At 38.1% G+C, this 576,716-nt stretch overlaps 3 protein-coding genes, 1 non-coding gene and 1 pseudogene across 4 annotated transcripts; 2 read left to right on the top strand and 3 right to left on the bottom strand.

The window, feature by feature from the left end:
* Positions 1 to 7,363: 7,363 nt before the first annotated feature.
* On the top strand, positions 7,364 to 7,840 carry LOC105943205 (60S ribosomal protein L21-like). The gene has a single exon (XM_055137054.1). The coding sequence runs from the start codon at positions 7,364 to 7,366 to the stop codon at positions 7,838 to 7,840; it is 477 nt and encodes a 158-aa protein (XP_054993029.1).
* A 193,560-nt stretch (positions 7,841 to 201,400) lies between these two features.
* GJA1 (gap junction protein alpha 1) lies at positions 201,401 to 216,115 on the bottom strand. Its single transcript, XM_055134856.1, has 2 exons — positions 215,933 to 216,115; positions 201,401 to 204,329 (listed from the first exon to the last, which is right to left on the bottom strand). Exon 2 carries the CDS (start codon positions 204,311 to 204,313, stop codon positions 203,165 to 203,167), a length of 1,149 nt encoding a protein of 382 aa, XP_054990831.1. The 5' UTR covers positions 204,314 to 204,329; positions 215,933 to 216,115; the 3' UTR covers positions 201,401 to 203,164.
* Positions 216,116 to 272,645: 56,530 nt separating this feature from the next.
* Positions 272,646 to 499,829, top strand: TBC1D32 (TBC1 domain family member 32). Its single transcript, XM_055137151.1, has 34 exons — positions 272,646 to 272,879; positions 273,050 to 273,205; positions 279,079 to 279,240; positions 284,046 to 284,223; positions 290,980 to 291,048; positions 293,887 to 294,012; positions 297,838 to 297,916; positions 298,041 to 298,144; positions 298,225 to 298,286; positions 299,346 to 299,490; positions 301,872 to 301,931; positions 315,275 to 315,365; positions 318,259 to 318,399; positions 322,619 to 322,699; positions 324,896 to 325,038; positions 333,999 to 334,126; positions 351,100 to 351,301; positions 351,980 to 352,062; positions 360,003 to 360,141; positions 366,195 to 366,282; positions 369,057 to 369,175; positions 381,400 to 381,516; positions 405,048 to 405,136; positions 426,105 to 426,227; positions 427,100 to 427,208; positions 428,438 to 428,531; positions 446,513 to 446,638; positions 451,115 to 451,198; positions 464,465 to 464,534; positions 466,435 to 466,550; positions 473,630 to 473,784; positions 480,795 to 480,935; positions 486,642 to 486,830; positions 495,474 to 499,829. Exons 2-34 carry the CDS (start codon positions 273,051 to 273,053, stop codon positions 495,591 to 495,593), a joined length of 3,888 nt encoding a protein of 1,295 aa, XP_054993126.1. The 5' UTR covers positions 272,646 to 272,879; position 273,050; the 3' UTR covers positions 495,594 to 499,829.
* Positions 376,523 to 376,653, bottom strand: LOC129404699 (small nucleolar RNA SNORA51). Its single transcript, XR_008630067.1, has one exon. It is a non-coding gene; the product is annotated as a small nucleolar RNA SNORA51 (small nucleolar RNA).
* A 61,934-nt stretch (positions 499,830 to 561,763) lies between the features above and the next one.
* Positions 561,764 to 561,890, bottom strand: LOC129404641 (small nucleolar RNA SNORA72; annotated as a pseudogene).
* Between the last annotated feature and the right edge of the window lie 14,826 nt (positions 561,891 to 576,716).

Below are 576,716 nucleotides of genomic sequence, written 5' to 3'. Positions count from 1 at the left end.
GCAATTTGTCTTTGTCCTGGGGGCTGGAAAGAATAATTTCTTGAATTAGACTTCCTTCAATTTCAGTATGACTCTTTGATAGTTTTCTATTACGCCCATTTTAAACTTTAAAATAGGAAAGGTTGCCAAACTCATCTTAGGCCTCCCTTTAGCCAAAAAATATAAGAGTCAAAAGGAAGTTGAGAACTCCAAAGGACAAAATTTTTCGTACACCAAATAATTGTCCTCTCTTTGGAAGACTTACAGCCTAAATACAAATGATATAAACTTTAAAAAACAATTAACTTTCATGCCAATGCTCCTTGAAGCATGTTCAATAGTGAACAAATAACTAATTAACAGTATAGATGTATTATAGAATAGAGACTGAGCAACTTAAATTCGTATATATTACAGTATATTTGGCTTCTAAATGCTAATCCGTTTCAAATCAGAAAACTTGAGGAACATTGTTAGAAATTTGCTTTTCATTTGGGTAGCACACTTGCCTTGCAGGAGACTGACCCAAGTTCTATTCCTGGCAACCCATATGGTCCCCTGAGCACCACCCAGAAGTAATTCCTGGGCACAAACGCAGGAGTAACCCCTGAGATCACTAGGTGTACCTCCCCCGCAGAAAACCCCCAAAATTGCTTTTTGTTATACAAATAGTACACAGACATACACGCGCACGTGCGCGTGCGCGCGCGCGCACACACACACACACACACACACACATTTCTTCATCTTTAGTCTTTGACTACCTCCACTCAACCAATAGTTTGAACTGTTAATTCCACGAAAAGAAAATAAAAGAAATTTGTTCCCACGACTTAACTTGGAACTAAGAATGCATTTTTCATAGAGCATTTAGGTTAGGTCAGAGAGCACAAATCGTATTCCTCTTCATGAGTACTTTTGGATTAAGTAAGAATTGATGAACTCAGGGCTGAAGCAATAAATAACACAAGTGGGTAAGGCGTTTTTGCCTTGCACGCGGCAGACCCAGATTCAATTCCCAGTATTCCATATGTTCCCCCTAGCACCGCCAGGAGTGATTCCTGAGTGCAGAGCCAGCCAGGAGTAACCCCTGAGCATTGCCTGGTGTAACCCAAAAAGAAAGAAAAATAAAAAGTTGATGAACTCAGGTGCTGTGAAGCAAGGTTTGCAGTTTATGCCAGTGTAAATGGATAGACAAAATTGGAGCTTTTACTATTTATGATAAGATCTTCCTTGAGCAATGCAATAGCATCTTGTAAAGAAATCGTGGGAATGTTTATTTTGACTTTGTTTTGTTTTATGTTGATGTTATTCCTCAAATTTACTTCCATAACATAATTTAAGATGAGTTGCATATATGTAAAGAATGTGGAATATTCAAGAGTCAAATATCAACCATTAAATTATGTCTATTTAAAATACATCTAAAATGTAGCAGTAAATAAATAGATCACAGAGAAATTGGGGGACAGGGAAATTTTTCTGTACAATACTCTGGTAGTGAATGCATGTCATTATACATATATATATACATACATATATATGTATACATATACCAAGACTTTATTACTGTACAATACAAAGAGTCAATTGTGTTGAAAGCTGTGGACTTGGGTTAACAATGATGTAAAAGTATTGGTTCACCAATTGAATCGAATGTACTACTCTGCTCCTGATGAAAACAATGAGGAGGGGCTGGAGATATAGCACAGCGGGTAGGGCGGTTCCCTTGCACGCAGCCGACCCAAGTTCGATTCCCAGCATCCCATATGGTCAACCAAGCACCGCCAGGAGTAATTCCTGAGTGCATGAGCCAGGAATAACCCATGTGCATCGCTCGGTGTGACCCAAAAAGCAAAAAATAAAAGAAAGAAAACAATGAGGAGACTATCTGTTGCAGAGCAGAGAGAACAGAGAAAGAAATCCAGTATGCTTTCTCCTCAACTTTTCTGTGAATCTGTAACTGCTTCTAAAAGTAAATCAATTTAAGAAATATTTAAGGGTCGGAGAGAGTACGGCTAGCAACTGACTCATGTTTGTTCTCCAGCATCCATATGGCACCCACCCTATCCTCAGCACTGCGAGGTATGATTCTTGAGTACAGAAGCGGGTGTGGTTCTGAGCATTGCCACATGTGATCCAAAAACACAACAAAGCAAAATTATTTATGTTAAAAAAATTTTTGAAACAAAACTTAAAGAAATGAAATATATTTATTCTTAAACTACAAATAAAAATATCATGGACATGTAACTGTAAATAAACATATCCATTTAATAAGTTTTATATTTAAAACTGGAATGTTATATTTGGTTATCTTGAAGTTAGTGCTTAATAAATAAATGCATTTTGTGGAACTTAATATATAATGAATTTCCTGAAGACTAAAAAATAACATTAAAACTCTAGAAAAATTAGAAATAGTATGCTTTAAAGATTATAACTCTTTAAAAACAAAATTATAACAAAAATAAAACCAATAAGTGCCTCTTTGTTTTCACATCATAAAAATCATGAAACAAAGGACTAATTCAGTTTTTTTATATACATTAGTTTTAACAAGTAAAAGAAAAAAAAACAACTTTTACAACAGACTGCTCTTTTCTGATAATTATACATCAGTGTTCACCAATTCCACCTGATCTATGCTTTGGTCTAGTTACTAATCTAGTAACTAGATTGATTCCTTTGGCGCTCCATGTCTATCCCTTTTTTATTGAACACTGCCCTGAATATGCATAGCATTGATCAGTTTCATAACAGAATGGAATGAGAAAAGGAGAAACAGAATTTTTCAGCGGTCTTTCTTGACACTGAGTTATTCTACAAAGTAAAATGTTTCTTCACAACAACAGATTGTATATAGTAAAGCAGGTCTTACAAAAGCTATGACCAGATATTGAAAATGTACAACAGAAATAATTGTACACTAGAAATAATTCTGTACAGAACGAAAACCAGTTGTTCGAAAGATTTAACAAGAATCACTGACTTTAATTACTTCCTGTTATTGACCACCGGACCATACAGGACAAGGAGTGCAGAGATACAGATCAGAGACTAGTAAGGGAATATAGTTTAACTAGGTAGCTATCACAATCAGGGAATTTCCTTTCCAGGAAGAGATGGAATGCGTTTGTAAAGATTTTCCCAGTTCACATAATAATGCTTCCTCAAAACATATGTCACCCACCGTTACCACACACACACACACACACACACACACACACACACACACACACACACACACACACCACATTCTCTTTCTCTCTGGATTTTGCTAAATAACAATGATCTGTTTAAAATGAACTACAATTTAAAGCTGCATTATGTAATCTCTACATTTCTTTCACATGCTTAAACCATCTCTCCTCATCAGTGATACAAAGCAGGAGGGTGGTTGATGACTGTGGAATCCATTAGCCTTTCTGATTCCATGTGCTTACATTGCAGATTAGCTATGGTTCTAACTTCCAGTTTTAATGGAAACCAGTAGATAGCTTGTGTAGTGCATATATAGTGTGCATATGAATGGGTCTGGTTTTTCGGGGAAAATTATGCCAATTTTTATAAACTGGTTAAAAGAACAGTGATTTGCCATTTTGATCTTTCTTTGCTTCTTTTGTTTCGTTCTGGGGTTGGGAGAGGCACATGTGGCAGTGCTCAAGTACCATTTCTGACTCAGTAGTTGAGGTTCTCTCCTGGTAGTACTTGGAGGACCATGACGTGCCTGAGGATCATGCCTAGGCCTCCTGCATTAGAAAGCATGTGCTCAGTCTGTTGAGCATCTTTTCAGCCCTCCATTCTATTCTTTATCCTTATAACACAGTTTACCTTTTACGACTATAGGCCATTATTCTTCCCTATGAACCCATTTGCCAAGACCTCCAATATATCCAAATCTGGGAAGAAGGTTTTAAATTTATTCAGTTCCATCCAAACTGTAAAGTTGCATGGAAAACAAAACAAAAATGAGGTATAGAACTTGATCTCTATTACAGAGTGATTTATTATTTTAAGCTAATATTAGTAAGGAAAGTATTTTGTGATCAGAACCATCAAATAGAGCTTCTAAGATCCCCCTTTATTTTCCTAAGTTACTTGCAACTTGTAATAAAAAGGAGAGCATGTTGGTCCCTGGTATACCTTTCCATAAGCACTATTTCAAAAATAGTTCTCAAGTTCATTCAAGGTTCTTTTAAAGGCAAGAATGTAGTAAATTTATAAGGCAATACAGTACTATTTGTCTTATCTTCCTAGAAGCTTTCAACCTCACTGTAATATGAAAGACAGCTGACTAGTATCTATTTCAGAGCAGATTTTTCCTGAGATGATGTTCTTATTGCCCAAGATTTAAGCCTCATTTTATACTAAACAGATTGTCACTTTCTGTGGAGAATATATATAGCATACTTCCTGTTTTACAATATATCAAGTCTTCTTCTGAAAATTTAATATCTTCTTCACTTAAACAAAAAAATGTCTTTAACACCCCTTTGTCCTTTAAAAATGTAAGCTGCTTTTCTGTTTCCACTGTGAGATTCATCTTTTGCACAAAAAATGAGTCTTATCTCCCTCCTCCATCACTGCCGAATGGGCTGCTTAGACATAAAGTGGACTTTGGTCAAGAGCGGAAGCAAAGACTAAATGTGAAAATAACAGGCAAATTATTAGAGCTCTTACTCTAAGGGGTATAGTAATCTACAGAGAAAAGTTAATGACAAATCATGTAACAGTTCACTTTGTAACTCATATACTTGTCATATCATCTATAAAGTCAAGGTTAAACATCATTATTTATTCACTGAAGGGGAAGCTAGACTAAGTAGAGTGTGTGGCTGCTAACATCAGATGGGAGTGGGGCTGAAGAGAAATTATTTCTGGATTGGAAAAACTCAAAAACACTCAAACTGAGTTATAAATATATAAAACCAGTGGAGACTGGGGGGCAGAGAGACATAGTACTCCATCATATATTGTCCCCCAACAACCACAAAGAGTCATCTCTGAAGTAAATGCTTTGCAGAAGAAGATAAAGAAGAGGAAGAAGAAGAAGAAAAAGAACGAGGAGGAAGAGGAAGAGTAGGAGAAGGAATAGGAAGTGGAAGAAAAGAAGGAAGAGGAGGAGAAGAGGATGAGGAGAAGGAGAAGGAGGAGGAGAAGAAGATGAGGAGAAGAAGAAGGAGGAGGAGGAGGGGGGAGGAGGAGGAGGAGAAGGAAGAGGAGGAGGAGGAGAAGGAGGAGGAGGAGGAGGACAAAGAAGATGAAGAAGAAGAAGAAGAAGAAGAAGAAGAAGAAGAAGAAGAAGAAGAACAACAACAACAACAACAACAACAACAACAACAAAGTGTCTGCCATAGAGACAGGCTGGTAAGAGAAGAGTGTGTCAAGAGGGAAACAACTTGGGACACTGGGGGTGGGAAATATATACTGGTGAAGGGGTGGGTGTTGGAACAATGTAGGACTGAAACCCAATTATGAACAACTTTGTAACTGCATCTCATGGTGATTCCATTATAAAAAAGAAAGAAAAATGAAGCATGTTGCTGTTCTGCATGGAATTCTAGTGTATACTTTGCACACTACAGTTCTGGTGTGGTTCCCAGCATCACATAGTTCCCTAAGCTCTGCAGGGAGAGGACCTTCCACTCCCACGGTACTCAGCAGGAAGGAGGCTCAGAGCACTACAGGACAGTGGTCCAAATACAGTATCAAAAAAAAAGAAGAAGAAAGAAACACATTCTGGTATTATTGGTTCTATAACAAATAAACCTCAGAATTTTCTGGAAACTGTGAAGACCTTTTTCTTGGGGTGGGTAGAGAAATATATATATGTATATATATAGATATAAAATATGTATTTAATATATTAATTATGTTTACATATATATAAGAGGCTACCAAAATCTCAGGGCTAGGACGAATGTAGACATTACTGGCGCCCGCTCGAGCAAATTGATGATCACCGGAATGACAGTAATACAGTGATACAGTGATATATATATATAATCATAAAAAAATAGAACCACTAATCGACACATTTCTATCTGCTTTTTCTTATTGGTACGCAATGTTACCTCAAATCCCTAACCTTCCTGAGGATCATGATACTAATTCTACGGAGATTCAAAATCAAATAAGAGCAAGCCCAAGATCCTGAATTTTGCTTCAGCAAAGCATGACCTGGTGGTTATACTATCTCATGAAAACTCAGTTGTGTCACCAATAACTGACTTTACCCCAATATTTTAGGTACACTAGGGTTATGGGAATAAACTAGGAATGTGGGGTGGACATCTAATTTGCATGACGTTAGCTCAACTATTTTAAAATTTTTTAAATATTTATTTAGATGAGAAGCTGTGAGCCACATGGGGGCAGGGTGGGGAAGGTTAAGTCAGTGATGGGTCATGGCTCAGCTCTGAACAACCTACAGAGCCAATTAGAGCTCCCTTCTCAGTTGAACCTACCCTCCCAGGGAGCAGTTTAATGACCATCTGTTTTTACTCAAAACACTCCTTGGGGGAAGGAGGCATCTCACCTCACACTCCATGTAGCTTATCAAAGCATTTCCTTCCAGCCACAGAAAAGTATATTCTCTGAGAAGAGAGCTGGTAAATATTTCTCTTTTCTTCATCTTGTTAAAAGAACTGGGTTGGTTTAGCAACCTAATAACGTTTAATCATTCCTTATGGAGGACACTTCCCCTGAGTCAGGTTCTTAGCATTGCTCGAAATTTAGGGAAAGAATTGTGTACATACAGAACATTCTGCTTAATGTTTCTGCACATTCTAAATTATTTAATCCCACAGCTATGCTGTAAAATTAGAATCACTAAACCATTTCATTAAAAAAGAGGGTGGGGCTTTAGAAGTTAGATTTGAAAGCTTTGGTCCTATAATTCATATGCTAGGAAGTCTGAATTTAAAACCAGAGCTTTAAAAAGATATGACTGTGGCTTTTCACCAGATTCTGTGGAAAATGCTACAATAGACAATATAAATCCTGTTTTACTACATAACAAAGCCAGTGAAAGATCATGGGGAATTGGATCTGGATCGCATGCAGAGAAGGACCTCTTCAGCTTTATTTCTCTTTTCTTTTTTTTTACTTAGGTGGGGAATGGGGTGTGTGGGGGGAGCTCCCAAGCAGTGTCTAGGGGGCAGGGACACTTCCCATAATATTTAGCCAACCAGGCCGGGTCAGGATGTTCCATGCTAGAACCCTAGGAAGATGCCACTCCTCAGGCCCTAGTAGGCTGGGAATGACCAGGTTCTTCATATTTTTTTAACTAGTGGAATCAAGGTGCTTATTGTAAAAAGAACCAAAGTTAGGGAAATCCAGCCTTTCGGCCAGAACCGCCAGCGTGCAGTAAATCGCCAAAATGACCAACACAAAGGGAAAGTGGAGGAGGACTCGCTATATGTTCCCTAGACCTTTCAGAAAACATGGAGTTGTTCCTTTGGCCACATATATGTGTATATACAAGAAAGGTGATATCGTAGACATAAAGGGAATGGGCACAGTCCAAAAAGGAATGCCCCACATATGTTCTCATGGCAAAACTGGAAGAGTCTACAATGTTACCCGCCATGCTGTTGGCATTGTCGTTAACAAACAAGTCAAGGGCAAGATTCTTGCCAAGAGAATTAATGGCCGCATTGAGCATATCAAGCACTCTAAGAGTCGAGACAGCTTCCTGAAACGGGTGAAGCAAAATGATCAAAAAAAGAAGGAAGCTAAAGAGAAAGAAACTTGGGTTCAACTAAAGCGCCAGCCTGCTCCACCCAGAGAAGCCCACTTTGTAAGGACAAAGGAACCTGAGCTGCTGGAGCCCATCCCCTATGAATTCATGGCATGAGAAGTGTTTGTTTAAAAATAAAGAGACTCCTGGACTATGAAAAAAAAATAGGGAAATCGAGAAGTAAAAAAATGATAATTTGACAAACCAGGTAAAATTAAATTAGGAAACATTCATTATTGTTATCTAATATCACTTGAGAATTAAGCTAGTACTCTTTCAATCATCTCTACAGCAACTTGCATTAGATGTTCTTCACTTGAATCTCCAACCATGGCAGGAGATTTGGGAGATTTTTTTTTTTAGCAAAATAAAATAGGGAAGTAGTGAGCTCCTCTATAAACACAGATTATATACAGATTTCCCTGTGAAGATTCTCTGAGAAGAAGATCAATAGTTTTATCACATTATTAAGAGGTGATAATAAATTAATAATTGAAGAAAACAAAAGTACAACTTGACATGTACTCCCTGGGAATTTTTATTCAGCCTCAAGATTTTCCTGACCCATGCATACTGTTAAGCTCAAGCTGCTTCTCTTTATAAAACTTCAAATATATGAATACTTAATTTCCTACTGAATTTCAATTTCCTCAGGGTTGTCCTATTGCAACTCAAATGAAGTGTGAAGAAACAGACATGTGTACACAAGTTACACATGTGTACACATGTGTAGCATAACTCATTTAGTGACACCTCCTTGCTTTCATTCTAGAATCCTAGTAGTCATTCTATTATTCTCCCTCTGCTTCTTTCAACAAAATACTATACCTCAAAAGGGTCTATAGAGTTTAGTCTCTTTTTTTAGTTCTACCACGTCCTACTTGGGCTTTAGCAACAACATCCTATCTAGCCTTTTTAAACTATCCATCATGCATTCCTCTGTGACTTATCAAAGATGTGAAGACTTCGTATAGCACATATACTGTGCCCCAAATTCATCTCCAGCTACTCTTCTTCTCCACTCTTTTTCCTCCAAATTTGTATTTTACTTGACACTTTCAGGACATCTTTTCTGAAACAGATCCCTCCATACATTTTTCTAAGTAGCTTGCTCTTTATTGAAGACCTATTCCAATTTTCTAAGTTACTGCCTTCGTGACACAGAGCCTCTTCTGATTGCCCAAGAGCAAACTAGTTCTGTGATCACTCTGTGCTTCTGAATCTAGAGCAGTGGTTCTTGGGGGCCAGAGAGATAGTATAGAAGGTAGGGCCTTGCCTTGCATGCAGTGGAGACTAGTTCTCTTCCTGACATCCATATATCCCCACCCCCCAAAATCCCACAACCCTCCCAGGAGTGATTCCTGAGTGCAGAGTCAGGAGTAAGCCCTGAACATCGCCAGGTGCGGCCCCCAAACAAAACAACACAATATAGCAGTGGTTCTTAATCTTTAGAATAACCAGAATCACATAGACACTTGTAAAAACATGACTGGAGATTCAGTTTCTGATTCAGCAAGTTGGGGCTGGGGCAAAATTGCTGAGCAGATCTGAGAGTCACCACGTAGGATTTAGCTACACATTTATTGAACCAACTCAAAGTCTAGGTCATTGCTGGCTCAGATTAAATCACCGCTAAAATGATGGGTAAGGATGTTACCAAGGTGTTACATATGCATCAGACTCCTTTTATGTCAGCCACTCTTCTGAGAGGGCTTCTGTAATTGGCTTGCAAGCCACTGCCTACCCAGAGTTTGATACTGCTCTATCTTGTTCTTTTATTGCAATATCAGCATTTTCATCTCTTGGAACTAAGCTCACTGAGTGACTAATGAGTTAATTTGATTTTACTAATTTGATTTTCAATTTTTTTCAACTGACTCATTTTTAGGAAAGAACTATCAAGACTTTTGGAGATATATAACATCATAGAACTAGAATGACCTTAAAACTTTTGATTCCTAGATCTGAGGAGCTTACCAAAGTAAATGATTACATGACTTTCAAAGAATTACAAATGACAGAAGTAACAATGTTGTTTTATAATTATTTGGAAAAGTGTATTTATAAAAATAAAAGCCTTTCAAATTGCTGAGAATTTTATCTGTATAAAAATACATGATTCTGAAAGCTTTGCAACTGTATCTCATGGTGATTAAATTTTTTAAAAAAGAAAATAAATAAATAAATAAATTCAGACCTGCAAAAAATTTTTAAAATAAAATTAAAAAAAACATTATTTAAGATTTTCTTCTATCAAGGGAAAATGTATCCATGAACAATAATAATCTACCCACTTGAAAAACAAATATGTAATCAGGTTTCTTAACAAGGATCCCTTCTCTGGTGCTATTTTTACAGTTGTCACAATGTAAATTCCAGTACCAGGCTGGATATAAACCACATAGAAATCTATTGTATTTTTGTACCTGATTCTTTACTTTGAGACTCCTTGAAAGTAATTTTATTTAACTAGTCAGTACCAAAAAAATAATAATAATAAGCACTGCATAGTTTTAAAAGAAGATAAATCTTGTGACCCTGAAGAAAAATAAGAACACAGAGAAAAATGTATCTTCTTTGTAAAAGCATCCCATTTTGAAGACATTCACTGCCATTAGAATTTGCTAAATCAAAAGTTCTTTCAAAAACTCTCTTCAACATGTTTCAAATTATGTTTCATGTTTAAGACATTACCTACTTTGTTCTCCTGGATAAAAATGCAACCCTTACATGATCTGTTCAGTATCTAGTGCTTTAATGAATGTTAAACATCCTGGACTCGGCTTCTCCCTGGTGAGTTGAAGGAGGTGCTTGTCATTTGCCCTCTCAAACATGGATTAGAAAGAGCTTCAACAGTCCCTTTCCCAGCAGTTGTTTCTGCAGGATTTTTGTTGATCTGCACCAGAGTTCCTAACTGGAAGTCTCTCCGGATGCCTGTAGGTCCTTCTAACTTTACAGCGTATGGTAACTAATTTCCTGAGTCCCCTTCTACACTAAGCAAACCTGAACAAGGCAGGCTTTTGTGGATTTACTGGATCTATCAAAGCTTTTATAAAAACAGCCTAGAATCATACACATATAAGCAGGATATTTCTATCTAGATTTCTTCCTGAAGCTCCACGACCAGGATATTTTAGTTCAATACTTTTGGTGATCAGAAACAAACTGGTAGTTTACAGTTATTCAAAGTATATGAATGCCAACACAGATGTTTATAATTTAATATTTTGTTTGGTTCTGGGTCACACCCAGCTGTTCTCAAGATTTATTCCCGGATCAGGAATAACCCCTGACCTGGCAGATTCAGAGTGACCACCTGAGATCAAACCTAGGTCAGCAGTGTGCAAAGCAAGCACCTTATCTGCTGTACTGTCTCTAGGGCTCCTTTAATATTTTTTAAGAGATTAGTATGTAGATCCAATATTCCCGGTAACTCATCTATTATTTTTTAAAATTCATCTATTATTTTCACCCCCTCATCTCTTTTCCTCAGTAAACTATAACATAACACCTCATTGTAACAGACAAAAAGAGGAAGAATGAAGATAAAGTTACATTTCCAATGCAAAACATATCTTTGATTTCAAACCAGTTTTATACTGTAATTATATTAATCAGAAGACTATAGCAAGAGCCTCAGCAGTTTTATGTGTTGGAAAAAAACTCTCCCCTATGAAATGTCAAAGTATTACTTGCTTATGAATATTCCTTATGTATCTATAACAGATGACTAAAATAATCTGCATTCCTAAATTTACTTTATAAATAAAACTACTTGTTACACATTTCAATTTTGCTTTAATCATGATTTGCCTTCAAAATTCTTTGATTCTTCGTTTATTTTGGATTTTAGAAATTCCTACATTAAAAGCCACATTTAGAATATCTCATCCAAAAGCGAGGAAAAATACCTCAGAAAATAATTTGAGATATTTGATTATTTTATCATGAACAAAAAATACTAAATGTTTCTGCTGAATTAAATTCTTGACAGTCTGCTGAATTAGAAACAAGGCAAGTCAAACATACATTAGAACTCTCATTTTCTAACAAACATCACTCACTTCATGTCATAGGAATGCTAATATTTTGAGAATTATTATTTCATTTAATAGCGACATGAGACTGAAATAAGTGTTATTTTTTCCAAGTTTCAGATGAGAAACTAATACTCAGAGATGTGTGATTTTCCAAGTATTTCTGAGCAAGTGTAACTACTAGGTTACATAGGAATCAATAACATAAAAGCAGTATTGTTAACTTCATATATAGTAAAAGGTTAGTGACATGTATAATACCAAGGAATGTGAAACATGAAAGCAAATTAGTTTTACAGTTTCATTTCTTAATTCTCTTCTTTTCTCTGCCTTTAGTATATTTGTCATCCTCCAGGCACTCATTTACTAGAGTCAAAAGTTTGACTTTTGGTATCACAAAGAAGCCAGTTTTTCCTGAGTATGAATTTCCCACTGAAATCTGTGTATAAGAGGGGGAGGGGAAAAAACACTTGTTAGCATTTAAGGCAAAAAAGCATTAACATTAAAATGATTATTCCTCATAGACCAGAGTATAGCAGTGATAGTATTTGAAAATACTATAAACAGCTTTTTTTTTTTTTTTTGCTTTTTTTGGATCACACCCGTGATGCACCGGTGTTACTTCTGGTTCTGCACTCAGAAATTATTCCTGGCGTGCTCGGGGAACCACATGGGATGCTGGGAATCAAAGCCGGGCCGGCTGCCTGCATGGCAAACGCCCTACCCACTATGTTATCTAAATGGCTTTTTAGCAGGTACTAGTTCCTTTTTCTTTCAGTGCTCTTTTTTATTTCTTTTTTTTTTTTCTTTTTAGGTCACACCTGGGATGCACAGGGGTTACTCCTGGCTCTGCACTCAGGAATTACCCCTGGCCGTGCTCAGGGGACCATATGGGATGCTGGAATTTGAACCTGGGTCAGCCGCGTGCAAGGCAAATGCCCTACCCGCTGTGCTATCTCTCCAGCTCCTCTTTTTTATTTCTTCATATAAAAAGTAAATTCAAAAATCCGTGGAGTAATTTTATAATGCTCTCTCATACCTTTGTATTGTTCCTAATAAACGTAGTAATTTCTTCCAATAAACTATAATCTATATGCCTTTATTTCTTCTGCCTGATCACCTCTAGATTGTTCCATGAATGTTGTCTGCCCCAACTCACTTCCTCTCTGGTAATCACCATTTGTCTTTCACATTTGAGAATTTGTTTTTATTTTGTTGTTGAACCTCACCAGTTATCCTGGAAATGCAAATCAAAACCACTAGCTAAACATTAGAATGGAAATTAGGGCAGTGGGGTGGAGTGGGGGGGGGAGGGGAGGCGTGCCAGCAAGGAAGCACGAATTGGTGAGGATGTGGGGAAAGTGTTAAAACTCTGAGTGGTGGGAATACAAACTGATATAATCAATATGGAAAACAGTATGAAGATTTCTTTAAAAAATAAGAGTGAAAGGGAAGAATATGGACCTGCAGTACAGGAAGAAAGAAAGAAAGAAAGAAAGAAAGAAAGAAAGAAAGAAAGAAAGAAAGAAAGAAAGAAAGAAAGAAAGAAAGGAAGGAAGGAAGGAAGGAAGGAAGGAAGGAAGGAAGGAAGGAAGGAAGGAAGGAAGGAAGGAAGGAAGGAAGGAAGGAAGGAAGGAAGGAAGGAAAGAAGGAAAGAAAGAAGGAAAGAAAGAGAGAGAGAAAGAGAGAGAGAAAGAGAGAGAGAGAAAGAGAGAGAGAGAAAGAGAGAGAAAGAAAGAGAGAGAGAAAGAGAGAGAGAAAGAAAGAGAGAAAGAAAGAAAGAAAGAAAGAAAGAAAGAAAGAAAGAAAGAAAGAAAGAAAGAAAGAAAGAAAGAAAGAAAGAAAGAAAGAAAGAAAGAAAGAAAGAAAGAAAGAAAGAAAGAAAGAAAGAAAGAAAGAAAGAAAGGGAGGAAAGAAAGGGAGGAAAGAAGGGAAGAAGAAAAGAGAGGGAGGAAGGATTAAAATTTGGGTCACACCCAGCTATTCTCAGGGTTTACTTCTGGCTCTGCACTCAGGAATTACTCCTGGCGGTGCTTGGGGGACCATATGGGATGCTGGGAATCGAACCCAGGTCAGCCGTGTGCAAGGCAAACGCCTTACCCGCTGTGTTATCGCTCCAGCCCCGGAAGGATTAAAATTTTGTCCTTTATCCTCAAATCGATTTCTTATGGGGAAAAGCAGTACAAGTTTTGACAAAAGGAAGATAGAATATCAAAATGACTCCACTGACATTTAACAGCTGTTTTCTTTTTTTTTTTTCAATTCCATGATTTCATTGTAAATGAATAAGACACGTATGGGTTATTTTCTCAAAATATACATTTGGAAAAATCAAAGGAATTTGGTTGAATTTGATTGACTTAAAAGCATTTGCAACCTAATACCTATCTCCTTCTATGTCTGAGACAGAGTTTTCTCCTTGCAAACTACTTTGCCCTCATGAACTCAACATACAGAAGAATAATCTCAGGAATGTGAAAGATGTTGAAAATCAGCCCCTGGAGTAATTATTTTTTTGAAATTTATTGTACCCTCAAACCAATCATTATATACAACTCCTGAAGTTTCGCTTCTGAGAGTTTTATACCACCAAATATTAGGCTATTTCCAAATTACTTTAAAATTGCCCTTTAAAATATTGTTAAATCCTTTTTGCTAAATCTAATACTATTTCTAGATTTAGAAAACTGTTGGAAAAAAATTGAGGCCAGTTATTTCACTTTACTAGAAAGAAAAGGCTTTTTTCCTTTTCCCAGCATAGAAGGGGGGAGAATGTAATTGTTAAGTTACAGAAAGTAGCAAACAGGCATTCAAACAGCCTTCTCAGAAACAGTTACATTACTGCAAGAGCTGCAAAATCTAGTTTTGGAAAACAGAATGTTAGCTGATCCCTGAATTCAGAGACAATGTTCACTCTGGAAATATTTAATGTACAGTTGTGTCAGTTTATTTACATTTTTAATTGGAGGTTTGGCAATTAAACATAAAATTTTTTTAGGAGGGTGTTTAGTGCATTTTTATGTGTTTATAATCTAGTCAAAGTGAAGACTGTTTTAGCATTGATAAAGTCAGGAATGAGTTGGGGAAAGATCATGTGGGGTTACTGGAAGAGGGTCCCCGGGTACAATTGACTGTGCAACTTGCCACCAGACCACTGTGGTCTGCTCTCTGCACAGACATCCTGTGGTTAGCTGAGTAGCTGAGTCAATAATTGAAGCTCCCAAAGCTTCTTCCCCGGCAAAAATATTATGCACTTTAATAAAATTATACTTTATTGGATAGAGAGTAGGACAGAAAATGTGAATCAATGAAAAGAGAAAAGGTGGGGGTAAGAAGATAGTTTAAAGGACGAGAGAGGATGCTTCCCATGTGGAACACCCAGGTTCAATGCCTTGCACCACAGGGTTCCCTGAGCCTATGTGGGGCCAATTCCAAACACAGAGCTGGGAGTGGTTCCTGAACATCACCAGGTGTGCCCCCAAGGGAAGAGAGAGAGAGACTGACAGACTGACAAATAGACAGAGACCAGAGACAGAGAGACAGAGAATAGAGAGAAAGAGATACATTTTAAGACTATAACAGTAAGGCCACCCATGAAAAACAATAATTAAGCACTATGTGCAAAGCAATATACTAGGCCCACTCAACACAGAGTAAAAGGTGTAATTTGCACCATTCCAGGCTTGTTCTTTAAGCCTCCCTTGAACACACATCTTGATTGCTTGTTTCTATGTTTCTTTGCTTGGGTTTTTTAAGAGAGAACACATAATCTCTCTTAAACATGAATTTCCTCTTTCCACTCACATCTTTCTAGGTTAAGTTTCATTCAATAAATGCAAGGCAAGAGTCCTACCCACTGTATTACAGCTCTATCAAAGACAATTTTAAATATGACACTTAGCTGAATCATTCCAAAGAAATTAAAAGGTTAATAGTTTAAAACTCGCTGATTACAATAACAAAAATGTTACTAAATAATAAATAGACTTTATCAGAACATTAAACCTATAAATAAATGTGCAGAAAATTTTTACATTAAATTTGTTTTAAAAAAACTTTAAATGGTACCAAAAACAGTAACAATAAGTCTCTCAATGAGAGACGTTACTGGTGCCCGCTCGAACAAAAATTGATGAGCAACGGGATGATAGTGACAGTGACTATAGATGTAGCTCAATGGGAAGAGTTCTTTCCTTATAAGACCAAGTTTAATCCCCGTCATGTTTTTTTTTAAAAAAAACAAACCTCTAAATAGAAAATAGTTTCTATAATTGTATAGAATATGCTCTTACTTCCTTATCTCATAGAGCTAGATATAACTAGATAATAATCTCTCTCTCTCTATCTGGTAAATTAGTGAGTGCCAGGTACAAAACTCAGAACCTCACATACAGAAGGAAAGCACTTTACTAGTGAATTATATCTCATATACAGTTCTTCTTTTAAAAAAAAAAACTTTTTTTCACTTTATGGAAATAGTTGAATAATCTAGAATTAAGTAAATGTCAAATCCCTTTACAAAATTTTCATTTGGGACACACATAGAATAATTTTAAACTATTCAGAAAAAGGATTTAAATATGTGTTTTTATATATTTACTCCCATGGATTATTGCAAACTTTTTCTCTTCTGAGGAGAGTGACTGTGTCGTAGTTGTTACTTGACATCCTGTTTATGATGACATCCATATAAAGCTGGAAGTATGGTACTTCCCACATCATGTACTAACATCCTGTGTGGAGACCATTTGAGTTTCTAACAACACTATGTTCCATGACTAAGGAGAATTCTCTCACAGGAGTTCAAACAATTAGCTATCACACCTTTTTGAAGTTCAAAAAGTCTTCTTGGTTCCCAAAGACTTTTCTCATTAAAGTAACAATGGAGGCTAGAATTTTCACACAATTATTTGATGGTGAAATGTGAAAAGATATAATAATCATTTTGTCATAAATTAAATTATGCCTTTTATGAACATAAAAAGAGATTTTGCTGGAGATTTGAAGAAAATGAGTAAAAGAAAAAAAAAGTTATTTGATAATCTAAACTTTTTTCCTTCATTTTCTTCAAGCCAAGGGATAGAAGTCCATGAAGGGGGATAGTGGTAGACAATAAAACGAATATAAAATGTCCTTGAAAATTGTTTTCTAATGGAAATTTCAGAAGTATTTCCAAGCCATGCTAGATACACCAACTTTCTCAAATTACCTATTCCAACTTTAATGCAAGATCAATTATTCCCTTAGCATACTTTCAGCATACAAAACAAGCAATGAACTCTTTCAGTAAATTACAACATAATTAGAAAAGAGTTTGGGCTCAGTGAGCCTATAAACTCTGGGAGGTTGTGACTCTAATTAGAAGTGTGACTCTGATTAGAATGTTACCAAACTTCGCTTCCCAGTCTAGACAAAGCTCAGTGCAAACTTCCTGTTCAACAGCAATCTTAGAAAAAAAATTTAAAAAAAAAGAGAGAGAGAGACCTGCAATTAGAGGAAATAAGTCACCGTTACTCTAAAATTAAAGTACCTATTCCTGCTTTAGAGTTTATCAGATGTTTGGCCTGGCCCGGATGCTGATTGTTTTTAAAGACTGTCTAAACATAGTATATTTCCTAAAGGAATGAAAGCAAACTAAATACTTACTTCTAGTGACAACGTCCCAAATTTTATTAACATAGCTAAGATGAAAACATAAATAGACACAGTGCTAGTCAGTATGTTTATTTCCTGGTAAAACTGAACTCAAGAAAGAATGAGTTATGCTTATTATAAAGTAATAATCAGCTATAACAAAACTTTGCCTACTGATAAATTTTTCTAATTATGAAATAAAGTTACTAGCTGTATTTTTTTCCTGGTTTCTGAAAAAAATTATTTATGCACTGAACAAAAACCAAATAACTTAATCAAACAAATAACTTTCAGAACCCTGTCCCTTGTTACTTCTTACACATACTTTTGGTTTGGGTTTCTTAGTGAAGAGCAACTTTTAGTGATGGAAACTTGTCTAAGCCACTATGTTTATTTCCTCAAGGTTGTTTTTATGCTGTAAATTGAAAAGAAATACATTTTTCTGGATTTAAGATTTTGCCATTGGGGATTACTACAGTTTTGTTCTAATCCCACCCCTCCCCCCTTTCATGTTTAATTTCCTTTACTTTCAGCCTCTTGGGGAAGGAAGAATAATTATTTGGTTGAAATTTATCGTTAACACATGGCTAAAATATATTTTGAAGAATTTTGCAATAACTGAAGAAATATTGGAGGGTAACATCTTGGTTGTGGGTCAGGGTAGTTGTTAGGCTCAGGTTTTGTTCCTGGTTCTATACTCAGGGATTACAGAGCCCTGGGATATGTGCTGTGTCAGGGGTCTAACGTCTAACTGGGTCAGCCTGTGCAAGGTAAGGGTCTCAGCCTCTGGATCATCTCTTCAGCCTCAGGCTTACCTTTAACTATTTAGTAATATATTTAGTAATATAGACGAAAATTAAATAGATCATTGTATGCGGTAAGGACTCTTAAAATACTTTTAAAGAGATAAAAATAAATCTGCCTTGCCGATAAACACACAACTTGGAGTATATTTTGATAAACTGGAGAACGATTTTTAACAATTTTAATAATTTAGATCAGCAAGACACTGTTTAGTACTTTGGAATGATCTTAAAGAACTGTGGAATTTTGTTGTTGTTGTTTTGTTGTGCTGTGTGTGGGTTTTTGTTCTTGTTGTTATCTTGTTGTTATCTTTTTGTTTTGGGGGGTTGTTGTGTTTTTTGTTTGTTTGTTTGTTTTTGGTTTGGTGGCCACACTGGGCTGTGCTTACTTCTAGCTCTGCATTCAGGGAGCATTCCTAATGGGCTCAGGAGATCGTATAAAACACCTGGGTCAGCCACAGGCAAATCAAGTACCTTACTCCATGTACTATCTCTCAAGTCCTGCAACTGAGGTTTTTTTTTAAGCATTGATTATGCAACGGCACTGAGTCACTTAGAAAATGAGGAGCCGGAGTCCTGTAAAATACCACCAGATTCAATAAATATTATGATTCTCCTCCTAATATCTTTCAGCACATCTGTATCTTCTTAGGTTGAAGGTCATCCAGCTGTCATGAGTAATCATTTCTAATCTTTTCTGTGACTGACTTTTAGTTTCCCTCATTTTATCTAAGTTATAATCCTTGGAGAATTTTGACATTTTATTCACTATGGTTTACTGTAGGATGTGATAAGGTTTTGATCACACAAATTACAATCACAAGTGTGACTTTTGTTCCAAGTGGCTAGCTACAAAAATAACCTACAAGAGCTGTAAGAGTTACATCTCAGAAAACAACCTTTCCCTAGAAAAGTGCTATACATTTGTGGTTATGACTTTTGAAGTATCATTAATAGGTAACAAGGGACATAATGGTGTTGTCATATAGATGAGTCCATTGTTTTTTTAAATACTTTTTAAAATAGGGACAAAACTTGCTCTTTCAAGTCTGCCTTCTCCTTGAACACATAACTCTCTTTCTGTTTTGTTTCTACTCTGAAAAAGCCCTTATTTTTCCTTGAGCATATTTCTTTCTTTCCCCTCACATCTTTCTTTTTTTTTTTTCAATTTTTATTAGTGAATCACCCTGAGGTCACTGTCACTGTCACTGTCATCCTGTTGCTCATCGATTTATTCAAGCAGGCACCAGTAACATCTCTCACTAAGAGACTTATTTTTGGCATATTCAATATGCATGGATAGCTTGCCAGGTACAGTTACAAACTCATAAACTTTCGTGTTTGCATTTCAGTCATACAGTGATCATTTACCCATCCCTCCACCAGTGCCCATTTCCTCTCACATCTTTCTAAGCAAATTTCTTTATTATTATTATTATTTTTTTATTAGTGAATCACCATGTGGGTACAGTTACAGATTTACACATTTTCGTGTTTGTGTTTCTGTCATATAATGTTTGAGAACCCATCCCTCCACCAGTGCCCATTCTCCACCATCGATGAACCCAGTATCCCTTCCACCTCCCTACTTCATCCCCCCCCCATCCCACCCCGCCTCTGTGTCAGGGCATTCTCTCTTGTTCTCTCTCTCCTTTTGGGTTTTGTGGTTTACAATAGGGGTATTGAGTGGCCATTGTGTTCAATCTGTAGTCTTTCAGCATGCTTCTCCCTTCCTGAGAAGGTCCTCCACCATTTTACTTGGTGTTCCCTTCCCTATCTGAGCTGCTTTTCCCCCAGCATGTGAGGCTGGCTTCCAAGCCATGGAGCAAACCTCCTAGTACTTATTTCTACTATTCTTGGGTGCCAGTCTCCTATTCTGTTATTTTATATTCCACAGATGAGCACAATCTTTCTATGTCTGTCTCTCTCTTTCTGACTCATTTCACTTAGCATGATACTTTCCATGTTGATCCACTTATATGCAAAGTTCATGACTTCATCTTTTCTAACAGCTGCATAGTATTCCATTGTATAGATGTACCAAAGTTTCTTTAACCAGTTATCTGTTCTCAGGCACTCAAATTTTTTCCAGATTATGACTATTGTAAACAGTGCTGCAATGAACATATAAGTTGCAGATGTCATTTAGACTATACTTTTTTGCTTCTGGATATATTCCCAGAAGTGGTACTGCTGGGTCAAATGGGAGCTCAATTTCTAATTTTTTGAGAAGCATCCATATTGTTTTCCAAAAGGGCTGAACCAGTTGGCATTCCCACCAGCAGTGTAGAGGGTCCCTTTCTCCCCACATCCATGCCAACAGCAGTCTAAGCAAATTTCTTTCAATAAAAATGATGTTGCATCACTAAGAAAATATTAATTAACTAAAAATTAAAATTGGGACTAATATTTTATTTTCATTTATTTTATTTGGCTTTTTGGTCATACTTGTTTGTGCTCAGGGCTTACTTCTGTCTCAGTGCTCAGGAATCACTCCTGAGAAGGCTTGAGAAACCATGTGGGGTGCTGTGATCAAAACCAGGTAGACTGAACAAGGTAAGTGTCTTACCCATTGCACTATCCCTCTAGCCAAGGACTAATGTTTTAAGTTATGGGGAAAATAAAAACCTTGAAATGTTAGGTTCAGAGGGTATTATTTTTCTCACCTTTTATTTGTACTGGAAGGACATTAATCTCTCAGGATTTTGTACCTATCTTTCTTGCTTTATCAGCAAATTTATGACTATAAGAAAAAAAAACTTTCTTATGTGCCAAATCAATAGCAGGTAAGAATTTGTCTTGCACATGTTCAACCTGGGTTTGATCTCCAGCATCCCATAAGGTCCCCCAAGCACTGCCAGGAGTAATCCCTGTGCAGAGTCAAAAGTAACCCCTAAACATCACTAGTTGTGGCCGAAAAAGCAAAAATAGAAAACACCAAACAAATAAAACCTTCTTATTCTCAACCCCTAGAGTCAATAATTGTTAACAAGCTTCTACTATTTGTCTACTTAACTAGAAATTAATGTATTCTTTTAAGTTAAAAGAAATATACCAATAATAGAACTTAGTCCTATACTAAGTTCCTTCCTACTTGGGGAGTTTCCTACCTTTTCCCTTCTAACTTCCAATAAACCTCTTTATTAAAAATTATTTAGACCTCAATTTTATCTCTTGTTTTAGGAAATTTTCTCACAAGTATACCATTTAATTTCAAAGGAGGACTAAAGTTTTCCTGGAAGTGTGTGTGGGGGAGTCAGCAGGGGTGGGGGTGACGGTGGGGTCCTAAGCAATATTTAGATGACTGAGAGGGCTCACTACAATATTACCAAACAGGCCAGGGGTTCACTGCAAGAACCAGAGGATGCAGTGCTGCTAGACTACCCTAGTGGTGCTCCGATGACTCCGATGACAGCAGGGCTCAGGGGGCCATATAGAGCTGGGGATCAAATCAGGATCAGCTACATGCAAGTCATGTCCTTAACCCTTTTATTAGGCCTCTGGTCTCCTAAAGGAAGATTTTTAATGGGAAAATTTGGTGTTGAAGAATGACTCAAAAGTAGAATGCTTGACTTTCATGTTTGAGGCCCAGATTTCAATCCCTGCCATCTGAACAGAATAAAAATTGATCAATTAAAAGTGTTTGAAGTGTTTCTACTGCTGCAAGTGATGCCAATTCAGTCCATAATACTGGAAATGTTCCCATGAGCAACCCTGGGTGTGGCCTAACCAAAAATCAAAAAGAAAAAGAATGATTTCCATTCTATAAAATAACATGATATAATAATAATAATTGGTATAATAGAAATTAGTAATGACCCCCACATATTAGCTAATAACCGATTCACTCTCATGTTTTCATAATTTTCATCAGTGAAGATGTCTGTATGTTTACATAACTATTTCAATACTATCTTCACAATACTCAGTAAATTTTGACACAAAATCTTCAATTAATTTGAAATGATGGAATCTATATTCCCAGTCGCACCATTCCTTGAAGGCAAAGCAATGTTTTATTCTGTTTTTTCATTTTTACTTAGATAATATCAGTTTAAAAGAGTCTGAAGGGGGGCTGGAGCAATAGCACAGCGGGGAGGGCGTTTGCCTTGCATTCAGCTGGCCTGGGTTCGATTCCCAGCATCCCATATGGTCCCCTGAGCACCACCAGGGTAATTCCTGAGTGCAGAGCCAGAAATAACCCCTGTGCATAGCAGGGTGTGACCCAAAAAGCCAAAAAATAAATAAATAAAAGAGTCTGAATGTTTATACGTTTTACGGGTACATTGGACAGATCACCCAGAAAGGAAACAAATAAGAAAACAATAACTTTAAATGAGATATTGGAAAATCTGGACTTAGTAGATATTTACATATTTCTCACTCCCTAGAAAGCTAAATAATTTCTTATTAATGAACATGGAATATATTCCAGGATAGAACACGTGCTGCAACATACACATATACACAAATGTGAATAATATCATGAACATAAAAGCATATAAATTCTCTTTTTAGATAGCAATAGTATGAAAGTGGGAATTTATCAAAAATTGGAATATTTCAAACATTTTGCAGATTAAACAACATGCTACTGAATAGCTATTGAGTCAATGAGGAAATCAAAGGAGAAATAAAAGATTTTAGAAATTAATGAAAATGAAAACATGAGATATTAGAACCTAAGGGACACAAGCAAAAGCAATACTATCAGGGAGGTGGGCGAGAAGGCAGTTGGGGTACAGAAGGGACTTAATTAAATGATCACTCTCGAGATCTGCATGCTGAAAGTAGGTGAAGGAACATGATAACCTCTCAGTTATCTGTGTTGTAGGTCATAGTGCAGGGAGAGAGGGGGAGAGATAGAGAGAGACAGAGACAGAGACAGGGACAGAGAGAAAGAGAGAGAGAGAGAGAAGGGGAGAGGGAGAGAAGGGAAGTGCCTGCCGTAGAGCCATAGAGTCAGGCTTGGGGGCTGGGGTGGCAGGAGGGAAACTGGGGTCATGATGGTGGGAAATGGACACTGGCATAGGGAAGGATGTGAAGGGTGTTGGATCATTGCTTCACTGAAATCCAATCATGAACAGCTTTGTAACTGTGTGTCTCACAGTAACTCAATTTTTAAAATAATCACAAAATCCCGTTAATCACCGATTTCTCCGGCGGGCTCAGTAACATCTCATTTCGTCCTTTCCCTGAGATCTTAGAAGTCTATCTCAACTTGGCCCTCCTAACGATGTTGCACTGGGGACTCTTCAGGGTCAGGGGAATGAGATCCAGCTTGTTACTGGATTTTGCATATGAATACACCATGGGAAGCTTGCAAGGCTGTCCCATGTGGGCAGGAAACTCTTAGAAGATTGCCAGTTTCTCCCAGAGGGAGAAGCAGGCTAAAGATATTACTTCTGGGAGCTTGCTTTTAAGTCTCTCTCTGGATGTTGGCCGTTGATGGGATTACACACACCTGGGTTCCTCTGCCGGTACCTTCATGCATGAGGCCTGTCCGAACGTGTGGAGAGGGGCCTCCAGCATGGCTGTAGCTAGGTTCCGGTGGTCTTTGGCCCCAGGGAGCTCTGCTCGGGGTGGGGAGGGAAGCTGGAGCATATCCCCTCTGAGGGGCCCCAGGCGTTTGGGCAAGAGACTCTGGTTTCTCTTCAGATTGTATAAATCTTTCACCTTTTTAAAAATAAAATAGTATCAGAGAGGAAAGTTTACAGAATCAGGGAACAAAAAAAGGCTTAAATCAGTAACTTAACCATGCAACTTTTCGTTGTTTTTTTTTCCATCTGGGAGCCACACCCAGCCACGCTCAGGGGTGGCTTTTGGCCCTGCATTAAGGGATTACCCCTGGTTAGGCTAGGGGACCATACGGGGTGCCAGGCATCAAAGCTGGATCAGGCATGTGGAAGGGAAGTATCTCATCTGCTATTTCCCCATACCCAAACCTCACATCTTGAATAACCAGAAAAATGAACCTAAATGAAATCCAAAATCAGTAAGAGAAAGGATATAATAAAAGCTTAAAAATAAAAACCAATTTCTAGACAAACAAAAAATAAAACCAAGAGCGGATTCTTTGAAAGAATGCCTAAGATTGAATACATACATATATATATATATACATATATACATATATATATATATATATATATATATATAAAATTTACACCCAAGTTTTCTCAGGGATCACTCCCAGTGTGGTTCCAGGGACCATATGAGGTACCAAGTCAGCCACTTGCAAAGTAAGCACCCTGCTCACTGTATACTTCTTCTGTTCAGGTTAACAAAGTCTTAATCAAGATTCAAAAGGTGGGGAGGGGGAGGGGGAAAGAAAACTAATTTAAAATAATAAGAAATGAAAAAAAATAAGTTGCATGAAAAGTCCACCAAATCCCTAACAGGGATATCTATAACCTCGTTAAACTGTTAGCACTCAGTAACTGAGAATAAGGACATATTGCATCAATTATAATTTTGAAAGTTAAAGTAATATAGATTAAGACACAATCAGAAAGGAAATAGTTCAGGAAAGGCAAGGAAAGCTAATGTGTTTGAAAAAGAGAGTTTTAATCCAACTCTTAAAGGAAATAGTGTCACTGCATGGCATAAAGGAAATCCCTGCTTTGCAAACACTGATAATCTTTTCTGAATTTATCTCACAAATATAATTTATTGGCCACAAAAGAGAATCTTTAAGTAGAAAGAAAGCTTAATTTTTAGGAATATTTTATGCCATATCACAGAACACAAACTGAAATTAAAATATATTATTAATATTTTATTGATTTCTTAATAATATACAACAACATCTTTTCCTTATACTGTGTTAACCTTATCCTAAGTTGGAGGCAAAAATCTATTCTAGAAGGCAGAATATTCTATTGCTGGTCCTGCAGGCAGAAAACTGGGTAACATTCACTGTCTACTCTTCTGGGTCTCATTTCTTCTTTAAATGTTAGAAATATTATTAGTATATAAATTACCAACTTTATTTCACAGCTACATTAGAGTTCTTTACAAGAGGTGCAGTGATTTATATAATGAGTTCCCTATTAGTAGACATCGAAGTTGTTTCCATCTTTTATGAAAATACTTCAGTGAATAAATTTCTATATAAATAATGTACACAGAAGCATTCATAAAAACAGAACCCCAGAAATGCAATCATTGAATCAAAGAATATGTGCATTTATAATTGTTAAAGATCTTGCCATATAGAAATTTTGCCAACTTGAGTTCTCAGTAGCATTGAAAAGAGTATGTGAGCAACTGTTTCCTCATATTTATACCCACATAATATATCATGAAACATTCATGTTTGAAATTTGGTAAGTAAAACCTAAGAACCAGGTGTCATTTTAATTTTCATTTCATTTACTATAAATAAGTTGTCTTTTTACACATACATACATAAAGACATGCATACATACAAATATATGTATAACAAAACCCATAATCTTGTATGTTGCAGAAAACTATGTACATGTGTATATAGTCCAAATAGATATTATTTTCTGTAAACTTTATACATATACATATTAAAATGATAGCAAACTAAAGTTTACAGAAAAGTATGAATATGTTAAGCATATATATAGACTACATGTATATATAAATGTATATAACCTACAAAAAACAATTTATATAAAAACTATGTATATATAAGTAGAAGGGCATTTGTTGTGCATATGGCTAATCCAGGTTCAATGCCCATCAACACATATGACCCCCTGAGCCCCACCAGCAGTGATTCTTGTGTACACAGCCAAAGTAAACCCTCAGCACAGCCAGGTGTGGACAAAAACTCCAAACAAACCTTCCCAAAATTGAGTTTGAATATTCTATCTTTCTACTTTTTTAAGATTTTGAAAATGTTTCTTCCTTTCTACTATTTCTCTGGTCTTCCCAAATGTTTTTCTTTTTTTTAACATTTTCAAAAAGAGGGGAAAGGAGGCATAAGATCCATGTGAAGCATAAGTTTAAAAGGGAATGCTTATTTCCTGCCATGCCCACTCTTTCTTTTGTCTGTAATGAAATTCTACACATATTTCTATAGCTCAATTCAGCTTCTCTAACCTTTTCATTAGAAGCAGACATGTCATAAGAAGAAAATGCCGTCTTGTATATTTCCTTGTGGTATCTTTTATATTTTAACTAAATTTTCTCTGTAATTACTTGAGGCCAGGGATTGAACTTACTTTTATAACGCACTGCTTGTAATATGGCAGGACTCTAGAAATATTCAGCAAAGAATCAATTTTATAAGGCTCTCAATGGGCACGCATGTTTACTTTTACTATTCCTCATCTTAAGCTACATCTGGAATCTTTTATTTATATCCTTAAAATTTAGTGAAATGCAATAAAATCAATAGACAATAAGGATGATTTTTCAGAGGAAAGTTCTTTTTGCTAGGGATCAGTTACTTCCCAATATATCTTCTTAATTAGAATTTTTTTATTTTATAAAGAAGATGCCAACATGGGCCTTGTTTATTCAAAGCATATTGAATTTTATCAGATCATTTCACAACAGATGGAGAACTTTTAATCATGGACTTCCTTTGAACTCATTTTCTTTAAAGTTTTTTTATTTTTAAATATGAAGTCATTTAGCTGCTAGTGAAACCAATCCCCCACCACCACGTATGCCTAAATAATGATTTTTTATGCACATTTTTCTAAAAAGCTTCTCTGTTCTTAGACTATCTGTTTCATTCAACTCATTGGTACTCCCAAGGTGATTTAAGATGCAGCTCTGAAAAAAAAAAAAGATGCATCTCTGACTAACACGTTTGTCTTTCAAAATGAATTTGAAAAATAACATACATTATCAAATATCAAGGAAATTATAGATTACTTTATATCAGTGTTTTGAATATTAGATTCAACTTTAGAACTCCTTCCATGAAGTCTCCGGTTTTCTGATTATTTTAAGAAAGAATATGAATCAACACCATTAATGTAATGGTTGCAGTGTGATGCAGTGTGTGTGTTGGGGGGGGTCTGTCACAGTTCTCTGAGAACATAGTGGTTTTCTTGCCCTACATATTTTTTCACAGCTACCATCTTATTTGAGCATTATGGGTTGAGCACTCACATTAATGTATGGTCCAAAGCATGTCTAATCCTCAAAAATACAGTATGTCATATATTTCTTCAAGTTAACAGATCATTACTATGTACCATATACGTTTTAAAGTTCCCGGTCTAAGCAGTGAACTCAATAGATTAAAAATCCTTGTTCTTTTCAGAACTGACATTTTTATAGGATAAGGTCAAATAATGAAAAGTAACCATAATACATGAATTACATCAAATGCCCCCTCTTCTCTTTGTTGTAGCTGCTGAGATGACGATAGCACATCCACTTAGCTGCTACTCAGAGAGATCAATGATGGTCCTGTCTTCATGCCAGACACTATACACTCTTTTACAGCGCCTTGAATCCTGGAAAGCAGGGATTGTGAGAAAACATGTGTGGGAATGGATCTTGCAGTCTTATGTTCACTAGGCAGGCACTTATGCCACTGAGTCATCTCCAGAAACTTAACACAGTATTTTTTTTAATTAAAAAGTTAATTGGGTCTGGAGCAATAGCACAGGGTGCACGGGCTGGAGCAACAGCACAGCAGGTAGGGCATTTGCCTTGCATGCAGCCAACCCAGGTTCGATTCCCAGCATCCTATATGATCCCCCAAGCACCAGCAGTAGTGATTCATTAGTGCAGAGCCAGAAATAATGCCTGTGAATTGCCGGGTGTGATCCAAAACAGGCAAAATAACAATAATAATAATAATAATAATAATAATAATAATAATAATAATAATAATACTGTAGTACTATCTTTAGCACTGTTTTCCCATTGTTCATCGATTTGCTCAAGTGGTCACCAGTAACATCTCTATTGTGAGACTTGTTACTGTTTTTGGCATATCGAATATGCCACGGGTAGCTTGCCAGGCTCTGCTGTGCAGGTGGGATACTCTCAGTAGCTTTCCGAGCTCTCCGAGAGGGATGGAGGAATTGGACCCAGGTCAGCCATGTACAAGGCAAATGCCCTACCCGCTGTGCTATAATAATACTAATACTACTACTACTACTAATAATTGAATCACCATAAGATACACAGTAATGAAGTTGTTCATGATTGAGTTTCAGTCATACAATATCAAACACACATCCCTTCACTAGTGTACACAAGTATTTTTTTTATATTTGTCTTACATTTTGCTTTTATTGTTCAATAACTTATCAAGAAATGCAATATTATTAACATCTTTGTATTGATTGCATTTTAATGGCTAAAGTATAAGAAGATTAAAATAATTCCTTAAAATTATTATTTTTTTTTCACAATGGTAGATCATAGAGAATATTTTTTATTTTTTTTTATTTTTTTATTTTAATTAATTTATTTATTTTTAATTCGTGAATCACCCTGAGGGCACATTTACAGATTTATACACTTTTGTGCTTATGCTTCCCTCATACAAAGTTCGGGAACCCATCCCTTCACCAGTGCCCATTCTCCACCACCAGAAAACCCAGCATCCCTCCCACCCTCCCCGATCCCATCTCCCCCCACCCCACCCTGCCACTGTGGCAGGGCATTCCCTTCTGTTCTCTCTCTCTAATTAGCTGTTGTGGTTTGCAATAAAGGTGTTGAGTGGCCACTGTGTACACAAGTATTTTTTAAGAGAGAAAAATACTTTAAAAAGGAAACAAGAGTTTAGGGAGGATCGGTGGAGGCGAGGCAGATTCCAACTCGAAATGAAAGGATCAGGGTAAGCCTCGTAGAGTTTAAGAGTACAATAACATCTAACTTTTTTTTTTAAGTTTAAAAGTTACAGGACTTGAGAATATCAAAGAGAGACCTGGAGATGGTTAATTAATGAAAGTGCCTGATTTGCAAGTCTGAAGCTCCCATTAAGCTCAAATATGAAAAGCACCATTTTGGCCACAATTTTATTCCTGGCAGCTTATAAAAAGAACAGAATTTCCATGTTGGATGTGCTGACTTTGAGAGCTCCACTAGCTTTCCAAATGGAGGTTTTGAGAAGACAATTTGGTACCAAACCAGAAAATTTAGGACGCTCTGGCATGTACATTGAATTTTAATCTACAGAACTGGTCGCAGCCACCAAGAAAGAGAATATATATCTAGAGGAGGAAAAGAACTACACTCTTACTCAAACAGTGAAAGTTGTGGAGGAAGAGGAGAAACCAAGAAATAATAGCTAGTGACTGGGGAGAGAAAATGAAGAGCATGGTTTGAAACCAAGAGAAGAAATTTTATCTAAAAGAAAGGGCCTTCACTCTGCAAAATACAGCTGACAGATTAGTCCTGAAATTTGTCCAAGTATTAAGCAATTAATAGCATGAATGTTACTGATGATCATAGCAAGTATAATTTACATCTGTGGGGAAAATCTTGATGGGAGGGGCTTTTAAGAGGTAAAAGAACACAATGAGTACATTTATTTCAAATAAGGGAATGCAATGATAAAATTTCCTTTAAAGAGGGCAAGAGAAGGGCTGGAGAGATAGCACAGTGGGTAGGGCGTCTGCCTTGCACTCAGCCGACCCGGGTTCAATTCCCAGCATCCCACATGGTGACCCAAGCACCGCCAGGGGTAATTCCTGAGTGCAGAGCCAGGAGTAAGCCCCGGTGCATTTCTGGGTGTGACCCAAAAAGAAAAAAAAAAAAAAAAGAGGGTAAGAGTATCTATACTTGCCCAAATTCATGCAAGAGTAACTGGCAGACCCTGAGCACTGACAGGACTGGCACCCCTGTCTCCCTAACTCCCATCCCCCCAACAGAAAAGTAACGGGCAGAGCAGTGATCAGAAACCACATTTACATTGATCCATTATCTGTAATCTCCATTCCTGTCCTAACTGCTGGGATCTACTCTGGTCACAGTTATAAATCAGTGAAAGAAATATGATCCATTTATCTCTTGCTTTTTCTTTTCCCATTAGGAATTCAAACCAGCATGATGGCTACCCTCTGGAGAACAATTCCCTTCTTTCCAGTGCTATTCCTTGTGTGACCTTTGTACCACCGTACTTCTGTAACCATGTATTCTCAGTCACCTGAATACCGCCTGGTTACAGGAAGCAAAAAACTCTCTTCCTCATCCCTATTTCCAAGTGTAGAAATGCAAATTTTTCTACTTAGTTATAAATCAAGTTTCTTCAGAAGCCAGAGAGATAGGGCAGTGGATAAGGCACCTGTCTTGCACTCACAGACTTGGGTTTTGTCCCTAGCACTCTATTTGATGGAGAACCTGCAAAGAATGATCACAGAATGTAAAGTGAGGAATAAGCCTGAGTACAGCTGGGTGTGACTGAAAAAACAAAGAAAAGAAAAAAAAACAGAAGTAAAGAATCTTTATGTGCAAGGAGAGTGGAGAACTTGATAAACAATAAAGCAGGCTGGAGATAGAACTTCAAAGTAATTTTGAATTTTAGTTGTTTTGGGAAAAAAAATAGATCCAAACATGGAAACAAGAAGTATGCTCCAGAGTTTCATATCAAAATACTGAATGAGGGCCAGAGCGATAAGTGGAGAGTATGGCGTTTGCCTTGCACACAGCCAAACTGGGTTCAATTTCCTGCATCTTCTAGGGTCCCACAAGCCTGCCGAAAGGGATCCGTGAGTGCAGAGCCAGGAGTGACTCCTGAGCACTGGTGTGGCCCAAAGACCAAAAAAAAAAAAAAAAAAAAAAAGACTGCTGGAGACACAACACAGGGAAAAGAGGGAGTGTGATAACCATAAATTTGAAAGATCAATCAGACAGCCAGGAATACAGTAATAATGAACCTATTTCGCACAAACCACTTGGCATGAGGTAACTAGCTTTCATTTCTCTTCTTATGCCATGTCTTCAAATGCCTATGACTTACTTGTTCCTCAATATGCTATCAAAAAATTTCTTATGCTGGAAATGCGTTGTCATAGTGGTGAGCTCATTTCAACAGAACCTCTGTTTCACAATGCAGACTGTCTGGAAAAACTGATTTCTCCACAGATGCTATTATCCTTGGTGACATGACATTCATAGTCATAGTTTGCGTCTTTGCATTGCACCCGTGCTTCTGTGATGGACTGATGCATTTTCACCCTGTTTTTAACATACACCAGACCCTTCCGTGTGTATTTCCAGCTTTCTTTCAATGAAAGCTCATGACTCATGATCGGAGGTTCTGAGTCATACTCTGAAGTTATGTGAATTAGTCTTAATTTGGTGCTTTTCAGTTATCAGTACAAGTCTTGCCTGCTGAGAGCTTTGTTTTGTTTTCCTCCCTACACTTGGAACTCCCTTAATTGGTTGCTGATAACTTCCACTACGTGCATTATTAAATGTGAGTGAAAGTTGACTCAAAAACAGCTAAAATGCAAAAACAACAGCAAACTCAACTAATGGGAAAATGAAGCATGGAGAGAGAGGACCTACAAGTTTAAAAAGAGACACATAAGAGTAAGATGTGTTGCATTTATTTATTAGCCACAAAAATGACCAATTTCTTTCATCTTCAAATCAACAGCAAGTAACAATTCTGTGAGAACAAGGTCAATTCAACTTGTACCTTCATTCTGTTTTTATATAAAAATTGTATATGTATCTATATATATGTGTGTGTGTGTGTGTATCACTGTATCACTGTCATCCTGTTGTTCATCGATTTGCTCAAGCAGGCACCAGTAACGTCTCCATTGTGAGACTTGTTACAATTTTTTTTGAGACTTGTCACTATTTTTAGCATATTAAATATGACCTGTGTAGCTTGCCAGGCTCTACCATTCAGGTTTTTTTTAATGTAGAAGAAAAAAATATATTTTAACTGATTTCAGATCACTTAAATGGAACTGTCAGGGCAAAGAATATACACATTTTTAAGACTATCAATACATCAAATAGGTCTTCAGAAAAAGGTGCCCACTGACATTTCAGTCAACAAGCAGCAAAGTGGCAAGTGGCACCCGCATTCCTAAGCAGCACTGTGTTCCTTGCTCAGTATTTTAACTAAAAAAAAAAAAAAAAAGGATGACATTGTTTTCTGTTTGTTTCTGTCTTGGGGCTTCATGGACCGGGTTCCGGATGTCCTCCTGGGGGTGGGGAGGAGGGGCGTGAAGGAAGCCATATTCAGTAGGGAGGTGCTCAGGGGCTCTAGCTCTGTCCTGGAGAACGACTTCTGTGATGCTGGGGTACCAGATGAGATGCTGGGGATCTTACTAAGGCCTCCCACATGCAAGCATGCTCAGTTCATTGAGCTAATTGAATAAACTTAACAAAAAGATTTAAAAAACTTAATAATCACAGGCAATTGGTATCACTTATTAACCTACAGGAATCAAATATAAAAAGATATGCAAAATACTGAAAAAAAAATCCCACTGTGGGGCTGGAGCAATAGCACAGCGGGTAGGGCGTTTGCCTTGCACGCGGCCAACCCGGGTTCAATTCCCAGCATCCCATATGGTCCCCTGAGTACCGCCAGGAGTGATTCCTGAGTGCAGAGCCAGGAGTAACTCCTGTGCATTGCCAGGTGTGACCCAAAAAGCAAAAAAAAAAAAAAAAAAAAAAAAATCCCACTGTTACTGTATTTAGACTAAAGCAGTTTCTTAGAAATTAGGTCACCTTGAATAAAGGAATGAAATAGTATCTGTATCACTGTATCCAGAATCATAAATCAAGGCTGGGGCTCCCGAGCAGTACCCAGGGTCCCGGGGCCACTGCCAGTGATCCTCGACCAATGGGGTCGGAGCGTCCAGAGACGTTACTGCGTGGGCCTGCAGCACCATCGACCACCAGCTTCACGCAGGGGATGCCCTGGGGTCTCCAAGGCTGGATATCCTTGGAACTGCTCAGGCAGCCACACAGTACTGGGTCTAAATAGGAATCCTGTCCCTCATCCCCACACTATCTCCACACTCCATGAAATTTTATTTCTCTAAGAAATGCAATTCTTTTTTTTTTTTTTTTTGGCGGGGGGCGCGTGTCACACCCAGCGATGCGCAGGGGTTACTCCTAGCTCTGCGTTCAGGAATTACTCCTGGCGGCGCTTGGGGGACCATATGGGATGTCGGAGATTGAACCCAGGTCGCGGTGTGCAAGGCAAACACCCTACCCGCTGTGCTATCGTTCTGGCCCCAGAAATGCAGTTCTGGTCTGGAGAAATCCCCGAGTGACTGAAAGCACCTGCCTTGCAAGCACATGGTCAGGGTAATCTCTGGTGTCCCGCATGTGCCCAGTGGACTCCGGGCAGTTCTGCAGCCCACGATCACTGATAACACCAGCCTTCCTGGAGGCGCTGCAGCCAGGTGTGTGGGGGCCCCAGGGCTAGGAACCGTGACCCCTGGTGAACAGGTGCGTGAGCTCTGCAAGTGCCCCTCTGTGAACTCCACACACATCACCTGTGTGCCTCAACTAAGTAGGCGAGACTGAGGAGTCCGTGGCCCCCGAGGAGGGCACCACTGCCAGACGTGTGCGAGCCCTGGTCAGCACGGCAAGCTCAACAGCACAGGGAAAAGGAGAGAGCTAACAAAGTAAGTAGAAACTTTTGTTTGAAGGCCACGGTCGGCTGTGCTCAGGGCTTGCTCCTGGCTGGCACTCAGGGATCACTCCTGGTGGCTCCCTGTACCTTATGGGGTGCTGGACTGAATCTGGATCAGATGTGTGCAAGGCAAGGACCCTACTCACTACACTATCTCTCCCACACGATGGAGAATTTTTTCGTTTGTGGGCCACACCTGGTGGTATGCAGGACTTATGCCTGGTGCCTGGTTCTGTGCTCGGGAATTACTTCTGGTAGTCTTGTAAGTCTCCCATAGTAAAGAGAAATAATGTTACGCCCTCACAGAGAGCCCTCAGACATTTATTTTGACAGAACTGGATCTTATGCCCAGGCCTAAAACAATATCTAGCTATTGTGAATCACTGCATGGAGCTAGACTTGAGAATCACCACTCCTCAAAAACAGGATTAAGCAAATGAAAGTAGGGTCTGAACAAAATTAGGTTTTGACTTTTTAGGAGAAAGACTGTTTAATGAATATTCGTTGGTATCTATTAGAAGATAGTATCTATTCTTATTCAAGTCAGTTTCTTGGTCACAGATGAGTTGCTCCGGTTTAGCTAGGCCAATTATCGGCAAAGAGATGAACTCTTTTCTAGAACCTTTGTACTCAGAACTATGAAACAAAATCTTTTGGTCTTAGTGCATACAAGGAAAAAAAAAATCATGTGGAACCATAGTGAGTCTGTCTTGGCAACAACTTTATTGTTGGTGATAGCAGATCCTACAATCCTCATGAAACTCTGCCCTTAGGATAACTTGATAGTATATCCAATAAGTACTTCTTTACAAGGTTGTTTGCACAGGAATTATAGCAGTAGGGCCCAAAGAAGGCTTGAATAATAAAGCAGTGCCTGTGAGGAGCTTCTCTACTGCTGTCTTATAGACCAAAAATTCTTGCACCCAGCATCTCATAAAGCAATACCCTACAATGAGGATTAATTTTCATCTTTAGCTCTTGAATTGGGTTCTGGTTGTTAGTTTATTATGCATCTAGTTCTCTTGGTTATACTGATTTGTTCAGAAATAAGTTAATGCTTTGAGAGCAGGAGCCCAGGTGTGATTCCTGGTACCAGTGGATTCTCTGAGCACTACAGGGAGCAAAGCGACCCCTGAACACTGATTTCAGAGTAACCTATTAACGCTATCAACAGTGACCCCAGAACAAACAAAACAAGTTGAGGTCACAGAGAGGAATTAGTAGTTCCTAGTCCCTGAGTCAGATTTAGGATTCTGGTTCAGCTTTGGGAGCGGAAAGATTTCTAGTGACAGCTTCGACCTCTGATTACCCAGGATTAAGCCAATTCTTCTGTCTAGGTTTGAATCTTAATCCTGCTACTTAGCTTTCACTCACTTTCTGCATCTCTAAAACAGAAATCATACTACATTCTTCAGAAAGGTTTAGAATAAACCCAATTAGAAGTATTTGACACACCCTTCCCTCCCACATCCTTAGTATTTCATAAATGATTCTACTAGTATTAATCCCGACTATTGATGAGTATTTTTTTCACTTAATCCAGTTTGTGTTGGAATTTCTCTCTCACATGACAAAAAAAAATCTTACACAGTACAGAGAGTATAAGAAATGATTCTCTTTTTTCCCTTTCTAAAGTACACACAAAAAGTGCACACTTACTCCGCTATCATGCAACTCCAAGAAAGCGTTACAGTACATTCAGGCTCTTGTCTTCAAACAGCCACCACTGAAAGCAGAGTGAGCAAGAGAGGAGAAAGGAAAAGGGGGAAAGCATTAAAAGTTCCACAATGGATTTTGAGAAACCTCTTACACTGGATTTTAAGAAAGGAGTAAATCCTCGTGCTTTGACTTTTTTTAAAATTGGGGGATGGTGAGGCCTTTGCATTGGATTTAAAGCCTGCAAGCTGGTGAGGAAGAGCAGGATGTTTGTGAGGATTATCTTTTGCATATCCTCCTGATTTTTTCCTCAGGCCATTCTTTTTCATTCTTTTTCACCCTACTTATTCCCCTTTTGTCCCTATAACAAAAGGGCATGGCTTTGTTAAGAATGAAGTAGAATAGTCAGTTAATAAATCCACCTTGTTGTTCTGCATGGAGAATTAGATCTTCCCAAATAAACGTAATGGTGTGCAGCCTTTCTTACTTTCTCTCTGACTCTCAGAATTGCCGTGGAGCCTGTTAAAACGCAAATTATTAGGCCCTACCTTCCAGTGGGTTGAGTCAGCAGATCAGGAAAGGCGTTGATCATTTGCATTTCTAACAAGTTCCACAGAGATGCTGATGATGCTCATCTGCAGACTAAACATTCCGAACTGCTGTTCCACCACCTAGAGTCTTGCCTAGAATGACAGAGTTTTAAAGATGCCCATATCCTCTGGCATTCTAAGTAAATGAGAGTAGCTTGCTGCAATAAAGGGTTGACTCAATTTGTACTAGATCATTATTAGATTGCTTTGTTAGCATTTGGTTAAAAAAAATCACCCTTTCTGATTCTTCCTATTCATTATGTGACATTTTAACACAAACATAAAATCAGCAGATGCATCTTTTTTCTTATAGTCCCTTCAGTGAGTCAATGAGTAGAGAGCATGAAAATGGTTTGAAAAGTGACTGAACCAAATTATATGTGTGGATAAAAATGGTACATGACAAAGTCAAAATCAATCTTTGTATATCTAACTAGAAGTAGAAAATAGCTACTATGTTGAGCTCAGATATTGCATAAGTGTTACTTGCAAAAGTCATACAAGTTATTGAAATACTTTAAGGAGTGCTAGTGAAATCTTATAGAATGTATCCATAAATAAAATAAACAACAACCCATAAATCACAGAAAGTGTAGTGTTGCAAATCTATTAATTGAGATGATTATATTACTTAGTATCGTCATACTCTCATTTTCTTTTTAAGATATGTAAATTGGAAACCTACCACCCATTGCAAAATTTTCAGCTCACATTGAATTAATTAACAACTTGTAATGATTTTCTCCCAAAACACTTAGGTGGAAATTATTTTCAGTTTTATGTACTCGTTTTTAAATCCAAGCTGCAAAGAACCACTAAAACTCAACCCATCATGTTAATTTGTTTTGATCATCTTAAGACAAATATGTCCTGACAAATTATTTTTAATTTATAAGAAAAAATATTTTTCCTCATGCTAGAATCCCATGGGTTATGTTTGATCCCTGACAAAAAAAGTTAATTACTTTGAAAATCTACCCTAAATTAATAACATTATTTAAATACAATGTGTGGGTGGGGGGTTGGAGGGTGACAGTATGTACCAGTACAAATTTTATGTAATTCTCATGGAAAAGAAGTTCAAATAGCACTGTGCTACATATAAACTACACAGATTATTTTTTTAGCCAGTAGTTTCACAGCTTCCGGGTCTGAGTATTCTTTGTACATTTTTCAGACTTAGATAACATTTAGAATTCACTGTATCACTGTATCACTGTCATCCCAGTTGGTCACTGATTTGCTCGAGCGGGCGCCAGTAACGTCTTCATTAGTCAGTACTCCATTTATATCTTTTGTTTTGCATTTTATTTTTGCTTACGTATTTCAAATGGAACTGAAAAATAATATTTTAGCATCCTAGCTATTTTCCTGGTACTAAGATTGTTCATGGATGCTAGAGTGATAGCACAGCAGGTAGGACATTTGCCTTGCATGTGGTTGATCTGGGTTCAATTCCCAGCATCTCACATGGTCCCCCGAGGAGGAGTAATTTTTGAGTGCAGAGCCAGGAGTAACCCCTGTGTATCACCGGGTGTGACCCCAAGGCAAAATAATAATAATAGTAATAATAATAATAGTAGTAATAATAATAATAATAATTTTCATGAAAATTACCAATAATGCTTTTACTCACTTGCTCTATATATCTGAAGGCCAAGGGCTAAACCCTGGTATGACAGAAAAAAAATTTAAGAAAATTAGAATAAAAATTCCTTTGTGGGTGATTCAATTAAAAAATAAAAAAGAAAAAAAGAGAAAAACTTCCTCTGGGAATCTTGAAAGTATTTTCTATACTAAATATGTAACATGGGGGGACAGGGACGTGACTTAGTGTGAGGAGCACTCATCTTGCATGTGCTATGTTCCATTCCCAACACCACCTGGTCACTCAGTACTTCTAGTCATGACCCTCGAGGACCAAGCTGGGATTAGCTCTGGAGTACTGTTAGGTATGATCCAATACATACCTCCCCTAAATACAAAATTACTCTCTGTTGGCCCTGTTTGTGGTTATTTAAGTTTTATATATTGTATTTTGGTTTTGCTTCAGTATTAAAATTCTGGTGAGGGGCAGGAAAATTAGTCCAGTGGATAGGGCATTGAGTTTACAGGCAGCCAACTAAGGTGGGATCCCTGGCACTGTGTATAGTCTCCTAAACTCTATCAGGAGTAATCTCTGAGCACAGAGTCAGACATAAATCCTGAGTACCAACAGGTGTGGCCCAAAAACAAAAAATTAAAAATAAATCAAATCCTAGTAAGGATTAAATTTTGCCTACTGCTAAAGAAACATTATGATAGCTTTTGCAGAAAGTATAAACATAACAGATTATCTAATGTGGTTTTCTAATGGACAGAGTTATATTGTTTGATTGATTTTTAAAGTTTTCTGACTAGGCCAGAAGGATAGTACAGTGAACAAGCTTTTGTTGTATTCAGCCTACTCAGTTTCCATCCTCAGCACTACATAGGCTCCCCCAAGCCTGCCAGGAGAGATTCAGGAGTAATCCCTGAGCACCGCTGAGTGTAGTCAGAAAAGTCAGTTTTCTTAGTAAAATTTCTAAGATTCAATTCCATATTTTTGTATCCTACCTCTGAGCTATCTTGCTTTCTCTTTGATTCTTCAAATAATTATTTTTCCTATGCTACATTTCTAGCTCTTTGAAGTTTATACCTACTTTGAAGATTAGCTTGGGGAAGCATTTTGTTTTATAAGCCACGAACTAATCTGGTAGAGATAAACATAATTATATGTGATAAAGTGAAGTATTCTTCATTTTAGCATTAGTATTTCACGCATATAAATCTTACCACTGACAGTTGCGTTACTTAATCCCATAAAACGAAGTATAACATGAAGGTCTGCCTCCTTTCTCTCATTAAATTCTTCACAGGGAGAAACCTGTATACAGAATATGTTAATTCTAAAAATATTAACATTAAGAACTGAAAATCAAAGTATAGCAATACTTATGCTGACAAAATTGCAGCAAAAACTATTAAAAAATTAATAGAGTTGTTCAAAGTCATTCTCCGAAACAGTTCAGAAGTCTCATTTTTTACTACTTCAGTAAAAGGATCAAAGAATAACTAATGGGTAGGAATGTAGCTTGGTGCCTGCCTCACATGTGTAAGGCCCTAAGTTTAATTTCTAGCACTGAAAAATAAAAAACAATTTTTTAATGCTGGGATATCTTTAAAACATTTAGTTTTACACTATTTCCTAATACGACCTAAATATTTATAATAATCAGTCTTAAAAGTTGGAAAACAAGAACCAAAATAATCCTGTAGTAAAATTATTAGACTTATGGGTGATGATGGAAGGAAGGTGAAGTGACATTTGTGAATGTTGAAAAGTGAAACTCTGCATGTACAACAATGAACTGTTTAAGCTTCTGGACCTACAAGTTTGCAAATGTCAGCAATCAAATGTATAGCCCCAAAGCAGAAGGAGGATGTATTCTTTGGGGATTTTAAATCACCTGTAGGTGACCAAGGTCCTCAGTACTACATGGTCTCCTATACACTGGTAGGAGTGGACCCAAATATATACATATATATGTATACACACACACATACATACACACACAAATATAGTTACATATCATTGTGTCACTGTATCATTGTCCCATTTCTCATTGATTTGCTTGAGCGGGCACCAGTAACATCTCATTCGTCCCTGTCGCCTTCAGGGTCAGGGGAATGAAGCCCATTATCGTTAATGTTTTTGGCATATCGAATAGCCTCGGGTAGCTTGCCAGGCTCTGCCGTGTAAGATTCTGCATATAGATAGTTACATATATAAACACATGTATCTATATATTGTTAGAAAAAATGAAGAGACAGTATGAAATGTAAAGGAAAATGAATACAACTAAGTGGAAAATCCTCTTCAGGGAAAGCTGGAATAACATAAGTGAGGTCTAGAGAGATAGTACGGTGGGTAGGGCAGTTTGCCTTGCAGTTGGCCATTCTGGGTTCAACCGCAGCATTTCATACCGTCTCCCGAGCACCACCAGGAATAACTCCTGAGTGCAGAGCTTGGAATAATGCCTGAACATCGCTGGGCATGGTCAAAAACAAAGCAAATTAAAAACTGATGCAGGGGCGTAGAGGGGAGGAGGGATAGAAATTTTTGAAGCAATTAGAATCAATAGTCTCAAAAGATGAGATGGTTTTCGTTTTTTGTGAAACAAAAGCAGAATTCTATGAAAATACTCAAAAAACAAAAAATAAAGGGTCCTTGAAATAAAAAATGACACACAGGTAAATTATTCAATAATGGGTTCATTCAAAATAGTAAATCAAGGGATTGTCCCAGAAAAATCTAATTAGAAGCAAAATATAATGATAATAATAATAATAAATAGAAATTGCAATAATAAAGTTAAAAATTTGATCTGAGATGTACCATACTCAAAAGTACCTATCCTCACAATGACTAATAAAGAAGAAATCAGCAGGAAAATTATTTTCCAAAATAACTATCTCCTGAAAACCAAAAATGAGGAATAGTGCCCAAAATGAGAGGAAATTGTCTCTATATAGACGGGCCAACTAAGTGTTCAATAAAACTAATAATGGATGGGTGACTTAAAACAACATTTTATTATGAAATATTTTTTTAATTGAAAAGAAGGTCCTAACTGATTCCAGATTGTTAAAAAAAGTTTTTTACACAAAGGGCCTGGGAATAGGATACTTAACAACAAAATTAGATGCAGAAAACAAAGCCTATGCCCTCAAATTTCTTTGTGAAAATGAATTTTAATGCTAAATTCTGTAGCCAAAATATTATCAAATCTAAAATATTGATCAAGGGACTGGAGTAATAGCACAGGGTGTAGGGAGTTTGCCTTGCACGTGGCCAACCTGGGTTCGAATCCCAGCATCCCATATGGTCCCCCGAGCACCGCCAGGGGTAATTCCTGAGTGCAGAGCCAGGAGTAACCCCTATATATTTCTGGGTGTGACCAAAAGCAATATATATATATATATATATATATACATATATATCAGTATATATATATATTTATATATATATACTGATCAAATCCAAAGTAAAAATACAAACATTTTAATTTTTTGTCTTAATTTTAGTGCTCATTTTTGAAAAGAATTTATTTATTGAATCACCGTGAAAGCAGTTACAAAGCGTTTGGGTTTAAGTCTCGGTTATATAATGATGAAACACCCATCCCTTCACCAGTGCACATTTTCTACCACCATCAAAAAACCTACTATCCCCCCTATCCTACACCCTCCTCCTACCTGTGTGGCAGATGATTTCCACATTACTCTCTCTCTACTTTGATTACATTTAATATTTTGACACTGGACCCACCATTGTTACTTGAGATTTTTCCCCAACACACATATTTGCCGAAAAGGCAACATTAGATACTTTGTTTTCTATTGCTGATTATGAATAACATATGATATTGGAAAATAATTTTGGAACTCTGGAATTTCAATAATTCAATCTGGAGGGATTTCTGCCAATAGCCGCTGGGGTCTGAGATTTGTTTCTGAGTCTCTGGGATCATGGCCGTTAAGCAACTCAATCAGGAGCCAGAGAGGCCGTTTGTGGGCGGTGACTCCACATTTTTAAATATTTAAAGCAAAGATTTTGAAACTATTTTTAGTTTTGCAAAAAAACTTCTAGAGAATATTCTTCTCTAAGATGTGTAGAAGAAAACCCTAGTCCTGAGACGCTGAAGTCAAATGTGAAAGAGAGCTGAAGGAAACTCTAAAGTCAAGTGTGCGAACCTTGAGAGTCATTAGGCTGGTTCTAGTAGGCAGACAAATGGAATCAAGAGAAAAGTTTTTAATTTTCAAAAACAAATGTGGGTCTATCAGAGGACATAGCACAGGAAATGAGGTACTTGTCTTGAAATCAGTCAACCCTGATTGGAATCCTCAGTCCCTCGAGTCATCCCTAGGAATAGCCACTGAGCATTGCTGTGTGTGACGCAAAAACTTTAAAAAAAAAATAAGCAAATGAATTAAAGATTCTCTGACAGTTTTAAATTGTAAAAAATCATTGAGGAACTTTTGGGTAACTACTGGAAGAGAAAGAACATTGCTGTTTTAAAGAAACCAAATAAAATAAAAATTGTAAATTAAAATACTTGCAAAAAATATTTCATAAAAAATGAACTAATGCATTAGCTCAGTAATAATAACATGATCAAGAGCACTGTCATAGCACTGCTGTCCTGTTGTTCATCCATTTGCTTGAGAAGGCACCAGTGACGTCTGCATTGTGAGACTTGTTGTTACTGTTTTTGGCATATCGAATACGTGGCTCTCCCTTGCATACAAGACATTCTACATAGCTTGTGGGACTCTCCGAGAGGAACAGAGGAATTGAACCCGGGTCGGCTGTATGCAAAGCAAATGCCCTACGCAAGGCAAATGCCCTACCTACTATGCTATCACTCCAGCCCATAATAATAATATGATGGTAATAATAATAATTCTAACATTGGATTTTGTTTTATTGTATTCCTTTGTTTGGGGGCTACAACCAGTGCTACTCTGGGGCTACTGCCAGTGTTGTGCTCAGCAGAATTACTACTGATGAGATTTGAGGGACCATATGCACTGAATGAGCTGTCAAGGATCCTATTTTGTTGTGCTATCTCTCCAGTCACTAACATTGGATTTAAAAATTGAGTTATAACTAGGATATATATAGGAAAAAAGAGGGTATATAAGAAACAAAATTATTATTTTAAGAGAACGTAAATATAAAATAATAAACTAAGGACCATAGAGACAGTACAAGGGTAGGATGCTTACTTTGCACACAACTGACCCAGGTTTGATCTCTGTCATCACATACAATCCCCCATGCTCCACCAGGAGTGATCCCTGGGCAAACAGACAGGAGTATGTCCTGAATAATACTGGATATGGCCTAAAACCCAAGATAAAAAATTAAAAGCAATAATTAAACTAAATAAACCAAAAAGTTTAATTAATTTAAGCTATGGATTAACCTACCACCGTTGATACTTTCACTTTTCCTGTGTTTTGGAAAGGTGGAGGAGGAGAAAGGGGAGGAGAAGGTGAAGGAGGAGGAGGAGGATGAAGGGAGGAGGAGGAGGAAAAGGAGGACAAGGAGGAAGATGAGAAGGAAAAAAGAAGAATGAGAAGAAGGAGAAAGAGAAGGAGGAAGAGTATGAAGGGTGGAAGAGGAGGAGGAGGAGGAAGAAGAAGAAGAAGAAGAAGAAGAAGAAGAAGAAGAAGAAGAAGAAGAAGAAGAAGGAGGAGGAGGAGGAGGAGGAGGAGGAGGAGGAGGAGGAGGAGGAGGAGAAGAAGAAGAAGAAGAAGAAGAAGAAGAAGAAGAAGAAGAAGAAGAAGAAGAAGAAGAAGAAGAAGAAGAAGAAGAAGAAGAAGAAGAAGGAGGAGGAGGAGGAGGAGGAGGAGGAGAATGAGAAGAAGGAGAAGGAGGAGGAGGGGGAGAAGAAGAAGAAGAAGAAGAAGAAGAAGAAGAAGAAGAAGAAGAAGAAGAAGAAGAAGAAGAAGAAGAAGAAGAAGAAGAAGAAGAAGAAGAAGAAGAAGAAGAAGAAGAAGAAGAAGAAGAAGAAGAAGAAGAAGAAGATTAAAGTTATTTTTTTTTATTCATTGCTTGACTGCAGGATATTAACTAGCACACTATCTCTGAGTGAATCACCAACTATTGCAAAAACATGTTTTCTGTTCAAGTCGTGTATCTAAGCAATGGTCCAAGTCTAAATTGTTTGGGAAGTTTAATCTGGTAGATGTTGACTGTAGTCTTAGATATTAAATAAGCCACTTATTTATAAGTCAAAAAAAGGCACCAATGTACATTTTTTGATGTCTTTATACATGCTGTCCTTTTTTGTGTATTCTCATAATATCAGTAAGAATGCTTAGGTTTGGGGGGTGTTTTTTTTCCTTTTGGGGGTTTGATGCCCCACCCTTTGATGCTCAGGACTTATTTCTGGTTCTGCACTCGGAAATCACTGCTGGCAGGGCTCTGGGGACCTTGTTGGACACTGAGAATCGAATCTGGATTAGCCGAATGTGATGGAGCTCATAGAAGTTCTTTGACCATCCATAACCAAATGATTAGCATGTCATACAGCCTGAACCTTCTGCGAATTGTTCAAAATATAAAATTTGATGACGCAAAAGGGCTGGGGCACATGCTTTGCAATAATCCCAGGTTTGATCCCTGTCAAGGCATTCCCAAACACCAAGACAAACAACTGCCATTGGCCACTGCCCTCAGCAACAAGAGCAGCCAATGAGTACTGCCAGGTGTAGCTGAAATCATCTGCCCTCTTCCCCCAAAAGATAACATATTCTTTCCTGCCAATATTTAGTAAGTTTCTCAAATATTTGTCAAATAGTATAGATGTGTAATTTAATGCCAACAGAGAGTAAATATCCCTTTTATTCAGATTAACTAAGTACAACTTGATATATTTAGTCTTTATATTTATATATACCAAAGCAATCAAATACAAAGAATCAGGCACAAAGCTAAAGATATATTGTTTTGGGCCACATTCAGCAGTGTTAGGATTTACTTCTGTCTCTGTGCTCAGGGTCACTTGGGTCAGGGCTTGGGAGACCATATGGGGTGCCAGGAATTGGATCACTATTGCTCCAGTACCAAGATTTTTATTTTTTAATAAAGTCCCACACCAATGCTTCCATATACCAGAAAAGCCAGAGGAACACAGAGTGATATCTACATCAATAATAAGATGAAGTGTTGGATGGATAGAGGAAATAAATAGATGACTAGACATATGATAAATGTAGCACTGTAGCACTGTCATCTCATTGTTCATCGATTTGCTTGAGCGGGCACCAGTAACGTCTCCATTGTGAGACTTGTTGATACTGTTTTTGGCATATTGAATATGCCACGGGTAGCTTGCCAGGCTCTGCCGTGCGGGTGGGATACTCTCAGTAGCTTGCCAGTCTCTCTGAGAGGGACGGAGGAATCAAACCCAAGTCGCCCTACCCTCTGTGCTATTGCTCCAGATAAATGAGAAAAATATAAATATGAATTATAGAATATAAAGATGTTCACTATACACAGTTTAAAATTTTATATTTGAAAAAATTCACAATAAATACTAGAAAAAAATTAAATCATATCAGTCACAATAATAAAAATGTCACTAGTCATACATTTGAATCAAATATATTATTATTAAAATTTTTCTTTAGCCACATAATAGAAAAATATATATAAAATTAATGTTGAGAACATATTTAACCCATTTGATTCAAATATTCTGTCAAATGCTGTCTCGTTTGTCAAGTCATCAAAAATCAGATGGGTCGGACCTATAATGCAATTCAAAGACGACTGCTGGACTAGAGCTGTTACCGACTGGATGCCATGGGACGTCAAAAGACCTAGTGGCCACCCACCAATGAGATGGTCAGACTTCTTCATTAAAACCATGAATGAACGGTTTGTGGCTCTTCCTCTTTCTGGAGCGAGCAAATATCATTGGGCTACACTAGCACGCAACAGGGACAAATGGAGACGTTACTGGTGCCTGCTCGAGCAAATCGAAGATCAACGGGAAGACAAGTGATACAAGTGACAAGTGATTCAAATATTAATTTTAAGATGTGATGAATGAAATGTTATAAATGAGGACCCAGAAAGATAGCTTATTTGGTAAGATGTTTTCCTTACATGAACTCTACTGAGGCTCAATTCTCAGCACTATACAAGGTCTCCTGACAGCGGTAGGGCGTTCGCCTTTCACTTGGCCAACCCATGTTCGATTCCTCCGCCCCTCTCAGAAAGCCCGGGAATCTACTGAGAGTATTACGCCCGCACAACAGAGCCTGGCAAGCAACCCATGGCGTATTGGATATGCCAAAAACAGTAACAATAAGTCTCACAATGAGAAATGTTACTGGTGCCCGCTTGAACAAATTGATGAGCAACGGAGTGACAGTGACAATGAGTAATACCACGTGTGATCCCTGAGCACAAAACCAAGACTAAAGCCTTTTTGTGCCAACTGTGTCCAAAAAAAAAAAACAGTAAAAATCAGAGCAAAAGTTATGAATGAGATACTTTATAGTTGTTTTTCAGGGTGCACTGTATCACTGTCATCCCATTTTTCATCGATTTGCTCGAGCAGGCACCAGTAATGTCTCCATTGTGAGACTTGTTACTGTTTATGGCATGTCTTAAAAATTCTAGCATTTGATTTCTTACTTACTACACATCTCACTTTATACTTACATTTTACAGGCTAAATATCTACATATGACAATTGTTTACTAAGCAGAGTACATCTTCATATAAATACACTTGCTTCACAAACTCATTTTAGGAATTTGAATGAAGCAAATATAGTAAAAGGGAAAAAAGTAATTTCTTAAGAAAATTATAATGTAATAAACTGTCAGCAATTTTCATAAAATCTCTCCGCAAAACACAAACACATACAACCTTTTCTGAAAGATGTATTTTTGTAAGTTTTTATTTTATTGAATCACCGTGAAAAAAAAATATAAAGCTCTCAGGTTTAAGTCTCAGTCATATAATGATTGAACCCCCATCCCTTCACCTGTGCACTGTCCCACCACCAGAAACCCCAAAATACCCCACTCCCACCCAGCCCCCACCTAAATAGCTGATGATCTTCACTTTATTCTCTCTATAGTTTGAATACATTCTGAAAGATGTATTTCAAGTATGTAGACTGACAATGTTCTTCTGCATACAAAGGAGTAATAAACAATCCAGCTGACAGGTTCATATAGAATAAGGACCTATAAATAACTTTATCTATTTATTTATTTTCTGTTTTGGGGCCATATCAGGCCTTGTTCAGAGTTTACTCCTGTCTCTTTGCTGAGAGATCCTTTCTGACAGTGCCCAGGATTAAATGCAGTGCTGGGGATTAAACCAGTATCAACTGCATGCAAGGAAAGGTAATATAGACCTTACTCCCTAGACTATCTATTTCTCCTATGCCTGTCAGATTTTTTAAAGGAACAGTGCTTGCCTCTCCCTTCCTTTAATTTTCTGCAGGTATGTACAAAGAAAATCTCTGAAACAAAGAAATTTCTATTTGGCTTGTGACTTTATTTAGAATTTTTATTGTTCATCTCTTTAAAACTTCTGGTATGATAATATTTGCATTACTAATAGAAATATAAACCCTAGAAATAAAAGTGCAAAGACAAATACAAGGACACATTTTTTTTTTGTCTTGAGAATTACGGGCAGTATTTAATAATCAAATTGGAAAGTTTCCTTCAAGTTTATTGCCTATCTTTAATTGGGTCGATTTTTTTTTATTATAGCACTATGATTTACAAATCACAAGATGAATTTTAGGCATACAGTGTTCCAACACCAATCCCTCCACTGGTGTCAACTTCCCTCTGTTAGTGTTTCCATTTTCTCCCTACCTCAACCCCACCCCATTCCTGTCTATCAACTTGACAGGAACCCTGCAAAGTTTCAGTGGTTTCAGCTGAGGTCTCATGTTTTCAGTTCTGTTGAGTCTGTGTTTTGGATATATGGCTAAATCTACTCACTCCTATCACTGGTATAACCTGATGCCTGTTCACCCATTACTTCCCAATCTCTTTTTCCCTCCTTCATTTCTTTCCTTCACTGTCCTTCTCTCCTTAAACACTGGGGTCAAGGGTGATCTAAGCATCGCCTTTTACTATAACACATCTCTTCATCCTATAATCGGTATACCACAGATAAATGAGATCATCCTGTGTTTGCTTTTTTTCCTTTCTGCCTTATTTCACTCAACATGTGTCGTCTAGTTCCTATCACAATGCAGCAAATATGTAATTGCCTCATTCACCAGAACACTTTTTTTTTTTATAAATGATACAAGTACTCAGGTTTGAAATTGGTGGTAGTCTAGCAAACCTAGAATTTTAACGATTAGAAATAACTGCAACATGATCTTTCTAAAAAGAATAAGACTATTAATCTGAAAGTTTAATAAATATAAAAATAATGTTTCAGAGTATGTGAGAGGATCAGCCTGAGCTGCAGACCCCTAAACAAACCTCTGTCTTCTCTGAGGTCACGTTTCTCCAGTATTACATCAATGAACAGAGTGGGTCACGCTGAAGCATAACCACTTGGTACCAAGCAGACGTGCTTAGCACACCAGTCTCGGTTATCCCCAGATGACAAATATTCCCAATCAAATCACGGTGAAGATACAGTTCAAAGTGCTCATGATGCAGCCCCTCCACGCCAGACCCGCTGACTGTCCCTGCGTTTCTTGTCTCTTCTGTTACCTTTTACCCAGCAGAGACTTTCTGTGTTAGGTGGTTAACCTGGCAGCCTCCCACGCTGCAGAAGCCCCATCTCTCATCCGTGTTTGAGACGGTGCTTGGGTGAGGCCATCTTGGTTGCAGCCTCCATCATAATGAGTGATTCTGAATGCATTCCATATTTTGAGTCACTGCATGGTTATTGAAATGATTTGAAAGAGCTTTTAAAAATTTAAAGTAGGCCCTTCTTTATTGAATGCAAAATATAGAGTGTCTGTTCTGTATTTTCTTAGCGACTTAAAGGAAAGATGATTATAAATCTGACATGTCTCTAATCATAAGGAGACTAAATTCTTGAAATTGATTGGATTCATCTAATTTGACCTATTAATTGGGCATTATAGACAGTAATCTATCAGAGAGAAAGTGCAGCTCCATTAAATGTATGCGTCTAATCCCTTCACACAAGGATACAAGGGTCGCAACACTTTGTTTTTAACTGAGGATAACTTTGAATAGGATATGCAGATCTAGCACTGCCTAAAATATCTATTCTGATTTCCGTGGCAACTAAAACTGAGCTGCATGTCTTCCTTCCTCCTCTCTCACAGGTGTTTCGCTTCTTTGTTTTGTTTTCAGCAGTTATCCTTGGCTCTGTACTCAAGGATGCTTCCTGTGGGACTCAGGAGACCACATGCAGAGCTAGGGATCTAACTCAACCTAGGTGCAAATACTCTACCCACAATACTCTCTCTGGCACCGTCAAATATCCATCTCAAGGGCTTGTTTCCAGGAAACATAAGCCAAGTTAAAAATCATACCCAGATTTCTTTTTCCCCTCTCCTATGAGAGAATTACATTTTCTAGTTCAATTAATTACACTTAGAAGGATCTTATTGATTACTTCTGGTCAATGGGCTGTGAACTTACATGATAGTTATTATTTCCAGTCTGACATATTTAATCGCATATGTGAGTTCTTTGTTGTTTCTCTTCTCCCTCCACAGAAATCTCATATATCATCCGTTCCAAAAAAGACAGATAGTACACAGGAACTCATTAGATACATATGCCAAACTGGCAGGGTGAGGGGGTGTTGGGAAAATGGTGACATTGATGGAGGATAGTTGTTGCAACAATATATGCCTGAAACTCAATCATAAATATCTTTGTAACTTTGTAATTCGAAGTAGTTCAATTTAAAAATTTAAAGTAAAAAAGAAAAGTAGTGTCCATAAACATACCTTCTGTTTGAGTAACATTTTTATCTTTTATCTTTTTTCTTTTGTTTTGTTTGAGAGATGAGGTTGGCTAAAGTTAAGTGGTTGGGGAAGAGTTTAGGCCACACCCTGCTATGTAGACTCAGGGCTTACTACTGGTTCAGTGCTCAGAGATCACTACTGGTGGTACTACAGATCATTTCTGGCAGTACTTAGAACTATATGTGGTGTTAGTGACCAAAACATAATCACCCACATACAAGGCAAGTGTTTTACTCCTGTACTATCTCTCTTGCCCCACGGGTAGTGTATTTTTTCAAGAATCAAGTAAAGTCCATTTCTCTGGGCTGAATTTGCCATGCATAAATGCACCTCTAATTCAATTTGGTAACTAAGAAAACATAATCCACCCTCTGTCACTTTCCCCCCTTATATTGGACTCTCAAATACTATATTTGAGAGATATTACAGTGGGTAGGTGCTTACACATGACTGATCAGGATTCAACCCCTGGCACCACATATGGTCCCCAGAGCCCCACCAGGAGTAATTCCTGAGCACAGAGGTAGGAGTAACCTAAGCATCATCGAGTGTGCTCCACCCCAAAAAAAATTAGTCTTTTTTTTAACGTGGACAATTCCTTAGTAAAATCAGTGAAAATGATCTTAGAGAGTTATTATAAGATGAGAATAAGGCCGCTGCCGAGATGTGATCCCGGAGGCCGCACGTGCGTGTGCGGCTCCTCCGCAGCTGCACGAGCGTGAATCCAGACCCAACTGAACCAAATTCAACATGGGCAGCTACTTGCAGAATGTCTCCAGCCTGAGAACCAAGCCACGACCCCATGCCTGCCCAGGAGGGGAAAAGTATTTCTCTCTCGCGCCTGTCCCTTCCCGGGGATGAAGGACGTGGGGACGCCATATTATGACGACCACAGATGGGGTTTACAAGCTTGCAATGATCCAATATCTGGAAGAAATCTCCCTGGACTTAGTTGTTAAAGTACAGAAATTCAAAACCGCGTGGCCGCTACCGCCGCGCGACCTCATTTCCCTTCACAACAGGTCTGACTCTTGTGGGGTGCTCCTAACAATAATGGTGAGGATTGTGTTGAAATATTGAATGTAACCAAAGTAAATAGAAAGTAAAGTGAAATTTATCAGTTACAAGGAGAGGGGTAAGGGGGTGGGCGGGATGGGAGGCGTACTGTGTTTTGTTTTTTTTTTCCTTCAGTGGTGGGATATGGTCACTGGTGATGGGATGGTTGTTTCAGCATTGTATGACTAAGACTTAAGCCTGAAAGCATTGTAATTTTCCACATGGTGATTCAATAAAATAAAATTGGGAAAAAAAAAGATGAGAATAAAAAGAGGTATTGTATTTTAAAAAAATACATTATAAGCAATTAGTGTTAGTTGTCTTTCTATATTTCTATCTGGAAATAATTTTTTTTCAGTAAATATAACATCAGTTTAATTTGAACCGAATTGATAGGTTGTTTTCACATGGATAATCTCAAAGGAAGGATATTTTTTAATTCAAAGTAAATAAAGCAATTTAGCTCTGACATTTTGAGCATAGTTTATTTCAGAAGTGTGTAAACAGTGACTACAGGATTCTACTATTTATAAACAGTAGTTTAGACTGAAATTAGAAAGTAAAATTCTTTGCAATTTTCAATTATCCCTTATCATTCTCTCTTCTCTCTCTCTCTTTTTCTCTCTCTCTCTCTCACTCACTTTCTCTTTCTCATCTCTCTCATAATTTTTTTTTGGGGGGGCCACACCCAGTGATGCTCAGGGCTTACTCCTGGCTGTGCACTCCAGAACCACTCCTGGTGATGCTCGGTGCTTGGGGAAATGTATGGGATACTGAGGATTAAAGCCAATGATGGTCGAGTGCGAGGCAAATGTCCTACTGGCTGTTTTATAGCTCCAGCTTCCCATCCTTGTTTTCTTTCCCTATTCCAAAGTAACAGTGCACATAGCAACCAAGCCCCCATAAGATATCTGACATCCTACATAGTTCCCTGCTCCTTACCAGGATTGATCCCTGAGTGAACAGCCAGAAGTAAACCCTGAGCACAGGTAGATGTGCCCCATACCTCCAACCCTAGGTTGGGGGAAAAGAACATTACCGTATTGAAGAATACTTACTTCTTCATTTGGAACACTAATTTAATAATTTAGAACAGGTTTAGATCACATTTTGCGAACTTAACTTACTTTTAAGAAGGATCAGGACAGAAGAGATTATAGATAAGTGAGAATAGTCAGCATTGGAGGGTGGGGGATGGGAATTAATAGTATTTCTGGAATGATTGAATATAAGTCTGGGCAGATATACACAAGATGAACTTGAAACACTTTGTCCAATAGGTAGCAAAAATCTTCAAAGTTTACTAGAGTGAAACCAATTTGGACAATATGGGTAGATAATATGTAGGTAGATGGATAATATCACTTGTATCTCGTTATCCCCTTGATCTTCAATTTGCTTGAGCGGGTGCCAGTAATGTATCCATTTGTCCCTGTCACATGCTAGTGTAAGCCCAATAGTATCTACTCACTCCATGAACACGAAGAGCCTCAAACTATCCATTCAGAGTTTTGATGAAGAAGTCTGACCATCTCGTAGGTGGGCGGCCACGCGGTCTTTTGATGTTCCATGGAATCCAATTGGTAACAGCTCTAGTCCAATAGTCATCTCTAAATTGCATTATGTATCTGGTCCATCTGACTTTTGACACCTTGGCAAACAAGACAGTGTCCCTGAGTATTGATCATCGACGGAGGTTGGAACTCCAGATTCCTTCTCTCACTTGAGTGAAATGTGATATTTCAAGCAGAATTCTTCTGATTCCTCTTTGGGATACCCGAATAATATTTTTTGTCCTGTTTTCATAGGGCCCAGGTCTCTGAGGCATATGTTAGTGCAGGAAGAATGGTGGAATCGAAAAGATATGCACGGAGCCGGAGGTTCTTCATCCTCTTAACCACTTCTTCGATGCTCTTGAAGGCGTTCCACGCTGTTCTCTTCCTCCTGCACAGTTCTGGTGCCAAGTTGTTCCTCATGTTGAGTTCTCAACCCAGGTACAATAGCTGCTGCATTCAGAGATGTTTGTTCCGTTGAGAGCAAATGGAACGTCAGAGACTAGTTCATTTTTCATAAATATTGTTTTGGTGAGATTCAGCTGCAGTCTGACCTTTCCACACTCACAGTCGAAGTCTGCCAGCATTTGAGCCACTTGGCTAATGTTTGGTGTTATTAGAACGATGTCATCAGCTAAGCGGAGGTGGTGTAGTTGCCAACTGTCTATCTTCACTCCCATTCCTTCCCATTCTAGTCATCACACGACGTTCTCGAGGGTGGCACTGAAGATTTTCGGTGAAATGGTATCACCCTGCTGAACCCCTCTCTTAACATCAATGATCACTTCCTTGTAGAATGGTGAGATCCTGGTGGTTAATTCACAATACATCTCACAGAGGATCTTAATGTACTGAGTTTGAATGCCCTGTTTGACTATGGCTTCAATGACCCCTTCAGTCTCAATAGAATCAAAGGCCTTCTTTAAATCAACGAATGTTAGACAGAGCAGCATCTTGAACTCTAGCGAAACTACAATGAGCTTGGTCACTGTGTAGATATGGTAGATTGTGCTGAATCCTTTTCGGAACCCGGCTTGCTTGCATGAATGTCCTTCATCTACTGTTCTGCCTATTCTATTCAGGATGACTCAAGTGAACAACTTGTAGACGATGGACAACAGGCAGATTGGGCGATAGTTACCTATGATGTGGATGTCTCCCTTCTTGTACAACAGAATGGTCCTGCTGGTTTTCCATTCGGACGGAACCTTATATTCGGACAGGTAATGTGTGAAGAGCTGAGCCAGTTTATTGACAAGTACTGGCGGCAGATTCTTCTGGGGTTCGGGTCTGACCTTGTCTGGACTGGGTGCTGTATGTTTCTTTTTTTTTTTTTTTTGCTTTTAGGGTCACACCTGGCGATGCACAGGGGTTACTCCTGGCTCTGCACTCAGGAATTACTCCTGGTGGTGCTCAGGGGACCATATTGGATGCTGCGAATCGAACCCAGGTCGGCCGCATGCAAGGCAAATGCCCTACCCGCTGTGCTACTGCTCCAGCCCCTGAAATATTATTTAAAAAAATTCAAACCTGCGCCTTCCGCCCAGAGATGAACCAAGAGCCGCGGCACGAGAAGCAGAGCCTCCCGCCTACTGACTGTGATCCTGAGGTCTCCTAACCCATTTTGGCACCAGAGCAGATTCTTGCAGCCATGCATTTTGACTGTGAACTGAACTACAACCTCGTACAGCCCGGGGAGGGATTTTTTTCCCTCTCCACCCCATTTTTCTGAGCGAAAATGGCGGCAGCGGCAGCAGCCACGCGGTGAGAGCCACCCTCTAAGACCCCCACACCAGGAGGTAGGACTTTCTTTAGTGACGTAGCCTGTAGGTGATCCTGGGAGGGGAGGTGTTCCCGGCGCGCCTTCCGCCCAGAGATGAACCAAGAGCCGCGGCACGAGAAGCAGAGCCTCCCGCCTACTGACTGTGATCCTGAGGTCTCCTAACCCATTTTGGCACCAGAGCAGATTCTTGCAGCCATGCATTTTGACTGTGAACTGAGCTAAAATATTAGAAACCCAAAACCGCGCGGCCGCTATTGCGGCCGCGCGGACTCAAACTCTTCACTTTTACCAAGGAAGAGAAATTAGTAGATGATGCTTGTTCAGCAGGCCTGATTGTTGGGGAAAATTTCCAATCAACAATAGTGAGTTCTGTATGGAAATATGAAATGTACTCAATATATAGAGAGAATAATGGGAATATCATCAGCTACTTAGATGGGGGGTGGGGTGGGAGGGGGGTGTATTGGGGTTCTTGGTGGTGGAACGGGTGCACTGGTGAAGGGATGGTGGTTTAATCAGTATTTGACTGTGACTTAAACCTGAAAGCTTTGTATTTTTTTTGTTTTCACGGTGGTTCAATAAAATATTTCTTTAAAAAAAAAAATTCAAACCAATTTACAGGAAAGAGAGATAGATGATAAGCATAATAAATAAGCATGATAAATTTTACATGCCTCCTTGAATTTTTGGACACTGAAAAATTCTATGCAACAATAAGCCAGATTTATTCAACAAATATAAAGCTAGAAGAAAGAAAGATAGAGTGGGAGGGAAGGGTGGGGTGAGAAAGAGCAGAGCAATGAGGGTACTGAAAGAAGCTATAAATTAGGAGAGATTTAAAAGATATATGTGTAGGTCTAATTATAAGCTTGATTTAAACATACTATAATGAAGCCAGAGAGAGACCAGAATTGACAGTAAAATGAGTAGAGTGTTTGCCTTGCAAGTGGTCAACCCAGGTTTGATCCCTGGCATCCCATATGCTCTCCTGAGGCTACTAGAAGATTCCTGAGTACAGAGCCAGGAATAACCCCTGATCATCGCCGAGTGTGGCCCCGAAACAAAAACAAGCAAACAAACAGAAAACATTAAATGAGGCCAGAGAGACAAGGGTTAGGCTATTGCCTGGTAGATGGCTGACCAGGGTTTGTTCTGTGGAGCTGCATATGGTCCTCCCATTACCAACAGAAATAATTGCTGAGCACAGAGCCAGGAGCAAACACAGAGGACTGCCAGGTGTGACCCTCCCCAAACATAAGTAAATAAATAAATAGATGGTGCATATATTTCAGGCAATTGGAATATGAATACACTGGCTATTTGATAATATTAATAAGGGTTGGCATGCTTATACTATGTCATATAATTATTAACGAAGTTTTTGGATCACACCTAGCCCAATATGTTTGTTTTATGGGTCCCTCATCTTTTTTGCTATGTGCTGACCTATTTACAGTTAAAGTGATAGCAAATGAGCGATTTTCTTCCAGGTAACTAGGTGGAAGTGGACCATTACATAAATGGAGCAAGATTGGATTTGAGTAATGCCTGTCAAAGGGTTCTGGGAAATTATGTAATGATTCTATCTGCTTTCTACACCTTGGAAACATTTTATAACAGAATTGTTTTTATTGAAAAAAAATACCTGAAATAAACTACAGAATGGATTTGAGAAATAACTGTTTTGTGTTAACTCTCCTATAATAAAATTAGCATGATGGTAAAAGAGTTCAATCCATTGAGGGGTGGGAATTGGAAGGGATAGACAATGTGGCATATTGGAGAGGATAGGCCCATGACAAGATTAGGAGCAATTTAACACAATGCTATGGGTTCTATAAAAGACAGCAAGATTAGGAGCTGGAGAAATAGTATTGTGGGTAAGACTTGCATGCTGTCCAGTCAGGTTCAATCCCCAACATCCCACATGGTCCCGTGAACTCCACCAGGAATGACCTTGAGCACAGAGCCAGGAGTAAGCCCTGAGGACCACATGGTGTGGGCCAAGAGATAGTTCAATGATCTGCAGTATGTGTTTTACATGCAGGAAGCCTGGGTTAAATTCTTGGCACCATATGGTAACTCGAACATGGTTAGGAGTGACCCCCAAACACTAAGCCAGGAGTAACTCCTAAGCACTGACATGTATGACTCCCAAACTAATAAAAATGAACTAGCGCTACATCTTCTTATATTTTCAAAAACAGCTATAAATCAAAATACTTAGAAAGGTATCTTTAGTGTAAAATATATACAACTAAAGCAAATTTCTTTTATTTTTGTGGACAAACACTACATGGATCAAACAAAAGCTGACATTTTCTAATGGCCATCATGGTATCATAATAACTGTGGTTGGATTTCTCTTTAACTCGAGAGGAGTCCCAGGATATCAAATGCCAGTACCTGACAGAAAAATTGTCAGGAAACCCTCCTTTGGTTTGTGTGACATTGATTTGTTCCTTTGCTTCATCCAAGGATTTTTTTGTTTATGTTTTTGTTTTTGTTTCTGTGCGTAATCTCATTAGGTTTGTCCTTTGTCTGAAATGACTACTTAGCCTTCAACTCAATTCTGAGCACTGTATTAGTCAGCTCTTGAGAGATTCAAGGTTTATATTAACTCCACTTTCAGTTAAAACCTTCATAAGCCACCATCCCTATTCAGTGTCACAAGCTTCTTACCCAGGAGGTCTATTTGGTAAGAGCCGATTTGTAGTTACAATTAATATGATTTTACTAAATAAAAGCACATAGATTTTTTTCTCATTTTCTAGCTTTCTTCAGACCACACTAAACACTGAGCCTCTTTCAAATGTATGCTGGTTGTTTATAATCCATATCCAGCTAGAAAATCACTTGTCCAGCTGAATATAAACAAAACTAACATTTGACCATCCAAACAACTAGGCCATTTCCTTTGCACTCACATGTATGAATAGTGATGTAATAAGCTTGTGAATATCATTTCATTAGTCCGTCCAACTTGTTTGCTGTTCTTGAGACTGAACATAGTTATATAAATGTTGATTTTAGTTAGGTTTAATTTGACTAAACGTCGCTTTTTATAATATTTCTCAGGATACAGATGTTAGACACTTAATCGTTACTGAAAAAAATACAAATGTAAATTTATAGTGGTAGAGATGTTTTCTATCCGGATTTTCTGAAATATAATCTGGCTTCTTAAAGCAAAACCAAATACAACGATCTCCCAACAGCTGTTTCTCACCATTCCCCAACCTTCAGCCTCTGTGTAGATCAAGTATAAACTCAAGGGGTTTTGTTTGTTTTCGGGCCACACCTGACTGTACAGGGCTTACTCCTTGCTCTGTGCTTGGGTATTATTCTTGCCTGGGTCAGGGACCGTTATGTGGTGCTGGGAATTAAACCGGTTTGGTGGCATGCAAAGCAATAGCCTTAACTTCTGTACTGTCTCTGGCCCCCTACACTTTAAACAATTTACTGCCTGAGTAAATAAAATTAAGTAGAATCTTGTATATAAAGAAAAAAATTCCTTATATCTCTTATTGTCTAAATAATAATTCCAAAAAAAGAACATTGAGAATTTACTTAAATAGGAGAAAATTTATTCATTGTTGATCATTGCCCTAATGCCCAGGACACAGCTATGAAGCCTTGGAACTCTCACATTGCTGATGTTGGAGCAATATTAAGCCTTAAAGATGTCCTAATTAAGTTTTAACTCATATATCATTTAGAATTTATTGTAAATGACTGTTTTTCTTTCCATTAATCACTATTTCCTAAACAATGTAAAAAAAAAAAAAAACAAGAAAAAGCAAAAGTACTACCAGCTGCTTTGTTATAAGAGATGCTCAAAACATAACTGCAAAACAAGATCAGTAGAAAATCTACTAATAAATAAAGTTTTATATAAATGGTGCATAATTACTTTGCAAATTATGTTAAATTTGTTTCCCTATGTTTTGAAGGAATTCAGTTCCCCCTTGATTTGTTAAATAAAGCTAGAACATAAGTCTATTCTTAGAAAACTGCCTAGAACTCTAGTAATCTAATTGTCCTTACATTTAAACTGTGCCACTTATCAAATAATATATTTAAAATTTAGGATGGAGGGAAGAGACCACAATACAAACTAATATATAATTCTACTTAATTGTAGAATAGATAATATTCTATAGACATAATTTTCTATCAATATCATAGGTAGATAATGGGGAGTTTAGGCTCATTGGGGAGTTAAAAATGCATGTATTTATTTTCTATATCTTCTGATTACTCAGAGAGTACATTTATATAAAGGAAAAATATCTTTAAGTCATTTATCACTTTTATTCACTTTTCATTAACACTCACATTCTATTCTCACATATTGCTACTTAAACAGCAAAACCAGACTTGAAGGACAGAGTTAAGCAAAGAAGTGGGAACAATCACATCATTTGTGATCCCCTGTACAGATCCCTGTACCAAATGTTACCCATTGTCCCTCAGTAAGCAGTAGACTTCTCCATTTCTTGACCTTGAGAGCACTGGGTATTGAGAGCTCATTTGTTCCCACATCAAATCAAATTTCTTGTTGGAGGGCATACTACATATTTCATTCAGAACTGTTGGGAGTGAGAAGAGTTACTTCCACCAAAAACAGGCCTCCCAGGTGGCCTGTGAATTCTTTTGCATGGCATCTCATTCTTGGCTATGTCACAAACGGGTCCACTTTCAGTGAAGTGGGGTGCAAGGGAGGTAGCCTTAGGGAAAGAATGCTCCTACCTCTTGGTCTACCCATGTGTGTTACCTGGAGAAGTCCCTGGGAGGGATCAGTCAAGTCAGTCAAGATCAGTCAAGATCAGTCAAGTCAGCTACAGGCCCCTCGACGACATGAATATTTATATCTAAGCAGTCCCATAAGACAATTGCCAAGCTGCCCTTGAAGTCCACTTCCTCTATGTGGTTCTGAAACTGGCCCCCTCCACCCCCCTAAGGTGTCTAGGAAGCCATGGACTCAGACTGAAATGAAGAATTGCTTTTCAGAAAAAGAAAAGTCAGTTTTAATCTCAACCCAGGTTTTCCAGGATCCTCACCTTCCCTAACATACAAGAATTTCAGGGCTTGAGGCCCGAGAAATAGTACAGCAGGCAAGGTACTTGCCTTGCATCCTGACCCAGGTTCAATCCCCTATATTGCACCTGTTCCTCAGAGCACTGCCAGGAGCTAGCCCTGAGCACAGAGCCAGGAATAAGCCCTGAGCATTACTCCTGGTTGTGCTCTCACAAAAAAATAAAATAGTTTCAGAAGATGTCTGGAGAGATAGTACAGCAGGTAGGGCGCTTGCCCAGCATGTGACCACCGGGGTTCAATCCCCAGCATTCCTATATGGTCCCTCCCGCCCTCCTCCCCCAGCACCTCCAGGAGCAATTCCTGAGTGCAGAACCAGGAATAACTTCTGAGCACCGCTGGGTGTGGCCTCCAAATAAAAATAATCAGGAGGAAGCAAAGAGTGAAATAAAACTTTTAATGGAGAGAAACATGAGTTATGACGGGGTGCAGGGAGGTTAGGGCAAAAGGGGAGAGAAAGACTTCATCAGAGTGTAGACAGCTGACAGTTCACATCTGAGATTGACATTTGGGTGACCTCCTAGTAAGAAAATGCTGGACACTTGCCTTTTGTAAAGACCTAGAATAGGACTTTTCCCAAACTGCCTCCCACCTGAGGCTTTCTGTTGTAGGTCAGGGTTTATTGCTAGGGTCCTCACTATCAAAGGGAAGAAACTTGGAAATATCTTGGCCATAATCTTATCAGACCTTTTGTTTCTTCTGGCACTTGTTCTTTTCTGAGGTGGTCAACCCTTCTCTGAGTGGTGCCTCATTTTCTGCAGTTCCAAAGAGCTCAGTATCATGCCTTTGTGCTACTTCATGGCTGGTGACTAGGCAACTTCTTTAATCTTATCTTAGTTTTATTATCCTTAGCCTCTTCATACAACACACAGTTATCTTGTTATCTTGAGAGCATGAGGTAATACAGCCTGAGGACAGTGCAAAACTGAGAGAAAAGTAGATAAATGGTGCAAAAAGCTTGATTAGACCAGGATTAAATTCTAACTCTGAATTTACAGCCATGCAATTCAATATAGTCTTTTATTATCTCTATTTTATTCAATTTTATTTTATCTATGTTATTGGATCTATTTTATTGTGAGAATAGAGTGATATGCATATGCCTATACCAAAAACAGGCTAATTCTAAAACATTAGTCATTCCCTTCTTCTTTGTCTTCCCCCTTTTGACTCTTCCCCCCACCACTACCACCACCATCATAAGATCCCAAAGAGAAACAATGGCTACAGGTTCTCTGAGAGCTATAAGCAATTTTTTTTGTCTCTTTCCTAAGTTTTTAAATAAAAATGTCATCTTGGGGGCTGGAGAGATAGTACAATGGATAGAGTGTTTGCCTTGCACGTGGCTGATGTTTGTTCGATCCACAGCACACCATAATGTCCCCTGAACCCTGCTAGGAGTGATCCCTGAGTTCAGAGTCTGGAGAAAGCCATGATCTCCACCAGGTCTTTTGTTTTGTTTTCTTTGTTTGGGGATTACTCCTCTTTCGGCTATGCATTCAGGAATTACTCTTGGTACTATTTGGGGGAACCATTATGGAATGCCAAGGTTAGATTCCAGGTTGACTGTGTGCAAGGCAAGCACCAAACCCACTGTACTATATCTGTAGCCTCTCAAATAACTTCTTTAAAACTTCCTTGGGACTAGAGAGATAGTAAAACAGATGTGATTACTTCTTTGCACTTGACTGATTAATCCCTGGCACCACACATGTTCCCCTGTGCTCTTCCAAGAGTAATTCCTGAGCACAGAGACAAGAGTGAGCCCTGAGCATTTCTGGGTGTGGTAAAAATAATAAAAATAAAACAGAAAAGGGGCTGAAGAGATGGTACAGTGAGTACAGTGGTTGACTTGCAGGCTGCTGACCAGATTCAATCCCTGACATCCCATATGGTACCCTGAGCCATACCAGGAGTGATCCCTGAGCTCAGAGGCAGTAGTAAATCCTGAGCAGGTATGAGAAAGGAAGGAAGGAAGGAAGGAAGGAAGGAAGGAAGGAAGGAAGGAAGGAAGGAAGGAAGGAAGGAAGGAAGGAAGGAAGGAAGGAAGGAAGGAAGGAAGGAAGGAAGGAAGGAAGGAGTTTAAAAATAGGGGCTGGAGCGATAGCATAGGAGGTAGGGTGTTGGCCTTACACGTGGCCAACCCGGGTTTGATTCCCAGCATCCCATATGGTCCCCTGAGCACTGCCAGGAGTAATTCCTGAGGGCAGAGCCAGGAGTAACCCCTGAGCATTGCCAGGTGTGATCCAAAAACCAAAAAAAAAATGTACCAAATAATATCTGTGCATTGAAAAATAAACAGAAAATGAAGTTCTAAAATATGTCAAAATATATCGGGCTGGAGAGATAGCACAGCGGGTAGGGCGTTTGCCTTGCACGCGGCCGACCCGGGTTCAAATCCCAGCATCCCATATGGTCCCCTGAGCACGGCCAGGGGTAATTCCTGAGTGCAGAGCCAGGAGTAACCCCTGTGCATCGCCAGGTGTGACCCAAAAAGCCAAAAAAATAAATAAATAAAAATTAAAAAAAAATAAAATATGTCAAAATATAAAAACATGAAACTCAGAAAAATTACAGAGGTGTATTTGGTAAATCAGAGACACAGACCCTTCATGTGTTGGCAATGGACTGAAAGTGATACTATTCCAAGAATGTGTGTGACACAAGTCTGAGGATTTCAGAAGAACAAACAATGGTGCAAATAGCATGGAAAAAACTATGGGCAGGTGTGAAGTGGGGTTTTGCTACAAAAGCATGGTAACAAATTGCTTCAAACCTCCAAACACTATGGAGATTGTGCTAATAAACAGTTTAATCTTCAACTCAAGTAGGATGGGTAGCAAAAATTAAAAAATAGAACAGAAATTTTAAAAATTAATATGCCAAATAGAAAAAAGGAACCATAGATAAATTAGGTGTATGTGGATGGCGTCCACTGTCACACACAATTTAGCTTTTCTCAAGGGTCACTCAAACAAAAGAGACTACTAGATTAGAGATTGTTTCTCCAACATGAATATAAATAGCATAATCAATATCTTCTTGGAAGATGTTCTCTTCCTAAGTTTCAAATCATAGCTTGGAGAATTTGGGGCAACTGGGACAAACCAATCAGGATAACTGCTGATAATGAAACTAAAATGATCAATTTCTGATAGGTTTGCTTTCTCTAAAAATTAGGGGGCCAGAGAGATAGTACAGTAGGTAAGGCACATGAGCAACATGCTTTGACCCAGGTTAAATCCCTAGAATCAAATGATCCCTCAAGTATCCTTGGGCTAGAGTGACCAGGTTATCCCTGGCAAAGTAAAACAGCATCATCAGATCTTGGCATTGAAAGCCCCTCTCCCCCACTCCCAGCCGAGAATTTTCTGTCATGCTCCAGGGCCTCTTAGACTACACTTGGGAAGCCTCCCAAATAAAAATAAATTAAAAATTTAAAACTAGGGACCAAAAACATAGAAAATGACTGATCCATGTTTGATCCCTGGCATCCCATATGAACCCAAGACCCAGTGAGAAGTGATCCCTGAGTGTAGAACCAGAGGAAGTCCTGAGCACCAGCTGGGTGTGGCCCAAAAACAAAAACAAAATTTAAAACTTTTTAAATTAAAAGGAAACTCAAGTAACCAGTCAATTCTGAAGACTAGGGCAGGATGCCATGTCTCCAGTACTATTGATGTTTCAGAAAATGATTTTTTTTTCTGGAAACTTTTCTGTGCATTGTGAAATGTTTAGCACCATCTACCTTTACCCAGTAGACAGGTATCAGCAGCAATATTGCTTCCCATGTTCAATTGTGAATACTGAAAATATCTTCACTCATGGTCAATATCCTCTAGTAGACAAATGACCTCTAGTAGACAATCCCTAGTCTAGAGTGTAACATGACCCTTAGGATAATTTCTTTGATATCAGGTTCTGGATAATTCAGAGCCTATTTAAAGCACAAGGCAAATTGCCTTTCAAAATGTATAGGATAAGTAGTGCTTTTCGGATAAAGAACATCAAAAATAAGAGGAAAATTATCCTGGAATGTTTTGATCCCTCCTAAGGGAAATCACATATCGTATTATTCTCAAACAGAGTGATAATCAATTCACGGGTACAATATCAATAATCATTTTTCTTTCCCTTCATATTTCAGCGCAGACCCATAACATCTATCCAGGAAAGAGGCCTATTGACAGAAAACTACATAGGAAGAACAAGTGACTCATTGTGAAATTGAACTAAGTAGTGCTGTTTCTTCCATTGCCAGATTGCAAAACTCCAGAAACTAATTGATGGGTGGGAGGTATTCCCTCTCACTAGACACAAAAATCCAATGAGGGAATTTTAGATGTTTGTCCACATAGGCTTGGGTTTGGGTATTTGAAGATCCTAGATTCCAGGGGACAAATCCCAACACTTTGAACATTCAACCTTCCCTTAAACAACCTTCCCTCTCTGTCAAGAGGCAGAAACAAAGTCTCTGCTATCGTCAAAGAGAGGATTACCTGGGCACAGGTGGTAATTCCCAACTCTCCTAAATTTGGATCAAAATTCATTATTCCTAAGTGCATTCATTATTTTGGAGACAGAGAATCCCTAGTGTTGCTTAGTGGCTATTCCTGGCTATGGCAACACCAAGAATCAAACCCAGCTTTCCTACATGCAAAGTATATTATTTGGTCCATTGAGCGCTCTCTCTCTCTCTCTCTCTCTCTCTCTCTCTCTCTCTCTCTCTCTCTGTTTCTCTCTCACCCCTTAAGTGCATTCTTTTTTTGTTTGTTGAATTACTTATTTGGGGTGTGTGTGTGTGTGTGTGTGTGTGTGTGTGTGTGTGTGTGTGGTGGGGGGCACTTCTGTAATACTCCTGGCCTACTCCTGGCACTTTACTCATGGAAGTACTTGGGAGACTGTAAGCATTGCCAGGGATCTAAGTTCTAACTTTAGTTGGCTGCATGCAAGGCAAGCGCTTTAATCCCTGTACTATCTGTCTGGCCCCATAACTGCATTACTGACTATTACTACTTCTGCCAGGCGGCTGCTCTTCTATAGGGCAATAGCAATTACTCTATCTACGTTTTTGACTTTTCTACTTGAGCATCCCTCAGTGGCAAGTGTCTTTTGCCTAAGTCCTCACCCAGAGTAAAAGATAAAGCTGTTGACCTGAACTGTGCATGTGTACAGAGTGTACGTGTGCTTGCTCTGTCATGTGTCTGGTCTCACACCCTACCACCCCTCCTTCTCATTGCCTCCTTCCCACCTAAGGAATTCTTTAGCATTGCTCAATCCTACTAAGAACACTCTGTTCTTCCTCTTTTCACCTGAAGTTCTGTGCACTGAATTTGCATCAATACAGTCTAGTGGAAAAGGTGAGAAGGTATTGAGCTACACAACAGAAGGAAAATTGACTCTGAGGTGAGGGTCACTATTGACTCTGCAGATGGGTGTGTGGGAGTCCATAATAACATTCCCTTTACTTTTCTGCATTTAGAATTTTCCACAATAAAAGGTTGTACAGAGCCTTTGGGGAAGAATAAAAAGAATGCACATTTTGGCATACTCACCAGATCTGCATTTGCTGGTAGGGGAAGCCCCATCTGATTGATGCCTGTGACCTTATAGTAGTGTCCACGGAGTAAGTTTCCACGTAGCTGGACAATTTTTCCTCATTCCTACTTATAATCTTTTACTCCCTGACCTCGTCTCACAAGCCCCGCTCCATTCTCACACACCTTTTCTTTCTGATTTTCATTTAGGATTTTTGGGTTGAAAACTCTGTGGGAAGGTTTTTTATCTTTTATTATTAAGCCAGAAGTTCCCCTCAAATCCTTCTGCCAGTGCCATGCACAAGCAGATCAGCTGACATTCTACTTTCACATAATTACAGAGTGCCTCTAGCAACAAGATAAACATAGAACATACCCTTCAGGTCACTGAAAACACTCCCTCCTTGTTTACTGTTCTCAGTTTACAGATGAGCTACAGCTTTCTGCCTCCAGGAAAAGTCACCCCACTCTATTGTCACAACAAAATACCCCTTCACTCTGACATTTTTTCTCTTGAATTTAGAGATTCCCAGGAACTTTGAAACTGCTAGGAGCCCAAAGGGTTATTAGCCAACTGCTCCTTTCAAACACTCCTTAATCTACTAAAATGTTGGGAATTAAGAATTTGAAGCATCTAAACGTCAGGATACCCCTCAAGGTCTGTCAGCACAAGTCAACCAGAAGCCAAATTTCCCAAGCACTGTCCCCTCTCCTTGTTTTGTTTCAGTTTTATAGTTGTTTGTTTGTTTAGTACTGAAACAATATACAGTGAGAAAATAGGAGGCTAACTGTTGATCACAGCTCTGACAATATCTATCTGAATAATGTGTGATAAAAGTTTTATTTTAGGGCTGGAGAGAGTACAATGAGCTGAGGGCACTTTGTGGGCACCAGGCCAGGCTTCTGTCCCTGGCCCCATGTGGAACTCTGAGTACTACCAGGAATGACCCCTGAACATAAACACAGGAGTAACCCCTGAGTGCCTTTGGTCAAAACCCAAAATATATATGTTTGTAATTAATTTGCTTATAATATATTTTTAATTAATATTATATACACGGACTGGAGCGATAGTACAGCAGTTAGGGCGTTTGCCTTGCACGCAGCCGACCTGGGTTCAATTCCTCCGTCACTCTCAGAGAGCCCAGCAAGCTACTGAGAGTATCCAGCATCCATGGCAGAGCCTGACAAGCTACCTATGGCATATTTGATATGCCAAAAACAGTAACAACGAGTCTCACAATGGATATGTTACTGGTGCACACTCGAGCAAATCAATGAGCAATGGGACGACAGTGCTATTATATACACACACATATAAACACATATAAATGTGTGTGTGTGTGTGTGTGTGTGTGTGTGTGTGTGTGTGTGTGTGTGTGTGTGTATGATTTACTTTACTCTGGGGTACCTCCCAAATGGTCCTCAAGAGACTTGAAATTTGCTCCCAGTGACAATGGGCCTGACAACCCTGAAATGCAAGTGGTGTTGTGGAAAACCGCGAGGGCTACACATGTTAGTGTTTAAGGGGGCTGTGCTGTATGGGGTATCAAGCCTGAGGCCTCAAGCATGCAAGGCATTTGCTCAAGCCCTTTGAGGTCTCTCTTTGACCCTGAAAAACATTTTTTAACCCTCAATTCCTTCAGCCCTAATATTAGGTTTGAAAACGTAATCTCTTAAAACAATTCAAATTGCTCCATTACCGAGTAGCACTGGCATCATCTGTAAGGTTTTTAGAAGTGTAGGCTCCGGATTCTAGCCCAAACCTACTAACTCAGAATTTACCTTGTAAATAGACCTCCAGTTAACTCCAGGACAAAACATTTCAGTTTCTATTTCGACTGTAAATAGATTCCCAAAAACTATTTCTAAAAATATTTATAGCACCATATTTGTTTCAGAAAAAGTATGTTTCCTATCCATAAAGAATTTGATGGGGGGGGGGCATGGACAGGGATGTAAGTCAACAATACAGTTTATGCCTTGCCTGCCGGAGAGCTAGGTTCCATCTCATTACTGCAAAGAAACTTGAGTTTTTTTCCCCCTTCTCTACCTGATTTGGGCTTTTTTCATGCTTAAATACAACTGTTTGTTAAAGACAGCCTTATTTTTGTGGTTATTTATCATAGCCCTGCATTCACTCTTGGTAATTTTAGCTAAGTCCTCAAAGCAAATAATGTCTCAAATTTTATTTTCCATGTGTTTCACTAATTGATCTACTAACTCTACAGTATTAATATTTAATATTTGATATGTCTTTGGTGGTGGGAGGGGGGTAAAGGGAGTGCATGGGCCACACCCAGTGTCCTGGCTATGCCTTCAAGGTTCATTCCTGGCAGGGCTCAAGGGACCACATGTAGCACCAGAGAGAGAATTCTGGCCTAACACGTGCAAGACAAGCTTCCTTACCAGCTGTACTACTCTCTAACCTCAGTAATAATTTGGTATTTCTTAAGTTAAACTCTTTAAATAAGTTAGCCAACTATGGTTTACCAAAATTGTCACTGACAATAACAGACTATATAATCTTGAATACCTTGGTAGATTGGACCACAAAACTGGTACTTAGTTCTTTTTTCTTCTCTCTTTATTGTCCCTACTATTGTGTCAATGGCCAGGGTCACACACTTGATTGCAGTGTTTACGCACTTGGTTTTGGTGCTCTCAAAGGGTGTCTTTGGTGCTTATATACTTTTGATTAGAGTATGGCAGAGACCTCCCTCTGCTGTAGCCTGTGTGTGTAAGGTGGGAGATAGTCAACATCTGCAGAGTCAGGGGATTGTACTTTATAATGTGGGCTAGTACTGAGGGTGGAACTCATGGCCTCAGGTCTAAGGCAGGCACTCTGTCCCGGAACATCCAATCCCCCTAAGAATATAAATTTAGGGCAAGGGAGAGAATTTAAAGGACTGGAACTCATGCTTTGCATATGCAAGGCCCTTGTTCAATCCCCCTGCTTGGTTCCCCACCAGGTATAGTCCTTAGTGACCATCAGATATGGCCCCAAAATAGTGTCAGGGGATTGCATTTGACAATGAGGGGGCAAAACAAAGCAAATTAAAAACAAAACAAAATAAAAGAGAGAGAGAGGAGAATTATTGAGAAATAAGTGAATCAGGGGCTGGAGAGATAGCACAGCAAATGGTTGTTTGACCTGCACACAGCCAGCCTGGGTTTGATCACCAGCATTCCATGTGGTCCCCCAAGTACCATTGGGAATGATTCCTGAGTGCAGAGCCAGGAGCAATCTCTGAGCATCATTGGGTTTGATCTATAAAGCAAAAAAAAAAAGAAAAAGAAAAAGAAAAAGAAATCAGTAAATCATAGATGTCTAAGGTAGTAGTTTATTTAGAATGAAAAAGAAAATATTCTACTACTTTTGGTGATGATGCTACATTCCCAGTGTTTCTCAGCCTTTGCCCAACTGTGACTCCCTTCTGGACTACTTTTCTGTGTACGCCTTGTCCTTTATTGGCCCCTAGTTGAGTGCTATGGCCCTCATTTACCCAATCTGTGGCCACCTCTGAATATCCTGGGGGCTGAAGGAGGCCAAGTGGTCCCTGATTTAAATAAGCTGCTATAGGCAACCTTTTGAAATCATGACTGGAGCTAACCAATTGAATAGCTAGCCAAAACACATCAGTAAAAACAATCAGGAGCAGGGGAATCTGGAAACTGCTTCCTATGACAAACTATTAAATGAAAGGAAATTCTTTGGCTCAAATGGCTAGTTTCAAGTGTTTTTAAAGCTGACATATAAAAATTGAGCTATAAAATATAAAACACATAGCAAGACTGGAATAAAAATAAGCAAGATCAGAAATCTTAAGATATATATACACAGCTGTCCTATTGCATCTTCTGTATATATCAATAATGTACAAGCAAGCAGTAAAAGCTACTCTGAAAAAAAAGAGTCATCTAATTTAAAGATAGTGATATGGAAAATGTGTGGAGGCTCGTCCACATGCTTGGACAAGCCTCACGCATGAAGGAACCAGCAGAGGAACCCAGGTGTGTGGACCCAAGGCTGAGATCTCCAAGTCTGCTTGGATTGGGACTGGGCTGTCTCCACCCAGATCCCCCATTTTCCAGTAGCTAGGCAGTCACACCCAGAAACTGCCCATGGTGCTGTGTTATCCCATCAGCAGCCAACATCCAGAGACTATAAAACCAAGATCCTGGAAGTGAGCGGCCACATTGGCAGCCATGAGACATCTTATAGCCTAGTTCATCCTCTTGGAGAACCTGGCAAGCTACCGAGAATTTCCTACCTCCATAGCACTACCTGGCAAGCTCCCCATGGCATACCCATATGCAAAAACAATAACAATGATGGGTCTCATTCCCCGACCCTGAAGAGTCTCTAATATGGTTACCATTGGGAAGGAAGAGTAAAGAGAGGCTGCTAAAATCTCAGGACTGGGATGAATGGAGACGTTACTGGGCCAGCTTGAGCAGATCAACGATCAATGGGATGACAGTGATACAGTGATACAGTGATATGGGAAATGCTACCATAGATAATTTTCAACATCACTTAAAGATTTATCATGAATGTGGCATCTGTTGGGGATATACTCAGTCTGGGAAGAATTGCTATTTACTACAATTATCATTTTATTAATAATTTCCTCTGCTGTTACTGACCTCAGTCATCATTACTACGGTGACCAAAAGCAATTTTGCAAGTGTAGAAAAGAAAAAAAGTCTGTCTTTTTCTCTCATAATTAAACCTAAAGTTAAGGAACTTCCACTGATGTCTCCTTCTGCAAGCAATGCCTTGAAACAAACAACAAAAACCCGATTTTGTCCTGCCTAGACTTTATGTAGAGCCTGAATTCTCAAAGATTTCTCAACATTAAGGCTAACTTAAAGTCTTGTTTTGTAGAGCTTCTACTAAGTTCTTCAAATTTCAGGTAGTTCTTTCATATAAGTTATAAGTAATATACACTGCATCACTGAAGAAAAGATTTTTATTTAAGACATAGGAAAACACAAATTAAATATTTGCCCTAAGTTTTCTTCTTAAATATATTTACAACTTTATTAATTTTTGCTTTTCTTTGTTTTGGGTCCACACCGAGCAGTGTTCAAGGTTTACTCCTGGCTCTGCTCTCAGGGATCAGCCCTGGTGGGTTTGGGGAACCGTATACGGTGCCAGGAATTATACTGGGTCAATTGAGTGCAAGGCAAGTGCCCTACCTGCTGTACTACCACTCTGGCCCCTGTATCTGTAACTTTAAATCATCTTTTTTCCCCCCTCTCACCTGTACACATCTGCAAAGTTAATGGTGTTCAATGTGCTATTAATAGTACATTGATATTTCTTACCAAGAATCTTTGGTTTTGTCTACAAAACTCAAATCTACCATTCCAGCCATTGCCAGTGCTGAAGTATTAGCTTTAATTTCATTATTCAATTATTGAATTTTTTTCTGTGCACAGATTCATTTTAAAATTATATGAAATAAAATCATGGGAGGCTTTCAGTTTCTAGTCCACAGCCTTTCTTTTATACTTTGAATATTCTGGAAATGAGAATAATAGTTTTGAAATCTTTGCCTCTTTTTTCAATTAATTAAAAAAGCATAACTTGGAAATTTATTGCATTTGTTTTCCTTCCATTACTATGTCATCAACAGTCACTACACATTCCTTGAATTGCAATAAAGAATTTGGCTGTCTAGACACAACAAAATAAGAACACAAGTTTTACTCCAAGTGAATTACTAACTTGTGTTAGTCAACAATGAGCAGAAAAATTCTCCTAACACTTTTGCTCTGATTTATTAAAGGAATCGAGGATCTAAGGAACACATTTATTTCACTTATTCTCTTCATCATTTTCATTCTCCAAATAAAGATTTTTTTTAAAAAAGATTTTTAAAAGTCTTTAAAAGATTAATGACTGAAAATGTACAACTTGTTCCAAGTTGTCTTACATTGATAAATTCTCCATTGGACGAATGTATGCAAAAAATATAGTGCAAATTATGTGAATGACTGTAGAAGCAATAAATGAGGGTTTTTCCCCCCTTGACCTACATTTCGACAACTTCAGTTTGCACCCTTTTTTATTACAGTAATATTTCCATCAATCTCATGGAGAAGGTGTTGGAATGTCAGAGATTTCTGTATTCATTCTCATATGCATACAGAAAAACAAGAGGCTAAAAGGGGACATTTTCCAGGATCATTTACTTAGTTGCTACTCTCTGAACTATTCCAACCCTCAGAGACATTTCCTTAGAAAAATTGAAAAAACTTCACTGTATCATTGTATCACTGTCATCCCATTGTTTGTGCATTTACTCAGCCCTGAGATTTTATTTTTTTTATTTTTTTTTTCAGTTCTAAAGATTTTATTTTTATTTTTTTTTATATATACTTATTTTATTTTATTTTTTTTTTTAATTTTTTATTGTGGAAAGTTACAAAGTTACAAAGTTTTCAGGTTTAAATCTCAGTTATACAATGCTCGAATACCCATCCCTTCACCAGTGCTCATATTCCACCACCAAGAATCCCAGTATAGCTCCACCCCGCCCCCTCACACCCCAAACACCCCCACGCCCCTAGCCCCCCCACCCTATGCCCCCCCCGCCTGTGTAACTAATAAATTTCACTTTACTTTCACTTTGATTGCATACAATATTTCAACAAAACTCACTATTATTGTTTGGAGAGTCTCTCCCCTAAAGTCAGACCTGCTGAAAAGGAAGCATTAGGTAATTTGTTTTCCATTGCTGAGGATGAAGAAGTGTGAGGTCGAGTGACCACACTTAGCGGCCTCTCAGTTTTGGGTTTCTGTAATTTAGTATTTTAGTAACTAAGTCCAGAGAGATATCTGCCAGAAGTTGCATCGTTGCCAACTTGTACTTCTCAGTTACATTATATTCCACATATGAGTGCAATCTTTCTATGTCTGTCTCTTTCTTTCTGACTCATTTCACTCAACATGATACTTTCCATGTTGATCCACTTACATGCAAATTTCATGACTTCATGTTTCCTGACAGCTACATAGTATTCCATTGTGTAAATATACCAGAGTTTCTTTAGCCAATCATCTGTTTTCGGGCACTCTGGTTTTTTCCATATTGTGGCTATTGTGAACAGAGCGGCAATGAACATGGAAATGCAGATGTCATCTCTACTATACCTTTTTGCCTCTCCGGGATATATTCCCAGGAGTGGTATTGCTGGGTCAAATGGGAGCTCAATTTCTAACTTTTTGAGAATCGTCCATATTGTTTTCCAAAAGGACAGCCCTGAGATTTTAGCAGCCTCTCCTTACATGTCTTTCCCAATGACTGGAGGCCTTTTCAGGGTCAGGGGAATGAGACCTTACTGTTTTTGGCATATCGAATATGCCATGGGTAGCTTGCCAGGCTCTGCCATGCAGGTGAGACACTCATGCGGGCTCTCCAACAGGTATGTAAATATCTGTTACTGTATTTAAGATATGAATATGGCATGGGGAGCTTGCAAGGCTCTCCTGAGTGGGCAATAGACTCTCAGTAGCATGTCAGGTTCTCCAAGAGAACTAGGCTATTAGATGTCTTCTGGGATCTTGGTTTTATAGTTTTGGGATGTTGGCCATTAATGGGATTACACGGGCGCCAGGGGCAGTTTCTGGATGTGACTGTTTACCTACTGGAAAATGGGGGATCTGAGTGGAAGAGCCCCAGTCCTGATCCAAGCAGCCTTGGAGATCTCAGCCTGGGTCCCGCACACCTGGGTTCCTCTGTCAGTTTCTTCATGAAAAAAACTTAAAGAATTTATTCTTTTTGCCAAAGGTATCTTCAAAGCTGACACGCCACTGGCCAAGCAAGTGAAAACAGAGATAAATGAATGGGACTATCTCAAACTAAGAAGCTTCTGCACCTCAAGAGAAACAGTGACCAAAGTACAAAGACAATCTACAGAATGGTAAAGGATATTTATGCAGTACCCATCCGATAAAGGGTTGATAACAAGGATATACAATGCACTGGTTGAACTCCACAAGAAGAAAACTGCCAACCCGATCAAAAAATGGGGTGATGAAATGAACAGAAGCTTTCCTAAAGAAGAAATCTGAATGGCTCAGAGGCACATGAGAAAATGTTCCACATCACTAATCATGAGGGAAATGCAGATCAAAACAACCATGAGATATCATCTCACACCCCAGAGACTGGCCCACATCCCAAAAAACAAAAGCAACTGGTGTTGGCGTGGATGCAGGGAAAAAGGGACTCTTCTTCACTGCTGGTGGGAATGCCGACTGGTTCAGCCCTTTTGGAAAACAATATGGACGATTCTCAAAAAATTAGAAATTGAGCTTCCATTTGACCCAGCAATACCACTCCTGGGAATATATCCCGGAGAGGCAAAACGGTATAGTAGAGATGGCATATGTATTTCTATGTTCATTGCAGCACTGTTTACAATAGCCAGAATCTGGAAAAAACCAGAGTGCCCCAAAACAGATGACTGGTTAAAGAAACTCTGGTACATCTACACAATGGAATACTATGTAGCTGTCAGAAAACATGAAGTCATGAAATTTGCATATAAATGGATCAACATGGAAAGTATCATGTTGAGTGAAATGAGTCAGAAAGAAAGAGACAGACATAGAAAGATTGCACTCATATGTGGAATATAATGTAACTGAGAAGTACAAGTTGGCAACGATGCAACTTCTGGCAGATATCTCTCTGGACTTAGTTACTAAAATACTAAATTACAGAAACCCAAAAATGAGAGGCCGCTAAGTGTGGTCACTCGACCTCATACCTCTTCATCCTCAGCAATGGAAAACAAATTATCTAATGCTTCCTTTTCAGTAGGTCTGACTTTAGGGGAGAGACTCTCCAAACAATAATAGTGAGTTTTGTTGAAATATTGTATGCAATCAAAGTGAAAGTAAAGTGAAATTTATTAGTTACACAGGCGGGGGGGGGGCTTAGGGTGGGGGGGCTAGGGGCGTGGGGGGATTAGGGGTGTGAGGGGGCGGGGTGGAGCTATACTGGGATTCTTGGTGGTGGAATATGAGCACTGGTGAAGGGATGGGTATTCGAGCATTGTATAACTGAGATTTAAACCTGAAAACTTTGTAACTTTCCACATGGTGACTCAATAAAAAATTAAAAAAATAAATAAAATCTCAGGCCTAGGGGAAAAAAATTCTAAATATAAAGAAAAAAAAATTATTCTTTTTAATTTTTTAAAATTTATTTTTAAGAATTGAAAGAGTAGTAAAATATATGGAAAATCTGTTTCATACGGAAAAAAAAAACATAAGGGGTCAGATAGTATAATGGGTAGGATGCTTGCCTTTCATGTGACCCTGGTACCACATACGATCCTCCAAGCCCTTCAAGGAATTATCCCTGAACACCAATGAATGTGGCCCAAAAATTAAAAGAGAAAAAGGAAAAAATTATACCATTAATATATGTATATTTAAGTCTTTTCCTTATTAGGAACTACTTAAAATAAAAAGCCCTCAAAATTCAGCTCATCATCTGTTCCTTTTGGTAGAAATTAAGGAGCTCATGCCATCTCTGTTGTGGTTAGCCATGACAGAAAACAGAAGCATGCCTTATAAGTTCTTTAAAGGGATTTTTAAATACTCATGGAAATTTCTTAAATTGGATTTCTAATTCTTACTTTATGATATTCTTTTGATTTTGCTTGTTTATTAATACATTCTCATATTATTATCTTAACTCTAGACTTATTCAGAGAGATGTCTAGCTTCATGTTGAACAGATTACTCTCAAATTCCCATTATAAGCAATTTAATAAATAAAGCAGTGTATCATTTAAGTTTATACTGTCTGCTGAGAAGGATAATGTAAGTGACTTCATGGTACTGAAGTGTGTTTTCATGTTAGAAATTCTGCAATCAGAAATAAACTGGGATGTTTAATGTTAACTTTGTAATGTTAAATGGTAAATAGATTTCATTATTTCTTTAATTTTCTTTTATTGAATCACCATGAGATAGAGACTTACAAAATTGTTCATGATTGCATTTTAGTTATACAATGTTCCAACACCCATCCCTCCATCAGTGTAATCTTCCAGTACCAATGTCCCCAGTTTCCCTCCCACCCCTTCAAACCTGCCTCTATGGCAGGTGTCTCTTTTTTCTCTCTCTCTTCCTCTTTCTCTCTCTCATTTAAGGCGTCATGGTTTGTGATAGAGATGCTGAAAGGTTATCATGTATATCCCTTTACCTGCTTTCAGCACTCAGCTCTTGTTCAGCAGGATCATTTCCAACTAGTGTTGTCATAATCAACGCTCTTTATCTTAATTATCTTTAATTGATTTTTAACATTGAATGTTCTTGATGCAGACTCTTCATGATTAAACCTTCCACCAAAACATGTATACACGCACACACACACAATTACAATGTTTTAGAAGTTTAATATTTGTAAATAGATGAACAAAACACATTCCTGAATATAAGTTTTTAAGTAAGACCCCATCATGATATCTCTTTGAAATTTTAATTTTTGTTTTCAATCACTGCAAAATTTTCATATAACTACACAACATATTAATGCTTTAATATGAGAAGTATGTATAAAAAAAAAAACTCAAATGAGCTGGAGAAATAATGTGAGTGTTAAGGCACTTGCTTTGTTTGTGGCTGACGCTGATTTGATCCCCAGTGCTGCACAGTCCACTATGCACCAAAAGGAGTGACTTCTAAGCTCAGAAGTCACTGAGGAAAATTCCCAATCTCAGCATTGCTAGGTATGACCCAAACCCCCACTTCTACAAAGAAAAGAAAGAAAGAAAGAAAGAAAGAAAGAAAGAAAGAAAGAAAGAAAGAAAGAAAGAAAGAAAGAAAGAAAGAAAGAAAGAAAGAAAGAAAGAAAGAAAGAAAGAAAGAAAGCCAAACTGCTGCCTGAAGAATATGTGTCCTGTAGTTTATATTTACCATGATGTGTGTCATGGGTAGCCCATTTGAGGATGTAGAATGTCAAAATGTACCTGCTAGCAAAACTGAGCTAAGATTCATTTATCAATCCCCAATTCATTAGTCATTCATATAAATTAAGCCCAGCTACATTTCAAGGTCTGGGAATGGGATGAACAGTCCTCTGGCACCAAAAAATAACAGTAAGCAGAGAAAGGAATGTAAATGGCTGAACAACTAGGTGTCATTCACTTCTTATTTATTTACCCCCTTCTGAGTTCCAGACACTAAAATAGGTGAACAGTTAGAAATATAAAGACATAAATCACAGTTTCAAATAAAAGAAGATGACTACTTTGTGGAAGAAAGAAGACATCTCACACTGCAATAATAACTGAAGAGAAAGTACTTTGAGCAAGTAAGAGCTCCGACATTGAGGAAGTGGTAGGAATTAAGGCTGTGTCAGTGGCACCAATGAAAATTCTGTTCATTTAGTCTCTTTCATTGTCTTAACAGATCTAATAATTGCTTTTCATTTCTAAAGCAGTGCTTAAAGGCTCAGAAAGAAATGTGAAGAATGCAGGTCTGTTACTTTCTTCACGCTAAGATCTAGATGTTAAGAGGAAATATCTGGCTTCTTTCAACAGATTATTTCTAAAACCATGCTGTGAATAGCTGGTAAGAATAGCTTTGTGCCAATAAAAGACCTATCTCAAGTCAACCTAATTGCTCTTCACTGAACCAAGACTGAGGGAAATCATAGAGACTTATTCCAAGGAGTACGGTTCCATCTTCTAAACTGGGTGGAAGGGGCAGAAGATGAGTGAAGATGTAAGATTCAGTCAAAATTAAAATGAATGAAGGTACAGATAAACTGATGCTGCCAAGGCACATGATGTTCCCGATTAAAGGAAGTCAGTATGTAACAAGAAGACAGGTGGAAGGGGCTTAAGGAAGTTGAGAACAGAATTTGATAAATTCAGGTTTGGACAAATTAGATTTTGATGTCTTCTAAACCAGCAAAAATGACTATGTCAAGCATTCAATTAGGTTTTCTGTTTGCTTGGTTTTTGGTTTTGGGCCACACTCAGCAGAGTTCAGAGTGCACTGCTGGCTCTGTGCTCAGAGATCACTTCTGATGGGGACTGGGGGAAAGTATGTGGTGAACCTGGGTTGGCTGCAGGATCAGTAGTACCCTCAGTACTATTGCTTCAGCCCTTCTGTTATTTTTATGGATCTGGAGATAAAGAGAAATTTAAACTAACAATCTGTGATCAAGGTGGGGGTAGTTTTCTGCATAGAAATAATGTACAAATAGTAGCTATGAGAAAAGAGCAAGATAATTTAGGAACAATAGGTAGATTGTGAAATATAGGAGAACAAAGATTTATCCTCCCTCCTCTTCCCTCCCCCTGCCCACGAAACTAGTATTTCTGTGAATGGATAGAGGTGCAAAGTCAACAAAGAACACTGAAGAAAAATAGCCTGAAGATTAAGAAAAAAAATCAAAAGAATTTTTTTGTTTGTTTGTTTTTGTTTTTAGAAACCAATACTATAAGAGAGGTAATTGTTTTAGGAGAAAGTGATCAAAGGTGTCAAATTCTTTTGAGGGATCCAGGAATTCAAGGACCAAGCTCAGGACATGAAAGTCTTTTGTGATCTCAGTAAAAGCAGTTTCAGGGCAGGAGTAAAGAAGCAGATTTGATTGCTAGTGGTTTGAAAAATCAGCAGGAGGCTGAAAGAAGAGACAAAAGCTGTGGGTAACTGGTTAGGGCTTAAGGGCTATAAAAAGCCAGAGAGGGAGAGAGTGAGAGAGAGAGAGAGAGAGAGAGAGAGAGAGAGAGAGAGAGAGAGAGAGAGAGAGAGAGAGTGAGAGACAGAGACAGAGACAGAGACAAAAAGAGTGAGAGAGAAAAAGAGAGATCAATAGCTAAAGAGAAGCGTGAAAGGAGACTGTTTGACATATTTGTTTTCTTCCTATTGATCCCCCATTCGAAAAAATGTGCACTTGAATACAGTGAATAAAAAAGGAGAAGAAAAAAAAAACCCAGGAGAATAGCATCAAAGAGGTGGAAGAAAATTTTATTGTTAAAGTTGGAGCAAATGAGAAAAGAAAGGTCATCTAGTAGCTTATAGATAAAATATTGGAGCATTGAGAAAGTTTTTTTTTTCATTGTTTTCTCTTGGCTTCTATTGTATCTGGATTCACTACAGAATGAAGTAAGCAGGTGAGAGAAAATGACAAGAGGCAGATATTTTCAAGGAACTGATTAAATGTGAAAAGACTAGAAAAAAAATCATTAGTGTTCATGTCCCAGTGGTTCTCCCAAAAGTGGTTATGAATTTAATGAGTAATAGTCATCCAGGTTTTTCGGTTTGTTTGTTGGTTTGATTTGGTTTGGTTTTACTTTAATTTTCTGGAGCAGTGCTCAGAAGTTCAGAAAGATATGTAAGCAATGTTTGATCATTATTTTTTTTTTAGAGTAAGATCTATAGATAAGAGAGAATATCCTGCTTATTTCAAGAAGTCCAATTCCAAACCATCTTCCTGAGTAATGATTCATCCCAGTAAGGTAAATACTTCTGTGCTGCTTTTAAAGACTCTTCTCAATTTAATCAAGTTGTTTCTTTATAAAGGCAGGGGCAGGGCACAGAGATCAATAAGATTGTCTCAGCTACAGAATGAAATGAAAAAAATTAAACCCAGTCAGAAACACACTTTCCTATTTTTGGGAAACTGCTACATGAGAGTAATATAAAGTTTGATAAAAGAAACCAGTTTTTAGAACTAGACCCAGAATAATTAATTTGTTTTACATAATCAGAGGACAACGAATGAGCTAACTTTATAAGGCTTTATAGGCCAAGTTTTTCTAAATTCTCCCATTTAAGGAAAATTGGCTTGAGAGGTTGAGACGAATTTATAGATATGAATTAAATGGGCCTAAATTGTGTGGATTGAAGGGTTGCAGAGTCAGGCAGATTACAAAATAGAATTTTTGTAATCTTAGAAGAGCTCCCACCCACTATTCCCTAATCATACAGAGCATTTGTGCGGTATCACCACAATGATGGGTGCTGTAACTTCTACATGAGAATTAAAAGGAGGGGTTGGGATCCTGGGGGAATACATCATATTGAAATGAAGAAAGACAAACACGATGACAATAGGTCCGGAGAGAAAGGAGGTCATAAGTTCATGGAATCTTTTTACTGAATTTTACTCAATTTTGTTTTAATTTTTGGTTCTGGGATCACACCCAGTAGTGCTCACAGCTTACTTTTGTCTCTATAGTCAAGGAAACTCTTTAACAATGCTCAGGGAACCATATGCCATGCTGGGATGAAATATGGGTTGGTCAACTGCATGGCAAGAACTGTAACCCCTGCCCTATCTCTAAGGCCCAGAAGTTCAAGGAATTATAGCAAAAGGAAATTGTATTTGAATAAAGACATAATGAAGTGGTAGAGTATTGCAGAGAGAACTCTATTAGGCCCATAACCATTAGAACTTGACATGGGAGTCACGTTGGTTCTACTCACATTAGTAAAAATTCAGACATTCATCTATAAAAGTAGAAAAGATGGTCTGTAAAAAAGTAAACAGGTTGGGCTGGAGTGATAGTACAGCGGGTAGGGCATTTGCCTTGCACGCGGCTGACCCGGGTTCGATTCCTAGCATCCCAAACGGTCCCCTGAGCACCACCAGGGGTAATTCCTGAGTGCAGAGTCAGGAGTAACGTCTGTGCATCTTCGGGTATGCCCAAAAAAAAAAAAAGTAAACATGCTATTTTACTATGCAAATGCATTATAATGAGTGTATAATGAAACATTACATTGATCACTTGATCACTTGACCCCCCATCTTGGACTTTCTGGGTTTCAAATGGTCTTAGACATCAATCTTCATTGTTCTTTTTTCTTGGAAGTGTCTAACATCTATAACTTAAGTCTCTGCAAAAACATAACAATTATCTTTTTGATCACTTGTCGAGTGGCTGTAATTTCAAAGGAGTGGTGGTCTTTAAGTAAGATACTGTTTGTTGGGGACAGGCAGTATCCATCAGTGCTTGGGGATCACTCCTGGAGTACTTGGGGAACAAGTTTTGGTGCTAGGGATCAAATCAAGACTGGCCTTAGGCAAGGCGAGACCATAACCCCTGTACTATGTTTCCTTAGATCAAGATGGCTAACTCTCCCTATCTTTATCATTTTACACATCACAATTCCATTAATCATTTACCTATTTCAGAAGTCTATAGCGAAATAAGAAGTATATAGTGGGGCTGGAGCAACAACACAGCAGGTAGGGCATTTGCCTTGCACGCAGCCAACCCGGGTTCAATCCCCAGCATCCCATATGGTCACCTGAGCACTGTCAGGAATAATTCCTGAGTGCATGAGCCAGGAGTAACTCCTGAGCCAGGTGTGACCCAAAAAGCAAAAAAAAAAAAAAAGTATATAGAAAACTAAGAAAAATTAAGAAGGGATGTATCATATCATTTAGGAATATAGAAGAAAAAGAACAAGTGTTCTACAATTGCCTTCAAAGTATATTTAAAATTGTTTACAATAAGATTATTTATTGGCAGGACTTTCTATCTGGGTGTCCAAGAATTGATTCCAGCAGTGCTTGGGGGACCATGAGGTGCTGGGGATGGGACCCTGACTCTTGCATACAAAGCATGTGCTCCAGCTTCTTGAGCTATCTCTCTGACTCTTAGATGAAGACTTATCCTAAATACCCACCAACAGAGAAAGAACCGTGTATAATTTAATAAGAAGAAAAGTTAATCCTTTTTTTAAATAAGCTTTGAACATAGATGTCATCACACACATTTTTATGCCTTTTGAACTTTTGATGCTTTGATTTTAAAAGTGATAAAAAATTCTATCTTAACCATAATTATGACTTCATCTCCTATACCAGATTAAACAGTTTTGAAAAGCTCTTTGTACTAAGGATTTTTCAAACACTGTTTCAAATTATGATTGGATTAATACAGAGATCAGCAAACATTTTCTTAAAAGGCCTAAACATTAAGTATTTTAGGTTTTGTGGTCTGATAGTATCCGTTGCAATTACTTGGTTCTGTTGTCATAGCTAAAAAAAAAGCTGCAGACAATATGTAATAAGGGATGTGGCTATATATCAATAAAACCGTTTTTACCTAAATAGCTGGAAGATCAAGTTTCACCCACTGGCTGACCCATGGATTAAAATTTTCAGACTTCTGCATTGTTCTGTTAATTGATAGATGAACCAGATTATCCTTCATGTAAATACCATAGGCTTTTAATATAATTGCTTATAATTATAATAATAAACATAAATTATACAATTTAAAAATTAGAGGGGCCAGAGGGGTTAAGGTGCTTGCTTTGTATGCAGCCAACTCTGTTTTGATCTTCAGCATATCCCCTGAGTGACTCCTGGAGCACAGAACCAGGTAGCTTCAAAGTACCACCAGACACAGCCCAAAATCTCATCACTGTATCACTGTCACTGTCATCCCATTGCTCACTGATTTGCTCGAGCGGGTGCCAGTAACATCTCCATTTGTCCCTGTTGCGTTCAAGGTCAGGGGAACGAGGCCCATTATTGTTACTGTTTTTGGCATATTTGATACGCCACAGGTAGCTTGCCAGGCTCTGCTGTGAGAGATTCTGCTTGCTGTCTTCTGGGAGCTTTGTTTTATAGTCTATGGATCATGGCTGTTGATGAGATTACATGGTGCCAGGGCAGTTTGTGGCAGTTTGTGGGTGTGACTGCCAAGTTACTGGAAAAATGGAGATCTAGGTGGAGAAGGTACAGTTCTAATCCCATCTGGTTTAGGGTTCTCAGCTATGGGGTCACACATACCTAGGTTCCCCTGCCGATTCCTTCATGGGTGAGGCTCGTCTGTGAAGAGTGGCCTTGAGTATGGCTGTGGCTGGGTTCTGGAAATTTTTGGCTGCTGGCGCTCTGCTTGGGACAGGGAGGAAAACTCAACCTGTCCCCCTCCGAGGGGGCCCCAGTGAAGACAGCTTCCCTCTCAAAATCTCATACACCCAGAAAACCCCCAAATTACAGTATATTGTGCGGGGGAGGGAGAGAGGTATACTGTGATTCTTGGTGGTGGAATATGTGCACTGGTGAAGGGATGGGTGTTCGAGCATTGTATAACTGAGATTTAAACCTGAAAGCTTTGTAACTTTCCACATGGTGATTCAATAAAAGAATAAATTAATAATAAAAAAATTTTTAAATCAAAACCAATTACAGTATATTGCTTAATCTATAATTATTTTGTATAGGTGTTCGATATGCCAAAAAACAGTAACAACAAGTCTCACAATGGAGACGTTACTGGTGCTCTCTTGAGCAAATCAATGAGCAATGGGATGACAGTGATGATACAGTGATTTAGTAATTTATAGAAATATAAGCTCTCAGAGGACAAACTGTTTTTTTGTTCATTTATTTAATGCTTTAACATTAGCATGTAGAAAAGTACCTTGCACTTAGTAGGTGCCACGTAAATATAAAAAATAATCACTGTCACTGTCATTCCGTTGCTCATCAATTTGCTTGAGCGGGCACCAGTAACATCTCCATTGTGAGACTTGTTGTTACTGTTTTTGGCATATCAAATGCACCATGAGTAGCTTGCCATGCTCTGCCATGTGGGCAAGATACTCTTGGTAGCTTGCCAGGCTCTCCGAGAGGGACAGAAAAATCGAACCCGGGTCGGCTGCATGCAAGGCAAACGCCCTACCTGCTGTGGTATCGCTCCAGCCCATAAAAAATAATAGCCAAAGAAATTTATTTTATATGCCATCTGTTTCTGCAAAGAAAGAAAGTTAAGAAAACTCCTTTTTAGGGGCATATTTAGACAAAATAAAAGTTTCCTAATAAACTCTCTAGATGTACCATAATGCCTATCGATACATATATTTAAATAAATGCCCTATTCAAATATACCTTCTCTTGGACTGGAAAGGCCACATTTGGTTGGGTGTTAGCCTTGCGTTTGGCCAACCTGGTTTTGATTCTCACACCCCCTATGGTCTCCTGAGCCCCACCAGGAATAATCCTTAAACACATATAGTCATAAATAAACACTGGCAACTCCTGTGTTTTGCTACCAAAACCAAACAAAGCAAAACAAAACCCAAGAAAATAAAATATTACCTTCCAGGTGTACTAATTAAAGGATAAGTAATCTATTTGAGGAGTGGGGGCGGGGCACACCCAGGATGTTCCGGGTTTATTCCTAGCTCTGTGCTTAACATCATTCCTGGTGGTACTTAAGGGACCATGTGCAGTGCCAGGGATTGAACCCAGGTCAGCCACATGCAAGGCAAGCACCTCAACTCCTGTGCTAACAGCACCTAACTCTGGCCCTTGCAAAGGATAAGTTATGTAAATTTAAGTTATTGGGGGAGTGGGGTAGCATAGTGGGTAGGACATTTGCCTTGCCTGTGACTCACCCAGATTCAAACTCCAGCACTCCACGTGGACCCCAAGCCCTCTCAGGAGTAAACTCTGAGTGCAGAGCCAGGAGTAGACCTTGAGCATAGTTGAGGGTGCCCCAAAACACATGCCACAACAACACACAAAAATTTTCAAGTTACTTATTGAATTGTAACTGAATTTCCAACAAAAGTGAAATTTCTTTCTCTAGGATTTTCTTCTTTATTAATAGCTTGAAATACTTCCCTGATGAATGAACATTTGTTTCCTTTTCCTAGATTTATTACTATAACAATATTAATTCTTTTGGGGACTAAATGGATGATTCTGCCCATTGGAAAAAAAAGTTAAAAGGAAACTTAGCATTTCCTATTTGTTTTTTAAAAATGTAATAAACACTTGGCCGTGAGTAAGCCTAATCAAGCCGTATTTTATTGTTTGTCAGCCCCCAGCATCAGGCTTGGACCTTTTCTCTCCAAACATCCAAAGCCCCGATTTGACCACATCTATAGAATTACAAGAGTCCAGGATGAGCAGGAACTGCTTTATAGGGAAGGGAATACTCACGGCAGTAAGGAAATGAGATCCTCATGCAGTTTCAGGGAATGTATGGTTTATTGAGTGTTCAGCAAAGTCAGACACACCTATTTCCTGGCAGTAGACACAAAGTCAGCCTAGTGCTATCTCTAGTTATAAACTTCCACTTGATTGCAAGCGCACACCTCTACTCTCTACTTCCTTCTCTTCTTCCCACCAGCACGGGGAGTGTACGCACAGACACACACCCTTTTGGTCTCTCCCAGCCATCCTCTCCTCCTGCCTGAGTCACCCAGACCTGAGGAAGGGCTGAAGCCCAGGCCTTCAAATCTCTTCCTCTGTCCTCATTCTAGCCCCGTAAATAGCATAAACAAGGTTTTACAATCCTCAGGGGCTTTCTTTTAAATACCTAAGAGTTCGTCAAGGACTGGAGACCGCAGAGATAGTACAGTTGTTTTGGTGCTTTGCCTTGCAAGTGATTGACCTTTGTTTGACACCTCCCACCCCATTGTCTCCAGATTACTGCCAGGAGTGACCCCTGAACATCACCAGGTGTAGCTCAAAAACCAAAACAAAAGAGAAAAGATTTGTTTGAAACTGAAAAAAAAATCCTAAACTTTTACTTTATCTTGGTATTCTTGCTTTATCTCTCGCCCCCGCTATCACTCCAGCCCCTTTATCTCTCCCTTGAAGTGTCTACCCCACTTTCAAAACAAGCAGGCAAACAACATGTTTTGAAAATTGACCTTTTCTAATTCTTGTAGTTCTAGTCTCATATTGTAAATTCTTTTTTTATTCACTGTTAGAGAAAAGATTTTTAAAAAGAGGAGTAAAGAAAGAACTGAAAGCCAAAGTCCTTTCTATGAAGTGAGGACCTTCCTTTTGTATATTCTTATCTCTTATCTATTATTTTGCCTCTCCTGGTTCCCACACTAGAGTCACACTATCTTCTTTCTTTTTCTCGAAATTGCTAAACACATTCTCCTATCTGGACACTTGAAAAACAAAATGTATCTAAATAAACTTCGATTTTCTTTTTTTGCGATGCACAGACAAGGGAGCCTCCCATGCAGCCAACAAAAAGACACTATCAAGACTTGTACCTGATGGAAGCTTTTACATTTTCATTCATTACTTGATTTTGATTTGGGGGCCACAGCCAGGGTGGCTCAGAGCTGACTCCTAGCACTGCACTCTGGAATTAGTCCTGAAGGTGCTAGGGACTATCTGGGAAGCCGGGGGTTGAACTCAGCTTCATCACATGCAAGGCGAGCGTGCTCTCTATCCTTTGTGCTATCTTTCTGGCTGTGGCTTTTATAAAGTTTTTACAGAGACTAGAACAAGGTGTTAGCAAAAGGAAGAAATATTATTTCAGGAAAAGTCACCTTATGTTAGAGGATGGTGAAGGCTGGGTTGTGGGGCTGGTGGGTAAGTTCTTCAGGGTTCTAATCAAGTAGGTTATCTTACTGAGCAGAAAATTTCAGGAAGGAATTGCAACTACGGTTAGATTAGCCACTAAATCTCTGTGAGACCTGGCATACATTACTTCATTTTGATCTTCCTCTCACAATTTTTTTTTTTAATTAGCAAGACCCTTTTTTTGCAGTGACTTCTGCACAGGACTGCTTTTCCACGGATGGACTCTAGCTCTTTAATTCCTTCATGTCTTTATTAAAAAATGATTTATTTTGGGTTGGGTAGAGAGCGCAAGTGGTAGAGCAGAAGCCTTGCATGTGTGAGGCTCAGAGTTTAATGCCAGTACTACAGGACCCCACTGGGACCCTCCAAGAATCTACTAGGGGTAGCCTGGTGGCCCTTGAGCACCACGGGGCCTGAGGACTGCACTGTTGACTGAGAACTGACTCGTCAGGTTCACACCACTGGGCCAAGTATCATCACTTGCTAACCCCAGGTCCCCTGCATCACCACTATATATACATATGTGTGTGCATACATGTATATATGTATATGTATATATGACACATATATAAATAATAACTTATTTCCTCAAGCTTCTGTTGTCCTGTTATCCAAAATTACAGACACCATCACCCCATATTATGTTACTCCATTGTTTATTATTACTCCAGTATTACTCATTGATTACTCCCTTGCTTTCTGGCTAGGTAATTGATTTTCCTATTTACTATATATTGTTTATTCATTGTCTGTTTTTCTCAGACGAAAGTATCTATGACGGCTAGGATTCCCTGCTCTGTGAGAGAACTCTCATTGCTTAGAATATTTCACATGTTGTACACACTTAATACTTACTTACTGAATTAATACTTAATTACTGAATGTTTCTTTTATTTTAAGGGAAAAGATGGCAATGAGCTCAGTGATGTTCTTTACTAAATGCAAGAAAGAGGCAATGACCTAAAGCCATCTCTGTAAAATTTGCCATGTTCACTGCACTCAATACCCTTATTATGTAAGCACTTTCATAAAAAAAAAGTGTATGATGTCACAGAAACAGTGGTCTTGAAAGTATGAGATGGTCTTTTGTTATATAGACATAAAATCCTATTTTTTTCCTACCGCGATTGAAGCCCCATCAGTCAAGTGAGTGGTTCATTTCATGTATGTCAGCATTATCTTACACTTTGAAATGATTGAACACATAATGAAATTCAGTGATTCACTCAACAAGAATTCTTCCACGATTACCATTTTTCACTTGCTTCACAAACACTAAGATCTGACTATAATAGTCAACTGATATGTTTAGGAGAAAACCCAGTCTACAAATTTATTTTTTTGCTTTTTATAAATTACCATCACTCATCAATCACATCTACTCTCTTCGCACAGAGGTCTCACAAAGCATATATCATATTGTACGTGCTGTTTTTCATTCCAAAGCCTCAGTAATTAACTATCAGCTATATTCAGCTTTTAACACAGATCTATGGAATGGTGTGGAATGTTTTATGCTCTCAGGGAGCATAAACCAAAATATACTGAATTATTGTTGTGGTCAAATTGTACTCAACTTATCAACGTCATGTCTATCTGCACCACAGCTTCAAGGACTTGAGATTAGTATTTGGAAATAGTTGTGCAGTGTATATTGCGATCCTTTGATTTTCACTCTCTCTGTCCTTCTGGTAGAACTGAAAGTAGCACAGGTGTCATTCAATTTCAGCTTCTGCAACATTAACAACAACAACAACTAAAATTAAGTTCTGATGTAGAAGTCAGGATTAACACATACTAAGACCAAATTCCTACTACACAAACTACCTTACTCCAATAACATATTAATGGAATCAACTCCCTATTGATGACCTTGTACTATACCTCAGTATCCAATACATATGTCATACCAAAATAGATAACTACCCAAGGTCCTAAAAAATTCTTCAATAGCTAGATAAAGAATATTTCTTAATAAGAACTAAGCAAGTTTGACTGGGATACATTGGGGAGTTGGACCTGGTAGAGTCTGTCTTTATATAATTTAAATAAAGAACAGTCTATTTAAGAAGCTTGTTTGATTTGTGATTATGGGAGTCAAACCCAAGACTTCACACTTGTATGACAAGTGTTCAACTGTTGAACTAAATTTCCTGCCATAAAATGTTATTTTAAAGTAACATTGTTGTAGTTCTCATTTTATTAATTAGGTATGGTTAAGAGAGATTTCTTAACCCATTCTCAACTTAAAAAATTTAAGCCAGAGATAGCAAAAGGCATCTCCTAGGTCACACAGGTAGTAAGTGCTGGAACATATTTATTTCAAGTTTACTAAACTATACATCTCTCAGAGAGATATTGGGGTGGAAACTCTGAAAGCATTGTGGCTTTAACAAGATGTTCTTTTTTCCTCGTTCTTTTCTTTTTAAGTTTAGTCTTTTTTAGTTTAGTTTTGTTTGTTTTGCTTTTGGGCCCAACTAGATTGCTACTATTGAAAGACTAAAGATCATACTTTCCATTTAGAAAAATTATTTTCAACTTTGCTATCAAGAAATATAACCATTATTATTTTACATTATTTACTTCCATTATCTGAGCAGTTCTACAGTTGTTAAAACACAAAGACTAAGCATCCAAAAATGCCAAGAATATAATTTAAGGTAATTTTTTAATTTTATAAATACCATGAAAAAGATTCATAGTTTACTTTAGAATAATACGTGTTATACTCTTTTCAATTCTGTTTCTCTCCCCACACAACACACACACACACACACACACACACACACACACACATACTTCTTCATTATGTTCTTGAATTAAAAAAAAATTTTAAATTATGTTTAAATTCCACAATCAAAGGGAAATATTTAATTAATCTTAAACTCTACTCTACTGCTATTTTACCTTTTTGCCCTTTTTTCTGATCCCACACAATCAACTTCTACAATCAAACTTGACTGGCAATAGAACCTTTTTTTCAATTTGGAGCAGTATTTTAGTTTTATTTATTTAACTTTTAACAAGTAATTTTTTATTATTTTTATTCGTTTTTGCATTGCCAAGAACAAAATCCAGGCCTCACACATGTGTGGTATGAGTTCTATGTCTTAGCCACATTTCTGGCCTAGAGCAGTCTTGTCTTATCTTGTTTTCTTCTCTTTCTTTTTCTTCTTTTAATTTCTCTTTATTTTTTACTTTATTGCCTAAATAAATTCTTCAAGCATCTAACAAAACAAAGTTTCTACAAAAATTCTAATACCAAAGATGCTTATATACACTTTGTCCCCAAGCCTTTGGAAGGACCACAAACTGTTGGAATAACTAGACGCATCCCTTCAACAACCAAGAATCCGTTTTTGCTTCCTAAAGGCAATGTCATTCTTGCTGAGAATGTATTGTTTAGGGTAGGGTTTCTCAACCTCAGCACTATAAATATTTTTGGTTAGATATTTCTTTGCTGTGGTGTTTTGTCTTCTGTAGTCTGGAATGTGGCAGCATCCCTGGTCTCTATCTTATACATACAAGCAGCAATTCCAGTCATGACAACCAGAAAGATCTCCAGACATTGCTACATGTTACTGATGTGGTAAAATTTCCTTTGGTTAAAATTTCTTTTTCAGAGGGAACAGGTGAATGTACAAATGATAAAAGGTAGAGAAAAAAAAAAACTTTAAACACACAATTAAAAATTTATTTCAGGTTTTATTATTGTAACATCAAATGGTATTCCTTATAATGGCTAAGAATATATTTTATAATAAGACCCAGCACTTTACTTATTCAATTATTTTTCATTTTGGGGTCACACTCAGTGTTGCTCAGGACTCCTGGTTTTGTGCTCAGAGATCACTTTTGGTGGGCTCGGGGGACTATATGATATGTCAGGGATTGGACTTGGGTTGGTCAAGTGCAAAGCAAAGCATTGTGCCCACTGTACTATCACTTTGACTCTTCTCCCCAGTTCCTTTTTTTTTTAAGATAATCTTTATTGAATAGAATAGATAAGGAATAAAAATCACTTTACCACATTAATGTAATATCTTATAACAGATAAAAACATATTATGAGATAACAGATTCAACAGATAGCTTAAAGTTTTACCAAACATTTTAATGATGATGGTCCTGCATCAAATTTTTCTCATACTCAAGTTGCAGTTATAAGATATGGCAAACTATATCCAAAACCAATAGAAGTGAAAAATGGAGAACAAACACAACTTGCCTTGTGTAATCTTTAAATGCCTAAAACTGGAAGCATTTACCTATGGAAGGGGGTAAAAGTAAAAATATTTTCTTTATTTCTATTTTCTTTTTTTTTTAAATTTAAATTTTATTGAATCACCATGTAGAGGGTTACATAGTTCTCAGGATTATGTCAGTTATACAATACTCAAACACCCTTCTCTTCACCCGTGCCCATATTCCATCACCAACCACCCCATTATACCTCCCGCCCCCCCCCAGTCCCCGCCCTTGTAAGTGATAAGTTTCACTTCGTTTACGCTTTATCTTGGTTACAGTCCATGTTTCAACACATAACTCACTATTGTTGCTAGGGTTTCCCCCCAAAAAAGAAAAGGAAGAATTTGATGGCTCTCCATTGCTGAGAATGTAGAGATGTTAAGTCCCGCTGTTTGTTACATAACTTTTCTGTTTTTTCCCCCCTCGTCCCGCGCCACCGAGTTCAGGCCTGTTTAGTAATCACCACGCTGCCTGACAAAGGGAAAACAAACCAAAAAAGATGGTTATTTCCCGTCATCAGCCAGCGTGGGGCTCTGGCTTAGTTGATAGTCTGGTAGAATGTCTGCAAGCAGTTTCTGGAACCAAAAGTAATACGCTGGTATCGGCCCCGGCTCGAGATTCCACCAGCTTCCCACTGTTCCAAGTACATAATAATTTATTCTCTTGTATCCCATTCCCACGCCACCAGGTCCGTGTCAGCTTAATGGACATCATACTATGGTTAACGCCACGCCGCGTTTCTTCCCGAGAAAGAAGGATATTTCTTCTCAGCCGGCGTGGGGATATGGCTTAGTTCAGTCTATAGAGATGGCTACCACTTTGGTAGCCTTCAATATTTTAGCAAAAGACTTACTATTCTTGTTAGGATTTCCCACCAAAGTCCGACCCATTAAAAAGGACCCATTTCATATTGGTGATGATTAAATGACAATAGGTTGCGTGGTCATGGCAGCGGCCTCTCGGCTTTGAATTTCTGTATAAAGTCCAGGGAAAGTACAGCCAGAAATTACACGTCGCTACAAACTTTAACCCTATTATGGTCCCCCCAAAGTCCAACCCATTACAAAGGAACCATTTCATATTGCCGATGATTAGATGACATTAGGCTGCCGCGGCCGCGCGGTTTTGGGTTTCTATATAAAGTCCAGGAAAAATTCTGCCTAAAATTCTATCGCTACAATCTTTTACCCTTCAACAAAAAACTCAGTACTATTGTTTGGAGTTTCCCCCCAACGGTAAGCCCTGCCAAAAAGGAACATTTACACGTTGCTGACAATCAAGAGATATTAGGTTGCGCGGCTGCTATTGCACTCGCGTGGTTTTGGATTTCTATATGAAGTCCAGGGAAAATTCTTTTGGTAGTTGCATCACTCGCTGGCAGCGCCTGGGCCAGTAGCTCCGAGCACACAGTTTGGAGGCATTTTGGGGGCGCCGCTCGTGTCCAAAGTGGTTCAGTTGCCTCCGGGGTCGATCTCGCGCGGGGCCGGAAAGCTATTTCTATTTTCTTGGAAACATCTGCTGTCCTCCCTGTAGGATACTAGAAGTTTTATTCTCAGAGAGATCAAAACAAAATACATCTGAAATCACATACTTAAATCCCACACAAAGACCTAGCACTGTAGCACTGTCGTGTTGTTCATCCATTTGCTAGAGTGGGCACCAGTAACCTCTCTATTGTGAGATTTGTTGTTACTGTTTTTGGCATATCAAATACGCCATGGGTAGCTTGTCAGGCTCTGCCATGCTGGTGGATTACTCTTGGTAGCTTGCCAGGCTCTGAGAGGCACAGAGGAATCAAACCCGGGTTGGCCGAATGCAAGGTAAATGCCCTACCCTCTGTTCTATCATTCCAGTCCCAAAGACGCAGAAACTGGTTAAATAAAAGTGACAGAATTGGTTGTCATATATTTACTAGAGATAAATGTTGAAACCTCTGAAATGGTCCAGCTGATTTTGGAAGAGAAGAAAACGTTAAGGATTCTGATAAATTGTTTTGTCTGGGACCATATAAAAGTTTGTTAATCTCTTACTTTTTATTAGGAGTTGTCCACAATATAGCTGAGAAATGCACATACAAGGACAAGGAAGGGAGGAGAACTAGAGAGACGGTGGTGGTGGCGGGGGAGAGAGACACAGAGATAGAGACAGAGAGGCAGACAGAAAGAGATAGAGACAGAGAAAGATTGAGTGTTCACAGAGAAGTAACAATTTAAAAGAAAGACAAATTAGAAAAAAAAATATTATTTTTTGTTTGTTTGTTTGGGCAACCAAAGTGATAGTACAGAGAAGTTAGGGCATTTGCCTTGCACATAGTCAACTTGGATTTGATTCCCAGTACCTTGTATGATCCCCTGAGCAACACCAGGAGTGATTCTTGAAGAAAGAGCCAAGAGTAACCCATGAGCATTTCTGGGTGTGCCCCCCCACACCCATTTCTTTTCTTAGTTTGCTTTTGGAGTCACAACTGTTAGTACTCAAAGGCCACACCTGTCAGTGCTTGGGGTGACTATACATGAGAAGCTGCAAATCGAACCTGTATTGTGTCATATCTGCATTCTAGGCAAATGCCTAACCTTTATACTATTTCTCCAGCCCAGAAAAATAAAACTTTATTTTATTTTATTTTATTTTTCTTTTTGGGTCACACCTGGCAATGCACAGGGGTCACTCCTGGCTCATGCACTCAGGAATTACCCCTGGTGGTGCTCAGGGGACCATATGGGATGCTGGGATTCGAACCCGGGTCGGCCGCGTGCAAGGCAAACGCACTACCCCCTGTGCTATCACTCCAGCCCCAGAAAAACAAAACTTTAAATAAAAACACTACCAATAATATTTGGTGAGTTATAGAAGGTTGTGACCATGAGAAATGGAACAGAAAGTCCTGAAAAAGGACATAAAACATTTCAAGGACATGAAAAAGCTACAAAATAGGGATAGCGTCATTGAAAGTTTGGGAGATAACGTTCAAGAATCCTTCAATAGAATAGAATTAAAAAGAGAGAAAATCAATTATTAGAAGAAAAGCAAAATGTTAGAGGATCAATCTAAAAGTTTCCTGGCTGGTCCAAGTACAGTGGTGTTTATAAATAATTGATCACAGCCAATTAATTTCCACATCCAACAAGAATTTCCCAAAGAAAAGAATTAGTAATAAAGTATAAATTTTAAAATATTTTCTGTGATTGAAATTGATAAGTATCCCACATTCAAAGAGTCAAAAACATATTTGCACAGTCAGTGAAAATGTACTTATGGCATATTTACTGTATTTATGAATACTAAGGACAAAGAAAAGATTCTACACAAGAGAGAATGACAATTTAAAAACCACTTTTTATGTGCAATTCCGGCATTCTGCTCTGAGTCTTCTTGTGGGAAATGTAAACGTAAACTTCTGCTGGTTCTAAGCCACTTACTGTATGGCAATCTGTCATCACACTCTAAATGGACTAAGAGGAAAACCACCACTCACTGGGAAGACCCACACCCTCCCAGTCAGGTCTCCAAGGGGAGAAGGATGTGTGAGGAATCTAAATACTCCCGACTCTGTGCTTGGGATTGTTCCCAGTGGTGCTAATGGAACTTAATGTGCTAGGGATCCAATCTGGACTTCCCACATACAAAGTCTATGATCAGTCTGTTCAACTGTTTCAGGTGATAATTTGGTTTTAATACTTGTGAAGGCACAAAAGCAAATAATTCCCAGATTTGCATACTATTTGAATTTGTGAGAGAAATCTGATAGTCAAAATAGACAATAGGTATTCAATGGAAAATGTTCTGTGTTCATTTGAGTGTAGCTGCTGAAACTATGGGTTGTTTCTTGCCTATTCCACTGCAAAAGAAAAAAAAAAAAGCAAGGGATCCAGAGTGAGATCTGAAAAGGATGAAAAAGACCATCTCCATGAACTTTCAAAAGTTAGCAGCAGGATTCAATTCTAGGATAAAGATAACCAAAACTGACCTGAATGTGAAGGAATAGAGTTCAAAATAAAAAAAAAAATCTCTGAAATTATGCAGCCATATCTTGAGCACTTATGCCTTATTATATATACATACACATATACACAAAAGAAGCAGTTGCTATATGATTGAAAGACCATTCTGAACTCCTAAAATAAATTTCATATAGAGGAGGAAAACAGAAAACAATTGTGTTTGCTTCATAGAGCTCCTGAAGAAATTGCCACAAATTCATTGACTTAAATAAAAGAAATTTATTCTTTCACAGATTACAATACCAGAAATTTAAATCAAAATGTCAGCAGAAATGGTTCAGATTTTTGACTCTTTGAGTGAGAGGCTATCCATTCTTTTGTTCAAACTTTGGTAGGTTGGTTTGCATGATACACCAGTTGGTGTTAGGGCTTACTTCTGACTCTGTGCTCGGAGCTCATGCTTGAAGCTCTTCAGGGGACAATATGTGGTGTCAGGCATCAAGTCAGGACAAGCTACTTTTAAGACAAGCATTTTAACTAACCTCCCTACTTTCTTTTTGACCCTTTGTCTCAATTTTTGGCAGTTCTTATGATTTGTATCACTTGTCATTCCATTGATCTTCAATTTACTCGAGTGGGCACCAATAACATTTCCATTCATCCCTGTCACTAGCTAGTGTAGCCCAGTGGTATCTTCTAGCTCCAGGAACATGAAGAGCCTCAAACCATTCATTCAAGGTTTTGACAAGAAGTCTGACCATCTCGTAGGTGGGCAGGCACGCGGTCTCTTGATGTCTGGTGGAATCCAGTCGGTAATAGCTTTAGTCCAGTGGTCATCTCTAAATCGCATTACGTGTCTGGCCCATCTGATTTTCGACGCCTGATAATCCTCTGACACTGAAAGAGCTCCCAATAATGCAGTGTTAAGAAGGATGAGCGGGGCTGGAGTGATAGCACAGCGGGTAGGGCGTTTGCCTTGTACATGGCCGACCTGGGTTCGATTCCCAGCATCCCATATGGTCCCCTCAGCACCGCCAGGGGTAATTCCTGAGTGCAGAGCCAGGAGTGACCTTTGTGCATTGCTGGGTGTGACCCAAAAAGCAAAAAAAAAAAAAAAAAGAAGAAGGATGAGTAAGGAGAAGCTGATAAAATTTCAGGGACAAACTAGACTGCCAAAACAAAGAAGGACTAAAATGACTGTACTTTCAACGCATGTACGCTGGCATTAGAAGCATTCATAGAGGACCTGATGGTGCAAGCGCAGAAGATCAAGTATGACATCATTGCTCTGACTGAGACGAGAAGGCATTGATCACATCATGGCAGTTCTTACAGTTCTTACAAAAATACCACTCCAATGGCTGCCTCCTCTTCATCTTGCTTTCCTTTCTCTCAGCCTTTGTCCTCTACTTCTTAGAAGGACAGATGTCATGGATTTTGAGGACAATCTTAAGTCCAATAAGAGGTCCTTAAATAATTACAAATTAATTGTATCTGCAGAGACCCTGTTTTTACATAAGCTCCCATTCTAAAGCTCCAAATGAATATGAATTTTGGGAAATACTATTCAATCCATCATTGTGATAAAGGCAAAATTCCATAAAAGTAATAAAATATGAAAGAAAATAGTAGAACAACATAATGATTTGAATTATAAAAGCTCAGAAATATGACAGCACTAAAAAAAGAATTAAAACAAATCATCTCAGGCTGAAGGGATATTACGGGAGATAAGTTATCTCCTTTGCATGTGGCTGATCCTGGTTTGATCTCTAACACCACATATGACGCCCCTGAGCACTTCAGGAGTGGCCCCTCAGCATAGATCTGAAAGTGGCTCCATTTATTTAGTGGGGTCAAGCACAATTATTTAGTATGACCTCCCATAAATAATTTAAAAGGTGAAGTCTAAAATTAAAAGAACACAAGAACTGTTGAGTACACTCCACTGAATAAGAGTTACAGAAGGTTTAAAATGAGAAAATATTAAAACATAAGTGAAGGAAAATGGACTTAGGTAAAGTGACAAGTATTGAAGACAGAGAAATAAGATGTGACATATGTATGACTATCTAGATAGAAAAACCAAAGCAAGGGAAAAATTAAGTATTATTATAAACTGGGGACATTTTATAAACTGTCCAAGAGAACTGTTGTCTCCTTGTTCATTGATTTGCTCAAGCAGGCACGAGTAATGTCTCCATTGTGAGACTTGTTACTGTTTTTGGCATGTCGAATATGCCATGGGGAGCTTGCCAGGCTCTGCTGTGCGGGAGGGATACTCATGGTAACTAGCCAGGCTCTCTGAGAGGGACAAAGGAATTGAACCCGGGTTGGCCACATGCAAGGCAAACGCCCTACCCACTGTGCTATAATATATAAAATATAATAGTAAACATATTACTATAAACTTGGTAAAGAAAGCGGATACTAATGAAGGGATTGGTGTGTAACATTGCATGCCTGAAACTTAATAATGAATGATTTTCTAACTAATTTATGGTGATTAAAAAGTTAAAAAATATTAAAAGAGAAATGTAATTGTAGTCAAAGTTACAGTTTATAACTAAAAATAACTTAAGAAATTTAAGTAACTAACTCAAGAATGCTTTTTTTTAAGAAATACAGAATTAAATTTGAAGAGCATATTTAATTCTCAAGAATATCTATCTTGAATAACTAATCTGAGAAAACTATCTGATAAAATAACTAGACTTGAAAACTTTGGGCATCTAGACAAAAGTAGCAAATGATATCTGAGGGGAAGATTCTTGGGCCAGAGATAGTATAGTGCTCTGCATGTGGTTGGCCAACCAGGGCTAAATCTCCTAATATCCCATATTGTCCATCAAGCACCATCAAGAATGATCCCTGAGTGCAGAGTCAAAAGTAAGTCCTTAGCAATGCAGGACTTACTTTTGTTTTGAGTAATGAGCAATGTAGCCTCTAACCAAGCCAAATCAACAAATACGAATTAGACCCTGATCAGACTTTTCAACAAATTTCAGTACTGGAAGAACTCGGAGTATTTAAAATGCTCATAGAAGGAGCAGGGATGTAGCTCAGTGTTGTTGCATTACATGGATGAAGGCCTTAGTGAGTCCCCAGCACCACAAAATAAAATAGAATAAATATTCATAGAAATTATGCAATAAATGTAAATGGAATTTTATGGCAGCAAAATTTATATTTAAGTATGTACAACTCAAGCTATAGTCAGCATGTTAAAACTCAGAAAACAGTGTTCCCTTCGAGCCTATCAAAAAATGATTTTTGACAAATAAATTATTAGAAGGCAAGTAGCAATTTAAGATCAATAAGGAAAAAAGTGGAAATAATGCACTTAAAAATAACATACGTGCTTGCATATGCATGTATTGCATATGTTATTAACATTTGAGGATTTGTTAACCATTTGAGGGTTATTTCTTTCCAATGTTTTGAGAACCACATGGTTTTGGGGATTGAATCAGACCTCTAGGATGACAAGCTTGGCCTTCAACTCATTCTCTCTCTCTCTTGCTCTTTCTCTCTCTACACACACACACATATATATAGAGAGAGACAATAAGTTGTCTATATATATATATATAGACACTTTTATCACTTATATCACTTGTCATCCCGTTGCTCATCGATTTGCTCAAGTGGGTGCCAGTAATGTCTCCATTCGTCCCTGTTTCATGCTAGTGTAGCCCAATGGCATCAGCTCCACCAGGAACACAAAGAGTCTCAAAGCATTTGTTCAGTGTCTTGATGAAGAAGTCTGACCATCTCATAGCTGGGCAGCCATGCTTTCTTTTGACTTCCTGTGGAATCCAGTCGGTAACGACTCTATTCCAGCGGTTGTCTCCAAATCTCATTATGTGTCCAGCCCATCTGATTTTCGACACCTTGGCAAATGAGACAGTGTTCCTGATTCTTGATCATCGACAGAGGTCTGAACTCTGGATTCCTTCTCTTACTTGAGTGAAACGTGATATTCCAAGCATAGCTCTTTAGATTCCTCTTTGGGAGACCCAAATAGCATTCTTATCCTGTTTTCATAGGGCCCAGGGCTCTGAGGCATGTTAATGCAGGAAGAACGGTGGAATTGAAAACAGGTGCCCAGAGCCAAAGATTCTTCGTCCTCTTAACAACTTCTTCGACACTTTTGAAGGCATTGCACACCGCTCTCTTCCTCCTGCGCAGCTCAGGTACCAGGTTGTTCATCATGTTGAGTTCTCGACCCAGGTACACAGGACTGCTGCATTTGAAGATGTTTGTTCTACTGAGAGCAAATGAAACATCAGAACTAGTCCATTTCTCATGAACATTGTCTTCATGAAATTCAGCTGCAGTCCGACATTTCCTCACTCATGGTAGAAGTCGGCCAGCATTTGAGCCACTTGTCTAATGTTTGGTGTTATTAGAATGATGTCATCAGCGGAGGGGAGGTGGTGTAGCTGCCGATTGTCTATCTCCACTTCCATTCCTTCCCATTCCAGTCACTGCATGGCACTGAAGTGTTTTGGTGAAATGCTGTTGCCCTGCCAAACCCCTTTCTGTATGTCAATGGTCACTTTCTTGTAGAATGGTGAGATCCTGGTGCTGAATCCGTAATACAGCTCACGGAGGATCCTAATGTACTGAGTTTGAACACCCTGTTTGGCTAGGGCTGTATGACTGCTTCAGTCTCAACAGAATCAAAGGCCTTCTTTAAAATTGATGAATGTTAGACAGAGTGGCATGTTGAACTCTCATGAAACTTCAATGAGCTTGGACACCATGTGGATATGGTTGATCATGCTGAATCCTTTTCGGAACTGGCTTGCTCACGTGGTTGTCCTTCGTCTAGTGTTCTGCCAATCCTATTCAGGATGATTTGAGTGAATAGCTTGTAGATGACGGACAACAGGCAGATTGGCGATAGTAGCCAATGTCATATATATATATACATATAAAGTTAGAATGAGAGAGAGTTCTGGAGCAATAGCACAACAGGTAGGGAGGGCATTTCCCTTGCATGTGGCCAACCCGGGTTCGATTCCTCTGGCCCCCTTGGAGAGCCTGGCAAGCTACCGAGAGTATCCCTCCCACACGGCAGAGCCTGGCAAGCTGCCTGTGGAGTATTCGATATACCAAAAACAGTAACAACATGTCTCACAATGGAGATGTTACTGATGCCTGCTCAAGCAAATCGGTGAACAACAGGACGACAAGTATCTATATATTTGTTTGGGGGCCACACCCAGTGTGGTCGGGGCTTACTTCTGGACTTACGCACCCAGTGTGGTCAGGGCTTACTCCTGGACTTACACTCAGGGTCACCTGGTGGGTTCAGGAGAATATTGGGGTGGCAGAGATTAAACTCAATTCAGTCACATGCAAGGCAAGCACTTTACCTTCTGTACTATCTCTGGCCACTAAGTGTATATTGAAAAACAAGATAGGGTGTAGTAAAATGGAAATTAAAGTTCATTTAACTGTTTCAGTAATAATTGAAGGCAATAATTTTTTAAATAAATCCTGATTGGAATTTTTCTGATAGCTATTTTTTAAGAAGTCTAAAATATAGATATATTTAAAATTTTTTCATGGATCAAAACAGTTGCAGGGTGTGAGGCTGGAGCGATAACACAGTGCTTAGGGCATTTGCCTTGCACATGGCTGACCCGGGTTCAATTCCCAGCATCCCATATGGTCTCCCGAGCACCTCCAGGAGTAATTCCTGATTGCATGAGCCAGGAGTAACCCCTGTGCATCACTGGGTGTGACCAAAAAAGCAAAAGAAAACAAGCAAACAAACAAAAAAAACAGTTACAGGTGTAAGGCAAGGACTTTATCCTCTGTAGTATCTCTATGGCTCAAAACAGTTACATGTGACATATTGCTATTCTCTGCATGAAGTTTTCCAAATAATAAAATTTGGTTCCTGAGCAGTATAACATAAAAAAGAGGTCCACATTAAAAATCGTGCAATCATTGATTTTGCAGGAAATTATTGAGAGGAATGTTTTTCATTAAAGTGCAGAGCTCGAAAGTGGCTTAAATTAAATTTAATAAGCATCAAAGATTGTTTTATATCAAAATAGAATCCAATAAAAATTTTGAAAAATGTTTTCATTAAACAGCAGTTTGGTTCTGTTTGCAGTATTGACAAATGAGGAACCGTTTCCATTATTGGCGTACTGACCGTTTATTTCTCTGTTTTATTATGGCTGTTAATTTTCTTACTAATACACTATAATAGTCCCTTGTGTACATAAAACAAATGAGTTAGAATCTATCCCAGCACTGTTACATATGCTTCTCTGAGTCAGTTTTGTCTAAGGCCAGCTGACCCACTAGGACTTGAGTTGATACGTGTTGCATGACACACGCACAGTTCAGTTGGGGCTATTCAGAGCACATGATTCACACAGTATTTAAATCTTTGGTTCTTTAAGTCTTGTTAGGTTTGTTTTCTGTTGAGTTCATTTTCTCCTCCCACATAGACATTAAATATTGCCTATGATTAGAGATAGAGCTTTCAGTTAGTGCAGCATTTTATAGACATCCAGAGCCAAAAAAGATGTGTCGCCTTAATTTCCAGCACCAGCTGTTTTACTCACTTCTTATTTCCTCACACTACAATTTGACATTTATCAAAAGCTATTTTTAAGTCATTTATAAATGTTTATTAGGACACTTCCCCAAAATCTAAGAATTGAGTTCCATATGACTTAATAATTTTATTTCTTATTTTGTTTTGGGGTCACACTTGATGATACTCTGGGGGTTCTCCTGGTTCTGTATTCAGGAATTACTACTGGCGGTGCTCAGGGGACTATATGGGATACCAGGGACTAAACCCGAATTGGTCATGCAGAAGACAAGCTCCCTCCATCCTGAACTATCACCCTGGCCCCACAATTTTATTTCTTGGCATCTACTTCAAGGGTCCAAAACCTTTATTCAGAAAAGACATTTGTGGTCCTTTGTTCACTGTGGCACTACTTGCAACAGCCAAAATAATCAAACAAGTGTTCAAGAATAGGTGAGTAGATAAAGAAACCACAGTGGGATACTACTTGGCTGTAAGAAAAGATAAAATCATGCGATTTGCTGATACCTGGATAGATCTGAGAATACCGTGTTGTGTTAAGTAAGTCAGAAGGAAAGGGATAAAGAATAATCTCTTTTATATGTGGAAAAGAAAGAAGCAGTAAGGAAAAGAACAAATGACCAAAGGCAACAGAACCCAAGAACTAACTGAGATTACCATGGATGGGGCCTGGAGACAAGAGTGTAGATAGAGGGATGGGAGACACTCTAGTGAAAGATGTGGTATTAGAGCATTATATGCATGAAACACTATTATTAACATTAATGTAAAGCATGGTGAGTAAAATTATATATGTGTGTGTATGTATGTGTGTATACATATATGTATATATACATATATGTATACATATATACCAACTGTGTGAGTATACATATGTATGTATATATATGCATGTATGTATACACACATATCCAATACTGATCTATATTAGTGGATATAAGGGAACATTCCTTATAAGAAACTTATTTTTCACCTGGTACTACTTAAGCTAAGGTTTTGAAAAATTATGTCATGATACTGGGTGGTAGTTTGAGATTTACCTCTTAGAGAGCCTATAAGGGGCTAGAGAGATAGTACCATACGTAACTTGCCTTGCACATGATTAACCCAGGTTGGATTCCCAGCATCTTGTATGTTCCCTTGAGCACCACCAGGGGTGGCACCTAAGTGCAAAGCCGGGAATAATCCCTGATATTGCTAGGTGTGCCCCACCCCCTCCCCACCGCCCTAAAATAGAGTCTCATTGGTATCTGTTAAAGAAAATTGGTATCTGTGAAAAAAGAATTTTAGTGAGTGATTGGAAATACATATGACAACCTTTAAAGGGTTATTTATAGAACAAGAAAATCCTCCTTGGTTTGAAATGAAAGTTGATGAACATTCCCAAAACAATCAGAGGCAAGTTTCTGATCATAATGATGATTAAAATAAAGAAATGAAAGAGTGTATAAAAAAGAAAACATGGTCATAAATAAACAATATTCAGGGCTGAAGCAATAGCACAGCGGGTAGGGCGTTTGCCTTGCACGCGGCTGACCCGGGTTCGATTCCCAGCATCCCATATGGTCCCCTGAGCACCGTCAGGAGTAATTCCTGAGTGCAGAGCCAGGAGTAAACTCTGTGCATCGCCAGGTGTGACCCAAAAAGCAAAAAAATAAATAAATAAAAAATAAATAAATAAACCATTATCAAAAAGTCAAGAACATATTTTTAGAACTCTTGAGAAAGCTAAGATCTTAAGCAGATAATGCATCACAAATAGGTTATAGATATATCTTTTTGAATCATGTAAAAAAAGAAAAAAGGCAAAGAGATGATAAGAAATTCTGTAAAAGCACTAGAAAAAAAATAGCACTTTCCTTTTTAATTCATGTAAAAAAATATAAATACAATTCCTTACAGGTTAAATATAACACATTTATATAGCCAAGGTAAGACTTTAGCTAACATAGCAATTTAACTCACTTTTCTCTCTTTAAATGTTATAATTTTCAGTAGCCATAAACCAAAATAAGCTCTTCTATTTTTAGTGTTAGTGCTCCACATGGAACTATTTTATGTGTTTTTGAGAAGAATGTGGACCTGATTTTACAGTCACCTGCAAATTAAAACACTTTTGAAAAGCGAAAATCATGTTTTTTTAAGCTGAAACCAGAATTTTCTATGAGCCTACAATATGTTCTCCAGAATTCCTGAGCGATGGTGTTCTTAGTATTTACTATGAATGCTTCAACTAACTGAGATTTGCATACATTTCACAACATGCCATTAATTTTCTAATTTTAGAAATGAGTACAAAATCAGAGCATTTGAACATTTATAAGTCTTTTTGCATTTTGTATGGGCCTGACTTTAAGGGGAAATAGTGAAGTTATTATCTCCTCTATGACACATTTCAAATGGCCACTCCCAAGTAATTTCAGCTTTCAAAATCTGTACAATTTCCAGTCACAGACAGCAAATGGGTTTCATTCATTGATGTTATTCACAGTTATGACTGTTCAGAAAAGTACAGCATTAAATATAATAAATACAGGTGCATTTACCATAACTTAAGAAATGATTTCATAGTTCTATTAAATTGCACATTGGTGAAGAAAATCAGCACTAAAAAGATTTCCCATGATGCTCTTATAGTAGGTAGTTGAAGAAGCTGAATTTTCTGGCTCAGTTGAAATGGAAATAAAACATTGCATGAAAGTTTGAAGTAAGGGCACGAAAATTTTCATAATTTTAAAGTAAGCATTAATTTCAAAATAGGTGCTGTTGATTATTAATGCAATCATATTTCATCTCTCTCCATATTGATCCACAGCTTCAAGTCTCTCCCCATCTTATCCACATTCTACATACATATTAGGGTTTTCTTTATAAATTATAATTTCTTAAATTATGTGACAGAAGAGAGATGTATAAAAGATAGAAAAGAGAAAGAACACTGTAATTCTTTAGTAGAGAAGTTACGTCATTAGCTGGACACAGAACCAACATATCTGTGAGGATAGTGTAATAACATACCAGGCTAATGAGAATATTCTTCTTAATGAGAACAGTCGCAAGTATGAAAACTGAGGCTGATAAAAATAACTAGTGCCGTCATGACTTAACCACAAATTTTGTTTGTGTTTTTTGTTTCCTTTTTGACGTTAATTAGTTCTTAGTTAATAGTCCACAGATGTGCCAAATAGCTATTTTCTCAAAATTAATTCCCTTATTTCAACTAGCAATCAACTGAAAATACCATAATGTTAAAACAAATATATAGTTGCTAAAATAAAATTTATTGTTGCTATCTAAATTCTATACAGAAGATTTTGAGCTCTGTCATCTAGTTCACAGAAAGAAAATTTTCACAAAAAAGTTTTAATAGTTTCATTAATATACCAACCATTAAATATGCAATAATCTAGGCACTAAGAGGAAGGTGAAAACTAAACAGAAAAGCTAATCAAGGAATCAGATGTGAGGTGAACTGAATAAAAAGAAAATTTAGAAATAACAAGAAAAATACAACAGTTTATTTCTCCTAAAACATACTTTTTCCTAAAATTTCTAAAATCAGTTAACTTGAGTTACAAAGAAAACGGTTTTAGAAAAGTCAAGGGTTACTTCACCAGTATCTTTGTTAAAACTATTGGTGTTTTAACAAAAGTAACTAGTGCTGAAGTTAACTAACTTACTTGGCTTCTGTTTCCTTTTTGGGACAAAAAAAAACAATGTACCCCTCTCTGGATAGCACAACCTTTGGGCTTTCGCCTTTCATTCAGCCGACCCCAGTTCGATTCCTCCGCCCCTCTTGGAGAGCCCGGCAAGCTACCAAGAGTATTGAGCCCGCTCGGCAGAGCCTGGCAAGCGACCCATGGCATATTGGATATGCCAAAAACAGTAACAATAAGTCTCTCAATGAGAGACTTTACTGGTGCCCGCTTGAACAATTCGATGAGCAATGGGATGACAGTGAGAGTGACCCCCCTCCTATTTTCAGGAAATCTATGTGTTTGTTGTTATTGTTGTTGCTATTTGGGAGCCACAGTGGCAGTGTTCAGCTGTTTAGTTGTGGCTCTGCCCTCGGGGATCATTTGTAGCTGAACTCAGAAGCCTGACTGAAGTTTGAAGATCAAATTCTGACTGGTACGAACAAACAGAGTGCCTTACTTGCTGTACTATCTCTCCAGCTTGGAAATCTAACAATAACTTCATACTCCTCCTCCTCTTCTTCCTCCTCCTCCTCCTCTTTTTTTTTTTTTTTTGCTTTTTGGGTCACACCCAGTGATGCCAAACGCCCTACCCACTGTGCTATTGATCCAGTTCCAGAAATCTACCTGCTTTAAATGAACAAACAGAATATTGATTCCCAAGTGCACACCAGGTTCCTCCTAGAGCATTCAAACATCTCCGACAATAGGGCTTGCGGAGGTGCGGGCTACCCACTTTAGGACACACTGCGGTAGTGACAGGAGATAAAGAAAGAAATCTGTTAGTCATGGTGTTAGCAAACTTAGGATATGAGATAACCGAGCAACGGAAAATAGCAGGCAAAGAAATTTTTTCTTTTTCAATATAGAAAAAAGAGGGGCTGGAGGGATAGAGCAATGGGTATAGAACTTACCTTACAAGAGCTGACACCTGTTAGGTTCCCAGCACCCCATATGGTTCCAGAACCCCTCCCGCCACAGGGATTCATCCCTGAGTGCAGATCCAGGAGTAAACTGTGAGCACAAAAGGGTGTGGCCCAAAAACAAAACAAAAAGAAAAAGGAAAAAGAGAGAGAAAGAAAAAGGAAATGTGATTTTTAGCTGTGTCCCACAGGTTCTGGTAGCTTGTGTCTTCATTCTCATTTGTTTCCAGGTACCTTTTGATTTCTTCCTTGATTTCCTTCCTGACCCACTCATTGTTCAACATCGAGCTATTTAATTTCCAGGTGTTTGATTTGGTTTTCTGCATCTGTCCACGATTAAGTTTTATCTTCAGTGCATCATGGTCTGAAAAAATAGCTGGTACAACGTCTATTTTGTTGATTCTGTTGAGGTATGTTGCGTGACCCAGCGCATGGTCTATTCTGGAAAATGTTCCATGTGCGCTGGAAAAGAAAATTTATTCCCTTTTTTTTGGATATAGAGCCCTGTATAGATCTATTAGCCCTCTCTCTTCTATTTCTTTCTTCAAAGCCATTATTTCCTTGGTGAGTTTTAATCTTCTTGATCTGTCCAGAGGTGATAGGGCGGTGTTGAAGTCTCCAACTACTATCGTGTTGCCCACAATGTCCTTCTTAAGGTCTGTTAGCAGCTGTTGTAGGTATTTAGCTTGTCCCTCATTGGGTGCATACACGTTTAGGAGTGTGATTTCTTCCTGCTGTACATATCCCTTGGTTAATAAAAAGTGTCCTTCACTATCCCTTCTAATCTTTTTCAACCTGAAGTCTATGTTGTCTGATACTAGTAAAGCCACCCCAGCTTTTTTGAGGGAGTTGTTTGCTTGCAGAATTGTTTTCCATCCTTTGACTTTGAGTCTGTGTTTGTTCTGGCTATTCAGATGTGTTTCTTGCAGGCAGCAGAATGTTGGGTTGAGTCTCTGAATCCATTTTGCCAGTCTGTGTCTCTTAATTGGTGAATTAAGACCATTGACATTGAGAGAGATTATTGTCATAGGGTTTTGTGCCATCTTTCTGTAAATATTTGTTGTGCTTGTAGGGGTTTTTCTTGTCTTATAGTAGCCCCTTTAGACCTTCTTTTAGGTTTGGTTTAGAGTCTATGAAGTTCCTGAGTTGTTGTTTATCCCCAAAATAGTGTATAATTCCTTCGAGTTTGAATGAGAGTTTGGCCGGATAAAGTATTCTTGGTGAAGCATTCATCTCATTGAGTTTTTTCACTATATCCCACCACTGCCTTCGAGCTTGAAGGGTTTCCTCCGATAGGTCTGCTGTGAACCTAAGGGGTGCTCCATTGTATGTGATTTCCTTCTTCAACCTTGCAGCTTGCAGTAATGTGTCTCTATCTGTTACGTCCATCATGCTAACTATGATATGTCTTGGAGTTTTTCTGTTGGGGTCTCTTTTAGCTGGTACCCTTCTGGCTCCTTGAATCTGGATGTCTGCATTGTCCAGCTCTGGGAACTTTTCAGCAATGATTTTTTTGACTGTGGCTTTTTCATTGGGGTTGGTTCCCTGTCCTTCTGGTAGTCCAATAATTCTAATGTTGTTCCTCTTGAATTCATCCACTAGGACTCTAATTCTCACTAGAGCTATTTTGAGGTCTCTCCCCATTGATTGTTGTTGCCTATAGGTTTCCTGAAGCTGATCTTCAAGCTCACTGATTCTGTCCTCTGCTGCAGTCATTCTATTGTTGAGGGCACCCACTGAGATTTTTAATTCATCTACGGAATCCTTGATTTGTGACATTTCCCTCTGTAGGTTTTTTCTTTCTGTTCTCATTTCTTCCTGTAATTTATCAGCTGTCTGTTGTATCGTTTCTGTGAGGTCCACCTTTAATGTAACGAATACCTTGTCAAACTTTCGATTGAGTTGATTGAACATCTTGAGGATTTCAGCTCTGAATTCTTTATCGGAGAGCTCCAGTTTGTAGGTAAGGTCTACTGATGCATCAAGACTCTTTTCTTCGTCCTCTCCTTGTGGCGGGGATTTGCGCTGTTTCTTCATATTGCTGTGGTAGTATGGCAAAGGGGCCTTAAAGTTCACCTCTGGTTGTGAAAAAGGATTCTGAATGGGCTTAGTCAGTGGTGATCAATTTCTTCTGTACTCCCTCTAGAAGATGTGCCTCTCTGATGTTCCTCTATTATTTATGTGAAAGTTCAAGCAATACTTTTTGACAGTGAGGTCCATTAGGTTTGGCTTGAATAGCTGCTTCTACTCATTGGTAGTTTTTGAAATTTGGAATTAGCTAGGAACTTATTTAGGAAGTATTTTAAGGCCCTCGAAGATGATAATCAGGGATATAGGTGATGAATATTGAGAACTACCAAATGAATGCTTGGTATTTGAGAAAAAAAAAGTAACTGCAGCCGCATTAGCGGCCACCGCTCCGGAGGAGGCCACGCCCACTTTGTTGAAGCCACGCCCACTTTTGTTGAGGCCACGCCCACTAACAAAATGTGGCTGGGTGACCTCAGGAGGTGGGGAGGTGCAGGCGCAGATGTGATGGCGCCCGTTCACTCCACTAACCTGAAAAGGGGAGCTGAGCAGTGGGCCGGCGCTGGAAGGTGATGAGGGTCTAGATGGGCATTGAAATGTGATTTTTAAAGCAGGAAATATTGGGGATTGGAAAGATAGGGGCACTGCTTAGGGCTCATCTATTTGTCTACAAATGTGATATTTGTAGCATACGTCCATTATCCTTTTCCATGTTATCGAGTCAGACTATTTGGCACACCCCATCAATTATTTTTGCTTGTAGTACTATTCCTATTGCAGCAGGCCTGGCTCATTTATTAAGATAACAGAAAAAAAAATGCCCAGAGAATCTACCTAAAAGAGAGGTACTACCAAAATGCTGAGACAAGATTGCACATATTTTATTCTATACATTCGAGGCTTCTAAATTTTATGCCAAATAAATTAATTAGAGTTATTTTTAAGCTTAGAGAATAGTGAATATGTAAATCAGTTAAAAATGAATATATTCCTATCTGGTTAAATAATTTTCACTTGATTCTTTGATTCTAAATACCTTTTAAAAATAGCGACTGTTCAACTGAAGTTGCTGAATTATTCTTTGGGTTATCATAAATAATATCGCAGTACAATTTCAATTTGTTATGATAAAGACACTGCTCACTTGCTCACTGTGGTTGTAATTGTAGAATTAAAAACTTAAAAAATCCAAGTGTGAGGGGAGATGGAGAAGTATTCCAGCAGGCAGGATGCTTGCCCTATGTAGTCCCCTGTGAGTCCTGCCATGAGTGATCCCTGAGAGCAGAACAAGGACTCAGCCCTGAGAACTGTGGGTATAGTCTAGAAGCAAAACAATAACATGAATACAGGTGAAGGTGGGGAGATAAAACAATCCTTAAGGCATTTGCTTTGCATGCAGCTGACCCAGATTTGAGCTTCTGCACCATATACGGTCCCCTGAGCAGTCAAGTGTGCTCACCCCAAAATACACAAACATCTACAAATTTAAATGGCAGCTATAATAATTATATAAAAATATCTGTAACAACAAAACAATATCATCTCCCAAAATAACATACTGATATATGTGTATATACATATATTTACACCCATCCCTTACTCAGGTATAGTACTTTTCTGATCATATGAAGCTGCCTGCTTTCTTTTGAATGTATTTTTCTTTGGTGTCATTAATAGAGCAGCGGGTAGGGCATTTGCCTTGTATACGGTGGACCTGGGTTGGAGTCCTCCACCCCTCTCGGAGAGCTTAGCAAGCTACCAAGAGTATCTTGTCCACACGGCAGAGCCTGGCAAGCTACCCATGACATATTCGATATGCCAAAAACAGTAACGACGAGTCTCACAATGGAGACATTACCGGTGCCCACTCAAGCAAATTGATGAGCAATGGGATGACTGTGATACATAAATATACACAGAGCTGGAGCAATAGCACAGTGGGTAGGGCATTTGCCTTACACACAGCCCACCCAGGCTCAATTCCTTCATCCCTCTCAAAGATCCTGGCAAGCTACCAACAGTATCCTGCCCATATGGCAGAGCCTGGCAAGCTCCCCATGGTGTATTCGATATGCCAAAAACAGTAACAAGTCTCACAATGGAGATGTTACTGGTGCCCGCTCGAGCAAATCGATGAACAATGGGTATACGCATATATGTTTATATATATGTACTCTAAGAATTCCGTAAAGTTCTCTCAGAATCAGAAATTTAGACAAATAAAACAATTTATTTTCTTGATACAGATTCTTCACTTAATTACCTTTCCTAAAGATACAGCTAAGAGAAGATATCTTATCTTCATAGTATATTATAATAGCCATTTTTTCCAGGTGTTTCTTTTCCTGTGAATTAGTCATAACAATTCTTTTCATACAGTATTTTATAAGCCATGTGTACTGCAGTTCAAAGACTTGGTTTTATCCTGGCTTTGCCACTAATAACTAGAAGCTATTTCCAAGTAAACATTGGGCCATATGATCTGTGATACACCTTTTGATTCTAAAACTATGGACTATAAGTTACTGCTGCAAGTCTTTTGTTATTTAAGCACCAAAACCTAAAAGCTTTTAGGCTGACTACTTAAAATCTAGTTTCACAGTAACTGCAAGAGTAAAAAATATAGCACTTTAAAATATTTTATTCCTGTTTTGAATTTGTGAAAATAAAAATTTCTCTGCAAAGGAATATAGTTCAGTGGTAGACGACATGGTTTGCATTTATGTAGCCCCAGGTTTAATTCACTATAGCAAAAATATAAGCAAAAATAAACCCACCAAGTTTTCTCATAGTCTTTAATAACTATGTCCCAAGTATCTAAAATATAGAGATCTTTATTTTAGAGATATTGTATCTATTCAGTTAGTAATGTAACATGGTGTGTTCTACTATAAAAAAAACTTTTATAGATAAATTTGACTTGCACACACTGCCACTCAAAACTCCTCTAAAATACAATCATTAAACCTGTGCTTTTCAAATATTCCTTTAAAGGTTATCTAATCTATTTATTTACAAATAAAGAGACACACAGAAATAGCAGTGACATGCATACAAAAAGAAAAGTAGAGAGTATGAAACTGATAGAAAAGCATCTGCCTAGAGCAAACAAACAAAATATATATGCACACACAAATATGAATAATAATGGGTAAAAAGTCATCTAAAAACCTCAGTCATTGAATATATTGTTATATAACAAAATGACTAAAATTGTTCCGGTCAGTTTTACACAAGCCAAGGAAAAGTCTTGGGAGAAAGTTGCTTTGTCTGTGCAATGTGGTGTGGTGGACTGGACACTGACTTCATAATCTCACAGCTGGATTTAAATCCTGCCTGTGCCCCTTGTGAGCTAGAGGGCCTATACAAAATAATTTGTTCTCTGGGCCCATTTCCAATTTTAAAAGTGTGATGATGAGTTGCAGCTCATCATCTAAGTCTAAGGATCATATAAGACAGTATTTATGAGATGGTGGATATAGAATTCTGTTTTCCACTGCTTTGAAGATTGGAACTATCTTTGAAGATTATAGATTAAACTTCTGTGTCCTTTCTGAAAAATAGCAAAGAATATCATAAACAAAAATCAAGTAGATACAATAAAACCAGATAATGACATTGACCAGATTCATGCAAAATCTCATGTTAAATGTCACTCGGAAGCATTTCCAGGTTCCAGAATCTTTCAGTCACTTAAACGCATTAGCCCACAGCTGTTATTCTATCCATCTCACTGTGACCTAAGTCTTCTTTTCACAAATTGATTTTACCTTCACTATAGGCAATGTCTTGGGGTTCTCCTATGTAAGAAAAGTATTCAGATCAATGTTCTCTGAACAATCATACTATACCCTCAATGATTATAATATATCCAAATGAAAAATTAATTATTCCTTCAAAATACACTTTATACCAAAGCAAATGCAGTTAAAATATGTTTTAGAACTATGACTTTTTTTGGGGGGTTGGGGAAACACCTACTAGTGCACAGTGGTCATTCCTGTGAAGCTCAGGGTTCATACTGGTAGGGCTCAGGGTATCATACTGGGTGCTGAAACAACCCTGGATCCACCAAGTGCCTGACCCACTATACTATCACTGTAGCCCCCAGAACTTTTCTTTTGAAGGAAAAACTTTCTCCTAGTTAAGTTGAAGTTAATCAGAAGAAAAATGTATTCAGAATAATGGATTATTACATTTCCAATAACTGCAGGTTTATTATACATGTAAAGAAGTTTCACTGGAAAACTGGATAGTTTGCAGATAGTTCAAGGCAGCTCTGAGTTAATCAGCATTTTGCTCAAAGTCCTGCCCTCATTTGTAATTTCATAATAGTCTTTTTTCATTAAAATATATTGCATAATTCCCATAATTTTTCTTGAATGTTTGATTCACCCTCACAGAGTTATTATATCAAAAAAAGGAAAAAAAATCTAATAAATTCAGAAAAGACTTCTACTATCTTGGGTAACAAAAGTTCTTTCAAAGTTTTCTTCTTTCTCTGACTTGTAGCACCAGAATAAAAACGTTAGGGATCAGTGGCAAACATAAAAGCCTTGGATTAAGCTGCAAAAACTCTCCAAGATACCCTTGAAACAAGTACAAATGTGAAGGATTCTGGCAGGACCCCATGGACACATCAGTTAGATAGCTGTTTTTCATAAATTCCACAGATACTGTGCAGCAACTTTAATGTAGAAGAACAAGGGCAAAAAAAGTTTCATTTTTGAAACTATTCACAGAAAGTATAATAAACAAGGTCATGATAAATTCTTTAATCAGAATTAAACATTCAGGTTTGATTCAGGGTCAGAAAGTGGGAGCATTCTGTAGAATGCAATCTGTCCTTTTGTGAATTTGATAGAAATTTATTGAAGGAAATTGCACTACTAGAATCACATCTTGAACCAAACTGATAATTATCTACTGAGCAATTAGAAAGAAATTTGAGCAAAAGAAAGAGTAGAGGTGATTTGTCTTTTAAAAATTATTTTTTTTTTTGAATCACTATGAGATAGAGCATTACTAAATTATTTGTGATTGCATTTCAGTCATACAGTGTTCCAACACCCATACCTCCATCAAAAGGTACGTTTTTTAAAAACACACTTTTAACAAATTGAATAATCATTGCCTTTTGAAGATGATATAAATTTCTAATCACATATAAAAAATTAGTGTCCAAAATTTTTAATAATTTTTATACTAATTTATATTAATCAAGGGTCTTAAAAGTATTAACAATAATAACATATTAGTAAAAGTAGTTATTAGTGACTTATAAAAAATACATACAACTCTTCATATCTAGGTTCTTCTTTAATATTTTTTATTCTCCTCTAAATCCTCCCCCAGCTCCAAACAGTAAGTTTTCTGTCTACTTTCAAAGTTAGCTGAAGATAGAAGTATTTTCTACAAGATAATAAAAAAATTGACTTAACAATTATTAGATCTTTAATATTTTCCTTATAATTAAATTTATACTCACTTCTGCCTAGCACAATTATTTTTTGCATATAAAAAAGCATAAATTAAGTTTCTGATGAGCAAACATTTTTGGTAAATAGATCATTTCCAACTGAGCATATTTTAATAAAGTGAAACATTGTCAGGGAAGTAACACAGAGGACTGAGTAGATATTTTGTTATGTCAGAGTCCTTGATTCAGTCCCTAAGACATGGTGCCTCAAATAAGTCTCTCCCCAGGAGAGAGTTCAAGAATGCTAGCACAGGGAATGGAAGCATAGGACAGCACGTATAGCACCTGTCTTCCATGTGCCAATCTGAAAACCCCATGTCCCATATGGTCCCCCTTGCCTGCCAGAAGTGATCCCTGAGCATATCAGCAGGAGTGACCTCTGAGCACTGCCAGATGTGGCCCCAAACCAAAAGCAACAAACAAGAGAATGGAAGCACAAGCTAAACAAAGTTTAAATTAAAATTTAAAATAAATTTTAAATTACTTGTTATCTTAAAGAAATAACAAGCTATTTCCTCTAGCATGAGCATTATAAAGAAAATTTTTCGGGGGCTAGGGGCGTGGGGGGGTTTGGGATGTGAGGGGGCGGGGTGGAACTATACTGGGATTCTTGGTGGTGGAATATGAGCACTGGTGAAGGGATGGGTATTCGAGCATTGTATAACTGAGATTTAAACCTGAAAACTTTGTAACTTTCCACATGGTGACTCAATAAAAAATTTAAAAAAAAATAAAAAGGTTCTGTACATCAAAGAAATAATAAATACAATAATTAATAAATTAAAAAAAAGAAAATTTTTCTGTGCCATGGATCAAACCCAAGACCTCATAGATAACAAGTACTCGACCACAGAGCTTTATCTCCAGTCTGAGGGGAAAAACATTACCAACATTAATTCATCATGGTTTTATAGATTCCTAAATGATCTGGAACAAATCATAGTTACATTGAACATTTATCGCTTATTTTTTTACAATGACATTGAACATTTATTGCTTAGCTTTTGACAATAACATTGAACATGTTTTGCTTAGTTTTGGACAATAACAAATGATAGTTTTGCTATAATTCTAAAAATACAAATAGAAGAAGACAGAATGTAATAAAATACTAAAATTATTAAGGAGAAAAGTGTGTGTGTGAGTGTGTGTTTAAATGAGCAAATCTTCCAAAATTTTTTTCATAAGGGATTTTAAATCTGTATTTTTAAAATATTCTAAATACTGTTCCCTGGCAGCTATTTCTTACTACTTGAGTCCTGTCTTATTGTTTTAAGAATGTGCGGCACATCATAAGGCCCAGGATAGCCTCTTCCGGACACAGAAGCGGCTCTTCTGGTCTGCATTTTGGTAGCTGCAGTGTTTTTTGTTGACAGGTGTTGCTGTTGTTTGTCATTCCTCCTTATTCTCCCGCTCAGCACTCCCCCACCTTCTGGTTCCATCACATCCTTTCTCTGATGGTTCTCTTCCCTTTGATCTTCTCATTTCCTTTGTTTTCCCCTGCCCATCTTGGCCGGCACCTCACAAGTACAGTATTTTGTCAACATCCCCAGCTTGCCATATAGTAATCTGGTTTTTATTAATGCAGTAGATATGAAGAAATCATTCTTTGTGCTTTCTACTCTTTTTGCAGGCTTTTCATTGTTTTAGTGACTTAGGACAACTTCCTTGCTCACCCCCTTTTTTCTTTTTCTTTTTTTGCGACCAAAGCTATTAAGTGAAAAAATTTGATTGTTTTAGTTTAGTGAAGCTGGAACTATAGTTCTCAGAATCTCCTTCTTTGCATATTTTAAGTGTGATTTATAGGATATATTTGCATAAGGAGTCAGAGGGGAAGCCTATACCTATTTCTTTGTTTTCCTGACTAGTGTAGGACCTGACAGTCTGTTGGCTCTCCCGAATATCCCTGCTGATCGGTTGTTTGGCAGAGAGCAGCAGTTCTACTACAGCATCTGCACTTCAGCTGAATCTCCTACTAAGGTTTCTCTGAATCCTAGCTAGGGTCACACAGAGGGCACTGGCTTCTCCTGCAACGTGCTCCATTATTGGAAACTGGAAGCTTGGGGGTAAGTAACAAGATCAGCCACAAACTTTCACTACAATAACTGGCTGTATCAGCTTCTCAGCTCGATGTTAAAGACCTTGATTGCCTCTCATTTCACTCTGATCCCTTATGTAGGTGATCTCACACTACAAAATAAATGTAGTGAGCAGAAAGTAGTGCTATTATTAGCTACGTGGGGACAATTACGTGCCATTAAGCAAGAAATAAACCCTATAAAAATTAAGTTAGGGGGCCAAGGAGAGATTTCAAAGGGTGGAACAGAGGCTTTGCATGCAGGAGGACCTTATTTGATCCCTGGGACTGATTGGTTCTCAGAGCACACCCAAGAGCAACTCCTAATCTCAGAGCAGTAAAGAGCCCCTGAGTACAGGAGAGTACCCAGGAGAGCTCTTCTTAGCCCCTTTAGCTAGATTGCTGGAGGTCCATTGTCTGGGGTACATCACCTCCAAATTATAAATTAATTAATTACAAATTGTTGCATATGGCTCCCCTTTTCAAGAAAAAGACAATGTCATTATACACTTTGGATTTTTTTTGGGGGGGGGTCACACCTGGTGATGCACAGGGGTTACTCCTGGCTCTGCACTCAGGAATTACTCCTGGCGGTGCTCAGGGGACCATATGGGATGCTGGGAATTTAACCCGGGTCGGCCGCGTGCAAGGCAAACTCCCTACCCACTGTGCTATTGCTCCAGCCCCTACACTTTGGATTTTGAAGGCAACATAAACCTCATGCAGGAGTAACGCTAAATCTTTCTACAATTCAACCTGAAAAATTCCATTTTTTGTGTGGCCTGGGGGAAAAAAAACCTTTGCAGCAGCCAGGTAAACTGCAATACTATTTAAGTGCAGTGACCCTACAGATATGAAGGTGTTTAAAGCATCAGTCAGTCCTGGACTGGGTATAGATCAACATGCCAATTCTGTGATTGGAATGCAAAAACTTCTCTGGGATGCCTGTTAGAGGATCCAAGGAGATTTCAAAACAGAAACACTTAAAATTGTGTACAGACAGCAAGGTTCAGCACTTGAAATCTTCCAGAATGAATACTCTTTAATCCAATAGCTCAATATTCATTGTTTTATATCAAAAAAGAAAAGTGACCTAGCTAACAGTCCAAGAAAAGCCATCAAAAGGTAAATACAGGGTTTTAGGCCTATATTAGAGGAGTCTCTTTCCAATTGTGTGAGGATGACGAGGATACTGTTAGGTTGAGGTAAGATTGTTGCTATAGTTTTGACTTAGAACCTTATGGTTAACCAAAAAAAAAAAAGGTAAAAAAAATGCTAGTTACAGAGATTAAAGTGTGATGGATTTATATTATGCCAACTTGGTTAAGCTGTAACTTGATTTCTTGGTTATTGCCATGTTGTTGCCATGCCAGAATCTCATTCAGAACTTCCACATGTCAGGGATGTGCTCTACCTTCCTAGCCCAGAACTCAGTCTCCTGCCCTACATCACTGTCACTGTCATCTTGTCGTTCATTGATTTACTTGAGCCAGGGCCAATAATGTCTCCATTCGCCCCAGCCCTGAGAGTTTAGCAGCCTCTCCTTTACTTGTCTTTCCCAACTATTGGAGGCTTTTTTCAGGGCTAGGGGAATGAGACCTGTTATTGTTACTGTTTTTGGCATATTGAATATGCCACGAGGAGCTTGCCAGGCTCTGCTGTGCAGGCGGGATAGTCTCAATAGCTTGATGGGTTCTTCGAGAGGCATATATATTTATTTCCCTCTATAGTGATGTGTCCAAGAATATGTTCACTCATGTGTGAGGCTCAGCCCGAGCGTGTAGATAGAGGTCAGGAGCCTGGCGGCGGTTGGGTAGTGGAGGTCAGCTGCTGGGGTGGGTCCCTTGGGGCAGTGAGGGCTCTCACCCACCCCCTCTCTGGGGCACCCTGAGTGAAAACACCCTGGTGCAGAGTCCAATGGCATGATTATGGGGGCCTCATTTTATGCTCCCTTCCGGGAGAAGCAGCCGATTTCGGGAGAAGCAGCCGATTTCTGTTATTGGTTTTGCTTTTTTTGGGTCATACTCAGCAATTCACAGTGATTACTCCTGGCTCTACACTCAGGAATTACTCCTGGCAGTGCTCAGGGGATTATATGGGATGCTGGGAATCGAATCTGGGTCTGCCGCGTGCAAGACAAACTCCTTACCTGCTGTGCTATTGCTCCAGCCCCAGCAGTGAGTTCTGGAGGGTGGTGGATGAGGAGATTATCTGGCGCTGGTAGGAGTGGCTTATGGGTGTGACCCCTGGAGAAAGCAGGCAGAGAATCTCTGCTTCAAGGTCCTGTTGAGCCCAGAGTCCAAGTTCACAAAGTTCCACATTACCTGGGTTCCGTGGGACTTCACTCATGCGTGCCCCAAGCATGTGGAAAGTGGTCTGGAGCGAGGTGGAGTTGGGAAGTGGAGGTCAGCTGCCAGGGCTGGGTCCCTTGGGGTGGAGAGGGCTCTCACCCGCCCCTCTCTGGGGCACCCTGAGTAAAAACAGCCTGGTGCGGAGTCCATTGTCATGGTTATGGGGGCTTCATTTTATGTTCCCTTCCGGGAGAAGCAGACGTGAGTTCTGGAGGGTGATGAGGGCAGAGATAACATGGGTCACAAGGAATACTTTGCACAAAGTGTGGAAGTTGGAAACGAAAGAGCAGCCCCATTCCTGAAGAAGTTGGTGCAAGGGACAAGATGCAGTTGCATCTCCCATCCACCAATGCCCATCTCTCACCCATTGCTGCTGTATCTCCCATCCACTGCTGCTTGCCTGCTGACTGGCATGGTTGGCGGGAGGCAGCAGAGAGGCCCTCAACACATACTTTTGGCTGCTGCTGGATTTTCTGTTTCAACTCCGCTGACATCTGGGCCAAGTGAATGTTTAGTTCACAGACAAAAGGCTCCGATTTCTCTCGCGTAATGGCCACATTCTAGAAATTAGAAATTTGGAGGCAGAGACTGACAGAAGTTCCAGTCCTTCCTTGTGGCTTCTGGCTCAGCTTCACAGTCTCCAGTTTTCCCTTGCTTTCCCCACTCCGTGTTCATCTACCTCACCCAACTGTCTGCTTTACCACAACCAGAAATATATGACCCGACATAGACCAGACACAGTCTGCAGTACCAGACATAGAAACAACAGTTACTGCAATTATTTTATAAGATCAAATCTCTACAACAAATCTTTTATTGCCTGATGGTCCTACTTTTCTGACCATTGCTTCTGTGTGTTAATGTCTGGTTTCCAGATAATAAGGAAGTTTTCTGATTTTCACAGCTTTCTCAAAGGTTTCAAGATCATCCTCGGAGTTGGGGATGTTGTCTATGGAACTGAGCTTCCATGAGAAGGGGTAGGTAAGTTGGGAGGGGCCCTTGGGACACTGGTGGAGGGAAGTGAGCTCCTTGGTGTTGGGTGTGGTGTTGGAATGATGGATGCCTGAAAATTATAATTAACAATATTGTAAATCTCGTCACTTCCATAAATGGTGAAAATTAAAAAAAACTAAAGAGCTAGGGAAAATGGGTGAGAAATGGGAGAAAAGGTCCTTATTTACAAAGATTTTACCAATTTAAAGGCACAGCATTCTTAAAGAGTCCTAATTTTTTTAAACTAATCAATCTTGCTATGTAAAATAATCTCTTTCTTTAAAAAAATGTATAACCCTGCGATTTACCAAGTTGTTCATAATACAGTTGTTTCAGGCCTTACATGTTCAAACAGCAATCCTGCCACCAGTGTGACCTTCCCCCCACTGACACTCTCAGTTTTCTACCCACTATCCCAGCCAGCCCCCTTGCAGGCACAATCCAATTCACTTCATGTTGTTTGCTACTACACAAAGACAAATGAAATTATCCAAGCTTAGATCAGTAAGAGTCAATTTGTGGTCATTGTTGTATCTCACAATGATGTTACTAAAACATTGTCATAGGACCTACTATGCTGGTCAGTGCTATTGTAATCTCTCTGACTGGTAATTTCTCTGGCCACAGGAATTAACACTTAAGAGTAATCAAAGATTAAAAATTAATCACAAGTTATGATCAGTCTAATAAGGAGAATTTAGTAAGAATTAGGGGACAGTTGTGGAGGAAGAAGAGTATTTAAACCTGTAATACACTGATCTACAGGACTTGCTTAGACAACACATACCCTGAATTGGAATGGTACAGAGATCAGACAGCTCAAAGAATACCAAAAAGGGCACTAATATTCCTCACTTCCTATGGAAATAGATCTCGAATGAATTTAAAAGTTAAAAACATTTTTAAAAAATGTATCTCCACATCTCAATATAGTTGAACTTATATGTGATTATATAACACTATCTGATTTTTGAAGCGGACATTCCTGGCTACCATAGCAGATATATTTCATCCAAAGGTAAAAGTCTCAAAGACCATCTTTTTATCTCATAGTTTTGCATATCTTTTAACTAATTTTCATGTCTGAAGGGGAAATACAAATAAATCCTATGCAGATGCTCATCATCCTATATGTACATATCTTGCACTTAAGTAAATTAAGACTTGAATTTAATTAAAACCTAGCTTCGATTTCTTATAATATAATCTTAGCATTCACCAAAAATTTTAAATTAGGTCCACATCCCAATTCAAACTTTTCACCAAAAGCCAAGCTAGATTTTACATGATAGTAAAATTCTCATAATAATGGAAAACCACAGCTTTAATTCTTGAGAATAAAATCAAAACTAATAAATATCACCCTTGATATTTCTTTCTGCCCTCCAAAAATGAAGTTATACTCGTAGACCATCTATTTCTTCTATTGGCAATTCATTCTCTTTGATTTCAAAGTTTGAGTAGCTTCAAACTATCTAAAGATACTGTTTCCGTGTGTGATCAGTCACGGTCATGGTTACTACCAGGCCTGCCAAAGGACACCATGTTTGAGCGGTGGTTTGGCTGGCAGTTCACACTCATATAGGGATTAGCACTATTCCAGAGGTCATTCTCATTAAGAGCACGCATCACCATCTACCAGGTTTATTCTTGTAGTATATTCTCAGACTATATCTACAGAGTGGTTTGTGGATTATGGAATTTTCTTGTAGGCCTAGAGGCTGGGCAGCCTCAGATCAAGTTATCGACAAGTTCAGGGCTGGTGAAAGCATACTTGCCAGTTTGTAGAATATGGTGTTGTTTTTTGTTTGGGTTTTTTTTTTTCTGTGTCCTAATATAATGAAAGTAAAAGAAGGGAGCTCTCTGTGGTGCCTCTATAAAAGATTTATAAAATTTATAAGAGCCATAATCCTATTACTGAGGCTTTGCTCTCATGACCTAATCACCTCCCATCAGCCAAACCTTCTTATACTATCACGCTGAGAGTTGGAATTTCGTCACAGGAATTTGGGGTAATGCGTGTGGAAGAACAAACTAGCCTATAAAGCACAGGTTAACAGGTACACGTATTGTTTCTATTTTGTTTTTGGTGCGGGCAGGGGGCACACCTGGTGTTACTTGAGGGAATATTTCCAAAGAGTTGCTTTGAGATCACCGCTGATGGTGCTCCGGAGATCAGGTGGTACCACAGGTCAGATCTTGGCTCCCTGACCATAAAGCAGGCTCGCTAGACTTTTGAATTCCCTCCCCAGCCACAACAGGTAGATTTGTTCAAAAACAATAAGAATAAAATAACACGCAGTTAGAGTTACATTGCGACTGAATCCCAGGAACGAGAAGGAAAAATATAGCATCATATACTACTCATATCTTGTTTTATCAAACTAAAAGTCATGATCACATATCACAGCCCCTCTTTTGAGAGCACACTCCCATTCAACATATAAACATTGAGCGAGTCCACTCCTGAGAAACATCCAGTAAAACATTTCTCAGTCTCTTGCGCGTTCAGTTACTGTGTGATGGCTTCTGAAAAGCTCTTTCCAAATCAGAAGTTCCCACATGTTTTCCATAAGTCTTCTCTGTGCTCCATGCATACTTAAGATATATTGACTTCTTAAATCAAGTTTTGAACAAAGTGCTTTTCCTATGCTCAATATTCATGTGTAATTATTATAATGCTTGAAAAAGTACATATAATATATATGTACATATTGTCTTGGATATTTTTAGGTATCCTCTAGTATAGATACTGATTATATTTATATTTAGGAAGACCCTTATTTATAAATATAAAAATAAACTTGCTATAACAAAAGTCATAATTGAAACTTGATCAGATCCTCTCATTCCTATTTCTTTACTGTTTCTGATACCAAGATGTTCTTAACATTAAGGTAGTCTTAAATACTGTTCTGTAAATGACAGTTACCCTGAATTTTTTATAAGCACAATGCAGATATCAATCACTTTGTTAATATGCAGTACTACAAGAATTTTCACAGCCCATTGAAACTCAGGAACTTGTAAGCAATTTATGAAAAGTGAATTCAGAAGGCTTCTCTGAGGGAAGAATCTCATTCAAATTCTATTTATGAATAAAGGGGCCATGTTGATAATGATGCAACAAAATTCAAGATATTAAACAATGAGGAAGTTTGGCCAATATCTTCTTAAGCCAGAACTGTCACTAGATCAGAGTTCATCAAGATGAAGTGCCTGAATCATAATATCCTGCAATATATGTGAAAGCTACCAATTCATGGATCCCAGCACAGATCTACAGTATAAGTACAAGGGCCATGGAATCTTGTTTGACACTCCCCTGACACTCTCCTGAGCACAGAGCATGTGCTACTCTTAAGCACATACTGTTTGATATTCACAGCATTGACCAAGTTCATTCTCATGAGACAACAACAACAACAAGCTCACAAAACACTAAGCCTTCTAAAGGTATTAAAACCACCAAGAATATGAATTTTAGAGTTCTATCCAGAAATACTTAAACCTATGGGCTAGGGAGATAACACATTGGGTACAGTGCTTGCCTTGCACAGGCTGACAGTTCAATCCCTAGCACCCTATATACTCTTCCGAGTACTACCAGGAGTGATTAGTGAATATAGAACCAAGATTAAGCTCTGAGAACTTCCAGGTGTCGTCCAAAAGGAATATATATATACATATATATATATTCCTTTTATATATATGTATATATACATATATGTATATGTAAATAAACTGTTAAAATGTAATATGAGCAACTACATTCCTAAAATGAGGTCAATTAGAAACAGAGCTGTTTATATCACTGAATTAGATGTGTGCATGTGAAACCACTTGATTTATTAGTATCTTGTCTTATTTGTCTCCAAAATGCTAATTCTATTTGAATTCAAGATCTTGAAATGTGAGGATTAACTCAATGACACTAAGAGATATGTTGATGTAAGCAACCAAAGGTAATAAAAGAAAGGATTATAGGGGAAAGCTCATGAATATCATTTCCCATCCCTGAGAATGAGGTAGCCTCTATTTCAGTTAACTGCAGTTATTCATACAAAAATAATGGCACTGACTCTCAAAACTGGCAGCAGTTAGGACAACTCTGTAGAATGATAAATAGGCCACACTGCCTACAAAACTCTCACTTTGACTGGGAACCCTATAACTAGAGTGGCCTCAACTTGCCTGGTTCTGTCTTTGTCTACATGATTAGATAATTAGCAAGAACATTGCTGCTGTGTGAGAACTATAGTTTCACCAGCTGATTTTAGCTGAGAAAAACATACATTACTTCTCTTTTAATAGTACCTGTGATTAACCATAATAAAATATATGGCTAGTAATTTCAACAGCACAGGAATCCCTGAAATTATTTCTTGCTAGGACTAAAAGCATTTTAGATTGTGAGTTCTTAATTCAAACTTGTAATTTGGGTTAAACTATTCATTATAAAAATCAAGCCAAAGCTGAGAGAAATTATCCAGGGTCTAGGGAAAACAGATTCTTCTTTCATGATCAAACTCTTTTTTTTTCTCCCTTCAAGTGAAAAACCATGTGGGTCCCTACCCTTTTCCTTTTTACTTTCTACATCCAGATCTAAGAAAACAAACATCTCTGTCTTGCCCTTAAGAGCAATTTTGTAAAGCAGCTGTGTTTTGCGAGATACAGATTGAATAGAAAGAAATTTTTGAAGTTGAAAAATTCCCTTTGAACTGAGCAAAGTTATTTTTCCTTTCCTTTCCTTTTTTTTTTAATCTTCTGTATGATGTTACCTTAAATTGTGAGGAGTCAAATTACCCTTTTAAAGTGTTTATGTTATCTGAACTCTAGGGTTTTTTCACTCAGCGGAAGAATCTTAGCTAGTAAATTCCATGTCTTATAGAACAAGTTCTTTAGTTTGTTGTCCCCTCTAAATAGTCAGCTACTGGGCATGAGAGGTAATTCGGGGGCTACGGTGGTGCTTGCCTGCCCATATTTGATCCCTGGCATCATATATGGTCTCCCAAGTACCATCAAAAGTTACCCCTAAGCACAGAGCCAGGAATAAGCCATGAATACCATAGTGTGGCCAGAAACACTCCCTAAAAACTAACTAAATAATGAGTCCATCTGTTGACACATCACCGTGGAGGGTGGTGATGTTTCTTGATTTCTACTGATACGATGAGTTGCTACCCAAGGAATAGCCATCCATTTTTCTAGCAGTTTATATGAAGAGAAACTGGAACATGCTATTTTAATCTTCAGTTACAAAAGTACTGTAAGAACCACTCTTCTGCAGCTCTCCACATATCTGCCCTCATTGGAAAAAAAGAAAAGAAAAAATTCTCTGAGGATCCCTATACTTTTCTTGGAGCGGAGAGATCTTTAATCCCACAACCTGTGCTTCTTCTGTAGTGCTTCTTGGGAGAATATACATTATTCGTGGAATACAAAGTACTGAGTGTATAAGCAATCTTTTCTTGTTGCCTTTTTATACATTTTCTGGTAACATCATAAAGATACACAAGGGAAAAAATTTTTAGTGGATATAAATGGAACTTGGCATAAATTCAAGTTTTCAGGAATGCACATGAATTACCTGGATGTTCTGATGAATCAAGAAAACCCTGTTTGTTGAGTATTTCAAACAGGCACTTAACAAAAAGAGTTCTGATATGTGGCTGCATTTTTTTGACAATAGCCGTGAATCACTGATAGAAAAGCAAGAGAACACAGTCTGCAGAGTTAATTATATACCATTACCTCAAATAATGGCAACATTTTAGGTATGAATTAAACCTTTAGTGGTGGAGACTTACATCATTTGAGAATATTAGTCTATCCAGTGATTTTTAAAAAGAGAGTGAGAAGAAAAACCCACAGTTCAAACATTCAAGGTTCATCGTCTCTTCATGAGGAGTTTGCAAAGTTTCTTTGTATTCACTTTTCAGTTTGTAGGAGGGAAGTGCGATTCTTTTTTGAAGGTAAAAGAGAATCTTTCTAAGACAGGGAAAATATTTATTATGAAAGAACCACATGGCCAGAAGCAGTTCAGAACACTGAAGTCATAGCCAGGAATGAGACCCAGGAGACTTTCATTTAGTTATTTTGTTGGTCTTTGGGGCCCACACTTGGCAGTGCTCAGAGGCTACTCAGGGGTCACACCTGCTGGCACTTAGGGGCCCATGCAAAGCCAGGCATGGATCCTGGGCCCCCTGCATGCATGGTATGTGCTTTCGTCCGTTGAGTTCTTCTCAGAACCCCCAGGGGCCTTTTAATCCAACCTTCTGACGGCAGTCAGTAGTTTTTTTAATTTCTACGTATGTTTTCTAAGGCAGGACAAAATTTACTCTTTTAAGACCCTGGTTGTTCTTGGTAAGACCCTGGTTGTACACCATCCCCACATTAGTTTTACTCTGATGCTAAAACATCAGTGAAGGGGCTGGAATGATAGCACAGTGGGTAGAGCGTTTGCCTTGCACTCGGTGGACCCGGGTTCGATTCCCAGCATCCCATATGGTCCCCTGAGCACCACCAGGAGTGATTCCTGAGTGCAGAGCCAGGAGTAACCCCTGAGCATTGCCGGGTGTGACCGAAAAAGCCAAAAAAGAAATTAAAACATCAATGAAGATAACCAGCTCAGCCTTGTGGAAGCTGGTACCAATATTTCTTTCCTTTCTTTCCCAACACAGCCCAGTCCTGAGCAGGTGGAACCTGATTCTCAGGACATGTAGAGAGTGACAGAACTTGAGAGGGGATGTTGATTGTGGATACCTCTCCAGCTGCAAGGGCCCTACACTTAATCCTCCTCCTAAACCCATGTTTCTAAGCCAGAGATAACAAACAAGAAGTCTCCCACATCAGAACTGGCCTTGGAAAACTTCTGTAGTTTGATTCAAATTGTGGGGTTTTGTTCAGTTGGTTTTTGGTTGGGGACAACACGCCCAGCGGTTCTGCAGACTAACTCCTGGCTCTGTGCTCAGAACTCACTTCTGGTGGTGTTCAGGGGACCATATGTGTTGCTGGGGATGAACCCAGGATCCTCTGTCTGCCAGGAAACCACCTTGATGTTTGGACTACCTCTCCAGCCCAAGATTCAACTTTTCTTTGAAGTCTTCTTTCTCCAACGTAGAATAAACATTTGCTATTGGAAAAATGACCAGTGAGAAATAGTAATTTAGTAATACCAAAACCAACCCACTCTCCGCTCAGCTAGGACCCCCTGGTGTGCTCCATCCCTTCCTCAAGGTCTCAGAGGACTAGGCACTAAGAATATGCAGAATCACACCAGACCTAAGATTGTGCTTTAAGACATTGGGGAGTGGGGGAAGATGGCTTCGAGGCCTGGAGGACATGCTTTGCATATGGGAGTCCCAGATCAGGACTGAGGCACAGCTATACCCCCACTTCCCCCAAGTGCCACAAGAGCAACTTCCCCTTCCCTTTTTGCTCTGAAAGTCCAGAGACCCTCTGGACTTGACCCAAAAATCAAAGTGAGAAAAATAGTATCACTGTATCACTATCATCCCGTTGTTCATCGATTTGCTCGAGAGGGCACCAGTAATGTCTCTATTCGTCCTAGCCCTGAGATTTTAGCAGCCTCTCTTTACTCATCCTTCCCAACAGTGCCACATTGGAGGCTCTTTCAGGGTCAGGGGAATGAGACTCATCATTGTTAATTTGAACTGTAAGACAGGTGATCGAAAGAAGATGACAGATAACTTTACAAGGACAAAGATGTTAACCAGACATTAGCTTTTATTCCATTATGGAGTTTCATTAATTCTTGAGAATTATTTTTATCCTAAGGTACTACCTATATCTTATATTTATTTATCCTCAAGAAATAAAATACAGATGTATCCAGTTGAAAAATTGAGAGTGAAATTGAGAATGAAGATACAATGGAAAACAAAAGAAAGAAAACTATGCTATGCCTGGTCCCCCGATCCCCTGAGACTTCTAGGAGCTACCCTCAAACACTAACTCAGCACTCCCAGCCCCAACAGATGTGACCACGAAACCAAAAAATGGAAAAAGAAAAAGAGGAAATCATAATCATTAGAGGGTCTAAAATTTCAAGTAATGTTGGTAAGCACTGGGAGAGTTAAAATAAATAGTGAAAGTATAGTTCTATGGCACAACTATGTAAACAAAGGCTATTAGTAAATAAGACAATCTCTTGAGCCAATCTTTTCTCTTTATATCATTTAAAATATCCCTCTAATGTGCCTGCCACAGAGGGGGAGGGGGAGTGGGGCAAGGGTGGCGGGAGGGATACTGGAAAGATTGGTGGTGGAGAATGGGCACTGGTGGAGGGATGGGTACTCAACCATTGTATGACTGAAATGTAATCATGAAAGTGTATAAGTCTGTAATTCTATTGCACAATGTTTTGTAAAAAATTTTTTTAAAAAACATAAATATTCCTCTATCCTCCTTAGCTAGTTGGTAACTTTGCTTCTAGACTCAATTGCATATGTTTGTTAGTTTTTTCCCCTCTTTTTCTTTCATCAAGGAAAATAATACATTTACATTGATGTTATGTTGTTTTAAATTCATATCAGTTATTGTCTAGAGTTTTTTGTGTTACAAATTGATTAAAACCTTTTACTTCACGTTTATGCTGCTTTATTTAAATAATATTATAAAATATGTTTGTCTAAAGCTAATTCTTATAAGAGTTTTATCGGTTTGGGGTTTTGCGAGGAGGAGCAGGGGGTTTCGGCCACTGACTTACTCGGGGCTGGCTCTGTAGTCACGGATCACTTCTGACAGTGTTTGGGGTCCACATTCAATGCCAAGGATAGATCCAGGGTTAACTCATGCAAACAAGTCCCTTAACCCATGTCCTGTAAGAGTACTACTCACATTATTCTTCTAAACAAGGGGACCACTGGAAATACTTTAGTTAAGGTGTTGTGTTAGTTTTGAAATGGGAGACTGGGAGAGACATTTCAGACTGCTGAGCACATGTTTTGCACGAAGGCGGCCTGAGTTTGATCCCCAGCACCATATGATCTCTCGAGCACTGCTAGGAGTCATCCTCAGCATAAGACAGGGAGCAGCCCATGAAAACACACTCCAGGTGTTTTCCAATCGTACTAATTAATCAACTAACTAATTAACTTTTGGGAAGATTTATTGTACAGTTTCCAGGATCTCTTGACTGTTTAGTAAAGTTGGCATTTTTAATCTCTGGATTTCATCACAGATGAAAGAACTTCTCGATTTCTAATAAATTCTGAAAAGAGTGACTCTTATTTTATGACAAGCTTGCAAAGATCTCCACAAAACTGATTGAACTTCTGAAACTTATTTTAATATGTTACAATTCCTTTAGATGGAAATATTTGCTTTTCAACTTTGAACTGAGGAACAATCCTAATAAGCCTGTTTTCATGTTTAATCAGGTAAAGACAATCTGAATTAAAGGTATGGAAAGTGTAAAATATTCCAGGTGGCATTGGAAATATACCATAGAAAAATCTCTCTGCTCATAAAATGTTTCTTATATACCGGGAGTCAATAAATCAGCTTTAGAACAAAGGCATGTAAAGTGATCACTCTTTTATGTTGATGTTCTGTTTTATTAATTTCTAGATTTATGAGCAACTGTTAGATATAAATGTCCAATGAAGCTAGTAATAAAATAATGTTTGAATAAAGAACTAATTCTTAGTAGACATTTGGCACCTTACTGCATCTCCCTAAACATACCTTTATGAAATCTTCCATTCATAAGCATCAGGGTGTTACATGCAAGCCATTAAAAGTGATATTATAGGATTTAGGTTGGCCAGTGATGAGAAGACTTCCCAAAGATTAGTGACCTCCTACTCCAAGGTTTCAGAAATATTTGCTAATATGAGATAAATTTAAATATTTTCTAGGCTGGCTTCCAAGGGACAACTAAAAAGATTTTTATTTTCTAAAAAAATTACACACACTGGGGCTGGAGTAATAGTACAGATAGTACAGCGGGTAGGGTATTTGCCTTGCATGCGGCTGACCCGGGTTCGATTCCCAGCATCTCATATGGTCCCCTGAACATCACCAAGAGTAATTCCTTAGTGCAGAGCCAGGAGTAACCCCTGTGCATTGCCGGGTATTACCCAAAAAAGAAAAAAAAATTGTACACAGTGTAGTAACAGTACCCTGGCCAAAAGAGTTTAGTTTTCACCTAAATCTGGTGAACACAGTCGTTTGAGGGGAGGGGAGAGAAGGCATTAGAAGGTATTAAATCACCTTTGATTGAACAACACTTTAAAGGAAATTTAGATACACTCCAGAAATTTCACTTGAGGTCTTACCCACTGCAAGTCTTGCTTTATAAAATATCTCTTCATATCGTCCAAACCTTAGAATAACCCTTGTAAAAACCATAAATATGGTGCAGATAAACAGTGGCCGACTTACATAATGAGGTGTCCCTGCCAAATGGGAGTAGACAACAAGAAGCCTGCCTCCCACTAGGCAACATGTTCCAGGCTGTGCAAGCCTGAAACACCATCATTCACGGGGTGGCCTGGCTCCCGGCAGAAGTTAAGGTTCACCCTGGGCTACTGAAGGGGAGCGCCCTACAGCCCTTCCCAACACAGGGACATCAATCTAGCTTGTTTACTTGTCCTAATATCATCTATTAATGAATGCTAGCAGTATGGGCCAAGTTTCTAATGCAGATGACAGTGAATCACATCTAATAGACTTCTGATGGGTGTTTGTTGAACTCAATTAAATTTTAATCTGCAGATGCAGTTATTAAGAAGTTATCTGTTTTATGAACAGGACAAACTCTGCCAAGTGAAAATTATACTCTCTCCTAGGAAATGTTGGACTGAATCTATTGATAAATTTCCAGGAAGGCAAAGAATGAAGCAGGTGACACACACATTTAAGTAGGCAGCAAAAAAAAAGGGTATTTCAGAGGCGAGATATAGCATAACAAGCTAGAGAAACTGTCGATTTCTGTTTCACACATTATTATTATCATATATTTTATTTTTTGCTTTTTGGGTCATACCCAGTGATGCTCAGGGATTACCCCTGTCTCTGCACTCAGGAATTACTCCTGATGGTGCTCGCGGGACCTTATGGGGTACTTGGGATTGAACCCGAGTCAGCCGCATGTAAGGCAAACACCCTCCCCATTGTACTATTATTGCCCTAGCCCCTGTTATACACATTCTTAAAAGAAGTAAAACATTATAGAGCAAAACACACCTTTATTAATAAGATATATAACTGTTTTATGTCTCAATGTTATGTGTCAATTTCCTCAGACTGGAGCGATAGCACAGCAGGTAGGGTGCTTGCCTTGCACTCGGCTGACCCAGGTTCAATTCCTCCATCCCTCTCAGAGAGCCCAGCAAGCTACTGAGAGTACCCTGCCCGCACGGCAAAGCCTAGCAAGCTACCATGGTCTATTTGATATGCCAAAAACAGTAACAAGTCTCACAATGGAGACGTTACTGGTGCCCACTCGAGCAAATTGATGAGCAATGGGATGAGAGTGCTACAGTGCTACAGTGCTCAATTTCTTCAAAAAGAGATAATACTATCTTTTGTGTTAAGTTGTTGCAGATTGGAGTTTAGAGAAGTATTAGTGTTTATATATTCTATTTTTATTTTTAATATCATATTATTGTCGTGTTGTTTGCCACCTGTTTTTTCCATTTTTTGCTGTTACTGTTGCAATGACCAAGAGTTGTACATCATTTTTTTTGGGAGGGGTCACACCCAGCAATGCACAGGGGTCACTCCTGGCTCTGCACTCAGGAATTACTCCTGGCAGTGCTCGGGGGACCATATGGAATGCTGGGAATGGAACCTGGGTGGGCCGTGTACAAGGCAAATGCTCTACCCTCTGGGCTATTGCTCCAGCCCCCAAGAGTTGCACATCTTGATTGAAGTGCTCACACACTCCAGTGTGTGTGAATTTAATAAAGATCACACAATTTAAGTTTTGGAGTTTGCACGCACACAAGCTTTCCAGAGATCACACTCAGTTGTAGCACTCATGCATGTTCTTCTAATCAGCTCCCTTCCCCAAGTTTGCTGTGGTGTTCACACCTGTGCTCAACAAGGTTCACACTCTTGATCACTGTGCTCACACATCTAGCTAAATTGAGGTGCTAGCAGGAGTTACACCCTTCAGTTATGCTGCTCACAAACAATTGGTTGTGGAGCACCAGAGCAGCATTTAGCATTATGAGTGCCAGAGGACCCACTACAATGGCCACTGAACAAGCCCTTGAACTCCTTCCATCAGATTTAACAGTCATTTTTAGATGCTGCACTTATGTCATCTTTTCCTAATAGTTTTCAAAACTCCAGAAGCCAATCAAAGTTTTTTAAAAAAATTACAAGCTAGAAGTTGTCATTAATCTGCATTTTGTTTATCTTTTTTACCCAGTTTAAATTTGTTAAGCTTTCAGGGTTTTTTAAATCATTAGAGGTAGCAATAGCCTTCAACTTGTCTGAAAAGTCAAAAGTGACACTTGCATATCTTTTTATTCTGTTGTTCCATGGTGTTAGACATCAGTAATTTAGGATGATAAGTAGTTTGACTGATAGATAACTGATTAGGCTAACTATAGCTTACCATAATGTAAGACTCACTATATGTAAAGAAATATTGATAAATCTCAACTCTCTTGGGCTTCTGTATGCCATGTCCTGTTTCTGAGAGACATCTGACCCTTTTGTCACTAATCTTTGACACATTCCCCCCTTCTATTTTCTATATTCAACATAGAGGAACGTATTATTATTATTATTATTATTATTATTAGTAGTAGTAGTAGTAGTAGTAGTAGTAGTAGTAGTATTGTTGCTATATGTAATTAAATTGATTAAAGTTATTGGCACTTGGATAAATCAGCATACTCCCTCCTAACAGGAGGTGCCATTAACATCAATCTGAATATATCAGTTCTGTCAAGGCTGGTATTTAGATTTATCGTACTGAACATTTTGACATTTATCTTTATGGAAATGTTTTTCAGAGCACTTTTATTTTTAGAACACATAGCTGAACATTAGCCTTCATCATTCCAAATTAATGAAAACATGAAAGAGTATACCTTCTTTCCCTGTAGTGTTTCTTTTTATACTTTTCTCCCTAGTCTCAACATCACGTACCTTGTACAAATTGTTCAGGTTTCATGTAAGTGAGAAAATCTGAGGTAGAAAATGGATGGTTCTTGGAATCAATTGGAATCAATTGAAAAATTTCCAGGTTGTGAAATCTGGACATGCTGAATTTCTGATGATTGCTGTCCTCGGGGGTCTACTTCTGCTTTCTGGGAGCATAACTTTTGTTTCCTTCTTACTGACCCTCATCTTCCATTGTTCCACAAATTCCTCCTAAAAGTATGCCTCTCTATTCCTCATCACTATTTGTGTTTTATTTTGTTGCTCGTCCAAGCCAAAGTGCCATCAAGAAACACAAAATAAATTTCAGACTTGGGAGTTAGTGTTGAAAATAGTGCTCAGTGAGTGCTTTCTGGCATCCTTCAACAAACACCAGTGACATTTTACGCAACCAGATATTGGTGGAAGCTTAAGTTCCATTTCTCTGGGATTATTTCACTCCTTTTATTTCCTATAAATTCACTTTTTGCCATTGAAGGATAGTAACGGAGTTCCATCAGCATCCAAAATGAGGCATGGCCTGTGGCAGAGGAAGCAGGAGCTTTATCCACAGGCTGCAAATTAAGTTTCCACAGCAGGGCATTACTACTCAGTGAGTGGAGAACGCTCGCTTCTGACTTTACATGGTGTTTCTAAATGGACAGACAAGAACTCAAGCTGCAAAGCCAAGTGTTACCTAGCAAGGAGAAACCCTGAGAAACAACTCTTCTACACAAGAGTTGCTTCTGTTGTTTTATAAATATTTTCCCACCTTCTTTTATCTACGTTCTAAATAATAACTAGAATTGCTTAAGAAAGCCCTGGGAGGAAGGTGTGAGTGTGTCGCTTGGGAGAGAAAATCATGATGAACGACTCTTGTTCTTTGTATTTCCTAAGCCTGTAGCAGGCTTGGACCTGCTTGTTTTTGACATCCGGGACAGTTAATTTAAGAAAATATTATACATTACAGAGGAACACTCCCCTTGTCTTCTATAGTAACCTCATATATCAGGCTTTCAGGGACCAGCAATCTTTTAAAAATAATTGTTAGGTATTGTAGTAGGAGAAATGTTAGCAGTGCCTGTGATTTATTTAATGGATAATTTTTACTCGCTGCTGGTCTGGTAAATGGCATTTATTTGAGATCTGGTCTATGTTGCTTTCAAAATACCTGTTCAGAAGAAGCCAAGCAAAATGTTCAGCTTTTTCAAACTCTAGGGAAAAAATCTTTGTTTCTGACTAAAATGCCACTCAAAGCGCAGCAGATAGGGCGTTTGCCTTGCTCGCAGTCAACCAGGGTTTGAGTCCTCTGCCCCTCTTGGAGAGCCAGGCAAGCTACCGAGAGTATCTCACCTGCACGGCAGACCCTGGCAAGCTACCCATGGCGTATTTGATATGTCAAAAACAGTAATAAGTCTCACAATGAGATGTTACTGGTGCTGGCTCGAGCAAATCGGCGAGCAATGAGATAATAGTGACAGTGACAAGCTTAGGGCTGGGGGCTTCAGAGGAAGTGAGGCTAAGAGGTCAATTTAGACTCAGATTGTGAGGTCCTGTGCTCTTTGTGAAAATGGTGGCAGAAATTTTCACAGCGACAAAAAATATCTTTGTGACCAAATAGCTGCAAATGATGTAGTCTACGAAAGAAAATTCCCTGACTTTATGAGCCAAGGTTTTTCTTAAGCCTCCAATAGGTATGGGAGGTTTGAAGGCCTTGCTGCTAAGTAGCAGTAAAATGCCTGACTGTCTAAAGAAAAACAAAACAAAATTATTGCTCCTAGAAATCAAATTAGAAAGGCACCTCAAAAAGTAATCCTAGGGGCTGGAGCGATAGCACAGCGGGTAGGGCGTTTGCCTTGCACATGGCTGACCTGGGTTCAATTCCCGGCACCCCATATGATCCGCCAGGCACCGCCAGGAGTAATTCCTGAGTGCAGAGCCAGAAGTAACCCCTGAGCATCGCTGGGTGTGATCCAAAAAGCAAAAAAAAAAAAAAAAAAAAAGTGACCTTAAAGCTGGGTGCCTTACAGAGCCAGAGCGGTAGTACGACAGGTAAGGCGCTTGCTTTTCTTGGGGCCAACCCTGGTTTGATTCCCAGCGACCTATATGATCCTCTCTGTCCACCAGGAGTGATCACTGAGCACAGAGTCATTCCTTATAAGCCCTGGGCACTGCTGGGTATGACCCCAAAACAAACAAACAAAAGAGCCAAAAAGAAAAAAGAAAGAGCAAACAACTGGGTATATTTTTCTGAAGAATTGACAGCTCTCTTCAAGAAAGTAATTTCAGCATAGAAAGCCTGTAATTCTTGAGCAAAGAGATCAACTTTCCATTTATTACTTTGTTTTGAATTTTTCTGGGGTGGCACTGCAAGTATTTTGAGCCATCTCTTTGTTCCATCAGGATTTTATTCGTTGTCTTCTGTGTTAACCTGAGACTGTGCTGCTGAATTTCAGCTGTTCTCTGCATTACTCAAACTGAACCAACAGCCCCCCTGAACTCTGAAAGAATCCTGCGCGTACTGGTTTCCATGTGGCAGCCAGATTGCCAGCAATCTTGATGATTCATCTGTACCAGTTTGCAAGATCCAGGGAGAGAAGTGCCTTGCTGAAGACAGGGTAGGGAACTCTCTCTTTAATCCCAGCTTTGTCAAAACTCAGCGGTAGCCATCAGTTTCTCTTCAGTTTCTTCATCAGCAAAACAGAAATTACCCTAGTATTATGGTACTTAGTTTTGTTTTCTTTATGAAGTGCTTTGAAGATGAGAAGAGTTGCATTTATTTTCCTAGCAATTTAAATTAATGGGGTCAAGGAATATGACACATCCTGTGTTTGGTGGCACTTCCTTGACTTTCTTGCTCCACCTCGATTTTCTTGCTTACACATTCAAATGCATCCCACCATCTCATTGATGACTATCTACAGTTTAATTGACTTTTGCATTTTAACTCAATTTTTTTATTACTTAAAAAGAAAAAAATGCTATTAAATTAAACAAGACTGACTTTGAGAAGATTGTTCGAGTCTCTGTAACTAGGTAGACTGCTATTTCAAACATACAAAAAAAAATGGTTGCATGCCTAATAATTTAGTTACGAGAAATCATTTAGAAAACATTTTGCTATGAGAAATCAATGAGAAAATAATAAATATTCAACTTTGAGGTCTAGAGAGATAGTGTAGCAGTCTGGAATATACATGCTTTGTACGTAGGAAGTCCAAATACAATCTCCAGCACTGTATGATCCCCAAGATGCCACTGGGAATAACTTCTGAGCATTGAGCCAGTACACTGAGCCCCTTTGCATGTTGCCCAAAACTAAAGCAAACTTGAGCTGGAGAGATAGTTTAGCTGGTAAGGTACACAGGCATGTATTCAATCTGGGTTCAAACCCCAGTACCTTTCATAAGGTCAGTCCCCCTGAATCCACCAGGAGTGACCCCTGATCATAAGTATGTCCACTGACCCACCAAGAAAGAGAAGCAAACTAAAGATGACTTTTTAAAAAATATGCAAATTGAGCATCAGAAAATCAAAATAGCAAAGTGCACATTATAGATAGCATTTAGCAGCAGCATTAGAATTAGCTAACTCCTGGGATATTTCATCTTTCATAAGACCTTTGGATAATAATATGCCTATGAAAAACAGCATAAATATATTTACTCATATTCCCAATGGTCATTTAAATTATGTTTTGAACATCATCATCATCATCATCATCCCGTTGATCATTGATTAACTCGAGCGGTCTCAATAACGTCTCCATTTGTCCTGGCCCTGAGATTTTAGAAGGCTCTCTTTACTCGTCTTCCCAACAGTTCCACATTGGAGGCTCTTTCAGGGTCAGGGGAATGAGATCCATCATTGTTACTGGTTTTTGCATATGAATATGCCTCATATACATGGAAAATTGCATTGCCACATTTACTTCAAAATGTTTGTTTTGAATTTAGTGAATATGTGAAATACATAAAATAAAAATTGTGCTTTATTTTAACACATTTTATTCGGTTCATGATATTCCAGCTAAGTGTCAGACCAAAGAATTTTAGTCATCAAATGTGCTAGAAATAAATATGAAGAAAAGTTATGTTTTCTCAAGTCTAAAAGGTTAACCAAAAGGTGAAATTCAGGGGCAGAAAGCTAGCTCAGTAGATAGGGGCAGACCTTTGCATCCCTAGAATCTGAGTTTGAACCCTAGCACATACATGGGTCCCTGAATATATCTGGATATTCCCTTGGTAATCCCTGGAGCTTCAGGGTCCAAGTAGCTTTGCATCCTTAGGCCCTACATTGAACCAAGTATTGAGAATATCCAGAAGTGGCCTTGGGTGACTGTTGCTGAGTGTCGCTGGCAGTGGCCCCAAGCCCCTGAGTGCAGTTTGGGAGTTACCCACACATCCCATTATGTTTATTATATAATCCAGAAAAGGGAATGGAAACGTTTGATTAAAGTTAGTCTTTGAAATCTGAGTCCTGGGCTGAAGCGATAGCACAGAGGGTAGGGCGTTTGCCTTGCACGCGGCCGACCCGGGTTCGATCCCCAGCATCCTATATGGTCCCCTGAGCACCGCCAGGAGTAATTCCTGAGTGTAGAGCCAGGAGTAACCTCTGTGCATCGCCAGGTGTGACCCAAAAAGCAAGAAAATAAATAAATTAATAAATAAAATAAAATAAAATAAAATCTGAGTCCTGTTATATTTTTATAACATTCACATTCATTCTTGATGACCTAAAAAACATTGCAATTATGCTTTTTCATAATTTTGTCATGTACGTGTATGTATTTTTTAGTTTGGCAGGCCACACCCAACCGGGATGTGGTGCTCAGAGGCTACTCCCATTTAGTGTACTGGCTCATTCTGTTGATGCCTACAGTGCTATGCAGGGCCAGAGATCTAACCCAGCCTTCCCACATGCAACATATATACACACACACTAGCCTTTTGAGCTTTCTCTTTGGCCTTAAAAATATATTTTATGTATGAGATTACAAATCCAAAATGGAATTCTTAACTTTGTCAGAGAATGCCAAGTTGAAATGTTTAATTTTATATGTCACTCTAAGCCTTTGTCGAAAGCCAATCTAGAACTTGCTGTGATAGTATTTTTTTAAAGATGTGATTAGCATGTAAATCAATAGACTTTGAGTGAAAGGAATTATCTTGTATAATATAATGACTCTCACCAAATATTTGAAGGCCTTCTAGGGGAAAAACAAAAACAAAGAAACCAAAAAAGTTCTCCTAAGGATGAAGAAAATAGTGTTTTCAAACTGCCCTCAGAGTCATGACTGATATATTAATTCTTTTCTGGATCTGTAGCCTGCAGTTCTACACTGAAAATTTCAGTCTTGCTGGCCCACACAATGGTATGAGTCAATTTTTAAAAATAAATCTCACTCACTGTGTATGTACAGACTGACTATTGATTCATTTACTGGAGAAATCTGACTAACACACTTATATTTATTACTATTCATATTGCTATATTATTACTTTAGCTTGAGTTTTTCCCTTTTGCCTTTTACTTATGAATCCCCCCATACATCTGCTTGGGTGATGCTGAGAGAATCCATCAGTAGTCCAGTAATGCAGGCACAGAAGGACGGACGCTCAGCAAAACAAACGGTTGAGGAAATGAAGTAGAACTGTGCTCATGCCCTCGCTATGTTTATACAAGGGCATTCCATGCACCACCATCCAAAAAGGAAAGGAAAAAGTGATTTTGACATACTCAAGCAGTGAGGTCTGTGCAGTTAAGAACAAAGTTGAGTTGAAAGCTGAGAAGAAACCATTGACAATCTGGAATCAAGTCTTTTTTTTTTTCAAATTTGTTAGTCAGAGACTTTATTAAAGTACAATGTGTTAATCACAAACATCATTTATTTCTTCATTAGTCAATGCCAGCAGCCATCCTCGCAAAAAAAGGTTTATATACCAGTAGTTTCCCTCAATTTCTCTGAGCTTGATATAGGACAATAGCTGCAATACTGACACTTTCTTTCTGGCTAATTATTGCTAAAGTGTCACAGTAGGAAACCATAGCTTCTAGGAGGTCAGAGTCTCACTATTGACCTTAGTGACAAGTGATAGCGAAACTCTCCCACAGGATAAAAATGATTTTGTGTATATTTTGAATATCCTTTCAGGAGACTTAATTTGATAGGAAGATACAAGAACATGCATTAATTGGAGGCTGGATGGTCTAAAAATGGTCTAAAAATTAACATCTTTTATAATCCTTTGAATATCCCAGAAAATATTAAATCATCATTGTGTTTTAACATCACAGACATTTTCTCCAATATTCAGTTGACTTTTACATCATAGAGGAGGTCAACTAAGCTGAGCCAATGCCAACCAAATTGAATAGCAAAACTTCTCTGCACAATCACTTCACATTCATGCGTGTGTTTCTATGACTTTTACAATGAACTCAACTCTATTTGGCATAAAAGGTATTTTGTGCCAGTCCAGTATTTAATTCTATATTTGATGTGGTTTGCTGACTCATGATTCTGCCCCAACCAACATCAATGTTCATTTTGAAAGCATTTTGAATATATAGAAAAGACTTCTTAACTCATACTGCAAGATTCTTATTTAGAGCCACCATGTCTCCAGGAAGTTCAAAATGAAGGGCTTGTAGACATCTAAATGGAAACAAAAATAAGTCTACAGTGTTCTATGCATAAAGAGAAAGTTAGCAACTAGCATGCTTGAATATTTATTATATACCATATACTTTTATATTATGTTTAGTTTCACCAATGTATGTATCATTGGTGTTCTCTGTACTTTGTGAGTAGCCAGATTGAAGTTCATAAACAACTTCTAGTCATTTGTCTACTCCACACCATGTATAAGTTGGCAGTCAAAATGCTGTTTTCTATAACTCAATAAAGAAGGATGAAAGCAACTTTTGTATCCTAGATTTATTGTCAAATTATTGCTCTAATATTTATATGTAATTGTATACTGGGGAATATGCAAAATATGTTGAATTCTATTGAAATTCTTTTGTTCCAAAAGAAAATAGGATATATTCTTACGTATTGCAAATACCATTGAAATTATCATGACAGGTTTGGATATGGATCAAATAGAACTTTTTTTGAAGTGCACATTTGTTGCAAATGTTTTCTGAGAACTGTTGTAATGTTAACTGATGTACATGATGACAGGAGCACCATTTGGAGGAAATGATTTATTAGCCCACTAGGGTCATATGTACAGATGAATATTTCATCCATCAGATTCTAACACACTGTCAGCAGTTGAGAACTCTGAACTGATTTTCCAATCTCCAGAAATGTAGATGAGATTGCCTTCTCAATATTCCTTTGTGCGATAGAAAACATTTTAAAAATGTTTGAAGAGAGCTAATTTTCCATCTCCTTTCTAGCCAACACGAATAAGTCACTATAGAAATTGCTTATTCTCTTACATAAACAATTTTCATAATAGTAATTATGATGAAAATGATATGGTGATGATAGTATTAGCTACTTAACACTTATCATGTAACTGGTAAGATAGTAGAAACTAGTTGGTTTCAACCCCAGATTTTCCATGCCAGAAATCAGGCTCTTGATTGTCAGTATTCTACTTTCAAATCCATATTTTAAAAACTGAATGTGTAAATTTCAGACATAAAAGCCTTCCAGTTAAGTTTTAGAATGATACTTATACAAGTAAAATGAAGGTGATGTTGTAACTTACCACATTCCATCAGTTAAAGTAAAATGTTCTTTTTGTTTCTCAAATGTTAGCATCTCTGAAAGTGAAGTGCACTTAGCTTTATGTTATAATGTACAAAAATAAATGTATGAAAACATTTGTGGCATCGCTTGGCAGTCACACCCACAAGCTGCTGCTGGCACCATATAATCTCATTAACGGCCATGATCCAGAGACTCAATATAAATCTCTCAGAAGAGAGCATAAAACGATATGCCATAGACGTGCCTCCAGACCTTGCGCCAGGCTGTTGCATCAGGGCAACCTGAAGGTGGGTGGGTGAAGTCCCTCCCCACCCCAACAGAACCAGCTTCGGCAGCCAAAAACCTCCAGAACTCAACCGCTGCCATCCATGCTCAGGGCTGCTCTCCACACGCTTGGTCAATCCTCACCCATGAGTCAATCTATTCCTGGACATCTTTGTATATCAATACACCATTGATATACAAAGAGTAGCACACCACATTTGATTGGGTTTAAAGTGGAAGGCAACCAATCTTAGGGATGAATATATTTATAAAGATACACACACACACATATATATATATATATATTACATATATATATATTCACACAAGGCTAATCTTTTAACAACATGTTACTGTTACTAATCTCTTATAGAAGGGCTTAATGGCTCCTGGATGAAATTTGACAATATTCACACACTTTCCTCTAGAAATCTTTACTGTCTCACTTTTAGCAGATCATTCATAACAAGCAATACAAAATCCATTATTTCAGTTCTACTTTGGGGGTCGGACTTGGGGTTCAGGATGAAAATATGGTGGTGGGAAGGTTAAATGATGGTGGGATTGGTGTTTGAATATAAAATGTAATCAAATATTGTGAATAACTCTTTAAAATACTTCTTTTTTAAAAAAGTACTGTCCCACCACTTCTATAAAAATGTTTTGAAAAAAAATTGTGGCATCTTAGATTTTATTAAGTACATTAAATTAAAACCCATTTGTTTATTTCACAGACAATAAGACTAATTTATTTAGCAGACTTTATTATTCAAAATTTTTATGATATATATGCTCAAATGCAGTAATGTCAAATTATCAGGCATATTGCTATATGTATGCATGCACATATAAAACATATGTGTATATAAATATAAAAAATATTCTGGTTTTGTACAATGATGACTTACTATCACCCTAATTCACAAATGGAGAAATTGCAATTCAAAGAGGCTAAATGATTAGCTCAACGCTTTAAAATTAGTAAATTTGGGGCCAGAGAGATAATACAGCCTGCTCAGGGCTTGCTTCTGGTTCTTTGTTCAGGAATCACTCTGGAGGGGTTCAGGAGACCATGTGCAGTTCCAGGAATTGACCCAGAGCCAGCTACATACAAGACAAGCATCTTGAACCTATCTCTCTGACCTTCACAATTGTCTATTCTTACCCTAAATTTGGTAATAGAATCTGGCTGCTATGGTTATACAATTAGGGAAAGAAGTCAAGGACATTGAAAAGACCTGGTTTTATACCTTGAATTTGACCAATTTAATTGCGAATTTAGCATTCTCAATCAACTTCTTTTTTTTATACTTGTAAGTACAGGAGAGGGCAAGAAGTGACCATTGCTGGGCCAAGTTGCAGCGCTGTTGGACATGGAGCCATGGCGGTGGTACACGCAGTGGCTCATCCACTACAGGGTGCTGCCCGCCGGTCACCGGATGACCTGGGTCTCAGTATGAGTGTTTGACCTGGCACACACCTTCCGTGATGGGGTCCTGCTCTACAGCTGCTCAACAATGCTCTAGGCGCATTCATCAATCTTAAGGAGATCAACCTGAGGCCCCAGATGTCCCAGGTGCTGCCCAGAGATGCAGGTAGTGCATGTTTGTCAGCGAGTGGGTAGTTACAACATGCCAGCCGACCAAAAGCTTGCTTTTGGTAGACTGGCAACACCCATAAGAATGATTAGAGGCCGCCCCAAAGCTTCTGTTCCTCTCGGAGAGCCTGGCAAACTACCAAGGATATCCCGCCAGCATGGCAGAGCCTGGCAAGCTACCCCTGACGTACTTGATATGCCAAAAACAGTAACAACAGTAACATGCTCTTCGTGTTTCTGGAGCGAGCAGATGCCATTGGGCTGCACTGGCACATGACAGGGACGAATGAAGACATTACTGGTGCCCGCTCTAGCAATCGATGAACAATGGGATGATAGTGATAGTGATATTGAAACACAGGAGAAATTATACTTACTTGTTTTTCCTTCCCAAATATTTTTTTTGAGAAGTAAAGCAAGATATACACAATGCTTTTTACTACTCAGTAAGTCACACACAATTCTCTCTATAATTTGTAGAAAGAACCGAGTAACATTTTCCAAGGCTGCAAGCAATAATGCCCAAAAGGAGAAAGAGAGAGAGACAGAGAGACGGGGTGGGGGGATGGTGGGAAATGCCTGCCATAGAGTTAGTTGATCTTCCAAACACACACACAAACACACACACACACACACACACACACACACACACACGCTATATAACTCAAGAGTAGACAACAGCTTCAGTTTTCAAATCCTGAACATCCCCAATGGAGAATGGCAGAAAGGATAGGGCAGGTATTGGTAGTGGGAAGTAAATACTGGTGAGGGGTGGGTGTTAGAACATTGTATGACTGAAAATCATGAAAGCTTTATAACTATCTCTCATGGTGACATGGTGATTCAATAAAAAAGTTAATTAAAAAATCTTTTCCCATGCCTATTCTATGTATGTGTAACATTATTCCATGTTTGCTCCGGGAGTGCATACCCAAGACTGTCTGTGGTGTTATTGCACCAATTTGTTTTCTTGTGGTTTATTGTTTCCCATCCACCAGCAGCCCTGCTTTTTTCCAAAACCAAACATTGCCAAATAGTTTTGAAAGACCTGACATTGTGTTTGAGGCCTGTTATAGCTTGAAAGCTAAATCCCAGTGAAATTCTTTTTAATTTAATAACAACAACCAAAAAAAGGTTAACCTTACATCAGAATCAAGGAGGCACCAAGACCTGGCCACCATCCGGGCATATCTACATAAGTCCAATAGGAAATTGCATTGGTGATGTACAGAGCTGATCTGACTTGCACTCCAAATAAAGCCATTCCTAGATTCCCCAAAAGGAATATTTTCAGATGTTATGAAAATGGATGAAATCCTCTAAAAGTTTAGAGCTTGTGTTTATAACATATTCCTTTCTTTTCAGAGAAGGAACTCCCAAGCACAGACCTGAGGGCACTCCCAGTGACATTCAATCTGGTGCTGGTGGAGTTCCCCAGAATTGGGGTCTGAGGGTCAGTGCTTGGAAAACCAGGAAGTCCCAGCTCCCCATTCTGGGTCTCCAGTCCTTTGAACTGTATCTCCCACGGGTAACATAACTGAATTAAAAGCATGGCCCAACATATGGCAAATAGATTTCAGAGACTATTTCAGTGCCTAATAGTGAACGAAAAAAATTTTTTAAAACTTTTAGATCTTTGATTTAGAAATTTGGCAATGTAATTTCTTTTAAAGTCTTTGGTTTTTGTTTTGGGACCCCACCTGGCTGTGCTGGATTGGGGGGTGTGTGTGTGGGGGGGTGCATACATGAAGCCAGGAAAGAAACCAGGATCAGCCGCATGCAAGACAAGCATAGACTCTGCAGCCCCTGCAGGTATTCTTGTCTTTGCCCAGAGTAGCAGAATCGTAAAAATATGATCTCACTTCTTCATTGTAATGTCCTGGCTCAGATAAGAAGGTCTTGGCTCAGGAAGGCCATGTAAACTCAAAGGCCTGAGCATGTGCTTTATAGCTTTATATGCTAGAGACCTGGGTTCAATGGTTGGCATTACGTGGGTCCCTAAACAGCACTGGAAGCGACCCTCAGCACAGAGCCAGGGATAGCAGCACATGGGCACCACCCGGGTTGATTTTCCAACACACACACACACACACACACACACACACACACACACACACATACACGCATGCACACATGCACGTGCACATACACGCAAATGCTATATAGCTCAAGAGTAGACAACAGCTTCAAATTTTGAAAACAAACAGTTTTCAAACCCAGAACATCCCCTACACACTCTCACATACCAGCCATGCCTATGAACACTCTCCCTTTAGCAGAAGCAACCACTTAATGGTTTTCTTTCTTTTAAATACAGTGTCATAAAAACACATATTTTAGGGGCTGAAGCAATAGTACAATGGGGAGGATGTTTGCCTTGCGTGTGACCAACCCAGGTTCATTCCTCAGCATCTCATATAGTCTTCCGAGCATGCCAGGAGTGATTCCTGAGGGCAGAGCCAGGAGTAGCCCCTGAACATGGCTGGGTGTGCCCCAAAAAGCCAAAAAGAAAAACAAAACCCATATATTTTAACCATACAGTAGTTCATGCACATATACCTGACAGACAAAATTGGGACAGTAGCCTAACTCATCTTATGGAGGAAATGTCGGCTCCACAGCTATCAAGTTCTCTGCAGTCTCACCCTGTACCAGAACAGCACCAGGCCCTCCGAAGGTACTCACATAAGCTATTTTATGTCGTTGTTATCTCTGTACTCACATCAAAATTGAGATCTATTGAGGCCACGTGATTTTCATGGATAACTACAGAATTGATATATATGTTCCTAAGTAGCCTAATGCAGTCAGTTGAGTATCCTTCCGAAAGTTTCCACATAAATATGCAAAAAGATTATTAAATCCCCTTAATTAAATTAAACATCATTTTGCCACAAACATCTACCTACAACTTCATTTACTACTTCAGTTCTGAAAAAATATTTTTGGAGGGAGAAGCTACATAGTAATGGTTTTCTTGGATTAAAAATAAGAAAATATAAATGTGAATAGGCAGTATACTATATTGTATTAAGTGATTTGAACTTCCTTATTTACATAGGTTAAAATTACAGTAGTGATTGCTACAAATTGACTTTTGCTGATTTATCTTTTTATAATTCCTTTTGGCATTTCTTTAAGTTTTGTTGGAGCAAGCAATATAAAATAAATTTGTTATATGCCTGCTAAGGGGGCAGGCTGGGGGAATGGCAGGGTCCCCTGGGGATACTGGTGGTGGGGTTGGTGTTTCCACATTTTATGCCTGAAACAATTCTATTAGGAACAGCTTCGTAAATCACTGTGTCCTAATGAAAAAAAAAGAGAGAGAAAATGTGGAATAGAATGAATTTTCTACATGACTTAACTCATATAGAGTGATTTCACTAATGCACATGATTTAACTCTAATGTGATAAAACTAAAGGTACAACAGATTATACTTAATCTTTTTTTGCAGTTATATATTCTCTATTTCTCAGTTATATTATATTCCCTGTATCTCTTATAAATCTGTATATAGTTTTGTTAGCTCCCCAACTGTAGAAGAAACATTGGAGTATAGTTATCATAATTCATGCAGTCATTTTGTATATGATCCCATTCCAGTTGGAAATGCATTCCTTTGACTGCCTCATATAGTTCCCTTGTTGAATTTTATTTCTTCATCAAATATTTATTAGTCACCCGCTACTAAAGGTCAGTTATGAGTTAGTCTGGCACTTACTAGTTTTGACCCAATTAAAATGTTTTTCTAATTCTTAAAAATATCCTCAACTATCACAAAGATAACATCTTCTGTAATAAAACATAACATATACTATTGTTACTAATGTTTTCTTGGCCCGTGTACAGAAAATTGGGCCTTTCACTATTCCCAAAGGACCATTTATTTATTTAGATTTAGTTGGATTAAGCAATTACACTTTTAAACAGAACCCTTGCTGTTCAAGCAACACGCTGCCGAGTTTCAGGTTTTTCTAATTCCCCTAACCCAGTCAGTCTTAATGCAACCATTTTACCATGTCACCAGAGATTTTACCAGAAGTAAATGCCATCAGCAAGTTATTATTTTACCTAGTTTCTGCATAATCAACAGACTTTATATTTTAATGCCTAGTATGGAGTTATGCTTTCCTACTCTCTCCCTGCCCTAAAAATGCTTTCTTTCTTTTCTTTTTTGGTTTTTATTTATTTATTTATTTTTGTTCTTGGCTGTGCTTAGGGGTTACTTCTGGCTCTTCACTCAGGAATCACTCTGACAGTGCTCAGGTGATTATTTGGGATGCTGGGGATTGAACCCAGGTCGGCTGTGGGCAAGGCAAATGCTGTACATATTGTGCTATCTCTTTGGCTCAGGAATGCTGCTTTCTGTCATTAATATCTGATATTAGTTTGGTACACTTGTTATAGTTAATGAAGCAATATTAATATATTATCACTAAAATCTGTAGTTTTTTGTCATTCTATAAATGTTATCAATGTGTTTATTAGTTGGAATTATTATTTTGCAGTCTACCCTATACACCAATCATTATAGAATGTGCTGTGACTAAATTGATGATTTACAAAACACTTTTTCAGTCCAATAGGGGATAGAATTGTACAAATAAAACATAGCTAGAATTTATTAAGTACTGAATACTGCATAATAATTCACCCAGCCATCACACTAACTCTACTTTATGAAAGCTCTTGTTACAGTACTAGGTTTTTGGTGAGGAAACTGAGGCCCAGAAAGATTAAATAACACAGCCAGGAAGGGCCAGGAGGATAATTTGAGCTCAGGCTTCTGGAATCCATGTTCTTAGTCACTTTCCCCTGTTGCCTTATTGAGTAATCAGTCCTGCAGATGACAGGTCTGTATGAGAGCAGAAACAATATCGTGCTTTTAATTAGACTCACATTTTGTAGTGATTTTACGTGAAGTAACATAACAAGAAATTACTTTTACAGTAAATCATTTGAAAACTTTCAAAACCTTTAAATGTATATTATTGTTTTTGAAAACAGGATGTTTGAATTGGTCAATTTTTATTTCCATTAAAAAAATAAAACAAAATAAAATAAAAGAGCTTCTTCAAGATTTCAGTTGTTTGACTTTTACTTTGAATGAATTAATATCCGGAGAACAGCCTGCCCTGAAAGTATTTTCATGACTCAAGAAGCAGTGAGAGCTCAGAGTCTCAGTGTGATATATATCTGTACAGTTACACTGTCGTAAATAAATAAGACTCTCCTGAGCCCAAAGGATGAGCCTCAGTGATAGAGAGGCTGCCTTGCATGCTTGAGGTTATTCGTTCCCTTGAGTGGGATTAGATCCCTGGCAGCACTCCTTGCTATGTTCAGAAGAACTTCCAATGTGACCCCTAGCACAAGTGTACAATACCCAGTGCTCTACAACCAAGGGCACAGCCTCTACATTCAGACATCACCACCACCGTGAAAAAGGAAAGGATGTGGAGGGAAAGGAATGGCTTATCTTCCTTGGCAAATTGTCTCTCATTGAGGTAACAGGTTCATTTCTGACACAAAAAGGAAAAAGTAATTTACAGAAAACGTCAAACTAAAATATGTAAATCTTTTTGCCTAAAACAATAAAGTTCTGCTTCGTTGGTTTATGTTTACAAATTATGACTGGTTTAACTAGCAAAAAATTGAAGACCACATTGTTTTAGCTATCATTATCTTCATAAAAGGTCAACCACAGATTATATCCTGACTTTTACTGGTAGTGATTTTTAGCCACTTTATGGTAAAATACCCAGGAAATCTGTGAGAACAAACTCTATGGAGCAATAAATAACTACGGTTCCTTTCTATGGTTTAAGTCTCAGAGGTCTTCAGCATTGCTCATTTAATTATATTGTTGCCTTTCATGTTTATCAAATTTCAAAGTCTTTTAGTATATAATAACAGGAAATACTAGCGAGAATATAGAAAAGCAAATCAGGATATGTGGCAACATAAAACTATGTACTACTTTACAATTTTAATTTTTTTAGATATAAAAAATAGAAGCTTAAGTAAAAGAATATTTGAAACAGTATCCTTAGAAGCTATATTCAAGGCATAAACTACTTCTCAATTTTGTTTACCGAGACCAGAGAGATAGTACAGGGGCTAAGGCACTTGCCTTGCCTGCAGACAACCCCAGCTGAATTTCTAGCACCAAATGGTCCCCGGACCACCATTCAGATTCACTCCTGAATACAGAAGCAGGAGCAATCCTTGAGCAGCTGGCTCAAATAAATAAACAACAATCAAAAAATCCACAACTATATTAAAGGAAGACTAGGATTGGAGAGATAATTCAGTGCACTAGAACTCATGCTTTGGATATAGGAGGTCCAAGTTCAATTCCCAACATTTCGTGGTCTCCTGATGAGCCCTAGTTGTGACCCTTAAGCACAGAGCCAAGAAAAATTCCTGAGCACTGCCCTGCATGCTCCAAATTCTAAAAATCATGTTTAAGTTGAAATATAAATGGAGGATTAAGATGCACAAATTCTTTCTTTTACTTTTTTTAATCTCATGGGGCCCTTCCCTCACTATGGAAAAGTCCACATTCTTTCTTAAAGGCATTACTTGTTTTACTCTTCCTTTCAGTAATTTTTTTTTTGCTTAACTTAAAACAAATAGGGATGGAGGAGGGAAAGCTTGAACCAGATGGCAATTAATGTACCTTGTATTGTAATTCATTTGGCAATGATTTATTTCATTCCATTCTTTGACTTTAGATTGTGTGTGAATAAATACCTGCTACAAAATAGGTCAATTTTAATTTTCATTCAAACACAATAGTCACAATATTTTAATTGGGAAAGGAAAAAGTAAGCAGGAAAAAGTAAGCAGAAACTTGACTTATACACATAGGTTGGCTGCATTATTCTCCTTTTGTTTATATACAGTTTTTATAGCAAGATTTTTTTTTTTTGCCTTTTGGGTCACAATTGGCGATGCACAGGGGCTACTCCTGGCTCTGCACTCAGGAATTACTCCTGGCGGTGCTTAGGGGACCATATGGGATGCTGGGAACCGAACCCGGGTTGGCCACAAGCAAGGCAAACGCCCTACCCGCTGTGCTATCGTTCCAGCCCCTATAGCAAGAATTTTTTAAGGGTGAGAATTTTGGTGGCTCTCAGGGGGGTTTAGAATAAATCTTTATTAACTGAGGTAATAAAATTAAATTAAGTCATTAAAAATTAAATCATTAAATTATATATTAATTCCAGCAACTTATTTATTAATTTTTTTAAATCTAGATAAGAATAACTTTTTATTTTTAAATCATGTTTCAGATTAATCTTACTAATAGATAATTAGAAACTTTATTTCAGATGTCATTATTGATGTAATCTCACTTGGAAAAAAATGTGTGTGCACACATCAGAGATTTAATTTAGCCTCTTTCAGGAACAGAGAGAGAGTACAGTGGGTAGGGCATTTACCTTGCACACAGCTGACCCTATTTTAGTCTCCAGCACCCTAGATGTCCTCTGATTACCACAAGGAGTAATTCCTGAGTGCACAGCCAACAGTATCTCCTGAGCATCACCAGGTGTGGCCAAAAAACAAACAAAAAGAATTGTCTCTTCCATGTAAGACATTCAGACATGCACTTTTCCACTGAGTCATACTCCCAGCTAAACAAAATTGAATTGTCATTATTATTCCTCTGTCTCTCTCTCTCTCATACCCTAAAGAATGAATAAAAACCTGGTTTGCTTGTGTATAATTGCTTTGTATTAGAGACATTTTAATTTTAAAATCAATGGTCTGTCATTAAGATACAGTTCATTTAAGAACAATGTTAAATAACAAGTTCAAATGATATCATATTAAAAAAGTAACAGACATTTCACCTTTACCTTGCAACCAGGTTTTTCCCTGTGTATTGATTTTTAACTATAGGGAAAGGAAATAACACAGCCTACCAAACTATGCTAGAAATTGGACATGATGCTTTTAATATATGCTAACCTTTCTGGTCTCTTTGGGCTTTTACTTCAATTTGGTTGATTTTGGTAGAAAGAAAGAGAAAGAAGGAATAAAGGACAAACTAGAAAGAATCTCAGAGGGTACGATTCAGAATCAGAACATAAGGAAATTGGGAACAATGTGCTACCAAGTCAAGAAGCTTATGGCTGAAAAGAAGTCTCCGGAAAATAATCCTGAGTTAGAGCACAAAGTGAACTGCTGCTAACAATGCACTAATCCATTCTTCATAAGGTCTACAGAGCAGGTCACAGTGTGCCAGCCAATGCCTGCACCTTTGCATCAGCATGAGGTTCTGGCCAATTGAAGTGACTCAGAGCATCCATGATCTCTTCCGGAGATTCACCTGCTCTCCAGAGTTACAACGAGGTAGGTTGCTATTCCTGGAAAGCATACCCCCCTGAGGCCTCTACAGTTAAATGTATCTCAACTGAGATATATTTTTTTTATTATTTATTTTTTTTGGGGGGTCACACCTGGCGATGCACAGGGGTTACTCCTGGCTCTGCACTCAGGAACCACCCCTGGCCGTGCTCAGGGGACCATATGGGATGCTGGGATTTGAACCCGGGTCGGCCGCGTGCAAGGCAAACGCCCTACCCGCTGTGCTATCTCTCCAGCCCTGAGATATATTTTTTAAAGAATCACACACACATATACATATATGTATATATAAAGTCAGCAGTTACTATTTGTCCTTTCAGACTTATGGGATCAACTTGATTCTGGCTGGGATTTTCCTCTTTAGCCCTAAAATCTAGGACTTACCATAGGCAGAATGACTCACTATCATGTTATTTTCTCAAAGTATAAGATAGATAAATAGATAGATGTATATATGTATATTATCTTAAAACCAAACCAAAAAGTCCTTTTATTTAAAATCTCAGAAAGTGTACATTTTCTCAGAAAGTCAAATTTCAGTATTTTGGAACACTGGAAAAGAAAGCATGACTTTTTCTTTGTTTTTTTTTTTTTTTTTTGCAATTGATAACTTAAAAAGCAACATGTACACGTATATACATGACAAAACTATATTTTTGTATGGCTCAAAGAATGTAAAAATATGGATGATAGAGAAAGAAAGGGAAAGGTCAAAAAAGTGTAGCAATTATGCTAATAAGTACGGAGTGGTTTATTCTCAACTTTTTTACTTTCTTAAGCCATATTTTTTAAACTTGTTATTTTGCATGAAATGGTTTAGTATATCATTGCTGATAGATTATATTTATTTCAAATTATATTTCTTCTGACAGCTCCAGATTTGGGTCATTTCTGGAAAAAGTCAAGTACATTCCTCCAATTGAAGAAAAATTTGTTGCTGGAAACTGAATAGAGTAACTTCTATTGGTCGTCATTTGCAATATGCTGAGTAAATTGTAGCTTCAGGCCATCATTCTTTCTTAGGTAGTCTGGTCTTTATCAGTGATTTGAGGCTTTCCAGATATAAGAAACACCAGTTTTAAAAGTACCTACTCTATTCTTAGTGAGTATTTTATTATTACAAAAGGAGACATGTGTAATAATAATAATTTTGTATTTTATCTCTTTTGCATAAGTTGATGTATTTAAATAATATTTGTAAAATATCAACTTCTCTTTCTTTGTATATGCACTAGGGTTTTTTTAGGATGAAACTTGATATATCTGAAGCAATTTGAAATTAGTGGCAGAAAAAGAAAGAGTTGCCAAGAGACAGAGCTTGTAAAAAATAAAATAAAATATAGCACAAAAATTAGTTTAGACCAGAAAGACAGTTCAAAAAGCTGGATTGCATGTTTTGTCTTTCAGAAGATCAGGTTCTCTTCCCAAAACTGCACAATCCCTAAGAATTGCCAGGAGTGACCCTCTAGCACTGACTCAAGAGTGTGTCCACTCGGGTCCTGCTTTGATCCCCAGCACTAACAGGACAATAAAGCCAAACCAAGAAAAGGCCTATTATTTAAATTTTCAGAAAGTTTGTCCTTTCTCAAGGCAAACTTGAGAAATTTTGGACAACTGGAAAAGAAAGCATGACTTTTTTTTTTTGCAATTGATTATTAGAAAAGCGACTGTTATGGTAAATTTAATTTCATAGATGCTTATCTTTATTTTATTTCTATTTCTATTTCTAGTCTTCAGAAAAGAAGACTTATTTATTCAGAATAGATATTAACTATGGCAGTCAACTCATAGTTATGAAGCGCTTAGGATGTTCTAGCAGATGCAGCTTCAAGTATGTGGAACCTGTAGAGTTACCCATGGCCCCACATATAGAATGCTTTTGCATTTGTGTTAATGCCTTGTTGTTTTCAAATTCCTACTCAGTTTTGCACTAGTGATTCTATATTTTAAATTTGTGCTGGGGCCCATACACATTGTGCTATTTATGCAGGATAAAGCATAAGCAACAGAGACATAGCTGCACTCTTCACATCATTTATGAAAATAATAAAAACAGTATAAAATAGCTAGCAAAATGTTGTTACATATGAGCATGATAAGAAAAGTACAGAGGAAATTGTGATATTGGTTACATTTATATAATCTAATAGGTTGTTTAGAAGAAGAAGTGAAACTAAGTCTAATATCTAAATGATAATGCATATACACTTCTTTCCCCCCTCATTCCTTCCATCTTGGCATGATGATAGTTGAAATCTAGTAATTTTGTGGTTAATCATCTCAATTTTGCTGACCCCTATTTTGAAATAGTTAATATGCTTAAGGGAAATCTAGGCCATCACAAGCCAGAACCATATCTGTGGTTTTTCTGTCCTTGCCTCTGCAATTCTTATTCATAGTGCTTGATCTTGTGGTAAAATAAGGTTGTAATCTGGGGTTGCAGTTTTGGTAAAGTTCAAAAGATGAGTCAAGAAAGAGCACTATTATTACCCCTTGTCATGTGAAGTTAAAAAATACCTTGTCCTGCCATAGCTGAGGGGAAAGTCAAGCATATCTGCAATTAAGCAGCATTTTAAGCAGTTGTATTTTTAATGGTGTGTTGGGTCTTTTTAGGTTGTGAAAGAAAAAGATATACTCTCAACTTGACATAAGCCATGCCACAAGTGTTTGCCATAGAAATATACAAAAATGGGAGCACAGGAAATCTCAAAATCCCTAGACTCCTAATGTCCTAGAACAGCATCTCTAGGACTGGTCTTCAAAGGAAATGCTGACTAACCCATCTCGAGAATTTTGGTGCTATGATTCAACTCTTGCTATCTCTTTGTAGTGTCACAGAACCTGTATTTATGGTTCCAACATATTGCTAGCTCTAAAAGACAGTCTTCCAGTTTCAGTATCACACTATACTCTGTGAAGGATATTTAATTTTGCTTTATTTTGTATATCATGTCAGATTCACCAGGAGTGAACAAATCTAATTAGAAAAGACGAAAAAGGAAAGAGCATTTTCTGTAATCATTACCTCACAACCTGATATGAGCATTTCCAGAAGAAATCCCAATCAGATTGACTCAAAGATTGTCAGCCATAACATACTTAGATTCTCATCTTCAATTTAAAGTAGGGTTTCAGGATCAATTAACCCAAATGTGGCAGTGCCTATACCCTTTGCTCAAAGGTGGCTTGGAGATGACAGTCTTTGGAAAATTACTGATGCCTCAAAAGAGAAAAAAACAGATTATTTGATTAGTCAAAGTTTAAAGGAGGACAAGAACACTTGTGTGTCTTTAAAGGTTATGACAATACTTTAGTGCACATGGATATATCTACATATGATTATATAAATGGGATGTAAAAGTGGGGTGTTGAAGTTAGAGGAAGGAATTAGAAAACATAAGTGCTAGAGGAAGGAAAAAATTAAAATTTTACCAATATGCAAATTGTCATAACATTTTTTATTGTTCCTACATATATTTAAGTCTTCTGATTTGCTGGCTTGAAATCAAGACATTTGCATTATAACAGACATTTTTATGTTTTGGGTTTTTTTTTTCCTTTTTGGGTCACACCTGACCCAGTAATGCACAGGAATTACTCCTGGCTCATGCACTCAGGAATTACTCCTGGCAGTGCTCGGGGGACCATATGGGATGCTGGGAATCGAACCTGGGTCAAGGCAAATGCCCTACTCGCTGTGCTATTGCTCCAGCCCCGACATTTCCATGTTTTAAGGCTAAGAAAACATAACAGAAGAGAAATTGTATAGACAAATTTGGAGGTCACTAATGAGCCTTATAGTTATTAGGAGCAGAATTATGAAAAACATGATGGAACATTCTGGCCCAACTGAGACAAGTGCAATCTGAGCCCACAGAATTCAATAAAAATGAATTGACTAAAGGGATCATTTTGTTTGTTTGTTTGTTTTGTTTGGGGGCCACATCCAGCTATGTTTAAGGCCTATTCTTGGCTCTGGGCTCAGGGGTTATTGTAGTCAGTCTTGGGGACGGGATGTTGTGCTGGTGACAAACCCAGTTCAGCTACATGCAAGGCAAAGCACCTCCCCCCCTGCATTATCTCTCCATCCTTTAAAGGGATCTTGTTAGATGTTTCTCATTATCAAAGATTGGAAGCCAAAATGTAATTTTGTTCTCTAATAGGAAATAGATTCCTGTTCTCTCTGTCTCTGTCTCTCTCTGTCTCTGTCTCTCTGTCTCTCTCTCTGTATACACACACACACACACACACACACACACATATGCACACACATATATTAGATACAATATCTTGAGTCCTGATAGTCATTGAAGAATTATTTTCCAAGTCCTGATAGTCGGTGAAGAATTATTTTCCATTCTAAATCATTCCTTTATAGATACTCCATTCTAAATCATTCCTTTACAGATACTCAGATACAGAGTATCTGAGCTCTGTGCCTACCACATATTTTAGTATGTTTTTCCTCTTCACTGAAATAACACCAACTTGGATGTTTAGTGATCACCCCTCCCTATGAATCACAAACCAGCTGTAGTCTGATAAAGATAGGAGGAAGAAATATCTGTCCAGCAAAGTCACACATTTGACTTTTTTTCCAAACCAACTTTTGAAGCGTGTGTACAGGGACCTCCATGGTCCTCCAGTGTCTGCATATGCTCGGGGTGTTCAAGAAATATGGAAGAGGACTTTATTTTGGAAAGTAAGGAAGTCAGAAAATAAAGACAGGTTTCTGGGTCTCTCCTTTGTTTGAAGAAGTAATTTCATAGAGAAGCAGAAACATTTTATTTTCTTTTGGTGAAGCAAAATAATCTTTACTGAAACTTATTTAGAAAGACATGAAGGGAGAGTAAAACACAATGTTTAAGAGAGAACAGCCTGCGTGGAAAAGGCAAGCAAGCAAAGATACTTAATAGAGACTAGTAAGCAGACACATGCGTTAAGGGGTTGGAAGAGCAAGCCTGAAGAAACATTTTAATCAGAACAAGAATTTAGAGGTCATCTATGCAACTATCGGGAATTTACTGTCTTAAAAGACCCATTTAAACATACATTATATATTGTATGCAATCAAAGTGAAAGTAAAGTGAAATTTATTAGTTACACAGGCGGGGGGGGGGCTAAGGGTGGGGGGGCTAGGGGCGTTGGGGGTTAGGGGTGTGGGGGGGCGGGGTGGAGCTATACTGGGATGGAATATGAGCACTGGTGAAGGGATGGGTATTCGAGCATTGTATAACTGAGATTTAAACCTGAAAACTTTGTAACTTTCCACATGGTGACTCAATAAAAAATTAAAAAAAAAATAAACATACATTATAGGTCAGAGTATATCAGTAAGGCGCTTGGCTGGCATATGACCAATTCTGATTTGATCCCTAGCACAGCATATGGACCCCTGAGCACCCCCAAGTATAACCCAAAAACCAATTAAAATTTTAATATGTATGTATACATGTATGAGATTTAATATATATGTATGTACATATATATGTATGATTCTACACCATTGTATCGAGTCCTCTCCCCAGAAAAACGTAGTTTTACATTAAATATGCAGGTACAAAGCAAGGAATCAATGCTTTGAACTTCTACAACAAAAGATTGGTTTTCTATGCTTTTTTATATGTTATAAATTAGCCTTCAAAGGTTCATTTTAGCTCAATAATCGTCTATTTCTCCACATAGAGACCATAGCACTGTTTTAATTCTAGTACAGAATTAACTTCCAAAGAATTACTGACAGTGCTTCTAAGAGTGAACTATAACTCCCTTATCTTTGTGAACTTCTGCAGTTTCCGTTTGGAAATCCCAATTTTACTTCCAGAAATAGAATCATTAAATGCCTCGTATTTTTTTTAGGAATACAAGGAAGTAAAGCAAATGCTGGAAATCGGTCAGTTGAATTTCACAAGTTTCTCTGCTGAGATGTGACGCAAACCACTGTATTTACATGTCCTTTTAAGTAGCCCCAATATCATTTCTACCTCCTTTTTAACTACAATTGAGTGGTTTCCCACGGGATAGACTACCTCTGCATTTAGCACTCATATACACTCAGTTTTAGAGATATAATTTTTCTCCACAGAAAATTCAGAAAACTTAAGCATTTGTCTCCACAGCCTTTATAATATCTAAAAAAATATCTATATAGAAAAAAATATTTTTAAGCAAGAAGGATGGGAAATATTACTACATATATACGTACTCATACACATGCTGAGCAAATGTTTGAGGAGAGTCTGGCAAGCTCCCCGTGGCGTATTCGATATGCCAAAACCAGTAACAACAAGTCTCTCAGTGGACACATTACTGGTGCCCGCTCGAGCAAATCAATGAACAGCAGGATGACAGTGCTACAGTGCTACAGATCTGTGCATAATAAGGTAAAAAGCTGAGGCAATATTTGAGTCATTGAAGTAAACAAATGGCAATTTTCCCCCCTCAAAGTATATAGCTTTTAAAGAGCACACTTTTGTGAAGAGGGTTTTTTTTTTTTTTTTAATTTTGCTTTGTTTTATTTTGTTTGTAGACCACACCCAGCAGTGGCTGCTCCTGTCTCTGCACTCAGGGATCACTCCTTACAGGCCTCTCGGGATTTTATGGAATGCCCTACCCGCTCTACTATTGCTCTGGCCCCAGAATTTGTTATTTTTAAACTGCCCTGCTTCTCAGATCTCTCCCACCTAGTTTGGTATTCGTAACCTTCACTCGAACATAGTTCTCTCAGAGCCTGTCTTATTTCTTCTAAGCAAAGCCATCACCAAAGTTTAAAAGACAAACTTCCTGGAAAATAGCCTGAAGCTTTAACTACGCAGACAGCATTTCCACCCCATCCATTACTTTATCAGTTACATTCAAATATGGTGACAAAACAATTTAAATAAAAGCGCCATCATTTTGTCTCAAGTGTCAACAAATCCAAGTCAAGTTAAAATGATAATCTGTCAGCAGATTTTATCTCACTTAGATAAACCATGGCTCTTTGTGGGACAGTGGATTTAAACAGACAGTTGGACCAGAGAGATAGCTCTAAGTGCTGCGTGCATACTTCCCATATGGAGTGACTGGGTTAGATCCTTGGTGTCACATAGTCCCCAGAGCACAGTCAGAAGGAATCCCTGAGCACAGAGCCAGGAGTAACCTCCTAGCAAGACGGGTATGGACCCCAATCCAATACATAAATAAATAAATAAATAATTGGTGCAAAAGAAATCCAGCCTAAATATAAAAGCATATATAGATTTTTTTTAGTTAGCATGATCATTTATGCTTTGGAGAAAGCAGTCTAACATTTTCTCTGTTAACTAATCTGTCCCATGATATTACCTCTTTAGAGGAAAGCTCCTCTAAGCATGCAACCACTGTAGCACAGTAGCACTGTTATCCCTTGCTCATGGATTTGCTCTAGCGGGCACCAGTAACGTCTCCATTGTGAGACTTGTTACTGTTTTTGACATATCGAATATGCCACAGGTAGCTTGCCAGGCTCTGCCATGCAGCGGGATACTCTTGGTAGTTTGCCGGGCTCTCCAAGAGGGACGGAGGAATCAAACCTGGGTCTGCCCTGTGCAAAGCAAATACCCTACCAGCTGAGCCAAGGTATAGATAAATAGCACTGTTCCGACATGAAAAATTGATCTCTTATCTAGTGAAAGATCATGATTACTAGTATCGCTGTCATCCCATTACTCATTGATTTGCTCAAGCGGGCACCAGTAACGTCTCCATAGTAGGCAGAATATTTCCTGCACATGCTTCAAATACACCCGACACTCTTTGTCCTTGCATGACAATTTCTGGATGGAACTGAGTACCTGTTAGAGTAATTGAAAATTCATGGGAATAGAAGTTGCTGGTTGTGAATCAAATGATATTGTACCTGAGTTGGGAATAATCTTGACAAGATTCTCTAAATAATTTGGAATGCAAAACAATGTTTTCTTTTTAAAAAATTTTTTCTACATATTTTTATTAAAGCACTGTGAATTACAATGTTATTCATAGAGTTTTCGGCATATGGTATTGCAGTACTGATTTCATCACCAGTGTCAACTTCTACCAATGTTCCCATGTTCCCTCCCATACACCCTACCCCAGCCTCGACCTCCCACTTCCTCAGCCCCCTCCCCCTCCACCCTCTGCGCCCCCAACTTGCCCTCTTGGCAGGCACCTGTCTAAGTTTGGTTGTTAAAGTTTGGGTCTCTTGATTTCAGTGTTGTCAACTCTGTGGTTTGGATATTAGGCTCTATCATTCCTTAACATCGTCTTTGTATCTGGCTCCCCTGACCTGGTCCTCATTGCTACTCTTCTCCCCCTCCCCTCCACTCTTTCTTTCCTTCCTTCTCCCTATGATCTGGGGCAAGGTTGATCAGGGCACCCCTCCTTTAAAATACTGCATTCCCTTTTCCAGTTATTATGAATGGAATGCAAAACAATGTTTTTAACACTGAGCGTTACACAGTTCTTTTGTTTTGCATTATCAAGTTCTGAAGGATAATCAGGTATATAACTTTTTCTTTTTCTTTTTTCATTGAATCACTGTAAATTACAAAGTTACAAAGATATTTATGATTAAGTTTCAGGACAAGTACATAGCTTTTAAGGGAGGCTGAGGAAATAAGCTATCGAGATTTGGTGTGTTAGTAAGTCTGTCATCTACTATAAAATTAAGTTGGGGGCCTGAGAGTACAGGGGTTAGGCATAACCCCTTGCCTTGTACATAGCCAAGCTAAATTCAATCTCCTGGTATCATATATGGACCCCTGAATACTGCCAGGAGTTATCACTGGCAAAGCCAGATGTAGCCCCTGACCACAACATCGGGCTATTTGCAACCTCCTCCCCCAAATATCAAGTTTTAAGTTTGTGTTTTAAATAACAATTTATATGTTAAATTAAAAGTATATCACAATTATTTACTTTACAGCTAATAAAATCACTTTAGTTATGCTCTTGCAAACGAATGCTGCCTCAAGAAATTTAAGAAATATATGTTTTAAAAAGGAATAGGTTAAATGATCTAGTGATGCATGCTTGAACAATGATCCTAGTTAAACTAATAGGGGGAATTAATATAGAGGATTCAAAAAATGTTAGAAATTCATACAAAATAAAATGCAAATAATTGTAAGATGGGAGCAGACAGGAGGAAAGATTTAGAAAAACTCAGGGGCATGACTTTGGCAATGTTTTAATTGTAAAATGTGATTAATGAATATGACAGAATTTGGAGAACTTAAAAGTACAAATTGTTTACAATCTTAGTCCAGGCATAACTGCTGGCTAAATCTGTAACTGTTGAAGATTTCTCCGCTGTTTTCTTACTTAATCTTCTGCCAAGTATCCATTTCCTTTTGCTCTTAAAGCCAGATTAATGACATTTTAATTTTCACATTATCTCTGATTTCTTCTACCTACAACCTTAGGAACAGATTGATCTAGCCAACCAATCAAAACTGAAAGCAATCCAGGAAAAAGGAGTGACAAGCCAAGGAGAAGGTTCTCAGTGTGACCACAGATGCCCTCTGTGTTCTGTATCTGAGAAATATTCTTGCTCATCAATAATGTCTACTTGTTTATTCTAGACACACACACACACACACACACACACACACACACACACACACACACTGGAATGTGAGCTCCAGAAGAGTGCATTTTGTCTAGTTAGTTCAACACTTTATCCCACAGCACCTTTCTTAATACCAAGCATAAAGCAAGTGCTCACTAAATATTTGTTCAATGAATACATCCAAAAAATGAAATGTCATTGTTTTAAAAAAAATGCTCAAATTATCATTGAATTTCTTCTCTTTTTAAAAAGAAATTGTTATATTTTTAAAAGTTGCTCACAGTAATTTGTTACATTTAATATTTCAACACCAATCCCACCACCATTACACCTATTCACCACCATATTTCTAATGTTTCCACCTCGATTCCCAAGCCCTACACCCCCAATATTTCTTGTCTTCTCCAGCTTAAAATTTTTTTCACTTATTTAACCTTCATTTTAGAAAGAAAGATTTGTCTAGCAAGACAGAGGAAAGTTTTGTGTTCTTATTTTGATAAAAGACTTAAAACCAACTTTAAGAAAATGAGCCAGAGTAGTTAAAACTCTAAGATACTTTTTTTGAAAATGAAAGTGTATTGAAGTAACACTGGCTTATGAAAGCATTATACAACTTTGGTATAAAGCATTGTAACTCGATAACCAGACACGTTCATCACCAAAAAGATAAACCAGACACGTTCATCACCAAAAAGATACTGCACCTTTTCTGATCTGTTGCCATACAATCATAGAGTGTCCTGGTGATTTTTTTTAACGGTAATAATATTTATTATTATGTATTTTGTTTTCATCCTCAAATTTTTCCAAAGACATAAATTAATTTTATTTGTTCACTGGAAAGTTTTCTTTTGGGGGCATGAGGAGGCAGTTGGGACATACCTGACTGTGCTCAGGGTCATTCCTGGCGGTGTGGCCTGGTAACTGTATGTGGTGTAGGGCTCTAACGAGGATCTATTACAGGGCAAGTGCCTTACCCCCATACTACCTCTTTGTCCTCATTTTTAAAACTATTATTATCATTCAATTAGAAAAAAAACCAAAACTAATAGGGCCTGGATAGATAGTACAGAGTAGGACCTATGTCTTAAACATGATCATCCCAGGTTCTATCCCTGGCACTTCACATAATCTCCTTCTCCTGAGCACTTCCAGGAGTAATTCCTGAGTGCAGAGCAAGGAGTTACTCCTGAGCACTGCTGTTTACCCCAAAACAAAACAGACAAACAAAAAATCCTTTAGCAGTCAAGGGAGATGACTGATGATTACCTCAGAGAGCTAAAGCATATGCCTGGCAAAGGCAGATGGAATATAGAAGGGATCACTAAGAAAATGATGGCTGGAGGAACCAGTTGGGATGGGAGATGTGTGCTGAAAGTAGATAATGGACCAAACATGATGAATTCTCAGTGTCTGAGATGCAAGCTATAATGCCCAAAAGTAGAGAGAGAGTATGGGGAATATTGTCTGCCATAGAGGCAAGGGGAGGGTGGGTAAGGGGGGGTATACCCGGAATATTGGTAGTGGGGAATGTGCACTGGGGGAGAGATGGGTGTTTGATCATTGAGATTATAACCCAATCATGAAAGCTTGTAACTATTTCATGGTGATTTAATAAAATTTAAAAAATTAAAAAAAATTTTTTTAAATAAAGCATATGCCTGGCATGCACAGAGCCCTGGGTGCTAATGTGGCACTTTGTTCCTTTTTTTTTTTTCACACAGTCAGTGTAACCTTGTTGAGCCCAAGCACTGCTACACACACACACACACAAACATCACCTAACTTGTTGCCAAGCATGTAAAAATTCTTTAGTAATCCATGAGATTGCACTTTTCTATAAAAAATTTCTAACCTGATAAAAAAAATACACAGGAAAATGATTAAAATAACTTAAAGGGGCTGGAGCGATAGCACAGCGGGTAGGGCGTTTGCCTTGCACTCGGCCAACCCGGGTTCAATTCCCAGCATCCCCTATGGTCCTCCAAGCACTGCCAGGAGTAATTCCTGAGTGCAGAGCCAGGAATAACCCCTGTGCATCGCTGGGTGTGACCCGAAAAGCAAAAAAACAAAAAACAAAAAAAAAAACAAAAAAACGTAGATATAGCTTTCTCCTAGGATGCCTGTGCCGACCTTCTATTTTCCAAATTCTCACACAAACATGTCAACCGTTAATTGTCATCAATCCTCTATGGGAGTTTGTCCTAATTATTTCTTAATTCTGGCTAATCCCAGGCATAGTTGAGGTTCATCCAACTAAAATTTTGCATTATTTCTGAAATTCAAAAAGAAAGACTGCAATTCATGAAATGCAAAGTGTCCACATAAGGAGTACTTGGTCGCTTTGAGCTCACCAAATATCTTATATATCAGCAATTTGAGGTTACATTGTCTGCAAAATCAGATGTTAAATTCACATTTCTTGAATGTTTCATTGTCAATATTGCTATTTTGGTCTAGTCTCTTTATATCCAGCAGCATAAAAACAAATATTAAATTTCTAATGGTGCTATATAGAAATCAACATGATCCTTAGCTCTAAGGACCAGCCTTCAGGTGAAAAGCTGAAAAATTAGTGATAATATATAACATTACAGAGAGCAACAGTTCTGCAACTGAACAGGCATGTGGAAGCTGTAAAAAGGAATTTGGGACTTTTCCTATCAAGAGCCTGTATATTAAAGATTTAGACAGCCAGAGTATCAAAACAAACCATTTATGTTTTGTCTCCTGTGTCTGTTCAAAATGAGAAGTTCAAGGAAATTTGCCAGGTATTTTAAATAAACACTGCTGGTAAATGTTCCTATACCAGAATAAGCAAAAGCTCGTGTCTCTATTTCTGGTAGCTAGAAAATGCTTTTTATACCCAAAAAGTAAAGCCCTCTTACAGAAATTCTCTCAATAATAAATTCTCTCGATGAATAGCTGAGTTAAAAAAAAACGCTCTTGAAATCTAATGTAAGAGAAATCACTTCAAAGGCAAAATGAGGAGCTGGAGAAATAGTACAGTGATTTGGGAGCTTGCCTTGCTTGCAGCTGACCCTGATTCTAACCTGGGAACTGCATTTCCAGGAGTGAATCTTGACTTTACAGCTAGGAGTACACCCTGAGCACACCAGCTGCACACTATCCATCTGCCATCTCTCCCCAAAATACCAAAAAATTGTGTGTGCATGCTTAAATACTATGACTATATAGTGCTCCAAAAGTAAAACAAGATCTTAAAAATATCAATCCACAGTGTACATTGCCCTGCAACTCTGTTAAGAAGTATTGACAAGAATGGTATCTCTGATTAAAAAAACTATCCTATACTTATTGAGCTTAAACATGCTAAGGGTCATTTTTTCCCATCTAAATATTACAGCAATTGCTGAGGGTCTTTCTTACTATAGCACTGTAGCACTATCATCCCGTTGTTAATTGATTTAATCGAGTGAGCACCAGTATCGTCTCCATTGTGAGACTTGTTACTGTTTTTGGCATTCGAATACACCACGAGTAGTTTGCCAGGCTCTGCTGTGCAGGCAAAATACTCTAGGTAGCTTGCCAGGAACTCTGAGAGGGATGGAAGAATCAAACCCTGGTTGGCTTCATGCAAGGCAAAGGCCCTACATGCTGAGCTATGGCTCTCACTATATAGATATAAAAACTGGGACCTGAAGGGGACAAAAATTCCATTCTGAAAATACATTTGCACTCCTATGTTTATTGCAGCACTATTCACAATAACCAAAATCTGGAAATAACCCAAATGCCCAAGAACAGATGACTAGATATGGAAACAGTGATGTAGATACACAAATATGGTAAAGATACACTCAACTATAAGGAAAGACAAAATTATGCAATTTGCTGCCACATTCATGTTAGAGGCCTGGTATAATCTCAAGCACCACAGGGAGCAATTTATGAGTACCAAGTCAGGAGTAGCCCCTAAGCATCCCTAGGTATATCCCACCTGCATGTGAAGCACCCCCTCAAAAAAAATTAAAAATCAAAACCAAATAACTTCTAAAACTTGAAGATGTGAATCAATCTGACAAAGATAAGGCTCTTTATCCTCTTTATGTTCTGTTTCTTCTCAAAGTAGCTTGAGGTTAATTATAGTCTACCTATCTACCTTGTTTACATTTTTTATTTTGTACTTCTGTTACTGCATTGTTCATTAGTAGTTAGCTTTCAATTTCCTCCTTTGGAATTTGAGTTTTCCTAATGTACGTTCTGCATTTATCTCCAAAGTGCATGTAACTCACACTCTGGTCCTTAAAATAGGTACTTAATGACAACTGAAATGAATTCAAATAATCTATTTGTAGGTCTGAGGTCTTACAAGGGTTTGTTTAACCCAAAATGGACTTATGGTGTGCTTTGCTAAATAAGTTTATGGAGCTTTCACATTATCGTCTTTATAAGTTAAGCAAAATTATTAGCCATTTAAGAACAACTCAACAATGAAAAAGGACTAGTGAAGAATGCATAAGATACACACACACATACACACACACACACACACACATACACACACACTCTGTGAAATATTTTCCTTCTGGTAATAATGAGATATTTTCAGTAGTTAATTTCATAGCATTTTCATTAAATGTTACACAATTTAAGGCTGTTGGGGGCATAATGCAATGTACTGATAGCTACAGTATCTAAATGTGCAAAGTTATATTTCATTTCCAGTAAATCACTGTATCAACTATAAATCATGATAGAAACTGACTAAGAATCATAGGTGAACTTTGCTGCTCATGATTACTTAAGCCAGAGGCTCCTAATGAAGCAGTAATTCTTCAAGAAGAGAAGTCTTCTAGAATTTAAATCAATGTTTCCTAAGTGCAGTGTTTGCTATTATTTGATTTTCTTGTTAAATACTCGGCCTAATGATAAAGAGTTTATGTGCACAGAGCTACATGTATCTGACAAGTTCCCTTGGCAATTTTGAGGCAAAGGAAAATTTGAGCATTACTATAATGTATGGAAACCGATAAAATTCCCTTCTCTGTTTTCCAGGTTCTGTGTTTTCCAATCTGTTGTAGACGATCTCAAGTTTAACAACTTAAACGTAGTCTCAAATTCCAGCCTAAGGGTAGGCTTTCAAATTACTGGCTGCTGTTGTTTCCACTGGAATGTTTGAGTTCATGAAGCAAATTAATCTCCAAATACTTGACTGAAATTCTACAAAATAACTTTTCTCTAAAACTGTCTGTGAAGCCTGGACAGTCCTATCAGTGTCCATCTTATCAGGCCCCTAGCATTACCTGGACTCCCAGCCTGTGTCAACCCAACTGAAGCTACAGGACCTCACTATTCTGCTTTTCTCTGTAACTCTAAGTGACTAAATCATCCTACGACTAAATATCATACAGTTTCTTCTCTACATTTTTGTCTAAATGCTAATATGCATTTCACTAGCATCTCATTCATAACACTTTTTCACTATTTTTGTTTTGTTTTGTTTTGTTTTGCTTTGCTTTTTGGGTCACACCCAGCGATGCTCAGAGGTTACTCCTGGACTCTTGGCTCATGCACTCAGAAATTACTCCTGGCAGTGCTCGGGGGACCATATGGGATGCTGGGAATCGAACTCGGGTCGGTCACATGCAAGGCAAATGCCCAACTCCCTGTGCTACTGCTCCAGCCCCATAGAGTTTTTACTCAAATATCCTTCCCCTGATCTCCCTTTCACCACAGGCAGCTCATTCTATATTACACTTCCTACAAAATCTACAGATTATGTCAATCTTCTCAATTTTATACCTAAGACTCACATTATGTTCATAAATATTTTCTCTTCAAATGCCTCTAACAAATAAGTATCGTTTTATGAATCACTTAGTTGTTCATTCAAAAGTTTATTGAGTGTTTAATGTGTGCTTAGTACAGGGGATAAAAGATAGTTGGTAGAATAGTAAGGGTGATGGGTTGTAAGCAGATGATGATATTGCAATTGTAGTATAATAATATACTGTGTAGGGGCATAACACAGTGGGTGGGGCATTTGTCTTGCATGCGGCCGACCCGGGTTCGATTTCCAGCATCCCATATTGTCCCCTGAGCACCACCAAGAGTAATTACTGAGGGCAGAGCCAGGAATAACCCCTGTGCATCGATGGGTGTTACACAAAATGAAAATAGTAATGATGATGATGATGATAATAGTAATAATAATAATAATAATAACAATAATAATAATAATATACTGTGTAGAGCAGGGGATATAATACAGGATCATGGCACGCATCCTGTAGGCAGCTGCAGCAATCACAATGATTTAAATCCCTGGCACCACATATGACCCCCTGAGCATCACCAGGGGTCACTCCTGAGCAAAGTACCAGGATTAACCCCTGAGCACTGCTCAGTGTAATGACTCTTTCCCCTAAAATAATACTACATTGTGTAATGTGTTAATGAAATAATTGTATCTGTGCATTCAACTAGAATTCCAAATCTTACCACTGGTTCGGGGTTTTTTTGTTTTTTTTTTTCCTGACTTCACAATGATGACTGCCAACTCCTACACTTTCGTACAGAAACTTAGCCTGCACTGCCAGGGGTAATTCCTGAATGCAGAGCCAGGTGTGACTCAAAAAAGCAAAAAAAAAAAAAAAAGAAAACCCAAGGGGCTGGAGTGATAACACAGCGAGTAGGGCATTTACCTTGCATGCGGCAGACATAGGTTCGATTCCCAGCATCCCATATGGTCCCCTGAGAACTGCCAGGTGTGACCCCTGTGCCTCGCCAGGTGTGACCCCAAGAAACCAAAAAAAAAAAAAAAAAGAAAGAACTTAGCCTGATGGAGTTACAACAAAACTATTAATGTGGAGCTGTGGGGCTGCAGCACAGAAGACAGAGAGCCAAGTTGAGCCTTGAACTCTGTCTTTGGTTTTCAGAAGACAGACAGGGCTCATATGCACAAAGTGGCAGAATCGGTGATACTCAGGTGCATGTTGCAAATAAACTCAGAAACTAGTCAAGTTCTGGTTGAGTGAAGAGTTGGTGAAAGAGTGATAGGTTTCCTTTTACTTACCAGTAGTCTGTGACAGTGGTTTTTGTTTCGATTTCTTTGAGGAAACATGGCTTGACATGTGGTATATCTGAGCATATTGCACTCCTGGGAGTACTTGGAAGACCAATCTCAACAGCTTCCAAACACAGTTTTAGTTGTACCCAAACATATATAACTTCATTTTATGTTCTTTTTTTTTCTTTTTTCTTTTCTTTTTTTAACTTTTTATATCTTTTATTTTCATAAAGTAGTTCACAATAGTTCATTACAGATAATATTCAAAATTGGTGGAATTAGTATCCCACCACCGAGCACCTTCCTACCACAATAAGAGGGAAGTGTGTGAAGGTTGTTGTATTTCATCCTGGAGCCATTTAAGCCGTATATAGGAAAATACAAGCAAGTAAGTTAAAAACCAAACAAATGTGTGGTACTTTTGGTAAGTAAATGGGCTTGAGTGTAAGAGGTCTGAGACTGCAAATGCAGCCACATGCTCCAGGACATTTTGAATCGCTTTCTTCTGGGAACTTTAGTTTAAAGTCTCTGGGTCTTGGCCAATGATGAGATTACATGGCGCCTGGGGCAGTTTATAGGTGTGACTGCCAAGCTCCTGGAAAACTGGGGAGCTGAGGGAAGGAGACCCAGTCCCGACCTGGGCTGTGTTTATTTTCATGCACTCATCATCATGAAACACCGAAAGCCCAGATAGTGAAGTTTTAAGTTTCTTCTCCAGAATTCCTGACCCACTCATCACAGCCATGCAGTTCTCTACAAAAGAAACCATAGTACAAGGACAGGAAAGAAACTCAAGATAATGAGAGAGGAAAAATAAAATCCATAAGTGAGTGAAGGACAGTGGCAAGGAAGATAGCAAACAGTGGCAAACAACTGGCAACGTAGCAACTGCAACTAAAAACTGCAGCCTTGTTTCTTTCTTTCTTTGTTTTCATCTTTCTCCTGAAAGATTGAACCCACAATCTTATACAAGCCTCTCAAGGTTCTACCACTAAAGATCATCCCAGTGTTCACAGACCTGGGTTCTTTTGTTTTAATTCTTAGTTTTTTAAGGTTTGAGGAACACACATGGAATGCTTGGGGGCTTCTCCTGGTTCTGTATTCAGGGTCACTCCCTGTAGTGCTGGGGACAAGAAATACCAGGATTTGAACGTCAGTCACCAAAAAGGCAAATGCCTTATCCTGGCACTGTCTGTTCAGCACTTACCACTTGTTTTTAGAGACAATCACTACAGCAACTGTGTTTCACAGCAATTATTACAGTCCCAAATTACAGGTCCAGTATTGTGATATCTTCCAATTTTATTTTTATTATTTTATTTATTTATTTATTTATTTTTGCCTTTTGGGTCACACCCAGCAGTGCACAGGAGTTACTCCTGGCTCTGCACTCAGGAATTACTCCTGGCGATGCTGGGGGACCATATGGGATGCTGGGAATCGAACCCGGGTTGGCTGCATGCAAGGCAAATGCCCTACCTGCTATGCTATCGCTCCAGCCCCATAATTATTTATTTTTTTAATGAATCACCATGAGATACAGTTACAGACTTACAAACTTTCATGCTTACGTTTCAGTCATACAATGATCTCAATGATCGAGAACCCATCCCTCCATCAGTGCCCATTCTCCACCACCAATGTTCCCAATATCTCTCCCACCAACCCCAACCCATTCCCCCACATCTGTGGCAGACAGATTCCCTTTTACTCTCTCTCTCCTTTAGGGTGCTGTGGTCTGCAATACAGGTATTAAGTGGACATCATGTTCCATATATAGTCTACTTTCATCCGGAGCGGGTCCTCCAAGCATCCTTTACTTGGTGTTTCCTTCTCTATCTGAGCTGCCTTTTCCCCCAGCATGTGAGGCCGGCTTCCAAGCCGTGGAGCAATCCTCCTGGTCCTTATCTTTACTATTCTTGGGTGTTAGTCTCCCATTTTGTTACTTTATATTCCACAAATGAGTGCAGTCTTCCTATATCTTCCCATTTTAAACAAGGACCTAGAAATTTGAAATTTTGTGAGACATTTTTAAATTCTTTTATTTCTAATTTTAATATTTTAATTTATTTCTAATATTTTTGCAACCAGTTGTAGACCACCAACATCAAGGGACAGGAAAGATAGCAAATAGGGCAAATGAGTTATATATGGCCTACTCAGATTTGATCCCCTGCACTGCATATGATCCCCTGAACACTGCCAGGAGTGATTCCTGAGCACAGAGACAAAAGTCAACACTGAGCACTGGCAGGGGTGGACCAGACTCCCCTCCCCCAAAACAACAAGAACAGTAACAAAAAACATACATTTAAAAGGCATCAAGGGGCTGGAGTGATAGCACAGCGGGTAGGGCGTTTGCCTTGCTGACCCAGGTTCAAATCCCACCATCCCATATGGTCCCCTGAGCACTGCCAGGGGTGATTCCTGAGTGCATGAACCAGGAGTGACCCCTGTGCATTACTAGGTGTGACCCAGAATAAATAAATAAATAAATAAATAAATAAATAAATAAATAAATAAATAAAAATAAAAGGCGTCCGAATCTGGCTCAATGGTCAAGTACTTGCTTTGTATGCTGCAGAATTGAATTCAATCCCTGGCATCACAAAAACACAAGGGAAAAAAGTGCATAGTCATGACAACTATATTCAACTACATACAATGTGTATATTTTAAATGGATCTTGATTTTTCTGTTCTTTAGAGAGTTTTATTGAGCCATACTCAGAAAAGCTGAGGGCTTATTCCTGGCTCTACACTCAGAATCACTCCTGTGGGGTTTAGAGGATATTAAAGGGTGGCAAGGATCAATCCCTCTAAGCCATGTGCAAGGCAAGTGCCCTACCAGCTGTACTAACTCTCTGGCCCCTAACTCTTAGAATGAATACAAACAAACACAACACTGTTATAGTACAATTGAGAATTTAGAATATCAATATAGAGAAGCTAATATTAAACGTTTTAGGTGTGATAGTAATACAGTTTTTCCTAGAATACTATATTTTAGGGCATATATATACACATATTTATGTATATATATGCATATATACATATATATGTATATATACACATATGTGTATATATGTATATGTGTGTGTATATATATAAATAGCATATAAATAGCATATAGTGAGCCTAGCTACTGGAAAATGGGGGATCTGGGCAGAAGAGGCCCAGTTCCAATTCGTGCAGGCTTGGCGATCTCAGCCCCAAATCCTGCACACCTAGTTTCCTCTTCTGGTTCCTTCATGTGAGAGGTTCTTCCAAGCACGTGGAGAGTGGCCTTGAGCATGACTGTGGCTGGGTTCCGGAGGTCTTTAGCTGCCAGGGCTCTGCTCGGGGTGGGGAGGGAGACTCAACTCACCCCCTCCGAGGGGCCCCGGTGAAGACAACCAGGCATGGGGACAAGAGACTCTGCCCACGGGGGCCTCTTCCACCCAGATCCCCCATTTTCCAGTAGCTACGTAGTCACACCCAGAAACTGTCCCGGCACTGTGTAATCCTATCAACGGCCAACATCCAGAGACTATAAAACCAAGCTCCCATGGGACTTAGCCAACAAACCAACCATAGTATGCATGACATTTGGCAATAGGAGAACCCCCTTCAACTTCCTCATTTAATATTTAGGCACATTTTGATGCTGAAACTTTTACATCAACTCTTCACTTCTCTTAATTTAATTCCTTCAAATCCAGTCCCCATTGCACTTTTAAATTTTATTTATTTAGTTATTTATTTTTGTCTGTTCATTCATATTTTGTTGGGGGCCATGTTGGGCCATGCTCTGGAGCTGCTCCTGACTTTGCACTAAGGAATCACTTCTGGAGAGCTTTGGTGGACTATATAGAATTCCGGGGATCAAACTCAGGTCAGAGACGCAGATCAAACCACTACCCACTATTCTGTCTCTCTAACCCCCATTTTGATGATTTCTAACTGCTTCGGGAACCACAGTCTCCCTGATTCACTAGGCTGCCCATCCATGCTCTGTGCCCATGACTTTTTCAAAAACAAAATCTACCAATGTCCTGCCTGTACTCCGGTAGTCTGAAGATAGTCTCATTTTACCGTCATGCAAATAAAATGATCTTCCTAGCCTGCCTTGGAAAATGGAAGCCCCTTTCCCTCTGTTTCTATCATATTTTTTTTATGTTGAACCTAAACTACGTACTAGTCCCCGAACATAGCATAATTGTATTTCCTTGCACATGTTGCTTCCTCTGCAACAATGACCTGTCTTCACTAATTATTATAGCAAAGTCCTATTCAGTATTCAAACTCCAGTAAAAAAAAAATCAACTTCCATGAATATCATCCCATGCAAGTTTCTTCCTGTGTCCCCATCTCCGTGCGTATTGTTCTCCGGCTTCTATTGTAGTCTGCATCGCTTTCAAATTGTGTGCTCCTTTACAGCAGGAACCCAGATCATTGAATGAAGCCTCCTGTCTGGGGAAACTTAAATAAACATTTAATAAGTGGATTAACTTCAAAATTCACTTCCTTCAGAAGGCTTCTTTTTTCTACTTTACTCTGAAAGTCTGTGTATCCTATCTGAGGAAAGTCAGCGTTAAAAGAAAGGTAACTGAAACAAATTGACAAGGTGTGGCAGAATATTATTCTGTTCCAAAACAAAATTAACTTTCTGGGTCTATCTTCCATTAGGAAAAAAAAGAAATCCCAGGGCCAGAGCTTTGTCTTCTTCAAAGCAGGATGGAAGAGTTTTGCTATGAGGTGTTAAAGGCTTAACTTCTTTGCTTCCAAATGTCTGTTCTCTCAAGATCTCCTTCTGTTTCTTGGGAAATTCTAAACATGTTACCACTGCCTTTTCAATGCAAGGGTCTGTTTCCTGTAACTCTGTGCCTCCTTTCAATTAAGATCAAACGGAATTGAACATTAAGCGGAGCCATGACTCTTTCTCAAGTTAATGTTAATTATAACTTTGGTGGATGTGTTGCAGCTTGTCCACAGTCTATCTGATTTTATGAAGAGGCAGGGTAAAACTTCAAGGAGACAGAGCATTCTGCCTCTATTATTATCATGACTGCCTATAATAATACGTAGGAATGTTTTCTTCCCAGAAAGCCCTCATGGAAGTATTTCTTATATTTAAAACATTAATCTTCTGCAAACAATAAAATGGACTTTTAAACTCATTTTTGTTATCATCTTGAGTAATGAACTAAAATGCACTCAGATATTTTACTTTTAATATTGAATGTGATATTTTCTATCTTCAGAACTCTAACATTTGTGTGATTCACCATTATATAAAAGGAAGACAACCATCTTGATCTGAGAAGTCTCTCCAGTTATAAGAGATTCCTTGGTGAAAGTGATGGACAAACTCCACAGTTGGATACACACCAAATGATCCACATGTATATTGTTTCTTTAATGGATTGTTTAAAGGGATTTTTGTGAAGAAGTAAATAACTTACTTAGGCTTGCAGGTAAAATACAATTTGGCTGATTAATTCATATTTATCTGTAAGTTCTTTTCTTTTATTTTAATTTTTTTGTTATTAATGTTCTTTGTTTTTCAAGTTCCATCTAAAGGTGGTCAGGAGATGTTTCTGCTTCTGTGCTCAGAAGTGACCACTAGCAGTGCTTGGGGAACCAAATGTGGTACTAAGGATGCAAGACAAGTGCCTAATTCCTGTACCATTTTTCTATATCCTGAGAGTTTTATATTATAGTTTGCCAGGCCTGGCCACTAGTTGTAGACTGATTTTTTTTTAAGGGAATGTACTGATTTTTTAAGCCCATGTTTTCTTTATAAAAAGAAAGATCTGGCAACATTGAGCTCCTATTCTTGTATTCCACTAATTGGAGCTAAGTATGCACAGATTGTCTTACAGATAAACATTTCCTCTCTATCTACTATAGTTGGTGACTTGTCCCTTTCCTGACTCCTGGATACTATGGCTCCTAAAGGTATGGATTTTTTTTTTTTAAAGTGACCTTATCTATGCCTTGTGCTTACAAACTAAACAGTCACATGCACCCACAAGTTTGAACATCTACACATTGACCCTGAGCACATTCCAATTAGGTGCTTCCAGAGGGTTATTTGTGGGCCAGGGAGATAGGTCAACAGTTTGAAGCACATGCTTTGCATGCAGGAAGGAATCCTGGGTTTGATCCCCAGAGCACCAACAAACATTATCCTAAACCAATAAAAACAAGAAACAGATTTAATTATGTGCTTTTCTTTTGGGGGGGGAGGTCACCTGGATTTGCTGAGGGATTACTCCTGGCTATGCACTCAGGAATAACTCCTTCCAGTGCTCAGGGATACCTGGGATCAAACTTCTATTGGCTATGTGTAAGGCAAGCATCCTACCTACTATCTCACCAGCCCAGCCCCTTTAATAATATACATTGGTATTGACCAGCTATTTTTGCATATCATCTTATCTAGCTTTAAAATGTTATATTTCATTTTAGGTTTTGGTTTTTGAGGCACATCCCCGGATGCTCAGGGCTTACTCCTGTCTTTGCTCTCAGGATCACACCAAGGGGCTTGGCAGACCATATGGTGTTCTGAGGATCAAAAGCAGGTTGACTACATGCAAAGCAAGTACCCTATGCACTGTACTATCTTGCCGGTCCCTTTTCTGTTTGTTTTCACCACACCCAGAAGTGGGCAGGGCTCAATCCTGGTTCTATGCTCAGGGATTTATCTTACAAGAGCCTGGGGGACCATATGTGTGCTAAGGATTAATCCCAGATCAGTCACATGCAATGGAAGCATCAGATCTGTTGTACTACATTCCTGGCCCCCTAAATATGTTATTTCTAAAAAATATTCTTTAGTTTTTACTGTCTTTAGCTTGCCAGTCAATTCAGACAGTTCTAAGTATTATAGGTAACATATCATACCATACTTAAAGAAGTAGTAGATTTAAAATGAGAATGATATTTTAGTGCCTTTCTATATCTAAAATAACCTTGTGACTTTTAAAGCTTATTTAATAACTCAACATTTTAAGATAAAGGTTAGATAGAATGATTCCGGTTTTAAGTCTATATTTTCTATATCTTTCAAATACTCTAGAATCAGAATCTTAACTCTTGAGATAATTCAGTATATTTCCTGTATTACTACAGATTTATGACATTGAAAAACACTTATTTATTGTCAGATTCACTTAGCATTACTGAAGATTGCTAGAAGACAGTAAATGTTTTTGCAAGCAAAAAGCCTTCATTTTTTCCTATTACTATCTACTGCAAAGTGCACAGCTATTAGTCAAAAACATACTCCTCATTGATTCAAAGCTATAGAAAAGTTTTTAAGATCTATTTTTTTAATTTCTTATCATTTAGTCCCTTAGCACAATGAAAATAAAGACAGTAGTAGATCTCAAAACAAAATAAAGAGCCACTCCAAAAAGAGTTTATGTTGATAAGGGAATCACTGAACCCAGTTGACTTTATTATTATTTTTGTTTTGCATTGTGGGGCTGAAACCCAGGGTTTTCAAGTGCTACTCCTCAGCAGAGCCTGGCAAATTCCCCATGGCATATTCGATATACCAAAAACAGTAACAATAACAGGTCTCATTCCCCTGACCCTGAAAGAGCCTCCAATCATTGGGAAAGATGAGTAAGGAGAGGCGATAAAATCTCAGGACTGGGACAAATGGAGATGTTACTGGCGCCCACTCGAGTAAATCGACAAACAACAGGATGACAGTGAAGCAGTGATACTCCTGGCTAAGTGCTTGGGGCTTCTCCCCATGTGCTTAGGAGACAATGGGGATGCCACAGATCAAACCTGGGTCTACTGCATAAAGCATGTTTTTCTATCTCTCCACACATTGGGCTTAATAAGCAAGGAAGTGAAACTGCTTTCTACATTACAGAAGTGACCTATACCCAAATACACCCACTCTTTCTGAAAGGACTAAGAACCATTTCATTATAAAAACCTCCCTTTATGCAAACTAACTGGATTGCCTCATCCTTAATGAACACAATTAACACTTTCTCAATAGATTCACTTATTCTCCCCACCCCACACAGGAAGCTTTTTTTCTAGACAACTGAAATCACAGATCATGCATTTTAAAAAAGGCAACTTCAATCTCACTTTCATTTCCACAACTTATCTTCAAATCCAAATTATTGTATATCATAAAAATTAAAAAATAGGTCAAATGGTAGCATGGAGAGAGTCATGAATTAGAAAATTTCTTCTGAAGTTTATTCAATAGCTATTTTACATTTTGGTGATAAACTATTGCTATATCCTTGGTGAGGATAAAGAATTAAAATGAAACAAAGCAATTAAAGTGTAATGGCGAAACGTACTAAAAGATGTGATCAAATTTATCAAAGAAATTCAAAGGTTTTACAATGATCCTGTTCTGTCTGGGACTTAGCTTTTAAAATATAGCAGAGAGTAAAATATTTCCATTTTTAAAGCTTTAAAATAGAATACATGTTTAATATTAAGTACCAGTCATAATCTTTATAAATTTGCATGTGTAGATTTTATTCATAACACTCTTTGATACTAATTTTAAAAAGGCATTAATGTGGGCAGGCTGCTGCAAATAGAATAAAGTTATTTTAAAAGCAAGGTGCAGTTTTTTTTTTCTCATTGGGTCGCACCCAGCAATGTTCGGGGGTTACTCCAGGTTCTGCACTCAGGAATTACTGCTATCAGTGCCTGGGGGACCTTATGGGGTGCAGGGGATCAAACCCAAATCAGCCTTGTGCAAGGCAAACGCCCTACCCTCTGTGCTAGCTCCAGCCTCCAAAAGGTGCATTTTAAAGCTTAACTTCAATTCCCCTTACCCCTACTTGATAAGCCTCTCAACAGTGAAACATAAAAGAGGAATAAAATTTTTAGTATCTCAATAGTATAAAGATGCCCATATCAAGACACTGCCATTTCAGGGTTACAGTATAAATAAGTCAGTAGATGTTAATGATACTTTCTGGGGTTTTGTTATTGTTGTTGTTTTACTTGTTTTAAATATGCATTTATTATTAAGCCTGGGAAAGACAGTAACACACTAATTAGTAAAGGTTAAGAAAACAAGGAACAGGTTAGAACAACTCCATTCAGCAGATAATTTACCAAACAAGCTTGCTAGCTCTACATTGCTTCTACACTGAGGCAGGCTAGGACTTCTAGCCCATAAAGGGTGGTGCTAAAAAAAAGAAAAAAAATGGTTCATATGATGCTTAATAAAATACCTTTCTGACCTTTTCCCCTGAAATAAAAAATGGAAATTTTTTTGTGTCTAAGAAAAAACAAAAAAGAAGAGAAAAAAAAAGAAAAGAAATCCAAATCCAAACAATTGTGGTTGTCTTGAGATTTAATAGTGTAGTTATAGAAAAAAAATTAATCTCTTAGAGTGCGTGACACAGAAGAAAAACACTAACATTGACTACTAGTAGCTATTAGGAGAGGAGGATACATGATGAAATGTTCAGAAAAATAGTGAAATTAGAAAATTAGCGATTAGTACAGTAGGTAGAATGATTGTCTTACACGTGGCCAACCCAGGTTTAATCCTTAGCATCCTGTATGCTCCTCTAAGCATGCCAGTAATTCAGGAGTATATATAGAGTCAGAACTAACCCCTGAGCATCACTGGGTGTGGCCAAAACAACAACAACAACAAAAAACAAACAAGGCTAAAGTGTATATTATAAAAATGGCATATGGAGGTTTCATTCTCACCCTGTAAAACATGTTGAATGAGGGGTGTTAGCTATAATAGAGTGGGTAGGGCATTTGCCTTTCACGCAACCAACCAGAGTTCAATCCCCGGCATCCCATACGGTCCCCCAAGCACTGCCAGGAGTAATTCCTGAGTGCAGAGCCAGGAGTAACCCCTGAGCACCGAGGTTGTGAGCCAAAAAGCAAAGCAAAGCAAAACAAAACAAAAACATGTTGAATGATAAAATAAAATCATCTTAGCAATTCACAAGAGTAGATAGGGGCAGGGAGAGAATGATCAGCCCAGTTTCTACATGAGTAACAAACGCTAAGTGTGTGAATAGTCTTAGCAGTGTGAAATAGGATAAGAAACTATTAAAGTTTAAAACCGAACTGGAGCCATAGCACAGCAGGTAAGGCGTTTGCCTTGCATGCAGCAGACCCATGTTCGATTCCTCCACCCCTCTCGGAGAGCCCAGCAAGCTACTGAAAGTATCCCGCCCATACAGCAGGGCCTGGCAAGCTACCCGTGGTGTATTCAATATACCAAAAACAGTGGGCTGGAGTGATAGCACAGCGGGTAAGGCATTTGCCTTGCACACGGCCAACCCGAGTTTGATTCCCAGCATCCCATATGGTCCCCTGAGCACCGCCAGGAGTAATTCCTGAGTGCAGAGCCAGGAGTAACCCCTGTGCATCGCCAGGTGTGACCCAAAAAGCAAAAAAAAAAAAAAAAAACAAAAAACAGTAACAAGTATTCTCAAAATGGAGACGTTACTGGTGCCCGCTCAAGCAAATCGATGAACAACGGGAAGACAGTGCTAAAGTTTAATACTAGTAGAATTTATTTGTTTTCATATCTTTTGGTTCTTGGGAGGCGTGGGGGGTGCACACCTGTGATACTCAGGAGCTACTCCTGGCTCTGTTAAGGAATAATGCCGGATAATCCTTTGGGGACTATATTGCAATAATGGAATGAAACCAGGGGTTGGCAGCATTCAAAGCAAGCACCTTAACTCTTTTGCTATCTCTCCAACTATCAGAAGTTACATATTATGGCTGTGTGGATACATAACCCCATATATGAGATGCTGAGATGCTGGGTTTGCAACTCAGGCACACACACACACACACACACACACACACACACACACGAAACACAATGCAGTTACACATTAAAGGGCCTGTTCTTATAGAACTGGCAAAGTAAACTGAATTAATGTTGAAATCCATACAGATGTTTCTAATTTAAAAAATTTATAAAGACATCATGATCTACAAAGTAGTTCGTATATGAGTTTCAGGAATACAGTGTTCTAATACCAATCCCATTACCACTGTTCCTAGGTTTCCTCCTAACTCCACCCCCATAGATGTTTTTATATTTTAAGCAGCTAAACACTGGTTAAAATGAGATTAATTACACAAACATCCAAGGATTTCTCAATTACAGTGATCTCTTTGGAAGGGTGTAGCATTATTTTAATTTGAGCTTTATATTCTAAAGCTCGACATAGGTAAATTTGAAAATGAGAGGTTATAGTTTATTACCAAAAGAGTCTGAGGTAATGTAAGGTCAGTGCATATGATATTCTTTTATATTTTGGAATCAATAAAAAGGTGTGGCATAGCAATATTTATTTTATGCAGGCTTGTTTACCTGGGAAGTATGTTTTTGATTGGGCTGTCCAGCATGAAAGGGGAATACAATAAGATTGAGATGTTTGCTGGCACTAGACTCTTGATGTCTGACACCTACAAAATAAGAATGAGATATGGCTGGGGAGAGTTCAAATTGCTGGCAGCATTGTGTGCAGAAACCCTGATTCAGTTCCCAGTAGTAAAATGTTCTCCTGCACTAGCAAAATCAGGTGTGGCCCCCAAAACAAATAAAAGGACAAAATACCTGACTCTAAACAGCTCTTTTATAATACATGGTACCTGATATCTGACTCACTGCCATTTTTTTGTTGTTGTTGCTTTCTAGCTGAATTACTCTTTTCACTTTGAACTTTCACACATTTTGCAATTAATTATGTTTGAGTTTATTAAACATCCCAGTGAGATCACACTGGAATGCATCAGGTGTTTCCAGAGTCTTCAGTTAGAAATTTCAAATATTTCTTGGTTACTCCCACAGATAACTTATCTTATTGAATAAATGTAAGGTTTTTTTGGTTTTTTTGTTTGTTTGTTCGTTTGTTTGGTTTTGGTGGAGGCATACCTAGTGGTGCTCAGAGCTTACTCCTGTCTCTGTGTTCTTCTCATTCAGAGATAATTTCTGTGGAGATTCAGGGACTATCTGCCTGGGATGGAAACCAGGTCTGCTGCTTACAAGTCAAGCACTCTGTCTGCTGTGCTATCTCTCTGTTCCAAATTATAATTTTTCTCACATTTCTCTCAGAGTTCAGCTTCTTTTCCTAATTCTCAAGTGCTGAGTAGCAAACATTGTTTTTCAGGTTCAATTTACAAAACTTTACTTTTGGTGACAGAACCTCTCAAGCAGAATTTAAGGGTGAAATAAAGAGTAATAAACTTTCTTTCATTAAATTAGATGTGCTTTTTTTTTTTTTTGCATTTCATTTACAAGGGGTTACTCCTGGCTCTGTGCTCAGGAATCACTCCTGGCATACTCAGGGGACCCATATGGGATACCAGGGATTGAACCTGATTGGCCTCATGCAAGACAATGGAGTCATTATTTTTTTTAAATGGGAGAAAAAAAATATTAGACATACACACAAGATTTCAAAGAAAACGGAGCATAGATTCAATGAGTCAGTTAGACCTGTGAGCCTAATACAACACACACACCATACATAAAATATAATTACATATATTTTATTTTTGAACATTTTATTTTTATTATTTATTTAAAGCATCATGATTTACAATACTACTAATCATGGGGTTTTATGTATATGACTCTCAAACACCACAGAATGCCTGCTGAGGAGCAAGTATCATGAATTATATGTTGATCATGTTACGTTTTGTATTTACTTGAGCTAGCCACATATTTTTCAGAATACTTGTGCCCAAAAGAAGGTTATTAGTGCTTACAAAGAATCAAGCCAGAAGAGAAAAGTGGCCTTTGGTTATCTCCACTTATATCACTGGTGACCATGTGATAATGGGTTTCTCTTCTGAAAGAAACAAGACTTCAAGAGGTTGAAGAATTAAGTGGTAAATGTTTAAAGAGAAGAGAACAGATTCGTTCAATCAGTCATGCCTGTGACAAAGAGAAAAAAAAAACAACAGGTGATTAAGGAGATAGGTCTAAGGTTACTTCTGTTTGGTTTGTTTTACATTTGCAAGGGAGGAGTTGAGTGTGTGTAAATGCTGAATGAAAGTGAAAGAAAAGACGAGAAAGATACTCCTAATAGTATTTTAAGATATTGGCATTAGAAATATTTGCACTTTGATTTGACAAAGTGATGTCATCTTATGCATTACCCAAAGCAAAACAAAACCATGTGATGTTTTCTAAGGTGAGCCACACCCCGAAACATTCAGAAGCTTCTCTGAGTGCCTCAGTGCTGAGTGTGAGGGCTCATTCCTAGTGGTTCATGGGGGACTATGTGGAAAGGGATCAGACCCAGGCTTATATATAATGTCTTAGATTCTAGCTAATACTGTTTTTTGGCTTATGGATTAAGACTGATTCAAATGATAAATGATGTAGGTTTGTTTGTTTGTTTGTTTGTTTGGAGATCACACCCAGCAATTCTCAAAAACTACTTCCGGTTAGTGTGCAGGAGTCACTAGCTATGCACAAGACTCCATGCAGTGCTGGGGATAGAATCCAGGCCTACACCTTTTTTTGTTTTGCTTTGTTTTGTTTTGTTGCTTTTTGGGTCACACTCGGCAATGCACAGGGGTTACTCCCGGCTCTGCACTCAGGAATTACTCCTGGCAGTGCTCAGGGGACCATATGGGATGCTGGGATTCGAACCCGAGTCGGCTGTGTGCAAGGCAAACGCCCTACCCACTGTGCTATCACTCCAGCCCCGCAGGCCTACACCTTTTGAGCTAGCTCCCTGGCTCCAGCTGTTGTGCATTTCTCTTTTTTGTGCTCAGAACTTACTCGTCTTTTTGCTCACAATCACTCCTGGAGTGACGTGCAGAACCATATCATGCCGGGCATCAAACCCTAGTCAGCTGCATGCCAGGAAAGAGCACTGCCTGTTGAACTGACCTTCCAGTCTCAGAATTTCTCACATCAAATTAGAATATATTTCTTCGGCAGGATGTCCATCTAAAACAAGAAATGTTTACGGAGCAGTTGCAAACCTTGATACAATGCTAATGGAAATGAAAATCGGTACAGCTATTTTGTAAATAATATGGAGCTGTCTCAAGAAAAAAATCCTAAATATTCTTCCCTCTAAGGATATCTATGCCATTTTTCAAAGAAATAGATCTAACACGTGGCAGACCCAGGTTCAATTCCTTCATCCCTCTTGGAGAGTCCAGCAAGCTACCAAGAGTATCTCGCCTGCATGGCAGAGCCTGGCAAGCTACCCGTGGCGTATTCGATATGCCAAAAACAGTAACAACAAGTCTCACAATGGAGACATTACTGTTGGCCACTCGAGCAAATCGATGAGCAACGGGATGACAGTGAGTTGGACATGAGATCTAACATTCCTGAATTTCATGTGGAACAATAAACTCCCCCAAGTAGCTAAAGCAATCCATGAGAAAAAGAAGATGAGAAGTGGGACTGGAGCAATATTATAATGGGTAGGGCATTTGCCTTGCATGTGGTGGACTCAGGTTCCATCCCTGGCATGCCATGTGGTCCCCTGAGAACTGTCAGGAGTGATTCCTGAGTATAGAGCCAGGACTAACTCCTGAGGACCACTGGTATGACCCGAGGGGGAAAAAAAAGACTAGAGGCATCATTTTCCCTAACTTCAAAGCAGTAGAAATTAAAACTGCATATCAGAATAAAGACAGGCCCTCAGATCAGTAGAATAGAGTTGAACATTCTGAGACAGACCCTCAGTTATATGATCAGTTAACTGTCAATAAAGAAGCAAAGAATATAAGGTGAAGCAAGGAAATCCTCTCAACATCTGGTGTTGGGAAAACTGGGCAGCTACATACAAAATAAGAAACTCAGACCTATTTCTAATGCCATACACAAAAACCAAATAAGAATGGATTAAAAGCTTGATATCATACCTGAATCCATAACGTACATAAGGAAAATGGAGGCAGAAGTCTTCATGACACTGAAACCTATTCAAGGATGAAATGCCACAGACCAAGCAAGAGGAAGCAAAGATAAAACAAATGGGACTGACTACATTAAACTAAGAAGCTTCTGCACCTCAAAGGAAATAATGACCGGATACAAAGACAGTCACAGAATGGGAAAAATTATTTACCCAACATCCATCTGATAAGGGGTTAAGATATATGGTAGAACTTAACCATAACCACTGGTAGAACTTTAACAACAACAAAAAAATCTAACCCCATCAAAAACTGGGGAGGAGTTGAATCGAAACTTCCTCAAAGAAGAAATACAAATGGCCTAAAGGCACATGAAAAAAAAAGCTCTACATCACTGTCCAGCAGGGAGATGAAATCAAAACAACAATGAGATATCATCTCATGCCACAGAGATGGGCACATATCAAAAAGAACGAGAACAACCAGTGCTGGCATGGAGGTGGGGAGAAAGGGACTCTCATTCATTGTTGGTGGGAATGCCGACTGGTCCAGCCTTTTTGGAAAACAGTATGGCCATTCCTCAAAAAACTAGAAACCAAACTTCCATATGACCCAGTTATATTTCTATATTACAGAAAAGCCATCTGCGCTATGTTCATTGCATCACCATTTACAACTGCCAGAACCTGGAAACAATTCAACTGGGTAAAGTTACTACGGAACATCTACATAATAGAATAGACAACTACACAATAGAACAGACAACTGGATAGAGAAACTACGGAACATCTACACAATAGAACACCACACAGCAGTTAGGAAAAAGAAAGTAGTGAAATTTGCTCACACATTGATGGTCACAGAGAATATCATGATGAGTGAAATGAGTCAAAGGGAGAGGGACAGATTTAGAATGATTGCACTCATTTGCAGACTATAAAAACAAAGTACGCAAATAATACTCAAAGACAGTAGAAATAAGGGCCAGGAGGACCAGTTCATAGTAGGAAGATTGTGGGGGAGTACAGTTAGGGCAGAGGAGGGACCACTATGACAATGATAGTAGGAAATGATCACACTGGACATGAAATAAATGATGAAAGCAGGTAAATTGATTAATATACATGATAAAATTAATATACATGATAACCTTTCAGTAACAGTATTGCAAATCACAGTGCCTAAAAGGAAAGAGAGAGACAGAGAGAGACAGAGAGACAGAGACAGAGAGAGACAGAGAGAGAGAGAGAGAGAAGTGGCTCTCATAAAGGTAGGTTGCAGGGTATTGCTGGGGGGAAACTGAGAACACAACTGAAATTCAATAATAAATTTGTAACTGTGTATCTAACCAAATGGTGATCCAATAAAAATTTTTAAGGGGCTGGAGAGATAGCACAGCGGGTAGGGCGTTTGCCTTGCACGCAGCCGACCCGGGTTCGAATCCCAGCATCCCATATGGTCCCCTGAGCACAGCCAGGGGTAATTCCTGAGTTCAGAGCCAGGAGTAACCCCTGTGCATCGCCAGGTGTGATCCAAAAAGAAAAAAAAAAATTTTAAATAAATTTTTAAAAATTAAAACATTTTATTTTTTTAAATGAAAACATTTAAAAAACTCTAAAATATCTATTATCGTATCCTTCATTCCCACTCCTGTGCTTGGAGTTAAAGAATATTAAACATTAGCTCAAACAGTTATATGGGATCTGTTTTTGTTTTGTTTGTTTTTGTTTGGGGCACCCAACAAGGTGTGGGGCTTGCTCCTGGCTCTGTGTTAAGGGATGAAACCTAGCAATGCTAGGAGACCCTTGGCTACGAAGTATGCAGAAGCAAGCACTTTACTACCACTCTAGCTCCCACTTTTATATTTTTTAAAGGAACTTACTAAATACTAGTCTTAATCTCCTTTTTCCTGTTGGTCTATTATGAATTTTATTAATTATTTTACAGATTCAAGAATCACATCCAACAGTGATCGTGGACTATTATATATAGTTTGTCACATTGTTACAATTATGCTATTTTAATGTCTAAGTGGGATTTTACTATAGGATTACTTAACCAGTTCTCTAATTATTTAGATTGTTAACATTTTAGTTTGCAATAATCAACCCTCAATAGAAATATATTAGTAGCTAAACATTTCCTAAATGCATAAATATTTTTAGTATCATTTTCTAGAATCTATCCATTTTTTGGATCATCATCATTATTTTTGTCACAAGTAGACATATGCAAAATTTCCAATAAAACATTGGGATCCACAGATTTTTAGCTCTAATGCCATGCCCTGAATGCCTTGACTACAAATATATTGCCAAAACAAAATAAAATAAAATGCTCAACTGTTATCAGGGAAGGCAGGATTTGTCTCTCTTGTGCTCAGAAACAAGTCTATGGTACATCATAGTGGATGCAGTCATCTCTTGTTTGAAACGTTTGACCACCGAATCCTGAAGATTTTGTTAGCTGGAAGCTGTATTTGCTGCTACTGTGGTCAGAGTGGAAAGAATGTGTTACTTCAGTTGTCTATAACTTAAGGCAGCATCACCCTGGCTCACCACCCCCTCCCACCCCTACCCCCCACACCTCCCACCCCTGCACACAACTGACAGGAACTTGAGGAAAACATTCCTTTCAGTTTTCGTTCCCTGATACTTTCCTTTAGGACAAAGGCATGGATCCATGGAAATTAGGCCAAGTGACCCCATGACGGGAACATTGCTTAATTCAGAAACACTGGCTCTACTTGTAGAGATCATGTGAACTAATGACCTTAAGTTTAACTCAATTCATTTCACTTTTCCTAAGAATTTGTTAGGTGGGGTTGGAGAGGTAACACAGCAGGTAAAGTTCTTGTTTGTCTTGCACACACCCAAACTGAATTTTGATCCTCGGCACCCCATATGGTCCCTTGAGCTCCATCAGGTTTTCCTGTGCTAATCCCTGCCCACAGGGCCAGTAGTGAGCCCTGAGCATAGCTGCATGTGACCCAAACCAAAGAAGTTATTATGTGATGGGAGGCATTGTGGACCAATAGTAACTATAACCTAGTACCTGTCCTCAATAAGTTTACATTCTAATAGAGAAGAAAGAGAAAGAAAAAACCCTAGATAAATACAAATAGAGTTGTAATACATCTACAACAGAGAGAAGCACTATGACAACAGAGACCCAGATTGGAAGTAACCTAAATAGAAGGAGCTATTTAGAAAACATGGTGACGAAGGTAAATTTTGAAAGACGGGAAAAGGTTAGGTGAAGAAATCGTAGCAGGCATTGAGCATAACTTATGCAGCACCATAGGTTGGGAGTTGGGAGAAAGATAGTTGAGCACTGTGCTGCCACTCTTGATACAAGAGTCTCCTGGGTTCCATTTATAAAATAATCTGCATGTGCCCGCAAGTCAACCCACAAGACATCAGAAGCATTTCTAAAACGGATGGTTGTCTCTGGAGAGAGAGCACAGGGTTTAAGGCCTTACTTTGCATACCCGCTGCTACATACAGTCTCCCAGGCACGGTCAGGGGTTACCCCTGAGCACAAAACCAGTAGTAGCCTCTCAGTACCAACCACTGGGTACGGTCCCTAAGCAAAGAAATTAATAATTAAAGTGCAAAGTAGACTCATGTTTGAGTGAAAAGCAAGACCACTATTAAAAAGAGACCCAGTGACAAGAAAAAAGACAGCACAGGAAGTTTCAATGAACCACACTCCAGGTAGTTTGGGAGTTCTCTGTCATCGGGTGGCCTGGGAAGACGGTGCACAATCAACCATGCCACGCAGAAGATATTTGTACTAGCATGTTTGGGATTAAGCAGGTGCCAATACCTGACATATTAAAGTATGAAGAAATACAAACCTTTGTCAGCCTCTGACTTAAGTGGCCAGTGGGAGCTTTCTTTCCTGGGCCTGATCCAGTGAGTCCTTCCCCTCTGCTGCAAAAGCAACTCCAGCAAGCAGCACATTATCTAATGTTCTGATTTGGTATTGATTATTTAGCTAACCTAACATCTAGGGTGTTTAACATAAAAAGAGATCCTTCAGGTGTGTTTGGGGTCCATTTCAATGTACTTAAAGATATAGTCAATGGAGCTGGAGAAATAGCACAGCGGGTAGGGCATTTGCCTTGCATGTGGCTGACCCGGGTTCAATTCCCAGCATCCCATATGTTCCCCTGAGCATTACCAGGGTGTAATTCCTGAGTGCAGAGCCAGGAGTAACCCCTGTGCATCGCCGGGTGTGACCCAAAAAGCAAAAACTAATAATAGTAATAATAAAATTAAAAGATCTAGTCAATTTCTTGGGGGCCAGAGGGAAGGTTACTGTGTAAAGTGTTTGCTTTGCACAAGGCTGACCCATGTCTGATCTCCAGCATGCCATATGGTCCCCTGAGTACTGCCTGGAGTGATTCCTGAGTGCAGAGCCAAGAGGAACCCCTGAGCACACACAAGTTGTCACTACCCCTACACTCCCCAAAAAAATCTAGTTCATTTTTCTTTAATTTTCTTTTTTCACCCTGAGACTGATAATCCTACCTTGAGTTGAGAAATCAACCAGTTATCCCTAAACAGCCTAAGATGTCAAAATCTGTGTTACAAACAAGTTAAGCAAGTTGCAAAAGCTTTAGATTCCATCCCCACTATACATCTATGTAGCAATATAAAGTGAACTTAGCATTTCATGGTAGACTAAAAAGCTCAAATATTGATAATCCCAGAGACCTCTATACCAGGGCTGGTCTCAAAAGATAGAAATTTTTAGAGCATAAATGAAAACGTTTCTCTCTCCTACTCTGCTTCTTCACAGTCAAGATTAGTAAAACAATAAAATACTTTTGAACTCTTACCCTGATTTCATAAATATTATTATCTAGAGCTTCCCATCTTCTCACATTTCCCCTGGATTCAATTCAGTCAAGAAAGGTGTACTCATCTCTTGCCCAAACCCGAATCTCCTTCATGGCTTTTCTTTTGCATTTTGTGCAGGTGGCTTACTACAAAATAATGTTGCCTTAAATGAGGATTTGAATAAAATGAAATGAAGTAATGAGGGGAAAAAATGAAGTAATGAGGAAACATAATTTCTGGACTTAGTTTTTAGAAAATTTTAGTGCACAAAAAATTTCAAGATTTTTTTTAGCCATGAATAGTTTGTTTAAGTAAGGTTTGTTTTTTTCTTTGCCATGTCTGGTGAAAACCTGTGACCCAGACCTTATGTCTAGAAATATATTTTCCTTTTTTTCATAAATTAAATTGATATAAGGTAGTATATGAAAGAATATACAGGTACAATTTGTTGTTGTTTGGGGCCACACCTGGCTATACTCAGGGCTCATTCCTGGCAAGGACCAGGAGATCATCTGGGGTTCCTGGAATGAAACTTGAGTTGGTCAGAGGCAAGGCAAGCACCCTATTCACTGCACTTCCTTTCCAGCCCCCAGGTACAAACTTGTAATTGAAAATAGATTTTAAGGCTGGAGAGGTAGCACAAATGTGAAGGCCTTTGTTTCTGCATGTGGCTGATCCTAGTTCAATCCTCAGCAAAAAATGTCCCCTGAGCATGGTCAAGAGTGACTCCCAAGCACAGAGTTACAAGTAGCCCCCAAGCACTGCCATTTATGTGTCCCCTGGCCCTGTCCCCCGTAATAAAAATAAAAGTAGATTTTATAGTGGCTTGCACTCTAAAATTGGGGAAGAGTGGTTGGAATCACATGTGGTCGTGCTCAGGGTTTATTCCTGGCTCTGCACTCAGCAATTACTCCTGGTGGGGCTCAGAGATTCATATGGAGTGCTAGGGATCGAACCCAGGTCAGATACGTGTAAGGGAAATGCCCTACTGAGTATGGCTTTGACCACCAAAAATGTTCTTATACATAATCTATTCTGAAATTAAAATAATTTGCTTCAGGTCATTATAAAATAATACTAGACACAGTTCAGAAAATCAAATTTGATGGACCAGAACTAGCTCTATTATATATAAATTATCATATAGCATAGGAAGCATCACAAATTGATGGAAACATGTAATTCAGGGCTGGAGTGATAGCGCAGTGGGTAGGGCATACACCTTGCATGCAGCCAACCCAGGTCCGATTCCTCTGCGCCTCTCGGAGAGCTCGGCAAGCTATGGAGAGTATCTTACCCGCACGGCAAAGCCTGGCAAGCTATGCGTCTCGTATTCAATATGCCAAAAACAGTAATAGGAAGTCTCACAATGGAGCCGTTACTGGTGCCCGCTCGAGCAAATCAATGAGCAACGGGATGACAGTGACAGTGATAGTGACAGTGATGTAAAATTCAAAAATTTGTGTTTTCAAAGAAATTTAATGACTGGGGCCAGAGTGATTGTACAACAAGTATAAAGCATACTCTTGCACACGGCAAGCCCATCCAATCCTTGGCACCCCATACGGTTCTCTGAGCTCAGCCAAGAGTGATCTCTGATCAGTATAGCCAGAAATAAGCCCGGAGCACCTCCAGATATGCTCTCCCTCCAAAGCAAAACAAAACGAATTAATTAGTTGGGGATAATTAATAATTAAAAAAATAGTTGGGGATAGAGTTAGATTGAAATAATTGGGTCAAAGAGATAGTACAGAGGTTAGGTCTCTTGCCTTGCATATGAACAACCTGAATTCAATCTCCAGTACAGAACAGGGTCCTGAGCTCCACCAGGAGTGATCCTTAAGCAGTGTTGAGTGTAACCCACACCCCCCCCGCCGCCCCCTCAAATTTAAAAAACAATCACAATGGAACATAAGGCCTCTGTTCTTAGATACAAACAAATCAATTATAAAAAAGACCACCTAAGTGATCAGAAAACTATGGACTGGATATTAATTATTGTTTTTGTTTGTATTTTTGTATGTGTTTTTACATGGGCTAAATTCAGAATAGTTACATTTTTAAATGGTGTCTTTCCGGTTCGGGAGATGCATTGTTTTGTATGCAGGCACTCCAGGATCAACCCGGGACTCCCCACGGTTTCCCAAGTATCACCAAGAGTGATCCCAGAAGCACTTTCTGGAATGTAGAGCAGCCCCTTGCCCAGTTGCACCGATGTGACTCCCACATAAAACCAGCAGAAGTTATATTTAAAATTCTGGAATCATTTCTTCCAGTAAAATCTCCTGCTGAGACGGAAATAGAAAAGCACGGTGTTTTTCTGGAGAAAGAAAGGAGAGAGGACCACGAACTCCAAATGCTTCACCCTTTCCCAGGAGAAACGGACTCAGGTGTAGACGGCGTGAACACTCCCACATCGTCCTGCTTCCTAAGCCGGCAGCACACGCTCTCCTCAAGCACCACAGAAACATCGTTGACTGCCTTGGCCTCCAGCTGACCTATTTTTAGGAGTACACACTGTACTCACCTCTCCCGGCAATCCACCCCCGCGCCCCAGGTAGGAAGTTCCCTTTATACACACTGACTTCACCCCTCACCTCTTCTCTTGCTCTTGGTGCCTTACACCTTAACCAACTTGCTCTCCTCTTTTCATTTGTTGTCCTTGTACACAGAATATTTCATCAGAGCAGTAACCATCATTTTCTTTGGGGTCGGGTTTTTAGGAAGTTGGGGGGGGGGGGAAGCTTGAGCAATAGCACAGCTGGTAGGTCACTTGCCTTGCACAGGCCAACTGGGTTTCAATCTCTGGTACCCCAGATGGTCCTCCAAGTCCTGCCAAGAGTGAACCCTTTGCACTGTTGGGTGTGGCAAATTTTTTTTTAAGTTTTGGGGACTGTGTATAGTGTTTATTAGGGGCTGCTCTTAGCTTTGTGTTCACAGAACTCCTAGAAGTGCTCGGGTACTATGGGGGTCCCAGGGATTAGAACTAATGCCTCCTGCATACAAACTATGCACACAGTTTGGCCTGATTTTTATTGTAATAAAATATTGTTGCTGAAAAGAAAATAGTGTTTAGTATTCAGTAAAAGTTCAACAAATGCATTAACATACATTTTACCACAATATTATAAGAGTTGTAGTCAAATGTAAAATAAATGCACAAAATGAACAGCTAAAATAAAATTGTAAATATATTAAATCTCTACATAAAATTTAGAATTTTGAAAAAAAAAGTGAGAATTTTTTTCCTATAAATCCAATACATGTTATACCAGAAACATGAATATTTTAAACTTTAAAAATCATACATTTAGGTTAGACAAAGAAACAGCCAAGGCAACTGGTCAAGCATTTTTTGGTAAAAAAACAAGCAAACAAACTCTTAAAAATATTAAGAACTCAAAAGAGCAAAAAGGGAAAGATCACATCTATTTTGTTTGATAAAAACATCACAGGCATAGTTATACAGAAAGTATATGTGTACATATGCATGTTGACACCACACTGCAATTTGTGTTAATTAAGCCACATTCAAGTGCTACTGGTGCTACTCATTGACATCAGTGTCTTAAATAAATGTAAATTAAAAACAAGTTTTAACCTATCAAAATAGCAATAAAAATGTATAAATATAATTCTTGCTGAATCGAACTTTTTTTTTTTTTTAAGTTTTTGGGTCACAACTGGTGATACTCATGGGTTACTCCTGGTCTTGCACTCAGGAATTACTCCTGGCTGCTCTTGGGAGATCATATGGGATGCTGGGGATAGAATCTGGGTTGGACATGTGCAAGGCTCTACCCACTGTACTATCACTCTGGCCCCTAGAAATATTTTTAAATGTGTAAACCTTTGGGTCAGAGAGATAGCAGAGATTAAGGCTTGTCTTAACCATGGCTAACACTAATCCATCTTGAATACCACATATGGACCCATTCATTGTCCATATGTGACAATGAATGGATCCATATGTGGACCCATTAGCAGTGACCCCCTAAGCACAGAGCCAGAATAGGCCCTGAGCACTCCTGGGTATTGTCCGATCCTACCCCAATCCCAAATATTTAGAATGTTTAAATAAACATTCAACCCTAATTCTAAGAATTTATCCAAAAGAAACAGTTGTGGGGCACAGAGATACTACAGTAGGTAAGGAACTTAATTTACATATGGCCAACCTGAGTTTAATTCCCAGAATCCCATATATAGTGCCCCCAATCAGTGTCAGGTGTGATCCCTGAGCCAAGAGCCAGGAGTAAACCCTACACACCATAGGGTATTGCCCAACCGCCCTCCCCCCAGCACTGCTGCCACGCCATAAAAATAAACAATTGTTAAGGGCCTGAAGGAATAACAGTAGCTTAAAGTGCCTGCCTTGAAGGCGTGTGATCCTAAGTTCAAATCCCCACTCTCCCACATACACACTGTGAGTCTGGCAGCTCTGCCTTTTAAGCCCAGACGCCCTGCTGACTGCCATCTCCTGCACCACAGCTTCCAGCCACACCACAGCCAGCTATGCGTGAGAACACCACAGGTAGACAGCTGTGCTAGCACCAGTCAGGCAGTGTGGCCTCTGGTGACTACGTATGTACAAACCTCGGTCAGTTCACCCTCCACTCCTACCCTCTGCTGCCGCCCCTCACAACACACACCTCAACCATAACTAGTGTGTTTCAACAAAGAGCGACTCTTGGGAAAGGCGCTTATGCATGCACCACAACCAAATCAATGCAGTCATGGTCAACAATGTGGCCAAGTGTGCAAGCATGCAGCCTAATTCCTGGTAAGCATCACAGCTACATCAGTGCAAGCACCACAGCCAGGCTGGTGCGCAACTCCCAGTCTTCAAAAACACAGCTTCAACAACAAACTTGAAAAGAGAGGAGGAAAACCAAACTAAAACAATTTCAAGGGAAAGGAAGGGCCATCCAGAGAATTCAAATGTTAATTGTTTTAAGGAAATATCATAGATAGATAGATAGATAGATAGATAGATAGATAGATAGATAGATAGATAGACAGATAGGTAGACAGACAGGCAGACAGATAGATAGATCAATAGATAGATAGATAAAGAATGAAAAGTAAACTAAACCTCAATAACAAGATGATTAAGTAAATAATGACTCAATGGCTAAACAATATTTTCAAAGATTCTGTTATGCAGAAATGCTGATTTTTTTTCAAGCTTACTTTCACAAATGGAAAAAATGTAGATTTTCATATTTTAAGAGAGGTATCATCCCTGAGCCCGAACAATAATACACTGGGTAGGGCCCTTGCCTTGGCCTTGCATGCATATGGCATCCCATATTGTCCCTAAGCACAGATCTAGGACTAAGTCCTGAGCACCACCAAGTGTGGCCTTAACCCAACCAAATAAGAAAAGCTAACACTTAAAAAACAAAGGCCAGTTTTTTGTGGACTTAAAAATATTTTAAAAAAATTTATTTGTTTGGGGGCCACACCTGGCAGTGCTTAAGTATTTCTGCCTCTATACTCAGGGATCACTCCTGGCAGTGCTTAGGGGACCCTGTGGGGTGTTGGGGATAGAAATCTGATTGACCACATGCAAGGCAATTGTCTGCCAACTATACTATACTCCTAATCCCTATTTGGTTGAATTATTTTTTAAATTCCATTTGTTCTTTTCAATGTTCAAGATTAACAGAGCAATTTTTCTTGTTTTTGTTGCTACATTTTAATTTCTTTCAAATTTTCTCTGATAAAGTCACTGCCTTTATATTTTGTTAAATATTGCTTAGAAAGAATGTGATCCACTAGCAGGGCAAACGGCTGTTCATTAGGAAAGAGGGACAGAAGTTAAGCAATCTGAGATGTTCCTTGATCCTCACAGAGATAAGTGCATCATATTTAAGTTTATCTTGTTTTTTAATTATAGGTCTTTGCATCAAGCAACTAGCAAAGCTGAAAGTGAAGAAGAATTGCTGAGTGCAGAAAAAAATAGAAATCTCGGGCGAAGCTCTTCATCTTCCCTTAGCAAATGTCTTAGAATTTGTGAGAAAATCCCAAAGGAACATCCTATGTTACTCTGAATCAGCAGCAGCTAGCCTGATCAAGACTTTTTGTATCATGAACCTAAAATAATGTCCATAACACTTAAAACCATATGATTATAGATTGCAGTAAATTATTTGAAATATTGCACTGTGGAAGTAGGATACTCTGCTAATTAAAGTTGTGTTTATTTGGGGAATAGGGTTATGCCAAGAGATACTCAGAAGTCAATCCTGGCTTCGTGCTCAGGCACTACTCAAGGAATTGTATGAAGTGCTGAGGATAGAACCAGGGTCATGGCCACAGTGGATGTATGCAAGTTAAGTGTCTAGCCTCTTTGGCCTAAAGTGTATGCTTTTAGCTTTAACAATATGACTAGAATTCTACAACTATTACACAAATGTGACATATTGAGGTGAAGACTGTATTATCTAATAATAATTACAAAATGATAGGATGATTACGTAATTATAGAATATTCATTCTGTGGAATATTAAATTGCTGAGTGAGATAGGGATAGATACAATTATTCACAAGCAGTAGGTATAACTGTATAAAATAGAATTACCTTTAGAAAGTGGGTTGGGGAGCTGGAGTGATAGCATAATGGGTAGGGCGTTTTCCTTGCATGCGGCTGACCTGGGTTCGATTCCCAGCATCCCATGTGGTCTCCTGAGCACCACCAAGGGTGATTCCTGAGTGTAAAGCCAGGAGTAACCCCTGTGCGTTGCCGGGTGTGACCCAAAAAGCAAAAAAAAAAAAAAAAAAAAAAAAGTGGGTTGGAAGGAGCCTTCTGTTTTTTGCATTTCTGTCTTTGTCTGCACTTTTCTGCTGAGAGCATGTTTTATGACTTAGGAGAAGAGAAAACACAGTGAAGAAAGAGGAATAAGGGGGAGGCCAGAGTGCCACTGCTAGTAGCACAACAGGGAAGAAAGAAGAGAAAAAGGGAAAAAGAAAGGAGAATTTGGAACAGTTGTACAAGATGGATGCAGGGCATCCCCTCAGAGCTGCCCTATCTATAAGAATCACACCACATAATTGTCTTAGTGAAATCACTGTGAGTCAGGGTCTAGCTCGAAATTGCTGCAACTCTAATGTTAACTTTTCAAAAGCAGATCTAGTTCTGGAATATAGCTTTATGTTTACTCCAAACATAAGCCAGATAGGAGCCTGAGAGACAGTTCAGAGGAAAGGCTTAGAGCACACACTTTGCACGTTGGTGCCTACGTTTGAACTCTGGCCTAGCACAGATAACATGATGCCTTGAGCACTGCAGTGCGTGTGAGTTTGTGGGTGTGGCTGTGAGGGGGAGGGCAAAATGAAAGAGAGAGAGGAAGCAAGAAGAGGAGGAGAGGAGAGGAAAGTGGAGGGGAAGGGAGGGAGAGAATGAAGAGGGAAGGAGAAGAAAAGGGAAGAAAAGGGAAGGAGAGAGCAAAGAAGAGGAGGGGAGGGGAGAATAGGAAATGTGAACAGACATAAAAATTGGGAATGCATTTTTGTATGGTTGGTTCACTTTTGGGGCCACACTCAGCTGTGTTCAGAGCTTATTTCTAACGGCACTCAGGGATCACTCCTGGCAGGGGTTGGGGACCCTATCTAGTGCTGGGGACCAAACTGGGTCATCAGTGTGTAAGACAAGCACCTTACCTCCTGTACCATCTTTCCCCTAGCTCCCTCAGGAGTATATTCTAGGGTTCAGGAGAGAGTGGCTGGTTCTAGAAGGTGATGGGCCTCTTAGTAACAAAGTGTGACTTGTACTGATGATGCAACAGGAACTTAAACCCAGACCATGCTTCAGATCTAGATGGAGTGAGCAGGACACTGAGTGCTGGGAGCCACAGGGCAGAAGAAACAAGGCAGATGTGGACTTCGTGAATGTTTCACTGTCCCGCAGGGGCATGGGACCAATGCAGAGCCTCTGACCCAAGCTTCAAGGGCTTAGAACTATCAAATTCCCTGGGAAGGACATAGCCACAGATACCCTAAGGACAAGGGACAAGATCCCCATGATGTCAGCAGCACCTCTGTTTATGCCACCATCATTAGATGACACCCATTAATAATTAAAAACAAATTGAGGGGCTGGAGTGATAGCATAGCGGGTAGGGCGTTTGCCTTGCATGCGGCCAACCCGGGTTCAAATCCCAGCATCCCATATGGTCCCCTGAACACTACCAGGAGTAATTCCTGAGTGCAGAGCCAGGAGTAACCCCTGTGCATCGCCAGGTGTGACCCAAAAACCAAAATAAAATAAAATAAAATAAAAACAAATTGAAACGTTGCGCCAGTCCCTCACTGCCTCACATTCTCTGCCTAGCCTAGTAGCCGCTACAGCAAGCCATTTGGGAGACTAAAGTAATGGGATTCTTCAAATGTGGTTCAGATGCTCTATTTTTGTTTCTTAGGACCACAGTCGCAGGTGGACAAGGACTATTCCTTGATGCTGATTCCTTGGCTCCTTGTTGCAGGGCTGCACCCTGTCCCTGGAAGGTGGCACACATTCCCACCGCCCTGCCTGCAGCCTCCCTGGCCCACGGTTTCAGACCTGGACTGGATCACTTCTATTGATTCCTCTCCTCCCCTTCCCTGTCTCCTCCTCTCCTATTTGTCACTCCCCTCCCTTCTCTTTTCCTCCCTTTTTTTTTTTAAGGGAGGGGCACACCCCTCTGTGCTCAGGGCTTTCTCCTGACTCACTTGGGAGACCGCATGGGATTCCTGGAATCGAACCCTGGTTGGCTGTGTGCAAGGCAAATGCTTTACCTGCTCATTGCTCTAGGCCCTATTTATTTACTGTGCCCCTGTTTGAACAAGAGCCTCTGCATGCAAGTCAAATGCTCTACCACCTTCCCTGCCTCTTGATTTTGATCAACTTACTTAATTTCAGTTTACTCCTCCACAAAATAAAGATGCTAATAATTATCCCTCCCCTTTGCTGTGAAGAACCTTGTTAATATATCAAGGTAGCAATTTGATGAGCTTAGAAAAGAAGAGAAGTTTGATAATAAACAGTGTTTCAACTTATGTATCTTTTTCCCTACTGGGAAAATGTCTGACATAAAAGTACAGAGTTGTATCTGCTACACTTGCACTGGTTAATTAGAAATCAGTAATGGTGAGGCTGGAGTGATAGTACAGTGGTAGGGTGTTTGCTTTGCCTACAGAAGATTGGGGTTCAATCCCTGGAGCCTCATAGGGTACCCCCCCAAGCACACCCAGAGCTCAGAGCCAGGAGTAAACACTTGAGTACCACTAGGTATGGCCCCCAAAACAAACAAAAAATCAGTAATGAAATTGTTCTTAATTACCATTGACAGAACCAGTGGGAGACACTGAGAGCAGAAAATGGGGTGGGGGGGGAAGAAGATATATATATATAAAATGTGACAGTATGTTGGGAATTCAAATACGAAACCAATTCAGTATGTGTTGTAACAAGAAAGCACAGTGCTATGGGAGTTCAGCAAGGGCAGTGCAGGAAATTGAAGAGGTTCCAAGGAGAAAAACCAAGGTCCCAGCTGAGAACTGGAGATAAGCAGGAGTCAGCTAGGTGAGAAAAAAAAAAAAAAAAGGAAGAATGTGATTCAGCAAGAGCCTTTTGTTAAGGTCCTCAGGTGAGAAGATCTGGGAGCTTTGGAGATCCTAGAAAAAGTCTAGTAACAGCCACTGCTATAGAGAGGTCTGGAAAGCAGTGACATGTAAGAGTCCGGATCTTGCTGACGTCATGACTTAGAGGCATGCTGAAGTTGCACTCCTTTCCGGAAAGACAAAGGCAGACATTAAAGATTTCCAAACTGGATATTCATTCTGACTCCCTCTGTTCTTCTCCTTTACACGGTAACAGTTAATATTCTTCCTAGCTGCTTTGTGGTGAGGACATATTCAGACTCTTACTCTTTTTGTGTGTGTATGGGGGTGGGAGAGGGAAGGGAGTTGGAAGTTTTGGACTGCACCCAGGGCTCTCAGGAGTCACAGCAGGAGGTGTTTGGAAGACTCTATGTGGCACCTGGGATCAAGCCAGGGTCAGCTGCCTACATGATAACAACCTTAATCCCTAGTCTATCTCTCTGGCCTGGATTTTTTATTTTCATAGGTTGGTGTTTAAGTTTTGAAGGTGACTTATCCTTGCCTACCCACTGCACACTGTGTTCCTTTCACCTTCTTTTCCTTTGCTATTGATGTCATCTACTAGTTCCTATGTACAACATTACATGTGGTATAAGATATTTGGGTTCTTTCTCCAGTGTTATTGTGATTATACATAATGACATTGTTTAACTTACTGCAATTTTATAAAAGTGGGGGACTCAGAGGCAGTGTTTTTACCCTTAAAGTTTGACTGGACTAGATTTTCTATCACTGCTGCCTTTGTTTCCCTTGAGAAAGTTGATATCATGAGGATTACTGTTGTGTCCCATTTATTGAGGACTTTCTGTATCTCCTACATGGATTTCACTCATGGCTCATTTAAAGAGTCACAACAACCACAAAAGACTGGATTTCTATTCTGTATTGCTAAAGAACTGAAACTCAGAGATTATATATCTTGCTTTAGTTCCCCAGTGAACAAATGACAAACATTTCTTTTAGTAATCAGTTTCAGCTTCAGAATTTCCTAGGTTCATACAATTTTAAATAATAGCATTCCTATATAGATTTTCAGAATTCATATTGGAAATTTTGGTTATTGAAAAGCTTGAGAGGAAAAACATTCTCCTCCAACCTCTAGTTCCCAAATAAAAACATGCAAAATCTGATCTTTGTTAAAAAATAATGTTACATGCTATAAATGGAACTGAATGGTAAAAATAAAATAAGCACAAAGCCATCAATACAGTCTTGCCTTCACATATGGTTGCATTTATGGTTTTAGGAGATACTAAAAATAATAAGGACATAAGACCTGGTAAAGCACCTTTATTTAAAAATGTGTAGTGTGGAAGAATGCAGATTCGATCAACTTTTAACGTAGCAAACAAATTTCAGATTCCTTTTCTTGCAAATTTCTCTAATTCCACTTAAATCATTATTGTTTGATAAAGCATTTCACGACATTTTTATTGATGATCCAAGTGTTTGTGAACATTTTCAAGAATGAATAAAGTTTATGTCCCAAAAATATTGGAAATTCCCCAAAAGTCCTGGGATTTTTGGAAAATCTTAAGACATTTTCGATTCTTAAAATCTTTTTATGGTCTCAACATACTATGACTTTTTAAAAGGACTGCCTGCTTTTTTAAAAGATCACCTTGCAATTAGCTGCAAATTGAGGTGATTGTTTGAAAACATTAGCACTGTAGCACTGTTGTCCCATTGTTCATCCATTTGCTCAAGCAGGCACCAGAGCCTGGCAAGCTCCCAATGGCATATTCGATATGCCAAAAACAGTAACAACAAGTCTCACAATGGAAATGTTACTGATTTGAAAACATTAAAAAAAAAATCCAAATACCTAAACCATTCATCAGGTTATCTATGTCTTACAAACTAAGGACCCAGCCCTGTGTTAATCTGTTTCATAACAAATAAAAGACTGATTTTTTTTTATTCACTTTAATACTTTATTTCCAAAGCTATGGTGTTGTTATAAATCAACGAAAGTTGTAAATCCCTTTATTGACAGCTTAACTCTCGCCACACCCGAGTTGCTCTTTAAAAAACAAAAACAAAATCAGAATATACTTTCATTTGAACAGATTTCCACACTGAAATTTTTCACTAATTTAGTATTACTTGCATTACATTATAGCATATTTCATTTTAGTTCCTCTCACACATATTAGCTAACTATCATGTAGAATCAAGTCAGTTTAGAGGCAGACTGTTGCTATAATGCTGACTAAAAACACCTGGACAAATGCCAAATGGCACTCTGGTTCCCACATTTGCCACGTTTGGAGTTTTAGATAACCATCATCTACAGTTCTTATAGTTTTTAATTATAAACGTGGCAAGTCCTCCAGACAAGTGAGGACCAGACTTAGATAAAAGTTAAATTATTTTTGGATGCTTTCCAGTGATGCTCTTTAATTACACATGCTAAACATCTACTAGATTACCCCTGAGTTACTATTGAAATGTTTCACTTGGTCCTTACCTGTGAAAAAAGGAAAATATTGAGGGAGGGATCAGATATATGGTATATATGACAGAAGGAAGAGTCCAATGTCACAAATTAACAAAATCTAATAAAACTTTTCTAAATATGTATAAGGAAAGAAAGCAATTAAAAGGAAGATTTACATAATTTTAAAAAATTTTAACTGCTATTGCAGATTCAGGATGGGATATAAACTACATAACTAAACTTCAGCTATCAACAGAACTGAAAGCTTTATATAAACATTTTAATTTAGGTATATTTATTATCACTGTATCACTGTTGTCCCGTTGTTCATCGATTTGCTCGAGCAGGCGCCAGTAAAGTCTCCATTTGTCCTTGTCGCATTCAGGGTCAGGGGAATGAAGCCCATTATTGTTACTGTTTTTGGCATATCAAATATGCCACAGGCAGCTTACCAGGCTCTGTCATGCAAAATTCTGCATAAAACAAAGCTGTCCTCTGGGAGCTTTGTTTTATAGTCTCTGGTTCTTGGCCTGATGAAATCACATGGCACTGGGGGCAGTTTGTGGGTGTGACTGCCAAACTACTGGAAAACTGGGGATCTGGGTGGAGGAGGCCCAGTCCCGTCTGAGCAGGCGTGGAGATCTCAGCTATGGGTCAATTATGCATGTAATAGACTATTACAAATTAGAAAAATCTTGTAAGCTGTTAGACTGAAACTAGAAATGGAAAAATGAAGAAATATGATTCAAAGTTCACAACCTAAAGAATGAACTAAATCACAAAATCTATTGTCTGCTGCCATTTTTAATTATTTAAATTATGAACTATAAAATTATATGGTATTTCATGCATGTATAACTATATATATATTTCTGGGAATTTGTGGGGGGAGGTACCACACCTGATGTTATTTAGAGGCTACTCCCAGTTCTGTGCTCAGGGAAACCATGAAGTGCCAGGGATCAAACACTGACCTCTTGCATAAAAAGTTGTACTCTGCCAGTTTTACTATCTTTCCAGCCCAATTTCTGTTATAATCTTAACTTACATTCAATTATAGATGACAAAAACTTGAATATACTGATATTTAACTTGCACAATTACTTCATCCCACAGAAATTTTAAATTCATGAATGTAAAGTGATTACATCGAATATTCTTATATTATCTCCTCCCAAAAGCATCATTGACAAATGACACCAAAATATGAAAAATTGTGTTAGAACAAATATGGTCTTAAACTGGTTCTTTAGAATCAGTCTTTACATAGTGAGTAACTTGGATGATCAGAAAGTGACTAGACAATGAATTATAAGAGTTAATTTCATTCTACTGGGTCTGAGTTGTGGAATTCTCAAGACACGCTCATGTATTCCAGGCACACTTATCAGTCTTCAAAAGCAATGGCCAAAAGCAATTCAGACTCCAGGTCTCCAGCTGGAACTAGATTTTCAGTCCTGTTTTAAGGAATCCCATCTTACCCTTCATCCCCACTTGTAATTGTAGTTCTGAAAATTGCCAGCTGCAAACTCTGACGTGCCAAGGGCTCAGCTATATTTGCCCCACCAAAACAAGGTAAAAACATAATCTCAAAGCCAGTAAAGATTATAAACATGGTTCCATACTGTTGGTGTGCTGTTTATAAAAAGAACTTACTTTAAGACTTTAATAAGCCCCCGAACTTCATTATTTTGCTCTCCCTTCAAGTACAAAGCACAGATGTTTGGGCATGTTGAAGTTTGGAATCTTTAGGAGAGGCAGTGTGTGGGCAGGGAACAAGCACCATGGGCAGGTTGAGTTCAGCAATTTTCTCAAAATTGGATGAAAGAACGGCCTGTGACCTGGAAGCTTAATAAAGACCTGCAGAAGCTAAAATGCTAATTCACTGGACCAAATAAGGGCACTGGCCTTTTATAAGACTATAAAAAGACCTTGAAGTTTCTTTTCCTTATGCCTGTTTTCAACATGATGATTTCCACACAATATTAAAAACCCCCAACCCCCCACACCACCAGCTAACTGTATAATAGCTCTGCTCAATACAGTAGCCCCTAGCTATACATGACTATTTAATTAAAATCAACTGAATTCATTGCTTTACTCACGAGCCATGTTTCAAATGTTCAAGAGTCATATGTGAAGAGAACTAACACAGTGAAGAGTAAAATTTTCATCACCACCATGTGATCTATAACTTGAAAATGCAAATTTTCCAATTTCTTTTTGTTTGTTCAACTTTTTGGCTTCCCCCCCCCCCCAGTGATGGGGGCAACATCCAGCAGTGATCAGGGCTTAATTCTGACCCTGTGCTCAGGCATCACTCCTGGTAGGACTTGGGGGATCATGTATTCCTGTGTGCAAGGCAGCTCTGCCCATTGTACTACTTCTACAGACACTTTTCCAGTTGTTTTCAAATGTGAAAGTGGATGCACTAGGAGTGCACACAATATTTGTAGAATTAAAGTACAAGATTTTAAACTTTTTTCACTTCTGCTAGTGCCAGCAATAGAACCCAGGACTCTCACACATGCAAGGCAAGTGCTCTACCATGAGCTGCATCACCATCTAAACTGGCAAAAATACCCCCAGACTAAAACTAAATTTTAAATACTGCTCAATTTAATTTTTAGTTGAGAAAACCAGTCAACTAAGAGAAGAGCAGGGGCAGAGATATAATAAAACCTGTAGGGTGCTGACCTTGCACACAGCCAACCCGGATTTGATTTCCACCACCACATATCACCTTGAGTCCCAACAAGAGGGACCCCAGAGCATGGCTGTGCGTGGCCCAAAACAAAACCAAACTAATTTCAGTTGCGCTACTCTTTAAACTTCTGCAAGGATTCTCTTTGTGAGTATCAGGAAACAGGGAACTGAGGGCTCCGTTTAAGAATTCTCACCACTTTCCTAACCAACATGTGGTTGGTGACCTTTCTTTTGGGGGAGTAGGGGGGGATATCCTAGCAGGGAACCTCCAGACTCCTACCCAGGAGTCCAAGATCCCTTTCCTGGGAGTCTCAGCCAAGTGGCAGTTCAACATGAGGGCCCATGCTCTTGCCAGGCCTCTAACCCTAATTGGGGATAACTGCATCACTGTCACTGTCATCCCGTAGCTCACTGATTTGTTTGAGCGGCCACCAGTAACGTCTCTCATTGAGAGACTTATTGTTACTGTTTTTTGCATATCCAATATTGGATATTGGATATGGATTGAATGGGATAACTGCATAAGTTACAAAAAATTATAAATTTAAAATTTACAAAAGTATACTGGGGTTAGAGATCTAGATCAATGGAAGAGCACTTACCTGTATATGTGAGGCCCCAAATTTGCTCCCTGACATTGGAAAAAAAATCAAAACCAAGTAAAATCTGCTATTATATGCTTACGTATTTTAAATGTCGATTTAAAGAAACTTTTTTGTTGGCAGGGTGGGGGTGTGGGGGGGTCTTTGGTCCACAGCCAGCAGTGGTTAGGACTTAATCATGACTGTACTCAGGGTTCACTCCTGTTGGGGCTCATGGACTGTGCCACATAGGCTGTGCCTGCTGTAATATCACTCTGGACCCATAAAATTGAGAAATATTTTGGTTAGATGGCTATTTCCAGAAGATGTATCTTACTCCATTACCCCCTACTTTCCCTACCACTACCAAACTTTAAGTAGTTAGTTGAACTGAACTTGGGTCTTTGAATTTCACTCCATAAAATCTTCTCATTTCGTTAAATGATAATTGTGGAAATAAATTGAAGGTTTTTTTTCTTGAAATGCTACATTTATTGGAAAAAGTCATAGCAATTGGGGGCCTAAGAGACAGTACAGTGGGTACTCAACTGAACAGATTCAGTCTCTGGCATCCCATATGGTACTCCAAGCTCTGCCAGGAATAATTGCTGGACGCAGAGCCAGGCTTAACCACTGAACATCACGGGGAGTGGCTCCCAAACAAAACAAAACAAAACAAAATAGTGAATAATAGTTATAGAAATACCAACTGCCCAGAACTCGTCTGCTCTCTTCGATCGTTTAATTACTCTAAGTGTGGACAATTTGTTACTGTAAAGTACTGTAAAGGTTATTAAGCCCAGGATCTCAGTGGCAGAGCTCAAGGTATGCACTGAACCCCTTCCTTGGTCCTCACACTATCAATGTCTTTAAGAATCATGAAGACTATGGACCTTTTAATGCTCACTTGTCATGCATAGTATATGAAATTGCTCTACTTTAAGTGACATATTTCACTAAAATTGTATTACAGATTCAACAAGTTTTAAATTCTGTTTGAATATGGTGACAAATAAATGTTGTACAGGGGGTACCTGGGATGTGACTTAGTGGCCAGTACAATTCATGAGATTTGAGTGGATTCCCAGAATGGGAGGGAGGGGAAAGAAACTGTCTAGTTTTTGAGCAGGGAAGATAGCTCAAGGGGTGAGAGTGCTTGCTTGTGGGAAGCATGAGGTTTGAGTTCCTGGGCCACATGGTCTCCTAGGCACCACCAGGAGTGACCAGCCACAAACTGGAAAATCTCTCCAGCAACATTAGGGGTGACCCAGGAACCAAAAATAAAGATTTCTGGATCTTGATTCTTATTCATCCAAATCCTCAGAACCAATGGAAATTCTTAAAGACAGATGCAGTTTAAAAAACAAAAACTCACAAGGTACAAAGGCTATTTTTATACTAAATTAAAATTTTATTGAATAAAGAACACTCTCCAGAACTCATGATTTGATGGACTAGGTCTACATTACATGCAATGAAGCCGAACATGACAGTAGTTTAACATGGAATGTCAAACAAATTAGTATTTCTCAGGGTACAAAACTGTTTATGTAGCTGACATGCAAAAAGGAAAAGTATGACACTACATTTTCACTAATCATCTGTGATGAGTTTAAAAAAGGCATTTGAAGAAACTGGTAAATTTCTTTAGCATATATTTCAAATAAATTAGTTATGTGTGTACTACTGAAACCTCTTTCAACCTTTCTTGCATTCCAAATAAAATCTTAGTGCAAACATCAAATTTGCTGGTCACCCCAAGACTGTCAACTCTTAATAAAATATGAATTCTGAATTAATGTGTATTAAGTAGGACAAAATAAGAATAACAGTTACTGCAAAAATTCATTTAGGCACATGTAATATTCCATTCTAAGCATTTCTTCTAAGTCTCACATTAATTACTAAAGCCTGTTTACAGTACTAAAATTCTATCGTTCAAGCATCAATGATTACATTTCATAAAGGAAATCATTCATTTCAGCAATAGCATTATTGCTATATTCTAAAAATGAAAAAAGAAAAAAGATTAATAAACCAGTATCCATAATAGGATACATGGGGCAAAAACAATTTAGAAAAAAAAATGTGCTTTACTTGCACAGCAGGAATTACATAATGTAAACACCATTTATTGGCCCACACCACAAAATCCATGAGAAAGGTTCAAATTTGAACACTGTGTGTGCATTATTTTCAAATCTGTGTTTGTGAGTTTATACTGTACCAATACATGACATAAAATACACCCTTCACACACATACACATACAAGTGATTATTAAATATTGAGCATGGCTTGCACTTCCCTGACTAACTCAAAATGTTAAGTGACATCCCAACTATTTAAAAAATGTTTATAGAAACCATTCAATGAATGTAAATAGTCGTTGAGGAATGATGAAAAAGTGATGGCAGTAATAGGATGTAAGTGGATGTTAAAAAAAAAAAAAACTGCTGAGATCTCCAAATTTATGGAAAAATCTTTTTCTGTGGGCCTTGTCAGAACTTTCAACTGATAATTTTAAAAAGTAGTAGCATACGTCCATTGCCACCTAGAGGGTCAGGCCTGGAAAGCTCACCTTCAAAGTGCAAATTTTTACAATGGAATGTCTTAGCAGGGACATAAGGACAGTCCTGTCTTTTTCTTCATGTTAAAAACAAAAAAACAAAAACAAAAGCCACAACAACCCAGACCCAAGATTTTCAGGAAGCACTGTTTCCTGGCCAAAGTTATTTCGAATCTTGATTGAAAAGAAAATAGAATTAACCATATTTCTCACCCATTCTTTCACATAAAAAGAACTAAGCTTCGGGGTAAGGATAGGGTTGGAGGGAGGAGAAGGGGGAGAAAAGAAAAAGCCCTTACCTATGTATCACCTAATGCAACTTTTATTTAGAACTTAGGTCCTTTGAATCAACTACATTAAATACCAACATTTACCTCCCCTATCCCCGCCCTCTCCGCCCACCTATCCCAAACACCCCCAAGGAACCCAAGTATTCTATTGTCTTTGCCTTTTTCTAAGCCTTGTGATGAAGGCTGTTGAGTACCAACTCCACTTGGAACAAAACGAACACCTAAGGTGCACTTGCTACAGCACCCTTTTCTTCTCCACAATTCAGTGGAATCTTGATGCTCTGGGGCCTGGGTCTAGATTTCCAGGTCATCAGGTCGAGGACGGCTACTGGCTCGACTGCTGGCTCTGCTGGCGGGCCGCTGGTCCACGAGGGCTAGAGGTTGGAGTTCATGGCCAGCCGCTAGTTTCTTAGAATTCTGGTTATCATCAGGGAAATCAAAAGGCTGCGCGTGGGAGTTAGAGATGGTGCTTCCGGCCTGCCCCATTCGATTTTGCTCTGCACTGTAATTAGCCCAATTTTGCTCGCTTGCTTGCTTGTTGTAATTGCGGCAGGAAGAATTGTTTCTGTCTCCGGTCACCAGCTTGTAGCCAGGAGGAGACATGGGCGACAGGGGAGCCGTGGGTGAGGAGCAGCCGTTGAAGTAAGCGTATTTGGGAGAGCCACAGTCTTTGGAGGGGCTCAGTGGGCCAGTGGAGGCATGATAGATATCGGTTTTGCCCTTCACGCGATCCTTCACCCCCTTGAAGAAGACATAGAAGAGCTCGATGATGTTCAAGGCGAGAGACACCAGGGACACCACGAGCATAAAGATGATGAAAATGGTCTTCTCCGTGGGGCGCGAGAGGAAGCAGTCCACCTGATGCGGGCAGGGATCTCTTTTGCAAGTGTAGACGGCACTCAGGCTGAAGCCGTAGATGTACCACTGGATCAGCAGGAAGGCCACCTCGAAGACAGACTTGAAGAGGATGCTGATGATGTAGGTGCGCAGCAGGCCGCCGCGCATTTTCACCTTGCCGTGCTCTTCAATGCCGTACTTGAACTTCTTGATCTCGATCTGCTTCAAGTGCATTTCCACGTTGACCCCGTCTGTTTGGGCGACTTTGAGCTCCTCCTCTTTCTTGTTGAGTTTCTCTTCCTTGCGCATCACATAGAAGACGTGAGCCAGGTACAGAAGCGTTGGGACAGACACAAAAATGATCTGCAGGACCCAGAAGCGCACGTGAGAGATTGGGAAGGACTTGTCGTAGCAGACGTTCTCACAACCGGGCTGCTGCGTGTTACAACGGAAGGCGGACTGCTCATCACCCCACGCGGACTCCACGGCCGTTCCCAGGAGCAGGATCCGAAAAATGAAAAGGACCGACAGCCATACCTTCCCGCCAGCGGTGGAATAGGCTTGGACTTTGTCAAGGAGTTTGCCTAAGGCACTCCAGTCTCCCATGGTGCCTGGGAGGAGCCTGCAAAGAAACAAACAAAAAAAGCTTTGAAATAATCGGACCAAGAATTATCCGGGAACCAAGAATTATCCATTTAACTTTTTACTTCCTTTCACAGGATCAACATATTGCAAAAGGCCTCAGAAGTTTTCCAACGGTCTTCTAAACACAAAAGAGTTTGATCTCATCACCCCACATACAATTTTCTTCAGATGCAGTAAAAGCAACAGGCTGTGTGTGCTGGTGAACTGCAATCTTAGCTGGTGAAGATGCATTACTGGCTTAACCACTGCCTCACATACGACTTGAGAAACTGTCTGCTGTTAAGTGCTTCTGCTTATTTTATCCATCAGATAAATGAGGACAAGTCTTGCCTGGTAGACCAGTGCCTGGATGCAAGCCTAAGCAAAATGCTAATATAGGACATTTAAAAGTCAGAAGTATCTAAGAATTAAGGTTAAGAACAACAACCCCATGGGGCTGGAGTGATAGCATAGCGGGTAGGGCATTTGCCTTGCACGCGGCCGACCCGGGTTCAAATCCCAGCATCCCATATGGTCCCCTGAGCACCGCCAGGAGTAATTCCTGAGTGTAGAGCCAGGAGTAACCCCTGTGCATCGCCAGGTGTGACCCAAAAACCAAAAAAAAAAAAAAAAAAAAAAAAAAAAGAACAACAACCCCTATGAGACACATACATATCGATGCAACCTGCTGTCCTTGTGTGTACAATTTATTCATATAGCAGTTTTCATATTTGTGTTTCTTAAGCAGTACTTATGTTGTTCTCTTGACAAAAGAAAAATATACTGTACTGAAATATTCACTCTGACAGTTCCTATGCAGAAATCTACTTTCAAACACAGACTAAATGTGCACATATTTAAACAATCCTAGTTTCTTGATATTGTAGTATAAGAAAAGGACCACTTAAGTTTTTAATTTAAAAGTATTAATTTGGGGGGGATTGGAGGAGAATTGGGCCATCCCCAGCCATGTTCAGGATTACTGCTGCTGAGTATGTTCAGAAGAACATTATGTGGGGCCTGAATTGACCCCGGTCAGTTGCCTGAAGACAAGTGCTCTACCTTCTGCATTAGTTTTCAACACCCAAAAGATCATTTTAAAATATGTTCTCTGGGGTCAGAGATAGAACTTCGGGAAATGCCTTTTTTTTTGCCTTGTATACTGCCAAATTTAGGCTTCATCCTGGCCCACCAGGAGTGATCAATGAGCACAAAGTGAGAAGGCAACCCTGATTATTGCTAGTTGCTTTCTCAAAGCCAAAAATATATCCAAACAAACAACCACCATCAAAAAACCCATAAAATAAAACACTGAGCTTGAAGTAGGACTCAGCACTGCTGAATATGGGGAGGGAGGGAGGGAGGAGGGAGGGAGGAAGGAAGGAAGGAGGGGGGAGGGAGGGAAAGAAGATGCAAGTCTATAGAGAGAATAGAAAGCTTTCCCAAAAGTTTTACGAGTTCAGTTTTTACTAATAGTTTACTTAGCTGATGAAAATAAGGGTACAAGAAATATTCAACTATCAGTACAGTCAAACACCCAAGGCCAAGGCATTCTAATGTAGCACCACTGGGTTTTATTTATTTATTTTTGGGTTACACCAGGCGATGCATAGGGGTTGCTCCGGACTTTGCACTCAGGAATTACTCCTGGAAGTGCTCAGGGGACCATATGGGATGCTGGAAATCGAACGCTGGTCAGCCGCAATGCAAGGCAAATGCCCTACCCACTGTGCTATCGCTCCAGCCCACACCATTGTTTTTTAAAAGTAAAGCTGGATGGGCCAAAGTTAAATTTTTTTTTTTCAGAAAAAAAGGTGAAAAGGAACCAGGTGTGACCCAGTAGTACCAACACACAGACACACACACACACAGACACACACACACCCCACACACATACAATAATAATATAATAATAATAATTTTTTTAAAAATAAAGTGGGCTGAAGCATATACTTTGCATGCCAGAAGGTAGGAGTGACCCTGAGCACTGCCATGTGTGCAACCCTCTGCCATCAACAAGTCCCCAGATTTTCATCTATACAACCTTGGTGAGGGTTGAAAGCTAGGAAGAAATTAGTAATAATAATATGTGACAGGCATAAAGTCCAATTTTCAGAAAGCAGTAATTGGAAAATTTAGAAAAAGGATATAGTAGTTAAGGATTACTTAATAATTAAAAACAACTGAAGAATGCTTAGGAGTTTAGCAATAAATTTTGAATAGGGTAACAAAAAGTAAGGATATGTAGGCTTCGTGGACTACCTGAATATAAATAAGTTCCCAGTATAAATAAAAAATATTTTTCAACTGGTACTATATCCTCTGAGGAAAATATCCATGGAGACTTTCCCTACAATGCAACCGTACATTTCTTTCTAATGACTATACTTCCTGGCTGAAAAAGAGGTGGGGGGAAGAAAAGAGAAGGCAGGAGGAGAGGAAAAGGGGAGGTAAAAGGAAGGAAGGAAAGGAAGGAAGGATGAAAGAAAAGAGGAAAGCTGGCTGGGGATTTCCTGGATGGAATAAAAAGATGAAAAGATGGCTGGTACAGAATGCGACATCAGCGACATAAATTAGCAGAGGACGGGGGTTATCTTAGCTCAGACACTGATGCCAAACGTGCTGGAAGAAGAGTGGGAGGTGCATGAACAGCTTAGAGAGTGAATGCTTTCCCAGTTGCCACAAGAAAAGGGGAGCTTCCTTTCTCTTTTCAGGAGGGCCATGTTGGACTTTGAAGCAAGGAAGCAGGCAGTGTACTTGATGGATAAAAAGAAGTCAAGCAAGAGCAAAGGGTTGACAAGTTGGATAGCCAAAGGAAGGCTTTGGTGAGAGGAAGTAATTTAGTCCTCATAGACAGTTTGGTGGTGAGAGAATGTAAAAGAAAAAAACCCTACAACTTAGCAGAAAATAACGACATTGAGATGAAGAAGTACAATCCAGGAGGGTCAAACAAACATAACAGACTTTTTGGAGCTATATCAATAGACAGTGTCTATGTGATGATGTGTAAATTGGCCTTAATTCTGTTTGTAGGGAATTATAAGATTTTGCCAGAGTCATCTGCTTTTGCTCAGATTCTCCACTTGTGAGTGAGTGTGTACTGGGTGGGGACAGGGGTGGGGGGAGGACAGTGAAACAACAAGAAGAAAAAAAAAAAGATAAATTGTCTGCATATATTTCATCACATTCACACAATGACTGGGCTCAACATATTTATAAATATAACCAGAAACACTGAGGTTTCATTTTGGTCATTGTTTCATCATTATGAGAAGTAAAAAAATATTATAATAATAATACATATCTAAGTAGGACTTGTCAAGTTCTTTTTATTATGGAAAACAAAATTTCACCTTCATGTAATTCTAAGATTCTACCAAAGTACTTCATAATGTCGGGTCACTGGGCAGTTCTCTAGATACAAGTTCTTTATTAATACACCATCAACTAAATTGCAAAGTTGTCTTTTCTTTAAGCACCCACGCAGTTGTCATTTGTGTTAATGAGTTATGCCCTTTCATCTAAATAAGATGAATTATCCAATTAGACACCTCGTATCTTGTAACATGTAGATACCTGTCATTACTTCTAGTGTGGAGAGCAGACCATAAGATAATACTGAATGGGATGACTTATACTGCTTGTGATTCGCACAGAGAGATAACAGAAATAATTACTTTTGAGGGTAGTTCACTTTGCTCTGAATACACATTCTATCAACTAAGTGGTTATTCTCCCTTATTAATATTTGTATTTTTCAAGGCCTTGGTTGAAAAAACAATATCCCTCAATAAGGAAAATAAAATGCCATTTATACAGTTCACAGTTCAGTAATCTGAATTGATTCAGATCACCTGTCCCCACAAGAGGCAAATTTACAGCACATATATTCATGCCTTTACCTCTAGGTTTCCATTTGGAACTTTGTAGACCAAGTCAAAGAGCTGCATGAGGTTTTTACTTAAAAAGAGCCAATGTTTGACAGCCTCTCAACTAGGCTTGTGTCTCCTGCGTACCAAAGTCCCACCCCAAGCTCCAGGCACTGATGTGTTCTATCAGAGGATTCTCAGTTCCCTTTGCAGTGGCTTCTGAACTGCAGTCACTTCACAGCATCTGTTAAAAACACATTCCTGGTACTCACCATTGTCGACTAATTTGATTTTCTGGGATTGGGACCCAAAGAAATCAATTTTCTTTCTTTTTTTTTAAATGTCCCAAATAATTCTAAAGATTTCAGATCAGGAGAAAAAAAAAAAAAAACAAGTCAAACCCGGGTTCCTTGACATAGGTGAAGTTCTCTTGTTCAATACTTATGAAAGGGGCACAAAGTTATAGTACAGGAGTTAAGTCATATGCCTTACACGCAGCTGACCCCATTTTTGTCTCTGGCATTACATAGGGTCCCCTGAGCACTTTCAGCAGTGCCCCACAGGCACAGAGCCAGCAGTAAGCCCTCAGTACCACCAGAGATGGTTCAGGAGTGAGGAGTAAGAAAATTCTCAAATAGAAAAGAAGAATGTTCCAGAAAGGTCAAAGGAGAGTGGGTGAAAGGCAGCATGAGGTCCTGCGGGGCTCACCATTGACAGAACAGCCCTTGTCACTGTGCCTTTACCCACCGCTTTTTATGAAAATAAAGCTTCAAATGCTTATTACTTTTTTTTCTGGGCGTGCTCAGGGGCTATTTATGGCTCTGTGCTCAGGAGTGATCCCTGGCAGCACTTGGCAGACCATGTGGTTCTAGGGATTTAACTCAGGGTCATCCACATTAACTTTACCCTTCTTTTCTCTATCACTGTCCCTCAGCTCCAATTTTTAAATGAAGCACGTCAGACTGTCCCTTTTGCTAGTCCATCTTTGTGGGCCACACCCAGTGGTGCTCAGGAGTGATTCCTAGTGGTGCTAGGGGACCATATGTGGTACCAGGGATTCAAACTGCGTGAGCCCCATGCCCGGAAAGTAACTTACCCACTTGTTCTGTTCCCAGCCCTGGCCAGTCTTAAAAACAAATCATGTGCCAGAACTGCAGTTAAGTTGCTCCCTGTTATTAATATCCTGATAATTATTAGGAGACTCAGAAAACATTTTACTTTCAATTTTACTGAATTTCCTGAGACCCCTCTATTCATATTCTATATTTACCTGTGTATAACTCAAGGATTGGACTTTAAAATGGAGTGGATATAAAAAGGATTGTTGGAAACTAAAGCAGGGACTCAGTATCTATATAAAAAAAAAGTATCGGGGAGATGAAAAAGTCATTAATATATGAAAGAAAATCACAAAGTCAAAAAACTAGGATGTCTTTGGAAATTCCTGGCTTAAAAAATAAATCAAGTGACCTATTTCTTGAAGAGAAAGGGAAGAAATCCCATATTGTATGTGCTTCTAATATTTTAAAATAGAAAAACTAAACCCTAAAACTAAAATGTCAACCTCCTAATTTTTTTTCTTAAAAAAATCACTAAGAACCCTGTCTCTTGCAGTAAATGTCTTTGAGTGTGCTCAATTATGACCATTCCAGATGTCTTTTGGTAATATTCATGCTTGTCAATAATTATCATACCCTTATTATCACCCAACAGGAAATCAAGACTGAATCCCCTCTTTTCCAAAATTGGATGACCCATCTCACTCTGCTCGTCACATTTCATGTCACTAAGTGACACTTGCCCTATTTGCCAATCTACGCTTCTTAAGACGTGGAAGGAAACGCCGAACCATCAAGTTATCCACCGTGACCATCAGTTCTAAGTAGTTCCTTTCATATATATATGTATATATAGACACACACATATACATATATATGTGTGTATGTGTCTGTCTATATACACATATAGTTTATATATATATATATACATACTATATAGTGCGTGTGTGCGTGTGCGTGTGTATTTGGTCTCTGCACTGGTCTCACCTCAGCCAGCACTCAAGTCCTGTCATTTCCTATTCCTTGTCCTGTTTTTGTTTTTAAATGGACATTGCTCTATTCATATTCTATATTTACCTGTGTATTGTTTGTCTCCCCCCTTAATCCTCTCAATAAGCACTATTATATCCTTTCTTTTCTTTTTGTTTTTTTGTTTTTTTTTTTTTTTGCTTTTTGGGTCACACCTGGCAATACACAGGGGTTACTCCTGGCTCTGCACTCAGGAATTACCCCTGGCAGTGCTCAGGGGACCATATGGGATGCTGGGAATTGAACCCATGTCGACTTCATGCAAGGCAAACGCCCTACCCGCTGTGCTATCGCTCCAGCCCCCCTATTATATCCTTTCTTTAACTAGAACACACACTCCATGTTGTTTTTCTCATTGCTGTATTCCTTAAAGAGTCAGGGATGTTGAATGATCTCTATAGAATCAAATGGGGCCTGCACAAAAAAAGTCAGCCAGGGTTATAAAACCTATCTCTTTGGGGCTCACTAAATTGTAATCATATACCCAACCTCCAAGTTTAAAACTGATTGAAAAGGAGACTTGCATAATAAATAGTATTACCAACATTTTGTAGCATATTATTACATTTTCAAAGTGACAGTTACTGAAAGGGAACTGTAGAAATTACATGATTTGCATGATTCCTAGGTGGCAATAATACTGAAATTCGTGGGGGATATTGTTATCAGGGGTGGAAAGACTCTGGAATTTACTCCAGGTGTCATGGACAAAATTTTTTGTTTCTGGATTTTTTTTTGGGGGGGGGGCCCACACTTGGCAGTCCCAAGGCCTGCTCTTGGCTTCATACTCAGGAATCACTCTTGGCAGTGCTTGGGGAACCATATGGGTACTGGGGATTGAACCCAGTCCGGTCGCATGCAAGGCAAGGACTGTACTATCTCTCTGGCTTTGGTATGATGGATTTTTATTCAGTGTCACCATTATGTTGTTACAAGCTAAGATTTTTGTGAAATGCGTTGCTCCCCCAATTCTGCAGTAATCTAAATGTACATATAACTTTATTGTCATAATGACGATATATTGTAAGAATAGTCTGTGGCATCTATGAAGGCAGCTAAGTGATTTGATTCAGGTACTAGGAAAATTGTTACCAGCTCCAACTTTCAATCTTTGTCTTCTTAAATTTGGGGAGTTGGCCTAATGCTATGGTACAACGAACCTAGTCCAATATCAATGTCTATTATAGTAAGCCTCTCTCCCTTGCCTGTCTTCCATGACCGTCAACCACCTCTGGCTCCACAGGATAATGAGATGAAATAAATGGAGGATGAGCTACTAGGGGGAAGGGAAGCCTCGCAGAGAGACCCACCACTGTCCAGGTTCAACAGCAGTCACTCAACTCCCCAGTTTACAGCTCGTTATGGCCATTTTGGAGTCAAAAGAGAGAAAAAAATCTCATCCGAAGCTACAGTCCAAATGTCATGTTTTCAATTATAAATTGATGCAAATCACAAAAACATTTCTACCATTTCATGGTGTTTGCCCCCAACCTCACCTCCAAGTTTACTACATTTTTTTATTCAATAGCCAGATTATTTTGTCATAACACACTCTGATGACCTTCACAAGTATATTAAGAATGGTCTATTTCTTCAATAAATAAACTTTGAATAACACAACTCACGCCACAAAGCTCTGAGCGGGCAAGAGCTTGATAAAAGTTTAACTCACTTAGGGAATGAGTGATAGTCCAGAGGGGAGGATGCTTTCCTTGCACACAGCTATCAGGACTCAATCCTTGGTACCTCAGATAGTTCCCTGAGTAATCCCCAAGGATAGAGCCAGGAGTAAATCCTGAGCACTATCAAGTGTGCCCTCCCCCCCCCCCCCACAAAAAGACCTACTATACATTTCAAAGATCTTTATGGTGCTGGAAAGATAGCACAGTGGGTTCCGGTGCTTGCCCTGCACAGAGCCTGCCTGGGTTCAACACCCACTTTCCCACCAGAATCCAGAGCCAGGAGTAGCCTCCAAGCATCACTGGGTCTGGCCTCCCAAAAATAATTAAAATGAAAGATCTTTAGTTTGAGCTGGGAAAATAGTACAGTGGGTAAGACTGTAAGTGGGTAAGTGCCCAAACCAGGGTCAGTCCCTGACACTCCTTACGAACTCCTGTGCACTACTGGGTGTGGCCCCCTAATCCAAAAACAAACAAAAAAATCTTTACACATAAAGACAGCTCATTCTTTCTCACTTTGACATTTTTAAAAGTGAAATAGCAACAACAATTATCGACATTTCCCTAATCATCACCAAATATAACTTTTGATTTTTTTGGTAATGAAGTTATGAAGTTATTTTAGTAATCCCATGCAGATTAGTATGAATTTACCCTTTTTTGTTAGCTGGTAGGGAGACAAGAACATGGCAGGCCTGCCTTTCTGCCCACATCTGGGGCATCTTCTCTAAACGATAAAATTCTAAAAAACAAAAGCCCTCTCCTTTTCCTAGTTACTGTTATTTTTTAATGTACTCTACAAATGATACATTCCTTAGAAATCTGGCCAGCTAGAGAAAAAGTGGCTACTGAGACTATAGAAAATGTCAAGGTCAAAGCCATACATACACACACAAACACAGACACTCACCAAGGCCTGTGTCTTAATTTTGGCATAAGATTCAGTACATAGTTACAGGCTAGGTGGAGAATTTAAGTAGCTATCTTAAGGATGAAAACAAAGGTCAGGGAGAAGAAACTCTGGGAATTAAGTTGAATTATCCACACTGAATATTGACATTACAGATAACACTAGATCATTACTTTTCTCTCCAGAGTTGAACTGGTGAGAGTGGATTCGCTTCAACATTCTACTCAAAAGCAGCAAAGTACGTTGAAGGGAAGTCAGAACAGGAAAGGTGGAGTAGAAGGTATTAATCACTGGTGCCTTTGCTATCATTCCCTTCCCTCGGGTATCATATACAAAAAGGCAGGAGGTACATACTCAACTAGGATAATATTCTGGATAATATAAAAGAACGAAGAAACACAAACAAGAGATTTCCATAGTCCTCCGAGCAGGAATTGGAGGCATCTGAGTAAAAAAAAAAACAACTCTATCTGAAAACACACCCTTTTAGATTAGATGCTCGCTACAGATGATCTTTGGAGCCGCGTATCCCAGAGAGGCTCAGCTGTGAAGGAATAAGAAGTCAATGAATGGCGTAGCTGTGGTGGTTTGTAAACTCTAGAAGGTATCAGAAAAATGTGGAACATGTTTAAACAGAAAAGAAAGTAGAGGCAAAGGACTCCCTCCGCCTTTCCCGGACAAAGGACAGGTAATAACGGCCCAGATTTGAGTAAGGACAAAGCGTTGCACAGAACGTAAGACACCACCAGGACCGGAACACTCTTCCTGTCATTGTCTGAATTGGGGTTCAATTCGTCCTGCCTAATTAATTACACTTCCCAAACGGTATTTTCTAGTTAACTGGTTTGTGTGTCATTGTTGGGGGTGGAGTTTAAGAAATTTCTGCGCTACAAAGGCCTTTGATCTTCACCAATCCTTGTACAAAAGTGCGTAGTGGGCTTAGATTTTAGAATCCCAGGAAAGATCGTCGTTTGTTTGTTTGTTTGTTTGTTTTTAAAACTGCCCCTGGTCACTTCGTAGCCTGAGCTCAGGTGTGCCCAGTTTCTGGAGTATGAAGCTAAAGCACCTTTTCTTTGAAGCAAACGAAAATTCCAGTCCCCTCCAAGTAAAGCTGTCTAGCCTACTGACCCCCCCCCCCCGTACTCCCCTCTCCCCCAATTCTCAACTCTCCTCTCAACCCTCCACTTTGCGAGAAAAAACACAGGCGAGCTCCAGGGTGAGGAGGAGACGCTGGGCTACAGGGTGGGTGAGGATAAGGTTTATCAGAGATGCTCTATAAACACTTGATAACTCAGAGGATATTGTGTGGGCAAATCCGCTGCTCGGAACTCCCAAGGTTTCCGAATCGTGGAGTGACTTGCCTTTGGACACGTCATTAGCTCTTTCCTAATTTCGTCAAGGGGCGCTCCGTCCCATTCTTGGGAAGTTTCGAGAACTTCCAGGGGCGTTTAGCAGTGCCATTTAAGCCCGATCATTCCCAAGGTACTCAGGTTTCTTCACCCGGGCTTACCCAGGAGGATTCAACAAGCAGAAGAGAATTAAAAAAAAAAAAAAAAGGCAGCACAGCGTGAACGGGGCGAGAAGAAAGGGAAATTAGATTGACGCGTTTAATTGAATTATTTGCTCTCTGACCGTTTGGCACGCAAGCTCCTTGTCCCCAGCCCCGTTCTCGCCTCTTCGCCCAGTCGGCGGCCCGGCTCGGCGGCGCGGGGTGCGAGCGCTCAGCTGGGAGGGAACATCCCGGGGCACCCGGGCCAAGCCGGGCCGAGGCTAAGATGGCAGGAGGCGCCCGCCCCGGCCCCCGGCCCCCGGCCTCCGGCCTCCGCCAGGGCTTTCCTCCTTTTGATTTGCTTTCCAGCATTCTCCGGGGCCGATCCTTCAAACCGTCGGGCCCCACCAAGAAATTTCAACTAAGTCCTTTCATCTGTGACGCTGCAAGCAGCGCAATCCGAGCCTGGCTGCACTGCTTCCTTAACAAAATGCAGTTACCCCGCGAGGCTCTTGAGGACCCCGAGTCCTGGAAACACGAACCAGCTTCATCTTTAAGCTCTCCGGCATCTCCCCCCACCCCCCACCCCAACTCAAAGTGGCCCGAGAGCTTTCCCGTCTTAAGGTTCGGGTCGTCTGAAGACTGGGGAACGGGGCAGAGCTCTCTCTAAAGGCGCAGATTTCCCGTTTTCTTTCTAGGAGCTCCCGTCCGAGCAGGAGCTAAGGTTTTGGAAAAGCCCCCTGGCATACGCTCTTTCCTAAACATCTGCTCCCCGCCGCGACTGCTTTGAAAGTAACCACCATCCGCCCATCCTGGGGATTTCATCTCCTGCATTGCCAGCGTGGTCGAATAAAAAGGTGGCTCTGAGGGTCTCACGATTTTTTATTTTTTCCCTTAGTGGCGGCTAACACAAAGTAACTATTTACTGTGTCCTTAAAAAATTCAACATTACAGCTCGCAGTTTTATACCTTTTTGTTTACTGGGGGAAATTCTAGGCAGGGACCACGTGCAAGTCAAGGAACCACAGGGTCTTAACAAAGCACTCGGTGAAAAGTGCGCTTTGCAAGCCTATAGGACAGCAAACCTGATTTCCATATGAAAAAGCACGAGTGCAGAATTCTATAGCCAGCACGCCAAGCAAATTTGCACTTTGATTTTTGTGATATTGTCGGTCAAATCCCCAATTCAGGCCCCTCATCCCCCCCACCCCCCAGTTACAAAGTATTCAGACAATTTCTGTTTACGAAAATAAAGTAGAATTAAAAGCAGAATGAAGAACCAGTTACGCGGCAAAGTCGTTCCTTTTTAAATCAGAAAGGTCTAAATCTCAGTTTTTACCTGTTGCATTATACACAGAAACTTTTTACAGAAACTTTTTAACAAATCAGGAAAAAAAATACACAGGCTCAATTTTAACTTTTAAACTACAGAAACACTTTCAAGTTCCCTATTCCATTTAAACAGTGTCAGATCAAAGTTACGTTCCCACCTTTAAAGACTGGAGAAAAGATTTACTTGTTAGAAAAAGAGAGGAATACAGGTAAAGTGTTTTTTTAAAAAACTTACTCTTTCTCTTAAGTAGGCACGCCAAGTGATTGAACTTCTTAGAGGATGAAGTAAAAGGAAAAAGCAAGTTCAGGCACTCAGACCTGTCTGTTTCAAGTTTAAAAGTCTGCTGCTGTTTGGTACTTTCCTCACTCCTACCCCCTAATGAAAGAAAAGTGCTGATACCTCGTAAAAGCTTTTTTCTAACTTGGAGCACAGAGCTTTTAAAAGTTTCAAGCCACTGACTCAACGAGGAGGCGGGGCCAGGAGAAAGGGGCGGGCCGGAGGAAAGGCGGGGAGAGGACTGGAGCGAGGCCCGAGAACGTGGAAGGGTGGGGAGAGGAGGCCCAGAGGAGCGGTGAGGTCGGAGGGATTTTCGTTAAAATTTGCTGACCAGAAAAATCAAACAGCTTTGGGGATGGGGGGCATGCCTCTCCCAGGGGTTACGCTTTTACAGATAACTGTGGCAGGTTTTAGTTGATGCTCGTTTCACCAAAAGGACAGGAATGATTTAAAAAAAAAAAAAAAAAGAAGTTGTGCATTGGTTGTTTCAAACTTTTCTAGGATGTGCTTCTGCGTCTGTATTCATTCCAGTCAGTGAAAACGGTGGGCAGGAAAGAGGCTAGCCACAGCGAGTTTGGTTCAGGTTGTTCCCGGTGAGTGGAGTTTGAGGTGGGTGGAAGTGAGTTATTTGATGAACTACCTACCCCCTTTGCTAATTTTAAGTGGGGACAGTTAACAAAGAACATGGTGGGGATTTTAGAGATATATTATCCATATGCTAAAAACTGGATGTGTGTGTGTGTTGCTGTACTCATTCCAAATCGACCTTCCATTCCTCAAAACCACAGGAGAGTTTCCTATCAGATGATGGTAGAAATGTGCTTAGGTTCTTTGGGAGCGTTTCCATCAATCTACTGCCCACCCTCGCTGCGCTCTGCATTGGGGTTTATGATAGCTGAGTCACATGGCCTGGTTCTTACAAGGAGGCAGCTCCCTGGGGACTTCGATGCCAATCCCAGAGGTGCCACAATTCCCTCTAAGCAGGTATAGTGACACTCCTGAAGTTGTCCAGGGCAATCTCTTGGGCATTATTTTTTTTTTTTTTGTTCAAAGGAGAGTCATCTAGTCCTAGTATACCTTACCGTTTCTTAATAATATAAATATATGTCTAGATAGAAATATATTTTGATTTGGGCGCCACACCCTGAGGTGAAAGGCTCGGTGCTTGGTGCCGAATGACTTGATCCTGGAGTAGGGGGCCCATTCAGTACCAGGTACAGAATGCAAGTCTTTTTCATATAAAGCATTGGCTCCGGTCTTTTACGCTATCTCCCCAACCCAGATGTATATGGAGAATGACTACCAGCATGACTCCTGAGCACCAAACTATGAGTAGCTCCTGAGCACCACCAGGTATGGCCGCAAAAACAAAACAAAGGAGGATGGCAAATATTTCCTACTAGGTGTCTTCTTCCCTTAAACTTTCACTAAATTAATTAATAAAGCTCTTTTCCAAGTGCTGTATTAAATCATGATTTTTCACTCTGATTCGCTATTTCCAAGTGTTTTTGTTTGTTTTTGCAATGCCAGGGATCAAACCTAGGGACTCGCACACACAATATGTGAACTGTAGCATACCACTGAGTTATATCCTTGGCTCAAGGTACATTTTCTTTTAAGCTAAGGAGTTAGGGGGAATAAAAGATATAATCTGACTTTTAAGTCTCTAAATTCAGAATACCATAAATATTATTTTGTTCTTGTTATTACATCCTTTATTTCAACCACTTTTATTGTTTTGTCCTCAGTAAAAATTATTTTATTAATAACACATTCATGAAAATACTTATTCTTTTCCTTGTAAGGAAATCTGCTTCTCCCTTGTAACAAGTTTGTGCCTCATTTAATTTACATAATTATTTGACGTGTGAAATTATTTCTCAAGTATAATTATTACTGAAATTACACTTTTAATTAAAAATTTTTCTAAAAACACCAATTCAGAATTAGTTGCATGAAAGAAAATTTGCTATTAACTGTTTATAACAGGATTTGCAATGGAAAAAATTGAGTTTGTTTTTCATAAGGTTCTGTTAATTGATTCTGTTTATTTGATTGCTAAATAGTCTGCAATATCCTTTACAAGAATATTCACAAATAAATATTCTGCGGCATATTCTAATTTTAACCTATTGCCTATGTAACCAGTTGAAAAATATTTTAAAGAAAGAACTTTTTTATACCAAATTAAGTTATTCATGACTATCACTTGAACTATGTTCATAGTCATAGCATGTGCCACTAATTAAAAAATTACTTCTTTCAACACATGGAATGTACTATATCTTTTATTTCTAAAATTCTTTTTCCATGATCCTCAAGAAAGATAATAATTTTCTTTGTGATCTTGCTTTTCTTTTGGAATAATGGCCCCAGGATGCTATCCTGTTTAGCATGATTCAAGGGAAGCTGTGAACAACTTACTTGATAGAACATGTCAACCCAGTTTTCTCATTTAGACACCCAGAAGCTTCTTCAGACAGCAAGTAGTAACTCCTATTTACTTCATATCTGTTAGGTTGAGTTATTATGTCAACCAGTATTGTACTTCATAAAAAATACCAATAATCTGAATTTAGAAACATCTTCATTGAAATGTTGTACAAAAACTATGAGGCAATTTTTAAGATATGTGTTGCTCATATTTTTAAAAATGTCATTGACATTGATTTCCCAGAAACTGTGTCTTATTCTCTGACTACCAGACCTCATCTGTGCAAAAGAAATGCATCTCTATTTGGTGTTCAGGTAAAACTGCACTTCAATGGTGAAGGTTGCTGGTGTCTATGAGGTTTCTTTAGGAAAGTATATCATGGGCCAAAGCTTAGAGTCTGTCTTATCCATATCACCTTGATTATGTAGTGTTGGCTTAGCAGAGCATGGTCTCTTTTTCAGATATTGGTAGATTTTCTTAATATGAAAACCAACTGCATTAAATTAAAAAAAATAAATGACCTAATTTTAAGAATTTTAAACTCTTAGTTCACCCAAACTCTACTGGATTCTCATACTTCAATGAATAATATAAAATCAAAAAAGAATTGGTGGTTACAGCTTGGAAGTTAATAAAGAAAATACTGTTATGGCAGAGAGACATGTTATAAGAATATGAACTATGCTAGGAGTGTGAAAGGAAAAAAAGGTCAAATTAATGTCACTTGAGGGAGAATAAGAAGAAGAAATGTGGAAACTCATTTTGAAGTTTTATAATTGATTTGAGAAAAGAGAAGCACTGATCTCAAATTTGAATATTTGGTATGACCAACTGAATTATCTAGATGATGTTTATCTAACTTGCAATTGAAAGCATGGGCTGTAAAGTTCAGGTTAAAATTGTTAAAAGCTTTGAGATTATGAAAATAGAATTGATATTTGAAACCACAGGCATAACTGCAGTTACTAAGATTATAGATTTGATATTTGAGACCAGATTTATTATGCACAAAATATCCAATGTGACAAACAGTGATATACATATAAATTCAGTGGATCAACTCATTTAGTAAAGGCAAAGAAAAAGAAAGAACAGACAAGGTAGAGGCTGATAAAAAAGAGGGAATTTAAAGTAACCACAGGTGTGTTTGCTGAAAAGGAAAAGATTAGCTGAAGTCTAGGGAAAGTTTTCAAGGGGATGGAGAGATAGTGTAGAGGGTACAGGGCACTATGACTTGAATTAGGTCAGATTCAATCCCTGAAACCTCATTTGGTCCCCTGAGCTCAGAGCCTGGAATAAGCCCTGAGCACTGTTGGATGTTCTCCCTCTCCCCCCAGTAAAAAAGTCTTGATTTCAATACAAAGGGATTGTTCTTCTTTAAACATGAGAGTGAATGTAGAACCATAAAGGGAAAAAAAAAAGTTTTCAAGTGAAGAGTATAGGGGTTGGGAAGTTAGGATTTGAAGGTGATTTCTTAAAGGAAAAGAAGCTAACAGTTGTCTCTGAGGTAAGAGCTAGTGGGGCAGAGTTGAAAAATTTTAGTACCTCTGGGGGAAATCCAAAAGCAGCTGTAAAAATCTGGAAAGGATTATCTATGCCTGCGAGGGTCTATAGTGATTTTGTAAAGGAGGAAGGTAGCAGTATGTGATGGAATTATTTTCATTAACATCAGAATAATCCCTTTAAGCACCAAATTTCCATTTTATCTAAATCTCCTTTGCAGGAAAGAAGAAAAAAAATAATTTGCATCTCAATAAAATCTGAGTTTCCAGAATTTTCTACTTGTGTTTATAACACCAACGAGAAAATAAAACGTATTTATTGGCCAATGACATTTTCTTTATTTTATTAACTTATCTGACCCAGAATCTCCTGCCCCACGCCAGGCTGTCTTTACCGGCCCCTCAGAGGGGTGTGGGTTGAGTTTTCCTCCCCACCTCAAGCAGAGCCCCAGCAACCTAAAACCTCCAGATCCCAGACACAGCCATGCTCAAGGCCGCTCTCCACACTCTCAGGCGAGCCTCACCCATGAAGGAGCTGACAGAGGAACCCAGGTATGTGGGACCTGTGGATGAGATCTCCAAGCCTGCTCAGATCAGGACTGAGCCTCCTCCACCCAGATCCACAGCTTTCCAGTAGCTTGGCAGTCACCCCCAGAAACTCCACTTCCCCCCACCCCCCAGGTAATTTCATCAATAGCCAAGATTCGAGGCTGCGTGACCTCTTTATCTCTTTATATTTTTCCTTTCCACCCCTGCCCCCCTGCCCCTGCACAGCAGAGCCTGGAAAGCTAGCCGTGACATATTTGATATGCCAAAAACAGTAACAAAAATGTGTTCTTCATGTTCCTGGAGCGAGCAGATGCCATTGGGCTACACTAGCATGCAACAGAAACAAATGAAGACATTACTGGCACCTGCTCGAGCAAATTGATGAAAAATGGGATGACAGTGATACAGTGATCTGACCAAATGGTATCTCTTTATTTTGTTTGGGCAATGTTGAGGGGGGAGAGTGGATGATAAGAATATGGAACTCTCTAGGGCCACAGTATGAGGGTTCCTTTGGGCACTGGCATTAACCTTGTCCACTCGAAAGAGATTCGCAGAGGGGAAAACTGAGACCCAGAGAAGAGAACGTAAATAAAATTTTGGGAGATGGGGCATTGGGAAGGGGGCCTGGTCACCCCTGGAGGTGTCAAAGCTTATTCCTGGCTTTGTGCTCAGGGATCACAGCTAGCAGTATTCAGGGACCAGTGAAACGGATCTGTCTGCAAGGCAAATTAAGTACCTTAAGGTTTAAACCATCTCTTCAACCAATATAGATTAATTTTTACATGGAATTTTTATTTTCAGCGCATTAACAAGATATTTTTAGCAACACAAAAGTTAGTATGCAAGCAATTCATAGCATTTTTTCTATTTCCAAGTATGTGTTTGTATTGTCGTTAAAATCATTCTCAGGAGGCTGGAAAAATAGTACACCAGGTAAGACACTTGTTTTGCACATGGCTGGCTGGAGTTCCATCCCTTGAGTCCCCTTTATGGTTCCCTAAGCCCAGAAAGGAGTGATCCCTGAACCCAGAGTCAAAACTAAGCCCTGAGCACTGCTGAATGTACTCAGAATTAAAATTAAGTCCTGAGCACTGCTGGGTGTGACCCCAAACTGAAAACAAAATTTTTTTTAAATAATTTTTTTAACCTTGTTTTATTACCAGGCCTAGAATCCCTGTATTACTAAGATAATACTTCTTGTAGAGATTTCTCACTGACTGCCAATTTGTGCTAGAATTCTTTTTCAATAGTTCTGTTTCTGAGGTCCTACAATTACGCCGGAACTCCAGTTTTCTCTTAACTAAAAAACATGCTCAATCGTTTATTTAACATCCTAATGTCCCTGACTGAGATTTAGGGATCAAAGGTCAACTAAGTGTCCTACCATTTGAAGCCAAGTCTATCTAATCATGAAGATACATACGAAAAAGGTTGGTGTCAAAAGAAAAATTTTGTTTTGTTTAATGAGAAAGAATTCCAGTCAGTAGATAAATATGTCTTTGGCTCCACCTTCTGTACAAAAGGAAAATGAACAGCCTATAAAATGAAATAATTTACCACTTTCATTTGAAAAATTATTGCCTTTTAATTAAGCTTGAATAGTATTTTTGAATATTTGAATTAATTTTTCAGCAATCTTTTAAAAAATATAACACCACGATTTACCAATAAATGCTCCCCTAATCCTACCACCAGTATGACCATCCCTCCACCAATAGTTTCCCACTCAACACCCAGCCTGCCCCCATAGCAAATATAAACAATGTTGCTTCGTATTATTATTTAAAACACAAGGCAAGAAGCAATTGTTTTTGCTCTTTGAGCTTGGTGGTCTTCTACTCAGCATTCCCATTCATCCAGCAAACGTTCATTATGTTTCAGCAGCTATCCTAGCTGCTAGTGTGTCTTTAAATTATACGCTATAGAAAAAACAGTATTAAGCTGAACTTCTTTCAGCTTTAGACTTTTTGCTTCTCTCTTTTGTTTGTTTATTTGTTTTGGGTTCTGGTTTTAAGTCACACCTGGCAACACTCAGGGGTTTCACCTGGCCTCTGTACTCAGGAATTACTCCTGGCAGTTCTTAGAGGACCATATGGGATGCCAGTAGGATTAAACTCTGACTAGCCGTGTGCAACACAAGTGCCCATACCTCCAGCCCCTTTTTGTCTCTCTTCTGGAGAACTGAGTGGGCAGGGCTGAGGACCACTCCCTATTCTGCTTGGGGTTCACTTCCCGTGAGCACAAGGGACTTTGAGGTGGTAGGGCATCCAGAGTCAGCAGCACATAAGGCAAGTGTCTAAACACCTGTACTATATCCACGGCCCAGCTTTTTTTGGGGGGAGGGGGGTCACACCCGGCAATGCTCAGGAATCACTCCTGGCAGTGCTTGGGGGACCATATGGGATGCTGGGAATTGAACCCGGGTTGGCCGCGTACAAGGCAAACAAGGCCACTGTGCTATTGCTCCAGCCCCCAACGGCCCAGGTTTTGAGATTTAAATTGAGAGTTCACTAGATAAGACGCTTGCCTTGCATGTGGCCACACAAGCTGTATCCCAGGAGGCACCCTATATGGTTCCCCGAGCCCTGTCAGGAGTGATCCCTCAGTTTAGAGCTAAGAGTAAGGCCTGATCACAACTGGGTGTGACCAAAAAGATTTAAAAATAGTAATATTAATAATAATAAATAAATAAATTTCAGGAGATCATCAAAAGGCACAGAACATTTATTGGAGATCAAGTAATTTAACTTTCAAGTACAGAGATTCAGAGAGAAAGCCAAAAAGGTGCCCCTTTAGGGACAGTCAGTAATTCTTGTTTTTTTAAAAGGTCTCAAGGTTTATTTCTATAAAGAACAACACTCCAGCACTTGCAGCCTGGGCCCTGCTCTGAGGAACGCTCTATTCTCGGGGGTGTGGAACAAGGGGTAAAAATCTGCCTAATCCAAAGTCCAGGAAAGTGGGGTGTCGGAGGTCTCAGCCAGAGCAGCTCCGGCCCATTTCCAGGTTGCTTTTAGGGATGTAGCATATGCAGTTGGTGCCAAAATGGGTGCCCCGGGTCTGGATGCACCGCGGGCAGCAAAGGCTCTCCTGCACCTCCTTCTTCCACTAGGCCATGAGGTTTTTATCCACGCAGCCTTCTGCAATGCAGTATTCGTTCAGCTCTCTGCCTAAGGCTTTCCTCTTACAAAAGTATAGCAGGATTTCTGGTGGTGTATCCTGAAGTTGGCCAGAGGGATTCCACCTTCATCTTTCCCCCCTTGAGGTTCTGTTTTGGCTTCTCTCATGTTTTGCTCTAAAACCACCCACAGTTGGTTCATCAGTTCCCAGCCAACTGGGAACTTTTCAACTTCTTTTGACTCGAGGCATTCCCCCCCCCCCACTCCCCGCCCCTGGCCTGTAAAATAGCTTGTGAAGATCTTAAGATCAGCTCTCAAAAAACCCTCTGGTCTGCTCAGTCACAGGTTTCTGTCCTTCTTTGGCTTTACTGATTGCTCTTCGACTTCTTTCTTTTTTTTCTGATCCTTGATCTGTAAAATAAGCAGCAGCTGAGCCAAATAGTCACCTTTAACCCCTAGGAGCAGTTTGCCCCGAGGCAAGGCAGGTGAATAGGCTTTATCCAAACAAGCTGCAAGGGAACAGCAAAGATTCCTCAAATACTGGGTCTCCTAACTCAGTCACCACAGGCAGCCTCTATCTGTCTATGGACCTCTTCAGCTTCCCAGGTCCGGGCTCCGGGGAAGGACCTAAGTCAGTGTTTGTATGAGCCGACCGAAGGAAAATGATGTAATGATTAATAAATAAAGCTGATTAACTTTGACAAGTTTAAATTATTCTTGGCTTTACATAATTGGCAACTGATTTCTTAGAAAGGATCAAAAGGGAAGCGACTGGTTCTATCTTCCAGCTAGAAGTCCAGAATGGATGTACTGTCATCACTGAGATAACTTGTAACACAATTGCTTGGTATTTTCTGAAAACAATTGCTTTAGACTCAATACAAAGGTCTTAGTCCTATTCAAACAGGTAATGCCATTTCTCTGTAATGACACAATGTTGTTGTTGTTGTTGTTTTTCTCTTTAGGAGGCCACATCTAGAGGTGTTTAGGGTTTCCTTCTGGCTCTGTAGTCACTGTGGGGTTGGGGGTACAGGAGACAGGGGCTCAGGTTACCGTATGAGGTGCTGGGGATTGAATCTGGGTCTGCTGGGTTCAAGGCATGTGCCTTACCCACTGTACTCTCTAGCTGGTCTATAACGACTCTGTTCCATTTAAAAGATGACTTCATAAATGCCAACTCTTTTTTTTTTTCAGGTGGATTGGGATGGGGGTGAAAGCACTGTGCATCTAACCAGAGCTTTAAACACAGTGAGCACACACTTAACCACTAAGCTATATCCCCAACCCCCATAAATGTCATTCTTTTGCAAAACAAAATTATTTACGTGTTGATTAATATCAAAGAAAAAAAACTTAGCATTGCTCCAGAAGTCAGCTAAGATAAAAATTCCCAAATGAAATATTTATATACTTAGTTATAGCACCACTTAGTGAAGTCGTTAAGTTGCTGTCCTGCTATATGTCTAAGCCTGCTTTGTTGAATAGAAAAAGGTACCTATGGACAGTTTTATAATGTACACGTCTTTGATGTACAACGTGAAACATCATATTTTTATTTTAGAATAGCACAGAACAAAATTCTTATGTCTAAAAAATTTATGTATCTTATAATCATGTAACCTTTATCTCTATTTGTATTTAAAAATTATAGCCCTCATAGATATAAAAATAACTTTTTGGGAAGACACACCAAGCAGAGTTCAGGGGCTTACTCCTGAGTATATGCTTGAGGGATCATTCCTGGCAGTGCTCAGGGAGCCATGTATAGTGCTAGGATTTGAGCTGTGGGGCAGCTGCATGCAAGGCAAGTGCCTTATCCTGTACTATCTTTATGGCTTGAATACCAAAAAAATTTTTTAATGGTCTAAACTTTAAGAGAGCCCCTGCTTTGCTTGATTATTAATTATTAGCTACTGAAAATGAGCAGTACTTTAGTGTCAGATAGCTATTGTTATTGATATACAAACAGGATACAAAGCTATTGTAACAGCCTTAATATATTCAGACGCTTTAGGTGACTTAAGATTCTTAGAAGTTACCAACAGCGGGGCTGGAGTGATAACATAGCAGGTAGGGCGTTTGCCTTGCACACTGCCGACCCGGGTTGGAATCCCAGCATCCCATATGGTCCCCTGAGCACCGCCAGGAGTTATTCCTGAGTGCAGAGCCAGGAGTAACCCCTGTGCATCGCCAGGTGTGACCCAAAAACCAAAAAAAAAAAAAAAAAAAAAAAAGTTACCAACAGCGAAACTCAAGAGACCAGGTCCAGCCGGATGTAAAATCAAACTTATCATCAGTGAAGCATAGATTAAGGACAAACAAAGGTCAGTCATATCAAACCCATCTTCCCCACAAGCTTCTTGTGGAGGCCAGATTTATCACCTTTATAAGTGCTGGAGCGATAGCACAGTGGGTAGGGAGTTTGCCTTGCACTTGGCCAACCGGGGTTCAATTTCCAGCATCCCACAAGGTCCCCTGAGCACCACCAGGAGTGATTCCTGAGTGCAGAGCCAGGAATAACCCCTGAGCATTGCCGGGTGTGACCAAAAAAGGTAAAAAACAGACAAAAAACCAAATAGATTCATCACCTTTAAAGATATATCTTTGCGGTTAGATGTAGTATTTTGTTGTTTTTGGTTTTGAGCCACTCCCATCGGTGCTCAGGTCTTAACTGGCTCTGTGCTCAGGGATCATTTGTGGAGAGGCTCTAGGGACCATATGCGGTGCCAGGTATCAAATACAAGTCAGTTACATTAGTACCCTACCCACTGAACTATCATATCATCTATGAGATGTTAGCATCTTTAAGGTGAAAATGGTAAAGAGAGCATATTCTTGGAAGAAGTTGAATAAAAAGTTACAATCTGTATTGTGACTTAGTAAAAAGAAGCTTAAAAGACTTGGGTTATAAATTCTTATGGTAATAAGCAGAAATCAAATGGTCTGTGACTTGACCTAAGCAATTTGTTTATGCATAACTTGTAAGTTCTTTTCAGTGATGGTCACACACACACACACACACACACAGAGTTTTGTAGCACAAAACCAGGTGTGTATGGCACTGCAGTGGAAGTATGAGCCTCCTGGGGAGCATCACAAGCAAACTTTAGCAAGTAAATAACTGTGCCTTTCAGGATACAAATAACAAATGCAACTAATATCAGTGAACTCTGACTAAATCTATTCAAGAAAAATTTAAAAGGAGGCAAACAAGTGATACACTGAAAATTTTAAGACATTAGAAGAATTTAGAAAACACAAAGAAATAGGAAAGCATTCTATGTTCATGGACTAGGAAAATAATAATTGTGAAAATGGCCATATTACCTAAAGCAATCTATTCATTGAATACAGTTTCTACTGAAGTACAATGGCATTTTTCAAGGAAGTAGAACAAATAGTTTCACTATTTTATCGAAACCTCTCTAACTTTTTAGTAGGTAACTAACTCTTAAACAGTGATTTGGGGGATATACTAAATTGATAAACTTGATGATAATAATATCCACCTTACAATTGTAGGGGGCTGGAGCAATAGCACAGCGGGTAGGGCATTTGCCTTGCACATGGCCAACCAGGTTAGATTCCTTCATCCCTCTTGGAGAGCCTGGCAAGCTACCAAGAATATCTTGCCAGTACAGCAGAGACTGGCAAGCTACCTGTGGCATATTCTATATGCTCAAAACAGTAACAAATCTCACAATGGAGATGTTACTGTGCCCTCTCCAGCAAATTGATGAGCAATGGGTTTGCAGTGATACAGTGATATAATTGTAGGAAGGGAGCTGGGGAGTAAAACCAAAGGACTGAGTGCATGTGCTGCATGTGAGAGGCCTAGTTTTTTTTAATGTAACTTAATTTTTAATTTAAATGTAATTAAATTAACTTAAATGTAATTTAAATTTAATTTTTATTGTAATTTAAGTGGTATTGCAAGGTCATATGGAAGCTCAATTTCTAGTTTTTGAAGGTATGTCCATATAGTTTTCCAGAAAGGCTGGACCAGTTGGCATTCCCACCAGCAGTGAAAGAGTGTCCCTTTATCCCCACATCCACACCAGAACTAGTTGCTTTTGCTCTTTTGAATGTGTGCCAGTCTCTGGTGTGAGATAATATCTCATTCTTGTTTTGATTTGCATCTCCCTGATGATTAGCGATGTAGAGCATTTTTTCATGTGCCTTTCATTTGCAGCCGACACATGAAAGAACCAGCAGAGGAACCCAGGTGTGTGGGACCCGGGGCTGAGATCTCTAAGCCTGCTGGGATCGGGACTGGGCCACTTCCACCCAGATCTTCCATTTTCCAGTAGCTAGGTGGTCACACACAGAAACTGCCCCATCAATGGCCAACATCCAGAGACTACAAAACCAAGCTCCCGGAAGCGATATCTTATAGCCTAGTTCTCCCTCTCAAAGAACCTGGCAAGCTACCAAAAGTTTCCTGGTCACATGGGAGAGCCTGGCAAAATCCCTGTGGTTTATTCATATGCCCAAATCAGTAATAATGATGGGTCTCATTCCCCTGACCCTGAAAGAGCCTTTAATGCGGAACCGTTGGGAAGGATTAGGAAAGAGAGAGGCTTCTAAGATCTCAGAGCTAGGATGAATGGGGACGTTACTGAGACTGCTCGAGCAAATCAACGATCAATGGGATGATGATGATGATGATGATGATGATGATGATGATGATGATGATGATGATGAAGAATTTTTATAAAGTAGTTCACAATATTTAATTACATTTAGTATTCCAACACCAATATCACCACCATTATACCTTCCCACCACCATATTTTGGATGTTACCATCCTGAACCCCATCACCTACCTCAAAGCAGAACCGAAATAATTTATTTTGTATTGTTTATTTAGAATAAACCACTGAAAATGATTCAAAATATTTTCCTTAAAGGGAGTTGTGTGAAGATTGATGTATTACACCCAGGGGCCATTAAGACATCCTATAAGAGATGATTAACATGTTAAAGGTTGAGCCTTGTGTGTCCATATATATAGGTCTATACATATATATATATACATATATGTCTGTATATATACATATATGCCTGTAAAATATATATATATATGTATGCCTGTAAAAATATGTTTCCCTCTAAGATTTAAACCTCTTTAGATATAGTGTGCTACTTTTGGAATATTAGTGATGTGAGGTCTGAGATGTCGAGTGGCCGCAAATGTGGGAGAGGCCCAGTTTTGATCCCCAGTACTTCATGTCCTTGAGCACTGCTGAGAGTGAACCTCAAACACTCAGCAAGAGTATCCCCTGAGCTCTGCTATGTGTAGTCAAATGATGAAAATCAAACAAAGAATTGCTCAAAGCAGTAAAATCTTGCTGATGAAAAAAAATTTTAATTATTATATCTGGAATATAATTAGAACACTATAAAAGTGACTTTATTCAAATTGTAGTTATTGTTAGGATTCCAAAATGATATAGAACTATAATGCAAGCTAATTGACTTACTATTCCCCTCTACAAACCAAGAAAAAACTTTCATTGTTCACATGCTTATTCATTCATGTACTTACTGAAATAATTATTGAACCTACCAGGGTCCAGACCCTCCACTCCGTTGAGGATGCAATAGTGATTATCATAAGATCTCTGACCTCAAGATTACATCTCAGTGGAGGATAAAGACCCAAGTCTTGATGTTCTTATAATTCTTCTTTTGAAGAGCAGTCATCTCATTTAGAAACTAAACTGACAGTGCTCTTCAGTATCCCTGGGGCTCTTTTTTTAATGACATACTGCATGCTTAAATTCAAATACTCAGCAAGGGAAAGGAAATAATGACAGATACTGCAGGTGAAGCAATTTGCAGTGTCTTATTGGTAATTTCATAGCATTTATATCCACCTTGTCAGAAGACACAACTAAGTACCAAGTTGCTGTTTTTATTTTAAATATTCCATGAAAATATTTAAATATTTTAAAAAATATCCTCCGAAAGGTTATGTTATCCACTTATGCAAAAAAAGGTAATTTCCTTTATATATTTCTGTATTTGTTTTAAAATACTTCATTTCCCAGTGTCAGGTATCAAATCTATGTCTCATGCATGAGAGGCATGTGCTGTACTACTGAGTCACTTCATCAACACTAAGAAGTATTTTTCAGCAAAGTGTATATATTCATAATAAATATATTGTGTTTCAGAGAATTTTATTTCTGTAAGGGTAGTTTAGAATCAAAACTTTAGGGCTGAAGAGAAAGCCCAGTGAGCTGAGTGCACACAAACCAAAAGACTCAGAGTCAATTCCAGCACCTTGTGGATCCTTGAGCACCAACGGGAGTGATCTCCAAGTGCAGAGCTGGGAGTAGCTCCCAGGCACCTCCAGATATGGTTCAAAAAATGAAAGAAATACACTGAGCCAAACTTGTGTAAACCAAGCTAAGCTTACGTTGTCTTCAGTCTGCTGACACACACTATCTACTTCTTTGATGGGGAAGGAGCCTCCCAAGCAGTGCTCAAGGACCCCAAGGACTGCTCCCACAGTACTGGACAAACAATCTGAAGGTTTGATGCTATGAAGGGAGGATGCAGGGCTCCTGAGTCCTCCCTGTGGTCCATAAGACTAGTCGGACCATCCTGGTAGTGTTCAACCTTGGGTTGAGGGGTGTTGGGAATCAAACCACGTCCTGCACATGCAGAGCCTGTGCCCTGAACCTTGGTTATCCATAGGCACCCTGTTATTGATTTTTAAAATATTATGTATATTGGGGAGGAGTTTTGGGTCTGTTGAATTCTCTCACTCTGTACTCAGAGGTCACTTCTGAAAGTGCTTGGGAACTGTATGTGGTTCTAAGGATAAAACTGGAGTTGGCTCTAATGCAAGAATTACCACCTGTATTATTTTCTTTAATCTGTTGCTATAATTTTAAATACTTAAGTTGGCTATTGGCTAGCCAAATTAAATGACTTTTCATTGTTTAAACCATTTTATCTTGAGAATTCCACTGCTACTCCTTTTTGTTTGTTTGCTTTTTGTTTTTGTGCTCAGTGCTTAATCCTGGTTCTGTGCTCAGGGATCACGCTTGTTGGGGATTTGGGGACTAAATGGGATGCTAGAGATCAAACCGGGTCAGTGCATGCAAGGCAACCACCCTGCCTGCTATATTATCTTTCCAGCCCCTTTGGTTCTGATAAATAAATTCCTTTAAGAAAATGTATGGTGAACTGAGAAAGAGGTAATATCCTGATGCTTGTGAGCGTACACAATATCATAGCTGACTTTATTAGAAATAGCACTAAGAATATTAAGAAGAGCAAGTCAAGCTATGCCATGTTTACTTTTCTATTAACTATAATATGTTTTATGCATGTGTTGTATAAAGTTAAATAAGAATACAGATTCAGCATGTTTGCTTATACAAGTTAAATAGGAATATAGATTGAGCATGCTTGCTTTTCTCATCAAATTTCTCATTCTCAACTTCGAATCAGAGTAATTTTCCTAAGAGGAAAAAAATAAATCTTACATATACATTAAGCAAAATGTAAAAAGATATCTGTAGTGTATTGAAAATAAAGGTTAAAAAATATGCCATGAAACCAATTCAGATTACTTAAAAAACATAATAAATATGTAAGATAAATGCACAAGATATATTAATAGTTATAAAAATGGTTTGCACGTTAAAATGTCACTGCTATTTTACAATATTGATGGAAATAGAATATTATTTCTCTGTAAAATTAGTAGCAATTTAAAGAAATGAATAGGAAACACTAATAAAGTTATGGTGACAGCCTTATTCAATGCTGCTGTACTCATTGCAATGAGGGGGGCTGAGTACACCAGCTGTGCTCAGGGATCACTCCTGGCAGTGCTTGGAGGCTTCATTTGTGCTACTGAGGATCAAAACAGTGTCAGCTGCATGCAAGGCAAGCACTTTACCTCTTGTACTATGATTTTGTTGTGAAATTAACAACTTCTGAATAGATTTAGCAATAATGCATCACTTATTCATTTTTTGACATCTTTAATTTTGTTTTCAAGATTTCACTATAAGGCTCTTGAGTTGCGGCTGCAAATAAATGACCCTCAATCAGTTTTGGTTTTGTTTTGTTTTTGTTTGGCTGGCGGGGGGGGGGGGGTGGCGCAAACCCAGCAGTGCTCAGGGCTTACTCCTAGTTCTGCTCTCAGGGATCACTGCCTGGTAGGGCTGGGGGACCATATGGGGTCCTGTGGTTGAACCTTTCAGCTGCAGGCAAAACAAGAGCCCTATCCCTCCTTCTTAACCATCACTGTCAGATGCGCAGCACCGTCTACCAGCACAGTCTGTGACCTGGTAAGGAGGCCCCTTTCTCATTCTGCATCCTGTCACCTAACTAGGATACTGCCCAAATATTTCTGTTCATTTGTTTGATTTTGGAGCTACACCCAGTGGTGCTCAGGAACTGTTTCTAGCTCTGTGTTCTGGAGTGACTCCTGGTGTGCTCTAGGGACCAAATGGAGTGCCAGGGTCAAACTGGGATCAGTTAGTCACATATAAGCCTGACCTCCTGTGCTATGTCTCTGGCCCACAAATCAATGTCTTTAGTTGGGAGAAATACCAACAAACATAAAAGGAAAAAGCCAACCTCAACGATGCCTGAATCCCTAAAAATCTCTTCCATTTATGATTTATACATAGGGAAATTTGCATTTTCTGATGAGATAAGATACCTTTGGAGTCACAGATCTGGTCAGCTTTATACAACCTACTTGTAATACAGAGCTATTCTTCAAAATGAGACTGTCACCAAAAGAAAGGAAAGATAAAGGCCAGCAGGAAAAAAATGTCAATAGATATTTACTATGCAATTTTACCTTTTGATATATGCCTATGAATAAATGTTTAGTAATATTAATAAATGTAGGTTTGCATCAGCATTTATTATAATTTTAGTTATAATGCTGAAAAACAGAAACAAAAAATAAACTTGAATGATTAATACAATCAATACAATTATTAATACAATTAATAATTAATTAATTAATACAATACGTCCAATAAAGAAAGAACTCTTAAGAGACATAAAATGTTTAGAGTGGTCATTACAACTATATTTTAAAATAGTTTTTAGTGTTTATGAGAAAGGAACAGTTAACAAAACAAAGCAATAAAGGCAGAATAAAGATAGATCTCATCTCTGTAAAAGTACTCAAGGAAAAATATTAAAAATAGCCAATTATAATCTAAAAATCTCAGTTAAACCTAAAAAGTGCTAGGATTCACATTCATAAAGCAAATATTCCTAGAATATCAATTTTATTGTGGGAATTTGAATTCTGAAAAATTATTGTCTTTATAATTCCCATTTACACGTTATAATCGACAACAATCAGCTCTGATTTAGAATGGAGTTCTAATCACCTCACTTCAATCTGTATGATCTAAACTTCATTCTAAAGGTGCTACTTCATTCATTATGTCCCGTGTGAAATTAATTATTCTATTTGTTCTGTGATGGGTACTATTATTCTATAGAAGCCATAAATAAATGTAGATTGATGATTATTCATTTGTTCATTTATCTACACACCTGTGAATTGTGAGTCTAAAAAATAATCCCTACAGGAACTCTCTAAAATTGGGAAGCTAAGAAAAGTTTTAAATTACCATGGTCAATAAATAAACATGCTTTTGCAATGTTTAGTTTATATTAATTGTTCTTTGTTTTAAAGAAATTAATAGCTAAATGAGCATCAGAAAGTCTGTCAAAGCCATTATGTGTAAAGGAATTTTATATTTACATATGAGCATTTACAATGAGTATGATCATGGATATAAATGGCTTTTCAGTAAAACTTTAAAAATTATTAATATACTTTTTAGGATGTTATCTAATATGTTAAGATAAAATGAACTGCATATACACTAATTATCATCATCATCATCATCATCATCATCATCCCGTTGATCGTCGAATTTCTGAAGTGGTCTCAGCAACCTCTCCATTTGTCCTATCCCTGAGATTTTAGAAGCCTCTCTTTACTTGTCCTTCCCAATGGTGCCGCATTGGAGGTCTTTCAGGGTCAGGAGAATGAGACCCAGCTTGTTACTGACTTTGGCATATGTATACACCATGGGAAGCTTTCAAGGCTCTCCTATGTGGGCAGGAAACTCTCAGTAGCTTGCCAGTTTCTCCCAGAGGGAGAAATAGGTTATAAGGTGGCCGCAAAGCAGCCTTGCACTTCTGGAAGCTTGCTTTTTAAGTCTCTGGATGTTGGCCGTTGATGGGATTACACAAATCTGGTTTCCTCTGCCAATTAAATTACATTACAAGTAGATTATATCACAAGTAAATTTATTTTATACAAAGTCATTATGAGTAATTTTTATTTTGTCTCCTAGCTCAGAGAAAGGTTACAAAATTTTCTGTCCAAAGGTTCTTTTGATGAAAGTGTGGCTGCCAAGCACTGAAATTTCAGCTTTATGAGCAGACACTATTTTGGGAAAAAGTTTGTCTAATTCTCAGAGATCACTACTACCAGACACCTAGCAGAAGTTTTCAGATCAAACTGTGCTAGGAGGGAAAGAAGAACAAGCTTCAAGGACAGCTACACACTGTGGGGACCTGTCCTTGTGATTCTTGGCCAGTCTCTAGTGGTTCACCGTAAGGACCTCATGCAGTGATGTTGCTGGGGCCCTCAGGTGCAGGGAATTACCTCAGCCACCCAGAAACTCCGAGCCTGCAAATCTATCTCTAGTGATGCTCAGATTATGTGGCACCAGAGACCAAGCTAGATCGTTCACATGCAAGCCAGGCGCTTTGATCCCTGTACAATCTCTCTGGCCTCTGGTTTTTGAGCAGGTCCAAAGAGATGTATTGTAAACTTCTTATTCTCCCCACCAAATGTAAAGCATGTGTGTGTGACAGAAGTGTATTCAGATGACTAAATACTCATTAGATATCTGGCATCTTAGTAATTAATATACAATAGTTACTTTCTGCTCGCTAAACAATTTCTATGAAAATAATTTTTTATTAAATAAATGAAAGAAGTGGGGTTTTAAAAGTTTGCTTGCCTCAGGGCTGGAGTGATAGTACTGGTGTTCGCCTTGCACATGGCTTACCGGGGTCTAATCCCCGGCATTCCTTATGGTCTCCGAGCACTGCCAGGAGTAATTCCTGGGTGCAGAGTCAGGAGTAACCCCTGAGCATTATTGGGTGTGACTCCAAAGAAGCCAAAAACATTTTGCTTGCCAAAGATAGCAGGTTAGTTAGTAAGTATCTGATTCAAATTCATGTTCTGAGTTTTAGAGATGGTTTCTGAATGGCAAGGACAAACATGAGTTATACTTGTATAACTGGTATGATTAAGTGGTATGATTAAGTGGTAAAGTTAGTAAGTTTTACACTGTAATTGAATAAATATGATTTCTTGGAAGCTGAGAAGATGAAGGGACATTCTATTGAGCCCAGCACTGCAGCTCCTGGTATCACCTTCATTGTATTGATGCCCAGATCAGGGAATTCTGTTCTTCCAGCTGCATTTGCAATGCTTACCACTAGAGGGAGAAATCAGACCATGGAGAGCAACAGCAGCCCAGCTAAGGAACTCAGGTGGCCCACTTCTTGTGCACTATTGATGGCTTGAAGTAGACTGAGCATCAAACCTGGAAGCCCTTTATTAATAAAACAGATGTTCTGAGCTCTTTGGGGAGATAGATCAAGGGCACTTGCCTTGCACGTGGGTTCCATCCCCAGCACCTCCTGAGCAGGATGGTCCCCTGAGACATTAGGAATTTAATTCATGAGCACAGAGCCAGGAGTAAGCCTTGAGCACCACCAAAAACAAAACCAGATGGCCGTGTTATCTGGAAGAGATGCTTCTGTAACCTCAGTGAAGGAATGACCTAGGCTGTGGAGCCTGAAATCAGAAAGGCTGACTTGTTTAACATTATTCGTATTCTAGAGTGGACTGGAGCGTTTGCCTTGCACACGGCCTACCTGGGTTCGATTCCTCTGTCCCTCTTGGAGAGCCTGGCAAGCTACAAGCTACCGAGAGTATCCTGCCCACACGGCAGAGCCTGACAAGCTATCTGTGGCATATTCAATATGCCAAAAACAGTAACAAGTCTCACAATGAGACGTTACTGGTGCCAGCTCGAGCAAATCTATGAACAACAGGACAGCAGTGCTACAGTATCCTAGAGCAGGTTTCTTTTCTTTTTTTTCTTTTGTCTTTTGTTTTGTTTGGGGACCTCCCCCTGCCCCCCTGCCATGATGCTCAGGGTTTAATCCTGACTGTTCTCAGGGACTACTCCTGGCTCTAGGCTCAGAGATCACTCCTAGCAGGATCGGGGTGCTATATGGGGTGTGCTAGGGATTGAAACCAGGTCAATTGTGTGCAAGATAGTGCCTTACACTCTGTATTATCTCTCTGCCCTGTGCAGCAAGTTAATTAAGCAACACATATTAATATTTTAGTAGATCAGATAGTTCTTTGTTCCTGGAAACATTGGGGAATTTTTAGCAGCAGCTCTGCTTTCTACTAGATAGAAATACCTTGCAGATGCCTTGCACCCCATAAGTGGAGCAATATAAAATATCTGCAAACATTGCCAATTGAATCCAGTGGAAAAAATTTCTCTAACTGTGAACACTGTCCTTATAGATCCAAAATCTCCCCAAGACTTAAGATTTTAATGATAGAAAAAACATAATGTTTTTCTTCCTAGTGACTGAAGAATATGGGGCATCTCTGTCTTTGATCTTCCACAGTTCAAATCTACATGGAGGTTGATCACAGTGTATAAATCAAGTATGAGCAAAAGGTAAAATATGGTAATACCAAGGTAGTTAATAAATCAAGAAACAGCTTGAAAAGTTACAATTAGGGAGAACTAGATTTAATAGATGAATTAGATATGGTGTGAGTCAAGGAGTTACCAGGCTCAACAAGCAACAGGTGGTAAGGGAGGAGAGGCAGGAAGGGCCTTTTATGAGATGCATGGAGGAGAAGGAGATGTGAGTTCTTTGACCAATTAAATATTAAAATATTACTCTTCCCGAATCTACTTTTTTAGTATTTTCTGTCTCATTCACTTGTACTGTTGTCACTCCTTACTCAGTCTATCTAGACACTTTGGAGACATTCACTCTAGGAAGAAATTAATCTAAGTATAAATTTTCCTATTTGTTAGAGGCATCTATTAATTATAGGACCTAGGTCAGTTCATGGTTGTGGTGAATGTTCTTTATGCATTTCAACAGTCAAGCAGAAACTTCCTTATTTGTAAAACTACTAGCTACATTTTTTTTAAACAACTAAAAGAAGTTTAATCAAGAAGAAAAAACAAAAAATCTATTATTTTTCATTTTTATTGTGGAGAGGGGATTGGAACCTGTGATTGTCAGGGATTATTATTAGTTAAACACACAGGGGTCACTTCTGGAGATTCTTGGAGCTACAAATGGTCATTGACGGGGATTAAACTAGGGTCAAGAGGAAAAAAGAAACCAATAGTATACATGAATTTTATAAAGACATGAATTCTGAATTTCATGTGTTTCATAATAACATATATCTCTTATACTTGCACTGTTTTTGGTGAAAGTAATATTCATGGATGGGGTCAGAGAGATAGCACAGTGAGGAGGGCACTGCATTGCACACAGCCAACCCGGGTTTGATCACTAGCTTCCCTATTGTCCCCTGAGCACTGCCAGAAGTAATTCCTGAGTGCAGAGTAGAGAGCCAGGAGGAACCCCTGAGCATTGTCGGGTGTGATCCCAAACCAAAAACAAACAAAATTTATCTATGGAGACTGAATCTTGCCATAAAAGTTATTGGTAGGTGCTTCTGGTAGGTCCAGGTCTATCCTTTGGTAGACGTAAAGAAAAGAGACCTTGCCAACATTTCAAAAAGGCTAACTTCCAATAGCCTAACACCAAAGAGCAGGATCTGCCAATGGGCAGCTGAATCTGGGTGAAATAACAAAAGCATGGAGTCCACTGAGGTGGCCCTAGTCTTGCTTTGTGACCTTGGTAACCAATGTAAGCCAAATATGCACATATTCTTCAGGCTGTCTGGATCCTGCTTTGCAAAGAAACATGCTTTGGGATTTCTGCTTTGGGATTCTTCTGTTAGCTGCCTGAAAATGTCCCAGCCCCCAGCAGAGAGTCCATAAAATGGAACTTTTGCCTTTGTTCTGGGCCCAGTTATGAAGCCTGAGCTCGACTAGCACAACATAACAATGTTTTCTTGCTTCTCAAGGCATGCTGCTTGCTTTTTCCTCTGACTTTTTGTGGGAATTTATACAACAGTATATGGCTGGGTCTCAGTGTAAGCTATTTACTCAATACTCCAGAGAGACTCTTCACAGGAAGCCTGTGATTCCAGCCCACAGATTAATGAAGTTTTCTTTTTTCTTTTTTGGTTATTTTGCCACAGATAGTGGTGCTTAGACTTTCTCCTGAATCTGTGCTCAGGGATCATTCCTGGTGGTGCTCAGGGGATCATATATGGCATGAGGGATTGAACCCAGTTAGGTGTACAAGGCAAGCACCTTAAACTTGCTGCACTTTCTGGCCCCCAATATTTTCTTTAAAGTATTATTTCTGATACTAAATATTCAAGAACATCTAACTTTAACTGATTTTCTTTGTTTAGTGGAGTGGGTTATAGTTAGCAGGAATCAATATGTTTATTAATTGAATATAAAAGAAATAAATGAATAAACATATGGCTACTCTCAGGTGGGATGTTAGACTATTATAGTATTAGCTTTTTGCCTCAAACATGAACAGACTTTCACCTCTTTCAGCACTTGATTCTGTTCTGGGAAGAAATTTTAACAGTGGGTGATATTGGTAAGTAGCTAAATTCCATCTGTCAGCCAAAGAACCCATTCTACAGTGTTCATTAATAATTTGCATCTTCCCCCCTTCTCTTTGCTGAGAATGACCTCTTCTTAAGTGGAAGTCAGCAACCCTCCATCACCCTGCTTTCAACATCCTTCACCTTTGGTCAATGATTAATATTGGAATCTGGAGGTTAAGTTACCTAGGGGGGAAAATGTGTCAAATCTTTTTTTTTTTTGTTTTTGGCAGCAGGTTACACTGACACACCTGGTATGCTTGGGGTTTTTCATGTCTCTGTCTCAAGGGTCACCCCAGTCATGCTCAGAGGAGCAAATGGTGCTAGGGATTGATCTCATAGCTCCTGCAGTTGAAGCATGCACTCAGCCTATTGAGCTATCTATCTCTCCATTCCAAGATGTGTCAAATCTGTTACATAAATTAAGCTCTAGTTTAGAATTTCTCCATGGTATCAGACAAAAGTAAAGCTGTTTTCCTACTAAGTCACTCACGATCACAGATGAGTTTTATTTTATTTAATCTTTTTCCTTATTTTAATTCTTCTTTTCTGGAACCAGTTCTCCTAGTCAGTCATGTGAATAGGAAAGTCCATCTCTGGCTCCTCTTTTAGGAAACCTGACCAAAGACAGTTATTGACTGTGGATTGTGTTTATGGTGCAGCCAAGATTATGTGTCAGTGTTGTTGTCTTTTTCAAACTTCTCAGAAAAAGACCAAAACAAACAAACAAATGAAATGACTAGCATCTCTATCACAGACAACTATATGTAGTCTGTTTGAAGTCATCACTCATATGATATACTCACGGAAACATTATGAATGTTAGTCCTTGGGTGAAAGCAATATAATGGTAAATTTTTCAGGATTAGAATTTATAAGACATTAGAGTATTACAACTGAAAATGATCTATAGAAAACATCTTAACTTCTTACTTAAAAAATTAATTGATTATGGGCCAAAGACATAATTTTCTCCAGGTATACTCTGAGTATTTGAATAGCAACGGTAGAGAGAATTAGATTTCCAATCTTTAATTGTAGTGCACTCTCCAAATTTTTCTGCTTCTTTCACTGTGCTTCATGAGGGACTTCTAAATTGATTGCTATGAAACAAGTTTGAAAAAATTCCTTAAGCTCATAATACACATAAAATAATTATTTTAAGCAAGTTTTAAGAACATTGTACCATTAAGAATGATCACCCTAAGAGAAAGAGAGAGAAGAAAAGTGCCTGCCACAGAGGCAGGCTAGGGTGGGGGGTGATGAGAGGGAAACTGGGGACACTGGTGCTGGGAAACATACACTGGTGGAGGGATGTGTGTTGGAACACTGTATGACTGAAACCTAATCATGAACAGCTTTGTAAGGGTCTATCTCACAGTGATTTAATAATAAAAATCTTTTAAAAAAAGAATGATCACTCTATTTCTTTGCTTTCAATAATCTACTTTGTCAATACATGATCTTCTTTCTTGCTAGGGATAGTAAGTTAATATGACAGGTTCTTGGAGTTCAGCAAAGGACACTGTCAAGTGGACTATGGGACTATACTAGAGTTATATGCAAGCTGTGAAGTTAGAGAGAGGAATTAAATCTCATGTGTCAGGACTGGAGGAAGCTTTCTAGAGAATATAACATGTGAGATGGTTCTTGAAGAGTGAGTGGAATTTTGATAGGTAATGAAAAGAAAGGACACTGTAGTTAAAGCCAATAGAATGAGCAATAGCACAGAACGACAAAGTTGAAGACAGGAAAAAGCCTTCTGTCTGATTGAAAGAAGTAAATATCTTTTGGAAGGAGAGGTTAGGAGCTTGGGTGTTTAAATAGAATTGCTGTGCAAGGTCTGTCTGGAGTCATTGCTTAGTTTCCTAATTATGATGCCTCTCCACTCCTGCATCCAATTTTCACCTTTCTATAAATTGTTTTGTTCTCCTTTAGTGCTCATGGGTTACGGCACCATGATGAATGCTTTGTAATATGCATTTAAATTAAATTACACAGGGAAAGAGAAGAGAAACACTGGTTTTAATTTTCTTGGGCATTAATGAAGAGGAATAAGTCTAAAATTTAGAGAGATAAAACTGTAGCTACAACAAAAATATTTTTTTGCCAATCTTTTTACTAATGAAGGAAAGAAATTCAACAGGAAATGTTTAATAACAAAACTACTACTTCTATGACTACTCCTATCCTGCTTATAAATAAGTAAACAGTTTATAATCATCTAATTTAATTTTTCAAATTACTCCCTGAGATAAGTAGTTGTGATAAACTCTGGTAAAAAGAAAAGAAACTATAGACACCAGAATTCAGTCCTGTGACCATGGCCATACACCTGCTTTTGAGAGCAAAGTTCTTTGGAGAGTTATGTCAGTGCTACAGGCTTCCCAAGAAGCACAAATTGTGCAAACAAAAGACTAGAAGCTTAGCTTCTGGGGATTAGGCACTGGAATCTGAGGGTTCCTTTCATAAAGAAAATAATTGAGGGAAAAATAGTGGAGAGGAAGGCAAATAAAAGAAATAGGGAAGAGAGAATCTTTAATTAGGGATAGTAAAGTATCTTTAAAAAGCTTTGGGTGGGGACTAAACTAGCATTCTGAAACCTGAAATTTGAGGAGTTTGAAGAAATGCTGCCAGGCTTTTGCAGGAATTGGCAATTAGTATTGAACCTAGTCTCAAAGAGGAACAATCTATCACTGAACTTCTTGCAGACAGCCACTTATGAATGTTTTTCTTTCCCCCTTTAGAGAATTGCATTAGTTTACCTACATACCCACAGGAGATAGCACCAACTCTGTAAGCTTTGTATATTTGCCCTCCTTACACCTCAAATTGGTGAAAGTTTCTCAGAGAGAGAGAGAAAAAGAGAGAGAGATGGTTTCAATTCTTCCAAAGAATGCAAATAAAGCAAAGTTTTGCTTTCACTTAAAAAAAAGATAACCTTGGGTGCATTATAAATTATATTCTCTTCACTAAGTTACTTAAATACAAAAATGTTATATGTTTTAATAAATCATAAGAAAAAACTCAGCAAAACAAAGATATATATTAACATATATGTATGTAAATATGCATATATAACATAAGTATGTACATATCTTGATCTTTGGGTTACCTAGGCTCAAAACTTACCAAACTGAAAACCTTGAAGAAAATGCTCAAAACCTTTGGTAAACAATGTAAATGACTTTTTAAAATTCATCATCTAAAATGCTTCAAAAATATTACCAATAAAATGCCATTTACATTTCAAACTATTAAAGTCTTTTATTTTTTCTTAGAGTAATATATTGAATTATTTCAAAATGCCCTCATCCATATGTATAATGTTGATAAATAATTTATTTTCTAAAACACATTATTTTTTCCTCTTGTGGATAAGCATTGCTAAGTTAAACTTGGCTGAGAAATACAATGGGAAATATTAAATTTCAGACACTGAGAGAAGATTTTCTGCTCATGCGTGGTGGATAAACACACATTAAACTATTTACATATATTGTATTTCTTTTCTCTTCACTTGGGAAAACAAACCTTATAAATTTTATTTATACTGTTAGCAAAGGAGACTTTGTCTAGCGAACCTTTTAAAGCATCAGGTGTTTTTCTTCTTGGGTCTGTAAACTAAAACTTAATTGTCCCATGTCACATCTGTTCACATCAATCAAGTTACATTATTTGCTTTACAGTGCATTCCTTGAAATGAAATGATTGATGTATCTAAAAGAGATGGATCAAAAGGTCTACACGGAGCTTCAGATAATTTCAGAATCTTAGCCCTGCGAGCCATAGAATATGTCTATGCATGACTTGGTGAGAGTGAAATTTCAGTGGGCAATGCAGTTCACCAGATTAAGAGATTTTTGACAGTGATTGCTGACAAACTACTTTTTTATGATAAAGAAAAAGTATGGGTAATTTGCTAGGGCAGTGTTAAGGTTCAGGAGTCATTGCCGTGTTGTAAATAAGATCAATTCAGGAAGGAACCCATGTGGAAAGGGATTTTCAATTGGAAGACTCAGTCTGTTATCCCACCTTCTCATGTTCCAGTTACGTAACCTCAGAGAAATCACTCGAATTTACTGAACTGCAGATTCTCATCTGTATCATCTGTCACACAGAGTACTGTGAGAAAACAGAGAAAAATATCTAACAGAAACTTACACATTACAAAGTATTATAACAAAACTTCACAGTTTTGTGACGTGTGCTGAGTAGGAAACAAATTAATTTTTGTTTTGTTTTGTGGGGGCCACATCTGGCTTAGGGATTACTCTTGGCTCTGCACTCAGGGAGAATCCTGGTGGGGCAGAACTATGTGGTGTCAGGGATGGAACTGGGTCAGCTGCATGCAAGGCAAAGGCCCTACCTGCTGCATTATTACTTCAGCCTTTTAATGGCAGTATTTATTTAATTAATTATTTTTGTTTTGTTTTATTTTGGGGTCACAGCTGGAGTTGCTCAGGGATTACTTCTGGCAATGAACTCAGTAATTACTCCCAGAAGTGCTTGGTGATGTGATGCTGGGGATCAAACTGAGGTTGGTCAGGTGTAAAGTAAGCATCTTACCTGCTGTACTATCTCTCTAGCCTTAATTACAATATTTAAACACACACTACACATATGTATATGTATATATATTATGATGCAGTAAACTGGAAGCAATTTAAAGCAATCTGGTCTAATAATTTAATTTTTCCCTGTATCTGTTTACTTTGGACTAGAGCAATAGCACAGCGGGTAGGGTGTTTGCCTTGCACGTGGCTGACTTGGGTTCGATTCCTCCATCCTTCGAGCCCGGCAAGCTACGGAGAGTATCCCGCCCGCACTGCAGAGCCTGACAAACTACCAGTGGCGTATTCAATATGCTAAAAACAGTTACAAGAAGTCTCACAATGGAGACATTACTGGTGCCTGTTGGAGCAAATTGATGAACAACAGGAAGACAGGGCTACAGTGTAACTCTGTCCTTTCAGTATTGTTTCTTTTTCAGGTTCCCTTCAAGATAGCATGTTTGGAAAGGGAGGGAGGATTTGGGGGCTTCAGGGATTGGGAGAGAATCGAGAGAAACAGGTTCCTGGGCTTCATCCTTCTAATGCACTGACTAATTTATGTCATTTCTGCGTCTGTTGCTGGCATCCACTGCTGCTGACAATTATGACAATGACCTTGTTCTCTCTTTCTCCTCAACTCAGTAACAACATATGTTTTCTTCACACTGACTCAGCTTCACCTTTGCTCTTTAATTCTGTCTAAACTTGTGAATCTCAAGCCTTTTTGTTCAATATTCCAGTCCGAGAACCCTCATCCTTGCTTCCATCCCTGACAATCTTTCAACTACAATTGGGTGTTGCCTCCACTTTTACTCAGTGTGCATCTGGTTCTAAGTCTCCTTTAATTTCTTGTTTTTATTAATTTTTGTTTTTGTTTTTGGGACACAACTGACAGTATTTGGGGCTACTTCTAGTCATGCTTGGGGGACCACAAGGTGTGAAACCCCTGACTCCCACATGCACAAGTAATTCAATCCGTGTTTTTTGTTTGTTTGGGGTTCCTGCCCAGGGCTGCTCAGGGCTTGCTGTTGGCTCTGCAAGGGATCTCAGGGATCACTCCTGGTGGACTTGGAGGGCAGATGGGAAGACTGAATTCAGATCTGCTGTATGCAAAGCAAATATCCTACCTGCTTTATCATCTCTCTGATCCTTAATCCAATCCAATGAATTCTCTCCTGGTCCCTTCTCTTTATTTGACTTAATATATTTATTTGGGTGTTGGGAGTCACACCCAGCAATGCTCAGGGATTTGCCTGGCTTTACACTCAGAAGTAATGCCTGGCAGAGCTCATAGCACAATATGTGATGTCTGGATTCAACCGGTGTCAGAGCCACAGCAGCGGCATGCAAGATGTTAATGCCTGTCCTATCTCTCCTACCCTTTTAAATGTTATTTATATATTTTCCTTCTTATTTTTGGTTGATTAATTACTTTTTAATCACTGTGAGATACATAGTTACAAAATTGTTCAGGATTGGGGTTCAGTGATACAATATTCCAACTTTATTTTAGAAAATTAACTTTTTGTCTAAAATTATTTTGGTTAGCAAAAGGGAGCACCCCCAGCAGTGCCCACAGTTTACTAGGGCTGCACTCGGCATTCCTAGGGGCAAGGAACATGCAGTGGAGGAAACGTAGTCAGGGCATGTGCTCTGCCACTTGAGCAATCTATTTCCATGGCCCCAGAGTGGTGTCCTTCAGAAGTTCCAAAGACATGGCAGGGCCGTATCTCCTGCATTCAGAATTTACCATCTTGCCAGTGTCTTCCTCCGCCTGGTGGTTCCTGGAGAAGGTAGACCAAGATCCGCCAGTTTTTACCTCCTGCACTCCTTTTTCTTCTATTTTTCTCCCTCATCTACTCCAGAAGGGAAGTTTTTCCTTTGTCCCATTTTTGATGTTTAGAAATCTACATGTATCCTTACTTTAAGACTTCATATGTAGTTTTTCTTCTATTTCTATTTTTACCCCCCTCCCTTTGCTAGAATGACTAGGAGCTGAACATACTTCATTGTGTGAGCCTCAGGGGTCACTCTCTTGTTATGGTGCGTGTGCACCTTCAGTTTGTAGTGCTCACCACAACTTGCTCTGGTGTGGCCTTGTTGAAGGCCACACTCCAGACCACAATGCTAACAAATCTTTAGTTGTGGTGCTACTGGAGGTTGCTCAGTTTGATTGTATGCACACACAGCTGGCTATGCATTGGAGATGGAACACTGAAATTTTTAAGGAGGTGGGAAGCTTTGGGGCCACATTTAGCAGCGCTCAGGAGCTATTCCTGGTTTCTATCCCTGGCAATACTCAGGGGATCATATCGTTTTTGTTTTGTTTTGTTTTTATTTTTTTTAATTTTTATTTTTATAAAGTTGTTCACCATGATTTATTACATTCAATATTCCAACGCCAACCTTTCCACCACCATTATTTCCAGTTTTTCCAGCCAGCAATAAGGGGATCATATGTTGTGCTGGTGATTCCAGCTGGATCAGCTGAAACATCTGCATACAAAGCAAATGCTTTATCTCAAGTACCTTTTCTCAGGTCCTGGACATAGGAAAAAGCACAGGGAAGGTGTCCCAAACAATAGATTTTCAGGGATTTCATTTACCACACGTGGACAACACTGAGGATCAAACTCATGACCTTGTGCTTAGAAGATGGAAGCTTTTTGCAATAGAGTCATGCCCATGGGCCAAACAGTTTTTAATCCTTGAGAAGCCATTAGGATCTTCTCTTTTATCCAGTGCTAAAGAATGTAAGATGATTTATCTTGCAGTGAGTCTTTATTTTTTTGTTAACTATTAGCAGAATCCTCTGAAGATGGAAATTCTTCAATTTTGATGACTTTCTTGAATTGTTTCATTGTTGATTTCTTCCTCTCTTCTTTCTATGTTTATCGTATTGGAATTTGTGTTTTCAGATGTTGGGCCCTCTGTATTTTTTGTTTGTGTAGGGCTAACCTAGTGGTGCTCAGGTGCTTTTTCCAACTCTGTACTCAGGGACACTCCTGGCGGTGCTGCAAGGCCCATGTGGCACCAGCGACCAAACCTGGATCTCCTACATGCAAAGCTTGTGCTGTCAGCTCGTTGTGCTACCTCTACTGGCCTGAACTAGTGGGTTTTATTTTTAGGCCCTTTTTTTACTTTTCCTTTTGTATCAAGGAGGGGATGCAGGGTGAGGGAATAAGGGTAGAGAAGTCATATTTGGCAGTGCTCAGGGCTTACTCCTGACTCTGTATCCAGGGATCACTCCTGAGAGTCTTTTTTTTTTAATTTTTTTTAATTTAATTTTATTTTATTAAATCACCATGTGGATGATTACAATGCTTTCGGGCTTAGGTCTCAGTCATACAATGCTGAAACAACTATCCCTTCACCAGTGCCCATATACCACCACCAAAAAAAAAAAAAAAAACCCACACAGTACACCTCCCATCCCGCCCCCCACCCCCTGCCTTGTAACTGATAAGTTTCATTTTACATTCTGTTTACTTTGGTTACATTCAATATTTCAACACAAACCTCACTATTGTTGTTAGGAGTACCCCACTAGATTCAGACCTACTGTGAAGACAAATAAGGTTTTGAATTTCTGTACTTTAACAAGAAGTCTAGGGAGATTTCTTCCATATATTAGATAATTGCAGGCTTGAAAACCCAATCTGTGGTCGTCTTAATATGGCGGCCACCACGCCCTTCATCCCCGGAGAGAAAGAGGCGAGAGAGAGAAATACCTTTCCCCTCCCGGGCGGGCACGGGGCCGAGGCTTAGTTCTCAGGCTGGAGACATTCTGCGAGGAGTTGCTCACACCGAAAGAGGTTTTGCTGGGTCTGGATTCACGCTTGTACAGGCTGCGGAGAGGCCGCACATGCGTGCGGCCCCCGGGATCACATCTCGGCGGTGGGAGGGGCCGGTCCACTCCTGAGAGTCTTAAGGGAACCATATATGATGCCAAAGATTTGAATGGGGACAGCTATGCACAGAAAAATAGCTTATCTTCTGTACTATCTCTTCAACTCCTCCCCCTCATTATTTATATTTTGTTTAGTGAAACAAAATATAAAAAATATAAAAATCTTCCTGGGGATGATTTAATAACATATTTCAGTTTTACAATGAGATTTTCATTTTTATTGGCATAGTTTTGAAATTCAGGACCCTTTTTGTTGCCTGAGTAATTTTTTTTATAAGAAAATTTTTATGACCAGGGAGATAATTCAAAGTTGCTGGCACAAATGACTAGAGCATTGCTGGTATGGTCCAAAAAAATAAATAAATAAATAGGAATTCTGACTTGTTTTGTATCACCTCCTTCCTCTTGAAGAAGATTTGTAACAATATTTAAGGAGACAGGAAAATTTTCCTCCTCTATGTAGGTTTTTTGTTTAATTATTTGGGGATGAAGTTTTTCTGACTAGAGTCTACCCAGATTTCTGGTCAACACAAATAAAAAATCAGTGTCTTAGTTCAGTGGGCAGGGTGCTTGCCTTGCACATGGCTGACCCAGATTTGATCCCCAGCATACCGTATTGTATAAAACTCCACATGCTCGTGAGGAGCTGTGTAAGTCCCCAACTGAAGGGCTGTATAAGCCCCTCACGCGCACAGGGATTACATGTGATATGTTCGAGGGCTCACCGGGTGGCTCCGTCTCATCGGCCGCATTTGGTGCTCTCAAGCCGCTTCTCCACCCGGGACAACTGTTGCCTTGGACAGATGAAGGAAGAACGAGGGCCAAGCTGGTTGCTGATTAGCTGCGGTTTATTCAATCTCTCTTCTCTCCCAGCTCTTTCCAATCCTCTCTCTCTCTCTGTGTCAGTCTCTCTCTAATTGAACAATTCTTTCTTACCGCTGTATCTATCTCTCTCTCTCTGCTTCAAGCAATCCATTGATCAATTCATTTAATCCATCAATCCATTCAACAATCCATCCCCAGCAAGCAATCCAACAATCTAACCATTTCTCTCAACAATTCCCCCTCTCTCAACAATCCCCCCTTTCTCCCCGCAGCTGCTATTTTTTATCCTCTCACCATGCCTCCCCAACCGCACCTTTCCACAGAAGCATGATTAAAAATGTTTTTCCAGACTTCTTTACCACCTGCAGCCCATGGGGGCAAAACAGCTCTTAAGATGTGTTTCTCCTCTCCTTAGACTTGCAACTTAATTAGCATCTTTAATTCTCCTAATATTTACCATTCGGTCTGGACACAGTAATAGACACTTTTAGGTTTGTAGGATGACTTTCCTGGGGATATCGGTAAGACAGACTCAGACTAGAGTGCTCAGGTCGGATAAATCATTCCTAACCCCAGCAGGGTCCAAATCTAGTTATTGCTTTTGGATCATGATACATTTGTCCATGACCAAGCTCTTAACTTATAGTTAAGCATTAGGGCACTTTGGCCAGGCCCATTTTGATGCCAGGGTAGCTCATAGCTCACCGCTTGCCCTGGGTCCATCCAGTCCCGTGCCAAAACCCTGCTTTTGGGGATCTAGAAAGTAAGGGCAACTGAGGCTTAAGTCAAGAGAGTAGATGTCCAGGATGTATATTATCTAGAATCAATCAACAACCAAGCCACAGGCTTGTCTTTTTTTTTTTCTTTTTGGGTCACACCTGGCGATGCACAGGGGTCATTCCTGGCTCTGCACTCAGGAATTACCCCTGGCGGTGCTCAGGGGACCATATGGGATGCTGGGAATCGAACCCGGGTTGGCCGTGTGCAAGGCAAGCGCCCTACCCGCTGTGCTATCACTCCAGCTCCAACAGGCTTGTCTTTTTTTTTTTAATTTATTTTATTGAATCATCAAGTGGAAAGTTACAAAGTTCTCAGGCTTATATCTCAGTTATACAATGCTCAAACACCCATCCCTTTACCAGTGCCCATATTCCACCACCAATAAAAACAAAAACAAAACAAAAGCAAAAGCAAACACAAAAAAACCAGTATACATCCCACCCCTCACCCCCCAACCCCTCCCCCGTATGTGAGTGATTTCACTTCCTTTTCTCTTTACCTTGATTACATTCCAGATTTCAACACACAACTCACTATTGTTGTTAGAGTTTCAAAACAGACTCACTATTTTTGTTCGAATTTATCCCCCCAAAATACAGCTCTATCAACAAGGAAATATTTGATAATAAGTTTTCCACTGATGAGAATGAGATAAAATGTTGCGCGGCCGAGGTAGTGGCCGCTCGGTTTACAATTTCTGTATTATAGTAATTAAGTCCTCAGAGATTTAAGTTGGAAAATGAATCATTTCCCTTCCTGGAACAGCATGTAGCAAAAGCTTAGTTCACAGTCTCCATACATGGGTGCAAGCACTTGCTGGAACCCAAAATCCTAAAGCTGTGTCTGGTTCCCGCTCGTTCCACATCCACCAGCTGTGCAGAGGCATGGGCACCGGGGATGAAACTCGGCCGGAGCCGAGCCAGGCTTGTCTTTTTAACTGTCTTCTTGTATCCATACAAAATGCAATTGCTCTGAAATAGCTAACCATGCAAAAGACAGTAAGGAGAAGAGAAATACAATATTTATAAGTCAGAATCTAATCAGAAGACAAAGGTAATTAACAGATTGGGGGGCAATCAACAAACAAAAGCTCCCAGCGGCTAGGGAGGAAGGGCAAACCAACGTTATCCAACACCATATGGTCCCCTAAGTACCACCAGGAGTAATTCCTGAGTGCAGAAACAGAAGAAACCCCAAAGGGTCCCCAGACATGCTACAAAAAACAAAATAAAATAAAATAATCAGGGGATTATAAAGCTGACTGGAAACTCTGTGCCCAGAAATGGGTATAGGACTCTATCAGAGAATATTCTATTAGGGAAGTGGAACCACTAAATGGTATGAGAGCTGTGTCAGGGGTTAGAACTAAATATGGAAGATTTTTTAGAAGGGTATACAAGAGGATCCTGGAAGGGAAAGGCAAGTGATTCAGAGAAGACTTACTGGGAGGCACTGGGGTAGATGGGCAAATTGGAACTTCTACAGAAATTGAAGCATCCAAGCATGGTCTTTAGAACCAGACTAACAAAGAGGAACTTCAGAGTGATCTGTTAGCTCTGCTGTACAGAATGATGATCAGTTCACCGGGAGGTTTGACTCAGGTGTTGATGCATGCCTGGACAAGCAGTTATTTATTATCAAGACCTACAGTTGAAAGAAATGTTAGATGTGGAGGGCTAGAGAGATAGTACCATGGGTAAGGTGCTTCCCTTGCACACAGCCAATCTGGATTCCAGTATCATGAATGTCCTTCCGAGGATAGTCAGGAGATAATCCCTAAGCAGAGAGCCAGGAATAAGTGCTGAGCATAGCTGGGTATGGCTTCAAATCAAACTAACAGGAAAGATATGTACAAACAAAAGAAATGTTAGAGGAGGAGTTGAAGAGAGGGAGAGATGTGCTGAGATTCTTCCAGAAATTATGCACTTTACAGTGTGTGAATTTTAATTGTGAAATTCTTTAGGTGACCACTGTTTAACTTTCATCCTCAAATTTTATGAACATTTTTATCCTGTGCAGTTCTAACTCAAAACATAAAGGGAGGGATACATAACTCCCCACTTAGCCAAGTTGGCAGTCAATCATAATAACTTATGGACTGTGGGAGTTTGGGGAGGGTAATATGTCTGGGCAATTTGGGACTTTCTTTAGAGTTGATCAAGTTCCCAGACAAGGCTTGATCCATTTCTGGCATGAAAGCTTCATATCTGCCTGTCTGTGTCTGGTTGCTAGGGGAGGAGGGAGCTAGATTTGAGCATGCAAATGTTCACATAATTTTTTTTTGCTTTTAAGTATGCTTTTTCATCAGATCACAGGTTTATAAGACTAGACTTTTTGTTTATTTCTTAAAAAAAATTACCCCCAACTAGTGGTTGGGGATCATCACTCTTTTCAGTGGCATCTGGGATCACCAATTCCTGAGTGCTTATGGAATTCTGTGAATTAAACCAGATTTCCTCTCTTGGCACTCAGCTCCCTCCTTTGCTAGTTCATGATTAATTCTTCTTAGATCTGGTGAGTCATTTCCTGCTTATCTATTAATTGTCTAGCTTATAAAACTTATAACTGTTCTTTGAATCTGTTCCCCATTTTTGTAATAAATTTTTTTATTGCCATTTATGTGTGGCTTAAAGAGAAAATAGAAATACATGAGTGTGTTCAATGTGCCATTTTAATTGAGTACTTACACAATTTTATCTTTTCAGAAACAAATATAACTGTGATAAAACATTCATATGGCCATGGGTAGGAGTATTCAAACAAAAAAGTTGATTATGCTCTCATTTCCTACTCTATGTAATAATAAACCGTCAGATCTATAAATTGACCAAATCAAAAAGATCTTGTGCTCACAATTTGTACCAGAATTTCATTTACTTATTTATTCAGAAAATGTATTTGGATCTAAAATATTTTAGGTACTGGCAAGCTACTTGTGACATATTCGGTATGCCAAAAACAGTAACAACAGTCTCGCAATGAGATGTTACTGGTGCCTGCTCGAGCAAATCGATGAACAACAGGATGACAGTGCTACAGTGCAAGTATTTTAAATCATAAAACACTAAAAAAAAACACTGAATCACACCTATTATTGTCCCCTTCCTTTTTTGAGCTAATATTCTAGTAGGAGAAGACAGATAATAAGAAAAATCAGGTCTATTATCTTTGTCCCTCATTTGCTTATTTATTAAAGAAAAATAATGCAGATCAATAGATAAAGGAAATGTTTTATTGCTATTTTACATTGACTAATCAGGGAAACTTTTAGTAATTTTTATTTTTGGGGTTTTTGAACTTTCTGGCTGTACTTCGGGGACATGTGGTACTGGGAATCAAATCCAGACGTTCCACATGCCAACCATGCTCTCAGCTCTTTGAGCTCTCTCTTTGGCCCCATAGCATACAAAGACTTACATAGTTTATTAAACACTATTTAGCATTTTAAATTGATATTTTGGTAAAAGTGCATAAAGATTGCCAATGCTTGCAAAAAGGCTTTTACTAGACACGTACATTGAGATGTATAGTTGTCTTAGAAACCCTTTTTTTTTTTTTTTGGCTTTTTGTGTCACACCCGGAAATGCACAGGAATTGCTCTTGGCTCATGCACTCAGGAATTACTCCTGGCGGTGCTCAAGGGACAATATGGGATGCTGGGAATCAAACCCAGGTCGGCCGCGTGCAAGGCAAATGCCCTACTCACTGTGCTATTGCTCCAGCCCAGAAACTTTTTTTTTAGAGAAAAGTTTAAGATCCATAGGGCATTTTCCTTGCACACAGCTGACCTGGGTTCGATTCCTTCATCCCTCTCGGAGAGCCAGCAAGCTACAGAGAGTATATTGCGCGCGCGGCAGAGCCTGGCAAGCTACCTGTGGCGTATTAGATATGCCAAAAACAGTAACAAGTTTCACAATGGAGACGTTAGTGGTGCCCGCTGGAGCAAATCGATGAGCAATGGGATGACAGTGACAGTGATAAAAATTGCAAAGGTAGTACAGAGTATATGTAGTCTTCATCAAATTTACTCTATTACTAACATATTGGTATAGTACATTTATTAAAATAGAAAACATTACTACATTTCTTTTAATCCAAGTTTGCACAAATATAAAATATTTCATTCCAATTTTCTTAGTTTTAACCAAATTTTGCTGTTCTAGGGTGTCATTCAGGGACCACTTACATTTAGTTGTCACATTCTTTAAAACTCTTCTTGGCAGTGAAATTTTCTCCATTTTTTAAAAATAACTGACAATTTAAAGAAATTGGATAGGCATTTTGTAGAATATTCTTTGGATTTTGATGCTTGCTATTCAAGTAGCATTGTCGGTTTGAGAGGTAGGTAATAGGGGTAAAGTGCTATTTGCATTGTATCATGTGAAGGGTACAAACTATTTATCTGACAAGCTTTTTGCATTGAGTGATTACCCACCTGAGAGAGTATTTGACAGGTTTATCCACTGTGTGGTTGTTCTTTTTTTTTTTTGTCTCCTAATACTGTACCTTTTAAAGACTCTATACATGATCCATATTTCTAAGTGGGAATTATACTTAACCTCCTTGAGAGCTGAGTATTTGCACAGGTTATTTGCAATTCTATATGAGGGATGTTTTTGTTACTTAATTTTTATTTTGGGGCCACACCGATGATGCTCAAGGATTACTCTTTGCTCTGCACCCAGAAATTACCCAGTGCTCAGGGCGGGGGGACCATATTGGGTATTGTGAACTGAACTCATGTTTGCCACTTACAAGGCAAAGACACTGCCCACTGTACTATTGCTTGGGGCCCAAGTTCCTTGTTCATTTATTTTGGTTAATTTGTGATTTTTAAAAATATTTCTTTGAGATCTGCACTTACATAGGATTGAAGTTTTGAAAAAAAGTTGAAGTTGGTTGGTTTTATTTTAGGATTTGTCAAACTTTCCTATGTTGTGTTATTTTATTAGTTGAAATTGTGGTAACACAAAGAGAAAAACAAGTTCTCAAGATACACACACCAACTTTTAGAAGTTTCACTGGCCCTTTACTGTATCTCAAACATTGTAGCAAGCAATATCCAGATATTACCTATGATGTTCCTGGCCTCTGCTTAAAGGTGGGATTCTTTAATTTCCAAGTGGCGTGGTATTCCAGAGGTGGGAGTAAATGAAAGACTTCTCCAACACTATAGCAGGGTCTCTAGTCAGCAGGGGTGGAGGTCTTCCAATCTCTTTTATTACTTTTCTCAAGGAAGGAAGTTTGGGCCCCTAGTAAGATTCTCTGTTAATCCCCACACCTCATTGGAGACACTGGGGGTATTATTTCTCTTTATTCCCACCTATCTACCACAAATAAAGAAACAAACAAAATATCCCCAAACCAAAAACCCAGGAGTGCTCTCTAAGCAAAGGTGCTTTGAAATGAGGATTCATGCTCTGCAAGATGTGTTTTTGCCGTACGAGACAGCAGCCTATTTTCTAGGAAAGGACCATGAACTTTGGTGGTTATTTGAGAGTAAGATCAACAGACTTAAAACACATTCTTTTACTATCATTGCCTTCCTACATCAAAGGGGAAAGTCACCCCTTTGGTCATGGATATTTCCAGTTCTCTGAGTGAAATTTTCTTGAAGGTCATTCATAAGAAATTCATCTCTTTGCATTAAAAAAGATCAGACACTAGAATAAAACATTATTTAGAGTCAACTGCATATCCCTATTGATGAAACTCATCCACACACTGAGTGAGTGTTCTTGGGTTTAAAATCCCAATTTAGGGAGTCTGGCAGTATAACAGCCTGGGATGGTCAGGAAGTCAGGCATAGTCTGGTAATTCTGGAAACATATTCTTAAATTGTTATTAATGCTTTTACTATTCACTATTCTCAAAACAGCCTCTTAAATATTATACTTTAAAGAGTCATAGGCTGTTGTTTCATGATAAAGTTGTTTTCTTAGCAATTTACTATGAAAGGTACAATTTTATTTGAACAGCTACAGAGATGATTTGATAAGATCTCAATACATATCACCTTCTCAAAAGAATTATCTTCTGAGATGATAAAGTAAAAGTTATTCCATAGCTAGTTTAGCTGGATCGTTACCATGGTGATCATTAGATGTATTTTCCCATAGATTGACGCTTTTAGTGACTTGTAGGGACATTTCCACATTAATATTACATATTGTAAATTTGAACTGATAGCTGCATCTCTGCTGTTTATTTTCTCTACCCTATTATACTCCTAGAACAATAAATAAATCTGATAAAATTTCCTCAGAAAGCAAACTAGATTCAACAACAACATTCATGTCTACTAGTTTTGATAAATATATACCACATATAGGAGTCAAATATAGTGTATATGATTATTTATAGATCTACCAAATCTTATCTATTAATCTTATTTTCTCTGAAGACAGTGTCCATGTTCTGTACCACACACATGGTGTAATCTGTGGGGTGGGAGTGATATTACAGTGGGTAGGGTGCTGGTCTCACCTGTGGCTGACCTAGGTTTGATTCCTGGCACCCTGAACCTGACCAATAGTGAAGAATCAGAAGTCAGCCCTGAGTACTGCCAGGTGTGGCACCTCTAATAAAAAATAAAGGAATATAGTTGTTCTTGGAAAATGTAGTAAATTTATAAAAATCTGTTACTAATTATGAAATGACTTTATATTTCTTTTTTAACATTTAGGTAAGTACCAGTTGTATAAAGTTACATATTTTCTGGAGTAACAAAAGACTTGATAAAGGTGCTGGAGTGATAACGCAGTGGGTAGGGCTTTTGTTTGGCATGTGGGCCACACAAGTTCGATCCTCAGCATCCTATATGGTCCCATGACCACTATCCAAAGTAATTCCTGGATGCAGAACCAAAAGTAACCCCTGAGTATTGCTGGGTATGATCCAAAAAAGAAGAACAAAAATAGACTTGATTGAAGACATGTACTACATAGATCATATTTATATGTAAGAGGTAAAATATAGATGTTGAAAAATCAAGTTCTGGAACTAGGGTGCTATTTCTTTGTTTTGTTTCCATTTTGAGGCCACAACAACTAGTGCTCAGGACTTACTCCTGTCTCTGAGCTCAGAGATCAGTCCTGTTAGTGCTCAGGGGACATTATGGGTGTCAGGGACAGAACCCAGGTTGGCCACATGCAAGGCAAGCACCCTACCCACTATACAATTGCTCCATCCCCTTCTTTTTAGGGGATAGGTTCCTGTTTTTATTTGCTTTTTTTAGTCCTTTCTTGCCCTTTGTTGCTCCTACTGTAATGACCTTTTTGTGGTGTTGTTTGCACACTTGGTTGTGATACTTGCCAGAGAATTACACAATTTTCATAGTTGCAGTGATTGCACACCTGCTTGTACTCTTTTGGTTGTGGTGTTTACACACATTCTGGTTGTCTTGTTCACTGTGGGGGTTGCTCTGGTGCTCACATAGGTGCTCACCAGAGGCTATACTCCTGACCATAGTTCTCACACATCTCTAGCTATGCTCCTTGTCTAGGATCACACACTTTAGTTGCAATGTTTACACATCCCTAGCAGTGATCCAGGGATTGCACATTCTGTTGTATACCAGTGGTTCCAAAGAGTAGAGTTGTGTAGACCATAGTCAGAACATGTGAGTAGACCTGGATTTAAACTTGTGGCCTCATGCCAGTAGAGCCTCTTCCCCCTGACTCCCAGAGTGCTTGGTTTTGAAACTGCTGTTTGCTATCTGGTACAGTTCGATCTTTCCTATCTTATTTATTTGTGGCGAACCACACCTGGAAGTACTTAGGGACCACTCCTGGATTTGTGCTTATGGATAACTTCTGACAGTGCTCAAGGGTCCATATGTGGTGCTGGGAACTGAATGAGGGTCACAGTATGCAAGGCAGGCTTTATCCCCTACACTATACTATTCCTTATACTATCTCCAGCCCCATGTTATCTATGGGGTTTTTTGTTGCTTTAATTTTCTCCTTAGAAAAATAGAAAAAACATTAGAATTGTTTCATAGATCTATAGTGAGAATATCAAATGAATAGATGTCAGTTTCATATAACAAAGCCTAGTATAGAGCAAGCATTCAATAACACAAGCTGTGCATTATTGTGCATACCATGATCTATTTTAATTTACATAATCATATAGATCCCTCAGGGCAGAGCCTGGCAAGTTCCCTGTGGCGTATTCAATATGCCAAAAACAGTAACAATGATGCATCTTATTCCTCTGACCCTGAAAGAGTCTCTCCAATGTGGCACTGTTGGGAATGACGAGTAAGGAGAGGCTGCTAAAATCTCAGGGTTGAGACAAATGGAGATGTTACTGGCACCCACTCAAGCAAATCGATGAACAACGGGATGACAGTGATACAATGATACAGTGAATCATACGCGTACCATATTCTGAATCATAATCTACTTTAATTCGTGGGGGAACTATATTTAGGTTTTAGAAAGAAAACCATCAAGTGACTATAGTAAAAAAATCATGACTTGCTACACATTAGTTATATATTTGTGGTATAAACAACTAAATATGTACTTTGGATTGTATTCTCTGGTTCCTCAAGTTCACAAAAATGTTATAATTCAATTTCATACAAATTTATATATCAACTAAATATCTGGATGAAATATAATGGAAATATTTCATTTAATTTTGTTTTGCTTTGGTTTTTTTTTTGGCTACATCTGGTGGTACTCAGGAATGTACCACCATATGTGATGACAGTGATTGAACCCTGGTTAGTTGTGTGCAAGGCAAGTACCCTACCCGATGTACTATCAACTCATCCAATTGAGCTTCTCTTTCCAGATCATCAAGTCACTTTTTTAACAACACCAAATATTTTATTCCTTATCTTATTTAGGCAAAAAGTGAAAAGAGGGACTTCCTGTCCCTTCTGTGGTCAATCAGGATAGAAAGGAGAAGTCCATGAGGAATCTTTGCCTCCTCTGCAGGCTCTGCCTCAGCATCTGTGTAGTGGGGAGTGTTGACATACTGGTCCCAGCAGCCGAAGTGCTGGAGAAGCTCACAAATCAGACCCCTGTGTTCTCCAAAGCTAAGTATACAGTTCAATCCTTTGGCAAAAGGAGAATGAAAATATGGCTTTCTAGTGCAGAGTGCACGGAGTGAAGAAAGATGAAATCCTGGAGAGATCTGCAAGTGCAAGAACAAGAATTACAAAAACACACTGCATTGGCATCAAACAAAATCAGCAGAAAAGGCCAAGCGCTAGTTCCAGCAGACTATTACAGTGTTGTGAAGTAAGTTTGGAAGAAGAGGTCATAGTCAAAACTTCAGTTGTCACTCATTCACATACATGATCCAATTGGTTGGTCCCTCAAAACCTTATTTGTATAAGGCATGACCAGTCAGATAGCAGAAAGAGTTAAGGGATGAGGAGTCATATAGATACATTCAAGTCACTGTACAGTTTGTCAGGATTATTATCTCGGACAGGGAGGTTGCTGTTGCAGCACTCCTGCTGATGCCGATTCCATCAGAGTCAGCCCCTGGAGATGTACCTGCTGCACTGTGAATGAAGAGCTGCAACACTGAAGATATCTGGTGGTCTGTATACTATTTTTACTTGCCATCCACAAGACTCTGGAGTTAACTCTATGGAAACAATGAGATCAAAACTTCCTAGCAAATTAATTTCTCAGCTTATTCAAAAAATAAAGGGTGCTGCATAAGATAAAAAACCTTCATGTCTTATCAGTTATATGATTTTTAAAATTATTTTTATGTTTAATTTTTTTACATTTAATTTTCTATATATGTATCTTGTTTTTGGGCCAACCTGGCAATGATCAGGGCTTACTTACACTGGGCTCTGTGTTTATGAATCATTCATAGTGAGGCTGGAAAATCAGATAGATTGTCATACAGATTACCATATAGATTATTAGGGATTGAACCTGGGTGACCACTGTATTATACCACTGTATTATTGCTCTAGCTCCTCAGTTAAATTATTTTTAGAAATAAATTTGTGAAACTAATGCTAATAAAGCAGATTTATTCTCCCAAAGCATCATTAGTACAGAGGGCCACTTTATAAAGAGATAAAATTTTAAATTAATTTGAAATATAACATTTATAATACAGTTAATAATACAGCTTAAAAGAAGCAGTAGCAATTGAACTAGAGAGTAAGATAAATGAAAAACCATAAGTTTTTCAAATTTGGTAAGGAAAAATTTCTAACTTGAAACATATTAGAATATGAAAGAAAGGGGAGGATTAGAATAGCAATACTAAGAAGTACCCACTTCAAGTACTATCTCAGTTTATCTAATAGGGTTTATACATTTTTTAATCATGAGAAAGATTAAGAGTGGATACATTGATGCAATCTTTAGTTTCTACTGTGATAAAATGTTTCAGTGTTTTATGTTAAACATCTGTCCCCAAATGAGTTTCTTTCTTTTAATGTTGCTTATAGTACAATTCTTTGAATAATGTTTCAGATTTAAATGAAAATAAGGAAACAGTTTAAAGTATTCTTCATGTAAAAATTCTAGATTTTATCAAATGAATAATACTGGCTCTCATTTTGGTTTATATATACGTATATATATATATGTATACATACATATGTTTGCCAAGGAGTCGAAAATCAGATGGGTGGGGCACATAATGCGATTTGGAGACGACTGCTGGACTAGAGTTTTCACCGACTGGAATTTCATGGGACATCAAAAGAACGCCTGGCCACCCACCTAAAAGATGGACAGACTTCTTCGTCAAGACCCTGAATGAACGGTTTGAGACTCTTTGTGTTACTAGAACGAGCAGATGCCATTAGGCTACACTAGCATGAGACAGGGACAATTGGGGAATTTACTGGCATCTGCTTGAGCAAATTGATGAGGAATGGGATGACAAGTGATACAAGTGATATACATATATATGTGCATATATATATATAATAAACCTATTGAAAGGCCAAGGATAGCGTTCTCTGAACATTCACTTGGAAATTTAAAAGATACATATGCATTTTCGTGGTAGTTTTTGATAACATGTTTACCTAAGACCAATGTCCATTTGTTACTTCTAGTTCAGGTCTTACATTGCCTTCTTCCCCACCTTTACTCCCATGTGGTAATCTTAGTTTTGTATCCAATGCCAAGGGTTTGTCATCATTTGATTTTATGTGTTTTCTTATTTGCTCTTTATCACAAATGAGTGAAATTACCTTTGACCACTTCTCTGGTATTTGTTCTTTTCCCTATGACTTACTTTACTTGACATGATATACATGTAGCAGTGGACTGCAAGATTTTATCTTTTCTCACAGTTTCATGGTATTCAATTGTGATTGTATGCCATAGCTAACTAATCTATTAGACATTTGGGTTGTTTCCATATCTTTGTTATTGTTCTGTGTATTATAATGGTATATCTATATTCTCAATTAATGTGTTTGGGGTGAGGATGCCAAGAAGTGGATCATATGGCAGCTCCATTCTGACTTTTTTCAGTTATCTCTATACCGTTTTCCAGAGTCTGAACCAGATGACATTCCTACCAACAGTGAAAAAGGGTTCCCATTTTCACTACATTCTGCCAACACTGGTTGCTCCCAATTTCTTTGATATAAGACATTCTTACAGGGGTGAGATGATAACTCCTTTTCATTTCTATTTGCATTTCCCTAGGAGTGAGTGACAATGAATACTTTTTCATATGCCTTCAGGTTACTAGCGTGGCCTCTTCATTAAATTGTCTGTTCATCTCTCCCAACTTTCTGATGGGGTTACTGGTTTTATTATTATTAAGCCTTATGATTAATTTATTTGTCTTTGATATTAACCTTTGCCTGATGTATGGTGTGCAAATATTTTCTCCCTTTCAACAGCGAATCTTTTTATTTTAAACTGAGCTGATTATGGTTTTTTTTTCTACCACAGGGAAGCACCATTTTCCTGAAACAGTTTGAGCCTCTGATAAAATAATATGCAGAATCAATAGCAAGAATTTTTGAACCTCATCCTAGAATCTATTTGTTATAAATTATCTTATTTTTCTCTTATTCAAAGCCTTATCATATAGGTAGCAAAAGAGAAATTCCCTATCTAGGATTTTGTCATAGAAAGCAGTGGAAAGTCAATCTAAGAATTAGAGCTTTGAGGAAAATTTAATTATTCTAGTTCTTTCCTAGATAGCTTATTGCTTTCACCAGTGAATACTAGCAATTTTTCATAGTGCGCTGAAGTAGTGCTTTGTATGTTTACTTTGAAATAAATTGAGGAAAAACTAATGTCATGTGGAGAATAAGTTCATATTTAAGCACTATCAAAAACCTAGCAATTTAGAGAAAATTCTATCACCCTTAGCCTAGTTGTCAGAGAATGTTAAGACTTATTCCACAAAATCATTCTTAATTCCTGTTAGTGACATTTAGTAACCTCTGAAAACATATACAGACTATAAAGTTGTGCCATAAATTATGGTCATCACCACAAAAGTGACAATACACTAGAGAATGCAAATTAATGCAATTATATATATATATATATATATATATATATATACTTCTCTTCTTTTTGCTGCTTTTTGCACCCATATGAAATCATTCTTTGTAATACTTAAAGCAAAGAAAGCAAAGAGCTCAACATAAGACAGAGAGAGGCAATTATAAGTTCTCAACTGCCAAAATTAATTACAAGTTTAGTTCTGCCGAAAACCAAACAGCAAGATACTGAATTAATAGGAGACAAAACCCTGGTTTGTCATTTACATTTACCCACAGGTCTTTGAGATTGTCTGCTTGTTCTGAATGGTAAAATTGGGTAGACAAAAAAAGATTACTTTCTTCAGTGTGATTTTAATGATTCCTTTAGGTGTATTTAGTACAGGTGGAAAAAGTCAGTAGTTTTAAGAATTTTTACCACAAGGAAGCTCTGTCTTGTTATTAAACAATAGGACCAGACTTTTTGTAGACACAGACTAATTATCAAGCAACAGAAGAACATTATAAAATGTACTTTTAAAATTGAGTTACCAATTAGAAAAGAAATATATTTCTAGATCTCTGGATGTTGTACACTCCAATCCGTAAGGTACAGATTTTAAAGACATTATCAAATCAATTAAGCACTTTTTTCCCTGCTTTTTGGGTCACACCCAGCAGTGTACAGGGGTTACGCCTGGCTCTGCACTAAGGAATTACCCCTGGCGGTGCTCAGGGGACCATATGGGATGCTGGGAATCAAACCTGGGTCGGCTGTGTGCAAGGCGAATGCCCTACTGGCTGTGCTATTGCTCCAGCCCCAATTAAGCACTTTTAACCTCTACCTCCAACTTTAAAGGAAAGAAAAAAATATTATAAAGTATTAAAAGGATAAGTGTTGGCATGGATGTGGATGAAACTTTCCTTCACTATTGGTGGGAATGCCGATGTGTCCAGTCTTTTTGGGAAAACAATATGAATATTTCTTCAAAACGCTAGAAATTGAGCTCCCATTTGACCCAGCAATACCACTTCTGGAACTGTACCCTGGGGGCCCAAAAACACACAGAAGAAACATCATCTGCTCTTCTACATTCATTGCAGCACTATTCACCATAGCCAGGATCTGGAAACAACCTGTGCATGGATAAAGAAACTATGGCACATGTACACTATAGAATACTATGCAGCTGTCAGGAAAAATGAAGTCATGAATTTGCCTATACATGGATGGACATGGAGAGTATCATACTGAGTGAAATGAATCAGAATGAAAGGGATAAATATAAAATGACTGCATTCATTTGTGTTACATATATATGTTTATATATAATAGAAGAATAATATCCACGGGGCAGGGAAAATAGGGGTTAGGAGACTGGTTAATTCCAACCACAAATGTGTGGGGGGCAAGAGATATTCTTTTTTTTTTAATTTTATTGAATCACTGTGAAATAGTTACAAGCTTTCATGTTTGGGTTACAATCTCACAATGATCAAACAACCATCCCTCCACCAGTGCACATCCCTCACCACCAATATTCCGGGTGTACCGCTTATTTCCCACCCTCCCCCTGCCTCTAAGGCAGACAATATTCCCCATATTCTCTCTCTCCTTTTGGGCATTATGGCTTGCAACACAGACACTGAGAGGTTATCATGTTTGGTCCATTATCTACTTTTGGCATGCATCTCCCATCCCAACTGGTTCCTCCAGCCATCATTTTCTTAGTGATCCCTTCTCTATTCCATCTGCCTTCTCCCCTCCGCTCATGAAGCAGGCTTCTAGCTATAGGGCAATCCCCCTGGCCCTTGTATCTAATGTCCTTGGGTGCCAGCCTCATGTGATGTTATCCGGCAAGGGATATGTACATTGGTGGAGGGATGGGTGTCGGAATATTGGGCTGCTGCATATATGATTGAAATCCAATCATGAAGAGCTTTGTATGGGTCTGTCTCACAGTTGTTCAATACTAAAGTTTTAAAAAAATCTGGACTGGAGGGGTAGCACAGCGGGTATTTGCTTTGCATGCAGCTGACCCGGGTTCGATTCCCAGCATCCCATATGGTCCCCTGAGCACCGCCAGGGGTGATTCCTGAGTGCAGAGCCAGGAGTAACCCCTGTGCATTGCCAGGTGTGACCCAAAAAGAAAAAAATAAGACAATTTGGTGAGGTTCTTTTGTACAAGTAAATGGAATTGATGGATCTTAACTAATCTCCATTTTATGTATACAATCAGTTTTCTGAAGCATTTGTATCAAACAATTGATGATTGCATGTTCTATTTGTTACTCATTCTTACAAACCATAAAGTGAGCCATTCACATGGAAAAAATAATATCTTAATAAAGCTTGTACTTTTTTTGATTTTGACTTTTTTATTTTTCTGATTTGCTTTGGTGTTTATCACTGTTCTGTTAGTTTATTTATTCTATTAGCACGGCTTCGTCTTTTCTATTATTGAACATTATTATTGTTGTTTTGGGGCCACACCTTTTAATGGGTAAATGCCCTACCCGCTGTGCTATCACTCCAGCCCCACGCCTTTTGGTATTTAGGGCTTACTCCTGACTCTGTGTTCAGGGATCAGTGTTGGCAGAGTTTGGGGGACCACATGTGGTGTTGGAGATCAGACGTGGGTCTGCAACATGCAACACAAATGTCCTACCTGCTGTACTATCTCTCTGGCCCTATTATTATTATTTTTAGTTGTCCTTTATTAATTGTGGGTATCCTGATAAATATGGTTATGGAAATGTGCTTTGTAGAAGCATTTCATACATTTATTTCTAGACTGCTACTTCTATGTTTCTGAAACAATTTAAAAGGTGTTGATGCCCATATTTTAGTGAGCAAGGAAAAACAGAATAGTGGGATTTGATGGGCATTTGTGCTATTCATAAAGGCTTTCACCCAGAAACCTCAAAAATTTGGCTATTGCTATAAATTCATATATGTGGTATTGCTATGATAGCTCAGAAATAGTATTTATACAGCAAGTTTATACTTATTATGCTCTACAGATAATTTCTTGAGCTTCAGTTTAGAACTTCCTGTTTTCTGAAAATTTTGTAATCTACCAAATACACACACACACACACACACACACACTGTTTGTTTGTTGAAGGGCAGACTGCACTCAGCAGTGATTAGAGGGATAAGCCCAGGTCAGTGCTAGGTGGTCACTTCCATTGGTGCTTGAGGGGGTCATGTGATGTTGGGATTTCATCTATTGTTTAATCATGTTAAGCACGTACTCTAGCTCACCAAACTATCTTGCCAGCTCTACCTGTTATTATTTGTCAGGTAGGGGAGGATTTTGTGCCACATACTGAAGTGCTCAGAAATTAGTCCTGGCTCTGTGCTCCAGGGTCACTTGTGGTGGTTTTTGGGAACCAAATGTGGTGCCAGATGTCTAACTGGGCTGCTGCATGTAAGGCAAGTGACTTAACCTCCATACAATTTCTATATATAGCACTGTAGCACTGTTGTCCCATTGTTCATCAATTTGCTCGAGCGGGCACCAGTAAAGTCTCCATTGTGAGACTTAAATTTTCATTTTGTGCTCATGTATCTGAACATAAATAAGCACATGAGTAATATTGATTTGACTGGAGGATTGTTTTAAGGACTGAATTTGAATCCTCTTCCTAAGAGTATTCCAGGTTGTGATAAGTATTAGTAGTTTGTGGGTTTATTTTGGTTAAATATTCACACAAAACATCACTTAAAATTAACCACGAATCTATAGTGAGTAATTAAGATAAAGGACATTAAAATTAATAATGTTATAAAGAAAAAAATTTACTGTGCATGTATATCACTGTCACTGTCATCCTGTTGCTCATCGATTTGCTTGAGTGGGCACCAGTAACGTCTCCATTTTTAGACTTGTTGTTACTGTTTTGGCATATTGAATATGCCATGGGTAGCTTGCCAGGCTCTGCCGTGCGGGCGAGATACACTTGGTTGCTTTCTGGGCTCTCCGTGAGGGACAGAGGAATCAAACATAGGTTGGCTGCATGCAAGGCAAACACCCTACTGCTGTGCTATTGCTCCAGCCCATGCATGTATATATGTTACTATATATATACACACACACACACATATATGTATATATACAACATTATGCTTAAAACAGCTCCACTGGTTTTAAAAATGAAATTCATAACTCATGACTATGGCCTTTAAAGTGGATTACTTGAAGCTGGATTAATATTCATTTAGATATGCTTATTTTTTAAAGGGAATCTCTTACTCAGATATTAGAAGAGATGAAATATTACCTTTGTTTCCCATATGGATGGGATTTCAGGGGGCCATACTAAGTGAAATAAATCCTAGATGATGGCACTTATCTGTGTTCTTATGCGAAGAAATGTAACAAAGGAACAGACCATCTTTAATGAAATAAGCCCTTACATTGGCCAGAGAATTGAGGAGATCATGAAGGGAAGAGGAAGGTGGGCTGAAGGGTCAAGGGGATTTTAGTGGGGGTATATGGGCACTTTAATGGTGTGTAGGTTAGAGTAACATTATCCATAAAAAACTTAAGAGTCTTATAGAAAGATTGCACTCATTTGTGGAATATAAAATAACAGAATGGCAGACTAACACCCAAGAACAGTAGAGATAAGTACCAGGAGGATTATTTCACAGCTTAAGTGCTGGCCTCGCATGCTGGAGGAAAAGACAGCTCAGATAGAGAAGGGATCACCAAGTAAATGGTGCTAGGAGGGCCCGTTTGGGATGGGAGATGCGGGCTGAAAGTAGACTGTAAACTGAACATGATGGCCACTTAATACCTCTATTGCAAACCACAACACCCAAAAGAAGAGAGAGAGCAAAAGGGAATGAATGCCCTGCCACAGAGGCGGTATGGGGTGAGGGGAAGATGGGGTGTGGGTGGTGGGAGGGATTCTGGGACCATTAGTGGTGGAAAACAAGTACTGGTGGAGGGATGGGCACTCCACCATTGTATGACTGAAACGCAAGCACAAAAGTTTGTAAGTCTGTAACTGTACCTCACAGTGATTCACTAATAAAAAATAAAAACACCTAAGAGTCTCATAAACCAATGTTACCTCAATAAAAAAAATAAATTAAAAAAAGCACACCCCATTACTGTATTAAAGTTTCTTTGGCTCTGTTTCTGAATCCATGGCATAACTGATCTAATCATTTACTAATAATGTGTACAACTTGAAAAATAAAATGTTGCTCTAGGGATATTGTAGAGGCAAACAACTATCAATAAATCCATTCTTTCTTTCTTCGGTATGATTCATACTTTGCCTATTTTGAATCATACAGGCAAAATCCTCTTCCTAGTGTGTGCAGTCTGTTTTCTTGTAACCTGTGTTACACAGGAACTACATTCCGGCTGAGATATAAACAGAAGTAAAGCACTTTACTTTCTGGTGCTGCTCTTGTTTGTTTTCCTTTCCTGCTTGCTGAGAAGAGAATGCTGTCATGAAAGCCAGAAAAGCTAACGTGGATCCAAAGACAAAAAATTCTTGATGATGGCAAATCTCTTCTCCAACCTGAGGCCGACTTTAACATGATTCATACATAAGAGATTAACTCATGCTGAGTTACCACTTTATCACTGAATACTTTTGTTTTTACAGAGCATATACATAACGTAAACTAATGCAAGATATAAATGAATTCTGAAGTTTAATCTGGGTCTATCTATGATTATATAGTACTCTATTAATAGGTATTATCTAGTTTAATTAGTGGAAAGTGAGACTAAGCAATATGTTCACAGAACATAGACCTGGAATATCTCACTTGTCACTTGTCTTCCCGTTGATCTTCAATTTGCTCAAGTGGGCGCCAGTAACGTCTCCATTTGTCCCTGTCGTGTGCTAGTGTAGTCCAATGATATCTGCTTGCTCCAGGAACAGGAAGAGCCTCAAATTGTTTATTCTGGGTCTTGACAAAGAAGTCTGACCATCTCATTGGTGGGCGGCCACACAGTCTTTTGAGGTCCCATGGGATCCAGTCGGTAAGTACTCTAGTCCAAGGGTCATCTCTGAATCACATTATATGTCCGGTCCATCTGATTTTTGATGTCTTGGCAAACGAGACAGCGTCCCTGATTCTTGATCGTCAATGGCGGCTGGAACTCCGGATTCCTTCTTTCACTTGCGTGAGACGTGATACTCCTAGCTTAGCTCTTTCGATTCCTTTTTTGGATACCTGAATAGCATTCTCATCCTGTTAGAAAGTAGGGCCTAGGTCTCTGAGGCATATGTTAGTGCAGGAAGAACGGTGGAATCAAAAAGATGTGCCCAGAGTCCGAGGAGTCCGAGATTCTTCATCCTTTTAACCACTTCTTCAATGCTCTTGAAGGCGTTCCAAGCTGTTCTCTTCCTCCTGTGCAGTTCTGGCATCAAGTCATTCCTCATGTTGAGTTCTCGACCCAGGTACACATAGCTGCAGCATTCAGAGATGCTCCATTGAGAGCAAATGGAGCTTCAGGGACTAGTTCATTTTTCATGAGCATCGTCTTGTTGAGGTTCAGCTGCAATCCGACCTTTCCAAACTCGTGGTTGAAGTTGGTCAGCATTTGTGCCGCTTGGCTAATATTTGGCATTATGAGAACGATGTCATCAGCAAAGCGGAAGTGGTGTAGTTGCCGACTATCTTCACTCCCATTCCTTCCCAATCCAGTTGTCGCATGACGTTCTCAAGGATGGCACTGAAGAATTTCGGTGAAATAGTATCGCCCTGTCAAACCCCTCTCTTTACATCAGTGATCACTTCCTTGTAGAATGGTGAGATTCTGGTGGTGAATCCACAATACAGCTCACAAAGGATCTTAATGTACTGAGTTTGAACGCCCTGTTTGGTTAGGGCTTCAATGACCGCTTCAGTCTCAACAGAATCGAAGGCCTTTTTTAAGTCGATGAACATTAGACAGAGCGCATCTTGAACTCTTGCGAAACTTCAATGAGTTTGGTCACTGTGTGGATATGGTCTATCATGCTGAATCCTTTTCGGAACCTGGCTTGCTCACATGGTTGTCCTTCATCTAGTGTTCTGACTATTCTATTCAGGATGACATGAGTGAACAACTTGCAGGTGACAGACAGCAGGCAGATTTGGCATGGATGTCTCCCTTCTTATACAACAGAACAGTCCTCCTGGTTTTCCACTGGGATGGAACCTTGTAATTGTTGGAATATCTCACCAACAATTTATTATATTTTATTTATTTTTTTTTTGCTTTTTGGGTCACACTCAATGATGCTCAGGGGTTACTCCTAGCTCTGCACTCAGGAATTATTCCTGGTGGTGCGTGGGGGGCCATGTGGGATGCTGGGGATTGAACCTGGGTCGGCCAAATGCAAGGCAAATGCCTACCCGCTGTACTATCTCTCCGGCCTGATTCACCGACTATTTATATATGTGTATATAATTATATACACCAAAAACAGTAACAAGTCTCACAATGGAGACGTTACTGGTGCGCGCTCCAGCAATTGATGAGCAATGGGACGACAGTGCTAGACAGTGCTATATAATTATATATAAAACCCCATCTGGTTTGGGATAGTAATATTTTTAAAATTTAAAACTGGGAAAAATACTTGAAACTATATTAAAATCAGATCTTCAATAGCATGGTCCAGTTATACTTGACAGTAGTGAATTATAACTGCTTTCAGAAGAGTAAAATTATTGTCTTGATGAAGAATATTGTTAGACGCAGTATAGATATAATAGAAAGATTCTTATCAAAGACTAGTCAGAAAATTCCTTATGCAAAGTTAGGCTGAGGGGAAAATGACTTCTCTCTATAAGAAAAAATAGTTATCTATAGTAATTCACATTTCCTTTTTCAGACATTAAAGCATCAAGGTCAATTATGTATAAATGATCCATCTATGTGGGGATTTTGGAACAATTTTTCACTGTTAAGTCTTGGATTTTCAAGTCAAATGATAATTTTCTTTCGAAGACAAGCAAAATCCATTCTAAACTGGGGAAATAAAAACTTAATGATAGTAAAGTTTTTAAATTTTTTTATTATTATTTTTTTCTTTTTCGGTTACACCCGGCTATGCTCAGGGGTTACTCTGGCTCTGAACTCAGGAATTACTCCTGGCGGTGCTCAGGGGACCATATGGGATGCTGGGAATCAAACCCGGGTCGGCTGTGTGCAAGGCAAATGCCCTACCCGCTGTGCTATTACTCCAGCCCCCAAGGTTTTTTATTTTTAAGACAAATCCTCTCCTGTTTATTAACTAGGATTGAAAAGCCAATTTAAAATCTTAGAAAATTTTTAGTCTGAAGAGATAGTAGAGTGGGTAGGAAGCTTGTTTTGTACGTGACTGATCAAGTTTAACCCCCAATATCACATATGGTCCCTTGTGTCCAACAGGTGTGCTCAGGGCTTACTCCTGACTCTGTGCTAGGGAATAATTCCTAGTGGGGCACGAGGGACTATATGTGGTGCTATGGATTGAATTGGAGTAGCCTTATGCAAGGCAAGTACCTTATACCCTGTACTATATCTCTCTGGCCCAGATTTTCAGTTTTAAAAGTTAAAAGTATACAAGTTGCTTTGCTCTGGTACAACTAAATATACACACATACACAAGCACACATGAGAAAAATATCCTTAGGAATACCATGTATTAGATACTAGGATACTATTTAGTGGACCTTAATCATTCTGCAGCAGATAGTGTTATTTGAGATTATCATGGAATGTATTTATTAGTGTGCACTCTTGCTTACAATATGTATGTAGTATAATTATGGAAACAAAATTAGAAACTAGAAGTTCGATTGTAATGTCTTTGCAGCAGAGACTCCATCAAATTACATGAAGAGTTCCCAAGGTGGAATGGGCTTTCATATTTGTCCCAATTGAAGCAAGAGGACTTGCCTATTAGATCTTACATTGACCAGTTATGAGATGTGGGCCTCCCTTATGTAGGGGATATAACCTTGGATATGACTGTTTCATTTCTCCAGGGTTATATTTGAAGAGGGAATCAACTGTGAAATGTTCACAGTCAATATTATAAACCTCTGAGAGCATTAAGAGTTTGGTCCTGATGGGAAATCTGGGTGTACACTATGGTACTCCCTACAGAGCACTGTGGAGTTTTGTGCACAGCAGGCACTGAAAAAAAGATGGTCAAAAGCAGAAAAAAAAAGACTCAGGAAAATGGTAGTGTCATTAAAGTTTGCACAAAGTTAATTGTGTAGCTAGAAAATTTTTGGGAAATCTTGAAAGGCTTTTGTGTCCTTACTAATGATATTTTACTTCTTCACAGATGTTAATTGTGTAACTGCAGAGGGTATTTTATTTTCTCTCCCCATCCCTTGCAAACTTAGAATGCTGTATTTCATACAAAGAATATTTACTGAGGCTAACTTATATGTATACTGACCTCATTCCCTTTTTGTCAACCTTTTCTTCCTGTTTCTCAGGCATTTTTCTAAGGTTATTTTCATTCTTCCTAAAGTGTATATTTTAGAACAGATCTCAACAGGTGTACTTCAGATCATCCTTCCACACCCGGAGAAAACATCTTAAAAATAAATGGGAACATTCTGTAATTACAATGAATTGATGCTAGCTTCTAGAATTTGTATGTGAGCGAGGGATGCTGGAGATCTTGAAAGACATAAAGAATAACCTTCCACCCAAAAGAACTAGTTTGCTTACTATCTGAGTTTGTTTCTGTAAGATGTTCGTGTACAGGAGAAAGTTCCTGATAAGTATCTGAGTCCAGGAGCCAATTCCATCTCCAAAAAATTAGTATTTGGCATATATTCCCCATAATGTCACACTCTCTTCAATAATGAATTAAATTGGTCAACGATTGGCATAAAAATGTTACACAACCAAGAAACAACCGCCTATAATACAAATAATTGATCTGAAGCCTTTTAACAGGTCTAACAATTTTCTGGAAATGCAAAATCTAGATAAATCAAAGAAAGGCATGTTTTATATTTTTCTGCATTTAAAATTTCAGAAAATCACATCCTAGTGTTTACATTTCTGATTCATCAGTGTTAGTCCTTCTATGTAGCACTCTGATTCTATGCTTGTGCACAAACGCTCATACACTTACACATGAACACTGATATATTGGATTTATAGCTTCGTTCACAAATTAACTCACACATGTCTGCTTTGCTAATGTTTTCTTTTACCTTTTTGAGTGGGTGGGGTACTCCCAAGTGTTACTCGGGATATGCCACTCACTCCCTGTGGTATTAGGCCAATGTACACAGAGTTCAGTGTTGGGGCCCCAGGTGTGAAGTGCTGCTTGGAACCGTCTGAGAATTTCCAGGGCCACTTAGGTGAGCTTGGGGAAAATTCCAGGGCTCAGGAGGCTGAGTACTGCCAGAAGCAGAACCAGGATTTAGCTTCCAAACCCTGTCCAATCATAGGCCTCCCACCCCTCCCCCACCCTCTCTGGGGCCCCAGCAGGAGCTGCTTAGTATGGGCACCATCACAGTCCCAATATACATTTTCAATCTATTAGTGAGGCATCAGAAAAGTTATACTTCTACTACTGGCAGTAATAGCAAAAACATCAACTGTATCATTGATACTGGCCAACATTTGATGTCAGATATTGGAGGGAAAATAAAATAAAATAAAACCCGACGTAGGAGAATTTACTGACATTGAGCTACCCATTAGAGGCTTGGTACCGACTTTCCAGTAGCTACCTAATATTACACTGAGTTGATTTCATGTATCTTGGATATAACCAAAGCTTATAAATTAATCTAGAGTGGAAACTGGAAAATGGACCCTGCTATTCCATTGCAACTTTCTGCTGAATGATCTCTTTGAAGTCTCAAGATGCCTCTGAAATTCAACAATGCTCTGCTAGATAGATGTAAGCCAAACCTTTTGTTTCTCTAATTGTGACAAAATAACTTTTTTAGGATCTATATAACCTTTCAGTATCTGTATTTCAAACTACAATGCCCAAATGGCGAAGGGGGCGGGGAGAGCGAGAGCACAATTGAGAAAAAAATGTGCCTTCCATTGAGGCAGGAATTGGGTGGAGAATTGGGTGGTGGGGGGGAAGCTGGGAACATTGGTGCAGGGAACTTTACACTGGTGGAGGGATGAGTGTTGGAACACTGTTTGAACCAATTATGAACAGCTTTGTAATGAGCGATATCTCATGGTTATTAAATAAAAAAAATTAAAAGGAAAACATAACCCCTTTAGTATTGGTCCATTTGCTTCTCTAGCCTCCCCGCCTTCCCTTTATGGCCCTATCAGCTCCAGTACAAGAATATGCTACACTCTCTCAGGTCCTTGTCCTTGGCATGTTCATTTAGTAGTTTCCTTTCTCCTTGTTTCTTTGACTTTTCTATTCAGTGCAAAGGTGGTTTTGGATTATCAAAGCATCTGCTTGGCGCAGATCTCCAGCATACCCGCACTGCCATGCTAATCATGAACGTCTTTCTTTTGCTTTGTTAGATTACAAGGGCAGTCCCCCGTATTCCTCGCAAATTGCTGGAGAGGAGGCAGCTGGTCAGAGCAAAGAGCTCGGTCTAAATACTAGTCACTCATCAAAGAAAACTTCCGGGCGACTTTCACTTTTACTCCCAAGATCATGCTTTTATTGACCATCATTCGCTCCCTTCTCCTTCCCCTCCCACCTACAACCCGGAAGCTACAACTACAACTGCCCCTGAAGCCCGAGGAGCCGCGGCCCGGTCGCTAAGTGACACCCCGTCCCACCTACGGGAGCGCGCCCACGCGGTGACGTCACACGCAGCGGGGTCACCTCCGCGTTTAGGCCCGCCCCTCTGCGCCTTCCGGAATCCCCCTTGTTTTTTCGTCTCTAGTCCGGGGAGCCGGAGGTCTGGGGAGACAGAAGGCCGGCAACAACGAGTACCAACGGCGGGTCGTCGCGGACCCCTCTCCTTCCCCCAAGTAAGGCGACCGGTTTCCCCCTACGCAGCGGTGACAGCCGCATCCGGACGGCGCTGCGCTCGGCGCGGTCTCCCGGGAAACGGCGTCGCGGGGGGCGGGGCCGCGCGTGCGCAGTGCGCGGCGTGTGCGCTGCGCCGGGGTCGTCAACCTGCGTGTGTGTTCTTTGACAGGATGGCTCATTTCTCCTGTGAAGACGAGGCCAGGCTGCAGGCGATGCTGAAGCAGTTATTCCAGAGCCTGAAGGAGAAAATCACGGGTGCGCCCTCCCTGGAGTGCGCCGAGGAGATCCTCTTACACCTGGAGGAAACTGATGAGAATTTCCACAAGTAAATTTGCTTTTGCTGCCTTAACGCGAAGCTCCCAGCTGATCCAGAAAAGATCCAAGTGTAGTTTTGAGAATGTTGGTTGGGTTCTTGTCGCTCAAACTAGCGCCCCGGGTCGCACATTTACCCAAATATAGAATCTATTTATTCTTATATTCCCAAGTTCCTGCTATCTTTATAATTTTCCTAACACAATCACCATATCCCCGCCCTCTGCTTTCTTTTCTTCTCCTGAGCAACACGATACATTGATTTTAAATAATTCCTGTTCCCTTACGAATAATTCTATTATTTAAAGGAATTTAGGTTCCTATATTGAAAAGCATTGAGTTCCCAGCATCCTTTTTTCCTTTCCTGATTTTATATTTTCAATGATTGTGCCAGTTATTCCTTCTGAGCTCATCAGGGATAGTTTAATCCTTAGAAAGGAATGATAGACATGTCTGTGATACATGTTAGGACTGTAAAATGCCTTGGAAGAGGTACAGAGTGTTCTGGATTTGGAGTACTAGAGCTAGACGTTTAGATGAGATAAGTACCATTTGAAATACATCTTAAAGACTGTTTCTTTACAAACTTAAATAAATGTTTTACTAACATATATAGTTAAATTAAGCCTAACCAAAGAAAATTTGCATCATATGCTTCAGTTCATTACTATTTTACAGATCAATAGTATTTTAAATGTTTGTATTTCAGCTTTACGTTACAGAGATGACATTAAGTTTTGTTTTGTCTTTACTGATTCTTGGGTATCCAGAGATTTTACAAATCTGAAACTTCTGCCAGTATTACATATACCATCAGGGGATCCTTCAGCTATTTTATTTTTGTGCAGAAGTATGTGTTTACATACAATATTTTTGAGGGAGCGGTTACAGTTTTCATTAGGTTATCAAGGCGGTTTTAAAATGTGGAAGGGGGCTGGAGCGATAGCACAGCGGGTAGGGCATTTGCCTTGCACGTGGCCCACCTGGGTTCGATTCCCAGAATCCCATATGGTCCCCTGAGCACTGCCAGGAGTAATTCCTGAGAGCATGAGCCAGGCATAGCCCCTGTGCATCCCCGGGTGTGGCAAAAAAGAAAAAGAAAAACAAAAAACCCAAAAAAACCCCAAAACATTCTTGTTAACATAGTTCCTAATTCATTAGCACTTCTAATTATACATATGGCTTCATTTGTAGTCTGATGGTTTTCTTTTTGCTTTTTGGGTCACACCTGGAGATGCTCAGGGGTTACTCCTGGCTCTACACTCAGGAATTACTCCTGGCGGTGCTCAGGGGACCATATGGGATGCTGGAAATCGAACCTGGGTTGGCCGCGTGCAAGGCGAACACCCTACTTGCTGTACTGTCTCTCTGGTCCCTAGCAAAGTATTTAAAAAATTGGTTTGTTACTGATTTTTCTCCCTTTATTATTGAAAAAGTTCTAGTTTATTTAAATTCTAAGAGGTTATTTTCTGCAGCAAACTTGTACTATATTTATAATGTCCTTATATTATCACAATCTTTAGTACATTTTGAACATGTCAAGTTTGTCATGAAAAAATCATCTACTGAAAAATCTAGGATAAAAAAAGTAAATTTTCTTTACTTAACTTTGTAAAAAATTTTCTGTGTAAACGTGAAAAATTTCATATTCATCAGTAGTAAAGCAAAATGATTAGGCACATTGTTGTGTGTTTTAATTGAGCTGCTTCTCAGATGTGGTGATGTCAACACTTTTTTCCTCAATAGCAAACATCTGTCCTCTGAGGTTTTACTGTTTATATTTCCAAGGAATACTTGGAAAAAGATTTTTGCATTCATTTGGTAATAGTAGCATTTAAACCAACTTTAATTTTTTCTCATAATGATTTACTTTTTAGATGACAAATTTAGTGAAATATGTACTAACCAAATATACACGTATATTTATACCATATTTAATATCAAAGTACACGAAAGTAAGTTTAATTAGTATTATTATTACCATTAGGTAGTAGGGAAACTGAAATTTATCATTCAGCTGTTTTATCTAACGTTGCAAGATTGGTCAGTCTAAGATTTAGATGTTAAGATGAAGCTAACTGACTCATAGTTTCCTAAAAATATAATAATTAAACATCTATTTATTTATTTTATTTTATTTTATTTTTTTTTTTAGTTTTTGGGCCACACCTGATGGTGCTCAGGGCTTATTCCTGGCTCTGCACTCAGAGATCACTCCTGGTGGGCCCAGGGGATCATACGGGGTGCTAGGAATAGAACCAAAGTTGACCATGTGCAAGGTGAGTACCCTTCAGGTTTTTCTTCTGACTCTGTACTCAGAGATTTCTCCTGGTGGACCTCAGAGTGGTCAGCTGAGTGTAAGTCATGCACTTTAACTTCGGCACTACCTCTCCAGCTCCTACATTTATTCTTGGTATAAAACATAGTTTAAGAATTATTAATGCTGTTATTAGGAAAATTAAAATTGGACAAATATTAATAAATTTCAGTTACAATTGGAATGGTTGGAGTGATAGCACAGCGGGTAGGGCATTTGCCTTGCACACAGCCAACCTGGGTTTGATTCCCACATCCCTCTCAGAGAGCCCGGCAAGCTATCGAGACTATCCTATCCACATGGCAGAACCTGGCAAGCTACCCATGTCGTATTCGATGTGCCAGAAGCAGTAACAAGTCTCATAATGGAGACATTACTGGTGCCCGCTCGAGCAAATCGATGAACAATGGGATGACAGTGCTATAGTTGGAATAAGTAGAAATTGGAATAAGTAGAAATTGGAATTGGAATAAGTAGAAGTTGGAATTGGAATAAGTAGAAATTGGAATAAGTAGAAATTGGAATGTTATAATTTATGATAGCCAAAGTATATTATTTCTCTAGTAGTACAGTATTGATTTTTCTGGCACAATTAAAATATGCTAAATCTGAAAATGTTAATACAGAAAGGTCTGCTGAAAACAGATTGAAAAGGAATGGTCAAAATTGTATCAAAATTGACAAATCAATCTTATTGGCTCTGTGCTCAGAGGTCACATGTAGCTATGTTTAGGGGATTATATGTTCTTCTAAGGCTGGTACCCAGGTTCACTGCATACAAAGCAAATGTCTTACCTGCTGTACTATCTCTTTGGTCCAGTTTTATAAGTCTTAGATTGAAGATTTAAACACAAGGGGTTGGAATTATAATACTGCAGGGTGTGGCTTAAACATCAAAACAAAGAAAGGGCGCTTCTTTGTATGCGGATGACCCAGGTTCGATCCCCGCTCTGCAATATGATCTTCCGAACACCACTTGATGTGATTTCTGAGTACAGAGCCAGGAGTAATTCCCGAGCATTGCTGGGTATGGCCCTCAAACAAAAGCGAAAACAAAAATTTAAACACAGATTCACTAGTTTTTTTAATGATATATAGTAACTTTAGAATTTTTAATTTGAATTTTTAATGCTTGGAGTAGGTAGGGTGTTTGCCTTGCACATGGCCAACCTGGGTTCAAATCCTCCGTCCCTCTTGGAGAGCCCAGTAAACTACTGAGAGTATCCCGCCCACACGGCAGAGCCTGGCAAGCTACCTGTGGCATATTCGATATGCCAAAAACAGTAACAAGAAGTCTCACAATGGAGATGTTACTGGTGCCTGCTCGAACAAATTGATGAACAGTGGAATGACAGTGCTACAGCGCTAGTTATAAGTAAGCCCTGAACACTGCAGGGTGTGGCTCACACACCAAAACAAAAACATCCTGTTGTTCATCGATTTGTTCGAGCAGGTGCCAGTAATGTCTCATTCATCCCTGTCGCATGCTAGTGTAGCCCAATGGTGTCTGCTTGCTCCAGGAACACAAAGAGCCTCAAACCATTTGTTCAGGGTCTTGACGCGCTACTTGTCTTAATGCAAGGTTTCGTCCCACTGGAAAACCAGCAGGACCATCCTGTTGTACTAGAAGGGAGATATTCATGACTTTGGCAACTATCGCTCTATCTGCCTGATGTCCGTTGTCTACAAGTTATTCACTTGAGTCATCATGAATAGGATTGGCATAACACTAGACAAAGGACAACCATACGAGCAAGCCGGATTCTGCAAAGGATTCAGCACGACCAGCCATATCCACACAGTGACCAAGCTCATTGAGGTTTCATGAGAGTTCAAGAAGCTGCTGTTTAATGTTTATTGATTTAAAGAAGGCCTTTGATTCTGTTGAGACTGAAGCGGTCATTGAAGCCCTAGCCAAATAGGGCATTCAAACTCAGCACATCAGGATCCTCAACAAGCTGTATTACAGATTTACCACCAGGATCTCACCATTCTACAAGGAAGTGATCATCGATGTAAAGAGAGGGGTTCGGCAGGGTGACACCATTTCACTGAAACTCTTCAGTGCCAACCTCGAGAACATCATGCGAAGAATGGAATGGGAAGGAATTGGGAGTGAAGATAGACAGTTGGCAACTATACCACCTCTACTTTGCTGATGATATCATTCTCATAACAACAAATATCAGCCAAGCGGCATGAACGCTGGCCGCCTTCGACTGTGAGTGTGGAATGGTCGGACTGCAGCTGAGTCTCACAAAGACAGTGTTCATGAGAAATGGACTAGTTCCTGATGTTCCATTTTCTCTCAACGGAACGAACATCTCTGAATGCAGGAGTTTTGTGTACCTAGGTCGAGAACTCAACATGACAAATGACCTGGCACCTGAACTGCACAGAAGGAAGAGAGCAGCGTGGAACGCCTTCAAGAGCATCAAAGAAGTGGTTAAGAGGATGAAGAACCTTTGGCTCTGGGCACATCTTTTCGACTCCACCGTTCTTCCTGCACTAACATATGCCTCAGAGACCTGGACCCTACGAAAACAGCACGAGAACGCTATTCAGGTATCCCAAAGAGGAATCAAAAAAGTCATGCTTGGAATATCACATTTCACTCAAGTGAGAGAAGGAATCCAGAGTTCCGACCTCCGTCAATGATCGAGAATCAGGGATGCTGTCTTGTTTCCCAAGGCATCAAAAATCAGATGGTTTGGATATATAATGTGATTTAGAGATGACCACTGGACTAGAGCTGTTAACTGACTGGATTCCATGGGGTGTCAAAAACCACTTGGCTGCCCACCTACGAGACGGTCAGACTTCTTCGTCAAGACCCCAAATGAATGGTTTGAGGCTCTTTTTGTCCCTGGAGCGAGCAGATGCCATTGGGCTACGCTAGCATGTGACAGGGATGAATGGAGACGTTATTGGTGCCTGCTCGAACAAAGCGAAGGACGGGATGACAAGTGATACAAGTGATACTATTTACAATATTGTCTTAGTTTACAAGCTGATTTTAACGTTAACATCAATGTAATAATATAAAGAAAAATGCTAGTGTATTGTATTATCTGAGATATCTTTATAAATTTGTCTGATAAGAACTGAGTAGGTGGAATTAAGTTCAGTCGCTTTTTTCAGAGTGTGCAAAAAACTTGTGATGATTGAAATTTCTATTTTTATTAGTTCTTTCATAATTTTTGTATTATAGTCTGGTTTTCCTTGTCAAGTTAATATGGAGACCCTAAACAACTACTATTTTAATGCTTTAACACCACACAGAAACATGAAAAGAGCTATTAAAAGCCTCCTAACCTGCCAGGAGTTGGATTGCTTCTGAAATTTGCCTTCTTACCCTACTCCTGTCAATATTATTTTTATCTTGGTTAAATTTTCTAGACAAATGAAAAATTCTGTGTTACCTCAATTACTTGGAGTGAATCACGAGTCTTAGAAATCTGCTTTATGTTTCATGGTTTTCTGAACTAAGATTTTTTTCTGAGTGTGGTTAATGAATGAATTAATGTTTATTACATGTTTAAAATTCTGTTTCAAAAATTCTGTTTCAGCTATGAATTTGTGAAATACCTTCGACAGCATATATGCAGCACCTTGGGGTCTATGATTGAAGAAGAAATGGAAAAATGGACAGCTGATCAAAAACAAGGTGAAGAGTCTGGCTATGACACAATTGTACAGCACGTTACTAAAAGGACTCAGGAATCTAAAGAGTGAGTATACCTACAATCATACTTTGAAGTACATTTTCTTTTAACCGAACTCCTTGAAGGTAACTCTAACCCAGAGAAATATTTTTGCTTCCCTCAGAGCAGTCAGAGCGGTTCTTTGAAATAACGACTCACATCAGGCCACTCATACTCTGTAGTCTATAATCCAGAGTTTCTTCTGTAGCCTCCAATGCCCTCCCTGAACTTCCTGCTCCTTCTCCTAGTTTATTTTATTTATTTCACTATCACTGTCACTCTTACCCCATTGTTCATTGATTTTTTTGAGCAGCACCAGTAATGTCTCCATTGTGAGACTTGTTACCTTTTTTGGCATATCAAATACGCCACTAGTAGCTTGCCAGGCTCTGCTGTGCGGGCGGGATACCCTCGGTAGCTTGCCGGGCTCTCTGAGAGGGGCGGAGGAATCGAACCCGGTCGGCCACGTGCAATACAAACGTCCTACCCACTGTGCTGTTGATCCAGCTCCTTTATTGATTTATTTTTCTAAAATAACTCCCTCTCACTCTACAACCACACTTATTGTATCCAGTCTCAAGTCAAACAGAGCCCTTTCTCAGGGGTTTCTTAGCACATTTTACCTCTGCTACGTAGAATATCCTTACATAACCAAAATATTCGCATGCATTGCTCCTTCACTTTTTTTTTTTAATTAAAGCTGTCTGTGGCATATTCTCTATGCCAAAAACAATAACAAGTCTCACAATGGAGACGTTACTGGTGCCTGCTCGAGCAAATCGAGGAACAAAACGATGACAGTGCTGCAGTGCTATTTTTTTTTTGTCCTTTTTGGTTTTTGGTCAGACCTGAGCCAGGTCTAACACCTAGCTCTGCACTCAGGAATCACTCCTGGTGGTGCTTGGGGGACCACCTGGGGTAGTGGGGAGATCAAACACAAGTCAGCCACATGCAAGGCAAATAGTTTTTTTGACTAGGCCAAAATAGTCACTTTTTTACACCTCTCAAAAGTCACTGCTAAATGCAAGGTGTCATGTGCAAGGCAAGAGTCCTATCTACTGTGCCATCTCTCATTCCCTGATTCTTCCTTCTTTTTATTTATATATCTTTATGCTAACAGTGGCTCTTTTTTTTTTTTTTTGCTGTTTTTCACTTCTATATCAGTTTTTTTGGTATGTGTTTTTCACCTTTAAATGTTTCTGACTGTTCCCACTACTTTTATTTTTTTATGTATTTTTTCTCGTAATTTCTAGCACTTTAAAAATATAGACATAGGGCTAGAGAAATAGTACAGAGGGTAAGGTGCTTGCTTTGCATGCGGCATACCTCAACTTGATCTCTGGTACCACCTGTGGTCCCCGGAACACCTTCAGGACTGATTGCTGAGAACAGAGTAAGGAGTAAGCCCTGAGTTTTGCCAGGTATTATTCAACCCTGCTTCCAAAATTTATATATATATACATATATACGCATACATGTTATATATGTATACATATATGTATATTTATGTATGCAATAATTAAATTTCTTCACACTTAATTTTTATTGAGATAACATTGGTTTACATGCCTTTATATTTTTGGTGTTCAACTTCTTCAAAATAATATGTTACTGCACTCGTCACTAAAGTACAGAATTCCTCTACTTGTTATCACTATCACTATCTGAGATTTTAGCAGCCTCTTTTTACTTGTTGTTCCTGACTATGCCGCATTAGAGGTGCTCTCAGGGCCAAGAGAATGAGCCCCATCATTGTTACTGGTTTTGGCATATGAATACGCCATGGGGAGCTTGCCAGGCTCTCCTGTGTGGGCAGGAAGCTCTCTGTAGCTTGCCAGGTTCTCTGAGAGTGAGAACTAGGGTATAAGATGTCTTCTGGGAGCTTGGTGTTATAGTCTCTGGATGTTGGCTGTTGATGGGATTACACAGGCCCGGGGCAGTTTGTGGGTGTGACAGCCTAGCTACTGGAAAATGGGGGGTCTGGGCAGAAGAGGCCTAGTCCCGATCCGAGCAGGCTTGGAGATCTCAGATGTGATAATTTTGATTTTCAGTATTAGAGAACTCTGTCACTTCACTGATTATCTTGTCTTCCCAGGTTTTAAATTGGAGACTTATTAGGGAGCCTGTGGATCCAGGGGTCATTCCTGGTGACACTCAGGCTAAGGTGCAAATCGGACAGGTATAGCAACTATGGGACAACCCTCGGAGTGTCTGGGGTGCCAGGGATGAATGCGCCTCACACATGCAACTTAGCCCACTGAATATTCTTTTCTTGCTACTCTGGCTAAGCTGGGAAAGCTGCTCCTTTATTACTTTTTTTTTTTTTTTTTTGCCACACCTGGCAGTACTTAGGGCTTACTCCTGGCTCTGTGCTCATGGTTCACTTTTGGCCCGTTTGGGGGACCATATGTGGTGCTGAGGCTTGAATTTGGGTCAGCCCTATGCAAGGGCAAACACCCTACCCACTATACTATATTCCTCCACCCAATACTGTTATTTTTATTCCATTTGTTACATTTTTCAATGTGACCAAAATAGCAGAACTCAACTCTAGAACATCACATTACCATTTTACTCGCTGTAAGTTTACTTATCTGCTTAGTTACTTGATAGTAATTGTTTTATTGCCCAGAGTGGCTCCAGATGGAACCAGGAAGGTGGTAGTAGCCTGGGGTGCCTATTGGGGGACACTTTCTGGCTGTTTGGCTTAAAGAATGTAGATTTCAAAGGGAAGCACTGAGACTTATTTTTCAGGAATAGGGAATAGGCAAAAAAAATGGGAAAAACTTTTCATTTGACTCTGTTTTGGGCCACATCCTGCATTACTCAGGGGACCATATACATTGCTAGATTTGAATGGTGGACCAGGTCAGCAGGATGCTAGACAACCAGTTTAACCCCTGCACAGTCTCTCCAGCTTAACTTTTCGAACCTCTGACCTAGTGTGTTTTTCTGGAATACTTTGTTTTGTGGATTTGGCTCTACCCGGAAGAGCTCAGACTTACTCCCTGGCTCAGGAGCTAGTGACCACTCCTGGTGGTGCTCTAGGGCCCATTTGCAGTGTTGGGGATCGAACCCAGGTGAGCTTAATGCAATGCAAGCACTTTCCCTGCTGCCCTATCCCTTGGGCATCATTTCCAGTCTTTTTTTTTTTTTTTTTTTGATCTATGCTATTCCCACTGGTGTGAGATGAGAGTTCACTGTCATTTTGTTTTGCATTTCCCTAATGGTAAATCATTCCTATCTCTTATGCAACAGTGAAGCATGCTACTTTATTTCTCTCCATCTCCTTCAAGTTTTTTGCAGTTGCAATCACATTCCTTTACCAACAGACATGCTTACTACACCATGCTTATTTGGCTGTTCTCAGGCGGAGCTCAGCAGCAAAAATGTATGTGCCTTACAAGGGTGAGGTCCTGAGATTTATCCACACACTCTGAGCCTGGGACCCCCAGCAACAGTGCCCAGTCTCCCACACTTGTTATATATGTATTATTATGTGTTATATATGTAATATATATATGTATTATATATGTATTACATATTGTTTATATGTAGTTTATACTATACATTTTTAGCATTATGAATATATTTTGGGATTTGCCATAACTGCAATAATTTAGGGACAGTCATTCCAGGCATTGAACTGAAGAGCCTTTCACATGTTAGGCTAGGCATGTGCTCTTCTAGGAGATGCATAAGCCGTCTCCCTGGCCTACATATTCCTCACTTGTAAAATAAAGTGGGAGACAGGATTATTTTTCTATCTAGCTCTAAATTTTTATGCTCAGACGTTTTGAGGGTCTCATTTTATGATTAGAATGGTTGCTTCTAATTAGAAGTCTAATTCTATGATTAGAATGAGAGCTTGCACTTAATAAATGGAGAAATTTATTGTACACTCTTTTTGAAACTTAGAGAGCCCAAGAGTTGAAAGGAATTCTGGGAGTTATCTAGTTTAAACTCCTGGCAGTGGGCTCACTAGTCTCTGACAGATGTATGTTTCAATTGTGGCTATAATATATAGGAGAAAGAAAATGCAAGGACAGAGGATAGAAATAAAATGAACTAAAATTAAGTACAAAGTAGTCTGTTTTGGTCATTTGATACAAATATTTGATTCCATTGCCAGTAACTTTGAATCTATACCACTGGGACATCTTTCCTTAGATTCTATTGGTTTTGCTACCTAGACCCATGTAACCAGATGACAATAAGACAGAATAGGCTTTTCACATCCTTTGTAATTTTCAGGGCCTTAGTATCTTCTCATGTTGGAATCCCCTCTTGCTGTGTTGTTGGAAGGCCTCTTAAGTTGAGTAAGTGCATTCCAATCCAGACTCAGATCACTGATCCTGAATTTTTTCATCTTTTTTCATAGCCAATTCATCTGTTTTTTCTTGATCAGATTCATGGACAAAGTTAAGCCTTTGGGCCCCACACGTTGGGTGCCAGATGTTGCGTGAACGTTCGTGCAATCGAGGCGCTGAGATAGGAACGCAGAAGAAATGCCTTGATTGGAGGACTAGGGCTCGCTCTGGCTCTTAGCAAAGGCAGAGGGCCTCGTGGACCTCCTTTTATTGATCATGGTAGCTCTAAAGGACCAAATCCTTTGTAATTTTCATTCTTGTCCTGTGAATTTTATTGAATGTCCCCGCTCCCCCTCGACCTTTATTTTAAAAAGTGGACTTGTATTTTTTTTTCCTCTCTCTTTAGAATTTTTTTCTGGAATGAACTTATTTTATATTGGAAAAGAATCAGATAGCTTAATTTAGTTGAATGTTTTAACTTGTGCTAATATTTCTTTTATTAACACTATTTTGATTTTTAAGGTACAAAGAAATGATGCATTCCTTAAAAAATGTCATGATGGTTGTAGTGGAATCTATGATTAACAAGTTTGAAGAAGATGATGTAAGAGGTCAGGAGAGACGGAGAAGAATCCAGGAGGAGGAAAGCAACAGTTACTGCACAGACAATTGTTCTGATAGTGATTCATCATTCAATCAGGTATATATTTTAGTTTTCATTTGTCTTGAAATGGCGTTTTAATAATTACTGTCTTTAATATATTCATTATCAGCGAGTGTTTTTTCCTTGGGCTGGAGCGATAGCCCAGTGGGTAAGGCATTTGCCTTGCACGAGGAAGACCCGGGTTCGATTCCTCATCCCTTCTCAGAGAGCCCGGCAAGCTACCGAGAGTATCTTGCCTGCACTGCAGAGCCTGGCAAGCTACCTGAGGCGTATTCCATATGCCAAAAACAGTAACAACAAATCTCACAATAGAGATGTTACTGGTGCCCACTTGAGCAAATCGATGAGCAATGGGATGGCAGTGACAGTGACAGTTTTTTCCTTCTTTCTAGTTTTAAGTTACAGAAGAAAACTGAAACCATAATATTAAAAATTATTCTATGAAAGGACATCTTTTAGAATTGTATTCTTAGTGAATGACTACATTGTACTGAAGCTATTAATGATGTGAGGAAATTATAGTAAAATGGAGATAAAAAACATTTCTTTACATATCATTTGGAGATTAAAGTGACTATAAATTGTTAGTTTTTAAAACTGTACTTTAATATATATATATTTTCTTTTTGGGTCACACCCGGCGATGCACAGGGGTTACTCCTGGCTCTGCACTCAGGAATTACCCGTGGCAGTGCTCAGGGGGCCATATAGGATGCTGAGATTCGAACCTGGGTTGGCCGCATGCAAGGCAAATACTCTACCTGCTATGCTATTGCTCCAGCCCCTATACTTTAATATTCTTACTTTTGATGTCTCTAAATGTGAGGTTCCACATTTTCTTTTTTTTAAAAAAAATATTATTATTTTTATTTATTTTTATTTTTTTAAATTTTTATTAAATCACCATGTGGAAAGTTACAAAGTTCTCATATATCAGTTATACAATATTCAAACACCCATCCCTTCACCAGTGCCCATATTCCACCACCAGAAACCCCAATATACCCCCCGCCCCCATCCCCTACCCCCTACTGTATAACTAATGAATTTCACTTCATTTTTTCTTTACCTTGATTACATTCCATAATTCAACACAAAACTCACTATAGTTGTTAGAGTTTCCAACCAAGAGAGACAGACCTACTACTTTTGATAATTAGTTTTTCATTGCTGGAAATGAAGAGATATGTAGCCCCACTGCTACAAGTACATAACTCTCTCTCTCTCTTTTTTTTTCCCTTTTTCCTTTCCCCTTTTTTTTTTTTTTCCCCCCTCATCCTTGCGCCTCATAGTATGGTGTACGCCACGCTGCGTCGGCCAGCGTGGGGCTTTTGCTTAGTTCACAGTCCAGAGGTGGCTGCTACATTAAAAACCTTCAATATTTCAACAAAAACTTACTGTTATTATTTGGAGTTTCCCCCCCAAGTCAGACCTGTTCAAATGGAACCGTTTCACATTGCTGACAATTATAAATGTTAAGTCACGCGGTTTTGGATTTCTGTATAAAGTCCAGGGAAAATTCTGCCAGAAATTACATAGCCCAGCTCACAGTCCCAGTGCATTGCTGTAAGAAGTCTCTGAATTCAAAGTCTTTAGGTGCAGAGTGTCCGATTCGCGCTCAGCGGCTCCGGATTTATCTGGGCCGAGGGCGTGCTGGTTACGCCCCCTTCCCATGAGTTCCTGGGAGCCCCAAAAGTAAAAACCGAATACCTGTGGGTTTGGAGTCACAGAAGATGGCGCCTGCCACATGGGTGCCACCAGCCCGCCGCTTTCTGTGCAGGAAGACAGGGTGGGGAGGAAAAAAAATCCACCCCCGCAGCACAGAGTTGTAGCCCAGTTTGGTGTCCCAGTGCATCGCTATTGGATGCTGCGCTGGATGCCCGAATGTGTTACATCTTTGGAATCAAAGTCTTTAGGCGCAGAGGGTCCCAAAAAATGTTATTATTATTATTATAGTAGGTATCTCATTTTCTTTTTTTTTTTTTTTTTGCTTTTTGGGTCACACCTGGCGATGCACAGGGGTTACTCCTGGCTCTGCACTCAGGAATTACCCCTGGCGGTGCTCAGGGAACCATATGGGATGCTGGGATTCGAACCTGGGTTGGCCGCGTGCAAGGCAAACGCCCTACCTGCTGTGCTATCACTCCAGCCCCAGGGTATCTCATTTTCTTCCAGGTTATTGGAATCTTTTTCCTTTGGATGGAGCAGAGTTAAGAGGAAGATAGGCATAGGACTAGATTTGCCTTTAATAGAAGAGAAGGGAAATGTGTTAGACTAGAGGCCAGGCGTGCCTGATGATCTTCCTTCTAAGGGGAATCTCTCTGACTTTTGTGTGATACTGATACTTTTAGTGAAACATTTTCACCTGATTAGCTGTAGCATAGTGATAGTGTCATAACATAAATATTCAAAAAATTACTATAGGTAACGTAGTTACAATAGTGCTAACCTGTGTGGTCAGCACTCACAGTGCTAACAGGTGTGGGTTTGATGTACAGTTTCTTTGCCTGCACTCCATCACAGTACCCAGGACCTTCACCACTGTCTTTATGTTATTCTAATATACCTCACCCACAGTATAAATCTTAATTGTATAACAAAAAAGAAAAAGAATTTGAGGAGTTTGGGCGGAAAGTGGAAAAAATGGAAGATGTGTATTTGGTCACCTCACTCACTATTGAAAGATAAATGGTCTTTGAGGTAGTCGACGCTGAACTTAAAAAGTTGCTCTGCTTGTTTAGCCTCCTCTATATTTCATCATTTGGTAGAAAAGATTGTTCTGAATTTTGAACTGAACAGTCAGGTTCAGTTATGCTATGGAGGATGTGACAGAGATTGTGAATTGTTTTTACGTTCTAGCTCTTAATTGTTCCTTGTTGATGTACCAATTGATAGATGTCAGGTTGTAGAGATTTTAGTTTAGTTTAATGTAATCAGATGGCTTATTTGATAGCTTTCCTGAGCCGACTTTTATCAGATAAAGTAATTTTTTGGTCTTAAAGGCTCTGGTCTGAACTCATGATACAGGCCTCTGGAGGCTCACACAGTGTGTGTGTGTGTGTGTGTGTGTGTGTGTGTGTGTGTGTGTGTGTGTGTGTGTGTTTGTTTTCTAAATTACTTTTTATTTTCTTTCTTTTTTGCCATAACTGTGATGCTGAGGGACTATTCTTGGCTCTGGTCTCAGAGATCACTTCTGACAGAGCTCAAGAGGCTGTACGCAAGACCAGGTACTCAAAACTACTATATCTCCAGCCCAAGGTTACATTTTCTTACTTTTTTGATAAATACATTCAAATTGAAGAGTTGAGTGAAAGTGGAACATTCTTATTTTGTTTTAAGAAGTCCAAATATTAAGATCTAAATAGAATTGATAGAATGGCAGTTAAGAAGCTACCAATCTCAAATTTATTTCCATTTATTAAGTCTTCATGCTTTTAAGTTTCTGTTCTTTCCTTTGGGATGCCCGGAGGGTATATCTGCATTTATGAAAGTGTCTGCCTGATAAGTGTGGCTTTGTTTTCAAAGAGACTAATCCTGTTGAAAGTGAACTCTGCCTGTCAGCAATCTAAGGAACACTGAGTGTTTTGAAAGAAGCATATGAATGCCTGTCCTGTCCTGGATGCTCTTTCAATGTGACCAAGCTCTAAGACATGTTTTTTTTTTTTTTTTTTAAGTGAAAAAAGACTTTTATGTCACTGACCAGAAAGAGGTTTAATCATTATGTTCAAAATGAAAAAGTTTCTCTAAAATGTATCACACATCATTCCATTAAATATTGATGTTGTTAATGAGGCCTTCAAAATTGATGTTACCTGTTTTGGTCTTAAAACTGGTCTGAGTTTTTCAATGAATAACATTGGGTAAACAATTTTGTTGCTTAGTAGAAAGCTTTTATTTTGTGACATCAGTAGAAGACATACATGTTTTGTGAATTGCATAGCTCTTATTTGATTGTTCCTATTTAAAAAGTTACATCCTGATTACATGTGAATTTCTTAACCCATTGTTGAAAGTTGTGGGATATTACTGAGTTTGTAAAGTCTTCGTGTAAGTTTGAAGATATTAAAGAATTAAGAAGAGATACTATTTTTCACTTTAATTGTGAGCACTCGGAAAGGTTTTAGTATTGTGCTTGAACCTAGAAAAACTCTAAAATAGTGCTGAAAAAAAAAATTAACAAGCTACTTATTCCTGAGGCCTCTGCCATACTCTATTCTCTGCAATTGGCTTTGTATTTCCCTTCAGCATTACTAGCTCACTCTACAGGTTTATTGTAATAGGCAAGTAATTTCATCAAATTGTCTTAGTTAAGAGCAAATAGTAAATTTAAGTCCAGCCCCTATCCCAGTTTCTTTGTTTTATCTCTACTACCAGAGGATGGCCTCCATTCAAATCTCAGTTCTTACCTCTTTTAGTTTATGGAAGCATGGGCACATGTTTTAACTTGCCCGTGACATACTGTTTCTTGTTTGTAAAATTGGACATGATAATGCCATTTATCTGATAAATATTATGTCCTTAGAATAGTTGCTGCTGCTCTCTTCCTGTTAGCCTTCGTTGTTGCTATCTGTGGAAATGGATGCTATTCAGAGATGCACTCAAATAGAAAATCTTTGAGCTGTGGTCCTGTACGATTTCTAATTGAGCTTCTCTACTGCTGGGAAATTAGGGGGTTCTCCCTAGGTACGATAAGTTTTCAAAATTATACCCTTTCCTCTTGCCTTTTTCCTGCCTTACTCTTTCCCGATAATATTCATTGTAGCATGGCACAGGCATTATGCTATTTTATAGTGTGCAAACTACTTTATTACATTCCCCAGGGTGTACACCTTATATGGATAAAGTGAATTTCGGATAGCAGCTATCTGAAATTGCATGATGTGAACCTGCTGAAGGTATTTACTGTTTCTTTGTGAAATTCATCCTTTAGTATCTATGCTAAGAAGAATACAGCTCACATAAAAATGTCCATGTCCCATTTCTGGAACCTGTGAACTTTTTTCCTACCGTGGCTAAGGAGACTTTGTCAATGTGATTCTCTTGGGGGCTTTTAGTTGGAGAGACTTCCCTGGATTATCCTGGGTACTTAGAAGAGGCATACATAATCAATCACACATGTCCTTAGAGGGAGCACTCTGGAGGGTCCGTCACAGAAGGTATTATTCAGGATAAAGAAGAGGTCAGGCTGATAATGATTGTTGGCTTTGAAGATGGATGGGGGAATGCAGAATGCAGACAGTTTCTTGAAGCTGCAAATGGCAAGGGCGTGAATTCTACCCCCCAAAGCCATCAGAAGGCACACAGTTCTTTGGATGTATTTTAGCATTCTGACCTCCAGAATAAGATTGTAAACTTGTGGTATTTTAAGTCACTGACTTTATGGTAATGTGTTTCAGCAGCAATCGAAAATGAATGCTATGCCCCTCTCTCTATAGTTTCCCCGTTTCCTCCACCTTTAGTGCCAAGACTGGACTTATTTTTCATTTTTAAAATTTTTATTCATTTATTTTTGTCAGAGAGAGGCAGGGGGTGTGGGTTTACTCAGCTGTGTGCTCAGGGATCACCTCTGGTGGTGCTGTGGAGACCATATGTGGTGCTGGGTATCAACTCTTGGTCAGCTACAGACAAAGCAAGTGCCTTTTTTTTTTTTGGCTTTGTTTTGGGGCCACACCTGTTGATGCTCAGGAGCTACTCCTCATTCTGCTCTCAGGAGTTACTCCTGGGGTAACTATTCAGGGGACAGTATGGGGTCACATGCAGGGAGAATACCCTACTTGTGATACTCTCATTCTGTACATACATGTAATAAGTCTCTATGACCCCAGAGAGATTATAAGATATTTTAAGCTCTGTTCAGCAACATCAACCAGGACAGTAACAGCAGCCCAGACCACCCTTCTGAAGAGGCTCCCCTTTTCCCATTGTATTTTGGATTTGTTAAGTCTGAAATGCCTATAATAAATGTCCAAGTGAAATACTGAGAGACTGATTATGTATGTAATTCTTGTAGATAAAAGGATTGGCAAGCTCTGGTTCAGAATGACTCAAGGCAGCATTGCTGGTGGAAATAATATGTCTCTAATGTGGTTTGGAGACTGAGTTCTGAGGGCTGGCTGACTTCAAGTTGTCATATTATTGGTTTTCATACTCAGTGATTATCAATTAAGACAGTATAGGGATTGTTACATAATAATAAGTAGCAACTATTACCGTTGCTATTTTTTTTAAACTTATGGATGGTTATTTTAGGTATTATGTAATTGCCATAAGTATCTTACCTTTTCTATTATCATTATCTGCTATTATCATTGATTATCGCAGGAAGTTTTTACTGTAGGAATTTTTAATCAAAGAAAAGATGTGGAGAAAGGCTAAGAAATGAAAAAGTGAATAAAGAAAAGAAACAAAAGTCATTTGAGCAGTACTGTAGCTGTGCCTGTGGTATTATTGTGTCTGTTTATTTGTATTATATTCATCTCATGTTGCTGAATGCAAAACATTTTGGCTTTACATATATTGAGTGCTATAATGTTCTATAAGACTCTTGTTCTGGAATGCACTTCCTCAGGAAATAATAATAGTTTTTATGTACATAAAGAAAGGTGCACTTCTACCGATACATTCAGTTTTCTTATAGCCTTGGGAAACAAAAATTCTAAGTTTGCTGACAAATCAGAATATATCATCCTTTTGTTCAGACTGTATCCTTTATGCTTGGATTTATACTGAAAAGTCATATCAATACTTCTGAATGCTACTAAATAAAAAAATATTCTGTCTGTTGTGTTACAGAGTTACAAATTTTGTCAAGGAAAATTACAATTGATTTTAGAACAGTTGGAGCCTGGGCAACCTAAAGAGGTAAGTTTAAAAGATAGCTGCCAGGTTCAGTCAGGGGTATATATTTTAGGTTCATAGTTTATAATAAATTATAATCAGTAGCAGCTGGACTGTTTCTCTTGATGATACGCCTTTGTCACTATGGCACGTCTACCCTGGTACCCCTATTATTATGGCAATTCCATATTAATACCCATGCCTGATTTTCTGGTCTGGAAATAATGGTCACAGAGTAAGGAAGGCTTTCGTTATAGGTTGTTATGTCTTTGAAGAAAAGGTTTTATTTTGGGCTTCAGTTTTGAAGGGATGCATTTAAGCATAAACTTTCTCTTCACTGTTGCTTTGTAGTGATATTTTTGTAACTTATTTGAGGAAAGCAATCTTTAATACCTACTTTGGCAAAAATGTGAGGAACTTTGACAGATACATTCATTTACTACAAAAAGGGATTTTACAAAAGCAATTTTATTGAACTGTGCCTCTTTACAATGTAAAAGATTATATGAATTGCCATGAGTCTTAATTTTTTTTCAAAAGTCAGTATGCAGTAGATAGTATGAGAAGATTTATGAAGATTTTATTAAGTATCTTGTCATTTGGGCTTATGTTTTAAATTGTTTTTTTCAACTTTTCATTTTAAACTTAATAGTTATGATTCACTCCCACTTAAATTTTCATCAGAAGAATAATTTTCCTCTCAGTATTTAGCTTTCTGATTTATTTCTTAGTAAATCACTAGCTTGTTTCAAAGGCTATTGCAAATGGACTTGATTTTTATATGATAACAATCTTATTGTCTTCCATTTAAGTAGATTATTTATAAATTTAAGCTTCTTTAGAGACCTTTATTCTACTTTTGCAATAAATTTCCAATGAGATTTTATCCTAAAAGTGAACTGAAATGGAGAATTTATTTAATGGTGTTCAGCTTTCCTTAGTCCCCCTAATCCCTTTAACAAATTAATTATATTTAGGAATTCTTTAATATGGAGGCAGTTTCAAATATATGTATAATCTCGCCCTCCTCCCTTTCCTCCCTTTGTTCATGATGACTGGGAGTTGCACATGACTTGGTTGTGCCGCTTGCACATTTAGTTGGGGTTTATGCACATATGTTGTAAGGCTTCCCAAGCCCCACTCATTTTAGTTGCAGTATTCTGCAGAGGTTGCACACTTGTTCGCCTTATTTACTTTCTCTGGTTGCTGTGTTAAACACGTGGTTGCAGGGTTCCAGAGATGGCAGACTTTGTTATGGCATTGGGGATTGCACACTTTTTGAGGTGGCAGGAATCACAAGCAGTGGTGTGGCCTGGATTGCACAGGGCATGTGGGAGCAAGCTGGGGATCATACCTGTATTCTTTTAATTAGTTAATTAGTCAATTTATTTTTGGTTTTAGTTTTAAGGCCATACCCACTGGTGCTCAGGACTTATTCCTGGGTCGGTGCCCAGGACCACATCTAGCACTGCTCAGTAGACCATCTGGGATGATGCCAGGGGTTGAACCTAGGTTGCTGCATGTAAGGAAAGCGCGTTACCCTCTCTGTTACTTCTTTGGCCCGTTTGTGTTCTTCACTGAGGTGAGCTAGCTATCCTGGGGCCTGTGTAGTTTTTTTTTTGCTTAAACCCTAAAATTTGACATCTTAATTCAGAATATCTGGATTCCTGAGGACCTAATTATTACATCTAACTTCTTTTTTGTTTGTTTTGTTTTTGGATCATACCTAGGGGCTATCCCTAGTTTGTAAGGGGGTGGCAGTATTGGGTGAGGTGCTCTGGGGGATCATGTGATTCTAGAGATCAAACTGGATCTCCTGCGTGCTAAGTATAAACTCTGGCCCTTTAAACAAGCTCTCTGATCCTTCTTTCATTTTCCTTTCATTAAAATAAACCATCATGCTTCAGTTGTTTCTGCTGGAAAACAACTACACAAACCAGATTTTGAGGTACTTTTGGAATCTGTGTTACTGATTGAGTGAGGAGAGGAATAGCTTTGCTCTGTTCGTGCTTGGAGTGGAGCTATTCTTCACTGCTTCCCCAGGGTCATGTTGTTTATGGTGAATTTGGATTGGATTTTGAGAAGAATGATTAAGAAGTAAGCTTTCTGTGAAAATACAGAAATCCAATTTTGTATTGCACCACTGAATGACTTTTCTGCCTCACTGGTTAAAAGGTCAGAAAATATGGAATAGTAGCAAGGAATAAGTTCAAATTAATGTTTTTTTTGCGGATTGTTGATACATCACGGAACAGGAATGCTCCCCTACCACGGACGCATATCTGGGCAGTGTTCTGGAATTAAAATTCTCTAGCTCAGGACTGCCCACTGAACAGGGGTACGTTTGTCTATCAAGACAATTGAAAAAAATCTTTGATTTAGAGTGAGCTACCATCTTTGATTTTCTTCCACTTAGATTTGGCCAAGAATCACCTCATACACTTGCTGTTTTAATTTTTGCTATATGTGAAATAGTGAACCAGAAAATTCTGTATTTTTGTTGCTCCTTTCTTCTTTCTTTGTTATGGGGCCACACCTGGCTGTGCTCAGGGCTCATTCCTGCTTCTGTTCTCAGTGCTCACTCTTGACTAGCATTATGTGTTTCTGGGAATTGGGCTCAGTGTCGTGGTAGGGAAGCATCTTAATCCCTGTATTATCTCGACAGCTCTGAAACAGTAAGTTCTTTTTTGCTGCATAGAACCTAGTTGAAAAAATAAGGTTCCAGGACTTGTTTTATAAAGGGACATTTGAGTCTCTTTTCAGAAACATTTATCCATACTTTTAATAGTTTGCTGAGTAGTTGAAGAATTTGTATCCTGGTGGCTGGGTTTTAATACAGTTTTTCCTCTAAAAATTTAATAGGTGAGATATGAAGCCCTGCAAATATTATGTTCAACTCCTCCATCTGATGTACTGAACTGTGAAAATTGGACCACTCTCTGTGAAAAACTGACAATGTCTCTCTCAGATCCTGATCCTGTGTTTAGTGTAAGAAAATAATTAGAGCAATTTAAAAAACTTGTTTTCTGACTATTCTGGAAGCATATGTCACTTGAGAGTTTACTTTAGTAGTGGCCCAGGTATATTTATAGAAATTTAGCTTTAGCTTTTTAATTGTCAAAAACATTTTCAAAGGAATAAATTTCCCATTTTGTGGATAGTAAATTAAAGTCCAGTCAATTGTACTTCATTAGCAAACACTAGACTATTACTTTGTATATTTTGTTTTATCTTGTAAAAGGATATATAAGTATTTGTAACTTTTTTTTTCTTGTTTTGGGTCACACCTGGCGATACACAGGGGTTACTCCTGGCTCTGCACTCAGGAATTACTCCTGGCGGTGCTCAGGGGACCATATGGGATGCTGGGATTAGAACCCGGTTGCAAGGCAAATGCTCTACCCGCTGTGCTATTGCTCCAGCCCCAGTATTTGTAACTTTTTAAAAGGAAAACATTTACAAAGATTATTTATGTTTGTTAAAGAATTCATGATGTATTAAAACTTGAACTTAAAAATAATTAATTAGAATTTATTATTAAGGGCCCATAAACATTTTCCTTGTGAATTTAAGTGTTTTATTTAAAGATTGTTTAAATTCATGAAGAGACATTAGAAAACTGTAAAGCATTGGAGAAAACTGAGATGAATCTCTAAGTGAATTATAAAAATTCTAGTAATTGTAAAAGTATGAAGTGAGTATATGATTCTATTTAAAATTGATTTGCATGTGACTTCAGGAATATTATATGATGAAAAGTTTAAGCTTTTATAAAGGCCCATTCTGTGTGTGTTATGATGTTAATTAAAAGACTGTCATTATTGGGCTGGAGTGACTGTGATAACACAGCGCTTGCCTTGTAAGTGTCTGACCCAGGTTTTATCCCTGGCACCCAATATAATCCCCGAATCATTGCCAAGAGTGATCACAGAGCGCAGAGCAAGGGGTAAGGCCTGACAGCTACTGGGTGTGCCCCAGAAGCAAATAATAGCAACAACAGAAGACTGCTATTATCACCTTTAAACATAATTAAGTGTATGTTTTTTGAGTTTTATATTTTTCTTGATGTCAGTAAAGAAAAATGGCTTTAAAATTCATGACTGGTGGGAGGGAAACTGGGGACATTGCTGGTGAGAAGTGGACACTGTTGGAGGGAAGGGTGTTGGATCATTTATGACTGAAACCTGATCATAAACAACTTTGTAACTGTGTATCTCATGGTGACACAATTAAAAAAATTAAAATAAAAAAATCAGATATTTTTGTACAAATTTAAGAAATTAGTACTTAAATTTTCTAGTTCAATTTATATTTATTACATATCTATACTTTGTTCTAGTGTAGACTTTAGCACTGTAATCAAGAATATAAAACCTGTATTCTTAGAAATTTACGTTCTAGTACAGGCAATGGTCTTAAAAACTGAAGCTCTCAATACATTTGAATAAAATATGATTGCCTGCCTAAAATAACATTTTTTTAATGAGTGATGATAAACATTAACTGTTAACAAATGGTTTGGAAACAGTTTATTTGAGAAGGGTGTTATATTGAATTTTACAACACCAGAGGGCGATAAAGACTTCTGTAAAAGCTCAGTGATCCAAGAATTTTCCAAGGGGTTATTTTAGCATTTCAGTAAATTTCCCAGTATTTTTTTGTTAACTAACACAAAATAGTGACCTAATAGATTTCTTCTAGTTATTTAAATTATATAAAAGGTATACTAACATAGTAAAGATCCTAATGTGTCAATATAAGTTGGCTTATTTAGCCATTAAAGATTATTATGCAGCAAGAGTATTTTATGAGTACTTTATGAACTTCATATCAGTACTTTATGAACTGAAAGAAATTTTTATATAGTAAGAGAGAAAAAATGGTAATAGAAACAGTCATTTGGAGTAGAACAAGGCAATGTACATTTCACATTCATGTGTGATGTACATTTTTTTTTTTGCTTCTTACCTGTTTCTTATTCTCCTATTGTAAATGACTCTGACATAAACTGAATAGTTGAAAGTTTGATAGATGCTTCTCAAAGTATTTAATATTCCAAATTCATAAAAAATCTCTTGGGTTATTGGAAGATTTTTAGTCATGTAGATGTCCATTCTTATAAGAATAATGTATGATATAGGCAGTCTATTAGTTTTCTCTTCACAGAATAAAACATTCGAGAATTTGCTTTTATTTAATGGGAGGTTGGATTTCACTGTTGTGATAAAGTTATTTCTAAAAAAAATTTGGCACAATTAAAATAATTGCGATCATTTTATTTTTTTAAATTTTTAAATTTTTATTATTTTTTTAATTTTAATTTTAATTTTTTTTTAAAATTTTATCACCACGTGGAAAGTTACAGAGTTCTCAGGTTTATGTCTCAGTTATACCGTTTTCAAACACCATCCCTTCACCAGTGCCCATATTCCACCACCAAAATCCCCGGTATACCCCCCGCCCCCCACCCCAACTGTATAACTGATGAACCTCACTTTATTTTCTCTTCACCTTGATTACGTTCCATATTTCAACACAAAACTCACTATTGTTGTGGGAGTTATATCCCCAAGCAAGATAACCCTAATAAGGAGGCATTTGATAATTAGTTTTCCATTCAAAGATTGTATGTTTTCAGGTGTTAGAAAAGGTCGCAGGGCCGCGTTAGCGGCCGCGCGGCTCGGATCTGTCCCAGTCCCGAATCCTGGAGCCGTGTTAGTTGCTGCTCAGTGGCGCCAGGGTTCCATCTGGAGAAGGTGTGCTGGCGGCACCTCCTCACTCCGGCCCCCCAGTGTTGCTGGCCCTGATTCGGGTCCGGAGCATTGTCCGGGCCAATTGCGATCATTTTAAAGAAGCTGTGCTAACCATACAGATTATCTCATTTGATTTACCTTGCGATAGTTTCTACTTTGAGTTTTAGTATTATAAGATTTTTAAAATATTTTGTTATATAATATATATTTAAATTGGTAAAATTATTAGCCCAAATATCTAGTTACTGAAATAAATTATAATTAAAATATGTCTTATATATATTTATTATATATAAACTAAATGTATAATATATCTGTAGTATAATTAAAAAAGAACAAACAAATGTTTCTTGAAAGGTATTGTTTTGCATTTATTATTGTCTTTTTTGTTACTTTATTGATTTTTTAAAAAACAGTTTAGTATTTGGGCCCCAACTGGTAATACTCAATTGCTACTACTGGCAGTGTGCTCACATCTGGTGGTGCTGGGGGGGACCATAAGTGGTGCTGGGGATTGAACATGAGTCTACTGCATCCAAGGCAGGTACCTTAACTTCCAGACTTTTTGTATCTTTATATTACACCTTCCTGTTATATCTTCCCAGCTTCCTCCGTCTCTACTCCTATTATCACACTTTTCAGAAATATACTTATGTTATTTGACTTTCTGTATTTTGAGTTAGTTTTATTCTTTGCTGACTGCTACAAGAAAATATATATATTTTTTTGTTTGTGGTAGTGGTGATTGTTGGGGATTCTTGGGCCACCCTTTACTCTGTTCAAGGGCTTCTTCCCGACTCTTCTCTATGATCACTGTGGCAGTGTTTGGGGAACCATATGTGGTGTCAGGGATAGAGTAAGGGTTGACTTGATGCAGATCAAATGCCTTAACATCTATACTAGCTTTCTAGCTCAGAATATATCCCCTTTTATAATTGCATTTATAATCAGGTTTCTGAATAATTTTTTAAAAGCTATTTGTTTATATAAAATATCTCATTACTATATTTTTATAAGGATATTTATTTTGAGGTGCTTATCTTTTGTCTTCTCTTCATAGGATCGAATTTTGAAATTCTATGCACAGACATTTACACTTTCACCACTACATATAACAAAGGAAATTTATACAAGCCTAGGTATGTTTATAAAGACATTTAAAATATTATTCATTTTCATATGCAGTTAAGAAAAAAATGATTTAGAGTTAATTTTCAGAAAGCATTTTCACTGATAAACTCTGTGTTATGTTTTTCTTTTCAGCTAAATATTTGGAGTTACATTTTCTTTCTAGAGAAAGTCATATTCCTGCTCTTTCAACTGGCATAGACATAAATAACCCTCATGTATATTGTTTACTTAAAAAGGTATTTATTTTACTTTTATTTAAAAATCTTTGCACTTAAGTATTCTGATTATTTGAGACTTTCTCTTCTTTTCTTTGGAGGTTCGTCTTCTAAATGAGTATCAGAAGGAAGTTCCATCTTTCTGGATTCGTCACCCTGAGAAGTAAGTCCTTTAATTTCTCCAACATAATATATAGGCAATGAATGTAACTGTTTCTCCTACATTTCAGAGAAAGTTTTAGTTGATTGACATTTTTGGGAAGGGATTAATTCACTTTTCGTATTTTGTACTTAGCTATGCATATCAACACTAAATACCATTTTGCTCCATTTATTTATCTCAACAGGGAAATAGGGTGTTATAGACTCTAGTGGTTTTATCACTGATCTTTGGTACTTTGGGCATGCTTCTTGTTTTTTTTTCTGTTTGTTGTTTTGGGGCCACACTCAGAATTACTTGGGGCTTCTTTCTGGCTCTACTCAGGGGTCACTACTGGTCATGCTCTGGGGACCATCAGTGATCAGGGAGTTGGCTGTGGTCTGATGTGTGCAAGGCAAGTGCCTTACTCCTGTATGATTTCTCTGACTTCTGGACATGTTTCTTAAGTGTTTTGTAAATTGGGTTTTTCTTTTTCAGTTCTAAATTAAAAATTACCTGAAGCTCTGTGAGTTATAATACTGTTAATGATAGGGTTTTGGGCATCATACATTTCAACTCCACATCGTCTGCCATAATGGCTCCCTTCTCCATTGTGTTCGGATACCCTCCCCAGTTCTAAAATTTTATTACATATTTTAATTAGTCATTTTTATTTTTATTAATTTGGGGGAAGTGGGCTTGGGGCTCTAAGCTTTAGTGCTCAGGAGCTTTATGCTGAGGAGTTACCTCATACCACTTATAGTGTGGACTTGAACCTGGGCCATTTGGGTGCAAGATAGGCATTTAAGCCTTGTCCTATCTCTCCAGCCCTCTAAAATATTTAATGGGATTGTCATAATACCTGTGAATCTGAAAAAGAAAGGCTTGGAGGTCTATGAAGAATACATGTTCTGAAAGAGACACAATTAACTGTGAACCTGAATTCCAATAATTTATTGAAATATTAAAAAAAACTTCTAAAGATGATATATTCTAAAAATTAAAAATATATTAGCAGCACTATCTATGTAATAGTATATTTAATAGTATCTACATAAAACCATTTCTTTCCTAAACTCTAAGGTATATGGAAGAAATTGTGGAGAGTACTTTGTCTTTGCTATCCATTAAATATGAGCAAAGCCATCTTGTCTCTCAGAAGATTTTGGATCCAATCTACTTTATTGCATTAGTTGATACTGAAGCTGTGTGGTTCAAAAAATGGATGGTAAGAAAAAACATGGAATCATAGAATTGTAAAATATATTTGATATATTGATATATTATTTCAAAGTATAATTGAAATTTGAGTGTTCCCTATATGCTAAGACTTAAAATCATCTTTCAAATTCTTATTGCAACCTATTAGTGGTAGTATTACCTGATTTTTTTCAGGTGTAATGGTTGAGGCATAGGAAGGAGGGTAAGAAACATGCTCAAGATTATTACAAAGCCAGAGGGTATTTGAAATGATATTTCATTTTTATATGTTTGAATGACCTATTGCAAAACTCCTTTTTTAAAAAAAATTAAGACTCAAATTTTATAAGCAGATGTGGGTAGGAATATATTGCTCATTTTTCTCTGGTTTAGAAGACATGTTTGGAAAACATCCCTTTGCCTTCTCTTCAACTGGGGGTTTTGGAACTGTTTATAAGTATGCAGGCATTAATTTCCCATGGAAAACACTGCCATCCTGAACAGCAGCAACAAACTGTTAGGAGGAGAAATCCTGTTAACTCCATCGTGCACTGTGGGGTGAGAGGGACACCTCTGGCAGGGTAGCATAGCCTTGAGCTGCAGCCTCGCATCCTTGTGCTCCAGCCATCCACTGTTGCAGTGGAGAAGGGTGGGGCAGGGGACACGACTGTCACTACAGCATGCACAGAAGTCAGTGACATGTTCACTTACTGTGAAGCACAATTTGTGATTGCTGATCAGTGGCTTTCTAGGCTCCTTTTGTTGTCTAATCTGTGACAGATCCGCAGTAAAGAAAACACAGTTCCACCCATTGTCTAACCCTCATCTGACCCATGCAGTACGGCTTTGATAAATGTTTGCTGAATGTAATATAGCTTGAACTTTTTGTTCTTCTCATCTGACATAACCTTTCTGTTTTTTTTTATTGATTATAAAATTATACCTTTGTAGGAAACAAGGCAAAAATAATATAAAAGAATGAATAAAATTAACGTCTTCTTATTCTGCAATACAGGGATAATAACTATTAACATTTTGGTTTATATAATTTTATTCAGTTTTAGGATTTATCTGTTTAGGTCTTTAGCAAAAAATAAAATCATGTTCTACTGTTTATGATGATTTTTTTTTACTTAACATTTTGTCTAATATTTAATTCTTAAGAGAATGAGATTTCAAAGAAAACAAGATTTGAGCATGATTTTAAAAAAAATCAGATGCTTAACTCTATTTTAATAGTAATGAAAATTTGTCACCTTTTCCTGAACTTGTCTAAGAGAAAGGCTGGCTGACTTTTGGTGGCAAGCTAAATTTCGCCTGAGGGTTGTAATTTGTTGATACTGTTTAAAGGAGGCACTAGTTATCTTTTCAGAAATGATCAATAATTTCATTTTGTGTCAGCTGTCACTGTCACTATCATCCCATTGCTTATCGATTTGTTCGAGCGGGCACCAGTAATGTCTCTCATTGTGAGACTTATTGTTACTGTTTTTGGCATATCCAGTACACATGGGTAGCTTGCCAGGCTCTGTCGTGTGGGCTCGATACTCTCAGTAGCTTACTGGGCTCTCCGAGAGGGGCGGAGGAATCGAACTCGTGTTGGCCGGGTGAAAGGCGAACACCCAACCACTGTGCATATTTCTTATATTAAAACCGAAGTTAACCAAAACACCATTTGAGCTAAAGGTCAACCTTTGGTTAACCTGCCGTTAACCAAAACACAAATTTAATTAACTAAAAAGTTTGTTCTAGAATTCTGCTAGTTTTAAATGTTTATTGTTTAATTTTTTTATGAAAGAAATGAAAACTAGCAATTTGAAGCATAATTAGTATAAATAATATTTGTGTGTATTTTTTTAATACAACATATAAAAAACCTGTATTGATCCTATCTGTAATTGACTGTAAGAAAATTTAGGAACTTTTTGCACTTTGACGCACTCAAAAAAAAGGTGATCAGAGCCTGATTAAGACTCCATTCCTTCAGAAGATTTCGACCCTGGCAAAGTCCTTCCTTTGTAGACAATACTGTATCCTTTCTGGTGTGAAGCTTATGATTTATCCCACTCTCCTATGCCCTCAGTTTTAATCTTTACTTTAGCTTCTGTCATACACTGATTTGCTTTTTGGTGGTGGTTTAAAAATACATGCAAAGTGGGCCCAGTTGAGGGATAGAATGTTTTCCTACTGATCTATTAATAAATGTTCCACAGTTCATGATATCATTTGCATTCTTGTGACTGCTATACTATTAATCTATTGTACATAGAAAACCTGTTTGGCACTGATTGCAATAATTTAAAACTAAATTATTGTGTAACTTATGTTATTGGAAGTAGAGCAGAAAAAATGGATTTTGAATAATATAACTTGAATATTAAAGTAAATGTTATTTTTGTCCTAATTTAGCATGCATATTATAGCAGAACTGCAGTACTAAGACTTCTTGAAAAGAAGTATAAATCTCTGGTAAGTCTATATATTTAGAAATAATAACAATGTATTATGTGATATAATAAATCAATCTCCCTTTTATGTGATTTTGCTTACAATTCTATGAAACACAGACACATTTTATATATATGTTGTATGTATATATATATATATATAGAGAGAGAGAGAGAGAGAGAGAGAGAAGGAGGAATAAGAGATTTAAAATGCCATCAGGATAACAATAGAAAATTATAGTATACATTAAATTGGGCTGCTATATTTAATTAGCTAGTTAAAGACAAGTCATATTTTTAAGTACTATCATATAATTTAATTTTTTTAGGTACTTGTTGCTCACAGCCAATCTGGGTTTGATTCCTCTGTCCCTCTCGGAGAGCCTGACAAGCTACTGAGAGTATCCCGCCCGCTCAGCAGAGCCTGGCAAGCTGGCCATGGCGTATTCGATATGCCAAAAATAGTAACAATAAGTCTCACAATGGAGACGTTACTGGTGCCTGCTTGAGCAAATCGATGAACAATGGGATGAGAGTGCTACAGTGCTATTTGTAGGGCAGCTTTTTAAAATATGTGTTTTTAACTAGGAGTTGCATGAAAAACTGATAAATGCATTTCATTTGTAAAAAGAGTTAGTTTGAGTTCCACAAAATATAAATGAATTGTGTAAAATGTATTAGCAAAATTATTCACATTTCATGTTATTGGTAGGGTAATATGTAAAGGCACTGAAAAGAATTGAAAATAAACCAGCAAGTCAAATATTGAGAAGCATGGCATTTATTAAAATATTTACTATTTAACTATGACATGATTAACTTTAAGATGATAAGACTTTGAGACAATAAGTATGGCTTGTGTAGTTTGATATAATCTTGTGGTTAGAAGTTTGGAAAAGGGAAAGGTTTCTAGAATTGTAAATTTTTGGATGAGGTCAGTAGAGCATAAAATGAAAGAAAGAGAACTATAATTGTTTGGTATTTGAGAATCAGAAGAATCGAGTGTCAGAAGATGGAGAAAGGGATATTGAGTAGGATGGGAATTTATTTGTAGAAGTAATAGATGCTTTACTCTTTAGAGAAATTGAATTGAAATATAGTCATTCCACATCTCATTTCTCTCCCATTCCCATTTTAAATGAAAAATTGCTGTTACTATGTGAACATAGATTGATTTTGTTAGACTAAAGGGGGAAGACTAAACAGGATTATATTTTTACCCCATGTTTGACACACGGATAACTCACTATTGTTATCGCAGAGACCCCAGAGGAGGTATTTCAAATGTATTTCTTATAGAGCCACTTCACTTTTCAAAATAAGGAACATATTTTAATTATATTCTGCAGTTCTCTCAAAGTATATCAGTATTTTTATCAACTTGGTCATTTTGTCTGAGGTACATTATTGGATCAAACTTGCTGGTGATTTGAATTTATATTTATTTTTGTCTTAAAAACGTCGTTGTTGTCTCCTCTTTCTCCTCTCCCCCACATCCTCCCCTGATCCCTTCTCCTCTTCTCCTGCTCCTCTACTTCCTCCTCTTTTCCTCCTCTTCCGCTTCCTATTTTTGCTGCTGCTGAGCCTAGGGATCCCCACTGGTGGCTCTGGGGACAATTTTGGATGCCAGGGATATATGCAAGGCAGGTGTCTTCCCATGTTCCTATCTCTCTAGCACTATTTTTGTTTTTGCCCTTTGACCACATCTGGCAGTGCTCAGGGCTTCCTCCTGCATCTGAGTTCAGGAATCCCTCCTGGTGTGGCTCCGGGAGCCTTAGGAGGAGGTGTCAGGGATAGAACCCTGATGAGCCCAGGCAAGGCAAGTGCCCTACCCACTGTGCTATTGCTCCAACCCTTAAAACTTTCTTAAGTTTATAAAATACCAAAAGATACATTTTGAAGCAAAGTTGGCTCAAATTTTGAAAGCTAACTAGGAGAAATAAGAGCAATAACTTTTAGTTATTTCTATTTTCTTTCCTGAATTGAGGATCAGATTTTGCGACTCTATGGTGGAAACTTTGATTCTTCCCATGAGTTTGTCTTTTTCTTTCTTAAAGAGCTGCTTGGGAGCAGTGATGTTAACTGAAATAAGTCAAAAGAAATAGACAAATATTACACAATCTCATTCATTGATGGGAAATAGGGAAACAAAGGAGGAACTAAACAAAGGAATGCATCATCTCTGACCACAGATCTCAAGATACCTAAGGCAGAAGTGGAGGAGAGATTAAAGGGGAGAAGGTGCAATGGACCGCGGTGGACAGATATTAGTAATTTGGTGATTGGTGTGGCATAGTAACAAACTGGTACACACAAATCGTATATTTGTATAAATTAATGCATATCACACTAGTGATTTAACAACTTAATCATATATATTCATGAAGGAGGAGGGCAAGTATGTGTAATTGAGGAACTTTGAATATGAATTGCATGTACAGAAAATAATGAAACAATGTCATCAAGAGTGTTTATTGTAGTATGATAATGGAAACAAGAAGGCCAGAGGTCAAAATGAATTCTACTGAGCTGTTTCACTGGCAAGAATTTTCCAGCAAAGGGCCTGGTGCCTTTATCAGTGCATATCTGTTAAGGTTCCACATTGGCCTACTCAAAACCAATAGAATGCAACAGAGAAGCTTCTGGCAGAGAGAGTTTGCCACACTCTCCAAAGGACAGGCCTCAAGTTAATCTGTTTTAGCTTTTCTAATCACAGAGTGTTCTTCCAAGCTTTGGCAGGGAGGGAAGGAGAGGGACAGAAAGGGCAGTATTCAAGATGCTCTGACTGTTATCTCAATTTTTTTTTTTTCTTTTTGGGTCACATCTGGAGATGCACAGGGGTTACTCCTGGCTTTGCACTCAGGAATTACTCCTGGCGGTGCTCAGGGGACCATATGGGATGCTGGGAATTGAACCCGGGTTGGCCTTGTGCAAGGCAAACCACCCTATCCGCTGTGCTATCGCTCCAGCCTCTGTTATCTCAATTTTTAAAGTTAAATTGTGGTGGGCAGAGCAATAGTACAGCAGGGATGGCGCTTGCCTTGTACCCGGCCACCCCAGGTTCAATCCACTGTATCTCATATGGCCCCCGATCCCTGCCAGAAGTGATTCCTAAGCACAAAGTCAGGAGTAAGCCCTGAACAATCGCTGCTGACTGTGACCCAAAAACAGAAAGTGAAAAACTTGTGGTACATATACATAGAATTTACTATCCAATATTTTTTAAGTTACAAGTAAATGACATTACGTACACTTAGTGTTCTAACAAACAGCATCACTACTTGGAACTCTCTGATAAACTCAAGTAAAAACTATTTATTAAACAATACATTTTTTTTAAATTAATAGTTTATTTTTAATTAGTGAGTCAACGTGAGGGTACAGTTACAGATTTATACATTTTTGTGCTCATGTTTCTCCCTTACAAAGTTTGATAACCCATCCCTTCACCAGTGCCCATTCTCCACCACCAGTAAACCCAACATCCCTCCCACCCTCCCCAGTCCCGTCTCCCCCCACCCCACACTGCCACTATGGCAGGGTATTCCCTTTTGTTCTCTCTCTCTGATTAGGTGTTGTGGTTTGCAATAAAGGTGTTGAGTGGCCATTGTGTTCAGTCTCTAGTCTATATTTGGCCCGCATCATCTTTCCCCCACATGACCAACAACCACATTTTACTTGCTGTTCCCTTCTCTGAGTTGCCCAGAATGAGAGAACAGCCTCCAAGCCATGGTGACAACCTCCTGGTACTTATTTCTACTATTCTTGGGTGTTCGTCTTATAGTCTATTATTCTATATTCCACAGATGAGTGCAATCTTTCTATGTCTGTCTCTCTCTTTCTGACTCATTTCACTTAGCATGATACTTTCCACGTTGATCCACTTATATGCAAACGTCATGACCTCATTTTTTCTAACAGCTGCATAGTATTCCATTGTATAGATGTACCAGAGTTTCTTCAACCAGTCATCTGTTCTAGGGCACTCGGGTTTTTTCCAGATTCTGCCTATTGTAAACAGTGCTGTGGTGAACATATAAGTGCATATGTCACTTCGACTATACTTTTTGGCTTTTCTGGGATATATTCCCAGCAGTGGTATTGCTGGGTCAAATGGGAGCTCAACCTCAAGTTTTTTGAGAATCGTCCATACTGTTTTCCAAAAGGGCTGAACTAGCCGGCATTCCCACCAGCAGTGTAGAAGGGTCCCTTTCTCCCCACATCCTCTCCAACAGCGGTTGCTTTTGTTCTTTTGGATGTGTGCTAGCCTCTGTGGTATGAGGTGGTATCTCAAGGTTGTTTTGATCTGCATCTCTCTGATGATTAGTGATGTAGAGCACTTTTTCATGTGTCTTTTGGCCATTCGTATCTCTTCCTTGGTAAAGTTTCTGTTCATTTCTTCGCCCCATTTTTTGATGGGGTTGGATGTTTTCTTCTTGTAGAGTTCAACCAGTGCTTTATATACCCTTGATATCAACCCCTTATCTGATGGGTATTGTGTAAATATCCTTTCCCATTCTGTAGATAGTCTTTGTATTCTGGTCACTGTTTCTTTTGCGGTGCAGAAGCTTTTTAGTTTAATGTAGTCCCATTTGTTGATCTCTGTTTTTACTAGATTGCTTAGTTCCGTGTCATCTTTGAAGATACCTTTATCTTCAATATCCTGGAGGGTTTTGCCTACCTTGTCTTCAATGTACCTTATGGTTTGTGGTCTGATGTTGAGGTCTTTAATCCATTTTGATCTGACTTTTGTGCATGGTGACAGATCGAGTTCTAAGCCCATTTTTTTGCATGTGGTTGTCCAGTTGTGCCAGCACCATTTGTTAAAGAGACTTTCCTTGCTCCACTTCACATCTCTTGCACCTTTATCAAAGATTAGATGATCATACATTTGAGGTTGTGTGTGGGGATATTCCACCCTGTTCCATTGGTCTGCAGTTCTGCTTTTGTTCCAGTACCATGCTGTTTTAATTAAACAATACATCTTTTAAATGCCTCCTTTTTTCTAATACCTAGTAACCTTTTAAATACTCCTTTCTGTACCTATTTGAATATTTATTCAGATGCCTAATTTGTGGAATTGTAAAACATTTGCCCTTAGTGTCTGCCTTATTTAGTATAGTTCTGAAAGACACATCCATACTATAATGTCAAAATACAATTCTTTTTAATACTGAACAAAATTTCACTGTAGTATGTACCATGTTTTTGTTTACCTATTTGCGTTGCTCTACCCTTTTGCTAATGTGAACAGTGCTACTGTGAAAACAAATATATAATTATCTCTGAGTTCCTGCCATTAATACTTTGGGGTATATATCTAGTAAAATTGGTATATCACAAAAAAAAAGAAAAAGAGCTGCTTGGGGAAGTATGTTCCTTATAACAGCCTGTTTGGTGTGATAATCTACTAAAGCATTTCTTCTGATAATATTTTCTTCAACAAAATTGTCCTTGTTTTGCATTGCCCAGTAGGGTAGGCACTAGCTATATATATATTTCTACTGAAAAGTTGAAATATCATTTAAGTTGACTTTTTAATTAAAAACATTTTAAATATAAAACTAATCTGTGATTGGAGGCTATTCTATGCAGTTCTTATCACATTTTTGATGGTTTCAGCAAATATTACACAACAAAAATATATGAGGATACTGTAATTTAAACAGGTAATTGAGGAAGTTAGCTTTGCCCCTTTTTTTTTTTCCTTTTTGGGTCACACCCTGTGATGCACAAGGGTCATTCTTGGCTCTGCACTCAGAAATTACCCCTGGGAGAGGATGCTGGGAATCTAACTCAGGTCGGCCGCCTGCAAGGCAAATGCTCTACCCACTGTGCTATCATCACTCCAGCCCCAGCTTTGCTTTTGTAGCCTTGCAAAGTCATGAACTTTTTGAAAAGCGTATTGTCATTCTATGTAAATATGTACCTTTTTTTAAAAAAAAATTGAATCTTTTGTGCAGTTTTACCTTAGAATAGCTTCTGAAGTTATTTTATGTGATGTCTGTGCACTTATTTTTTTATACCCTCTTAAAATGATTTTAAGAAGCATTGGCATCTGTTATTTTAATTCTCCCTTGCATTTTTCTGTATTCCTGTTTTTGTTTTATTTTTGCTTTAACACCCTCTCTCCCTTCATTCCATTTTTGGGATTCAAAATTGAGTATATACTGGCCATTGTGTAACTGATAGTGAAAGAGGATGAATAGCAAATAAAATCTTGAATTTTACAGAAAATTTCTGTTAATCTCCCTGAGGTTTAGGAAAATCTTTCTATTTTTCTTCTTCTTCCTCCTCCTTCTTCCTCCTCCTTCTCCTCCTCCTCCTCCTCTTCTTCTTTTTCTCCCCTCCTCCTCTTCTTCTTCCTCTTCTTCCTCTTCCTCCTCCTCTTCCTCCTTCTCTTCCTTCTTCTCCTTTCCTTTCCTCCTCATCTTCCTTCTCCTCTTCCTTCTCTTCTTCTTCTTCTCCCCTCCTCCTCTTTCTTCTTCCTTTCTTCCTCTTCTCTTCCTCCTCCTCTTTCTCTTCCTCCTCCTCCTTCTCCTCCTCTTATTCTTTTTCTCCCATCCTCTTCTTCCTTCTTCCTTTCTTCTTCTTCTTCCTCCTCCTCTTCCTCTTTCTCTTCCTTATTTTCTTTTTTCTTTTCCTCCTCATCTTCCTTCTCCTCTTCCTTCTCTTCTTCTTCTCCCCCTCCTCCTCTTCCTTCTTCCTCTTTCTTCCTCTTCCTTCTCTTCTTCCTCCTCCTCCTTCTCTTCCTTCTTCTCCTTCTCCCTTCCTCTTCTTCTTTCTCTTCCTCCTCCTCTTCCTCCTCTTCCTCGTTCTCCTCCTTCTCTTCCTCCTCTTCCTCCTATTTGATTTCATGGGCGTATCAGTGGTGGTGTTTAAGGTTTTTTTTTTTTGACTCTGTGCTTAGGGATCACTTTTGTCAGTGCTCAGGAGGACCATATGCAGAGTCAGAGATCAGATGGCAATTGTCTACATGCAATGCAGGAGCTTTACGCCCTCTACTCTCTCCAGCCCCTAGGGTAATCATTGTGTATACCGTCAACTTGACTCTTTAGACTACTGTTTAAATTTATGTACTAAATTGATGTGCTTTCTGCTCCAGTACTGTGAAGGGGATTTTACCTAGTGTTATTTTTCTGCAATTTTACCTTATCCTATGATTGTTATTTTTTAAGCTAGTTTAAGAGACTAGGAGAAGTAGGAGAAGCAGAGGTGGATATAAGTTGGTGGTGAAGATAAAACTGGATAGGTGTGGGTGTAAGAAAGATATGTTTCTGGGACTAGAGAGGTAGTACAGTGGAATAAAGGGCTTGCCTTGCGTGCAGCTGACCCAACTTCAATCCCCAGCACCTCATATGGTCCGCTGAGCCCAGCATGAGTGATCCCTGAGCACAGAGCCAGAAGTAACCCCTGAGTATCATTGGGTGTAGTCCGAAAAACAAAATAAGAAAAAAAAATGTGTATCTGATGCTTTGAATGGAAGTAAGCTAGAGTGTGGCTTCTTAAACTTTTACTATTTACTACCCCTTTTACTTGCAAACTTTTTGTCTGACCTTGTTTATTAAATTGGTATAGAAATTAAATATTTACTGATAAATGATAAACTTATTTTTGAAGCAAAATTTTACAAAATTAAAATTATTTACATAATTTAAATTATGTGACCAACAGTTGAAGAAGCTAGGAACTTTGAAAAGGATAACATTTTGAGTAAAGCTGACTCTTGCTCTTTTATCTTCTAATTTTTTGAGCTCCTCATGTGTTGTTATTTTGTTATGCTAGAAGTTTCCCATAACATCAGTTGCTAAAGTGTATGTATAAATTAGCATTATAAGACTAAATTTGTCTGGTGAGTTGGGCTAGTTTTTTTTCTTTCCAGCTTTTAGACCCTACCTAGCAGTGTTCAGCTTTTGTTCTCAGGAATCATTCCTGGTGGACTTGGGAGACAATCTGGGGTGCCAAAGATTGAACCTAGGTTGGTTCTGTGCAAATTTCTACCTGCTATATTATCTTTTCACTCCATAAGTAGGCATTCTTAATAGGAAGAGACTGTAGTTTAGACTTGGTAACTCATGGCAAACCTGAAGCAAATTATTAAGTTCTGAGGCAAAAATATGTGCTTAATGAATGATGTGTCAACATCTACCTAAGCAGTAACTGGGATGGGACTGTATGATCAGTAATATGACAATCCTTGGCATCTCACACAAATTGACAAATTGGGCAATATCCTCATGACAACTTAGGAAGCATCTGTGGTCCCCCAGTTCCACCAGGAATGATTCCTGAGAACAAAGCAAAGAGTAAGCCCTGAGCAAGACCTGAGCACTGTTGAGTGTGGTCTAAAGCCAATATATATACATGTTGATCCCCAGAATAACAGAGTACCTAAGCACCAGCAGTAGTGGCCTCTGAGTACAGAAGCAGTACTAAGCCGTGATATAGCAAGGTGTAATCTCCCCACCCCAACACCACAAAATTAAAGAAATAACGTATTTAAGGAAAATCATTGTCCCTTTCCTTTTTGGAATGCATTTTACATTCAACTGGTGGCATGTGTTGCAGAATAGTATAATTTTCTGTAAATTTGCTTTTGAATGGTCATATACTGAATTGAGTTTTGGTGACCTGTTTTGTGTGTGGCATGTCAAGTTTAGGATTAGAATATAGTGAAGATGGGATGAAATGAAGCCATGGTGAGTTACTGACAGGTTTTTTTTTTCTTGATGGGGAGGAGGTTTGGGCTACATTCAGTTGTGTTCAGGGCCGAATCTTGGCTCTGGGCTCAGGGATGGATCCTGGCAATGCTCAGGGGACCATATTTGGTACCAGGGATTAGACAGGGATTAGCTCACTGTTAGGCAAGTGCTTTGATCCCTTTCCTGTCACTATTTCCTGGCAGATTTTTACCTACTGAAGTAGCTCAATTACATTTGAGATTTTGAGAATCATCATGGAGATTGAGAGGTATTGAAGGAGATCAAGTAATCTAAGCAAAAGTTGAAGAAAGCATAAATTAGTGATATAGCAACAGGACACATGGATAAACTCAGAAGTAACATATTTAAGGTACTAGATTGAGAGCATCTGACCTTTCAAATGGGGTATGGGTATGAATTTACTAAATTAAATGATAAATGGTATTCATTGAGATAAGTAACAGCATAATAGGGCAAAAATAGAAAGAAAATTGGGTATATAATGAAATAAGATTTGACAGATTTGATCATGAAAAGTTTGAGATGCAGACTTGTAGATGGCAATTTTTATATTATGATCTGAATTGCTAAAGCTTGGTATGGATGTGGGAGAGGGGTCCCCAAACTATGCGCCAGTTTGATTATTGGATGTACTCATAGAATGCAGTGTGTAGTTATAATTCCATCTGTGACATTTTAAATTTCACAATTTTTTTGTTCGTTTGGACCATACCCGGCTGTGTTTCTGGTTGTCTTTGAGGACCATACAGGGGTCCCAGGAATCAAACCTGGATTGTAGATGTGCAAGGCAACCATCTTAACTGCTGTGCTATCTCTCTGGTCCCTGAGTTTTCTTTATTTTTAACAGAAAAAAGGATACATAGCAGAATCAGATTAGAAATATTCATTGAGTGAAGTCTGGAGGAAACCAACCAAGTTTCCAAGAATATTTTTCCTAGTGAAGTTATATAGCATTCCTATTCTTCCAGAATCAACTGGGGATAGCATATGTAAAATGCCATTATTGAAGGAATTTCCAGATTCCCAGAGAGTAAGCAAATATTAAACTTGTCATTTTTTTAGCATTTAAAGTAGAGTGAGGTTCTCCCTATCTGTTCATATCATGTTCTTTCCACAGGCCTCAATGTTTAATCTGAAATACTTCATTCTTATAGTCTGAAATACTCGATTCCCAGAAACTATTTCTTTCAAACCAGGCTCTTTCAAAGATAGAAGTCCCGTCACTGTACTTCTTTCTTCATAGAACAGAGATGTTAAGGATGAACGAGGGCCAACTCAAAGTGCTGGAGTTTACGCTTTGCATGCCAGAGGACTGGGTTCTGTCCCTGGCACCTCATTGTTTCGCAGATACCTTCAAGAGTGACCCTTAAGAACCATGCCAGAAGTTGCCCCTGAGCACCACTAGAAATGGTCTAAAACAAGCAGAAAAATGAGATAGAAGTCTCCAAATTTCTGGATATAGAAATTATGAAATTGATCTCAATTCATAAAATCTCCCCTGGCCCCAGCCCTCCATCAAAAGCCCAGTCCTACCTCCTGGACACTTATTTTTTTCTTAAATAATTTTTTTTGTTTTAAATTTTTTTATTTTATAAAATAAAAATTTTATTTTTACAGTATTTGATTATGTTTAATATTCAAGTAAGTTTTTGAATATTTGATTACATTTAATATTCAAACACCAATCTCGCCACCATTACACCACCAAATTTGGGATGTTTCCATCCCAAGCCCCAATCCCTGTCCCAAAGCACAACCAAAATAATCTATTTTGTATTGTCTTTTGGACTGGAATGATAGCAAGCAGGTAGGGTGTTTGCCTTGAACCCCGTTGACACGGGTTTGATTCCTCTGTCCCTCTCGGAGAGCCCGGCAAGCTACCTAGAGTATCCCGCCCGCATGGCAGAGCTTGACAAGCTCCCTGTGGCGTATTCGATATGCCAAATACACTAACAAGTCTCACAATGGAGACATTACTGGTGCCCACTCAAGCAAATCAATGAACAATGGGATGACAGTGCAGTGCTACAGTATTGGCATTATGAAAAACCACTGAAAATGCTACAAAAAAGTATCCATAGAGGAAACAGCGTGAAGATTATTCTATTTTGGCAGGGGCCATTAAGATATTCTTAAGGATATGTTAAAGGTTGAGTGATGTGAGCTTTTGTATATATATTTGAAAAAAAAATATATATATTTCCCTCTGTGATTGGTTGCCTACTATTTGAACCCATCAGATGTGGTGTGGTACTTATGGAGAATGGGTAGGGAGTATCTTATGATGTGTCCAGAAATACATTCACTTGTAAGTGAGGGTTGGCCAGAGCGTGGCTGCCATTTGGTTCTGGAGGCTTTTGGCTGCCAGGGCTGGGTCCCTTGGGGCGGGGAGGGCTCTCACCTGTCCCTCTCTGGGGCATCCCAGTGAAACAGCCTGGCGTGAGTCCGGTGGCATGGCTATGGCAAACATCATGTTGCTCCCTTCGGGAGAAAAAGATGTGTGATCTGGGTAGTGGCCGATGAGATTATCTGGCACTGGTAGGAGGTGGCTTATGGGTGTGACCCCTGGGTCGCTCGAGACTGGGGGAAGCAGGCAGAGGATCTCTGCTCCTGGTCCTGTTGAGCTCAGAGTCCAAGGTCATAAAGTTCTACATTACCTGGGTTTTGTCGAACTTCACTCATGCGTGAGGCTTGGCCCGAGTGTGTGGGGACTGGCCTTGAGCGTGGAGGCGGTTGGGTTCTGGAGGTTTTCAGTTGTGGGGGCTGGGCTCCTTGGGGCAGGGAGGGATCTCACCCGTCTTCTTCTGGGGCACCCCAAGTGAAATAGCCTGGCTCGGAGTCTGGTGGCATGGCTTTAAAGTTTTTTGATGTAGAAAAAAAGCAGCACGGATCAGAATGATAGTACAGTGGGTAGGGCATTTGCTTTGCACGCAACTGACTGGGTATATCCCCAGCATCCCATGTGGTGCACCCTGGCACTGCCAGGAGTGATTCCTGAGTGCAGAGCCAGGAGTAACCCCTGACCATCACAGGGTGGGACATCTCCGCCACCCCCAAAAATCTTTTAAATATAGAAAGAAAGGAAAAAAAAACCAGCACCACCTGTTGACATAATTCTAGGATTAAAATGGATTAGATAACAAAGTTACAATATTAAAATCAATTGCTGTATCACTGTATCATTGTCATCCCGTGGCTCATCGATTTGCTTGAGCAGGAACCAGTAACGTCTCCATTGTGGGACTTGTTACTATTTTTGGCCTATCAAATACGCCACGGGTAGCCGGCCAGACTCTGCCGTGCGGGTGGAATACGCTTGGTGGCCTGCTGGGCTCTTCCAGAGGGACAGAGGAATCGAACCCAGGTTGGCAGCATGCAAGACAAACACCCTACCTGTTGTGCTATAGCTCCAGCCCATTAAAATCAATAGATTTAGAAAATAAATTTATGTAAACATTGCTATATTTGATTGCAAGGTTGGTAATTACTCTTCTAAGAATTTATTAAGCTTTTTGTTGGCTGATGTGGGAGGTGGGTGGGGCTACTAGGGTTTCCAGAAGTCTGGCTACCCACCCCGACACCAGAAAACACACACACACACACACACACACACACAAAAACACACACACACACACACAAACACACTTCTCAGTCAGGGCGACCGTTCCAGAAATTAACCAGAGATTGGTGTGTCTGCAGAGAATATTTATGGGGTGGTGGAGTTGAGCCCGGGCATAGTAATGGTAGGGATGGTGCTGTTGTCGGAGCTTGGTTTGGCGGGCGGGGGCCCGCCTGCCTTGGACATTTCTTTGTTTTCCGTAACTAGTCTCTCTCTGTCGTGATTAGTCAGTCAAATGCATCTTCTCTCTTGGTATTCTCCTACAGCAATTGAAGCATGATAATACTTCCAGTCTGAAAAGGAGTTCACTCTTGATTCCAAGACTCCTTTACCAGCTGTTGCTCTATTTAGAATATTTTTCTTCATCGACAGTATTCCTTTAAACAGAAATAACCAGCTTTTTTCCCCCACCTCAGTTTTTAGAAATTTTGGAAATTGGAATTTCCGTTTCTGTTCCTTTTATTTCCTGAAACAAATCTCTTCTAGGTTATCAGCACCTTTTTTAGTATCAAATACAGTGATTATCAAGTCTTTTCTCTCTTTCATTGAGCACTAGAATGAAATGGTACCTAAGTTAAGTGCTGAAACAAGAGGAGAATTGAAATCTTAGCTTCTGGAGAGTGACAGGAGAGTCATAAGAATATGTATGGTAGAAGTGAAGATCATTTTGTGAAATGTAAAATACATGTCTATTTTTATTCATTGGCACTAATATTGTAGCAGTATTATGTTTGTTGCTCAACAAATGCTATCAGCATTCCCAAGAATGACTGGTGAAGGGATTGGTGTTGGAACATTTTTTGCCTAAAACTCAACAATGAATAACTTCATAATTCATGGTGACTCGCTTAAGAGTTATTATGCCATAAATATAAATGAAGATGCTGAGATTCTGGGGCCTGGAAAGGTACTAATACAAATATTTACATTTTCCCAGTACATATTTTTTGCCTTATGAAGTTTTTCTAATAGATGAATTATAGGCTGAACATTTATGTAATTAATAAGGTATTATTTTATTAGATAAGTGCAGCTGTTCAGCAGTGTGTTCAGTACTTGGAGTTATGTGAAACCATGAAGACTGATGAGGTTTTGGGACCTTCCAGGCATTGTGGTAAGATTTTATATTACAAATATGTAATGGTGATTACATTAATCAAATAGCTTATGTATTGTTTTGTTTTGGGGTGCACTCTGCTATGCCTACTCTGTGCAAAGGGATGATCACTCCTGGCAGTGCTCGGAGGACCATATGGGGTGTCAGTGATTGAACTGGGTTTGATCACATGCGATGCAAGCGCCCTGCCACTATTCTGTCTCTCTGACCCTGCTTATTTCTTTTCTTTTTTTTTTTTTCCTCTTATTCTCCTCCCTCCCCTTCCCTCTCGTCCCCTCCTCTCAGCACCTCTCCCTTCCCTTCCTCTGTGGTGCCTTTGTTCTCTGGGATCACTCTGGCAGTGCTCAAGAGACCAGGTGGTACTAGGGATCAAACTAGAGCAACTGCATGCAAGTCAAGCACATTAACTTCCTGAATAACTCTTGAACCCTAAAAATAGCTTTTATTATTATTATTATTGTTATTATTATTATTATTACTATTTTGGTTTTTTTTTGGACCACCCCCAAATAAGCAGAATGTGCCTCCAAATTGTACATAAGCCACACCCTCACCTATGCCTTGCTTTGGGATCATTACATTGGGAACTTTAAGGGGACAGTAATAACCTGAGATGCAATTGGGGGTCACACTCCTCCAATTATTTGTTGATCCACAATTCTGGTTTTGGTGTACACTGATGCCTCCCTCAGCACCAACCGTGTGCTCAGGACTCTCCACTTAGTTCTCATGTTACTTCCAGTCAATCTATTCACTTCCCATATACCTCCCCTACCACCCCGGCCCCTTCAGCCTGGTACACTCAAGTTTGTATCCCAGAATTTAAGACTTTTTAATTCTGAATTTTTACTGCCCTTTTCCTTTCATCATCCAGCTTGCCATTGTTATTTTATGTCACTTCCCTTAAGCAAATAGTAAGTTCTTTTTAGCAGGAAGATATGATTTTTCTTCACTGTTGTGAAAATTTTTTTATCTAATTCAAGCAAGATAATGGTCAAAGATCAGTAATTACAGGCTTTCAAAAGCTAGTGTTTTGAAGTGAAAGAAGTTAGAAACCAGAATTTACTCTTTAAGTGAAAGGATACATAAGTTTATGTTACATCACTACATGGATTTATCTAATATTTATCTAATTTTTTTATTTTTAAAATATTATCTCTAGGGTTCCCCCCCTCCCATTTCGACTAATAGCCTTTTCTGGCTTGGTCTTTTCCCTGTGTAGGGAAGATTTCAGGGTACTTACTGCATTCTTTTGCCATTTCTTTCATAACTGCTCTTTTCTCTTTCAGATATTCTGGCTTGCAGTTCCTAAGCTGTAGATCATATTTAATCTTCTTTGGTCCACAGAACATTGAGCAAAGAACATTTGTTATGTAAATTAACAGCACATGTGTATATTTCTCTAGCTTCAGCTGTTCTTTTATATGGCTTTAGAATCCTCTAAGATACTTTTCCTGTAATGATCTGCAATAGTTTACTGCAAGCTTTCATTAGATTCACTAACTGCCTGCCTTGCTACTGCCCACTTTTCTCTCAGGAAACCTTGTATTCATACTTCACTAAGAAAAATAAAATATCCCAAATGTCTTTTATCTATGCATACAAATGCATGTTTTTATGCCCTTATCAAAAATCCCCTTACTCTAAACTACAATGGACGTGAGCCCGAATTACATATCAGGATATTAGTGCCCCTTTAACCCTCCCACCCCACCCCAATGTAATGGTCCCAAAGCAAGGCAGAGGTTGGGGAGTAGCCTTGGGTGCAATTTGGAGGCACATTCTGTTTGTTTCTTAAAGCAAAAACTACCAGGATTGTATTGAATTTTTTTTTTTTCTGAAAAGAGCCCAGAAGTTAGGTCAAATAAGTTTCGCGATGTATGAGATTTTAATTTTATTTAGTTATAAGGAGGATTATGTTCTGTGGTGACTTTTAATGAGTAGAACTTGATAGTACTTAATATTTTCTTTGTATTTCTCTGAGCCTTGAGTTGAAATGTCTTGATGTCTAATTCACAACTTACGGTATTCGCTCTATAATGAAGAATGTATGTACATTAATCATTCTCCTCAGTTTCAGAAATTTTGTAATGAATCTTTTTAAAAAAATTTTTTAATTTGATTTTTTTTATTAATTAGTGAGTCACCATGAGGGTACAGTAACAGATTTACACATTTTCATACTTGTGTTTCCCTCATACAATGTTCGAGCACCCCTTCCTCCACCAGTGTCCATTCTTCACCACCAGTGAACCCAGTATCCCTCCCACCTCCCAATCCCATCCCCCGTTTCCCCGGACCCCCTCCCAGGCAGGCCATTCCCTTTTGTTCTCTCTCTCTCTCTCCTTTTGGGTGTTGTGGTCTGCAATAGGGGTATTGAGTGGCCATCGTGTTCAATCTGTAGTTACTTTCAGCATGCATCTCCCCTCCCGAGCGGGTCCTCCAACCAGAGCTTACTTTATGTTCCCTTTTCTTTCTGAACTGCCTTTTCACCCAGCATGTGAGGCCAGCTTCCATGGAGCCAACCTCCTGGTACTTATTTCTACTATTCTTGGGTGTTAGTCTCCTACTCTGTTATTTTATATTCCACAGATGAGCACAATCTTTCTATGTCTGTCTCTCTCTTTCTGACTCATTTCACTTAGCATGATACTTTGAAGTAATGAATTTTGCATATAAGTGGATCAACATGTAATGAATCTTTTATTCGATTTTGATGTTAGGGAATTTTAGGAAGCAGTAAGGAAAAATGCATATTTAAAATGTACTAATAATTTCTCTTCATTGTAGGTTGTAGCCTTGTTTAGTGTTCTGAAGATACTGAAGACAGGTATTATAAAATATAATGATGTAAAAATAAATGTAATTGCTTCTCTTTTTCTTTTTTAAGGGAACAAGAAGAAAGGTTTATACTACACAGGAAAAGAACTACAATATATATATTTCATTCACTCACTGTGCTTTTTAGGAAGATTACTGATCTATACTCAGGGCAGGAAACTATTTCCTATAAAGTTGAAAAATAGAAAAGGTAAGTGTATTTAGGAGAATTGAAATATTCAGATATGGGTTATATTCTGGATGTTACAATTTGGAGATTTTGCCTGATTTCTCCTAGGTACTTAGTGACATACATTTTTAGTATAGGACTTGGTCACCTTTCTAAGTGTTTTTCAGTATGTACTTTGTTCATACTGATACATAGTATATAGTACAGAGGTCAGTAAACTTCTCTAAAGTACCATGCAGTCATTATTTCAGCTTTTGTGGATCACGTGCTATTATGTTGTTTATTTGATACGTGTATACATGCCAGCTATGTGGATGAGAAATTATTATCTAATGTCTAAAACTGCTAGCTTAGACCTGCTTTCAGAGCTGGGTTTTGATTAAAATCTGGGAATTTGAATTTCTCATATTCCTTACAGTTGGTAAGACTTTCCTTTTTCTCTATTCTTTGTACACATGTGGTTTAAGTTGTAGACCTGCTTTCCTTCAGGATGTCTGGACTCTTAGCCTGTGCTCAGTGCTTATATTGTCAATTCTCACCAAAAGCCTTGGGCACTGGCTCTCTAATAAGCTGCATTGGTAAACCTCATTTCCTACCTGTTGTTACAATCTGTTGCTTTAAGACTCCACTATGAGGGGGACTCTTAGACACTTACACCTGGTTTCCGCTGGATTTAACCCTTTGATTTGCTTTGTAGCCTTTTTACAAGTTTTTTATGATTTATTTAATTTTTTTATTGAATCACTGTGAGATACAATTACAAAGCTTTCATGATTGAGTTTCAGTCATGAAGTGATCAAATACCCATCCCTCCACCGGTGTACGTTTTCCATCACCAATGTCTCTAGTATTCCTCCCACCATCCCCACTCCGACCCCACCCCCTGCCTCTATGGCAGACAATTTCCCTCTTTCTCTCTCTCTTCTTTTGGGCATCATGTTTTGCAATACAGATACTGAGAGGCCATCATGTTTGGTCTTTCAGCACCCATCTCCCATCCCGAATGATCCCTCCAACCATTATTGACTTAGTGATCCTTTCTCTATCCCAGCTGCCTTCTTCCCCAGCTCACAAGGCAGTCTCTGAACCTTGGAACAGTCTTCCTGTCCCTTGTCCGCTTTGTAGCCTTTTATTATGCATTATACATCATAGCTGGTTGTAGGTTGTGTCTTGTGAGTCTTCCTAGAGAGTCATTGCATTTGGTCTTGGAGACCTGTGACATATTGTAACACCTTTAGAAATCATCATCATCATCATCATCATCATCATCATCATCATCATCATCATCATCATCATCTCTTTGATTGTCAAATTTATCGAGTGGTCTCAGTAATGTCTCAATTTGTCCTAGTCCTGAGATTTTAGAAGCCTCTCTTTACTCGTCTTTCCCAATGAGGGAGGCTTTTTCAGGGTCAGGGGAATGAGACCCAGCATTGTTACTGGTTTTGGCATATGAATACACCATGGGGAGTTTGCAAGGCTCTCCAATGTAGGCAGGAAACTCTCGGTAGCTTGCCAGGTTCTCCCAGAGGGAGAAGTAGACTATAAGATATCTCTTGAACACCTTTAGAAAAGAAAGAAAAATTATTCTCTGCTTGTTAGCCTTACATAGTTGTGCCTAATATATATGTGTGTATATATGTATATATATATAGTTTTATAATCCTATTATTAGGATTATTATTTCCATTTTGAAATTTTGGTAGCTGTTTTGAAGTTGTTCTACTGTCCTTAATCTTTTTCTCCTTCTCCTCCTCTTCCTCCTCCTTATCTCTTCCTCTTTTGCCACATTACTTCCAGCAGTGCTTAAAGGACCAGGAGCTTCTAGGTATTGACCCTGGGTCTCTTGCATGCTCACATGTACTCAACCATTAAGCTGTTTCTATCCCAGTTTGTGAGCTTTTTGAGAAAATATTTTATATATTTATCTTGGTTTATTTATATGTTATCTACAATTTATTTAGCAGTTTATATTGACAGTCAACATCTGCATTGGGTCTATCAAATATTTGTCATTTGAAGACTCAGATTTATTTATGTTTTTTTACTGAATCACAGTGAGATACACAGTTACGAAGTTGTTTATGATTGGTACAATGTTCCAAAACCCATGCTTTCATCAGTGTACATTTTCCACCATCTGTGTCCCCAGTTTCCCTCAACCACCTTCGCCTGACTCTATGGCAGGCACTTTTTTTTTCTTTTTGGGTCATATCCAGCGATGCTCAGAGGTTACTCCTGGCTCTGCACTCAGGAATCACTCCTGGCAGTGCTCAGGGGACCATATGGGATGCTGGGAATCGAACCCAGGTCGGCTGCGTGCAAGAGAAACGCCCTACCCACTGTGCTATTGCTCCAGCCCCCACTTTTCTTCTCTGTCTGTCTGTCTGTCTGTCTGTCTGTCTGTCTCTCTCTCTCTTTCTCTCTCTCTCTCTCTTTCTTTCTCCCCTTTGGGCATTATGGTTTGCAATACAGAATACAGGTACTGAAAGTTTAAATCCATAATCCCTTTTCCTACTTTCAGTATTCAGTTCTTGTCCAGAGTGATCATTTTCAACTTGAAAACTCAGTTTAAAAAGATCTGTTATACTTTATTAGAGTATAGCATTTATTAAAGTCAACATTTATCTTTGGTGTTCTGTGTATACTTTTACTATTCTTTATGTGGTCTTCTATATCTTGAGTTGGTAAGATACAGACTATGAACCAAATCAGAACCAAATCTTTCATACTGTGTTATATAATTTAGGGGCTAAGAAGGGTTTATATGACTGTATTTATTTTAATCTCTATTAAAATGAACTTTTAAATTAATTTCCAATTGGTATATACTACCATACAAGTTTTAGTAGTACAATTTAACATCGTGGTATGTGTATACAATATACTTCACCCACAAGTATATATCAAATTGACCTTCTGTTCTTATTCCTTGTACCTCTCTTTCTTCTGTAAGCACCATATTTTTCTGAGACTGAGTTACTTTTGTTGATTTCTGTTAGTCTTTTCTTATAAGTTCATCTGATTTATTTACATAAGTGAAGCTATCTGGAATTTGTCTTTCACTTTCTGACTTATTTTACTTGGCATAGGCACCTCAAGTTTTATCTGTGTTGTAAAAAGACAAATTTTTATTTTTAAGAGCTGAGTAGTTCTCCATCAGATATATCACAACTTTTTTTTTATCCTGTCATTTGTCAGTGGCATTTAGATTATTTCCAGGTTGTGGTTCTTATCAATAGTGCGCCTATTAACAAAGGGTTTTTGATATTCTATGTCACTGGATCATGTGATGTTTTTAGTTGTAATTTTTTTTTTTTTGGGGGGGGGGACACATCTGGTGGTTTTCAGGGATTATTCCTGGCTCTGCATTCAGGGATCACTCTTGGTGGTGCCCAGGAGACCTTATATAGGGCCGGGGATTGAAGCTGGATCAGCGATATGCAAAGCAAGTGCTCTGTCTGCTACACTATCTCTCCAGCGCCTCTAGTTTTAATTTTTTTTTAAATCCTCATAATATTTTCCAGATTGTATCAATTTACATTCCATTGTCAGTATCTACGAATTCCATTTTTTATTTTAATAGATCTCTATTTTTTAATTAATGAAAAAATAAAATGCATATTTTGTGGCATGAAAATATATAGTTTAATGTTTGACATACATAAATAGTCATATTTACATTCATTACACTATTATGTACACTGTTATGGTGTACATAATAGTCTAAATGGAACAGCCATACTTGTTCATTTGCATATTATCTCTGAGCACTTTGTGCCATAATAGCAGAATTGAGTACCTGTGATACAGAATGTTAGGCTTCAAAGTCTACAGTCTGATCTAAAAATGTTTTCCAGTTCTGTTCTATATACATAGCACAGTCTAGAAGTTAGTTTGATCAGTATACTAAACTGAATTTTATAATTTTTAATGGAATAAATTTAAGTAGCTGATCAGATTCAGAGATATTTCCGTAGTAGATTCATATTAAGTAATTGATTCAACAGAATTAGTAAAACTGTATGTTTACATATCATCTACTTTTTTTCCAGTTGCTTACTTACTATATCTAAGTATATGTGTTTATTTTTGTATTTTCTTTCTTGGTTTATAGCTTGCTTTTCCCAAACACTACTACAGTCTGTATAACAGTTCAATATAGGTGGAAGAGAATATAGTTGAATATTTCTAAGCTGTAAACTTATGCTAGAAAATAATTTTTTTTTTCTTTTTGAAGATTCAGTATCCCCTACAGGTCTGTTGGTTCTGTTTACCCGACTTATCTATTACTCACCAAACTGTCCAAAGATGACATCAGGTAATTCTGATTCTATTTTGAATATAGAAACACAAAACATATAAAAATATTTAAATATTCTATAATTTAGATGTTTTGAGTGACCTACTTTAGTAAAGAGGATTCATAAGATATCTTGGAACTAATTCATGAAATTTAATTTTGTTCATTGCTATTTTAAGATGTTCTTAATTTTTGCAATTTAGAATCAATTTGTGATAATGTCATTCCTGAAGATCAAGATGCTCTTAAGAAATGACATTGTAAGGAAATTTTGATAGATTTGATACTAATGTGTTCTTTCTTGAAATGATCTATCCTTTAGATTTTCCTGGGTAGATTGATCAAGTGATACCCAAAATCTTAGGGCTTTTTTTTAAAAAAATTGTAAGTTAAGGAAAAAAAGAACATAAAATGCCCTTTATTTCTTAGCTGTTAATGGATTCCTTAAAAATGTTTTAAGACACTACTATTGTAAAGATAGTATGTGCTTTCCTTTTAATGTTGAAAGTTTCTAAGGCAAAACTGTAAGAAACCACCATAATTTGTATACCTGCAAATTATGGAAGTTACTTTAGAAATGTTCACAAAAATTTTGAGAGAACCGAAATGAATCACAGAAAACATGTTTTTGGTCATAATTTAGTCATATAATTGTGTATACACAAATGGATACATTATAGCACAGCGGGTAGGGCGTTTGCCTTGCATGCATGTGGCCGACCTGGGTTCGATTCCACCATCCCTCTTGGAGAGCCCAGCAAGCTACCAAGAGTATTTCGCCCGCATGGCAGAGCCTGGCAAGCTACACGTGGTGTATTTGATATGCCAAAAACAGTGACAAGTCTCACAGTGAAGATGTTACTGGTGCCCGCTCTAGCAAATTGATGAGCACAGTGATACAGTGAACTAGAATGGTCCATTACCTCTAACAACAGCTTTCAGACTTCTTTTCTGCCCTTTTCAGCACTTTGTTAGGCTAGTTTCCCCTCATATGTATATATATATCTGCAACATTCTGTTCTATTTAAAAAAATGTTTCTTTATTCTAACTACTTGTTAATATGTTGGTTTGCTATCAAGTAGCTCTTTTTCTGGTCTTATTTACTCCCTCTACAATGCCTATAATCATAGTAGGCATTCAAAGTTGGTAGATCGGGCTGGAGAGATGGTACCATGGGTAGGATACTTGTCCTACAAACAACCAACTCATGGTCCCTCATGAGTAGTAATCTCTGGGTGCAGTGCTAGAAATAAGTAAGCCCTGTATACTGTTGGGTGTGGCCTCCCATAGGAAAACAAACAAAACTCCCCAAAGTGGTAGATAAATGGATGAATGGCTATAGACTCATTAATAATACATCTCATTGCACATAGTGTTTCTCTTTGGGAACTATTTGAAAATGTTACTGAGTATTTTCATTTTGTAGGGTATTGAGTCGAAGTCTTACTTATTCATGGAGTATAGAATATTATAACAAATTAAGAACTTTGATGTACTTTTAATATTATGGTAGGAACATTTTACTCTGCTGATTTATGATTCCTTAGTTTCTCCATGTGATACACAATTAACATTATTATGCTTAAATCTATGAGTGATTTAGTAGGTTAAATAATATGAAACTACATTTATTTATGAAATTAAAAATTTCCCTCCTAGTGACAATTTCCCTACATTATATTTGTCATATTTGTGTTTTCCTGTATTTATTTTAATCATTTCACTGGATTTTTGGTGACATGGTCTTTATAAAGTTTCTTCTTTCTTCTTTCTGCTTTTGACCATAGTTTTTTTTTCTTTCCTTTTTATTTTCATACTTTTTTCTTATGATTCTAGTTTTCTACTATCCTCAACATCCACCTCTTTTTCTTTTTTTAAAGTAAAAGTATATTTGTGAGGAGAAAAGTTCTGAATTTGTTTCAAGCCACCTCATTACTGTCAGCAAAAAATGATTAATGTTAAGCAGTGAATAACATGTTTTTTAGTATTTATATTTGTCATTTACTCATTATTGATTTGGCTATAAGAATAATATATATTAAGTTAATTGCTGTGCTATCAAGTTTCAGAATCTGGTTATCCATCATCTTTGGATATTGAGTTATGTGATTTTTAATTATACTTGATGTTGAACTTTTTGAAATAACAGTAATGTACACATAACATATAAGTGTTTATGGAGTAAATTTTTGAAAATGCTTCTTGTTTGTCAGAAAATTATTCTCCTGCAAGTGTGGTGACTGAAGTTCTACGTATACTTTGTGATCATAAAGAATGTGCAGTTGAATGCTTATATAACAGCACTGTCATTGATGCCCTTCTTCAGCCTATTAGTAATTTAATGAAAGGAACTAAGGTTGGTATTTATTAAAGAGAATCTATTAGCTGGATATTAGTGAATATTCAGTAGGACATTATTTCTAAATTTGTGGTACTTAAGGTATTTTTGCTATACTGTCATTCCATAATAAATTTTGTGATCATACAGGTTTTAATTTATTCTTAAATCATAGCTTGTGGAGCCAGTTGATTTACTAGTTACGGTAGTGAGGAAGAGTACATTAAAAAAAAAATCATAATTTTTTTTCCTTAGGTGTTGTTTTGATTTTAAGATTTTGATTTTAAGATTGATTTTAAAATATTTTCTTAAGCTATGGGTCTTATAAATGTAATAACTCTTGTTAATGCCTTATTCATATTGATGATATTTTTGTAGCCTCTGGACATAATGTTTTCTTAATGAGCCAGTCCTGTCTTATTTGATGAACTAATGTAGCACCTAAGAAAAACGATTATAAACATTACATTTCTGTATATACCTATGTATATTTATATATATCAATTTACAGTTTGTGATATGCTTTATCATGCAATTTAATCTTCACTTACTACCTGATAACTAGTCTTTTTAATCACAAAATCATCTACTTATGGGGGGCTACTATGTTGCCTTACTTCTCTAACTTCCCAGTGCTTTTTTCTCTAAGGGGTTACTTTATGATCCTTTTACCACATCCCTGATGTGATGCTTTGATTGCCGTTGTCTGTCATTTTATAAATATGCAATGAGAACATTTTCTGACTTTTTTTCTCCCCTAACCACCTTCTGGAATTGTTTCCTTGGATTGTTTCCTTGGGTTTCTTAAAATGACATTTCCCCTTCCTTTCTAACCATTCTTTCTTCATCACTCTTCCATGCTCATACTGCCCATTGTCTCAAGACCTGGTTCACTATCTTTTTTATTTTTTATTTTTCTTTTTTTTCATGATCCACCATAAGATACAGTTATAGACTTACAGACTTTCGTGATTACATTTCAGTCATACAACGATCGAGTACCCATTCCTTTCACCAGTGCCTATTTTCCAGGACCAGTGTTCCCAGTATCCTTCCTGCCACCCTCCTCTAATCTTCCCCCTCCCCCCCACGTCCTTGCTTCTGTGGCAGGCACATTCCCTTTCACTCTCTCCTTTTGGGTGTTATTGTTTGCAGTACAGGTACTAAGTGACCATGTTTGGTCACAGTCTATGTTTGGTCCATAGTCTACTTTGATCCACAGTCTACTTTCAGCACGCATTTCCCATCCCAAGTGTACCCTCTAAGCATCATTACTTAGTGGTCCCTTCTCTGTCCAAGCTGCTTTTACCCCCAGCATGTGAGGCTGGCTTCCAAGCCGTAGAGCAATCCTCCTGGCCCTTATCTCTACTATCTTTGGGTGTTAGTCTCCCATTATATTCTTTACTTTATATGCCACAAATGAGTGCAGTCATTCTATATCTATCCTTCTCTCTGACTCATTTCACTTAGCATGTTGATCCACTTATATGCAAATTTCATGATTTCATCTTTTCTAACAGCTTCATAGTAGTCCAGTGTTCAGATGTACCAAAATTTCTTTAACCAATCATCTGTTCTCAGGCTTGGGTTTTTTTTCCAGATTCTGGCTACTGTAAATTGTGCTGCAATAAACATACAAGTGGAGATGTCATTTCTACTGTATTTTCTTTGTACTCCAGGATATTTTCACAGAAGGGTATTGCTGGGTCAAATGGGAGCTCAACTTCTAGTTTATTGAAAAATATCCATATTGTTTTCCCAAGAGGCTGAACCAGTCGGCATTCCCACCATCAGTGAAAGACAGTCCCCTTCTTCCCACAATCTATGCCAACACTGGTTGCTTTTGTTCTTTTGGATGTGTGCTAGTCTTTGTGGTGTGAGATGATATCTCATTGTTGTTTTGATCTGCATCTCCCTGATGATTAGTAATGAAGAGCATTTTTTCATGTGCCTTTTGGCCATTTGTATTTCTCCTTTGAGAAAATTTTTGTTCATTTTCACCCCCATTTCCTGATGGGGTTGGATGTTTTCTTCTTGTAGAGTTCACCAGTGCTTTGTATATCCTTGACATCAATCCCTTATCCGATGGGTATTGGGTGAATATCCTTTCCCATTCTGTAGACTGTATTCTGGTCACTGTTTCTTTTGAGGTGCAGAAGCTTCTTAGTTTACGATAGTCTCATTTGTTTATCTCTGTTTCCACTTTCTTGGTCAGTGGTGTTTCGTCTTTGAAAATACCTTTAGCTTCAATGTCGTGGAGGGTTTTCCCGACCTTGTCTTCAATATACCTGATGGATTCTGGTCTGATGTTGAGGTCTTCATTCCATTTTGATCTGACTTTTGAGCATGGTGTTAGGTAGAGGTCTGAGCCCATTTTTTTTTTTTTTTGCATGTAGCTGTCCAGTTTTGCCTGTACCATTTGTTAAAGAGGCTTTCTTTGCTCCACTTTATATTTCTTGCTGTCTTATCAAAGATTAGATGATCATATGTTTGAGGTTGTGTGTAAGTATATTCAACCCCATTTCATTGGTCTGTGGATCTGTCTTTGTTCCATTACCATGCTGCTTTAATTATTACCACTTTGTAGTACATTTTGAGGTTGGGGAAAGTGATGCCCCCCATCTTTTTTCCCCCAATAATTGCTGTAGCTGTTCATGGGGATCTGTTGTTTCATATAAATTTCAGGAGTGTTTGATCAATTTCTTTGAAGAATTTCATAAATACCCTTATAGGGATTGCATTGAATCTGTATAATGCTTTGGGTAGTATTGCTATTTTGACAATGTTGATTCTCCCAATCCATGAGCACAGGATGTTTCCATTTCTTTGTGTCTTCTTTTATTTCATTTTTTTTAACCTTGGAAAATTATTTTTAACAAATCCTATGGATTTGACTTTTTAACCCCCAAGAAGATTTTGAAACAAAAGTAAGAATACCAAATCTTTTTTCGAGAAACAACATGATATTTAAAAATGTCCTGTGCTGTATACAGTAACACCTTTAGGGCTATTTTAGAGCTTTTTAAAAAATTTTTAATTTTTTTAATTTCTTATTGAATCACCATAAGAAAAGTTTCAAAGCTTTCAGGTTTAAGTCTCAGTCATACAATGATTAAACACCCATCCCTTCACCAGTGGACATGTTCCACCACCGAGAACCCCAGTATACCTCGCATCCCACCCCCCGCCCCTGCCTTTGTGGCTGATGGTTTTCACTTTAATCTCTCTTTACTTTGATTACATTCAATATTTCAAAAGAAAACTCACTATTATTATTTGGAATTTTCCCCGCAAATCAGGCCTGCCGAAAAGACATCATTTGATAATTTGATTGCGGCCGTACATTTTTGGATTTCTGGTATTTTAGTAATTAAGTCCAGAGAAATTTATGTCAGAATTCGAATCAATGCAAGCTCATACCTCCTGTTAGTGAGCTCCATAAGATGGCAGTCACCACACCGCCGAGAAAGGAAAGGCTGAGAGAGAAAAACCTTTCCCCTCCTGGGACGGCATGGGGCTGTAGCTTAGTTCACAGTCTAGAGACATTTCTGCAAGAAGCCACTGGGTTCCAAAAGTAGTTAGTGGGCCTCCAGGATCATGGTCTTTTAGGAGTGGAAGAGCCATTTGTGTGTGGCCACTCGGGGTCTAGTCTAGGTGGAGAGCCTTCTTTTATTTCTTGAAGTAGCATTTGTAGTTTTCTTTGTACAGGTCCTTTACCTCCTTAGTTAAGCTGATTCCAAAGTATTTGGTTCTCTAAGGCATGACTGTGAATGGGATTGCTTTTTCATATCACTTACTTCTCATTATTTGCATATAGGAAAGCCATGGACTTTTGGGTATTGATTTTATAGCCTGTGACTTTATTATACAAGTTTATTGTTTCTTGGAACTTCTTGATAGTCTTTAGGGTTCTCTAAGTGTAGTATCATGTCATCTGCAAATAGTGAGAGCTTGATTTCTTCCTTTTCTTTTTTTTTTTTCATTTCATTTTCTCTTTACCTTGATTGTGTTCCATATTGCAAAACAAAACTCACTATTGTTGTTGGAGTTTCCCCCCAAGAAAGACAGCCCTACTAAGGAAGCATTTGATAATTGGTTTTCCATTAAAAGATTGTATGTTTTCAGTTTTTAGAAAAGGTCGTGTGGCCGCTAACTGGAGCTGTCCCAGTCCCGAATCCCGGAGCCGTGTTAGTTGCTGCTCAGTGTCACTGGGGCTCTATCTGGAGAAGGTGTGCCAGCTGTACTCCTCCTTTTGGATCCCCGGTGTTGCTGGCCGGGTTTCTCTGGAGCATTTCTCCTGCCTCGTTGCTCACCAGACTGCCTGGCCTCTTCTCTGTTGAATGTGGCAAGATGGCGCCGAGGGTGGGTCAAGGGCCGATTTCTTCCTTTTCTATCTGGATGGCCCTTTTCTTGCCTATGTGTTATTCTTTCTTTTTTTCTTCTCCCTATACTCTGGAGTCAAGGTTGATCAGTGTCTTCCCCCTTTAAAACATTGCATTCCCTCAGCCAGCTATTCTGAATGCCACATTTGAGTGATACCATCATTTGTTTATCTTTTTCTGGTTTACTTCATTTAACATGTTTTCCAGCTCCATCCATGTTGCCACGATTGCATGATTTCATCATTCCTTACAGCTGTGTAGTATTCCATTGTGTACATACAGCATATATGCATGATCCACTTATCTATTGTTGGACATCTAGGTTGATTACAAGTCTTAGCTATGTTGTAATGAGTGCTGCAGTGAATATTGGTATGCATATGTTCTTGTGAATGAATGTTTTTCTGTGAATTGCTGGGTTGTAATGGTAGTTCACTTTTAAACTTACTGAGAATTCTATTCTCCATACTGTTTTCAGTAGGTTTGCTGAAAGTCTTAAGTTAGGTAAAGTCAGACATTCACAGAGGACTGATGCTTGCTCTCAAGAAATCAACACTGGGGCCAGAGTGATAGCACAGCTGGCAGGGCGTTTGCCTTGCATGTGGCCCACCTGAGTTCAATTCCCAGCATCCCATATGGTCCCCCAAGCACCGCTAGGAGTAATTTCCGAGTGCAGAGCCAGGAGTAACCCTTGAGCATCACCGGGTGTGACCAAAAAAGAAAAAAAAAAGATTTCAACACTTACTGAAACCTCTGCCTTATCTTTGGATCTGTGTTCTGTACTGGATATGATAGAAGCAGCTAGAACATGTCAATTTCCTTTAAGAGGGCTACTCTAATGGAAAGGGTAGACTGTTCAATATTGGAAATGAGGAACAGAATGTTAAAAAGTTGTATAAGTCTGAAAGAAAAAGTTTCTAGGCAGAGAAGTTTTTAAGTGGTACACTCTCAAATAGGCTTTGTTAGATACTAGACAAATCTACTGGATTTATTAAAGTGCATTGATTTTAACATGGAATGTTTCATATTTATATAGAGATACGTGTATTGGAATCCATTCATGTACAGGGTATATAAGTAGGCCTCAGAATGAATTGGAATATTAGTAGAATTAGCTTCTAGATAGGCATAATCACATATGCCTTTAACACTTGTTTAATAATAATGTACTTTGCTCTGGCAAAGATACTTTCATTTTAAATCAAAAGTGAGGCCAGAGATAATAATTATGTCTTAGAGATCTGTGGGATCTGTTTTTGTCATAGCCATTGATAATATATTTGCTACTGGTGATTCGATTTTTAATTTTTTAATGATAGGAAGTCTTTAATGCTATTGTAGATGTTTGTCCATGCATTTTTTGTGGTATGGAAAATGCATGTTATTTTGAAAGCATTTTACTTGCAGTCTGTTTTATGACTAGTACTTAATTTTGATCATAATTTATAATTTTAAGCAGCAAATGCATTTTTTAGCAAATGAAATTTTTAAGTGGTCAGCTTTAGTTATTACACAATAATTAAAGATTTCAGAAAGCTTCTTGATTTTTGTTTGACTTCACATTGTCTTGGCAAAGTTAGAGGAAGTAGCACTTATAGATCTAGGAAACGAAAGCAGGTTCGTGAAACTTCCTAGTGATAGAGGATTGCTGTGGAAAGCTGTAGCTAGGCCTTCAAGCTCTACTAAGTATAATGTCATCCAAATATAAGTCGTTTCCTGCAACTGACATTAATGTGAAATTGACACCTCAGGATCTTTGAAGAGTTTCTAAGTGTATTGGTGTAATAGTGTTTTACCATTAGCGGACTTTGTTTCTCATTATTGCAACTGATGTTTGATAGACATTTATTGATTTTGTTAATCCAAGCAGTTTTATTTGTGTTTTCTGTATGTAATCAAATAGAATATGAGTAACATGCAATGGTAGGAATTAGCATATTATTTGGACCAGATGAAAGTGCCATAGAAGACCAATAAAAAATAGTCTTTTAGTCAAGGCTTGTCTGGAGCCTTTTGTTATAACAACATTCAATTATTGCAATTCATTTTCAATGACTAAGGAATATAGTATTTGGATTTTTAATCTGTTTTTTCTCTATTTTTTATCTTATTTTAATTTGGACTATTAAAAGACTAGTGGGGCTGGAGCGATAGCACAGTGGTCAGGCTTTTGCCTTTCACGCGGCCAACCTGTGTTCGATTCCTCCGCCCCTCTCAGAGAGCCCGGCAAGCTACTGAGAGTATGGAGCCCGCATGGCAGAGCCTGGCAAGCTACCCGTGTGTATTGGATATGCCAAAAACAGTAACAATAAGTCTCTCAATGAGAGACGTTACTGGTGCCCGCTTGAACAAATCGATGAGCAACGGGATGACAGTGACAGTGACAGTGAAAGACTAGTAAGAATAGCAATCTACATTTTTTGCGAAGAAATTGAATTTAGTCCTTTCTTGCTAGTCAGGAATAGTAGACTGTACTTTTAAAAAAATATGTGAGTTCAAATATTGCACTTCTTTTTAAGATGTTATCATTTGTAATTTATAGTTTTAATAATGTTTGAAGCCCTTTAACAATCTTTGTAAGTTTTAACTCATTTTAGTTGGAATTCATTACTATTTTCATAGGAATTGATTTTTATAAATATAGTAGAAAATGTGCTGTGTTTTGATAAAGTTAATTTATAGTATGTGTGTTGTAATCTTTTAAACACACAGAGTGACACACATCTTTAATGTGTGTTCAAAAAAGTGTGGGCATGCACCGGGTGTGCTTGGTGGCCATCAGCCTCTTCCCCATCCCAGCTGGCCGCCTCCAGCAGATGCATGAAGGAAGGAATGGGGACCAGGCTGGTTAGTTATCAATCGCCGTTTATTCCAATCTCTAGTCTCATTCTCTGCCTCATTCCAGTCTTACTCTCCTCTCATCCTCTTCTCACACACCCATCCAGTTTCACTCATCCCAAGCAGTCTCATGGCATGCCCCATTCCAGTTTCCCTCTGCCCCTCATTTCCATCTCCTGCCACCCTGTCTCTCAGCCTCAGACATTCACCCAATACGCAGATTTCCAGTAGCCAATACACATAGGTGTGGTTGCACAATCAACAGATGTAAAGCTCTTCCCTCAGGGAGAGCTTCTTCTAGGACAAGATCTCATCCTACAGGGAGATCTGCTCAAGAGTGAAATACTATGCAGGGGTATATTTCTTTTTTCCTTAGTCCATATCCATTTAAACCGTCATCCTAAATTTGCTCCTTAGTAATATTTCTAGCCATTTTGTATGGACACAGTAAGAGATATATTAAGCTTATAGTGTGGCTCTTCTGGGGATGTCTTACTATATATCCCAGACTATAGTCCTCAGGCCATATTAGTCCTTCCTAAGGACCCTCCCAGCAGGGTCCTTACCTAGTTACTTCTTTTTGGATCACTTCTTTTTGGATCACGACAGAGTTTGTCCATGCCCATGCTCTTATTATATGTTTTATGGCACTTGGCTTGTCCCTTTGTGATGCCAGGGTAGCTTACAGCTTGCCCTGGGTCCAGGTAAGTCCCTTCATTGGGACTCTCCTTTTGGGGTGCAGGATCTAAGGATAACCAAGGCTTCCCTCAGGTAAATATGACTATACCCAGAAGTAAATATTATTTGGAGTTATTTAACTCCCAAGTTATAAAAGCATAGCATTGACTGTCTTCCTGTGTCTATACAAAAAGAATATTGCTCTAAGTAAACTATGCAAAGGACATAAATGAAAGGGAAAACAGTATTTCATTTGCATATACAAAATCCAGAGTCCTAGAAGAATCTGTCAAGTCACAGGGTCTGATTGGGGATATAAGTGATTAACAGATAAGGGAAGCAGAAGACAAAGGAGAAGTTAAAGATAAATACAGGAATGGGAGTGCCTTGGAAGCACTGTGATGGGTCTAACTCAATAAACCTAAGCTCCCTGCAATGAGGGAGAAAGGATGGAGAGGAAAGGATGAACCAATGTTATCCTACATTTAAGACAAAAATAAATGAAATTAGATTTGAATGGGTTTAGAAACCCAGTGAATAGGAAGTAAGTGATAAGGTTAAAGTAGTGGAACTAGTGCATTTGTCCACATGAATCATGGGCATGAAATTGTAATAAAAGTTGCATATGTTATAAACAATATGTACATATATGTGTGTATGTGTGCATTTGTGTGTGTGTGTGTGTGTGTGTGTGTGTATAGTATAGTATAGTATACAGCTCTAATAGTGTCAGTTTCTCAACTGTCTTTATAAACAGTAGTTGGCTTGGGTGAGAAACATGTATTTATCTCATCACCAGTGTTGGAAAAGAATATAATCCAGTGAAATATTTAAGTTGGACATATTCTTTCATACCCTACCATGTTATAGACTTTCTATCTTTTGGTTGTGGCAATGTAGTTTTATTAGACTGCAGCCCACCCTTGAATTTTAGTCTTTGATGTGTTAATATGACATAATGTTCTATGACTTATTTCCTTTTGTTGTGTAGTTTTATTGGAGTGCAGACTACCCAATATTTAGTCTGTGATATGTTAGTGTGACATAATGTTATATGATTTGTTTCCTTTTGCTGTATAGTCATCTCCAAATTGCTCTGAAACAGCCTTAATTCGTATAGCTGATATTTTGACAAGAATTGCATCTGTGGAAGAGGGACTTATCTTACTTCTTCATAATGAAAACATGAGTTCTTTAGATGGGAAAAGGTATGTACCTGCTCTGCTTTAAATAATTTGTGTAGTTTGCAGCATATTTTTCTCAATCTGATTGAAAGTTGCTGTAATGCCACTTTTGGGTTTGATTTATTAGTACTTATTGAGGACTTTTGTATCTGTGAGATATATCATTCTGTATTTTTTGTAATCTTTTGACTGAATTAATACTTAGGCCATAATTATACTAATCACTTAGGGGTATTTTCTCTGCTTGCATTTTTAGATGAGATTATAGAAAATTTGTATATAATCTTCCTTAAATATTTGATAAAATTTCTAGTGAACTTATTTGAATCTGGTGTTTTCTGTTTGTTTAATGACATTAATTATTGATTCAGTGCAATGATAGATATTTGTTAATAATTAAATATGAATAGATATTTAGGGGGCTGGAGCGATAGCACAGCGGGTAGGGCGTTTGCCTTGCACGCGGCCGACCTGGGTTCGATTCCCAGCATCCCATATGGTCCCCTGAGCACCGCCAGGAGTAATTCCTGAGTGCAGAGCCAGGAGTAACACCTGTGCATCGCCAGGTGCGACCCAAAAAAAGAAAAAAAAATAGATATTTAATTACTTAATTTCTTTTGTGTGAGTTTTATCATGGTGTTTCAAGAATTTAATGCACTTATTTAATTTTCCAAATTTGTGGGCAAAAATTTATAATATTTCATTATTATCCTTTTTTTTCTTTTTTTTTTTTTTTGGTGTGAGGAGAGATTTGGATCACACCCATTGATGCTTATGGATCATTCCTGGCTATGTTTGGGGGACTATATGTGGTGTCAATAATTGAAGTGGGCATTTCCACATGTGAGTGAGTGCCTTCAGCCCTGAATTATGTCTCTGGCCTACCTTTATTATTCTCTCAGTGTTAATGGGATCAATTTTAATGACCCTCTGTGTATATTTACTAAAAATAAATTATGAAGAAGGCCACTATGAAGAAGGTACTCTATCTCTCCTGCTCCTTGCATTTGGTATTCTCGGGCTGCTTCCCACACCCCAGGGAGGCCCATAACGATGGGCAGGTGAAGGAAGGAACGAGGGCCAAGCTGGTTGGTGTTAGTTGCAGTTTATTCCATTCCCATCTCCATTCTCCTCTGACTCTCCCTTTGCTTCTGCCTCCCCCATGCTACTTCATTCTCCTTCTGGATCCCCCTTCATTCTCCTTCTTGCTCTGGATTCCCCAGGCCCCTTTACAGTCTACTGTAAAGCATGAGGAGTTGGGGTAATAATTACATGTAGGTGTGGTCATACAACCAACAGAGGTAAAGTCCTTCCCTCAGGAGAAACTTCTTCTAGGACAGATTCTCATTCAGCAAGACGACCCACCCAAGAGCAGAATTCATGGGTGTGTTTCTCCTCTCCTTGTCCAACAAACATATAAACATTCATAATATTAATTATTTTGTATGGACACCGTAAGAGATATATTAAGCTTATAACATTGCTCTCCTGGGGTCATTTTGACCTCAGACTACAGTGCTCAGGCCAGATTAGTCTTTCCTATCTCTAGCAGGGTCCTTATCTCGTTGTTACTTTGGGATCACGACAGTGTTTGTCCTTGACCATGCACTCAACTTATAGTTAAGTGTTGTGGCACTTTGGCCTGGCCCATTTCGATGCCAGGATAGCTCACAGCTTGACCTGCGTCCATTCAGTCCCTCGTTGGGACTCTGCTTTTGGGGTTCTAGGAACTAAGAGCAACTGAGGCTTAAGTCAAGAAAGCAGATGCCCAGGAGTGTGGATTGTTTGGGGATAATTTACTCCCAAGTTACAAAAGCATAATATTAACCGTCTTCCTTTGTCTATACAAAAAGGACATTGCTTTAAAGTAAACTATTCAAAAGATATAAGGAGAGGAGAAAGGCAATATTAACTTACAAGTTCAGTGCCCTAGGAGGATCTGACCTTACAAATTAACAGAATCTGATTAGGTAAAAAGCTGATTAACTGGTTGGGGAGGAGAGCAGGTTACAGATAAACAAAGGAATGGGAGAGCACTGTCATGGGTGTAAACCTATGCTCCTTGTGGCAAAGGAAAAAGGAAAAAACAATGTTATCCTACACCTCTGTTGGTATTTTTATTTTTTAACTTGAGACTAGTGGTTCATAATTTTTTTTTTTTTTTGGCTTGTTTTTGGGCCACACCTAGTGGTGCTCAGGGCTTACTCCTGGCTTTGCACTCAGGAATCACTTAGATATTTGTCTCATACTTTTTTTTAATAACCCTCAAATGAGTGCAGTTATTTTATATCTGCCCCTCTCCATTTGACTCATTTCATTCAGTGTGGTACCCTCCATATACATCCATTGATAAGCAAATTTCATGACTTAATTTTTCCTAACAACTGAAGAGTTTTCCATTGTGTAGATGGACCATAATTTCTTTATCCAGTTATCTGTTCTTGGCCACTTGGGTTGTTTCCAGATTCTGGCTATTGTGAATTGTGCTGCATGTGAGTGCAGATGGTGTTTCTGCTGAGTGTTTTGGGGTCCCCCAGGGTATATTCTCAGAAGTGGTTTTGCTGGGTCAGAGCGGAACTCATTTTCTCCACTAGACATTTTCTGAACGGGATTCTGATTGGCCCCTCTGAGTAGACAAGTCTGGCGAGTCGATCAACAGCTTTCTCTGAGAACAAGTGCATTGCTGAGAATTTGCTGTCATCTGGAGGTCATGATAGAATGACGGTCATGGCTTGCTTATTTCTTCCTCTGAAGAAGTTGTTAATTTCCATAAATACTTGCACAAATATTTTCCCTGGGATAAAAACATCTTATGCTTCTGAGGTGAATGGGCATGTGGCAGTGGTAGCTCATAGAGCCCCCCCTTCTCTGGGCACCCTTGTACTTCTGGGCTCTTCTGTTACTCTGCCTTTGCAGGGCATTTATATGGTGCACTTTTGTGCACTTTTGTGCCTGTGTAATCAGGAGCTGCCCTGTTTCACACTGTCTTCCAGAAGTCTTAAAACCTTTCTCATGGGGTCATAGTATAGTGCAGCGGGTAGCATGTTTGTCTTGTACATGACCAATCTGGGTTCTCTCCCTGGCATCCCATATGGTTCTCGAACTGCCACCAGGAGTAATTCTGTAGTGCAGAGCCATCACTAAAGAACAAAAACAAATAAGCAATCACACAAAACCCCCCTAAAGAAACACGTTCTTTCTTCCCATACTTGCCATAGTTCAGGGGATTTTCTTTTGTGAGGTTGCTGTCTTTAATTTCTTTTTCCACAAGCAATACAAGTACACTTTAGGTGCTTTTTCAATAATTATATAAAAGTATTATGTTAATAAAAAATTATATACTTTCTAAAAAGTAGTATCTATACTGGCCTCTTTCAGCCAGTATGGACATTCCAAAATTGTATTTTGGGATCAGAGGAAAATGCACATTTGGCATAGATGCTCTTGGATTATTTCTTAAAATGTTGTATAGGCTTTTACCTTCTTGCCAGTAGTATGCGTTCCTGGGCTACATAATAGTCTGTAGGTGCTTTGGAAGCTGAATGGGTTAGAGATGTTTTGATCCATCTTTACTTGACCTTATTCAGCTTCAGCACCTCATTGCTCTTTTGAGATATGGTTACTGGCTATTTTCATTTCCTGATAGTAACATTTCTTTGCATACCATTTTCCACTTTTTATCCAGTTTTCTATTAACTCTGATATCTGTATAGCAAATGTGCAAGCTATATTAAAAATACCCAAAAACTTCAATTCCTTTCTGTTCTCCAGAATACTTAATTTCAGCTGCTTTAGAGTTTTCTTTATCTTTTTACTTCTATATCATCAAATAGCCTGGTGCCAGGGGCAGGAGATTCTGTGTTGTCCTCTTCTGGGAGCTTTGTTTTATAGTCTCTGGATCTTGGCCTTTGATGGAATTACATGGCTCCAGGGGCGGTTTGTGGGTGTGACTGCCAAGCTACTGGAAAATGGGGGACCTGGGTGGAGGATGCCCAGTCCTGATTTGAGCAGGCTTGGAGATCTAATCCATGGGTCCCGCATACCTGGGTTCCTCTGTCGGTTCCTTTATGGGTGAGGCTCGTCCGAGTGTGTGGAGAGTGGCCTTGAGCATGGCTGTGGCTGGGTTCTGGAGGTTTTCGACTGCCGGGACTCTGCTTGCGGTGGGGAGGGAAACTCAACTCTCCCCACTCCGAGGTGCCCTGGTGAAGATAGCCTGCCATTGGGGCAAGAGATTCTGTATCACAGCCATACCCACAAAGCACTCCCCCTCTCCCCTGCCCCATGCCATGTAATCTCATCCATGGCCAAGACCCAGAGACTATAAAACAAAGTTCCCAGAGGAGAGTGATGCCGAATCTCCTGCAGAGCCTGGCCAGCTACCCATGGCGTATTCGATATGCCAAAAGCAGTTACAACAATGGGCCTCATTTCCCGATCCTGAATGTGACTGGGACGAATGAGATGTTACTGACACCCGCTCGAGCAAATCAATGAGCAACAGGATGACAGTGATACAGTGATCATTAAATAATGTGGTATAATGCTTCTTAGTTTTAATTTTGGACATCATCCATTATTGCAAAGATGTATTTTTTATACCCCACTGACCACAGTACACACAATAACCCATACATCTCCCTGCCCCCACCCAATCAGTGCAATAAAGTTCAACAATAAATTGCCTTGGTCAGAGCCATACTGTATTCATCTCATCATAATCAATCTTCAAAGCCCAGCCATGTGATTCATTTTATTTCATAACTTTTCTCTAGAGTTGTTAATTTTCTTTCTTTTGTTGGCATAAGTTTCAGTGTAATTAACTTTTGCTGCATAGCTAAATCATCTGCATGCTCTAATTCTTCTCAGTCTATTCAAATTCTGTCAGTTTAATTTTATTTAAAAAGCACTAGTTTTTAAGCCTTATGCCTGGCTTTGTTCAGAACTGGTTGCTGCCTTGTTCTGGGGCATAAACCCCATTCCTCCCCCCAATTTTTATTGAGGCATTATGATTTGCAATCCCGTTATTGATGGATTTTCGTGCATATAATGTTTCGACAGCATGCTCTCCACCGTGTCCATCCCCTCCACCACTGTCCCAAAGTCCCCTCAGCCACCATAAGCTCAGTACTGTAGACCAATTGTCAGCTTTTGTTGCCTTGTCCAGTTGTTGTCCTGGAAACCAACTTTATCATTGCAAGTGGCTTTATTCCCATTTCTCCTCTTTCAGTCTTTTTTTTTTTTTTTTTTTGCTTTTTTTGGGTCACACCTGGCAATGCACAGGGGTCACTCCTGGCTCTGCACTCAGGAATCACCCCTGGCGGTGCTCAGGGGACCATATGGGATGCTGGGATTAGAACCCGGGTCGGCCGTGTGCAAGGCAAATGCCCTACCTGCTGTGCTATCGCTCCAGCCCCACTCTTTCAGTCTTTTAACATAAAGCTGTTCAGTCTTTATTGCTATTGTGAAATTGCCTGTTTCCAGATGAAGTACTACCTTTTATTTTCTGGACAATTGTATTTTTTTTATTTGTTTGGTTTGTTTTGGGAGCCACATCCAGTGGGACACAGGGGCTGCTCATGGCTCTTTGGGGATTGTTCCTGGCAGTGCCTGGAGGACCGTGTAATTCTCGGGATTGAACCTGGACCTCTGGCCACAAAGCAGGTGCTCAGAATTCTGTGCTCTCTCTTCAGTCTTGTGTGCTGGGTAATTTTAATCTGAAAATTCATATTGTTTTTAATTTAAGGAAAATAATTGCAGTCTTCCTTTGTATGTGTTTTTTCTTTCCTCTGTTGAACTCCTGTTTGGTTTTTCTGCTTTTTTTTTTTTTTGCCACCTGACCATGATTCCTATTTCTAGACTTAGGTGTGACTCCTGGTTATGCATAGGGGGTTGTATGTGATGCAGGGGTCGAACCATGTTTGGACACATGCATGGCACATGTCTTACCCCTAAGGTATCTCTCCAACTAATACTATTTGAAATTTTATTTGTTAAGTTTATATGTGACCTTTTTAGTCTGAGAATTTTTCTGAAATTCCTATTCTTAAAAAACTTATTGAAGCCTGCCTGCCTTCCTTCCTTCCTTCCTCCCTTCCTTCCTTCCTTTTCCCTCCCTCCTCCCTCCCTCCCTCCCTCCCTCCCTCCCTCCCTCCCTTCCTTCCTTCCTTCCTTCCTCCCTCCCTTCCTTTCCTCCCTCCCTCCCTCCCTCCCTCCCTCCCTCCCTCCCTCCCTCCCTTCCTTCCTTCCTTCCTTCCTTCCTTCCTTCCTTCCTTCCTTCCTTCCTTCCTTCCTTCCTTCCTTCCTTCCTTCCTTCCTTCCTTCTTTTTTTTGCCACACTTGGAGGTTCTCAGAGCTTTTTTCTGCCTCTGCACTCAGGAATCATTCCTGATGGACTCAGAGGGCCATGTGGGGTGCTAGGAGTTGAACCCAGGTTGGTTGTATTCAAGACAAGCACCCTACTTGTTTGCTCTGGCCACAAGAGGTTTTTATTTCTTGTTTTTTTTTTTTTGTTTGTTTGTTTTGCTTTTTGGGTCACACCCAGCGATGCACAGGGGTTACTCCTGATTCTACACTCAGGAATTATTCCTGTTGGTGCTGGGGGACCATATGGGATGCTGGGAATCGAACCCAGGTTAGCCACGTGCAAGGCAAACACCCTACCTACTGTGCTATCGCTCCAGCCCCGGTTTTTATTTCTTAAATCAAGAAATTAATATTCTTGCAGTCTTCTCCTGTTTTACAAGTTGCCTCTGTGAAGGTAATGAAGGTTTAACTTAATTTTTTTCCTTCACTTCCAAATAAATTTTTTTTTTTTAATTGAATCACCAAGTGGAGGGTTACAAAGTTCTCAGGATTATGTCAGTTATACAATATTCAAACACCCCTCCCTTCACCAGTGCCCATCTTCCATCCCCAACCCCCCCAGTATATCTGCCGCCCCCTCCCACCTCCATAGTCCCCACCCTTGTACGTGATAAGTTTCACTTCATTTGCGCTTATCTCGATTACATTCCATGTTTCAACACACAACTCACTACCGTTGCTGAGGTTTCCCCCCAAAAAGAAAAAGACAGTCCTATTGCCAATGAGGCATTTGATAATTCTCCATTACTAAGCATATAGAGATATTAAGTCCTGCTGTTTGTTACATAACTTTTCTTTTTCCCCCTTGCCCCGCGCCACCGAGTACACGCCTGTTTAGTAATCGCCACGCTGTCTGACAAAGGGAAAAAAACCGAAGAGGATGGTTATTTCCCGTCATCAGCCGGCGTGGGGCTCTGGCTTAGTTGATAGTCTAGTAGAGTGTCTGGAAGCAGTTTCTGGAACCAAAGCTCTTGCGCTGATATCGGCTCCGGCTCGAGATACCACCAGCGTCCCGCTGGTCCATGTACCTAATTTTTCCCCTTATTTCCCATTCCCACGCCACCAGGTCTGTTTGCTTAATGGACATCACACTATGTTTGACACCACGCCTCGTTTCTTCCCGAGAAAGAAGGATATTTCTTCTCAGCCGGCGTGGGGATATAGCTTAGTTCAGTCTAGAGAGATGGCTACCATTTTGATTGCCTTCAATAATTCAACAAAATACTTACTATTCTTGTTAGGATCACCCACAAAAGTCCGACCCATTAAGAAGGGACCATTACATACTGCTGATACTAAGATGACATTAGGTCGCACGGCCGCTGATGCGGCCGCGCGGTTCTGGGTTTCTGTCTAAAGTCCAGGGAAAAAGTTGAAGGAGAGAGAGAGAGATTTCCGCACGGGGGACCTGGCGGAAACTCTCAAGTCACATACTGCAGGTTGCTGGTGGGCTGCCGGTGTCCCAAGCAGCTCCATCCTCTTCGTCAGTCATTCTGGGAGTGCGGGCGCGGAGAAATGGGAAAGCCCACGTGGCTGCACTCTCTTTAAGTGTCCGATGTGGGCGGAGACCGGTACTTCCCCGCCCTGGATCCCCCGCCAGCCGCGCCGCGCACTTGGGTGCGTCTCTCCATTTTGTGCTCAGAAGTGGGGTAGATGCTGTGCTGTGCCCAGAAGTGCAGGTTGCTGGTGGGCTGCCGGTGTCCCAAGCAGCTCCATCCTCTTCGTCAGTCATTCTGGGGGTGCGGGCGCGGAGAAATGGGCAAATAAATTTTTTATTTGGTTTGATTTTTAAGTTTTAAACTGATTTTCTCTTCATATTTAAAAATTTGGACTTGAGCGATGGCACAATGGTTAGGGGATTGGGCTTGCACGAGGCTGACCCGGGTTTGATTGCTCCTCCCTCTTGGAGAGCCCAGCAAGCTACCAAGAGTATCCAGCCTGCATGGCAGAGCCTGGCAAGCTACCTGTGGTGTATTCAATATACCAAAAGCAGTAACAATAAGTCTCATAATGGAGACGTTACTGGTGCCCGCTGTAGCAAATCAATGAACAATGGGACAACAGTGCTACAGTGCATTTAAAAATTCAGTGAAAAGCGACCTGAAAACTATATAGAAATGTGGACTTTTTCATGTACAATTTGGACTGTGTCATAAGATTGTTGAGGGATCCCTTAATTTAGTAACTTGGTCTTTGTTCTGTTCAGATCCTTTTCTGGGCAGATAGGAGGGTTTGGCCCACACCCAGCAGTGCTCAGGGGTTACTCTTGGCTCTTCACTGATGAATTATTGCTTGTGGGGCTCAGAGGAACATAAGGGGTGCAAGAGACCAAACCCAGGTCTGCGTCTTGGAAGGCAAGTGCCCTGTCTGCTCTAGCCCCTGATCAGTCTTACAGTTAACTGCATAAAAGGAGTATACGCCTTAGAAGAAAACAGACTGAATGGGAAGGGTGATGTAGCTTCATTTTCACTTATATACTTGGAATTTTTAGTGTATTCTATTATGTTTTGATCTCTGTCCCCTCCCAAGAGATATGTTAAAAAAACTGCATGGAAATTAGCGGTCATCCTCTTTATTAAAGTAACTTTTTGCATGTCATATTTTAGTCTCACTTTCAGCTCCAATTCCAGTGATATTTTGTGCCACCAATTTGAGATTCTTTGGAAGGAACTACATAGGTCTGTTTTCTGAACTGTGATTATGTTTTTCACACTGTGACAGATGATTCAGTTTTTATGGTTTCTAAAATACTCATTTTTTGCTGTTTTTTTTTTACTTTTGAAGTTTCAAAATTTTGCTCTCTCTGAGAGAGTTTTGTTATCTTTCTTTCTTTACAAAATTTTGTCATGTCTGTTCTTTTTGTCCTTGGAAGTTATAAAAGCATTATGAAAACTCCTGTCTTCTCGGCATTTTAGTGATTTAAGAGGATGCAGATGGGACTGTGTATATTCAGTCTTTCTTATGTTTTATAAATAAAGTGTTTTTATTTACCCTTCTCTAACTTTTAAAAAAATCAGAAAAACTGTAATATTTGTCATGAATTCTGTTGTCTGCTTCTCTACTTCTTAATTTTCATTTGGGCAGAGTATTGGGCCATACCTCACAGTTCTCAGGGGCTATTCTTGGCTCTGTGATCAAAAGTCCTGGTAGTGCTGAGGGGAATATATGTAGTAATGGAGATTTGAACTGGAGTCCACTGCATGCAACACAAGGCAAGTGCATTTAGCCCCTACAATCTCTCTCTAGCTAATATTAAACATTATATCATTATATGCTATCAGTTAGCTCCTCATGATCTTTATTATTATTGGTTTAATTTACACTTTAAGTCCCTTTTGAATAATTTTTTTATTTTATAAAGTAGTTCACAATATTTCACTACATTTAATATTCAAACACCAATCACACATTCCACTTTCACACTACATTTTAGATGTGTTCATCCCAAACTCCAGTCCCTGCCCTAAAGCAGAACTGAAATAATATACATTGTATTATTTGTTATGAAAAACTGCTGAAAATGCTACCAGAAAAGTATCCTTAGAGCGAAGAGGGTGAAGATTGTTGTATTTCACCCAGGGGTAATTAAGCCCTTCTATTAGAGATTGCTAATATGTTGTTAGAGGTTGAACCTTGTGTGCTTTTATATATATAGATGTCTGTAAAGAAAAATGTTTCCGTCTAAGATTGCTTTCCTCCTACTTTGAGCTCCATCAAATGTGGTGCAGTACTCTTGGAGTATGGGTAGGGTGTGTTCTATGAAGTGTCCAGGGATTCATCAGCCAGAGGTGGCTTATGGGCGTGACTGCTAAGCTGCTGGAGATGGGAATACAGGCTGAGGATCTCCATTCCAGGTCCCGTTGAACCCAGAGTTCTCAGTCACAAAGTCCTGCATACTTGGATTTTCCGGGGGTTCACTCATGGGTAAGGCTTTGCCCGAGTGTGTGGAGAGCGGCCATGAGCTTGGTGGCATTTAAGTTCTGGAAGTTTTTGGCTGTTGGGGCTGGATCGCTTGGGGCAGGGAGGGGTCTCACCCACCCCCCCTCCAGGGTGCCCCAAGTGAAACAGCCTGGCTGGGGTCTGGCAGCATGGTTATGATGAGTGTCATGTTATGCTCTTTTCCGGGAGTGAAGGACATGTGATCTGCATCTAATTTAATTAAAAAAAATATTCACTTATTATTATTATTATTATTATTACTACTAGTAGTAGTAGTAGTAGTAGTAGTAGTGTGTATTTTGGAGAGGGGGTTAGGCTAGTGGTAATTGGGTCACAGTGTGGTGCTAGAGGCCAAAATCAGGACTCTTCATGCAGAACATGTACTCTTACATTTTGAGCTATCTCCTGGGTGGCCTAGGTTTATTTTTTAAAACAGAAGTTATAGACATATGGAAGTTACACATAACATAAATGTTGGCATTTCTTTTTGAATACTCATTGCAGTTCTTGGTCTTATATTAGCAAAGTATGAGTCATCTCAAGTGTCTCATAACAGGAGGCTCATTGATTAAATAATATTCATACAGTGGATCATTTAGCAGCTGTAAAAAAAAGCAGGGTTAGGGTAAATGAGTAATTTTTTTAAAATATAATTTTAAAATTCAGTCGCTGCGAATTACAGAGTTTCTCATGATTGAATTTCAGGCATACAATGTGCCAACACCAGTTGCTTCAGCAGAACCCACATCCCTCCACCAATGCCCCCAGTTTCCCTCTCACCCTCTTGCCTGCCCTTATGAGAGACACTTAAAAAAAATCAGGCACAGTGGTTTATAGTACCACTGCTGATAGGGTTTCATGCAAAAAACGTTACCACCATACAGCACCCTCTCCTCCTGAGGGACCACATCCATCCATTATTGTCACTGTGTTCTCTTTCCTGTCCTGTTCCCCTTTCCTCCTGGTTCCTCACTTCCCAATCCACTACCAGTGGCCAGATTCCTACTGGAGACCATGCTCTTTGTTCCTGTTGGGAATGGAGAAATTTTTAATGCACTGCTGTATAGTTATTTTTAGGATTTATTGTTAAGTGAAAGTCAAACAGACAAACAGCATATTTGTAGAATGCTATCTTCTATATTATAGTAGAAGAGGATACAAAGAAATCTTATTTTTCAAAATGAAATGGTGAAGGATAAATAGAAAATTAATGAAAGTGATTTTTGAGAAATGGAAAATGTTAAGAGAGATCAGTATGAGAGATATATGGGATTATAACCTATGCCTAGGTTTGCATGAAGCCCTATTATACTAAACTATTTTCATATTAAACATAAAACAAAATTAAATTAAAAAGTAAAAAGTCACAGTTCAGGCAAATGCAAATGACTGAATGTAAATGTCAAATTGGTGATATACCTATGCAAAGAAAAGAATTCCTCAAATGACTTATTTTGAATATGACTAATAGAATGTGTTCTAAGGTTGGAAAGATGTAAACATTAATTTTTAACCTTATTCCACATATATGTATACATATAAATATATATTATTTGTATTTATTTCTGTACTAAAGAGCTTTGTTCAGGAAATACGGGAGAGAAAACAGAGTCACATAAAATGAAAGACATTTTGTACACCTCTCTGGAAGGCAGGATGTTCCAGGAGAAGTGCTTCTTAGGATATCTTGAAATGATTATGCAGCTCTTCTAAGATAAAGCAAATAATTGTGTCATAAATAATCTAGGATTTTTTACCATAGGAGTTTTCAAAAAAGTATATATGTAAAGTAGTTAAACATGAATTTTGAATTCATAATGAGCTTACTTCTTCAGAAATATACTTTTATAGTGCTACCATTGAAAAGACTTAAAAGTAATGTTGATCCTTTCACAATGAGTTCTCCAAATTGTCATCTGTAAATATATTTGTCCTATGAAAGTAAGGAATTCTTGAAGACATATTTTGAATTGGGCCAGTAATGTGCAGTACAATCCTGGGATATCTTACCAGTCTAAAAACAAAGGATATCTGTGGGATAGTGCTAAAAGTGCCTCAATGGTAAGCAGAAAGGATTTCCTATTTACTGGTTCATGATGAGCAGTTTTAGCATCAAGGAAATAATTGACTGGACTAAAGTACATAGAGTATATAAAGTATAACATTTTAAAATGAAGACCCCCATCCCCAAAGGAAACCCTTGCCAACTACCCATCGAGATTGCCAGAACATACCGAGTTTACAAATTTACACTAAGTTTAAATACTTTTAGCCTGCTTCAAAGTTTCCTATATAAATTACACTTGATTGCTTTTTTTGTAATCATTTAGTTACAGAAGTATAGTTCTTTATAGAAAAATTTTGTGAATAAATACAAAAAGTACTAGAAAGACCCTGCCCCCACAAAATAATAGATTTGTGAAGGATCGTAAATTGAAATTAATACCACTAGGTGAAGCTATATTGAGAGGCCTTATTTCTTCATGACCAGTTGATTTTTCAGTATCCCTAAAAGTTGGGACACTTGGATATGTAACTTCGGGATATACAATGGGAAATATACAGTAGCACCCACTTAAGAACTTATTTTGCCAAGGAAATAAAAGAAATGAAAGAAATTTGGCTGCTAGATTGAAGTCCCTAGATCTAATTATCGCTTTACAGGAAACCAGGACACATTAAATGACACCATGGTGAAGCTGTCATCCAGTTAAGAGTGGGCTAGAAAACTAATTGTTTTTCAAAAAATCAATGTCAAAAATCAATGGACAAAGTAAAAAGGGGTCTGAAATAAATATCCTCTCACCCCAGTGAGAGTGGCACATATCAAAAAGAGTTGAAACTGTCAGTACTACTGGGGATGGGGTGTGCGGAAGGGACCCTCATCCACTGTGGGGAATGTCATCTGGTTCAGACTCTACTGGAAATAGTATGGGGACTTCTACAAATGTTAAGAACTCAGCATTCATTATGACCCAGTGATTCTACTTCTTAACATCTACCCAAGAACCATAAGATATTTTTGAAGGTATTTGCTCTCCCGTAATTGTTGCAGTGCTATTCACAGTAGCCAAGATTTGGAAAGAACCTAAGTACCTAAGAACAGAAGAGGGAGTAAAGAAGCTGTATTTCTTTATTGCACATGCTGCCTTCTCTATAGGTACATAATGGAATAATACTCAGTTAAAATAAAAGATGAAACGCGCAGTTCACTGATACATCAATAGAACTAGAGCATATCATGCTGAATGAATTTGGTTAGAAGGAAAGGGAAAATACAGAATGAAAAGTCTCATATGTGAAATATAAAGTAATAGTAAAGGAGTAACAAATGGTCAGTGGTAATGGACCCTGAGGGCTAGCCCACAGACTGGAGATGACAAGAGGATGGGGTATGAGGGCCAAAGGGAAGCATGTATCAGTGGAGAGATGCTGATACCATAGCGGTGAGGATGTTGTTGGAACATTATATGTATAAAACTCACTACAACTAGTATTATAAATTCTGAAGCTTAGATACTACAGAAGGTGGAGTGCTTGCCTTGCATGCAGCCAGCCTAGGTTTGATTCCCAGCATCCCAAATAGTCCACCTGAGGAGCCACCACCAGGAGTGACTCCTGAGCATTGCTGGGTGTGGCACCAAACCAAACCAAAACAATATTATTTGAACAGACTTAAAGCTAATCAAGAGATTCTCTTGAAAGGATATGAATTTTTATGTGAACAAAGTCTAATTAAGTTGAAATAATTTTTAGGTGGTGTTTTGACATTTCAAACTGAAATCAGGACTGGTGAGTCAGTTCAGTAGACCAGAGTGCATACTTTCCATGTAGGAAGTCTGGGTTGAATCCCTTGCACTGCATTTTCTCTAAGTATTGCCAAGAGCCATCCACTGAGCATTGAGCCAGGAGTAACCCCTGAGCATTCCCAGGTGTAATTCTAAAACATAACAGTAAAATAGAAATCTTTTAGGGACCAGTGATGTGTTTCAGGTGGTGGAACAGATGCCTTGCATGTGTGAGTGAGACCAAGTTTGAGCACCTCCATGAAATAGCCCTTGAGATCTCCAAGCATAGTGTGGCTTCTGTAATAACTAACTAAAAAAGATAAACATAGGAATAAATAAGTAAGTTAATATGGGATTCCCTTAGTTACCATAAGAAAATAGAGATATTCTAGAGATGTACTGTGGATATAATAATATGATCACTGGTCATGGGATTGTAGTAGGTTCATTGGGAAACAGATAAAAGAATATTGGCAAACTCTTCATAAATTTTGAAGATTGATGAGAGGTATATGGAGATTCAATGCCCAGTCATGTCTGCTACTGTTCTACTTATTGTTTCTTTGTTTTAAAATCCCAGGAAAAATAAGTTAAATGTGATTCTGCTAACTGTGTGATACAGTTTACATTGCTTGCTTGTAATCCTTAAATATATTTTTTGCAAACAATTGAAGAATAATAGAACTACTTTATAGAATTATAGTGAGTATTAATGAATTACTTTAAAATATTTAGAAATGTTTTTTTTAGAAATATTTTTCCTCATTTTCTATTATTATTATTAATTTTATTACTAATCAATCACTATTAAACTGTCCTAATCTTCAAGGAACCAAGTCTTGGTAATGGAACCACTTCTGTAAAAATGTGGTAGGGATTTTGAATTCAACGTAATATTTTCACTGTAGAATAAGGAACTGTATGGCTAGCCTGTGTCTCTGCAACACTCCACCCCCAGTTTCTGTGTTTTAAATATATTAATCTGTTTAATGTTTCCCTCTGCATATTCTTCCTCGTATGGTCCTACTCAGACTACCCCTATTATTAAGGCTCTTACACACGGAGGGGAGCAGTGATAAATGTCAGAGAAAAGTTAGATGAAAAGGGCGAAACAAGGAAACATGGTAATATGTACATACTATCTTCTTGGAGATTAAGAACAGGTTTTTGATTTTGAATAGCAACTAGTAATATATTTTTATTTAAGCTATTAATCATTAAAGTTAGTGACATTTTGTAGTTTCCTTATATAAAGTCTAGTTATTAAGCAGTCTTTTTAACAGTTACATCAGACTTGAACCCATTCATTCAGAAAGCATCAAATCACAGAAACAATGCCATTCTGTATGTGACCCAGAGCATTTTTTGGCTCACCTATTGGAGCGGAGGGATTTGGACACACATTTGGACCACCACTCATGTGTTACTCCTGACTTTATACTGAAGTCAGACTCCTGGCTCTGTCCTTGACAGTGCACTGGAGACCACGTGCAGTGCTAGGGATCAAATCCTGGTTGGTTGAGTGCAAGCCAAGTACCTAATCCCCTGTCCTATCTTCCTAGCTCTGTCCTATGTTCTTAATTCTGCTGAAGTTGAGACATTTATCTCAATAAAAAGGAAGTGTCTATTTGCCTGGGGTTTTTTTTGCGATTTTTATACATTTTTATTTTTATAAAGTAGTTCACACTAGTTCATTACAGATAATATTCAAACACTCAACCCAACAGTGAGCATCTTCCCACCACAATAGGAGTAAGTGTGTAAAGGTTGTTGTATTTCATTCTGAAGACATTTAAGCCTGTATATAAGAGAATACAAGCAAGTATGTTAAAACCAAACAAATGTGTGCTACTTTAGGTACATACATCAGTGGGCTAGAGTGTAAGACGTCACATGGCCTTGAATGCGGCCTCGCACTCCAGGAAAAACCGTGTCACTCTCTTCTGGGAGCTTTATTTTATAGTCTCTGGATCTTGGATGTTGATGAGATTACATGGTGCCGGGGTCATTTTGTGGGTATGACTGCCAAGCTACTAGAAAACTGGTGATCTGGGTGGGTTGGCCCAGGCCCGATCCGAGCAGGCTTGGAGATCTCAGCTACGGGCCCCACAGACCTGGGTTCTTCTGCCAGTTCCTTCATGGGTGAGGCTCATCCGAGTGTGTGGAGAGTGGCCTTGGGCATGGTAGTGGTTGGGTTCTGGAGATTTTTGTCTGCCGGGGTTCTCCTTGGGGTCGGGACCGAAAGTCAACCCATCCCCCTCCTAGGTGCCCCAGTGAAGACAGCCTGGCTCGGGGTCAGAAGATTCTGCCTTCTTTGCCTGTTTATACTGATCCTGCAGTATTGATGGCTTGTCCAACCTGAGCTCTGTTGAAAAGTAATCTGTTTCAGCAATATAGTCTAGAAGTAAATCCAAATGATGACATGAATACTGGGCTTATTAACTGACAGACTTGTAAAATCCTACCAGTGTCTATCAATACAATCCACACAGGTCACCTTGATACCATATTTATTAGATTTTGCTGGAGCGCTATCACAGCAGTCAGGGCGTTTGCCTTGCATGTGGCTGACCAGGGTTTGATTCCTTCGTCCCTCTCAGAGAGCCCGGCAAGCTACCAAGAGTATCCCGCAAGCAGGGCAGAACCTGGCAAGCTCCCTGTGGTGTATTCGACACGCCAAAAACAGTAACAACAACTTGCACAATGGAGACGTTACAGGTGCCCCCTCGAGCAAATCGAGTGCTACAGTGCTACTGAATAAATTATCCTGAAAAACACACAGAAACAACAAACAATAGCAGAATGGGGTTTAACGGGCATGAATAAAGAATTTTTTTATGACCTAGCCCTTGTGATAGTACATTCGTGATTTATAACTATGGAATCACTTTTAGAATTATCTTTTAGTCCTACAGGTGTCCATATAATTGCCCAGTTCTCGAAGAAACTTCTTGATGAAGATATTTCTATTTTTTCTGGTTCTGAAATGTTACCTATGGTTAAAGGAGCCTTTATTTCTGTGTGTCGCCAAATATACAGTACATGTGAAGGCTTGCAGGTGTTAATTCCTTATGCCTTGCATGAGTCTATAGCAAGAGCATGGAAAAAGGTAAGCATTTTCATTTTTTTATTCCCTGTAAATTCTTATTTCGAATATAATCACTTTTATAGGTATCACTACAGTTAAAGTATTTTAATGGGGCAAATGTGACTTCTTCGTATCACCATACCATTATGTTTAGGAAACATAATGCTTTTTTTTTGAGAACTAAATTGAGCACTACAGTATGTTTTGTTTTGATAGGAGAGACTACTTTTGTGTAATTTGACATTCCCCTTTGTAAATAATTTCTAAGCAATTTTTAAACAGTTGGGTTTTGGTAATGGACACAGGAGATGTTTAATCTAATGTAGATATATTTGAAAATAGTATATATCAGTGTACTATTGTTTTCTCATTTATATGCCATATTTTCTTATTTGATTTTTGAGCCAGACCCACGGTAATACTCAGGTTTTACTCCTGGTGCTGCGCTCAGGGATCACTCCTGGTGAGACTCCTGGGACTGTATGTGGTTGCGGGCTCAAACCAGGGTCTGCCGTATGCAGAGCAAGGGCTCTACCCTCTGTACTATCTCTCTTGCCCCTATATGTCTTATTTATGAGGCATTCCACATAGTTTTGAGGATTAAAATATAAATTTTGAAGTAATCTGGTGTTAATTGCATTAAAGTACAATGAGATTTGGTAACTAATGCAAAAGGATTGTAAACTACTCTTCTTTTAGACAAGTTTACTATCAGAAAGAATTCCTACTCCAGTGGAAGGTTCAGATTCTGTGTCTTCAGTGAGTCAGGAATCTCAAAACATGTAAGTACAACTGAGTAGTTTGTTTTACATTTGCTGAGTAATTAAGAAATGATGATGTAATAATTTGATGTAAAACAGTTTCCAAAAAGGTATCGTATACCTAGGAAGAATTTTTCATTTTTACTTCCCAGGTGGTGTTTAGTGGTGTTTAGCCACTCCGGGTAACACTTGGTCAGCACCTCTGTGCAGGTCCTGTGATGATTGTGACCCCTGGAGCCACCCAGGTGGTGCCTGGGGTCCTTTAGGGCCACACTGAGAGATGCTTGGGGGAACAAAAGGTAGCAAGGATTGCTTTTAGGCACCAACCCCTATATGGGCTCCCTATCCTGCACCAAGAAGAAATTTTATAGAATTTATAGACATGTCTTAATATTATTATTTTTTAATTGTACTTGCTTTTTCCTTTTTTTTTTTTTAATTACATCACTGTATTACTGTCATCCTGTTGATTGTCGACTTACTTGAGCAGGCCCAGTAACATCTCCATTTGTCCTAGCCCTGAGATTTTACCAGCCTCTTTTTACTTGTCCTTCCCAATGGTGCTGTATTGAAAGCTCTTTCAGGGTCAGGAGAGTGAGACCCATCATTATTACTGTATTTGGCATATGATAACACCACGGGGAGCTTGCGAGGCTCTCCCATGCGGACAGGAAACTCTCGGTAGCTTGCCAGGTTCTCCAAGATGGAGAACTAGGCTGTAAGATGTCGCATGGCCGCAAATGGGGGATCTGGGTGGAAGAGCCCCAGGAGATCTCAGCCCCAGGTTCCTCTCACTTGGGTTCCTCTGCCGGTTCCTTCATGCGTGAGGCTCATCTGAGCATATGGAGAGTGGCCTTGAGTATGGCTGTGGCTGGGTTCCAGAGGTCTTTGGCTGCCGGGGCTCTGCTTGGGGCAGGGAAGGAGACCCAACCCATCCCCTCCAAGGGGCCCCGGTGAAGAGAGCCAGGCGCGGGGGCAAGAGACTCTTTCATTACATAGCAGTTTATAAAACTTGGGCCTGTTGTAGTGGTTCCAGAAAATGTGGGGGAATTGTCAGACACTAGACACTATTGAACTAGTGAGTTCAGTAGCAGTAAACTGTTCAAAAACCAAAATAAGCCTTGACTTCTGACAGCATCCTTGAGATTACCAGAGGGGGATAAGAAGAGCAGGAAAAAAGGAGGGGATCAGTTCAAGGGCCTTGGTGGAGGTAATTGTACTTTGGTGGTTGGTATGGTACTAACACACATTTGAAGATGTGTGGACCTTTACTATTTAAACATATGTAGTATTATAAAACAATGTTACCTTGATTTTATTTTAAAAAGATAAACTATTCAAGTGCCAGTAAAGTTCACTTGTATTTAAATTATAATTTAAAAAAATATGTGTGAGAAAGCATTTAGATTTTGGTATCAGGATGTTTAAATCTATATTTAGAGCAAATTTTAATTTATATATTTCCTTGTGTTTAAGAATTTTTCAATGCAGGCGCATATGCTGCCCGAGTCCATATGTCGTATGTGTCTGTGTATTGTTGCTGAGAGCGTGTGGTACCAAAGCATGTGTGTTGCCCTTATCTCTGTTCTTAAGATGTGTACTTTCATACTTTCATATTTAAAGCTGGGATGTACTGGGACTTCCTCTCCACTCTGGAGAGGTGAACCACTGAAATAGAGCATTACAAAATCGTTCATGATTGTGTTTCAGTCACACAATTTTCCAACATCCATCCCTCCACCAATGTAATTTTCCAGCACCGGTGTCCGCAGTTTCCCTCCCACCCTTTCAAGCCACCCCCTACCCCACCAGCCTGCTTCTATGGCAGGCACATTCTCTCTCTCTCTCTCTCTCTCTCTCTCTCTCTCTCTCTCTCTCTTTCTCTCTCTCTCTCATCTTGTCATTTTATGCATTACCCACATTCTCTCTCCCCATCCCTCCTCAAAACTTCTAAATCAAACCTGTTTTAACTTAAAAATTATTTTAATACATATTCTTAGGTATGGTAGGTATGACACACATTTGAAGAGATATGGATCTTTACTATTTAAACATATGTAGTATTAATGAACAATATTACCTTGATTTTGTTTTAAAGAGATAAACTATTTAATAAAAGGTAAACATTTAAATGTTATAATTCTTACATGTTCATTAGTGGTTTGTTGTTTATTTAGGTGTTTGCTCAAGCGACCTAATTATATGCTTCAAAAAATAACATTTTATTTTTAATTTAAATATATTTAGGTATTAATCCTTAGTATTCTTGTTCAATAAAAACTTCAATTGTATTATATGTCTATATTATTCAGTTCTTTGTAGTTTTTGGCCTTTACTTCCAGAACAACTTATTACATCAGTTTATACAAGGACCAGGTTTTATTTATTTATTTGTTTGTTTATTTATTTATTTATTTATTTATTTATTGCATTTTGGGTCACACCTGGCAATGCACAGGGATTACTCCTGGCTCTGCACTCAGGAATTACTCCTGGCAGAGCTCAGGGGACCATATGGGATTCTGGGAATAGAACCCAGATTGGCTGCATGCAAGGCAAATGCCCTACCCGCTGTGCTATCACTCTAGCACCCTAAGTTTTAATTTTTCAGTGCTCTTTTTCTTCCTCTCTCTACCTTTTTTCTCCCTTCCATCACTTCTGTAGTATTGGAAAGATGTAAAGAAGGGGTTGAGAATGCCTATTCAAAGAAGCAGTATATATCAGCCATACTAATTTTACTCTGCTTTGACATGTACCTTTTTTTGTTATCAAGCTGTTCTAGATACTACAACTAAAACTAGATTTATTTTTTAATCCATGAGATATTTGATATACATTTCACATTTCTGAACCTTTCTGGTTTTACTATTATTTTATAATTAACCTTTTATTTGCTGTATTTGGAAGTTGCATGTTGTGTATCCTCTATCTTTTCAACATTAGTGTAGATTTTATGGTGCAATGCACAGTCAATAAAAGCATATCTGTCTTTGATTGAAAATGTTATATTTTACATTCTGCATTAGAAGAAAATTGATAGGCTCACTATTCCAGTCTCAGTTTCTTCACCGATATTTTGTCCTCTTGATATAAAAACATTCTCTATAAAACTGAATTTATCTGTGCTTTGTGTAATCATAAAATGACTAGGAATCCCACGACTCTCTCTTGCTGCCTGCATTCTGTGGTCTCGTGCCGCTTCCCCTCCCAGGACGGCCAATGCCATGGGCAGACGAAGGAGGAAACGAGGGCCAGGCTGGTTGGTGATCAGTTGCCATTTATCGCATTCTCCCCACGCGCTTGTTCCAGTCTCACTAAGCTCTCCATTCTAGTCTCCTCCTGTCTCCCTCGTTTGTATCTTGTTGGTCTCTCTCCAGTTTCTCTCCATCTCCGCACATTGTAGGTAGTAACCAATCCCAGGTGGGGTAGCACAATCAACATGTGAAAGCCCTCCTCTCAAGGGTGAAATACCATCTAGGGTGTGTTTTTTCTTTCCTTAGTCCAACAATCACTTAACTAACATCTTATTGAACATCTTAATTCTACTTCTTAATATTAGTTATTTTGTATGGACACAGAAAGAGATACATTAAGCTTGTAGGGTGGCTCTTCTGGTCACATCTCGCTGTAGATCTCAGACTACAGTGCTCAGATCAGATTAGTCTTTCCTAACCCTAGCAGGGTCCTAATCTAATTGTTACTGTTTGGATCATGACAGAATTTGTCCATGACCATGCTCTTAACTTATAGCTAAGTGTTATGGCGCTTTTGCCTGGCCCATTTCTATGCATTGGTAGCTCACAGCTTGCCCTGGGTCCATCCAATCCGTCATCAGGACCATGTTTTGGTGTGCTAGGAAGTAAGGGCAACTGAGCCTTAAGTCGAGAAAACAGATGTCCAGGAGTGAATATCATTTGGAATCAATCAACTCTCAAGTTACAAAAGCATATCATTAACTGTCTTCCTGTGTCTATACAAAAAGGATATTACTCGGAAATAACTATGCAATGGACCTAAGGAGAGGAGAAAAATAGTATTTAGCAGTTAACAGAGTCTGATTAGGGGATACAGGTAATTGACCAGTTGGGCAAACAGAGCACAAAGAAAGAGACTACAAATAAGTAGAGGAATGGGAGTGCCTAGGGAGCACTGTGAATGGGTGCAACCCAATAAACCTAACCTCTCTGTGGCAAGGCAGAAAGGACAAACTAATGTTATCCTACAGTGCTTCTGTAACTGGAGTTTGGTTTGTGTATTTACACTCTGTACTCTTAGGAACATAAATATTCCCTGTGATTTCTGGGTTCTTTTTTCTCTTATTATATAATATCTCATTGTCTTATTACTTTTTAAACTCAGGCTTTCTTTTTTCTTATAGAAACATTGGTCTTAATAGACTATCATGCATTTTATTTTTTATGTTTCAGTTTTGCTTCCTTTTTTTCTTCTTCTCTATCATCATTAACATCTGCTGTTGGCCCTCAGAATTGCACAATGACTAACAAACCTCTAAACTAACAAACTTCTATTATCTTTCTAAGAGAAAGAAGATTGTAGAGTGAAATCTACCTTGCCCATATCCCCCACTTTTCATGATTTTCTTTTATTTAGGAAAGAAAAATGTTAGCATATTTATTTGTGATATCTATTGGATGTATTATAGTTGCTTCTTGCTTGATGGAGGTGGTAAAAAGTATATGAAGATTGAATCAGGCATTCAATATTCGTTGTTAATGCAGTATTTTTTCTTTAATCTCTCATTCTGAGTAATTTTGTATTTTTTATCAATTATGACAATATAGTTTATTAAGTGAGTGTATGCCTTTTTTATACTTATGTGATGTGTATACATTTGAAACATTTTTATTTCCTACTTTGTTTACATTTTTGTTGCTTTTATTTTTTGTCTTAGATTAAGGAAAAAAATTCTTATTTCTCCTATTTTTTTGGCTTTGATTTTATGCCCTGCTATTAAGTAGTTATTTCCAGGTTTACTATATATATTTAATTTTTTTCTAAGAACATCTAAAGCAAATTGGTGCTCATATCGTGGTTGAAAAGATAAATAGGTTTTGGTATATGGTCCTTAAAACACTGTATAAATTTTAATCTTGTTATAATGATTTAGGATTTGTTTTTTAATCACTTAATCTATTCTGTCTGTTACATATTAAATTTGTCACGTTTACTATTTTTAGTGCCATTTGTGGAAACTTATTGCCCACTCTTTTTTTTTTTGCCCACTCTTTCTGAAAGGTTTATTTTTCTCCTAGTTAACATAGGAGAGATACTTTCTCCCTTCCAGCACATACATACACATACGCACACACACACACAAACACATGCGCATGTGCACACACACACACGCACACATGTGCACAAGTACACACTCACCCCATGTACTTTTAAGTGGTAGTTCATTTGCTATAAAGTTTTCTCATTAGTATTTGTTTTTTTTAAATTTATTTTATTGAATCACCATGTGGAAAGTTACAAAGTTCTCAGGTTTATGTCTCAGTTATACAATGCTCAAACACCCATCCTTTCACCAGTGCCCATATTCCGCCACCAAAAAAAAAAAACCCCAGTATACATTCCATGCTCCAACCCCCAACCACCCTCCCCCCTGCATAACTGAAAAATTTCACTTCCTTTTCTCTTTATCTTGATTACATTCCATATTTCAACACAATACTCACTATTGTTGTTGGAGTTTCAACACAGAACTCACTATTCTTGTTGGAATTTATCCCCCAAGAATACGGCCCTATTGACAGGGAAATATTTGATAATTAGTTTTCCACTGATAAGAATGAAGAGATATGAAGTCTGTTTTAGGATTTCTAAATTTTAGTAATTAAGTCCAGGGAGATTTAAGTTGGAAATTGCATCATTTCCCTTCCTGGAGCAGCATGGAGCAAAAGCTTAGTTCACAGTCTGGAAACATGGCTGCAAGCACTCGCTGGAACCCCAAGTCATATAGCTGGCTCTGGATCCTGCTCGTTCAGCAGCCAAGCGGCTGTGCAAAGGCATGACCACCTGGACTGAATCTCGGTAGAGCTCGAGCCAGCACCGGCCCCGGCCCGGACTGCCCAGGGGTCCCGCTGTTTGAGTTCAAACCACATTTTTTTTCCCCGTGCCACCAAGTTCATACCTGCTTAAAAGTCCCATAAAATGGCGGACACCACACCTCTTCCTCCTGGAGGGAAGAAAAACCAAGGAAGAAGGATATTTCCTTCGTTAGCCGGCGTGGGGCAAAAGCTTAGTTCACAGTCTGGAAACATGGCTGCAAGCACTCGCTGGAACCCCAAGTCATATAGCTGGCTCTGGATCCTGCTCGTTCAGCAGCCAAGCGGCTGTGCAAAGGCATGGCCACCCGGGTCCTCTCATTAGTATTTGAAAATATAGAGTTCATTGTCTTTTGGAATAAGCAGTAGGTAAATATGTAAATATAACACTAATCACCTTTTTACTCTGATGGCTTTTAATATTTTTATGTTTTTCCTCCTTCATTTTTACATTTTTTCTCTTTTATTTCATTGATTTAAATATATATTGTATTGGCATTTTGAGGATTCTGTAAATGATTATGGGATATTATACATAAAGAGCTGTAAGATGAATTAATCACTGTTCAACTCTGAAAATAAATTTCTATCTGTAGTATGTCTTCCTGGTCTTGTGAAAAGTCTATTTTAGGTAATTTTGTGTACACATACGTGCAAATACAAACATAGACACACAGACATGTTTTTATTTTACTGTGGGTTTATATATTTACTGTGGGTTTATATATTTGTCGAGTAACTGATTCAGAGGAATGCATGTCAAACCTGTAGTGATTATTTCTTTAAGTAGAAACATTCTGGATATCAGTGTTTTAATCAACTCCAAAAGAGGCTTCTGAATTTTTCTTGGGAAAAAAAAGAATACTATTTCATATTCATCTAATTAGTATATTTATATTTGAATACACACATTTGCAATTTTTATGTTTCTTTATTTTGAGGTATAATGGTATATAGTATCTTTTATTTTTACAATGCAATACATTAACCACCTGAGTAGTGATAATTTGACTCTAAACCTATTTCAATATCCAGTCTTAGAAAATAAGGAATATCTAATAGGTAGTATGTACTCTCTTCTAGTATAAAGTATGCACTTTCTTTTAATGTTTCCATATTTCTCCTTCTGTCTCTCCTATTAACTGTGTCTTCTAAATGGCTCAAGTTTGTTCTCTAGAGAATATTACTGGCTTTCCTTGAAGAGGTGTTTAGAGTAAGAAAATGTCATTTTTCAAGAGGACAGTAAATGAAAAACAATGATAATGAAAAGATAATACATGATGTGCTTTAGAAAGTTAGATGGATATTTTATAATGAAAGAAAGTTTAGAAATAATGGAAAGTCCAGGTTTGGGAAGCCCAGGCACTGCAGAATTATGTAGGAAACCAGAATGAAATTAAGGCATGGATGAGAGAACACAGGAGTTAAGGAAATGCTGACATTTCAGTTAATATTTAATTCAGTTAGTGAAGGAAAAGTATTGGGACAGAAAATGTAAAAATAGAAGAATGTTATTCCAGAGAAACTATGTTTTATTTTGAACTTAATTAAAAACTTTTAGGTGGCAAAATTCATTGGTTAAACTGAAGTAAATCTAAACAATAGATTTACCTTGTATAGCATCATGTTGTCTTCAGTATATATTAAAATTCCACCAGAAGTTTAGTTTTTAATCCATCATCAGTCAACTTCTTTTGCCAAATTGTCTCACCCATTTCCCCCTTCCCTTTGGTGACCACCAGTTTGTTCTTAATCCAAGAGTTTTGTGAACATTTAGTGAGTACTTTGAAATTATTGTATACTCTATGTAATTTTAATTTTTAGCATCATTTAACTGAGATGGTTCGTAAAAAAGTTTTTGTGTGCAGTAATTTCATGTTTTACTTGTTTCAGTATGGCTTGGGAAGAGAATTTGTTAGATGATTTACTAAATTTTGCTGCTACTCCCAAAGGACTACTGCTTCTTCAAAGAACAGGTGCCATCAATGAATGTGTGACATTTATGTTCAACCAATATGCAAAAAAATTACAGGTATGAATTACCATCTGCCACAGGCAAGAGGAATTTTTATTGCTATAAAATCCATTAAGAACGTCATTCTGTTTTTCTATGCATGAAGAAGTTATTAAACCTCAATTAAAAACCCATATAGCATTGTAATATTTAACTTGTTATTTTTTCAGGAAAGCATTACAGAGTTGATGTTTGTATCTATGACTATGTTTGCAGGAGAGCAGATGAACAGATGAAGTTGAAAAATTCAGTTAGTCATCCAGATGTTTTATCAATATGATATCAAGCATTTGGATATACTAAAATTGGGTGAAATTCCAGGAGGAAAACTTAGTGGATCTAAATATGTGTGTCAGTTTAAGAGTTCAAACTTCACTTTTTATAGAAAGCAAATATCTGTAGGGAGATTTTACTAACTGAAATTTAATAGTACTATTAATAGTAGTATAAGTAACTGAAATTTACATGTAAGTCTGTTTTTCACTGAGGTCTATTTTGATTTTTTGTGTCATAGTTAAATTTACATGTAAGTTAGTCTGTTTTTCACTGAGATCTATTTAGATTTTTTGTGAATTTTCTTATGAACTTTGAACTTTCTAGGATTCTAAAAAAAATTGCTTCATATTTGTTCTCTGCTATTTCTTGATGCAATTAGGTTAACAGTTATAAATATCAGATTATTTATTTTTCCTTACTTTGGTCAGCTGCAATTTCCAGATTTTGTTGAAACCCATGAAAAAACAAATAATGCTTAGATGTTGCTTTTCCCAGTGACAGATAAATAATAGTTCATGAGTGAGGCCCTTAACCAGTTCTTCACAAGTAAAACATAAAGACTAGCTTGTGGGTTTCTGATTAAATGTTTTTACACGGAGACATATGTGCTTTTGCATAATTGAATATAGTCACTTACATGTCTCCATTCATGCTTTGCATTCTCATCTGTTCTCATCTATAGGTGTATTCTCATCTATTCATTTTATTTTTTCTTAGTTACTTTTATTCCTGTCAATTCTAATTCTGTTTTGCAGTTCCTTTTGCCTTGTATGCATCTTTCTATTCCAGGTTTTTGTACCATGCATTTGATAGAAAATAATACTGTTGAATATAAATATTCTTGTAGTTTATTGTATTACTCCATTCAGGTTTTGCCATAACAAAATGCCACAATAGACATGTATTCATTTTTATTAATTTTTTTACTGCTTTTATAATTTAGGTAATATAGTTTTAATGGTGTTCAAGTTTGTGGTATTGCTGTCGGAAGGTATTGCACTAAAGTGCCTATGGCCTAATTCCTCCATCCCGATGTCCATACTCTGGTTCAACCTATATTATCTTACCACCCATCCCCCTTTTAGTTTTTGATTGACAATTATGGTTTTGTTGCATACTGTCTCTTTCTTTGGCATCACCCATTTGCTCCAGGCCCTCTTCCTATATTACTTCCTATCAGCCTGTTCATTCTGCTCACTCTGTCAACCCAAACCTGCCACTCTTAGGTCTGTATTCTAGTATCTAAGATTTGTTATTGATTGATATACCAATATCATCAGTATCAGTAGCCCTACCCTCCAATTCCACCTAAGTTGCTGTGAATTGTGTAGCTTTATTTTTCTTGTAGCTCCCTTGTATCCCATTGTGTATATACACCACCATTTCTTTATTCATTCATCTATCGTTGGACACTTGGTTGCTTCTTGGCTATTGTACTGAGAGAAACAATGAACATGGTGTTGGAATCTGAAAGTTTCAGGACCACAGGGCCACCATCTAGAGGTCTCTGTGTCCTCATTTAGCGGAAGTGAATATGGAGACTGTTGCAGTCTTAATAGCACTCATTTCATTTATAGGGACTTTCTACTCTGACGATCTTATCTCTTGACAAAGACCCTTTTTGTCACCATTAAGTTTGGGAATTAGGATTTCAGCGTGAGCTTTGTGGGGACAGAGGCATTCACAGTGTGACAAACATTTACACTTTTTTTTTCAGGCTTTTTACATTTATATAAAATAAATTTATTTTTATTTGTTTATTTTGTGCCACACCAGGTGGTGCTCAAGGCTTTATTCTGGCTTTGCATACAGGGATCATTCCTGGAAAGCTCAGGGGACCATATGTGATGCTGAGGATTGAACTCAGGTTGGCCGAATGTAAGGCTAATGCCTTATCACTTACTTACCAGCCCCAAGAAATTGTTATTTAATTGACTTTCTCTGCTGATGAATTTTACTGTCTCATTATATACTAATTAGCCTATTGGATTTTAATTTTTATTATCACCTATTTAAAGACACTGAAACTGCTCACATATTTTTTTTTTTCTCATTGACATGCTTAAGAACATGCAGACATCTCTTTCACTATTAAAATAATGTACTTGGAACTGATGTCACTTTTTTATGTTCATAAATTTAAAACAATGTAGTATCCATGCCACTGTGTTGTAATAGAAAATACATTTTTCTGTAACTCACTGGACTATAAGCTACTGCAAATACTTGAATGCTGCTGTTTGATGGTGCTATTGAAAATATTTTTTTAAAAAAGTAAAGTGTCAGTTATATTATGCGATTGCTGCAAGCCCACTTTTTTTTTTATAAAAATATTTTATTGAATCACCGTGAAAAAAAAATTACAAAGCTTTCAGGTTTAAGTCACAGTCAAATACTGATTAAACCCCTATCCCTTCACCAGTGCACATGTTCCACCACCAAGAACCCCAATACATCCCCGTCCCACCCCATCCCCCACCTAAGTAGCTAATGATATTCCCTTTATTCTCTATATACTTTGAGTACATTCCATATTTCCATACAGAACTCACTATTATTGTTTGGAAATTTTTCCCAACAATCAGGCCTAGTGAATAGGCATCATCTAATAATTTCTCTTCATTGCTGAGAGTGAAGACTCTGAGTCTGTGCGGCCGCGATAGTGGCCGCGCGGTTTCAGGTTTCTAATATTTTAGCTCAGTTTACAGTCAAAATGCATGGCTGCAAGAAGCCGCTCTGGTGCCAAAATGGGTTAGGAGACCTCAGGATCACAGTCTTAGGAGTGGAGGGTCTGTTTCTCGTGCCGCGGCTCCAGATCATCTCTGGGCGGAAGGCGCGCCGGTAATGCCCCCCCTCCCAGGACCACCTACATACAGGCTACATCACTAAAGAAAGTCCTACCTCAAGGTTGAGGGGTCTTACAGAGTGGCTCTCACCACGTGGATGCTGCCACTGCCGCCATTTTCGCTCAGAAAAATGGGGTGGAGAGGGAAAATCCCTCCCCGTACAAGCCCATTTTCTTAATTTTGTTGAAATAAAATTTGAAACCCAAGCTGGTTAAATAATGTATATACTCAGTAGTTATTGATAACAGTAGACTAGAAGTCAGATTTGTTTTTAACGTTTTCCATGGTTTTTAATTTTAATTTTTTGTTTTTATTCCACATGTAGGTGTACTAAGGGTTTACTCCTGACTCTGTACTCAGGAATCACTCCTTGTGGGATTGAAGGGACCTTTAGGGATGCCAAGGGATTGAATCTTGGCCAGCTTCTTTCAAGGCTCTACACTCTCTGATCCCATGTCTATAAAATTTAAGTTTTAGTGATGCATCTTTAACTTCTGTATTTTAGTGTGTGTGTGTGTGTGTGTTGTGTGTATCTGTGTTTGTGTGTTAGTGTTAGCTTTTGTTAGATTTAGTGTGAGCTGGGAAACCACTATGGCTACTAATATCTGAATCAGCAGGGTCAAAGGGGTGATAAATGAGTAAGGTTCTTTTATAAAAGCTATTACGGAGGAAGTCAAGAGGCAAAAAGATGGGCATTTATCTTGTTTTACACTTAAGCCATCTAACTGCAGAACTAATGGGTGTTAAATTAAGGAAAATGGGAAATATGAGTAATAAAAAGGGAAAGGAAAGGCAAATTTATAAAAATATGAATAGCAGAAAATTGAGAAATTTACCTAGTTGTCACTCAGTCTTTTTAGTTCATCTTTACTTTTCTTAGCATTTAAAACTGAATGTGTTGTTTTATGTTTTACTATAAGGTCAATTTTAATGAAATGGTGAGCAAATATAAATTTTAAGTGGTTACCTTTGTTTAGAAGTAAACTTTTTCTGGGGGAAGCAGACATGGCAAGCAGTGCTCAGTGGGCCTGGGGACCTCTCCCAGTGCTTCTCAGCTCACTGGGCCCAACTGGTGGATACGAGGACAGAGTCTGCAGGGCCAGTTGTACTGCAGACGTGTACTCTTGGTCATGCTCCAGGATCTCAAGGGCTATACTCTGTGATGATGCTCAGGGGATCCTTCAGTGCCAGGGATCAGACTGGGATTGGACCATAGTCCTAACTCCATAGTCCTAGCAGTAAAGCACCGTATAGGTTACATGAACGTAGCAAGCCTTTGTTATTTCTTTATTCTGTTTTGCTAAGAGTTCATGTACTTGTAATTTCTACCTTGAATGCAGATGCAATCACAATTTAAAAGTTATTTAAGGTTTCCTCACAGTGGAGTTTTGTTTTTCTTTCTGGGTTTGAGGATGTTTGTGTCAGACCTGCAATGATGCTTAGGGTTGTTCCTACCTCTATGCTCAGGAGATATCCCTGGCAGTGCTTGGGCATTATATGTGGTCCTAGGGATTAAACTCTGGTCGGCTGTGTACAAGAGGTTAAGAATCTTAACATTTATACTATCTATCCAGCCCCAGAGCTGTTAGAGATGTTGTATAAATTCTTTACTATCCCACTCCTCTGTCTTCCCTTCATCCTCATCCTCATCATAACCATCATCCGGTTGATTGTCGAATTTCTCCAGTGGTCTCCATTTGTCCTAGCCCTGAGATTTTAGAAGCCTCTCTCTATTTGTCCTTCCCAACGATGTCCTACTGGAGGCTCTTTCAGGGTCAGGGGAATGAGACCCAGCTTGTTACAGGCTCTCCCATGTGGGCAGGAAACTCCCAGTAGTTTGCCAGGTTCTTTCAGAGGGCTAGAAGATATCCGGAAGATTGCTTTTAAGTCTCTGGATGCTGGCTGTTGACAGGATTACACGGCACCAGGGACAGTTCCTGGGTGTGACCACCTAGCTGCTGGAAGATGGGAAATCTGGGCGGAGGAGGCCCAGTCCCGATCTGAGCAGCCTTGGAGGTCCCACAGACTTGGGTTCCCACACACCTGGGTTCCTCTGCCGGTTCCTTCATGTGTGAGGCTCGTCCGAACATGTGGAGAGGGGCCTTGAGCATGGCTGTGGCTAGGCTCTGGAGGTCTTCAGCCACCCGGAGCTCTGCTGGGGGCAGGGAGGGAAGCTGGAGCCCATCCCCTCCGAGGAGGCCCCAGGGAAGACAGCTAAGCTTGCGGGCAAGAGACTGTCTTTGTGTCTTCCCTTATGAAAACAAATCATATTATAACTAAAAATAATTATCATGTTCAAGATGATCTTGCCCAGAGAGATAGCTTAAAGAGCTAGTGCAGGTGTTTACAGTTAGGGACCCAGGTTTGTTCCTTGGCACTGCCTTGTTCCCTATGCTTTGCTCTGTAGCCCCAAGCAACATCCCTGGAGTAGTCCCAGGTATGGCCTGAAAACAAAACTAAATAAAACAGGAACAGTAAAGATTTCATTTGAAGTTGTTTGATTACTTGAAATAACAGTTTAAAAACGGACAGTTAATGCAGATTTATTAATGAAGAAAGTTATTGTTGAGGATGCAACTAAAGGAATATGATAAGAATTTGGAATTGGAAAGGATCTGAGTCTTCCTTTGGTCAACAGCCTTTATTTTTTTAAATTTTTTTTTAACAGCCTTTATTTTTTGTATTGGGAAATAAAGGCAAATCAGTTGTTTAGAGTCATAATAGCTTCTTGTCAAAGAGCTATTTTTAGGGCTGGGGTCAGAACCTACACTTGAAATAAGATTGTGAAAAATATTGCATTATTGTCTACTAATGTTTAAACTTTTAGAGACTGTTTTTGTTATTCTTGTTATTTTGAATCTCATATTCTGATAAAAACTTAGTAACTATGTAAAATATGTAAATATAATCTTATGTTTCCTTTTTATTATTTTCCCTACCTTATGTCAGATCGATAGGCATAAAAAGTTTGGCTATGGAATTTTGGTTACACAAGTGGCATCAACATCAGCAGGGGCTGTAGCACTACAGAGCTCAGGTAAGGTTTTGTTTGTTTTTTTTTTTGGTTTTGTTTTGTTTTTCGAGCCACATTTAGCTGTGTATGGGTTAGTCCTGCCTCGGTACTCAAGACTGACCCACTGCAAGGGGCTAAATGTAATATTAAAGATTTAAACTGGGGTTGACTGGATAAAAGCAAGTGCTTGAAAACCCCTATATTATCTCTGGCCATTAAACACTTATTTTAATTTTTTTGAGATGGCCTTTATTTATAAGACTATACGTGTTTTTGAGGTCTGTGTGCTTCACACTTCTTCAAAGTTCATTCCCATGTCTTCACCACAATAGAACCAGTTTCCTTCACTGTGGTTCATTAGAACCTGCTTCTGCTTTTCTCTTTTTTCCCTGTCTCTTAAAGTCTATAATCAAGTCCATACTTTGTTTTCCTTTAAATTTTTTTCCTTGTATTACTTGCTTCTATATATTAATTTCACAATTTAGTGATATCATTTATCTTTTTCTTTCAGCATGACTTTTGACAGTTCTCTCTTGTTTCAAAAAAACCCAAGATTTTATGTTTTTATAAATAATAGTTGCTCAGTGTTCCATTATTTGTTTATCCCAAATCTTTTTCCACTTATTTGTCATTGGGCACTTGAATTGCTTCATACTGTAAATAGTACTGTGATGAACATAGGTTTGCATATATCTTCAAATTAGTGTTTTGTCTTCTTTGAACTGATGTCTGTGGGTAGAAGTACAAGATAATATGATAAAACTATCTTAAAAATCTTAGAATTTCCCATATTATTTTGATATAAGCTGGGTCAATTTGCATTCTCAGCAATAGTGAATGTGGTTTTCTGTTTCTACATAACTCAACAAAATGTTCCTGGCCTTTTAGATATGGATCATTCTAATGTGTAGTATTTCATTGTCAGTTTGCTGTGCGTTTTCTCCATAAGTGATCCTGAGCAGTTTTTCCCTGTGACTGTCTTAGGTATCCACATGTCTTTTTTGGTGATTTTTTTTTTTTTTGGTAGGGCTGTTTGTTTCCTGGCTGTTGAGTTGGTGAGCTCCTTATTCCTTTGTCATATGTATGATATGTGAATTATTTTCTTCCATTCAGTAGGTTGTGTTTTACCTTACTGATTATTTCTTTCACTGGCCAGAAGATTATTAATTTGAGGTGATCCCACTTGTTTCTTTTGCCTTTTTTTCTCTTGTCACTAAAATGGAACTACAGTATCATGAAGTGTCTCGCCTTTGTTTTCTTTAATGTATTTTATTATGTAACAGACATGTATTTTTTTCCATTTTGAGTTGACTTGTGGTCATGGTGTGCAGTAGAGATTTAGTTTCATTATTTTGATTGTCACTTGTGTTCGCCACACCATATTAAAACGTCATTTTTTCACTTTATGCTTTTGATTACCAAATAGAAGATTAATTATTCATAGGTATGAGGATTTAGGTCTGTGCTCTAAGTTCTGTTCCATGGATTTGTAGGTCTGTTCTGATCCAATACCATACTGTTTTGATCACTGTATTTTTGATTAGTATAGTATTGTGGTATAGTTTGAAGCTGGAGTATGGAGTGTCTCCATTGTTTTTTCTTCCTTTATTTTAATCTTAAGATTACTTTGGCTATTTGAGATTTCTTATGTGTATAATTTAACATAATTCTACTTAGAATAAAATTAATTTGTCATAGTATTCAGGGTCACATTAATGAAAACATTTAAAGAATAAACTTCATCTCACATTTACCTGATTTCAAAGTCATTAAACTGGTGAATCTCAGGGTATCACATTTTTCATGGAGGGTAAAATGCAGTTTTTCAAGTTTACATTTATCCTCCTATTTGTATTTCATGGAAATTCTCAAATATATCACTGTTTCAGTTTCCAAATGGGAGAACATATTCTCTAAGAGGGATTTGTGTAAGGCTATATATCTCATAAACTGGCAGATTTGTAATATAATCATATGTTCTTGATTTCAGAGCTTTTTTTTCTATGATGCCAGAAAATCCTCTGTGGTCTAGTGCCATTTTGAACTCACTCATTTTATGATTAGATGTTTTATGTCTCTCCATATGATTGTAATCTTTATAAGGGAATTTAATTATTAGGCTTAATCACTTAGACAGGTAGTATCTGACTGGCTCAAAGAATTTTGACAGTATTGAGCTATATACTTTTTGGAAATAAAACCAGTATAAGAATATGTAATAACAAAAGTAGTTATGTCAGAATAGGGTAGAGTAGGGAAGCTCTTTGGATGCCCACCCTGCCTCCTAATACATCATTTTATACGTGTGTGTGCGCGCACACACACATACACACACACACACACGCATGTACGTACACAACATTCAAGTTTCATCACATAGTTTCTGTTTTACAAAATAAGCCTGTAAACCTTAATTTTTTTGGGGAAAAAAACTTTTCACAAGGAAGTTATTGCATTTAACAATTGAATCTTTTGCAAAGTAAAGTGTAAACCTTATTACTTTTCAAAATAAAACTTTAACAAGATAAGTTAGTGGTAAAGTATAAATGATGGGAATCAAGACAGCCATCTTTCAGGAAAATAGACTTTTAGAGTTTGTTATTGATATTTTATAATGGTTTTGATAAGGGTACTTTAATAACAGAAGATAAAGTACCTGTCAAGATCAAATGTTATTTCAAACTTAAGATGAAAATATGTTTTTGTTAGTGTGGACCAATCTTGCCAAGAATAAATTTTATTTTTCTCTTTAATCTGAATATTTTATTATAAACATTTATATAACATAATTTTCTTAGGGTTTATCAATGCACTTATATCTGAATTATGGGCTAATCTGGAATGTGGAAGAGATGATGTTAGAGTAACCCATCCCAAATCTACTCCAGTGGATCCTATCGACCGAAGTTGTCTAAAGGTAAGAAATGATTTGTCTAACGTATGGATTAATATATTTTCAGAAATCACTTTCACTAAGAGCTAATAATCACTGTTGTTAGTATATTCAATAACAAATATAAATCTTTCATTTTATTTACCCTTTTCAGAATGAATTTGGTGAACAACAGAATTGATTTTAAAATTATATTTAATTTTGACACAGATGCATGCTACAAAAAATTACAAAAATTATGCTACAAAATAATTACAAAATTTTAAAACAAAACTAGCAGCAAATAACAAAACAGTCAAACATCTTTGTGTGATAGGAATATCTTTGTTTTTAATTGTGATTGAGGTAATGTGGTTACAACAGTTGTTAACGTGTATGTATCTGGCATGCAAAATTACTGCTTCTCCACAAACATCTACTTCCATGTCCATAAAGTGCCAGATACCCTCTGCCACTGTCGTCAGTCACTTCTTTGAACTTCCTTCCCCCTTCCAACTTCTGTTCTCTTACTCCTTGGTAACCTCATTTCTGTAGTGAAAGTCCAAGAATTAGTTATCATTGAATTATGATACTAAGGGTGCTTTGTTTCTTTATATTCTACTTTTCGGTCAGATCAGCCAGTATTTTTCCTCCCTCTGACCTTTTTCACTCAACCTGACACTTTCTAGATCCATCCGCATTGCAGCAAAAGGCAAGATTTCATCTTCTCTTATACTTCAATAGTATTTCATTTTGTGTATGTACTACAGCTTCTATCTTCACTCACCTGCTTTTGGGAACTTGGGTTGTTTCCCTGTCTTGGTTATACATAGCATTGCAGTGAATGTGAGTGTGATACTGGGATAGATATATAGATGGCAAAGAATGAATCACAGCTTCTCATGGTAAATTCGATTTTTAAATTTTGGAGGTTTCCATACTGATTTTTGTAGAAATGGAGAGATGGAACCAATTTAAAGTTCCAAAAACAGTGAATGAGGACTCCTTTTTCACCATATGCCAGTCAGCTGTGGTCTTTATAGTCTCTCTTTCTCTCTCTCTCTCTCTCTCTCTCTCTCTCTTTCTCTGTTTTGTGGGGACACATTAGTGATGTTCAGGGCTTACTTCTGACTCTGCATAGTGAGCTTGGGGGACCATATGGGGTGCTAGGATTGAACCTGTGTAGGCTGCGTGCAAGGCAAGCACTCCATCTTCTGTACTATATCACTCTGGCCCATCCAGTTTCTTTTTTTCCCCTCTGTTTGTCTTTTTTAATTCTTTTTACTTTTTACTTTTTTATTTTATTTTTTAATTTTTTAAACATTTTTTTACAGACTTACAATTTTTTGTGCTTTTGTTTCAGTCATACAATGCTTGAGTACCCATCCCTCCACCAGTGCCCATTCTCCACCACCAATGATCCGAATATCCCTCCCACCTCCCACTCCATCCCCCCCACCCCACCCCACCCCACCCTACCCACCTCTGTGGCAGGGCATTCCCTTTTGTTCTCTCTCTCATTTTGGGTGTTGTGGTTTGCAATAGAGTGTTTGGTCTGTAGTCTATTTTTAGCGTGCATCTCCCATCCCCAGTGAGTCCTCGAACCATACTTTACCTGGTGTTCCCTTCTGTATCTGAGCTGCCCCTTCCTCCAGCGTCTGAGGCCAGCTTCCAAGTTGTGGAGCCAACCTCCTGGTACTTATCTCTACTATTCTTGGGTGCCAGTCTCCCCTCTTGTTACTTTATATTCCACAGATGAGTGTAATCTTTCTGTGTCTTTCTCTCTCTTTCTGATTCATTTCACTTCGCATGATACTTTCCATGTTGATCCACTTATATGCAAAGGTCATGACTTCATCTTTTCTAACAGTTGTATAGTATTCCATTATGTAGACATACCAAAGTTTCTTTAACCAGTCATCTGTTCTCGGCACTCGGCTTTTTTCCAGATTCTGTCTATTGTAAACAGTGCTGCAATGAACATTCAAGTGCAGATGTCATTTTGACTATACTTTTTTGCCTCTCTGGGATATATTCCCAGCAGTGGTATCGTTGGGTCAAATGGGAGTTCAATTTCTAATTTTTTGAGAAATGTCCATACTGTTTTCCAAAAGGGCTGAACCAGTCGGCATTCTCACCAGCAGTGTAGGAGAGTCCCTTTCTCCCCACATCCACGCCAACAGTGATTGCTTTTGTTCTTTTGGATGTGTACCAGTCTTTGTGGTGTGAGGTGGTTTCTCATAGTTGTTTTGATCTGCATCTCTCTGATGATTAGTAATGAAGAGCATTTTTTCATGTGCCTTTTGGCCATTCATATTTCTTCCTTGAGAAAGTTTCTGTTCATTTCATCTCTCTCAGAGAGCCCGGCAAGCTGTATTGCAGAGCCTGGCAAGCTACCCGTGGCATATCAAACATGCCAAAAATAGTAACAAACAGTCTCACAGTGGAGACGTAACTGGTGCCTGCTCGAGCAAAATCGATGAGCAACGGGATGACAGTGACAGTGACATTATAACATAATGCTTAATCTCATTTACATAGGTACATTTTCATTGCTGGTATCTAAAATATGTTGCATTAGGGGCTGGAGCAATAGTACTGCTGGTAGGGTAATTGCATTGCACGTGGTCGACCCAGGTTCATACCCATCCTATATGGTCACTGAGCACTTCATGAGTGATCCCTGAGTGCAGAACCAGAAATAAATCCTGAGTATGGCTGGTTGTTACTCCCAACAAATAAGCAAGCAAAAAATATATTGCATTTACTTTTATTTTGTATTTAGATCTCATTATGCAAACAATCCTGTCTTCCAGTCATTAATAAAACTTTAAAAAAATTCTTTGCTAATATATTGAGAGTTTACATAAAATAGATAAAGACTACACTTGTAAAATTTAGCAAGAGTGAAGTGAATTAAGAAAAAGGGGGAAATTTGTATAAAAGTATGAAGTGTTTTATCCTAAGGGAATATTGAAAAGACTAATAAGACATAGTATTTTCAATATAAATGATATATTAATTCATTATTGAAAATGTATAAAATTCCTGAACAAGCGAGGGGTAAAGTTACCTTCTGTAAGTGTCCTGCGTTGCCACATCTTGAAAAGCTTGTCCTGGCCTTCATTTTATTTATTTAAAAAAAAAATTTATTGAATCACTGTGAGATAGTTACAAAGCGTTCATGTTTGAGTTTCAGTCATACAATGATTGAACACCCATCTCTCCACCAGTGCACATTTTCCACCACCAATGCCCCCAGTATGCCTCCCCACCATCCCAACCTTCTCCCTTGCCTCTATGGCAGACAATTTCCCCCATACTCTCTCTCTACTTTTGGGCATTATGGTTTGCAGTATAGATACTCAAAGGCTGTCATGTTGGTCCTTTATCTACTTTCAGCACACATCTCCCATTCAGAATGATCCCTCCAACCATCATTGACTTCGTGATCCCTTCTCTATTCCAGCTACCTTCTCCCCCAGCTCATGAGGCAGGCCGTCAGTCATGGAGCAATATTCCTGACCCTTGATTCTACTGTCCTTAGGTGTCCGTCTCATGTTATTTTATATTCCACAAAGGAATGCAGTCATTTTATGTCTGTCCTTCTCTTTCTAACTTATTTCACTTAGCATGATACTCTCCATGACCGTTTACTTATAAGCAAATTTCATGATTCCATCTTTCCTGGACTGGAGTGATAGCACAGAGGGTAGGGCATTTGCATTACATGAATGGCCAGGGTTCAATTCTTCCGAACCTCTCAGAGAGCCCAGCAAGCTACCTAGAGTATCTTGCCTGCACAGCGTAGCCTGACAAGCTACCCATGGTGTATTCGATATGTGAAAACCAGTAACAAGTCTCACAATGGAGACGTTACTGTTGCCCTCTAGAGGAAATCGATGAACAACCAGACGACAGTGCTACAATGCATCTTTCTTGATGGCTGCATAAGATTCCATTGTGTAGATGCACCAAAGTTTCCTTAACCAGTCCTCTGTTCTCAGGCACTCGGGTTGTTTCCAGATTCTGACTGTTGTGGACAGTGCTGCAATGAACCTACAGGTGCGGATGTCATTTCTGCTGTGCTTTTTTGTACCCTTGGGATATATTCCCAGAGTGGTATTGTGGGGTCATATGGAAACTCAATTTCTAGTTTTTAAGGAATGCCCATATTGTTTTCCAAAAAGGCTGAGTCAGTCGGCATTCCCACCAACAGTGAAAAAGTACCTTTTTCTCCCACATCTGTGCCAGCACTGGTTGTTCTTGTTCTTCTTGATGTGTGGCAGTCTCTGTGGTGTGAGATGATATCTCATTGTTGTTTTAATTTTCATCTCTCTGATGATTAGTGATGTGGAGCATTTTTTCATGTACCTTTTGGCCATTTGTGTTTCTTTTTTTTGAGGAAGTTTTGGTTCCTCACCTTGAAGCTTCTAAGTGAATGTAGTCCCATTTGTTAATGTTTGTTTCCACTTGCTTAGACAGTGGTGTTTCATCCTTAATGATACCTTTACCATCAATATCATGAAGGGTTCTGCCTACATTTTTCTCCATGTATCTTATGGATTCTGTTCTGATACTGAGGTCTGTAACCCACTTTGATCTGATTTTTGTGCCTGGCATTAGACAGAGATCAGAGTTCATTTTTTTGCAGGTAGTTATCCAGTTTTCCCAGCACCACTTGTTGAAGAGGCTTTCCTTGCCCCACTTCACATTTCTGGTTCCCTCATTAAAGATTAAGTGATTATATATTTGAGAATCTGTGACAGAATATTCAACTCTGCTGGTTGAATATGGTCTGCTGGTCTGTTTGTAGTCTAATACCATGCTGTTTTTATTATGACTGCTTTGTAGTACAGTCTGAAGTTGGGGAAGGTGATGCCAACCCATCTTCTTTTTCCCAAGGATTGCTTAACTTTTTGTGGGCATTTATTCCATATGAATTTTCTATTTCTTTAAAAGTCATGTGTATCTTTATAGGAACCACATTAAATCTGTCTAGTATTTTGGGAAGTATTGCCATTTTGGTAATGCTAATCTTCCCTATCATGACCAAGGGATGTATGACCTGGCCTTTAAAGAAGCTCCTTTAATGCTTGTTGTAAAACTGGTTTCAAGGCTATACATTTCCTTAGTAGTTTCTTGTGCCTGAAGCTCTGTTTTGTTTCTTCAAACCTGAATGATAAGTAGCTGAATAGAGTATACATGGTAAATTGTTCCTTTTGGTCAGTTTCTGTACTCCATTCCTCCCTTGCCTTCTGGCTCAGGGTTGCATTTGATAGATTTGCTGTGAAATTTATGGGATCTCTTCTGTTTGTAATCTTGCTGCTTTCAGTAGTCTGTCTTTATCTTTGAATTTTTTGTTTTTAATTTTGTGTACAGTGTGTCTTGGAGCTTTTCTAGTTGAGTGTCTTTTCACTGAGACCCTCTAGTCCCCTTAGGTATCAGTGCCTGTAATCCTCAAGTCTAGGAAATTGTTCTTTATGATTTCTATGATTTAGGTATTATTTCTCCTTCAAATTTACCTTCCTGTTTTTCAGGAATCCCTTTTTTTCTTCCCCTTGAGCTCATCCCAATTTTTTTTTTGGTGTATTTATTTCTTTTCAGACTATTTACCACCTGCTGTTGTTTTCTAGTGGTTTCCTCCATCTCATCTTGAAAATCCTTAATCTTTGACTCAACTGCTATTAATCTGCTGTTCAGAGCTTCTGTTGAGGTTTTTTTTTTTATTATTATATATTACTTAACAGATTTCATTTTTTTTCAAAAACAAAATCAAAAGTTTATTTTTAAAAAAATTTATTTATTTTTAATTAGTGAATCACCGTGAGGGTACAGTTACAGATTTATACACTTTTGTGCTTATGCTTCCCTCATACAAAGTTCAGGAACCCATCCCTTCACCAGTGCCCATTCTCCACCACCAGTAAACCCAGCATCCCTCCCACCCTCCCCAATCCCATCTCCCCCCACCCCACCCTGCCACTGTGGCAGGGCATTCCCTTCTGTTCTCTCTCTTTAATTAGCTGTTGTGGTTTGCAATAAAGGTGTTGAGTGGCCACTGTGCTCAGTCTCTAGCCCTCATTCAGCCCGCAACTCCCTTCCCCCGCATGGCCTTTGACTTTTGCCTGTAGTTTCCTCATTTCAGCTCTAGTTCTTTTCTCTGCCCTGCTGGCTTTGCTGACTAATTGTGCTTTTGTTCCCTTGGTCTCATTAAAAATCCTCAAATGTCACAAAAGTCAGTTTCTGAGGATTTATTGAGCTTGTCGGTGCTGTTTGAGCCTTCTGTGTTGTTTTCACTCACTGAGTGCCTGGCTTCTTCTTTCCTCCCCATTGGTTTGCTGTGCTCTACTGGAATGGTATGGTGGTGTTCAGAGTTCAGGAGTCGTGAGCTGGGCCACTCGCTCAGGTGGAGTTTGGGTCTGGAGGTTGTCAGGCCTGGCTGGACAGGAGGGATCTACCTGCCCTGTTCCAGGGAGTTCACAGAGTTGTCAACCCAGCAATGGATCTACCTGGATGGTGTGGTGGTGTGCAGGCTTCAGAAGTTGTGGAGCTGTCGTCCTTGCTATGGTGGACTTCGGGTGTAGAGGCCCAATTATGTGAAACCTTTTTTTTTAAAAAAATTATCATTTTTTAAATTTTATAAAAAATAATTATTATCATTATTTTTAAATTTTATTTTTATTGAATCACCATGACATCTTGCCCGCATGGCAGAGCCTGGCAAGATACCTGTGGTAAATTTGATATGCCAAAAACAGTAACAACAAGTCTCACAATGGAGACGTTACCGGTGCCCGCTTGAGCAAATCGATGAGCATTGGGATGCCAGTGACAGTGACACCATGACATACAGTTACAAAACTTTCATTATTGAGTTTCAGTCATACAGTGTTCCAATACCATCCCTCCACCAGTGTATGTTTTCTACCACCAATGATGACCCCCTATCCCTCCTGCCACCTTCCTCCAGCCTGCAGCTATGACATTTTTCTTCTCTCTTTCTCTCTCCCTCTCCCCACCCCCCTTAGATGAAGAAAATTTTCTGTTTTTTTCTAATATAAATTTTCAGATAATTAAATGTTTGATAATAGTAACATTATTTTTGTGAGAACCAGTGATACAATGTAAGTTTCTTTTGAACTTCTAGAAGTGCTTTGCTCATCACAATGTTGCAGAATACTGTTTAATTTTGTTTATTTGGGGGTCATACCTGGCAGAACTCAGCACTTATGTCTGGCTCCATACTCAGGGATGATTCCTGGCAGTGCTTGGGGAACCAACCATATGGGGTGCTGGGTCATATGCAAGGCAAACAAACACTCTACCAGCTGTACTGTCTCTCTCCAGCTCCAAGAATGCTATTTTCTTTTCTTTTTTATTATTTTTTTCCTATGACCTTCCATTCACAATGGAGACCACGCAAAGGGCTTGGGCTGAGGTATATTGGGGTGGGTTAAACTATGACCTCTTTCTGGATAGTCAGTGTAAAGAGCACAGCCTGTGGTAAGCACCAGGAAGCCTTTTCTTTAAAAAGTTTTCAGTATTTGAGGAATGGATTTGTTTTTCCTAGAAACAAAATACTAAAGTCTCAGCAGTTTTCTTTAAAACTTTACTTAGGTTGTGTCACTTCAAATGCAGTTGTTAAATTGTTTTTTACAAGAGTTCTAAGAAATATTTGTTTATTGGCCACACAGAGAGTAAGGAGGTAAGGCACTGATTTGCATGGGACTGACCCTTGTTCAGTCCTCAGCACTGTGTGTGGTTTCCGGGTCCTACTGGGGTTATTCCTGAGCTGTGCTAGGTCCAAGGACCCCCTTAAGAGGAGCATATTCTAATTAATCATGATTCTCTGTGGTTCACATTGTTCTATTTTTTACATGGACATAGTTTCCGTAAACACCACCAATATTATTCATGTATAAATTATATAAATGAGCAAAAATGTAATAGTGTTATATATAATTTATAAAAATCATTCTATATACAAAGTAAAATGTAAAAATACACATTTATTTAAAGCTATTTTTGTAATCTCTTATAAAACTGCATAGCTTTATAAATATTAGGTTAATATTAAGTACACTTATAAAGGATTTGCATATTTAAATTACAAAAATAATTTGCATTTTTAAAATACTTGTTTTCATGATAATTAGATTAAAAATAATCCATGTCTGAAATTAGCCTCATTAATCATGTTTCTGATAATGCCCTAATCATTAGTAATCAAAGTTTATAGTAATTTCTTGGTGACCATGAGTTCTCTAGTTTTAATGTAACTTATATACTATATCATAGACATGTATGTTATATTTTTTCCAGCAGTCTTTTCCCAATTAACTTTTTTTCTCCCTTTTCTATGTTGCACATTCTTAGTATAGAATTCCCTTTAGAAAGGTACTTGATAAATGGCCACTTGGTTTAAAAAACTCTACTTTGCTAAAAGTTCACTTTGACAAAATTTATCCAGAAGCTACCAGCTTTGTGTTACTTATTTTTTACATTCCTGGGTGTTGAACCCAGGGCCTCATCATCTGTAAGACAGAAGTTCTACCAATTGTTGAGTCACATCCCTTGCCAATGAATCTGTGTTGTATTTTTTTTCTTTTAGTTTTTTTTAAAATTTTATTTTATTATATTGAATCACTGTGAAAAAAAATGCAAAGCTTTCAGGTTTAAGTCTCAGTCATATAATGATTGAACCCCCATCCCTTCACCATTGAACATGTTCCACCACCAAGAACCCCAATATACCCCTCCCACCCAGCCCCCACCTAAGTAGCTAATGATCTTCATTTTATTCTCTCTATACTTTGAATGCATTCAATATTTCAATAGAGAACTCACTATTATTGTTTGGAATTTTCCCCCAACAATCAGGCCTGCTGAAAGGCATCGTTTAATAATTTCTTTTCCTTGCTGAGAATGAAGATTCTATGAACTCTAGGAGCTGTCGTGTCCGCTGAGGTTTTGGATTTCTGATATTTTAGTTCAGTTTATAGTCTAAATGCATTTCTGTAAGAAGCCGGTCTGGGTGCCAAAATGGGTTAGAAGACCTCTTGGATCATAGTCTTTATTTTATTATTATTTAAAAAAATTTTTTTTTTCTTTTTGGGTCACACCCAGCGATGCTCAGGGGTTACTCCTGGCTTTGCACTCAGGAATTACTCCTGGCGGTGCTTGGGGGACCATATGGGATGCTGAGGATCGAACCCCGGTCGGCCGCGTGCAAGGCGAATGCCCTACCCGCTGTGCTATCACTCCGGCCCCCAAGGATCATAGTCTTTAGGAGCAGAGAGTCTGTTTCGAGAGCAGCTGTTCTGGATCTTATCTGGGCTGAGCGCGTGCCGGTAATGCCCCCTTCCCATGATCGCCTATGAGCCACAATATTGCAAAGTTCAAATCTCTGGGTGGAAGTCTTAGGGGGTGGCTCTCGCCACATTGATGATGCCGCCGCTGCCATTTTCCGAGCAGAAAAACAGGGTGGAGAGGGAAAATCCCTTCTCAGGTGGCACATAGTCGTAGTACAGCTCACAGTCTAGATGCATTTCTGTAAGAAGCCCCTCCGGGTGCCAAAATGCTTTCTTTTAGTTTTTGTTAGAAATATTTCCTTTCAGATATTTACAGGGCACAAACAAGATATTTTTTTAAATTTTATAGCAGCCTATATTATAAACTATTGTTTAATAGACATTAGAACAACTGTTATTTGAATAGCATTGCATTTGGCATTATAAAGGATGGAAGGGCTAGGAAATGGGCTCAACCCTCCAGAATTCCAAGCAAGGACTGTTGAATATTGCTTAAAATGGTGTCTGATGGTAATTTTTGACAGGAAATGAGTAACATTAGCCTGGAATTGGAAAAAAATACAGATTAGTTCTGCTACCAACTTTCTTGTATGTATTTGGCCAACTATCCAGTCTTTAACTAATCTGTAAGTGAGAAATTGTGTGGTTCCTTTGAATTTTCTCAGTGTTCTGGTTATAATGAAAATTCTTAATTTTCCTGATTTTTAGATTTTGAGTATAATGAAAACATTTTTGATGGACAAGAAGAAAATTTGTAGCACTGTGGTCCCATTATTCATCAATTTGCTCGAGTGGGCACCAGTAACACATCTATTGTGAGGCTTTAAATTGTGAGAAGAAAATTTAGTAGTTACAAATAAGCACAACGGAGAGAGAGAGAGAGAGAGAGAGAGAGAGAGAGAGAGAGAGAGAGAGAGAGAGAGAGAGAGAGAGAGAGAGAGAGAGAGAGAGTAAGGACAGTGGGTAAGGCTCTTGCCTTGCATGTGTCCTACTCAGGTTGGATCTCTAAAACCAATTACAGTCCTCCTGAGCCCTGTCAGGAGAGATCCCAGAGCTTAGAGCCAGGAGTAAGCTCTGAGCACTGTTGGGTGCCCCCCAGGCAAACAAACAAACAAACAAACAAACAAAATAAGCACTATTAATACAAGCCAAAGTATAGCTTGATAGAGTATAGGGTGTAAAGAGTTGCATAGAGTTTATTAGAAAGCTTCTAGGAAAAGAAAATATGGCAGACTTGTGGAAGCTTATTAATGTGCAAGAGTGTGCTAGAGTATCATGTTTGTAAGATTTCTGAAAGATTATATACGTGTCATTCCCTGGAACGCAGATCACGGGCAGGTTTGATCGACAGAAGTGGCAGCTTTATGAAGTGGGAAATAATAGGAAATGAGGCTTTTGTGACTATGAAGAGAAGAAAGGTGTATATTAGGAAAGTACTTTGAAAGTCATACTAAGAAGTTTCGATATAATGTTTAGTGATGGGCAGCCACTGCATCCCCTTGAGCAGAGGAGCCAGAGAATGAAATGTGCTTGAGGAAAACATTCAGTTTGATCTTAGTACGATAAAATGAAAGTGGAAGCGTAAAAATTTCATGGAAAGATTAACTTAGTAGATTGCACCAAAAAATGAACTAATTTTGTTAGAAAAAGCCTTAACTTTTAAGCATTGATGATAATGCCTAGGTTGGATTTTCAGGGAAAGTAGTTAATAAGGAGCTTGCAACCTGAGTGCAAGAAAACCTAGAATTTATTTTCTTCTGAGCTGCCAAGTATTATGCTCTCACATTTTCTTGTGCATCACATATGACAGTGAAGAGAATGAGAAACATGAATCATTTCATCTTTTTTTCAGAGCCAGACTTTTTAAAATGCATGACTATAACATTTCGAACTCTAAAGTTGTTAGTTGTTTTATTAAGCAGTGTCAGCACTTAGATTATTCTTGATGTGTGTATGCATTTCACATAAATTTGGGTTCATTAGGCTTATTAAAAAAAAGAACCCTGGGGCTGGAGCAATAGCACAGTGGGTCGGGCAGTTGCCTTGTACGTGGCCAACCCGGGTTCGATTCCCAGCATCCCATATGGTCCCTGAGCACCACCAGGAGAGATTCCCGAGTGCAGAGCCAGGAGTAACCCCTGTGCATTGCCGGGTGTGACCCGAAAAGCAAATAAATGAATAAATAAATAAATAAATAAATCAAAATTTTAAGGAAAAGTGAACCCCGTGTGTGGAGAGGTGGCTCAAAGGACTGAGTGTATGTTTTATGCAACATGACTTTGCAACGTGACATTGCATAGCTCCTAAAAATCAGCAAGGCATCGAGATAGGAGAAGCCCAGGAGCACTGCTGTGGTCCTGAAACCAAACCAAACAAAATAAAAAGAAAAATACTTGTAGACTATAATAATATCATATTCATTATAACATTATAAGTTACAATATATTTATATTATACATCTTATAGCATGTAATCACTGTATCACTGTATCACTGTCATCCCGGTGTTCATTGATTTGCTTGAGCGGGCACCAGTAACGTCTCCATTTGTCCCTGCCACATGCTAGTGTAGCTCAGTGGCGTATTGGGGGCTCTTTCAGGACAGGGAAATGAGGACCGTTGTTGTTACTGTTTTTGGCATATCGAGTATGCCATGGGTAGCTTGCCAAGCTCTGCTGTGTGGGTGGGATACTCTTGGTAGCTTGCTGGACTCTCCAAGAGGACGGAGGCTTTTGGGGTGGCTATTAATCACCTTTACAAGTATTCTCAGTATACTGAATGTAAGCTTTTGGTTGACTGGCATGTAGTAACAATCTGCACACTGACAAACACGCACCTGCCTGCATATAGCACATAATAATATAATTAATTTGTATTAACGAATTTTCCATAAATATTGTTGAATAAAAATGAATCAATTTAATAGCTGTGCTCTCTCTTTCCCTTTTAATCTTAGTCGTTTTTAGCGCTGGTGAACTTGTTATCTTATTCTGCTGTTTATGAGCTGGTATGCAATCAAGATCTTCCTAACAAGACAGAATATTCTCTTCGTGAAGTTCCAACATGCATTATTGTGAGTCACTTTTATTGCATTTTTCCCTTTTATAAATGATACTTCCTCTCTATAAATACCACTACTTGGAATTTTTAGTAAAAATGCAGTTTGGAAAAAAAAGTCTAAAATGATGTAGGCTTTTGAAGGCTGATTTGATCTATTTATCTATGGATTTGAGACAGTGCTACAGTGCTACCTATGGACTATCGATATTTGAATTATCTGTGAATGGAATATTTGATGCAGGCCACCCAAGTTGCCAGACCTTTTGAAATTTTATTTATCATGGCCAAGGAAAGGGATTTGGCATACACAGAAGTGCATGTTTGATGTATCTTTAGATGTCTTACTATATTTTTAGTCACATTAGTGGCATTCTTTTATTGACTGTGATAATTAAGAATAAGCTATCTAAGGAGTCCTTTGGGCTTTCTGCTTATATTTAATGAACCCATGAGGGAAGTGTGCACATATTTATGTAATCTTAAAACTAGTTCATATTCATACTCCAAATGGATAACTTGCTTAAATTGTTCAGAAATATTTGATTTCTCATTTTATGTAGTTTATTCATTAAACACATAAATAAATATGTATACTTAACTATGTTTATATATGCAATAGTAAAAATAATTTGATTAATAGTGACATAATTTTTGGATCTTCACTGTAATTTTTAGAAAAATTAGAAAATTTGGGTTACTTTGTATATTGTTAAATATAAAGTATAGCTATTTCTGTCATTAAAATATTGTTTTATATGTATATATGTATGAGTGTGTATACTTATACATATGCTTATGTATGTATATATGTGTATATATACGTATGTATGCTATGTATACTATATGTATATTTTACTATATGTATATATAATATACTATGTATCATATTCTAGTGTAGTATGTATACTATGTATTCTATTATACTAGGGAAGAGTTCATAGTATTCTAGGCAAGTAGATCTCTTAGTCTCCTCATCTTGTACATTGTAAGTATTCAGTGAACAGTTATTGTAAATAATATCTATTAGTACTGCTTTTTTTCAAAATCATGAAAGATAAATGTAAATGTGTTGCATTATTTAGTCTAGAATATTGACTTTGAATTTGTTCTTCTAAGTTTTTTTTTTGATATCTATGCTGTATCGCTTCTCAGCCTTTTGGCTAAGATCAAGTATGCATATCTACTGTGCATATTCAAAGATATTTTCCACTTAAGTCTTTAGTCTTAAAACATGCAACTGCACAACTTTCCTACTTTTGCCCCTTTTGACAATATTTTATTTTAACACAATAGGAGGTTCACGCTTTCCATCATCATTTAAAGATGTATCAGTTGTTCTTTTTAAATAGAATTTTATAACTTGTACTATGTCTGCCTACCACTCTGTGGTTTCTTTTCTATTTCTTTTTACGCCCCCCCCACTTCTTTTCTATTTTTGTTGTCCCTTCCCCACTACTGCTCTAAACTTCCTGAACATTATCTATAATTGAAGTCTCTAGTTTCTATTTCAATTCAGGAAGTCAATATAATTTAGTATTTTGACCAACAAATTCCTCTCCTAAATGTTATCAATAAGTCTGTAATTCGCTAATTCAGTGGAACAGTCCATGGAACATACCATTTCACACCTCACAATATTTGGTATCCCATTAGGAACCCTGAGCCTTGCCTGGCGTAAGCCCTGGCTACTTCTAAGTATAGTCCCAAACAAACAAAACTAAATGAACAAAACTAAACAGAACAAGACACAGATATGGGTATTTGGACAAGTGTCTTTTTCTCTAGCCTGGAATATATGTACTATTGAGGTTTTCCTTTGTTGTTAGGTTTTTGGGGACAGGGACATACTCAGCTATATTCGGGGGCTTACTTTTGGGTTAGTGCTTCATGGTCTCTCCTGGCCATAATTTGGATTTTTATTGCCAGCCTCTAATCCTTTGAATCTTTGAGCTATATCCCTTGTCTCATAATTTTTGCTTTTGGTTAGATAACACTGCTTTATTCTACAGATCTTACTTTCCTGCTTTGCTCCTTGTTTGAAGCACTCTTTGCCGTTTCTATTATTTTCTCTTGTGCTTTCACAGCACCTTGTTTATGAATAAGGCATATGTGAACATTGCTTCATAATGTTTATATTTGTCTCTCCTAATAACTTGTGGCCTAAAATATCTATGAGAAAAATACCTGGTTGCTTTTGCTGGCAAGTTTTTTTCTCCCCTACTTATGAGCATAGTATGTTATTAAGAATCTCACTATTTTGTTTCTAAGGATCTTTGCAAATATTTTTTTTTCATTTTAATGAAGCTGACATGGACATCATTAATTTAAAATCCATATTCAAGGCCAAAAATACTAATAAAATTTAAAAAAGTAAGTGTTCTATTATATATACACATTTGCATCAATAGCTATTAGCTGTTGATAAAAATTAGAACTTCTCTGAAGTTTTTTGGCAAGATTTTTCTTTAATCTTAGGAGTTTTCTCTTCAATAAAGCCATCTTTGGAATTTGTTATTATTCTGATCATGTGATTTCATCACCAAGCTGAAATTTCTCTTATTTTGACACAGACACTGAGGTTTTAAACATAGTTTCAAGTTCAGAAAAGGTCAATTTTATTTTGTTCAGTTTTCTGAAAAACTTGATCTCCCACGTAAAGTTATAGTTCAAGAATGGAGTAATTACTGGCTAGCACTTCAGGGCCAATTGTAAAGTTACTGTGAACATTTGCATTGGTCATTCTTATTTATCACAGGCCTGAAAATGCAGAGTCCTGGAAAAAGTGACTTTTTGTAAACATCTGATACCTTTTTTCCCTTTTAAAAAAGGGGCAATATAGAGGGGCTTGAAGCTTGATTACCAAAAATGGAGCACAATGAAAAAATGTTAATGAGTAATGGACACTAGATTCAAATTAACAGATGTTTCAAGGAGGTTGCATATCATTTATATATGTGTTTATATATGTGTATATATATGTTTTGCTCTTTGGATCATACCTGGAGATGCACAGGGGTTACTCCTGGCTCTTCACTCAGAAATTACTCCTGGCATTGCTGAGGGACCATATGGGATGCTGGGAATTGAGCCTGGGTCGGCCTCGTGCAAAGCAAATGCCCTACCCGCTGTGCTATTGCTCCATCCCCTTATTCATATATTTAGCATTGTGTTAAAAGATCTGTTGTTCCAACATGGAATTAAAGGATATCAGTTTAGGCAAAATAAGTCAGAAGAAGAAGAACAATAGTAGGTGATCTCAATCATATGTGGATTATAGAAAGTCAATATAAGAGAATAGATAGTATTGAACAATGATAAACCCTTGGCATTGGAATATCGAATTACCAAATGCTCAGGAGAACAGGGATAGGGAAAAAGTGGAGAAGACCAAACTACCAAACTAGAAGAGAAGCAGGGACAGAGGAAGAGGGTCCTGGGCATTTTGATGGTGGTGGGTGAAGCTATTTTGTGTATCAATGCTATATAACCTTTAACATTATTGTAACTTCCTCAACTATAATAATTAATATAAGAACTAAAGAAAAAAATTAGAATATTGAATTGTGGAATTACTTGTATTTTATATTTATAAACTTGAGCACTTCTTCCTCTATTTCCACTTCTTTTGGATACACTTATCAGCAGTTCTCTGACCTTGAAAGAGAAAGTTGAGTTCATTAGAACTCCCTGTGTTTGATAATACAGTTCTTTGAGTTTCTTGAGATGTGTCATGCTTTTCACTTTGAAGTGAATTTCACTGTTATCCTGTTATCTACTTGGAGTTAAATGTAGTCTCCTTCCTTTTCATCCCTCAAGTCCTTTGAAGGTTTTGCTTTCTGGTCAGGCTTGGGGACCACGACTTCACCCAAGTTTCTACATGACTGCAGACTTGGGTAGACAGGATCTAGTTTAGAGTAGCTTTTCTTCTGCCTTATTATTATTTTATTGGCTAGAGTTGTAATCAGTTTGATTCCTTCTGAAGCTCTATGAAAAATAATTTGATTTAATAATTTTCTCTTTTCTTTGGAAGCTCTAGGGCAAGAATCCTTGGAAATTAATACAAAGGAGCTGTATATTTGTATGTTTTATGTGCACTCAAAAGTGGATTTTCTTTGTGAAAGTTTTCAAATGTACACTACAAAATATAATGAACCCCCATATACACATTATAAACCTGCTTTTAGCAATATCCATTCGGTTTTCTCTAATCTGTTTCTCTGTATTTTCAAGCTTCTTATCCTTTATTACTGTCTCGTCCCTTTAGAATTCCCCCACTTCACTTCTGCAAAATTAGAAAACATTTTGAGCATGGACATACTGTCAACTTATAGACGAGTCTTTGTTTATTTATTTTTTAAAGTTGTTCGTCATGAATTTTTACACTTGGTATTCCAATACCAATTCAACCACCATTACACTTTTCTGCAACCATTATTTGCAATTTTCCCAACCACTACCAAAGCCTATCCCAATAGTAAACCCTAGATAATTTATATTATATTGCTTGTGAAGAATAATTTGCTAAAAATAATCAAAAAAGATTTCCTTAGAAGAAAGTGTGTGAAGATTGTTGTATCTCACCCTGGAGCCATTATACCCTGTATAAGAGATTATTAATGTGGTTATTATAGCTTAAGCCTGTGAGTAATATTTTCTTAATTGAGATCGGTTGCCTTCTACTTTATATCACATTTAATGTGGTGTGCTACTCCTGGTATATCAGTGGTGTAGAGTATGAAATGTCATGTCACTGTGCACTCTAGCAATTCTAAAATTTTGAATGGGGTGATATAGCTGGAGTTAAATTTTTAACTGGATGGTGACAGTGGTGTCTAGAAGAATCTCTGTAGCTTGTTAACCTCTTCTGAAATTTATTTATGAGTCTCTGGATCATGGCTCATTAATGAGCTTATATGACACCAGAGACAGTTCTTGGGTGTGATTGCCAGACTCCTGGAAGAACATGGGGGGATATGAGGAGGTAGCCTATCCCCTGCTCTTTGAGAGCCTGGAGATTTCAGTCACCAACCCCACGTACCTGAGTTTTTCAATGGATTCAATCTGGATGAGGTTCATCCCAAGCCTGTGGAGTCTGGCTGTGAGCATGGTGGTGATGGGAGTGTGGAAGTTTTCAGTTGTTGAGGCTCTATTTGGGTGGGTGGTGGGCTTACCCACCCGCCTTTTTTCCCTTGTATTTCTTATAAAGTTTTCTTAGATTTTATTTGGGGTCAGGGCATATTAAATTATTACCTGGAAAACCACTATGGCTTTTCCATTTCTAAAATGTAAAACACCTGTAAAGGAATGGAACTGAACTACTACCTCAAATCATAGACAAAAATTAATTAAAAATGCAGAAGACTTAGATATTAATCCTGAAACTATAAAATAAATGGCAGAAAATACAGTCAGTACACTCCATGCATGAAATTGTCTTCAGTGATCTTTGGGGACTTGACTTTTTGTGGCTAAGGAAACAAGAGCAAAAATAAATAATAGGACTACATCAAACTAAAAAGCTCTTTCACAGTGAAGTGAACAAACAGCAAAATAAAAAGACATCCTACTGAATGAGTAGCCCTCATGCATTGAACTAGGGAGCTAACGTCTCAGGTATATAAATAATTTATAAAACTTACCAACAAAAGCCCACATATTACTGCATAAAAATGGAAAAAAGAACTGAATAGATGCTTCAACAGTTACTCAAAGATGACCAACAGACACATGAAACCAGTGCTTATCTTTACTTATTCCTGGAGAAATGCAAATAAGAATTTTAACCAATGCTGTAATGAGATATTACCTCAGATCTGTGAGGAACATCTTGTAACACAAAGACTTGACATTTCACATGTTGTTTAGGTATAGAGAAAAGTAACTCTTAGACATTTTTGGTGACATTTTCTGGTCCAGCTTCTATAGAAATCAGTTAGGAGGTTTCCTAAAATGCTAAAACTATATCTACCATATAATCAATCTAGCACTTTTGCTTTTGGAAACTATCCGAAGACTACATTTTTTTTTGAAATTATATATATACAGTTGTGTTCAGTTTTCTTTACGGTGATATTTATTCTAACCAAGATAAGAAAGCAATCAAGAGATAATGTCTGATGAGTAGATGAAGAAACTGGCATGCATTCTGAATAGAGTACTCTTTAGTTCTATGAAAGATGAAATCTTTTCCATTGTGACAACACTGATGGAGTTACAGGTGCTATACTAAGAGAAAAGTCATTTGGGACTAGATATATTATGATAGTGGTAGTTCAGAGGGTAGAACACTTGCATACAGCCGACCCTGGCACCCCATATGGTCCTCTGAGCCTCATGAGGGAGTGATGCCCCAGCACAGAGATGGGAGTAAGTCCTGAGTACCAAAGGGGTGGTCCCCCCAAACAAATAAAAGTATAGAGTAAAAGTGAGAAAGATAAAAAAAATTGATAATTTCATATGTGGGACATAAAAAAACAAAGTAGATGCAGATAAAATTAATTTGAGACTAATCCTCACTGTCACACTAAAGCACAGGTTATCATAGTTCACTAGACCACACCAAATGTGTTTGGTGTGGTGGAGATGGTATGACATACTTTTTGAGGAGATGGAGAAAAAGCTCTTGAAGCATATGCAATGGTGTAAATTAATATTACCATAACCACACATCAAATTTAAAAATAGCTGTAGTCCTTAATACTACATGATGTAATGTTCAAGTTTTCTTTGTCATCAAAAATGCCTTCTTACATTTTGTTAAGTTATGATCCAGCAAGGTCCAAAGTTACAATCTGGAATGATGTCTTTTAATTTTTTGTTATAAAACAGTTCTCCCTCCCTTTTATTTTCCCATAATTATTGTATTGGGAGAAAATGCTTTATTTAGCCTGCTTGCACTGATTTATTGTTTCATTAGGAAATGTAAGCAGGTGATTATAGTGTTAGTTATTTTTGTTTAATTAGAATTATTTAGTAGAAAAAACCATAATTTTTTTTTCAATACTGGCAGAAAAAATCTTGATTGTAATTATTTAGACAGTAATTTTAGTTTTTCTTTGTTTTGGCAGTGTAGTTCATCCCTGAGATTTTATCAGCCTCTCCTAGCTCATCCTTCTTAATGCTGCCATACTGGGGGCTCTTACGGTGTCAGGCAAATGGGGCCCATTGTTGTTACTATTTTTGGCATATCAAATACACCACAGGTAGCTTGCCAGACTCTGCCTTGCAAGCGGGGTATTCTCAATAGCTTGCCGGGCTCTCTGAGAGAGATGGAGTCTTTTAGGACGCCCTCCAATTGCCCTTGTAGGTGTTCCCATGGTTCACACCATATTTGAAGCCCATCAAATATGGTGCGGAAATTATGGAAAAAGGGTAGTAAGTGTCCTATGCTGTGTCACATGGCTGCTCTGTCTGTACTTTCAACACACATATGCTGGCATCAGAAGCATCCATTGAGGGCCTGATGGTGCAAGCATAGAAGATCAAGTACGACATCATTGGTCTGACCGAAACAAGAAGGCATCAATCACATCACGCCATTTTTGACACTGGAGAAGAACTGTTCTTCAGAACATGCGGCATCAGAGGTGTCGGTGGTGTCGGTGTCCTTGTCAAGACGAACTTGGCCATGAGCATTGATTCTTTCGAATGCCTAACAACCCGAATCAGACAATTATGCTTGAATAGATGTGGCTCACTGCTGGCAGTTTCTATCTTCGTTGTCTATGCACCAACATCCAACTATGATGAAGAAGAAATTGAGAAGTTCTACATGGAGCTGGAGAAGTTCTATAAAGATCATACCTTCTACAAGATCATTGTTGGTGATTCTTTTTTTTTCTTTTTATTTATTTTTTAATTTAAATTTTATTGAATCACCTTGTGGAGGGTTACATAGTTCTCAGCATTATGTCAGTTATACAATACTCAAACACCCTTCCCTTCACCAGTGCCCATATTCCATCACCAACCACCCCATTATACCTCCCGCCCCCTCCCGCCCCCCCAGTCCCCGCCCTTGGAAGTGATAAGTTTCACTTCGTTTACGCTTTATCTTGGTTACAGTCCATGTTTCAACACATAACTCACTATTGTTGCTAGGGTTTCCCCCCAAAAAAGAAAAGACAGTCCTACTGTCAAGGAAGCATTTGATGGCTCTCCATTGCTGAGAATGTAGAGATATTAAGTCCCGCTGTTTGTAACATAGCTTTTCAATTTTTTCCCCCCTTGTCCCGTGCCACCGAGTTCACGCCTGTTTAGTAATCACCACGCTGCCTGACGAAAGGGAAAAAACCAAAAAAGATGGTTATTTCCCATCATCAGCCGGCGTGGGGCTCTGGCTTAGTTGATAGTCTGGTAGAATGTCTGCAAGCAGTTTCTGGAACCAAAAGTAATACACTGGTATCGGCCCTGGCTCGAGATTCCACCAGCGTCCCACTGTTCCAAGTACATAATAATTTATTCCCTTGTATCCCATTCCCACGCCTCCAGGTCCGTGTCAGCTTAATGGACATCATACTATGGTTAACACCATGCCGCGTTTCTTGCCGAGAAAGAAGGATATTTCTTCTCAGCTGGCGTGGGGATATGGCTTAGTTCAGTCTATAGAGATGGCTACCACTTTGATTGCCTTCAATATTTCAGCAAAAGACTTACTATTCTTGTTAGGATTTCCCACCAAAGTCCGACCCGTTAAAAGGGAACCATTTCATATTGCTGATGATTAAATGACATTAGGTTGCGCAGCCATGGCAGCGGCCGCACGGCTTTGAATTTCTGTATAAAGTCCAGGGAAAGTACAGCCAGAAATTACACATCACGACAAACTTTAACCCTATTATGGTTTCCCCAAAGTCCAACCCGTTACAAAGGACCCATTTCATATTGCTGATGATTAGATGACATTAGGTCGCGCGGCCGCCTCACTGGCCGCGCGGTTTTGGGTTTCTATATAAAGTCCAGGGAAAATTCTGCCTAAAATTCTATTGCTACAATCTTTTACCCTTCAACAAAAAACTCAGTACTATTGTTTGGAGTTTCCACCCACGGTAAGCCCTGCTAAAAAGGAACATTTACACGTTGCTGACAATCAAGAGATAGCAGCCGCGTGGTTTTGAATATCTATATGAAGTCCAGGGAAAATTCTTTTGGTAATTACATCACTCGCTGGCGGCGCCTGGGCCAGCAGCTCTGAGCACACAGTTTGGAGGCTTTTTGGGGGTTTTGCTCGTGTCCAAAGTAGTTCAGTTGCCTCCGGGGTCGATCTCGCGGGGCGGCAGAAAGGAGAGTACCCATATGGCTCTGTACTTAAATACCGGTGCAGGGCGGCTCCGGAAGTCCCGCCCCATCGGCTTTCCTGGGCTTCCTGCATAGTCTAAAGACCGGCTGTTGCCTCGCTGCGTTCAAAAAAAAAGAATTGAGAGAGAAAAGACCATACCCCGTTGGCGGCGCCTGGGCCAGCAGCTCCGAGCACACAGTTTGGAGGCATTTTGGGGGCGCTGCTCCTGTCCAAAGTAGTTCAGTTGCCTCCGGGGTCGATCTCGTGGGGCCGCAGAAAGGAGCGGCAGAAAAGGATTGTTGGTGATTCTAATGCCAAGATAGGACCTAGGAGGTCGCTTGAAGAACTCCACATTGGGTCCCATGGCCTAGAATGGAATGAACAGGGTGAGAGACTGTCTGAGTTCATCATGTCGGCCAAGACCATCCATGGTAACTCACAGTTCCAGAAGGCCTACTCTAAATGTTAGACATGGGAGTCTCCCAGTGGACAGTTCCACAACGAGATTGACCACATCATATTCAATCAGTTTTTGCCTGAACAATGTTGCTATTGTCCCAAAATTCCAAATAGGATCAGACCACTGTCTCCTTCATTCAAAATTCTACTTCACAGAGCAGGGAGAAAGGACTGCAAAGTTTAAGTTTAAAAAGAGAACTCCCAGAATGACCACCAACTGGGAGCTCTTTGGCACTATTTTGGTGACATTGGAAGATGCCATCATTGACAACATCGACGAGAAATATGTTCGACTATTGCGAGAGGAATGCTGAGAGTGGGAAAGCCACAAACAGATGCCTGTCCAGAAACTGTTGAGCTCATTTGCCAACGTGGTTTGGCACGAGCCTCAGGTAACCACAAGCTAACATCCATGCTCGCAAGGCTGTGCAGAGAAGCGATAAAGGAAGACCTCAAAGAGAGAAGAGAAGCAGTCTTGGCCAATGCAGCAGAAGCTGGGAAAAGTATTCGCAATGCTCACCCGTTCTTCGCCAACTACAAGACCAAGATGACAGCCCTCTGATATCCTGATGGATCTATCACATCTTCCAGAAAGGCAATGGAGAGGATTATTCACTACTTCTACTCCGATCTCTTTGACAACCATGCCCACCTGCCAACATACCAAATTCTGCAGGATGGATATGTTGTTCCCAAAGTCCTCAGTTCCAAAATCTGACACACCATTTCGTCGGTAAAGACATGTACAGCAACCAGTGCAGACAAGGTCAGACCTGAACACCTGAAGAATCTGCCTCCTTTTACTCTTCAATACACTGGCTCAGCTCTTCACATGCTACCATTGGGACAGAATGCAAGGTTCTGTTCCAATGGAAAACCAGCAGGACCGCTCTGTTGTACAAGAAGGGAGATATCCACAACATCAGCAACTATTGTCCACTCTGCCTGTTGTCCATCCAGGATCTTACCGTTCTACAAGGAAGTGATCATTGCTCTCAATGGAACAAATATTTCACTTGTCATCTCGTTGATCTTCGATTTGCTCCAGTGAGCGCTAGTAACGTCTCCATTTGTCCCAGTCACGTGCTAGTGTAGCCCAATGATATCTGCTCACTCCAGGAACATGAAGAGCCTTAAATCGTTCATTCAAGGTTTTGACAAAGAAGTCTCACCATCTCATTGGTGGACGACCATGCGGTCTTTTGGTGTTCTATGGAATCCAGTCGGTAACAGCTCTAGTCCAGTGGCCATCTCTGAATCACATAGTGTGTCCGGCCCATCTGATTTTTGATGCCTTGGCAAACGAGACAGATCATGAATCAAGGATGCTGTCTCGTTTTCTTTTTGGGTCACACCCGGCAATACACAGGGGTTACTCCTGGCTCTGCACTCAGGAATTACTCCTAGCGGTGCTCAGGGGACCATATGGGATGCTAGGAATCAAACCTGGGTTGGCCGAGTGCAAGGCAAACGCCCTACCTGCTGTGCTATCACTCCAGCCCCAATTTTTTCTTTTTTAAATGTAAAGCAGTGTCCTCCAGATTCATTATATACTTCTTCAAAATTCTTATTCCTTTTAGTCAGAAGTGGTATTTGGAAACAAATTTAGTACTAGGAATGTTTGATTATGTCAGGTTGCTATTATTTCTGGTCCATATATTTTCAAGATAGCCAAAGGAATAAAAATATTAATCATACATCAAGTTTCAAATTTTCTTTTGCTGAAGTATATTTTTTATCAACCAATTAGCCATTTTGTGGTAACAAGAAATAGAAAATAAAAATTACCGTGGGCCTGCTACAGTGGCGGACTTGAAGGCTGGTTAAGGAAATGCAGACAGTGGTGGAGGGAAGGTGACATGGTGGTGGGGTTGGTGTTGGAATATTGAATATCTTAACAAATGCATCACGGACAACTTTATAAACCATGGTGTTTAAATCAAGTGGGGAAGGAGGGAGGAAATAAAAAAATATTAATCATGAGATCATTGATATTTATTCTTCCTTTCTTGTGTGCTTTGTTTTCTTTTTTTGCTATAAAGCTTGGCTGTAAATGAACTAAACAAAATTACTTGTGTACATTGTACAAATAATAGTTTACTGTATAATATAAGATTATTGTGTAAGATTTAAAGTACAGTATGATTAGTGAAAGCTTACTGCTGTTTCTCCTCAGTTTTATCCTTAGAATGCATGCCACTGTGGACTTCTGTTTTAAAAAAGGTGCTTTTTTGGTGTTTTTGTTTTTGCTGGATTCATTCTGGTCCGCTATGCTGGGCCGATGCTTCAGTGCTCAGGCTCTGATGTGCTGCTGTACAAGCTTGGTGCTGGTCTCCAGGGCCATACCCAGTGGTGCATATGGGATTTTGTAGTTCAAGGCTCGAACTCAGGATCTAGCGTAAGTCATGTGCTCCAGTCTTTATTTTATCTACACCTAAAATATTGTTTTAAAATTACCTGAAGCATACCTGAGAAGTAGCTCAAAAAGCTCATCACACATTTTGCATGACGAAAGCCTTTGTTCTAAATCCAGCCTGCTTGCCTGTAATTAACACTGAGAGTGACCTCAAAGTATGTTTTAAATTTGAAGATTGCTTTTTTTTTTTCTTTTTGGGTCACACCAGCGATTCACAGGGGTTACTCCTGGCTCTGCATTCAGGAATTACTCCTGGTGGTGATCGGGGGACCATATGGGATGCTGGGAATTGAACCTGGGTCAGCTGGGTGCAAGGCAAACGCCCTACCCGCTGTGCTATCTCTCCAGCCCCAAGGTCGTTTTGTTTTTATCTTTTCATCTTAATGTTATCTTTCATTTTGAATCATAGAAAATATTATTCTAGTATATAAAAAGTTATAATCACAGAATGTCATTACATACTAATTCTCTACTGTCCTTATATAGTTTTGAATTCAATATTATAGCCACTAGTAACGTGCTATTTAAGTTTAAATTGCTTGCATTTAAGTTAGAAATGCATTTACTTTAAGTACGATTCACATTTCAAGTTTTCTGATGCCCACTAAGTTAATGGGACTAAATCTACTATATTGAAAAGCTGACAGAACATTCTTTTTCTTTTTTTTTGCAGAAAATTCGCTCATATGGTAGAGGTATATGGCAATTTTTGTTACCTTTTTACTTATCCCCCCCCCCACTTTCTATTGAATAGATTATATGTATATAGATATATGTATGGTGCATATTTATTTTTCTTTTCCCTCAATTTGTTAAGCAAAAGTAAACTTTTTCCTACCCAATGAGTTCTTATATTATACTTTTGTGGTTGCTCCATAGAAGTATATACAGCACCTCTTCACTTTTTTTTTTCTAGTTGTGTAATTATTTGTTGTGCAAGCATACTAAAATTTACCCACCCAAAACTCCAACAACTATAGTGAGTTTTGTGTTGAAATATGGAATGTAATCAAGGTAAAGAAAAAGTGAAGTGAAATTTATTAGTTATACAGTAGGGGGTAGGGGGTGGGGGCGGGGGGTATACTGGGGTTTTTGGTGGTGGAATATGGGCACTGGTGAAGGGATGGGTGTTTGAATATTGTATAACTGAGACATAAACCTGAGAACTTTGTAACTTTCCACATGGTGATTTAATAAAAAGTTAAAAAAAATAAAATATAATTTACCCACCCAGTCACTTATTGGTTGGTATTTGAGTGCTATAAACTATCCTGCGATTAATAGCTTTGGTTTACATTATATTTACCACTGTCTTATTTTCTGCTGCATGGCATATTGATAAATGCAAATCAAAGTAGTACCTGTTATGAACTCAGAGTTCTTCAGTTTAGAAACTTCTGAATAGAAGTTAATTTTAAGAGAATATTACAAGTCCAAAACTTGGTGTTTGCAAAACTGATTTCTTGTCTGAAGTCTATGGAGAAAATCCATTTCCAGATTCATTATTGTTGGCATGAATCAGTTCCTTGCACTTGTATTGCTCAAGTTCCTGTATACCAGGTGACCCTTAGCTACTCTCAGGTTTTTCTCCAGTAATCCCTTAATCTCAGTGGTGAAGAATCACCTTCAGGCCAGATCCCTCTACTGCTTTGAATCTCTGATGTTTGTGACCAACTAGAAAAAAAACTGTGTTGTAAAATGACTCATGCTGATGAGATCAGGGCCATCTTAGAAGTTTCCTATTTTAGACTTAATTATTTAGGACTTAACCACAAAAATCTCTTCACAGCCTTACCTTTCTGGTCTTAAGATCCCAGAATGTTCAGTTTATTTTAGAATTCTGCCGATCGTGTTCAATTTGGATACATTTTGAGATTGAGGTTACTTGGTTGAAGGGTAAATCCACGTGTGATTGGTATATGTTCCCAGTTTTTCATCCATGAGAATAAAATTTTTACATCAATAAAACATTAGTGTCTAAAACTAGGAGATAGTACAGTATTAGGGCACATGCCTGGCATGTGCCTGCTCAGGGTTCAGTTTCTGGCACCACATGGTTCCCTGAACATCTCTGAGTACAGCCCTCGAGGCTACTAGAACCCCTGATTGGCCTGGGTATCTCTAGCACTGCAGGACCCAAATAACATCACAGCCTTGGGTCTTAGTGTCCAGTTGAAAGTCCTATCGTCTGAGAATGGCTGTTGGGCCCTGGGGCTTCCTGACTACCTCTCTGAGTACCGCCCAAAATCATTACAGTGTCTGCTTCCTGGTAGACTTACCGTGTGACCAGAAATTTATTTATTTATTTATTTATTTTGCTTTTTGGGTCACACCCAGCAATGCACAGGGGTTACTCCTGGCTCTGCACTCAGAAATTACCCCTGGCGGTGCTCAGGGGACCTTATGGGATGCTGGGATTTGAACCCGGGTCGGCCGCATGCAAGGCAAACGCCCTACCCTCTGTGCTATCACTCTAGCCCCGTGAGCAGAGATTTAGATACTTGTCTGACAGCAAAGAAGTGTTATTTACACAATTTTTAAACAATTGTTGTTTATCATTCCACGCAGAACAACTCTTCATTTAATGGCCATATACCTTTTTTAAAAAAAAAACAATTCTTCATTATTTTTTCTATTATTCTATTTGCATTATTGCTTTTCTTCTCAGTTTTAGGGACTATATTTATATTAGGGCTATAAAGTTCTAATTTCAATAGTCTCCTATTGTATTACCGACTATAACTCCAGTCCCTTCAAACAGCTCTTTTAGCTGGGTTTTAGTAAATTAAGGCCTGTTCACACAAAATATTATTTTATTCTGACACATGTGATTTTCAACTGCTTTTCTTTTTCTGTCACTTATGTTTCAGTTATTTAAGTGATATATATTAGTGCCCCCACCCGGTTATTTTTTTAAAAAACCTCAATTTAAATTAGCTTATGCAGAAGATAAAATTTTTAAAAAAGTAATGACTTGCATAGCTCTCTTGTGTGAAATTCAGGAATAACTGGAAATAGAACTCACCTCCCCTGCCTCTCCCCCCCCACACACATACACACACTTATGGGGATTGAACTCAGTGAAGGTCTATGCATGGCAGGTAGAGCTCTATCACTAAGCTTCGTCATCTGTCATGGAAATGGAATTTGATGCAGTCAATTGTGCAGTGTCTCTTCTGTGCCAGTCCTGTCCCCCGTTCCTCCCATATGTGCTTTCCATGTGAGCTCTATTTAAAGGCGTTCACAGTATTGTGGTTGAGAGCTTGTATTCTGAAGTAGACACCCTGGATAAGATGCTTGGTTCTGTCCCTTAGAAATTTTGTTATCTTGGACATCTTAGACCTTGACTTCTGTTTTGTTACCGGGACAGTATCATTTCTAGTTCATTTGGTGTTGTGTAAGTTAAATGTATTAAATGAAGTATGAAAGATTGCTTTACTCCCTGAGAGAAAAGGACTTACACATAATTATTTCCTTGAACTATTGTCATTATATTCTTCTCCCCATGGAGAATATTTTATTTCTCATGGAGAATAATTATTTTATAATTATTTCCTTGAACTATTATCATTATATTCTTCTCCTCATGGTGGCATTATTCATGGAAGACAGGGCTGTCATATCCCTGGGCATCACTGTAGTGTTCAAACACTAGTGTTCAAGTTTTCTGGGGGTGCTTGAGTATCATTATTTGCAGTGCCCACACATAACCACAGTGCTTACATGTTACTGAATGGCAGTGCTATGAGATCACAGACTTTGGCAGAATTACTTGCGTTGTGTTTGATATATGTGAAAGACAGTGGTACCTGAGTTCTAGGCATCATGCATTCAAGGAAGTCACCTTTTCCCATAAGCCATCTGTGAGCCCCACAAAATAGAAGAAATGTATCCACTCAGTTTTGGAAGCCAGAAATCTGAAATCAAATTGTTATCATGGTGCTGTTTCCCTGCAAAGCTTTAGGGAGAGAACTTCTTGCCTCGTGCATCTTTGAGTAGTTACGGGATTTCATGGCTTGCTGCTTCACATCTCTAGTTTCTGCTTCATTATCACATGGCCTTCTTCTCTTCTCTGTTTTATATCTCCTTTTTGTTTTTCTCTTTAAATTTGTTAATGATAATTAGAGAATCACTGTAATGTTGAAATGTATGGTATAGATATACAAAATGATCATACTCTACCACCACCAAATTGCCATGACCCCCCCGCCCCTCACTATCTGTACATTTCTTCTGGTCTGATTTTATCCTTTCACTTTTTTCAGTACTGTGTTCTTATTTTGACTATATATCCCACAGGAGAGTGAAATGATCTGGTATCTGTTCTATTTCTGACTTACTTCTCTTAGCACGATACCCGTCAGTTCTGTTCATGTTGAAGCAAGCTGCACAATTTTATCTTTTCTTACAGCCGCATGGTATTCTATTGTGTATTTATGCTTCTTTGATCCATCATCTGTAGTTGGACATTTGCTTTGTTTCTACATCTTGGCAGTCGTACTAAGGGTTACAATGAACGTGGGTGTGCATACATCCTTTTGAATTATTGTTTTCCTCCTTCTGCTTTTCTAAGAAGGCATCTTTAGATTTTATGCTCACTTAGGTAATTCATGATTGTGTCAGGATCCTTAATTTAATTACGACTGAAGAGAGCCTACTTCCAAATAGGGTAAGAGTCATAGATTCTGTTGATTGTTGTGTAGACTGATATTTGGCGGGAGGTTTCCATTTAATTGAATTCATCTCTGAACAAAAAGTGTTCTGCCTACCTCTCAGCTGTAGAGTGAATGCTTGTACATTCACTTATACATACCACAAAAATTTGTATTTGAACTTAATTCTTAATGAGAGAGCATCTGAAGCTGGGAACTTTAGTCGGTGATTACTGCTCTTTGAAAGTGGACCCTAGAAAAATTCTTTACCCCTTTTCATGTGAAAAATTGCAAAAAAGGCCAATGGTTACAGCCCAGGATTGTGTCTATGCCTACGCTGTCTCTACCACCTTATGTCTGGGCTCCAAGTAAATGCCCAATGCCTGAAAATTTCAGGTACAACAGATGGTTTTGGCCGAAAACCCTTGGCTTTCTTGAAGTGGGGATGAGCTACCTCCCTCCACTGCCCTGTACAGGGAAGCCCAGGCAACCACACGCACATTCCATTGCCATTGCCATGTGAGCTCATCTACCGGCCCTGCTTCAGAGCCTCATCATTAAGTTTCAAAATAGATTCAACTAGAAGCAAAAATTTCTTGGATATACTGGTTCCTAGTTGAGACTTCTGGGGTCACTGTGGGAGGGCGTGGTTCAAGTCTCCGCCCTGCTAAAACATGGTTTGTTATAGACTAACAAACCATGCTTACAGCCACACTAACAGCTGCCATCATGCTTCAGCCACGGCAACAGCTGCCGCCATGCCTGTGCTGCCACCACTTCATGACTGAGTGCTAGAGAGATGCTAAACTTCTGAAAATTTCGGGTACACCAAGTTTCTATTTTATTTTTTACTTTTTCAGCTGAAAACTCCAAGCTTTCTTGGAGGTGTGTTGGGTGACCTGCTCTCATGCCCCCCTGTATTTCCAGAAGGCCTAGCAGCCACACCTACATCCCACCGTGACCACTCAGATATTCTGGATTTTCTGGAGTCCATCTTCATGATATCTCTAGACTTTGCAATACTATCACCCCACGAGGAGCACAACAGATGGGATAGGAATATAATGTAGAAACCAACTAAGCTCCATTAACAAAAACATTAACACAGGAGTCTCAACTAGCAACAGCTTAGGGTTTATTCCACAGCTTAATAAACTCTCTGACAAGGACTTAATGTACTATAGTGAGATATTCATGATTTTCACAAATTTTCTTCTACTGAAGTATTTTTTGATGATTCTGTTAGCTATTTAATAGTAGCAAGCAATATAAATAAGTTATTTTGTACCTGCTACGGAGGCAGGCTTGAGGGATATTTGGGAAAATGGAGACAGTGGTGGAGGAAAGGTCACAGTGGTGGTGGGATTGGGGTTGGAATATTGAATGCCTGTAACAAATGCATCATGAAAAAGTTTGTAAACCATGGTGTTTAAGTAAAGTGCCAGATTTAAAAAAAATGCATTTAGGTTAGGAAAACAGATGATTTTTTTTATGGTATATGTTAAAGAGACCATTAACATGTATGAGGTTACAAAAAAAAAAAAAAGGCCAACTATCTGTCAGCTAGAAAGTGGACTCTTTCAGCAGTCACAAAATCTTGTGGATCCTGATTTAGATTTCCCAGACTCCAGAACTATGAGAAGTACAGTTTCCTTTGTAATCTGCCTAGTCTTTGGTATTTTGTTGTACCAGCAACCATAGCCTAAAATACTTTCTACTTTGAATATCCTGAAATGAAGGATCTTAGAGGCTGATTTTTATCAATACTTATAGACTAACAAACCAGTATTAACTAGTGTAGTTGGAAGACTGTTGGCATTATGACTTACCTGTCCCTCACCAATCACTTTCTTCCATAAAAGGGATTAAATAGCACAAACATGGCCATCAGTAAACAGTAGGCACTCATACATGTTTTACTTATGTAGAATATTCTAAGTTTTTGTCTCCACCAGATTATTGAATGTATTCCCATGCTGGATGATATTTTTTCAGAGGATTGAAGTTCACAGTAAATTTTGCAAATACAAAGACTTAATTGCAAATGCTTGTTGTGAGGAAGCTGCTGCTTGCTGAAGGAGACTGATTGCCTTTTTAATCCCCTTTGACATGCTAAGAAACTGAGGTTCTCCATAAGAAAGACTTCTTAGAGATTCAGTTTTTTTGTTAAGTGGTTATCCACCATATATTCCTTTTTTCAGGATAGAATTACTTACTGTGATATTTCTTCTCTGAAAATTTCTTCACATCATTGACAGATCACTGCAATCTCACTGCTATTAGTATGTTTGTAATCCCATTTTTATTTCTTACATTTAGTATTTAGATTCAGAGCTAAAGCTTCAAAATCCTGAGATGTCACTTATAGTGAATCATATAGTCTAAATTCAGCATCATATTTAGATAGCTGTGCAAATTTTTAGACACTTATACTAGTTGTGTGAGAGTGAAGAACCATCTCTTTGTAGAATTAAATTGCCACTCTCTTTTAGGTAAAAGAAATTTAGTGATCTCTTCAATTCTTTATTCTGTGAAAAATAATCATGGGGAAAAATCTGCGTTAATTCTAATAGATCATTTATTAAAAATTGTGATATTTTTTAGCTAGTAAAAGTAACTGCTGTGTTAAGACCCATATAGCCAATGCCTTTCTCCAAATGTCTGCTGCAAAGACTGCTTAATATTGTTCAGGTTCATGGGTATGGCAAGAGAAATTTGTGACTGTGTTACTGCCTAAATCAGGACAGTTAGATTTTAGAAATTGGGAAAGAGAAGGAGAGAGAGGTTGGACAACTAAGGAAAATATGAAACTCAAACTGAGACTATGAATGTATTGCTTATCTTAGTTTGAAGATTTGAAACAAAAAATAGCCTTTATTTTATACATGGCTGTAAAATTTTATCACATTAGTTAATTATTATCAGGAAGCTTATTTAATATTTACTGATAATAATCTCCTAAACTGGTATTATTTACACACTTTCCAAGATATCTGTTAAATGGTAATTGCATTCCAAGGGTTGGGTATAAACTACTTCTAGGTAAGTTTGCCCTATTCCAGATTTAAGGAAAAAAAATTAAATTATTGTGAATTGCAAATGTTTGAGTTTCAGGTATACAGTGTTCCTGCACCAATTCTTTCACCATTGTCCACTACCTTGCACTAATGCTACCTGCCTCTGTGGCAGGCATTTTTCTCTTCTACCATTGCCCTAATGCTCTTTCCCCTAATTTATCCACCCACCCTAATCCCATCCCAGTGGCAAGCTTCTTACTGAAGACCAGTTATTTTGCTCTTTGTTTCTATTGCATTTAGGCATTTGATATTCCCCCTACCAAGTTTCTTTATATCCCACCTTTGATTGTGCTCATCAGTCTATTCCTCACCCTCTGAGTTCACTCAACAAGACACTCTCTGGGCTGGAATGAGTACAGTGGGTAGGGTGTTTGCCTTGTATGCAGCTGACCCGGGTTCGATCCCTGGCATCCCATATGTCCTCCAAGCAACCCCAGGAGTAATTCCTAAGTGCAGAGCCAGGAGTAACCCCTGAGCATCGCTGGGTGTGACCCCCCTCCAAAAAAAAAGACACTCTCCAGATCCATTTATGGAGCACCAAATTGCATCACTTCATCTATTCTTTTTTTTTTTTGCATGTATTTCTTTTATTATTATTATTATTGCTGTGTTACAAATTAATATAGACTTGGAGACTTAATGCACTTCCCTTACATTCACTCCTGTTTCTTTTTTTTTTTTTAATTTTTTATTCTTTTATAGAATCCCCATGTGGAAAGTTACAAAGCTTTCAGGTTTAAGTCTCAGTTATACAATGCTCGAACACCCATCCCTTCACCAGTGCACATATTCCACCACCAAGAATCACAGTATACTGTGATACTTCATCTATTCTTATGGCCAACTAGTATTATAGTATGTTTTTGTGCCGTAGTTTCTTTTTCCCAAGTCCAATTTTAGCTAAGTTTTGATGAGTATTTTTCAAGTTGAAAAATACTAAGTTTGGGCTGGAGCGATAGCACAGCAGGTAGGGTGTTTGCCTTGCATGCGGCCAAGCTGGGTTAGAATCCCAGCATTCCATATGGTCCCCTGAGCCCCGCCAGGAGTAATTCCTGAGTGAAGAGCCAGGAGTAACCCCTGAGCATTGCCGGGTGTGACCCAAAAAGCAAGTAAAAAAAAAAACAACTAAGTTTACTTTAATATAGAGAAAAAAGTCAACTGTTGACAGTTTTAGAATTAAAATTGATTAGACAACAAAACTAATATTAAAATCAATCATCATCATCATCATCATCATCCCGTTGATCGTCGAATTTCTCGAGTGGTCTCAGCAACGTCTCCATTCGTCCAAGCCCTGACTTTAGAAGCCTCTCTCTAGTTGTCCTTCCAACAATGCCATACTGGAGGCTCTTACAGGGTCAGGGGAATGAGACCCAGCTTGTTCCTGGTTTTGGCATATTAATACACCATGGGGACCTTGCGAGGCTCTCCCATGTGGGCAGGAAACTTCCAGTAGTTTGCCAGGTTCTCCCAGAGGGAGAAGTAGGCTAGAAGATAACAAGAGGTGGCAAAGCTTCCAGAAGCTTGCTTTTAAGTCTCTGGATGCTGGCTGTGGATGGGATTACATGGTACTGAGGGCAGTGCCTGGGTGTGACCGCCTAGCTATTGGGAAATGGGAAATCTGGGCGGAGCAGCCCTGGAGGTCTCAGCCCCCCGATCGCACACACCTGGGTTCCTCTGCCGGTTCCTTCATGCGTGAGGCTCGTCTGAACGTGTGGAGAGGGGCCTTGAGCAGGTTGTGGCTAGGCTCCAGAGGTCTTCCGCCACCAGGAGTTCTGCTCGGGGTGGGGAGGGAAGCTGGAACCCATCTCTTCTGAGGAGGCCCTGGGGAAGACAGCCAGGCGCTCGGACAAGAGATTCTCTACGTTGCTCTCTTCTGGGAGCTGTCATTTAAGTCTCTGGATGCTGGCCATTGACAGGATTACACGGCACCAGGACAGTCCCTGGGTGTGACCACCTAGCTACTGGGAAATGGGAAATCTGGGCGGAGCAGGCCCAGTCCCGATCCGAGCAGGCTTGGAGGTCTCAGCCCCGGGTCTGCCTTTCAGATGTATGTGGTGCTGGGAAGGGGCTACCCACCTGACTGAAAACTCACCAGAGTTCTCAGCCTGGGTACTGGGTACCTTGAATTATTCATTGATTGCATCTCCGCCAGAGAATATTCATGAAGTGGTGGAACTGAGACCTTTGGTGGAACTGAGCCCTTGGCGTGACTATAGTGATAAGGTAAGGGTGCAGCTGCTGAAACCTTGACTGAATGGGTTTTTGCCACCCATTTGTACTTCAGAGTTTTCAGTTTTGGGTTCCTGTGATTCCACAAATTTTATCTGCTTGGCTTGCATCCCCTGGGAAATTTATTTGGGAATCGGTGGTCTAGAGCTGGTATGTGAGTCTATAGGGAAGTGGCTGTCAAATGTTCTTTGTTTGTTTTAATTCATTATTTCTTCCTTTTGCAAATAAATTTTACTTCTTCCTACTAATTTAATAGGATGTTTGTACATCATTCATGTAGTCCTCAATAAAAGTTATGTGACTCTACTTGCTTGCAAAATCTTCCTCCTTTCATCCCATTCATTCATCACTGAAATATCTTAAAGTTTACTGGAGGGTACAAGTTTATTGCTCGGGAAAATGAGCATCAAGAGAGAGAAGACTTAGCTGTGGATTTAGGATGGGGTGGTGTGGGGTTGCTGTGGTCCAAAGAGAGTGTGCAGCAGGTAGGGCACTTGACCTGCAAGTGGTCAAACCAGGTTCAATCCCCTATATGTATGTAAGGTCCCACATGGAGTGATCCCTGATTGCAGAGGCAGGAGTTATTCCTGACCATTTCTGGGTGTGGTTCCAATCCCCACTCCCTCAAAAATGTCTCTTAGGATGCTTCTCAAAGGTATACACAAAAGCAAGGGCATTAGAGAAAGATTTTTATCAAGTGCTCAAAGTCTGTGTGGAATTGTGTGGAAACCTTAAATTGTCATTGCTTAAATTAGAGATATGGCCAGTACTTATCAGGTTCTCTTTACACTTGCATCACTAATTTTTTAGACTGGCTGCACATTGCAGCAACTTGGGGAGCTCTTAAAAAGAATTTAATGTCAGAATACAATTCCCAGGAGAAGTGACTTAATTGGTCTGGGATAGAGCCTTGTCATTTGTATGTATAGTTAAAGTTCCCTGGGTGATTCCAGCATTCACCATGGACTTTATTGGAAACCACGGACTTACATGAGTAGACACTATTTTGAAAAATTTCAAATAGTTCATGAATAAAATACTCAAATTCACTTTTATGCTTCATATTTGTTGACTTCATGCTTGTTTTATAAGTATTTTACATTTTTAGTAATTTAATTAGAATTAAATAGCTGCATTAGCTGATCATATAATCCTGGAATGGGTGCATAAATTCATGGTTCTATGTTTTGGCCAAACATTAATTAATTTGTTTACAGAACTTTTGTGCATCTTAATGTCTGAGCTACAACCAGGCTTATTAATTTAGGATCTATGGGTGTGAGTCTTAGGTATTTAATAATATGATTTATTTATTGCAACTTCTTTGGTAGTTCTAATGTAAAGGCAAATTTAAGAACTATAAATAGAGATAAATTTTGTTGTGTTCCTTTAAGTGGCTTTAGTGAAGCACAGTTTTTCTTTCTTTTTCAGGATATTATTGATAGACTTATAATATTGAATTCAGATGCCAAAATTCATTCTTTATTCAACTATGAACAATCACACATCTTTGGTCTAAGGTAAAGTATTAAATTTTTCTTCAAGGTAAACTGTTATATTTCACCTCAGAGACATTCTGTGTTCCAAAAACAGTTAATTTATGTTCTGTATATTCTTAAGTATTTAAAATGAGATAATTTAAAAAATGTGTATTAAAAAGTAATTTGTCTCTTTTCAGTCTTACAAGGTAAGTTGTGGCCACTAGGTTTTTATATTACGTTCTTTGTGGTTTTTAGATTCTGTGTTGTTATTATTGTCTTCCAGTTTAGCTCAGTTTATGAGACATATTTTGTGTATGGTTCAGTTTACTTATGAGTTAACTGAGGCTTCCTTGTATTGTTTTGGAAGTGTATTTGTTACTTATTATCACTGTAACACTCTATCACTGTCATCCCGTTGTTCGTTGATTTACTTGAGCGGGCACCAGTAATGTCTCTGTTCCTCTCTCAGTCCTAAGATTTTAGCAGCTTCTCCTTATTTGTCTTTCCCAACGAATAAGACAAATTATTTATTATAAATCCACAATTTGCAAAACTGTTCGTAATACAGTTGTTTCATGTGCACAATGTTCCAATACCAATCCCACCACCAGTGTGACCTTACTTCCACCAGTGTCCCATTTCTCTACCACCCTCCAAGCCTGCCCCCTTAGTAGGCACATAAAAATTTACTTTATATTGCTGTTGCCACAAAGTGACAAATATTAATTAGAAATACCGGAAAATAGATTAATAAAATTAACTTGTGATAACTATCATATCTCACAGTGGTGCTACTGAAACTATTATTTTGGAATTTATTGAGCTGGTTGGTACTGGTTGAGCCTTCTGGGTTATTGTTTTTGTGCATTGGGCTTGGTTCGCTTCTATTCAACTTTCCCATCAAATTTGCTGTGCTTCTGTTGGACTGTAACTACTGAGAAATTTTGAGGAGGTGTTGTGTGGCCACTTTTGAGGCTATGATTCAAGAGCTGTAGAGTTGGGGCCATTTTTATGATCAAAGAAATTGGGTGTGGTGGCTGTTAGGCTCTGCTAGAAGAAAGGGGAATCCGCCTGTCCCTATTCTGAGAAGGCCACATAGTTTTCAGTCTGGAGATCATAGACATGATAATATTTCTTAACTTACGTGAGATGACAAGGTGGTTTGGTGGCTTGCTCTTCCTGTATTGTTCTTATATCCTGCCTGAATATAGACTTAAAATTGACTGAAAGTAGACCATTTATCTTGAAGCCCTAATTTTTTTTCTTTTTCCTTTTTGTCATTTTTTTAACATTAGTTTTCTGAGTTGTACATTTTTCAGTTTTATTTTGTATTCATTGCCATTCCATTTGACAGTCAAATGGTGATGGAAGAGAGATAGGGTATTAGAAGCATTTGGACCACAGAAATTCATAAAATTCCTTAACCAAAATCTGTTTAGATGTGTAATGTTCGTATCTACTAGTAACTACCTAAAAAGCAGCTGAATTCAGGAGTTGTTTTTTTTTCATCAATTTGTGATTTCTTTTGTTATCCTTTTCTCTAGCAAAGGAATATTCAGATTTGAGGGGGTTAGCAAGAATGCTTAGCGAAAAAAATAAAGCTATTATTTTTCTAAAATCAGAATTCTTTGATGAAGTCATGTGCATGTATGTGTGTATATAAATTATTTATAAAATATATATTATTGCTGTATAAATATATAAATATACACACATATATTATTGGGGGCACTTCCAAGCAGCATGTACCACTGCACTTTCCTCATAATTCTCAGCTGGTCCATTGATTCAATATTAGGGATTGATATAGTGCTGCTAGTGCTCTGGGCTGCCAGATACTATCTAGGCCACCTGTGTAGTGGTTGGGGGCCTCTGTCTGGCCATACATAGCAGTACTTGAGGGCCGTTAGGGCCTGTAGATTGATGAAGCTCAGGAAACCATAGGATCACATCCTGTGACTTGAACTGTCCTTAGATCCCTAAGCTATCCCTCCAACCTCTGATGGTAATATCATAGATCTTATTTGTTTTTTGTTTTTTTTTTCTTTTTGGGTCACACCTGGTGATGCACAGGGGTTACTCCTGGCTCTGCACTCAGGAATTACCCCTGGCCGTGCTCAGGGGACCATATGGGATGCTGGGATTTGAACCCGGGTCGGCCGCGTGCAAGGCAAACGCCCTACCCGCTGTGCTATCTCTCCAGCCCCAATATCATAGATCTTAAACTCAAGCTATTATCCTTCATGATTAGCTGGATTTTAAATTTTAGACATTATAAATCAAAGGCTACTGCTCCAGGCTGGACTGGAGCAATAGCACAGCGGGTAGGGCATTTACTTTGCACGACCCAGGTTCTATTCCTCCGTCCCTCTCGGAGAGCCCAGCAAGCTACCAAGAGTGTCCCACCCGCACTGTAGAGCCTGGGAAACTACCCGTGGCATATTCCATATGCCAAAAACAATAACAACAAGTCTCACAATGGAGATGTTACTGGTGCCCACTTGAGGAAATCGATGAACAATGGATGACAATGCTACTGTGCTAATTAATTAAAGGCAATAAAATAAAGACAGATATTATAATTCTTTAGATCATGTACCCTTTATTTCTAAATATATTTTCACATTATTTTAATTTTCAGCATGTAGCATCAGATAAATCATATGGCTTAGCAATGATGGAAATATTAAAAAAATTTAGAACCTACTTTTACATAGCAAGTATGCTGGAGTTTTGAATTATTAGAAAACAGATTTTGCTCTCTTATCGATATTTTGTGTAAATTTCTCTTTTCTGTATATTTTAAAGATTGGCATTTTTCTCAGGTATTCTACTACCAAAAAAGTGTTAGCAAAAATATTTTATTAATTCATATAAAAGCAACGTAAAAGGTAAAATGTTACCAGGAATAATTTGCACTAATTTGCATCATGTCTCTTCTCTCCTATTATCCAAATGTAGTCATTCCATTCTACAGTAAAGGGTTTGTCATCTGTTGTTGATAAAGTAGAGCAATTGGGTAGAGTAGTTAGTAATGTGAAGTCTGGAACAAACTTCTGTTTAGTAGTTTTGCGAGTTGAAATCTGTTCCCCAGTTGTAAAATGGAGTATAATTATTTTCCATTATAGATTTATGAAAATTGAGTATAAAAAATTAAATGGTCTTATAACAGTTCTTGGCACATTATAAACCCTATAAAGATATTAGTAATAGATCCAGCACTGTGTTGTTGGTGTTGCTTGCTGGATGTTTGGCCTTCATGTTTTCAGTATTACAGTAGACTTTCCAATGGTGCCAAGTAAATTTTTATGTTACAGAATCTGCATCCAAAGATGAAGTGATGAAATTTGCTTATAAGGTGATGGTCATGGAAAGTATAATGCTAAGTGAAATGAGTCAGAAAGAGAGGGGCAGACATAGAATGACTGCGCTCATTTGTAGAATATAAAATGACATAATATCAGACTGACACCCAAGGACAGTGGACACAAGGGCCAGGAAGATTGCTCCATAGATGGAAGCCTGCCTCACGAGCTGGAGGAGAAGACAGCTAGAATAGAGAAGGATAGCTAAGTCAATGATGGTCGGAGGGATCATTCAGGATGGAAGAAGTGTGCTGAAAGTTGATAGAGGACCAGACATGATAGCCTCTTCGTATCTGTATTGCAAACCATGATGTCCAAAAGTAGAGAGAGAGTAATCATTTCTTTAGAAAAGGTATTTTAATTTCATGTGTCTTTAAAAATATTTTCTTTAACAACAAATTCATTTCATTGTATTTTGCATTCTAGTCATGCAATACTTTAACACCAGTGTAATTTTTATTATTTTAAAAGCTTGAAAATGCTTAATTGTTCTATTTATTTTTTCTATTTCAGTTTTTGGGGTCCAGTTTTGGTCATTTAAGTCATTGCCTTGTATTATATAAATCTTTTATTTTCCATTTTTTTGTATTTTTACTGGTAATATTTTCACTCAGTTTTTGTTTTAATTATGTGGTCATTGTATCATTCTTTTCATTAGATCTTTCAGGGCATTTTACTTTCATATTTAGTGTTGTTTCAGTAACTTTATTTTTCCTTGGTTTAAAAAGTAGCATATGAGGGCTGGGAGCAATAGTATAGTGTGTAGGGAACTTACCTTGCAGGTGATCAATCTGGATTTGATCCCTGGCACAACATGTGGTGCCCCTGATCCCTGTCAGGAATGGTTCTTGAGTTCAGAGCTAGGAGTCAGCCCTGAATACTGCCACGTAGGACCCAACCTCAAAATAATAAAAATAAAGATAGCGTAGATTATTCATGGTTATCAGTAGCATTAGAGTAAGTTTGATGTGGTTTCTTAGATTTGCCACAGTGCTTAGATAAAGCAAATATGGAGCTTACAAAAAAAAAAAAAAACAGGGACCAGCCTCCAAGCCATGGAAACATTCTCCTGGTACTTATTTCTACTATTCTTGGGCGTTAGTCTTATAGTCTATTATTCTATATTCCACAGATGAGTGCAATCTTTCTATGTCTGTCTGTCTCTTTCTGACTCATTTCGCTTAGCATGATACTTTCCATGTTGCTCATTCTGGGTAACTCAGGGAAGGGACCACCAAGTAAAATGTGGTTGGAGGTCATGTGGGGGAAGGGTGAGGCGGGTGGAATACAGACTAGAGACTGAACACAATGGCCACTCAACACCTCTATTGCAAACCACAACACCTAATCAGAGAGAGAAAACAAAAGGGAATTCCCTGCCATAGTGGCAGGGTGGGGTGGGGGGAGACGGGTCTGGGGAGGGGGGGAGGGATGTTGGTTTTACAGGTGGTGGAGAATGGGCACTGGTGAAGGGATGGGTTATTGAACTTTGTATGGGGGAAGCATGAGCACAAAAATGTATATGGATCTGTAACTGTACCCTCACGATGACTCTCTAATTAAAAATAAACTAATTAAAAAAAAAAAAAACAGGGGCCGGAGCGATAGCACAGCGGGTAGGGCGTTTGCCTTGCATGCGGCCGACCCGGGTTTGATCCCCGGCATCCCATATGGTCCCCCAAGCACCGCCAGGAGTAATTCCTGAGTGCAAAGCCAGGAGTAACCCCTGAGCATCGCTGGGTGTGACCCAAAAAGCAAAAAAAAAAAACAACAACTAGGTTTTCAATTTTCAGCAGTATCATATTTAATTAAATGCTCACAATTTTATTTGCCAGTATCTTCGTATACAAATCTAATATTGTAAATGACTGACAATGAGAAGTTTATTTCTTTGATTATTACTTATTCCTTTTCCCTGCTTCCAACCTGTATCCTTTTCTGCTCTTGGCATTTGCATGCAGACACGCTGTTCTATGTCTGATTAAAACAAAGCCAAATACATGCATAGTGGAAACTTACCAGACCTCACATATGTCTGCTGCCCTCTCCTCTTTGTCTCTCACCATTTCAACTCATCTTACAGATTGTTCCCATGTGCTCACATCTTTTGTTCCTCAGTCCACTTACTTTGGTTGTTAACTTTACCTCAGTCGGAATTATTTGGGCTTCTTGCCCATCTCATGGCGCTGTTGGCCTTTGTCTTGATGAATTCAGCAGATTTTCTTTTTTTAATTTTTTTTTTTTTATTGAATTACCATGTGGAAAGTTACAAAACTTTCAGGTTTAAGTCTCAGTTATACAATGCTCAAACACCCATGCCTTCACCAGTGCACATATTCCACCACCAAGAATCACAGTATACCTCCCCCACAACCCCCCAACCCCCTACCCCACCTGTGTATCTGATAAATTTCACTTTACTTTCTCTTTATTTTGATTGCATTTAATATTTCAACAAAAAACTCTATTATTGTTTGGAGTTTCTCCCCCCAAAGTCGGACCTTCAGCAGATTCTCTTCTTAATTCTCTTTTTGATGCTTACTCTATCAGCATTTGAGATTGTAGAACGTTCATGTCTTCGTCAAATTTCTTTTCTCTTTTGTAACGTAGCCTACCTCACTGGGTGCAGTTTCTCTTTACACAGTCTAAGCAACTCTGGATATTGAATGCTCCAAATGTGGTCCTGGGCCTGCTTTTTCCCTCTAAACTCAGCCCCTAGTTTATACATTTTAACCTTTGAATATCATATTTATAGCAAGTGATGCCTTACTGTATATTTCTAACCTAAGCCATTCTTCTGAGCTAGGAGATTCTATGTAGAGCTGCTTCTGACATCTCAATTCACACATTTCTCCCATATCACAAACATCAGTTGAAAGTTCTTGGATCTCTTCCCACAAAAGCAAACAAAACAAAATAAATCTTTTGTTTCCATCTCATTAATTGACCTAACCATCTATTCCATTCTGAGAGTCATCTTAATTTTTTTCTTTCGAATAGTGATTTATCTTTATTATAGATAAATTAACCAATGAAGAAAAAAACTGAATACAATAAATTGAGATTTTACCTAATTCTCAAAGGGACATCATGAACATTTTGAGAAAAAACATTTTTTACTCTTTTCTTTGCTTGTACATTTGGCAAACAAGATTTATCAGATATTTCATAAAAGTGAAACCATTACCATTTTACATTCAAATAGTTTTATTAAAAAACGAAGAGAAAACTTAATGTAGCAAATAGGTGAATTTTTAAAACATTATTCAATTTTCTTTATTTTGTTTGGGGCCCATACCTGGTGGTGCTTGTGGGTCACTTCCAGCGATGAGTTGGGGACCATCTGGTTCTAGAGTTGGCCTGAAGTCTGCTGCATGCAAGGCGAACTCCTTAACCCTTGTACAATTTCTCCAGCCCTGAGATTCACTTTTCTGCTTAGGTAAATTTATTTCCCCAAAGATTCTTCTAAGGTTGAAATTGATCATGGAAAACATTTCAAGAATTTTGAACTGTATGTTTCACTTTAAGACAGTATAGATTTTCTACTATGGAGATGAAGACACTCTTATTGGTATTCCACATTTATGTTAGACCCCAATTTCCTGGTATTTACTAACTTGCCTTAAAGTCATAGATTCTATGTTTCTTTCACCCTGGAGGGATATCATAGTAATTTGGGCTTCCTGATATAGTGACATAATGTATATATTACTTTTCATATGTGACTACAGAATACAATTCATAATTTTAAAGCTCATTCTTCTCTAATTACTCAGCCAAAATGGATTGAGAAATTCCTGTACTATGTTTATAGGGGAGATGTAATGATCAACAAAAAACAAGTGATACTCATCTTTAACCTTTTTATCTAGGGTTTCAGATATTGAAGTGTGTTTTTTTAAGTGAGATATTAAATTCAGAAAAAAATTTTTTACAAAGATCCCTTTAAAATTACTGGAAATTCCAAGCTTCTTTGTGTGGTCTGTATAGCTCCATCTGTATAGTATTTTCCATCACGTCTTAGCTTCAGATTATAATTCAAGTAGGTTCAAAACTCTGCTTGTGTTTATTTATGATTTTAAAACTGTTTCTTATATCTTGAATATTGTTTATTTATTGTTTTTGTTCCTTATACAAGTTATTATTATTGTTTTTGTTCCTTATACAAATTGACTATTCCTTCAAGTCAAACATGCTTTATGGACTGCTTCCTCCATTACTTGACTTATTATTGCATTTGATGTCTTTTTTCTGTGTGTGCTTTGCCTTTATGATGGTTTCCACAAATTTACTTTTTATTGCTCTCTTGTCCAGATTCCCCAAGGCAGGCGCGAAAGAGATAACTCAGGGGCCAGAGGTGCATACCTTGCATACGCAACGCCCTGAATTTGATTCCTGATACCTTATGGCTTCCAGTACCACTGGATATAGGTAGCCCTGAAGGCTCCCAGTACCTCCCCACCCCTGCCAACCCTTCCCCTTCTTTTCCCTCGTTCTTTTCCCTTCCCTTTCCTTTCCTTCTCTTTCCTTCCCTTCCCCTCCTTATTTTTTTTTTTTGGGGGGGGGCACACCCAGCTGTGCGCAGGGATTACTCCTGGCTCTGAGCTCAGAGATCACTCCTCCAGTTCTCAGTGGACTTTATGGGATGCTAGGGATAGAACTTGGGTTGGCCATGTGCAAGGCAAGCACCCTACCCTCACTTTGGCCCAGCAATTTAAAATTTCATTAGTTGTCTTTATATTTTAGAGAAATGCTATACATTTTTTAAGAATTTTATTTCAAAATGAAAAAGGTCTGTCAGAGGGAGGAAGACTTGTATCATCATTCAGTATTTATAACTTTATGTCAAACTGAAAATTAAATTTTAGTTACAGACTAGATATGCTTATTTTTAACAACTTAATGGTTGTATAGTAATTTGTAATTAAATATATGCATTAAAATTTAATATAGTTAAAACTTAATATGGTTCTCTTAAAACCTGTTCATTTCTCATTTGAAACTTTAATGTGGCCTATTTGTTTTTAATTTTCTTTAAACCAAAACTCAGTAATCTGTTATTACAGAACAACCTTTAAAGTTAATCATTTGCTGCTTCAAGTGATTATGTGTTGCAGTAAATTTCATTCGTTTAACAGTTTTATGCATATCTGACTATTTCATAAAAGTCTTACTTAAGTGTATGATAACTTTAAAAGGAATAGAAAAATATTTGCTTTAAGAAATAAGCTCAGTTTAGAAGCATTTTGATTTCACAAGAAATCTCTACATTAATGTTTTCCAGTGATGCAAATATTTAAATGCATAGACTTAAATATGATTACGAGTCCATGGAAATAGAATTTATTAAATTTATGAAGATTTATATATTGGAGTATTTAGAATTTTATTAGATATATTGATTTACTATAGTCAAGTAAGAAATTCTAAGAGAGACAAGGTCAAAAGAGTGGCTTATTACTATAGGTTTAAAATAAACACAGAATGGTTGTGAAATTCTTTACGTTGGTATAACACATTGCTAAAACTAACTACACAGAACCAGTCTAAGAATGCTGGGCAGATGTCCACTTACATTAATATTTTAAGAAATAACATATGATGTATGTAGTAAGAATATAGTTGCCATTCTTTTGATGTTGACACTTGATTTGGTTATGAGCAGATACCCAGAGGGCTCATAGTGTATATCCCAAAGAACTGAAAGAATTAGTATTAAATTTCAGACATTTTATTTCTTAAAATAGTTCAAATCTTCACATCAAGTACACATTGATGTTTACTTTCAGAAAGAACAAATTTAATTATGTTCAGTTGTATTTAAAAAAATTATTTTATTTTATAAAGTTGCTCATAATGATTTATTACACTCAGTATTCCAACACTAATCCAACCACCATTACACCTTTCCACCACCAATATTTCCACTTTTCCCAACCGCCACCCAAGCCTGCCCCAATAGCAGGCCCTAAATAATTTATTTTGTATTGCTTGTTATGAATAATTTGCTAAAAATGATCAAAAAAGATTTCCTTAGAGAAAGTGTATGAAGATTGTTGTATCTCACCTTAGTGCCATTAAACCCTTGTATAAGAGATTATTAACATGTTTTTACAGGTTGAACCTTGTGTGCCAATATTTTCTTAATTGAGATTTGTTGCCTTATACTTTACATCCCATCAAGTGTGACGGTGCTTCTCCATATCAGTGGTGTAGAGTATGAGATGCCACACAGATGCAAATTGCACTCCAGTAAATCCAAAATTTTGATTGGGGTGATACAGCTGGAGTTAAAATTTTCACTGGATGCTAACTTTGGTGTCTGGAAGCATCTCTGCAGCTTATTGTTCTTTTCTGAGATTTATTTTTGTGTCTCTGGATCATGGTCACTTGTATGGTGCCTGAGGCTGTTCATGGGTATGACTACAGGACATGGGGTGCGGGGAGGTCACCCATCTTGGACTCTGTGAGGGCTTGGACATTTTGGTCACAAAACCCACATACCTGAGGTTTTCAACAGATTCATTCCTGTTTTGGCTCTTCTTGAGCCTGTGGAGTCTGGCTGTAGGTATGGTGATCATTGGATTATGAAGGTTTTTGGCCACTGGATTTCTTTTTTGAGGGTGGTAGGCTCACCTGCCCCCTGATGGGGTACCCAGGATATACATTTAAAAAATAAAATTCTGTCTACCATGTATTAGGTATTTCGAGCGGGCACCAGTAACATCTCTCATTGAGAGACTTATTGTTACTGTTTTTGGCATACCCAATACGCACGGGTAGCTTGCCAGGCTCTGCCACGCGGGCTCGATACTCTCGGTAGCTTGCCAGGCTCTCCAAGAGGGGCAGAGGAATCAAACTTGGGTCGGCAGTGTGAAAGGTGAATGCCCAACCGCTGTGCTATTGCTATTCTCTTAAATTTATGACTATTATAATGGATGTTAACCTGGCATAACCTTAAGTGTATTAATTTCTAATTTGAAATTCTAAGATTCAAGAAAAAAATCAAGAACTATTTTTTTCAGTTTACTTACTATGTACACCTAATCTGACTTGAAATGATGTCAAACTCTAGTTTTTATTTAACTTAACTTTTCCAATTTGAATATCAGTGTATTTTCCTAAAGAACTATTCTGTTGATTAAGGGACATTGCTCTTGACAGCTACATACTGCATTTTGATGCTATTTGCATAGAAATTCTAAAGTCTTGTTCTTAAGGTTTGTAGATGGTAATTCTTCTACCTTGTGGTTTTGCAATTTTCAATCATTGTAAGTCATTTAGGTAGGAGTAAGATGAGGAAAGATGGGATTTAAGGAAAAAGAAGTAAGTGCAATATTTTAAAACCTATTTTTCAGTGATGTAAAATGCTAGTTTCTACTCTATGCTGGGATATTACCTTTGCATCTGGTACAAAAAAAAAAAGGTTTGTTTTTCTAAATGATAATTCAAATATAGGATCATATACAAGAGTCTAACCTTTCTTGCTCACTCTAAACCTATGGTTCTCCTCAAGTAAGCACTGATAAGTAACCTAATAGAGTGCTCATAGCATGATTTATATGAATAGGTATATTTTGTGTCCTGACAACATTGATACCAACAACAACAAAAAGTGTGGCCATAGATTGTTTCTTAGACTATAACTAAACTATGCTAATGATGCATATTATTGCATGTTTAAAGAAATATTGATATGTCTCCTGGGGAGTAGCAACACTTTATTCAGCTACGTGTGGTAATGCAGTGATAAATTGGATATCATACATTATTTTTGGTATGGCAGCTGCGCAACTTCTTATAGCCTAGTTCTCCCTCTCGGAGAACCTGGCAATCTACTGAGAGTTTTCCTGCCTGCACGGGAGAGCCTGGCAAACTCCCTGTGGTGTATTCATATGTCAAATACAGTAACAATGATGGGTCTCATTCTGCTGGCCCTGAAAGAGCCTCTAATGCAGCACAGTTGGGAAGGATGAATAAAGAGAGGCTGCTAAAATCTCAGGGCTAGGACTAATGGAGACGGTACTGGGCCCCCTTGAGCAAATCAAGGATCAATGGGATGATAGTGATAGTGATAGTGATAGAATATAAAAAGTAAGAACGTTTTTGCAGTTCATTGAAAAACTCTAGTATACTTGTATTTTTAAAAATATGCAGCTTGATATGCAATTTATTTAATTTATATGAAATAAATATTGCTATATTAATGTAATATAGGAGAGGTTTTTTGTTTTGTTTTTTGTTTTTTTCAGCTGTGCTCAAGGCTTCCTACCTGGCTGTGTGCTCAGGGACCTCTCCTGGCAGTGCTGGGGGGACCATATGGGGGTGCCGAGGATCGAACCTGGGTCTGCACGCCAAGTGCCAAGGCCTCACCCCCTGCATTCTCCCCAGTTCTTCTGAGTGTTCTTTCAACTGGGTCATTGCAGAGAAATCTCTTTGGGCTGGCCTCGCTGAGCTACGATGGTATTTGCAGTTTTCGGGGTTGGATGGAAGGTAGTAGAAGATGTGATCAGTGAGACTTGGTACGGATAGAGGTGGCAGAGTGAGTGTGTGGTTGGCAGGGGAACCACTTCCCACTCGTGTCTGATGCTTTCAGCCTGCCACGCATTTGGGAGTGATGGAGACCACTCTGTTCCCAGGGCCAGATCAATCACTGTGCCCTAATTTGAACACGTGTTTTCATCCTGGCATTAAGTATTAGAAACGGCATCAAAAAAAAAAAATCTGCCATTGAGCCACTTAACAACGGTTCCCAAGCGGTGTGCATGGCAGCCGGGAACCTTTCTAACTAGGCCACACGCATTGCCGGGATTTTGCTTGGAAACTGAGTTCCCAGATAGTATTAACCATAAACAAGTGCTTGGTCGGCTTAGTATGGCTCTTTAGAAGCAAAATGAGAGTCTGAGAGACAGACCGTGTGTTTCCTTTATCTCCTGAAAATTACCTATAGGAGAGGTTTTAAATTTTTTTTTGGTTTAGAATTGTACCAAATTAGTCTTAATGCCTTGCAGAAAGTCCTGCTTTTTAGAAATCTGGAATGACCCTGGTTAGTAATACCTTCTTTCTCCTGATTTTCTAAATATGCTTTGATTTTTTTCCCCTGAATATTTCTGTTTTAGTCATTAATACAAGTTCCTATGTTAAACCTAAGTCCTTAACCCCAAGGAATTTTATTTCAGCTTATTAAAATAAATAGGATTAAGTCATTTGGGATATCAAATTAGCATTTGATTTTTTTGATATGCCTTCTTAATCCCAAATTATACGTAACTGCTTTCCTTTATGATAAAAAGTAAAGCCGATTTTGTTTCATTATATTAGAGATAAGTTTAATAAGGCAAAAGTCATTAAAATAATTTTTGAGCTTATAAAATAAATATTTTAGGTTATCGTTAATCTGTCTAAGCAGTTTTTGAGCCTATAATAAATATTTTTGTTTTTAGTTAATCTGTTTAAACAAAACAGAAGAATCAAGTAAAGTTTAGGTTCTTTGTGGCTGAAGTTTCCTTCCCAGTCTGAAGTGAGTCTTGTCTGTATTTCTCTTTTGTTAGCAGAGCAACTTGGGAAGACATTAGTTAGTTCATGGTCTTGTGATAGTTTTCAAACACTGTTGTAAATTTATTTTCTGTTGAGTATGTGTTCAGAGTTTTAAAAAGCAAAGTAGCGTGTGAAAATTTTCAGACAAAAGAGTAAACCTTTGTTATTTTATTTTATTTTGTTTTACTTGACTGCCCCCAGCCCTGCACTGCAGAAACTGCAGTTTTGATCTCTTTGAATTGTTTTGGTATTTACATCCATGTTGTTTTGTTTATTTGTTTGTTTGTTTTAACCAGTGTTGTGTTACCTTTTAAAATTTTTTCCTTTAAATTTATTTTTTAAATGGAGCCAAATGGAGACAAAGCCACAACTGTTGATACAATTCTAGAGTTGAAATTGATTAGATAACAAAACTCTAATATTTGTCCATGAATTTTAGCTGCTTGACTTGCATCTCCTTGTAAACTTATTTGTGCATCTGTAGAGCATGGCCAGTGGATGAGTCAACATGGCAGCAGCTGTGGGAGGTGGGCGTGGCTGCGGGGGCTTCTGGAAATAGGGTGGGGGGATTACCTCCATGTTTTTAATCTGTATGCTACCATGTCTTGAAATTTACCTATGAGATTTTGGCATTTTGAAAAAAGTGGCAGTAAAGATACATAAATCAGGAACATTTTGCTTTAATTCAATTATTTCATTTTCTTTTGGGATAACTTCCAGACTCCAGCCTAGAGGCTATGACAGTGGATCTTAGTTAACCATCTAGGCCCCAGGGGTATGGTGTTACTTGTGTCCTGTATACTTGGGATTACCAGTACTTTGGGACCTTAAGTTCATACTTCTAATTGCTCTGGAATTCCAGGGATTTAGTATTCAGAGGAGCATGTGATGCCATGGTGAGTGAACTAGGGTCAGCTGCATGTAGGCATGTACTTTGGGTATTTTTGCTCCTGTACTGTCTGTCTCTCTGTCCCTTATTTGATTTTTATGTACCATTGCATTATATCATATGCGCATGATTTTTAAATCAACATCTGTATAAACTACCCCGTATTCACCACTAGAGTCTATTTCCCAAACTAGAATACTTAGATAACAAGAAGAACACAAAGTTACTACAAAATCTTAGTATCATGTTTGTGATTCTTGTGTATCACATTGTCAGAAGCTCCATATAACACCTGGTCATTGAACCTTTGACCAGCATCACATCTTCTAGTTTAAAGATTAAAGTGATTTTACTGACATCATTACATTACATTACATTACATTACATACAGATTATATCTGAGTTTCACATTTTTTTATCTAGCCTATGAATCACATATAGATATCAGTTACATGAAAAGTACTTCAGCATGGCACACCCAAATATGTTAGCTGTTACTTCCTTCCCAGAGAAGCTAAAATCATGCATTAAGTCACTTTCTTAGTGGTAAACGGTATGAATTTTCATAATGCATGATGCATATTACATGAGATCACATTGCCACTCAGAGACGTCACAGAGATAACCATGTTCTTGGGTCATATCAGCATTGTACTAAAGCATCTAGAATATAATATACCTCTGACTACTTAACATATCATAAGTAGAATGCTTTTTATAGGATGTAGAATGAGAGACAAACATGGCTTTTTGGGAAAAACTTTGATAAATAGTAAAATTAAATTATTATTCTTGTCAGATGAAAGAACATTGCTTTTGTGTTTATGTCAGCCAAAAAAGTAGTATCTTAGCAGTTGCAAGGGCTTTGTTAATCCACTCTTATAAAGAGAAACCTTGATTTATTTTGTTGCTTATAGTGAACTTCAGCAGAGAGAAACATGAGACATTTGGCACATTAAACAGGTTTTCTGGCGAATTTTGGAAATTTTCTTTACCAAGGTTGTACTTAGTATTTTAGAGGGGTTTGATATCAATAGTCAAAAATAACGGCTTTCTACTAATGTCAGAAGAAAATTCTGAGACTCTATCAATATTTCCTACTGATTCTTTATTCCTTTCTGAGGGATAACAAACACAGTTTATAAATTGTGACCATGCTAAGCAATGAATTCCAGCAGTGTGTTTGTTTCTTAAAAATGACAATGCACTACTCCAGTGGAAAGGAAAAAAATATAACGATAAGAGTTCTATAAAAATTAATTGTTTAGGGGTCTGGAAAGATAGAGGGTAAGGGACCTGCCTTGTATACGGGCAACCTGAGTTTGATCTCCAACACCCCATATGGTCCCCCACACACTGCTGGGAGTGATTCCTGAGCATTGCTTAGGTGTGGCTCAACAATAGCAAAAAATTATTTGTCTAGAGACTATATTATTACACAGTATGGGCTCTTTAGTAGGGATTGGGACTTAGACTATAGTGTCCAAGTTGAGGTGAGAAAACTGTTACTAGATGTCATTAATAAACCTGACTCGGATGAGTCCATGTAACTGGATTAATTTAGCTGAATATCAGCATGGTTATACAAAATGCTTCTCTAGAGTTCGTAAAGGCACCTGGGTACCACCTCCCTTTAAATCCTATTTTCCCTGTCTTCAGAAGCTTTGCTGTGGGCAAGCAATCTTGTCTTCGGTAAATATCCCCTTGAGTGCTATACTCTTTGGGCCAAGGAGCTATAAGACTGTAACTATAACGGTATATAAGCAATCTCTGCATATTGCTTATCATTGTACAAAATAAAAAATTAAAGAGCTTTTAAGGTCTTTGACTACCCTCTTTTGGTGTATATTTTTTGGTGTCTTTTAATATATAAATTTATGTAGCATGCATTATTTCCATTGATGTATAATATACTATTTAAAATACTCCATTTTTTATTATGTACATAGTGGTCATTTGAGTTGTTTCAATCCTGGGCTATTATTAAGAACTCTGTTACATGTAGAACATTAGTTATTTCTCTCTTTGAAGAAATATATAGTAATAAAAATTGTTGTAAAACAAGGATCTGAAAAAGCTTATTTCTGTACTTTCAATTCTGTTCTGTTGGGTTTTGGTTCATCCTTTCTTGTACAAATCCCACAGTTTAAATTAATATACCTTTGAAGTAAGTTTCAATAACTAGTAGAACTATCCCATCCATTTTGCTCTTTTCAAAAAATATATTCACTACTTTTCAGGGCCAGAGTGATAGAGTGATAGTACAATGGGTAAGGTGCTTGCCTTTCATGATGCTGATACAGGTTTGATCCCTGACACCTGATATGGTCCCCAAGCTCACTAGGAATGACCCCTGATCTCAGAGCCAGGAGTAAGGTCTCAGGAGCACTGGCTGTGTATCAGAAGCAAGCAAACAAAAACTGTATGTACCAAACCATACACAGCAAAATTCTTGACTAGTCTTAGGATTTTTTTTCATATAAATTTTATGATTAGTTTGGCACACAAAATAGCCCTAGGATTTTAGTTTTCACTGGATTTGAATTTATAAATCACCTGTGAACTGACAGGAATTTTCTTATGTGTAAATATGGTCTTTATTTCAACCTAATTTAAATGATCCTTAATTATTTTTATTAAAATGTTACTTTTTCCACTGATATAAAGTTTTGTGAATTTAATATGTATGTCCTTATATTGTGTCCCTTAGTACAGACGAGTGTTTGGCTGTGTCTCATAGTGATTAGGAACATGTGCTCTGGAATCTCATTGTTAGAGGACTATTTGGCAAGATTCCTATCTTGACATTCATATAGTTTCTCCTGTGTGAAACGGGATGCTGGGGACCGACCAGGGATGGCAACGTGCAAGTCAACTGCTCTACCCACTGTAATCCTGGACCCCTGAACTGGGAATTTTAAAAAGTTTATTTACTGAATGATTGTAAATGACCAAGATCAGAGTTATTCATGATTGGCTTTCAGTCATACAATATTTGAGCACGAATCCCTTCACCACTGTTCCCTTTCATCCATTGTTGTCCTCACTACCCATCTGTGCTCTGGCCTGCTTCTATGGCAGACACTTTTAATACTGTCTATCGTTTTAGACACTGATTTATTTGCATTATTGTTCCTGAGAAGGTATCATGCATATCATCTTACCTCCTTTCAGCACAGGACGGGGAATTTTGAACATGTGTGTTCACTGTAGATCATAGTCACTAAAACAGAAACAGACACTTAGTAGGTATTCAATCAATATTTCTTAAGGTAAATTAAATTTTATTTCAAGAAGAACTGGTTTCCAAATAAACAGTTCTAACTTCTAACAATGAACATTTCATTTTCTTTCAGATAGAATATTCTTTTATTTTTCATCTTTTTTTGTGCATTGGCTTAAACTTCTGGAGTAATAGTAATGTGCATGTTTGCCTTCCTTGTGTCCTTAGTGGGAGTGTTTTTCCTGTTTCTGCTTTTAGCTCTTACATTGAGATAAATTTGTTTTTTAAATGAAATTATAGTAGTAGGCTTTCTTTAATTTATTTACAACCTTATGGAGGAACTGGTAATAGAGAATTCAGTTTTGAATGAAACAGCTTTTAAACATCTGTTATGATGAATATATGTTCTATTCTACTACATATTCATATCATGAGTTACATCATGAGATATTCTACTATTAAACTATCCCTTACTTCCTGGAATAAACTTAACTTGACCACAGTGTGCTGTTCTTTAATTTACTATGGAATCCAGATTGCTTAGCTTTACATTATTCTTAGTACTTATAAGATCTTAAAAGCCTTACATCATTTAAAAAGGTTTCTGTTTACTCATTTTCTAATGAGGGGAATTTGGTCCAAGTAAGCATTTACTTTCCAAATTTACTTAGTTCTCATGTGGATTGTCTCATTTTCTATCTAAATCCTCAAATCTTTCTTTCAAATCTTAAACTAGAGGATGTTGAGTTTTTTTTTATTTTCTGCTTACAGATTTAGAATATTAAAATGAAATCTCCCTAAATATTCATAACTTACAGCTTTATGTATCTTAATTGATAGCAACTTCATTCTTTCTTTTTTCCACAGAACATCTAGAGTCTTTCTTTCTTTCTTTCTTTCTTTCTTTCTTTCTTTCTTTCTTTCTTTCTTTCTTTCTTTCTTTCTTTCTTTCTTTCTTTCTTTCTTTCTTTCTCTCTTTCTTTCTCTCTCTCTCTCTCTCCCTCCCTCCCTCCCTCCCTCCCTCCCTCCCTCCCTCCCTCCCTCCCTCCCTCCTCTTTCTTTCTTTCTTTCTTTCTTTCTTTCTTTCTTTCTTTCTTTCTTTCTTTCTTTCTTTCTTTCTTTCTTTCTTTCTTTCTTTCTTCCTTCCTTCCTTCCTTCCTTCCTTCCTTCCTTCCTTCCTTCCTTCCTTCCTTCCTTCCTTCCTTCTTTCTTTCTTTCTTTCTTTCTTTCTTTCTTTCTTTCTTTCTTTCTTTCTTTCTTTCTTTCTTTCTTCAATGCTTTCAGGTTTAAGTCTTAGTTATACAATGCTGAAACAACCATCCCTTCACCAGTGTACATATTCCACCACCAAAAAAACCCCAGTATACCTCCCATTCCTCCCCTTCCACCTGTGTAATTGATAAATTTCACTTTACTTTTTCTTTCCTTTGATTACATTCAATATTTCAACAAAAAACTCACTATTATTATTAGAAGTTCCCCACTAGAAACAGACCTGCTGTGCAGAGATATGAGGTTGCGTGGCCACTATCGTGCAGTTTTGGATTTCTGTATTTTAGCAACTAAGTCCAGGGAAATTTCTTCCAGAAGTTGGATCATTGCAAGCTTGTATCTCTCATTAGTGTTCCTCATAATATGGCGGTCTCCACACCCTTCCCCTCCAGCAAGTAAAAGGCGAGAGAGAAAAACCTTTCCCTCCAGGGCAGGCATGGGGCTGCAGCTTAGTTCTCAGTCTGGAGACATTCTGCAAGGAGCTGCTGGTACCAAAAGGAGTATACCTGCCAGCAGCTGCTGCATTCTAAGATTGGTTTCTGTGCCTCTGGGATAGTGGACGCTCGGGGGTGGCGGAGCCATTCCTGAGCATATATTTTGTATATCAGTAAGCAGCTTCGCGGTTTGGTGGTGTCCCAGTCCTGCAAACCAGAGCCGTGTTAGTAGAAGCTCAGTGTCACTGGGGCTCCATCTGGAGAAGGCGTGCTGGCTGTAGCTTCTCCGTCTGGCACCCTGGTGTTGTTGGCCTGGTCTGGGGTCCGGAGCAATCTCCAGCTGGTGGTGCCCGCCGGAGCGGCCCGAATTCTTCAATGCTGTTTGTGGCAAGATGGCACCGAGGGCGGGTCGAGGGCATGACTTCCGGAGGCCAGGTCGAATTGGGAACTGGGCTGGCACCACCCATTCCAGTGCCCCCTGTGGTTTGGAGGTGTCCCAGTCCCGCAAACCGGAGCCGTGTTAGTAGAAGCTCAGTGTCGCGCAAACCGGAGCCGTGTTACTAGAAGCTCTGTGTCGCTGGGGCTCCATCTGGAGAAGGCGCATTCTTGACATATCTTTTTGATCCACTTATCAGTCTGTCAAGAAATTCGGTGTGCTCTTGATATAATTATAAATTGCTTTATATATCTGTGTTTTCTTTTGTTTGTATATTGTCACTTTACTTGAAAACTAAAGAGTTACATGGCAATAGAATACTATGCAACAGTAGAAAAGATGAGGTTATGCAACTTGCTGATATGTGGATGGACCTGGAGATTATCATGCTAAGTGAAGAGAGTTAGAGCATCTTGGGCAGAAACAGAATGACCTCACTCATATGGAATATAAAGAAACAGAGTAGGGAAATAACTAAAGCCCAAAGTCACCTAAATGAAGAGCAGGAGAATTGGTCCTTAGTAGGAAGTTTGCCAGTGGGCTAGGGGATATGAGATAAGTTAGGGAAGGGTCTAACTATGATAATGGTAAAAGGAAGTGGTCACTCTGGACCAGAACTAGGAAAAGTGACTTAATACTCTTATCAGTAACAGTTTTGCAAACCAGAGTACCTGATAGGAGGAGGAAAAAAAGAGAATAAAAAAAAACTGTCTACCAAAGAGGCAGGCCAGGGAATAGTAGGGAACCTGGGAATAGAAACTGAAATTTCTCTTTATTAGCATCTCCTCCCTACCCTTCCCCTCCCCTTCCCATGATCTTTTTAAATAACGTTCTTATCATAGGATGTATAAAGTATATTGAGTTGCAAAATGAATATTTTGTGTACCTATCACTCATCTTTATCAGTTGCTAGCATTTTCCTGTTTGTTTGCTTAGAAAAATTCTATATATTTATTCCCCTTTTATTCCTGCTATTTTTTGGCTAAAGAAAAAAAAGTAATGTGTAGACTTCTCCAAATTCTGATTTTTTTTGCGATGTGTCATTTTTTTAAATTCTATTTCTCTGATTCTTTAATTTCCTTTAAATTGATAGCTATCTAGGCTTGAGCAGTTTTAGGTTCAGTTTTCTCTGCAAGAGTATTTCATAATGCACCATATGTTAGCTTTTATCACAGCTTGATTTAACACTTATAAAGTTGGTCATTGAAATTTCTCCTTATTAGCATCTCCTGAATTGTTAGCCAAATCATTCTACCATTCCTTCTCTATTTAATTGCTGAATAAAACTTGGTGGCAATTTGCAGGCGCTTTTTTGACTGCTAATGTTCCTTAATTTTTTAAGTGATAACTCAGTAGAAAATTTAGTGTTAATCTCTATTTTAAAAATCAAGATTTCAAACTGTTTGTGATCTCTAAATAATGTTTTAATGAAACATTATGAATTTAATTGCTATTTAAAATGGTTAAAATATATATCTTAAATAACTATATTCTTGTTCTTATAAAATTTGTACTGTTATATGTGTTTTTTATGTCTTTTATACTTGAGACTCCCAGAATAAATTTTAAATTTTCAAGGTATATCTATATGTATATATATACACTGAACTACAGGGTTACAACAGTTACTAAGCTCTCATGTTTGAGTTTCAGTCATACAATGATCAAACACCCATCACTCCACCAGTGCACATTCTCCACCACCAGGTGTACCCACCCACCCTATCCAATCCACACCCTTCATCCATGGCAAACAGGTTCCCCCATACTCTCTACTTTTGGGCATTATGGTTTATAATACAGATACTTCAGGATATATTTTATTAAACCTTTTTGTTCTTCTTTACATAGGTTGTTAAGTGTGATCTGCTGTAATCTTGACTCACTTCTCCTATTGGAGGTTCAGTATCAAGTATCTGAAATGCTACTAAATGCTCAAGAAGAAAATATGATAGAGACCTCTGAGAACCACAGGTAAAAAAGGACAAAACCTTTTGAGGCACAATAACACAAATAGACTTCCTTGAAGGTGCTCCGTTGACATATTTTTATATGTTTTTAAAAAAATCTTTCTCCACTATCTGATGTCAGTAGATGTAAATAGCAAAATAGTACAATTAAAAAAAAAATAAGAGTATAAAAGTCAAAGGCCTTCATTTAAAACAAACTATCAATGTTTTTAAAGAGGGCTTATAAGTAATTGTTTTCTAAGTTATTTTATTCTTATTTTGTTGTTAATATTTTGTTAAGACCTAACTTTTTGATGGTACCATGAGGTCACATTACTTTTAAATTCCTGCTGCATTAGTTCTATGAGACACTGGATAGACTTTGATTTTGTGTGCCCTGTGGTATTACTCTTTACTCCACCTCCTTAATTTTGTTAGTTTGAAATCATAAATTCTGATTGTTGCAAAGTGAGGTTATGATAATACGTTGGTGTTTTTCTACTTACATAACAACTTTTGTTACTCAGTTTGTATGCACTTATTGAATACATATTGAATTGCTGGCATTATGCTTGCATCTCTAAATTTTTTTGCTTTTACTTTATGGAGTGAGGGGGGCATATCTAGCAGTGTTTAGGGATTTACTTCCGGCTCTGAGCTCAGAGATCACTTTTGGCAGTGTTTGGAGATTGAGTCTAGATTGACCACATTCACGGCTAGCACGGATTTTTTTAATATGTGCCTCCATGCTGACGGGGCCTTAAAATATTGTATTAATAGTTATAGGAAGTTTGGGATGTCAGAAGTTTTGATCTCATCCATCATATATTAGTTACATCTTCATTAATTCTTTGTCCTGTAGAAAACATGACTAAAATTTGATTATTTATTTTTCAGGGATTTTATAATTGATGGACTATCAATAGAGAGAAATCACATTCTTGTTAGACTTAATCTTATTGGTGGGCCTATGGAACGAATTTTGCCTCCAAGGATACTAGAAAAGGTGAGTTTCTGAAAGTGGGATGGCGGGGAATGATTTTCTGACATAGCTTGAAGCAAGTCAGCCAGCTGACTTGACAACTATCAAATGTCCTCATCACAAAAGTTAAGCTTGTGGCTAGAAATAAATATCACAACAAAGCTTTTAATGCAACTGAACATTTACGCATGTATAGTATTCGTGGAATGAGGTTATGAGTATTAGTTTCTGTTGCTCAGGTAGGCGCCCTTTGCATATTTTATGGTTCATTTTTGGTATCTCTTTAGTATTTTAATGACTTTTTCTTTAATGACACTGAATTGATTTTTGATTGAGTTTCTGTGATATACAATACTGTCAGTCTGTCCATGATGGTTTCCTCTGCACATAATTCCAACACTGCACCCCCCCACCAGTGTGCTCACCTCCTTCACCAAAGGACCCCAGCACCTCTCCCTCCCACTATTTCTCCCTCCTTTCCTTCTAACTTATCTGTATAATCAGTTATCTTGTTGGATTACCTTTGGCCCTCTGTTTCTACCTTGCTGTGTATCTATAAGTCCAACAAATGAGAGAATAATGCATAATTTTTATTAGTTGAACTATGTTTTCTTTGTATATAATTGATAGTATTGGATGCTTTTCTTCGGTACTCAGAGTTTGACTTCTTGAAGGCTTGGAGGGTTTTTTTTTTTGGTCATTATTAAATATCTTTTTATTTTGTCTCTCAGGGAAAGATGAAACAGAAATAATGGATTTATAAGAGAAGCAATTTTTTAGTAACGGGGGAAATAACAGGTTTTCTTTTTTTCTTTTTGGGTTCACACCCAGCGATGCACAGGCATTACTCCTGGCTCTGCACTCAGGAATCATTCCTGGAGGTGCTGGGGGATCATATGGGATGCTGGGAATCGAACTCGGGTCAGCTGCGTGCAAGGCAAACGCCCTACCCGCTGTACTATTGCTCCAGCCCCGGAAATAAGTTTTTTTTTTAACTACAATTTTTATTTCATGAAAAAATACTAAAAGCATTTTAGTAATAGTTGCCAGAACAGGTTACAATATATTTTGCCCTTGCTTTTATTACATTTCATTTTGCTTATTACCTATTTGAGTATTTATAATATCAACTAACTTTTGTAAACTTCAAAAATTTATGAAACCGAGGCCTGTTTAAGTTCGTGATATTTCAGAAAGCCTAAAATTCAATATCATGGAAACTAGCTTCTTAAATTAAAAGTCCTCTTTTTTAGGGTGATGATCCATATCCTTGGCCAATATTTTCATCGTGTCCTTTACCAAATTGCTATTTGTCCAAAGGAACAAGAAATGCTGAACTCAAACAAGGTAAAATATTTCCCATCGAATCTCATGTCATTTCAATGCTTTTCTTATAATTTGCAAAAATAAAGTACTACAAAGGAACATTAATACTGTTTTTCATTTAGACTGTGCATGGCCACATTTATGCGTATCTCTGTGATTTTAATTGTTTGTTTCTTACTAAATATTTGTAGTATAATGCTAATCTCATCCTAAATATTTTTGTTTGTTTAACCCAAAAGTTGAGTTTTTAAAGGCCAGAGAGATAGTACAGTGGGATAGATCACTTGCCTTGGACATTAGTTTGATCCCTCACACAACAATAGACCCTTAAGTGTCACCAGGAATGATCAGAGTGAGAAATAAATCCTGGATAGCACTGAGTGTGCCGCCATAACCAAGAGCATATAAAAGTAAATTAAAAAATTTTTAAATGAGTTTTGATTCGTTGTATTAGTTGCGATACAATTAAAGTAAATAAAACATTTCAAATGATTTTTAATTTGTTGTATCATATCAAAGGCTTCTAAAATCTCAGGTCTAGGATGAATGGAGACATTACTGAGACCGTTCAAGAAAATTGATGATCAATGGGATGATGATGATGATGATGTATCATAAATGTGTAGAGTTTCATTCATGAGTAATATCTTGGAGAAGGTCTCCCACACAGCGTTAAGGGAGTTTGGGAACTTATTGGGTCAGATTCTTTGGTATGTGGGCCTTGTAATGCAGCAGTGCTCAGGCTAGCAATGCTGGGGGCTACAAGGACCATTCTTGCATTGTTCAGGGCCTCCAAAACTATACTTGGAAATACTGGATCAAGGAGGCGATGTGGTACGTGGGTTTGGACCTGATCCTGGTGTAAACCAAGTATGTGCTCTGACCATTGGACTATCTCCCCAACTGAGCAGTTGTATTTTTTCTTTTATTTGTGCATACATTAATGTTTGTGCTAAAAATTTGGAATGTAAACATACAAACTATGTAGTTTTTTTTTGGTTTTTTGCTTCTGTGCCTAAGGCTTCCTACAGGCTCTGTGCTCAGAGTCACTTCTGATGGTGCTCGGGGGACTATATGCGGTTCTGGGGATGGACCTTAAATTGATGGCATGAAATGCAAGAGCCTTACCTGCTGTACTATCTTTCGGGCTCCTACAGATAAAATTGTTTAAGTGCAAGATTAATCTTGGAAGAGGTTATGAACTTTTAGATAATACATTCAAGCACAGAGATAATTAAAAGGTAGGATTGTACAATAGGAGCTAACTGAATAAATTTGCAACCTGCTGTTTAGCTCATAACAAGGACCTTCTTCCCTAGAGAATTGTTTTAGTGGGCCTTGAAGTGTAAATCTCTAATTCCTGCATAATCAAGGAGTATTTTTGCCATGTCAAACCATGGATCAAGCTAGGGTCATCTCCTGCAAGGCAAATATCGTGATCTCTGTACTGCTTCTCCAAGTCACTTCTTTAGTTTTTTTTTTTTTTTCCCAATGCTCCTGCCATAGTTGATCATTTTTCTTCAAAATAATTGAACAAAAAATTGTCTTACTTTAAACTGAACAAGGCAGATGGCTTTAACAAAATCAAGATAGAATGGTCGAAAAATATTTGTGTCAAATTACAGATCCTGAGAATTATTATTGTTCATGTTTTTTAAAAGAAAATTAAAGATTTTATTCCTGCTCTCCTCTTGTAAATGATTTATAGAAGGGGTAGTTCTAGCTTCACTACCTAACAGAGGATAACTATAGAATGGTTATTAACCTTAGTGGGTCAATAGTGCCACTATGCAGACACAAAATTTGTCTTCAAGTCTATTTAGACCCTTTTCTTAATTGTCCAGTGCTCCTAAGACATTATATTCTCATTTTTGTTAAGTAAAAATAGGTAAATTGGGCACTGATAATCCAGGAGTTACTGCAAGTGGATAATCCATTGTAACTTGAATATACATCAGCATAGGGCATTCTGATATTGCTGATGTGTCACTGATCCTATAGTCATAGTAGGATGGCAGAAAATGAGAGTGGAAATCAGAAGCAGCATGTTGAGCTTTCTTTTGTACCTGAAAACAATGATGATGTCTCTGGGAACTGAGTGAGGAAAATAGAGCCAAATGCAATTTTAACAAGAAGCTAAATTGGAAGCAGTGCTTTTACTTAAAAGCAGTCCAGTAAACTAAACATTAACTCTGTACTTTAAAAAATGCCAGTTAGTAATAACGTAAGATACAAACAGTTTAAAGGCAAGAATTCATTTACTTTCCATTCTGCCTTTTTGATTTGAAAGTAATGATTTACTGATTCCAGTAGGTGTTATTTTGTCATCATTTGCATTGCAGAATTTTTGGACATCACTTCATTGTTGTGGAAATAAAACCACTTTACTTGTTTGCACATGGTGACATCCATCTCATTTGTCCCCCCCCTTCTTAATTCATCCTCCTTGCTACAGTTAGCATCTCCTCATCTGTTAAATTGCCTCTTGTTAGCTCATTTGGCATCAGTGTTACTATTAGATGATTTATCTTCATCTGTAAATAAGACTGAGACACATTCTGGTTCAGTTATTTTCTTTTCAGCATTTTTTAGGGTCACCATATTATAATGCAAGTCCCTTAAAAGTCTCTGAGTAATATTATCTATGTGATTTTGCATATATACATATATAGTAGATATATGCATAGTATATGTACATGTATGTTCCTTTATGTATATGACACCTGTATGACCATATATACACATACAAGAGATTTTTCTTTATGTGGTAGAATTAACTCCTGCTCAAAATATCATGTTTCCTAAGAGTTTAGATAAATAGAAATAAAATAATTTTCATGATGTCTTCAAGACAATATTTGCTACCTTTTGTTTGTTTGTTTGTTTGTTTGTTTGTTTTTGTGGGGGGGAGCAGCCATACCCAGTGTTGTTCAGATCTTACTCCTGACTCTGTATTCAGGAATCATTCCTAGTGGTGTTTTGTGGGCATATGGGGTACTGGGGATCAAATTCAGTTGGGCCACATGAAAGGCAAGTGCCCTGTGCTCTGTACTGTCATTCTGACCCTGTAATTTGATGTTTTGCAGAAGATAAGATGAAAGGAGAGTGACAGATAGGAAAGTTGTACAGTGTTTAAGACATGTACTGGGTATCATATCAGAAGTTAATGTAAATTAGTAGAGTTTGAGTCATGATTTAGTTTTTAGTATATGAAATAGAAAGATAGTGACATAGTTTGTTTTGTATGTTTTTTTTTTTGGTTTTCTTAAACTAAAATGAGGTCACCCATGAGTAATATAATACTCTTAATAAACTTTGATTTAATCAAAATGATGACGTCCTTCTAAAATAAGGAAGAGAAATCCAAAACGTGCTAATGAAGGAGAAAAATGGCTTGGGGGTAGCATCTGTTGGTTATTGGAAGCATCAGAGACACAAATCATACAATGAGAAAGTGTCCTGTTTATTTTATTGTTTTTATATTTTTATTTTTTAGGCCTAATTATAAAGCATTATAAATTCCATATTAGATCATAAGACATTAGATCTACTGAAGGAGCTGATAAAGTCAAAGTGAATAATAAGTTATTTTTTTCCTCATTGACTATACATCCCTAGTACTTCTAATAGGATTGCCAGAGTGGCAGAAAGTGAACATTAATTTACAGTGCTCCTTGAGTGCTATTTGGCATTGATTGCCTTTCTTTGATCTTAGAAATGTAATGGCTCTTCAGTGAAAGCCTAAAACATCAGTAACTTCTAAGGCAGGTGAACTTTTGAATATTCCTAGGAGCTCCTCAAAGAGTTCTAAGAACTAAAGAGAGAGTAATAGCTAACAGAGTCACCCATATAGAACAAACATGTTACTTTTTTGCTCTTTCATCTCTCTTGCCTTTTCATCATCCAATGCCCTTTCTTTTCCTGTAGTCATTATTATATAGATATAGTCTGCATCTATGTTATGGGTCTTTTTATTTATTTTGTTTTGGTCTTGTTCTGTTTTACTTTTTAAAAGCAACTTCGGTAAGTTCACTGGTCTGGAGTGTGTTCTTTGCATACAGTAGCTCCATGTAGTCCCCCTGGTACCTGGTCTCCTGAACATTGTGGGTATGTTGTCATTCCTGACTCTCCTGGCCCTCGCCCCAGTAAAAGCAGTTTTATTGAGATATAATTAAAATGCAATTCAACTTACCATTTAAATTATACAATTTAATGTTTTTTCAGTATATTCACATTTTTATAAAATTTATATCCCTCAGAAAAAAATCTGGTATCCCTTTCTTTCCCTTTTATAACCCAGCTTCAAGAAACTATCAATCTACTTTTTATTGCTTAAGATTTCTCTAAGATCTCTCTGGATTTCCATACTAATGAAATACTATGGATTCTGTTATTTTGTTACTGACTCATTGACTTTTTATCGTCCCATGATTTTTTTTGGGGGGAGGGATGAAGGAGTGGCATGATTTACTCTATGCTCAGTTGTACTCAGGGACTATTCCTGTCTTTGTGATCAGAAATGTTGTTTGACAGTGCTCAGGGAACTACTGAACATAATATTGTGTAAGGCTTATCTGTGTAAGTATTCCTGTTTATGATCACATATTACTCCTTTCAAGGCTGGAGAGATAGCTCAGAGGGCTAGAATACCTGCTTTGCATAAAGGAACCCCAAGTTTAATCTCTAGCACCACATAGTCCCTTGAATATGCTAGAAGTGAACCCTATACATTAAACCAGGAATAGCCCTAACATATCACTATCTCATACATCATATGCCCCTTCCCCCCATAAAAGAAATACAAAAGAATATTATTTTGTATATCATAGTCTGTACATTTGTCTGCTAAGAGTTTTTTTGATCTCTTTCACATTGCCTATTAAAAATAATGCTGCTATGAACATTCATGTACAAGTTTCTGCATGAATATATATTTCTCCAAAGTATTTATCAAGAAATGTTTTGCTCTGTTATGGAATTCTGTGCCTAATGGTTTGAAAACTGCCTTCCCGCTTTTTTTTATTGTTGTTTTTGGTTTTGGTTTTGAGGTTCACCCAACTGGAAATGCTCAGGGGCTCAGGGGTTACTTCTGGCTCTGCACCAAGGAATTACTCCTGGAGGTGTTCAGGGGACTATATGGAATGCTGAGGATTGAACTTAGGTCAGGTGCATGCAAGGCAAGTGCCCTATCCAGTGTACTATTGTTCCAGACCCTGTTTTACTGATTTTTAGGAAGCTGTGTCATTTTATTTTATTTTTTTTTCTTTTCTTTTTTGGGTCACACCTGGCAATGCACAGGGGTTACTCCTGGCTCTGCACTCAGGAATCACCCCTGGCGGTACTCAGAGGACCATATGGGGTGCTGGGAATCGAACCTGGGTCGGCCGCATTAAAGGCAAACGCCCTACCCGCTGTGCTATTGCTCCAGCCCCAAGCTGTGTCATTTTACATTCCAGGAAGCAATAGACAAAATTTCTGATTGCTTTGCATTATCATCAGAATCTGTTGTGATCAGGGGCTTGAGAGATAGTATAATAGTCAGGGCACTTGCCTTGCGTGGGATCTATATGGTGCCCCAAGAACTACCAGTTGTGATTCCTGAGCATAGAGCCAGGAGTAAATCCTGAGCACCGTGGGTGGTGTGGCCCAAAAACTTTTAAAAATTTTGTTTTGATCAGATTTTTTTGTTATAACTATCCTGCATTATGAAGTGCTATCTCATTTTAGTTTTGATTTGCATTTCCTTGATCACTAATATTGAACATCTCTTTATGTTGCTTTTGTTATTTTAATTGGGTTGCATGTTTTTATCATTGAGTTATGTGGGCCAGAGTTGTATATAGTGGGTGGGACATTTCCCTTGCAGGCAGCTGACCACGCCCCATACCATGTTTGGTTCCCAGAGGCCCATCATGAGTAATCCCTGAGTGCAGAGCCAGGAGTTAGCCCATAGTATAATTGGGTGTGGAAAGAAAAGAAATGAGAAGAGAGGAGAGGAGGGGAGGGACAGGGGGGAGCTTATGTATTTTAGACACAAATCCCTTATCAGAGTGTTTGGAAAACTCTTTCACCTCTTTTTTTTTTTTTTTTTTCTTTTTTTTTTTTTTTCTTTTTTGTTTTTTGGGTCACACCTGGCGATGCACAGGGGTTACTCCTGGCTCTGCACTCAGGAACCACTTCTGGCGGTGCCCAGGGGACCATATGGGATGCTGGGAATTGAACCCAGGTCAGCCGTGTGCAAGGCAAACACCCTACCCTCTGTGCTATAGCTCCAGTCCCTTTCACATCTTAAAAATGAGCACAAAAATGTATAAATCTGTAACTGTACCCTCACGTTGACTCACTAATTAAAAATAAACTATAAATAAAATAAAATAAAATAAAAATTAAAAAAAAATACATTAAAAGGTCTCAAGAGGTCGTACAGAAGTAAGCCTTTGCCTTGTATATAGACGACCTGGATTAAGTCCCTAGTATAGCATATGGTCCTCTACTTTTTTTTTTTTTTTTTTGGCTTTTTGGGTCACACCCAGCAATGCTCAGTGGTTACTCCTGACTCTGCACTCAGGAATCACTTCTAGCAGTGCTGGGGGACCACGTGGAATGCAGGGGATCAAACTCGGGTTGGCAACATGCTAGGCAAATGCCCTTCCTGCTGTACTATCGATCTGGCCCCGGTCCTCTACTTTTAATATTCCCATTTCTCTAGAGTACTATTTCCTAGTCTTCATATGAATAGTTCCTTCTAAAACATTTCTGCTTACTTTGTATGTCACTTCTTCAGAGAAGTTTTCCCTATCTTACCTAAAATGTATTTTTTTCACCACTTTTCTCTCTGGCCTCCTACTGACTTCTCTACCAGAACATAAGCCTTACTGTGAACGTATGTATTCACTCTGCTTTTCTAGAACCTAATCTCCATGAGATAAAGATGCTGCCTTTACCAGTAATTATAGTGTCAATAAACATTGAATTAATACATATTGGTTTCTTCTTTATTTTTCCCTTCATCAAACTTTGTATCTCAACTACTCACCAGTAGATATTGGAATTCCTGATATGAAAAAAATGTATAAATACTTATTGATGTCTGGAATTGCCTCACATTTAATTCATACTTTTGAACATTAGAAAGCTCCTAGAGCTAGGAGTCTGTGTATGTCATTTAAAGTATACAACTTTGTAGTTATTGTATCATTTACAAAGTGATACTTAATGTTTTCTAGCACATAAAAGATATGCATTGAGAGCAGTAAATCTAATTTTCACATTTGGAAAAGGAAAAAAGTCACAGCCTTTGTCCTGTGATTATTTCAAATTTAATCTTTCATAGCTCCAAATCTTTACTGCTTCCTCTACTACATTTTTACTTATCTAATATGAAATTGATTTTCTGGCTGGCAAAACATTCTTTCAAATACTATACAAAAGAGTAAATTCCACGGTCTTATAATCATTCCCTTTAATAAAATGTATCAAAGAATATTAAAGTCTTATAGCTAGATAATTCAAAATATTTTAAATTATTTTAGGTGACTGCATTTCTGTAAGAAAACAGCTCTCTTTAAAGTTTATATCTATATGAAATAAAATACATTTCAGGATAGTTCTTTGCTTCTTTTTTGCTTTAATATGAAGTGATCTTTATTTCTAAAAATTAAATGAATAAAGGAAGGAGGATATTATGCAATGTTGAAAAAATACTATTATGCAATGTTGAAAAAATACTAGGTTTTGTTTTCTACCACTTATATTTTTAGCTCTAAAATAATTCATTATAAATGTATACCTTCGATCACAGATTCTGTGCTTTGGTCAGATGTCAGTAAGGTTCACATTGTTCTTAGACTAGGACCATGAATCTGAGCCACTCTATGAAATCTATATTTTTTGTTTATATATGGTGCTTTATTTAGAACACAAGTAGAATTGCTACTCTTGTGGTGTTTTTGTATTAAAATTTTTGTAAATAGAAAAGATATATTTATCTGATACCATTTTTGGTCTTTTTGTAGCTGCTATTTATGCTTTTACTCTTTAAAGATCAATTAAATAATCATTGTATATGATTTGGTCAATAAGGAGACAAATACTGATAATTAAGTTTCTAATGGGAGATGATACTAAAGAGTAAGAGTACTAAAATACCTAGATTTCTTAATATTGAAGAATAAAGAATAAAGTTAATAGTTTGTAGAATTTCATTCTTATGATGTAATTACATTCTTACATGAGTATATTTCATGATATATTTTACTTTGTCAAAATAAGATATTTTAATTTACTCCTAAAATTTGCATTATTGATCATGCTAGTAATGAAGAAAGTTTGATTTAATTGCGTGGGAGGAGGATACTACAAACTCTGGTTCAAGAGCAATGTTATACTGGGGTCAAATATAGGACTCATTTTTGCAAAACATAACTCCTTTGAACAAATTCACAGCCCTAATGATACTATTTTAAATTACTTGAATTAAAAGATGTTGACATTTAGCCTTTTTAACTACAAATACTCTTATTTTGTCATTTAAACTTTGCCCTTTTAACAGGAAAATTTTCATGACTTTATATTAGTTTTGCATAATACATTTTCTGTTCTTACTGGGTTTAACTCTATTCACTTACACGGCTTCTTCCTTACACTTTTGATATCTTTTTTAAACATTAAGTCCATGATATTGCCATTGATGACTTATTTTTATGTCTTTTTAATTTTAAATGGGTAACAGTACAGAATGATCTCTTTCATATGTAGTATATAAAATGACATAGTATGGAAATAATAAGTACCCAGAACTGAGCTTACCATGGATTTCATTTCTTTTACCAGTTTCTTTTAGTTGTCCTGGTAGTGAAAATAACGTAAGATAGATAGAAGAAAAGACACTTAATTTAATACATATGAGGGCCTTAAGAGATTTCAAGAAGTGACCATAGCAGGTAGTCTTCATTGAATTTTTGACCAGGGAACAATACATTTAAGAAAAACTAACTAGACAGAGGAACTTGAACCTGTGTACTACTTGCTGAAGAAGTGGCATTGGTTGTTCACATATGCTTTTCTACCCTGAATTACCTCTTGGGCATCTTTACCTTCTGATCTTTAACACGTACAGTTTATTTTCTGCTTTCCCAGAGACAGGTGAGAGTCAGTATGTTCTTTTGAACAGGATGATTCTTAAGTAACTTAAATTCAAAACAATCAATATGCCATAGTGGCATATTTGGGCATGGCTTGTCCCAAGACCATTACAACCCAAATAGTTTAGACTTAGAATACTACCGAGTGGGCATTGAACTCAGTTTCACAGTTACAAAGGCATGAGCCACATCCTTGACTCTTAAGAGAAGAAAAGAGGGAGCATGAGATGACAAATAATGGTCATTTCATTTTATGATAAAGCACTGAATATTTACTAATTTATAAATTAGACTAAACTGTCCTTATTACTAGTCTGATAAATTATGAAAATTTTACGATTAAACTTTCTTCCAATCAACCAAAAACATAACCCAATAGAAACAAAACACTGAAAGTGCTTTGAAAAATAACATTGCACACTGTAATATATAATACGCAGCATAATGGATTATTGATATGATTTTCTGATTGTTGAAACCTTTTTTAAAGTGTGCATGATACTTGTTCTCTGTCACTGAGATGCATTTGTCCTCCCAAAAATGCTTTTGTATTATGTCTGTACATATAACCAGTTTAAAAGTATATTTGATGACCAATTTTTTCCTTTTATCACTTAGTTAGATGTTCATATCAAGTTAAGCATTTTCTTGTTATCTATACATTATTTATAACCTTAAATTTTAGATTTATTTTCTGGAGATAATGGTAAATGACTTTTATTTGACATCATTCCATTAACTGAAAAGACTTGGTGTATAAGACTGTTTTTATTTTCTCCAGTGTTGTAAATCTTATGTTGTAACAGTTGAGATACTTAAAGATCAAACTATTTTGTTTTGAATTGGAAATCTTTTACTTTTCATATAAGTTTTACCCATATTAAAAATGAGCATGTGTATCAACCAGGAAAAATAGGTTACTTTTAGGTAAAGAAGAATGACAAGAACAATATAAATCATTAAGAAAAAATATTTTCATGGAGCCAGAGCGATAATATAACAATAGTACCCCAGTTTGATTCCTGGCATTTCATTTGACTCTGTGAGCACTGCCAGGAGTTATTCCTGAGTGCAGAGCCAGGAGTAACCTATAAGCATTGCTGATGTGGCACAAAAACAAAACAAAACAAAAAACAGATTTTTTCCACCATTATCTTCTGTAATAAACTCTTGATTATCACATATGAAAGCATAGGGAAAGTGATATATATCCATAATAATAAATAACACACATAGTATGCGGATACCATGTGTTAAGAGCCTGAAATTGTCCAAACAGAATTAAGATGTAAAAATTTGATTACTTTCAGATTTATTTATTATTATTTGAAAGGGACAGGTTGGGCCACACCGAATAGTGCTCAGGCTTACTCCTGGATCTTGGATTAGGGATCATTCATCTTTGAGCTTGGGTAGTCATATGCATGCCACACATTGAACAGAAAGTTACTGCATGCATACAAACACCTTAACTCTTGTGCAATCTCTTCAGCCCTTACTGTAAATTGAAAGATAGATAGATACCCATAATTTTATATGAGTGTCATCTGTACAGTAGCTTCATAGAGACCACTGCCAAATTTTTGTTTTGTTTATTACAACAGAGCTAAATGACCTTGTTAGCCTACATGAAAGAAGAGAAGGTAAACAAATACAAAGGAAAAGCAAATACTTCACAGACAAGTGTTAAGTTTGAAAAACAGAGGTTGACTATAGAAATGAATATACTATTATTATGGAATAGCAGTAGTGCTAGTAGTAGTAGTAGCAGCAGCAGCAGCAGAATGGAATCTGCTACCAGTTAGTTTGTTAAAGTCTTCCATTTTATTCTGTTTGACAGAACATACTATGTTATTATATATAAAACACATTAATTATTTGGAGAATCCTAGTAAAGGAAGTACTAGAAGTTTTCTGTGAAAATAAAAGATTTTTTTGCATTGATACTATACTTATACATTTCCCTTGAAATATACAAATTATCTTCAAGCTGGAGTTTTTTAAATATTTTTAATTCTTGTAAAATTAATGATTTTTAGACAAGAATTTTTTGAGTCACCGTGAGAACAGTGACAAAGTTTTCCAGTTTAAGGCTCAGTCATACAATGATCAAACATCCATCCCTTCACCAGTGCACATTTTCCACCACCAAGAACCCCAGTATCCCACCCATCCCACCCCTCCCCCTGCCAGTGTGGCAGATGATTTCCACTTTACTCTCTCTCCACTTTGATCACATTCACTGTTTCGACAAAAAACACCATTATTATTTAGAATTTTCCCCAATAACCAGACTGCCAAAAAGACATTGTTAGATAATTTGTTTTCTAATACTCTGTTAACTTATTTCTATAACACTTTAATACTGTGTTATTACAACTAAAATTTTTATATATGTACTTTGAGTTTACTGAATTCCAACAACTTCATACCAATTTATAATCTCTTACTGTTTATATATAATTGACACTATTCTGATTAGAAGGGTTTCAGTCACCTACTTACATAAGTAACTTTGAGTTATGTTACACATATATCCGTGATCCCATGAAAGTTGCCTTTTGTCCTTTGGGGTCAACTTTTCTTAATTCACAGTTGTTGGCAAACACTTGAGTTTTTTTTCTACGACTATAAGTTAGTATTTCTTAACCTCAGCACTGTTAATTTGAGAGCTGTGTAATTGCTTTCTGCCAGGCAGATGCTCTCCTGTGCTTTATAGAATACTTCTCTGCATGCCTGGTGTTTGCCTACCAGATATCAGTAGAACTTTTTGTATAACTCCACTGTACCTCCCTCAAGTGATAACCAGAAATGTCTGTAGACACTGATGAAATATTCTCTGAGCACAAAATGTAATCTATTTGTAGAGTAGCTTTCATTATGCCTATTTTCTTTGACTATGATGTTTTTGAGATTCATCCAATTTGTTATGTATACTTAACTGAGGATTTTAGTATAATACTTGAAATTTAGAAAACACTCATTTTTGGGGAGGGGGTGTGACATATCCTGCCCCTGATGGTGTTCAGGGCATACTCCTGGCTCTACACTCAGATATTACTCCTGGCAAACATTGGCAACTATATGTGGCATCCTACCTGCTGTACTCTCTGGCCCAAGACATTCACTCTTTAAAAGTAATATATTCTTGTACGTAAAAATCACTACTTTATAATCTCTGATTGTACAATTGTATCATTTTAGTTCTTTCTGAATCTAATAAGTTATTCACTGATTATGAGTCACATTTTGCCCTGTTAGTGATTTTTCAAAAAATTGAACATTGGATGTTCTCTAGGAAGTGCTGGATTTTGTTGTCTTTTTTAAAGAACAATGGACATTGTTTGGCATGACGTTATGTCAGATCAGTTTAATTTTTTGTTGGTTTTAATTTTTGTTTTGGTTGGTATAGAGATGCCTTCACATTACAGTTAATTTAATTCTGATATTAAAGTTGAGCTTTAATTACTAAGAGGGTAAAATAATACTCTATCAATTAAGAATTGATAGATTTTTAACCTTGTTACTCTCTACAATTTGACTTTTCCTCACTATAATTCAGTGAAACTTCTTGTAGTCCCACTGCCTCTGGGGTAGTCTTGAAAGTTCCTTAGGGAAAAAAAAAAGCAAAAACTGAGGGCCAATTCTGAAGTTCAACTGTTGAGATTCCCTTTTATCAAGTAATGGTACTCACTGTATTTGCCTATTGGCTAATACCTGAAAAGCAGTTATTAGATACATTTAATTCAGATTTTTATTGCTTATAGCAGGAGGCTCATCTATTGTCACTTCCTCTGTCATTATCATAAGCCATCCATAATTTTTTATGATGATAAACAAATTCTGAGGAATATGATTCTATGGTTCCTTATTTATTATACAATCACAAGTTATGATGCCATGGTACCATTCATTTCTTTCTTTTTTTTTCTTTTTGGGTCACACCTGGCGATGCTCAGGGCTTACTTTGCACTCAGGAATCACTCCTGGTGGTGCTCAGGGGTGGTGGTGCTGGGAATCGAACCCGGGTCTGCCATGTACAAGGCAAATGCCCTACCCACTGCGCTGTTGCTCCAGCCCCCATTCTTTTATTTCATTCGCCTTTGTTTTATTCTACATGTTTAAGACATTTGCTGCATTAACACCCTTAGCATTTCTCCAATCTTCTATCACAGTCTGACAAAATTTAGAATAGTGTTCATTGACCACTGGTCCATGGATTGGTGCTGGTTCACAAATGTAGACAAGCTGAAAGCCACTGGTCTACCACCTGATTATACCTGCTGTTTCCTGGCCTGTCATGCAAGACAAGTACCTATCTGCAGGTGTGAAGCGGCAAAGAGGAACTGAAAAGATAGTACTAGAGATATGGTGCTTCCTTGCATATGGCAGGCCTTTTCTTGTTCTCCGGCACCACATATGGTCTGCTAAACACTGCCAGGTGTGGACTCCCCAAAATCAAGAGTGTTTGTGAAAGGGGGGGTGGAAGAGCAACGTTGTTTTGTTTTTTTTCCTCTTTGGGTCACACCTGGCAATGCACAGGGGTTACTCCTGGCTCTGCACTCAGGAATCACCCCTGGTGGTGTTCAGAGAGCCATATGGGATGCTGGGAATTGAACCCAGGTCGGCCGAGTGCAAGGCAAATGCCCTACGCGCTGTACTATTGCTCTAGAGTCTGGAAGAACAAGTTTTAGCATTAATGCTTGGCAAGGAAAAGCTATGGAAAATCTGGATTAGTATATTGTAAAATTTATTCACAAGTTAACCTCTTTAAGTCACATTCTAACGAGATCAATCCCAGGAGCCATTGATGGACTTTTTAGTGATCAAATTGGTGTGTTCAGTTCAGGGAAGATATTTAGAAGGCTGTGTGAGAGACAGCAGGTCCCAGCAAGAGTGTTATTTTGATGGTTTCAGTAAGAAATTTGAGCTCTCTCTCTTTTTTTTTTTTTATTAATCTACTCCATTCTTCTCAATTAACTTCAAATTTGGAAGAAAAAAGCAGTATTACTTTTTTTTAAACCCAGTAATATCAAAGATTGAACTGTTTTTCAATTAACAATATATCATATCACTAAGTGGTTGTCACTATGAGGAATGCAAATGGAAAGATTCACACTCCCTTTGATGGCTGGACAAATAATAAACAGTTGTGTCCATGTGTTCTCTCCAGAGTTTGCATTCACACTGCCTCCAGGTCAGCATTTCTCTATTGCTTCAAATCCAATTTTCGTGTTTCTGTACTGGGCCAGTTGGTTACTCTCAGGATTGACTGGTAGATTCAAGTACTTACTCCACATCTGCTATCTCAGTTCTGTTCTGTTTGCAATTATAGTGACTTTTTTTTTTATCTTAGATTGAATTGATGAGTTAGCAGAGTAGAATAGCAAATGAGAAGGGAGACAAGAAAATACGAGAAGTTGAATAGAAAAAGAGAGGAGGGAAGATGTGGTAGGTCTTATAAATAGAAGGCCATTTAGAAAGAGGAATATGGAATTCTCTGGAGGATTTATATTGTCTATAATTACCATATTGTTATGATTAGAAGGAGAAGATATGATGTAGCAATAGCTATAAAAGTAGGGTTATATATGAATAGAAAGGGTAACACAGAGAAGAAAATAAATATGAAAGAAAAAATAGCATTTACATATACAGCTAGGTGCATTTAGTGATGCTCACTGGGTTGCTAGTAATTTGTTTTTGGGGAATAGGTAATAAAAATACTTGACTGGAAGCCACAAGAATTTAATTTTAATGCTACTGAATTATATTTTATCTAATTTTTTGAAATATATTTTAAACATTAAAACTGTTATTAATGACAGTCTTCAACAGAATTATCAGCTTGGGTTATTTCTTGTGTTTAGAGGAAAGCTGTTGAGTTTTAATTTAAAAATATGATTTTGGAGTCCGGAGCAATAGTACAGCAGGTAGGGTACTTGTCTTACATGCAGTAAACCAGGTTTAGTTCCTAGCACCCCTGCTAGGTGTGGTCCCTGAGTGCAGAGCCAGTAACTCTTGAGCACCACCAAGCAGGCTCTTAAACAAACCAAAAAATAAGATTTTTCTTTGATTTAATCAACTTAATTTTTATGCTTTGGATCCAGGCTCTATGAAATGTCAAATTATATTTGACATGCACAGAACATAGATTAGTACTAATATCTGAATTTCACATTGTTTTAACAAAACATTTTTTGTGACTTACGTATATATTTGAAAGCTTATGTATATATTTGGCCTATTTTCATTCATGTGAATGACAAATTATGTATATTGCTTTAAAATGAGGCCTCATGACATTTCAAATTGAGAAATATTTACATAAATTATGATTTATATATTATTAATATAACTTTATCTATGATAATATTAAGAATTGTATGGTGAGACCTATAGCTTTTTTCCAGATCATATAAAACTGAAATTTAGATTGTGCGAATGAATCTGTCATGGTCACTGTCATCCCATTGTTCATCGATTTTCTCGAGTGGGCACCAGTAACATCTCCATTGTGAGATTTGTTGTTACTGTTTTTGGCATATTGAATATGCCACGGGTAGCTTGCCAGGCTTTGACGTGCAGGCAGGATGTATGACATTTATTTATTATTTATTTATTTGGGGGCAGCATGACTTACAAACCACTATTAGTAGAATTTTATACATGAACTCTTCCAGCACTCCATCCTCCACCCACATGTCCTCTTTTCTCTACCACTGTCCCAGTGCTCTCACTCTTCCCTGTAGTAAACTTCCTACTAGGACAAGTTACCAGAGGTAAAAAGCTCTATCTTGCTTTCATTATACTATTCTAATCTATGTGCATACATACATTTAATGCTACATACGCATATGCTTTATATAGATGTATAAGTATCATTATAACAAGTGACATCATGTCTTATTAGACATAGCTGCATAGGAAGAACTTCATATATCATTACTGAATATAGTTTTATAAAAGTTGAATGGAAAATAAAAATAAGACTTAGTGTATTATAGAAAGATTAATTTTTAAAACATTTAAGAATAGGACTTGCTATTTAATTATATTTATCTTAAAAGAAATGAAAAAAATAGTCGTTTGAAAGTCTTAATAACAGTATTAAGTTGCCCACTACTAGTATCTTCCTGTGGAATTCATTAGCACACAGCAAAGCTTTGACAGATACTTTTTTGAAGCATTAGTTGTTCCCAGATTAATGTTACCCAATCACATCTTTGGATAAAAGCAATCAGACCTTTGAACTTTTTTTCTAAAGCTTCTTAGTTTTTTTTTTTGTTTGTTTTGTTGTGGCTGTCCCCCCAAATTTCCTCCAAGAAAAGAGGTTTAAAACAGTTTATGTGATTACGTGTTTTCCCATGATCTTTTAGAAAGTAAGAAAACATTCTTTATTTCTTTCTTCCCCTTAAACTCTTGTTTGTATATATACATTTCCATATTTATATAGACCTACCCATTAAAAATAATACCTAGATTCTCATTTAATAAACTTATAGGTGTTTTAATGTAAAATAATTGGTAATAAATTTCAAATATAAGATAAATAATATTTATAGGAGTAAAATTATAGTAAATAAATTAAAATAAGATGAAAATGGCCAGAATTTGAACATAACCTAGGAAATTTCTTAGGAATTTTTTTTTTTTATTGAATCACTGTGAGATACAGTTACAAAACTTTCATGTTTGAGTTTCAGTCATACAATGATCAAACACCCATCCCTCCACCAGTGCACATTTTCTGCCTGTCCCCATCTCAACCCTCCCCCTGCCTCTATCGCAGACAGTTTCCTCCATTCTCTCTACTTTTGGGCATTATGGTTTGCAATACAATTACTGAGAGGCTATCACGTTTGGTCCTTTATCCTAAACTATCCTTCCAATCATCATTGACAAAGTGATCCCTTCTTTATTCAGCTGCCTTCTCCCCAGCTCATGAGGCAGCATCCAACCATGTAGCAATATTCCTGGCCCTGTCTCTACTGTCCTTGGGTGTCAGTCTCATATTATGTTTTACAAAAAAATTATTAAGTTGCTCAGAAAGCTGTTATATTTTATCCATGCAGATTCTATTAGTACCATTCATTATCTTTGTAAAATGCTTTCAAGACAGGAATGATTGACTAGAAAGATTCTGCAGTATGCTTAAAAGAAATTATTAAATTGCACTTGAAAATGCATGACAAATGGGTGCAATATTCATGCCAGCACATAATGAAATCTTTGTCTACACTGCTTCTTAAACCAAATATTCACTGAATCACTCATATAAAAACTTCGTGGAATTATAACTATAAATCAGTAATACATTTTGAACATACAGTGTTTTTATTCTCCACCTGCCTTTCTCCTCTTGATTTTATTGTTGTCTGTCATGAATAGTGGTCATACACTCTTAGTTCTGGTGTTCATGGGGGAGTGCAAGTTTTATTGTGACTTTCACATAGTTTACTTCTGCTTTTCACCCACTTTCATTGTGGTGTGTACACACTGTTTGCAGTGCTCAGACATATCTGGTTGTGCTATGCCAGAAATTTCATACCTTCTCTGGGGTGGCTGGGATTATAAACGGCATTGATCTGAGCTTGTGTTTAGTTTATTGAAATGGTTAGTAGATAGAATTGGCCACTTCATACTTACAAGGTAGTTGTTCTATAACTGATGCACCACTATGCCCCATTTTATGAATATTTAGTGTCATAAATAGTGGTCGCTGGTAGAGATGGAATTATAATACAAACATTTTTCTCTGAAAATCATATAGTTAGCATATTTTCTGTTCATATAACATTAATGTTACTTTTCAGTGTATCTAGTTGGTTTATTATAATATTTCATCTCTCTTACTAGACAGTGATCTTGGAAATTTTTTATTGTACTCCAAAATGTCTGATAAACAAACTGAGTGGACAGAAAATTGTCGAAAACAATTTTGTGAACTGATGAAGACCAAGCCCGATATAATCAGTGGAAGTGGTGAGTGTGTTCTTTAACTTCTATGGGTTTTTGAGATGGTAATTCAGCAAAAAGAAGTGGCATAACATCACTCTGTGTTGAAAGAGGAAAATTTTCAGTTTGTTCTATATGCTTTGAAAACAGTCTTTTAGGAGAATTTGAGGATATCAAGATATTCTTAGATGATCAGTTTGTCACCAGCAGAACCAGCCCTAAATGAAAGAATTAAGGGAGCTCTTTTCCTCTGTGTTATACTTGTAATTCCTGTAAATTTATCATTATGCAGTTTTTAAAATTTAAATGAAAAGTGAATCTAAATTAAGAAAAACTTTGTAATTTATGTGAAAAGTAGATATGATTGGATGCAATAAGTGATCTTGTGATCTCGTAAACTAGAAGTATTAAAAGTATTCAGAATAATTTTTAAAAAGTTGAGTCTAAAATAAAATTTGCATGTATGTAAACATCGAACTGTACTAGTTTTGGAATCACCTGTTGTGAAGCCTGTGCCAAGAGAGAAAGCAAAGTCAAGATCCAAGTAGCCCTGAACAATTTGCCTTTTGTTTTCTCAGCAGGAAAATCATGCCCTCTTTTTTATCATATAAATGTGATAAATGTCTCTTTTATGGTTTATTAATATCATAGCCTCATAAAGGGAGTAAATGTGGTTTAAAAAACTCCTTATGGGGCTGGAGCCATATCACAGCGGGTAGAACATTTGCCTTGCACAGGGCCGACCCGGGTTCGATTCCCAGCATCCCATATGGTCCCCTGAGCATCGTCCGGAGTAATTCCTGAGTGCAGAGCCAGGAGTAACCCCTGTGCATCGCTGGATGTGGCCCAAAAAGCAAAACAAAACAAAACAGAACAAACAAACCAAAAAACTCCTTATATATTTATATAAACTCATAATATGCCATTTAAAATAAAATCTATAATTCAATAGTTTAATTTCTGTATAGTTTGTCCTCAAGTTGTTTTTTTTTAAGTTAAATGATTTATGGGGATTGAGAGCTATCTAGAGGGCTGGATAAATGTGCTGTATGCAAGAGGCCTGTGTTTGCTATACAGCAATACATTGTCCTCTCGGTACTGTTAGGAGTGATTTTCAAGCCCTGAGCTAGGAGTGGCCTGGGAGCACTAGTTTTAAGCATGGCCTTAAAACAAACAAAACTTTCATGGTATAAATTAATTATACTGGTTAATATAAAATTAATAAATGATATGTTGATTTATTATATCTTCTATAAAGATAATAGAATTTTCAATGAATTGACTGTACTTAGGCAGTTGGTCATACTGAGATAAATAACTGCTCCACAACTTATGCAGTTCAGCAATAATTATGGGTGGTTAGAGAGATCTGCTGGTGAGATTGGAACCTCAGATTGGAATACTATGTCTAGATAACCTCTATTAATGTGGGAACCATTGTTCCATAACGATAGCTTACTTCTCAAACTATTTTGAAATGATGGTGCTGTTTCTAGTGTTTCCGAGCAGAAAAGATATATTGTGCTCAGTAGACTCCCAGAATCATTTGGTTAATTTATTGATGTTATTTTTGCACATGAAACAGAATAATTTATAATATTCTAAGATATTGATCTGGTAGCATTTTTTTAAATTTTAGGATCAGTACTAATAGAATAAAATGTGTTTCAGAGAATCTGCAGTTATCTGGTACCTAGTGTCTCCTAACTAATCAAATCCTATTATATTTAGTTAGCTCTTTAATAGATATGATGAAGAATTTCTCGATCCACTGGTGTTTTCAGTTGTCTGTCTGACCACTAAATCTAATTCTGAGCATAAGGTTTGATGAATTGCCTAGCAGTATTCTGAGACTTTTTCTATTAACTTAATCACTTTTCCCATTAACCAATGCATAAAATGAGGTAAATGTATGATTTTGGTTGCAGTTTCAGACACACATTTCTATTTGAAATTGACTTTCTATATGAAATTGTTTTTAATAACATGTACTCTACATCTTATTGTTTACTATTGATTGTATCTAAAATTCTTTAGGATATTCTTTCTGAAAAATTTTAATGTTAAGAGATAATATTAAATTTCAAGCCAGTACACAGAACTTTAAAGCACTCATCTAGGGGCTATTATTAATATTTTGATTTGTACAAGAAACAGTTTTTCAAAGGTTTTTATAGATCTAGAAATTATATCTATGCATGCCAAAATAATGTAAAATGATCTGAATAACCAAACTATAAACTTACATAGTCTACAGTGCTGACGTCCTTTCTTATCCTCAGCTATTGTAGTCTCATAATATTTAATGCACATCTTATTTCACTATAAAATTTGAATATGAATAGAGTTCAATGAATAAAATCATTTCATTTTTATCTTAGACTATTAAAAGATTACAAGATATACATGATATGCCATGTCCGACATATATAGTTATTGAAATGACTATGTTATTCCTGTTTGATTTTGCATCTCACATTAAATAATAATTTCTCTACATGAATTATATGACTAAAATATACTGATGTAAAAATGATCTGTTCAGCTAAAGTCCAGAGCCAATATCCTGTATATAACTAGGACACATTGTTGAAAGGTGACTGTAATTTATTTGCTAAATATCTAAGCATATCAGTTCTTTTGCTCTGTATGTCTTTGCTGCACAAAATATTCTATATTACATATCAATCCACCCGGTTATGTTCATTTTGTAATATATGCAAATTCTATTGCATTTTCATATGGCAGTGTAGCACAGTGGTTGGGCTTTTGCCTTTCACGCTGCCGACCTGTGTTCGATTCCTCCTCCCCTCTCGGCGAGCCGGGTAAGCTACTGAGAGTATCGAGCCTGAGGGGTAGAGCCTGGCAAGCTACCCGTGCATATTGGATATGCCAAAAACAGTAACAATAAGTCTCTCTATGAGAGACGTTACTGGTGCCCGCTCAAACAAATCGATGAGCAACGGGATGACAGTATCTGAATCATATTTTACTTCTCAGATAGAGAAAGCTTATTTTTTAAAATTAAGCTTAAAATTATGTATTCATTGATAGAAAAAAGGTCTCTCAATTTTCGGTTTAGGGAATAAATTTTAATTTTAGAGAAACTTCATTTACTTCATCCCCTTTAAATAATTTTGCATCACCCAAATGGTGATCTCAGGGATTTCTTCTGGCTCTGCACTCAGGGATCATTCCTAGTAGTGCTCAGGTGAGCTTAAGGGTGCTGGGGATCGAACCTGGTTCAGCCCCGTGCAAGGTAGGCATCCTACCTGCTTTATTTTTTACTCCAGCCCCAAATTTCAGAGAAATTTTAGATTCCCAGCTGAAAAAAAAAAGTGAAAGTAAAGATTTCTCATATAGATCCTGTTCCTACACGTACCCAGTCTCTTCCCCACTATTAAGATCCCACATTTGGGGGCTGGCGCAATAGCACAGCAGGTAGGGTGTTTGCCTTGCACACGGTGGACCCGGGTTCGATTCCCAGCATCCCATATGGTCCTCTGAGCACCACCAGGGGTGATTCCTGAGTGCAGAGTCAGGAGTAACCCCTGTGCATCGCCAGGTGTGACCCAAGAAGCAAAAAAAAAAAAATCCCACATTAAATTACTATATTTACTAGAATCAACAAACCTACATTGACATTATTGTACGCAATGCCTGTAGTTTACAACAGTGCTTACTCCTTAAAGCATGTATTATAGTTAAGTTCATGTGTTTCTAATGGAGCTGACATTTATGTTTCAGTGTACGGTTACCTCACTCCTTCCCCACCTCCACCGAGGTGCCCACCATTCCCCTGCCTACCCTTATCACATCCTGTCTGCCTGATCTCCCAACTAATGTGGAGTTCTTAATTTGTATTCCAGTACTAAGTGTTTGTTATCAGTACTGTTTACTCCTGATGCACATTCTCTACATTTTGACAAATATGTGATCATATGCATTCACCATTTGGTAGCTGTCATACGCTACCCTGAATTTTGTATGCTCTGCCTCTCTATCCTTCTTCTCACTAATCCCATGGCAAGCTTAATTTTGAACAGAAGTCATTAGTTGCAGTGTATATAAAATACATAAAGTGTGTCTTGATTTTGAAAGGGAAGTGAGCTATTCATTGATCCTGGTTTTGGTTTTCACACAGTTTTTTTTTTCCTGTATGTGTGAATAATGATAAGATGATATAGCCTAATTAGTGATAATTTTCTTTCTATAATTGAAATCATTTAGCAAATTCCAAAGTAATCCTTAGAGGCTATAAAGATAACAGATGATTCTTTTCCAGTTTTACATTGAATAGGTTCTCAGTGAAGCTATTAAAATTTAATTTGCATCAGAAACATTGTTATGAATATTAAAATGGTATGTGTTTTGAATTGGACCCCCTTAAGATCAAAACTGAAGTTCAAACGACTTTTATCTATTAGTCTTTGATATTGGGATGTATTAGCATGTAGTATTCTTGACCTGTAATATTCTATTTTTTTTTTTTGCTTATTGCAGTTTTAATAGAATTACTTGAAAAATTTGTGCTTCATCTATCGGAAAGCCCATGTGACTGCTACTTCCCCTCAGTAGAATACTCAGGTATATTTTAAACATTTCTACAAATAGATCATTTTCATAGATATGTGTTATTATATTGTCAAAGCATACAAGCTCCATCCGAAATTCTGCAACTTGGTATCATTAAATTCCAGATCTGTCTTTCATATCTGTCTAGTTTTCCTTTGACTCCTTTTCTTCTGTCTGCCTATTCAAAATGACCTTAAAGCAATATCCCCGCAGTCTTCTTTTCCACATATACTTACCCAACATGTATATTGATAACTTTTTGGTTGTTTCTTTTTGGGACACACCTAGCAGTGCTTAGGGATTACTCCTGGCTAATTGCTTAAGGATCACTCCAGGTAGGCTTGGAGGACTCTGTGGGATGCCAGAGATCAAATCCAGGTTGGCCATGTGCTAGGCAAACTCCCTACCCGCTATACTATCACTCTGACCCTGTTGATGACCTTTAAATTCATGTCATCTAGTCAGAAATGTATAAGCTTTATTTTCATATGTCTGACTGCTAATAGGTAAACATCACTCAGTTGTATTCTAAGAATATTCAAACTCAGGTGTCTCACTGGGATGCTATGTTGCCATACCTTATTTTGATGCATACTTCCCTCCAATATTGTCTGTTTGGTGGGCACTATTATCATACTGTCTCAGCCACATAATTGAGGAATTATAGATTCTAAATCTACAATCACCAAACCTTATGCTGTTTCCTTTATTTCCTGGGAGTGAAAGGGCCATTGTTAATTCTTGTGAGGGCCCAAGTATGCAATGCTTCTCAGTCTTGTATTAGTATGTATTACCTGGTCCATAACCATGATGCCAGGTGCTTCTATGGAGGGCCACACCCAATATGGCAGTTCAAAGGCTATATCCTGCAATTATTGAAAAACCATGTGGCAAATGACCAAGAAACAGATTAGTGTGATTGAAAATGCATAAGGGGGAAGAATTATTGACATTGATATAAAATATGGTAATGGTTTTAAAATTTGTTTTAGAATCTAAAATATAGGAATAATATATTTGTGTTATATATATGTATATATGATACAAATATACATGTTATACATATGTATACATATGCATGTACATATGTATACATATGTATCTGATATATGTTTAAGATCACCTTATATTCTGTATTGACAAAAAACTAGAGGGGAGCAAAGCACTAAAGTGCAGTAATGAGTTAGAGATTACTGAAAAGATCAAGTTGAAAAATGATAATGACTTGAATGAGAATGTTGGTAGAAGAGGTGAATAGCGCTTGGATTCTGGCTGTTAACCTACTCAAGGGTGAATAACTCACCTATCTTCTTCAACACAGTAATCTCTGATTTATGTTGTTTTTAGCACATTGTTCTGTTGAGTTGACATTTCCTGTGGATAATCTAACATTAACATTATGTTGAATATAGTATCTAAATACCCCAAGTAGACTTATTGCTAGGTGATTATGTGTTTACTTCACCATCTTCTATTTCTCAGTTGTGCTGAGGGAGATATCAGGTGTTGATTTAGTTGGATATATTATTAGGCAGATAAACTGGGAACATGAGCTTAAATTATTCAAAGATTCTAGATGAATAACTATCCACTGAAATTTTAGAATATAGTTGAAAAGAGTGACTTCCTGCTTATAGATTATTGTATTCATTATTATTATATGGTAAGATTGCTGTGTACTGGAGGAGGGATGGGTGTTGGAACATTGTACAACTGAAGCCTAATCATGAACAGCTTTGTAAGTGGTCTGTCTCACAGTGATTCAATAAAAAAAGTAAAATAACAAAAATAAAAATAAAATGAAATTCAATAATGGAAAAGAAAAAGATTGCTGCTACTTTTTCTTTCTTCATATGACTTGAGATAGCCTTAGCTTAGTTGGTTTTGTTAACTTTAAGTTAAAAATAGCATGTTTTGAGGTAAAAGATGCTTCAAAGCTAATGCTAAATAGATATATTCAATGTTTTTTATGTTCCTTGAAATGAGAAATTGATTGTCTTTTTAAAACTGACATATTGCTAAACCCGAAGGTAGATGGAATTATAATAACACAGTCATCCATCTGTTATTAGCTCCCTCAGGATTTCAACCCATTATAAAATTTGCAAATCTGGGAAAACCAAATTAACTGTTTATCCCTTTAAATGAACAAAGAAAGAAAAAAGATAAATTTTTGTATATTTTCAGCTTGTAAGTCCACATAGGTATCTTTCCAGATCTGAGCAAACAGTAACATTTTGTTGGCTGAATTCCCTGTATTGAAGCTTTTTCTTCATTGTGGTCACTACTTTAAAATGATAAATTAAGTAACCCTTTCAAGGCTAATACTGATTTAATTTTATCTATTTTCTCTTTATGTTATTAATAGATTGGGAAATATTAAAAAATATATTACATTTTCAACGGCTGTTAAAATCCCTTCAAGTTTAATACAAACATCTGCATATTCTTTTAAATATTCTACAGATAAGTTCCTTTTATTTATACAGACATATAAAGATATGTCTGTATAAATAAAAAAGTGGTATCATTGCATTCTAAAACTATATAGGTTTCAAGAGTGCATCATTGAAAATCAACATGTACATTCACTTTTTTCTGATTTTATGACTCACCAATGCTTCAACCTTCCTTCTTCTTTTCTGGTCCTGTAATATAAAAGTTAATTTTTAATTCAGTTTATAATGCACTTTTTAATTTCTCTATCTACCACACATGAGGGAAGTCATATAGTGTCTTCCTCTGACTTATTCAGTGTAACATCCTCTGGATCTATTAATGTTATGTGGCAGGATTTCATCTGTCTTTTATAACTGAAAAGGATTCTATTCTGTATTTGTTTTGTGTCTTCTCTATTCAAAAGAAAGTGGACTTTTTTTTCAGATTAAGTCATGTGCTAATATTTTTATAATCGAGATTGGTTGCCTTCTATTTCATAACCCGTTCAATATGGTGTGCTACTCCTGGTACATCAGTGGTGTAGATTATGAGATATTGCTCCAGGAATTCTAAAATTTTAAACAGGGTGATACAGCTGGAGTTAAATTTTTAACTGGATGGTAACTCTCTGGGGACTTTCTCTACCAGCAAGAATTTCCAGGTCATGTCTCCATCTAGGCCTTCTCTTAGACTTATTATGACTTTAATGTTATGGTTCTATTTGCTGGCTTACTTTTTTATAGATGTTTAAAAACTTACATAGAGTTCCTTTCAACATTTCTTGGAGGTGAATTCTAGTGTTAGCAAATTCCCTTAACCTTTGTTTTTACATGAAGACCTCTAATCCTCTCTTTTATCTGATAATCTTGCAGGATTCAGTATTCTTGACTGGCAGTTTGTGAGTAATTTTAATATGACATTCAATTAAGATTTCTATTTATTTCCCTATTGTTTCCCCTTCTGGGATAGCCATTCTTCTTTTGTTGTCTTTCCATGTACTGTTAGCTAATTCTCTGTTTTCCAAGAGTCTCTTCAGTATTTAGTTATTTTATACATCTAATTTATCTTCTTGTACCTGAATACTTGTACAGAATTATTTTGAGGTCATTGATTCAGTTTTATATTGAATCTAACCTGTTTTCATTACTTTTTCTAGAACTTCTGATTACATTTTTTCACATTCTGAATATGTGATTTTCTTCTTTAAAATACCAATTTCTACCTATTACATATTGGTTATAATTTTTATCTTTTTCTGAGTTTGTTAAATCTGTTTGATTAGGTTTCTTGAATTCTCTTTTATTACTTTTTGCTAAAGCAATTTTGAATTGATGGCAAGCTATCTGTGGTGTATTCGATATGCCAAAAACAGTAACAACGAGTCTCACATGGAGACGTTACTGGTGCCTGCTTGAGCAAATCGATGAGCAATGGGATGACAGTGACAGTGACTTATTGAGTGAGATATAATCTTCTATGTTTTTGAGATTGGGTTCTAGAGAGTTGTTCTCTCCTTATAATGTAATTATCTTGAATTAGTTGCCCTGTGTTATATTTTTTGGTCTGCACATTTTTTTAAATAATAAATTTATTTATTTTTAATTAATGAATCACCATGAGGGTACAGTTACGGATTTATACACATCTGTGCTTATGCTTCCCCCATACAAAGTTCGGGAACCCATCCCTTCACCAGTGCCCATACTCCACCACCAGTAAACCCAGCATCCCTCCCATCCTCCCCAATCCCATCTCCCCCCACCCCACCCTGTCACTGTGGCAGGGCATTCTCTTCTGTTCTCTCCCTCTAATTAGCTGTTGTGGTTTGCAATAAAGGTGTTGAGTGGCCACTGTGCTCAGTCTCTAGCCCTCATTCAGCCCGCAACTCCCTTCTCCCACATGGCCTTCGACTACATTATAGTTGGTGATCCCTTCTCTGAGTTGCCCTTTCCCCAGAATGTGAGGCCAGCCTCCTAGCCATGGAGTCAACCTCCTGGTAGTTGTTTCTACAATTCTTGGGTGTTAGTCTCCCACTCTGTTATTCTATATGTCATAGATGAGTGCAATCTTTCTATGTCTGTCTCTCTCTTTCTGACTCATTTCACTTAGCATGAAACTTTTCATGCCGATCCACTTAAATAAAAAATTTGTGACCTCCTTTTTTCTAACAGCTGCATAGTATTCCATTGTATAGATGTACCAAAGTTTCCTCAACCAGTCATCCGTTCTAGGACATTCGGGTTTTTTCCAGATTCTGGCTATTGTAAACAGTGCTGCAATGAACATACATGTGCAGATGCCATTTTGATTATACTTTTTTGCCTCTCTGGGATATATTCCCAGCAGTGGTATTGCTGGGTCAAATGGGAGCTCAATTTCTAATTTTTTGAGAATCGTCCATATTGTTTTCCAGAAGGGCTGAACCAGTCGGCATTCCCACCAGCAGTGTAGAAGGGTCCCTTTCTCCCCACATATTCTCCAGCAGCGGTTGCTTTTGTTCTTTTGGATGTGTGCTAGTCTCTGTGGTGTGAGGTGGTATCTTGTGGTTGTTTTGATCTGCATCTCTCTGATGATTAGTGATGTAGAGCACTTTTTCATGTGCCTTTTGGCCATTTGTATTTCTTCTTTGGTAAAGTTTCTGTTCATTTCTTCGCCCCATTTTTTGATGGGGTTGGATGTTTTCTTCTTGTAGAGTTCAACCAGTGCTTTATATACCATTGCTATCAACCCCTTATCTGATGGGTATTGTGTAAATATCCTTTCCCATTCTGTGGATAGTCTTTAGATTCTGGTCATTGTATCTTTTGCGGTGCAGAAGCTTTTTAGTTTAATGTAGTCCCATTTGTTGATCTCTGTTTTTACTAGATTGCTTAGATCTGTGTCACCTTTGAAGATACCTTTATCTTCAATATCATGGAGGGTTTTGCCGACCTTGTCTTCAATGTACCTTATGGTTTGTGGTCTAATGTTGAGGTCTTTAATCCATTTTGATCTGACTTTTGTGGTCTGCACATTTTTATGTTTTAAATCTTTCAGCTTTTTTTGGTTAAATTTTTCTGCTTTGTTTGGTTTAAAATTTTCTGCTTTTTGGTTATCATAATTAATGAGTAATAGAGAGTTGTACTTATTTTAGTAAACCCACAGGTGGTGGTACATTGGGTACATTTTAATAAACCAACCCATAATGGAAATTTGATTAAATTGAATTTTTTTGGACATTTTCGGTAAGAACTGACTTTTTTTTTTGGGGGGGGGGGCTCACCTGGCAATGCACAGGGGTTACTTCTGGCTCTGCACTCAGGAATCACCCTTGGCAGTGATCAGAGGACCATATGGGATGCTGGGAATCAAACCTGGGTCGGCCGCAAGAACTGGCATTTTGGAATTGAAAAGTTTTGTGCACTCCTGTGTTCATTGACGACAAAGAGCAGTATCCTAGCTATGGAAGTAGCCCAAATATCCAGTGATACAAGGGTGAATAATAAAATTGTGATCTGTAATCCCAATTGAATACTACTCAGATATAAGATAAGATTAAATATTCTAGTTCATTCATTGTGGGTGAAATTGGAGAGTTTCAAGTTAAGCAAAGTTAGAGGGAAAAGATCACACTTTCATGTGGTTTGAAAAAAGACAGAGCAAAGGAATAGGCAGCATAGGATGATGGCAAACCTTTGGCCTTTTGTAATCAAAACTTGGATTACCCAGCAGTAGCAGGAATGAAGAGGTAGACTAGAAGTTTGACATAGGAACTGAGGTAGAGGGTGTTAGGTGCATCAGGTGGTGGGGGGGCGCGGTAATTTTGTAATCAATACCATAAACACTTTTATAACTATGTTAACTGTAAGCCATACCACCCTGAACGTGCCCGATCTTGTCTGATCTTGGTAGCTAAGCAGGGTTGGGCCTGGTTAGTACTTGGATAAAAAATTTGTTTTGGTTTTACCACACACTGGAGGAAGGGGCAGCTTGCATAGAGAAGGGAACACCAGGTAAAGTGTGGGTTGAGAACCCACACGGGATGGGAAATGCACGCTGAAAATAGAATATAGACCAAATACAATGAGATGACCATGCAGTGCCTTTGTTGCAAACCATAACACCCAAAAGGAGAGAGAGAACAAAAGGGAATGCCCTGCCACAGAGGTGGGGTGAGGTGGGATGGGGGGATGGGGTGGGAGAATGGGAGGGATACTGGGAACACTGGGAACATTGGTGGAGGGGACTGGGCACTGGTGGAGGGATATAAACAAAATGCAAACATGAACTTTCATAAGTTTGTAACTGTAACTCGTGGTGATTCACTAAAAAAAAAAGTCCATTCAAAAACATCCTTATTAAAAAAATTTTTGTTTTGGTTTTAGAGACAGTGTAGGGAATTCTGAGTAAAGATATATACACTGATATCTTAAAAACTAGGAGAACTGTTGTTTGAGGGCCAGGAAAAATAGCTCAGTGGCAGAAGAGGCCCTGGTCAGGGTATAACCTTGGTGGCCTGCAGCAGTACAGGGCCCAAGTAGCTCTCCACTGCTGAACCCAAGTGTTACCCATCTAGTCTGCACAGATATGCTGAGCATTGCCGAGAGTGGCCCTAACGAAAGGAAAAGAGGAACTAGAGATTTGTATCAGCAACTGCTATATCAGAGGTTGGCGCTTTCTATGAGAGGGGGCAGGGGGTGTGAACCTGGTTGGGTTTTGCGTCACCATTTCTAACACTCCTTTCTGGAGGTCTGGGGACCCTGATCTGAGACCTAGCATTTAGTCTTCCTTCACTGACCCTCAGGAGGTCAGCAGTCTCCAAGCTTGAGAGAGGGGAAGTTTAGTTCAGAACCTAGATTCTTAAACTGTGGATTGTGACCTTAGTGGCATCTGTATGTTGGGCCTGGGAGGTCCTGAAACAGTAACTGAATTCAGTTATTGTCATGAAAATTTGACAGTTATAAATGCTTGCTGAAAACGCTTTGATGAAAAACTAATTCAGAAACACCAACTAACTAATCCAAGTTGTTTCTAGTACCTCGACAGTGCTTTGTTGTTCTCTTTTAATCTGATCTTTGTGGAGTATACGAGTGCATCTCTACACAGTTTTCACTGCCCTCTTCCCAAAGCCTGATTGTTCCAGCCTTCCTACTATCTGTGTATCCCATCCCAGACTACTTCTCTTTTTCATGCACTTTCTGTCCAAGACATCATGAGCCCCTTCTCAGTTCTCTTTATTATTGTCTTTTTGTACACCGCAGAAGTCCCAGGGCATAACTCAATCTCACTGGCTTCTATGGAACTTTCTCCAGTTCTTTTTGTGAATGAAATGAAGGATCACCTATTGCCATTTTGGTTTCATGTCAGAGATCCAAAATATGTTATTTTTGATCTTAGATTACAGAAAATGTTGGTGAATATACTCAATAATTGCAAGGTAGAGAGAAGAAGAAAAGTGCCTGCCATAGAGGCAGGCTGAGGCAGGGGTTAGAGGACGGGGGTATAACTGGAGGAAAACTGGGGACATTGGTGAAAGGAAATGTACCCTGGTAAAGGAATGGGTGTTGGACATTGTATGATTGAAATCCAGCCATGAATAACTTTATAACTGTGTTGCTCATAGTGATTCAATTAAAAAAAATTCAAGGAGGTGTCCTGTAGAGGATGGGGGACAGAGATAAGGCATAAACCTAAAAAGTTCTAGTATAGTGATGGATTCTGAAATTATTCAGTCTCCTACCTTGTTCCAGGTGATGTGCAAAGACCTTTGAATTAGGCTGTTGTCAAAGAGAAAATTCTGTTTTAAGTGCCACAAGCATTCAATAGAAAAAGTGATCAGTGTTAATTAGGGCCATCTTAGAAGCCAAGTGAAGGAAACAGTAATAGAACAGAAGGAGTGACATTTGTGCTACCTCCTGAGTTATTATGGCCGAAAGGAATAGAGGAAGAAAACAGTGTTCCAGGCAAGGGTAATTGCATAATCAAAGACAGAAGAAATAATGTTTTGTTTTGTTCTTCCAAATGGTACTGACTAGACCAATTAGGATTCTGAAACTTTTACAAATAGCTTGATCACAAGGAATTGGATATTATGGAACTAAAAATTTAATAAAATAAATACAACCACATCTTAAAAATGAAGCTACCTAAACTGTGTATTGAATTTTAGGAAAGCAGGAGGTAGGAGGCAATGCACTGATGCATTGATTTTTGTGCTGTGTTGATTTCTCTGGGAGGTAAGAGTTCTCAAACTTCGACAGATTCAGCAGGACCTCAGGAGAGTCGGTGAAAACCTAAGGAGTCACTTCTCCAGTCATGGATTTGTCCTTCAATGCATAAATTCTTTACCTTTCTGAAAGCTTATTTTTCTACACCATTAACCAACTGTCAAACAGAGTAGATTTATTTTTTTTCTACTACTGCTTTATATGTTAGCTTTGCAAATCAAAAATAGAACAGAATTCATTACCACAGTGAGAGAATAATTGCAGTATTAAGGAATTTTATTCAGTTAATTTTATGTAACACAATTCTATTCGTATTTAAAATGATTGTATATTTCAAGTACCTGATATGAATGCTGAGGTTCGATTTAGTATTTTTAAGTAAGCAGAGTATCTTTGATGTTACAGGTGTCACTGGTGGCCTTCATCAAAGCCATTGTATTTCCTTAAATTTTTCACAATAGTCTTGGGAGTTTGAGTTATATTATCTACTTAATTTACATATACAGAAAACATTTTAAAATTTATATTTAGTTTCTTCTACACCTTGCTTCTGTTTTTATAATAAAATCACAAATTATTTTGTTCATTTGGATGTATATTCATTTACTCATTCATGTGATAATTTACTCACTTAATGCTTAATAAAGCCTATTTTGTATCCCATAAAGTATTGTACATATTTTAATGAATCATTTGTTACCAGCATGAATAGAAGTCTTTGGTGGGGTGGGGGAATATAGAAATAAAGAGATTTCTAAACAGAAATTAAAGTCAGAAAATAGTTAAGGCATAGCTGCTGTGATTTACAGTACTGTTAGTAATGGTTTCTGTGCACATAATTTTAACACATCCATCACCCGTGTGCCCACCTCCTTCCCCCAAGGACCCCAGTACCTCTCCCGTTCATTCCTCTTTCTTCTCACCAACTCAATTTTGTGAATCAGTTTTTATTGTATTGCTTTTAGCCTTTTGTTGGTTCCTTCCTGTGTATCTTTACGTTCCAGATTTGAGTGGGATTATTCTGTATTTATTCTTTCTGTCTGTCAGACTTCACTCAGTATGATATCCTCTAGCTCCAGAAATATTTTAGTTTAAAAAAATTCAGCAAAATAGCCTTTTGTCTCAAATTCAACAAAACAGAATTTCCAAAGCCAGGAACTCAAATCTACAGAAACTAAAGAAGATTCTTATGAATGTCCATAATTGGGATCCATATCAAGATGTTTAAAGTTTTTATTTTAAACACAAATTTATAAAGTTGTGTAGAGGCTATAGGCCTGGGTATTCTTAGATTTCAGAAAAGTTAAAGGACCCATTTAACTTTCTGACAGACGGATCACTCTTGAGAAACTCCTTTTTGTGGGAATCAAGGACTTGGTCCTCATATGGCACTCGATAGTGTGGGCATCTCCTTTCATTTTGATGCTTAATCAGTCTATTCTTTATCTTCTTGCAGAAGTCCCTTGATCTGTAAAATATGACATTGGAAATAGCCATTCTTAGAACTCTGTCAGCCATGTGTGATTAAGGTTTCTACATGTATCATGCTTTCCAGAAAAAAAAAATCACATGTCAACATGTTACTTGTGTATTTGTAATACTTAATGATCCTTTTTTTTGCACACTAGAATTCTACAAGTTACCATCTTGTCTTTTATTTTGGTAGGATAAGGGATATAGCGCAAATATAGAGCATGTACCTACCATGCATGAAGCCTTAGGTTAGATCCTTGATACCCAGGTCTATCCCCAAATACCTCTGCAGACCACTGATGTGGCCTTCGTGGACCCTAAGCATTGCTGACCTACACACCAAATCCCACACCACTGGGTCAAACATTACCACATGTAGTCCCATCCTTGGCACCACTAGGTGTGGCCATTTAAAACAAAAATCTGTTCTGACTATTGTTTACAGGAATTGCTGTTGTCATTATACCATAGTATGATAGTTGATAGTTGACATGAAGCAGTTCTATTACAGAACTACAGAAATAAAAAAAGTCAGAATGTTTATTAATTTCTCTTGTTTAAGTTTTTAAAATTGTCAGTATTATAAACTAGTTTAACATTATTTCGATGTGGGTAATTAAATAGAATTAATCCTGAACTACAGGGTCACCAACACAGATTCAGATGCTTAAACAAGAATTTAATGATCAAAACACTTGAATTTAACCTGGTTTTTGTGGTGGACATTGTTAAAGATGTGATTGATATATGACTTATTTTTCCTAAGTGCTATTATTCAGACTAAAAACTTTAAACTTGCTTAAAATATGAATGATTGTTAATATTTTTAATTGACCATGTTTTGAGTGACAGAATAATTTGGGATATTAGGTGCTTTGGGTGTAAAATGATGGGAAGCCATATCAGACTTCTGCTGGCATCTTCTCATCCCTTTCTCCTTGTACATTGGATTCATTCCTCTTTGCTGGAGTTCTGATGTACTAAGACTAAGAAGGGGAAATATGCAAGAGACACCAGATAGTATCCCTTGATAAGACTATTGCTAAAACACGAAGTACTTTTTATTAAAACTCCAAACTGGTAGTATTTCTCTAGTTATGGATAAAATGCTTATCTGTTATTATAGATAAATCACAAGAATTTCTAAATTAGAGTGATACATAGACTCTTGTCAGTATAGGGAACTATAACAGAAATAATACTAAAATTGCTAAATAAAACAAAAGTTCAGATGTAGGTTGTTGAGAAATTGAGAATTTCTGTTTTCTATTTTTATTCATTATTAGTAGATTGGTCAGTGAATCTAGTCTAATTTGGGCCTATGGAAGATTACTCCCTCTCGGAGAGCCCGGCAAGCTATCGAGAGTATCGAGCCCGCGCGGCAGAGCCTGGCAAGCTACCTGTGTATATTGGATATGCCATATTGGATATGCCAAAAACAGTAACAATAAGTCTCTCAATGAGAGACATTACTGGTGCCCACTTGAACAAATCGATGAGCAACAGGATGACAGTGACAATGACAGAAGATTACTGGATTATGAGACTTTCATTGTTAAAACCATGATAGCCCTTGACAACTTGGACAAGTTGGTTAGTTAACTCTCAGGAAGCTAAAAGTGAATTATTGCTTGTCCAGAAAATAGATGTTTGATATCAGTGATATTAATTTATTCTCTTTTATCTTTGCAAATCTAAAGTCTCCCAGTATTTTAAGGTTCAGTGAAAATGCCACTTCTTCCTAATCACCCTCTTCTGATACACCAGTACTTTATCTTTACATTCTTATCCCTCTTAGTGCTTTAAACCTTCTTTGTTCAATGTTATCTGTATGTGAACTTATCTCTGACACTACATGGAAAGTTCTTTTAGGGCTTACTGCATGATTTATCTTTCATCCCCCATAGCTTTGAGCATAGTCCTCCACACATCTTTTATCAGAAAGCTCTTATTAAGAATGACTGAGCCCATGGATTAAATAGATTGCATTGATAGTGTGAGATGTACCAATGTAGGATGGAGTAGAAGTGTGGAGTTGTGGTTACTGATATAGGATTCAGAAAACTTAGTTTTGGTTCTTTCTACCAAAAATTTTGTGTTTTTGGAAAATGTGTGTGTGTATATGAGAGAGAGAGAGAGAGAGAGAGAGAGAGAGAGAGAGAGAGAGAGAGAGAGAGAGAGAGAGAGAGAGAGAGAGAGAGAGAGAGAGAGAGAGAGAGAGAGGGAAAAGCTACAGCTTCAAGTCCAAAATTAAAAGCTTCAACTGTACTCTCAGTTCTTTTTACTATTTAGTGATACTTTCACTTGTTCTCTGTCAGTTGGTCTTCCATAATTCTCAGAGACTACTTCAGACTTCTATTTACTTCTGTAGTCCTCTGAAATATACAACACCTTCTTGACTTTGGTAAATGACCTCAATTTCTGTTTCACAAAGAAAATCTGTCAGCTGGAACAATAGCACAGCGGGTAGGGCATTTGCCTTGCACTTGACTGACCCGGGTTTGATTCCCAGCATCCCATATGGTCTCCTGAGCACCGCCAGGAGTAATTCCTGAGTGCAAAGCTAGGAGTAACCCCTGTGCATCGCCAGGTATGACCCAAAGAGCAAAAGAAAAAAAAAAGAAAAGAAAATTTGTCTGTAGTAAGAAATTCACTGTACCTTCATTAAAATACTGATTACTACTTAAAAATTTGAATATGTGATCTAGGAAAGAATAAAAAGCCTTGAGACATATAGATAGATAGATCTATATATATGTATGTGTATTTTATATATACACATACACACATATATGTTTGTAATTCATTATACATAGATATTGTCTGTAGAATGTATAAAAGTAGTATTTGGAACCATTTGGAGGTTAACAGCTTTGGTGTTCTGTGAACTGAGTAAAAATAGATTGCTTTAAAATTATGATTAGTTGTTTTATATTTAATAATTTTTTAAATGTAGACATAGGGAAAAGGTTATTTGTAAAAAGTTTTCTGTTATTTTCTGAAAATATAATTGACAGTTCTTAAAAAAACAGATTTACCAGTGTTTTCAAAATTCAGATTAAAATATGTAAAAATATTACTTTAATCAATTTTCAATTAAATTGTGATTATTATGCATACTTTTATACATTTTTATAACCAGGTTTTCTATTGTTTTCAGCTATTGATGCAAATGTGAAAAATGAGACTCTTTCATCTGTGCAGCAACTTGGAATTAGAATGACTGTCAGGTATGGATATGAAAATATCTCATGTGCATTTCTAGAATTTGTTTTATCTACCTCATATGTGCTTACAAAATATTTAACCACCAACTATTTTATGTATGTAAAATTCAGGTTTATCATTCCAAAAATAATAATTTGCTTTTGAGAATGTTGGCACATGATTAAATTACTTCTTTAGGCAAATCACTTATGCTTCATTATTATTTCTGAGGCCAACTACTGATACATAGACCTCTGTGACTAACAGTTTTTTCTTTTTCTTAAAATAGTATTGACAAAATATCAGCATAATTGTGACACTCTGTAAGATATGATTACTGTTCTTTTTTTAAAATTTTGGGCTACAACTGACAATTCCTAGGGGTTACTTCTGGCTCTGCACTCAGGAATTACTCCTGGCAGTGCTCAAGAGACCATATGGGATGCCGGAGACTGAGCCCAGGTCAGAGCGTGCAAGGCAAGCACCCTACCTGCTGTACTATCTCTCTGGCCCTTATGATTGATTTTAATTGTCAAGTGGTAGTGATAAGTATAAAAATACCTTAATGATAGATGCCGAAATTTAAATAAATAAATGTTATTGTATTTTGAATGTTTCACACCCAAGTTGAAATTTTCAGAAAAAAATGGACAGGCCAGATGGTGGACTAGCTTCTGAGAACTGTCTTTGAGCTCCATGAATTGCTTCTCCATCTTTTTCATTATGTGGAGCACCTACCCATCTTATTCTCCTGCAGTAGGACGTCTTCAGAAGCAAGTATAGAAAGAAAAAGCATGTTAAGGATGCTAAAAGAAAACTGTTTTTAGTCAGTTCATTTAGTGAGATTATTATACTGAATACTGAACACAGTATTTTAACTTCCCTACCCTAATAATATACATCATACAACTCACTGATATTTTTGGTGGTTTTCTACCCACTTTTATAATTCCATATTTCTTTTCTGCAATGCAATTTATAGTTAATAGAAGCGAGTGAGTCATACACCTTTCTTTCTTCAAAGTAATATCTTAGTGGTAAAAAAAAATTGAAAGTGATTTTAATGAAATATTTATATACATCTACAGTATAAAACACAGCTGGTACCCAAATACAACCATTGTCACTATGGCAGCTAATGAAAATGTATTTTAGTTTGATGACTCATGAGCTGTTAAAAATACTACCATTGGCAAAGCAACTCTTTAGAATGGTGAAAAATTCTTTTTAAGGCCTTAAGTAAAACAAAAAACACTATCTTTCCTTGATCTACACATGGTTACATTCAGCATGTACATTTAAAATTTGGGAAAAACATTTTATGGTTTTGTTGGAAAACTGTATTTTTCATCCGTGAGTTAATAGAACTTTGCAATTTTTTATTCTGCAGATCTCTTCCATGTTTAGCCTTTTAAGCTCTCTTACACCAAGTACCAGTAGCCTCTTTCAGCTATAATAACAGTCAAGAATTCCTTCATTAACTTTCAAAGTGACTTCTTGAGAAGGACTCTCACCATTTACAATCATTGGATTCAATGAATTCTAAAATTATCTCTATACCAAATATTCTGTCAATGTTCTTTGTTCTCTGTCTTTGTTTTCAGCTTAAGTCAAGGAAAAAAATGCTTATATTGAATAATTAATTTAGGATTTTCCAATTTTGTTCTTTTGTTACTTTTTTTCAAATTAGCTATATTGACCAAATAAATACTGCTAACCCAGGGATATAATGATCATCAAGAACATATATTGTGTATTAATCTTTTTCAAGTGCCCTAAACATAGTTATACTAAAATTTGAAATTTTAAAGTGTTCAATTTTGAACATTTATGGGATAAACTTTGATGGATATTTTAAAAGCAGGTTTGCAATGCTAAATCTGGCATTTTTTACATTGTATATTTTGTGGACTTTTAATGTAGGTATGGTAAATTTCTCAACATATTAAATGATGGCGCAGAAAATGATCTTTCCTTGGTTTTAAAGCACTGTGAGAGATTCTTGAAACAGCAACAAGTTCCTGTAAAATCTTCTCTTCATATCCTTTTGGAGTGGAAAAACAATAGTTGAACTTTTTTCAAAAATTGTTTTTTTATAATTCTTTGTTGTGGCAGCCTCACAGGTATATAGTGACATAATATTTTAACCTGTATTTGTAATAAATTTTCTATGATATATATTTACATATCTTGGTACTAAATTTAGTTGTAATTATTATATTTTATGAAAACAGTAACAAGTCTCACAATGGAGACATTTACTGGTCGAGGAGCAACGGGATGACAGTGATACAGTGATACAGTGATGTTGAACATAAATTGTATATTGAACATGGTGGGGAAAATAATCCTTTTTGGGAAAATGACCAACAAAGCAGCTTTATACCTCCCATAATTTATAAGGTTTTATCACTGGAGCATTTCTGATCTGCCATGCATCATAGTTTTTTAAGGTGTAAGTGAATAACCTGTGATATGTTGGAGTCTCTGTTGTTGCCTATACAGAGAAGGCTGGAGCCATCATTGCAGAAACCACACACTAAGCAGGGAGAGAACAGGACTCTTGAGCACTGGCACACTCTCTCATGGAAGAGAGAATCCACAAGGCTGCTAGGAAGAGCTCCACGGCTAAACAGAAGAACTAACAATTTCAGCAGAGATAGCTTGGCACAAAAAGCCTTCTTCCCCTGTGCCATCACAATAAACATCTGCAATCATCAGGGCTTTGCACTATAAATACCTATAAGGTAATTCAGACCCTGTTGAGGGAAATCAAGTAGGTTTAGTATGAGACCTCTCTCAACTCCATTGGAAATACAGGCACTTCTGTATCCAGAGTAAGTTACAATGACAGCAAACTCCCTCATCCAGGCCCAGGAGAAGATCCACTGAACTCAGAGAGACTGTAGGTTAGGGCAGTAGATGAGAGGGAATAGCAACAGGTGTCATAACCTGTACAGTTTCCCTCATTTCGGGGAGTAAGGGAAGGAAAGCCCTGACAAAATGATACCCCTGCCCTAAACACTAGAGTTCCAAAGAAACAAGAAATCTACAAACCGAGTACTTCCTGGCCAGGGGGGAAGGGGGTGGGTGAGAGACGGGAATAAATCAAATACATAAAAAGGTTAATTTCAGTGAAAGAATAAATAAGACATCTCCAGAATTTAACTTGAAAGTCATAGAAATGAGGAGCAAGGCAATTTTTAGATAACTATTATGAAGTAAATATATTAAGTATGCTTTAACAAAATTCAATACAATATTAATGAAATAAAATAGAAATAACAGAAGCAGAGGAATCTCTTCACCAAATATATTGAAGCCAATTTTAAAAACCACAAGCATAGATAATTGGGAACAAAAAGCACAAGTAAGTGAAGTGAACTCATCAATGCAAAAACTTAACAGAATCAATCTTGCAGAGGAAAGAATAAAATGAAGTTAAAGATAAAATTTTAGCCATGGATTCAAATAGACAAGGAGAGAGAAATAAAATTTAGTGAAAATGAAGGCACTCTGAGAAACAGTAATATTAGAATAACAGGAATACCACAAGAAAAGAGGGAAAAAAGAGAGAATTATAGTCAAAGAAAGCAAGATGCTGAAAGAATAACAATCTTTAAATGGAAAAAGATATGCACTGACATATAATTATTAAGGGATATGTAGTGGTCATTAACAGTTACACACTCAACATAGGGGTTTCCAAAGATAAAGACCAATTAATAATAGATTCAAAGGATACATTGATAATAATGCAGTAATTATGGGAGATCTCAATACTCAGTTTACAACAATGGACAGATCATCTGGACAAAAATAATTTAACAAAAAAATTATGGCATTAAATCAAAAATGTGTTCTTCTCAACTGCATATGAAACAATCTCTGATAAATCCCAATTGGGGCTCAAAGAAGGCTTAATAAATCTGTGAAGATTGAAATCATATCAATAATCTTTCCAAGCACTAGCCATGATGCTGGAAATTAAAAAAAAAAAAACAGAAAAGAGCTCAAACAGTAAACAACATACTTCCATACTTCTGTTGTTGTTTAAGCACACCTGAGTAAATAAATGAAGAAGTTTTAGAAGAGCAAAAATTACTCAAAAAACTGTAAAAATAAGAAAATATTATAGGATGCAGCAAAAGCAATATTGAGAGATAATTTTAGGAATATAAGCACACCTGAGTAAATGAGAAAAGTCTCAATAAACAATCCAGCCTTATACCTGAAAGAATGAGAAAAGGAAATACGAACAACGAAAAATCACCAAAAAGAAGAAAATAATAAGAACTAGAAATAAGATAGAAACCAGAATAATGATACTAAATATTAATGAAATCAATAGCTTGTTCTTTGACAGAATTGGTAAATAGATAAAACTTTATTAGACAATGAGAAGATAGTGGTGAAGCGAGAGAAAGAGACAATGAAAAGAATAAGAAATTAGTGAGACAAAGGTATAGATGGTACTATAGAAATGCAAAGGATTATGAGACTACTACAATAAATATCTACTTGCAAGCAAATATATGTGTATGTCAAACATATACATATGTGTATATATACATATATGTGTATATGTGTATATGTATGTCTGTATATAGACATATATGTGTATATAGCATATATGTATATATGTATATAATACATATATACATATATATATGTTTTAGAGACCACACTTAGTGATGCTCAGGACTTAGTCCTGACTCTCTAATCAGAAATCACTTCTGACAGTGCCAGGGGTTCTGTGGTGACAGATTGAGCTGAAGTCAGCTGTGAGCAAGGCTATCTGGTAATAAGGTGCAAGTCAAGTACCTATCTGGTAATAAGGTGCAAGTCAAACACTATTTCTATGGCCCAGATAATAACATTTTTTTTAAGTCATAGAATGTTCCGAGACTGCATCAGAAAGAAATATGTATCTGAAAAAGAGCAATCTCAAGTACAGAAATTGGAACAGTAATCAAAAATGCCCTGGGAACAGAAGTCCAGAATCAAATGGCTTCACCAATGACTGTCTTTATCTATGTGCAAGTCACTGTATCACTGTAGCACTGTCCTCCCATTGTTCATCTATTTGCTGGAGCAGGCACCAGTAACGTCTCCATTGTGAGACTTATCATATGTTTTTGGCATATCAAATGCGCCATGGGTAGCTTGCCAGGCTCTGCCATGCGGGTGGGATACTCTCGATAGCCTGCCGGCCTCTCCAAGAGGGACAGAGGAATCGAACCCAGGTTGGCCTCGTGCACGGCAAACACCCTACCCAACTGTGCACTATCGCTCCAGTTTGGCTTCACCAATAAATTCTACAAATCTTTCAAAGAGCTAATACTAAATTTAGCTCAAACAGTTGCACATATTTGGAAATGGGGAAACACAGGCAAACACATTCAATGAGGCAATTATACAGATTCCCAAACCAGAAAATAACAGCAGACAAAATATAAACTACTAAATGATAAGTCTAGTGATGTACAAAATCTCAACAAAATCTTGATAAATAGGAAGAAACCAAGAGAACTCATCATGACCAAGTGAGATTCATTCCAGGGATTCAAGGATGGTGTGCCATATACAAAATGATGAATGCATTACACTGTATCAGCAACAACAAAAATATGAAAATCACCTGATCATGTAAACAGATTCTGGAAAATTATTTGGCAATATTCATTATCCATTTATGATTAAAAGAAAGTAGTAAATTGTACATAAGAGTAGCATACCTGAGCATAGTAAAGGCAATGTTTGACAAACTTCTAGCTCATACCATACTTTGTGGTGTAAAGTTAAAGATTTTCCCCTGAGACCTGGAGCAAGACTTTTCAGTCTAGTTTTGGAATTCCTAGCCAGAGAAGTTAGAGGACAAAAAGATGTAGAAGGAATATACATTTGAAGGGAAGGAAAATGAATACATTTTGGATGAAATGATAATATACACAGAAAACAAAAAAAAAACTATACCAAAAATTACCAGAATTGAGCAATGAGTTTAGTCATGTCAGAACATAACATCAGTGCATAGAAATTGCTTATATTTCTATACACATTGAATCAGAGCAAAGAAAAAAATTTAAAAGTCTGCTTTACTGTTGCACCAAAAAAAGGAATAACTTTAAATAAGCCTAAGAAAAGAGATATAGTGACTACATATTGAAAACTATATTAGCATCACTAAATTTTGTTTAGCATTTACTATTAAATGTAAATATTGTAAATTATAAAAATAATGAATACATTAAAATTATTGTTAATATAAAGCTGTAAACATTAGAACTATAAAACATTCCTAAAATTCCAGAAGCGAAAGAATATGAAAGACATCCCATATTCAAGGATTGGAAGGATGAACTTTATTAAGACTGTCACCTTATCAAAAGCAATCTAATTCAGTATAAGCCCTATCCAAATGTCAATGTCATTTTTTACAGAAATAGAACCAAAAATTCTAAAAATCTCATGACACAACCAAAGACCAAAGCAATTCTGAGAGAAATGAAACAAAATGGAAACATCATACTCCCTGATTTCAAACAATTACTAAATGATAGTAATTAAAGCATCATTGTACAATAGCAAAACAGGAACACAGACCAATAGAATGGACTAGAGATGCCAGCAAAATCCCATAAACATATGGAAATTTAATCTACAAATAGTGAAGCCATGTCCTTTCAGAGGAAAAGGAAAGTCTCTTTATTTAAGGTTCTGCATGGAAAACCACATGCAGAACCTTAAGACTATATTCCTGTTTGAATCTATAAAAAAAAAAATAACACAAAATGCATTAAGGGATTTGGATACTAAAATGAAAACCATAAAATGCATGGGAAAAAATGCCTCAGACATGTAATTGGATACTAGAAGGGTAAATAAAAGCAAGAATAAACAAATGGGACTGCATCAAATTTAAAACTCTCTACACAATGAAATAAAATCACACAAGTATAATGAACTGACTTAGCAGTTGGGATAAAATATTTGCACATCATGTGGCTGACATATGGCTGATAGCCAGCATACACAAGGAACACAAAAAATAACAAAAATCAAGCAATCCAATCACAAAAATGGGAAAAGACCTGAGAAAACAGAGAATATATTTAGCTAGATTGTTCATTGATATATGGATGTTCAATATTAGATCTTATTAAAAAATGCAAAGAACAATTTAAAAGATTGAAACAACAGTTGTAATGGAAGTGGAAAGAGAAAGGGACTCTGCGCACCATTAGTGGGAATGCAGATTGGTTTAACCTCTACTCAAAATTGTATGAAGTTTTCTTAAAAAAAATACCATAGATCTCTAGACTTGTCTTCAGAAGAATAAGACTATATTAATTCCAAAGGCTATTTGTTCCCCTCTGTTCAGATCAGCATTACTCATAGTAACCAGGAGATGGAATCAATCTAAATGAAGATATGTGTGAGTTTTTTGTTGAAATATTGAATGTAATCAAAGTAAAGTAAAAGTAAAGTGAAATTTATCAGTTACACAGGCGGGGTGGGGGCTAGGGAGGTGGGGGGTTGGGGGAGGTATACTGTGGTTCTTGGTGGTGGATATGTGCACTGGTGAAGGGATGGGTATTCGAGCATTGTATAACTGAGACTTAAACCTGAAAGCTTTGTAACTTTCCACATGGTGATTCAATAAAAAAAATAAAAAAAGAAGATATGTGAATAAATTAGATGTGGTGAATACTAAGAGAAAACCAATCCTGCATTAAAACAATGAAATTTTATCATTTGGGACTAAATTAAGTTCTGTTGATTATGCTATGTTAAATAAGTCAGAGGGAAAGACGGTTACTCAGATGTGAAGTGAGAATAGCTAAAGCAAACTGGTCAGACTCAAAAAAATTAGCTTGAACTCTATGTAAACTGTGGAGGTTCCTGGAGGGAAAGAAGAGTATGGAAGTTGTGGGAGAGAGAATTTGTTCTGATGAGGGGATGGTACTGGAACTTTAGTGATAGGTAAAGTTAGTCCTACCCCCTGCAATTCTGTATTTTCAACAATGATAAGAAAAACAGCAAAACTATTTAAGTGAAATTGAAAGACTCTCTCTGACCAAAGTAAATATAAATATAGTAGCTGCTTAGCTAAATTAAATGGCAACAGTTATTATATATTTACAGAACTATCAAAGAGTTTTAAAAATAGCTTTAGTGAATTCAGAATAAGACTGTTTCTTTTGTTTAAGCCATCTAGTTATTATTTTATTTGAATGGTTGTCTTTTAGGAATAGGGCTTAATTTGAAGAAAAACTATACACAACATTCATATTATTTAAGCATAAAGTGTAGCACTGCACTGTGTCACTGTTGTCCCATTATTCATCTGTTTGCTGAGTTGGGCACCGATAACATCTCCATTGTGTAACTTGTTGTTACTATTTTTAGCATATTGAATATGCCACGGGTACCTTGCCATGCTCTGCCATTCAGGCGGGATAAACTCGGTAGCTTGCTGGGCTCTCCGAGAGGAACAAAGGAATCAAACCCAGGTCGGCTGCGTGCAAGCCAAATGCCCTACCCGCTGTGCTGTTGCTCCAGTCCAAGCATAGCATGTATGATTTTTAAATTATTACTTGTGCTGGTGATTTACCAGACAACCTGAACCTAATGGTACTGTTTGGCCAGGACTTCAGCAATCATGTTTTTGCAAAGAGGACAGACTTTCCTCTGGTTGCTTGTGCCACTGACCACGACTGAACATATAAGCAAATAATACAACTAATACATTAAAATAGTTCAAAGTGATTGTTTTTGTTAAGAAAGCTTGATTTTTCTTCAGTAGCTTACAAATTAGTGAAGGCAATTGAGGTCTGAGTACTATTTTTTGTCTCTTTTCTGAGAGAGATCTCTCAAAGAAATACTCATGGCATTCTTACTTTTATCTTGTAAGACAAAAATTTGTTTTGTTTTGCCTAGGGGCCGCACTTGGTGGTGCTCAGGGTTTACTCCTGGCTCTGTGCCAGGGATCAGTCCTGGCAGAGAGCAGAAGACCAAGTGGGCTGCAGCTTGCGTCAGTGCTAAGCAAGTAAACTACCCTGTGGACTGGCCCTAAGACAGAATTTTGTAAAAGTTCCTTAACTATGCTTTTCAGTTTGTCTTCAGGGGAGTTATCCTGGCCATGACTGGTTTGTGTCTTCTTTGTTCATAATAATGTTGGGGGACAAAGAGAAAACATTCAGATTTCTTCAGCAGTTCTCCAGGCTTCTGACCTCTGCATTTCTTTGGTTGCCAAGACTACATATTTCTGTAAGATATTATATTCTGATAGTTAAAGAGTTTTAAATTTTAGGAAAGTTCTAGTTGAATTTGCTAAGATACAATTAGTTTATTTGTGAGTGCTATATAATAATTTGTTCATTTTTTTCCTGCATGCTTTTCACTAATTTTCTTGAAAATACAAGTTTGACATTTTCCTAAATACTTTAGTTTTTTTGTTTTATTTATTTATTTATTTATTTATTTATTTATTCCTTCCTAAATACTTTGTGTCTTAATGACAACTGAAGGAAGGTTAATAATAATAGATGCATTATTAGCATTTAAATAAATATATTGTCATAAGATGCTTTACAGGCACTTAGTAGGCACTGCACTGTCATCCCATTATTCATCGATTTGCTCGAGTGGGCACCAGTAACATCTCCATTGTGAGAATTGTTGTTACTGTTTTTGGCATATTGAATAAGCCATGGGTAGCTTGCCAGGCTCTGCCGCGTGCACGACGGGTTACTCTCGGTGCTTGCCGGGATCTCCGAGAGGGGCGGAAAAATTGAACCCTAGTCAGCTGCATGCAAGGCAAACCACCCTACCTGTTGTGTTATTACTATAAATTAAATACTTTGTAATATTTCTCTCTTACAAAAATCTGTATTTATTGTAGGGATGTAGCTTAGTGGTAGAGCTCTGTGTTCAAACTCTAGCACTAAAAAAAGAAAAACAAAACACAAAGAATCTGTTGTTTAAATTAAAATTTAAGGGACTAGAGAAATAATACAGTGGGGAAGGCACTTGAGTTGAACACAGCTGACTCACTCGGGGTTCAGTCCCCTGCATCCATACGGTCCCTTAGTGTAGAGCCAGGAATAAGCCCTGAGCAATGCCGAGTGTTGCACCCAAACAAACAAAAACCAAAATTTAAAGCAACTAATGTACTAGGTAAGAATTTAACATACTCAGTAGAGGAACAACACTATTTACTATTTGGAAGCAATTAATGAGTTTTATTAAATTCCTTTTGTTGTTGCTGTTTTGGAGGCACACCCGGTGGTGCTTAGGGCTTACTTCTGGCTGTGTGTTCAGGGATCACTCCACTGGGACTTGTGGGAGTTGGGGGACCATATAGGGTGCCCAGGATTGAACCCAGGTCTGCCGTGTATAAGGTAAGCTCCTTACTAGCTGATTCAGATAATTTAAAATTTTTGTTTTATTATACCTTAAGTAAAATGTTTGCAATGGTGTTAAATCATATAGTATTTATATACAGAAGTATTAAATGCACCACCACCAAAATTGTCCACAACCCTTTACCACTGTCCCCGTGTCACCTCTTGATTGGTTTTCATTCCCATCTCCATGTCCTCCTCACCCAAAATCCTCTGCTTAGTAATCCATATTATAATCTAAAATACTTATCTTTAAGATAGTACTTCCACCATTGTCCCTGAGTCACATATATATTGGTCTCCATTCCCACCCCCATCCCAATCCCAATCCTCTGTTTATAATCAAAAATACTTTATTATCTTTAAGATAGTATCTTGGCCTGGAGATACTATCCTGATCGCAACAGCGGGTAGGGCATTTGCCTTGCGAGTGGCCAACCGGGTTTGATTCCTCTGCCCCTCTCAGAGAGCCTGGCAAACTACTGAGAGTATCTTGTCCACACACCAGAGCCTGGCAAGCTACCCATAGCAAATTCGATATGCCAAAAACAGTAACAACAAGTCTCCACAATGGGGACATTGCTGGTGCCCTCGTGAGCAAAATTGATGAGCAATGGGATGACAGTATCAAAAGTGAAGATAGTATCAAAGAGATTTTACTAATTCTGTGAGATCTCAGTTTGATTTATACGTAATTCTCTCAATTTGTTAATGCTTCTGTATTTTGTTTTACTTATTTTCTTGCTGTCATTAGGGGAAAATGTTTGCTATATATATTAGTTTTATTAGTTCTTCCTAAACCTTTTCACTGATATGTTGCATATAAATAATGAAATCATGTAGTTTTCATTGATAAGTTATGGTTGCCAAGAAGTATAGATATTATAATAAATGACACATTTATTACATGTTTCATGGTTTAATATTATTTTACTTCTATTTTCACATTCATTTACTTGCACGTATTGTCATATAGAAACACAATATCAAATAAAATAATGTAAAATAACTAAAATATTATTTCATTCTTGAAATAGCTCTTTTTAAATCCTGAGAAATTTTCTAGCACTTGTAAATTAGCACTGTAGCACTATCTTCCTGTTGTTCATCGATTTGCGCGAGCAGGCACCAGTAACATTTTCATTGTGAAACCTGTTGTTACTGTTTTTGGCATATCGAATACGCCATGGGGAGCTTGCCAAGCTCTACTATGTGGGCAGTGGGATATTCTTGGTAGCTTGCCGGACTTTCTGAGAGGGACAGAAGAATCAAACCCAATCGGCTGTATGCAAGGCAAAGCCCTACCTGCTGTGCTATCTCTCCAGCCCAAGATACTATCCTAATTTGCATAATGAAAAAAGTTATTGATACAAAGAAGGAAGCAAATAGGGAAGGAAAAGTCAATGTATTTTTTCTTAAATCAGTGGATATGTATCAGTTATTTTGTAGATGAGCAGTTCTTAAAATTATGTGTGTAACACCCAGCAATGCACAAGGGTTACTCATGACTCATGCACTCAGGAATTACTCCTGGTTATGCTCGGGGAACCATATGGAATGCTGGAAATTGAACCCTGGTGGGCCTTGTGCAAGGCAAACACCCTACCTGCTGTGCTATTGCTCCAGCCCCAAATCCAGTCATGTTTTTTATCTCAAGTATTTAAAAAAGGATATTTACATTCTAACATTTTGACTATCCTAATTTTTTTGCTCAAATGATATTAATGATAAGTTCTGACAGCATTTCTTTCTCTAAAATTTAAATCAGGCAGGACTCTAGAAACCAGATTTCATTAGATTTGCAATTTTGATACTATCATTTAAAATGGAATGTAGAGGGGCTGGAGAGATAGTACAATGGGTAGGACATTTGCCTTGCATGAAGTTAACATGGGCTCAATCCCTATCACAGCCAGATATGGTCCCAAATCATCCCCCAACCCCCAAATAAAATATAAATAATATGGAATATAGATATATGAATGAAATCGAGTAATAGTTACTTGAGGTTTTTCAAATTAATTCTTAATGAAAAGCTTTGAGACTTTTCTTTTTTTCTTAAAAAATTGAGGTAGGTAGCAGGTAGGGCGTTTACCTTGCACACAGCCGACACAGGTTTGATTCCTTCGTCCATCTCAGAGAGCCTGGCAAGCTACTGAGAGTATTCTGCCTGCATGGCAGAGCCTGACAAGCTACCCATGGCTTATTTGATACTCCAAAAACAGCAACAACAAGTCTCACAATAGAGACATTACTGGTGCCTGCTCGAGCAAATCGATGAACAACAGGACGACAGTGCTATATCATCAACAAAGACTTATATAGTGTTTTTCTTGGTATACAAAGTATACCAACTATACCAAGTTGAATATTTTATTATCAGCAGTTTTTTTTAAAATTTCTGTTTAATATAAATAACATTTTGCTGAGGTCCTCTCTAGGATTTCTATGGGGTACTCTTGACTAAGTGTAGTTACAAATGTTTGTATAGTCAGCAGTTTAAATATTTTTGGTTTAATAGTTGAGCATTTTGTCTTTTTTGACAGTTATTAGCATCTATTTAACAACATCTTCAACTGTTATTTTAAAAGTTATGTATTTTTTGTTTTGTTTTGTTTTTCACTCCATTTGTCTAAAGCATTGTTCTGACAGCGTCTTTGCTGGATTATAAATAAGCAAATACGCAATTGTGGTAGCATGGTTTACTGTTAGTTATTAATAGCACAGACTTCTCTACTTTATTGAGGTCGTCCTTAATCTTTTAGCCCCACATTCTTAGACCTCATTAACCTTATTGTATTTCTCTCTTTATTTCCATGGTCCATTTAATTTGTACTGTGCTGCTTAATTTATCTACATATTATTTAGACACTTAGATATCAGGTAACTGAGGGCCCGATTTTCTGTTTAGTTCATTGATTCATCCCAAACTGTGACCAGTAGTATTTATTTAACATAGTCTGTAGAGTGGAGATTAATCTTTGAATAGAAATGTATAAGGAGTAGTAGACTCATACTACTTTAGAAAACATATTCAAAAGGTATTAGAGCCTCAGTTGTTTTTTAAAAAAAATTACGTTGCATGGTTTTAAAAATTGTCCTAAGGCATTTTTTTCTCATATTAGGTAATAATGCCCCACTTTACACCCCCCAGTAGGAAAACTCCAGATTCTTTTTGGGGGGGTGTAAACTCAGATGCATTGCATGGTAGGAGGATCACTTTTCTATTTGTGCTCTTATAGAAGGTAGATTTCTTAACTATTACCATTACTCTTATGAAATAAACATTGAAAACATCATTTGAAGATATTTATATTCTGAATTTTGTTTAAAGTTGTCTTTTAAATGACTTGCCATAGTTGTAGAGAGTTATGACTAAGCAAAATACACAAAACACTGAAAGTGTTAAAAATGTGTTTTGTACTCTGGTAATTCAAAAGACCTTTCTATTTATATGGCAAAAGTTGTCATTACTGACCAGATTTTATGAAAGCCGTTCCATTTACTGTAAATTAGTAGGGAGAAGGCAATTAATTGACAGTAAAACTTTATTATAAGACAGGTTACTGTGGTTGCAGTGTGTAATTACAATATTTTTGCCATTTGGTCAGTAATTTGTTAAGTAGCTAACTCCTCTATATGAGGTTTGGTGCTAGGAAGTCTGTTAGTAGTTAGAAAGTATTGAATAATTTTTTTCTAATGGAGTATAAACTATAAAAGTTGAAGAGTTTTGCTTTATCTTGAGAATCTATTGTAATAAGGGCTTATTTATGGATATAATTAGTCTGTTGTCTCTATTAGCAAGTCTGATCCAAATATACTCATCACTCTTAGTGAGGCTGGGGTCAATACAAGGTGCTGGGGATTGAACCCTGTTTGACATAATGCAAGGCAAGCACCTTACCCACTGTACTATCTCTCCAGCACAGCCTTCCACACCCAAACTTCTTACAGGATTACCCTGAGCCCGCCTCCCTGCCAATTACCAATATTTGAATTTTCTGTGTCATACCCAGCACTTCTTACTCTTTGCTCTGCACTCAGGGATGACATCTGTCGGGGTTCAGGGTCCACATGGCGTGTTGGAGATTCAGCCCTGTCCTGCCACATGCAAGACTATACTATTGTGCCAGCCTCCCACATTGTTTTAAAGTTAATTTTATTTTATATTTTTCTGTTTTAGGGTCATGCCTGACAGCTCAGGGTTTGCTCCTAAGTTTTTTGCTCATGGATCACTCCTCGTAGTTCTCAGGAGACTCTATGGTACAGGGGATGGAACTAGGTCTACCACTTTTTTTTTTTTTTTAATTGAATCACTGTGAGATATAGTTACAAGCTTTCCTGTTTGAGTTTCAAGCTTAAAAGGAAAATTTCCAAGTAAATAACATAGATGACATTTTAAAAAGCTGTCTTAATTATGTATTTTTCATATGTAACTAAAATAAATATTTATTTTATTATATAGGGTATAGTCAGTAGACAATTTTTTCTTGACAAAATTTGTTTATTCTTGTTCATAGCAATGCTATTGCAATTAAAAATGGTTTTATAGTAACTCATTAAAAATTTATAAGGCTATATTTTGCCTGATATAAATTTAAAATTAGCCCACTTTATGAAGAAATTGTTGGAAAAGCTAGGTTTGTAAATGTATCAATGTGTATGAATACATATGCAGTCATGTTTTATATCTATACACATATAGATATTATCTGTAGCACTGTAGCACTGTCGTCCCATTTTTCATCGATTTGCTTGAGCGGGCACCAGTAATGTCTCCATTGTGAGACTTGTTGTTACTCTTTTTGGCATATGAATATGCCACGGGTAGCTTGCCAGGCTCTGCTGTGTGGGCAGGATACTCTTGGCAGCTTGGCGGGCTTTCCAGAGGGATGGGGGAATCGAACCCGGGTTGGTGGCGTGCAAGGCAAATGCTCTCCCCACTGTGCTATCGCTCCAGTCCACATATAGATATAAAATTTAATATATAGATGACCTGAGAACTTCAGTAGGAATGTATTATGTGTTCTCCCTTCTACCCTCACCCTTGAGTTTTAGAGAAGCAGTTCTTGGAGAGCTTCTCATTTTAATTCATTGTAACTCAGGTTCAGACATGGGTTACTTAATATTAACTTAGAAAATAGGAACTAGGGATCAGTGATGGAATATTGTATGCCTAAAACCCAACTGTGAATAATTTTGTAAATCATAGTGCTTTAATACAATTCAAAAGGAAGTAAAATGGAATTAAGCAACTATCCTTAAGAATTAACATCCTAGGGGCAAGATCCATAGTCAGCTTGTTGGACTTTTGCAATTAGCCAACCTGGAGTTTATCCTCAGGTTCTATTCCCAGCACTCCATATGGTCCCCCAAGCCCACCAGGAGTGATTCCTGAGCACAAGGCCAGGAGTAAGCCCTAAGCACTGCCAAAAACAACAAAAAAGAATTAATAGCCTGAAACATTTTAGACACTATTAGAATTATTGATCAAAGCTAAGAATATTAAGCATATTGAAATACACTTGGGGTTACTATCTAAAACACTTTCATGTACTCTGCCATACATATATTCATTTTCATGAAACATCTTTCCATCATTCCACAAGGAATTGAAGTTGTCAAAGTTATAAAGTAGTAACTTTATTCCAGGGTCTTGGAAATTATATCATACTATTTCTCATGGTGTTTGTTTTTTCTTCAGTGTTTTAAACATGCTTTTGACATTTACATAATTGTAATATTTTCAGTTCTTCTGCCATCACATCAATAATGAAAAAAGCAACTTAGAAAAAGAAAAACTAGGTAAGTTTGTTTGATTATTTTAAAATTAATTTCATATTCATTAAATTTTTTAATTCTTTTTTTGTGCAGAGATACCTACCTACTGATACTATAAAATCTGGCATCCACCCTGTATACTTTTGCAGCACTCATTATATTGAAATGCTACTAAAGGCAGAAGTGCCACTTGTGTTTTCAGCTTTTCACATGTCTGGTTTTGCGCCATCTCAGGTAATATACAGGAAGTATTATTCCTTTAACTTCCAAATCTTTGTTTTTAAAGAAAATTTCATTCTCATCAAACATAGGAGATGCACTTCAATTAATAAAATAATTTGTGTTCATATTTATAACTTATTATTAGTACATATCTGTGACTTTTTAGTGACAGGCATGCACACATTTTTTTGTGGTGCTTACTGGGGTTGCATACTTCGTGTTTTGTGCTTGCACATTCTCTGTGCAATGAGCAGAGATCACATTTTCTGTGATTCTGCCACTAGAATCTCATTCAGCACCTACGCTGGGGTAATGATCAAACTTTCAGCTTCATTTCTGTAAAGCAGGCACTCTCCACTGAGTTATCTCTCGGTTCCTTACTACTGCATCATTTCTGAGTAATAATTTTGTCATTTCTAAGTTACTCATTGTAAAATATCTTTTGAAATGGCTCCTCATGTGAGCTAATCATTTTGTGCTATAAGAACTGTTTCATTTTTTGTTGATGTTTACCATTTTATCATTATAAAATATGAAAAAATAAATAATTAAATGTTTTTATGGTTTAAGTAATGATATAACTTAAAATTTTGTACTTCAAAACTTATTCAATTTGACCTATGTAGGAGATTTTGAGGTTGTGTGTTTGAGATATTGAAGTATTATTGATTAATGAAGGATTTATAGGTGGTTGCTAACTATAATTCACTCATCTCAAAGTGAAAATAATAAGCCAACTAGATTACCCCCCCAAAAAAATGCTGTCAGATATGTAGATTTTTATTAGAATTTATTTGTTAGGAGGATGGTACTTTGGGCCACACCCAAAAATACTCAGGGCTTACTCCTAACTCTGTGCTCAGGTATTATTCCTAACAGTGCTTGGGACCATTTATAGTGTCAGGAATTTGAACCATGTTTAGTACTTGCAAGACAGCCTTTGTTCTTTCTCCAGTCCTGATTAGAATTCCTTTTAAGTGCCATATCAAGTGAAGTAAGTGAGAGATAGACAAATTTTAGATGAGTTCACTCACATGTAGTAATTTTTGTTCAATCAAGTAACCATAAATAATTACTTTAGTTTTTAATATTAAGTTTATTTCAGTAGGATATATGGGGCAGGGCAGAAACAGTGACAAGAATTTGCAGTGCAAGTGATCTACTGCAGAGCCACACCTCCAGCTCCACATTTCAATAAAATATAAGTGCCATGCATTTCATTTATTTATAAATAAATAAAATTTATTTGTTTATTTTGCAATTTTTATACATTTTATTTCCATAAAGTAGTTCACAATAGTTCATTGCAGAAAATATTCAAGCACTCACCCCACAAGCGAGCATCTTCCCATCACAATAAGAGGGAAGTGTGTGAAGGTTGTTGTATTTTATTCTGGGGCCATTTTATAAGACAGTTTAAGCAAATGTGTTAAAATCAAACAAATGTGTGCTACTTTCAGTACATCAGTGAGTTAGATGGCTACATAGAGGTTGTGCAGCCATGAATGTGGCCACACAGTCCAGAAAATACTACATCACTCTCTTCGGGAAGCTTTGTTTTATAGTCTCTGGATTTTGGCTGTTGATGAGGTTACATGGCACTGGAGCAGTTTGTGTGTGTGACTGCCAAGCTACTGGAAAACTAGGGATCTGGGTGCAGGTGGCCCAGTCCCAATCCAAGCAGGCTTAGAGAGGTCAGCGAAAGGTCCCACATACCTGGGTTCCTCTGCTGGTTCCTTCATGGGTGAAGCTTGACCGAGTATGTGGAGAATGGCCTCGGGCATGACTGGATGGGTTCTGGAGGTTTTTCGGCTGCCAGGGTTCTACTTGGGCCAGTGAGGGAAACAACCTGTCCTGCTCCGAGGAGCCCCAGTGAAGACAGCCTGGCATGGGGGCAGGAGATTCTGCCAAGTGCCGTCCATTGTAAAAGTGTAACCCTTCTCTTAAGTGTAAGCACCATAAGAGCAAAATTAAGCACCTTTTATTGGGAGTTTGGAGAAATAGTAAACTGGACCAGACACATGCCTATATGTGACCCACTGTGGGTTTGGTATCCAACACTTTTATTTTAACACCATGGGATCATGACAAGCTTTCATGTTTGGGTTACAATCACACAATGATCAAACACCTGTCCCTCCACCAGTGCACATTCCCCACCACCAGTATCCCCTGTCTCACCCCCCCCCCCACTTTCCAACCCTCCCCCTGCCTCCATGGCATACAATATTCCCCATACTCTCTCTCTCTACTTCTCTACTTTGGGGCATCATGGCTTCAACACAGACACTGAGAGGCCATCATGTTTGGTCCATTGCCTACTTTCAGCACACGTCTCCCATCCTGACTGATTTCTCCAGCCATCATTTTCTTAGTGGTCCCTTCTCTATTCCATCTAAGTTCTCCCTTTTGCTCATGAAGCAGGCTTCCAGACAGGCGTCTTTTTTTAACTTTCTCTCTCTCAGTGTACTTTGCACAATCATGGAGGTGCTGAACCAGTCGATCGTATTCCTCGTCAGTGTTGACAATGACGGCGTCTTCCTATATTGCCATAATAGTGCCAAAAAGCTCACAGTTGGTGGTCGTTCTGGGAGTTCTCTACTTAAACATTGCAGCCCTTTCTCCTTGCTCATGAAGTAGAATTTTGTATGAAGGAGACGGTGGTCCAATCCTGTTTGGAATTTTGAGACAACAGTGACATCGGTCAGGCAAAACTGTCAATTGAATATAATGTGGTCAGTTTTGTTGTGGAACTGTCCACCAGGAGACTCCCATGCCCAGCGTTTAGATTCAGCCTTCTGGAACTGCGAGTTACCATGGATGTTCTTGTCTGACATGATGAACTCAGATAGTATCTCACCCTGTTCATTCCATTCTAAGCCTTGGGTCCCAATGTGAAGTTCTTCGGGCGATCTTCTCAGTACTACCTTGGCATTAAAATCACCGACAATGACCTTGTAGAAGGTGTGGTCTTCTTTATAGAACTTCTCCAGCCCTGTGTAGAACTTCTCAATTTCTTCTTCATCGTAATTGGATGTTGGTGTGTAGACGACAAGGATAGAAACTACTAGCAACGAGCCACATCTATTCAAACATAAACATCTGATTTGGGTTGTTAGGCATTCAAACAAATCAGTGCTCATGGCCAAGTTTGTGTTAAGGAGGACACCGACACCACCGATGTCTCTGCTGTCGCATTATCCTAGGAACAGTTCTCCCGTGTCGGAAACTGGCATGATGTGATCAATGCCTTCTCATCTAAGTCAATCCAGTTACATCATACTTGATCTTCTGTGCTTGCACCATCAGGTCCTCGATGGCTGCTTCCAATGCCAGCATACGTGCTTTAAACCCCCTCGATAGTTCACCACCTTATGATGAGGGGGTGGCAATGCTGCCAACCGGCAAGGAGCGAACCAACAGTTGCTGCCCAGAGATGCAGGCAGGTGCAGGGCTGGATTCCTTGCATTGACTGTGTCGATCTGGCCAGTACTCTCTGTACATGAGCAGCACATCCATGTACAAATTTTGTGACATGTTTTTCACCACGCAGACCATTACAACATGCCACCCGCACAGCAGATCCTGGCAAGCTACACGTGGTCTATTCAATATGCCAAAAACAGTAACAAAAAACTGCCTCATATCCTGACCCTGGAAGAGCCAATACAGCAGCATTGAGAAGGACGAGCAAGGAGAGGCTGCTAAAATCTCAGGGCCAATCTAAGCTGCCAAAATGAAGGACTATATTGGCATAAATAGGTGAAAGTGGAATGAGGGAAAAGGAGAGACAGAGAGAGAGAGGCAGATAGACAGAAAGAGGAACCCTGGCAGCAGTGAATTCAAGAAATTAAAAGTATTGCCTCTCGTCAAAGATCCGCTGATTACAACCAGCACGCTAATGAAGTAGGTACAGAAAATGTGTTTCCAAAGTTCAGTAGATTCATGCTATGGAGATTTTTAGGGAACAATGGAAGTTTGGTAATGAACTCTGCATGTCAGCCTGTCCTCCAAGGTCAAGATCAGGGAGAAGAACCTGATCAGTACCAGGTAAACAGGAAACTGGAGACCTTAGAAAATTTAATTTGTCTGCTTGTTTATAAACACTGGATATTCACAGATAAATTCTAATTCAGCAGTAAATTAACTTAATAGACTTTGTGGAAAGATTTTGGAAATTTTAAAAAAGGATATATATAATTCTAGTACAGGAAAAACTTATACCTGAGAGCAAAATTATAATTTAAAAATGAAGAACATATTTGGGCACATGTAGTTGGCATCATCAGTAACAGTGAATATCAGAGGATATAAAAATATAATGGCTGAGATTAAAACGTTAATGGTATGTCCACATACAAATTACACGAAAGGTAGAAATTCAGTGATAATCTTGTTTATAAATTAATTGTGCCCCTGTCCCCGAGAATTCATAGGTTGAAGTTCTAAACCAACTCCGGAACCTGAGAAAATGAGGTCTTTAAACAGAATTGCTAAATTAAAGTCATTACAGTGGGTATGTGTTCTAGCAGAGGCAGATTTGAGCATGGGCTTTTACAGGGTGAAAGGTAATTTAAAAATTATAAACAAAAATTAAAATGCTGTAGAGTAATTGTATTAGATTGCTAGGACTGTTGGAAATAGTAAGAATGCTTGTCTTTGAGCTTTTGAGTTCGGAGGCCAGATTCAGCGTGTGATCATGGATAAAGTCCTCCTCAAGGCACTAGGGAAGAATTGCCTCCAGTCAGAGGCAAATTGTTTCCTCTCTCCTAATTTTCTTTAGAGGTTTTTGTATTGTGGATTTATCCCTCTAATTCTCTATCTTCGCATAATATTCTCCATGTCTTTTCAGCATCTTTCTTCTCTATGTGTCTATGTCTGTTCAGATTTCCCCTTTTGTATAACACCAGTTAAATAGGAGTGGGGTTGACTCCAGTGACCTCACGGGAACCTAGTTTTCTTTATAAAGAGCTCTATTTTCAATACTGCCACAATCACAGGTATTTGAGGTTATTACTTTGGCTTGGGGTGGGGGGAGGGAAGAGACAATGTTGTCTGTAATATTAATGTACCAAAATGTTGCAGTGATAATCTGTGTCATTGTTATTGTTTATTTTCCCCTGTTTTTTTCTGGTTTTGATGCAGTTGAATTGCTTTCATAATCAAAACAAATATTATATAAAAAGATAAACTTTGTAAAAAGTCTCATTTTTCAGTTGTTCTTTAAATTAGCTCCTAGTTTTATGTTATATAATTCTACTTGGTTTAAATTGTTTTCAGAGTCTGCAAGAGTCCATTTGCATTAATGTAACATTTAGCAATCTGTCATCTGTATAATTGTACGTCTGTGAATATAGGTAGGATAGGAAAAATTCCCATCTCTGAATTTAAATAATCTCTAAGTATTTGTTATCTGTAGAGAAGAGACTTGTATTATGAGTTAGAAGATGATAAAATGAATGGATATACTATTTATCAGTAAGTATTAAAGCAATATGAACAACATCAATAGCCTGGAATCTTGAATCCTAAGGCCATGAAAATTTTCTCACACATTTAGCAAATAGGTGAAACATCTTTGTTAGGCTTGTAAAAAAAAAAACTTTATTTTTATTAAATGCCAAGCTCTTCATTTGTTTTTGTGACTTACCAGTTACAGCTTGTTAAGTCAAATAGGTTTATAATAAACTTCTGAAAAATTGACTTCTTCTTTTCTAGATATGTCTGCAGTGGATAACTCAGTGTTTCTGGAATTATTTAGATTGGATAGAAATCTGCCATTATATTGCTACTTGTGTTCTCCTTGGCCCTGATTATCAAGTATACATCTGTATAGCTATATTCAAACATCTGCAACAGGACATTCTACAGCACACCCAAACTCAGGACCTTCAGGTTTTCTTAAAAGTAAGTTTTGTTTTGTTTTGTTTTTTATCTCAGAAGAAATATTACTTGAGTTAAAAGCTAACTTTGCTAGATCACTTGCTGCTTACTGCCACAAACTTGTCTAGATACTCATCCAATCCCAAAATCAACATTGAGAGGTAGATACTGTTATCATCCTCATGCTCATTAAACTATATCTCTGTTAACCAACATATATTTACATACATATACATATATATACATACATGCACACGCACACACACATATACACACACATATATATTCCATATCTTATTGTATGGTTCTCAAACCATGTCAGGAGGATCAAGGGCCCCTCTTGAAAATTCTCTGCATCTTTAATTTAATATTTCAAGGCAATATATGATTAATTTCTCATGTAATGTGAGCTTTGACACTGAATATTAGAAAATATGTGAGATGTAAATATACTTCTGTGTAAAATTATGGATAGAAGTCCAACACTGTTCTCTTTAAGTTAAATATCTTTTCTTGAATTTAAAGTACCTTTCTCTACAACTGCTACTCTTACCACCCCATGACACACATAAATGCATATATGCCAGGGTTAATATTTGTCATTTTGGGGTTTTCCGTTGTTTAACAAATAGTTTTTATATCAATTTAATTTTATATTTTTGCTATTGGATTCTTTTTAGAGATTTTTATTTATTTTTAATATATATTGAGTGGAGCTATGTTATATAATACTGTTAATGATGATTTCTCATGCACATAATTCCAACACCATTAGTATAATTCCAACCCATCGCTAGTATACCCACCTCCCTCCCCCAAGGACTGCAGTGCCCCTTCCCTTCAATCATCACACCCAGACTCAGTTGTATGGATCAGTTCTCCCATCATGTTGCCTTTGGCTCTTCCTTGCTATCCTGCTGTGTATCGTTAAGTTCTACACAAGAGAGATCGTTCTGAGTCATCCCTTTCTTTCTGAGAACTTCATTTACTCAATAAGAAATCCTCTGGTCCATTCGTGTTGCTTCAAAATGAATGACTTTTTTTGTGCTGCACAGTATTTCATCGCGTATATATACAACTTCTTGATCCATTCATCTGTGGTTGGGCTTTTAGATTGTTTCTATATCTTAGCTATCGTACCAAGACCATAGGTTTGCATATACCATTTATATATGCAATATATATATAAATATATTTGCATATATTTATATATATATTACGATTTTGTGATTTGGGGATAAGTAACAAGAAATTTATCATTGGGTCTGTGGGAGTTTTCTTCCTATTGTTTTGTAGAGATATCCACATTTCTTCCCATAGAGACGAACCAGACAACATTGCTACCAATAGTGGATAAGCATTCCTTTCATATCATAACCCCCACCTCCCACCCGCGCCAAAACTGGCTGTTTTCAGAATTTTTTCTTTTTTTGCCTTTTGGGTCTCACCCGGCAATTCTCAGGCGTTACTCCTGGGTCTGCATTCAGGAATTATTCCTGGTGGTGCTCAGGGGACCATATGGGATGCTGGGAATTGAACTCGGTCGGCCGTGTGCAAGGCAAACTCCCTACCTGCTGTGCTATCACTCCAGCCCCAGATTTTTTAATATGGGCCATTATCATAGCATGAGATGATATTTCAGTGTTTTTTATGCTTGTCTCTAATCATAAGTGATGATGATCACTTTTTTTATACACCAGTTAGCCATCCATGTGTCTTCTTTGGAAAGTGTTCGTTCATTCTCTCACCCTGTTTGTACATGGGGTATTTGATTTCTTTGTTGTTGAGTTTGGGGCATGCTTTATAGCTCTTGGATATCAACCCTTTATCTGATATGCTGCATGCAAATATTTTCCTTTTATTATTATTTTTTAATTTGAGATCCTCTCAAATAAAAAATTTGAGTATGTCATTCAGTAGTATGTCTTTTTTATTGTAGCTTGTGTTTCTGTTGCTGCACAGAAGCATTTTACTGTGATGTAGTCCTGTTTGTTTATTTTTATTTTTGTTTTTGTTTTCTTTGCCAATGTGGGCATCTCTTTGAAGACACCTCTACAGTCAATTTCCTGGAGTGTTCTACCGGTTTTTTCTCTTCAATGTATTTTATGGATTCTGGTTTAATCTCAAGATCATTAATCCACTTTGAGTTTACTTTTGTGAAGATGTGACAAGCTATTTTCCTTGATTTTCTGTAAATATCATGCTCATTTAAATTGCCAAAATGTAAAACATTTATTTAAGAATACTGAATTCACTGGCTCTAAAACTTTAACTATATCACTAGAATTATGATATTAGAAACAGTCTTAATGAAAAAGTATACATGACGGTGAAACAAATGAAGGAAAATGATAAAAAATAAAATATTGGCAGATCAGAGAACAGACATGACTAAGCAAATGAAAAGCATGTTCATGACAAAATATGTTTAGTTTTTTTCTGTCAAGGGTCATTTTCATCAACTATGATGATCCACTATAAGAATTTCAGATTTGAAAATTTTCCTGATCTTTAATAGTATTAAGGGAATAAATGAAATATAATTCTCCAATTTCTTGTCCCAGTTTAGTTTCTCTTACAGTGATTATCACTGACTATAGATGCCTGACAATCTTCCATAGTATCCTGTGTAAGATTCTTGCTGTGATTTTTGTGTCTGTTGTATTTGCAATTTGTTTTCAATTTCTTGAGATACATGCACATAGTAGATGATTAATTAATATTTGTAGATAGACTAAATAATGTAAACATGAAAAGAATGATAAATGAACTTAGGCTTATTCACATTAAATAACAAACATTACTATACCCTTCAATGGTTATCACTTACCTTCCTTCCCACCAGAGATTATTGACTTTTGCTTTGGGGTTTTACTGAGCATTTTTTAGGGACTATACCTGGCTCACTGCTAAAGGCTCACTCCCAGCTATACTTGCAGGGCTATGCAGTGCCTCGAGAGCTAACCTGGACCTCCAACATACAGCTCATGCTCCAGTCTCAGGGGTATTTTATATTTCATCATGTTTAAATCTGATTTTAGTGATTACTGCAGTTTTGTCTCTTTCTTGTCTACTGCAGAGGAAAATAAATTTTAATAGGGTTTGCAATTGGTTACCTCTGTCAGTGTGTCCCAAATTCTATTATGCTCTTGGCATAATGCTGTTATCAATTAAATGTTGTAAAGAATTTTCAGACGAGAGGGAAAAGATTATCTTTACTACCTAAGTCCTGTTTAAATTGCTACAATTTAATGAGTTGGTTTAAATCCAAATTAAGAATATGTTGGCAAAGAATTGATTTTAGCACTTGTTCTAGAACTAACCTTCTTGTACTATTCTCATTCATTTGAGGAATTAAGAAAAAAGTCTTTTTAATACTGTCACTTTATTTTATTGGTTTGTTTTATTTTAAGCAGATAGTTCTCAACTTCAGTGATTTTTTTGCTTAGTGAAATAAAATCAACTGTGATTTATTTAAACATGCATTTACATACCCTTTAACTTCTCCATTAATAATCTTATAAAGTTTATAGGCATGTGTATACAACTTTTTACTTATCTTATGAAGTGATTTTTATTCTTCCTTTCTCAGAAAATCTGCCACATCAGGAATAGAGCTATGATTTTTAAATTTTACAGGGAGGGACAATGTGTATAACCTACTGTAGAACACATGTTTGCATGTTTCAAGTCATGGGCTTAATACCTGGTACTGCAAAAATAACAATGATAGTGATTAAATAGTTAAATTCCACAATGAACTGCAGCTGTAGGTTTAGACCTTAGAAATTATATCTTGTGTTTTGTGATCCAAAATTATATATGTGTACAAAAGAAGATTAAAAGTGATAATGATCCATACAACTACATTTCACAGCCACAGTGTGTTTTTATAGATCACATGCAATTTTTTTTTTACTCTGCATAGTTAATATTTATTGCTCCTGAAGGGAAAGGTAAAATAGATCAGGAAACCTTACTTTACTTTTCGTTGTTTGAGCCTAAACTTCAGTATGAGCCCATACTTCAGAAATTAAAGACCCACTTAAAAATGTTTAAATAAATATGTTTCAATAAACATATTTATGTGGGTCTTTAATTTCTGAAGTATAGGCTCATACTTCTGTTCTAGTGAAACTACTTATTTGGTGGAGAGCATATTGAAGGACCAGGAAGAAAGTCACATGGTAGAGCATCTGCTTAGCATGTTTGAAGTCCTGAGTTGGATTCTCAGCACTGCATTGCTGCCCTCAACCATATAGTCCCCATGAAAGCACCACTGTGCAAGTTCCTGTTTACCTGGAACATGCTGGGTGGAGCAGAACTGTGTCACTAGGCTAAGGTCCTAGTAGTCAGTGTCACACTACTGGATGTTGTGTTGCAGGGAGTAACCACTATCTATATATAAAGAAGAGCAGGATATTGAATTCTGTTATAAATAAGATACTCTGGGGGCCTGAGTGATAGCACAGTGGGTAGGGCATTTGCCTTGCATGCGGCCAACCCGGGTTCGATCCCCGGCATCCCATATGGTCCCCCAAGCACTGCCAGGAGTAATTCTTGAGTGCAAAGCTAGGAGTAACCCCTGAGCATCGCTGGGTGTGACCCAAAAAGCAAAAAAAAAAAAAAAAGATACTCTGACCCAATGGAAGAGTTTACAAAATATTTAAAACATGAAATTATTGTATGTTTTCAATTATTTCCAATTATCCTAAGAAACGTAAGATAAATGTCTCCAGAATATTGAAAACATGTGATTTTTACCTTCCTGGTATGTCTCTTGTACTGACAGGAAATGGTATGATGGACCTATGTTTTGTCTCTGAAGCATATGGTTAAGCAAAAATGGGGGCTGGGGGGATAGTACAGCGGGTAGGATGCTTGCCATGAATGTAGCAGGCTTGCTTTTGATCCCCAGCACTATACATGATCCTTTGACCACATTCAGGAGTGATCCCCAAGTTCAGAGAGCCAGGAGTAAGCCCTGAGAACAACCTGGTTTGTGCCAAAAATAAAGAAAAAGAGAAAGAGAGTAGGAAACCACTTGTCTTCCTTTTAGTTTCGACTAAAGCTAGATTAAATTAGATTAAAATTAGATCATTGAGAATCTAGACTATTTCTTGATTTTCTCATACTGAACAATGCCACTGAACATTCTTCATAGACATAGATGAAAACAATGACTTGGAATTGCTTAGACTTGAAGGCAGCACACACTACAATAGGTAGTCCTACTTTACTAAAAACACATTTAGTAATTTTATTTTTACAAAAAAAAAGTGAGCAGAATGCTTATTTTTCTCCTTAGATTAAGCCACTATAGTAGATGAATGCCGATGAATATATATATTCATTGTATATATATATACATATATGTATATATATACATAGATCTATATCTCAGTAAGATGCTGTCTGAGTTTTTACTGTATCCTTGTAGATTTCACAGAAGATGTGTTGGATAGTAGAGTGTTAAATGCATCATTTCCTCACTTTGTGATTAATAGATTAGTTCTGAGCTAGAAGGCAATTTCTGAAATCATGCTGAAGAGTTTAGTCCTTGGACCTGGGGTCCTGAATATTTTTATCTGTGATAAATAATGGTATGATAGATGGTGGTAGAGAACATCTGTATGCATCAAACTACCCAGAGAGAAAAAGCATTATCCAACAATATAAATATTCTCAAATATTTCAATAAGCTTGAAAACCTGAAGTGTTTGGTTCGTTAGTTTTGAGTGAAATCAACTCTCTCTCTGTCTCTCTCTCAAACACACACACACACACACACACAAAATGACTGTTGTATTGTTCTTCAGAAGATTCACTCTTGAAGCAACTTGGCAATACTGCATTCCTCTGTAGCATGCTAATATATTGGCAGTGATCTTATTTTTAAGTTTGTGATTTCAACCTGGGAACAAATTTCATTGAAATGCCAGGCAGGGGAAAATTGTCTTCCAGTAAAATTGGAAGGTTCTGAAGGCACAAAGTACTTAATTTAAATGTTTCAACTGAATCCTACATATTATGGCAAAATCAATTTATAATTATGAAAAATAAGATTAATTTCAACCCAATCAGAAGATTGTCAAGAGGAATTTTTGTTGTTCTCGTTGCAGCTGTTTTTACCAGAGCATGTTGACAAAGTAAGAAATGAAGATCACACTGAATAAAATAGATTGAATACTAAGCTTTTAGAAGGCAGAGGGGCTTGGGGAGAGGGGTATGGAGGGAGGGAGAGAGAGAGACAGAGAATGAGAGCACTTAATAGGCTTAATGTATCCGTTGCATGTGTAAGACCCAGGTTTGATCCCTGACGCAGCATGGTCCCCCAGTACTGCTTAGTGCCTGGATCAGTATTCTCTACCCCCACCCCTCTCTACAGAGCTGCTAGTAGCCCCTGAGCACTGACAGATATAGCCTCAAAACAAAAACGGCAAAATTTTCCTAAGATGCTTTCATCATCTAAGCCAACAGATAAAACATCCGCTCACCAAGAGTTTTGCAGATATTTTCTGCATTGCTTTATATCATTTGAATCTAATTGAATTCCAATTCCAATTCTGTCATTCTCACAGTATAAGCGTGGTTACTATCCTCAGCCTCCCTCTCTAGCCATCAGTTTCCTGCTCTTTTCAGTTGTGAGTGAAATACCTATCACGTATAGTTGTTGAAGAATGAAGTGATACTATATGAATACTTTTAAAATATTGGGGCCAGAGAAATAGCACAGAGCATAAGTCAGATGCCTTGCATGCAGCTGACCTATATTCAATCGCAGGCATCACATATGATCCCTTGAGCACCTATAGGAGAGATCCCTGAACACAGAACCAGGAGGAACCCCTGAGCATCAGTGAGTGAAACCCAAAAAGAAAGATTATTTGTGTTGTATAGAACCAGGTGAATGGTGAAACCATGACCCTAGAACCTTATAGTACATAGTAAGGCATTCAGACAGCATAGCCTTGTTTCCTTATTGTTCACAAGTTACACACAAGAAATTGAGTCATAGAGTGAGAACACTCCCAGATTCATAAACCTATTAAAACACGGGAAATTTGAGTAACCCCTCCCTTTCCCTGTTTTTTCTTTTTGTCCAAATCCAAATCCTACGCTTTTACTAGTATATCAGATTGTCTTTCATTGACTAATTTGGTTGCCTTTGGACCTGGCACGATAGCTCAGGCATAGGTATGAGGCCACCAGTTTAGTTCTCAGCATCACGGCCGCACGTGCTGATTGAATTCCAGCAACACTGCCCTCTGGGGTCCTGCCCACCACCACCAACATCCACCAACATATGCAACCTCCATTTCATCACAACCAAGTGTGTGGGTTTGTGAGCCCCAGTGAGCACCACCACTGAGAATATGAACACCATAGCTAAATGCGTACCAGCATATTACTAAAGCTTCTCTCCAGTTTGGGTACAGTGTTATGGCAAATCATACAGTTTGAAGATAATTTGAAAAATTCATATTAGTTCCATATTCATATACATGTAATAATAATTATTATGTATACATAAATAACCGTAAGATGAATTGCTTGATACTAAGATTGGTGGTTGATCATTTTGTTATCCCCAAAGAACAAAAACAAATTTATCAAGGAGAAATTTATAGAAAGTCTAATTCTATTGCTATTTATTTGACAAACATCTTCCCTATAATTCAGTTTATACAGATAATGATGCCACTATATATATGTGTGTATATATAGGTATATATGTATATAATATATATACCTATATATATGCTGAGGTTATGTGCCTCAGCAGATAACCTTTAAGACTGCCACATTTCTCATTTATCTTTTTGTGTAGTATATAACCAGGAACTTTACATAAAATAAGCTGATAAATGGGTTAATAAATGAAGAAATTAAAAGTTGGATAACATAGCACAATTATGTTATAGAGTCCAGATTTTCATTTCATAAATTATTATCTCTAGTCTAAATTATATATATGTATATGTATATATATACATATACATATATGTATATATACATATATGTATATGTATATATATACATATATGTATATGTATATATATACATATATATACATATACAGCCTTTAAAAATGTGCTGTTGGAAAAAAAAGCTGTGTTGTTGGGCTGAAGTGATAGCACAGCAGGTAGGGTGTTTGCCTTTCATGAAGCCCACCCAGGTTCAATTCCCAGAATTCCATATGGTTCCCTGAGCACCACCAGGAGTGAAGAGCCAGGAGTATCCCCTGTACATCGCTGGGTGTAACTCCAAAAAGAAAAAAAAGTGTAATAGCAACATAGTTAAGCATGTGTACAAGCCTTGGCCACTGGTCATTGTAGCAACATAAGCCATGACAAAAAAGGGTGTGAGGAGGGGAATACTTTTACCCATGAAATAGCTATGTTTTTGGGTCAGTCGTGCTTGTTTCACAGAAAACGATTTATTTCTCTCAATTTTACCTTTTCTAGCAATATAGAATCCCTGTCTACACCTGATAAAAGAAAACTCAGCATCAGCTATGTAAAATTAATGCAGTGAGACTTGTGTGTCTTTTTTCAAACAAATAAACTCCCCTTTATGCATGTACAGACACACACGCATATAGCACTGTCTGTGTGTATATATATACACGTATATATATATATATATATTTTTTTTTAATTTCAGGAAGAAGCACTGCATGGGTTTCGAGTGAGTGATTACTTTGAATTCATGGAAAATTTGGAGCAAAGCTACCGACCTGTACTAATGAAAGACATGAGGAACATTAGAGTACAAAGTGTATAGATCATAAAATGCACAACTTGATTTTATGTTTTATTTATTTATAAGAGAAACAAAGGAATTTGATTGTCCATAAGGAACTTGTGTACATGAGTTGTGAATATTCATACTATAAACCAATGCTGAGGTTTTGGATATATTCAAATAATTATTAGCTCAATTTGTAACATAAATTAAATTCACTTTTATAACCTCTTTTGTAAAATTATTTTATGTCTTGTTTATGCTTCCTTATTGCCTCTTATGTTTAAATGTTTAAGAGATAATTCCAGGGGCTGGAGAGATAGCACAGCGGGTAGGGCGTTTGCCTTGCACGCGGCCGACCCAGGTTCAAATCCCAGCATCCCATATGGTCCCCTGAGCAGCGCCAGGGGTAATTCCTGAGTGCAGAGCCAGGAGTAACCCCTATGCATTGCCAGGTGTGACCCAAAAAGCAAAAAAAAAAAAAAAGAGATAATTCCAACCACTCTCTTTTTCACAAAATGATGAAGTATTTTTTTTCTAGTAAGTCTGGAAAGAAGCAACACTATTGTAAATGATTATTTGAGAAGCCAGAAAATCAGTAGATGTGAATTAAAGACAATTTTGTTTTTAAAAAATATTTTAACTGTCTGAACATATCAAATAAAATAGAAAAAAATCACAAACTTAACATGTGATTTTTATCATGGAAATGGATAAGAAAATTTGCTCTCAGGCAAAATTGTTTTTCTAGGAACATCTTTTGATACCTTCATCAATTTGTAATTTTTTTATATAAAATGTACTCTCTACCATACATGCTTCATTTAAAAGATAGTTTTTTATTTTTTTTCAACAGATAGATTGGCCATTTCATACTGATAAACATTTAACGCATTTATTTTATGTTTTCTTATGATAGTTTGATTTGAACTGAATTTGAAACCATCAGAGAATAGAGTTCTAAATTATTAAATGACAGTCTGTTTTAAGTCGAGGTGAGCTCTGAAGACAATATAATCTAGGGGAATCTATTTTACTATAACATAATGGATCCATTTAATATGAGTTATATAAGGTAAATGATGTTTATAGTTATTGATTTTTGCTCACCAATTTTACCAATTTTCAGAAATTATAAATTGGGGTCATTTTTTAGTAGCTAAATCTAAACATGAAATCATTCAGGCCATTCACAAGCTTTTTTCCCTTTTGGTAATAAATGGCTTAATTTTAATCTCATTTTCCTTTTAATTTTCCTTTTGACAATCAAACACTATGATACCGTTTTCAGTTTAGTGACATTTTGGCTATTAAAATATCATCTTATAAAAATTGGGTTTTATACTGTAAATGCCTTCAATAACTTCTCAGTAAGTTTATTCCTCATAGGCACTAAAAAATTGAGAAAAGCAAAGAAAGCAAATTAATTTGACGTATTGCTCACTTTAGGATAATATGCATTAAGTGAAAGAGTCCTGAGGCAACCCAAAGCACCAAAGCTTTGTCAATATTCAAATTTAATTTTGAAAAGATTTTCCCCAGAACCTCTGATGCATTGCTTATGGTTCTACTATTTCTATTATTTTGAGTTATTGTTTTGGTCCAAAGAAACTTGTAGCTTTATTTTTTAAAAGCTCTTGTACTATAACTGTACATAAAAACAAAAGGAACTGTAAGTTACTTTTGTGTATTTATTGCTGATTTTTATTGGATGCTATAAATCTAGAAAAGAATATTTGAAAAATTGACTCGCAGATACGAAAGAAGACTTGCCGTTCACATTTGAAAAATAAAACTATCTTTTGAGCAATGTTCTAGAATTTTTTATTTTTTCGTAACACGGGAAATACAGTAAATTGTATAACTACCGTTGCTATTAGTTTTCCATCTATTATATAGTGATAGAATATTATTGGTTCCCAGGGGCTGAAGAAGATGGAGAGAAATTAGGAAATTGATTAGGTGGAGGCAGAGAGAATGACCATCTCTTGCTTGTAGTAACAGCTCCAATTTTTTTTAAGGTACTTTGAAACGTATGCTTAAATCTGTTGTGTGTAAATTTAATCTCTCACATCTTATCTATCAAAAAAGTGAAAGTACTATGAAGAGAAATTAGTAATTCCATCACAGTGTCAGAGTTCTAACAACGGTTATTTTAGGAGCAGGCTATTTGTTGATACCTTTATCAAATTTAGAAATATCCTTACTATTTACATTTTGATGAGAATTTTGATTTTTAATTTATTTTAAACATTTATTAATATTGGGATTTGCAGTACTGTCAATCAGGGACCCTCCACTGCTGATAGGAATGTCAACTGATCCAACCTTTCTGGAAGTCAATATGGACATTTTTTTAAAAAAAGACTAGGACTTTAGCATCAATACAAACCAGCAATTCCACTCCTGGGAATACACCCCAAGTATCCAAAAACAAAATTCAGGAAAGACATCTGCAGTCCTATATTCATTGCAGCACTACTCACAATAGCCAAAATATGGAAACAACCTAGATGTCTAAGAACAGATGACTAGGTAAAGAAACTACAGTACATGTATCCAGTGGAATACTATTTGGCTATAAGAAAAGATCAAGTCATGCAATTTTCTCCTATGCGGATGTATCTAGAGAATATCATCAGTTCTTTCTCAGATGTGGGGTATAAAGAAACTTTCTAAAACAATATCAAATGTTCAGTGGAGGGTCAGAAGCTATAGTTCAGTGGGTAGGGCATTTATCTTGCACACAGCTGACGCTGGTTCAATTTTCAGCATCCCATATGGTATCCTGAGTATTACCAGGAATGATTTCTAAGTGCAGAGTCAGGGATAACCCCTGAGCTCACCAGGTATAATCCAAAATAGCAAAAAAAGAGAAAAAAAGAACCTAAAAATATCGAAGACAGGATGAACCTCACTCAAGAGCAGACCAGCAGCCAAACCCAGGTTCTTGGGAGCCAGTGACTGAGATCTCCAAGCCAGCTTGGATCGGGACTGGGCCTCCTCCTCCCAGGTCCCCAGTTAACCAGTGACTTGGCAGTCACACCCACAAACTGCCCTTGGCGCCATGTAATCTCATCAATGGCCAAGACCCCAGAGACTATAAACTAAAGCTCCTGGAAGAGTGTTTGGCAGAATTTCCAGAGATTGTACGCTTGTATTGTACCTCACTAACTTATCAAAAGTATCACACATTTATTTGGTTTCTAATATACTTGCTTGTATTCTCTTATATTCAGGCTCCAGAATGAAATACAACAACCCTCACACACTTACCTCTTACTGTGGTGGGAATGTTTTTGTGGTGGGATTGGTGTTTGAACATTATCTGTAATGAATTATTGTGAACTACTTTTATGAAAATAAAATATGTATTTTAAAAAATGTTCAGAGGAAATAGAAACGAAGAGCAGGGAAATTGGTCTTCAGTAGGAAGCTTGCTACAGGGATGGGGTGTGAGGAGGAGGCAGATAAATTAGGGAAAGGAACACTTGCTACATGCAAGGAAAAGCCGTGATCCCTGTGTGTACTATTGCTGCCCCACCCCCTGATCTTAGTCTTGTTAGAAGCTTATAAATTTTATTTCAAGGAAGTATCTTAGTTTTGATCAGTTTTCTGTTTTTCTGTTGTCTGGTCATTTATTTCTGCTTGTAATTTTTCTGTCTTTTTATTTTTTATTTGCCCCTTTCCCTCCAAGGTTCCCAAGGTATTTTATTTAAGAATCTTTCCTAATACAACTGGTCTTTGGATCTGTAACATCATCATCATCCCGTTGATCGTCGATTTTCTCGAGCAGTCTCAGTAACGTCTCTGTTCCTCCTACCCCTGAGATTTTAGAAGCCTCTCTTTACTCCTTCCCAATGATGCCACATTGGAGGCTCTTTCAGGGTCAGGGGAATGAGACCCATCATTGTTACTGGTTTTGGCATATGAATACACCACAGGGAGTTTGCCAGGCTCTCCCATGCGGGCAGGAAACTCTCGGTAGCTTGCCAGGTTCTCCAAGAGGGAGAACTAGGCTATAAGGGGTTGCGCAGCTGCAAATGCCATGCAAATGCTGTCATAGATATTCAATTAAAATTTTAAAAAAGGGGCTGGAGAGATAGCACAGCGGGTAGGGCGTTTGCCTTGCACGCGGCCGACCCAGGTTCAAATCCCAGCATCCCATATGGTCCCCTGAGCACGGCCAGGGGTAATTCCTGAGTGCAGAGCCAGGAGTAACCCCTGTGCATCACCAGGTGTGACCCAAAAAGCAAAAATAAATAAATAAATAAATAAAATTTAAAAAAATTTAAAAAGTAACATGGAGTTCATGCACAATTTAATCAGCTTAATCAATGGCTAAAATAATAATAATAGTAATAAATACAAAACTTTTTGCACAAAGGGGTAGGAGATAACAGTAAAGTCAGTGAGGTTGTATCTTACAAGTGTCCGACTTAGGTTTTATTACCGGTATCCCAAAAGATTCCTGAGCACTGCAAGGGGTGATGCCTGAGGAGTAAAACCACCCAGATGCAACCCCCATCCTCAGTCTGTGTTCTCTAAAAGCTCTATAACATTAATTTACATGATTAACATATTTGGCATTCGCAGATTTGGCAAGCATATTTTGATGTTTATATGTTTTCACTCAGCTATAAACACTTTGGCGTATATTTAGGAATTTGCTGTCTAATCCTTGGCTTCTTTTGTAGTATGTAATTTTATTTTGAAACATTTTAGTGTTCTTTTTTTTCAGTTGTTCTCTTATTATTTGAAATTTGCTGCATTAACCTCATTGTGATGAGAACATTTTTGTATAACTTTAGTCCTTTTCAAACTTGGTTCAGGACTGTTGATGTGACTCAGATGTTCAAGGTACTGATGCTGGTCCTTGGTACCACATGACTTTCAGGCACCACTAGGAGTGGCCTGGTTCCCCATCCCAAGTGCCACCTAACGCAGCCCCTGTAGCAACTAAAAAGTAAGACAAATTTTTATCTGTACTAGGATAATATCTCTGTACCATGAAATTTATATCACTATTTTTATGTGGAGTGGCGTGTCTGTTCTCAATTAGATTGTTTATGTGTTGGGAGATGGGCTCACCTGGCTGTGCCTTGGGACTACTCCCTTCTCTGTACTCTGAGCCACACCAGGGCATGCTCTGGGGACCATGTGGTGTTGGAGATCTGACCTAGCCTGCCTGCATATGATGTGCTCAGCCCTGTAAGCTACCTCCATAAGGCCAAATTCAATAGTTTTATATTAGTTTGTCGTGTGTATCCTTACTGATCTTTCTTGCTACTAATTTAGTCAATTATGAGGGTAATGTTAACTGTATTTGTGAATCTGTCTGCGCTAACTTTCAGTTCTTTATTTTTGCTCTAGACTATTTGAAGCTTAATGATTAAGTTTTTAAACTTTTATGATCTATCCTTTGTGAATTAACAGCTTTGTAATTAGGAAGACTTCATTACCCCTAGAAATATTCTTTCTATGTTTTACATTATGAACTATTCCTGGTTATTTTACATTTCTTTAGGATTATTAGGCCTTTTCCCAATATTTCACTTTTATTCTTATATATTAATACATTTAAATTGAATTTACTGTAAATAATAAAGAATTGGGCTTTGTACTTCTCCACACTTACACCCACCACTACAGTTTGGCAAAACATTCAAATTTTAATATATGAACAAAAATTGTGTTTCATATTGTTATTGAAAGATTTGGCTTTATAACTTGTACTTAAATTTATAATTTTGCTGTTTGTTTTTGCATTGCTTCAAGTGTTATTTTTCTTTTTTCTTTTATAGTATATATTATTAAATTAATGCTTTTTTGGTTTCATCTTATGTCCCTCATGTGTTGTTTTTTTCATGTTAGTGTTACCTTGGAGTTTATGTTATACATCTTTAGGTATCATGCTCTACCTTCAAGTAGTATTATACCACTTTACATGTAAGTGAAGTATTTTTACATCCAATAAATTTTCAAACTTTACTAGATTACTTCGGACTAGAGCACAATGGGTAGGGCGTTTGCCTTACCCGGGTTCGATTCCTCTGTCCCTCTTAGAGAGCTCAGCAAGCTACCGAGAGCATCCTGCCCACACAGCAGAGCCTGGCAAGCTACCTGTGGCATATTCGATATGCCAAAAACAGTAACAACAAGTCTAACAATGGAGACATTACTGGTGCCCACTTGAGCAAACCGATATGAGCAATGGGATGACAATGCTACAGTGCTACTAGATTACTTAATTCCAAAGAATTCTCTTTACTTTCTCGTAAATTATAAGAGGATGCTAATTGATCTCTCTCTCTCTTTCGCTCTTTCTCAGGTAAATATAAATGTAGTCCTATGTGTTATTTTGAAAAATATTATTACTAAAATTTGGGGTCTACACCTGGTGATGGTCAGGACCATCACTCTGGTTTGGAGCTAAGAGAATCATTGAGTGCCAGGGATTGATCTTCAGCTTCCCACATATTTGACCTATTTCTCCATCTCTTCAGCTGTATGTTATATTTTTAAATAATTTTGATTGTTTTATAACCCTTGCTCATTAATTACAACTATATCCAGCAAATAGGTTGTTAGTATTTTTCTTTATGTCACCTTCCTCAAATTAATATAAGCTTTTAAAGAATTGCATACAAAGTGTATGATTTACTTCCTAGCAGAAATTTTAACCTAGTGATCTGTACAGAGCAAGCTAAAGATTATTTGCTGAAATAACAATGTATTTTGAATTAGCACAGTGACATAGTGATTAGAAGATGAGACATTACACTAAATTTCAACATTAATAGGTGTAGCAAAGAGAAAATACTTTATACTTCTTGTTTTGAATATGTTTTCTGCTTCTTGTTTATCATAGTGTAGATAGATGTAGATAGTAGGTGTTTGAGACACATCTGGCAATGCTCAGGGGTAGGGAGAAAGCTCCAGTGGCAAAGCATATGCTTAGCATGTGAAAGACCCAGAGTTTGATTCTTGGCACTTCATAGAGTGAGGCTCTGCTATGTGGGCAGGATACTCTCACTCTGCCCACAGCACCGCTTTGTATAGCCTGGTGGCCCCTGAGTGCTTTGCTGTGTGATCCCTATAATAAAAGGACAAAAATATTGAAGTATCTGTGTAAGAGTTTTCCTTCTGTGTGTGTGTGTATGTGTGTGTGTGCATGCATGTGAGTGTGTTATGTATTTAAATCATTGTGGCATCTAATAATAGCTTGAATGACCTAGTCTGAGAAACTAATCATGATTTAGAAAGCAGATTACACCTTTCTGAAATACATCATGTGTGCAAATATAAACTTACCTTGTATTTATAAAATCTGACAGGTCACTAAGTATTGTCTCTTGTAGAAACCATTAGGAGAGCACTCTGCCGTTTTGAAGGGTAAAGACTTGAATGTCTGCTGTGTCAGCATCCCTCCTTTCATAGTGATTCTTCGTATTTCTAATCTTGTTCTTGCTAAACATGTATTTGTTCCTGCTATTTGTGTATTATATATGACAGTGAAGGCACAGGCCAGCAACCCTCTTTTGTAAATTAATTTTTCTTACAATAAAATGCTCATTTCTTTCTGTATTTTCTATTATTTTTGTGCTACAATGACTGAGTTGAAGAGCTGTAAGAGACTGACCTAGAAAACCTAAAATATTTATTACTGAGCCCTTTAGAGGAAATTTTGACCAATTCAGGTTTAGAATACTAATTACACATATAAATCTAAATCCACTTTAAGTAGGATGACCTTTTTAGAGATACAGAGGATGCTAGAGGACATCGAATCCAGAAGTTCTGTTTCATCACTGATGAAGCTGTGACTTGGAAGGTGAAGAAGTGCTTCCAGGATCACGTAGAAGGGAAAGAAGAACTCAGAAGGGTGAAACTCGAGCACAGTTGCGAACTTGGATTTTAGATGCCAGCTCTGTCATCATCAAGTTCTTTAGCTCCTTTGTGCCTCAGTTTATTTATTGGTAAAATTAGAAAAGCTCTCCCTACCTCAGAAAATAATGATGCAATGCATGTGTTTATAACAAATTCTTAGTAAGCATTTAATACATCTATCTGTTTTTTTTTATTATTTGTTATTGTGGTCTCATTATTGGTAGCATAATCTGCAACCTACCTATTCTGACTGTTATTTATTAATTTACTCAGTGTACCTTTATTAAATTCCCACAATAAATCAGGCACTCCATTGGGCTTATTTTTAATATTTTTCCCAATCTACAAATTTTTTAAATAATTTGGGCTATATTTTCTGGCTTATGATTTTCTTACTAAAAATGACAGAAAAAAATGTCCTATGGAACGGTAGGGCTAAAGCGATAGTGCATTGGGGTGCATCGGGTAGGGCATTCACCTTGCACGAGGCTGACCTGGGTTCAATTACTCCAACCCTCTGGGAGAGCCCAGCAAGCTACTGAGAGTATCTCACCTGCATGGCAGAGCCTGGCAAGCTAACTGTGGCGTATTCGATATGCCAAAATTCGATATGCCAAAAACAGTAACAAATCTTGCCATGGAGATGCTACTGGTGCCCTCTCGAGCAAATTGGTGAGCAACGGGATGACAGTGTTGGAAAGGTAAACTAGACATACCTTTATTCTCTGCCCCATTTCCCTATATTTTCTTACTGCTTTGATGTGACTTTTTCTATTCCAGAATTTGAAATAGTCCAGAGCAATAAAATGGATTATAAAGTGTATATTTGAATTGTTTTATGTCCTCCAATTATCCTTTTTTCTTACTAAAAATAACATCTTTTCTCAACAGAATATTGAGACAATAATAACTAAAATAAGTGTCAACATGCTTACTTGTGGGGCTTAAGGACATAACTCATGATAAAGTGCATGTTTAGCAAACATGAGAGTCTAGGGTTTGATTCCCAGTAACACACACACATACACACACACACACACACACACACACACACACGGGGACAATTTTAAAAGGATCATAGCAGTTAACCTTAATAACCCTGAATTTTCAGCACTAGTAATATTTTAGCCTTTAAAATCAGTTTACTCTTTTTGGCACATTTCCCACCCTATATTCCACTATTGGCACTTAGCCACCCAAAAATGTGAAGCACTATGAAAATAATTGGACTGTCATGTTTGCTAATAGAGTACATTTGAGATACGTTGGAAATGACTTATTAAAATGTTGGCAGTTAGGATGAACCAAGAGCCGCGGCACGAGAAGCAGAGCCTCCCGCCTACTGACTGTGATCCTGAGGTCTCCTAACCCATTTTGGCACCAGAGCAGATTCTTGGAGCCATGCATTTTGACTGCGAACTGAACTACAACCTCGTGCAGCCCGGGGAGGGATTTTTTTCCCTCTCCACCCCATTTTTCTGAGCGAAAATGGCGGCAGCGGCAGCAACCACGCGGTGAGAGCCACCCTCTAAGACCCCTACACCAGGAGGTAGGACTTTCTTTAGTGACGTAGCCTGTAGGTGATCCTGGGAGGGGAGGTGTTCCCGGCGCGCCTTCCGCCCAGAGATGAACCAAGAGCCGCGGCACGAGAAGCAGAGCCTCCCGCCTACTGACTGTGATCCTGAGGTCTCCTAACCCATTTTGGCACCAGAGCAGATTCTTGGAGCCATGCATTTTGACTGCGAACTGAACTACAACCTCGTGCAGCCCGGGGAGGGATTTTTTTCCCTCTCCACCCCATTTTTCTGAGCGAAAATGGCGGCAGCGGCAGCAACCACGCGGTGAGAGCCACCCTCTAAGACCCCTACACCAGGAGGTAGGACTTTCTTTAGTGACGTAGCCTGTAGGTGATCCTGGGAGGGGAGGTGTTCCCGGCGCGCCTTCCGCCCAGAGATGAACCAAGAGCCGCGGCACGAGAAGCAGAGCCTCCCGCCTACTGACTGTGATCCTGAGGTCTCCTAACCCATTTTGGCACCAGAGCAGATTCTTGGAGCCATGCATTTTGACTGCGAACTGAACTACAACCTCGTGCAGCCCGGGGAGGGATTTTTTTCCCTCTCCACCCCATTTTTCTGAGCGAAAATGGCGGCAGCGGCAGCAACCACGCGGTGAGAGCCACCCTCTAAGACCCCTACACCAGGAGGTAGGACTTTCTTTAGTGACGTAGCCTGTAGGTGATCCTGGGAGGGGAGGTGTTCCCGGCGCGCCTTCCGCCCAGAGATGAACCAAGAGCCGCGGCACGAGAAGCAGAGCCTCCCGCCTACTGACTGTGATCCTGAGGTCTCCTAACCCATTTTGGCACCAGAGCAGATTCTTGGAGCCATGCATTTTGACTGCGAACTGAACTACAACCTCGTGCAGCCCGGGGAGGGATTTTTTTCCCTCTCCACCCCATTTTTCTGAGCGAAAATGGCGGCAGCGGCAGCAACCACGCGGTGAGAGCCACCCTCTAAGACCCCTACACCAGGAGGTAGGACTTTCTTTAGTGACGTAGCCTGTAGGTGATCCTGGGAGGGGAGGTGTTCCCGGCGCGCCTTCCGCCCAGAGATGAACCAAGAGCCGCGGCACGAGAAGCAGAGCCTCCCGCCTACTGACTGTGATCCTGAGGTCTCCTAACCCATTTTGGCACCAGAGCAGATTCTTGGAGCCATCCATTTTGACTGTGAACTGAGCTAAAATATTAGAAACCCAAAACCGCGCGGCCGCGATAGCGGCCGCGCGGACTCAAAATCTTCACCTTTACCAAGGAAGAGAAATTATTAGATGATGCTTATTCAGCAGGCCTGATTGTTGGGGAAAATTTCCAATCAATAATAGTGAGTTCTGTATGGAAATATGAAATGTACTCAATAGAGAGAATAATGGGAATATCATCAGCTACTTAGATGGGGGGTGGGGTGGGAGGGGGGTGTATTGGGGTTTTTGGTGGTGGAACGGGTGCACTGGTGAAGGCATGGTGGTCTAATCAGTATTTGACTGTGACTTAAACCTGAAAGCTTTGTATTTTTTTTTGTTTTCATGGTGGTTCAATAAAATATTTCTTTAAAAAAAAAAATAAAAAAAATAATAAAATGTTGGCAGTTAAAGTTTGATCATCTGATGCAGGATTTAACTGTTGATCTGTTATCATAAGAACACACGCCAGTCACTCTTTATTAAATAACACATTTGAATTAGCCTTTTTTTGGGGGGGGAGGGGAGTTGCTTGCTTGTTTTTGGCTATTAGACTGGTGCTCAGGGCTTATTCCTGGCTCTGTGCTCAGGTCAGTCCCAGTGGGCTCAGGAAACCATATATGGTGCTGGAGATCAAACCTGCCTTGGTTATTTGCAAGCAAATAACCCTACGTATTGTACTATTGCTCCAGACTCAGTATTTAGCCTTTTAATAAAATGTTAATTTTCTACAGACTGGAAAATTAATAGGAATAATGAAAGGCAATTTAGATTGCAAATGGAAGAGTTCTTTTAGCTAAAAATTGACTGAAAATAATGCTTATATTCACACATAGACAAGTAGAAAAGTTTAAATTCTTGATTTATTTAGTCAAGAATGTGGAAAATTATTAGAAGTGTAGAGGTCGTATTAAACAGGAGCAGATTTGTTTAGTTTAGATGCCCTTGGTCCCAGAGTCAATAAGGGAAAGCTTATATACCAACAAATATGCAAAGTAGATTGTTACTAGCCTTACACTATTTTTGGGGGGCTGGAGCGATAGCACAGCGGTTGGTCAGTCCGAGTTTGATTCCTCCGCCCCTCTCGGAGAGCCAGGCAAGCTACCGAGAGTATGGAGCCCGTGCGGCAGAGCCTGGCAAGCTACCCTTGCCTATTGGATATGCCAAAAACAGTAACAATAAGTCTCTCAATGAGAGACATTACTGGTGCCCGCTCGAACAAATCGATGAGCAACGGGATGACAGTGAGTGACACTATTTTTCAGAAATAACTTTCTCTATTCATGTTTTAGTAAAAAAATGTTTACTGTGGTTTTGTGTGGGCAAGAAAACTGAAGGGAGGGAAAGGAGAAGAGGAAGAAGAGGAAGAGAAGTGGAGGAAGGGAAGGGAGGAGAGGGGGAAGGACAGAGGAGTAGAGAGGAGAAAGAAGGGAGAATTTTTAAAACCTGAGTTTTTTATTTATTATTTTCAAGTGCACATGTGTACATTTTTCATTGGTAATAATTCTACCAGTATGCATAATTAACATTCCCCCATTACCATATATTTCCAGTATTGCTCATGCACCAAAAATATAATTTTTATATCTGCACAAAGCTGTGAACATAGTGAGTAGATCATCTTTGTCCTTTGTTTATTTGTATTAATAGCATAATATAAGCATTGATCAATAAACATAAGTGTGCTTTACATAGAAATTATATTTATTTACCTTCCATATAATAGAATCACTTAATAATGGAATAAATTTTAAAGTGATAACAAGTATTTGAGAATCTGCTCATTATAGCCTTAAATAAATGCATAGAAAGGATACAAAACAATGTCCAATGAAATAATTACTGCTGTAAAGCAAATTAAAAGCTTAATAAAAGAGAAACTTATTAAAGAGGTTATTTAGAGCTGGGCCTGGGGAATAGTGAACATATTTCTCTGAGAGACCCGCTTTCACATAGTTGGTTTCAGTTTATAAAGCTAAGTTACTTGCCCAGAAAGAATATATATTATTCTTTAGGAAAAAGAAATCTTGTTAATGTCTAGCTTTTTTCTTTTTCTTTTTGGATCACACCCAGGGGTGCACAGGGGTTACTCATGACTTTGTACTCAGGAATTACTCCTGGCGGTGCTCGGGGGACCATATAGGATGCTGAATCGAACCCGAGTTTCCTGTGTGCAAGGCAAATGCCCTACCCGCTGTACTATTGCTCCAGCCTCGCTTTCTAGCATTTTTTAAAGTTAAAAAGGCTGCTTTTTAACAATTAATTGTTCATAACATCTGAACAATATCTTGAGTACAGAGTTAATGTAATCAGAACTGTTTGAGTTGTAGATTTGAAGAACCGGAGGATATTTGACTCTCTTACCTAAAGTAAGTATCCCTACATATATGAGGGTACTGTCCAGCCATTATCTTCTACCTCTGGCAACAAATAAACATGACAGAGGAATGCTCAGACTGGAGAATATTTCTGTATTTATCACCACAAGAGTCTTTATAAGACAAAAGCCATTGTCTTGTTTTTGTGGGTTTTTTTGGTTTGGTTTTGTTTTTTTGTTCTTGTTGCTGTTTTTTCTGGTAGCCTGGAGGCAGCATCTGCCAGACCAAAACTTGGATTCTTTTTCTCCTTTTTTTCCATATTTTCTTTTTTTCTTTTCCTTTACCCTTTGTGCACAATAATTAGTCTGTACATACAAGGAGATTATAATAGAAAAGCCAAGCTTACAAGTTCATATATTCTAAATCCTGAACAGTATTGAGGGCAATTGATACTAGGAGGGTTCAGCGAAAGCAGGCATTCCTTGAGCTGAGTAATAATGGAATGATCCAGAAGGATCAAAATAAAGTTTAACAGCAGGGTATATATATTGAGATTAGCCTGAGCAGAGAAACGGTAAGAAGCAACGAAGGCTGTGAGCAAAACCCTTTGACAACAGAAATTTTATTTAAGTAAAAATATTGAAAAATAAGCTTGACTGGCCAAATAATTTACTGTCTCTCACAGATTGTAAGTAATCACTGTATATTTTTTCAAAAGAGTAACATGGTAAAGTAAAAAAATCCTGACATTTAAAACAGATATCCTTGAGTATTCTAGTAACAGATTTTAAGTATGATCAAAATTCTCTCAAATATATCTCTTTGAAGAATTTATAGTTTGAGTCATTGTATTTATTCATTTCATTAAATATGTGAATTTTCAATTAATGAAATGCTGTATGTACACAAAGCATTTCTTTAAAACCAGATTTTTTTCTCTACTATTTATCATAGCATGTGGCTCATATCTTTACCTTCAATTCCTCTCTTTGAAACGTTTGAAGCAATGGCTTATGCTAATAACCAGCAGAATTTTTAAAATTTCTTTTTAAATTTCACTTGAGATGTAATTCTAAAAGAGACATGAAGGTGAAGAGGTTTGCATTTAGAATAAAAAGAGGAGTAAAACCTTCAGTAATTCTAGAGTAAGAATCTATTCAGGAAAGTTTAGAATGATTACTGCTAAATTTTTGTAACAGAGTAATTATTTCAAGCTGTGTTTCTTAAGGAATATTAAGTAATTAGGTTTATGAGTCTTTAATGAGTACAAAGCTAAGATAAAACACTGTACAGAATCCTCTTGACTGTTATAAAACAGCCATGGAGAGTAAGTGAAAGGAAGTAACCTTGAAAAGCCACCATCCACATCACTCTGACTTTGAAAGAGGGTCTTAACAATAGATTTACCGCTGTTAAAAGCAATATGACAGCATTGACCTGGTGAAAGCTGCTGCTTAGGACATGCGGAAACCTCCTTTCTATCAAAACCCCACCTCTTTATTTGCTCTTCATTTTCATTAAGGAACCAAATGTATCGATCTTTTTTGTTCTCTGTGACACCCAGCTCTATATTCCAATCTAAAGCTTTGCCTAAATTTAATCTCCATCTAATTATAATTGTAATATGCGATAATGTGAAGGACACTAGGGACTGAATGTAAACATGTGTTCTGTTCTTTTAGTGTCACAAACAATTATTGCAATGACACCTGAATGAGAGTCTTGTTTCCTTCTCTAGGAGACAAACACTGGCTCACGTGTTTGACTTCTTGGGTGATTTTAGTGTCATATTTTGGGTTCCAATATGCTGGCAATATTACTAACGGCTAAATTCATAGTAAAGAAGAGGGGCCTAATCAAAGTTTTAAGTCATCATCTTCACATAATTCCACACACATTTCCAAAATAATCATATTAAATGAGATGATATAAACACCAAGAACTTGAGGCATGCTAGACATTAAAACATGAATTATTCTGTTTCTCATAAAAAATGGTTGAGAATTATGAGTAAAGACAATCATATACACAATATACTTATTGTGTAATATGTGGAAAGTTGTGTGGGCTGGAGCAATACCACAGCGGGTGGGGTGTTTGCCTTGCATGCTGCCGACCTAGGTTTGATTCCTCTGCCCCTCTCAGACAGCTTGGCAAGCTACTGAGAGTATCCTGCCCACACAGCAGAGCCCAGCACACTACCCGTGGTGTATTCAATATGCCAAAAACAGTAATAACAAGTCTCACAATGGACATGTTACTGGTGCCCGCTCGAGCAAATCGATGAGCAATGGGATGACAGTGACAGTGACAGTGATGTGGAAAGTTAACCTATGATGTAAATGCGCATATACATTTCTATTTAACAGAATCTTATTTTTAGGTTATCTATGAAAAATCCAAAATAGTTTTCCACAGATTTATAAATAAAAATGTCTGATACTTTCAAATTTTGTGTATAGTTGTAATAATTAGCCAGTATATAATAGTTATACACATAATGAGACTAAGTAATCTAGTTCATAATAAGCATTTGACAACTAAAAATTGATACTACATATCATGTTAATCGAGGAAGATTGTCTGAAATAGGTTGCCTTTGACTATACATTGTAGTGAAAAATAGCTACCTTTTAGAATCCCTTATATTGAAATCCACTATGACTTAAATGCTATTACATAGCTTCATCTTATTCTCTAATTTCAGTTAAAGCAAAATTCCTAATCATCAGCAAAACAATTTTTCGCACAGATAGGGATAGAAACTAATGCTTTATTTAAATGCTGCAAGGCAAGATTGAAACCATTATAGTAGTTTTGGCAGTAAATTGAGTTTTAAGGATATTAAGCGCCCAAAAAAATTGTAGGGAAGGCCATCTGTTTAGGTTCCTTTCTTTTGTTTTTCTTTTCCATTTTGTTATTTGATGGCAATATTGCTAGTGCAGAAAAGGCCATAAAATTAAGAGCTGCAGTGTTTGAATTCATAAAATTTGTATTGAAGAGTGTTTTAGAAGAAAAACTTTTAGAGAAACACTTTCTTTAAAAAATGCTTTTTTTGTTGTTTTTGTGCTACATATGGCAATGCTCAGGGTTTACTGCTGGTTCTGTGCACAGAGATCACTTCTGATAAGTGCTCGGAGAACTATATGGGGTTCTGGAAATAGAACCTGGGTCAGCCACATGCAAAGTAAGCACTTTGCCCACTGTCCTGTTTTTCTATCCCTAAGAGAAACACTTTTATCTCAGATAAACAAAGTGTAAACAATCTGACACCATCCATAAAAATGTTTTTATATGTTTCTATATGGAGAGAGAGCAGAAATTCTTTTTTCTGGTTATTGGTATCAGTATAATTACTAAAATATATATTTGGCTTGTGAGTCACATGTGGTGGTGCTCAGGGATAACTCCTGGATCTGTGCTCAGGGATCATTTCTGGCAGGTTCAGGTGGCATGTGGGATTCTGGGGATTGATCTAGGGTGTGTCATGTGCTAGGTAAGTACATTACCTGCTATACTATCTCTCTCACCTCAAATTTCATAGTATTATATACAACTGCTTTCAAGAGCAAAAAAAGAAAGAAAAAGGAAAAACTTTGAAACTAAATAGTTTCAATGGGTCAGTGGTATGGTTTAGTTCTACTGGGCCAGTGATAGAGCATATGACTCTTACATTCTAGGTCCTGGAAACATTACAAAAGAAAAATTTAAAGCTAAATGATTCTAATGATTAACAATATAATATAGTTAACATGATATTCAAATGCAAAATCAAATACCTTAGTAAGGTAGAAAATCTGGGTTATTTTAGCATTCTCTGCAGATCATTTTGCATAAGGTCACAAACTAGGCAGTTTGAAGAGACAATGAAGAGAAGACTGAAATTGATAATTCTGTATGTAAATATCAAGATTAGGAATCTTGGGTATTAAAATTTGTCCAAGATCAGAGCCAACTACTCTATACAGCTTAGATTTTAGTAGTTTCTTATGATCCATGACCTTCAAAAATGTCACTTTTTTGGTATCTAAGTCAAAGCATAAGGACTTATATTTATGTCACACACATGACTAGTTATTAGGTCCTAAGCACTTTGGGTGGTACAAAAGAGTTTCATCACTTAGAAATTAAATTGTCTGCAGTTGGAGTCACTGTCACACAGAAGTTTCTCTGTTGAGGTTGATTGATCTATGGTTGTAAAATGGGGACTTTAGGAGGGTAGGTGAGATGGGACTACAATGGTAATCTAAACATTTTATTTTTAAGTTATAAGACCTTAACAATGAGTCTCTATTTCATAATTCTTTTTATTGAATTTAACATCTTTCCAAAAATGGAATCATCTCTCCTTGGTTACTGGTTATGCTGCTGCTATATTTTTAACAGCATATTAAATTTTTAAACATAATTTTAATTTAAGCTATAATTATCTCAAATTTATATTTTGGCAAGATTGTCTCTGGCAGTTACATGAAACTCTGCAATTATATGAGATCTATTTGCATTAAAAATCTGATAACCCCATCCAAAAATGGGGAGAAGAGATAAACATACACTTACCCCAAGTAAGTATAACATATACTTTCGGTAAGTATATGTTATCTTCATCGTCTATGCACCAACATCAAACTACGATGAAGAAGAAATTGAGAAGTTCTGGGGCTGGAGCAACAGTACAGTGGGTAGGGCATTTGCCTTGCACGCGGTTCGATTCCCAGCACCCCATATGGTCCCCTGAGTACCGCCAGGAGTGATTCCTGAGTGCAGAGCCAGGAGTCAGCCCTGAGCATTGCCGGGTGTGACCCAAAAAGCAAAAGCAAAAATGAAAAAAGAAAGAATGAAAGAAATTGAGAAGTTCTACATGGAGCTGGAGAAGTTCTATAAAATCTTCTACAAAATCCTTGTTGGTGATCTTAATGCCAAGATAGGACTGAGAAGGTCGCCCAAAGAACTCCACATTGGGTCCCATGGCCTAGAATGGAACGAACAGGGTGAGAGACTGTATGAGTTCATCATGTCGACCAAGACCATCCATGGTTACTCATAGTTCCAGAAAGCCCAATGTAAACGTTGGACATGGGAGTCTCCCAGTGGACAGTTCCACAGTGAAATTGACTACATCATATTTAATCGAAGTTTTTGCCTGACTGATGTTGCCGTTGTCCCAAAATTCAAATGGGATCAGACCACAGTCTCCTTCATGCAAAATTCTACTTCACAGAGTGGGAGAAAGGACTGCAAAGTTTAAGTTTAAGAGGAGAACTCCCAGAATGACCACCAACTGGGAACTCTTTGGCACTATTGCGGCAACCTGGGAAGATGCCGTCATTGAGAACATCGATGATGAAAATGATCAACTGATTCAACATCTCCATGATTGTGCGAAAAATGCTGAGAGTAGGAAATCCACAAACAGACTCCTGTCTTTGGAAACTCTCGAACTCACTCACCAACATGGTTTGGCACGAGCCTCAGGCAACCACAAGTGAACCTTCGAGCTCGCAAAGCTGTGCAGAGATGCAAAAAAGGAAGACCTTAAAGAGAGAAGAGCAGCAGTGTTGGCCGATGCGGCAGAAGCTGGGAAAAGTATTCGCAAAGCTCGCCTGTCCTTCGCCAACTACAAGACCAAGATGACTGCCCTCCGACATCCTGATGGATCTATCACATCTTGCAGAAAGGCAATGGAGAGGATTATTCAAGACTTCTACTCGGATGTCTTTGACAACCAAGTGGGTTATGGCCACTTGCCCACGTACCAAATTCCGCAGGATGGATATGTCGTTCCCAACATCCTCCATTCCGAAATCCAACATGCCATTTCATTGGTAAAGATGCGTACAGCACCTGGTCCGGACAAGGACAAATTCAAACACCTGAAAAATCTGCATCCAGTACTCGTCAATACACTGGCTCGGCTCTTCATGTGCTACCTGTCAGAATGCAAGTTTCCGTCCCAATGGAAAACTAACAGGACCTTTCTGTTGTGCAAGAAAGGAGACATCCATGACATCGGCAACTATCGCCCAATCTGCCTGTTATGCGTCGTCTACAAGTTGTTAACTCAAGTCATCCTGAATAGAATAGGCAGAACACTAGATGAAGGATAATCATGCGAGAAATCCGGGTTCTGAAAAGGATTTGGCACGATCTACCATATCCACATAGTGACTAAACTCATTGAAGTTTTGCGAGAGTTCAAGATGTCTAATGTTCTCTGTCTAATGTTCATCGATTTAAAGAAGGCCTTCAATTCTGTTGATACTGAAGCAGTCATTGAAGCCCTGGTGAAAGAGGGCATTCAAACTCAGTACATCAAGATCCTCTGTGAGCTGTATTATGGATTCACCAGCAGGATCTCACCATTCTATAAGGAAGTGATCATTGACATAAAGAGAGGGGTTTGGCACAGTGATACCATTTCACTGGAACTCTTCAGTGCCACCCTCGAGAACATCATGCTACGGCTGGAATGGGAAGGATTGGGACTGAAAATAGATGGTTGGCAAGTACACCACCTCTGCTTCACTGATGACATCGTTCTCATAATGCCAAACATTAGTCAAGTGGCACAAATGCTGGCCGACTTTGACCACAAGTGTGAAAAGGTCGGACTGCAGCTGAATCTCAGCAAAATGAGGCTTCTGAAAAACAAACTAGTCCCTGTCTTTCCATTTGCTCTCAATGGAACGAACATCTCCAAATGCAGCAGCTATGCATATTTGGGTCGAGAGCTCAACATGAGGAACGATTTGGTGCCAGAACTGCGCAGGAGGAAAAGAGCAGCGTGGAATGCCTTCAAGAGCATTGAAGAAATGGTTAAGAGGACAAAGAATCTCTGGTTCCAGGCACATATTTTTGATTCCACCATTCTTCCTGCACTAACATTTGCCTCAGAGACCTGGGCCCTACACAAACAGGTTGAGAATGCTATTTGGGTATCCCAAAGAGGAATTGAAAGAGCCATCCTAGCAGTATCATGTTTCACTCAAGTGAGAGAAGGAATCCAGAGTTCTGACCTCCATCAGTGGTCAAGAATCAAGTACACTGGCTCCTTTGCCAAGGAGTCAAAAATCAGATGGGCCAGACATGTAATTCGATTCAGAAATGATCACTGGACTAGAGCTGTTACCGACTGGATTCCACGGGATGTCAAAAGACTGCATGGCCGCCCACCAATGAGATGGTCAGACTTCTTCATCAAAACCCTGACTGAACAATTTGAGGCTCTTCCTGTTCCTGGAGCAAGCAGATATCATTGGGTTCCATTAGCATGAGACTGGGACAAATAGAGACATTACTGGCGCCTGCAAATCGAAGACCCAATGGGATTACAAGTGATACGAGTGATACCCAAAGGAGACATACAGATAGTAAATACACAAGAAAATGTGTTCATGGTCACCTTTTAGGGAAACACAAATAAAAAATGTTGAAATTATATTTTGCACCAGTTAGAATGTGAAAACAGCCACTTTTGGAAGGGTTGTGGTAAGAAACGCATCCTCAGTCACTGTTGGTGGGAATGGGAATTAAGCTCTATGAAAAGCAATATGAAAATTTCTTTAAAAAATGAGGAAAGAATTACTGTGTGACCCAGTGATACCACTCCTTGGCAGCTACTCCCAAAACACCAAAACACTAATCTTAAAGAACTTACACACGCCTATATAGTTCATAGTAGAGCCTAGTACAATAACTAAGATATAGAAACAACCTAAATGCCAACTACAGAAAAATGTATCAAAAAGTTGTATATATACACAATGGAACTCTATGGAGCTGTACAAAATAAGAAAATCATGCAATTTGCTGCTATATGAATGGAGTTAAAGTGTACCATGCTTAGTGAAGCAAGTCAGAAGGAAAGGGATAGATGTGGCATGACATCTCTCATATGTGGGATTTAAAAATGCACAGTAACAGAGCAGCAAATGGCCAAAGACAATAGAACTTGAGAGCTGGTTCACAGAAGTGTGTGTGTGTTTGTGTGTGTGTGTGTTTGTGTGTGTAGAGGACTTGAAGGGGAAAGATCTTTAGGACCTTGTAGAAGGGAAGTGGGCACACTGGTGATATGTGTGATAACTGTAGAAATAATGTACGCATGAGGCTATCATTCACAATATTGTAAATCACAATACCTCAATTTTTTTAGTATTAAAAGAAAAAAATTCTAATAAGATCCATGAATCAATAAAACTTGAAAGTAAGGAGAAAGATGAAATGTTTGAGTTTAATCCTGATAAAATGTAAACTCATTAGTGCCCTGCTGGAAATAAAGTCAAAGACTTCTTAATATTCAATCAAAATTTGAAACCTACCTATAAAAGCTTGTAAAAGCGTGTGCCTATTTCTTTTGGCTATTTAGTCCAATTTCATTACTTTCACCATAGGTGTTTGAAGAAAAGAACAGAAAGACCCAAGCTAATGGATTTTTGTAGAGTTGTAAATCTGCCCAAAAGCTATCTCTCTGTTGCTTTCTGTAATGCCACAGACCACTTTCCTCTGGGCAGTCACTGCTTGAAATAATTACAGACATTAACGATGCAAATTCCTGAATTTAATAGATCTAGGTTCATGTTGTCATCCATCAAGCTGCAAACATCTTCTCTTTTCTCTCATATTTCCAAAAATTTTATTAAATATTATGAGCTACTTTTTTCTGGCCTACTAGTGCATTTTTCAAATTTTTATTTTAAATTTTTTCCAAATCATTACTTTAATGACACCATTGTGAGATAAAACAAATTTAGTGATACATTTAAACTATGAGAAGCTGCAAAGCAAAAATTTCACCTAACTTTCATTATAGTGGTTACATTAATATATACATACATATATATACAATGTACATATATATATTTGCATACATATATCCAAAACATGAGAATAAAAGGTACTACTTACACAAAATATGTCATGTTAGTCTTTCATGTACCTTATAATTGATTTTATGATACAATAAATTGCTACTACTTAATAAATGCCCTAATTATATTTTTGTGGTTTCTATAAAAAGGAGAGTTTACTTTGATTTACAGTTTTTCTCAGGATTTGACTGCCATTCTTTATCTTTTGCTCAGATATAAGAATGATTTTCCTGAGCACTTAGGAAAGTTTGGACCAGGTATTTAACCTTGATTTTTGGTTCTGGGGTTCCCTTTTCTATGTTTATAATGGTGTAAAAAATATTGCCCCTCTAAGATAAGTCTCCTCTACTTTCTTCCCCATACTTTGCCTTTGTCATCCATTTTCTTTTGTTTTTTTTTTTTAACCAAGGTAGCAATAATTTAAAGACTGTAAATGTTTCTGTTTTATAGGGGATCTGCAAAGCAAATCCCCTACAAAGGTGACAATATTCCTCTATCACTTTCCATAGAACCCTTCCCATCCACTCCACCATCTCAGTTGGTATCCTCAGTCTATCATCAGAATCTAATGGTTTGTTTCTATCAATCGTTGTCTATTTAATAAGCACAAATGAGTGAGAATCTGATATTTGTTTTTATCTTCACAATTTATTTCACTTAGCATGACAACCTCTAGTTCTATCCAAGTTACTGCAAAAAAACAAAAGGCAGTGTTTCATCATTTCTTTTAGCAGAATTTCCATTTTATGTGTGTACATACCACAACTTTTTGATCCTCCTCTGTTTTGTATTATTTCCAGTTTTGGCTATTGTAAATAGTTCTATAATAAGCATAGATATAACAAATATCTCTGAGTTAGTGTGGCTTTTGTGTTATTTTGCTAGGTATAAAGGTATATATAATTGTTAGATTATATAGTAATTATACTTTTTTTTTTTTAGGTCACACCTGGTAATGCACAGGAATTACTCCTGGCAGTGCTTGGGGAACCACATGGGACACTGGGAATCAAACCTGGGTCGGCCGAGTGCAAGGCAAACACCCTACCCACTGTACTATCACTCCACCCCCTCTATTTTTAATTTTTTATAAGTTTCCATACTACTTTCAAGGGAGACAAAACTCAATAATAATGCTTATTTTTGATTTTTTTTAAATAGACCATTCTCACTGATATTAGGTGATATCTCATTTAGGTCTGATTTGCATTTTCCCTGAAAATCAGTGATGATGAGCATTTTTTAATATCACTATGGCCATCTGAAAGTCTTTGTAGAAACATTTATTCATCTCTTCTCTGCATATTTTAATGGGTTGTTTGTTCTATTGTTGTTGAATTCACACAATCCCTTCCTTAATCACTTTGTTTCTGTATGGTTCAATTGAGGATCTTTAAGTGAATCCTTTTCTTTGTGCCTGGAGAAGTTTCCAGTGACAAGTTTCAAAAATTTATAGGACCCGGGGCTGGAGCGATAGCACAGCGGGTAGGGCGTTTGCCTTTCACGCGGCCAACCCGGGTTCGATCCCCGGCATCCCATATGGTCCCCCAAGCACTGCCAGGAGTAATTCCTGAGTGCAGAGCCAGGAGTAACCCCTGAGCATCGCTGGGTGTGACCCAAAAAGCAAAAAAAAAAAAATTATAGGACCCATATCTTCCCAGTGCCATGTGAACTTTGTGAAAGTTTCCTTGTCATCATAAATTCTTGAGAGCACTTAGGTTTACTTCCTCTTCCTGGTCTGGCTTGCCAAGCTGTCTGTGTTGAACAGAATAGCTTAAAAATAAATAAATGCTGCTAATTCAATTTGAGGGGGCAGTGGGAGAGAGAGGAAGACACGGGGTTGTTGAAATCTCTTTTTGCTTTTTCTTTTCCTTCTTGCCTTCTACTTTGGTGATGCTATACAAGTCTTGCTACTTCTGTTAGCCCACAACCACTTCAATTTTGATGTTTGTGGAGATGATATGTCATTTTGTTCAGTGTAGCTTTAATCTGTAGATCTTCCCTTTGTTTCATTTAATAAAGGACTTTATTTACTCTGATTTTGTGGCAGTCTCGGGAATTAAGTCAACTAGGCTGCCCACTGCAGCAGCAGTCTTGCTCCAATTTCCCTTCTTATTTTTTTAAGATTCTGTTTTGCTAAATTACACTTTTCTAGAAATGTGTACATTTCACTTATATTTAATTTTGTTGAGAAATATAACACATAAAAAGTACACTAAGCAAAATGTACATATTGTTCATGGAATTTCAACGTGAAACTTCTTGTAACATCAATCCAACTCAAGAAACAGAATTGGTATTTTGTAACTTTTTTTTAATTTCCACTTTGACACAAGTGGATAAACATATGCTATTTAACTTTGAAATGTTTTTGTGGATTAATTTATATATATGTATATAGGTTATTTCTAGTTTAATTTTATTATGACCAGCAAACAATATTATTTTTTATGCCTTAGGACATTCTTTAAAGGCTTAATGTATGGAATGTTTGGTGATTATTTCTTTTTTTTCCCAGTGGAAAAATGCATTTTATTCACAAGAGATTATTATGTGTCCATCAGTTTTTTCCTTTAACTGTAAGACAAAATGAGTCAAATCTTAGTGTAACATTCACTGACTTTTGACAAATGGTTGCTTCTACGTAACTCAGAAAATTATCAAGACAACAAAAATCATAATTGTTCCAGAAGTTCTATTCCAGAAGTTCCCTCATGTTTTTTTCCTGATCAGGCCTGACTCAGCCTATTGAGGTATTGGTGATTATTTCTTGTACACTTAAGTATTTTAATGTCAGATTTCAATTTTGTTTAGATTTTCTATATATTACCTAATTTTCCATTTACTTGTAGAAATTACTATACAGTGTATTAAAGTCTACAACTACATTTGTAGGTTACCCATTTTTAAAAAATTATATTCATTTCTGCTTCATACATTTTATCTTATTTTGTTTTATGAGCCACACCTGGCATGTTCAGGGCTCATTCCCAGCTTTCTTTATGAGGCACATCTGACATGCTCATGGCCAGTTTTGCTGTTTATATGGCTTATAAGGCATACCTGACGTGATCTCGGCTTGTTTCCACCTCTGTGCTCAGGGATCACTCCTGGTAGTGCTTGGATGAGGTACTGGAAATTGAACTGGGGTGAACTTCATGCAAGGTAAGTGCCTGAACACTTGTACAGTCTGTCCCATCCTATTTCATACACTTTAAAATTTGACAGCTAAATGCATGTACATTGGTGATTTCCTTGGAAATTAACTGCATAATGTTTGTGTATTATCCTCATTTTCCTCCTGCTTATTTTCTTTATTCTAACTCTATATTGTCTTTTATCATTAGAAATACACAAATTCTCCTTTGATTATTGTTTTAATATGGTACTTCTCATTCTACCTGCTTAGTTTTTAACCTATGAATTTATATTTAATTTTTTTTATAGATAGATTTAGGTGAGTCTTGTTTTTTTTACCCAATGTTTCCAATTTTTTTTCCAATTGGTATTTTTTTTTAAACCACCATGAGATACATTTACAAAGCTTTCATGTTTGAGTTTCAGTCATACAATGATCAAACACCGATCTCTCCACCAGTGCCCATTTTCCACCATCAATGTCCCCATTATCCTGCCCTTCACATCCCACCCCTCCCCATGTCTCCATGGCAGACAATTTCCCCTATACGCTCTCTCTACTTTCGGGCATTATGGTTTGCCATACAGATACTGAGAGGCTATCACATTTTGTCCTTTAACTACTTTCAGCACACATCTACCATCCAGAATGTTCCCTCCAACCATCACTGACTTAGTGATCCCTTCTCTATTCCAGCTGCTTCTCCCCTAGCTCATGAGGCAGGCTTCCAACCATGGAGCAGTATTCATGGCTCTTGTCTCTACTATCCTTGTGTTTCAGTCTCATATTATGTTATTTTATATTCCATAAATGAATGCAGTCATTCTATGTCTGTCCCTCTCTTTCTGACTCATTTCAGTTAGCATGGTACTCTCCATGTCCATCTATGTTTAAGCAAATTTCATGACTTCATCTTTCCTAACCGCTGCATAGTATTCCATTGTATAGATGTACCAAACTTTCTTTAACCAGTTGTCTGTTCTCAGTTGTTTCCAGATTCTTGCTATTGCGAACAGTGCTGCAATGAACATACAGGTGCAGATGTAATTTCTACTGTGCTTTTTTTCACCTTCAGGACTTATTCTCAGAAATGATATTGCGGTGTCATATGGAAGCTCAATTTCTAGTTTTCGAAGGAATGCCCATATTATTTTCCAAAAGGGCTGGGCCAGTCAGCATTCCCACCAACAATGAAACAGTGTCCCTTTCTCCCCACATATATAACAGCACTGGTTGTTCTTGTTCTTGATGTATGCCAGTCTCTGTGGTCTGAGATGATATCTCATTGTTGTTTTGATTTGCATCTCCCTGATTATTAGCGATGGAAAGCAGTTTCCCATGTGCCTTTTAGCCTTTTGTATTTCTCTTTTGAGGAAGCTTCTGTTCATTTCTTCTCCCCAAGAAGTTTTGACCTGGGAAATGATTCTAAGGGCTGGATCCTGTACTTTGCATGGGGAGTCCTCTGTTCAACCCCTGGCACCACATGGACACCCACCATTAGTAGGATTGACCCCAAAACAAGTTTAAAGACTTTAAAATGTGTGTTTGCTCTACATTTCTCCTCTTTTGATTTTGGGCCACACCTGTCTGTTCTTGGGGCTTTCTCTTCGCTTTGTGCTTAGGGATCACTCCTGGGGACTTATGTGACCCTATGGGGTGCTGCGGTTTAATTTGCATTGACTGCATACAAAGCAAGAGTGTTGCCTGCTGTGCTATGTCGCAATTTCCCTCAATTGGATATTTATAACATTTGCAGGTCACACAGTATAGGCAATGAAAAGCCTTATCATGTTCCAGGTCCAGACCACAGGAATCATGGATGCCAGGACTTGAACCTCAGTCAGCCATGTGCAAAGCAGATAACCTACCTGCTGTCATAATTGTTTCATCTGTGTGTTTTGGATTTTGGATTGTGCACTGGGATTACACCTGGTAGTACTAAGGAAGATCACAGAAGACCCTTGCAAGCTTCCCGTGGCGTATTCCATATGCCAAATACAGTAACAATAACAGGTCTCATTCCCCTGACCCTAAAAAGACTCCCAATTGTTGGGAAAAATGAGTAAGGAGAGGCTGCTAAAATCTCAGGGCTGGGATGAATGGAGATGTTACAGGTGCCTGCTAGAGTAAATTGATGAACAACAGGATGACAGTGACAGTGATTTTTTGATGGGGTTGGAGGTTTTTATCTTGTACAATTCTACTTATGTCTTGTGTACCCTGGCTATTAACCCCTTATCAGATGGATATTGAGTAAATATTCTTTCCCGTTCCACAGGCTTTCTCTGTATTTTGGTCATTGCAGTGCAGAAACTCCTTAGTTTAATGTAGTCCCATTTGTTTATGTTTGTTTTCACTTGCTTGGTCTTGGTATTTCACCCCTAAAGATTTTTTAGCTTCAATTTCATGGAGGGTTCTGCCTACATTTTCTTTTATGTGCCTTATGGATTCATGTCTCATACTGAGACCTTTGATCCATTTTGATCTCCCTGTTGTGCCTGGCATTAGAGAGAGGTCAGAGTTCATTTTTTATTTTTGAGGTAGCTGTCCAGTTTTCCCAGCACCATTTATTGAAGAGGCTTTCCTTGTTTCACTTCACATTTCTTGCTTCTTTATCAATGATGAAGTAATTATATATTTGAGAGTCTGTGACAGAATATTGAATTCTGTTCCATTGTCTGCAGATCTGTTTCTAGTCCATTACCATGCTGTTTTAATTATCACTGCTTTGTAATACAGTTTTAAGTTGGAGAAGGTGATGACACCCATCTTTTTCCCAAGGATTGCTTTAGCTATTCATGGAAGTTTATTATTCCATATGAATTTCAGGAGTGTTTTGTCTATTTCTTTGAAGAATATCATTGGTATCCTGAGAGGGACAGCATTAAGTCTGTATACTGCTTTGAGGAGTTTTGAATTTAACAATTTGAAATGAGTTTAACATTTTGAAATGTTAATCCTCCCTACCCATGAGCAGGCATTGTGTTTCCATTTTCTAGTGTCCTCTTTTATTTCTTCAAGTAGTGTTTTGTAATTTTCCTTATATAGGTCTCTCACCTCTTTAGTTAATCTGATTCTGAGGTACTTGATTTTCTGAGGCACTATTGAGAATGGGACTGTGTTTTAAATATCTCTTTCTTCTTCTATTTGTATATAGGAAAGCCATGAGCTTTTGGGTGTTGATTTTGTTGTCGGCCACTTTACTATACAAATCTATTGTTTCTAGGAGGCTTTTTTGTGGAGTCTTTAAGATTTTCTAGATATAGTATCATATTATCCACAAATAGTGAAAGTTTGACCTCTTCTTTTCCTATCTGTATGCCCCTAATATCTTTTTATTGCCTAAGTGCTATGGAAAATTCCAGTACTATATTAAATATGAGTGGTGAGAGTGGATAACTTTGTCTTGTCCCCATTTTTAGAGGGAAGGCTTTTAGTTTCTCCCCATTGAGAGGTTTGTTTGCTGTGGGCTTGTGGTAGGTGGCTTTGACTATATTGAGGAAAGTTCCTTCAATGCCTATTTTGCTGAGAAAAACAGAAACTACAGAAATTCAAAGGATCATCAGAATTTACTTTGAGAATCTCTATGCCATGATCAAGAGTAACTCGAGGAAATAGATAAATTTCGGGATTTCTATAGCCTCCTGAGGCTGAACGAAGAAGACCTGGTGTACCTGAACAGATCTATCATCACTGAGAAAATTGAAACAGTAATAAAAAGTTTCCCTAAACACAAAAGTCCTGGCCCAGATGGATTCACTAGTGAATTCTTTCAAATCTTTAAAGAGTACTTACTCCCAATCCTTTTCAAGCTTTTCCAGGAAATTGAAGAATCAGAAACACTTGCAAGCAGTTTCTATGAAGCAAATATCACCCTGATACCAAAAGCAAACAGAGATACCACAAAGAAAAAGAATTACAGGCTGTTATCCCTGATGAACACAGATGCAAAGGTCCTCAACAAAATCCCAGCAAATAGAATCCAGCAACTCATCAAAACATACACCATGACGAAGTAGGATTCATCCTGGAATGCAAGGATGATTTAACATTAGCAAGTCAATCAATATAATCCGTCATATCAGCAAAAGAAAGGATTAAAAACCATATGATCATATCAATAGACTTAGAGGAAGTATTTGACAAGATTCAGCACCAATTGGTCTTTAAAGGATTTGTTTTGAGCGGTGTAATTTCGAATACTGTTGAAGATAGGATTTCATGCATGCAAAATTTCAGCATCATACCCTCTACAAAAGTATTCCGTTCCCTTTACCAAAGTTTCCACCCCATTTCCACCCCCGACTCTGCACCTTTCATACTTGCTAAGCCCACTTTTGTAAACTGAGAGCCCCAAGCATTCCTAGATGAAGCAGCTGAAGAATGACTGCATAGATTGCCAAATTCAGTGGCTATTTGAATCAATATCCTACCAAAATAGAAGTTTTTGAATCTGTATTATTCTCATGGGCAATCTCATCCACAATTCTCCTTAATTCATAAAATAGTGAAAATGGGCATATGATTCCAAACAAAACAACAAGGAGTTCTTAGTACATAAAAACAAAGTTTAAAAGACACCTCTATAATCAGTTTTCTTTTGTGCTACGAACCCAACTTTGCTTCAGGCTATTCTGAAAATTAATTGGTCAATATATGATCTATTATTTATTCAACTAGTCTTTATGGATTTCTTCTCTACCTTGTGGCCATTTCTAGATGTCTTTATTTTCCTCTACTTTAAACCCATGGTTGATTTTTTAGAAGTATCTATAAATCCTTTTTTCTTTTTTCATTCTGGCAAACACTAAGCTTACACTTACATTTGGCCCAATTCAAAATTTAAAGACAACTCAGTAGTAATTTTTGTCAAATAAAGACATTGGAAACCCCAAATATAAGCTTTTATTAGCTTATTTCATTGCATATTTATCTTCTAAAAGATTATAATCTTAAACCACCTAATCTGGAGTTCTCAAGTACAGTAAAAAAAAATCCCACCTTAACTTCTCTTGAGAGAAAGTGGCTTTATCTGATACAAATTTATCTTTTGGCAATATCCATACCTAACCTTCATTTATTCCATTTAATCTATACTGTATAATCCTTATATTTCTAAAATAAATTATTAATTGATTACATGGGGGGAGGACAAGTGCCCAGATAAGATTAGGACTGGTAAGAGTCTTTATGAGCTCATGGACAGTGTGGACATTTAAGTCCTGCAAGCCTCACTAGATCTGTCAAACTGACCCTCGAGCCACATGATCTAGATCCTCTCGAGAGAGAGTTCTGTGATTTTTTAGGTTGAGGTGGCATTAGGCTTTTCATAGGAAAAGGAACAGTCAATCCATTCTCCACCTGGATCTTTATTCTAGGTTCTCACAGAGAGAAATTCCAGGAGAAGATGAAATAGTGAATTAAAATCATTTTATTTAGAAAAATATGGAAAAAAAGGGCAGAAAAGAAGAGTGCTTAGACAGGAGATTTAGTGCAAATCAGACAGGAAGGGGTAGGGAAACTGCAGAATGGAGCGTGCAATAGCTGCTTTGGTCTTTCCCAAGCTACCTCTTGGGTTCTTGGTTCAGGTGTGTGATGTTCGGACGGTGTCAAGGAAAAAGAGCTGTGATCTTTATTAGTTGCTAGGTCCTTACTCCTGCTATATTGTCTTCTGATAAAATCTCTAGTTATCACTCTTTAACCAACAGTCCAAGGATAACTACCAGTCCTCAGGTTTAGAAAGGTTGGAAATAGCCTGGGTTATAACTCTGCTATATGAACTGGAATGCAGGACACGTGTGCAGGTGTGAAAAGACTGAATAATACTGCTTGAGACGGTCCTGGTGTTTATTCCCTCCTCACCCTTCACCTCAGCCTTCATCCTAGGGCTAGCAGCAGGAATGCCTAAACATTTCTTGGTGGTTTCCCGAAATTAATTGCTAAGTACCCTCACCATCTCATCCCACCTGTCTGCCAACTTCAAAGCCAATTACACCTCTAAATTTGTGAAGTTTATTTTTTAACACAATCATTTTTAACACATCATAATTAAAGATATTAGCACTGTGAGGAAAGGAAGATTAATCTATGTAAATGCCTGAAATCTCTCATCCATCTATTCATACCTTTCTGGGTGGATTTACTTCCTTTTTCCACAAGAAAACTCAGTCTTGGTAAAAGAAAAAGGAAGGGAATGGCAATCATAGAGCAAACAAGGAAGAACTGATACCTCCCTGGAGTTTGTTCCACTGCTGCTTTTTCTGGTTTGAGGTCTCAGCAGAAATGAAAATAATAGCACATAACGTTAGAAAGGACTCCTGAAAGTCAAGTTTCAGATAAAGAACCCAAATGCAGATGTGCTATCCTCTGAATGCCATGTTGAAATGTGGGTGGAAATGCCAATGGGCATCAGGTGGGAGTCTTAGAGATGAGTTATAGAAACGCTAGCTATAGAGTTAGTTCCTTTCTCCACTTGCATAGTATTGTTTATGTAGAGGAAGAATTGGTGTGTAATTTGGACAATTGCTGCAGTTGGTGTGATTCCACATACCCTCAAAGCAGAGGAAAGGAAAAATGGAAACCAGTCAGATGTTGCCTGGATTCCTTGTTACTTAGACGATATTTTCCAGCAGTTCCCCAGTGTTGATATCAATGGGCTGTTATTTTTCATTCATCTTTGAAATTCTATTACAATATGTTAAAAGTATAATTAATGTTTTTACAAACCAAATGTGTATATTTAAAAAAAATTAAGGGTACCTTGGCCTCAAAGAAGCCATTGGCTCTAAAGTAGTATGTTTTGATTGATTGCTTAAGGAAAAATATCTTTGTATCTTAAATATATATATGTGTGTGTATATGTATATATACATATATATATATATATAGTAGTCTTGGTAACAAGTACTTGGTTTCCTACAGACTTTATATAGAAGGTCACATCTTGACATGTTCCAAACAAACAAAAACCCAAAGTACTGAAACACATTCCTCACCAACATATTAAACACCAGAGAAGAGACAATGAGCCATAAGAAAAAAATAATTACTGGAATTATTTTCTGCTCGTGAGATAATTTCTAGCCTGGAATCATCTATATTCTGGTATGACCTATAAACATGTAAAGTACGGAACCGGCTCTGTTCAAGTCAAAGCCAAACTTCTCATGACTTTCCATTGAATTTTCCTGCTTTGGTTGGCCAACTCCTGTACTGTCAGTAGGAAAGAGGGAACTCAGACTGGTTATATCTTACACAGATAGCTGGGAAATGTGTAATCAAGAGAAGGTCAAATGAGTCATGGGTACTTTCTTAAGAAATAATTTTTCTCTTCTATTCAGAAGGAAGCTACTCAGCAGGTCTGAATGCCTATTTTTCTCACCCTTTTAAGATAAGAGTTGTGCAAATCTAAGTAAAATCAAAGTGCTTTAACAGAGAGATACAGTAGCCAGTAATTTTGAGACTAATCAAGCTAAAAAGTGCCAGCAGTTTCAAACCAGCAGGTTAGCTTTAGGCTATTTTATGAGCATCTAGCTGGGCTAGTTTTTTTCTGAAGTTTACTGGCCAAGACTATATAAGTAATAGAGATGAAAAAAATACAGTTTCCATTGCGCATATTTGCTTTAGATATGTCTGAATATTTAAATGAACATATTTCAATTGGGGAAACAAGAAAACTCTAAAGCAATTTTGTACTGAGAATGTGTGCATGCATTTTCATATTTTCTATTCAGGATGAATGCTGTCTCTTTTCATCTGGTGTTCCACCCACTAGTAATAATTGTAGCAATAAAAGGTTAATCGATACTTACTGAGAATGGGTATTATCATTGCATCACTGTCATCCCATTGCTCATCAATTTGCATGAGCGGGCGGCGCTAGTAATGTCTCCATTGTGAGGCTAGTTGTTACTGTTTTTGGCATCTTGAATACGCCATGGGTAGCTTGCCAGGCTCTGCTATGCAGGCGGGATACTCTCGGTAGCTTGTCGGGCTCGCAAAGAGGGATGGAGGAATTAAACATGGGTCAGCTTCGCACAAGACTTTCATTAAGTCCAACCAAGCTTTGCCTAAACATTGTCACAACTTATAAGTTTTTGTTGGTGTTGGTTTTGCAGCCACACCTTCCAGTATTCACGGCTTACTTATGGCTCTATACTCTGGTCTCACTCCTGACAGTGCTTGGGGGTACTATGTATGGGGTACTAGGGATTTGAACTCACATGGGCCTTAGACAAAACAAGCACCTTTCTTTCTGTAGTCTCTCTGGCCCACATTTTCATTCATTAGCTGACATTTTCAATATTAGTGAAGAGTTTATTTATTTTAGTTATCCATTATCAAACACCCTTGCCAAACACTTTGGGAAGCACTAGCAATGCAAACTGCGATAAGACATTATCTCTTTTTTTAGTCATAATTCAAGTGTAACTAATTGAATTATATATGTATATCTATTTTTTAATCCTATAGTTTAAAAATCAAGACAAAATGATTTTTCTGTACCATTACCACAACACATTGATCAAATATAATTCTGATTTATACGTGAACTAAGGAGATAAATAAACTTACCTTCTTTTTTTTCCCATACTAAACTTCTAAAGCAAAAATTGTTTTTGGTTCAATGTGTGTATTACATAAGTTAAAACTATAAATTTTCCAAAAAATTTAAGTGCATCAGTTGTAATGACCCTTTAAATACACTTTTGTTTGTTCAAAGAGATAGTCAAAGTGGAGGAGCACGTGCTTGGCATGTGGAGGCCCTGAGTTTATTTCCAATATGCCATGGGCTGGAACGTTAGCACAGAGGGTAGGGTGTTTGCCTTGCATGCGGCCGACCTGGGTTCAATTGCTCCATCCCCCTCAGAGAGCCCGGCAAGCTACTGAGAGTATCCTGCTTGCACAGCAGAGCCTGGCAAGCTACCCGTGGCGTGTTCAATATGCCAAAAACAGTAACAAGTCTTACAATGGAGACGTTACTGGTGCCCACTCGAGCAAATCAATGAGCAACAAGATGACAGTGATACAGTGACACAGTGATGTCATGGCCTACAGCACCAGTGCCACTCTGGTGGCCCCTGGGCACAGCTGAAAGCTACCAGTGTGGCCTCTGTGAAAAATAAAACTGAAATAACAAAATACTTTGGAAATTGCAAATTACTATACATATGATTTTTTACAATGCTAAATATTTCTAAATATATTTAAATTGCATCTTTATAATTGTTTAAAATTCCTTACTCTCTGCCTTCCACCCCCCCCCCCGCCAGTTTTTCTGCCATTTACCAGTTGTAACCATTCAGTGGTTACAATATTCTTTTATGCCTTTTATATTCTCAAATGGATATACAAACTTATTTCTTAAGATTTGAAGCTAGACTTTTAAATAGAAAATTTTAATGTTTAGCCCTTCAGATGTTACTCATTGAGAACACTTGACTATAAGCGCTGAGCTCCTATGATTCCCATCTTTCAAAACATTAAGTACAAATTGTCCCTTCAAGAAGTGTGCAAGTGATGCAAAGTATGCTGAGTAGCATGTGATCATTTAAATGAAAGATCTTAAAACAGTAAATTACTCTGAAACCTCTAGAGACCTTTTTATATTTCAGACACAGAGAGCCCCCATTCTGAAAGGTAATATATATTTTCAAACAGTCATTTTTACAGTCCTTGTATCCCAAGGTTTCATTTCATATAAAAAATGTTGATATTATAAACAGATGCTGGAAAGCACTCATACAACTCATGAAAAATTCAGCATAAGTTTTAAGCAAACATAGCAAAATCACTTATTAGGAAAAATGCATAGTCTGATAGATGACCATGATTATCAGGTAAATTATTCATTTCTCTTCACAAAGCAATCACCCAGTGAAGACTCAATCATTATTCACAGGTTGGCAGGAGTCTGGGTGAGGAGTTAGGAAGTGGTATGAATAAGCTAAATTGACATGTAAGTTGCAGAGGAATGCTAAATTTTCAAAAACGGAACACAGTAAGTCCAAATAAAGCTGGGTAAACATGGAGTCTGGGACCATAAAATCATAAAGAAACCATCATCAAATTAGTTTATCAGCGCATAAAGAGAGATTAAATCCACACAGTGTTTCAGAGCCTAGAAACAACTTCTCCCAGAAGCTAAAATACAGCTTCATTAGAGATGTAAACAAAAATTCATGACAATTCCAGTTTCAAAATGCTCAAGAAGAAAAATAATTATAAGTCTGAAGTAGCACTAAGTAAGTTACAATAAAATATTTGTCAGAAACTCATTTGCCAGAATGTTGAAACAATTCTATCCAGATGAAACAATTCTATAGATGATTTTATACTCTAAACGCATTTGATATCCACAATGCTATAAATTAGGTAATGTAGTGTAGGATAACATGGGGTTTGTCCTTGCTGCAGGGAACTTAGTTTATCTTAGAGCAATGGCTTTTCCATATGGACACAGGAAGACAGTTAATATTATGCTTTGTAACTTGGGAGTTGATTGACTCCAATAATATTTATTCCTGGGCATCTGCTTTCATAACTCAGTTGCCCTTCTTTCCTAGCACCCCAAAATCAGGGTCCCGACGAGGGACGGAATGGACCCAGAGCAAGCTGTGAGCTACCCTGGCATCGAAATGGGCCAGACCAAAGTGCCACAATACTCAATTATAAGTTGAGAGCATGGTCGTAGACAAATGCTGTCATTATCCAAAAGTAACGACGAGAATAGAACCCTGCTGGGGTTAGGAAGAGTAACCTGGCTTGAGGACTGTGGTCTGGAATATACAGTGAATGTCCTCAGGAAGAAGCAAACTTTAAGTCTGATATATCTCTTACTGTGCTCATACAGAATGACATTGCTAGAAATATTTGAAGTAAATTTACTGTAACAATTTTAGCAGATTACTAGCTGAGGAAGGAAGAAAGGGACACACCCTGACACACCCTTGTTTGGATCCCACCCTTGAGCGGATCTCCTAGTAATCTGGAGTAATCTCTTTAGATAATATTTTGTTAATCTCCTCGAGAAATTATCTTACCCTTCTTTGTTGATTTGTTAAATTCAACCCACCTTTGTGTTACAGCCATATGTGATTGCTATATAAACTAAGACTAGCAGAAATAGGAAGAGACACAGACACAGAGAAGACACAGAAGTGAGGGCAGAAGACACAGAATTGAAGGAGACAGCAGAGACAGAAAAAGAGGCAGCGGAACACAGACAGACGCAGCAGGACACAGACAGAAGAAGACACAGCAAGGAGAGAAGACAGAGACAGGAGAGAAGACACAGGAGAAGACACAGAAGCAAGAGAGAAGACACAGAAGCAGAGATAGAGACAGAGATGTTGGAAGAGACCAGAGGAGAGACTACAGAGACAGAGACAGAGATAGAGAGACAGACAGAAGAAAGCACAGAGGCACACACAGAAGCAGAGCACAAGGAGGACCCATCACGATCCGGTCCATACACAGCGGCTCAAGAACACCAAATGCAAGCATCTCTTGTGAGAGAGAACCGCCCCAAGATCCCGAGAACAACAGAACATGACACACACATCATCGCACTCTCCCGCGCACATACCCTTGTAATTTTTTACAATGTAGCATATGACTTTCTGAGTAATATATTGATTTCATTCAGTACATTGATTTCAATGAAATTTTCTTTGTGTAAATTAAACACTATCATTATATCTAATAGACAAGATAAATTCTTTTGCATTTGAGTCAAATGTACACCTTTTTAATTCATACCACTCAGTCAATACTTATAGTCTGCATTTATTTGCAATTGGTTGAGAACATGTGTTGTAATTGCTATGCTACTGTCCCTCATGTCTATGAATTGTCATGAGGGTATGTGTAATATGTCATATAGTTTAACCAAAACTAGGATTTTTGCCTTATTATAGTGTCCTCAGAACTTTCTAATTTGTACCACCTGTTATGTCATTTATAGTCAGAGCATTGCTCAGCAACGCAAGCCTCAACTTTTACCACACATTTCAAATTGGGTGATATTCATAAATATTTAACCTTCATACACAATCTACATTCCAACATACATACACAATCTAAATTCCGTAGATGTAAATATCTAGAAGAAAAAAATGCATATCTCTATAAAAAAGTAAATTTTGGAATTCAGAACCATCTCAAAAAATAATACCCTTGGTGGGAAACAAGTATGAATGCTGAGTTACATATAAGATTCAGTAATACACTCGGTCAAGAGAAGCTAAAGTTCTTAGTAACCCCCCACCCCACACACACACCCATGCCCACTTCATGCAGCCCTATAATCCAATGGTTTACAATACTGTTGCCATCTGCAAGTGCAAAAAGGTTGACAACTACTGCTATTCCACATCAAACCAGTAGATCCAAATCTTGCCTAGAGTTATGGAATCAAAGAATCAGAAAGCAGGGGCATTAGTAGTTGACTTCGTTTATCTGCCCACCCTCATATATCAGTAAAAAGTCCAGTGGAAACTGGGTTAAAAGCAATTTCACTAAAGAAACTCTTTCTTATAAATGAGAATTTACAGTCAGACAAGGAAAATTGTTAGAGATCTTGATCTTGAATTTCTCAATTTCTCTTTCTGTTTTGCATTTCTTTGTACAAAGTACAAAGTCCCTTCAGGACTTTTTCCTAATGGCTTTTTGGATCACACCCGGTGATGCTCAGAGGCTACTCCTGGCTTGACACTTGGGAATTACTCTGGGAGGTGCTCAGGGGAACATATGGGATGCTGGGAAACAAACCTGGGTTGGCTGCATGCAAGGCGAACGCCCTATCTGCTGTACTATGGCTCCAGCCCCACCCTTTAGAACTCCTAACTACACAATTAGAGATTCTTTTTTCTTGATATTTTTGCATAAAGTTGGCCTTTAACACATTTAAAGCTATTTTTAAAATGATTTGTGTGAGGTGCATTTATTTACACTCTTTGAAATTAAAGGTGTTAAGGCTAAATGTGCATTGACATTTAAGAATTGAATAGAGAGTGCAGGGAAGCCTGTGGAGAAACACTGCAACCATCAGAGAAAGAGCTGCCGGAGGATGGAGAGAAAGGCAGAACTAGAGGTAGGTCGTGTCCCCCAGACTACTCACAGCAAATGGTTCTCTCAACATTGGATAACCATTAGGGAATAATGAGGAAGGAAGGGTAAGCTGTGACAATGAGTGCACAGGCAAAACTCAAACCACTTTTTTTTTTTTCATAACTCAATGATTCAGAAAGGTGTTCCCCTTTAGGAAGGTGCTATTTCATTATCAGGTCAGTTTTAGTTTTTCACTTGTTGTTCTTAATTTTTTCCTAGGCATATTTTATGGCTTAATCCTAGGTATTTTACTAAGTGATGTTAGAACCTATATCAATGAGAAATTTGCTTTTTCTTAGTCTTTAACTCCTCTTTCCTCCTCCCTTCCCTTAGCAATTATGGTTTAGTAAACTCAGGCTTCCATAATAAAATACCATATTCTGGGTGGTTCGAATAAGCAGAAGAAATGGACTCTCTTTTCAACGTATAGGAAAGAAATTAGAGATCAGGGTGTCAGTATGGTTGGGGTCTGTTGGGGACACATTCCTGATTTGCAGATGGCTACATTCTCACTGGGTCCTCACATGACAGAAAGCAAGTTCTGATTGCCTCCTTCTTTCTTTCTTTTTTTTTTAAATAAGGAAACCAGTTGCAATGTTAGGGATCTGCCCTTATTATCCCATTTAACCTTAATCACTCCCTTAATGTCAGTATCTCTGTTATAGTGACATTGAGGCAAGAAAATCATGTCTTCCGCATATGAAATTTGAGGGACACTATTGAACCTATAGCATATCTTAAGAGTTTCTCCTTTACTGAAAGATTCCTTCTTCCAAGTTGAACCTTTCTGAGCTTTTGTTATAGCGGGCCTATGTCTGATGAATTACTTAATAACAAAAGTATAATTCAAATACAAGACCTTTTGTGTATCTTTGCATATATCCAATCTTATAGAATTTGATAAATCATGAATACAGTCCTGTAGTGTATAATTCTGTATTTTGTGTCCCTTGATTAATGGCTTAAGAAAAGTAACCCAATTATCTATTGCTTGTATAAAAAATGGTACAAAATTGGGGTGACTTAAAGTGAAGATCACCATTTTGTTACTTGCTTAGTTTTCCTTCATCAGGAATTTTCAGAAGAGGTAGCTTTATGGTTATGGCTCAGAGACTTTCTATTGGTCCACTCAGAACTGCTAAATATTAAGTTTGAGAGAGGTGTGACCTCTCCTCCTTGCCAAGGTGACAGGTCTGCTACCATGTTTTCACAAAACTTTTCCTCCGTGTGCATGTGAAAAGAGGAATGTCTGGTTTCCCTTCTAAGAGGAAGGTGTCTCTTCCTCTTTCTCATATGTACACCAGTTTTAATTAAGGCCCTACTCGTATGAACCCTTTTAACCTTAATTATCTTTTGTAACACCTATGCTTGATCTAGTCGCTTGGAGGTCAGACTTATACATACGGATTTTGAAGGGCATAATTGTTTCTTTCATAGTCTCATGCAGTTTAGTCAACCAATGGGTGAAATTGAAACACAGTGGACTGGAGCAACTGTGAGCTATTTTGTTCTCTCTTCTCTCTTCAGTATATTTTATTACGATCTTTCTATGTGATATATTTGTGTAAAATTCTTTGTTTCAGCATAGTAATCTGAAGAGGTTTTTTTTTTTGTATTGTCTAAATGCAATCTTATTTATTTCTGAACAATCTGAAAAAATCAAAGAGAAAGCAGATTTTTGCCTTGCCTTGAAAAATCACTTCTGACATTGCTGTGGCAAAAAACTCATACAGGTTTAAATGGAGCAGACATAAACTCCATCTTGCAATGGTGGTTTAATCCCTGGGGAAAACAGTATGGAGCTTCCTCAGAAAAGTCATCACTTGCCATCACTTGTCATTTTGTTGGTCTTTGATTTGCTTGAGTGGGCACCAGTAAAATCTCCAATCGTCCCTGTCACATGCTAGTGTAGCCCAAATGTATCTGCTCACTCCATGAACACGAAGAGCCTCAAACCATTCATTCAGGGTTTTGACGAAGAAGTCTGAGCATCTCATTGGTGGGTGGCCAGGTGTTCTTTTGACATCCAATGGAATCCAGTTGGTAACAACTGTAGTCCAGCAGTAGTCTCTAAATAGCATTGCATGTCCATCCCATCTGATTTTCAATGCCTTGGCAAACGAGACAGCATCCCTGATTCTTGACTATCAATGGAGGTTGGAACTCCAGATTCCTTCTCTAACTTGAGTCAAATGTGATATTCCAAGCATAGCTCTTTTGATTCCTCTTTGGGATACCTGAATAGTGTTCTCATCCTGTTTTCATAGGACCCAGGTCTCTGAGGTATATGTTAGTACAGGAAGAACAGTGGAGTCGAAAAGATGTGCCCAGAGCTGGACGTTCTTTGTCCTTTTAATCACTTCTTTGATGTTCTTGAAGGTGTTCCATGCTGCTCTCCTCCTGTGCAGCTCTGGCTCCAAGTTGTTCCTCATGTTGACCCAGGTACACATAGCTGCTGCATTCGGACATGTTCATTCCATTGAAAGCAAATGGACTGTCAGGTACAAGTCCACTTCTCAGGAACATTGTGTCTGTGAGATTCAGCTGCAGTCCAACCTTTCCACACTCATGGTCAAAGTTGGCCAGCATTTGTGCCGCTTGTAACACTAATGTTTAGTGTTATGAGAACGATGTCATCAGCGAAGTGGAGGTGGTGTAGTTGCTGACCATCTATCTTCACTCCCATTCCGTCCCATTCCAGTTGTCGCATGATGTTCTCGAGGGTGGCTCTGAAGAGTTTCGGTGAAATGGTATCACCCTGCCGAACCCCTCTCTTTACGTCAATAATAACTTCCTTGAGAATGGTGAGATCTTGGTGGTGAATCTGTAATATAGTTTATGGAGGATATTGATGCACTGAGTTTGAATGCCCTGTTTGGTTAGGGCTATGATGACTGCTTCAGTCTCAACAGAATCAAAGGCCTTCTTTAAATCGATGAACGTTAGACAGAGTGGTGTCTTGAACTCTTGCGAAACTTCAGTGAGTTTGTTCACTGTGTGGATATGGTCAATGGTGTTGAATATTTTTTGAAATCTGGCTTGCTCACATGGTTGTCCTTCATCTAGTGTTCTGCCTATTTTATTCGGGATGACTCGAGTGAACAATTTGTAGACGACGGACAACAGGCAGATTGGGCAATAGGTGCCAATGTCATGAATGTCTCCCTTCTTATACAACAGAATGGTCCTGCTGGTTTTCCATTGAGATGGAGCCTTGCATTCAGACAAGTAGTGTGTGAAGAGCCGAGCCAGTGTATTGATGAGTACTGGTGGCAAATTCTTCAGGTGTTTGGGTCTGACCTTGTCTGGTCCGGGTACTGTATGCATCTTTGCTGACTCAAATGGCCTGTCAGATTTTGGAAGTGGGGACATTGGGAATGACATATCCATCCTGCGGAATTTGGTGTGTGGGCAGGTGAACGTGGCTATCAAAGAGATCGGAGTAGAAGTCAGGAATAATCCTCTTAATTGCCATTCTGGAAGATGTTGTAGATCCATCAGGACATCGGAAGGCTGTCATCTTGGTCTTGTAGTTGGCAAAAGACAGGCGAGCATTGTGAATACTTTTCCCGTTTTCTGGAGCATCGGCCAACACTGCTGCTCTTTTCTCTTTGAGGTCTTCCTTTATCGCTTCTCTACACAAATATTCAGGCTCAGACGTTAGCTTGTGATTGCCTGAGACTCATGCCAAACCATGTTGGTGAATGAGCTCAAGAGTTCCGAAGAAAGGCATCTGTTTGTGGCTTTCCCCCTTTCGGAATTCCTCATGCAGTCATGGAGGTGCTGAATCAGTCAATCGCATTCCTCACCAGTGTTGTCAATGACGGGATCTTCCCACATTGCCACAATAGTGCCAAAGAGCTTTCATTTGGTGGTGGTTCTGGGAGTTCTCTTCTTAAACTTAAACTTTGTAGTCCTTTCTCCCTGGTCTGTGAAGTACAATTTTGCACGAAGGAGACGGTGGTCCGATCCCATTTGGAATTTTGGGACAACAGCGACATAGGTCAGGCAAAACCATCGGTTGAATAGGATGTGGTCAATTTCATTGTGAAACTGTCCACTGGGAGACTCCCATGTCCAACCTTTAGATTTGGCCTTCTGGATCTGTGAGTTACCATGGATGGTCTTGGTCGACATGATGAACTTAGACAGTCTCTCACCCTATTCGTTCCATTCTTGGCCGTGAATCTTGGTGTGGAGTTCTTCAGGTGGCCTTCTTGGTTCTATCTTGGCCTTGAAATCACCGACAATGATCTTGTAGAAGGTGTGGTCTTCTTTATAGAACTTCTCCAGCTCCATGTAGAACTTCTCAATTTCTTCTTCATTGTAGTTGGATGTTGGTACGTAGATGATGAAGATAGAAACTGCCAGCAGTGAGCCATATCTATTCAAGTGTAATCGTCCAATTCGGGTTGTTAGACATTCAAATGAATCAATGTTCATAGCCAAGTTTGTATTGAGAAGTACACCGATGCCACCGAAGCCTCTGTTATCACTTGTTCCAAGGAACAGTTCTTCTCCAGTGTTGAAAATGGCTTCTCAAAAAATCAATGTCTTCTCATTTCAGTCAGACCAATGATGCTGTACTTGATCTTCTGTGCTTGCACCATCAGGTCCTCTATGGATGTTTCCAATGTCAGCATACGTGTGTTGAAAGTACAGATAGTCATTTTAGTCCTTCTTCGTTTTGACAGTCTAGTTCTTCTCTGAGATTTTATCAGCCTCTTCTTGCTCATCCTTCTTAACGCTGCCATATTGGGGGCTCTTTCAGTGTGTGGGGAATGAGGCCAAATGTTGTTACTGTTTTTGGCATATCAAATATGCCACGGGTAGCTTGCCAGGCTCTGCCGTGTGGGCGTGGTATTCTCTGTAGCTTGCTGGGCTCTCCGAGAGGGATGGAGGGTTGTGGGAGGCCTCTAATGCCCTTATAGATGTTCCCATGGTTCACACCATATTTGAAGCCCATCAAATATGGTGCAGAAATTATGTAAAATGATTATTAAGTGTTCCCTGGTGTGTTTCTCAGCCGCACAGTTAGGAAAGCGGTTGGGAGCATGTTGTTGGCTGGGTAGTGGAGGTAGTGGAGATCAGCTGATGAGGTACTTATCTGGTGCTGGTAGGGTGGGTCATCTGAGTTTGATCCCTGGGGTGCTGGAGATTGGAGGAGGCAGACAGAGGATCTTGTTTCTGGGTCTTGTTGAGCCTGGAGTCCAAGGTCAAAAAGTTCAAAGTTCTCTTAAAGGTAAGAATTGAATTTGCCATATGACCCTGTAATTCCACTTCTGGGCATCTACTCCCAGGTAAATTGACTGCAAATTGATTAAAAAGTCATATGCACAACATTATTAATTAGACCACTTTGTCTTTTAGTTAATATATAGAGTCAACCTAGGTGTACAATGACAGAAGAGTAGATGATGAAGTCATGATGTATATATATATATGTATATATATGTATGTATAAAATATGGTATTGCATTGTGTTTTTACACACACAATGGGATACTATGCAGCTTCAGTGAAGAATGAAAATTATGCCATTTATTGCAACTTAGATGGAAATGGAGTATATAATATGAAGTGAAGTTGGAAGAAAAACAATTAACAGAGGATCTATTTATTAGTAGAACATAGACTAACAGGTCAGAGAATGCAAGGTATCAAATGGGAAGTTTCTAGCCTGCCCTGCTCCCTAAATTGTAGACTGAGTAAGATAAGAAAGAAAAGAAACCAAGGGGAAGAGTGAAAAGGGGCATATGGAAGGTAACAGGGACAAGAAGCTTAAATGTATTGGCAGTATAGAGATGTAATAGGTGTATATATCTGAACGACAGAATCTCCAGAACTAAAAGCATGAGATCCAAACTACAACAATCAAATTTAAAATGGAGGCAGACTGGGTGGTAGGAAGGGAAACTGGGACCTTCATTGAATGATATTGACAGTGATGGAATTGGTGTTGGAAAACTGTATGCTTGAAACTCAACTATGAATATGAAATAGTTTTGTAAATCACAGTGCCTCAATAAAATATTTTTAAGGAACAAAAGTTTTGTAGTAGGAAGAGCCCAATGAGGTATCATTGATATTATCTTTAGAAAATATTATTTATTATGTGCAGAAACAATATTTTCATTAGTATTATTCTCTGATGTCTTACATAGTATCCAATATGAGCAGATACCCAAGAAGTAATATTCAGGAAGAGTAATAGATACTAATTTATATAGGTGTGTTTTTTCATTTATACTCCTGAGCTCACCCTTTCAAAAACTTAACTCATTGTTTCCAATTATAATTGAATATATGATATGACTTGGTATGCAAGAACGCTATTTAGGTATGCCAAAGAGGAATTGAAAGAGCTATGCTAGGAGTATCACGTTTCACTCAAGTGAGAGAAGGAATCTAGAGTTCTGACCTCCGTTGACATCGTCGGTCAAGAAATAGGGACACCGTCTTGTTTGCCAAGGTGTCGAAAATCAGATGGGCCAGACACAGACAACCACTGGACTAGAGCTGTTACCAACTGAATTCCATGCGTTGTCAAAAGACTGAGTGGCTGCCCACCAATGAGATGCTCAGACTTCTTCATCAAAACCCTTAATGAACGATTAAAGGCTCTTTCTGTTCCTGGAGTAAGCAGATACATTTGGGCTACACTAACACGTGACAGGGGCAAATGGAGACATTACTGGCACCCGCTCGAGCAAATCAAGGATCAACTGGATGATAAGTGATACAAGTGATACAAATGATGCAAGAATAAATTTCCACACTGCTGCTACTCAAAAAGAAGATCCATATATAATTCTATGACTAGTTTATTAATTCCAAAATAAAGTCAGGATAAACTTAGAATGAGATTTTATGTAAATTCATCTAATTGGAAATGTTTTTTGTTTTTAATGGTATACATCTATTATGGCTTATGTCTTTCCCCCTACACATGTGGGGGGAAGGAGGAGGGAAGGGGAGGAGAGCAAATTTGAGGAATGGGTTCATGTGATTGTGAAGGCTGGCAAGTCCAAAATTTGAAAAATGGGTAACTAACTCAAAATTTACTACCTAATTATTCTCATCTGAAAAATTATTTTCACAGGAACATTCAAATATGTTTTCAATATTTGGGTGCCATGGTCTATCAAAATTGGCATTACATTATCACAGACACAACATCGGAGTTGGTTAGGATTTTCACTAAAATGTACACATATTAATTATACAATTATATCAATTAGTCTCTGTATTCCATAGTTTTTCTTCATTGAATTGTATGTTTGTGATATACCCAAGGAGACATGACATGTCTAAGTTAGGCTAACTGCATTAATAAATGAACTCAATGATTTAGAGATTTGATGGAACAAAAACTGTTTACGTGTGTCCCTATTCTTTTCTACACTCTCACTATCCTCTCCTCTTAGCCTGCCTACCTGCCAAAATATAAAGGAGCTGAAAATGCAGTCTATTGATATCCCCAAAACTCGAAGATAATAATATAGCTGGGTTAACAAACAGCCTTAGATAAAGGCCTTCACTCATGGGCATGTGGACTGTCCTGCATCTAGCAGTGAAAAATAAACATGGGTGCAGCAACAGAACAGGAGCCCCAAGTCAGGGGATTCATTTTTCTTTAGAGTGCCCTATCTTTTGATTGGGATATGGCAAATGTTCTGCTTTTTATTCGGTAACTGTACCTTTAAGTATGATGCCTCTATTTTAAAAGATATGTTTTACTTAGGTCTTTAAGAAGAGAGAAGATTCTGCAAAATTCCTTTTCACTTCGAAACAAGAGATTATAAGTAAGACTCCAGGCTTTAGATCAATCACAGGTTCCATCTGGTGAATGTTCTCTTTGATGGCCTCATTTAGAACTTCAAGAGATTTTGTTCAGATTTAAAATTCTCATTACAATCCCTGCCAAAGCATCTTAAATGCAAAGCAATCTTAACTTCAAAAATTTAGAAATTGCTAAAGGAGGCATACCATTTAGAGTCAACAATTGAAAGCTGTAAGATAAAATTGGTTAGAAAAAAATATTCTAGCACAATCTGTAAGATTGCTGTTTTCTGTAAATAAAAGTAACAATTTATGATTTTAAAGGTTCTTTTTTATATAGATCTTCATTCTTTTTCACCCATTTTAGGTTGTAGTTCCATTCCAGTTTTCAGCAATATGTGAAATATGGCTGATGGAGATTTTTTTTCTAATATTTGCTCCTTTCTTCTACTTTGTAATGACTCCCAAATGGACTTGGTTTTATAAGTTACAAGTTCCTTTTGCTCTTCAAGTAATATTGACCTCTTTCAAATTAATATTTTTTTCCTAGAAAAACTGGGTATTTCAGTCTCTTTACTGTTTCTTATGCAACTATTTTTAAGGAAAAAAAATTTTATTTTTTTCAGGAAGCACTAGATTTATCATTAAATTAATCTTGACCTGCCATACAGCTCCTCAGTGGCTGATTTTGTCTATTTTATAACACTTCTTGCTAGATTTTAGAAAAGTTTTATCAATTACTATATCTATGGTGCAATTTTATGTGAATTTCAGATGTATACATAATATATGTATATAATTTCATTGCCTATAGGCATAATTTTTCTTGCACATTTTCTTGGATATCTAATTTGTATTTATCTCTTTATAGTCAAAAATACACTACTTTAATTAGAAAAGAGGAAATAAGCTTCAGGAAAATATACAGGGCCATCACAGTGATATATTGCTAATATTGCTATAATTATTTCTTTTAGAACTCTTATAATGATTGCGTACAATGATGTAAGTAGAAAATTTATGCATTTAAGTTGTTATGGGACTGTCAAAACAGTATGTTAGGACAGTATAAGGAATTTAATGAGTCTTTAGGTCAGGCACTTCACAGAAGTCTTCTGTTTGATGCATACAATAATATTCTAATAACTATGAATGTATATAATTGTTATGCTATTTGTGTGGGGGAATAAAGACCCAGGCATAATCTGGTTACTTTGCTAATGAAATATCACGTAGCGATGCAAGTCAACTTTTGTGACACCAACCATACTTGTTTATGTCAATAAGATTGTAGATCTTGGAGAGGAAAAGTTGGAAACCATAGAATGGTCTGAGTGCATAATTCGTAAAAAGAATATCCAGCTATTTTGAAATGTATCAATTCCAGTATTTGGTGAAAATTAAGTAAATTGTTTTATTAAATTGGTCATGCTGCCAATCATATGAGAATAAAGACAATGAATGCAAATTTAAGCAACTGTTCTTTTTGATTAAATTTAATTTTATTGAATCACCGTGACAAAAGTTACAAAGCTTTCAGGTTTAAGTCTCAGTCATATAGTGATCAAACCCCCATCCCTTCACCAGTGCACCTGTTCCCCCACCAAGAACCCCAATATTGCCCCTCCCACCCCCCCTCACCTGAGTGGCCAATGATCTTCACTTTATTCTCTCTATACTTTGGATACATTCAATATTTCAACAGAGAACTGATTATTATTATTTGGAATTTCCCCCCAACAATCAAACCTGCTGAAAAGGCTTCATTTGGTAGTTTGTTTTCCATTGCTGAGAATGAAGATTATAGGAGCTCACGAGGCCACAACAGCAGCCACGCGGTTTTGGATTTCTGTTGTTTTATCTCAGCTCACAGTCTAGATGCATTTCTATAAGTATCTGGGTGCCAAAATGGGTTAGTAGACCTCCTGGATCATAGTCTTTAAGGAGCAGAGGGGCCGGCCGTGTCGTGCGCGGTGCTCCGGATCTCATCTGGCTTTTTTATAATTTTATGGGCTACTAAAATAATTGGAGAGGGGAAGAGGAGAAAATAGGAGTTATGAGCACATTTGGTAACTGATTTGATCCTCAACATTGCCTTTAGAATATCAAACGATGTTCTGTGCACGACAGTATGTGACTTTTGTGTTCCTAGCAACACTGAGGTGGTCTGATGGTTTTCTCCCCCCACCCCCAAATTTGAAAAATTACTAAACACACAGGATTGATTATTGAAGCAACTTTGCACATTTTATATTTAAATTATTTTTTTCTCTGGGAAAGCAGGAAAATGAATCATAATTTTTTTCCAAATTGATGAAAGAATATATTTTCCCCAGCTTCTCCAATCCATAGTTCCTTTAAGAAATCTACCTTATTGACTTACCTTAACAACTGAATCTTCTAACTTGTGCTTCCTCAAATACTTAATGTTCCATAATGCTTCGGATAGTAATTTATATCTGATCACTACAAGTTCTGTAAATGTGTTTGGCGTATTATATATAGAATTGCTCAGTGAACTGATTAATAAGTTCTTTCAAGATAGTTATTAGCTCTTTAAAGTTTTTATATTGAGGTACATGTAGAAGAGGGATAATAGGTAAGAAGAATAAGGAGATCAATGTTTCAGCAAAAATAAAATAGAGTGATAAATAATACTTCAGTAGGGAGTTTAAGAAGAAGGAAACTAAAGAGATGATATAGTCTACAAAAAGATTATTATTATTGTTATTATTTTGTTTGGGGGCTACATCCCATGCTGCTTACAACTTACTACTGGCTAAGTTGTAAGGGATCACTCCTAGTGAACTCAGGAGTGATGGAGTGCAGAGTATCAAAGCCTGCTTGCCACATGCAAGGCAAGTGCCCTACCAAGAGCACTATTGCCCCTGACCCATGAGGATATTCTTGAAGGAGAATAAAAACTAAATAAAAGGGACGTTGAACAGGATTAGATTGACAGGAAGATCTCAACCCTTGAAAATCAGTAGTTTCCAGTCAATATGCTGGTTTGAAATGAAAACCAATGGCAGTGAAAAATTAACCTATCTTGTTAGGTTAATAAAAGAGTAAGGCAAGCCGTAGAAAACTGATGAATGAGTTGGAGATGAGAACTGGGAGTAGAAAGGAAATACTATCTTATTGTCCTAAGTAGATTATTATGAAAATAGAAAAGGCCAAAGTTACCATTTGAGAGAAATTAGGCCTGGAAAAAGGTAGTGTTAGACTGAGTTTTTGAGCATATTGGGAGTAGAGAATAAGAATATGGGAATAGAGTGAAGATAAGTAAGAGATCTCTTGTTCAATGCTAAGTATATGAGATATAGTGACAGACCACTGGATTTTGAAACTTGAAATTATTGTTTGGTCATGTATACATTTAGGAAAGTCTCTATTTTAACATTTATTAACTGGAAATAATTGAAGATTATGGCAAAGATTGAATGTAACAGTTTATAAAAATCCTTATCCTTGTGATAGTCTAACATTCTTCCAAGAGATTATTCAATTATTCAATTCTTCCAAGAGATTTGTCGCTGTTTAAAACTACCAAAATAAAAGTCCTGATGCAGATTTTTATGTGTAAAAGAATGAAATAATTATCTCTCATTGCAAAACGTAGAAATATAGAATAAGAGGTTTGCATAAATTGGAGAAAATCCTAAACAAGTTAGTTTTGTGTGTATTTCTTTTTCCACAGCTCTATAATTAAGGCTTAGAAGTATTAAATTGGATTTGAAGAAAATTTATTCCAATGACAAAGACATTTATGAAAAATTATTGAGTAACATTATGGGTGCAAAACATCAAGACGTTAGTAAAGATAAAAATGACAATTTTTTGTAGTTTATCACTACTGTTATATATTATTTCTTTCCAGAAAAGATGTTTCTAAACTTATTTGACATACCACCCTCTTTATCAGAAAACAAAATGACTCAGACTGAAAATTTGCATTCTTAAAGTGAACAAACAGTGCCACTCCCCTAATTATACCTGAAATTATTAATGCCTTCTGATTCTTACACGTGCTCCTCTGCAGACCTACATTGGGAACTACTGATCCAGAGGAGAAAAATGAGGAAATTTGGTGTTTCTAAGGTTGGGAAGGCCATGGATTTAAAAATTCTCATAAGAGAATAATTGAAATGGGATTTAATAGGATAGAGAAGAAAATGAAACCTGGAAGGCACAATCAATGACCTTAAATTATGTGACAGTCAGAGTAAGATTGGTAGATCCAGCTGTAGGAGGAAAAGTGGAGGAAATTAAATCAAGAGAATGTTATTTCACCAGTTTATTCTTTCGGAGGGGTAGAATTTGAGGATAATAATGATTTTGGGTATATTGCTCGTGTCCATTTAAGGTAAATGTGCAGGCGTAGATGTATTTTCTGCAGATGGAATTCAGACCTTGCAAAGTATTAGGTCTAAAACTGAATTATATGGGAAGTGGAATTCCAGAAAATACTGGTTTTTTTTTTTAAAAAAAAAAACCAGAAATCCCACCATGAAAATTAAGACTCTTACCAAGAATATACAGAATACTTATTATATTTGGGGTGGGGACATCTGGTCAACTCACTTGAAATCCCCATATTCCCAGACCGCTCTAAATTTATGTAAGTGGTCTGCTCTTTCTTGTTGAATACAAGAACCCCACCTCTTCTATGACATTGACATATTTATGATATAGATGATATAGACAACAAATCTTCTCTTTCATCATCCTCTTCATGTAGAATTAAAACATAACTAAAGCAAGGAAATAGTAGACCTACTTTATAGACCAATGGTCTGGAGAATGTATGTGATATTAGATTCTAGGTATAAGTTAATCAAGAATTGAAGTTGAATAAGACTTTGGGGGATTATTTATTCATATCCAGGAGTGTAAGGGAGAGGATTGTGGATACTCTTTCCTTTGGTGTCACTCTCTGCACTACACTGGTGATCATATGATGCTGGGGACTGAACCTGGGCTTTCAGAATGCAAATGAATTGCTTTAGCACCTGTTCTATCACTCTGGTCCCAGAATATTGATATAAGAATATTGTTTTTTGTTCATAGGATTTGATATTGTCAGAATCCCCAGGAAATGTTACTAAATTACAGCTAAATTGAGACTTAGAAACTTAAAAAGGCCTTGGGGCCAGAGCAATAGTACAACTGGTGCAGTGTTTGCTTTGCAAGTGGCCAACCAATCTGAATTTGATCCTCAGCATCCCATACAATTTTACAAGCACCACCAGGATTAATTTCCAAGTGCAAAGCCGGGAATAATCCTTGAGCATTGCTGGTGTGGCCCTAAGACAAAAACAAACAAAAGGCAATGACCCAAACTAAATGATGTAGAATTTCTAGAATTGCCATTCTAGAATATATCTCCGTACATAAAAGCTGATAATTGGAGATGGTCTTTCAGAACTGGGATCCCTAATAGCAACAGAAGTGACAGGATTATAAGACAGTCATGACCAGTTCATGGCACTTAATTGTGTGTCTGTGGAAAAAGGCATATGTGTGTCTCTGTGTGTTACTGACTCATAAAGAATTGATCTGTGGAAATTATTGATAGAATACTGCCTCCGTTGAACTGCAATTTAAATTTTACAAAAATTCATTGGCTCATCTTATTGGAACCAGTGAGCTCCTACAGGTGGTGTATGGGAGGCTGAGAGGTGAGAGATGACCACTACCCGGCTGGCAAGACGAGAACTGATAAAGTCTGTGATGAGCCCCTGCATGGCATGGGCTAGAGTCATGCCAGCCCCTGTAGGTGGCTGTCAAGCCGCACTTGACAACCACTTGACCGGGCATGGGAGTTCATCCCTACCACCTGATTTCTTAAGGATACATGGGGTCAGGTGGGGAGTGAGGAATTGCAGGAAAGGAAAGCCAGTCTTACACCTTACCCAGGCCTTCTAGATCTCTGTTCTTCTCACAGAAAATAATTTTAGGAGTAGAGAACAGTGAAATAAAAACCTTTTGTTTGGAGGTTTGAGGACAGGAGGAGAGGGTGAGAGAGAGTAACATGCTCAAGAGAGAATACAGGCTTCTCCAAAGATGGAGAGTGCCCCACGACACAGCTCAAGAGGGGATATGCAGGAGAAACATGTACTTGGGCACCACATGTGCTTGGCCATGTGAGCACAAGCAGCATATGGCTTCTAGCAGCACATGCGTGCTCTTCCTTTGTTTCAGTTGGCTTTTATAGGATTTCCTCCAACCTGTGCCATGTGGGGCTTTCTAGCTGGGTAAGAGTTTGTTGTCATGGTGGTTGCAAAGTGGGTAGAGTTGGGAGTGGTTGATGGTCTTCTTTGAATTCCTTTCTTTGGTCTTTGTTGGAGTTTCTCTCAGAGGCGTGTCCAGCTTTCTCTGGGTCTCTTGGCACCCGATGGTGAAGTCTTCTCAGGCCTTCGTTCCTGTGTCCAAAGGAAGGCTTTTTTAGCCTCAGGACTATTGGTTTTATTATTTCCCAAGGAATTCCATTGCTTTGGGAGCCCTTTTCTATCTATCCACATCAATATCCATTTTCATATTTTAAAAGAGCATTCCTTCAGTATGTAGGACAAATTATTTTACCTTACAATTCTCAAAAACTCCAGTATAGCGCTCTGACTCACATCAAAATGCCATGAAGAGTCACAAGTTGAGGGAGTGCCCGTAAAAGATGAAATCAGCTCTTATTCTGGGTATATATTTACATTTCCTGCTGAGCCAGGGAGCTACCATTGTAAATGGAATATACAATGACTTATATGTAGAAGGAATCTCTCATGAAAAAAAGAATCTCTTGTGCAGATTCTGCAAAGGTTAACAACTATATTCTGTTAGTTCATTAAGCAAACATCTACAAGTTTTCATAAGGAACAATAGCTGTTGAACCCTGTCTTTTAACATGTCAACATTGATCACCTCCCCTTCCCATTTTGGATCAGCTTTTCTTTCTCTTTGTTTTTGCAAACCTGCATAGCGGAGAAGGCTTGTTATGTTTCTGCCAACAAAGTTAATGAGTTAGAAATGTTGGACAGTGAAAGGTGAAAACAGTGAGGCCTAAGACCACTTAGAAAGAGATGAAAGGAACAAGTGTCTGAGAGATAATGCTCAACTTCATTATATTCTAATGCATTCACACATTACAAAATAATATCCATTCATGGCCAAGGGTTTATAGTTGTTATAGTTAACTCTAGAAGTGACAACAATGGTTAGAATCTGAATATGGTTTGACTTCAATATATTGCTACCCAAGAAACTTTTCCCTTCTCTTAAATTTCATGTATAAGCCTCTCCCTTGTTAATATACCTTGTATATATCAAATTAGCCTAAATATTTGTGTAGAAGTGGTGTTACTGTCTTCTAAGATAGGCCTGCACTCTGATTCCTGAGTGGATTTTTTTAAATAACAGCCTGCTTTATTTAGGAATAATACTGTTCTCTTTAGGTTATGCCTATGGTCTGATTCTTTAGTGCATACTTTTATGCCAGTGAACTGCTTACTGTAATTTGTTTCTCTGAATCACACTTGCATTCTTTCCTGAGGTAAAGTGAAGAAACTGGACTCATAGGTGAGGCTAACAGCATTATTCTTGACTAGCTTATCCAAAAACACTGCCACTGAGCAATATCTCTAGTGCATGTTCATGTGTTAACAGGATGTGTAATCAATAAACTGAATTGTAATTCCATGTATCATCAACCGATTACTAATGCAAGAAGGGTGAATCTTTGCAATGGTTGAAGATTCCCAATATTTTCAGTATTCTTGGTATTTTCTAGAACAAAAATCCTGAAAAATAATAACTGTAGACACAGAGTTTGAAACAGACAGAAAAGTTACTTGGAAAGGAGAGGGAGAAAGAAAGCTGCATGGGGAAGGTATGAGAAAAAAATAATAGATGGCTGGTGTTGAGGGGTTATCTACAAACAAAGCAACTGCTCTTTTTTTCCTATAGTGATGCAATTAGGGCTGTCTCATCGTGGCTAGGTAATCCTGGCCTCTTTTTTCAGGATTTTGCTCGTTTATGGTACCCTGAGCTAAGGTTTGGGGAAGTTGCTGACATCCTGTTTGCAATCTGGACTGTGGTAGTAAGTTACTTTAATGGTTTTAGCAGAGGCATCAAGAATCTACAGTCTCCACTGGTATATGTATACTGTAGATAAGAACAGAATATAAGGCACCAAAAAGGAATTGAATTTGAGATATTGGGGGGTTTGAATGAAGTTTCTCCAGAAAATTGGCAAGGGCAAAATTAAGGATTTCTGCTTGCAATTGGCAAGGGAAGATTTTTCTGTCATTTTTTCAGTGAATCAATTTGCATAAAAAGTCCAATAATATTGCACATACTATTTCACTGAGAATTTGCTGATTTCATAGAGCAATGGAACAGAATTTTAAAGCTGCACCTGAGGTACCTGATTAGACATTATCCCGTTAAATGATGTGCTTTTCTAGGGTACACTATCCAATGCACTCATAGGCAGCTGCCATTAGAGAGATAGAATTCAAAAGTTCAGGAATCATGACCTGGAAATAAAAGTGGCCCAGTTTATCATTATCCCTGGTAACATACTCAGGGAATTCATGTTTCCCAATTGCACATTTTAATTTCTGAGGAGCTACAGTTCTTATTTCCCAGAAAGAATTGCATTTAGCGGGAGACACAGCAGGAATTCCATTATATTTGAGTCTATGACTGTTATCTGGTCACTTCAAGTATCTTGTGGCAACAGAACATCAAATAAAGAACTTAATGTGCTGGCAAAGATAATTAACCCTAATCACTGCTGTAGGCTGGAACGTTTGCTGTTGTATAATGGGACAGAGGGAAGAAGAATACATTTGAGTCCAGTATTACTCTAGGACATTTCTTGTTATGCAAAGAAATTTGATAATAAGTTTTCAGATGAAATAGTCATAGTCAGAGAAGTCCATGGTGACCAGAAGTTCAAATTTGTCAGGAATAAAACTTTGGGTCACCTCTACTAATTGATTTCTTGAGATCAGCATTGGTGCTAGTTAATAGGGAGAATTTAGAGTGGATTAAGGAAGAGGGAGATGGCATATTGATGGGACATATGAAACCTGAAGCAGTAGTGAGGCTATGGATTTCTCTTAACCTTCTTAGAAGTTTCACAAGAAGAAACTGACTTATTCTCAGATGAGGAAAACTTCTTACACAAAGTATTTATATTCAATTTATGCAAAAGATGTGCTGCAGTAGGTATTGTGTGTACTGGTCAGATCTCTCCTCAGTGATATAGACATTCTTTCCCAGTTGTCAGATATATTGACGGTGTTGGTTCGCATTTGAGTCACTCTAGCAATGGCCTTCAACCAAAGTTTACAGAAAATGAACCCACCTGGAGAGAGTATCCCTGAGTTCAATTACTGGTAAAATCAGAATTTCCAGGACTTGGGGTCTTTTCCTTTTCCTCAATTCTGGTCACATGTAAAGTTATTCTAGCTTTGGAACTTCAACTGTGATTTTGTGAGTCCCTTACAAAGTTTACAAACTTTCCCAGTAAAAATGTTCAAATGTTTCTCTGCTGAAATTTTCCTTTTTTCACTTCCTTACTAATGCTGTTTATAGGACCATTCTTGAAAAACAGGAAAAACACAACAGAAAAATCCCATTAAAAAATCATTAAAAACATCTATAGGTAAATTTCTGTGTCAGAGTCAATTTCCAGTTCCTTAGAGAACTCAAAATAAAATGATGAATTGGGAAAGGTGAGCAAATACTGTCTTCAGAGTTAACTTCAGAAGCTTGAATAATTTATCTTTTGTCTCTTTACTTTCTAACTTCCAAATATGGGTTTCAGTATAACTTTATTTTTTTTCTGAAAGAATTGCATAAAATATAAAAATATAAATTAGGGTATAGAGTATACAAGATGAAAATAAACGAATGGATTTTATAGAGAAATTGTGGTTAAATATTATTTATGGAGTAATTGGACAGGTGCTTTCTCAGCAAGAAACTTATACTGTACAGATCTGTTATAGAGTGGCTCTGTATATGTTTGTTAAATAAATGGGAAAATAAGATTTATGGTAGCATATTCTGTTTCTTACATTACTGCCTGGACTAGAGCAATAGCACAGTGGGTACGGTATTTGCCTTGCATGGGACCAAACTGGGTTCGATTCCTCTGTCCCTCTTGGAGAGCCCGGGAAGCTACTGGCTTTCATCTGTTAACTGAAAGTTGACTACTTCAATATTTTTGATATTATGAATATTCTGTGAAATTGGGTAACAATGTTTGAGTTAATATGCATTTCATTTTTCTCAAGAAAATAACTACAAGGAGTTGCAGGATTAAGATGAATGTATGTCTAACTTTATTCCTGATGACTAATGATGTTATACATCTTTGAACATGCTTATTTTCCTTTCTTTCACATATTTTATTCAGACTAAAAGATTGTTTTATGAATTTAGTATTAGATTATTCTATTATTGGTTCACATATCTATTTTGGATATATTTCTTATTGGATATTGTAGATATTTTCTTTACTTCTTTCCTTCATGTGTTTTCCAAAGAAAACTTTATGATTTTTATTTCATTGGTTACTTACAACATTTATTTAAAAATAAGTTGTCATAAGTTTGTCTATTTATGAAGTCTAACTTTAATTAGTATTCTTTATGTCTATCCTTGCAGAATCTCCTGCCTCCGCACCACGCTGTCTTCACTGGCACCTCCTCAGAGGGGGATGGGTTGAGTTTCCCTCCCTACCCCAAGCAGAACCCCAGCAGCCCAAAACCTCCAGAACCCAGCCACAGCCATGCTCAAAGCCACTCTCCACACGCTTGGACGAGCGTCACCCATGAAGGAACCGGCAGAAGAACCCAGGTGTGCAGGACCCGGGGCTGAGATCTCCAAACCTGCTCAGATAGGAACTGGGCCTCCTCCACCCAGACCCACAATTTTTCAGTAGCTTGGCAGTCACACCCACAAACTGCCCCTACTGCCATGTAATCTCATCAACGGCCAAGATCCAGAGATTATAAAACAAAATTCCTGGAAGAGAGTGACACAATTTTTCCTGGGAGCCCCTAAGGACCCATAAGGATGATTAGAGGCTGCCCAAAAGTCTCTGTACCTCTCGGAGAGCCTGGCAAGCTACCAAGGATATCCCCCCACATGAGAGAGCCTAGAAAAGCTACCCATGACATATTTGATATGCCAAAAACAGTAACAGAAACAGCAACATACTCTTCGTGTTCCTAGAGTGAGCAGACACCATTGGGCTACACAAGCATGCTACAGGGACAAATGAAGACAGTACTAGTGCCTGCTTGAGCAATCTATGAATAAAGGGATGACAGTGACAGTGATGTCTGTCCTTAGACAAAACAATAGTTCCAGTTACTATAAACTTTGAATAAGAACTTGAAATAGGTTCTTTTAGGCTTGAAACTTTGTTATTCATTAGAATTGTTTTTGGATAATTTAGGCAGGTTCTATGCATTTTAATATATTTTATAATTTACTGGTTTTTTAAAAAAAATTTTTATTTTATTGAATCACCATGTGGAAAGTTACAAAGTTCTCAGCCTTATGTCTGTTATACAATATTCAAACACCTATCCCTTCACCAGTGCCCATATTCCACCAACAAAAACCCCATTATACCACCCGCCCCCACTCCCCACCCCCAACTGCGTAACTGATGAATTTCACTTCATTTTCTCTTTACCTTGATTACATTCTGTATTTCAACACAAAACTCACTATTGTTGTTGGAGTTTTCCCTCAAGAAAGACAGCCCTATTACCAAGGAAGCATTTGATAATCAGTTTTCCATTGCTTAGAACGAAGAGATATGTAGTCCCACTGCTCCAAGTACATAACTCTTTTTTTTCTTTTCCTTTATTTTATAAAATAGTTCACAATATTTGATTGCATTTAATATTCAAAAACCAATACCACCACCATTACACCTTTCCACCACCATATTTAGGATGTTTCCATCCTGAACCCAACCCCTTCCCCAAAGCAGAACCGAAATAATTTATTTTGTATTGTTTGTTATGAAAAAATGCTGAAAATGATACAAAAAAGTATGCTCAGAGAAAGAGTGTGAAGATTGTTGTGTTTTACCCAGGGTCATTAAGCCCTTCTATAGGAGATCACTAACATGTTGTTAAAGGTTGAGCCTTGTGTGCTTATATATACATATATATATGTGTATGTGTGCTTATATATAGAGTATATATATGCTTATATAGAGTATATATATCAATATATATCTCTATATAGAGTGTATATATATATATATATATATATATATATATATATATATACTCATGGGTGAGGCTCGGCTAGAGTGTGTGGAGAGCAGCCATAAGTATGGTGGTGGTTGAGTTCTGGAGGTTTTTGGCTGCCCGGGTTGGGTCCCTTGTGGCAGGGTGGGGGGAGGGAAGGTGGAGAGTTCTCACCCGCCCCTCTCCAGGGCACCCCGAAATGAAACAGCAACAGAGTGGCTTTTCTAATTTATTAGCATGTTTTTATTTATTTATTTATTTATTAAATTTTATGTTTTTTAATTGAGACACCATGAGAACAGTTACAGGACTTTCAGGATCAAGTCTCAGTCATACAATGATCAAACACCTATTCCTTCACCAGTGCACATGATCCACCACCAAGAACCCCAGACATCCTCCTTCCCTCTCCCCCTCTGCCTGTGTGGCAGATGATTTTCAATTAACTCTCTCATTGCTATGATAACATTCAATTTTTGACCCAAAACTCACTATCATTATTCGGAGATTTCCCCCCGCCACCAGTCAGACCTGTCAGAATGGCATCATTAGATCGTATGTTTTCTATTGTTGATAACAATGAGCATATGATGTTGCACAGTCGTGAAATTGGCCGCCCAGTTTTGGGATTCTGGTATTAAGACCAGAGGTATTTCTGCCAGCGGCCGCTGCATTCCGAGATTGGTTTGTGTGCCTCTGGGATCATGGCTGTTCAGGATCGGAGGAGCTGTTTGTGGGAGGCCGCTGAGGTCTCATTAGGGCAGAAAGCAGGGCCGGTTCTGCCCCCCCCCCATTTGTGAGATTCCCCATGCGTCCCATCATTGCAAGCTCCTACCTCTCTGTTCAATTGGCACTAAATGGTGGTGGACGCCATGCTGCCAACAGGGGAAAAGGGTGAGGACAAAAACCCTTTCCCTCCCAGGGCTGCACGGGGCCATAGTTTAGTTCAAAGTCCACGGGTAGAGCTGCCAGCAGCCTCTGGGTTTCTGTGCCTCTGGTATAATGGCGGCTGTGGGGTGGTGGAGCCGTTCCTGGGCGTTTTCTTTGGATATCAGGAAAGGCTGCGCAGTTTGGAGAGATATCCCAGTCCCACAAACCGGAGCCGTGTTAGTAGAAACTCAGTGTCGCTGGGACTCCATCTGGAGAAGGCGAAACATGTTGTAATTATTTACTCATATCTTTAGTCTCAGCAAAATCTCAATTTTCAGAGTAGAATATTTTATGCCTTTTATGAAATCTATCTCTATTTCATGTTTGGTGCCATTGTAAAAATTTAAATTAAAAAAATACTCTAATGACTTTGTCAATTTAATTATTGCTTCTGGTTACTGTGGTCTAGTTCCTGAAGCTTATTTTTTTTTTAATTTTATTGAATCACCGTGAGGTAGTTACAAGCTTTCATGTTTGGGTTACAATCACACAATGATCAAACACCCATCCCTCCAGTGGTGCACATTTCCCACCACCAATATCCCCATTATACCCCCCTTTCCCAACCTTCCCCTGCCTCCACGGCAGACAATATTCCCCATACTCTTTCAGATAGGGAGTAATTTGATGCATTTGACTTACTTTTCACCAATGCTTTTGACCAGTGCTTCTGACTTACTCCTGGATCTGAAACTAGTCCTTGCAGTGCCTGGGGACACCAAATGCGATGCTGGGAGTTTTGTGCAAGACAAATACCTTAACACTATGTGCAATTTATCCTGCTCTTTCTTGTATTTTCTGAAAAATGTTAACAGGTTAGATGTCCTTTGCAGTTTGTTTGCAACTCATTAGTAAAGCCATCTAGTTCTGAATTTTTTGTTTTTAGTGATTTTTTGTTTTACTTTTGATTATTACATTGATTTCTCTGTGGATGTTGGACTGTTGTGCTATGTATTTCTTCCTGGCTTATTCTTGGAAATTTGTATAACTCGAAGAGTTTGTATAGACAAGTTGTATAGACAAATTATAAGTTGCCAATTTGTTTGCACACAGATGTTCATATTAGATAGTCTTTCATATTTTATGTGCAGTGTCTGCTACATGTTTGCCTCATTCCGATTCTCTTATTAGGGCATTTCTAGTTATATTATTTCCTTCTTTGCTTCTTTGTTCGTCTATTTTGTTTTGGGGCCACACCTGGTGATACTCAGGGGTTACCTCTGTCTCTATGCTCAGGGATCACACCTATGGGAATCAGAGGACTACATGGACTACTAGGATCAAACTTAGATCTGCCATGATTAAGGCAAGCACCCACCCTCCTGTACTATCACTTTGGTCTCTATTTCTAGTTATTTTCTTAATGTGTCTGATAATCTTATTAATTTTGTTTATTCTTTCAAAAACCAGACTTTTGTCATTGATATTTAGTAATATATTTTGAATATGAATTTTTTACTTGATTAATTTCTTCAGAATTGATTTATTTTCTTGCTGCTATATTTATTTTAATTTTGCAGACAAAGTATATAGAGAGTAGTGGAAACTAAGGTAAACATTTATTATGACTTATAATGGTTATTACTTTTCCTACCAGGCTGTCATTCATGTGGGGAATTTATTAATTTTGAGAGTTTCACTGCGCATGAATTTTGTGACTTAACTTATTTTAATGTAACAGACTTAAAATACTTCAAATTAGTATAGTAGAGGATAACTCCCATTTTCTAAGTGCAAATCCTAAATCTCTGGGATAATAGCAGACATTTATAATAGCAGTGGTTCTAAATATTAATGCCAGTCATTCTAAACACCTCTCATATGTCTCTGATCCATCCTTTCTTTCTAAGAGACTATTCTGTACAATAGACAAATTTCAGCTCTTTTACCTCCTTTCAGTGGTAAGTACCACATTTGTTTTTATTTGCTTCCAGTAGTGTCAGTAAACTAAATCTCTGTTTACAGTCTACAGCCTTGTCCTTATCATGACTTTACATCTAACTTTGAGGAGTGAGTGCTCTTAATATTTCTCATCTTTCTCTAAAGACCTCTTTATTTTAAAACTGTCATGTTTATTTATTTATTTTTTAAATTGAATCACCATGATCTAGAGTTACAAAGCTTTCATGTTTGAGTTTAAGTCATACAATGATCCAACACCCATCCCTCCACCAGTGTACGTTTTCTACCACCAATGACCTCTTACCTCTGCCTGTGTCTTTGAAGAGACATGAGTAAAAATTATTTCTGTTTTTTTAAACATAATACTGCAGATCTTGGTGTTTGCAGGTCCTGAGTCTTAGTTAATTTCCTAAATCTACCCAAGTGATAAATGGGCTTTGTTATGTTCAAGCAGGGTAGGTAATGTGAGCCTCCTACATATCCCTTACAAATTCACCTCCTTGGAATGGTATTTAGAGTCAGGGTGCCTTCTGACCTGGTCTAATAGGCATGACATTTATTTTTAATCCTCTTCCATATCTACTAATACTTATCTAGTTCGGGTCGTAGTCAGTGTGAAAGTTTATATTATATAGGAAATAAGCCCACAACATTGCTGTATTTGTGCCAGTTATCAAAGCTATAGCTAATTTCATATTTCTATGCCCATACCCAGGACACCATTTCTTCAGATTTCCACACTGACTCCAACTGTTCTTAAGAGCAGCTAGTAGCTAGGGCAATGTTAAATTGCTAGAGTATTTGCAGATTCTCTCTGTTCTCAGCATTTAAATATTCTAGATTATTGTGCTGGGCTGGAGTGATAGCACAGCGGTAGGGTGTTCGCCCTTCACGCGGCCAACCCATGTTTGATTCCTCCACCCCTCTCAGAGAGCCCGGCAAGCTACTGAGAGTCTCACGCCCGCACGGCAGAGCCTGGCAAGCTACCTGTGGCATATTAGATATGCCAAAAACAGTAACAATAAGTCTCACAATGAGAGACATTACTGGTGCCCGCTCGAACAAATCTATGAGCAACGGGATGACAGTGACAGTGACATTATTGTGCTAACTTATGCTCTGCCTAAAGATTTGTTAAATATTTAATGTTTTTCTCCCTCTCACACACTTCCATGGTTGATCTCTTCCTCCCATTTAGTCTTCCACTGGAAAAGTAGTTCGTGTTTTTCAATGTTCTTTGGAATAAATTGTTATGTGTTACAGTTCTTTATACATAGTTTCTTTAAAGTTTTTTGGACGGTCTAAAATGAAATAGGATGCATAGATTTATGTTAAGCACTTAATACTTTGGGTAGATTCACATTCTTTCTCTTTTTAATTGAATCACTCTGAGATACACAACTACAAATTTATCCATGATTGGGTTTTACTCATACAATGTTCCTACACTGGTCTGTTCACCAGTCCACACTTCCCACCACCAAGTCCTCAGTTTCCCTTTCTCAACTCCATCTTCCTCTATCTCAGGCACTTTTATTTTCTCTCTCTCCTCTCTCTCTCACTCTTCTCTCTCATCTCTTCTTCCCAAGTAGAAGAATTATCTGCCTTCCTCTTCATTGTTTTATGATTTAGGTAATTATAGGGAATGTCAAAATGTACCAAATGACTTAAAAATGTACTGAATTGGGGAGAATTTCCTGCTGAGAAATATAATTTAGAAATATAAAGTTGGTTCTAATTGCTTTCATCTTTTGCTTCAGAACACCATAAAAAAAAACATTAGCCAACTTGATCTCTGCAGGGCATTAGGCCCCAGTATCATCAAGTCCTTTCCTCACTCAGGACCACCACATGCACATCCACTGTCTGTCTCTCTTACACACTCTTGCCTTTTGTGGGAAATTCCTGCATTCTTATCAACTCAAAGTTTTATTCTGCCACTGCAAATGTCTTCCTTAATTTCTAATCTATGTTTATTCTCTGTCACATTTTCCCCGTGTTTATTTCTTATTTTATTTTAATTGTTAGTAGATGGGTGGAGGGGAACTTAGCAGTGCTCAAGGCTTACTTCTATCTCTGTGCTCAGGGATCATTCCTGGTAATGCTGAGGATGGCAGCAGAATTCATCCTAGTTCAACTGTATCCAAGGCAAGTGCCTTACCACTATACAACCTCTTGGCCAATCTTCATAAAATCTTGAAATAGTCCTTTATAGGTCTCCATCTCAATGTTTATTGCAGTCTGCCACTTATAGTCAAATTTGGGTATTTATTTAAATAAATTCTTCCCACCTTTTTTTTCCATTGGAGTAGAGATCACATCTAGATTTTTATATTTGTTCATTATACTCTTGTTACATTTTAATTAGAATAAGTATATTGCCTTTGACTTAGTGTCTCAAATTTTGCTGAATGAATGAAATCCTTGTGATATAGAGTCAGAAGGAGAGGCAACAGAGCCTAAGAGAGTAAAAATTCAAGGCAAACTTCCAGGAAATTCCTGGCACAGAAAATACTGAAGACCACTTTTCAGAAATGAATTGCAAATCCAGGACTAAAATAGGCCATGTTTATGTTTGCTTTTTAAACAAACAGACAGGGGCAGGGGGTGGGGCAGGCAGTGGATATGTTCAATCCCTGGTACCCCATATGATCTCCCAAGCCTGTCAGGGGTAATCCCTGAACACAGAACCAGGAGTAAATCCTGAACACTTCCAGCCCTGTCCCCTCCCCTCTCCAATAAAAATTAAGAAAAAAAACTTGGCACAAATCCCTAAGAATAAATGGGAAGATTAGGAGAATATTTCTTTGAGTTTATTTTTGCATGTGAACTTGGTGTAAGAAACATCCATGTATATTTGAGATGAGCTGATGTAGCCTGACAACTTGATAACTGCCTCAGACAACTATCTCAGCTAGCTATATGCGAGGGGCACATGTTGCTCTCTACAGGGATTTCCCATTAAGGTCTATTTTTATAGAGTGAGGTTTAATGTGGATCAGCAAGCACTGTTATCTCCAAGGATGAGAGAGGTTGCTAAGATAAACATTGACTCCCAATTAATAATAATAAACTCTTATTCTGTAGGTTTTTTCCAAAAAAATAAGAATGTAGGATTGGCATGCCAGGTATTTGGTTTTACTCCCTGCACCCCAAGGCTAGTTTAACTCTAGAAATCTCTTCCTGATTGCAGGGTGTTGGCCTATAGTGAAATTTCTTTCCTAGAGAGGGTGTCTCACAGGGTCTTATCTGTTCAAATAATGTTCTTGTTTGTTTGTTTTTTTCCTATGAAATCTTTGTAGGATTTCAGATCAGTTTCTGTGTTAAGTAATCTAAAATCTTGGTGCTTAGCTGTGCTGTGATGGTGGAAAAAAGTGAGCATAAGTTCTCTCAACTCAGCCTTTTTGGCCCTGCTGCTTCTGAATCTGCCTTCAATTTTTCCAGTCCCATTCTCATTTAATAGTCATAGAGCTAACTCAAAGAATTATTTTGTGTTTGACTGTTTGTTGTATACCTGATAAAATAGTAGATGTTAATATAAGAGTCACAATAATTTGAGAATAGGAAATAAAATGACTCACAAACCAAAATAAAATAGTGTTTTTCATTCCCATATTTTGTGTACAATTAAACATAACAACTCAGGATTAGACAGTGAGGACAATCCCTGTTAGGATTGTTACAGTGAAAAGCAATGATAAATACAGACCTGAAAAGATAATATGCATTTTGAAATTTATTTTTTTGGATAGGCCCAGGGTCTCTTGTTAATCTCAGAAGAACAGATAAATTATCATATTAAAATCACAGAACATCATGGGGCCGGAGCGATAGCACAGCGGGTAGGGCGTTTGCCTTGCAAGCGGCCGACCCGGGTTCGATCCCTGGCATCCCATATGGTCCCCCAAGCACTGCCAGGAGTAATTCCTGAGTGCAGAAGCCAGGAGTACCCCTGAGCATCGCTGGGTGTGACCCAAAAAGGAAAAAAAAATCACAGAACATCAAGAAAACTGATTTATAAATCAGACAAACATTCACAACATTTTTCTTATGAGTTACCTGGATCAACACTTGCTTTATTGAAAAAAAAAATAAAGGAGAAAAGAGAATTTCTTTCTTAGAAGGTAGTTTGTTCCATTTTAGGATGAATTAAAAATATTGGTCAGGCAAGTAATAAATAATTATCCCTGAAGTTGATATTAAAGGAATCCTTAACTATCTTTATCCCTATTTCACCTCAAATATTTAAAAATTGAGTGCTAAATGATGGGTGATCCGCAATGTAATGAATATGAGAAACATTTTCTCTCAGCACACTTTACATTCTTGACACAGACATCCAACTGCTGTTTGATTGTCATCATTTTCTCCTATCGTTCTCCCTGCATTGCAAAATTCATCTTTGACTTTAACACTGCTTCTGTAATCACAACTTTGACTAAACACACAGCATTGTGCTTTCATGCTTTTCACCTGTTGGTTTGGCCTAGACTATAATAATCACTTCATGATGCCCATGGTTGGCTGTATTTCATATGCTGCTCTCTCTTGATAAGTGTGTCTTTGCAATCTTCACAGCACTGGATCCTGCTATTCTACTTCATTTGAAGTGTCTGTTTAGGTACTGATTCGGCCTCAGCAGGAGTCAGGTTCATATACTTTTTCTCTCCTGCCAGGTTTATGCTTTCTTTCTTCATACTGAATGTATGTGCCTAGAATATGCTCAAGAACTGAGTTGAATAATGCATCAAATGTAGTAAATATGACGCTTTTTTGTCAAGTTAGAATGGATTTTTTTCCTTTTTTATAAATATTGGTTTATAAGAGTTTAACTATAAATTTTTGTGGTAAAATTTTCCACACCAGACCTACCACTAAAATGTCAATATCTATCATTGTTCATAATAGTTATAGGGCCTTTCTAGTGCACACCTCTACATGCCTAGTAATCTCAGTTTTCTTTGTCAGAGTCTAATGATTTGTTTCCACTGAACATCATTCATTATTTTTCTTTGTTTTGTTTACATACATCATATGAAGATAATCCATGATACTACAAATGTATTTAAAAATGTATCACAGCTGCTAGAGTGATAGTACAGAGGGTAGGGCATTTGCCTTGCACACAGCCAACCTGAGTTTGATTCCCAGCATCCCATATGGTGCCCCGAGCACCGCCGGAGTAATTTCTGAGCACAGAGCTAGGAGTAACCCCTGTACATCGCCAGGCATGACCCATAAATCAAAAAAAAAAAAGTATCACAAGCATCATTTCTAAGACCAGACCTAGAGATAGGTCTGGGGACACACATAAGGTATTGTGATAACAAATGATTAGTATGCCCTAATTACTACAAAAACCATTACAGTGTAAATATTCACAACAGAATGCAATATTTTTTTATAATGAAGAACAGAATGAACTTCTAGCAGATAACCCTACAAAATATAAGTAGATGTTATTTACAATAACACCTTCCTGAAACCCACGCAAAGCTATAATGTAATGTTACTTCAACAAAAAATTTTAAAGTGAAGTAAAATAATACAATAAAATAAAATACAATAAAAACAATAGTAAGTTAAGCCTTGATAAGTTAGATCTACTGGCTACAGACTTATCTCCTGAGTCTATTATATTATAATACATTTATATATAATGGAACCTCATATGATATAAATATACATGGGCTGGAGCGATAGCACAGTGTGTATGGTGTTTGCCTTGCACACGGTCGACCCGGCTTTAATTCCTCCATCCCTCTCAGAGAGCCCAGCAAGCTACTGAGGGTATCCCACCCGCACAGCAGAGCCTGGTAAGCTCTCCATGATGTATTTAATATGCCAAAAACAGTAACAAGAAGTCTCACAATGGAGATGTTACTGGTGCTCGCTTGAGCAAATTGATTAGCAATGGAATGACAGTGATATAGTGATAAAATATACATAGTATTTTCAGCTTAGTGTTACCTAATTTTAAGTAGCTTACAAAACTCAGTAATGTCTGGGTCCTATAGAGACTCTAGTAGAGTGGTAGTAATTATAGTATCTACAGTATTCTGGAATAGATAAATTTGGTAGAACCTCCTGAAGAAAATTTGGACCTCTCTTTTTATTTATTTATTTTTATTTTATAAAGTAGTTCACAATATTTGATTACATTTAATATTCAAACGCCAATCCCACCACCATTACATCTTACCACCACCATATTTTGTATGTTTCCATCCTGAACCCCAACCCCTGCCTCAAAACAGAACTCAAATAATTCATTTTGCATTGTTTGTTATAAAAAACTGCTTAAAATGTTACAAAAAACTTTCCTTAGGGGAAAGAGTGTGAAGATTGTTGTATTTTACCCAGGGGCCATTAAGCCCTTCTAAAAGAGATCACTAACATATTGTTAAAGGTCGAACTTTGTGTGCTTATATATATATGCATATATATGTATATAACTATTTCCTTCTAAGATTAATTACCCCCTACTTTAAACTCCATCAAATGTGGTGTGGTACTCTTGGAGTATGGGTGGTGTGAGGTATGAGTTGCCGCCTGGTCCAGGAATAGGTTCACTCGTGGGTAAGGTTTAGTCTGAGTGTATGGAGAGAGGCTGTGAGTATGGCAGCAGTTGAATTATGGAGGTTTTTGGCTACCAGGGCTGGCTCCCTTGGTCAGGGGAGGTGTCTCACCTGCCCACCTTCCAGGGTGCCCCAAATGAAACAGCCTGCCGTGGGGTCCAGCGACATTGTTATCTGCACCTCTTTTTTCAAGATACTCTCCATGATCATGTCCTGATGCACTTTTTCCCCATTTTTTTTCTTCTTAAATTTTTCTCTGGAAATGACATCAAACCAGATAACCTTGCCAATATGATCAGCATAGCTGATTATCTGAGCATCCTCCATAGTTTTGCAATGTCTGGGTCTTGTGGAGGATACAGGCTCAAGCCTAAAGCTAAGAAATCTTAAAGTACCTATTAGTTCATTTACACTCTCTACTTCCACTCAAAGGTAATTGACATAGTCTAGATTGTTGGTTGTTTCCCTAATACTTGGTGGCACACTATAATTCTGATTTATTCAGGTGCCTTTATGCCAACTTTCTCCAGGCAAAATAGCAATTTTTCAGAGAGCCTCAATGGCAGAACTCTTCTGTTTGATATGCTGCTTTCTCTTCATAAGTGTGTCTGCAGCATGTACAGAACATGATCCTGCCATTATACTCCTTTTGAAGCTTAGGTATTGGTGGCTGATTCTGCGTCATCACGATTCACACATGCTAGGCGTGGCTGTCTGGGGTTAGTGTAAATACTCAAGGAGTCCTTGCTAACATTGGTGAGCTTGTTTGCCATAGATTGATGAGCTCTGCATACTTTTTCATATAACAAATGCACAGAGATAGCAGTAGTGGTTGTGGTTATGGATGCTGAACTTACACCAACAGACTCTAAAGATAGAGACATCCTGCTGCTTGTGTCTAGGATGAGCTGGGTATTGAGAGACCATGGGTTTATAAAAAGTATTTACATAGACATTGCTATATTCAGTAAAAAAGACACAGGTATTGTTAGCAGTGACTTTATACAGGAGAGAAAATGATAATCCAAAGGGAGACTTTGGAGAGAAAATGACAGATTGTTGTGAAAGATGATGATAGTGATGTTATCAACGAAGATGATAGCTTATGTTGGTATGAGAGGTTAGCATTTTGCAATCTATGTAGACTGAGTTTTGTATGCACATCTCCTGTGAATAAACTCAAGTGATATGATAATTAATCTTGTATTAAAGTGATACAATGCATGGTTTCTAGTGCTTTTTTCCAGGAAATCCCTGTTTGCTTCAAAGGTAGAAAAGATATAACAAGAAACGTGTTGGCAACTTATAAACCACGTTAATCATAGCAATTTGAGAGTTGCTGCATTTGTCCTGCTCGTCAGGGGGTTGTCAGAATATTTATTCCATGAACAGTCTGAGAACCCAATAGATCAAGTCTCAAATAATTAGCTCCAAATACCAGCTATTTTTAGCATTTATTTAACTCCCTTCGGTATTGTGGGATCTCAGAAGGATGGAGAGAACAATATTTCTTTCCACCTGAGGACGCTTTGGATTTTTTTAGCAATATTTTAGAATAAAAGCTAAAAGACAAGAAAATTAATGAGGATGCTAATGATTCACCTGTATTTGCACTATACAAACCAGAACAATTAAAGTTGACTCTATACACAACAGGAATGACAGCACTTTCTTCATTATTATTGATTGTATATATAATAGTGTGCTGACAAATATTTCATCATAATTTTGATAAAAGTGTTTGATAGGCAGAGAACTACCTGCTTAACTAGTGCCTTCTTGAACATTTCTCAGTACCAGATAGAGAGATTGAATAACTGCACATATTGGGCTGTATTAGTGATATTTTTTGTCTGTATTTCCCTGCGTTTCTGTTGTAGAAAGGTCTTGAACTTTGCTCTATTATGGCATGGGAAGAAATTAAGTTATTTTTGATTATAAATTGGTGATGCCCCAGATACAAATTTCTGCTTAATTACCACGAGTAAAAAAATAGGTGAAATAAATGGGTAGAAGATAAATTATAGACGTAGTTTTTGGGAGAGGAATAAGAACTCCAAATCCCAACCTGTCTTAGTCATCAACTCACCACTGATGGGAATCATTTTGGGTCTGGAGGGAATCATTTTGAACCCTGGATCTGGAATGAGGTACCAATCAGTGTTTAGAATTAGTGGGCAGGATTTTGCATCTAATCTGAGTGATCTGGAGAAAGGAAGAAGCCTGGAGCCACAGGGCTATCCTATAAGGTGTGTCAGGGGGTGAGGGTGGGGGCTTGTCTGACACTGAGGCAGGCCCAGAGTTTGGAAATGAAGGAGCTAATCTAAGGCTTTATGTAGTGCTGATATGGTGCCCAGGTGAGGTAGGTTTCTATTATCTTGGGGGTCAGACTATTATTGGCGTGGTTTCAAAGTCTGGGTGGTATCATGGGTGTCCACCTGGAGTTTGGTAAAGTGAGGGCTGATTGGAGCCAAAACTAGACTGGCAGCCAGGGGCTGCCATGCTTGGGCATATTGTTTCTGAAAACTGCCCTCAAGCCTGAGAAGTTAGATGCTCATTTCACTCTCCTTGTCTCAGAAGTATATCTCTCTTCCTGGTAGGCTGCCAGATCCTGGGTTAGGATGAGGGGTGCAGGATGAATTCATCTTCTCTACGCTTCTCATTGTATTTTCTTATCTTTGTGCCTCACCTTTGGACTAAAATCACACTCCTGAAATTTTTGACTTTTGTGAAGTCATTTTTTTTGTCTTTAAATATGAAGTTATTTAAATGTATGTTTTTGTTGGTAAGGGGGAACGGGAACATTCCCATAGCAACATGTTGCTGAATTTTTACATCTATAAATGTTTCTTTACGAGAAAGAAAGTAAAAAATGTAAATAACTTGCACCTACTCATTTCCCAGTGGGTGTAACTTTTAGGAAAAGCAGTAGAGAGGTGAAGAAAAATTTAATTTCTCCTGGATTAATGTAGCTCATATCCACATAATTAGAAAAGTAGCAAATATTCAGAGAGATGGTTGATATTGACAGAGTTGTGTGGTGCATTCACAAAGGAACCAAGGGAAATTGAAAGGGGGATCAGAGATCTTTGATAACTGTGATGATTCCGGGACCTTTATAATATGTGTGCCTTATATGACTTCTATTGGATTACTATAGTTTGCTGAGCAAAGTAGTATATGAAAGCAATATTCTGTACCTATTTATTTCACTCTTTATTTTCTGAGAGTCATGATCTCTGAGGATGTCACAAATGGGAGTTTTACACTTAGGAAAATAGTAGAAAATATTGTACGGAAGAATGAAAACAATAATACAAGGGCAATCTTTCTTCAGAAAAAGGTCCCAAAGTTTAAAAAAAAATTCTAAAACTCAAGACATAAAAGCTATTTTTAAGACAGTAATTAACTTAGTATTGACTTTTATATAAATTTGCATTATGGAATTGTGAAAAACCCCAATTAGGAAAGATTCTGGAAAGACTGACATCAGATAAAGCTACAGTTGTCTAAATAAAGTGGTAATAATAATAATGTACTTAAGTCTAAATGATGAAATTATATTAGTTTCAGAATGATTTTTTTGTAGAAACAAGTTTGATATATCATTTATAGAACATTTATAGTGCAATAAGTGTAGTAAGAACTTTTTAGGTAACTAGAAACTTTCTTTTGGAGAGAATAGGTCAGAAACACTAACATTTATAAAAGACTATTTTATAGTAGCCATTATGTTAATTTACTTACTATAACTTGTTTAAGTTTTAAGGAAACCATAACTAATGTAACTGAACATTCTGAAGATGAGGAATCTAAGGTAAAGACAGGTCGATTACTTACTCAAAAAAAAAAGTCAATAATTTTTCTAAATCCTGATAATGTCAAGAGCCGAGTAACAACCAAATGTAAGTGGGGCTGGATTGTGGAGTTTAAACATGATAAATTAAAATCTTACACTTGATTTTAGCCAAAAGGCTGAGAAGTGATGATAAATTAAAATCTTAACATCACTGTATCACTGTCACCCTGTTGCTCATCGATTGCTCGAGCGGGTGCCAGTAACATCTTCATTTGGCCCTGTTACATGCTAGTGTAGCCCAATGGCATCTGCTTGTTCCAGGAACATGAAGAGCACATTATAGTTACTGTTTTTGGCTAATCAAATACTTCACAGGTAGCTTGCCAGCCTCTGCCATGTGGGTGGGATATCCTCGGTAGATTGCCAGGCTCTTTGAGAGGAAAATCTTAATAAAAAAATAAATTCTGGAAATAATAATGAATCAACTATAGTGGTGGAAATTTAAATGGTCTAAATATTTATTTTAAAATAATTATTAAAAATCATTAAAATTTTAATTTTAAATAACTATTTAAAATATTTTAAAATATGAAATATTTAAATATTCCCCCAAAATATTAATAAAAATACTATAAAATATATATAAAAATACTATAAAACCAAGCTCCCGGAAGAGAGTGACGCAGAGTCTCTTGCCCTCGCACCTGGCTGTCTTCACTGGGGCCCCTCAGAGGGGATGAGTTGAGTTTCCCTCCCCGTTTTGAGCAGAGCCCCAGCAGCCAAAGACATCTTGTAGCTTAATTCTCCCTCTCGTAGAACCTGGCAAGCTACCGAGAGTTTCCTGCCCACATGGAAGAGCCTTGCAAACTCCCCAAGGCGTATTCATATGCCAAAACCAGTAACAATGATGGGTCACATTCCCCTGACCCTGAAAGAGCCTCCATCCAGCACCGATGGGAAGGATGAGTAAAGAGAGGCTGCTAAAATCTCAAGGCTAGGACAAATGCAGATGTTACTGAGACTGCTTGAGAAAATTGACGATCAACAGGATCATGATGAATCATGATAATGATTAAAAAAGATTAAAATGTCGTTAACTACCAGTGAGGAAAAGAGAAGTGATCAATATTAAGAGTCTGAGTAAATAACCATGGGTGATATGTGTCTCTTAATGTGATACTCTGAGAATTACATGATGTTGTTTATGAATCATTCCATTCAAATTACATAATATTGTAGGATAATATTGGTTTGCTCTTTCTCCCTGGTCACTGAGAGCTGATGTTTGTTGAATGCCCCTCAACCTGTCCATTACCTTTGCCTCCTGATCAGATTCTGACTTGTAAATATTGTATTTCTCTTTTCCTTAATGTCCTTTGCATGGTTAGCTATTTCAGAGCAATTGCTTTTTGTATGGATAGAGAAAGACACTTAAAAAGATAAGCCTGTGGCTTGGAAGTTGATTGATTCCAGATAATAATACCTCCTGGACATCTGCTCTCTTGACTTAAGCGTCAGTTGCCCTTACTTCCTTACACAGCTTTAGATCCCCAAAGCTGTGTCCCAATGAGGGACTGGATGGATCCAGGGCAAGTGGTGAGCTATGAGCTATATTGGCATCTAAATGGGCCTGGCCCAAGTGCCCTAATGCTTAACTACAAGTTAAGAGCTTGGTCATGAACAAAATCTGTCATGATCCAAAAAGTTATAACTAGATTTGGACCTGCTGGGGTTAGGAATGACTGATCAGGCCTGAGCACTGTAGTCTGAGTCTGTAGTCTGTGGTGAGATGTCCCCATGAAAGTCACCTTACTAGTGTAAAAGTATTATTGTGTCCAGACAACACTGTCTGCACAGTAACACTGTCCTGTTGTTCATCGTTCATCAATTTGCTCGAGCGGGCACCAGTAATGTCTCCATTGTGAGACTTGTTACTTTTTTGGCAAATTAAATATGTCACAGGGAGCTGGCCAGCTCTGCTGCGAGGATGAGATACTCTTGGTAGCTTGCCAGGCTCTCAGAGAGGGACGAAGGAACCAAACCTGGGTTGGCCACGTGCAAGGTAAACACCCTACCCACTGTGCTATGGCTCCAGTCTGACAGAAAGGTAAATATGAGGAAGGAGAATTAAAGACGTTAATCAAGTTGCAGGTCTAAGGAGAGGAGAAACACACCTTAAGGGCTGTTTTGGCCTTGTGAACTGCAGTTGGTCAAAAAAACTGGGAAAAACATTTTGATCACACTTCTCATGGGGAGGCGTGATTGAGAAGGCGTGCTGAAAGGAGGAAAAAGAGCAACTGTGGGGAGAAAGGGGGTTTTGAAGGAGAAGTAGAGAAGAGAGGGAAAGACAGCAGAGAGGGAGAGAGGTGACAGATACAGTGGGAAGAAAGAATTGCATGGTTAGAGAGAGAGAGAGAGAGATAGTGGGGGAGGTTGGAGAGAGCTGTGAGAGACGAGAGATTGAATAAATGGCAACTAATCAGCAACCAACTTGACCGTCATTCTTCCTTCATCTGTCCAAGGCAACAGCCGTCCTGGGTGGGGAAGCAGCTCGAGAGCACTGAACATGGGAGGCTAGAGAGACTCACCCCGAGAGCCTTCGAACATCTGTTAACATGTAAGCCCCTCACGAAAGGGGCTTACACAGCCTGAGGGAGGGGGGTTAAAACATACTATAAATCTAATAATGAAGAAAACTTAGAAAACAAATTGAGTCACCTGTAAAGTAGTTAGCATATACTTTAAAACTGTCAATTTTACAAAAATACAAATACTATAAAGAACACAGAAAGGGATATTCTAAGTCAACCTGACACTGGAATGAAATCTGTACCAGAGGAAGAAAATGCTATAAATATTGGGATAGCAAGTAATAAAACTTTCAATTAGAGAAACATATTATGCCAGTGTTTTCTCAAATTTCTAGCTCTCTGTGGGTGATATAAGAGGGCATGCATTTTCAGAGAAAATGCATTCAGAAATGTTAAATGGACAGACGATTTGATATATACAGTCTGCTCTCAAGTAAGATAGAAAAGTATATATACATAGCTAAATGGGATGATAAGGGAAATTATGTAAAAATTAAAATCAATGTGGATTATAAATATTTTGGTGTTCATTATTCTATTACAGCAAATTTTCTTGGGTAATTTATTACTAACAGCAATGAGTCAGAAAAGAAATAGATAAGGTCATAGAAACATATTTGAAGAAAAATACTTGGTATAAATGGTAATGTAGTAACTTTTCATTCAAACCTCAACTGACAGATTTCATTGTGAATTAATAAGAACAAAGGTAAAGGTGAAGCAATTCCCAAACTTTTAAGCTAAGGTGACCTTGCTGCTTGTTCACTGCCCAGCCAAGGAGATGAGTGTGGGAGTGGGCTTGACTCCATGAATCCACCTTGACAAGATCTGTAGAGAACTTCACCAATCAGTTGTAGTTTATATCAGGGTGATTGCTGCTGGAATTTATTAAAAAGCCAAACCTGAGAAAGCACAGCAAAGATCCAATTTATTTCATGATTATAAACTTAAAAATGCTAATAAAATAATTCAGTAGGAAACTCAGAACATATTAAAAGTATACCATGTTAAGATCATAAAGATTTTAAGATGTCAACATGTCAACAGCTCCTAAGTCAGTTCATCAATAGATCAAAGGAAAAGTAACACAATTATTTTAGTGGTGTTTAGAATATTTGATGCAATATCATACCAATTCCTTATGAAAACATTATGCAAATGAAAATATATTTCCTTAACGTAAAAAAGAAAATCAGACTCAAGGTTTGACAGTACAAAATTTTCCCATAAAATCAAAATTCTTTTATTTGACATGGACATAGTAATTTAACATTTAGATTTCTCAATTTATGTGAGAAAAGATGCTGAAAGTAATTAGAATAAATGAAATAAGGTAGAAGTAATAATATCAATTATATAGTGACTATAATTAACATGATTGTTGATTACTCATATATATATAAACATACATTTGAAATATTTATAATTTTCTTATAAGAAATAAAAAAGGTTTAAATTTAAGTAACCAAACTGTTTGATGAAAATGATTTTCTTGGATGTCTCAGAGTCTCAATATCTGTTATATTGTGTATACCACTTTAGTTAAAAGTATATTATCATATGCATATTCATATGCCTAAAATAGTAACAATGATGGGTCTCATTCCCCTGACCCTGAAAGAGCCTCTAATGTGGTACTGTTAGGAAGGATGAGTAAAGAGAAGCTGCTAAAATCTCAGGGCTAGGATGAATGGAGACCTTACTGGGCCTGTTCGAGCAAATTGATGATCAATGGGATGACAGTGATACAGTGATATTATCATATAGATCTTCCAAATAAGCATCTAATAATAGGCTATTTTATCATTGTCATTATTGTTATTATTAGTTATCTAAATATAAACATAAAATCAATATATGCTATGGAGATGTTAACCTTAATATCATATAGATGTCATAACTTATTTGTGGGCAATGAGCAGGTAGAAGCATAAACTATAGAAGCATATAGTAATTTTTACTGGCCAGAAAATGATTTCTAAAATAATTATTTCTACTTTTGTCAGCAGAATTCCTTAGATAAACAATTTAAAGGTGAATAATTTATATAATCTTCTTGCCCCATGAAATATAAGAGAAATCTCAAGTCAATTAGATTTTGAGAAAAAGATTTTTTTTAACTTACAAAGATAAATGATAACAGTCTGGTATGAAGGAAGACTGGTATGGGATATATAGAACTGCTAAATTGAATGTTTTTCTCTATCAAAATGTCTTCAAAGAAAGGAATATATTCATGAAATACAAAATTTATTCTTTAAAAAATATTCTATCATGTCAAATCAATTCTGTGGTTGATTGGATCATTTTCACTGCAGTCTATGCCTGCACATGGACCTCTAACTGCTCCCTTTTATAGATATTTTCCTTAACTTAGCACTGTACCCAGTAACTGTAGCACTGTCTTGAGTGGGCATCAGTAATGTCTCCATTGTGAGACTTGTTACTGTTTTTGGCATATCAAATATGCCATGGGTAGCTTTCCAGGCTCTGCTGTGTGGGCAGGATACTCTCCGTAGCTTGCTGGGCTCTAAAAAGAGGGATGGAAGAATCGAAGCTGGGTTGACCATGTGCAAGGCAAATGCCCTACCCCCTTTAATTGGCAATTTCATTTTTGTGCAGTTGTTCTTTCAATGCTTGCTTCTTCTACTAGACATTGAACTCCAAAAGAACATGCTTAGTTTGTACACAATTGTTACTTAAAAATTATAAGGGTGCTTGACACACAGGAATGCTCCATCCATATTTACAGTGGAAAACTAGTGAACACATGAATTAGTCAAGCAAGTAAATCCAGTGAACCGTTAACACCTTTAAACAATTACTTTTATTTTTTCTCTAGTTATCTTTCACCAATCCTTATTCTTCAGTGATTTGGCAGATTAAAATGAAAGATTTCTTCTGTGTATGTTTGTTCTCTAGGATCAAACAAATTACTGGCACCATAACAGATTAATTATTTACTAAAGAAGCACACATGAATTTTAGTGCATACTTGCTATGTTTAGACTGCTTATTAATACAATGACTATAATTGTCAACTGAGTGCCTTTTGTTTAGTTATTTTAAAATTTATCTAAAAACTTTTAGAGAGTCTCTTGCCCGCATGCCTGGCTGTCTTCCCCAAGGCCCCTCGGAGGGGATGGGCTCCAGCTTCCCTCCCCGCCCCTAGTAGAGCTCCTGGTGGCCGAAGACCACTGGAACCTAGACACAGTCAAGCCTCACGCATGAAAGTACTGGCAGAGGAACCCAGGTGTGTGTAATCCTATCAAATACCAACATCCAGAGACTTAAAAGCAAGCTCCCAAAAGCGTGTGGCCGCTTCTCAGCCGGGCAATATCTTATAACCTACTTCTCCCTCTGGGAGAAACTAGCAAGCTACTGAGAGTTTCCTGCCCACATGGGACAGCCTCGCAAATTTCCCATGGTGTATTCATATGCTAAAGCCAGTAACAAGCTGGATCTCATTCCCCTGACCCTGAAAAAGCCTCCAGTGCGGCATCATTGGGAAGGTCTAGTGGAGAGAGGCTTCTAAAATCTCAGGGATAGGACGAATGGAGACGTTACTGAGCCCGCTCGAGAAATTGACGAGCAATGGGATTTCATGATCCGTAATTTGTGATCTAAAAAATTTAAACATTAAATTAAAAATTTTAATACATAATGATTAACATAGCTATTCATAGTTTTATTTTCAGGTGTACAATATTCCAACGTCAACTCCATCAGCTGTGTCAATGTCCTTCCACCAATGTTCCCAGTTCCTTTCCACAGCCCAGCTTGCCTCTTTGACAGGCACATTTTTAAGTTTTGTTGTTGTAGTTTGGATCTCATACTTATGGTATTTTTGACTCTATAGTTCTATATACATACACCACACCTCTACACAAGTTCTATGTTGGAGGGCCCTGATCTCTAACCCTTTAACCCTATTACCTCCCTTGCATATCTTCTTATGTTCCTCCTGGTTTCTTTCCTTGCCTGTCCTCATTTATGTAATGTGGGGTCAAAGGTTACCTGAATATCCCTCATCAACGTTGCTTTCTCTCTCCTGTTATTCTTCTGTATAGCATAGGTAAGTGACATCACCTGGTATTTGTCCTTCTTCTGAATCACTTCACTTAACATTATACCCTCCAGATCCACTCAAATTGCATTATTTCATTTTTCCTTAAAGGTAAACAGTATGTTTACTTCCATTATTTGTACATCTCTGAATGCCCTTTGTTTAGATATATATTTTTAAAATCTGCAAAATTTATTTTGACTAACAGCTTATTAGTCATATTATGGAAGAACTATGCTGAATGGTTGAAATTCATATTCAGTTTGATTATGTTTTTTTTCCAATGTCTTCCCATTAGAATGGACCCGTGTTCAAATGGGATATTTATTCTTCAAATCTCAGAAAAAGCTCTTAGTTTTTCTTTCATAATTTTCTTTTGCTTAAATTATTTTCCTGTGAGGTTTGTCTAAGTTCTATATTATATCATCTAAATGCACCACAGTTTTGGGAAATATTATACCTAATTCTCTGTAATCTGTAAACGCCTAAACTCACACACTTAAGTCTTATCTACATAGTTGGTATTAACTATGTTTAATTACTCTCAATATCAGCAATCCCAGCTGCATAAAAATAGTTCCTGTATCTTAAAAGATCCTACAATGGTTACTTGGTTACTACAGAAATGGCTCTTTAGAACTACTGTTATCTCTTACTCTCTTTTCCCTTTTTACAAGAAGGTACAGTGCTAGCACTGTAGCACTGTCATCCCGTTGTTCATTGGTTTGCTTGAGCGGGCACCAGTAACATCTCCATTGTGAGACTTATTACTGTTTTTGGCATATCGAATATGCCACAGGTAGCTTGCCAGGCTCTGCCATATGGGCAGGATACTCTTAGTAGCTTGCCAGGCTCTCCAAGAGGAATGGAGGAATTGAACCCAGGTCTGCCACTTGCACGGCAAACGCCCTACCTGCTGTGCTATTGCTACCTACCCCTTAAGCTTTGGCCTGAAAAAAGCTATGTTCAGAACTGACTGGGATTTAAATATTCCTATGTATTAAACGATACCTGGGATTTTGTTTTCACTGGAATCTGACAGAGTAAATAGATCAGGGACTAATGGCTATTGTAAAGACTACTTGTTCCTCACAGTTCCAAAGAAACTGGAAGCAGACTTGCACGGACAAGTACCAATACTGGACAGGAAACAGGAGGAGCATGGGGCAATGTATTGACCAAAACCTTTATTGACTGTTAATGTTAAGCTTCTATCCCTGCCCCGACAACTCCCAGTGTATGAGGCAGAGAAAGCAGATGAACAGGCTTGAGTAGTTTTGGCAAGGTCTGTGCTGTTGGGAGTGTTCAGGAGGTGGGATGGTGTTTAACTTTCTAGTTCCTGCCCTCAGGGAATGTAGGGGGGCACTGACTAAATGTGTGACAATTAGAATAAGGAGGTAATCAAGGGCATGGACTCTGGATTTGTTGGGGTTTTCCTCCCACCCAACCCCTAGCCCTAATATTCTGGTTTGAAAAAAGAAAAATGACGTGTTCCTGGCAAGTGGAGCATCCTTGATTGGGGACTTCAAGGCTGGAGAACTGAGGGAGGGGCAACTTCTTCTGGTCTGCCCAACCCCATATGGCAGAGCATCTAAACTCGGCCTCAAGTGTTAATCTTGTAAACATGGATTTGGATATTTTGTAAATTAAAAAATGGGATATTATAAAGCCAAAATATGTTTTTGCATATTTGGAGTTAAGATTACAACTAAAGAAGTGACTTTAGTGACCATGATTCTCTGAGATGTCTCATAAATGAGGCTTTTCGTATGTAAATGTATAATAGAACTGAAACAATATTATTTTCCATTTGGAATTTTTGTGTAATTTAGAATGCTTTCACATTCTCTGTTGGGAATATTCCTCTTCTCCACTTTATTGCAGTTTATACTTAACTCAATTGATATGTTAATTAAGAAATATGCAACTATTTTCATACTTAATATTTGTAATTATCAGTACTTTGGTTTCTCACAGTTAGAGATATGATGTAGAAAATTGGAGAAAATGGTTAGTGATGCTCCTTCACCAAAGTAATTGAATGGTATTCTTTGTTGCCAATCAAGCTCTCTTGCTTTACAATATCTTCCTAAACTCTTTTTTTGCAGGGAGGTGGATGAATTAGGATTGTGGTTAGTACACACTTGGCTATTCTCAAGGTTTATTTCTAGCTTTGTGCTATGGGATCACTCCTTGCTGTGTCTGGGAACAGTGGATGGTGCTTGTGGTAGCTGCATGCAAGGGTCAGCTGCAATGCAAGGCAAGCACCTTACCCCTGTGAAGTAATATTCACCTCCTATTCCTTAACTCTTCCATACCTACTACGCATTGATTTTATGCCCATAGGTCAATAATAACAGATGAAATATTAATATGCAATCAATCTAGCTATATGCTTTATGTGAACTAATGGTTTTTTAAATATTGAATCCTAAGAAGTACCCACAAGCATTTAAATTATTGCCGCTGTCAGTATGTCAAGGCCATTTTAGTTCCTCATGACTGCAAAAGCTCTGACCTGTGAATCCTCCCTCACAGTTCTTTGATGAACTCAAATTAAGTGGGATAAATTTAGAACACTTAGCTTAGGTCCAGGTTCACAGTAGCTGTTAAGGTTAGTTCTTTCCCACTTTAAACCTAACTTACATATTTTTAACATTAAGCAGCGAGTATCTGGCACTTATTAAACAATTTATTTATTGATTTATCTTTAAAGCTAAGTTATTCTAAAAATAAAATGTATATTTTTCTTACAACATCCATGTCTTAACTACTAAATATTTTAATAGAATACAGAAATTAAACATTAATAGTTTTATTGCTAAAATGTCTTTAATTAATCAATATCTATATGCTTAAGTACATACTCCTACTAAGTTTCTTTTATACTTAAAACTGTCTTAATGAATAAGTTGTTCATCCTCTTCCATGACCTAGCCCCCAAATTGCTTTGCATAAACTGCTAAAATATTCATGGCTGCATCACTATGTCCTTTAGTATCTTAATGGATCTGGAAATTAAGAGGAAAAAAGATATTAGGAAATGACCTTTGTGTCATTTAATAGCATAGCCACAGATGGCCATTTGAAGTCATGTCAAAATAATATATAACTACTTAGTTTTATATTTGCAGTGGCAAAGTAATAGTATTTGGGTGTACAAGAAACATTAAGCT

The sequence above is a fragment of the Sorex araneus genome, chromosome 4 (assembly GCF_027595985.1).
Source record: "Sorex araneus isolate mSorAra2 chromosome 4, mSorAra2.pri, whole genome shotgun sequence".
In the NCBI taxonomy this organism is placed as follows: domain Eukaryota; kingdom Metazoa; phylum Chordata; class Mammalia; order Eulipotyphla; family Soricidae; genus Sorex; species Sorex araneus.
This window is presented reverse-complemented; position numbering and strand designations above follow the sequence as displayed.

Bases quoted from the DNA above. Each gene is read 5' to 3' on its own strand.
- LOC105943205 (XM_055137054.1), top strand. From the start codon at position 7,364: ATGACCAACACAAAGGGAAAGTGGAGGAGGACTCGCTATATGTTCCCT.
- GJA1 (XM_055134856.1), bottom strand. From the start codon at position 204,313: ATGGGAGACTGGAGTGCCTTAGGCAAACTCCTTGACAAAGTCCAAGCC.
- TBC1D32 (XM_055137151.1), top strand. From the start codon at position 273,051: ATGGCTCATTTCTCCTGTGAAGACGAGGCCAGGCTGCAGGCGATGCTG. The intron at 298,145-298,224 runs GTATTTATTTTA...TTTTCTTTGGAG, and splicing joins TATATTGTTTACTTAAAAAG to GTTCGTCTTCTAAATGAGTA. The intron at 351,302-351,979 runs GTAAGCATTTTC...CTCTTCTTTTAG, and splicing joins TAGCAAGAGCATGGAAAAAG to ACAAGTTTACTATCAGAAAG.